The sequence below is a fragment of the Crotalus tigris genome, unplaced genomic scaffold (genome assembly GCF_016545835.1).
Source record: "Crotalus tigris isolate CLP2741 ecotype Arizona unplaced genomic scaffold, ASM1654583v1 scf7180000024370.6872682, whole genome shotgun sequence".
Classification (NCBI taxonomy): Eukaryota; Metazoa; Chordata; class Lepidosauria; order Squamata; family Viperidae; genus Crotalus; species Crotalus tigris.
Genome location: NW_024100540.1, coordinates 4,401,008 through 4,977,723, shown reverse-complemented (window position 1 = coordinate 4,977,723; position 576,716 = coordinate 4,401,008). Strand labels below are relative to the sequence as shown.

General features: G+C 39.8%; 1 protein-coding gene across 2 annotated transcripts; it reads right to left on the bottom strand.

Moving 5' to 3' along the window:
- Positions 1 to 120,600: 120,600 nt before the first annotated feature.
- Positions 120,601 to 458,342, bottom strand: MGAT5B (alpha-1,6-mannosylglycoprotein 6-beta-N-acetylglucosaminyltransferase B). Of its 2 annotated transcripts, XM_039328102.1 has the most exons (18): positions 457,587 to 458,342; positions 442,891 to 443,003; positions 355,847 to 355,991; positions 226,437 to 226,549; positions 219,922 to 219,995; positions 207,007 to 207,177; positions 205,389 to 205,553; positions 205,050 to 205,219; positions 180,666 to 180,797; positions 175,962 to 176,095; positions 170,323 to 170,453; positions 168,509 to 168,514; positions 163,063 to 163,218; positions 160,802 to 160,948; positions 159,807 to 159,923; positions 130,687 to 130,761; positions 127,369 to 127,640; positions 120,601 to 121,166 (listed from the first exon to the last, which is right to left on the bottom strand). In XM_039328102.1, exons 1-18 carry the CDS (start codon positions 457,652 to 457,654, stop codon positions 120,968 to 120,970), a joined length of 2,388 nt encoding a protein of 795 aa, XP_039184036.1. In that variant the 5' UTR covers positions 457,655 to 458,342; the 3' UTR covers positions 120,601 to 120,967. The 2 variants fall into 2 exon arrangements, with proteins under 2 accessions (XP_039184036.1, XP_039184037.1); XM_039328103.1 differs by lacking the exon at positions 168,509 to 168,514.
- Between the last annotated feature and the right edge of the window lie 118,374 nt (positions 458,343 to 576,716).

Genomic DNA, 576,716 nt, shown 5'->3' with positions numbered 1-576,716 from the left:
GAGACATCACCCTGCCAACAAAAGTGCGTATAGTCCAGGCCATGGTTTTCCCAGTTGCAATGTATGGCTGTGAAAGTTGGACCATAAGAAAGGCTGAGCGCCAAAGAATTGAGGCCTTTGAACTATGGTGCTGGAGAAGACTCCTGCGAGTCCCTTGGACTGCAAGGCGTTCAAACCGGTCAGTCCTAGAAGAGATCAACCCCGACTGCTCTTTAGAAGGCCAGATCCTGAAGTTGAAACTCAAGTACTTTGGCCACCTAATGAGAAGGAAGGATTCACTGGAGAAGAGCCTAATGCTGGGAAAGATTGAGGGCAATAGAAGAAGGGGACGACAGAGAATGAGATGGCTGGATGGAGTCACTGAAGCAGTAGGTGTGAATTTAAATGGACTCCAGAAGATGGTAGAGGACAGGAAGACCTGGAGGAATGTTGTCCATGGGGTCGCGATGGGTCGGACACGACTTCGCAATTAACAACAACAACAATGAAGAGAAATGCTTTCATACAATTATGTCTAGAGCACCAGCTGCAGCGTTCCCAAGCTAGTTGATAACCTTTGTCAAACTGGATTTGGCAAAGGTTATCCATGTGTTGGCTCATATCTTTGATTATTGCAATGTACTCTACTGGGACCATCCTTTAAAAGTATTGTGAAAATAAAGCAGCTAACTCCTAATTAATTCAAATTACAGGAACCAATATACTGAACCTGTGCTGAAAGATTTGTCAGTTACTTACTAGGCAAAATTTAAAGTTTGCTTTGGCTTTAATTTAATTTTACCTTGTTTTATTTACTGAATGCCACAGATAGCTAAGAAAACAATCAAATGGACTCAGTTAAACTAGCAACTACTCAAGAATCTGGATAAAATTACCAGAGTTAGCACTGGGAACACAGACCACATCCAAAGGTGCTCTTTGAGAAGGTAATTGACATCTATGCTCAACTTACACATAACCTACTTTTTTGGGCAACTATATGTAGGGGTGTGGGTCTATACATATGTTGTATATAGTATGTTTAGGTGTGTGTCATGTATGTGTTTCACTTTGAGAGTGGGCAACTAAATTTCATTTTTGATGTGTGCCGTTGTGCCCACAGTAAAAAAACAACAATAAAGGTTATCTTATCTTATCTATCTTATTTTATTTGGTAAAAATAATAAAGTCTCACACTATTCTACTGTTTAGATATGTAGCATCACAACTGAAATAGAGAAAATTATACTTCATGTGAAAAAAAAAACATCAGTAGAAGATGAAAGCTGCTGTGGAATAAAATACCTGTGCAAACTACTTGTTATGAAGTTCTAGACAGCTAAAGGCAATTAATCTCCGGCAAACTGCCTTTGTGTTCCAGAAATATTTAGATATTTCAGAGCAAGAAATCTTATTTGAAGTATTTTGGGGCATCTTAGGACAGATTCAGAGAAGTTCAGAAAAGGGCATGGACTAGTAAATCCTCTGAAGAGAGATTTAAAGAGGTAGATATGTTTAGCCTTGATAAATAATAGCACTCTTCAAATATATTTGGCTTTAATTACTTAATGTTGGATAGTTTTCTAGAGTGATCATGCAGAATTTTCTTCCCTCTGCTTGAATATCAGAGGAATTGTAAGATTACATTCCTGTTTCTAACCTTCATCAAGTTAGCAGTATCTGAATATCTGCTGCCCTGACTGGTACCCTTTATTATATATTGGCTCATAAAATGACACACAAGTAATCCTTAGCATATGACCATTCATTCAGTAACCATACAGAGCTACAACGGCACTGAATGAATGATGGCTCCAACTGAGGCTTGGACTTCTGACTGTCCCAGCACCCCTGCAGGCATGGGATCATGATCTGGGTGCTTATGACTGGCTGTAATGCCCTACAGTCATGTGACTGCCACTGTCTCCTTCTCTGCCAGCTTTCCCAGAATGTCAATGAAAAAGCTAGCAGGGAAATTCATCAATTGCTGGAGTAAGTCTCCCCCACCCATATATCCTCTCCCAGCTCCTCTCTACTTGCACCCTACTGGCCATCTACACTCCCTCCTGGAGCTTCCCCACACTCCTTCCTTCACATCCTTGCACCCCTCACACCCTTGTGCACCCTCCCTGGGTCTCCCTGTAGCTCTTTTGCACCATTGTGTACCTCTGCACACTCTCACACCCTCCTTGCATCTCCCTCACACTCTCCCCAATCCTTGTTGCACCTTCCTCAGGCACGTCCACATGCATGTTAACTGAGGCTTGCCTCTACCTACTTCACACCCTTGTGCATGGCCCCTGGCTTTCTCTGCATCTCCCTGGTGCCCTTGGGCATCCCTTACATCCTCTCCCACTCAGAAGCAGCCACTTGCCTACCTGCTAGCTTGCTTGCAAGCTACCTGGACTTGCAATATCCTGCTAACTTCTTCACTGATCTGGAGGTGGGCAGGAAATTGCTTTGCCCTAATGACCATGGGATTCAATTAATGATGGCAACTGGGACAGCTGAGATTGCTGTCACTAACTGATATGGTCCTATCACTTAACGACAGAAATTTCAGTCCCAATTGCCATCATAAGTCAGGGATTACCCTGTTTAGCAACCACAATTGAGACTGGCCATTTGGTGGTTAAGTGAAGTGGTTATTATTTGAAACCTTGACTATGCTTCTGATCTTACTTCAGTTTTCCCTTTTTTACAGACCTGCAAAGGTTGTCATTAAACAAGGACTGCCTGTAGGTGGAATCAGGCAGAATAGCAAAGAGGGGGATGGTGGTGGTGGAACCAGTCTAGTTAAATAAAAGACAATTATTTATGAAAGCCCCTTGTAATTCCCAAAGAGTCACAAGCATGACACGACAGTAGAGGTGCTTGCACTAAGGAAAGGTGAGCTAACAGTCCTTGGGTCTCAGGCTGGGTGGGTCTTATCCTGCTCCAGCTTGAAAGCCTCAGTTGCCTTTGTCTCATCCTATAGCTGTGTACTGTGTAGCATATCTACTCCCAGAAACTATGATATCCTATTTTCTGTCTGAAGACCATGCAGGGAGTTCATGTCAGTCTTTGCATGAAGCTGATTCAAGGGTCTTGTGGTTGTTCTCATCAAGTTCTCTCCTCTAGTCTTGTTGGCAAGGTGCTTCCTCCCTGCTTTCTGCACTGTTGCTGCTTTGTTCTAAAAAGGAAAGATTTGCTCTCATTCTGTCTTAGTGATTAATGTTGAAAAAGAAGGCCAGCGTATAATCTGATCCTACTGTCCCTTTGAGCACTCTCATTAAACTGCAGCTTCCAGGTCCTTTTGGAGAGAATAATTGCCATTAGAATATATTTTTATGGAGTAACATTTAACAATGTGTGATTGTGTGCGCGTGCATACACGCCACATATACATCTCAGAAATGCTGCAGTCTTTTTTTTAAAAAAAAACTTTATTAATTAAAATCCAGTGCGGATACATCAGATATTAGAAACATTAATTTATTTATTTAGAAAATCCATATGGTTGTCAGTTGAAAGCAAACTGTCAAAAACACATATTAAAAAGAACTTCAAAATACAAACACAAAGACAATATAAAAAAAACCCCACATTAACTGAGACACCATTGCAAATTTCCAACAGAACTGCACCTTTAAAACCCACTTTGGCCTAGTGTTTAAGGCACCAGGCTAGAAGCCAGAAGACTGTGAATTCTAGTTCTGGTTGGATAATTCTGAGCCAGTCATTCTCTCTCAGGCCAACTGACCTCATGGGGTTGTTGTTGTGAGGAAAATAGGAGTAGGAAGGAGTATTATGTATGTTCACCAACTTGAGTTATTTATGGTAAATAAATGATCGAGGTGGGATATAAATAAATAAATATTGGGCTGAACAAACATCCTGGCCCAAAGAAGAGCCAAATCGTCATAGCCTTCTGGATTTCAAAGGGGCGAGCACTGCAACAGAGAAGTTAGGTCTCCAGAGCTAGGTGACATTGTCTGATAAGAACATGGACAAGAATAAAATATATTACTTTCCCCACTTTTGATATACGTGATGTTGAAGACTAGACACTATTAACAGTGATCATCTAGTCCAACGATAGGCAACCTTGGCTCTTTTATGACTCGTGGACCAACTCCCAGAATTCCTGAGCCAGCATGGCTTAGCTTGGAAACCTCTCCCTTTCCCCTCAGCATGGCTGGCTCAGGAATTCTGGGAACTGAAGTCCACGAGTCATAAAAGAGTCAAGGTTGCTTACCCCTGATCTAGTCTAATTAACTCTATGTTGAATACATTCCATGATACATGTCTCACCTTAAGTAGCTGCATTGAGGAAGAAGCCAAATCTATCTGCAAAAAACAATTGTAAAAACAGCGATTCAAAAGAATATACTACTTTATCTGAAAGATGTAGATCTTTTTCTAGAATAAATATGATTTGGATCTCTAAGACCTTGATTAGTATTGTTCCCAAAGTGGAGATGTTACTAAAGAGTTTTTCAGACAATAACCCAGTGGCTGTAACTTTAAAAGGAAAAATAACTCAGGTGGAAGTTGAATGAGATGTTGTTGCAAAAGGAAATAGTACTGAACTGCAAAAAGAAATTAAAATATTTTTTTGAAAACAATCTTAAGAGTGGCTCAGAAATCAGAAGGGTTTGAAATGCAAGCAAACCTTTTATAAGAGGATATTTCATACAATGTAACAGTGGATTTAAAATGAAAAGGCAAGAAAAATACAGGTGATTTTGGATCAGATTAAAAAAAGAAGAGTTTTAAAAAGGGTTCCCAGAGGGGACAACTATTACCCACCAAATGCAACTTCTACTGTCTGTGTTAACAGTGAAAGAAATGGAAATAAAGATGAATTATGCAAAAAAAAAAAAAAAAAGAGAGAGAAGTTCTGAGTTTGTAAATAGGCCAAGGAAATAATTGGCATACAAGTTGTGAAAATAAAAAAGAAAAGAAAGCAATACTAAATTTACAAGAAGGAAATACTGTAGTAATTTAATGCAAATCTATGAAAATAATTTCACCAATATTATTCTACTCTATATAAACATTAAGAAATTTCCTTTCAAAAAGTGGATGAATATTTATATAAACAGAATTTCTGATTTTTACAGAGGATCAGAGACAATGGACCTATAGCAACAAGTAAAGTTTGTAAAGCTATTAAAAAGATTATAATAACTTCTGATTTGGTGTCATGAAGAGAAGTGTGAAAGAAACTGGAGCTCTGGCTTCCTAGCCCACTTTTGCTCTGTCTGGAGATCCCAAGGGGTCAGAAAGTTGCTCTGGAGGGGCAACAAAGAAGAAGGGAAGCCTTGGGAGCTTGGAGCCAATGGCGGTCGGCCCAAATGAACCAAGGAACCTCTTTAAACGGATGGAAGAAAGGCTGCCTGTAAATGGACAGGCAGCCCAAGTCATAGACAACTGGGAAAAAAGCAAAGAACTGCAGCATGCCACCAAACATCAACAAAGTGCTGAGAACTGGCTGAGATTGTTTCTTTTTATTCCTTTTCCCTGTGGACTTAGAAATAGAAATCCCCTGATTGGATAAAATTTCTAAAGCAAAGACCCCAGGAAGACTTGGGAAGAATGGAGTTAAAAGCGGCAAAACATTTAAATGGGGGAACGAAATTAAGAAATACAAAAGAATATACAAAAATTGAATTGGGACTGATTTAAAGAAAATTTGGTTAACTCTTACGCCGTGGAAGAAAATTTCTTATCTAATTTCTGTGAGAAAGCAATTAAAAAGAACTTTTTTTAACCTGGATATAGACAATACAGTAAATAAGGACATCTGGTGGTGAAAGGAGATACTACAACAATACTAAAAGAACCAGAGAAGCTCCTGATCTTGAAATAACACCTGTTGTAAACAAAAGAATTTTATGTGACTTTATGCTAGAAAAAACTTTCTACAATCATATCTTCTGACTCTGGATGTAACCATAATAGAAACTACTAGAGGGTTTTTTACATCTTTAAACTAACTAGAACATTTGGATTAGCTTAAAGCAGGTGGCTTATTTCACGCTTGGATTATAGCCTAAGGCAGTTTGCTTTTTTCCCCCTTTTCCTTTTCTCTTTGTAGATTTACAAAACTTGCTCAACTGAAAAATGAGTGCACCAAATCTCACTAAAATTATGAAAAATTTCTTCTGCACCCTCTTCTGGAACATCTAGCCCAGCAAGCCAGGGATCTATTGAAACAATGTTACAGTGAGAAAAAACAAAACAGCTTTCAAAAAGAGATACAAGCCACACTACAACTAATTCAAGAATCAATACAGAAAAATCATGAAGAGACAAAAAACAACTTTGATAAGTTAAATGAGCAAATGCTTGACATAAAGACACAATTTTATGCCCATCAACAAAAGATTGCCAAAAATGAATGAAGAATTCAGAAAGTGGAAGACAAATCAGAAGAAACTGATAAAAATGGAGGCATTAATGGAAGAATATGAAAGACTAGAACAAGCAAATCAAAGCTTAGAAGGAGCAGTTGCAACCTTGGAAATGGAGAAAGCTGTACACTACAGGAAGATACAGCAGACGTGATTATTAATCTACTGGCAGAGGCCCTAAAAACAGAAAGAATGGAGATACAAATGGAAATAGATGAAATATTTTGAATGAATTCCAGCTATGCAAGGAAACACAAATTACCCAGAGAAGTCCATGTAAGATTTATAAAGAAAACAATAAGAGATGAGATACTGAGAAGCATTAGGGATGATTCATTACAATATAAAAACAAAGAAATTGTGGTGTTAAAGCAGATTCCTAAGAGAATAAGAGACACCCAAAGACAATATCACTTTTTGACTACAAAGTTAATTGTAAAAGGTGTAAACTTTAGATGGTTAATGCCAGAAGGACATTAATCAACTGGAACAATACAAGATATCGATTGGATTCAGTTTGGAAGGCAGAAGACTTCAACAAAAGAAACAGAGCATTCCTGGATGAAAGAGTACAACATCAACAAGAGAATAGAAAAGGCCAGACACAGACAGAACAAACAACAAATAACTATACAAACAAATAACTATACAAACAGAAGAAGAGAAAGTGAAGCCAGATCAAGAGGGTGAGGGAATGGTAAGAGAGCAGAGGACTATGAGATCGATGACCTAAATATAAGTAAAATGGAGAAAGAAAACAGATTTTTTTGAGTGAACATAAATGCACTGAATTTCCCCCCAAAAAACACCAAATAACCAGTGGAACAGCTTACCCCCAGAAACTGTGGGTGCTCCATCACTGGAGATTTTTTAAAAGAGACTAGACATTCACCTGTCTGAGATGGTATAGATTCTCCTGCTTGAGCAGGGGGCTGGACTAGAAGACCTCCAATGTCCCTTCCAATTCTATTCTATTCTATTCTATTCTATTCTATTCTATTCTATTCTATTCTATTCTATTCTATTCTATTCTATTCTAAATTCTCTAATTTTGAAATTTATTTGGCAAGGAAAGAAAGCTAGATTTAAATTGAAAATGTTACAAGAAACTAAGGAAAATGGAGGTTTTGGTCTGCCAGAGTGGGTTTTATATTATCAAGCATCTGTACTAACATGGTAAAAGAATGGATAACTCTTAGAAATAAAAGGCTGTTGTATTTGGAGGGACATGATTTACAGCTTGGTTGGCATGCTTTCTTATGGTATGGGAAAAATAAAAATCATAAATATTTTCAAAACCACTATATTAGACATGCATTATTACTAATGTAGTGGGGCTGGCTGAAAGGCTTTGTGGGAGCCTGGCCGGAGAGAGGGAAGTGGGAGGCTCAAACAGTGGCTGCTGGTTTGGGTGTGGTGGGTGTGGATTGGGCGGAAGGAAAGAAAGGGAGAAGGAGAAAGGGGGGTGGGGTTGTTGTTGTCAGGGTGAGACCAGGTGAAGCCGAAGAGGGGTTTGGGATTTTATGTGATTCCTTTCCTCTAAAATAGAGGGAGGGAGGGAGAGAGAGAGAGAGAGAGAGAGAGAGAGAGAGAGAGAGAGAGAGAGAGAGAGGGAGGGAGGGAGGGAGGGAAAGGGAGAACGGAATTTTATTGCTTTCTTTCGCAGGGGGGATATTCCGAGTGAAGAGAAGAGTGAGAGTGAGAAGAGGGAAAGCTTGCTGGGATTTTAAATCTAGGTTTTAACTAGAAAGGAAAGAGGAGGGGGATTCAGGATAGAGAGATGTGGGACTATGAGTGCTGACAGAAGAGAAGGAGAGGCTGGTTGCTACTGCTTCGGAGACCAGCGGCCATCCGAACATTGATCATTATCACCTGTGCAAGCTGAAGACATTGTGGGGAGCTGCCTTCATGGGGCAAGCTGTGGCTGTGGAGCACTGACTATCTTTGCTGTACTTTCCACTGCTGCCTGGAGCCGGAGGGTCTTTCTCCCCCCCCTCTGTTTTTCTAAACGGCTGCTACAAGCCATTGACTATTATTGCCATGACTGCCCAGGGGTTGCTAAACATTGTCACACACTAACTGCTGTGATTAGGAGTTGGTCATCTTTGTTCCTGTGAACTCCATTGACAAGAACCTGCCACCCCTTCACTCCACACAAGCTCCCGCTAGAGAGGACATTCTACCAACGCCTTGAGAGCATGGCTGCTGGCTGTAACGGGAAGGGGGAAAGGGCTAGGAGGGCCTGGGCTTTGGTGACCTCTGAGGGGGTTACACTATACTAACATGGGAAAAAATAAAATGTAAAATATACTTGAAAATTCCAGGATGGTTTTTAACAATGGAAGCATTTGTATTAGAAAAATGAAGAAATACCACCAGAGGAAGAAATAATTTTAAAAAATACTACAATCAGTATCTTTATTGAATAATGACTATAAGTTTGTTTACAGTGATTTTGGCTGAAAATCACAATATAACGTGCTTTCACAACCACTTTATAAGACATGCCATACTGAGAATATAGAATGGATATAAACCCAGGGGGTGATTGAAAACATCTTTATGGATCTCAGTGCAAGAAGCATTTTAGAGAAGAAACAATAAGTAAAAGACAAATGGTTCACATACCAGGAATGACTGGGAAATCACCAAGGGGAATATAAAATTAAATCAAGAGAGCAACTAATGGCAGAAAGGTACAATTCTTAATGTTTTTTTTTAATTTACAGTTATTAGAAAGATTTAAAAGGGATACAAAGATATAGCAGTGGGCAAAGTAGGGAGAAGCTGAAGTGCAATTGTGTACTGATGATGAAAATAGAAGAGATAAAATGTATAAACTTTGTTAAAATTTGAAATGAAAGAAGAACAGGTTAAAGAACGTATGATAAAGTGGACTAAGAATGTTGGTTGTAATACACAAGTGGACTAATGGGAATATATACAGTCAAAAAGGTTGAAATTTACATTATATTACGATCCTAAAGAGGTTTACAAAATGGTGTATCCTTGGTACATGATGCCAGAGAAATTATAACATGGAATGTATAACAGCATTCCAGATCAATGTTGAAAATGTGAACAACCTGAGGGAACATTCTATCATACTTGGTGGACATATAAAAAAACTTTAAAAATTCAGATTCAAAAACACACATTGATACAAAGAATTTTTAAGATTAATACTCATTTGAAGGCAGCACTTTTCCTTTTAGGACTGATTGGTACACAGTTAGAAAACAATCACTGAAGATTATTTCAGTATATGATTACTGTGGCAAGATTATTATGTGCACAAAAATGGAAAAATTTACTATTATTGGTGAAATTGACATAGCTTGCTGAGATGGCGAGGCTGACTTCCTTGATTAGAGAAAGAACGTTAAGGACTGGAAACTGCTTAGGTATTTTTTATGTAAAAAAAAAGAAAATGATTTTGTGACTTATACTTTTGATGATTAGAAAGGTCATAGAAAGAAGGGAATTATGATGTAACCTTAGAAGAGGTTTGATTAAAATTGAAAGAATGACTACTGAGGAGAAAATCAATAGTCATTTCTTTAGATATTTCTTCATGCTTTCTGTCCTTTTCTGATTTCGTTTTTTCTATCTCTTTTCTTCTTCGTCTCTTCTTTTCCTTTCTTTGTTTACACATTTACTATATTTCTATTTGGATTTATTTCCTATTATATATGTAAATCCTTTTAATAAAAACTCCTTGAAAGGAAGTAATTGTTTTCGTTCAACCCAACTAGCAACGCTTCGTCAAACCATATCCTGAGTGGTCCTTCGGCTCACACTGCTCTAGATCAAGGGTTCTCAACCTTGGCAACTTTAAGACTTGTGGACTTCAACTCCCAGAATTCCTCAGCTTCAATTCCCAGAATTCCTGGCTGAGGAATTCTGGGAGTTGAAGTCCACAAGTCTTAAAGTTGCCAAGGTTGAGAACCCCTGCTCTAGATGCTCAGGAACAGCCTCCCCAGCCAAGAAAAATAAGTCATGACTTCAAATAGCAAAATCTAAACGATGAAAAGCCATTTATTAAAAAGAGAACATTCCCCCTCCCATCCTTTCTTCTTCCTTTTCTGTGTTGAAGCAAAAGAGTTATTCGTAGAAATCAGGAGTTTGCTGGTTTGCTCGTTCATTCATTCATTCATTCATTCATTCATTCATTCATTCATTCATTTTAAATGTAGCTTTTCTCTCCTTTGCACAGGGCTTGAAACAAGCTATGCAAATAAAAATTGGGAGGTGGGGCAGGGGAGAGATTAGAGAAATCAAATCCATTTTTGGAAGGAAACACTTAATTGGATAGGTTTTTTGTTTTTAATATAAGTACCCTACAGGGTATTCATTGCCCCAAATGATCCGTTTTTCCATTTGTTTTTTTTAATGGAAAAGAAGATGGGTTCTGAATAATGAAAATGAATTAACTTTGGCTTAATGTCATGCTGAGAAGGAGAACTGAAAGATTCAGCTGCCTTCTTTTCCTGTAAAGAAGTAAACTTGAGGGAAGACAAGATCTGATAATAGATCTCGCCTAGGCAATGGGATCTTGTTGACAAGAGATGGAATGAATTTATCTAGCCGCCTACTGCATTTGGGGTGCATTGACTCTGGGGTGGATTGCAATAACACAAATAAAAATGCAAAACACATAATATAAACCAAAAATAAAAACATATTGCAGATGGGTATGATGTAATCCAGCATCCAAACAGTCAGGAGACAGGCTCTGACCCACATTCAGCTTAAGCATTAAATCAGGTTCTGAAGGACTTAAGAAAGGCCAACAGGGATGGGCCCAATCTAATCTTAGGGGGAATGATATTCCAAAGGGCGGGTGCCATGGCAGAAAAGGCTGTCCCTCTGGACTCTGTCAGCTGACACTCCCTAGCTGACAGCATCCCCTTCCTGCCAGATTGGATAGGATGGGTAGAAACAACTGGGGAGAGGCAGTCCTGTAAGTACTATACTAAATCATGAAGGGTTTTAAAGATGACAACCAAAACATTGAATTGCATTCAGAAACACATCAGGAATGCAGCTTGCAGAGAAGTCATGCTACATGTGCTGAATAACTGGAGCACTAACTTCCTGAGTTGATACATTTTGCACCAGTTGAAGCTTCTGAATACTATTCAAGGGGAGCCCCATGCAAAGTATATTGCAGTAATCCAATCTGGAGGTCATAAAAGCATGACTGCTTCCCAGAGTCAACAGCAAAGGTAGGGAGATGGCAAGACCCCCACAAAGCACCAATCAACTATTGATGAGTTTGTGCATTTAGCAACATTTGGCAACATGACAGCAGCAGGAAGAAGTGTAGAGGCCCATCCTTGACTTGCATGGATGAAGAAAGAATCAGTTTGGATGAGACCAAGGGAGGTGTGATTAATGGCAGCTGCCTAGAATCAGAAGGGCAGCTGTTCTTTTCTTGGACTTGGGGTGCCAGGGAAACAAGTTGGTTGGGAGAGATCCTAGGACAGGCTGAAGGTCTGTGACAGTCGGATCCCAGGGAATGTAGCTTTCGTTCCCCTAATTTATTTGGTGGTCAGTTTGCTTCCCTTGTGGAAGAAGCCTCACTGAGACTTTGCACAGCATTTTTGTGGGGGCTTACAGCTGCTGGAGCAATTATGAGAATAATTTAATAGAAGGCAAAGTCTCCTTCCCAGACTCTCTCTCTTATTTTAGTGTAATCCAAAACTATAATTGGAAATAAACATGAACATGGGAGCTAAGTCTTTGCTGTTTTTTTCAAAAATTAAATTTATTTTTGAAAAAAGATCAGTGGGATGAAGCAGATGGTAAATACCAAAGGATGTCCCTTGAACAATATTGGTACTTCCAGGTACTATACTATCTTCTTATTTTCTAAAATCGTTTTCTAAAATCAGGCTAAAATGAGCATCTAACCAGCAATTTCTGTAACCTTCTTGATTGGCTGATGAAAGAATTTTGTGTCAAAGTGATTGGCTGTATCCTCAATAGCAGCCCATCTGGCTTAACTACATGATTAAGCATTTTTCTTTAAATCTTGGAAAATGCTTTTTCTAAAAGATCTGTCCATGTTTCTGCTTCGTTCCATACATAAAATTTATAGTTGAGATTCTTTTTCTTTCTTCCCTAGAAGCCCTTTCTTCCTTCCTTTCTTCCTTCCTTCCTTTCTTTCTTTCTTTCTTTCTTTCTTTCTTTCTTTCTTTCTTTCTTTCTTTCTTTCTTTCTTTCTTTCTTCCTTTCTGTCTGTCTGTCTCTGTCTGTCTCTTTCTCTCACTATTTCTTTCTTTTTCTTTTTTCTTCATTCTGTAATGAAATATACCTACTTCTCTGAAGTGATGAAATTTTCAGAAGCATAGGAACTATTCAGGTGTAAGGAGCTTGTTAATCAACTTTATGTATTCTGTTCATCGCCTTATTCTATCAGTTTTCATTTTATTCAAGGAAGTGCCAATGGAATCAAGCAGATCACAATCCCATCTACTTCCCAACTCTTATTTTTATTCCCCATGACAAACTACATTCACCTATAGGGTTGTTTTTTGGGGGGGAGGGGATTGGAGCAAAACCTCTTGCAGAAAAAGATAAAAGCTATCCTTTGGGGATATTTTGGTAGAAGGCTGAAGAGAAACTCCCAGTAAAGGCCATCTTCAGAAATCGAAAGCCGGCCAACATATTTATCCTTAGTCATCTCTAAGTAGGGAAGAATATAGATATAACAATATTCATGTTTACATTTTACTAGATGCAGGGAGGTTTTATTTGCCATCAGAGAAAGAATGCACTTTTAAAATGCCTGAACAGTCAGCTCAAACTCAAGCTTTGCTGATCACATTATGGTTGTTGTTATCTGTGCCAAGAGGCAAGGGAGCAAGAAGGAAGGAATGCTGCCTAGAATCAAAACAAAAGGTTTGTGTTGCAAACAGCTTGGTTTGTCAAATAAAAAGAAAAAAAAAACCCTTATAAGACATGGCATGTACATTGGCTTAGATCAAACTCCTGAAAACTCATAAAAGCCCATGACACTCCCATTTAGTCTTTTCAGGTTTGAGATCTGAGCGGAGAGGTGATCCTGTGAGAGTCTACATTATATTCATTCTCAGACTGCGTGAATTTCAACAGTGACAGAAGAATTGGCTCCTAGGAGCTCATCAGCAATCAGTCAGCATTTGATGGAGGTGACAAAAACTCTGGGGAAATTACCAAGGGGTTTAGGACTTGGGAACGGGAGAGAAGGAAAAGTGTATGGCTGGCACAAGCAGAGATGGATGTGTGCTTATACGCACAGTGAATTTCTTTCCTGAGGGGAATCATAGCAAGTCACCTTTTTGCTAGCGGGAATGCTGCTCTGATCCACAAAGCTGGAGCTCCTCATTTTGTTCTTGTGTACAGCTGGATTAAAAAAAAAAAAAAGCTGAGAGTCTGCTCCTTTAACAGTTACATGAAAGAGGCAGTTTTTAACACTATGAAATTGCCCGTTCTACTTCCAAAGGCAGGAGCCTTAGTTTGGATTGTGCACTGTAACTTTCCATGCACAAATGTCTGGCTATGAGCTGGTAGCTGGAAGTAACAAAAGTTTATGATATAGTCTTTACTTATTTATTGAGCTGAGTGGTTAATGGGCTGCCCTGTGGACTGTAAGCTTCTAGTTTCTGACCAACCATGCAAAAAATAATACTACTTACCTATTAAATATATTTTAAGGCTATTCCTTCTGTGTCACATGCTCCAGTGGTACCATTTTTCAAATGTAATTAATTCTTATCCCGATGAATTGATTTGCAAAATATTGCAGCTACTGCATAGTCCTTGATCATACAATAATTATAATAATAACAGCTATTATATTTTTGTACTTGACAAGTAGAATGGCATATTCTGATTTTTCTCTAGAGGTAATTTGTCCCAGTGCGCTTATTAAGATACAACTGACCACTGAGTCAGTTCCCAAAACATACATGATAGCATACATGATAAACCTGAAATTGCTCCTGTATTGTTCACTTCCCCGACTTTATGTAATCTTTGCAAATAACTTTGCAAGGTAGCCTATCCTGTTATACCTACATATATGGGGAGGAAAAGCATTTTATAGTGTATAGAACTCTGGAAATATGGCTATATAACATATTTGTATCTCAGTTTGAAGTAACAATTTTCTGTACTTGAAGAATTGCTTATACTGAGATCTATAAACTACATTAGTCTTCCCTAATAGATTTCCCTTCACCGTGCCCTGTGTTACTATTATAACTCCCACAATTCATACCCAGCATGGGTGGCTGCTAGGAATTCTGGGAGCTGTAGTTTCAACCATATCAGTTTCAGGAAGATTGGGATATGATATGTTTTCACTGCTTACAGCAAAATTTCATAAAAGTGTATCACAGGTCATTCCATCCCATCCCATCCAGTGAGTTATTTCTAATTAAGTATGCTCAGTGTTACCACCCAAAATATTGGAACTACTAGTGGTGAAAAATATAGAAGGAAGTAATGGATGATTTCTATTCTAGAAAGCAGAACAATCTTTGCTGATCCCTAATTTCTTTTTGGCATACACTATTATTTATTTATATATTTTTCGAAGTTCTACATTGCCCATCTCATCTGGGTGATTCTGCCATTTACAAATAAAATGTAAATGATGTAAGAAACATAATTAAAAAAAACAGTTAAAGACAGAATTAAAAACAAAGTTAACAATTAAATGGTTAAAACCATTAAAGGGGTAGAGGGAATGCCCTCAGGCCACCAACTACCCCAAGGGGGGTAGCCAATTCTCCCTAAATCTGCAATTTAAATGTGTGGTTTTCACTTCCAGAACTTGCTGCAAATGGCCATTGGAGTTCTCAAGTTGAAATTTACGCCATTGGAATATACCTACTTGGGGGTCATTGATCTGAATTGGTCTTCATTGACCTGGAACTTTTCAAATGTGTTAAAGGTCAATTCCTACAACCCTCAGTCATCCTGACTGTTTGCTAAACTGGCTTGAGGATTCTGAAAACTGAATACACCAAGAGGACATCATTGTTCCCTTCATAACAGAGTTTTCATTGTGATAACCATGTTGTAATTACACATGACTCCCTTTAAGATTTCCATTTCTCATTTCCAAAATGTATTTTCAAGTTACAAAAGCAAAAGAAAATAAAAAAAATTCAGCAACACAGATAACTCTAGAGAAAGTTGACTTACAATGCAGTTTGTTCTTTCTCTTCCAAGATTGGTGTTGACTTTGCAGATTTTTTCTGATTTCTTTCTACATTGACAAACATCTTCAAAAGACATTGACAGAAAAGGGAATCTTCTATATGGGCGTTGTATAAAAAAAAGTGCTGCTACCTTTAATACAGGCAGTTGTTGGAACAGCTGGCCATTCCGCTTGAGCTTTCTACCAAAAGTATCCTAGAGGTGAAACAGCTATTAATCTGTTTTTAGCATGAGAAAGCAACAGAACTGGGTGCTTAGTCTAGATCAGGGCTGTCAAACTGCCAGCCTGCGGGCCGGACACATCATGCAGAAGCCACACCCACCCCATTGCCGGCAATGGCAAAACAGTCCCGATACGTTGCGTGATGTCATGTGACGTCGCGAGTTTGACATGTCTGGTCTAGACAATTAGAATGGTCACAGCAGTTTTTACAAAGTCAACATTAAATGGGAATTTTCCAGAGTTTAATGGTCACTCAGAGTGTTCCATTTCTTCTGTTTATGGATATTACTATCTTTTATAACTTACATTTTTATGTTTAGCATCAACTCCATCCTCTTGTTTTCATAGTCAAATAAAATGACTTTTGCTACTCGTCACTAGACTAAGACCTTTCTCCATCTGACCTTTCTCCACAATGTGCAAACATATCTTGACACTTCTTTTTCCTGCTGTGCCCCATGATGATGCTTCCATTTGAGTCTCTAGCTGAAGGCAGTTCTACTTCGAGGAAGCACCATGCCACTGAGTGCTCTAGACGTTGTGCTGGAGTAGCTTTGCTCTTTTGAGATTACACAGGCTTTATGATCTACCATGATCTGAGGCTGGAAGAACTCAAAATCCCATCTCTATTGAGCCAGTATTTGGACACGGTCAGGATCTGGATGGACGGGAACAAATGTGGACTGAATCCCTTCCAAATGGAATGGCTCTGGGTTTATGAACAAAACAATTCCAAGAAGATTCTGAAAATAAAAATCAATAAACAATTTTAGAATCTTCCTGGCTGGCATCTGTGATCAGAAGCACTTTTGCACAACTGTGAATGTTCCTGACTCAGGGTCACTCATGAATTAGTTACTTCCTGCTTGAGAGTACTGTAAACATATTATGTTAAAAAGCATTTGAAATCTATAATTGCTACAAGATACAATGGCCTAGACAATGATGGGTGTGATACACAGTTTTGGATTCTGTAGGAATGAACAAAGTTTGGAAAAAAAATTGTTCACACCAGCCACTTTTTATTTCCTTCAAAGGAGCAGTTGTAAGAGGGAGTCAAGCTATTCTCCAAAGCACTTGAGGGCAGGACAAGAAGCAACAGATGGAAACTAACCAAAGAGAGAGGCAACCTAGAACTAAGGAGAAATTTCCTGACAGTTAGAACAATTAACCAGTAGAACAACCTGCCTCCAGAAGCTGTGAATGCTCCAACACTGGAAGTTTTTAAGAAGAGACTGGGCAGCCATTGTCTGAAATGGTATAGGGTTTCCTGCCTGAGCATGACCTCCAACTTTTTATTATTATTGATCGTCACACAGTCAGCCAGATGTTCAGACTGGATTTGGCATTTTTGTCTACCTATTGAGTCCTTACCAAGGACCTGGGATAGACAGATGTGGATGTTTGATATCCACAGATATCAAACAGATATCGTCGAAGGATGGAAGCAGTTTGTAGTAAGGCTGCTTTTTGCAATTGACTAATGGCGAATTTGTCAATGCCAGTGGTATTCAAGTGGTGCTCCAGTTGTTTTGGGATTGTACCCAAGGTACCTATTATTATTGGTACTACCCTTGCTTGCCTTTGCCACTGTCTTTCTATTTCTATTTGTAGGTCTTTGTATTTTGTTATCTTCTCCAGTTCTTTCTTGTCTATTCTGTTGTCTCTAGGCATTGCCACATTCACTATCCAGACTTTTTTGTCTTTCTTATCAACAATTGTTAAGTCTGGGGTGCTATGTTGCAGGTGCTTGTCTGTTTGAATTCTGAAGTCCCAGAGCAGTTTAATTTTTATCATTTTCTATGACTTTCTCTATTTTATGATCCCATCACTTCTTGCTTACAGGCAAATCATATTTCTTGCAGATCTTCCAATGCACCATTGTTGCTACTTTGTCATGCTGCTGTTTGTAGTCTTGCAGCAGTGTACTAGGTGGTCCATTGTTTCTTCTTCTTTGTATAGGCGGCACTTACTGTCTGTTGCTGTCTTCTCAATTTTGACTTTGTATGCATTTGTCCTTAAGGTTTGGTCTTGTGCAGCCAGAATTAGTCCCTCGGTCTCTTTCTTCAATTTTCCTGCTCTGCCAGATCTTGTTATTATCTGCTTTCCCAGTTATTTTTTTTATGTACTGGCCATGTAGTGCTTTGTCTTCCCATGCCTCTATTCTATTCTTCATTTGGTCTTTCTTGTAGGCCAGTTTGGTCTGTCCAGTAGTCAGTAAGCCTTCCTGATATACTAATTTCAGTGCATCTTCATCATTGTCCTTCAGATATTCTTCCAAAGCCATTTTTTCTTCTTCAACTATCTGATGTACTTGCAGCATTCCATGCCCACCTATTTGCCTTGGTAGATAGAGTCTGTCAATGTCATTGCGTGAATGAAGGGCATGATTCATTGTCGTTATTTTTCTAGTCTTCCTATCCATTGCTTTTAGTTCTGCTTGAGTCCAGTCCACTATTCCAGCTGTGTATCTAACAACTGGAATTATTATTATTATTATTATTATTATTATTATTATTATTATTATTATTATTATTATTATTATCTGAAAGGAAGAGGGATTCTGGGAGGGATAATAGAAAGTTTTAAAAGTGTTGGGGGTTGGGGAGAGGAAAAATTTATGATTAAAATGTGCATCTTTATGAAAAAAAAAGCAGTAGGTGAAAGTCTAAAATGTATTATGGCTAGAATGCATTTATTTGCAGGTACAACAAACAAGCAGACAGACAGGAAAGCTCTAAATGCAGCTTCCTACATAACTAAGTAATCATTTTAGAATCTTATAAAATATGACCTCAACTTTTCACACATGCATGGATGGAAAGATTCTAAAAAACAAAAAAAGTAAAGTGACAAGTACAAAATCCGTTTTTAAAAATAGCAGAGAATGGAAGAATATGGTTTTCTTTTTGTCAGCATGCCCTGCATTAATTTTTTTGCCTGAATATTCTTTTCCTTTTAGAACCCATGTGACATTGCACACACCTTTGTTGTTCAGTATATATGCTTCTTCTCTCTCTCACTCTCTAGCACATGAATATATACAAATGTATTTCAGAGGTCTGCACATCATTTCATAGAACAAACCCTTCTATTTGAAACAATATGAAAGCCACTGATAATATTAAAGTATTAAAGATGAAAATAGCTGTTGTTAAAGACATACAAAGTTCTACACACATTCAGAAAGTGTTCGATGTGAAAGGGTTTAGAGATCTCTTGGCAGGAAATACTTAATTCATAAGGAAGATAATTTGCAAGTATCCAGCCCTTTACAAAATAGTCAGTCTCGGTTGTGCCAGCCAAACTAACAGATTTTGGTGATTCACAGGTACTAAACGTATAGCCAGTCTTTCAAGTAACCTGCCTTCAAATCATATTATGGACTCTAAACTGTGTCCCAGCCAGCTATTTGGATCCCAAAGGAATATGAACAGCAGCATTTTGTATCATCTGAAATATCTGAACCATACTTAAAGCCAAAGCACGTATTGACAGTGGCCAAGGAAAGTGCCAGAATATGTGTAATTGCAGAGATGGATAATTAAGGCAAGCTCTGCATTCTGCAGAAAGAGTCACAATTGGTGAACCAGCTAATGTTGATAGAACACATTGTTAAGCACTGCTCATCCATGCATTTAAAAGTGCTGAATTCAGGAGAACGGTCAAACTTTTGGAGAGGGCAGCCCTGTCCAAAACTTGTTCTGCCATGATTAAGATCAGTGGATAACTTAGGACTTATCTCATAGGTAAGCTGCATTTTATTTGTCTCCATCCAAAACTTTCCAGAAACCTATTCATAGTTTTTAGAGATTACGTGGGACAACTTTTCTCAGATACCCCCAAAATGTAACTGTATTTCCCCTGGTAATACATTTATCAAACTCTTCTTCCTCAATAGGTATGTCTATATCAGTGGTGACGAACCTATGGCACAGGTGCCAGAGGCGGCACTCAGAACCCTCTCTGTGGGCACGTGCGCCGTCACCCCAGTCCTAGGCCTTCAGCTGGGTTTTATAAAACCTTTTTGTTTTAGGCCTCCGCTGCAGTGTGCAAAAAAAAAAAAAAAAGATTCAATCAATCAGTCAATTTCAACTTCTTGTGGGAAAAAAAAGATCTTTCAAAGTTGGAATTGATTGATTGAACTTTTTCGTCCCACCCAGTCTGCTGTTACCACCGCAGCCACGCCCACCCAATGGCCACACCCACCCAATGGGCCACACCCACCCGGCACCCGACGATGCATAAGTGGGTTTTGGGTTGCAGTTGGGCATTCGGTCTCTAAAAGGTTCGCCATCACTGGTCTATATCATAGCATTACAGTATACTGATTTTACTCGTGTTTTGACTTCTTCCCGTACAATATTGGAAATTACAGTACAAGGTTAAATCCAGCACTGGCATTTTCATAGAATCTTGGGGAAGAAGAATGGATAACATTTTGTACAACTATGTGTTTCCTTCTTTGAGTATCCTTTCAGAAAAATCCTTATTTCAAGCCTTTGGTTGCCCTAGCATTCATGCCCTCTGTATTTTACATTAATCTCATATAAAGCTTTAAGAGAATGATTGATTTGCATGAGATATTTAGTCCTGCTTCTTACATCAATATTCAGGAAAGTAATTTTTGAGACTTTACAAATGATGAAGCCATCCTTTGTGAACTAAAATCATAGTTGTTCATTATGCAGTAATGCAGAGCTATTGTCAGTAACCTTCTAAATCAGTGGTTCTAAACCTGTGGGTCGGGACCCTATTTGGGGTTGAATGACCATTTCACGGGGGTCACCAAACAATGCAGTCCGCCATTTTTTCCCCCTTTTCCTTAGCTGTGCTACTCCCTTTTATTCCATTGGCTTTTGAAAGCCAATAGAATAGACTCTCTTGAATAGAGTCTAATTCTATTGGCTTTCAAAAGCCAATAGGAATTGTCCAGGCTGTCTCTGCACTGCTGAGTCCGCCAAAAGTCCCATTCTGCAAACGGTGCTGCACCAGTTGAGTAGTCCTCGACTTATGACCGGTTGAGTAGTCCTCGATTTACGACCGGTTGGGGGTCGCGGCATTAAAAAGGTTGAGAACCACTATTCTAAATAAAACAATGCAAGCTATTTTGATAGAGAAATGTTTTTAACAAATGGTAACCTTATGCTAATTCTAAATGAAACATCTTTCTTTACTGAGAACATTCCAAAATTTAGAGAGTTATTAAAAGGCCATATTTGTGAAGTGTGGTTGAACTGGAAAGAAGGAAAGAAGGAAGGGAGGGAGGGAGGGAGAGAGAGAGAGAAAGAGAAGGAAGGAAGGAAGGAAGGAAGGGAGGGAGGGAGGGAGGGAGGGAGAAAGAGAAGGAAGGAAGGAAGGAAGGAAAGAAGGAAGGAAGGAAAGAAAGAAAGAAAGAAAGAAAGAAAGAAAGAAAGAAAGAAAGAAAGAAAGAAAGAAAGAAAGAAAGAAAGAAAGAAAGAAAGGGCTTCTAGGGATCAATTATTTCCATACAAAGAAAGAAGGGAACATTTTGTTTGTGTTTTGAATTTCTTTATGGGATATGCTGGCTTTGGTAGCAATGACCTCATTGCTGAATTATTGCAATGCCCTTTATGTGGGCCATTTTTTGAAGACAGCAGCAGGTAGAGAACGTGGCTGTCATTTTAGTGGGTCAAAGGACTATACTGACTGACAGTGAGTTACTGAACTCAGTTCAAGCAGGCATTGACAAAAAACCTGCAAAAAACCTTGAATTACTTGGTGCCCCTTACTTTACCCCAATAAATGTGGACCATAAGATCATCACTAATCCCAGAAACACTTTGACCGTGAAGGCCCTAGACTAATGCTTCCTGATCCAGCATTTCAGGTGACATTGCTCCTATGTTTTGAAGTGGAAAGTCCTCCCAGTCTTACAGTAATACATTTTTATTTGGAATTATTAGATAATTGGAATTTTCTGATCCGGAAAAGGTTACCTTGAAGCAATTATAAAGAATACTTCCTACTAGATGACAGCCCAACACTTAGGCATTGTGATGACTATTAATTACTGATTTACATCTAGTTCAGTTGCAGTTCATAGATAATTATGCTGATCTCATGGCTCTAACTCATGAGTATTGCCTTCTCCCACCTAGCTCTGGAATTGGCATGTAAAGGAACAATATAATCAGTGTGATCTCTCGGAGCTTGTTTTATGGAGATAGGATTTCACAGGAGTAGTTTTTCAATGGATATCCTATAGGGTTACCACATCTGGACTGCAAAACATCAGGTAACCAGTAGAGGGCAAGGAAGAGGTACAGAGAGCTCTCTTTGTTGCCATCTAGTGACCAGCCAAGATCTAGTCATCTTATATATTGTTATCTTGATCATATTAGAATTAGATTTAGGATAATAACATTGCTATCTAAGGACTGTTAATGTATTATACATATGAGTTAACTTTGAGCTAAAGCTAATCTGAATGATGGAAACTTGATGCTGGAGTTATAAATGAATTGGAGTTCCATTGGGCTCTTGACCATTGTTTTGGTCAGGCAGTAGACGTCACCATAGCACTTTGGTGTGTGGCAGGCGATGTGTCATGGCAGTACAAGAATATCCAAGCAAATCATATTGACTGCAGACACAAGAGGATCATCTTTTTGGTTGCTGAGGACAATACTGTATATAATTAGTACAATGCACTTAAAATGATGAATTTTCCTTGGTAGTAATGAATTTCCAGCAGGTTTTTGATTTGATTTGTGAAAAGGAGATATTGCCTTCAAAAGCAATATCTAATTGCTTTTCTAATGTTGTATATTAAAGATCTACTGATTTTTTTCCAGCCATTTATACTAGGTAATGAAAAATACACATGAGACTCAGCTAAATTTATTTCAATCCTTTTTGTTCCTTTATAGTCTTAACAAGCATACACAAATAAATCGTGAATAATAAGGAAGTATTATTACTACTACTTGCCTCTCAAATGGCCTCCAGAGCTTCCAAAAATTAGAGGGGAATCAGATGTGCTTCCAAATAGTCTTGAAGCTACGCAAGAGCATACCCCATTTTTGTGTGGCCTCCACAGCTTTCCTCCCCCCTTCTCTCCTGTCAGAAAATTATCTGAAATACTCATAAAATAGTTGATGGAGTTGATGCTACACCATGGAGAAGGAACTGTCAGAAAGGGAAGGAAGGAATAAGGTAATGTGGTGGACAAACCAGAAGAGATGGACATTAAGGGATTGACCATAGTAGGACAATGCTGTAGGAGTGTCTACAAGAGTGATAAAAAAGCCAAGATGGGGGCTGTGACAAAATTTTTTAATTCCCCCACTGCTCCCCCAAGGCTGACAAGAAGAACATATAGATATGAGTTGAAATACTGACTTTTGCTGTTTAATGAAATAACCAGGGCAGATCATTTTTATTTCTTTGATTTGAGTATTTTGTATTTACATACAAGAAAAATGCATGTTGTATTGACATAGCAAATGCATCAGCAGTCCAGTCAGTGTGTTTTCTAGACCAGAAATGGTAATTCTGTGACATATATGTCAAAGCTGACATGCCATGATGCTTTGGGTGACATGTTAGTTTTTATGCCAGCATTCACCAGCACCTGACAACTATTCTCAAAAGCATACCCTGTTTTTGTGTGATTTTTGGAAGCCACAGGGGCTCTGGAAAAATGAGTCATGTCTTTGTGGAGCCTCTGGACCCTGTGGAAGTTGCACAAGAGGGCCATGCTCTTGTATGGCCTCCAGAGTGTCTGAAAATCATGTAAGAACAGGGTATCCTTTCATGTTTTTTGTGGAAGCTGTGGAGGCCACACAAAAATGGGGTATGCTCTTGGATAGCTTCCAGTCTTTTCAGGAGCACACCCCATTCCCTTCTGATTTTTGGAAGCTCTGGAGGCTGTGTGAGCCTCCATTCTCTCATAGCCTCTGAAAATTGCATGAGAGTGGATTGTGCCTTTGTGAGGTTTTCGGTTTTTGCTGCAACCTTGTTCAGTATGGCCTAGTTGAGGCAGGGAGGGAGAGGAGAAATACAGAATTATTTCTGTTTGTTCAGTGGGGATGACACCCCAGCAGACATTCTGACAACAAGTCCAAAGGGTTTGCCATCATTGTTCTAATCTAGGCAGACAAAAGAATTCCTAATCCCTGGAAGTTTGAATGTCAAATGAAGTGTCAGTGACTATACATTTGAGCTAGTTCCAGCTTTGTCTCTCCTCAGTTTAGCAAGGTGTAGCGATTCCAGTTTTAAGCCTGTATAGTCAGATGTATGGAATATAAACTTGACTTGGCACATGTATGCATACAAACATATCGAATATAAGGGGAAAAGAAAAAAGCTAAAGAATTAAAAAATGTACATCAAAATAATATTTTCCAGTGTATAAATATTTGTATTTTTTTTAAAAAAAGCCTGCATGAATCTCCTTCATCATGACATTCCCAGTCTTTAAATTCTCTTACCTGTCTGAATTTCCCCCCTTTCTAAGCTGAATGCAAATTTCATCTAGTTCCATCCATGTGAAATGTGACATGGATGGGATTCCATCCCAGTGATATGGAGTTATTGGCAATAAAGCAACACATGCATTTAACATATTAGTATGGTTGATCGCACAGGCAAAGGATACCAAATTCACGCACAGAAAAAAGCTGAACTGAAGCACTTGCAAATCTCCAACAGATTGCTCCTCTTTAATTGTAAAATCATATGTTCTCTATTTTAGTCTTTCTGGAAGTCCCGCCATAAATCAGAGGGACACCAATGCATTTTTACTAATTTCAAGAAGTGGCCAATTCAAAGGCTGCAACACATTCAATAGGTAAAAATTGATCATTTTTATTAGTTTATATGATAGCAGGAGAGGTAGCAGCACAATGATTTGTCATTAGGGCTGTACATTTTAGCAGAAAATGCACTCTCCTTGGTTACCATAGCAGCCAGCATTGACTTATTTCATGATACAGTGACTAATTTTGCTTAAATGCATTTCTATATGCTCCTTTTAGATAAATGAGCATGAATTTCAGTGACACAGATTGGTTGGCTAAATTTACCAGTTTGAGGAAGCACTTGGCACGAGATATTTTCAAAGGCTCTAATGTTCCAGGAATCTCCCAAAGGGATCTGTTTGGAACATTGGGTGCTGAATGAGTAAAGACCTACATTGATGATAAACTCTGAGGCTGTGATTTAAGGGACCAAATGTTTGTTAGAAAAAGATAAAAGGCAGTGATAGTGGGAAATAAACTAGCACCTAAAGTTGACCTTTTGGAGATTGATGAACTAATATTCCAACCAGCACTGTGGTATCTGGAGAGCCTCAGATTCTTTATTTTTTAAATAATGAATTATATCTCCTGACTGTAACTTACTGTAATATTATAGTAACATTTCCTTGAAGAGAGTTGGTCTCCTTACCCAGGCTTAAATAATCATTAGCAGATGTTGCAGTATTTTATCTGCCAAAAGGGCCTAGTGCTGTCTATATTTATAACCATATAAACTGTTTATTTTATTTGTTAGATTTATATTCCACCTTGTGTCGTACAGAGTGCTTATCATCCTATTTTACCCAGGAAGAGAACCCTGTGTTGTACATCGGGCTGAAGGAGAGTGATTGGTCCAAAGCCACACAGGGAGCTTCTGTAACTGAGAGTGGATTTGAACCTGGATCTCCCTTAACCCAACACCTTAATCACTTTTTTTGTCTTTAAAGCTGTGGATTCAGAAGAAGGTATGAGAGCCAGAGTTGTTTTTCCAATATATCAGGAGGAGGCATAAGGGATTTTACATTCTTAGAAATGTTGGATTTAGAGTTAATAGCCTGTTTCACGTTTTTAAAGTCATTCTGCTTTTGAAGGTCACAGACACACTGACTCTCATTATAGCAGTGATGTAATGTCCCGATTGTACTATAAAATGACGAGTAGAGATTTGCAGATCCAGTTCAGATGCTTGATCCTGCATATCAGTATGGACCAATCTTATCTGATTCCCTCTGGATTGATTAGTCCAATCCAATTCATTGCCTGGATCTGGAGTAATGGCAATGTGTTTCTTTTATTCCATTATCTAATATTGAAAAATATATAATACATGGTTGAAATTGCTTTAAGAACAAAGCCGTTACATTTTCAGATAAATAGCATTTTTATGGCAAGACCAATCCTGCTTAAAATTTCCTGACGTTGGTGTAGAGGATTTGGAGCAGTATTCCTTGAAAGTCTTATTTTCAAAAAAAGATTGAACTTCTATTGTCATATAGATAGAGGGATACAGAAAGAGAGAACCTTCATATGAAATGATCATGTCACTTCCCGAATATGGAAAATCTCATTCTGGAAGTAGAGGTATGAAAATAGAGCAATTAAAAAGGTGAGGACATTGTCTATTACTTCTTCTTGTTGATTTTTTTTTAACAAAATAGGCTAATTTTAACAAAGATGCTGATGGAAGGAAAGTAATGTTATTAAATTGTGTGCAATCGCCACCTCTTGGCATTTTTTAAAGTGAATCCTCCCAAAAACTATTTGAGAATTGCTATTTCAGGATGCATTTGGTCTATGGCAGGGGTAGGCAACCTTGGCTTCAACCATGCTGGCTCAGGAATTCTGGAACTTGAAGTCCACAAGTCGTAAAAGAGCCAAGGTTACCTACCCCTGGTCTATGGTCTCAGAGTTCTATTGGCAGGAAGAGAATTTCAAAGCAGGAATAAAAAGAATGTAAACATGCAACTGCCTTCAATGAACTCTTCAGGAGAGTGCAGGGAAAAGAACAGTAAAAGCATCACTATACAGGGAGAAGCATGGGGTGGAGGGCTGGAGTCGAAAGCAAGAAAAACTTAAAGCAAAAAATGAGTATATGGGTAGTTCTTGAGTTATGAGCATCGTAACTCATGATGGTTAGTGGGTGAGTCCCAATTTTACGATCTTTCTTGTAGTGGCCATTTAGTGAACACTGTGCTTGTTAAGTGAACGTCTGGTTCACTAAGGGCATGGTTTTGCCAAAAACCTGTAGTAAATGTCAGTTTTCAGAAAAACCATCATAAAACGTAATCATGTGACTGTGGGATGCTGAAAAATGGGTGTAAATATGGCCTGGTAATCCTGAGCCCAAAGGGGAGAGGATGACTGTCAGAATTTGACCGGTCATAAGTTAAGGACTTCCTGTACATTTCAAAGATAAAAATTTCTTGCTTGTTCAGCACATCCTGATTGTAATGGTTTCCTTTCTCGAGTTATCATAAAAACATAATTCTTATCTATGTTTATCTACATGATCATCCAGCTCTCTGGGGATTTTACTGCCTATTCCTTGTCTGATTCAGGGGAGCCTGCCACATAAAATCAATCTCAAGCTATGTTAAGCTTCCTGTGCATTAAGAATATATTCTAGAACAAGTGTGATGTGGCTCTATTTTCATCCTTACTAGACTCTAATAGATTCATATCAAAGGCAGGTCTGAAATAGTGCTCAAGAGCGGACATAAAATGGATCACCAAAGAAGCTCTTGATCTATATTTTTTCCAGTCCTATCTTGGAAAATGGTCTCTTCCAAGTTATATGTTTTCAGAGATTAGCCATTGTGAGTTGTCCTTCAAGAAACTTTGTTCGCTACTCTTGAACTTCCCATCTGGATAAGCTTCCAAGCCACCACAGTAACATGAAACTTGGAAACATCTACCTGAAAAACAAGGAGATACTATATGGTCATCCAGGACATTAATTCTATCTCTGAACCATTGCAGGTGGAACTAACTCCCTAATTGAGTTACTTCTTGTTCTGCTTCCTAAATTAACATCGGGAACCTGCTGTGAATTGAGCAGAGATTCAAACCATTCTAGGACTGAGCCACCACAATCCAATTGCAATCACAGTGAAAGTTGGAATAATAAATATAGCATTTCACAGAACACCTGGGGCTTTGTATATTTTTAATTAGTGCTTGCAACTAATTAAAATATTTAGTTGATTATCATCAGCCTTTTAACCAATTTTAACCAATTTAAATTTGCATAATACAAACTGCAGTTTATGTCCCTTTTGCATATTTGTAAAAAAAGCAAGATCAAGCAAATTACTGTTAGCAGAACTAGACACACTTCATGGATTCCAATTGTTTCCCTATTATAGTATTTCAGCAGAGTGAAAAAACACACACAAAAAGAGACTTTTGCATTCAATCCTACCAATTAAAATATTTCCTGAATCAAGCTATTTAATTGATGTACACTGCAATCTTGTGCATGTTTATTTGGAAGCAAATGCTTCTGTGATTAGAAGATTTATTTCCATACCTAGGTAACCATACCTAGTATTACCACTGAAACCATGTGCAGTATTGCTGTATGATTTAACAATATTTTATTTTATTATGTGACCTCATTATTTTAGTATCTTACTTATCTGTTGCCCTTTCATAGTTCCATTACAGGTATTTTGCACATCAGCAGGATGTTTAAATATCTAACAAATCAATTTTATTTTATGAATTTTGTTTGATATGCCAGGATAGAAGGAAGCTTAGGTTTACTCAGGCAGTTTGGATTTGGCTTACTAAGGCGTGTCTCCTGACTCTCTCCTCTTCTTTCATTTTATTGCTAATTTTGTACTTCTCTTTTTTAGTTGGACTGTTGAGAGTAATGAACCTAGTGCAGATTTCCTGTCAGATAAATAGTCACCACTGAGACTATATTTCTCCTTTGTGATGAGTTTTTAATATCCTCCTAATGAATTATTACTTCAAGTTCTTTAAGACCTGGACTTTAAGTATCAACCAATTACTCTGTAGTCATTTCAAGGCTGTCTGCTCAGCCCTTTAAGCCTTGTCATCATCTGGATGATTGGAAAGCAAAAGAAAGTGGTGTAGTATCCTGGATTCATGATGTTGGTTCCTTTCCTTTGCTCACTCTTGGTACTCCCTTACTTCTTGCTGAGTTCCTATTCCTTTCCTTCTTGCAGTAAAACACCCCTATCGATTCCCATTTCTGTACTGCTCCCTTAAACTGCTCTTGTACCTTGCCAATGCCAATGGACTCTAAAATGGTTTAAGGGAATTCTGTTCAGATTGGGATGTTTTGGCAGTGGCTTGCAAGGGATCAGTCCAGATAGCCAGCTCTCCTTTGGCTCTGCTTCTGTCAGTCTCAGAAGGTAGACCAAATGAAGAAAACAGAGGGATACAGGTCAGGACTACTTTTATTATAAAATGATAGTAACAGCATTTTGCAAATCTCAAATCTCCTCCATCTTTTATCTTTTGAGTGAATTAGGGAGGGACTTGTCTGAGACACTTACTCAGTTCTTACCCTGGGCTCAAGCCCCTCTTATTTGACTGTTGTTTTGTTGCCTTGCTTTTCCACCTGTCTTCAAGGCCATTCCATATGTCCTCAACAGCTTCACCAATTCCTTTCTTTTCTGTGGGTGGAACTTACTAAACCTCGATACTTTTTAAAACTCTTAAGGCTGTTTACAAAGTGAAAGCATGAAAATATGTGTGTATGCAGGCATAGCAGCCAGCTTTAAAAATATTTTCTTTTTAGTTTTTCCAGGTTTGGATCTTTAAAAATCTGCTGCATCTATCACTATTGTATTATTTATTTATTTACTGTCAATGACCAGCAACTATTGTTCCAGCAATGTCTCCAATAACCCAGTGGTTGAAACATTTGCTTTATAGGTAAAAACTTGATACATAAAAACAGGCTGGTTCAAAACCTCTCTGGAATGCTTTTTTTCCCCCTTGCTAACCTACCCACTTTATTGTTGTTTTCAAAACAGTTCTCCAGTGCACCATTTCATCATGTTTGCTGTCACCTGAGGTACAGTGGTTTCCCCACAGCTGCCAAACAGCACAAGCAAATAAATACTGCACACGACTTATCACAGTGTTTATCTGGGGCCTGTAAAAGAAAATAGAAGAAAGCAAACTCCAGCATTTTAGTGGTATACTAGCTATTGCTTCAAATCCAAGTCAAGGCCAGCCCAGCCCTGGTGGAAAAGAGGGTAGCCTGGTGTGGTGATGGACAAGGAGTTTGACACCCCTGAGATAAAGCGACTTTATAATTCAGACAGACAAGCTCCTGCCACATAGCATCCCAGTCTTAATCACTGTCGATAAGAAAGACAAAAAAACAAAAAATAAAACTGGCTAGTGGATGTTACAGTCCTTGATGATAGCAGAACAAAAGAGAAAGAACTGGAAAAAAAAATCACAAAATATAGCAGAGATGGCTAAATGACTGCTCTGATTAAAAGAAAAGAATACAGTTACTTTTGTTTCTACTTGGAAACTGCTTCTGGACTTCATGCTTGGGATGGAAAAAAGAGAAAACGTTGATTTTGGGTTTTGCAAATTAGATAGGTTTGTTGTTATAAAAATGGCTGGTTGAGGCTTGATGCTATTATCTTATTCTACTGCACCAAAATGAGTCGGAAGCCAATTTTTTTCCCTTTTTCCCTCTTTCCTTCTACACTTTCCCCTTCCCTTTTCCCTCCCTTACTTTCCCACTATTTTATTTTGTATTTTTGTGTTTTATATTATGTATTGATAAATTAATTAAAAAAACTGAACTAGTAAAAAAAAACACAAAATATAAAGACCTGCAAATAGAAATAGAATGACTATGGTAAAAACCGTCCCAATAATAATAGGAGTCTTGGATGTAATCCCCAAACACCCAAACATACTTTTTCCAAAAGTAAATTATCCTTTTGACAGCTTTATAATTATAATTTTCAACAGTCAATTTTCATTTTCCAGTTTATGATTCAATTATAACTTGTATGAGAATTATAATTTGTTTGAAGTAATTATAGAGCTATAACAACAAAAGGGAGAGGAGCCTATGAGAGGATGTTGTTTTACTTTGCCTAACTTTCTTACTTACTATGTTCATTTCCTTCCCACTGAGGTGAGCTGAAGCAACATGGCTTCTTTCTAAATTTTTTGCACTGCTACTACTACTACTACAACTACTATGACGACTACTACTACTACTACTACTACTACTACTACTACTACTACCACCACTACAAAAACAGGATGGTTGTGATCCTTAGTTTATGCTGCTCTTGGCAAAAACATTCTTCTCTAAACATTCCCAAGTGTTTATGCACACAGCACCATTCAGAACAAGCCTCTTAAACGGGCTATTTTTATAAAAAAAACCTATCCTGGGTTGTTACATTATTTGGCTGCTTTTTCGTATTAAAAAATTAAAGCCGATTTGCAATACAGCTTTGCCTGCCTAATTACAGTTTTGGCATTTGGGAATCCATGGAAATCTCTTCTGAAGCAAAATGTGATGTAAAAGAGATGCACCTTTAGGAAAAAAATCATGTTGCTGTTGCTGCTTTGCTTCTAAATCAAGAAGTTATTTATTTATTTATTTAGTGTATAGCATACAATGTTAGGGAAATCTACAAATGCTAGACCTGTGGGGCGAACCTATGGCATGCGTGCCAGAGGTGACATGCAGAGCCCTCTCTGTTGGCACACATGCTGTCGCCCCAATCCTACACCTTCAGCTGGGTTTTATAAAACCCTTTCGCTTTAGGCCTCCACCGCTGTGTGCCAAAAAAAAAAAGGTTCAATCAATCAATCAATTTCAACTTCTCGCGGAAAAAAAAAGATCTTGCAAAGTTGGAATTGATTGATTGAACTTTTTAGTCCCACACAATCTGCCGTTACCACCGCAGCCATGCCCACCCAATGGGCTACACCCACCTAATTGGCCACACACCCAATGGGCCACACCCACCCGGCACCCAATGATACATAGGTGGGTTTTGGATTGCAGTTTGGGCACTCGATCTCTAAAAGGCTCGTCATCACAGTGCTAGACAAAATGCAGTCCTGACAGCCTAGACTGCTAGTTCATTCTGTTTGACACTTGCACAGTATCCTTGGTTCACCACAGGGGGTGAACTAGCGTTATATCAGCTGAGTATTGGCACTTGGGTTGTTGGCTCTTCCGGGCTCCTCTACCCGTCTCACCTCACCTCAGGTCATGATGCCTCATGTCCAGCCAGGTTCAGCGCCAACTTCTGTTCTCACCATGCACAAACATACCGTAAATGCCGGTGTATAAGACGACTTCTGCGAGCGCTGAAATCGGCGCCAAAGACGGGGGTCGTCTTATACGCCGAGTCGTCTTATATGCCGGAAATACTGGTAGTTTCCAGCGTATAAGATGACGTTTTAGGAATGCGGCCCGGCTATAAAGACGGGGGTCGTCTTATACGCCGGGTCACCTAATACGGCGGCATATACGGTTAGGTTTTCCTCACCAAAGTGGTACCCATTTATCTAGTCACAATATCGCATGCTTTTGAATTGCTGGCTGGGCAGGAGATTTGGAGCGAGCGACAGGAGCTCACTCCATCACATAGAGCCAGATGTGAATTGCTGGAATGCAGACAATTTCTGGACAGCAGTTCCAGCATCATTAAGCCTCTACACCACTGCGTTCCCCCTTTAATCAGAGAGTAAATCTAAAATAGAAGGAATGGCTCAAATCTCATTTCTTCTAATTTGTCTTATATGAGATACTCTTAACTACTTTTGGAAAGATTTAACTGGAGCAAAAGGGTGATTCACTCAACTAAATAAGATATTCATTATTAGCATCTTATTCAGGATGTTTTACCCTGCAATTAGGTCATGTCTACCTAGCTTGTCAAGTGCTCCCATTGGAGTCCTATAAACAAGGAGTCCCCAAGTCCTGGGCCAGGGACCAGTACTGGTCTGTGGCCTATTAGGAACTGGGGTACACAACTGGAGGTGAGCAGCGGGCAAACGAGCAAAGCTTCATTTGTATTCGCAGCTGCTCCCCAGTGCTAGCATTGCCACCTCAGCTCCACCTCAGAACATCAGGCATTGTGTTCCCAGTCTGTGGAAACATTGTCCTTCATGAAACTGGTCCTTGGTGTCAAAAAGATTGGAGACTGCTGCTATAAACCTTAAACTAAACATAGCCATATGAATTCAAGTTCCCATCCTGCCTGCTGGCAAACCTACTCTAGAGAGGGCAATAGTTTATTCTCCTTGATATTACCATTTCAAGTTTTGTTTTGTCTTCAAATTCTGATTGACTTTTCATGCAATTGCTTTTCTCATTTCAATCACTTTCTTCCAAGTTAAAACCCAGCAAAGGGCTATTTAACCCACATTCTCCTATGTGAACAGCACAGAAAGAGGGAACTTTAGAACCCTAATTGCTCTTTCCCGTATACAAGTTAAAACCCATGAAAAGGAAAGTGCAATAGCAAACTGATGCAAACAGATATCAGCACTGAAGATTTTATGCTGTATTTGAATGGCCATACACATGTGCTTTAATTATGCTTGCCAGAAGTGAGGCCTTTGAGTTGGCCTTACTATGAATTTTGGATTTTTCTGTGGCTAACAAGCTAATGTGTTTGCATTTTATATCAGCTGGTGATCATTACTTATTAAGCACTGTCAAAAACTGACCAGTTTTGCATGTTAATTGTTGAGTATTGTGAAACAGTTGCTATGCCTCATTTATTGCTCATTAGAAAGCTAAAGAAGGAATATCTCTTACTATATAGAATACATTCTGGGTGGCTTGAATTGGATGGCTTGAAATAGAGCTGAAAGGGACCTTGGAGGTCTTCTAGCCCAGCCCTCTGGTCAAGCAGGAGACCCTATACCATTTCAGACAAGTGACTGTCTAGTCTTTTCTTAAAAACCTGTGATGATAAAGCATCTACAACTTCTGACAACAACATGCTCCACTGGTTAATTGTTTTCACTGTTTGAGAGTTTCTCCTTAGTTCAGCGGTTCTCAACCTATGGGTCACGACCCCATTTGGGGTCGAACGACCATTTTACGGGGGTCGCCAAACAATGCGATCCGCCATTTTTCCCCCTCAGGGGGCGGCACCACGCATGCACGGCACGCATGGGGGCGGTGCTACGCATGCACGATGTGCATGGGCATGGTGCCACGCATGCGCATCGCACATGGGGCCGGTGCTGCGCACGCACGCCGCGCATGGGCGCTCCGCACATGCGCACTGCGCATGGGGGCCCTGCGCACACACACACCCGCATGGGTGCCCTGCGCATGGGGTGCCCTGCGCATGGGTGCTGTGCCACGTATGCTCCCCGCATGTGCGCCCCCATGTGCGCCCCCGCATGTGCGCCCCCCGCATGTGCGCCGCGTCACGCATGCACGGCGCGTTCGTGTGACCGGGGGTCGTCGTATAAAAAGGTTGAGAACCACTGCCTTAGTTCCAGGTTGCTTTTCTCCTTGATTAATTTCCATCCCTGCTCTAAACTAACCAAACCCAAATCCTGCAACCATTCTTCATATGTTTTAGTCTCCAGGCCTTTAATCATCTTAGTTGCTCTTCTTTGCACTTTTTCCCAAAGTCTCAACATCTTTTTTGTAATGTGGTGACCAGAACTGGATGCAGTATTTGAGGTGTGGTCTTACTAAGGGTTTATAAAGCGGTACTAATACTTCATTGTGATTTTGATTTTATGCCTCTTTTTATACAATCAAGGATTGTATTAGCTTTTTGGGCTGTTGTCATACACTGCTGGCTGAAGTTTAAGAGATTGTCCCCTAGGAGTCTAAGGTCCCTCTCACAGTTATTGTTTTTGAGCCAGATTTCACCTAATCTGTACTTGTACCTTTGGTTTTCCTGCCTAAGTGTAAAACCTTGCTTTTCTCCACATTAAATTTCATGTTGTTGGATAGGACCCATTGTTCAAGTCTGTCAAAATCTTTTTGGATCCTGAGCTTGTCTTCTGGGATGTTGGCTATTCCTGCCAACTTAGTGCCATCTGCTAATTTGATGAGTTCCCCTTCTTCCCCACACCTAAGTCATTTATGAAGATATTGAAGAGTACTGGGCCTAAGACAGAACCCTGTGGCACCCCACTACTTACTTCCCTCCACGTAGATATAGTACCATTAAGGATGACTCTTTGAGTACGGTTTGTCAGCCAGTTACAAATCCATCTGGTGGTAATGCTGTCTATCCCACATTTTTCTAACTTACCAAGAAGTAGGTTGTGGTCTATTTTGTCAAATACCTTGCTGAAATCTAAGTATACTATGTCCACAGCATTTCGCTGGTCTACTAATTTAGTCACTTTGTCAAAGAATGAAATAAGATTGGTTTGGCATGATCTGTTTTTAACAAGACCGTGCTGGCTTTTAGTTATAACTTTTTTTGTTTCTAGATGTTCGCAGATCTGTTTTTTTATTATCTTTCCAGTATCTTCCCAGGTGTTGACGTTAGGCTGACTGGTCTGTAGTTTCCTGCGTCTTCCCCCCCCCCTTTTGAAGATGGGAACTGTTAAGTCCTTGAAACGAAGGTGAAGGAATAGGACACATCTCTTGTATAACTACTCTCTTTATTGTACTTCATTCAAAACTCCAACAACCACAGAGGCACACAGGCCTCCTTTTATATGTCCAGATCTCCAGACAACATGGTTACATAATAAGGCACTTTTCGCGCCTTGCGCATGCGTGCAAAGCTGGTGCCACTCAGTCTGCAGGCTCAGTACACAACATCCCTCCCCCTTAGCTTGGAACACCCTGACATTCAAGCATGGAAGGGATTTCTTACTGTTGCCACTACTCACACTTCCTATCCTTGTTTTCTTATTACAAGGCATTTAAATCATAATCAAAATAAAATACATTATTACAGTATTCTTAAGGGTAGTACCCCTTGTAACTGGACAGCAGTTTTACAAAGTCTGAAAGATATTTGGGGGGCCCCTTGGTCCTTTGTGACCTCCTCGGACCGGGAGAGTTCCCTGAGTCCAGTCCATGACACGCTATATTAGGCGAGCCCGGACATGGATGGCCACTCACTGCAGGAGACCCTGGTGTTGTTGCCTGACCTACCTGCTCACCTGCCAGGCTCAGTAGGTCAGGGCTTTGCTGGCCCCCATACCTGGTTGATCTGCCCCACTGCTGATTGGCCGAGGCCTCTACACTCAACCCAACATCCCTTGGCGGGTGGTAGTGCCCGGATCCACAATGGACCCTTCTTGGGAGCACTGTTCCCCACCTCCAAGGTCCATAGGGGAATAGTCAAGAGTGGCTACAGGCCCCCTGTGTCCCGTGGACCCCGATGTGGTGCCTAAGGTGCCAGAGTCAGGAGTGGCCTCTCTGAGGACCTCCTTCTGGTAGCAATTGCAGAATTAAAACTGCTTCCTTGCTGGATTGCCAGTTCTTGCGCATTATGTAAGTTCTGTGGATACCCCCGGTTAGTCTCCCTGTCTGGAGTGTTACTGTTTCTGTATGAAATATGTGGATGCCCCCGGGGTGACTCCTTGTCTGGAGTGCATATTGGTGTGTAGGGTATTTCTCTGCCCCATGAATTCTTGTTCGGAGCACTTGCGGAATCTTGGGATGGGGGATCAACGATCTCCTCAGTTGCCGTTAATGGCTGCTGACATTGATCCTCAGAATGCATTCTATAACCTTCCTCCCCCCCCCCAGTGCAGAACCAGGAGTAGAAGGGTGTAAATCCAGCCACACATGCAGCTGATCTATGTGCCACCGCAGAACATGGCCATCTTCCAAGGACACTTCATAGGACAGAGGTCCAGAGACTTTGCAGATGACAGCAGATACCCACAGGTGACCAGGCCTGTAATTCCTAGTCCAAACTGGAGCACCCACTTGCAGGCTCCTTGGTGGCTGCAGATGCGACCCCTGAGATGCCACCCGGTCTGGGTGCAGTCTGTCCAGCTTAGAGATGAGCCGGAGACCCCAGCGAAGTTCAGCTGGGCTCTTTCCGGTGGCTGTGCAAGGTGTAGTGCGATGTGCAAGAAGAAAGTCTGCTAACCTGTGATGCCAATCCCCATAAGTCAGTCTCTTGAGTGCATCCTTGGTGGTGCGTACCATACGCTCAGCCATCCCGTTGGTGGAAGGGTGGAACGGAGCCGAAGTTGCATGGCAGATCAGGTTGGCCTGAAGAAAAAGCCTGGAACTCAGAAGAAGTGAATTGAGGACCGTTATCTGAAACCAGAACATCTGGAAGGCCATGAGCAGCAAAAATGCCTCACAGCACCTGAATAGTCTTGGCAGTGGTAGTGGAGGTCAAAGGAACAACCTCTAGCCACCTGGAATGGCTATCAACAACAATCAGGAAGAATTGCCCCTGAAAGGGCCCAGCGTAATCTATATGTAACCTAGACCAAGGGGTTTGAGTTTCTTCCCACCTATGAACTGGGGCCTGAGACATTTCAGGCCTTGCCCTTTGGCACACATGGCACCCATGCACCTGGGCCTCTATGTCCTTATCAAGACCAGGCCACCATAAATGGCAAGCGCCTTCATCCTGACTATCCCAGGATGTCCCTCATGCAGAAAGGCTGGGATCACTACCCTACTGCCCCATAATAAACATCCCTTGAATGTAGACAGTTCATGCCTCTTCTTCCAGAACCCTTGGAACTCTGTGTCAGGGCACATGTCAGGCCAACCTGACAATACCCAAGTCAACACATGTGTAAGAGTGTGATCATTGGCAGTTTCAGCAGCCACATCCCTAGCATTGAGGGGAGACTCAGGCAACTCTTAAATAGACAGAATATTTACTGCAGGAGCAGGACCAGGCTCCAAAATTAGCAGAGGCAATCTACTCAGGCCATCAGCATGGCCCATTTCCTTTCCAGGTTTGTGAATCAGCGTGTAGTCATATGCTGACAAAAAATAGACCATCTCAGCATACAGGGGGAAAGTATATGAGGGTCTGTTTGGTTGTGGTAAAAAACCCCAGCAATGGCTTATGGTCAGTGTAGACCTTGAAATGGCGGCCATATATGAAATCATGAAATTTCCTAATACCAGCCACAATGGCCAGTGCTTCCCTGTCAATCTGGGCGTAATTACGCTCAGCAGAAGACAGTGTTCTAGAATAATAAGCCACAGGAACCTGTGTCCCATCATCCATCAGATGGCTAAGAACTGCCCCAACTCTGTAAGGAGAAGCATTGGAGGCAATGCAAACAGGCAGCTGCTCATTGAAGTGAGCCAGTACAGCATTGGAAGTAAGCAAGGCTTTGACCTCATTGAAACTTTTTTCGTGGACCCTAGTCCACTGCCAACAGGCTTGTTTGTCTAAGAGCCATTGCAAAGGTTCAGCTATTGCAGCTTTATGTGGCAGAAAGGCATGGTAGAAGTTCAAAAGGCCCAGAAAGGCTTGAAGCTCGCCCTTAGACTTAGGGCTTGGGGCCTGCTGGATGGCTTTTAATTTAGCTTCAGAAGGATGAATGCCCTGAGCATCTATCCTGAATCCCAAGAAATCAGTTGAATTTACACCAATCTTACACTTGTCCTTTTTAAACTTAAGGCCTGCTCTTCTAAAATGAAGACAGCCCTTAATCTTTCTGCCAATGATTGAGATGATTCCCCAGCAATGAGGACATCATCAAAATATGGACAGACTCCAGGAATACCCCTCAATGTGTTCTCCATGACACTTTGGAATATGCCAGGGGCTACATTCAACCCAAACTGCAGTCTCTTAACTTTAAAAGCTCCTCTATGGGTCACAATTGTCTGAGCTTCAGCAGCAGCCTCATCAATAGGCAACTGTTGATAGGCCTGTGCCAGGTCAAGTTTCACAAAAATCCCCCCCCCCTTTCAGGGAAGCCAGAATGTGACTCACTACTGGTACTGGATAAGCGTGTTGCTATAGTGCCTTGTTTAATGTCCATTTGTAATCTGCACAGATACATATGTCCCCATTAGCCTTAAGAGGCGTTACTACTGGGGTCTCCCAAGGACTAGAATCAACAGGTTCTAAGATGCCCTGCTGGAGCAATTTATCCAATTCAGCATCAATCTTGCCTTTGAGGGCAAAAGGTACCCTCCTAGATTAAACCCTAATGGGTACTATGGAAGGATCTAAACACAATGAAACTGGAGGCCCCTTGTAGGATCCAAGCTCAGAACTAAACACATCTGCAAATTCTTTCCAGACTTCTGCAAGGTGTGTTTGTTGGGGGTTTATTGGGTTTGTTGGGGGTGAACACACTCGTGTGTTCACCCCCAACAACCAACACATCTAATGGACCCTCAAAATTCTTGTACTGTACCTTAAGGGTGGCCTCCCCCTTAACACACACCTTAGAATTCTGAAAGTCTGTGAGTATCACATTGGACAGCCTGAGTTTAACTCGAAGGCCACAGCTGCTACAAATCTTCCTGAATGTGTTGAGGGAAATTATGGAAAGAACAGACCCAGTGTCCAATTCCATGGATAAAGGAACCCCCTGTAACCTTACTTTAAGGGGCAGTTTCTTTTTTAGGGGTTTATGTGTGCCTGTCCTTAAGACACTTCTATGTGTTGCACAGAAACCCACCCTATTTTGGCTGGGGACCCTGGTACCTTTCAGATGCAATTCTTCTCTGGGTTGTGTCTTCTGATGTCCTAAACACATGGATGTGATGTGACCTTTCCTACCACATGCTCTGCAAATGGCAGAACGGAACTGGCAATCAGCTCTTTTGTGTCGTCCTCCGCATCCAAAGCATTGAAGTGCTGTTGAACCTTTTCTGCTTGCTCCTTCTGTCTTCTTCTGGCTGCCTGGTAAAGCTTGTCCACCTCATCTTTAGGAACCTCTTCCAACTCTTCTTGCACATTCACCTGGTAGACAGCGATGGTCTCCAGTGAGTTTCTAGTGGGCCACATGTTCTTTACTGTCCCTCCAGCTGCTTCCTCTGCTGTAACCTCTCACAGAGCATCTTGTAATGAGATATCTTCCTTAGCAAAGATCTTTTGCTGCAAGTCTCTGTTCCTCAGCCCGCATACAAAACGGTTGTGCAGCCTTTCTAAGTCTTTAAACTCACACGGTCTGGCTGTTCTTCTCAAGGCCGCAATAAAGTCCTTTGCAGATTCTCCTGCCTTTTGATCCTGCTGTTCGAACGTGTGTCTCCATGCAATGATGGACAACTTGGGCTGGAAGTGCTCTTTTAGAAGCTTTTTAAAATCTGTATACCTTCCAGAGAGGCAGGGGCCACTAGGTTTTCAGCAATCTCAAAAGTCTCTTGACCGCACACACATAAAAAGGTGGCAGCCTTTAGCCCATCTTCACGAATTGTATTGACTCTGAAGTAGTTCTCCACCCTCGCAACGTATGACTCCCATCTTTCCGGGTGTGAGATGTCGAATTCAGACAATCGGCCAATCTTTGCCATAGCGTCTGGCGCTTCACCACTCACTTCTTCAGGGAAAGGGTCTTTCAGCCAAACTCACCCTCCAGCAATGCTGTACTGACAGGATGGCTGCTGCTGTTAACGCCGTTTTCCCTTGCAGGACTTCTTTGGGTGAGTCTTATAGCTTCCCGTTGTTTACCGTTGAAGCATCCCACCTTCGTCGCCAGTGTTAAGTCCTTGAAATGAAGGTGAAGGAATAGGACACATCTCTTGTATAACAACTCTCTTTATTGTACTTCATTCAAAACTCCAACAACCACAGAGGCACGCAGGCCTTCTTTTATATGCCCAGATCCCCGGACAACATGGTTACATAATAAGGCACTTTTCGCGCCTTGTGCATGCGCACAAAGCCGGTGCCACTCAGTCTGGTCCCGGGCAGCTTTTGCAAAGCCCTGGACCCTTGCAATGACCTGAGCCTGCATTTGCAGGCTCAGGACAAACAGGAACCACATCAGCTTTTTTCTAATCCTCAGGTAATTCCCTGGTGTTCCAGGATTTTTGAAAGACATGGTAAAATGGTTCTGAGATAACATCTCAGATAACATCTGAGATAATATCACAAACTAATGTGTCTGAATCTATTGGGTTATGTTGGAATCCTAGTGCTATGGAAGCATCCTAGACAGGAAAACTCACATTGCAAGTGTCTGGAGATACTATTGAAGATACATTTATCCTTGCTTAAGCTTTTATGGATCAAAATTCACTTTATCAAATGTATAACATATAGTCTGGCAAGAGAAAGAAGATATATATTCACCTAGCTGAATACTGCTTTCCTGGAGCTAAATTGCAGACTTATATAGAAGGAAACTGTGAGTGACAAAAACCTTATGTCATAATAGATGTGTTCATTTATAGATTTCCACAAGATTCTAGTTTTTGTTGCAGAGGCATTGCATGAGTATTCCCCTTAAATTGACATACATGCAAAACTCTCTCATGTGACAATGTGATATTAGCTTCTTTTAATGCATAGTATAAGCTACTTTAATAAGAAAGTATTGTAAGTCTGATTCCAGGGTCATGAGAGTCATTGAATTACTATCTGCCTCCTTGTCTCTGGAATAAAGAAAGATGCTTTTAGCCAAACTATGGCAACCTGGCCTAGCTTCATGCCATCATTGAATGTTCCATAACTCTTAAGTTTCTTTTTATGTAGGACAGGAAAGAGGCTGACTATACTGGATCTTCCATCACCAATACATTACAAGAGCTAATCTTTCAGCTGGGTTTCAGAGTGGCACGGCCTGCATTGTATGCAGATTTGCAAATCTCTACAAAATTTAATGTACCTTGGTATTCAGTGGCATGAATATTGGGTGAGAAGATTACATGACAGATCCAAATTACAATCTGCTTTGCCTTTGGTCATCCCCTTAATGCAGGGGTGTCAAACTCACAATGTCAGTGACGTGTCGCGATGTATCATGACTTTTTTTCCATTGCCGGCAATGGGGTGGGCGCGGTTTTGCTATGATGCATCTGGCCCGCGGGCCTGCAGTTTAACACCCCTGCCTTAATGTAAAGGACTTTGCATGGGCCCTTGGGAGGCCAAATCAGCAGGAATTCAAGGTTTAGCCACGGGTAGCACAAGTAAACACGAGTTCATAGTTTTGCATATTCTGCTTTCAATTGCTGAAGGGACTCTTTGGATATCTTTAACTGTCCACTGAAAAATAACAAAGAAAACAGCCATTATATTTTAAAAATATCCAAGCTTCTTTCCAGTTGGAGCTGACAAATAGCCTTAGTGATATCTCTAATTATGGAATGACTCTAAAACATGAGAGGTTTGAAAGGCCATCAAACATGCTTTGGAAAAAGAGCTCTATCTATGCTTAATACAGTCATTTCATTCTGGGTGGAATCAAGAAACCTGCAGCCACAAGCGAACTTTCATAGCGGTGTTGTAATAGATTCATTACATGCTGCCCATTACTTGTGGGAGACATTTTTATTCCTAGTGAAAGAAGAAGATTCCCTTTATCACAGGAGGATGAGGCAGAATGATGCTCTTGATGCCTATATTGGCACTAAGCGTTCCTTTGGTGCTTCTTCAACAGCTTCCTTTATATAAGAAGAGCCAACTGTGTAGCTGTCTGTTTCTGCCTTTGCTGAATTTCTAAAGATTTGGGAAGAAGTGAGTAAACCAAACCTGTCTTCATATCCTAATTTCATTTAGGAGCTGGCAATATGAGAACTGGGTCATTAAGATGCTTCAGTTTCTTATTCCTTGAAGGAAGGGAACCATTGTAATTAAGAATAAGGGACAGGATCCATTTGTGTATTTATGATGCCATTTAAGAAGAGACTGGGCAGCCACTTGTCTGAAATGGTATAGGGTCTGCTGCTTGAGCAGGGGGTTGGACTAGAAGACCTCCAAGGTCCCTTCTAGCTCTATTATTCTGTTTCTATTTGCTAGGCAATAAAGGTCTATTGAAAATCCTATGAACAGGTCAATGGTTATTCTCAATATCATGTTATGACATTTGCATCTAATAACTAGGGATCAGCATTTCTGACTGGTTTGTTTTATTTTGCTTAGCAATTAACAGGTTTCAAGTTTCTTACTTGGTGTGAGAGACTGTGGGGAACAAGGCAGCAGAATTGGAGTTCAGTGGGTGTAAGAAGAGATAGCAGAGAGCAGAGGAGGGAAGGAAACTTTTTAAAGAGATTCTGCTTTAATTGGTCTGCCATAAGCCTCCCTGGAAACTCGGTTTTATCATTTTCAAGATCAAATTTTTACCCTGACAAAATGCTTTTCTGAAAGCCACATGGTTCTCACTTCTTCAGTTTGCCAGCTCTGTAGGGCTTGACAACAATCTTGAAAACTAAAAAAAAATAAAAAATAAGGTCAAGGCAGATTTATAGCAAGCCAATTAAGATGGTGTCTGTTTGAAATATTTCCTTCCCATGGCTCCTACCTACTTCTGGGCTGTGCGGCTTCTGAGCTCCTTCTCTGATTGTTCCCACTGTCTTTTGCAGCTAGCAACTTCTCTAAGATGTATTTCAGTGAGAAAATGTGGCCCTACAGATGGTCTGGACTACACTTCTCCAGAGTGCCAAGCAACATGGCCAAAGATGAAGGATGCTGGGAATTGTAATTCAGCAACTATTGGAAGCCCAAGCTTCTTCTTATAACTGCCATTGACCCCAGAAATAAAATGGAAGGGGTGGAAACAAATATAGTTTTCCCAACTTATTCCATTTGACAAACTGCAGATCAGAAAACTCTTCTTATTGTTCAAAAATGTTGCAAGCTATTTAGCTATATGCCCTTTTAATGATTTATATTACTGGTTTTCATTCTTGTCTTGAATGTGGATGAATTTATTGCTACTGGAAGGTTTTGAGGGCCACTAAATAAATCAGGGCTTAGCAGTCCAATAATACTAGACATCACGGAGCACATAAGCTCCCCAGATGGCATTCATAGACCACCTTCCCATTCATTAATTTAATTAACAAATCAATATCCAAAACAAAGAATGCCAAAATCTTCCAAATGATGCTGAATCCTTGATATTTGGACTATTTTAACTACTATATTCATTTTGTCATCCACATCCTAGCTCTACATCATAGGGGTTCTGAATAGCAGTCAGGAATATATGTCCCATTTGCAGATGCTCAGTAAACACTCAGCTCCATCCAGTCACCCCGTCTCTACCCCAAATTAAGGGATTACATAGTTGTAAAAAGGGAGGGTTTTTTTGTATATACAGGCAGTCTTTGATTTACAACCACCATTGGATCAGAATTTCTGTTATTAGGAAAGTTAAGTAAGTCATGCCCGATTTTATGAACTTTTTTTTTTTTGCCACGGCTGTTAAATGAATTGTTGTTCAATGAATCACACCATCATTAAGAGAAACCTGCCTCCCCAATTAACTTTGCTTGTCAGAAGCTGGCTGTGGAGGTCGCAAATAATCCTGGGTCCTTGCAGTTGTTGTAAATGCATTCCCAGTTGCCAAGTGCCCAAATTTTGATCATGTGGCCTTAGGGATGCTGTGGCAGTTGTAACTGTGAGGAAAAGTTGCAAATGTCTCCCCCCCCAATGTTGTTATAACTTGGAACAGTGGCTAAATGAATGGTTGTAAGTTGTAATTTAGGACTACCTGTAAATTGTATATAAAACCACAGCATTCTCCTTCCACAAGCTCTTAACTTTTTTTTTAAGCAGGGAAAAAGCCAGCAGGCAAAGAGGGAAAAAGCTCTCCACCCCCACCCCCAACTACCAGAACCGAGTGAGGGCTTCAGGACCCCATAACGAAGAAGGTAACCCAAAGAGAAAATGGGGAAAACCAACCCATTGGCTACATTTCTGCCTTTTCTCTTGACTCAGAAAGGCTGCTGCTGGGAGATTTTGTTGCACCCTCCCGGGAGAAGAGTGTCAGACGCCTTTTTTCCAAGGGCAGGTTGCAATGCACTGACATCCCTCCAAGAGGGGAAAAAAATAAATGCTTCTTCTAAGGGATTAAATGAAGAAGCATGTTTGTGGAGAGAAAGAGGACACATCCCTCGTATTTTTCAAAAGGCAGACAGCCAATATTGGGTAATGTTTTCACATTTCTGAGACTGACAGGAGCTATTTGATTTGTTGCTGCAGAAAAGACAAAACAATGTTCGTGGGGGAGAGCTGCAGAGATAGTGCAAAGGAGCCCAAAGCAATACCACAGAAAGGAAGGAAAGGAGAAAATTAAGGTTTCTTTTTTTCTCCCTTTTCCCCAGCTGCTGTGATCAGTGCTGAGAAAGGAGAAAATTGTATTTCTCTCTCTTTGTGTGTGTGTGTGTGTTTAGGGCTAACAGATGGTAAATCCACAGTTTCTCACTTCATATACCTCTTTCCATTCTTCATTATCTTGTTGATGGTGAAATAATGCTGGGAGGCATATTGTCAAAGAAAGAATCATTAGACATGGCATTCGATATTGTTTTTACATTATTGCAGTATCATCCTTTTGCCTCTGCTCTTTCCTAGATTTCTTCAGATGAAAGTGAAGCAAATGTGGAGGTTGCATTGTTTAACCTGCCTGGCAGGATTTGTCTTGAGTTCTTAAGTGGAAGGGGCATTCTTCCATTCTCCCATGTAAAAGGTTAGCTGGATGCAAGTTTGTCCAGCAGCATTCAAATATTAGAAAGACTCTGACAAAGGAGCCATCAATCAGAAGATAATGTGTGATGGGGGGAATTGTGCGATTCTGCAACTTCTTTTGATACCATTAGAAGACTCACAAGAGTGTATATGCTGAGGTAAAAAAATGTGTTCTTTTGGGTATTTTTCTTGTCTCACAACAATATCCTACATCCAGACAATAAAATTTGCCAGGCTTCTACTGTTTGAGCTGGAAAGTCTGGGTAGAAGGTGGCATTAGCAGTTCCTTTCATTATTCTGTTCTTCTTCATCTCAGGCATAATGGAAACTACTGTTCCCAAACCTGGAAGATTCAAATTGAGGAAGGATACTATGATCTGAAATTTCCTTCCTTGTTTCCAAACAGGAAAAAAAAATCACTACCTGTTCTCTCATACTTTTGTTTGTTTGTTTGTCACTCTCCCATCCATCCACCCACTTGTTCAGGTGGTCAATCTATAATAAAACATTTATAAAATCTATATTAATATAAGGTGTACAGGGGATTGGGTTAGACATATGAACATAAGCCATGCTGGCTAGAATAGAACTCTGTCCCATCTAGTCCAGCAGTCTGTCTATCTACTACACAAGGACATCCACCAGTCTCCCATCAGATGGCCTTCAGAAGCAATGATACTGCCCTACATCTAATAGCTCTTGATCCCTGTGATCTCTATGAACTTTTCCAATCCTTTTGGGGAGCAAGTTACATCTCATGGTAAAAAAATCCCAAAGTTTAATTATGTGATGTGCAAAAAAATAAAAAATCCTTTTGCCTCTCCTAATTCTTTTAGAATTTAATTTCATTGGTTAATCTCTAGTTCTAATATTTTGAATAGGGGAAAATAACTTCTCTTTTTCCATTTTATTCACACCATGCATAATTTTGTACACCTGAATCATGTCCCCTCTCGTATGCCTCTTTTCTAGACTAAAAAGCCCCAAATGTCACAACTTTCGCTCATGGGAAAGCTGCTCCAGTCCCTTCACTGCCCTCCTCTGAACCTTCGCTAGTTCTACTATATGCTTTTTGATATGCAGTGGCCAGAACTGCAGACAATATTCCAGATGCAATCACACCATTGATTTATATAAGGGCATTACGGTATAGGCATTTCTATTTTTAATACCATTTCTTATTATCCCTAACATGCTGTTGGTCTCTCTCTCTCTCTCTCTCTCTCTCTCTCTCCCTCTCTCTCTCTCTCTCTCTCTCTCTCTCCCTCCCTCCCTCCCTCCCTCCCTCTCTCTCTCTTCTATTTGAAAATAGAAAATGGTATTAAAAATAGAGATGCTTATACCATAATGCCCTTATATAAATCAATGGTGTAATTGAATCTGGAATATTGCCTGCAGTTCTGGTCACTGCATTTGAACTGTTTGTCATTATTCCAAGATCTTTTTCCTCAATAGTCACTGCTAGGTCTGATCCCATTAATTTCTATGAGTAGGTAGAATTTTTTGTATCAAGGGACACCTACCATTTTGATGCCCACTTGCCTAATGTGCACAGATTACTTTGGAGCTCTTTGCAGTCTCTTATGTGTCCATTTAGAGTTAAAAGCAAATTTGGCTATTCCACAGGCACACTGGCTGAGGAATTCTGGGAGTTGAAGTCCACAAGTCATAAAAGGGCCAAGTTTGAAGACCCCTGTTCTAGCTCATTTATAGATATGTTTAAAAGCACTGATCCTAGGACAGAACTCTGGAGGGGGGGCTACAAGTTACACCTCTCCATTTTGAGAAAGATCCATTTGCTCATTATACCTCTCCATTGTGAGAAAAAATCCATTTTCTCCTACTCCTTTGTTTGTTAAGGTTACAGAGAATTATTTGATGAGGGACTTTATCAAAGACTATTTGAAAATCTTAGTAGATAATTTCTACTGGCTTGTTCTTATCCACATGTTTATTAATACCCTAAAAAACCCTCTAGAAGATTAGTTAAACAAAATTTTTACTTAATGAAGCCATGTTAGGTATCCTTGAGCAAGATCTGTGTCCCTGGATGTTTGGTAATTTTATCTTTAGTAGTAATTTCCATTATTTCCATATACTAGAGTTTAAGCTGACAAGCATATAATTTCCAGGATGGAAGATATGTTAGCCACTTTCACTTCCCCAATTACAAAGGGCAACTGTAAAGACTGGTTGTATATTGGCTCCTTGATAACCCTTGGGTGAATGCCATCAAGGCCTGTGATTTGTTGATGTGCAATTTATTAATAACTTGTTTCCTGAGATTTTCTTGCTTAACTTTGTGTCTATATTTAGATTAACACAAACCCAAGTCTTTGCAAAGGATAATAATAATAATAATAATAATAATAATAATAATAATAATAATAATAATAATAATAATAATAATAGTAATAGTAATGGAAAACTGCAAGAAAAGGAAGACCAACCTGAATGTGGCATGGATTGATTACAAAAAGGCATTTGACTCTCTGCCACTTGACTGGATAATCAAGTGCCTAGAAATAACAGGAGTCAGTAGAAACATCAGAAAATTTGTGCAAAGATCAATGGCACAATGGAAGACACAGTTGCAGATCAATGGTGAGAGATTGGGAGAGGTTAATATCAAGAGAGGAATATTTCAAGGAGATTCATTGTCACCATTACTATTTGTTATTGCACTGTTTCCTCTGTCAACGATACTGAATAACTCAGGACATGGCTGTCAAACATCAAAAACATCTACCAGACTATCCCATCTCCTTTACATGGATGATCTGAAGCTGTATGGAAAAACATCATCTGAAATAGAATCGCTGCTCAACACTGTCCATATATATAGCCAAGATATTGTTATGGAGTTTGGCTTGGACAAATGTGCCACACTTACTATCAAACAAGGAAAAGTAGTAAAAACTGAAGGAATCAAGATGCCCCACGAAAATAACATTAAGAGTCTGGATGAGGAAGATTACTGCAAGTACTTGGGTATCCTTCAAGCTGACAACATCAAGCACACTGAAGTAAAGAAAAAGATTAGAGGTGAATACATCAAGTGAGTGAAGAAGATCTTAAAGTCCAAACTCAATGGAGGAAATACCATAAAGGCAATCAACACCTGGGCAATTCAGTCATTAGGTACACAGCTGGAATAGTCGACTGGACTCAAGCAGAACTAAAAGCAAGGGATAGGAAGACCAGAAAAATAATGACAATGAATCATGCCCTTCATCCACGCAGTGACATTGACAGACTTTATCTACTAAGGCAAATAGGTGGGCGTGGAATGCTACAAGTACATCAGATGGTTGAAGAAGAAAAATGGCTTTGGAAGAATATCTGAAGAACAATGATGAAGATGCACTGAAATTAGTATATCAGGAAGGCTTACTAACTACTGGAGAGACCAAACTGGCCTACAAGAAAGACCAAATGAAGAACCGAATAGAGGCATGGGAAGACAAAGCACTACATGGCCAATACATTAAAAAATAGCTGGGAAAGCAGATATTAACAAGACCTGGCAATGGCTAAGAGCAGGAAAATTGAAGAAAGAGACCGAGGGACTAATTCTGGCTGCACAAGACCAAGCCTTAAGGACAAATGCATATAACGTCAAAATTGAGAAGACAGCAACAGACAGTAAGTGCTGCCTATGCAAAGAAGCTGAAGAAACAGTGGACCACCTGGTAAGCTGTTGCAAGAAGATTGCACAGACTGACTACAAGCAGCGGCATGACAAAGTAGCAACAATGGTGCATTGGAAGATCTGCAAAAATATCATTTGCCTGTAAGCAAAAACTGGTGGGATCATAAAATAGAGAAAGTCATAGAAAATGATAAAATTAAACTGCTCTGGGACTTCATAATTCAAACAGACAAGCACCTGCAACATAACACCCCAGACTTAACAATTGTCGATAAGAAAGACAAAAAAGTCTGGAGAGTGGACGTGGCAGTGCCTGGAGACAGCAGAATAGACGAGAAAAAACTGGAGAAGATAACAAAATACAAAGACCTACAAATAGAAATAGAAAGACTGTGGCAAAAGCAAGCAACGGTAGTACCAATAGTAATAGGCTTCTTGGGTGCAATCCCAAAACAACTGGAGCATCACTTGAACACAATTGGCATTGACAAATTCGCTATTAGTCAATTGCAAAAGGCGGCCTTATTAGGAACTGCTTCCATCCTGCGACGATATCTGTAATACCATCAAACATCCACATATGCCTATCCCAGGTCCTGGGTAAGGACTCGATAGGTAGACAAAATGCCAAATCCAGTCTGAACATCTGGCTGACTGTGCGATGATCCAAAATAATAATAATAATAATAATAATAATAATAGTAATAATAAAGTTGGAAGGGATCTTGGAGGTCATCTAGTCCAACCCCTGCTCAGGCAGGAAACCCTATACCATTTCGGACAAATGGCTGTCCATCTCTTCTTAAAAACTTCCAGTGTTGGAGCATTCACTGCTTCTGGAAGCAGGTTGTTCCACTGGTTAATTGTTCTAACTGTCAGGAAGTTTCTCCTTAGTTCTAGGTTGCTTCTCTCCTTGATTAGTTTCCATCCGTTGCTTCTTGTCCTGCCTTCAGGCCCTTTGGAGAATAGCTTGACTCCCTCTTCTTTGTGGCAGCCCCTGAGATATTGGAACACTGCTATCATATCCCCCCTCGTCCTTCTCTTCGTTAAACTAGACATATCCAATTCCAGCAACCATTCCTTATATGTTTTAGCCTCCAGTCCCCTAATCTTCTTTGTTGCTCTTCTCTGTACTTTTTCTAGAGTCTCAGCATCTTTTTTACATCGTGGTGACCAAAACTGGATGCAGTATTCCAAGTGTGGCCTTACCAAGGCATTGTAAAGTGGTATTAATACTTCACGTGATCTTGATTCTATCCCTCTGTTAATGCAGCCCAGCACTGTGTTGGCTTTTTTGGCAGCTGCAGCACACTGCTAGCTCATATTTAGGTGATTGTCCACTGGGACTCCGAGATCCCTCTCACAGTTACTACTATTGAGCAAGGTACCCCCTATAATATACCTGTACATTTGGTTTTTCTTGCCTAAATGTAGAACCTTATTTTTTTACCATTGAATTTCATTTTGTTAGATAGCGCCCAGTGTTCAAGTCTGTCCAGATCCTCCTGTATCCTAAGCCTGTCTTCTGGAGTGTTGGCTATTCCTGTCAAGGAGTAAGGTTGCAGCCTCCTACTGCAAGTGGAATTTCCCTACTTTTTGTCCTATGTTCTTCCTTAAGATCTTCCGGTCTTTTTTCCATAACCTTATTTCTTCTTTCCTTTATTCAGCTTTCTTTATTCCCTTTCTTTATTTCTTTTTACTACTCCTACTAATTCCAAAAACTTCAATATCCAAAGAGTTATTCTGATTTTTAAAAACTCAGTGATGAAGTAGTGAGGGATGAGACACTTTAATGATAAGGAATGTGAGCTCTGGATCAGAGGTCCTTGGTACTGTATTTTAGCCCAGACATGAACAAAACAGAGTGGCCATTTTCTCTGGTACTGCATAAAGCCTGTGGAATGTAATACTGTAATCATCTGATAATAAAGAAAGTCATAAGGAACAGTTCAGTTCATAACCCACTGAATGGCACTGGTCATCACACTGAGGTCTGCCAAATCTACTTAGAGTGAAATGAAGATCACAAAGAGCTAGTTTACAAATCAGAGGATCACATATTAGATGGAGTATCTTTATTATCAACTATAATAGATGGATGTGGAGTGAAAAAAGAATAGACCACTAATTAATATGGGAATCAAAAGATGCCAAAACAATGTCTTCTATGCCACCAATGAGCCATGTATGGAGTCTTTTTTCCTGGTTGAAAAACTGCATCTTACGCCCTTTGTTTTCATAAAAGAGATATAACTAAAAAAAAATCATATGATCTTCAGAAAACTGTATATAAAAACAGATTTTTCTAAAGGACATACATTTTATATTTAAAATTTTAAAAAGGGAGGATGGATTTAAATAAAAAGAACATCAGGAACACTAATTCTCGAGACATTCATTTGCTACCAAAATAGGGCAGCATACGAAGAACTCTTCACATTGGTAAAAGCTATAAATAAGAGAGAATGTAGTTATTTTAAAATGCTTTTTAAAAATGTAAAAATGCACAACAGACTGGAACAATGATTCTTTAACTATTATTTAACTAAAATGGTAAGCGAATACCTATCTGACCTTGATGAATATAAATCATCTGGACCCGACAGACTACATCTCAGAGTTCTGAAGGAGCTGGCAGATGTTATCTCAGAACCATTACACCACATCTTTCATAAATCCTGGAGCACAGGGGAAGTACCTGATGATTGGAAAAGGGCTGATGTGGTTCCCATCTTTAAGAAAGGAAAAAAAAATGGACCCAGAAAACTACAGACCAATTTGTTTAATATCAGTACCTGGGAAGATCCTAGAAAAGATAATCAGAAACCAGATCTGAGAACAACTAGAAGCAAACAAAGTTATAACTATAGTCAGCCTGGGTTTGTTAAAAAGAGACCATGCCAAACCAATCTTATTTCATTCTTTGATAAAGTGACTAAACTAGTAGACCAGCAAAATGCTGCGGATGTAGTATAGTTAGATTTTAGTAAGGCATTTGATAAAGTACACCACAACCTACTTCTTGGTAAGCTGGAAAAAGGTGGGATAGACAACACCACCACCAGAGGGATCTGTAGCTAGCTGGCAAACTGTACTCAATGAGTAGTCCTCAATGGCACCACATTCACATGGAGAGAAGTAAGCAGCGGGATACCACAAGGTTATGTCTTAGGCCAAGTACTCTTCAATATCTTCATCAATGACTTGGATGGGGGGAATTGAAGGGGAACTCATCAAATTTGCAGATGACACCAAACTGACAGGATTAGCCAACACCGCAGAAGACAAACTCAGGTTCCAAAAAGATCTTGACAAACTTGAACAATGGGCCCTATCCAACAAAATGAGTTTCAATGTGGAAAAAAGCAAAGTTTTACATTTAGGCAGGAAAAATCAAAGGTACAAGTACAGATTGGGCAAGACCTGGCTTAAAAACAGTAACTGCGAGAGGGACTTTGGAGTCCTAGTGGACGATCACTTCACTATGAGCCAGCAGTGTGCAGCAGCAACCAAAAAAGCTAATACAATCCTTGGTTGTATAAACAGAGGCATAGAATCAAGATGACGCAAAACATTAGTAACACTTAATAAAACCCCAGTAAGACCACACCTGGAATACTGCAGTCAATTTTGGTCACCATATCACAAAAAAGATGTTGAGAGTTTGATCAAAGGCCTGGAGACTAAAACATACGAAGAATGGTTGCAGGATTTGGGCTTGGCTAATCTAAAGAAAAGAAGAAAAAGGGGAGACATGATAGCAGTATTCCATTATTTGAGGGGCTGCCACCAAGAAGAGAGGGTCATGTTATTCTCCAAAGCACCAGAGGGATGGACGAGAAACAATGGTTGGAAACTGATCAAAGAGAAAAGTAACCTGGAATTAAGGAGAAACTTCCTGACAGTGAGAACAATTAACCAGTGGAATAGCTTGCCCCCAGAAATTGTGTGCACTCCATCACTGGAGATTTTTAAAAAGAGACTAGATAGACAGTCACTTGTCTGAGATGGTATAGGTTCTCCTGTTTGAGCAGGGGGCTGGACTAGAAGACCTCCAAGGTCCCATTCTATTCTATTCTATTCTATTCTATTCTATTCTATTCTATTCTATTCTATTCTATTCCCCCTTTTCCTAGTTTCAAATAATGTCATCTCTCTCTCTCTCTCTCCCCCTCTCTCTCTCTCTTACACACACACACACACACACACACACACACACACACTCTTCAAAGAATTGATTTATACAAGTGTCTCAGCAGCAGAAGCAGTCTCAGACTGGATCCTCAATTTAGAAACAAGCAATTACAAATTGCTCCTTTATTCCCAGGATATGCCCAAATTACTCCCTTGAGGTAATTACCCCAGATGGCCCAGAATATCATCCTATTAATGTGGGCAATAAAATTGACCATATATAGAAAGATCCCCAGATCTCTTAATGTCAGCTGTTATTCTCTGGCAGAACACTGCCTTAGATTTCAAAATAGACCCTGTAGTGAGTTGTATAAGCTTTTACATACAAGATGGCTTTGGTTGCATTTTTAATTGGAAAACTTCAGAGTTCAGGAATTAAGAAAAGAAACAAATTTCATCTTATCCTTTACAGAAGGGGTCATGGCTCACTGACAGAAAACATGCCTTGAATTAAAAAAAAGACTGTTCCAGTTTCAATCCTTTGACACCTTCAGAGAAGACTGGAATTCAGCCTAAAAGTATAGAAAGTCACTGCTCATCAGCATTAACATGACTAAGTTATTTGGACTAACAGTCTACTTAAGTGTCAGGCAGCTTCCTGTGTTTCTGGTGATGCTTCTGGAAATGTACAGAGTTGACTCAACTTTCTATCTCCATTTTTTCTCTACTGTGGATCATATTTCATGCAGGGAGAGAAAACTACAGTATCAAGGAATGCAATAATGTTCATTTTATTAAGGCCACTGTCACAAAGCACACTCATTCTAGAATAACGCTTGCACCTCAGGGATGTTGTTCTGGTTTCTGAAAGGTCTCAACCCCTTCTGCAAGATACCACAGAAGTGTTCAGCCTACCTACTGGATGTTGGAATTGGCCTATGTCCATCGATCACATTAAGATTGGGCATGAGAAGAATGGATTAAGAGCTTTCTGAATTTTCTTTATACTTTCCTTTCCCTACACCAAGGGGCTAATTTTGTCCAGAGCAATAGGACAATAAACCTTCCTATAAAGATTTTTCAGGAGCTCCCTGATATAATTTCTTTGTCCTGCATGTTTTTATCAACTAGCATCTTCCAGAGTGCCAAGGTTTACATATGAAAATTTGATCTTTTGGGATTAGCAATTCCTTTTTTCCATTAGATTCTCACTACTGTTTATATCTGGACTTTGTGAAGCATGGCATCAGCACCTGCTTTAGAGAAGAGAAAATTTACAGCAGCATTGGTTTTAGCAAATCTAAACCTGACAAACTGAACCACTGTCCAATAACTGGATATCCTACCAATAAAGTAGTTATTTTATGGTTGAAATATATCTTGGAGAATTAATTAGGTGCCACTGAGCTGGGCACAACTCCTGGCAATCAAATGGGCAAATGTCTATGGAGATTCTCAGTCATTGAGATCATAGTTGTCCCAAAGGTGCTTTCTAAAAGGCAACTGGACTTTCTTGTTTTTCCCCTTGAAAATGTTTTGCTTCTCGTCCAAGAAGCTTCTTCAGTTCTTCTGTTCAGAGAAACACCCCCCCCCCAAAAGTCCAGCTGCCTTTTGAAAAGCACCTTTGGGACACATGGGTAAATGTCCGTTCTTTCATTTTATCCCTGGCACCAATCTGTAGCTCTTCCTGAGGAATTTCACTGACTTCCTTGATCTCATTCATTCACTCTCTCTTGTCTTCACCTTCTTAGAATTCCTTCAACCTTGTCAGTTCTAGTCCCTCTTATTCTGTCTAACCCAACAGCATGTATGAAAGAAATTATGTAGAGGGGCATCAGACTCTGCCTCTCCACCAGCAGGATAACTCTCTGAAAACTTAACAAAAGGGAACCAAATTTGGTATGGGGAAGCACCGGCAAAAGAAAGATCAGATTTGAAAATGGATTAAATCCACCTCATTCTTTCTCTATGTCCTACTTGCATTACCACTGTTTTAAAAAAATAAAACTGCTTCAACTATTCTGATTTTTGTTACCCTAGAAATATTCTTATTTTTCACAATGTTTTTCTAGAAATTTGTTATTACCTTTCTCCTTAGTATTATTTTTTTTAGCATATTGTCCATTTTAATCTATTTTTGTCCAAGAAAACTGTAGTTCACAAATGAAAAAAATTCACCTTTTAATAGTCATCTGTGTATTCATTCAGTTAATAGATTGATGTTATCTGGGTATCTCAAGTTTGCACTTTAGTGTTTTAACAAGCAATTTTTATTCCAGGTATTATTTCTTCCAATCTAGTCAGTCTTAACAATCATTTATCATACAGATTAAACAAGGCAGACAATATTTATCCTTGTCTCATTCATTCCCTATTCTGAACCACTATTTTTCAAACTCAGTTCTTACAGCAACCTTTTCATTACAAAGGGTTCTCAGAAGAGTAATCAGGTGCTCTGGTACACCTATTATTCTTAATATACAGTATTTCATACTCTGGCATGTCCTACACAATCAAAAGCCTTGCTATAGCTAATAAAGCAAAGGTAAATCTTAAATTCTACCGCTTTCTACATTTCCTGTCATATTTGATGAAAGCATGGGGAAAAAAAAAACTATGGGAAGTCTTCATTTAGTTATTATACATCCTGCTTCTTGCCCAAGACTTCATTCTTTGTCTTTTTCTGGCTCCATGATAACTTGTTCTGAAAGCCACTTCATCTTTTTCTCTTTGAAATTTTGGATTTCTCAGTGGGTTGGCTTTCCTTATGCCTTCAGAGCCCAACTTTCCCTCATGCCTGTTGTAATTTCCTGCCTCTTCACCCACAATGATATTACTATAATCTTCTGATCACACCAGCGTTGCTCCCAGGACCTTTGAAGCTATTGAGCCTCCCACTATCTCCACCACCACATCAAAGGGGCAATCTTCTGGAAGCCCACTTGATAGAAAGTACATAATATTTGGATGCTACTGCCTAATCTATGCCTAGAAATGGAGGAATTAACTAGGAGCTATCAAATATATTTCTGTTATCTCCATGTGATGTTCCTAAATTGTGCATGTGATTTGTCCAACTCTTTTCAGTGGGCTATGCTGCCTTCTTAATTAATATGAGTGACTTTCAGGGATTGTAATCTGTTTCCCAAGTTCTGCTTTATTGGCATACATCTTAATATTTATTTTATTTGTTAAATTTATATATCCATCCAATGCATGAAACAATATAACAAAATAACCAAAAGAATCAAAAACCATAAAATAAAAACATAGTCATTGTTTTGAAGTAGGAAGTGAGAATTAAAATAGTAGCTTAATTCAGTTTATTCAGTATAATTTATTTTTCCCCACATGTTGTCTATAGGAATGGAACTGACCATGTTAAGAATTATACAGATTGGCAATGTGGTAAGATATAGGTCAATATTTTGCTAAAAGGAAAATTAAGTTGAGATTACCTATCATCTGTCTGTCTGTCTGTCTGTCTGTCTGTCTGTCTGTCATCTATCTAGTTAGCCAGACAGCCAATAATCCAGTCAGCCAGCATCTGGCTGATATTGTCACAAAATATGAGATGAAATATGCACAAAAACTCTACTACTTATTTTAAAAATATACTGCAATTCATTTTCACTGCAACAATTGCTAGCTTATATATTGGTTTACCCATTTTAGAGGAAAAAAAACATTTTCTGAGCCAATATTTAATATTAAGAGCTGATGATGGATGGATGGATAAATAAATATGTAAATAGATAGATGATAGAGGTGGGTAGTAAGAGAGAAGACAGTAATATGTGGCAACAGGTAGAAGGAAAAAATGTGCTTCAGGAAGCATGTCTTTGTATTCACAGCAGATCATAGGCATCAATCAAATAATCCAATGTGCAAGGTCACCTGTTTCATAAGTTATATTTCACTTTTAGTGGTTTTTGTTTCTTTGCCACTCTCTTTCTCTACTATGATTCTTCTTTGTCCATTAGTATGAAATTTAAGGAGCTGAAATTAGCACTCAAATTCATTAAGCCTCTTTAATGGGTGAAACTGGAACATACTCTCTGAGAGACTAGAGTTTATCAGAAGATTTACTATCCACTCTTCTCTTCTATCGTTAACTATACAGTATGCTACAAATAGATCACTAGGAAAACTAGCACAGAAGGCAGTTGGAACGGCCAGTTGCATCACTTTTCTTTATAGGTATTTGAGAAATGATCTGTTGTTCAAGAAGAATGTATGAATAATGTTGGAATGGGAGGACAGTAAATTAATATTCAATTTCTACTTCAGAGGCTCATGGGGAAAGTCAGTGATTTCAGAGAGATTAATCAAATTAGAGCAGTCAAATCAGAGCAGTCCGAACATGATCTGGGACTGGCAAATGAAATCTAAGACTTCATGTTAGGACAATCAAAGGATGTTTTCTTAACTGAAGTCTTATGTAGACAGTCATGGTTTGCACTGTGGTCAGTTTGACCTGCTAAAAGCAGCTTTCTGAACCATGAAGTGGCTGTTGATTAACTTTGCTTGGATTTATGTGAATCTGGGAAGTGGAAAATTCTTTTGCACATATAACGGTGATGGTTGATCAACTTTGAAGACTGAGGATTTGTTAAGATTGGGTTCTTGGAAGGTTTTGAATATAGAACCAAAAGACTGTCCCCTGAAGGAGCAGGCTGAACTTTGTTCAGCCCATTGTGTTGAGATGCCCTAGGTCAGTGGTTCTCAACCTATGGGTCACGACCCCATTTGGAGTTGATCGACCATTTCACGGGGGTCGCCAAGCAAGGCTGTCTGCCATTTTTTTCCCCTTTTCCGGTGGGTGCCTTACCTCCCTTGGGCTGGGCCAGCTTGTGGCCCAGCCGGTGGTTGGCCTGCTCCATCTCTGCCACTTACCAGCTACACCTCGGCCGGCGCAGGGGGCGGCACCACGCATGCATGGCACTCCCGGGCAGGAAAAGTCCTCGACGTACGACTGGTTGGGTAGTCCTCGACTTACAACCGGTTTAGTCCTCGACTTAGAACCGGTTTAGTCCTCGACTTATGACTGGTTGGGGGTCGCGGCATTAAAAAGGTTGAGAACCACTGCCCTAGGTCATAATGACCGAGTCCAGTCCTTCTGAAAGGAAATAGCATGATTCATCTCAACATCTCAGTATTATTCCAGGACTGAGGCTTTGAACCGAATTACTCAGCACAGTGATTTTTAACTCTGAGAGAGAAAGATAAAGGACATGAAGTTGTCTTATAGGTCTGACCCACATTCATAACAGGTAAATTGACTGATGTGTTGCCATTGTGGTTTTCAGTGACCTCCTGTATCAATGACCACCAAAAAATTAAATGGGACACTTCTTCAACCTTTGTCTACTTCCCTTGTACAATTATCATTTTTTCCCTTTCCAGAGAATGATTGATTAATTTATGGACTGACTAACACCCAGTTATTGTCAGCTCCTAGCAAACACAGAGATAATTTCTTTTTCTATGACATTCTACTCCAAACCTGGTCTTTCAGGTCTTCCAATGGTGCACTCATTACCACTGTAATGGAGTCTATTCATCTTCTTGCTGGTCATCTTCTTCTCTTTCTTTTCATCTTTCTAGCAGTAGAGCCTTCTCCAGAGAGCTAGGCCTTTGCAAAATGTGTCTGAAGTAGGATAATTTGAGTCTGGTAATTTGTGCCTCAACTGGGAACTTTGGATTGATTGTTTGATGATCCATTTGCTTTCCTCCAGTATTCTCCAACATTAAAGTTCAATATATATATCAATATTCTTCTTATTTTGCTTCTTCAAAGTGCAACCTTTACTTCCATAGTTATACAGGGAATACCATGACTTGCATGATTTTTATCTTTTTTAGGTATAGACACAACAAACACTGGAATACCTTTTCAAAGGCTTCAGGGGTGTCCTATAAGTGCTAAATTATGATAGATTTTTGATTGCTTTTTTTTTTACTGATGATGGTTGATTCTAAAAGGCAGAAGTTATCCACCACTTTGATTTCTTCATTGTCAATTCTAAAGTTGGTTGATGTATTTGTTGTCATTAGTCTTAGAATAAGGGATGAGCTAATTGTCAGTGTGGATAAAAAAGAAGCCTGAAATTTGAGACAGCAAGATAGGAAAGTCAGGCTGAGTAGGTGTTAAGACTATAATCCAAGAGTTGCTGTCAATATATAACTTGTATACATGCAGATAAATATAAATATTACAAAATATAATAAGACTCTGGAGATTTAATGCTAAATAAAAAAAACTTTGGTTAAATAATCAGGCTCCAGGAAATTCTTGCCATTTGCTGAATTGGGTTATACATCGTGAAATAATTATGTATGGTTTTATGGAAAGAAAATTAGAATCTGTTAAAGTATCTAGAAACTAAATGAGTCTTTAGGAATTTTGTCAAGGATGAGCTGCATATACTTAAATGAAAATACATGATATATCAGCTCAAATCTTTGAATTTACTTTTGATAGTTCAAAAGCTAAGATAACTTCTTATGTCTTCTAAGAAATAGCCTGGTGTATTTTTAAGGCAGCCTTTTCAGTCTTGTGCATGCCAGATATTTTAGCACAACCATGCTCAGAAATCTCCAGCCTCATGACCATCTAATGAACATCTTTCAGGATTATCACTTGAATTTTGAATATGAGATACACATAAACATACTACTTATGTGTATGCATTTGCATATACCATAGCTATATGTATACAGTTAATTTATCTTTTGCATAAGCTAAACAAAAAGATAGTTTTGCAAAAACATTTCACTTTCTATTAATTAAATCAATAATAATCAATAATAACAATAAAAGGTACCTTTCACCATCTATGTAACTAGCATCTGTCTTTACACAAAGGGAAAAAGCAGACCAACCTATCAAAAATAGTGCCATGAAAAACAAAATAGAAACACAAGTTAAGATAGACAAGAAAATGGTAAGTGAGCACCTGTCCAGCCTAGACGAGTTCAAATCACCAGGACCAGATGGATTATATCCCAAGGTTCTCAAGGAACTGGCAGATGTGATCTCAAAACCACTGAACTATATTTTTCAAAGATCCTGGAGCACTGGGGAACTACCAGAGGACTGGAAAAGAGCTGATGTAGTTCCCATCTTCAAAAAAAGGAAAAAAAAAATGGATCCAGGAAATTACAGACCTATCAGCCTGAACTCAATACCTGGGAAGATTCTGGAAAAGATAATCAAACAACGAATCAACGAACACCTACAGGCAAACCAAGTCATTACTAAAAGCAACATGGGTTTGTCAAAAACAGATCATGCCAGACAAACTTTATTGCATTCTTTGACCAAGTAACAAAATTAGTGGACCAGAGGAATGCTGTGGATGTAATTTACTTGGACTTCAGTAAGGCATTTGACAAAGTAGATCACAACCTATTACTTGATAAAATAGAAAAATGCTGGTTAGACAGCATCACAACCAGATGGATCCATAGCTGGCTGACCAGCTGTACTCAGCATGTGGTCCTCAATGGAACCACATCTACATGGAGGGAAGTGTGTAGTGGGGTGCCCCAGGGCTCTGTTCTGGGCCCAGTGCTCTTCAACATCTTCATCAATGATTTGGACGAGGGGATAGATGGGGAACTCATCAAATTTACAGACAACACCAAGCTGGCAGGAATAGCCAACACTCCAGAAGACAGGCTTAGGATACAGGAGGATCTGGACAGATTTGAATACTGGGCGCTATCTAACAAAATGAAATTCAATGGTGAAAAAAGTAAGGTTCTACATTTAGGCAAGAAAAACCAAATGTATAGGTATAGTGTAGGGGGTACCTTGCTCAATAGTAGTAACTGTGAGAGGGATCTCGGAGTCCTAGTGGAGAATCATTTAAATATGAGCCAGCAGTGTGCTGCAGCTGCCAAAAAAGCCAACGCAGTGCTAGGCTGCATTAACAGAGGGATAGAATCAAGATCACACGAAGTATTAATACCACTCTACAATGCCTTGGTAAGGCCACACTTGGAATACTGCATCTAGTTTTGGTCACCATGATGTAAAAAAGATGTTGAGACTCTAGAAAGTGTACAGAGAAGAGCAACAAAGATGATTAGGGGACTGGAGGTTAAAACATATAAGGAAAGGTTGATGGAATTAGGTATGTCTAGTTTAATGAAGAGAAGGATGAGGGGGGATATGATAGCAGTGTTCCAATATCTCAGGGCTGCCACAGAGAAGAGGGAGTCAAGCTATTTTCCAAAGCGCCTGAAGGCAGGACAAGAAGCAATGGATGGAAACTAATCAAGGACAGAAGCAACCTAGAACTAAGGAGAAACTTCCTGACAGTTAGAACAATTAACCAGTGGAACAACCTGCCTCCAGAAGTGGTGAATGCTCCAACACTGGAAGTTTTAAAGAAGAAACTGGACAGCCATTTGTCCGAAACAGTATAGGGTTACCTGCCCGAGCAGGGGGTTGGACTTGATGACCTCCAAGGTCCCTTCCAACTTTATTATTATTATTATTATTATTATTATTATTATTATTATTATTATTATTATTATTATTATCTAACATAAACAAACAAAACTTAGCTAAGCGATATTCCTTTCAGACATTCCTGAAGGCCTGTGGAAAGACACAATTAAACCTCAAGGGAAGAGAAAAGGCTTCAGGTCCTAAAAACCATAACATATTCCTCTTAGACTCATGATTTGGGGAAATTACATGGTCTGAAAATGGTAAAATAACATTGTCTGAAATGGTATAGGACAGGGGTGTGGAATCTTGGCTCTTTATGACTTGTGGACTTCAAATTCCAGAATGGCTGGCTCAGGAATTTTGGGAGTTGAAGTCTACAAGTCATAAAAGAGCCAAGGTTCCCCATCCTGGTATAGGGTCTCCTGCTGGACTAGAAGACCTCCAAGGTCCCTTCCAGCTCTATTTTTATTCTAAAAGATTATGGGGATGAAGAAGGGGTTCTTAGGGCTGTTCAATGAAATTAATTCTAGGTTTATTCTGTGGACCCAAAAAGGATGGAAAAGAACTTGGCCACAAAGTCTTTTAGAATTTACACAGTTTAATTTTTTTAAATGAAACGAGACATTTTTTAATTGTTTTAGCACAATGTAGGCTCTTTGCTGGCTAACTGAAGGCTGTTGTTTGATGATTTTTCTAATTCCTGCTCTCTGTATCTTAAAATAATACTGCAGAGGGAATATCTCAAAAATACATGACAATAAACCCTTGAGGCATCCAGTTAAAATTTGGCGAGGTTAATGTTCTCTAAAAAGGGTCTACCATTCCTGCTATTTTCACCCCATTCTCCAAAACAGCAAGGCAGCTGCAGACACTTTGACGCTTCCCTTTTATAGCCTATGAAGAAATGAATCTTGAAGTGGCACAAATCAAATTGCTTTGCCCTTGAATCTCAAGCTGCATACTTTAATTGAATCACATCCTGGGTGAATCTCAAATTTCCTAATCAAATCAAGGCTAATTCATACATATATGAACTACCTTCCACAAACCCTGCTGTTTACCATTAATGCTTGCTAGTTTACATAATTAAGCTGTGGCCAGCCAGTAGTTTATTAAACTAGATGCGTAGCCATTTCTCTACAGCTGATGACAATACCCTCCATCTCTGATGACCTCAGAAAGCAGTTAATGAATAAAAATCTATTCTGACCATTCTGATAAATAGGCCCTGCAGCTAAACAGGGAACTTGGTGCTGTCGTAGCATGTAAATTGGCTCCTATTAGTGCTATGAGAAATAGCAACAACTTCTTGACATTAATGAGATGATTAAATCAGTATGAGGAATCCTGTTGGTTGAAGCCAGATGTATATTGCATTTTAGCACAGTTAAGAAAGTGACAGCAAGAATGGAAAAAAGAGGGGGAGAGTTAGAAGAGAAGGAAAGAAAGGAAAACGAGGAATGTACTTTTCAAAGTAAGATTTTCTCTTTAGTGAGCAGTCTTGAGGGATGGGTGAGAGTCTGTTTGAATACAATGGCAGGAGATCAGGAAGGAACAAACTAAGGATTTTAAATTTAGTGATGGGGCAAACTCAATTGGTAATTTTGTTTCTGCATAACTGAATAGCTGCTGCATGTTGCTGAAGAAAAGAAGAAAATATTGGTAGGAAAATGTTGCTAACAATTTCCAGTACCCTTCACAATTGAGCACGCTTGCTAGAGATGGTGCCAGGTGTACTGCAAGTTATTTAGTTCTAATTTGTCGTAATCATGATGGACTTTCAGAGGATTCTGCTTAAAAAGAACTACAGGATCTGATCTGCAAAAATGCAGATAACCCAAACACACATGTCAGGAGTTAGTTTCCCTCGAATTTTGCTGCCATTGAGTGGTCATCCAGAAGTTTGAAGAGAAGATATGATATGCCTACTTGTAAGCATAGCTTACCTTTTTCTTAACTTGTTGAGTTTATTCATTTTATTCAGACACTCTACAAACAGAACAACTACATCAATCTATTTTCCCCCATTCATTTTCTAAAGATCAAAACCAGAGAGCCAGTTTGGTGTACTGGTTAAGGCATCAAGCTAGCAACTAGGAGAGTGTGAGTTCTAGTTCCACCTCGGAGGTCAGAAGCCAGCTAGGTAACCTTGGACCAGTCATGCCCTCTAAGCCCTAGGAAGCCCTATGGCAACCACTTCTGAAAAACCTTACCAAGAAAACTGCAGAGACTTCTCCAGACAATCATCAGGAGTCAATGCATGTACACGCGCACACAAAGACTCCACACCACTTCTTACATAAGTCATATAGCATTAAAATGACTTGCATTTCTTTGTTTGCTCTAATGAAGTAGGTGCAACAAACAAGTCCAAAAGGATAGAATAGTTTTGAGCTAAGAAGGTTTAAAATCTATACTAAGCAAATAGGTACTATCATGCAAAGTTTGAAATTGTGACTTCTCATTTCTACTACAAGCAAGATGCTTCTTTTTGTAGATTCTCTTGGTAGAATGGGTGTTATCAGTTTTGAAAGTTTTTTAATATACATGATGTCATATTTTATTCCTTTAGCTAAGACAGCATTTCCCCTTGCATATATTCTGCTAAAGAATTTCCTGCATATATTCCTCTGTGTATGTGATGTATATTCCACTGAAATAATATTTGAAATCCAGCAACTTAGGGACAATTGAGTTAGCAAGTTTCACATCGCTATCCTCATTCTTCAGGGATTAATCGTTCTGTAGAATTTTTCTGCCTTGCTTGAAACCTGCAGCAAGGAAGAAGCGTTCTTGTACTTTTTCATGTACTTCTATTCCCATTTTGCTTTCCCTTGATATTCTTTTATCCCTGTTCCCTCCCTGATTTCAACCAGCCCTCTTGGTCTATTATTATTATATAATCATGGGCCACTTTACTGTATGACCAACACAGTACTCTTGTGTAATGCTTTACAGCCCTTTGCCTGTTTCTATAGCAACAGAGGAGAGAAGATACAGTATCTGGGCTAGCATTAGGTCCTCAGGAACAGACAAGATTTCAGTGACTTTCTTCTCTCTGGTGGAAGTTGTGACCACTGTACTATTGAGCAGAAATATTCAGACATGGGTTTGTCTGGGAACCATTGGGCCTTGATATAGATGCTTATGATCTGGGAAGAAAGATTTCTGGGTCTGTTATAAGTCTGTGCTAAGCCAGAGAGCAAACAATAAACAATTATTCCTGCCTTATAAGGCAAGAATATTTCACATCCAAGTTTGTGAATCAGTTTACTTGCTTTGGACAGTTTCTATGGCTCATAGGAGTTAAGAAAGTTTTTTTTTTAAAAAAAATCTACTTGAAATTTCAAAGCACCACAGGTATCCCCATGTCTCTAAAAATGTACCTCTGTGTTGTGCATTTATTTTATGTTATTAAAAACATTTGTACATGTTTACATTTATATTTCTCATGTTTACATTTCCAAAGCAACTTGCAATAACCTCAGTAAGAAGCTAAAGACATGGTGACCATGGCAAGGTCATCCACTGAACTTCATGCACATTCGAATATACATTTATTTTTATTTATTTACATTAATTTATTGAATGTACATTGAATGTACATGTGCACAATAGGTTCATGTATGGGGCCCACCTCCTCATTCTAGAAATGTCATTTTTTGCCAGTTGCTCCTTACAACTCCATCTTCATTTTTCAAATTATGCTTTCCTTTAGTCTTTGTAGGTTACTTTGGATAAAGAGAATTCTGTCCACTGTCACCTTCACTTATGTTGTTAAATATAATGGCTGCAAAAAAATAGATCTTGACTCTGGAAGCAAAGGAAAGGTGAATCAGAAGCTCCCATTTTTCAGTTCCAGAGTCCTAGGGAGGCCAACAAAAGCTGTGGCAAGCATCTGTAAGACTGAAATAATGAGAGATACTGTACATTAGTCAGGCTGAAAAGATGGCAAGGCCAAGAGTTAGGATTTTTCGATTTGATAGCTTGCCAAAGAAGTGAAGACCACTTGAAGTTTGTTTAACACTTTCCAGCATCCAAAGCAGAAAAGGACTTTTTATTGTTACAGATACACACTAATTGTTTCAGCTAAGATTAGCTAAGCGAAACAAGCTTTTATTTTTATTAGCCATTTAAAGACAGGATACAATATGCCACAGTGATGCATCATAACATGTTTATAGCCAGACTGGGTTTAATTATAGCGTACCCATTATAAGCAGTGTGCTTAAATTTCACCATAGGTTGAGCTTAAGGGGAAAAAAGATTGGGTATGATTGGACCCTCAGTCCCATGCAGCCTCTTTTTCACTGGCTGTGACTGACAAAAGCAGGAATAGCTGCTTGTTTACTTCTGAATTATTTAAGATATCATTATATCACATTGTCAACTTGCTCGGAGAGGCATGCTTTGGACACCCAGCTTTTTGCTTTTTTTCACTTAGATGGAAATGTGCCAGATTCAGGGCTCCAGTCTTGAGTAAACAATCTCAATTAACGTCCATCAACTAGAGTTTCCACATTCTACCCCAAGGAGGGAGGAAAAAACAAGACCTGAACATGTAAAATATGTCGTGCCACGTGGTATCCAGATGTGACTTCCTCAGGTTTTTCTTCATAAATTTAACTTCATAGTTCTATGGTTCACCTGCCTCATAGCTATTAACTCAATTTCAATTGCATAAAAATAATAACATAGTGAATATGTTATTATAGCTGGTATGTACAAGGCAGACTGTTCATTCCTTTATGTGTTGGTTTTACCATAACAGCCCTGACTTTCTTGGTGCATCTGAACTTGGTAGCAGCGTTGTAAAGTGATGAGCCAGGCTGAAGATGTTTTGATATTCATTTGGACCACTTGTATGTCCCTTTAATTATCACAATGTCTCCTTGAAAGCATAGTTTTCCCCACAAATCCTAAGAAATGCCAGTGTTCATTATCTTGGAAAGATGAACTTCTGTTTTATCTAGTGACTCCAAATATTCTCCATAAAGTCTTCATGGCAGCATACCTCCCCATAAAATGAAGCAATATTAATGAGTTTTTAACCATTCAAAAAGCCAAATATAGGACCTGAGGATGTTGAAATTGAACAAGAATGCAAATATTGAGGCCCAGGACCTGTGTGTAACACACCGGTATTCCTTTTATGACTCCTGGAACTGTCACTGAGTGCATGAAGCCAAGAGTGTTGGTTTTATCCTTATACTCATAATTATTATGATTCATTTTTTGAGTTTTAATACCTTTAAGGAATGGAATAGATTCTCTCAACTTTGCAGATACATTCATTGTCCAAATCTCCCAAACCATTTAAACAATGGTTCCTAGAACCATTTACTTTTGAAGTATGCTGTCAGTGTTCTATTGTGCATCCTTGCACTAAAAGTACACACAGTATTTTGGAGACCCAGCTGGATAGCTGCCGCATCCCTTTTCTTATGTATTAGTGTTGTCCTTTATTATGTATTAGTGTTGTTCTTCCAGCTGACCTACAGAACTCCCATTGGTCAGTTTAACAAACAGAGTTCTTTTACTTCCTGAGCAAGCAATAGTATGGAAAAGCAAAGATGTGAGAAGGTGCTGGCCATGTTCTATGCTGCACAGTGCAAGGGAAGAAGCACTTCTGAATTCTGGTTATGTAGGAATTAATGTGCACCATTCCAAGACTGTTGCTGAAGTCAAATGGAATGTTTGACTATCTGAAAACTATCTCTGCTCTTTTCTTTGTCTTTCCAGGAGCATTTAGGAATATTTAATGATAGCATTGCTCTCCTTGGTCCTGAATGTTTTATGGATCTTTTTTCATAGCCCTCAATATGTACTTTCCATAGTCCTGGATCTTTGCATTCACAATTGCTTTCATCATCTGTCTTATGTTGTCTTGATTAGTGGTAGGGACAATGACTTTGAGGAAACAGGAGGAAGAGCTGCAGCCTAGACAATGGTCTGTTCAATAAAACTTGAGTCTGAAGGAAGAGGGGTGGCTCAGAAGAGACCTTTCCTAGTTTTCAGAAGAGTAAAAGTGAAGAGTGAGAGGATCTCTTCCAATAAAGATAGAGATAGTATTCCTGAGTGTGTTTCTTGTCTTGACCATCTCTCCAGGCTGACCCTGCCCTTGACTGAGCTATCACTGACTTGAATGATAGAGGCCTTGGACCAGAGTATAGACATGGGATGTCATTAAATCAGTTTGTAATAAGGACGAGGATTGCTAAACCTCTATGCTGTGGAATGAATTCTATCCCTGCTGCTTTCATTTAATTCAATTCCAAAATGAAACAGCTGCAGGCATTTTGATGCTTTCTAACCAGGGATGAATCATGATCTTGAATTAAATCGTGACCACTTTTAATTTCAGATCTTCAATCTGAATGCAATCAGAACTGATTTGCACAGGTCCAATATTGACTTGGATTCTCAGCTATCATTTTAAGATAAAGGTTTTTTTTTCCTATAGCTGCTGCCTGGAAATGTCGAATGGAATATTTGTCATCTTTAAAATCCAGTCCTAGCTCAGGTTAAAAGTTGAGTGATGTACAAAATGGAGTTGTGAGGATCAACAACTGGGGGAAAATATTCAAAAATATACTCATTTAGAGAAAAGGAACATTGTGTTTCAATCTGCAGTTGTGTTCAGCAATACAGATTCTCAAAGTCCCTTCCAACTACTATTATTATTATTATTATTATCGATCATCGCACAGTCAGCCAGATGTTCAGACTGGATTTGGCATTTTGTCTACCTATCGAGTCCTTACCAAGGACCTGGGATAGGCAGATGTGGATGCTTGATGGTATTACAGATATTATTGCAGGATGGAAGCAGTTCCTAGTAAGGCCGCCTTTTGCAATTGACTAATGATGAAATTGTCAATGCCAATGGTGGTTAAATGGTGCTCCAGTTGTTTTGGGATTGCACTCAAGGCACCTATTACTATTGGTACTACCCTTGCTTGTTTTTGCCAGTCTTTCTTTTTCTATTTGTAGATCTTTGTATTTTGTTATCTTCTCCAGTTCTTTCTCATCTTTTCTGCTGTCTCCAGGCACTGCCATGTCCACTATCCAGACTTTTTTGTCTTTCTTATCGACAATTGTTAAGTCTGGGGTGTTATGTTGCAGATACTTGCCTGTTTGAATTCTGAAGTCCCAGAGCAGTTTAACTTTATCATTTTCTATGACTTTCTCTATTTTATGATATTATTATTATTATATAATGATTTATTATTATGGATCATCGCACAGTCAGCCAGATGTTCAGACTGGATTTGGCATTTTGACTACCTATCGAGTCCTTACCCAGGACCTGGGATAGGCAGATGTGGATGTTTGATGGTATTACAGGTATCTTCGCAGGATAGAAGCAGTTCCTAGTAAGGCCGCCTTTTGCAATTGACTAATAACGAATTTGTCAATGCCAATGGTGTTCAAGTGGTGCTCCAGTTGTTTTGGGATTGCACCCAAGGAGCCTATTACTATTGGTACTACCCTTGCTTGCTTTTGCCACAGTCTTTCTATTTCTATTTGTAGGTCTTTGTATTTTGTTATCTTCTCCAGTTCTTTCTCATCTATTCTGCTGTCTCCAGGCACTGCCACGTCCACTATCCAGACTTTTTTGTCTTTCTTATCGACAATTGTTAAGTCTGGGGTGTTATGTTGCAGATACTTGCCTGTTTGAATTCTGAAGTCCCAGAGCAGTTTAACTTTATCATTTTCTATGACTTTCTCTATTTTATGATATTATTATTATTATATAATGATTTATTATTATGGATCATCGCACAGTCAGCCAGATGTTCAGACTGGATTTGGCATTTTGACTACCTATCGAGTCCTTACCCAGGACCTGGGATAGGCAGATGTGGATGTTTGATGGTATTACAGGTATCTTCGCAGGATGGAAGCAGTTCCTAGTAAGGCCGCCTTTTGCAATTGACTAATAGCGAATTTGTCAATGCCAATGGTGTTCAAGTGGTGCTCCAGTTGTTTTGGGATTGCACCCAAGGAGCCTATTACTATTGGTACTACCCTTGCTTGCTTTTGCCACAGTCTTTTTATTTCTATTTGTAGGTCTTTGTATTTTGTTATCTTCTCCAGTTCTTTCTCATCTATTCTGCTGTCTCCAGGCACTGCCACGTCCACTATCCAGACTTTTTTGTCTTTCTTATCGACAATTGTTAAGTCTGGGGTGTTATGTTGCAGATACTTGCCTGTTTGAATTCTGAAGTCCCAGAGCAGTTTAACTTTATCATTTTCTATGACTTTCTCTATTTTATGATATTATTATTATTATATAATGATTTATTATTATGGATCATCGCACAGTCAGCCAGATGTTCAGACTGGATTTGGCATTTTGACTACCTATCGAGTCCTTACCCAGGACCTGGGATAGGCAGATGTGGATGTTTGATGGTATTACAGGTATCTTCGCAGGATAGAAGCAGTTCCTAGTAAGGCCGCCTTTTGCAATTGACTAATAACGAATTTGTCAATGCCAATGGTGTTCAAGTGGTGCTCCAGTTGTTTTGGGATTGCACCCAAGGAGCCTATTACTATTGGTACTACCCTTGCTTGCTTTTGCCACAGTCTTTCTATTTCTATTTGTAGGTCTTTGTATTTTGTTATCTTCTCCAGTTCTTTCTCTTCTATTCTGCTGTCTCCAGGCACTGCCACGTCCACTATCCAGACTTTTTTGTCTTTCTTATCGACAATTGTTAAGTCTGGGGTGTTATGTTGCAGGTGCTTGTCTGTTTGAATTCTGAAGTCCCAGAGCAGTTTAATTTTATCATTTTCTATGACTTTCTCTATTTTATGATCCCACCAGTTTTTGCTTACAGGCAAATGATATTTTTTGCAGATCTTCCAATGCACCATTGTTGCTACTTTGTCATGCCGCTGCTTGTAATCAGTTTGTGCAATCTTCTTGCAACAGCTTACCAAGTGGTCCACTGTTTCTTCAGCTTCTTTGCATAGGCGGCACTTACTGTCTGTTGCTGTCTTCTCAATTTTGACTTTATATGCATTTGTCCTTAAGGCTTGGTCTTGTGCAGTCAGAATTAGTCCCTCGGTCTCTTTCTTCAATTTTCCTGCTCTTAGCCATTGCCAGGTTTTATTATTATCTGCTTTCCCAGCTATTTTTTTAATGTATTGGCCATGTAGTGCTTTGTCTTCCCATGCCTCTATTCTGTTCTTCATTTGGTCTTTCTTGTAGGCAAGTTTGGTCTCTCCAGTAGTTAGTAAGCCTTCCTGATATACTAATTTCAGTGCATCTTCATCATTGTTCTTCAGATATTCTTCCAAAGCCATTTTTTCTTCTTCAACCATCTGATGTACTTGTAGCATTCCACGCCCACCTATTTGCCTTAGTAGATAAAGTCTGTCAATGTCACTGCGTGGATGAAGGGCATGATTCATTGTCATTATTTTTCTGGTCTTCCTATCCCTTGCTTTTAGTTCTGCTTGAGTCCAGTCCACTATTCCAGCTGTGTACCTAATGACTGGAATTGCCTGGATTGCCTTTATGGTATTTCCTCCATTGAGTTTGGACTTTAAGATCTTCTTCACTCTCTTGATGTATTCACCTCTAATCTTTTTCTTGACTTCAGTGTGCTTGATGTTGTCAGCTTGAAGGATACCCAAGTATTTGTAGTACTCTTCCTCATCCAGACTCTTAATGTTATTTTCGGGGGGCATCTTGATTCCTTCAGTTTTCACTATTTTTCCTTGTTTGATAGTAAGTGTGGCACATTTGTCCAAGCCAAACTCCATTACAATATCTTGGCTATATATACGGACAGTGTTGAGCAGCGATTCTATTTCATATGATGTTTTTCCATACAGCTTCAGATCATCCATGTAAAGGAGATGGGATAGTCTGGTAGATGTTTTTGATGTTTGATAGCCATGTCCTGAGTTATTCAGTATTGTTGACAGAGGAAACAGTGCAATAACAAATAGTAATGGTGACAATGAATCTCCTTGAAATATTCCTTTCTTGATATTAACCTCTCCCAGTCTCTCACCATTGATCTGCAACTGTGTCTTCCATTGTGCCATTGATCTTTGCGCAAATTTTCTGATGTTTCTACTGACTCCTGTTATTATTATTATTATTGTTATTGTTATTGTTATTATTATATGCAAAGCAAGAGCAATACCACCAAGGAAAAAAAATTAAAGAAAGCCTGCTGGTTTTTCTGTTGTTTTGGCAGCTGATGCCATCAATCTTCTGAAAAAAAAATGTTTTCTATGTTTCTGTTTTACTATGGCTAGAGGCTTTTTCTTGTTGTTTTTTTTTTCTGAAACATCCCTCATCCCATTTTTATTGCCATAAGTTCCAGCTTTATATCACGGGGAATTTTTTTAAAATTAATTTTTATTAATAATTTTTTTACACAATAAAATCAATTCAACTTAGAAAAAAAGAAAAGAAAAAAGGAAGAAAGAAGGTGGATAAATAGAAAGAAAAAGAAAGGGAAGTGATGGAAAAGAAAAATGTAAAGAAGCAGCTTCCAATCTTCTTTGCTGCAGTTATAAATGCATTTACACTTTATTCTCTCTCTTTAAAATTGAAGCATAACTCCATATTTTACCTATTCTAATCTTCAGACCTATAAATCACATGTTCATTTTTTCCCCATTTTCATCAAAAAGTCCATAAAGGATTTCCAGTCATTAACACGTTATTGCCTTTTAATCAGACATACCAGTTTTGCCATTTCAGCAAGTTCTGTCATCTTCACCAACCACTCCATTTTATTTCTGTCTTTGGACATATAATAATCTCACTGCAGTTATCACATATAAAAACAATATTCCACAAGACTTTTCTAATTGACAGCCATGGATGTGGACAAGAACAAAGAAAACCAACAAAGGCTTGAGGAGCAGCAAAGTGAATTGTCCATTCTGATGCCAAAATCCATAATCTTGGTCAATATACTCTAAGGATCTGGAGAAAAGCCAATGGCATGCTTGCCTGCTCTTGAATTCAGTGATTAAGTCTGTATTGTTTTTAGATATTTTTCACTTACCAGTTGTTTGGCATTAAAACCAGTGCTATGCATCAAAGGCACATGATGTGACCTGGATAATAATCATCAGGTCATGTCTTGTACCCTGAAATTATGATAATAGTGGGATATAAATTACCATAAATACCATGTGCTAGAAATAGTAGATATAATACTATGTATTCAGTGGTGAGATTCAGCCAGTTTGCACCACTTCGGGAGAACCGATAGCTAATTTTTTGTTGCCCAGGCCCAGAATGGACTTCCGGAAGTGATATCCACACAGAGAACCAGTTGTTCACATATCTGAATCCTACCACTGCATGTATTGTTTAAGAAAGTGACCAAATCTTAAATAGCTGTCCAGGTAGCTAAAAAGGAAGGCAAACACTATCTGGCATATGGCGAAAATAGGTAAGATTTATCCTGGGAATGTCAGCTCTACTAAATCAGGAAATCAACTCCATCAGAAAGCTAAAACTATTGTTTTAGAGATTGGATTTTCCCCTTCATATATTCCTCCCCTTCATATACTCCAGAGAATCAGGGAGGCATCTGCCTGAACCATTGCTGGATTAAAAAACAACAACAACATTGCAACTCCTCTTGCCTAGTTTAACAGCCTTGTATATTTCCATCGTAGTCCTCTTTCTTACTTTCTACACCCCCAGAGCTGTGCTTTGCTCATAAATCATGGCCAATAAAGAGTTGAACTATTCTGGGCTTGTATTTGCTGCTACCAGATGAAAATGAACCACTGTAGTGTAGTGTGACCAGGAATGCTAAAAGCAGAAAACTCAGCTGCAATTATATCACAGGGTAGTGCTATGCATACACCCGCTGAAGTATGTTCTACTGAATTTCTTTCTATATAATCCCTTCTTCGTTTTGGACAAATCTACTCAGTGAGGGTCAAGCAATTGTAGAGTGACCCTGAACACTTTTTTGGGGGGGGGCAGCATTTGGAGTCTCTTCCAATGACCATATTTTATTTACCTGCCATTTTAGGAGAGGAACCCAGTACTGGAAGTCTAAATAGGCTTAATAAATGCAAAAACATAAGCCAAAGCTCCTCTTCTCATACTCCACCCCATTTCTGAAAATGTATGGATATGGATATGTGAAAGGCGAAACCACATCCCTCTTGAAATATTATCTCATCTCCTGTGATCCTTTCACCCCCAAAAAACTATGTGTAGCCACTCCCCCACCATAATCATGTACATCTAAACTGGATAATAATCTCAGACATCTGGGGCTCCCTTAGCCTATAGATTTCAAGAAGGAGGCCTCTTTGTCTCTTCTACACCTCTATTATTATTAGCGAACACAGGAATCTAGCCTAAAATCAGGAATTCCTCTGATATAGTTGAGAAACACCAGCCAGAATTAATGTACTACATCACCATGGACTTGCAGGGGTCTCAAGCTGGCCCTATGACAGGATGTCAGTGTGATTTGCAGAAAGGCACTGGTCTGTGGAAACCCATAGCAAAGAAACACACCAGTATTTCACAGCTAGGGCTTGACAAGAAATAATCACCTTATTTTCTCAAGTGCATCCAAGAGGCAGTAGCATGCTGACAGGGCAGTCTAGCTTCCTTAGGCTCTTGGGGATGCCATCTGGCATTGAGAGTTGGGCAACTGGCCGTGCAGAACTATACTCCTGCTCAGAAAAAGGGATGTTAGTGCGCAACTGGAAATCAGAACAGAGACTTTTTCTCCCTTTACGGTTTCATGCATTTAGCCCATCTATTCACTAGGGACCCCAAAATGAAATGATTTTCTTCCTGAAAACACCTGCAGGAATTTAGAGGAGGTATTGGGTGTTGGTAATGTAAGCAATGAGCACAGTGTTGCTTCTGAATCAGGAACAACTGGGTTCAGATGTCTGCTGAACCATGAAGCGATTCCTTAGCCTCATAATAGAAGTGACTGTAAATACAATTGGCTTATTGACATACCCTTGCCATCTTTATAGATAGAAGAGAACATTTGTAGCTCAGGGTTGAGCTGAGGGGTCTTGGTGATCTCTGAGCTGGGTTCTTTTCTTGCAGATGTTTCATGACCCAACTAGCAAACATCATCAGTGCCCTGAAATTGTAGGATATGAATGGTACCAATTCATGGTGGTACCCACAAGTGGCACATCAGTTGCTCATCTCTCGTACAATTGCGTGTGAAAAATGAACACTGTATTTGTTTGTATTTCAACTCTTGGAATCAGCATGACAATAAACTGGGACTCCCCTCCCAAGGAGAGGATTGAGCGGAGCTCATGATAAGGCACCATGGTTTCATGTTAGATGCCATGTCCTTTAGTCAGAAGGTTTTCAGTTCAACCCTTCATCTCTGCAGAAACTGAAAAATAGTAGATGATAAGAAAAAAGCACTGCGGCTCACTCTGAACTCTCCTGCCAGAAATTCAACTCCTAAATCATAGCGAACATGACCACTGAAGTCCCAACTCACTTTGAAAGGAAATTGGTTGGGGAAAGCTAGAGTTAAGTGCTAGTGAGAAAGATGGAGAGAATGGAGAGACCCCAAGTGATTATCTCTAGAGTTCTTGTGTTTGAAAGAGACAAAAGAGAGTTGAAAAAGTGAGGGTAACCCATCACCTTGATTAAATATAATGAATACAGAATATCGCCAAACAGATCCAAGAATTGATTGTTCCTCTCTGCTGGCCTGCTAAAAGGGAGTTTGGGTAAAGCTTCAATCAATACTCAAATATCTTGACCAAAATTCCGGTAGTTATGCAAATAGAGGTATTTCTGATAGCTACTTGCAAATTGTTTTGATCTTGTAACCCACCACATGCTGACAAATATTGTATTTAAATTCATAGCTGGAGGGATGCTTATATAGTCAAAAAGAGTTTCTTGCATTAAAATCATGCACTGAGAACAAGTTGCAATACCTGCGCAAGCCAAACATTTATATTTGCAGACATAACTCTTCAGATGATCAAATTACAGACAGTCCTCGACTTACAACCACAATTGAGCCCAAAATCTCTGTGGCCAAGTGAGACATTTGTTAAGTGAGTTTTGCCCCATTTTATGACCTCTCTTGCCACAGTTGTTAAGTGAATCACTTCAGCTGTTAAGTTAATAACAAAGTTGTTAAGTGAATCTGGCTTCCCCATTGACTTTGCTTGTCATAAGGTCACAGAAAGGGGATCACATGCCCCCCCACAGGACACTGCGACCGTCATAAATATGAACCAGTTTGCCAAGTGTCCAAATTTTGATCACGTGACCACGGGGATGCTGCAATGGTCGTAAGTTTGAAAAACGGTCCCAAGTCACTTTTTTCAGTGCCGTTGTAACTTTGAATGGTCATTAAATGAACTGTTGTAAGTCGAGGACCGTCTGTACTGCTTTAGACATTATATCTCGCCTATTAGAAGAGTTCCTTTTGAATGTAACTTTCAACAAGTGTTGCTTTTAAGGGACAGAGATAAAAGAAAGTAAGTATATACATAAGGAGGACGCACTGCTTTTAAAATAATGTTCATTTCCAAGTATTCAGTGAAGTAATGGCAAAATCAAGATAAACTCTTAATAGCAGCTGCAACTTTTCCTGGGAGCATACGGCTGCTTTCTACAATTGCTACATAATCCTATCAAAAGGCAAAGTGGTTTTAAAGGGTTGAGAGAAGTGTTACGTGCTCCAAAGCCTGATTTAAAACTGAATCTGAAGTATTGTTGTGACCTAATATGGATGTTTATATAGATGTACAAAAAAAGAGAAAGAGAGATGCTCATTACTTTGTCCCGTGTAGATTAAATCTCTTGCAAAGTGTAAAGTTGAATCACTCCTTGGAATTGAAATCCATATTCAATATTTTCAAATGCAGCACTTGAATATCATCATTTGTTCTGAATAAACCATTATTGGGTACAGTATACATGAGTTGAATAACCTGTCAAATACCAATGATTCCCAAAATTGTTACTTTCAAGTTTCTGGGGAGTTTTTTTTCCCCTGAACAGCTGTTTTTGCACAATACCATGCAACTGAAATGGATATTTTGAATGATAACTTCCAATGTGTAAAGAATTACATATATAATATGCCTAGAGGTAGCTTAGAATTCATTGACAACTATGAGTCATGTTGCAAGCATTGAGTTTATGATTGATTGTTCTATATTCAAAAATCCATTTATATATCTCTGCTTTAGTTAAGCCATTAGCTTAGCAGCTTAGCAGATATTCTTAAAGTTTTTAAGTATATTGTAAAACTCTCTGGGGACATAGATCTCTCTGGAGTCTTACATGAGCAGTATTTATTTTTAAATCATTTTCTAAAGCAAAATGTCTCTCTTTTTATTAAAACATAATTCTTTTGCGGGTTAAAAGAGGCAAACATAATATCAAAGATTAAAAAAAATGTTAATTTAGCATGGCACTGCATTTGTATAATCATATACTAGTACATTTCTATATCCAGGCTTGCATGCTTAGCAGGACTAGTTAAACCACATATAATTAAGAAGGAACAGTCCAGTCTGGGCAGCTTAAGCAGCTTCAAGATAGTTTTTATATTCTTTTTGATCTAATATTTATTAATTGTCTAAGTATCATGTCGAATTATCATTTATGACCAAATAATCTAACATTGTATTTTTTCCAAATTGTAACATAGATCTAGAAAGGTTGATACCATATTCCAGCAATGCGACTGTGAACAGCGCACAACAAAGAACAAAAATGCAACAACAAAATGTATTTATTTATTTGTATCCTGCATTTATTGTTTTTACAAATAACTCAAGATGGTAAATATACCCAACATAACTTTCTCCTCTTAATTTCTCCATAGCAACAACTATGTGAGGAAGAGTGGGCTGAGGAGAGTGACTAGCCCAAGATTACCCATCTGGCTTTCACAGCTAAGACTGGACTTGAACTCAAGGCTTTCTAGCCAAATGCCTTAACCACTAGACAAAACTACCATTTGAAAATCAAAGACCACACATAATCAGCAATCAGGCTTCAGATTCCTTACATGCCTCTAAGTGGGAACTCCAATCATCCTGGCCAAAGGCCTGAGGAAAGAGCCATGTTTTCACCACTTTTTCACTTCCCTTTCTAATGGCCTTCAGGATCAGGGCCAACCACATAGTCTTCTCCAAGGGGGAGGTCATTCCACAGGGCAGGTGCCACTATAGAAAAAAGAAACTATCTGGAACCCAAATTGTGCTTATCCTATTAAAGCATGTGCCAAGCACCTTTAGCAGTATTTGTTTGCTTGAGATAGATTTGCCTGGGTAAAAATATATTCTCAGTAACTGAAATATGTATGGAGTATCCTCTCTACTTCAGCTCATTCGATTTATTAGCCCCCAATCCTTTATTGGCTTATTGATGGATGTTTATTTGCGCGGCAATGCAGATAATTCCCTCCCATATCTTTAATATTATACATAGAGGATGACACTTCCCTTCTCTTGCCTGTCCTCTATTGTAGCATGAATTGCATATATTTAAGTCCAGGTTTCTTTGTAAGTATGCTTGTGAATAATAATATTAGTATGTGGTAATACTAAGGAAGTATTCTATGTTTTTAAATAGAGCGATAAGTAGATAACCTTGAAGAAGGTATTCAGGAACAAGTAAGACAAAATAAGAGACAACTCAATTCTGGGGAAGGTGAAAGTCTGAAAAAGAGACTCAAAATAACCCCATCTTGATTCTGTATGGTATAAAAGGGACAGTGGGAAATTCTGGCAGACATTTAAGATTCTGTTGTTACATTCTGCAATGATAAAGTAGCATTGCTCTAATCCTTGTACTGTGTTTCCTAATCTGGCATACTTCAAAGGGCTGACATTTTCTACCAACTGCCAGCAGTTCAATCCTCTCCAGCTGAAAGTTGATTCAGCTTTCCATTCTTCCAAGGTTGGTAAAATGGGGACCTAGATTATTGGGGCTAATATGCAGACTCTGTAAACCGCTTAGAGAGGGCTATAAAGCACTCTGAAGCGGTATATAAATCTAAGTGCTATTGTTATTTTTGATGCTTCTCTCTGATTGACACACAGGCATATAATATTATAAGGAATGTATAAAACAAGCTATACCGTGTATAGAGCAGCATCTACAGATGGGCTATAAATTTACTAAAATAAGTATGCTCCATCTGGATCTGGAAAATACATCTGTAATCCAGGCATAGATTGGGAAATATGTTCCAGGGCAGGAGATAGCAGAGGAAAAAGCCAAGCAGCAGCAAAAGGTAGGGGAAGAGGATGGAGGGCACGAAATTGATTGAGAAATGGGTGGGTGGACTGACTTGAATCTATCTGTAGCAGAAGCAGGAAAGGATAGAGAACAGCTCTTGATGCTATTGGGCAGATTAGAGGAAGGGATAGGTGAACATGGGCTGGTTCAGTTAGCAGTGGTGATAGTAAAGAATAGGGAAGGAAGGTCCTGGTATTGGGTTGATCAGGTGAGGTAAGGTGCATCAGCACTGCCTGGCTTGTCTCCAAGAGTAGTTGGAATTTGTCCCCACCAAAAGCCAGAACATCAAAAGGCAGGAGGCACCACCCATTCTCTTAGGAAGACTGATGCATGGAGTGGACCCAATCACAAGTCACCTCTATGACCACTTTTATGAGGAATCTGCACCCAATAAATAGGTAGCTGAACGAGTAGCACAGAGAACCCTGTCCACTTCCTTGGGATTTACCAAGTCAAGCTCATTCTAGATCACACTCCCAGATTGTGCCCCAAGGACATCAGCCTGCTCTGCCCAGTCAGGACCAAATTGGAGCATTTCCTTAAAAGGAACATGATATAGTTCAAGCTAGTCAAAATCATCATAGATCTTTTCCAAGAATTAAAAATAGTGCATGGTTCTCTTTAAAAAAAACACATACATTTTAAAGACAATTAGATTGAATACATATTATTTATAATTCAGTACAGCTTCTTCTCTCCAGGAGGGGACACTATTATAAAAAAAACTCACTTCTTCAAAGTATAATGAAGTTATAGCTATGGATGGATTTTGCTATTAGAATAAATAGAGAGATGTCCAATGCTTCATTTATTTTAAACAGCATTTCATCTCAGATCCAGTTGAAGAAAAATATCAAATCAAAGCAGGATGTCAAGCTTTAACTTGCTCTTTTAAGTGGCATAATGAGATCCTAAGGGTTTTTTTCTGTGTTCACGCCAATCAAGAGAAATGTTCATTTTAAGAAATGCTTGTGTGAGGGAAACCAAGTATGCACGCTAGTCAGGCTTTCTTCATGAATTTCTCTAAGGCAGGGGTCTTCAAACTTGGCCCTTTTATGACTTGTGGATTTCAACTCCCACAATTCCTCAGCCAGCATGCCTGGCTATACTGCTAACAGGTCAATATCTCGGCTGCTATGTATATTTATTTTGGATATTTTTATTGTTTTAAAATTGACTGAGTCGTTGACTAAGATGGGCAATTACAGAAATTGAATAAAAAAACAAATAAATAAAATAGAAGACTGCCATGAATGCATGGAACTCTGTTGTCCACCTAAGCTGATCCCAGAAGAACAATGAAATCCTAATTGGCTTTTCATTTTTAAGTGGTGCTTCCATCCATATCTGTCCTGACTTTTTTTACTTTTCTTTTTTTAGGAAAACGGATGGGTCACTTCTCATTTTTGATCTTTCTCTCCCACCCTTCAGATTTAACCTTCTGAATTCTTTGTTCAATCCACTTGGCTTTTTTGCTCCTTTTTCTTAGCAACCCAACTGATGGTTTTTAATAGCATTGCATATTTATTTATTGTCCCAGGCACATTTGAGAAAATGTGTGCCGATAATTACGTTAGAAAATTATGTGCCACAAAACAAATAGCAAAATTTCACAGAATAAGCGAAAAATGCTGGCTGTACCTCTTAGGAACAAAGACGATGTTTTAGACCAAAGAGGTTAAGCCCTTGGCTGATTTGATCATAGCCAAAACCAAATGATTTATGTAAAACTGTATCCATCCCAGTTAGCCAATAGTAATAAATAAATGATCCAGCCATAGCAAACATAGGGTGGGAAATGGACTGGAGGGAGTAGAGAAATGGAATCCCTCATTATTCATACTCTCCCAGTTCAATCTGTCCATGACAAGGATGGAAATATACTTTGTGTCATGCCAGGTTACTGAGCTTCTCAGTGAGAATGCATCAAAGACACCTAGCCACCCCTGAGAGCACCTCTTGAAGGCTAAAAGGAAGGTTTCCCTCACAGATTTTAGAAAACATTTGTTTTTAATCATTGCATTATATATATAAAAAAGACTTCATTGAACTTTCCTATCACTGACTAAATGTGCAGAGTAAATCAATATTCTGAAGTCTAACTATGTAGTTCTTGTCATACAATCTTAAATTGGTCCTGGGTACTATATGTATGCATAGCAGAATTTTATGTCATTTTTACTGTCAGATAATTTAGTTCAGAAAAACAATTTGACAACTCTTATTTCTTTTACTTGTTAAAAAAAATACTTCATAAGAAATCTATCGCCTTACATTTGGGAAGCAACTTGAGTTTTCTTTCCTATTAGCAGTCTCTCTGGGGTGGGGGTAGAAGGAAGGAAGACCTCAAGAAATTAAAGGATAGATTTTAAAACTTGACTATAGTTTTGGTTTGGTCTGGTTTTAAAAAAGAATGAGTTATCAGCATAGGGGGCTTTCACAATAAGCATTAAGTAGGGTTATGCCAATTTCTGAACTTGCATAAACCATGCCTTTCCTTTGCTAAAGGTTCATAAGCCTTTGGGATAATTTACATTAAATGGTGTAAACTGAGAAGCACTGTAACCAAATTATAAAAGGTCATCATTCCGTTATGCTCTATGCTGGTTGGATTGCATTTAGAGTACTAATGCCCAGGTCTGGCCATAGCACCGTAGAAGGAGCATGAAAAGGTTAGACTAAGTTCAGAGGAGAGTTATCAGGATAATAATAAGTCCAGAGACCAATATCTGAACACATTTAGCTTTCCTTTAAAAAGGAAAGTAATGGCTTACATAATCATGATCTAAAAGGCTCTCACATGCAAGGAGGAGTGAACTTGACCTCTTTGAAACAAGCAGCAGATGAAGACTTAATGGATTGAAATGGAAAAAAAAAAAGGAAATTCATGTTATGGTAAGAGCTGTAAAGTTATAGAGCTGGTCTGCCTATAGATTTTCAGATGGGGGGGAGGGATAGATGGTCATATACTGGGATGGTATATTAAACAGATATTGGACAAAATGGTTTATAAGATCCATTGCATTGTATGTTTCTATCTACTTGGAATAACAGATTACTCTGATAACAAATGCAGTATTTCCTCCAAGGTTTATTTGAGAAAAAACAAAGAGTTGGAAGATTCTCTTCCATTTGATTTCATCCAAGGGGCTTGATGGCTCAGCAGTTAAAGCCACTGAACTTGTCATCTGAACTACTGACAGCCCAGGTTTGAGACCCGAGCTCTACAAGACAGGGTGAGCTCCTGTTCCTGCCCCAGCTCCATCTAGCAGTTCAAAAGCATGCAAATGTGAGTAGATTAATAGGTACCATTTCGGTGGGAAGATAACAGCATTCTGTGCAGCTTTGGCACATAGCTATGCTGGCCACATGATCACGTATAATGTCTTTCGGACAACTCTGTCTCCCTCTATCAAGAAATGGAGTGCCTTAGAGTCAGACACAACTGTACCTTTACCTCATTTCATCCAGCTAAAGGAGTTCAGTGGCTCACCTGGTTAGGAAGCTGGTTTGAAGGTTAGCTAGCCCACTTTCGAGACCTGAGTGCTCTGTGGGATGAGGTTCTTTGTTCCAGCTCCTGCCAGGGAGAGAAGCCCCCAACTGGGCAACCCTTGGTCAACAGTGATGTCACCAGTTAATCCTTTCCAACGAGTGCAATGTGATTTCATCTAACTTCCCTTTATTTCCAAAGAACCCCTTTCCTATATCATGATGAAAAGCTAACAGAGAAAGGGACTAATGAAATCCTTTTAGTGGAAAGTGTTCTAATCTTAATTCTATCTTGCCTATTTTTACATGTAAAGGGCAAATTTGGAAAGCAGGGAGGCAGACATTTTTGCTGGAAGAAGCACCAAGTCTTCACAACAGCAGCAATATTCTGTTATTCTGCAACTCACTTAAACTCTTTAACCTACTCTATCTAGCATAGAATGTTCCATGCATAGGTTGTGGGTGAACAATCCGTACCATAGCTACTTAAATTCTAAAATCTGGTTCTTACATAAGGCTGGGAGCAAACCGATCCAAACAGATCCCAGAGTCCTCTGTTTGTATCAGAAAATCTGAAGACCCTCCATTTTCATGATATAGTCACAGAAGCAACAGCCACCTTATCTTTTTTTAAAAACTTCATTGTTTATATTTTTCTGCAGTCATCTCATCTCATCTCATCTCTGCTTCATCTGCATTATATATCTGTAAGTTGAAAGTCTTCAAGCTGAACTTCCTATAAATTTATTATTGCTAATTATTAGTTCCCAACCTAATTGAAGCTACAGGAAATAGCAACTGTAAACACTATCTTTTAAGCATAACACTATTTATATGCAGGATTTAAATTTAAATAATCTGAATCTGGTTTCAGCTGTCTTTTCCTCTCTTCTTTTTTCAGAAATGGCAAGATCATCTCTTATTCCCATATTCTGTAAGTACTCAGCAAGTTAAGACTTTCTTTTTTAGTATTTCCAAGTTTGACATTGTCTGACTCAATGATTAAGAAAATAATATTGGCTTAAAAGAAATAAAAAAGAAGAAGTCCTTATTAGATGTTGGTTGTGAATTAAGAAGGATAATCCAGGATATATTAACAAATACAATGTATTCTTATGAATATGCTTTCTTATAAAGAATTTACATTATTAATGGATCTAAACAGAGAAATAAGAACTGCATCTTTGAAGGAAATCTTTGTGAAATGATGGTCAAAGGTATTTGACTCAAGACAAATTATTCAGAACACATAAGAACTACTGAGAATTGAAACATAATTGCAACAGTAATTTTCACAGTTGTTCATGGATTATATCAAATGCAGACACTTTGGAGATATTTTTGGGGAAAACATTATTATATTATGAATGTTAATATGAATTGAACTCAAATATTTTAACAGTGACTCTGCAGAGGTTAAGACATTTTACATGGTAGTAGCTGCCAAAATTGTCCTTACTAGGTGAAAAATGGAATGTATCCCACCTCATTTTATAACATAAAATGAATAGAATGTGAAATAGCAGGCCAGTGGGTTAAACTAAACTGACCAAAGTATATTAGTAATAGGAGAATAATTAAAAATAGAATAGATGTCATCCTCATTATTCACAGGTTTCCATTCCAACTTAATTGTGGTTTAAAAAAAACATATTTCACAATGCATAGCACTGAGTTTTAACTGGCCTAATATGCTGCGGTTGTGCTGTTGTGATAGAAAAGGAGAGAAGAAACTCATTTCTAGTTTTGAAGGGCAGCTATGCTGTCATAAGGGTAATGAGTTGCTGTGGTGGGAAGATGTAGACAGCAATCCCATAGGTCCAGCCTGGTATGTAGGTGTTGGGGATAGAGCCCTGGGACAATGGGGGGTGGGGGTCAGTGGGGAACAGGTTACCCCACTCAGTTATTGAGGGACATGCTTCTAATTTGACCCACAATTGGAGAGAGAGAGAGAGAGAGAGAGAAGGAGAAAGAGAGGGAGAGAGAGAGAGAGAACCTGGAGAGAAAAGCTGGAGAGTAAAGTTACACATTGTGCAGAGAAGTTGCTGATATCCAGTAGGACACAGAGAAGAAAAGTCCTTGGGTGGTGAGAAGTACACTTCCAGAGAGACAGTGTTTGTACCTAAGGCCCAAAATAGGAAGGTGAACCTCAGAAAATAGCTGTCATTGGCAAAGCACTGATGGTTGGGAAAGGGCTGGGCAGAAAACCCAGAGGGAGATTCTATCCCCAATGGAGGAGAAGGTGATTGGCTGAGCAGATCTAGGAGAATATATATATATATTTCATAGATTTTCATGGTTACAGGTATGCAGGTCTTGGCGTATTCGGGTCTTTTCCCGTGTAAGATTGAGAGTATCTTGGCGATGTTTCAATGAGGTCCCACTCGTCATCTTCAGGCTGGGGTCTTAGGCTCACACAAGCACATATATATATGCCTCCACAGTCTTGGTTTCTCTGTGTCAATTGCCATCCTTGGAAACCAAGATACATCTCCAGTTTAAAAGAACCTGGTCATACTGTATCCACATCAGAAAAATCATCTGTCATTTTCATATGTGTAAAATATACAAAAACCTCCCTCCAAACATGACATGCAAAATCCCTTTTAATAGAACTAAAGATAATGAAGGACACCTGTAGAGTATTTTGCAGGTGAAAAATACAGGTGCTTATGCTATTTTATGACATAGTACAATGCCTTCTAAATCCAATAGCTCATCAGTTGGTGGATTTTTATTTACTGAAAAATGGTATTTGAGATGGGTTGGTGATTTGTTCTCTTTCAGAATAAGCAACTTTATACAAAGCTAAATAGGGAATTTTTTAAAAAGGGAAATTAAAGGCATGAGGTAAGAAAAGGAAGCGTAGCTGAATGGACACTGTACACTCTCCTCATACATTTCTGTCCTTACAAAGCATCCTTAGTACCATCCATCCATCCATCCATCCATCCATCCATCATTTTATACATTTTTCTTCTTTAAAGTCTTCAACTCTTTCTTTATACCTTTATTTATTTTGCAATTTGATCCTCATTGATTCTCTTTACACAACTGAAATTCCCTCAGAATACTTCTTTCCTATGGGCCATTCACTTCCACATTCAGTCTGCTTGCATTCAGCATCCATTCATCTTTATCTCTTCTTGTGTTTCTGCCCATTTTGTTAAGGGAAGTGATAACTGACTTTTTTCAGGGAAAGTAAGTTAAGTAAGGACGAGGGGAGACATGATAGCAGTGTTCCAATATCTCAGGGGCTGCCACAAAGAAGAGGGAGTCAAGCTATTTTCCAAAGCTCCAGAAGGCAGGACAAGAAGCAACAGATGGAAACTAATCAAGGAGAGAAGCAACCTAGAACTAAGGAGAAACTTCCTGACAGTTAGAACAATTAACCAGTGGAACAACCTGCCTCCAGAAGTGGTGAATGCTCCAACACTGGAAGTTTTTAAGAAGAGACTGGATAGCGATTTGTCTGAAATGGTATAGGGTTTCTTGCCTGAGCAGGGGGTTGGACTAGATGACCTCCAAGGTCCCTTCCAATTTGATGATGATGATGATGATGATAGAAAACCAGCTTAAGAATTGTGTATGATAAGACAGGAAGATCAAATCACTGAACAGATCAATAGGAATCAACTCATAGAACAAATACACAAAGAGGGAATGGGTTGAGAACATCAAGAAATTTGTGGCTGTATGAAAAAGATGTGATCCCCAAAAGAGTTAATAATCAACCACTTCCATTGCACTGATCTCCCATTGGGGCCCTAGGCTGACTGGCAAAGTCACGTCTTTAGGCTCTTACAAAAAGTTAGAAGGGTAGGGGCCAACCTCAAATTGGGAGGTGGGGCTAGATATTCCAGATAAATGTAGATTTATATGTTTTATAAGGATTAACCAGCCTTTGGATTTGCAAACTGATCATAGCCTTGCAGTGGAATGATAGGGGTCATATTTCCAATAAGCCTATAACCGCTAGGGGTTAATTGCATATAGCAAAATTCAGACATAGCAATTCCTGGGGGAAGTGTGAAAAAGGTCATTTCCTCACAGTAGTAAAAGGATAGTTAGGTTCATATGTAGATTGTAGGTGGCAGGCACCTTAAAGAATAAAGGTGCTAAGTTGCCAAGACCAAAGACCATTTACTCATGTTATCTAATTATTGCATCTCTAGGACATAAATTCATTACATATTTGTGATACCTTTATGATTCTTTCCTTTCCTATGTAAACTTTGTTTATTTCAATGCCAGGGCCAAATAACATTGTATTTCCTTGCATGGCAACACAATAATTTTGTTGCAAATTGTCCAAATACTTTGGTTCTACCTAAGGGTGGACATTTTTCCTAAAACATCTCAAATCAGAGGGATCCTTACCACCAGGCATAGAGAAATGGTAGAGAGAAAATAAAAAAGCCCTTAATTTCAACATCATGATCCATTTTTTTTTTGTCTTGAAAGCAAGAAAATTAAGAAGAGAGCACCCTCAATTAATCCTAGCTCAACTGAGATCTAAAAATGAAAGAATCTACTTGTCAAGATTTCTGTAATTTCATCCATTTCTTCTTCCAGTAAATATGATCACAGAAGTCTTTGTGAGAATCATGTTTCCTGTTACAGTATGAAGTTTGTCCACAGAGGAAACTTTTAGAACTTACCCAAGGACAAGAATGGACTGGAAACTAATCAAGGAGAGAAGCAGCCTAGAACTAAGGAGAAATTTCCTGACAGTTAGAACAATTAAACAGTGGAATGGCTTGCTTCCAAAAGTTGTGGGTGCTCCATCACTGGAGGTTTTCAAGAAGAGATTGGACAACCATTTTTCTGAAATGGTATAGGGTCTCCTATCTGAGCAGGGGGTTGGACTAGAAGACCTCGAAGGTCCCTTCCAACTCTGTTATTCTGTTATCCAGATCCAAATATTAACTCATTAGTATATGGGCTCTACATGGTATGCTGTTCTGAAAGCATCAACCCACCACATCTAAAGTAAAATCCAAGATCTATGAAGATTAAATCAGGGCACTTTCTAAAAGCAGCTAATCAGAACATGCAGAAATATATATTAACTGCAGACTAATTTCATTTCCATTGCAAATGAAACTACATTAAATAATGATAAACTGGGTAATCATTTTTATAAAGTTTTAAATAACCCAGTTGGCCTTTTTACGCCATCCATCAATGTATTACCATTAGCCACATGTAAATACTGCTTATCATATGACTGTTAATCCCTCTGAACCACTGTTAAAACAGATGTCTTTTGCTAAATCTTCCCTGTTCAGAATGTTATTGTTATCAGGATTATTAACAACACAGACCATTATTTTTCCTGTTAAAGCCAAGGGTTGTTCTTTATTACTATCTGAAAGCTGTTCTTTGACAGATGTTCACCAATTGTTTTCTGAGTTGTTTAGGAGCTAAAAGATGTGTCAAGGACTGAAAATATTTTCTACTTTTACATTTCCATTTATTATGCCTTCTATTGGATCTAGCTATAGTTTCCAAATTTAGGGATTTTCTAATGCTGATACTCCTTTATTAGTCCCTTCTGACCAGCCAGAAATCTGTACACTGAACAGATTCAAAACAGGAACTTTGGAATGAATTCAAAAATTAAAATCATTAATATTCAAGGTTCAACTGGATTTGCTGAGAGTTTGGAATAAATAATTCTAGTACAGAAAAACAATAGGTTTCCCTCCCCCTCTTTTCTTACTTTCCTCCCAAAATCTGATTATTAATGGTTAGGTCAGTGGTTGACCTTTGTTATTAATTGACCATGAAAACAAATGTATTGCCTTTGAAATAGTGGACAAAATGAAACTACTATGTTAGATAGTCTCTCTCTATACACACCCTAAGACTACTATTAATTTTCAATATTGTGGCCTGAAGTTGGTGTAGACTAGAAATTGAGAGACTGTGAATTCTAGCCGTGCCTTAGGCACAAAGCCAGCTGGATGACCTTGGAGCCAGTCACTTTCTCTGGGCCCCAGGAAACAGGCAATGGCAAAAACAAACAAACAAACAATCAAACAAATAAACAAAAGACTTTTTTGGGAGTACCCTTGTGCCCACAGGATGTTTCTACTTCCAGATCCCCAAGGAGAGAGTGCTCCAAGTTGAAATCAGATATCAAATCTCTACTCTTGCTCAGTCAGACCCTTCTCTTCAATTGAACCTCTGTGTGACATGAACACATAACAACAGCTACAGGAACAGATAGCCCACTAGAATCCCTATGAAAAACTGCTTTATTGGTAGAACTCCTCTGAAAGTGCCTTATCAAATGAGGTGATTGGAGATCCCAGGAAAGGATGTGCATGCTGGCATGCAGTCCTTGAATAACCAGGGTGGTTGGGGGGGGGGAGCAGGGAGGAAAAGGTTTATAACAGTGCCAGGTCCAGAGATACATTGCAGGAGATGCTGGCAACACTTGTAGGGGAAGAGGGATTGGAAACATGAATCCAATCCTCTCGTCCAGCCCTCTTTTCTCAGCTTATAACCAGACGGTGGGAGACCAGTTTTCAATTATTATTCAATTGGCCACTTAGAATCAAAATGATTGAAGCAGCGTATAAACTTTCATAATGAACAAGTAGATAAATATTGCTCTACATTATCCACAGGTACCTTTGCTTTTTCTCCAATAGCTTCTATTAGTCTTTCTGTCAAATCCCACTAAGGCCATATGGATTTATTGAATGCTGGGAAATCTTCACTCTTTCTTTTCTCCAGTCCAGCACAAAAGCCCTTGCAAAGAATGTAGATATTATGCACAATCACAAGCTCAACCCTCCTAATGGTAAGTGCTGGATCCAGAGTACACTTTTAGGAAGAGCAGCAAAACAACCAATCAGAGTGCTTGCAAACAAGGAGCCTTTTCATCCCTTAATAATGCAAAATATATGCCTGGCCTGGAATGTTTTAACTATTTTCTGATCTGACCAGACATTGGGATACTATATGCCCAGGCGCAATTATATGTTTTTAAGTCTGTAAGGCTCATAAAGAGCTGACAACCAATCAGCACTTGCCCTTTGTGGCCAACAATTGAACATTGAGAACTGACAGCCAATCCAATCAATAACTGAGATCCTGGTCCCACCTTCTGAGGTCAGAACCTAAATACACATTCCTTTTTCTTGTTTGCAATAATAAAAGGTCTCTCTCTCTCTCTCTCTCTCTCTCTCTCTCTCTCTCTCTCTCTCTCTCTCTCTCTCTCCCCCTCCCTTTCCCTCTCCCTCTCCCTCTCTCTCTCTCTCTCTCTCTCTCTCTCTCTCTCTCTCTCTCTCTCTCTCTCTCTCATCATGGTTAAACCTCTTTTGCCTTCAAAATACTTAATGCTCACATACTGGCACTGCCGCATTTCAATCCCTATAATTAATTATACCACTACACTGCTATGACAGCTTCTCAGCAGATAGAAAGTACAGCTAGTGAAAAATCCCTTCTCCAGACAAGCAGTGGACAGTTTTAGTGGCATTTGCTGACTTGAAATGGCATTTTCCTGTTCAGTGCCACCACACTAGGATATGCTAAAATTGTTTGTGTTTGCAAGCCCAATTATGATATTGTATGATTAAGTAGCAACTGTCTTTTTGTGTGGAAAAGCTCTTAATTGCTTGTCCCCTTCCAGTGAGGGCATCCCATGAGTGAAACTATGTTCAGAGGAATTCTGGATCCAAGGCTTTGCCTATATAAGCTGCTAAATAATTAAACTAAAGGAAATGAATACTTTCCACTTTAAATCTAAATAAGAGTATGTGTAATCACACTTTTGCACATTCAAAATTAAAGTGTATCTTGAGGTTATATTTTAGGTAAGTACTGTAATAAATGCTGGACAAAGAGTGAATACAGTTGAAGGACTCAAGAGAGAAAGCCAAGCTTTTGAATAGAGACCATTAATTAATGAATAACGTGGAGAGCAACAAACCTATAAATGGTATTACATGCCTCAAAGTTGCCAGAGGAGAACATTTTTACTGGAATTATGACTAATGAAAAAATGTGTACCATATACTCTCATTACTCTAAGACGTTAATTAAGACAATCTTAGTGTAGAGAATTGGGACTGATAATTTTTTATTAGCTGACCTTGCAGTCCAACTCTATTTGATCATCTTGGACTAGAAATGTAGCATTGCTCAGCTGAGTTTTGTCCTAGAAGCAGAGTGTCCTAGAGATTCTGGTTTTAGGATCTTAACCAGCAGGTTGAACAACAACAACAACAATCCCTTAGGTCCAATGCAAACATTCTACTTGGATTTTTTCCTTCCTTCCTTCCTTCTTGTTACCCTGACTCTTTTAGGAGGAAGAAGAATATATAAATACAATTCATAATCAACTTTTCATTTTATTAAATAGAAATTAATTAGGACAGCATAGTAATTAGTAATAATAAATGAAATGAATAAATGCAGTGATTCAATGGTTAACATGTTGAAATAAAACTGTCATAGCTGATATTTGGTTCAATCCACAGTCTTGAAAGCCCAGTGAGTCACTCTCATTTTAACCTACCTCAAAGGGCTGTTGTGAGAAAAATTGGAGACAGAGTTGTGTTTAGCTTTTTCTTTAGGAAGTAAGGTAAGATAAATCAATAATAGTAATAATGACAAAATTTCCATCAGTGCATTGCAAAAAGCCATGCTGTTTGGATCCATTCATATACATTCTAGGTTCTTGAAAAGAAATTGATGCATAAGAAGCTCAATGGCAGTTAAGGAGCTGGCGGTTGTGACTTCACATTGTTGTGAACAAATAAGAATAATCCTTCCATGCATATCCCTTGTCATAGGGAAGGAGCTTGTGATTCTTTGATGAGATTGAGAGTAATGCTGGCCATAGTGTATTCTACAAGACGGCTCAAACTCCATGTGTCTACCAACCCATTTAATATGGTGAGCAAACAGAAAAGGAATTCTATGTAGGATCAATAATTGCCGGGTCAGATGTTAGATTCATGGGCATCTGTTCACAAGTGGGCAACAGAACTCAGGAGCTGTGGTTGGGCAACCAGGGCCTAGCCCTGTAGGATTACTGGAAGAACAACAATCACAGAAAAGACAAAAGTATACTTTGTTTGAAAATCATACCTTTAAAGCCTGCTATTATAACTCAGAACCAACAAAGCAGGGCTATTTAAAATGAATGTTTGAACGTTGGAAAAGAATTTATCCAGACTCAAACATCACTGAACAACAATTGGCAGATCAAAGGAGATCCATTACTAGAAATAAAATATTCAGGGAAGCAGAACTGGAAGAGATTCAGAAATATTGTGAAAATGTAAGCCTCCCCCCAAACAATAGAAGAATAGTAGAAGAAACTCAGATAACAACGACTGGAAATACTGTATAAAGGAAACAGTTAATGTGAACTACAGAAATGATAACTTAGAAGAAATATGGCTCGTCCTTGACTTACAACAGTTTGACTAGTGATGGCCCTTTCAGGAGAGGGTGCACCACCGCCTCCTAGAGAGCCAACAGAACCCCCTCTCCCTCAAGGACCCAATCACATGTTTTCTCCTGAGCAGCCTTAACCAACCAGGAGGAATCTAACACTGAAGTAGCTGAACTAGCAATTGCAAGAACCCTGTCCATCTCCAGAGGTACAATAGGATCAAACCCTCAAGTTGAGAGAGAGGGACTGGCCCAATGTTACCCAGCTGGTTTTGTGCCCAAGATGAGACTAAATCTCACTGTCTTCACATTTCTAGTCTGGTGTGTTAACTGTTACACCAGCTCTCTTGGTTGTCTCTAGCTCAGGGGTCCCCAAGCCCCGGTCTGTGGACCAGCACCAGTCCTCAGCAAGCCAGAAACTGGGCCGTGCAAACAAGAGAAGCCCTATCCACAGGATGCAGGCAGCACACAAAACTATGCCCCCTCTGGTCTGTGGAAAAAACTCCCTCCACTGAACCGGTCCCTGGTGCCCAAAAGGTTGGGGGCTGCTGTTCTAGCCCATTCTTAATGATCTTATCTAAGAATCTCCTTTTCCCTTTTCTGCTTTTACTCTCTTGGCTAGAGAAACAGCTGTCCTGGGACAGTCACGTACTTTCCTCCAGAAGAAACTCTGATAAAATCAGTTTGGGGTCGGGGTCTTGGTCTTGGCTGGCTTCTGTGATAGTGATGGCACTGCTGCTGCAACAGAAATGAGGCCTCTCTTACCTTAGCTAAAATAATGCAGCAATGTCTCCATCACCTTCTAATCCTTTTTCTTGAGTAGAGATATTGCTGGATCAAGATATTGTAGCCTGATCAGAGGGAATAAACTAGAGAGAGGGTGAGACATGAGAGTCTCCAGTAGTAGTTCTATTATACAGATGCTGCTTTTCTGATATAAATCTGTTCTTATTTTTAAAACCAAATCTGCGCCTTTTCTGATAAAGAATAAACTTCTGTTTTTAAAATCTTTTTGTTGCTTTGAAACCAATCAGAAATCTACGCAAAAAAACCAGTGAACTTACATTCAATTCCTCATAGAGGGCTAGCAATTTATAAAGCCATCCAGTAAGGCAAGAAATATATTGTTTGCAATTTTGCCATTCTCCCCTCTGTAGCTAGGCGTGTTTGGCTTAATCTTTGAGATAAGCATTTGCTGGTGGCAGGATTAATTTCACATAGAACTGCTCCCATGGTGAGCAGGGCTGTAGCTGCAGTTGATAATATCTTATTCTATTGGATCCATCGCTGTAGGGCTTCAGAGACAAATGCATGGTAAGATAAGTGGAAAGAATACAACTGAATATATAAATGTATTACAGATAAACAAAACGGGTAAAATTTTCTAGACAAGCTCATCTCCTTTCTACTTCATGGACACGTTAATATACTGTAGGTTTCTGGACAATATCCAAGTAATTAGACTTTGCCTTCTTCTGAGGTGCTTTTCTGACAGCTGTGATATCCCCTGAAGACCTCTCATCTTGGTATTAACCAGGCTTGACCTTGCTAAGCTGCTAAACCTAGACTGAGCCAGCTAGATCCTGCCGCTAGCTGAGAAACAAATGAAATGTTATGGGAAGCATATGAGTGCCTGGCGGGATATAAGCATTTTTTTTTTAATAGCAAGAGTTCTCAAACCTTACCATGACCCTCTTTAATGATAAATGAATTTGTAAAACTTGACTCATGAATAAAATTAATAATTTCACTGGGGTTAAGAAAAAGCAAGTAATAAATGCGCCAATTACTTAAAATGCATGTGGCTTTCGCCACACTTTCCTGATGTAGATTTACATACTAGGAGGAAGGTCTTTTACTACCCAGTGAAAGCTTTTCTACTTTGAAAGATTAGGAATTAAAAATGACTGACAAAAGTACTGTATTTGACTAACACATAAAGACACTTCAGAGAATATGGATATACATCTATATATCACACTGGAAATTATCAGCCAGTGGAAAATATAGTTTGCCTTTAAAGAAGCCTGATTGCCTATAAAGAAAATTTATGAACTCTTTTTAAGCTGTTTATGGCTGTTCCATGTGTGTCTGTGTATGTGTGTGTGTGTGTCTGTGTGAAAGAGAGAGAGAGAGAGAGAGAGAGAGAGAGAGAGAGAGAGAGAGACCTTTTATTATTGCAAACAAGAAAAAGGAATGTGTATTTAGGTTCTGACCTCAGAAGGTGGGACCAGGATCTCAGTTATTGATTGGTGCTGATTGGCTGTCAGTTCTCAATGTTCAATTGTTGGCCACAAAGGGCAAGTGCTGATTGGTTGTCAGCTCTTTATGAGCCTTACAGATTTAAAAACATATAATTGCGCCTGGGCATATAGTATCCCAATGTCTGGTCAGATCAGAAAATAGTTAAAACATTCTAGGCCAGGCATATATTTTGCATTATTAAGGGATGAAAAGGCTCCTTGTTTGCAAACACTCTCTGATTGGTTGTTTTGCTGCTCTTTCTAAAAGTGCACTCTGGATCCAGCACTTGCCATTAGGAGGGCTGAGCTTGTGATTGTGCATAATATCTACATTCTTTGCAAGGGCTTTTGTGCTGGACTGGAGAAAAGAAAGTATTCAATAAATCCATATGGCCTTAGTGGGATTTGACAGAAAGACTAATAGAAGCTATTGGAGAAAAAGCAAAGGTACCTGTGGATAATGTAGAGCAATATTTATCTACTTGTTCTACTTGTTATGAAAGTTTATACACTGCTTCAATCATTTTGATTCTAAGTGGCCAATTAAATAATAATTGAAGACTGGTCTTCCACCATCTGGTTATAAGCTGAGAAAAGAGGGCTGGACGAGAGGATTGGCTTCATGTTTCTAATCCCTCTTCCCCTACAAGTGTTGCCAGCATCTCCTGCAGTATATCTCTGAGCCTGGCACTGTTACAAACATGTGTGTGTGTGTGTGTGTGTGTGTGTGTGTGTGTGTATGAGAGAGAGAGAGAGAGAGAGAGAGAGAGAGAGAGAGAGAGAGAGAGAGAGAGAGAGAGAGAGAGAGAGAGAGAGAGAGAGAGATTCAGAAAACTGCTTTACAGGGATGTGCAAAGCTCACCATTTTGGGAGTGGAACATTCTAGGGAACTCTGGACTGTTCTGTTCCATATCATCCTAGGGGTAGTTCACCAGTTTCCTGAAGTGAATCCTCCAAAATTAATTTAAGATGTTCCACTTAAATAATTCTTAGAATTCATAGAATTTATTGCAGGAAATTGGTAGCCATACCACTTCCCCAGAGTGGTGTGGTCTAGAGGAACTTGAGCATAGCCTGGGAGAGAGACAGACCATTCTGGGATTATCCAGAACATTCCATCCTGAAGTAGTGAATTTTCCCCATTCCCTAACTTTTTAAAAGAAAAATTATTGTTTAAAACTTTTATTAATGCCCCATAATTAATTGAATGGTTTCCCCAACTAACCCAAATTTCAGGATCTGCATAATACACAATCCATAAATAATCACATGATTTGGGTTTGGAAAAAACTGTGAAAATAGATGCATGTTTACAATCCTGAGATCTTTCTACAAATGGTGCCAGACAGCTAAGCAATCTTATATGTTTGGAGGTACTTTAAAGGGCAGAGAAGTATGTTTGTAGGCAGGGCTAACCATAGTTTGAGGCAAGTCCTGCCAAAGTTTGTTCTCCATCATGTCTCTGCCATGGCAAATGAACTAGAGAAGCTGCTGGAGTTGCTGTGCTGAAGAGCATCACGTTGTTTCATAAATCACTTCCACTGCAGCCCCTGCCCTGTGAAACAGCCTCTCTTTTGGGATCCATCCTTTTAACCTTCTGGAAAGGACATAAGACTTGGTTCTTTCCCCAAGTACTGGGAAAGGGTGAACTTTGAGCATTATGAGAACATTGTGGGTTTCATCAAGGAAATATGGTTCTAGGATCATTTTCTTTTTTCTATTTTTGGTGTTAGAGACTTTTTTTGTTTAATGGTTGAATACTGTATATTGCTTATATTGTTGTAATTGGCTGTAAGAGTCTGGTTTAAGATGGATAGCTTTATAAAAGTTTTAAATAAATAAATAGATTTTGTACTTCTCTCAAACCATTATTGGAAGGAAGTGCCCTCTTCACAGTTTTGTGTGCTGCAGAATATCTTAAGTACTGTATCACCTATTATTTATTATAATGCAGAAAGTTTGTTCACTGGCCATAATTATAAAATTACTGCTATTAATGGTAATGAATGGGATATTCTGTGGCACTCACAGATCCAGAAAGATGACATTATTCCTCCCCTCATCTCCTAGCTTGCGTCCTCCATGTTTCCTTCTTCCAAAACCAGGGATCCCCAATCAAAAATTGGCCACGGGAGAGACGGGCCACGGGAGAGACGGGCCACGGGAGAGACGGGCCATGGGAGAGACTTGTGTGAATGGAGGGCACTTGTGCTTGTGTGTGAACCCCCATTTGTGTGACTGGAGCTGTGCATGCGAGCGCCCTCTACTCATGCAAGTGGAGCTTGCGCGTGACCACAAGTGACTCTGCTCACTTAAGTGGAAGTACCTGCTGCTCATGCAACTGCGGCTTTGAGCATGAGTGTAAGCACCCTCCACTTGCACATGAAGCTTCATTTGTGCAAGTGGAGGATGTGCACGCCCACCATTCACATAAATGGAGCTGTGCGTGCTTGTGTGCTCCTGTCACATGCTCCCCCCTGTGCCAGGCTGGGCCCCAAGCTAGAAAGGTTGGGGACTGCTGTTCTAAACTATTTAGCAGAACAGTTATAGAGGATTACATCAATGACAGATAGTCAAAGAAGATACCTGGAAGTGATATTTATGAATTTGGGCATCGAAAGTACTTAATTCTTAGAGACTATTTTACTGGTATCTAAATGTTGCAAGCATGAATAATTGTTTTGCTAATGGTTTTTTAAAAAACGTAATGGCTAGATAGGGTGTAAGAGAGACAATTTGGTGTAGTAGTTAAGACTGCTGTCGAGAAACCGGGATCTGGTGCATTCTAGTCCTGCTTAAACCTAAAGACAGCTGGTTGACTTTGGGCCAGTCACTCTCTTTCAGTCCTAGGAAAGAGGCAGTGACAAACCACTTCCAAAAAACATTGCCAAGAAAACTGCAGGGACTCATCTAGGCAGTTGTCAGGAGTCAACACTGACACAAAGGCATAAAAAAAGGTGTCCTGGTGGGCTTATAAGTAATAATATTCTGCAGTTTACAGGCGAAGACTCTGCACTGCTTTCAGGGAAATATAATTGTCCTACTTTCAAAACTCCAATAGGGAATATAAAAAAACGGTTCAATTTCTAATCAAGGTATAGAGCTGCTTCCATCTGTGCTGTTAATTATGGCCCAGTACAACACATCATGGGTTGAGAATTACGAACCTGAGTTCAATTCTTAGAAACCTCCACTGACTTAATTCTGAAAATCTATAACCAGAAGCACTTGCAGATGCAAACCCTAAAGTGATGTACAAATTCAACTTTTGAAATCTTTGTGAAATACATAAGCTATCATAATTGCATCCTGGATTGTAATTGCAAAATAAACGAGCAAAAAAGTAAGTTAAAACCAATGATGTACACAAACTGTTTTATTTATATTGTCAAAAATAAGATATAAGAATATTTCAGAGGAACAGAAGAAACACACTGCTAGATTCAGTAAATCTTCCAGTAATAGGGTGAAACAGTATAGGTTTGTCAAACTGAGTTAACCTTGCCCAGATTTTTGTTTATTATATTCAGAGATGGAATCCATGACTTCAAGAAGCAAAGAGACCCAAAACCTAGTACCTATAAATAATCTTTGTTAGAAATTATTTATTAAAGATCCAAAAAGTTCAGCATTTGGGAATTTCAAGTCTTATTTCTATTTGGCTGATTGTGTGTGTGTGTGGGGGGATAAAATTGTGCCACCATATTTCTGCCATTTTGAGGGTGTGGTTTTGGAGGAGCAGGTCCTGAAAATTGGGTGGTTGGTCAGGATTCTTCATATTCTTTGTACGTTGACCCAGACAATTGGGAATGAGAAACCGGAGTCATCACATTGGTGCATCACTTTTCATTTTGAAATCACAAGTATCTCTAGTCTTTGTCCTTGTAGAAATAAACCTTTTAATGTATGTCTATTGCATGATGAAATCTTTAGCTGCTGAGAGGAAAGATGGACTCAGAACTGCCAGTTCCTGCCAAGAAAAGGGGCTTCAGCGTGATTATCTAGGTTCATTCAGTTTGGGGTAATGAGAAAGAGAGAGAGAGAGAGAGACATACAGAGAGATAGAGACAGAGACAGACAGACAGACTTTCCTAATCATGAGGACATAACCATTTACAAAGTACTAAATGATCAGAATGCTACCTGCCACCACATTTGCCTCTTCAGCTTCTGGAGAATGTACTGGATTAGCTCAGTTTTCTAGCATTCTAGTATTTCTGGGCAGAAGGATACATTTAAAAACAGTGGAGTATTCAGTTGTTTTATCTGTCAAGAAAAGCCCTTTTGAGATCCAAATACATTTTTAGAATTATGGATGATTGTTAGAAGCTGGCGCCTTTTTTTGGCAACATGTCAGGTTTTTTTCTTTTAATTAAGAGGTTTTTTCTTAAAGATGTAAAAAAAAAAAAGAACAGCAGTTAACTTGTTGGGCACCAGATACATGTGTGAGTGCTTAGAAATGTTCTTCATTGGAATAATCCAAGCAGGCCATTGAAATACAATGGGTTTTTTTTCAATACAGCACGTGGATCGATTATTTTCTATCATATGCAGAAACACCATATTACTATGTCTCTAAATATGTGATCATTAAGATTAATATTTTGTAGGAAATGTTCTTTTGGCTGGATCTTCCAAATGACTCATATACAGATCTCCTGCAGATATTAATGCCAGTATGATATCCAACTACAATATTTTGGTCTAATTTCATTGCTAGAAAACATTCTGCAACTTACAAATGTCTTTAAATTCACATATCTTATCCTTTCCTACTGTGAGAACTCTCTATAACTATTCTTCAAGCAAAAATTTTAACTTTGAAAAGGACTTGATAAAGGAAAAAAAATCCCCCTATATTTATCCCACATAACTCAGAATTGAAAAGAGTTGTTATAGTTACAGAAAATGTTATGAAGTTTAGAAGCAACAGATTATTGTTGAAGAATTTCACTAGAGACTTGGGTTATATTTGATGGATGTGCCTTGAACAGAGATTAATATTTTTATGCCTTTAAGAAAATTCCAGTTTAATGTTCTGTGGCTGGCCTCTCCACCTTGAATTAAGGATATCTACAATATAAATATAATTAAGAACTGGAGACAGTTCTATTGATAACACATATTATCACTGGTTCAAGTGTCAACATATCCAAATGACTAAGTGTAGATGATTGCAAAGATACTTCAAATAATGTGTTGCAAGCTGACATTCAACCTTTAATTATATTAATAGTCAGTTTTGGAGGAACAAAATGAAAAATCTAAAGTGTCAGTGCAAATACTTTTAAACAGATACTGGAAGTTGCCAAAATTTATCCCATAAGGTTCAGACTTAACTGGGTGCTTTTTATTTTTTATTTATTAATTACAATTGTTTGCTGCACATCTTACCTTCAGGTGACTTTCATATAAGGAAGATAGAACATAAAGCTTGGGAGAATTTATTAGTGTATAAAGAGAAGAAAAAAGATAATTCAAGTAAAAAGAACTAACTCTAAACAAAATATTTTTATACAATGTTAGGTTTTAATAGGCCTTTGAGTAAATGAAAGGGAAATTTTAGTAATTTAGTAATTCCACCTCTGCATCTAAGATATATGCCACATAAGAATCATATGTTTACCCTTTTGAGTTGATGGCAATGAGACTTTAAATTCTTATACTCGAAATAAACAGAAGAAATCAGATTACTCTTAATGATATAAACCCAGTTTCATCACATGACTAAATAGGAAACCAAAGAATAAATCTACAGTTTTTAAAATATTGAACTGGATGAAATATACAGAAACCCGAGTTGCTTTTTGCCACAAGCTCTAGAAATCTATTGGGATGCTATATGTATGTGTGAGGAGTTGATGGGATGAGCTGCAGTGTATGTTTAGCTAATATATATGAGTAAATAAGCCATATATCACACAAATTCAACTGTCTCTTCATACCAAGGAAACAAAATCTTGCAAAAGAGAAGCTGGAGTTGGAATGAAAGGTCATTTTACAATAAAAAATTGAAAACATTGCAAGCAAATTTAAATAAAGAAAGTGGACTTTAAATGTTCTTTCTTCATTTCAAATCTTGTTCTTCCAGTAGAATTTCTCCCTAATGTTCTTACCATGTTTGATTTTCCATGATTATTGTAATCTCCTCTTAAGTATTTTGGCTTTTTCCTCTCCATTCATAGACCATATTATCTGGTTCCCATTCTACTGTTCTGTTACCACACTTATCCCATGACTTCATGATAAAGTCTGTAACTGTTGTCCTTTTTCTTGAAAGAAAACTCCTGTGAAAGCATGCAGAGGGAGAGAACAGCTGGTCTGTCAGGCCATCCCATCCAGTTGGAGTAGAAGCTGGGACTCCCCAGGACACTAGCCTCCAGTTGGCAGCCCAAAAGAAAAAACAAAATCTATCTTTAGAAGACTCTGGTTGAAAACTTTGAAAGAAGAAATTCCTCAGCATTTGTCCTATAGATGCTTTTTCACAAGGCAATTGTTTTTCCTTTGAAGATGTTTCATTTCTCAGAAGCTTCTTCAACTCTGACTGAATGGTGGGGAATGGAAGGATTTATACTCCTTGCAGACAGCTGGTCATTTGCATTCTTTTAGAGTCATTGAGGCCACCTGGAGGCTTATCTGTGTCATCAGGATCACCTGAGTAGTGCAAATGGGTGTGGAGCTTCTTGGAACTGTTAAAAGGAGATAGATGATGCCATATACTGGCATATCCATATCTGTTGAGAGAGGGCTGTTCAGTTTTGACATAGATGGCCTCTTTGACCCCTCTTTCAAACTAGCAGTCCTCTCTGTCCAAAATGTGGACTTTGCTGTCTTCGAAAGAGTGGCCTTTGTCTTTTAAATACAGATGGACTGCTGAATCTTGTCCTGATGGGTTTGTTCTCCTATGTTGTGCCATGCGTTTATGAAGTGGTTGTTTTGTTTCCCCAATGTACAGATCTGCACATGGCTCACTGCACTGTATTGCATATACCATGTTGCTCGTTTTGTATCTGGGTGTTTTATCCTTGGGATGGACAAGCTTCTGCCTTAGTGTATTCTTGGGCTTGAAGTATGCACGTATGTTGTGTTGGCTGAAGATCCTCCTGAGCTTTTCCGATATTCCTGCAATATATGAAATGACTATGTTGCTTTGTTTATTGTTTTCTTCTTTGTCTGTTATGGAGGAGCTCTGCTGGGTATTTTTTTTATTTGATGAAGGTCCACTTGGGATAGCCACAAGTTCTGAGGACTTCCTTGATGTGTTTCAGTTCTTTTTCTTTCCCATCTTTGCTGGTAGGCAGGCCTTCAACTCGGTGGTGTAGGGTTCTGATAACTCCCATTTTGTGCACGAGTGGGTGGTGAGAATCAAAATGTAAATATTGATCTGTGTATGTGGGTTTTCTGTAAACTTCAGTGTTAAGGCTTCTGTTTACCTTAATGTGTACTGCACATTAGACTATTTTCCTTAACATCTTCCCATGTCAATTTGATGTATCTGTCTGCCAAGTTGATATATTTGGTGAATGTTTCCAATTCCTGTGTTTTGAACTTGACCCAAGTATCATCCATATACCTATACCAGTGATTGGGTGAAATTCCTGTGAAGGAGTTTAGAGCTTCGGTTTCTACCTCTTCCATGTAAAGATTGGCCACAATGGGGAACATCCTCAGCATTTCCAAATAGAGTTTGGTTATAGAAGAGAAGACTGGGCATTATCCCAGGTATTCCACAATGGAAGGTATTTTTCCACAAAGGAGAAGGATGAGATGCTTATCTCAGCCTCTTCAATCACAGAGACGGTGGATCCTATCTCTGCAAAAATGGAGCAAAGGAAATGCTGTTACCTTATAAAGTGAGGAGAAACTGAGACTACGAAAAGAAGCTGAACAAATTCCTGCACAAAACTGGCACCCTTTAGATTTCTTGGATAATGATTGCTATAGTTTCTAGAAGAAATCCAGTCTCCATACTGAGACTGACCTTACATTAGAGTTTTTTTTATTATTATAATTTTTTACAATTTTACAATAAAAACCCCTTTCCCAATCCCTCCCAACCCTCCCCAAAACCCTCCCCCATTCTTCCCAGAGCTAGATATAGAGTTAACTAAAACTTAGTAGAAAAAGCTTATAAACTCAAATAAACCACAAACAAATATGATTATATCCAATGAGCAAATTGTTAAATACATTAACTCTATTATGTAGAAAAAAAACAGAAAGAGAAAAAGAAGAAAAGAAAGAAAATAAAAAAAAATAATAAAAGGAAAAAAGAAAAAAAAGAGAAAAACTAAACTATTCTACACTTCTAAATAATATCTTAAACTTTAAATATAAATTATTCAAAAGCTAAATGATATTTTCTAATATCATACCTATATTGTATAAAATTTATCCATCTTTTCCACACCAAGAGATACTTCTCTTGCGATTGATCTTTCAAAAAAGCCGAAATTTTTGCCATTTCAGATAGGTAAAAAACTTTAAGAAACCATTCCTGCAAAGTAGGCAAAAATTCCTTCTTCCAATACTGTCCTATTAACAACCTTGCCGCTGTAATTAAGTTTAACATTAAAATAATTTCTTTGTTGTCACAATCAGAGACAATACCCAACAAAAACAATTGTGGAGTAAATTGTATCCTTCTTTTGAAAATTCTTTGTATATTCCACCATATCTTAATCCAAAAAGCTTTTATGCTTTTACATGACCACCAAATATGATAATAAGTAGCATCCAAGCAACCACATCTCCAACATTTAGGCTGCAAGTTTGAATACATACGAGACATTTTTTGTGGATCAAGGTGCCATCTATAAAACATTTTATAGAAATTTTCCCATAAATTTTGGGCTTGTGTAAATTTAACATTCCTCACCCAAATAGTCTCCCATATATCTAATGAAATTGGTTCATCAAAATTTTGAGCCCATTTAACCATACAATCTTTAACTAGTTCTGCTTCTGAATCCAATTCCACTAACACACTATAAATTCTTTTAATATGGGTTCGGCTTTGATCTCTAATTTGTTTTAACAAATTCTCATCCTCTCTAAGCAAGCCCACATTATAATCTATCTTCCACCTTTCCAATAATTGTCTATACTGAAACCATGAATAAATAATATTTTCTTGTACTAGTTCATCCATAGATTTTAATTGCCAATTTTTACCATCCCACTTAAGTAATTGTGTATAAGAAATACTATCCATCTTAACTCCTCTCCTTATTCCTTCTATTGCATGCCATGGAATAGCCCATAATGGAATTCTTGAATCAATTCTATAATATTTCTTCCAAACCTGAAGTAAAGAAGTTCTTAAGATATGAGACTTAAAAACCCTATCAACCTTTTTATTAAAAATTAAATAGGCATGCCATCCAAAAAGTAAATCCCACCCCTCCAAAAGGAGTATATCTACATTTGTTAGGTTAACCCAATCACTAATTAATGTTAGAACCACAGCATCATAATACAATTTCAGATTTGGTACCTTGAGTCCACCTCTCTCTCGTATATCTTGTATAATTTTAAGTTTTATTCTTGGTTTTTTCCCTGCCCAGATAAATTTATTGATACCTTTCTGCCATTCATCTAAGTTTGCTTCTTTCTTTAGAATAGGTATCATTTGAAATAAAAAAAGAAACTTTGGCAAAACATTCATTTTAATCTCTGCTATTCTCCCCAATAGGGACAATTGCAGCTTTTTCCAATTATCCAAATCCTTTTGTATTTTAACCCACAGCCTTTCATAATTATTTTTATACAGTTTTGCATTGGAAGCAGATAAAATAACCCCCAAATATTTTACCTTATTAACAACCTCGAAACCTGTCAATCTAACCAAGGTCTCCTTATCCAAGTTGGTCATGTTTTTAGGCAATATTTTAGTCTTATTGTTATTAATTTTGAAACCTGAAACTTGTCCATATTGATTTATCAATTGTAACAACTCCATTACAGAGTGAATTGGTTGAGATAAAGTAACAACCAGATCATCTGCAAAAGCCCTTAATTTATATTCTTTTTTATTAATTTCTATTCCTTTTATTTTCAATGATTCCCGAATTTTGATCAGCAAAATTTCCAGAGTTAAAACAAACAGCAATGGCGACAATGGACAACCCTGTCTGGTCCCCTTTTCAATTGGAAATACCTCTGATAAACCTCCATTAACTATGAGTTGTGCCGTTTGTTTTTGATAAATGGCTCGAAGAGCCTGTAAAATTTTATCTCCAAAGTTCATTTCCTCGACCAATCTTAACATAAATTGCCAGTTTAACTGATCAAAAGCTTTTTCAGCATCTAAAAATATTAATCCTGCAGAGATTTGGTTGTTCTTATCCAAATATTCTATTACATTAGAGTTCTTAAAGTCACAATGCCTGATCCAAATTTGTAACTTTCCCCCTTCTTTTTCTATCTACTGCTTTATGTAGAGCAGTGGTTCTCAACCTGTGGGTCGGGACCCCATTTGGAGTCGAACGACCATTTCACGGGGGTCGCCAAACAATGCAGTCTGCCATTTTTTCCCCCTTTTCCTTAGCTGTGCTACTCACTTTTATTCTATTGGCTTTTGAAAGCCAATAGAATAGACTCTCTTGAATAGAGTCTAATTCTATTGGCTTTCAAAAGCCAATAGGAATTGTCCAGGCTGTCTCTGCCCTGCTGAGCCCGCCAAAAGTCCCATTCTGCAAACGGTGCTGCACCAGTTGAGTAGTCCTCGACTTACGACCGGTTGAGTAGTCCTCGACTTACGACCGGTTGGGGGTCGCGGCATTAAAAAGCTTGAGAACCACTGATGTCGAGCTAACCATGTTGCATTACAAGAAACAAGATTACCACTAGATGAAAGTAAAGAGTTGAAGATTTTTTGTGGCTCTTTGCTGCCATCTGTGGTCATCTGGAGTTTTGCAGACTATATATGATAGCCTTTTTTATGCACTGTATCATCCAGTCCAGAGAGTTCAAAAACTTGCATATAGTTATATGACAGTTTAATTGACCCCAACAAGAGTATTTTGACAAGGTAAACTGCCACTCTGTGGATTTTTAATTTTACTTTTTCCTTCTCAAGGACTAACATCACTAAGCTTTAAAAAAAAAACATAAAGGGGAGGAATCTTTATCTTTTCCCATGTTTTGTTCATTTGGTAGCATCATAACATTGTTGACCCCTATGCTATCTCTTTTAATACAAGAATATAATTGTGTGGAAAAGTTACATTGTTCTAAAAATACATATTTGGCACACTCTAAAAAGTTCAATATTGGTAGAAGATTGCATGAAAATGCATAGGTGAGGGGTTTGTAATTCTGATGGAGACCAGGGCATATCTGAAAGTTGTGTGACATATCAGGAAATGCTCCTTTCAAATCTAGGTGGGATCAGGTTGAAATGGGCCACAACCAAAATTAATTAAAGAAGAATAAAACACAAAGTAATAAACAATAACATCAATAGTATTTTATATTGTTAATATTTGCTGTTGATAATTCCCTTCATCTGTTGTATTAATAATTATAATTTGGCAACCATTTTTGTGAGGGCATAACCAAAGACAATTTATGGAATCCTTGTGGAAGTGGATTTATTTAGTGTGAAGTCTGGAATCTTTCAAATGATAAAAATTCAAATAAAAACAGATGTGAGATATTTCTCCCCCCCCCCCCCCGCACACAGATACTCTTTCTTCCTGTGTGTATGTTCTGAAATTTTTGATAATGTTTAATATAAAACATTTGTTTCACATTGGTGCTCTGAGCGTTTCTATTAACAAAGCTCCCATTCCTTTTGGCAGATGCTTTTACATGTGACAGCTTCACTGGACAGGACTTTCTCCCCGCTGAATGACATGTTCAGTTTTTCAGGGCTGCAGTTTTCTTGATGGGCTACTGCTGTTTCTTTATTTTCCTGATGGAGAAATTATATTGAACTGGTCCCATCTCCCCTGAGAAAACATTGATTGGCAGTTTAAATGGGTTCCCATTAACACTACAATGGATGTCGCTGGAGATTAACTTTTGATCTGATTAAAAAAATAGAGAGGTGTCAGATATTCTGCGTCAAAAGAAGCTGCTATATTTCAAGCCTTGTTCTTCCTGCAAAACCAGGGCAATTTTTCTGCTCTTTCCATTCAGAATGTCTAAAAATGCCCTCTTCTGGATGGCACATCCCTACATACACGACAACATATTGCTATTGTGAAGGTATTTTCTAGTTTGCTAAACAGGAAGGAAACTGGTGGCTTATTTGTAAAAAGCTTTGGTAGCAAGAGAAGGTTTGTAAGAATTGTGCCATGATCTGAAATAAGCCTCTGGCCGCAATCCTATGTGCAATTTAAGAATAAGTCCTATCGGTCTCGGTCTTAATCCTGAGAAGAATGTCTATGGCAGGGGTAGGTCACCTTGGCTCTTTTATGACTCGTGGACTTCAACTCCCAGAATTCCTGAGCCAGGCATGCTGGCTCAGGAATTCTGGGAGTTGAAGTTCATGAGTCATAAAAGAGCCAAGGTGACCTACCCCTGGTCTATGGAGATTCTCAATCATCCAGGTATGGTTCTCCCAAAGGTGCTTTTTTCAGGAGGCAAGTGGACTTTCTTGTGTGTCTTTTGAATACGTTTTGCTTCTCATCCAAGAAGCTTCTTAAGCTCTGACTAGATGGTGGGGAGTGGAAGGACTGAGAAGAATGTTATCAAATTGTGATTTCAATTTTGAGAAAGATGCAGGACATTTATTTATTTATTTTAGATTTTTTTTAAATCCTGCCTTTATTATTTTGAGTAAATAACTCAAGGTGGCAAACATACCTAAAACGCCTTCCTCCTCCTATTTTCTCCACAACAACAACAACACTATGAAGTTAGTTTGTCTGAGACAGAGTGCCTGCCCCAAAGTGATCCGGCCAGCTTTCATACCTAAAGCAGGACTAGAACTCACAACCTCCTGGTGTCTAGCCCGATGCCTTAGTCCAATGTACCCAAATTATGAAAAGAGCCATCTTCAAGGGAAATAACACAACATTAGGTCTCAATTTTAAATGTGAAAAAATGTTTGAGATTTTCAGCTAAATTTTGTAACCCAAATCCCAGTAATTATTGCAATGGATTCAGCAGATTAGAGCTGTTCCCATATTTTATTTAACACCACAATAACACCAAACTGTAACAGATTTGTTGGTGTCACAAAAGATAAACTCTAGGGTTGTATATATCACTGTGAAAGTTTCTGGCATCGAGGAATTAGCCTCAGGGCAGAAATGTTGGGGAAAGATGAAAGCCTCAATTTTCTAAATCCTCAGCCATTTCATTATCCTTTGCTATAGCTCATCTTCTTAATAAAAGGAAGGCATTTGACTAGATTTTTAACAACACAAAATCCACTTGGTGAACATGAACTCTTAAGCAACCATTTTGTCTTCTAAATCCCAACGTTTTCATTTTAGGCTCAGAAAGTTGGGGCTCTGCAACTTCAGTTTCTTTTTCTCTCCCATATCAGGTAAACATCTCCAATTAAAGTAAAGATATGGATTTAAAAATGCTAGGATTAATTAATTCAATGTTTCTCCTTAGAGCACTGATTTTTTAAACAAAAAAAAACATTAACTGCTGTTTTCATGGAATTTGACATCAACATGTTGAGAAAAGCAATTTTATTATCAAAACAGCCCAAGGACATGTGTTTGACACTTCAAAGCAGAACATAAGTAAAGATTGCAAAAATGCTCGTTTATGTCTTTTCTGGTATATGAGCTGGTCCAAATATTGCAATAGTTTGGAGACTAGAAAACCCCCAAATGTCACTGGTTTTTTCCCCAAGATGCCCATCTCCCCTCTTCTGAGCCTTCCTACTGCTGGAATGAACCAATTTCAGAAGCAGGAGACAATATCTGGGTAACTAAATAGATCCTCAATAAGTGCCTTCATGATGTAATTCCTTATCCACTCTTGTAATATTTAATACAATATAAAATGTAGGATATAAAGATCAGTCTTTTCAGAATTATTACCAACATCTGATAAATACAATTTTGCAAATTGTAGGATTTGCTTACAATCTATTGAGGCTCTCTAAAATAATCCAGGATAATACTTTCAATTCTAAAAATAATCATTTTGGTGTACATCCACCAAAACTGTTTCAGGAAGACCGCAGGAACATCTTCATCATTTCAAGAATAGCCACAGAAACAGCTAGCTGTTTTGCAGATTGATAAATTAATGGATCTTGTATACACAGAAGGTAAAACAGCAGGTCAGTCCTTTCAATATGAAGAGACAACCATGATGAGCTCTACAATTGGACTGACAATTCTATGCCAACTTGATACTGATTTATCCATGCCAAACATTCTATTTTCCCCCTTGTTCTTAAAAAATAAGAAGTGTGCCTTTGCCCTTTGAAGCTACACATCATTAAGAAAAAGGCACTTGCATTGGCAGCGGAAAGAGGAAATGCTATATCCAGGAAGAAACATCTGAGTGGACTGGCCAACTTTGTTCCATCTGACTTACACTGATTTATAGTCACACTCACAGCATTAAGTAAAGTCTGTGATTCATGATACAGATATAAGGTGGCTGATTGTCAAATCTTTTTCTCTAAATTTTTTTCTTTTCATGATGTGGTTACAGGTGGCAAAGGGCAAGCAAGATAGCATCATGCCATTCTCAAATAGCTCCCATCTAGAGGGTGATTATCCTTACATTTATGCAGGCTTCCGTTTAGTCATATTTTATTGAGTCCTGTTTTGAATTCACAGGGTGACTTTAAAGCTCAATAGTAAATGCAAGCAGAGTAAAATGCTGAGGAAATAAAAGTACAGCCCAAGATACATCTTTGACCTTGTAAATATGCCTCGCTGCCAACTTATTTTTTTTTCTGCACTAAGATTTCTGGTGTTAATCATGTATCACACATTATTGATCCAGTGCAATTTTCCACGATGTAGAAACTGAAAATGGTAAGAATAGGTAATTTGATTTAAATCATTGTACGTCACACAACTGATAAAAGCATTAAGGTCCAGCCCTATTTGTGTTTAGGAAACACAAGTAAAAACAGCCACTTGTGACTATGAATATGCGTGAGAGGTATTATGTTTACATGATTTCCCCCCTTCCTTTTATATAATTTTTATTATTATGGCTTTAGGTGTATTTTCTTTCAGCTGTTCGGAGTTCTTACAAGTTGGGGTGGAATATGAATACTACAAATAAAAAATAAATTATGATTTACTGATCATAAAAAGGGTCAAATAAACACACACACCTTTTTATATTTCAATTGTCTTAATTAATATTATTTTTTTTTTAAATGTATGTACAGTAACTTCCAAGGCAAACTTGCATAATTACATGAACAAAATCCCAGCCAGCAGTTAAAGGTTTAATAGGCATGAAATAAAGGTGTGCTGAATTCTCCTGTTTAAATGAGCAGAATCATATGTGCCTCTGTCTAACTCTTGGGTTATAGGGTGCCTTTTGATTTCAAGAACTGTCCATGAAGAGATCATAATCTCATCAGCAACATTTATGAACTCATATAGATCAGTACTTATGTTTTTTTAAGCAATAAGAAACTTTTTCAGTAACAGGGAATACCTAGGATTGTTTCTTTAAATACAAACAGAAATAAAATGAGTATTGTAATTAAATATTTTAGAAATACACTGTTTTTCTCTTGCGTTCAGTACCTCAGTTAAAATAAGTCTTAAGATTCCATGATCTAGAGCAGGACGGTGGCTGGGGAATTTTGGAGTTGGAAGTCCACATAGCTGGGAGTGGCTGAGTATTGTTAGAGCATTTTTCACCTGGAATGTGCAGGTTTGACTCTTCTGGGACCGGTTCATCACTTTGTAGAAATTCTGGGTGGTTAATTCAGAGTGAATCACACATGAAAATCAGCAAACCACTATTTTTTCCAGAAGATTCACTTCCAGAAAATAATAAAGCAGATTGGGGAGAGGAATTTATTTCCAGAAATAAGCAGAGTTTAGATCAGTGGTGTCAAACTCACAACATCACGTGACATCATGTGATGTGTTGCCGGCAATGGGTTGGGCGCGGTTTCGCCATGACGCATCTGGCCCGCAAGCCAGCAGTTTGACACCCTTGGTTTAGAGTATGCACAAGCCTAATACAGTGGTACCTTGGTACTCAACTTCTTTGAATCTGATCAAATTTGGTACTCCACACATTTTGACACAAAAATTTTATCCTGGTACTCATCATTTGTTTGGTACCCAACGAACAAGCTAGAACTTGTTGGTGTCAGCTGTCTTGTGACTCACTACATTATTTTGGTACTCATTGTGTACCATTGCGCCTCCCAGAACCAATTGATGATGAGTACCAAGGCACCATTGTATGTATGTATGTATGTATGTATGCATGTATGCATGTATGTATGTATGCATTATTTATTTGTTCATTTATTCATTCATTTTTTTCATTCATTCATTCATTCATTCATTCATTCATTTACTATAGCTGCCGATCCCAGTCAATGATTCTGGGCAGCTTACAATTCAAAAAATTATATTACAATTAAAATGCTAAAACTTTTTTTTTTTTTAAAAAGCAAACAAATAAAAAAACCCAACAAAACAATAGATATATCCAAATTAAATATACATAGCAGCCAAGGTATTTGGCTGCTTAGCAATACAGCCAGGAAACGGAGCTCTTAACACATTCAGCACCCCAGGCAAGGGAACATAGCCAGGTTTTTAGCCTTATGAAAGGCTAACAGAGTTGGGACATATGGTATTTGCACATTTCTAATTATGACAGGTGGAGAAATTTATCATTGCTATGCTGGTGGCAGCAACAGCAGTTTCTCAATTCAGCTCTATCATTGCCAGCAACCTGCGTTGCTCCCAGGGTGAAGTAAAAAACATTTCCCCTGCATCCTGGAATACGCTTTATCATCTGGTCCTCAAGGCCTCTATGGGGTTTGTCTAGGACTTTTGCAATATGGAGGGTGGGAGTAAGGGGGAGATGGAAAGTTCAACAGGGATAATTAATTGAGGTTAACTATGTAGAGTAAACCACAGTGCTGGGGAGGAACATAACATATAAGAAGTGAGACCAGACATCTTGCCGGTAACCACTCATCCTGGCTACTTCATCCAGATGAACTTTGATAGCCATATTAATTTGTGCCTGGTCTTGCTGAATATCAGGTCAGTAAATATTAAACTCTCTCTTATCCATGATTTGATTGTGGAAGAGAGGGCTGACCTCGTGTGCTTAACAAGGATGGAGGCTGTTTGTCTTTGCCATTTTTTTTCCTCTCAATATTTGCAGTAGCCAGTCAGAGAACTAAGAAGGCGTTGCTGTGGTCTGTAGGAATTTCTCCAGGCTTCCTGTCCATTCAAATGCCAATCTAGTATTTGTATGAGGCAATGGGGGGGGAGGGGAGGAGTTCTACTGGTTAGCAGTAGTGCCCAATAATTTCTTACCATTACTGATGGACGTGTGTGGGAATGATTGCATAGATTTGCTTATAGACTTGCTCCCACACAGTCCTTGACATACCAAAAGAGACCGTTCCAGCCACGGAACACATCCATCAGCCATTTGGACAGGCTCTGATAAGAACAGGGAAACAGGATGGATGAGTCATCACCCACCTGCACAGCCTTGCATCTGGAAAGTGTCTGCTATGTGATACATTGTAACCGCCCTTGTATAGGCCTTTTGATTACACCGTGTGATGTAAAAACTATTGTAACAATAAAAGAGGGTCTTGGAGTCCGCTCTGGGCTCTCATCCCGAGATACCTACGTGCGTGTCTCATTCTTCATGGGAGACCACCACAGACATGGTCTGTAAACTGGTGTTAAAAACTCCTAGAACAGGGATCCTCAACCTTGGCAACTTTAAGACTTGTGGACTTCAACTCCCAGAAAACCTCAGCCAGCTCTGAGGAGTTGAAGTCCACAAGTTTTAAAGTTGCCAAGATTGGAGACCCCTGTCCTAGAATATCAGTTCTAGGGCACTTCCATTCTCTTACCAAGATTACTCTGGTTGCAGCATCTCAGCATTTCATGGCTGCCACGATAATTTGTTACTGGCCCAAAACAGGTGGCAGAATTGACTCTGGGCTTGGTTTCTTCAGCTTGGCATGGAAGGCTGAAAGCGGGGTACTTTGCTTCTGTTTTCTTGTAAGACCACTTCTTATTGAGATTTAGACTTGCCACAACTGTTTGCATGACTGAGGTATCTGTTACAATGGTCCACATTGGAGGCTGATGAATTGCAGAAAGTTTTGGGGGACTTTCTGGCTAATACGGTTAGGACTGTGAAGATGTGATTGCCTTGTGGATATAGAGATTCTGACCAGGGCACTTGAGATGGATTGTTTCTGATGTTCACTGACAGTGCATAAAGCTATTTAATCCTTGGTAATCCTATGAGCTAAAACAATGAAGTGAGATATATCCACATTATATTACATTACTATATCCACTCATTACCCAGCAAAGCTATTCCAAGTGATCTGTGGCCTTTTGGGATCTGGCCAGCTACAAATCCTAGGGAACCCTCAATGCTCACTATGGCATTCAGAGGACAAATCAATGAGGTTTGTCATAGTTTATACTGATGTATAATTCAATACATCAAAGCCTCCAGGGCACTGTTTGATCATTTTTAAAGGCCTGATGATTCAGAGAAAGCACTTGGTTGAATTCAGCAGATTGGCTGCTTGACCTTTGCTCCTCATAGTTATTGTATGTAGTAGGAAAGAGGTGTTCATCTGGTTGCAAGAGGTTGTAACATGCTCCGTTTGAAAAGAGGTCTCAAATTTAATAAAGGAAGTATTAGTGAAGTCACCTCATTGAACCTAGAAAATCCTTGTATTTAAAGAATTTAAGCCATTCTGGAGTCAAGCAGAGTTAATTAATTAGTGAAACAAAACAGATAATATAAATAATTTTAGGTAAGGAATTTAAATGGCTAATCAGATTTAGAAAGTCTTGGATGAAAAGTATGTTCTGTATTAATTTCAAATAGGGTTCAGGGCTGGTCTTGCTTCTGAAACTGCCTTGATTAGCCTCCAGGTGGTTGTCTTTGCCTCACTGATTCTCTTGAATTCTTGGCAGCTTTCAGTGCTATAATATTTATCCTATGGATTTCCATTTGGGTCCATGTGATCCCCCCATGCTATTTAACATCTCCATGAAACTGTTGGGTGAGATCACTTGGAGATGTAAAATGTTGCTATTATGCCTAGAGCACCCAGTTCAGTCTCCCCTCTTAATTGGATTCAGATAAGACGCTGAAATTGCTAAACTAATATTTTTATCCAATAACAGACTGGATAAAAACCAATAAATTGAAGATTAATCCAGAAAAGACAGATGTGCTATTACTGGGTGATATATATAATCTAGGTGATTGGAGTTTGAGTTATTCTTTCTGTGGATGTGATTGCACTTCCCACAATGGAGTGTGACTTTGGGGTCACTTTACCCCCAAAACACCTTTAACCAGCTCACTTAGGTCCACCAACTGCAGGTAGAAGCACTGTAATTATCCATGGCCTCCTAACTTCTCATTTCGATCACAGGTAGTTCTCAACTCACAACCATTCATTTAGTGACTGTTCAAAGTTATAATGGCACAGAAAAAGGGACTTCCAGCTGGTCCTCGCTCTTATGACCATCATAGCATCCTCACAGTCGGGTGATCAAAATTCGGGCACTTGGCAATCAACCTGATAATTATGATAGTAGCCGCATCCCTTACCCACATGATCCTCATTTGTAACATTCACAGCCAGCTTCTGAGCCAATTGCGGAACCCGGATTCACTTAACGACAGCACGATTCACTTAACAACCAACTTGCAAAAAAAAGGTTGTAAAATCAGGCACAATTCACTTGACCATCAACTTGCTTAGCCATGGAAATTTTGGTCCCAGTTGTGATTGTAAGTCAAGGACTATCTATACTGCAATGCATCACACATGGGGCTGCCCTTGAGGAAGGTTCAGAAACTTCAATTAATTTAAAACGCTGCAACAAGAGAACTCACTGAGAATGGGAGACCCGGTTACAGAATGAAATTGGTCCCTTTCTCTATGTTTCTTTCTGTTCCCTAAGGCCATCTTTTGAGTGCCTGATCTGAGTGGCCTTCTAGGCCGAGGTGCAGAGAGCAGCTACTCCAAAATCAACCATTTCAGTGGTTATTCCTGAAATGTGGAAAATTCTCCCCTATTTTGGTGCTGTCCTTATTGTCTTTTTTGCCACATGTAAAAGTTCTCTTTACCCTTCAAGGCTTTTTAATGGTATTTGTCCTGCTCTAATTTTTATTTTTTTTTGATGTTGCTTTTTATCCTTGTAGCTTTTATTCTGTACTTTTGTAAAATGCTTGAATATTTAAGTTGTTTGAGATAACCCACTGTTTTAAATGTAAATGTAATATTTAAGCGTAAATCGCTAGGACGTTTGTTTTAATGGAAAGCAGTTTGGAAATGTTTCAAATAAATAATCCTAATGAAGGATAATTTTGCACATGTTATCGGTGTTTGAAGCAAGAACTGTTAGGAAAGTCTTAGGGCATTTCCGGATGGTCTGCTAATGGCAGATTAGAGATGCCTCAGTGAACAAATTTAGAAGAGACGAATGGAGCACCTCTGACTCACCAAGAAGGCAGCCTGAAGTCATATTTTCCTGCTCCATTTGTAAAATGCTGCTTTCTAGCTTCTTCTGGTACAAGCTGTGCTATCTGATTTGTGTGAAGCACATTGTATCAAAGTAAGGATAGGGGCATAGGACTCCTCACTGGTCTTGGCCCATCCAGGTGCTGCAGGATGCCCATCCAGCCATTGGCCGTCATTTTAAGGACCATGTGCCCTTTGACAGGAGGAGAAATGCCCAAACATCATACTTCCTATTTCTCTGGCCACCCAGTGGTTTACTCTGTACACCTTTCCAACATCAAAAAGACCCACTTCTTTACACGGAGTACCAGAGAAAAGCTGTTTTCCTATGTCCCTTCCTATATCCTCTCCTTTACTACCCCAATTTCACTTATCACCCATGGCAAAAGGAGAAGGGAGAAATAAGTGATGGAAAATGGCTTCTCTAGTGCCATTCTCTGTAGGATCAGAGAGTGTCAGCAGAAAAGCCTCTACTTTTCTCCACTTTACATGACACCTCTGGCAAGAAAAGCTGCAGGGGAAAAGCCAGGATTGGGTCTCTTCTTTCTCCCCTCCCTTTTCCTTCCTTCCTTCCTTCCTTCCTTCCTTCCTTCCTTCCTTCCTTCCTTCCTTCCTTCCTTCCTCCCTCCCTCCCTCCCTCCTTCCCTTCCTCCCTCCCTCCCTCTAGCTTGTATGAAGTAGAACCTACCCAATAAGATCTAGAAGAGAATTGCTATATTGTGTTTCCATCTGACACAATACAGAAAGACCTTCTAGGTCAGTGGTAGCGAACCTATGGCACGGGTGCCAGAGGCGGCACTCACAGCCCTCTCTGTGGGCACGCGCGCCGTCACCCCAGTCTTAGGCCTTCAGCTGAGTTTTATAAAACCTTTTTGCTTTAGCCTCCACCAAAAAAAAAAAAAAAAGGTTCAATCAATCAGTCAATTTCAACTTCTCGCTGGGAAAAAAAAGATCTTGCAAAGTTGGAATTGATTGATTGAACTTTTTAGTCCCACCCAATGGGCCACACCCACCCAGTTGGCCACACCCACCCAGCACCCAATGATGCGTAAGTGGGTTTTGGGTTGCAGTTTGGGCACTGGGTCTCTAAAAGGTTTGCCATCACTGTTCTAGGTCATTTTCATCTCATCTAGAACAGACTTCTGCAGAGAACAAATAATCTCTAACTCAAATTTATAAATAGTTGTGAAGACCTGGTTTTTCCAGAGGACTTTTGAAGTATGGCTTGTGTTTATTGTGTCCTGCTGTGGTATGGTCTTGTTCTTGGGTGGTGCTCCTTGGTGCTCGAATGTAATTTTAATTATGTTATTAGATCTGGGTGCTCTGTGTATTATTGAAGTGGTATATGAGTCCTAATAAATGAGTAAAAAAATAAGTATTTCTCAACCCAGGAAATATTTATTTTTAGAATACACCGTACTATCAAGTTAAGTTCCTTTCCTCTAATGTTCCACTCTGATAAGCAATGCCTCAAATAGTATAATCTCTAGCAAAGAGATGGACAATTTTATTCACACTGCAGGCCATACTTGAATTTTGAAAGACCTGCTGAGAGCTATGTTCTAAGAAGTGGACACGTTCAGAACAAAAAATTAAATTGAATTAAATGCAGCTAATAGGATTATTTTCCCAGGTATCTAATAACTGCCACTTCTTTGGTTTTAAGAACTACAGTTTAGTAGCAACTTTTAGGATATATCATCACTTCTAATACATTAAAATTGCAATATGTTCATGAGAGGTCATAGCCTCAAGCATGTATCACTTTCCTAGAACAAGAAGGAATAAAACCACTTTTTTTCCTTTCTTTTTTTTTAAATTATACTTCCTTATAGCTTTTCCTCTGTTCCTATGGGAATGCAGGAAACATCTAATCTTAATAGGGCAATGAGAACAAAGGGTTAGAGGTTTCATCTTCTCAATAACTCCCTCACTTCAGCCTGTCATTTAATGGCTTCCAAAAAATTAAGTAATAGTTAAACCTAATGGCTTCTAAAACATAAATAAATAGCTAAACTTAATGGCTTTCAAAAAAATTAAATAAATAGCTATCTAGTGCCCCCCAAATGTGTTAGAGTAGGGGTCTCCAACCTTTCTGACTTTGCAGACCGGGGGGGGGAGAGAGGGGATGTTCTGTGCAACTAGCGGGTGTGTGCGCTTGCATGTGCAGCTCTATTTACACAAGCAGCAGTTGTGCATGCACGCAGTTTGCACAAATGGAGTTTCCCATGTTAGCACACTGCTCACGCAAATGGAGCTATGCACACTCACCCGCTGTTTTCACAGCCCAGAAGCGGATTACATCCCAGGGGTATCCCACTGTTAGAGCAAAACTTCCATCATTCCTAACTGAGGATCTCTCCTGCCTCCATGCCCCCTATCTTGATTGTCTAGAGCAAGTGTCCCCAACCCCTGGTCTGTGGACCAGTACTGGTCCGTGGCATGCCCGCAACTGGTCCACACAAACAAGGAAAGCCCCATTCGCAGGAAGCAGGCAGCATACAAAACCATGCCCCCTCTGGTCCGTGGAAAAACCTCTCTCCACATAACTGGTCCCTGGTCTAGAGGAGAGGAAATTTTTTTTTTAAAACTTGTTATGATAAAAACAAAAGAAAGATAATAGAGAGAGAAAAATAGCTGCTCTCAGCTAAACCGTTGCCCGGTCCACATTGGCACAATGCAACATATGATGCATGAGGCAAGTTGGCACCAAATAATAACCTATAAAAACCTAAAAAAACAACCCAGGAATACATATCCCAACAGCTTGCATCCAAGATGTGCAGTGTTTATGGGCCAAGGGCTGTCTTTATGCTGACAGCTGCATTTCATGAAGTGCATGTAGCCAGAAAAAAAAAATCTAATTTCATTTCATTCACATGCAATTAAAATCACATTTATTTAGTTAAATAGAGCTCATGCGACGATTCCCTTGTCATATTAAAAAATCACAACTAGGTGATCATTATTGGAGGTTGTCAGAGAATTACACCAAAGGATTTTAGAAGATGCATAGGCCTATATTACGGCCCAAACTGCCCCATGTATTTAAGTTCACAAATAGGAATAATGGTATAGAAAAGGAAAGGGGAAAGATACTTTGCACAGAAAGAGAACATTCTGAAAACTTTTTGGCTCCTAATCCAGCCTGGAGATTTGCGCATATTAATCTTTTCTTTTTTCCTGCTTAAAAGCTTTATAAAGGTAGTCCTCAACTTATGACCGCAATTGAGCCCAGAATTTATGTTACTAAGCGAGAAATTTGTTAAGTGGATTTTGTCCCATTTAACGACTTTTCTTGCCACAGTCGATAAGTGAATCACTGCAGTTGTTAAATTAGTAACAGGGTTGTTAAGTGAATCTGGCTTCCCCATTGACTTTGCTTGTCAGAAGGTTGCAAAAGGCGATCACATGACCCCCTGGGACATGGCAACCGTCATAAATATGAACCAGTTGCCAAGCATCCAAATGTAAATCACGTGATCATGGGGATGCTGCATAAGTGTGAAAAGGGTCATAAGTCATTTTTTTTCAATGCCCTTGCAACTTCGAATGGTCACTAAATGAACTGTTTTCAAGGACTACCCTGGAACTCCATTCACAACCACTTAACAGCAGAAGAAAATTTGAACTTATCTCTAGGGAAGCCTGGTGGTTTATGGTAGCAAGTTGTTTCTGGCAATGTTACTCTCTTACAGTATAAGATTGACATGGCATACATCAGTTCTCCAACCTTTCTGGGTTGGTGGCCCAGAGGGGGGAGGAGAGAAAGAGGGGATGGTTTTGTGGGAGGGGCACACACATGAGCACACACATGTGCATGCATAAGCACCCATTGTGTGAGTGGGGCCAAAACCACCTGCAACACTTGCACAGGTCCCTGCAATGCTTGTGCAAGAGGTGCTGCAGATGCTCGCAGAGATGCTTGTGCGAATGGGGCTGTGCACACATTGCATACCCATGCACCGGCCAACCACTCACACAGCCGGGTGGCCATTAGGCCCCAGCCCTGTAGTGGACCATGGCCCACAGGTTGGGGACCCCAGGCATACAGGGTATGTTTGAAGGATGGTGACTTCATGCATTCCCTTCATATGTAGCAGACTATAAAATCACCATCGCCCATGGTGTAATTTTGCTGTTAAAAGAGTAAAGCAAAAAATATTGTCCAAACTACATTTGATGCCTTTAATTTTCTTTCCTTTGCCTTCCAGTGTCGGTCAAAGAGCACAATAAAGGTTTACTTACCTACTACCTCTATGTATGATTGGCACATGAGTTTGCAATTAATGACAGGTCATTTTGACATCAGAAGGCCTCGATCTCTAAGCTGAACACAGTGACCCCCATACCAGTCAGGCTTCAAAGCAAGATGATTGAACCTAGCAAATTCACTCATTTTCTAATTTTTCTACTATAAATTCCTTCGACCAATTATCTCTTTTTTTTCCTACAAGCTTCCTGAAGTTATATACACATTTTATGTGAATTTCTCCTCATACATTCTGTATGCTTGGTTGCATATCGGTGTACTTTTCTGCAATACCACTTTTATCTATTGCTGACTGTCCTATTATATTGCATTTTTGCACTCTTCAATATTAAGCGCATAATGTTCTGTGCCTGGAATGTTGCAATGCAGTTTTGCAATTCATAAATGCATACTGATAGGCACACCTTACTGGCACTGATTGTGGCATGTAACTCTGTTCCATTTTATTTACAGGTATTGAAAGAATGAACAGGTAACCTTCATACTGAAATACAAATCAAACAAATCCCACCCACCCCCAGTGAAGAAATGCAAGATCTGTGTAACTCAGAATGACAGTGAGGAAAATATTGAGGGCTCATCCCTGTACCAACAATGCCATTATCTTATTAGCTTTTTGAACTTCCAGTGGCAGATATCAAATCCTGATAGGCACGAGTCTGCCCTGGAGGTCCACCTTGCAGCAAAAACCACCCAGCAGTCATATTAAATGAATAAACATTCAGTGCCCCATCCGTTCAGTGAATACTCCTGAGCTTAATGGAGCAGTTGTCTTACTTAGGATAAAGCAGCTTCCAATTATCCTACCACCTTTCTGCCTTTTACTAATTGCAATAACGACTCCACACTTACAAGTAATCAGCGATTTAGGACTACAATGGGGACCAGAATTCCCACTGCTAAACAGTTAAGCGAGTTACGCCTGATTTTTTTTTATCTTTTTGCCACTGTTGTTAAGTGAATCACTGCAGTTGTTAAGGGAATCCTTAAGTAGTCATTAAGTGAATCAGTTTCCCCCTCCCCATTAACTTTGCTCGTCAGAAGTCAGCTGGGAAGGTGGTAAATAGATGGGATGCTGCAACTATCCTAAATAGGTGCCTGTTTCCAAGCATCCAAATTCTGATTACTTGATTGTAGAGATACTGCAACAGCTGGAAGTGCAGGGACTGGTTGTGAGTGATTTGTTTCAGTGCCATTGTAAGTTGGGACAGTCACTAAATGAATGGTGGGTAAGTTGACTACCTGTACAACACAGCATTGTATGAGGTACAGTAGTTTAACATCCCCTAACACAGGGGTTCTCAACCTTGGCAACTTTAAGACTTGTGGACTTCAACTTCCAGAATTCCTCAGCCAGCTTTGCTGGCTGAGGAATTCTGGGAGTTGAAGTCCACAAGTCTTAAAGTTGCCAAGGTTGAGAACCCCTGCCCTAACATAATGCATTGCAGATCTGCTCCTACTTACAGTACAGTGGCCTGACAGTCAGGTCTGGGGAAAATGTATTCAGGTTATACCTGAGCACATTTGAAACATATCAGTTGGGTAAAGCTGCACTGCGTATCTTGGCAGGTACTTTCTTATTCTTTTCCCTTTCATCCCATGTCATCTCTTACCTCAGGGTTAGGCAATAACCAGAATTCCGGGATTGCAACTTTCATAACCCTGAGGTAGCATGACCAATTGTCAGAGACTGTGACAGATGTAACTCAAAGCAACACCACTGGGGGTTACCCCTGTTGCTTAGTCCACACCCCTACAAAGATTAGGTCTTTCCAAAGAGATAACCAAGCATTTTGAAGGCACATCACTTTAAAAAAAAAAACCCACACACAAACTATTTCATGACTTTCCTGCTTTAATTTGAACTTAGTTTCCTCATAAAAAATAATGTTTCAGGAAGATGAGATCCTAAAAGGGGTGCTTTGCTTTCTAAAAGATTTCAACTTCTAAGTTCCTTCAGAGGTGCCACATGATTTTTGGGAGTGGTAGAAGAGTTGTGGTAAAGGAACACTAAAAGAATTATTCATCCTTGATTGGCAGACAAACCAACGTCATTGGCATTCGAGTGTTTTTGCAAGTCTCCAAAAATAAATTCCTTCTTGGAATTGTCTTGAGTTTTGGATCCTTCTTGACTATTGCAGAAGAGTCTATGGGAAAAGAAAACAAAACAAAGTCCCTCAGTGCATGTGTTATGTTGCCACGCACTTGCTTCAGTGAAGTCACAAACAGTCCCTGCAGAGTGCCACCTGTCCTTTCTGGTAATCACGACATGGGCAGAGGCGCTGGTACTTCGTATTGCATCCAGCACAGCTGAATAACAGATGATCCTTCTGAAGGTAGCATTCCCGGACATTTTCGGCCACAGCTGGATAAAGGTGATTCATCTCAGACTCTGTGCTATCACAAACAATGTTGAACCTAAAAAATGAAGGCAAGACTTAGTAAGAACTTTGTGATGGTGAATTTTAGCATGGCTCTGTAGATGTCATCTCCATGAAAGCAATATTAAAGACCATTTAACATGTTACCCAACAGTAAGCACAGGGTTATTAATGCATTTTAAAGCACAGAAGAGAACAATATGGTCTCTTTGGTGAGCATATCTGTATGATGCGTACTGTTTTAGGGGGTTATAATTTTATACTTGTAGATATCTCCTGAGGGACAAATTGAATGTTGTTAGTAAATCTACAATTGGATAGATTTTTTTTAAAAAAAAAACTCTACAGAGATCATGATTCTTCTTCAGATTTCATTTGAACAGTGAGAGGTACATTTAATAATCCCTTCCTGTTTTTACAATCAGTGCCAATTGATATTTACACATAGGCACAACCAAACTGCAGAGAAAACAGTTACATAAAAGACCTACTTTTAATTTCAGTGAGGTTAATTAGGAACAGAAGAGTTGCATGGAGTTAAAGGATTAAACTCTCTTCTAAACTGATGAAATGTCTCCCAGAATTCCTTTGGAAATAACTCCCTTGGAGATGCATATCCAGTGCAGTGCGTCGAAAGTAATTTAGAAAAAGTGCTTTGGATTTTGCACAAACATGAGTGATCTCTACTATTTGCTAAAGGAGACTTTCAGATTTTGGGCAAATCTCACTTTAACTTGAATTAACTCCTCAAAGTAAAAGCCCCCCCCCCTTCTCTCTCTTTCATATCCAAATGAAGAATAGCAATAGCTGACTTCCACTTCCAAATCGCGGCACGTTCAGCTGTACAAAGAGATCTCTCTCTTTGTCAGCTGTTTTCCTCCGCCGGTAGACACTTATGCGGGTCTTAAATTGCCCTGGAGGGGCAACTACTGTCAAGGAGGCTCTTGCTCGACTGCGGCTCCCCCTACAGTCCGAGCTAACTCCGTAAGGCTGATGGAGAAGAAGATCAGCCAGTAAAATGGCCAATCAGTTTGCTGCACCAGCTGAAGTCAGAAAATCATCTAAGCATAAAGAACCACCATGGTGAATCTGGGTGAGACCTTTCCTCCCTCTCTCTGTCCTGACTATTTGCCTGTAAAAAGTTTTTGATCACTTCTCTGTCTTAAGAGAGCAGTTCTGTGTATTTGGGAAAGAAAATTTTAAAAGAACTAAAATAGTTAAAGTTTTATTGACTACTTAATTTTTTTTTTTGGATACCTAAGGGCCCTGAAAAAAATAAAAAATAAATGCTATATTTTTTACTTTATCTATTATACTGGAGATACCTGCTTTTGCTTTCTATGTTTCCCAGAATAGATAAACTTTTACCTATTTGGAAGAAAGAGTTTGCAGTCAACTGAGGACATCTTGTGGTGAAAAGTGCCATTACAACTGTATAGGTGGATATTTGTTGACCTTTTTGAAATATAGCCTCCACTAAAAGATCAAAGTCTATTCTTGATCAAAGTCTATCTCACCATTGAAATGGAAGAAGCTTATCCACAGCTCGACTATGAACTTATATTGGAAAAGATTTTGGAAACTACAAACTATATGAAAGCTTATATCAAATCTTGGAGAAAAATCAGAGATGATACTAGAGAATCACAAATTGTCTTTCAACCATTGGTTCAAACTACAGACCAAAGAATAATGGAGGAAGAACAAAGCAACCCTACAGAGGTTCCCACTCAGCAAGTTATACAACTGAATGAGACAGAGGAACTGCACTTACAATTTAATTATGAACTTACAGTAGAAACTACTGAGCAAATTAATTCTACACAATCCTACTTATGACCTATGGAGAACATTGATGATCAAAGAATAACATTAACTGAACTATTTGATCTTCCAAAAATAACAGAGCTTGCCATTCAGGTACAAGTTATTGAAAATTGTGACAATGTGGACAATCAACTAGCAACTTTAATAAGGAATAAAATTGACTATACTATTCAAACGATATTGGAAGAAAGAGAAGAGAACTTTGACTATTTTGATGTATTGAGAAATAGCCTTACTCAAATGTTGAGGTTTGATGATGCTGAGGCTTTATCTTGGAAACCGGTTTGGCATAGAAAGAAAGCTAGAGTTAGGTTTAAAAATGTGGTTTAAAATTCCACTGAATGGATTAAAAAGGTTGTTGACATTGGATTGTTTTAATAACAAATGAAATAGATGATTCGGTAAAAGTATATTTTTGTAATAATATTTGGTATTAAAGATGATAAATAGTTGGAGGGGTAAATTTTACTTAATTGATTGATAGAATATATATTTAAAATAGACAAAAATGTAGTTCTTTGGACTGATATCTTTATTTTAACCAAGATAACTATTTTGTAATAGAGGGAGAAGAGGAGATATTTGTGATAAGAGAAATAATAGTATTAATAAATGATATATTAGTTTAAGAAAAAGGCTATATTTAAAAAAATGTAAGGATGTTGCTTTTTGGGATAATATATTTATTTTAGATAGAATCATCATGATAAGGAAAAGAGAAATGAGGGATGCCCGAAGTGTTAATATGTCTACATAAGTTTAATTGGAATATAGTAATTTCTAAAATAGTAAAGCTTAAAAACAGGATTTGGATTCTTATAATTGAAATGTGATTGATGACCGATTGGATTGATTGAGCTTTTTTTATAAATGTAATAATTTTAATTGGTAAAATAATATGTGGGAAATAGAGAGAAAACTTTTAAGGAATTAATCTGTGTGATATATGTATGATTTTGTTCTTGGATAATTGATAGCCCAGTCACCACGTTGTTTCTTAAGCACTTTTATGTAAAATGAAAAAAAACAATAAAATTTCTTCAAAAAAAGAGAATAGTAATAGCTCTTAGACTTATATACCACTTCAGAATGCTTTACAGCCCTCTCTAAGTGGTTTACAGAGTCAGCATATTGCCCCCAACAATCTGAGTTCTCATTTTACCAACCTCGGAAGGATGAAAGTCTGAATCAATCTTGAGCCAGTCAAGAAGTATGTGGTATCATTGTTTTGTTATTTTTACATGAATGTTTCATGTTCTTTGACAAAATTTGCTTTAATTGTATGACCATGTGCCCAGTTATTTCCCAATCTGTTTGCAGAACATCTCATGGCTAACCAGTAATGGAATGACACATACATTTCCAAACTGGCAGCAAAAATTATCTTGATCTAATTTATACATGCTTAATCCACACTCCTCCAATGGTGAGTTCCTCTAGATGTGCTGGACTTTGACTCCTATCAGCCTACCTAAATGGCACTGTTGCCTGGCATATCTGAAAAGCATTTGTAGGGAAAATCTAGATTAAACTAACATGTGATAGATGATGTCAGCAAATGTAAAGAGGCCAATGCAATGAATGTTCCCACATAATCTCTATTTTCTCATAGTGGGTGCTTCTCAAAAGAGTAATTGATTTTAAAAATAAACATTTCTATTCACTCTATCTCTCTGAGTCTGAACAGCTTTTAGACATAGATTCCTGATCCATGTTCTTCCCAATCATAATCATAATGATCCTTTTAGAATTATTTAGTAAAAATAAGCATCCATTTTTTCCTTCTTCCTGGAGACATTCTGGGAATCCATAACATAGAAGATGATTGCAGCTGACCATACTATTAGCATCAAATTAATAATAAGCAGAAAAGGATGATTGAAGGTACAAGGAAAGCAGTGTTTTGAAAAAGCCATCCATATTCTATGTATTTATTACATTTATAACTCATGTGCCATTCAGGAAGCTTCAGGCAGCATACAATCCTTCCCCTCCTCCTATTTTCCCTTACAGCTACAACCTAGCAAAGGGAGGGAGGGAGAGAAACTGGTCCAAAGTCCTCCAGCGAGCTTCTCTGGCTAGGGATGGTCCAGAAACTGAAGCTGAGTCTATCTATTCTAGTCCAATATCTTAGTCTCTCATCAAACTGAGTCTCTAATAGTAACACTTTGTGTTTTCTCTCTGGACTTCAGTGAAAGTTACCAAGTAATGTATCCTTAGCTGACCATTTGGAGCCATCCGGTTCTTTTAAATGACAATTTCCACAACTGTTTGTCATTGACCTGGCTGACAAGGGTTGATGGGAACTGAGGTTCAGACTATCTGGAAGGTCCCATGTTGCAGCCTCTGCTCTAGCTTTAACTTGCCTTGCGACTCAGTAAATGGCTTGCCATCTCTTTAATAAACTATGATTTGAGCTAGGGATTTTGAACTAGCAATTTCTCTAAAATGGTTGAATTTTAAAAAGCTAAAGGAGCTTAGCGAGTCGAATCTGAGCTCTGGCTCTTATTTATCATATAAAAATGTCACTCGGACTCAAATTGCCTGCTTGGCCACCGTGACAAAAATGATAATGCACCCATTTTAATTGTCCGGAGCTATGTATGGAGCTGGGTGGCAGATTTATGTTCTATTAAAATGTCAGTGCCTCTGTGTTCCAAATGCATGCTCACAGACAGAGGGATAAAAAGGGAAGGGGATGAGAAGAGAATAATGGTGTCTTTAAAAACCCAACATCTTTTCAGCTGCATAAAGCTATTCATGCTCAATACAACTGGAAGGTCTGTCCAAATATATATATATATATATATATATATATATATATATATATATATATATATATATATATGTTTTCTGAGGTTTTCGCGGGTATTTGTATGTAGGTCTTTGGTTGTTCGGGTTTTCTCCCACGTAAAATACATACATATATATGTATGTCTAATGCATTGTGTGCAGAGGACACTAAACAAATGTATATATATGTCTAATGCATTGTGTGCAGAGGACACTAAACAAATGTCAGGGAGACTTCTGTGGAAAAAACCCTCCTTTTAAAACAGGAAGATGCAGCTAGAAGTAGATGCATATGACTCTAAGATAGAACGAAGGGATATGAGGTCTTTAAGCTAGTGCTGAAGCCGGAGAGCTATATTTGGAATACCAGAACTGAACAAAACTTATGGCCTTTCCATAGACAACCTAACCCTGGTTACCACAATATTTTTTGTTATATTTGCTTAATTTGTGAGAGGGTATTCATTTTGTTGACATTGCCACATTATTTGCTATTAGTAACGTGGCAGCAAAAATATACAATTCCTGCAAATCACTGAAAAATGTAGCCATTAATTCAAGACTAACTTGAAGAGTTAAGAGCCATGGTGGCATAGTGGTTAGAATGCAGTATTGCAGGCTAATTCTGCTGATTGCCAGCAGTTCAATTCTCGTAGGCTCAAGAATGACTCAGCCTTCCATCCTTCCGAGGTGGGTAAAATGAGGACCCAGATTGTTAGGGGCAATATGCTGACTCTGTAAACTGCTTAGAGATGGCTGTAAAATACTGGGAAGTGGCATCTAATTCTAAGTGCTAGTGCTAGTACTAACTCCTGCCTATACTGAAGCTAACAGGGCCAGGAAAGCTAAACAGCTTTTGAATTGTGGGAGATATGGAGAAACATTGTTTTCCAGTTATAGCTGAACTGCAATTACTAACAGCATCAATAAGCATTTCCAATACTGAGAGATGCTAAGAGTTATAATTCTGCCCTATTTCAAAGATTAGAAGCTCCTTATTTCTGAAACAGGGAGTGATGCCTCCTACTTAGCCTTCCCCAACTTTTGGCTCCCTAGATATTTTGAGACAGTCAATATTGATAGCTGCAGAATGCTAGGAGTGGTCATTTCAACAGATCTAAGAGGAAAAGGCTGGGGAAAGAGGGCATAAAACTTCATGTGGTGCTTCTTTCTTGGCATTACCAATTAACCACGGCAGAGTAATTAAAGCATTAACATTTGAGTCATATTCAACAGATTTCCCTTTTCCATACCCCCAACAGAGTTTCTACAACTCCCTATGAAACAAAGCCACCTGCAAATTTCAGACTCAGGCATTAAAGTGCAAGTTTTGAAACAGTAATATGAAACTGTGAAAAGCTTAGCACACCACCCTCTTCAAATTTGCCATAAGACTCCATCTGGGATACAAAACATTAACTTTCAATATAGTCTTGCCTAAATGTCAAAACTCAGCAACAGTACAGATAATGGTAATAAGGTGACCTTTTACTGCTTCTCCCAAATCAACTTCCAAAGCCTTCGTTGGAATTTTACATCTTCCATAAAGAACAGGAGAGCTTTCTTTGTGGGGTGGGGAGGGGGATAAGGGAAGGACATAAGAAAGCTAGACAACTTACTGCTGGAACACTTCTTTTTTGTTGAGGAACTTGAAAAACTCAGGCTCACAGACTAAATTGTGCTGCTGACAAGTTCTGGTGCATGCTTGGCCAGTCTCGGATAGCCACACCTGCAAGGACTTGACTGGGGGCCAGGCTGGAAGATGGCTGCTGCTTACATTATGAGACCACACCAGGGCAGTTGAATTGGGTTGTAGGATGAAAGGACTGAGAGAGCTTTGCATAGTTGGGCTGCTGGACTTGTCTGGTAGAACAGCAGTAGCACAGAAATCCTATCAGATTGGGGGAGAAAAAAGCACTTGTTACACAGACATTTCAAAAGACATTTCTCAGATTTGTAGCCTGATCTCTCTGATGAAGCTATTTTCTTAACCTGATGCTTTCCAGATATTTTTGGTTATAACTCCCACAATTACTAGCCAGCATATTGCTTGAGTATCCTGGAAACTGTAATCCCAACACATCAAGGAAATGCCAAATTATATCAAAGACAAATTTGAACAACATCATTATCCCCCCTCACGTATTCTCTTAAGACTGCAACTAAATTCAGATGCCATAGCCTTAATATATCTATCTTCTCTCCCCACCCCTTTTTGGTTATCAACTTTCCAAGTGCAAAGTTCTGGAGAACATATAAGCTGACATACTGCTTTCTGATCTTGAACTGGCCTAATAAAGTAATTACTGTGCAGTTGCATAGAGAAGTTTAGTCTTCCTCATTCAATTGTATGTTGCAATGGATATCTATGTGAACAGAGGCTGACACAATCTCTATATCGCACAAGTTAGATACAACCTTTTTTCTCCAAAACTGAATGATACTTACTACAGGTATTTACGCATTGTTGTTTAGAGATGCAAAATAAGAAAACACTAAATACAGCAAGCATAGACATTTGAAAACTTTCCCCATTGATTCAGTACTACTTTTTCCCCAAGTCACTCTCTCTCTCAGCCCAATCCACCTCCAGGGTTGTTGTTGTGGGGAAAATAGGAGAAGGAAGGAGTATTGTGTTATTTCTAGCATCTAAATCAGTGGTGGCGAACCTATGGCACGGGTGCCAAAGGCAGCATTCAGAGCCCTCTCTGTGGGCACGCATGCCGTTGCCCTAGTCCTAGGCCTTCAGCTGGGTTTTATAAAACCTTTTGGCTTTAGGCCTCCGCCATATGCAAAAAAAAAAAAAAAAGGTTCAATCAGTCAATTTCAACTTCTCATGGGAAAAAAAAAGATCTTGCAAAGTTGGAATTGATTGATTGAACTTTTTAGTCCCACCAGTCTGCCATTACCACTGCAGCCACGCCCACCAAATGGGCCATGCCCACCCAATGGGCCAAACCCACCTGGCACTTGATGATGCATAAGTGGGTTTTGAGTTGCAGTTTGGGCACTCAGTCTCTAAAAGGTTCGCCATCACTGATCTAAATCAATCATGGAGTACTTATAAGAAAGAAAAAAAATGCTTGGAATGGCCATCACAATTCCATCAGACATGAGTCTTATTGAAAATCTGTGGGAGAGTTCAGACATGTAATGCATACAAGGAGATCTAACAATATTTCTGAACTAAAAGTGTTCTGCAAGGAAAAGTTGAGAAAAAAAACTTTCAAATTAGGAACAGAAGGACTTTTAGTTGGCTAGAGGAAATTGTGGAAGGTGTTATTTTTGCCAAAGGAAGTGTTACAAAGTGCTGAATGGAAGGGTGTCCAGACTTTTCCACCTAACATGTCCTCTGTTTTCCTATTTTGTATCTGTAAATAACTGCACATAAATAATAAATATGCATTAAAACTTGAAGAAAAGTGCCACGATTAAATTGTTACATATACAGTAGCAGTGCTGCCTCTGTTCACTGAGGAGTTTTTGTGTGTGTGGTTTTTGCCTGCAATTGCAATAAAGCCCATGTTTTACTGCCAACAAAACTACCCTTGCTTTTATGCAAAAGTAAGTCATTAGATTCTGTTAATTCTGTTCTTTAATAGAGTCAGTCTTATCCATATCCTCCCATAGGTAAGTGCCACAGAGTTCATAGGTATTACTGCTAGGTAAGTCGATAGAGAAATACAGCTATGTTAAACGGAGTTTATAACCACTGCTAGAAACCTCATGTCCTTAAAGTCACCTATTAAGAGGTGAAGGGCTGAATTCCAGGATCACTGACAGTAGATTTTTAATAGATTAGTATCAACCTTGTGATGTGATGTGATGAATTTTTGGTGGCCAGTTTTTAAAGCAATTTTTAATTACATCTAAAATGCACTGAAATTACTCAAAACTGTGGATCTAAGTTGCCTTGTTACGTCTATTTATCCTTTACTGAAGTTGCTAATGTGCTTTCCAGAATAGACTTTTCCCTCCTTGAAGTGCAGAATACTTTCCCATAATATTGACCTGGTCTCGGAATAAGGGAGAAAAACTTACACTCTGCTTTTTGTGCACAAAAGGGTGCTATGGTATATACCCTTAGTTATTTTTATTCCTATTATTTCAAGGATTAAAAATGGAACAGTGTGCTGGTCCTCTCTGTGATATCAAAGCACATCATTTTGCCAATTAGCAAACAGAAAAAAGTGTTAAAAATAGTAACTGTCATTAACTGTGGGTAGAGGGAACCAAATTATACAGGAATAGATTAAACATGTTTCTGAGGAAAAAGCTTCAGAGAAAATATATGTTTAAAATAGCATTTTCCCATTTTGATTGCTCAAAGTTTGCCAAAGTTTCCAACATGGCCAAGAATTGGCTGGAAAGGGATTCAATTTTACTGATCATTTGGAAAATCAAAATATCTCATGTGGGGATTTCTTCCAGATTCCGTCTCCATATTTTTTCACTTCTGGCACCTCAAAAGAAAGGAAGAAAAAAAAACCACTCCCTTTTCACAATAGCCCACTAAGAAACACATGGGCAACTTTCTTGCTTTGATGTTTATTATCATTATTATTTAGAATTAATTTGTCTCCAAAAGTACTAAGGACTTGGCCAGCAATGATGTTAGGATGCTGGTGGAGTATACAGGGCCAGAGTTTTCAACCCATCTGTTAAAAAAAAAAATAGGACCCTCATTTCTCTCTTAAAACCCTTGGCTCCCCCAGACAAAATAGTACTCAAAATTTGGCCTAGCTCACTTTAGTAGATGTAAGTAAATATTTACGCCTCTGATGGCTGTGTTAGTGGAGGAAGGTGGGAACTCTGGTCCAGCACAATGGGAAAAATTAGGTCGATTAGGGTTATTTTATATTACATGAACAAAATTAATGGTTCTAGGATATCCCTATCTGCTGGGTTGAGTCAGAAAGAAGGGGAAGATAAGTTACCTGGTTTTGAATGTAGGCATGGATTCGCTCTAGCATTCCCTCAGACGTGTATTCATAGGGCAAGAAAGGATCAACCTAGAGGAACAGAGAAGCAAGAAATATGGACATGAATGAGTGTAGAATAGACTATCTCCATTATCTGTCAAAAAGTTATGAAAAATGTGGTATTCTATCATGATAGAATGTCTAACTCCATAGGTAATGGAAAACGTAATTCAAATAAGCAAGTCTGGCTGCATTTGCAATATTTTCTGTAAGAAGAACTTACCCTTTTTCATAGTTAAAAGTGAAAATATCATATTTTATATTTACATATTACAGACTTTAAACAGATTTTGGCCATGCATATAAAACTATTCAATTTACAATATAAAGCTACTTAACAATTATAGACAAAGCATTTGGAATGCGTGGAAGAAGCACACTGCACAAACAACGAAAATAACCTCCATTGCCTGGAGCCACTACCTAGTTCTTATGCAGGTTCTCATGCAAAACCACAAAGGCAGCTTTGCATTTAAGAGATTTCCAGAAATCTGATATTAGTGTATTGATCAAACTCCAGATTTTGCAATTACATGTGACCATCTGCTGGAATGCAAAGATTCTTCAGATCAGTTCACCAACATGTTCTGATCAAAACTATTAATGCCGGCTGTGTATTAGACTGCTGACATATTCTGTTGGGCCTGGAATATGTGGACTATTCAGTTTCAATCTTACATCTTAGCAAGCCTTAGCACACATTTTCCCTCCCTCCCCACTCCCCCGCCTTCTCAGAAATGCCAACAAGCCTCCTGTTGGATCTGTCAAATACACTCATGATGGCAATGACAGCAGATGCTTGCATCCATCTGCTACCCTCAAACAATTGGATGAAGTGTCTCCCTGTATAGCAAGAAGCCCAACAGCAAACAGATTCACTAGGACTAGTGGTTCTAATGAGCCTTTCCTTTCTCTTTCTCCTTTCTCTTTCTGTTTCTGTTTCTCTTTATTAAAAAAAAAAAGGAAAATAAAGATCAAAGCTGATAAAAAATATGTCAGGAAAGAAATCAAAATATAGGTAAGTAATAAAGGTGCATGGCATTCTTTCTTTTTTCCAGGATCTGCTGAATGCTTTAGTTAATTCTGTGCTTCTAATGCAAACTATTCTAACTATGAATCCTTTGGTCCTAAGGGTGTTTGAGTCTTTAAATAGTGTATTAGTAAGGAATGACCACAAGATGGAGGCTCTCTGTCATGATCTTTGATCTTAGAGCTTCTTGACACTTTCTACCTATTGCTTCTCATTTTAATTTCAGAATATAGTGTAAACTTTGAGCAGGTCCTTTTGAGGAGTCCTCAGATCCTGACTAAGCACTTAATAATTTGGTTTATTTACTTTTGATTCAGATTTGACAGCAGACAAGTCCTTGAATGACTCAGCACATTGTCCTGAGAGGAAGGTGTATTCAAGGAGCTTTTGAGAAGATGCCATCAAAAGCAAGGTCCTTGGGACTACTTTTTACAAGCCTTGGTTCAGATATTCTGTCTTTCCCATTTTAACTGATTTTCTCTTTTGATAAGAAAGAAGAGCAAAACAAACAAACAAACAAAAATGAGAAAATATGGGAAGGCTTCAGATGGGAATTTTCATGAAATTCAAGGACTGAAGCAAAGTGATTACTGATTAAGGATCCTGCCTGGAAGCAACTAGACTACATCAAGCCAAACAGCTTATAAAAGGATTGTACCTTCAGGTTAACTGCATTGGGAACCAAGAAGCTGAACTGTGATGCTCAAGAATACTTCCACACAACCATCACTTCAACACACAAATCAATTGTCAGAATTCTACAACTTAGGTGTTCTGCAAGGAGGCGTTATAAGACCAGTTTCATTCTATATTACTGTTATGTCCCGAGCCTTTGCAAACGGCTCGGGCGTTTGCAGGCAGTCCCGGGCAGGTGCAAAGCTGCCCGGGACCAGACAGGCTGTCGCCAGCGCCGTGCGCATGCGCGGGTGCTGGCGCGGGAAAAGTAACCCATTTACCCGGGAGTTGCCTATATAAGAGGCTGCGAGGCGTTTGGGCGAGGCTGAAGCCATCTTCCTGTAAGCTGAACGCTGAATAAAAGAAACTGAGAACTCCAGCTGCTTCTCGTGTCTGTTTCCCGCCACGGACTCAACACTGGCGACGAGGGTGGGATGCCTTGCACTACCTGGAAAGGAAGAAGTGTAAGCTTACCCAAGGAGTCCTGAGCGGCGGAAGAGGAACGGCGTCGACTCGGCAGCTGCCCGCCATTCCGGTGCGCATTCGGGGGTAGGCTGGCTGATAGACCCGTCTCCTGAAGATCCGAAGATGGCGAAAATCGGAAGGCTTTCAGAATTCGACGTCTCACATCCAGAGCGGTGGGAGTCCTACGTATCCAGAATGGAGAACTACTTCAAGGCAAACCAAGTGAGGGAAGATAGCTTGAAGGCTGCCACCCTGCTTTGCGTTTGCGGCCAAGACGCCTTCGAAATCGCAGAAAACCTTGCAGCACCTGTTCCAGTAGAGTCTGTAAGCTACGCAGACCTGAAGAAGCTGCTGAAGGAGCACTTCCACCCCAAGGTGTCCGTTATCTCATGGCGCCACACCTTCGAACAGAGGGATCAACGGTCCGGTGAGTCAGCCAAGGAATACATCGCCGCGTTACGGAAGGCCGCCAAGCCCTGCGAGTTCAAGGACCTCGAGGAACGACTGAGGGACCGATTCGTGTGCGGGTTAAGGCATCGAGAGCTACAACAGAGACTTTTCGCCAAGGAAGAATTATCCTTCCAAGACGCCTTAAGGGAAGTCACCGCAGAAGAAGCAGCAGGCGGCGCCGTCAAGAACATGCGGCCGATCAGAAGCAGTGCAGAGGGTGCGTCCGTGCACCAGGAAGACGTCCGACGAAACTCCGAGGAGGATCCGGACGAAGAAAGTCGACCGTCTACACCCCCGCGAAGGAAGAGAACCAGAAGGGAAGCTCTCGGCCCGCTCAAGTGCATCGGCTGTGGAGGTCGCCACAGGAGAACCGACTGCAAGTTCCGCTCCGCTACCTGCCGGGCATGCGGCAAACAAACAAGGGCCCATTGCATCTGTGTGTCTGGGCCGACGAAAGCACAACCCCAAGAAGAACGCCTGAAGGGTACCATATTCCCCAGCCAGAATAGGGTAGGTTTTTGCGCTTCGCGAAGAAGCATCTGTAGAACAGGCACACACAAGCCCATGAAGAAAAAGCTGTCACTCAACGTGAAGCTACAAGGGGTTCCATTATCTATGGAACTAGACACAGGGTCTGCCCTTTCCATCATTTCATTGCATACATTTAGGAAGATTTGTTCCAGTAGTGGGACTAAGGCCAAGTTAAGGCCTTCTGATATTGTATTAACAGATTTTCAGAACTCAAGAGTGTGTGTTAAGGGGGAGGCCACCCTTAACGTGCAATACAAGAGTTTTGAAGGTCCACTAGACTTATTAGTAGTAGGGGGTGAACGAACGAGTCTCATAGGACTCGATTGTTTTGAGGCCCTGGGGATACACGTCACAGGACTCAACAGCTTACAAACACTCGACCTACAGGAAGTCTGCAAAGAATTTGCAGATGTTTTCAGCCCCCAGCTGGGCACATTCAAAGGACCACCTGTGTCCTTAAAGCTAGACCCCACTGTCACTCCCATTAGGATTAAAGCAAGAAGGGTCCCTTTGCTTTAAAAAGTAAGATTGACACTGAATTAGACAAACTAATCCAACAAGGAATCCTAGAACCTGTTGATTCCAGCCCATGGGAGACCCCCATTGTCACGCCTCTAAAGGCAAATGGGGACATTCGCATTTGTGCTGATTACAAATGCACACTCAATAAGGCATTGCAGCAACATGCCTATCCTGTTCCTGTGGTCAGTCACATCCTGGCCTCTCTCAAGGGGGGCGTGTTTTTGCAAAGCTTGACCTAGCTCAAGCATATCAACAGCTGCCTGTTGATGATGATGCTGCCATAGCTCCGACCATTGTGACCCACAGGGGAGCCTTTAAGGTAAAAAGGCTACAGTTTGGAGTGAATGTCGCTCCTGGGATTTTCCAAAGCGTAATGGAAAACACACTACGAGGTATACCAGGGGTCTGCCCCTACTTTGACGATGTCTTGATTGCAGGAGACTCCACACACATTCTAGCTGAAAGGCTTAGGGCTGTCCTGTTAAGATTCAGGAAATCAGGCCTCAAGCTCAGAAAAGACAAATGCAAGATTGGGGTGCCTTCTACTGAATTTCTGGGATTCAAAATTGATGCTGCTGGGATTCATCCTGCTGAATCCAAACTAACTGCTATTTTAGAAGCACCCAGGCAAAGTCTAAGGCCGAACTTCAGGCCTTCCTAGGCCTCCTGAATTTCTACAATTCTTTTCTTCCACATAAAGCTAGTGTAGCTGAGCCTCTTCACAGGCTACTAGACAAACATGCTGTGTGGCTGTGGTCACAAGCACATGAGGCTTGCTTTAAAGAAGTCAAGGCCTTGCTCACTTCTAACAGTGTTCTTGCACATTTCAACGAGTCTCTTCCTGTGTGCATCGCTTGTGATGCGTCCCCCTACGGGGTTGGAGCTGTCCTGAGTCACCTCAGGTCTGATGGAACTCAGGTTCCTATTGCATACTACTCCAGAACACTGTCTTCTGCCGAGCGCAACTACGCTCAGATAGACAGGGAGGCTCTGGCTGTTGTTGCTGGAATTAAAAAATTCCACGATTTTCTATATGGCAGGCATTTCACGGTCTTCACTGACCATAAGCCTCTGCTGGGACTGTTTACCACACGTAAGCAGACTCCCCACATCATTTCCCCTAGAATGCTTAGGTGGTCTATTTTCTTGTCTGCATATGATTTTTCATTACTCCACAAGCCTGGGAAAGAAATGGGCCATGCTGATGGCCTCAGTAGGTTGCCTCTGCCAGTAGTAGAAGCTGACCCCGCGCCAGCTGTCAACATTCTATCAATCCAAGCCTTGCCCGAGCTCCCTCTTAGTGCCAGGGATGTTACCGCTGAAACAGGTACAGATCACACACTTTCACGTGTCCGCTCCTGGGTCCTGTCCGGGTGGCCTGAGCACTGCCCTAGTCCTGAGTTTCAGAGTTTCTGGTCCAAAAGGAACGAACTGTCCCTTTCTCAGGGTTGTCTGCTTTGGGGAAACAGAGTTGTCATTCCCACCTCAATGAGGACTAGGGTCTTAGAATCCCTCCACGAGGGTCATCCTGGCATTGTTCGTATGAAGGCTCTTGCACGCAGCCACTTGTGGTGGCCTGCTTTAGATAAAGATATTGAGGCTAAGGTACATGCATGCCACCTGTGCCAACGATCTCGCCCAGAGATGCCCCAAGCTCCTGTGCATAGATGGGAGGAAACACAGTCCCCATGGTCTAGGGTGCACATTGACTACGCTGGGCCCTTTCAGGGCCAGTTCTTCTTGGTCCTTGTTGACAGCCATTCAAAATGGCTTGAGGTTGTGCCTGTCTCATCCACCACCACTGCAAAGACTATTCAGGTACTGAGGGGGATTTTTGCTGCACACGGGCTGCCAGATGTCATTGTGTCCGACAACGGCCCTCAATTCACCTCCTCCGAATTCCAAGCTTTCTTACAGGCAAACCTGATTCGTCATGCCACGTCTGCGCCTTTTCACCCGTCCACCAACGGTATGGCTGAACGCATGGTGCGCATCGCAAAGGACGCCTTGAAGAGACTCACCTACGGGGACTGGCATCACAGGTTGGCTGACTTTCTCCTTTCTTATCGCACCACACCGTCCACTTCTACAGGGAGAAGTCCAGCTGAACTTCGTTGGGGGCGCCAACTTACTACTAGACTTGACCGGTTGCATCCGGACAGACTGCCTTCATCTACCTCACATCCTAGGGCACCTAGACAACTACTTGTGGGTGCCCCGGTTTGGGCTCGCAATTACGGGCCTGGTCATACATGGGTCCCCGCTTCTGTGTCCAGGATCACAGGTCCTCTCTCCTACGAGGTTGCCCTGGACAACGGTCGTGTCCTGCGGCGGCACATCGACCAACTTCGCTCTAGGCGAGACTTTTCTGATGAGACTCCTGGGTCTTTTCCAGGGGGGGAGGGGGACCCTTTGGAGCAAAGGGAAGGGCAAGAGCTACTGCCCACCTCCACTGAGGGAGCCACAAACGGCCCATCTCAGGGTTCTGCAATTGCTCCGAAAAGAAAGTCATGGAGCTTACCCACACAACAGGCACTCACGCCTACTCCAGCCAGGGAGTCACCCCGGGGGCATACTCACTTTCCACACACATCACACAGCACTCCAGTAACGGAGGATACCCGGGGGCATCCCAACAAATCATTCCCCGCAAGAGAGCTGGCACACAATTCCCAAGGTTGGCCTGACCTTACCCCAAATCCTACAGGGGGTCAAACATACACAGAGCTAGTCGAGGAACCAAGTCCCGACTACAACACCCTAGCACAAATCAGGGAACACCTGAGTTTTGGGAAAGTACAGAAACCCACACGAGCCCGAGCACAGAATGGGGTTCAGGGAATGGACAGCCTCCTGACAGGTCTTGGACTGACCTAGGAGGTTCTACAGAGACGCCCAGCAGTGGCTATCACTTCAAGGGGCCTGAGGGTCTACAGCTAGGTAGGACAACCAGGTCACAAAGCAACAGAAGCCCTGGCCTGACGAGCCCGGTGGGCAAGCAAGCAGGCCAGGCATCGGGGCACAGTCCTTGGAAGACACCAGGGCACAATAGAGAGAACAGGCTCACGCCTCCCTCCAGTCAGGGGACTTATGCCAGTAACCCAGAGCTAAGAAGGTCACAGAGAGCAAAGAAATCTCCTAAGTATCTAGAAGATTACATAACATTGCTGGCAAGGCAAAAGCCAGTAAACAGTGGGAGCACTGGGGAGCAAAATGTCATATAAAATAAATGTTGTATGTTGGTAGTAGTTTTAGCCCGGGGGAAAGGGGTGTTATGTCCCGAGCCTTTGCAAACGGCTCGGGCGTTTGCAGGCAGTCCCGGGCAGGTGCAAAGCTGCCCGGGACCAGACAGGCTGTCGCCAGCGCCGTGCGCATGCGCGGGTGCTGGCGCGGGAAAAGTAACCCATTTACCCGGGAGTTGCCTATATAAGAGGCTGCGAGGCGTTTGGGCGAGGCTGAAGCCATCTTCCTGTAAGCTGAACGCTGAATAAAAGAAACTGAGAACTCCAGCTGCTTCTCGTGTCTGTTTTCCCGCCACGGACTCAACAATTACGTTCTTGAGGACTGACAATTGGGACTCATAAGATATAGACCCTTTCTATAGGGTTCAACCCCTCTGCCAGGAATTGAATTCATGGACCATGTATTCATTAAGATGACTACATATAGTACATTAACTTTATAAGCTATTCAGGTCCTAGTGCTCAGTGGGATTGCAAGAAGGGATATATAGAATCTATCAGAATGATACATACAGTGCACTTTCCCTTAAGCTTTCAGAGAGAAAGAGAATGATTATATTATAGAGTTACATGGCAGACTATAACATCTATATCTATATCTATGTAGGTCTTTGGTTATTCGGGTTTTCTCCCATGTAAAATTGGAAGTGTCTTGGCGAAGTTTCAACGAAGTCCCATTCGTCATCTTCAGGCTGGTGTTTTTGGCTTTGTGCTTCTAGGAGCACGAAGCTGAAAACCTTATGTGGCATCAGTTTCTCAGTCTGGTCTACCCTGTAGGACTGACAAAAAGCTGAAAGAAAGGTGCATTGTATATACCATTCTGATAGATTCTATATATCCCTTCTTGCAAAGGGATCATTCAAACCACATGATCAAGTTGACAGGGGCTTCCTCCAAATGGAATACAAAAAGACAGTGCTGATCTCTGGATCTCCAAAACCTCCTGTGTTGCTACTGAGTCAGAAACAAATTAGCTCAGCTCCCAAGGCAGAAGCTAATACAGGGATACAGGGGTACAATGTTGACCCATTTAGGTTGTCTCCTTAGTTGCTATTCCCAGAGGTCCTACTTGAACTTGAGAGGGAGTTCAAGTCTTACTTGAACAAAAGAAGGAACTCAAAGGCACCCTCCCCTTTTGTACATAGTAAGAGCGTTTTCAAACCCCGAAACAACAAGCATAGCATTTCAATTCAGTTCTGAAATGTAATATAGGCAGACAGGCTACTTTGCAGCATCTGGGCAGATGGATTAAAGATTGAATAAACATCTTCCTGCCTGCTGTAGAAAATAACCCAAGAAAGAGAACAGTTCTTTCCACATTTTACCAGCAATTGTTCCTTTCCCCATCCACCAACCTTCAATTTTCTATTTTTCCCCCCTTTTCCTTGTTTAGCATGTTGAAAAGGAAGGAGGGAGGCACTGAGCAGTCTCATTTGCAGTTTAAGTTTTATTGCACCAGAACATCAAACTGTATGTACAAAGAGATCTGTGTCACAGAAAAAGATTAGCATTTAAATAAAGAATATCTTTAGTTCCCAAATTCAGCAGGTCTAAAAGAAGAGAAGAAGGGGGAGACACTAGTGTTACAACATTAAGTAACACAAAAATTGGCTGGTGTCCTGCCAATCTCCAGTACTGTGAATGCTAAATATTATGGATGCTTGAACTTACTTTGTTCACTCAGATTCTCACCATAATTACAACATATGGCAACCTTTGTGGCCTCCATTTAGGAAATGAGAGGGAGAGGGAAGAAAACCAAGCTAAATTCCTGAAGACTAAGGGATTTGCCATTGCCTTCTCTAATTACTCTTTCAATCCTGAAATTTTTGGCAGATTGAGATAGTAATTCTTTAAGGTTGGTTTGGTGATGAGACCTGCTCTTTCATTTTACTTTCCTTGACATAACCCTGCTGCAAAAGATTGCACTTGTTTTCTAAATGGTCCAAGGTCCCCTTCCAAAACTTTTTTTAAAAGAGAAGCAGTAGGGTCAAGCTCTTTAAAAAGCATTATTTTCTTTCCCAGACCTTCCCATGGAACAATGTAATTTGTAAATTATGGATTAGTATGAAATGTGACTCCAGCCAATTGTAGCCAGTCAACAAACCTAGTGTAAAAAGCTGTATGATTCTAGCCACTGAGATTCCTGCGAGTTTACTATTCTTACATGGAAACCTTGGACCATCAAAATGGTTGCCTTTAGTGGGACTGTGCCTATTGCTTCAGTGAGAGGTACATTAAAGGAATGTCTTGGAGTCCTAGCATTAATAAAAAGTAGAAACTCCTCTAATTATGGAATAGTCAACATCTAGCAGAGACTTTATCCAGATTCTCATCATATCTTCCTTCTTGCAGACATCAATTCCTGATCTAGAGCTGTAATGGTCAAACCTTAGGGTTAAGGGGGAGATTTAAAATTTTATTTTTCGTCTGAAACCAATCCATTTCCTGTGATTTAAAATTAAAATGAAGTGGAACACTAAAGGAGATGCCTACTAGTACCAGTTGTGTCCTTTTCTTTTAAACTGTCCACCAACTCTCTGCATCAGATTTTCAGGTTCTGGGGAGGAAAATACTGGAATAGCCTCTCCTCCTCTCTTCTGTCAAAGGGAGTGTTGTGAGCCCAACTTCTACTCAAGAAGTGCTTCTGTCAGTGACAAGTCAGACAAGTCTTGCAGGTGGATTGAAGAAAAACTTTGAAATGAAACAATGACCCATTTGAGTCAACACTAAGAAGAATTAATGGAACAGCTTGCCCCCCCCCAAGTTGTGGGTGCTTCACAATTGGAGGTTTTTAAGAAGAGACTGGACAGCAATTTGTTCAGAATGGTATAGAGTCTCCTGCTTCAGCAGAAGACCTCCAAGACCTCTTCCAACTCTGATATTGTTAATTTCATAAGAAGGCCAAAGATTAACCGGCAATTATTTTGCAAAGTCACTTGAGTATACTCAATAAAAAAAATAGCATAGCCCTTGCACATTTGTACAAATTATACTGTTGGTTGGAATCATTGTGGGCAAGAAAAAAAAAACTCATAACGGCATTTCAGACCATTTCCAGTGGAATTTCTAAGATCTCTCACTTCTCCAGTTTCTGACATTTTAGAATTCTTTTCCAGAAAAGAACAAATTTGCTTATGCAGAAAAAGAAGCTATTTCAAAATAGTGAACTCTATTTCCCAAAACGAATATTTGCCTTTGCTTAAAGAGATATTTGCACTGATGCTTGCATTTACAGTATGCACAAGGAATAAACTACAGAGAGTCAATATTTAGATCACTACAAGTCCTACACCTCAAAAGGTGACAGCACATAGTCAGTCTACATTGGATTAAGAATAAACACACAAACACATACACACAGAGAGAGAGAGAGAGAGAGAGAGAGAGAGAGAGAGAGGGAGGGAGGGAGGGGAGAGGGTGAGAGAGGGAGGGAGGGAGAGAGGGAGGGAGGGAGGGAGAGAGAGAGAGAGAGAGAGAGAATCTATCCATCCATCCAATTGCCAAGATAACCCCATAGCTGAAGTCACTAAGCTTGTTTCAGAGAAATATTTCATCTTTTTGCTAACTCTGTATCTCCATAATCTGATGGTCTTCCTAGTGCTTGGACAGTGGCAATAAATGGGCTCTAAGCCAAGAGTGACTTCCGATTTATGACCTATTTTCAATCTATTGGTCTAGCCATATATTCAGTGAAAAGAATTATTTCTTCTCTTCTGATGAATGAATCAAACTGAAACTCCAAAGGCTGGGAGAGATAACTCTTAACAACCTTCTGCCATAAATATCTCAGCATAAGGTTCAGCAAGGCTGGAAATTGTACCCATTATATCTAATTACAGGTGCAAATGGTAATCAGTTTTGACATAATGACAGGAGTTGATACTGCCTATGAATTATTGAACTTGCCCCAGTTTGATTGGGTTACTTTCAGACAGCAATTGCAGGATGCTTCTATAGAGCTCTTAAGTAGTCTGGTCATCACCCGGATCCTTCCTAATAGAGAACTCTGCATTGTGCTTGACTTTCACTTACAGGACTAACTTTTCTATGACCCATTTGTCACATTTCAAATTCAGAAGCATTTAAAAAAGTGTGTGTGGGAAGAAAATTCTGCTTCTGGGGCTTTGGAGCTAGCAAAACTATTTTTCACCCATTTTAAATCATATGCCAGAAGCCCTTCAAGCTTCTTCCTTTCTGGTAGAGGGTCTGAAGAACAGCAGAAGAGGAAGACTGAAGGGCAGTTGTAAGAACTTGAAGGGCCACAGAGGGCAGATGCCACCCTAGATTATTACCTGATGTAAACTAGTTTTAGCTTAAAATACACAGAAAGTCAACATAGATGTACAAACATAGTGACAAGGACATCAGAACAAGAAAAAGTTAAGTAAATCAGAGGACATTAACGTCAAAAAGGGCAATAAACACTAATGTTCTCATGGTAGTACAGGTCTTCATTTTACCAGATTTATACTCAGAAGAGCACACAAGCAATAATCTCCCCCCCCCCTCTTTCTGATACCTCACATTAAAGTTCACAACAAATTTGGGATCAGAAGGCTTCAGAATTTACGATGGCTACCCAGCAGTTTTCCCAGATGCGTGGGGATTTGCACACCAGTTTACTTGATCAAAGTACCTTTCTTTCTTTCTTTCTTTCTTTCTTTCTTTCTTTCTTTCTTTCTTTCTTTCTTTCTTTCTTTCTTTCTTTCTTTCTCTCCCTTCCTTCCCTCCCTCTCCTCTCCTTTCCTTTCCTTTCCTTTCCTTTCCCATCCATTCAATCTAAACCTATCTCATTTCAGAGATTTTAGTCAAGCTTTATCTTACTTTTAATCTCATGCTGATTGGGAATTACAGATGTTGTACTCCAACAATTAGCCATACTAGACTGAAAGATGATTTATTACACATTTGGAGCTTTGCTCCACTGGAGACTGAAAGTACTAGTCACTAGAAGAATATACTGATGTGAAGAATGCTGTTCCCATTGCCTCTTTTTCTGTTCTGATTCCCAGCCAAAGGGTGCTGTTTTGATTATGGATTCCAAACATGAGATAAGCAAAGTGATTGACAATAAAATTCAAGGGATGTAATGCCATTACCTAGGACATTATAATTTTAGAAAATAATTGTAACTTGGTTGACTCTACAAGAAGGATGACAAATAAACCACTGTATCAAAATATATTGTGATAACTTAATTTCCTAAACTGGAGAACTTTATCAAGCCTTTTAGTCAAATCCATCAAAATAATTAATTTGAAGCAAAACAAATGGTCAAGTATGACAGCCTCTTAGCCAGATCTGGGAACCTGGCATTTTATCATGTTTCCTTACATGTGTTTTATACAAGTAGTCCTTATTTAGCAACCACAATTGGAATTAGCCACATGGTCATTAAGTGAAAAGGTTGCTAAGTGAAACCATGACTGTACTTATGGTTTTCAGTTTTTGTTTTCTTTTCAGATCTGTCAAGATTATAAATGCAAGCACTGGAGATAAAGTTATTTTTTCATCATTGTTGTAACTGAACAATTGCTAAATGATGCAGTCTCTTAACAAGGATCACTAGAAGAGAAGAAAAATTGCTTTGGTATTGTCACCATAGCCTCTAATCTTACCGTAGCATCTAATCTTACCATAAGTAGATTAAACCTTACATCCAATGAATCCAGATTGAGAGATGATGAAGAGGCTTCCTATTATAGTTTCACTGTAATTTAGGATGAAGCCATACAATCCATCCTCAAATAAATCCATTGCAGAAAACATATGGTGCCATGAAACTTCCTGCTGCAGCCTCACAAAGGAATTTTTATTTAGTTCATCATGCTTAAAAATCAAATCACAGACCAGTTTTGCAGCCAAACTGCATTGCTTTTGAGCACAAGGAATAGATGAACAGATTTTTCTTTAATAGCTTCATAATAATTTCACCTAATAGCTATTTATTCCAGTTTATCCCCAGCTCTGAAGCTAGAACTTGCCACCACCAAAATTAAATTACATTTTAGCAGCGCATGCTAAATTCAGTCATTCTACCTGGTTCATAGGAAATAGTGGATGGCTCTGTCTGCCCATCTCTTCTCAAAGAAAGTACCTGCCACTCTTTTGACAGACTGTGTTCTGGAAAGGTCTCAAACATTGCGATGACCAGTGCTTTTTTCTAAAAAAAAAAAAAAAGTGCAGGAACTCACACATGTCATACAACCCACCTTGCCTACCCTACAAGGTTCCATCCAAAAAAGGTGCTGGAACTCCATTCTGGGCATTCTATGACAAAAAAAAAAAAAAAAAAGCCCTGGTGATGACCAACAGAAGACAGAACATGTCAGTTTTTAATTAAGCAAATTATTTTGGGAGAAGGTAACACTTCACTGTGGCCTTGACAGCACATTCTGAATTTATAAACAGAAATGGGGGGTGGGGAGGGAGATAAAGAATAAGAGCCTAAGAGGTGCTCTTGGGATTGTGATTAACAGAAGGGTCATCAGAAATATGCACGAAAGATGTGTTAAGATTCAATTAAAAGGATAACAACACCAGGATGAATGTAGAAGATACATGATTACAAAGAAACCGGTTGCCTCAGGAGAATTTCAGGATGGTCTGAAAGCTGCAGAAGAAGAGATGAAGCAAGTTCTAGAATAGGTTGAAAACTCACATATGTGCATCATTACACTATTTGGGCAACTCTTATCATTGCAACCCAAAGTCAATGGGATGTCTATTGTGTGTGTCCAATAAATATTCTCCTTTATTATGTAAATAATAAAGCAGAAGCCTGAACAATCTTGGGATTAACATACTTTAAGTTAACTTTTTATAGGCATGGTGCTTCTCTGCAAAGCTGTTGTTCGCTTTTCAAGAAAGTTCTCAAGGATGCCATTTGAAGCTTCCCCTTGTACAAATCAACTTCACAAAGCTGATTATTGTTAGGCCAAGAGCAGTAGGTTTTAGAGACCTTGTGGCTGTTATTGGATGCTGGCAGCTAATGCAGGGAAATGGTACTTTAAAACCAATCGAGCATGAATAGCCTAAGCTGGTTTCACTCATGCACCTCGGGATAAGATGAGTTTTTGCCAAGAAATATTTGTGCAGGGATTAGGTCTATTTGACTCTGCTACAAGCATTCCATTTTAATATAAATTTATCTGGGGAAAAATATATACTATATTCTAATCTGGTAGTAATATTTGAATTTGTTTCTGGTGATTATCATAGATACATCACGTACCCATCTTGTGGTCTTTTGTTCATGGAGATGACTCCAGTCAACAAGGTTTGCAGAATCCAGAAATGTTGTCAAAATGACAAAAAATGCATTGTGATAACATGATATAAGCTCTGTCCCTTATATACATGCATGCAAAAATTAAGGACTATAGAGAAAATGGCTATATTTCTTTTTTTAAAACCCTGTCCTTTTTTAAAAAAAATGGGCATTCCATCTAGCAGATGAGATTATAAACCCTTCAGAATAGGTTATATGATTTTATCTATCGTTTTAGCTACCTCTTTATTTGTTTTTATAAGCAATTTAAAACAAATTTAGAAAACATTAAAAATACATCAAAAGATATACAAGGCTGAATGAAATGGTGCTTCCAATGTCAGAAGTCAGCAATAGATGGCAGGAGTGACATGCTAGAAGCTCTGACATGTTCTTTAACAGCTGTTCTTTCATTACAGTTGGCAGGAAATTGTTGAATGTTGCTATTGTTTGTGAAAAGGAAATTATATCAAAGCACTTTAAGCAATGTGCCATAATTGAATTTTTGACTGGCATCGGAGTCCCTCCAATTAAAATTCACTGCCAAATGCAGATTATTAATGTTATGAATGTATTAACTTGAATATTGTGCATTTCTGCCCCCCAAAATGCTGATTTTAAAAAGCTGATTAGTGTGTTCCAGAACAAAGAGGCTAACCTGTGATAGCAATCAATAAGTTTCAGATGAACGAGTTTGGTGAACTGATTAAGAACAATTGGTGGATCAGTGAAATGGAAGTTGCTGTTAAGTCTGGCACTTCACAGGAGCATGTAGTCCATATTATTGATGTTCTTCAATATCAGAAGGTTTGTGTAAAATGAATCTTTCACATGCTTATGGCAGAGATGAAAGTTTCAAGAATTGAAATTTGCCAGCAATCATTGTCACATTGTGAGAATAAATGGGAGGAATTTCTTCATAGCATCAGGACAGCTGACAAAACATAGGCTCATCATTATGACCCAGAAATGAAGCATCAGTCTACAGAATATCACAAAACATAACCCTCAGAGAGAAAAAAATAATCAAAAAACAGGCTTCAGCAGAAAAACTTGTTATAATTTTTGAGGACGCAAATGGTGATACTCCTTGAATGTGACACCATTATCAATTCAAACCATTGTGCTTCAATGTTCAAAGCTTTGAAACTACAATTAAACTGAATTCAGAAGCAGAAGATGTAATTCATTAGGCTTCACAAGACATCCAAGAGGCAATTGCAACGTTGGGCCTCACTTTCTACCACACTGTCCACAATTGCTGCTCGTGTGACTTCCATCTTTCCCCCAAATTGAAGGAATACCTTTGGGGGCATCTCTTTGACTCATGTGAAGAGAAGAAAGGGATTGTCAGGACCTAGTTGAAGGGACAAAATGTAGCGTTCTTTCATGACAGCTTTAAAAAGCTTTAAGAAGCTTGTCCATCGTCTATGGATATTCTCAGCCATCCAGCTCATGGTTGTCCCAAAGGTAACTGGACTTTCTTGGTTTTTTCTCTTGAAAATGTTTCGCTTCTCATTCAAGAAGTTTCTTCACGTCTTCAGAACGTCTTGGATGAGAAGCAAAATGTTTTTAAAGGAAAAAACCCAAGGAAGTCCAGCTGCCTTTTGAAAAGCATCTTTGGGACAAGCTTGTCCATCATTGGCAGAAATACAAAGTGAATTGTGGTGACTATGTGGAAAAGTGAGAACAGGTAACAAAACAGCTCATTTCAAGGATTATGTTTTGATTTCATTTATTAAAATGTCCCCATTTCAACAGAATTATGGAATGGAGGCATTACTTTTCATCAGAAGAAGAGCCCATTCAACCTGTGGTATGATAAGACAACAGGTAGCCTGAAGGTGTAAAAACTGAGAGCAAAATTCTTTAGAAATACTGATAATAAAATGTGGATAATAGCACAGCCATAGCAGAACATAATTCCACTGTAAGAGATATCCCTTCATATTGCACAACAAGAAGCTTCATTTCAATAAATGGACCATTTCCTTTAGATCACAGATAAAGATTGGATAGCAGCAAAAGCATGGCTGAAAAAAAACAACTCAGGCTTTCTTAACTTACTTTAGAGCAGTATTTTTCAAGCTTGGCAACTTTGAGATGTGTGGACTTCAACTCCCAGAATTTCCCAGTCAGCATGAGAATTGAAGTCCAAACAGGGGACTCTAGGAGTTGAAATCCACATATCTCAAAGTTGCCAGATTTGCAAACACTACTTTGGAGGAAACTTATTGAATCCAGAAGGGCTCATAGGCTTGCAGTGCAGTGAAGTCTCAACCGGATCTAGGAAGCAGATCATCCTTATTTTCCCTCCTAATTTCTAGTTAGTTCATTTTTTTATTGCCAAAGGCCCTCTGGATATTGGACCTATAGCAACTATACTAATATACCTCAGTAAACATATTCTCTGAAAAACCCGATTCTCCTTCAAATAGGGAACAAGCAAGCACACTCATACTGTAATCAAGAAACATATACTGTATCAAAATAGAATTTCTCCACAGGAACCACAATCTTGAAAAGAATAATGAAATAACTTCAAACAAAATAGTGGGGAGGGAGGGAGGAGGGAAACAGGAAGGAAGGAAGGGAAGGAAGGAAGGAAGGAAGGAAGGAAGGAAGGAAGGAAGGAAGGAAGGAAGGAAGGAAGGAAGGAAGGAAGGCCCAACCCAAATGTTATCAGCCGAATAAATAGAAAATAATGTAATTGTCTAACTATGCAGCAGCTTGGGGAATGTTTTAACCAGCTATTTTCACAGTGATGCTTAATATCCCAAGCGTAGTTTGAAATATATAATTTTCTATTATATTCCTTTAGCTTTGACTTCAATATAACAAAGTTTTCTCCCTTCACTACACCAGTATATTGGCTACATTAAATTGCTTATGGAGGAATCATTTTTTTAAACTGTAGAAGTTCAAGTTCAAGTAAAGGACCTCAGAGGAAAGCTGTCCCATCTGCACGGTCACCTTTAATCCCTCTGTAACAGTTGCAATTCATCTCTGAGACAATACCTCTGAGATCACCTTTCTCAGAGACCGTAATTTGTTTTTTTGTCTCGCTTGCTCTCAGGGTGTCATACAACTGCCCTTCAGTCTCCTCTCCTCCAGGTATGAATGCTGAGTGTCATGTGAAAAATGACAAGCTCTTAGTGTAATTATCTCAGGGAACAATAACTTAGCTTTGATAGCACAATGAAATACACACACACATTCAAAAGCTAGCACAGGGCAAGTTTTTTTTCTCTGTAGGAGAAGAATTATAGCCCTCTTGTAATTCATGGTGCTCTGGTACACTTGGGCCTCACCGAACCACTTGTTTTGACTGCCACCTGGGATGGTTTCAAAAGGGAGAAGCACTGTTAAGTTTACACCAGGAAATACATGGCTAGCACATGTGTGTCAAAATTGCACAGAGCACCACTCATGACACCATTTTACTAAGGAACTCAAGGAAGAAGTTCACATGCATTTTATTCCAAACTAAAGGGCAATAGAAGAAACTCATGTCATATTTTTCCATAAACAGCTTTTTAAATTACTTGAAGAGAGATCACTAAAGCACACATGTTGTGTTTCTCCTACTCTTTTCCAATGGTTCAAAAGAGACTGTGGGAGGTAAATAAATGGGTGAGTTTGATATTTCCAGTCCACACTGAAAGAAATCCTAAAGGGGGGGGGGACATCCATTCATCTCTCATTTATTTAAGGCATTTATTGTGGGTTGCCACAAAGAAGAGGGAGTCAAGCTATTCTCCAAAGCACACGAAGGCAAGACAAGAAGCAACCAAAGAGAGAAGCAACCTAGAACTAAGGAGAAACTTCCTGACAGTTAGAACAATTAACCAGTGGAACAACCTGCCTCCAGAAGCTGTGAGTGCTCCAGCACTGGAAGTCTTTAAGAAGAAATTGGACAGCCATTTGTCTGAAATGATATAGGGTTTCCTGCTTGAGCAGGGGGTTGGACTAAATGGCCTCCAAGGTCCCCTCCAACATTATTATTGTTATTGTTATTATTACTGTTATTATTATTATTATTATTGATCATCGCACAGTCAGCCAGATGTTCAGACTGGTTTTGGCATTTTTGTCTACCTATCAAGTCCTTACCAAGGACCTGGGATAGGCAGATATGGATGTTTGATGGTATTACAGATATCGTCGCAGGATGGAAGCAGTTCCTAGTAAGGCCACCTTTTGCAATTGACTAATGGCGAATTTGTCAATGCCAATGGTGTTCAAGCGGTGCTCCAGTTGTTTTGGGATTGTACCCAAGGCACCTATTACTTGGGTTGTTGTTGTTGTTATTATTATTATTATAATACACAACCAAAACCCTCAGAGCTATATATGACCCTTTAGACATCAGATTGATACCCAAAAGGGAGTACTGAATTGTAATTTTGAATGGGGCTGAAGTAAAGAATTATTAAATATACAGAGAATAATCATATGAACTGTATCAGTGTATCAGTATATTTACATCTAGTTGAAATTTTGCCCTGCTCTGACCCTTCTATTTCTTTTTCCTGGCCGCATTCACATTTTTTGAATTGATGGCTTAAAAACCAACTTATCTTAAAGACCTTATTATTAGGATTGTGCTGCTGGATTTCTCCAGTGTTTGGCTTCTTATGAATGAAAATTGAAAACAAATTCCAGTGCAGAGAGATTAAATATTTTAGTATGCAACAATATATGCATTTGTCTAAGATAAGCCTCATTAAACTTTGTAAGGTTTACTTCTGAGGATTGCTATGAAACTTGATGTTCTCGGCTTCCTTGTTCTATTCCGAAGATTCTTCCCCCACCCCATATGCACATCCAGCTAGAAGGAGAATCACTGAAATTTCTGAATAATGTGAATAATACACTTGTAATTTTTCTTTTCTTTCTCTTCTGCCTAGCAATTTCTCCAAATGGAGGGTTTGCTTTTTTTTTTTGATCAACTGAGTATTGATCCATTAATTGTGAAAGGAATTGACCAATCAACTTGTCCCCTGAGCTTGTTGTCATTGGCTGAGAAAGAGCAAATCTGGCTCATGTTCACCCAATCGTTTTTCATGCCTAAAGCAGAACTCACAGTCTTTTGGTTTCTAGTCTGATGCTTTAGCCACTAGACCAGGGGTAGGCAACCTTGGCTCTTTTATGACTCATGGACTTCAACTCCCAGAATTCCTGAGCCAGCATGGAATTCTGGGTATTGAAGTCCACGAGTCATAAAAGAGCCAAGGTTGCCTACCCCTGGTCTAGACCAAAATGGCTCTTATTATATATAATAACACAGTTATTTGCTTTTGGCATACTTGAACTAAAGAAAAAGCTAAGTGCCTTAGCACTTAGATGGGAGATGTGTAGGAACTCCCAGGATTGTAGGCTAGACTGGGGTCAAGAAACATCCTGGAGAAAGGTAGTGGTAAACCATGTCTGCATTATTGCCAGGAAAGTAATGGACATGGACATGCTGGTAGTTGCTAAAGGTCAAAGTCTGGCTCAAGTATTACCTGCTGTTTCTTCAAGGTGCACATCTCAAAATGTTACTAGCAGAGAACATTCAGCTGTTAATGTCAAATACATTTGGCTTTTGAACTCATTAGTGCCATCCTTACATATTTTTTTTCCCAGCAGAGAGGTAAAATAATTTTGGCATATGATGGAATGCAAAGAAAATGATGCTCAAATAAATATTCAGTCTGTGGGGTTCTTACAATGAACCATCTGTATCACAGTTAATATTGATTTAATTATTAGAGTGGCACACACATGAAATAGAATGTGGAAGAAGTGCTTCAGACTGTGTGCAGTCACCAATTTTTAGTGTTGTAAAAGTACACAGCTGTACTTTTTTTCTGGCTCACACATAAATACACTCTCATATGTGTATGTGTATATGTACTGTATACTCACATTCTCTCTCTCTCCCCCCTCTCTCTGTGTATGTGTGTGTGTGTGCGCGCGTATGTTTTATGATTTGATCCTCATTCATTCTCTCTATAAGACCAAACTGCCTCAATATGCTTCTTTCATATGGATCACTCACTTCTGTATTCAATCCACATCCATTCATTGTTCCTTCATTTTTGGCTCCCTCTGTTCTTGTTTTAACACATATATTTCTTAAGAAAGTCGTTCCCACTCCATTCAGCTTACTTTTGTTTTTCCTGACATAGCCAATTTTCACTTCCATATAACAAACTAGACAGAAACATAACCTTATACACAGTCATTTCAAGAGACCAACTCTACCAAGTACTGCTCTATCAGCATTTCCACATCTTAAAATTTTTCCATCCAGTCTCCCATCTTTACTAAACACTATACTAAGATTGATTCATATACTTCACTTTTTCACAATTAATGTATAACCTGAAATTGTTCATTCCATTGGTCCATTATACATGATTACACTTCAAAGACTTCATTTCAATCCATTCTATTCCTTCCATTCCCAAATTACCCCCTAAAATACTCCTTTCAGGATTCCCTTCCTTCAATTACATCACAAAGAATTATTAATTAATAGTAGTAAAGTTGGAAGGGACCTTGGAGGTCATCTAGTCCAACCCCCTGCTCGGGCAGGAAACCCTACACCATTTCGGACAAGTGGCTGTCCAGTCTCTTCTTAAAAACTTCCAGTGTTGGAGCATTTACTGCTTCTGGAGGCAAGCTGTTCCACTGATTAATTGTTCTCACTGTCAGGAAGTTTCTCCTTAGTTCTAGGTTGCTTCTCTCCTTGATTAGTTTCCACCCGTTGCTTCTTGTCCTGCCTTCAGGTGCTTTGGAAAATAGCTTAATTCCCTCTTCTTTATGGCAGCCCCTGAGATATTGGAATACTGCTATCATGTCCCCCCTTGTCCTTCTCTTCGTTAAACTAGACATACCCAATTCTAGCAACCGTTCCTTATATGTTTTAGCCTCCAGTCCCCTAATCATCTTTGTTGCTCTTCTCTGTACTCTTTCTAGAGTCTCAACATCTTTTTTACATCGTGGTGACCAAAACTGGATGCAGTATTCCAAGTGTGGCCTTACCAAGGCATTGAAGAGTGGTATTAATACTTCACGTGATCTTGATTCTATCCCTCTGTTAATGCAGCCTAGCACTGTGTTGGCCTTTTTGGCAGCTGCAGCACACTGCTGGCTCATATTTAAGTGATTGTCTACTAGGACTCCGAGGTCCCTCTCACAGTTACTACGATTGAGCATGGTGCCATCTATGCTGTACTTGTGCATTTGGTTTTTCTTGCCTAAATGAATGTCATCATTTTTATTATTAATGTCATTCAGTGGGCTTGTGGTTTCTTGTTTAGCCATTTTTTTAGTCATTTCCAACATGATTTTTAAAAACCCATTGATATTTTCTGTATTTCTTTTTATCTTAACTGTGGTGGTGCAGTGGTTAGAGTGCAGTACTGCAGGCTACTTCTGCTGACTGCAGCTGCCAGCAGTTTGGCAGTTCAATTCTCACCTGCTCAAGGCTGACTCAGACTTCCATCCTTCTAAGATCAGTAAAATGAAGACCCAGATTTTTGGGGGCAATATGCTGACTCTGTAAAGCACTTAGAGATGGCTGTTAAGCACTGTAAAGCAGTATATAAGTCAGTGTTTCTCAACCTTGACAATTTTAAGGCATGTGGACTTCAACTCCCAGAATTCCAAGCCAGTGCTGGCTGTGGAATTCTGGGAGTTGAAGTGCACATGCCTTAAAATTGTCAAGGTTGAGAAACACTGGTCTAAGTGCTATTGCTATTTGCTCTCTTTGACTGCCAACCCCACTAGATAGACTAGACCAGAAAATCAGAAGGCTAAACTTATCTTTACTGAAATTGGCTGCAATAACAGAATCTTGTAATTCTGATTGTGCTGAGCTTCCTAGCCTTTCTGACACTCGATTGACTTAGGAAGGCATCCGCCCAAATCATTTCCTAATATTATCTCATTTCTCGGGACTTAAAAAAAATGTTTTAGCCCCTAGATAATGGTTATTATAAATTTCCATTAAGGTCATCTTACTTACTCTCTACATAGACTATGTCCATCACAACTGTCTCTTTTCTTTCCACTACTTAGGATTTATTTATTTTTTTTGCCTCTTAATTTTGTTCTTAGCCATCATTGTCTTAAATCAAATTTTTTTTCATCTTTCAGGTTCCGGTTCCACCAAGCATCCTGTTTCATACCTCCTGTCAAATTTTTGTGGTCCTTCATAACAACTATTTTTACTCTGATCCAACCACATCTTCTTTAGGTCCTCTTTTGATGTATTCTGTTGGGAGACTAATCTATGTTCTTATACTTCTTGATAGAACATTCACATTTTCCTTTCCTACAGTTGTTATATTTTCAGTCTAATTTCATTTTCTCTCTTTCATTTTCTTCTCTATCGGTTTTTCAGCCGACACCTGATACTATCAAATAATAGCCTGTAGTAAATTCATTCAGTCTTTCATTATAAATAATTGATTATGTTTTTAAATCCATTGGCTCTGCCATGCATATGCATGAGTAGATCTAAACTTAAACCACACATTTGAAACATATCTTTCTTTGCCAGCCATTGACCAAATAGTCATCAATCTCATTTTGGGGCTCCACATTTTCTATACTCTGTACTTTCTTATGCTATTCCCACCCATTCATTTGTGTCATTTAATATAACGTCTCCACAGCTCCAACTGCAGACATTCATAATGTTGCACTATTTTCTCCAAATTCTTCTTTGGTTCTCCCCTTATCAATATTTCTTGAAGTGTGAACATGCATATTACTAAACTATGAATTTTTACTTTCATGCATAACCACAAAGACATTCTGACATATGTTTTAGCACTTTCATTTATAATGAAATGTGTACTTCACTTCCATGCATGCATTTATCAATCCCAGAATACCTTCATTCAACTCTATTATGTTTTTTCTTTTTCTCTCAGTTTCACAGACAAATGTATCTATTTTTCTCTCTTTCACTTAATTTGTTAATTCAAGCTCATTACCATTTACTCCACTTATATTCCAAGTCACAGCCTTCCATCGTGGTTTTGAACAATCAAACTAGTCACATAATGTTTTTAGCAAGATAGTGTAGTTTAGGACACAGACATACAACAGATTCCTTTTTCTCCCTTTTTCATTGTTAATTATCATCTATGCCTCTCATATTCCAGTTTTCAATCTTCCATATGTCATGACTATTCTCTGAAAGCCCATAGATATTGAGCTATGCTTCCCATCATGGTTTTAATCAATAAAGTGTTTCATAAAAACACCTTGTAAATAAAAAAAAAGCAATGTTACTAGCTTTAGTCATACCTATGTTAAATGCATCACTCTCTGCTAGCTATAAGGGTAGCATCAAATTGGGCACATTTTGGCTAACGTGCCACAAACATAGCTAAGGCTCAATTTAACTTCAAATGTGCTCATAACATTATGTGCAATCTAAAATCTCTAATCTAAAGATTATCTTGTAGCCAACATGCCACCCCATATCTACCGGCTAGGAATTACATGGTATATATTAATCTAACATCCAGAATGCAAAATACAACAAATAGCTATTTGGAAATCTTTGTACTGCACAAAAATAACAAAGAGATTTAAATATTTGAAAGACTAATAGAGTTACTGTGGAATAATTTTCTTAACATATAAACTTAATGCCATAAAATGAACACAGTTTGAGCTGAGCCCAAGTCCTGTTGCTACAAGCCTTGATGTAAGTTCTATACAAATAAAGCACTGCAATATTTTGAAGATTTCCTTCAAACAAAGATGCAGTTTTGTCAGCCCATGAAGCAGATCTGGAAATCGAGGCAGCACACTGAAGTAGATTTGTGTGTCTCAGAGTGAATGACTTTTCTGCTGTTTCCAGGCTTGTTACATATATTGTCTGATGTTGCAACTTCATTTCCATATATGGAGAATGCTGGGTGTGCATGTTGCTCTCTCTGGTTGTATCAGTCTGAAATTGATCTGTCAGCTCACTCAAATGTGTCTGTCAAGGAGTATAAAGCTAACATCCCTTTGGGCTTAGTCCATTTTCTTATTTTCTTCCCTAAGTTTTGCTGTCTCTCGTATTAATGGACCGTTATTCCCCTTCCAACAATCAACTATGGAGCTCAGCTCAGTTCACAGCACTCTAAATATGGACTTAGGCCTGACCACTAAAACTTTACTTTTAAAATCTGCATAAATGAGTCAGATGCCTCCAGAGCAGGGGTCCCCATCATATGGGCTGCAGAAATGGCTGGCCAGGGCATGCACATATGGGCGCACATTCCCTCCCTCACACTAGCGCCCACAGCCCTGTTTGCACATGTGCATGGGCATGAACGGGAATGCTAGTATGGGGGGGCATGCACGCCCTGTTTGTGCATGCACAAACAGGCAGCTAGCATGGGGGGGTGCAGCCCATTTGTGCATGTGTGAACAGGCACTAGCCGCCGCAGGAGGTGTGCGGTCGTTCAGACATGAGAATGGCACCAGCGCATGCCATATGAGTGAATGCGGCCACTAGTACTGTGCCAGTGGATGTGGCCCCATTTGCATGCATGCACATGCATTCACACACAGTAATTTGGAAGCTGCTCTCCCCTCTGGGCCGCGAGCTCGGAAAGGTTGGAGAACTCTGCTCTAGAGAATGGATGAGATAGCACCAGACTAACATTTACAGGCATTGGCCCACATATTCTATGTTTTTTTAAAGAATAATAGGTGGCAAGCCTATGATTGCCACTTCTTCTGTGACTGGCCTATCTCTGTGGTATTGTATTCCAATGAGTCAAGATGTTTCTGCTGTTTTTATATTAATTTACACACAGACTATTGCCAGAAAGCCACAATCATGTCTGCTCAGAAAAGTACATCTTTGCCAGCGTGCCCTGCCTGTGTGGAGGAGGTTCTTTCTAGGACAGGCATAATAGACCAACCAGGTCTGCCATTCTGGTTGGTCTATTAGAGCCATGGTGGTGCAATGGTTAGAATGCAGTATTGCAGGCAAACTCTGCCCATAGCCAGGAGTTCGATCCTGACCAGCTCAAGGTTGAGTCAGCCTTTCATCCTTCTGAGGTTGGTAGATTGAGGACCCAGATTGTTGGGGACAATATGCTGACTCTGTAAACCGCTTAGAGTGGGCTATAAAGCACTATGAAGTGGTATATAAGTCTAGGTGCTATTGTTATCCTGGAACTCCCTGAAACCCAATCATCAGAAGAAGTAAAGCTGTACTTCTACTTACAGACTAGTCAATGGACAACTTCCATTGTCATGCAGGCCCAGCATACTCAAAAAGTGGGTGGAGGAATACATACTTCCTTTCTATCACTTTTTAAAAATATTTTATTTTTTAGTTGGAGTGGGACCTTTTCTGCATTGGATCATCATGGTTTTTATGCAGGTTATTTCCAAAAAATTGTAAAGGTTGTTAAACTATCCATTTCTCATTCCTGTTGTTTCTGCTTTAAAGGAGGCTCAACTCTGTTCACTATATACCTGCTTCAGTACTCAACATACAAGTACAAAAGGGGTAGAGTTTGCAATCATGATGATGCAGTTCACATTTAATCATTGGTCCTCTGTGATAGCCACGGGTGCAGGGGAAATATTTTAAAAATCTCTTCTGATAACATCTTGAAGGTAATCTGGATGGACCTTGGAGAGTGAAGATTCTCTACCGAGTCTCTCATTGCTGAGATTTTATTCCTGTTCTGCCGAAACAGGAAGGAAGCAGCTTCAAATATTCAGATACCTTCTCATTTATAGCTTATGTAATCCTGACATAATTTGAATCAAACTGGCCTGCCCTTGAATGTTCAAATATGATTTAATCATAAGCCCTCTGAATCCCTAATATTCAATCTGAATGTAATCAGAGCTGATTTGCACAGGCCTAATAGGAACTTTTACCAGGAATATGGGATTAGCAATTACTGTACTTTCTGGTGCACATGCACTTGGAAACAAGCCAGCTTTGCTATAATATATGAAAGCTCTCACACTAGTCCCTGAAACATTCTCTTTAATATCATCTCAGGTGAGCTGAATTTCTTGGCTCCTGCTGCTCTTCTGAACCAGATATTAAAAAGAAGCAACATTTTGCAGTATATCATCTTTGGAACAACAGGGACTAGTTTCTACCCCCTGAAGCAAGTTGAAAGCAAAATGGAGATCAGCCTATTCCCCCCCCTCCCACCCCAGGAAAATTGACTTTAATGATCTAGACAAGTTGAAAGGCTTCTGCTAGTAGGGAGCTGACAGATAGATGTTGAAATTCTGAAGGAAAAAACTGCATCACACAGCAGGACCCACATTTTTTAGAAGTTGCCTTTTTTTTCATTTTTTCCCTTTAATTTTACTGGCATGTGAAATACTCATATTTGGAAGTGAGTACTTGACACATTTTCTCTTATTGTTGATTAGCTTAATATGTCTAATACTAATAATCATTAAATGAAAGAACATCCGTTGTTTGTTTTTGTCGCACTCACATTTGAGGAAAAATAGGCTTCATAGAGCTGTCTGGGGAAAAAATACCCAGAAGCTGACAATGAATATATTAATCTGTGAAGTCTATGTCTGCTTGTTGTTAATGATGAAAAATAACACCAGCCACTAAGATGTGGAGGCTGGGATGCACAGTGGTTGTAAGTCAGCCTGAGAATCACCAGTAGGAAGAAGCTATTTGCAAATTAGATAGAACTGCAAGAGAAGCTTTAACTGCAGGATTGAGCAATCTTTTAAAACTGGGGGAAGGCTGAATATTATAATGGGCAATTATCCATAGAGGCAAGTATCAGGATTTTCTATGTTTCTGGTTTGGAAAGGATTGGAAAGTCATGTTTTTAATAGTTTTAAACCCATGTTAAAGCTTACATTATGCCTGCTACATACTTCCAACTCAAAATAGTATATAAAATACTCACAAGGCAAAATAATAATCAGAGACTGTAGGCTGTCTCTTGCTTTGTTATAATTATTGCAAAGTGTTAGGAAACTGGGGTTATTGTGTTGTCCTGCAAATCTGCATAAGAAAGAGGAAATGGAGGCCAAGCTTGCTATTCCATTAATGGAATAAAGAGAATCAGTTTGATGTAGTGGTTAAAGCACTGGACCTGAAGACCTTAGTCCTATCTTAGGTGCAAAATCAGTTGGGTGAACCTGGGCCAGTTACTCTGTCTCAGCCCTAGGAAGGAGGCAATGGCAAACCACTTCTGAAAGACTTTGCCAGTGATGGCTGGAGTCAATACTGACTTGACAGTACATACCCACACCCATCCACTCACACAGAGCAATGGAATAAAGGCCATAGAGAGGAACAGCTGCTATTAAAAGTTATTGCTATAGGATCTAAGACATGAGTATCTTCATTTGAATGCATGGGATGAGAAACATAGAGAAACCAGAAGCTGAACTGGTAAAAGCACAAGCACATTTGGACCTGTGAAATCACTATTAGAGTGGCAGGTAACTTTCACTCATAGCTTAAATCTGTCTTTACGAGTACTGACTTGAACCTAAATAGACCAAAAGGAATTTTATGTACAGCCTAATTTATTGACTTCTGATGAATGATGGTCTATATTGTGTAACAGGTTCTTGCACTTATCTCAGCTTTTGAATCCACTATGTATACTAGTGGATATTAGTACAAGGACTTGGGTTTATTAGATCTTGGAAGGAGGTAAACAACTGATGACTCTGAGATATCTTTGTGGCTTTGTCTGTTTCTCTTATCTCCCATCAATGTTATCTTGACTATCTTGAAAATATTTTGTTGTTTGCCCATCCTCATGTGAGAATGGAAAAATTGCAGGCCAGATGGACACATTGGAATCTCAGAAACTATTATAACAAGAAAGAAATAATTCTAGACACAATCTTAAGCAACTACATTCAAACTAAACCAGGAAGGAAAAGAGGGGTGCTGTCCAAAGATGCACCTGGATATTTGGTTTGCCCTTTTGCCCCTCTCTAAAATTTGACACAAAAAGCCAGGTGTTTTGGCAGCATGATAGCCTCCTTTTAACAACCACCATCAGACCATTGCTGTGGAAAAGGAGCAGAGAACACAAGGCATATTCATAATGGCTCAGGCAGTGTCCAATGTGGGGCACAACTGTCAAGAGTGAAAACCTGGCAGCTACATGCTTTTTTGTTTTCATCTTGTCATTAGAGTAAGTGTGTTGGGGGGGGGAGATGAGATTTTGAATGGGTTAGTTAGAGAAACAAAACTTCTCCAGTTCTGCAGATGTTTGCTGAGAAAGGATGTATGGAAACCTTTCCAGAACAAGATAGCAGATGGTTCTCATAACAACCAGAATTTGTTTACATGAGGTATGTGGACATCTGGGAGGTTTGGCTGGGAATGTCATTGTTATATGCTTTGGTTATATGTCTTGGGATTTTAGAGTTAGTTTTCCTTCTCCTATACCATGTCATGTACTCAGTAAACCAGTAAGATTTTCAGAAATGAAAAAAATCCTGGACTTTATTTGGATATTTGAGCTGGAGGCTGACAACAACAGCATCACAACATGCCAGCTAGATTTCTTCTGGCTCAACTTTGGTACAAGTCAAAAATGCAAAATTTTCACTTTTTTTGATATTGACAGAGAGAGGAAAATAGCAAAAAAAAGAGAGTCACAAATCATGGTCATTGTGCACAACTGTGAAGTGCTGCAACAGGTCATAATTGCAAGCCAGTTGTCAAGTGCCTGAAATGTGACCATGTAACTGTACAGCTCTGTGTGTGTGTGTGTATGTGTGTGTAAATTGTAACTTCAAGGACAGATCCTAAATAACTTTTTTGAGTCCACCATAAACTTTGGCTGTTAAGCAACTATGGACTAGTTGTATTAGTGCAGTCTATCAATAATTCACCTGCAATTACCTTAGTACTCATAATTGCTTTGATGGCTGATTCAAACTCCTCTGAATTATTATAATCCACTGTCCACACATGAGGTTTTCCAATGAAATCTTCTGCATAGGGATGCTGAGAAGATACCTAAAATGTGCACAAGAAATGAATCACTTAGCATTTCCCCTGTGGGGCTCTGGGATGGGAAACATTTCTGAAAATATGGCAGAGCATTAGAGTGAGAAGAGCTAGCAAGAGATAAGGATGAGAATAGGTCCATTTTAATTATATTTATCTACTTCTTTTCCTGGCTCTGAACATTCTTACTCCTCATTCTGCATCAGTGAATTCAGCAAAAAAATGAAATCTTCATGAGCATTTATCCAAATGTTGTAAAATGTTTCCTACTGATTTCAGGCACATAATTCTTCTTTGTTGTTTGTATAAAGCCAGGGTGGGTAGTTGTAGAGCCCACAAGCTCTCACCATCATTCCCATTGAGTGAGATTTTGCAGAGTTCTCGGGGAATCTTAAGGACCCCGCTGTGGTTCAGAAAGCATGCATTTCATACGTTTGCACAAACCTTTTCATGGACCAAATCTTCCTTTTGTATCAGAGAAACTCTTACAATATAATTTGAGCCATTTATACACTTCTCTAGGTTATTCAAACATGAATTTAGCCCAAATATGGTCCAAATCTCTCACTTACATATCTATATGCTTATTGCAACATGCACAGTCACTTTTATCTTGCTTTATGCAAGCAAAAATAACACGACAGTTTTCATTAAATTTCATTGTCACAATAACACATTTGAGTAATTGGTGATTTAACTTCTTTATCCTGGCCTCTGGAGCAGGCTATGTCTCAAAAGTATTGACACATTGAGTCTGGATACAAATTACCCCTTTCTGCATCAGATATCCAAATCCAACAAGAGAGTTCAGAAATCATAACACAGTATGTTATGAAAAAGCAAACAGACAAAACAAGCTTGGTCGCAACATCATAAAGCAGACTAACCTCCCTTGATGTTGGCTTCCCTCTGAAGAATTCATGATTGAGTGAGCTGTGGGGTGGATTGAAACGAGCTTGCAGGAAAACACATCCATTAGCTATTGCTTCCAAAGGGGCAGGGCCTTCGTAAGGAAAACCAAAGCCAATAAAGAGCTGTGAAAAGCAAATCCAGGCATTTAGCAATCTTTGGGAAGAGTAGGCTATTCATATGTATATGACAGGGTGCACAGCTAAGGTAAAATCTCCTCCCCCTGTCTCTCTCCTGATACAACTGACAAAGTGAGAAAGAGCCTGTGGTCTAGAGGTTATAACAACTGCCTAACATGCATATAGCCCAGGTTCGAATCTCAGAAGAGTAAGTCTGGCTGAAGAGAGTTAAAGGAACTCGAAATAGCTATCCCAGTTCTCTCTTTATTCTTTGTTAGCAATCTAAAAATGCAAAATGATGTCGCAGTTGGCGACTGCTGCTTGTGGATGGCTCTGGATTGAGCTGATACAGGCAAAAGAAAACAAAAGAAAGAAGATTTCTTTCTCCCATATTTGGGCTGACAGGGTGCACACTTAAGGTAATATCCTTCAGTTCCTTGCCTTGCCCAGGGGGATAGAAATTGATGTACAGAACTCTTGTAAAACAGTTTTGATTGCTCCTCTCTCACTCATTGAGCAGAATGGAACTTATGGCTGTTTTGCTACCAGTGGGAATGAATGTTCCATGAAGTCTTTACTTGAACCTTTCATTGACATGTTTCCTACTGGCTGATCAGTCTTCCTTTTAGTATAGAACAAGCCACAGTATAATTTTCCTATTGCTGCCTATGTCAATTACCCTGTACTAACTTGCACATATTAATAATTAGCTATTGAAGTCTAATTTTCTTGAATAAGCCCCATGTCAAGTGATAAGTGTGTAAATGTTATCTTGTAATTTACTTTAGGTAGAGAAATGGTGAACAGTGTGAAACTGAGAAGAGCAAGTTTAGAATTTGGTTTCTTTATAGCTTCTTTCCTAGTCCTTCTTGTGTTTTTCATTTCTTTAATCCCTGCATTGAAAAGACCTATACAATTAAATGGGGCTTCATTCACCCTTGCAGTCTCAGATTCCACACATACAATTACAAAAAGTTGCACTTGTGAAAAAAGTGTAGTGTATACTATAGTAAGAAGTGCCCTATGAGTTATTGAGAGTTAGACCTTGTGCTCGACCCTTGGAGGAAACTAAGTGTTTGGAACTACATTTAAGATTGTGATCTCTCACACATGTTCATAGGTATGAAGAGTTACATGGTCCAAATTTGGGTGGGAAATGGTGTGCAATGTCCTATGACTGATGTGTGCCTGACCTTTCCTTCCTAAAAATAAATGTTCCAAAGTTCTGTTTAATTTGTCCTGAGTGATTCTATTTAGTTTTATTCTGGAATAGCATGAAAACTAAAGCAATGGCTAAATCAAGCTGGATAATGAGATTTGAATTCTACCATCCTCCGTAAGGCAATCTGGTCATCTATTGATAAAGTCCTTCCCAATAGCTCTAGTGGACAGATTTTATTCCTGGAATGCAAGCTATTGTCTATCTGTGCCATAGATTCCTATGGTTCCTGAAAAAAATCTCCCCTCTTAAACTATGTTCTCACTTTTTCAACCTTCATAGTTTGATCATTATTTAGAGCAATGTTTCCTAACCTCTATGGCTGGCTGGAGAATTCTGGGAGTTGAAGTCCACACATCCTAAAGTTCCCAGGGTTGGGAAACATTAATTTAGAGCAAAGACATAGACTATTAAGTGCCTGATGCTTACTAGCAAATCAAGCATGTTGCCAAAGGACATTCTTTTCGCTGATGTTTTTAATAATACCCTCTTGATGTTTCCACTGTTTTTCAGTTCTGCAGTCCTGCAATGCAAGGCTATCTATTCCTCTTTCCCAAGACTTTTTGCAGGTAGGAATACATTCCCACAATGTATTTCTAGGTTCATGCAACTGCAGAAAGCAAAGGTTTTTTTCCCACCGAAAGGGGCTTTTAACCAGTAAATGAATTTGCTAAATTAACAATTAACTAATGAAACCACTTCCCTTTAGAAGTTGTGGGTGCTCCACCACTGAAGATTTTAAAGAAGAGATTGGATAGCCATTTGCCTGAAATAGTGTAGGGTTTCCTGCTTGAGCAGGGGGTTGGATTAGAAGACCTTCAAGGTCCCTTCCAACTCTGTTATTATTTTCATTAGCATTCACACCTTCCTAAGTTAGGGAACAGAACTATCTGGCCAATACCTTGGCTTTTCTCAGAAGCTGCTGAAAATCATGTTGGGGCAAAAGACCGTGATTCTTCACAAAAGCTGGAACCTCCGGTGGGCGCTGGGTTTCATAATAAACAGTGCCATGGATCTCCATGTACTTGTTAAGGATGGCTAGAAACTTCTCTTTACCCTGGAAAGGAAAGAAAGGGAAGATGTTGATCAGGGCCAGCTAAGATCAGGTTGAAATCCTGAACATTTTACTCTCTATTTTTCCTGCCTCTTTCTCAGCAGGCTTTAGAGGCATTCTTTGGATGCCTTTTTTGAACTTGTGAGAGGAGGTAGAAGTACTGTTGTTCCTCCTTTTATGATATTTATGTCTTTTACATACTGTCTCAATCCAGTCAGATCTAGGCAGTCTTCAGATATTTTGCTGCTTAGGTAATCTCCCAGATTGCTTTTTCCTAACATGACAAAGTCCCGTGGGGTTTCTTTATTCTTCTTGGAATTTCATATGGAAAGATGCAATACAATACATCTCATACACTGACTAAATCAAAGGCAAGAATGCCACAGCCCACCAGAGACAACCCAAGAGCCAGGTAGCTTAGAAATATATTCTATACATAGGCAAATTTTGATATATATTTTTTCTCCTTCGGGGGTACAATATAATATCTTTTCCACCAAATCTAATATGAATAGCTGAAAGAAAAGCCAGTGGAAAATACATTTTTAGCCGTCTACTGCCAACTAAATTTGGGAGTAAGGATTCTGTAACACTCAAATTTGATTAAACTTACATAGGTTTAATTCAAGTATTAGCCTTCTGCTGAAGAAACACAGAACTGAGCAAATAAAATGCATTCCAAATCACATTTGTAGATCCACTAGGGCAGAAATAAAAGAAAAAGCTGTGATTTGAGAATGCTGTTGCTTCAAAACCCCATCTCAGTTATAAACCCCCCCCCTCTGAGAATGTGAAATAAAAATACTGGCCTACCATAGAAGGAATGTTATAAAGCAATGGATATTTGCCCTTCTGTAAGATCTTCTTTTTTTTTAATGAACATAATTGATTTAGCTTTATACTGGATATATATACACCATATCAAAAACCAAAATTTACTTTTTTAATGAGTAGGTCCTAAGATGGATGAAATTTTCATTACCTATGAATCAAACCTTCAATGTGTGAGTGGAAGATCACTCAATCCACTAAGCAATGCAACTGCTTAGCTAACATTTAGAGCTAATGTCAATGTAAACGTAACACTTGAAACAAATCACACTCTTGGCGTCTATAAAAAACTGGTTTTTAGATTAACTTTAGATTAACAAGGGATCTGAGTAGTTTGCTTCTGCACTTCATTTCTCTCCAAAGGATGAATCTGCACCCCAGATTTCCCTTTTAACACTAAAGATTAGCCTCAATAAATTAAACTAAACACCCAGCCAAGAATTCTAAGCACTTGAAAACTTGCTATGGGTATTTTGTTTCTGGCAATTATTAGTTGATACTAATAAAATATTGCTTTAGTACAGAGTTTGGATATTTTCTTTGTTTGTTTTTTGTTTTTTGTTTTTTTTGCTTAAAATGTTTGTGAGTTTTTGTGTACAACTAGGAATACAACAAGGCCCCAAAAGTAAACACACAAATTTATTCTTAATGAGTGGGGCTTCCTGTACTGTATGATTCTCTCTCTTTCTCTTTTTCTCTCTCATTCTAATTCTTTTATAACTCCCATCCTGTTAGAGTACGATTGTCTTTGATCCGTGTATGTATTTATCCACAGGTTCCTGAAAAGCCTTCACAATTAAAAAAAAAAAAAGTCTAAACCAGAGGTATTAAAACCAGCAATTAAAAGCCTCGGTAAACAGTTCTATTTGGAAACATTCAAAGGGTACTTTTAGCAAATAGCACATTCCATACAAAGCTAAAGAGAAAAACAGGGTGAACCATTTATATGTTAGAAGGTGAAAGCCTCTTGAACACCTTCTTGAGTGCAGGTAGAAAATGTAGCTGCTTCTATCTTGTTTAATTGCTTTATTGCAGGAAGAAAAGAGACAGATTTAAAAAGATAAAAAGAAGAAGAAAAGTGGCATCTTGCTGCCACAAGCTGGCAATTTTCCTTTTGGAGGTTCAACATGCATTAAGTTGATTAATTTGGAGCTCATCTGATGCTATCTTTAAATAATTGCACAGAGCTGGTAAGACTTCATTAACACTCTATCTAATGCATACGCTTGCAGATCAATATATGTTGCACAATGTTCCCAAGCATGGACCTCGTTTCTGTGCCAGCATAAATTCAAAAAAGCAAATTCCCCTTTGAATTTAGCTGTGGTCAGCGCCAAGTAGCACTCTGAACAGGACTCTTTTCATTCCCCTTTCCTTTCTTCAACCCCTCATCTACTTCAGCCTTAAAAGACCCAATTATTCTGAAGAGAGAGCAGAGGTGTCAAAATTCTACATGGTGGATCTCAAACAGGCTCTTGCCAGCTCCTCCACGTTACACAAATTCTCCTAATGAATGCTCATAGCTATAAAGAAAGGAATGCCTCAGTATTGCCGATCAATTTGTAGAATCTGTAACAGCCATGTGGTAAAGAGGTTGTGCTCAATTGCTCTCACTTCAAGAGATCAGTAATGGGCCTTAGTCATTTCAAGTATCAGCATTCATCTAATTCCTATCTCCTGGAGCAGTGTGCACAGCATCGTATATGAGTAGTCTTCAACTTATGACCACAATTGAGCCAAATTTCTATTGCTAAGCGAGACATTTGTTAAGTGAGTTTTGCCGCATTTTACAACCTTTCTTGCCATAGTTGTTAAGTGAACCACTGCAAGGTTGCAGTGCACGGTTGTTGTCTGAATATGGCTTCCCCGTTGATCTTGCTTGTCAGAAGTTTGCAAAAGGTGATCAAATGATCCCGGGATACTGCAACGGTCATAAATATGAACCAGTTGCCAAGCATCTGAATTTGAATCACATGACCACGGGGATGCTGCAATGGTCCAAAGTGTGAAAAATAGCCATAAGTCACTTTTTTCAGCACTGCTGGAACCTTGAACGGTCACAAACGAATGATTTTAAGTTGAGGACTACCTTTATCAGCTTTTTGGAAATGGGGAATCCAAGTGAATAGGCCACAGAGTGCAGCTAGAGCTAAGCATATCAGCAGCTGTGAAGTATTCTAGGGAACCCAGATATTTGTTTCTGGGTTCCATGAACTCTATAGCTTTCTTGGAGCCTGTGAAGACTCAAATTGGGAAAAGAAATGAGTCTACCTGGCTACCTGTTCAGACCCTTTTCTCACCCAGTTTCAAATATGGACACATAAACTCTGAAAAGAGTTGAGGGGTATTTGCAGCAGAGCTTGCAAAGCCAACTGACAATTTAATTCCCAGATTTTTTTTTTACATCCAAGCAAATAATTGAAAAAAAGAAAAGAGGGAAAAAATAGGGGAGGCAGCTTTATTATTCCTTGCTGTCAAAAATTAGGCCAGCACCATCAAGTGGCTGCTGGTCTCCTTTTGGCTGATTTTTAGTAATGACTGGCAGAAAATAAGGAATGAGATTTACTTTTATAGCAACTGAGCCTTTGGGATAGTGTCATTGCAGGCCCCACCCTGCAGCTTCATCATGATGCAGACAAAAGGGAGGGGCTTGTAGAATGATGTCACTGCTGGGCAGGGCTTGCCACTCCTTGCTCTTCTTTGCTGCAGATACCCTAGTCCCTCCAGCTGTGCAGGATGCCTTAGATGTTGTTTCAAAATGTGTTTTTGAATATGCAGAGACATACATGTGTTGGTACTTCTTTAATGCATCTGTGTCTTTTCTCAATATCCTGATGCTGTTCTGTCCATGTGTGTGATGTGTTTCCTTTCATTGTGTATTATTTGGCTTACTTCAGGCAATTTTCCTCAAATGCCCCAACATTTCAACAATAGCAATAAGCTTTTCCTGGTTTAAAATTCTACCTCTAGTATTTCTGGCCATGAAATAGATCCCAGGCCTGCCACTGGACCTCAGAGCGAAAGCACAGAAATGTTTTAGCAGAGATTCTACAGATGGATGTTTGATGATGATTCTGCAGATGGATAGCTGAACTGAAGAAGCTTCTTGGATGAGAAGCAAAATGTCCTCAAGCTAAAACCAAGTCCAGTTGCCTTTTGAAAAAGCACCTTTGGGATTCAAATTCATGGTTTCCTGATTTATATATATAAGTGTAACTATATATTTTAAAACAGATTAATAAACAGTCTGCCACTTGTGCTCTAGCAATGCAAAATAAGGCTTCTGTTTTGTTAGGGGAACAAAATGGAGACTATATAAATCGTTTGCTATATTCTGAAACTAAAAGAGATTTGTATAAAGCAAAGTCTTGTGTATGTTTTGTTTACAAAAAAAATGGGGTGTATATGTAATTTAGAGAGGCAGTTTGGTGTAGTTGTTAAGGCATCAGGTCGGGAACTGAGAAGCTGCCTTAGGCATGAAGCCAACTGGGTGACCTTGGGCCAGTCACTCTCTTTCAGCCCTAGGAAGGAGGCAATGGCAAACTACTCTTGAAAAACCTTGCCAAGAAAATTGCAGCGGTTGTTCAGGCAGTCTCTGAGAACTGAACACAATTGAGCAGAAGAATATATATTATTTATATGAGTCACATAATTATTCCTACATATCAACAAAGGGAAATCATTTGATCGCAGATATGTATTTATAGTGTGTTGCTTTATTTGTTCCATGTACATGAAAATGAACAGGACAGTAAAAATATGTGTTGCATATTTGGTTGGAGTCATAAATCTGGTGGGAAGAGAGAAAGAACTTTCTTTAAAGAAGTCCGCAGTTTCCGTTTGTGGGCGATGCTCTTCACTGTCCACTTAATAGAGCTTTTTGCCACCTAGAGATTTCAGTAAGGAGCAAAAGCAGGCTGAGCCGTAACTGATTTCTCCAATTGTGGAGGGGCCAGATTTGCAGGAAGAAAATGTCTCTGCCAGAGCGTGTGTGGATAAAAAAACCCTTTCTCTTAAAAATTCACTATGCACACTTTGATTTTGCTTAGGGAAGAAATAATTGTTTTCTCTGAAAAATGGAACAGTAGTCACAGGAGGGAAGATAACCCTTTTCATAGATATGCAAAGTAGACACCAGCAGCAAATGAGAGGAAGCAACATGAAGAAAAAGACAACTTGCCATGTCCGTGTCCTTTATAAAGAATGCATGCGTGTTGAGCAAATGCCATTTGTACCAAAGCAATCAGAACAAAATGATTTGTCTTGCTAAAAAAAACAAGATGAATGTTACTTTAAAGAATTATCCAAAATCTCACTTTGTAATAATTCATATTAAAATCCATTTTGAAAATTGTTACTTAAATGCATATAATCTACATATGAAAAGCATTAAAGCATTATTTGTTCTGCTATAATATATTAAACATAAATCTAGTTTAAAATGATTTGTGACTTACTGTACCTGTAACTGGAAATCCATGTTGGCACATAGAGAAAAGCAAGAAGAGGCAAAATTGACTTCTTGTGTATGAAAGACAACAAACTAAAATGCTCCAAGATGGTGAAATACAAGTTATATGACCATGTAAAGAGCTTTGGTGGATCAGAACAGTCATCCATCAAATTTAGCTTCCCCCCCAGCCTGGTGGTCACCAAATAAGCTGAATTTATAGTCAGCCGATAGCAAATTCTTCTTCGTTCTTGAAAAGGCCAGCAACATAGCTGTCACCACTCTTCCCCTGGAAAAATAGTCTCCAAATACAAAACAGAACCAATGCTATGAATGTGTTAGATCAGGGGTCCCCAACCCCCAGTCCGTGGACCAGAACCAGTCCGCGGCATGCCAGCAACTGGTCTGCACAAACAAGCAAAGCCCCATCTGTGGAATGAAGGCAGCACACAAAACCATGCACTCTCCGGTCCATGGCAAAACCTTTCTCCATGGAACTGGTCCCTGGTGCCCCACAGGTTAGGAAGCTCTGTTTTAGATGACTTATGTTTGAAGAGGTCAGCTTGAATGATCAAATATGGAACATAGAACTCTTAAAGGTTGTGATTAGCCCAGAATCTGATCTCAGCTTATAGCATTAATGCTGGAATTCACGATCTAAATACTTGCTGTGGTCAGTTGACCTGTGTGACTTGTCTTCTTGCAGGAAAATTAAAATACTTTGATGTCATAAACAAACAAATAAAGCAAGCAAGCTTTGATTGCCAGTCTGTTTCCTCAACATATGAGTTTTGCATCCAGGAGTCAGACCAATCATGGCTTCTTTCCCTCAGTTCTACCATCCACCCCATACTGCACAATCAACTGTTTGAAGGAGCAGATCCCCAGTATAGTATTTGGTTGAAGGATTCTAGGAAATCTCTGGGCTGCAGACTCAGAATCCTGTCCTTCTATTGAAACTTCACATGAAATTAACACCCGCTACAGCTTTTTAACAGTCAGTTCAGGGTTGTCTTGGAATGCCAGTTTTTTCTCCTCCTGGGCAAATTTCTCATTGAATGTCAGCATGGCTTAAAACTGCAGCCTGCTTTCCTATGACATTCATAAATGTCCCTGGGCCATTATTAATATTAAGTAGTGCAAAGAATAAAAATTAAGATAAACAAAGATTAAGGTCTGGACCGTCGCAAAATTGATCTAATAGTTATAATTTTCCCAGGCTAAATATAAAACTCTAAGACCTTAACAAGGAGTGAGACCATGCCACTGGTTTTGGTATGAAAAAAGAAACCCATGTATTCTGCACCTGTAATTGGGCAGAATTAGCATGCAAGATGTGATGTCTAAAGATGGGATTCCCTAGAAAGAGGTTCCCAAACTCTGCAAGACTGCAACGCTTAAAATGATAATTACATTTGGGTGGTTCTCCCCCCCCAGTAAAACAAATGATTTCATGTTGAGATGGACATAAATATATCACTCTTACTCATTAATACCACAGAGGTTTTCAGGCTTGGTTTAGCAACTGCCCTCCAAACTAAAATCAGGAGCAAAAATCAGAGCCAATTTTCACCTTGCCACTCCTTTACCTCTGGAAGCTGGATTAGGCTGGGAAAAGTGTGTGAATTCACTCTGTAGGTTGAACCCCAATTTGAGGAGATAAAGGCTACATTCCTTATTTCACGAGACCCTTGTAGACAATGCACCTCAAAGGCATAAATGGCATTTCAAACAGTGGTGAGGAATGAATGAGTTTCATCATTATTGGGAAAGTTTCATTTGTTATACTGTATGGTTGGGATGAAATGCTTGTGTATGTAACCCACCTTCCAAATGCTGGCTTCCTTCCCATAGACAACTGCCATATTGTTGGCCTTGTTGGATTTAATAAACTGCTTCTCAGTCCCATTGAGCTCTTCTGACACAAACCCCATGAAAGAATTATCCGGTGTATGAGCTGTGGAGGAATAATATAATATGTCACTGTAACCATGGAAATCTTCATATCTCTCCCCTGGATAATACAATCTACCCCACCTCCAATGAAAGCATTCCATTTCATTGGAAGAGTGTATACTTTGTAGAGACTATATTGAATTTTGGGCTCACCCTAGATCAGGAGTATTCAATTTGGCAATGTGTGAAGGCCTGTGGACATGGGCCTGGCTGAGGAATTCTGGGTATTGCAGTCCATAGGTCTTAATGTTGCCAAAGTTGGACATCCATGCCCTAGAGTTTCTACACTTTTTTGCAAACTTTATGTATCATACCCTGAAACATGGGATCATCATCATCATTAGAGCTGGAAGGGATCTTGGAGGTCTTCTAGTTTTGCTCAAGCAGGAGACCCTATACCATTTCAGGCAAATGTCTGTCCAATCTCTTCTTAAAATCCTCCAGTGATGGAGCACCCACAACCCATGAAGGCAAGCCATTCCACTGGTTGATTTTTCTCACTGTCAGGAAATTTCTCCTTAGTTCTAGGCTGATCCATTCTACCCACCAGTCCTCTGGTTATCCACATGAGAGGTGTTTTGTTAGTTTAGAAATCAAATAAACTTATTTTAAAAATGAGTTCATTGATATGTTTCATATCTCTCTTACCTAATATTTTTTAATTCTGTAATGGAATATCCAATTTTGTTTTAATTCTTTTTGTTCATTACAAAATGTAACAGCCATAGTAGTTGAATGAGCTGTCTGAAGAAGGATAGATAATTTTTAAAACCAAAACAACAGTCCTGAAAAAATGTTACTTTTATATAACAATTTATTTTGGCTCATAATTAGCACTTGGTACAACAACTGTTTTAAAATACAAGTCTAAACTTGGCTGGCTATACTAATTCTTATTATTGTTTTGGAAAGTTCTTAAAGCTTTAATGACTTGGGCACACTTGGTGACTTGTATGGATACTGAAGTTGTATTTTTTCACAATTCAAATGTTTGCATAATTGAACTGTTTTAGAACTGAATTGTGTTGCAGGATGAATTCAGCAAACTGCATAGTTATAAGATCAATTCAACCTCTGGTTCCATGAGTAAAGATGCATCTAAAGTAAAAATATGATCAAATACATAATAGTAATTTCTTAAGACCAAGAACTATCTACTACTGATTCTGTTCTTGAATCAGTGATTCATCAGATTTTCATGAACAGCCTATAGTTATTGGGAGAAAATAAAGAGGAAATAGAAGAAAGTGTAACAGTACTAGCTTTAGAGAAAAAGGAAGAATGATAGGGTACATTTAATTTCCAGTGCATTTTGTAGACTGTGTGCCAAAATATCACATGTTACTGAACTCAGATTTCTATCTGCTCTAACTAGCATGTTCAATATAAGGAATCATAGAAACTGTAGTCCATTAATATTTGGAGACCTTTAGGCTGCTCATTCCTACCTTGAGTATATATATAAATTACATTTTCACAACTTGGTTTGTGCGATTAGGAACAAAAGGCAATTGGACTTTTGCTGTTTTTCCTTGAAGACGTTTCCTTGAAGAAGTGAGGAAGCTTCTTGGATGAGAAGCGAAACGTCTTCAAGGAAAAACCAAGAAAGTCTGATTGCCTTCTGAAAAAGCACCTTTGGGACAACCATGACCTGGATGACTGAGAATCTCCATAGACATACATATAACCTGTTCACACTACTAACAGAATAGCAGGGCTGGACAGAAAATGGAATCTTTACTGACCCATTTCCAGAGGAGCAATCTAGAGTCACTCCAAAACAAGGCCTAGAAATAACTCTTTTGTCTTCTTCTCAGTCAGGACAATTTGCTGTAGCCACATTTGCTAATGGCTGCAAAATAAAATTGAGAAATCTCTGTACACTTTCCAATGTTGCTGTGCATTGGCCAGGTCTGCAGGCACTTCTGGTATTCAGCAACATCTGGAAAGCAACAAGCCCCCTCCTCTGTTTCATCAACTATAAATGCCGTGGTCACTAATTCTTATTTTGAAAATCAAAAGAATCATTATGCTAAATGTACCCATATTTTTATTCCATTATTTTGTCTACACATTTTTTTTTACCGCCACTGATGTTGAGTTTGGCTTTGCTTTGACTGCCTCTTGACAGGAAAAAGGAGCACCAACCAGTATCTTACTTGGTCTGCTTTCTTTCCCAGCATGTTGTCAAACTCAACAAAGAACTCATTCTTATCCCCTTGTGCATGCCATATTTCTTTTAAGAGATGGCAGGAAAGATCCACTGCTTCCTTTGCAGGTATTCAAATATATACTGGAATCAATCATACAAGAATGGCCTTTCTGAATAGTAGTTAACAATACTTGGTTTTTTTTAATTAGAAATCACACTTTGTTTATTTAGAGATAATTCTTAGTTCTTTGATATAATCTTCCCATGAGCATATCCCTGACATAATATTACAAACATGAAAAATGTTATGAGATGATTACTGCTAAATGTCACCCTCAGCCAGTATATATTATTAGGGGAATTAGGATAGTGAGAGTTTTGGACAGATTGGGAGGACAGGAGTTAAAATTTACTCTTGTTCACTGAACAAGGGCACCCCAAAGGGTCAAAAGAGACAAAATGGGGACAGTGACCAAACCTCTACCCTTTGTTTATCTGTATTGCATGTGGCCACCCTTTAATTGGGTGGTCCTGGGCTCATCTCTCAGCCTAATCTGCATGATAAATTTTATGAGGATAAAAAGGGGTACAATGAAAACCTGTGCTCTTTGCTAAAAGTATATCATAAAACATCTATATATGATAAAAACTCTTGTATCTGTAACTTTAATTGGGCAAAAGAGCGTATAGTAGGGCAACAATTTTTGAACCAAGATATTGGTTCTAATTTATAGAATCCATCCAAAATCCAGGAGCCATGACTACTGTGGAATTAAAATCTGGAAGATTTGTGGTTGCTTTAGTGCTACCATGCAACTGCCCAGATGATCAGTAGCCAAGTCCTGTTCTAGCACTCCAGAGACCAAGTAGACCAGCCTCTTCTTTGGAGGATGGAGATCAGATAGACTCATCTCACCCTAGTCCTCTGGAGGCCGGGTAGATCAGTCCCACCATGAGCTGCTGGAGGGCAGTTAGCCATGGGGAAGCTGTCAAAAACTTGGAAGTTGATGTCACTGCCACTGCTTTTTTTTGCCTTTGTTCTGTTTCATTTCGTTTCTATGTTTAGGTAAGAAAATATCTCTGAAACAATAACCCAACAGGTCACAGGTTGACTGACTACTGACAAATGAAATAGTAACACTGTATAAATCTGTGCTAAGTAGAGCTAAACTGAGAATGGCTTATTATCAGTGGAGAACCCACAGACATGTCTAGCAGACCTCAAAGCTAACAAATATGACAAAGAAATCCATTTTGACTTTAAGAGTTTGCTTATGAAGCTATGGATCAGTTCATCTCACTGCAGAAAACTTTTCGTTTCTAACCAATACATTGCTGAAGCTCACCACACTTTGATTTCCAGGGATCTGGTGACAATGAAGTTACCCATCCCTAACTAAAACTAGAGCTACAATTTTTGGGCCACACATAGCTGGCCTCCTTCCAGGACACCTGCCTGCTTCTAACAATGATTTCTGGTTGTTGTCATTCCCCCACCCAGCAGCTCATTTCTCTTTCACCTTCCAGCCAGAACTGTGTATTTTCCCACCAGCCTCTTCTGATATTCTATCGCATCCTCAGGGAATTCTGAGGCAGATTCTGTGCCATAGAAGATATCAAAGGAGGGGGCATAAGAAACCTAACATGATGCCAATCTATAAAAGCTCATTGGTTTCATTTCTCATTTGATCCTTAGATTGTTTTGACCACAACATCACATCCCTCTGTTACTGCTTCAGTTGGTTTCTAGCTAGGTGACAAATGATTGGTTACTTTGGCAGCTCCCAAGTGGGGGAGAGAGGGAGAGAGGGAGAGAGGGAGAGAGAGAGAGAGAGAGAGAGAGAGAGAGAGAGAGAGAGAGAGAGAGAGAGAGAGAGAGAGAGAGAGAGAGACTTGCATGGGAATCATGTAGTGTCAGTCAAAACTCTTTCACCCAAACTATGATGAGGAAAAAGGCAGATGCTAAGGTAGCCTGAAAACATAATTAACAGAACAGTGGGAGTGGGTAGTTAAAAACTAAAGTGAAAGCTAATTAAAATGGCAGGCCCCATTAAGCCAGCTTATCCTTGGGGTATCATTGTCAAGGTTAAGGTCGGGTTGAATCAGCAAATTTGCCTATTTGAAGCCCTTGGGAAATCAGTACAGAGGTGCACAAGTGGCAGAATATCTTAACAGAACAAGAGGTATCCCAGGGAAAATGGTATTTTTAGTTTCTCTATTCATGGTCGCTTTGGGACTTTTCCATTTTTCACAGCTTCAGCTTTATTCCTTAGTTTCTAGAACTGAATGTCAATCAGTCGATCTGATGCAAATTATGGGTTTAAAAATGTGATCAGATCTGGGCTGCCACAAAATCAGGACAGTCCCTAGATGACAGCAAAGTATTAGAATTTTTACTGCTATCATGGGATCATCTGTGCAGCCCAGATCTGGTCCCCTGGTTCAATCAATAAGCCAAACCATGGTGAAAAAAAGCATCTGACCCATCACAGATTGATTACCTGGCCAGGTAATGATATCAGTAATTGATTGCTCAAAGTATAATCACCAAGCTTGTCTTAGAGCAAATAATGTTTTGAAGATGCAACTTTGCTGTAACAAGAAGGACACGCTAAAAGAGCTCAAATAATACATTTTTCTTTCCTTTATATACCATATGTCCATTCCTCGAAAAGCAGAAATAAGGGAGAGGCTTGGAGAATAGGTGATTCTCAATTCCAGGAAAAAAGACCAAGAGGGGTTCTTTGAGAAACGTGAACACGCCCAAAGAGCAACAAATTGTTCCAAAAAGAGCTACTTTTTTTCTATCAGAGACCTTTGTATGTTGCCTACTCTTCTCTCCATCTCCATGACCTTTGCAGAAAAGGACAGAATATAATGCAGCAATTCTCCATCACCTATTTCTTGCTGGCTTATCTTTGATGAACCCCGTTTGAAGCACTTCAATTGAAGATCCCCCAGGCTGACTCAGTCAGCTTCAAGGTGTTGAAAAAGGGAAGAATTACTCCCAAAGAATGTAAAAACTGAACAGGTCTTTTTTTTTTCTTTTCAGGTAAATTGTTTATTGCTTGAGTGGGATTAATACTACACTGAATAGTGTTTGGATAGAGATCCATGCTTCATATAGCTAGTCAATAGGCAATGTTCAGTATTCTGACCCAGCTGGAGGATCCCAACACATTTCAAAAGGAACTTCAGAGAGAACATAGTGGAGGAGATTTATGTTTGCCTTCTTCACATAAGCTTCTTGGAGATTTCTGTATTTCCACTCTGGAAACTAGGAAGGTTCTTATCCTGTTACCTCACACCTAAAAACAGCTGTTCATGGTAACCATAATGAATATAAAAATGACTTACGAAACATTGTCATGAACTGTTTAGGATGGAGGTTCCAATAGCCCCAGTTTGTTCGATATCCATGCAGAGTGGCATATTCCTCATGATTGTATGCAGGTTCAGTCCCAAAAGTATCAATTACTCGAACACGGCATCTGTGTAAGAGAATAAGGGGGGGAAACACCATAGCAGTGGCATCTTTGAAAGTCATGCTGCCTACTGCTTAAGTGGAAGTGTCCTTTTATGGAATTTGGGGAATCCTGTGATCGCCAATGAATAGTTACAAACCTCTTGCACCAGGGACCTGTTTATTTGTTTGCTTGGTTGTTATATGTATATCCTGCTTTTTGTTCAATGGCTGCACTTACTATTCCTGCTTTCTATTGGTCCTCACAATAGCAACTGACAGCTGGCAGAAAGAAAGTGGGGCAAATGCACCTGGTGAATTTCCATGCTTGGATCTCTGGATCTCTGCAATACCAATCCAGCACCTTAATCACTATAATATACTAGCTCAACATTAGACCTGTGTCCAAGAATAGCTTTAACAGTCAGGCACTGAGGAAATCCATTGTCAAAAATGGAAGAATGGGCACCCAGTGCCCTGGACAACTTCTCTTAGCAGTAGCAATAGCCCTTAGACCAGGGGTTCTCAACCTTGGCAACTTTAAGACTTGTGGACTTCAACTCCCAGAATTCCTCTTAAAGTTGCCAAGGTTGAAAACCCCTGCCTTAGACTCCATGGTGCTTTATCACACTCTCTGAGTGGTTTACAAATGTCAGCATATTGCCCCCCAACAATCTGAGTCCTCATTTTACCCACCTCGGAAGGATGGAAGGCTGAGTCAACCTTGAACCAGTCAGGATTGAACTTGTGGGCATTGGGCATTCTAACTATTGTGCCACCACGATCTCTTCCTTTCCATTTTAGATGATGTATGTGACCTACATGCAAACTGGTTTTGGACCTGAATTTAATGCTCTTTCAGAAAAGTGCTAGCCTGTGTGTCATAAGCCCAAGAGATGGATTATATGTAATGAGCACTTCTGTACCAGTGATTTCTCACTCAGGATACTCGAAAGATGGCTAAATCTTAGGCATCCATTTACACTCATCTCCACCTCAGCAACTGTTACAGAGAGCAGTTAGGTTCAGCCATCAGAGTAGTACATTTTATGCCAGCATGCTTTTCCATTGCTCAATGAATGTAAGAATGAATGGGTGGGATATTGTAATGTGATCTACTTAGGATCTGTTCTTGAAGATAGCGATCTACATGTTATTAGGAAAAGCCGATATTTGTAACAACAAGATTATGAGACTAGCATTGGCTTGTTTCTGGGTGCAATTCAAGGAGTTTTAATATTTAAAAACTTTCATCTGGGGGGCCTGGTTATCTACCAGACCAGTTCACTCTGAAGAGAATCTATCTGCCTGAAGTATGCCTACCCAGAAGGTTTACTGTGAATCCTCACCAACCATGAGTGGCAATGAGAAGAAGCCTGGAGGTTAGCATTTTCTGAGATGTCCCCCTTCTGTGAAATGCCCCAGATCTGCCCTCTGAACTCTGGTGCTCAGGAAGCTACTGAAAACTTGGGTTTTCCGATACGAATTAGAAATACATGTAATCTGGTATAATATAGCCCAAACGCTTTATGATTATGGGATTGAATTGTTCCAGTTTGAATAATTATGTTACATTTGGATGCTATAAGTATATGCTTATTATATTATTTATAGATATTTTGTATTTTGTGGCTTGTGAACTGCTTAGAATTGAGTTAATGGAACTAGCAACAAACAAACGTTAATGCAGACAAAGGAGAAGCTCTAAGACTCTCTCTCTCTCTCTCTCTCTCTCTCTCTCTCTCTCTCTCTCTCTCTCTCTCTCAGAAACATGTTCATGAATATTTAAAAAATGTGCTTTAGAACAGAGCTTGCAAAATGAAGCATAACATGTGAGAAAGACGACAGGAGCCACTAGACTTCATGGAGCTTTTACTATTAAACTTGCCACTCCATTAATCTACAGTCAACTCCATGTATATCTTGCACAGAAAAGCTTGTGTAGTGAACAATATCAGTCTGTAAACAGCCTCTGCAGCCACCTATTTCTTCAGAGAAGAAAGACAGCTGTTGGATCCAAAGAAGGTGTAAAACAAAGGGCAGTGAAGAGAAAAGATCTCCAGCAAATACCTCCCCAAAATAAAGCACGAAGAACCCTGCAATCCCAAATCTGTTCTAGTGACAAACTTCAATTCCCATTGGAGTACATTACAAAATCAAAATGTTATAATTATGTACAGTGGATGCTAGTTTGAACCACAGAATCTAGCCTGCTTTATCTGTGTATGACCCGTATTTCTGTGTGTTTTTCTTCAATCTTCTCAATCTATTTCATAACTACATAACCTCTAGCCCCCTGGATTAATATTGTGTCCTCCCAAATACCCTTAGGATGGATGGGATTTTTTTTCCTTGTTAGGGAGTTGGAAGGTACATTTAAGGATCATTATTAGTGTCTTTCTCCATTAAAATTCACCATTCAACCTCTCCCCCTAAACAAAATGTGAATCAGGAATTTGATTCTACCCATTCTACTGATGTTTGAATTCATCAACCCAAGTACCCCAGTGTTGGACAGGGCACCTCTCTCTCTCTCTCTCTTTCAATTAAACCACTGCATGAATTCTAATGTGTTTTAAAATAAGGCTATTTTCAAAAATCCGATTTCATTTGTAGTTGCACATGAATTCTGTTTTCTCTATCTATACATTGTGTTTTTAGTTTCTACAGTATTTGCCAATCAAAGATGGGTGTTAATAGTATGAAGAGAGTCATTCTGGAAGCAGGTAACCCACTCTATGCATAGAGGAGGAAAAAAGAGATGGAGTCTTCTCATTGTTTTTACCCTTCTTCTGGGCTCCCCCCTGCATGGAATATCTAAGGATGAGCCTTCCCACTGCCTGCTATAGGCTAGCACCCTATAAGCTGCATGGGGACTAGAGGGGAGGAGCTAACTTTCTTGTCCCTCCCCAGTCCTCACACATTGTTGGACATTCTCAAGCCAATCAAAAGAGCTTGGGATTGGGAGAGGAAGAGAGCAAGTTCTGAAAATACAGCAAATACGAATCAAGCATCAGATTCCCAACTCTGCTCTTTTAGTAAGATAAAACACATAAGGAAAATTGATTTATAACAAAAGCTGTAACAAAACCTGATACTTTTGGACAAAAATCATGAAGGATAGTGGGGGTGGAGTGGGGCGTTGGAGAAGAAAATGGTACTATCAGTGTTAAATGAAATCACAAAATTTTGCTAGCAAATAATCCGGCAAGAGACAGAGAGTTGGGTCATTTTGCTTTGTTTCCCCCCCTACTTTTAGTACCGGGAAGAAGGGCAAAATAAAGACGACTTTGTCCCTTTAACCGCCGCTTTTTCTCTCTTTTGTGATGTTTACAGAACACATTCGCAGAAGGCTGATCCATTAGTTCCCCCTGCTGTCTTCACACATTGAACACCCAAACTCTTGCCTCCTCCCTGGAAAGCCTGATGATGATGATGATTTATTTTATGAGAACAATATATAGCTTTGCTCTTTTGCCATTGTAAGCACAACATAATATGTGACAATGGCAGCTGGAAAACAGAAGGGAGGCTATTGAATGTGCAATTGACCTGCTGTCACAGTCATGGAGATAATCAAGATGTGGAAGTGTAAATCTTAAGGATGTGTTGGAGATGTACTTCTCCCTGCTTGACAGGAGAAAGAAAGGCTAAATGTTCAAGCGATTTTCAGTTTCAGTCCCATTCTGAATTTGGAATAATGCTCTTCTCTAGGACGGTGAACAAGAAAAATTTCCCAGAAATCTTAGAATTGGTTCTGGATTTAGTCTCAAGATATCTATGATCCCATGTATGGATGAAACATGACTTTGGAAGAAGGCTTGGAGGGGAAAATATTAAGCAGCTTTTTCCCCTTTTAACCCATTATCAAATTCAATTTCCAAGAATTTGCATTAAAATTCTGATGCTGTAAAGAATTTCTCAGCTGACCAAAATGCAGTCAAGTGACTCTCTCTCTCTCTCTCTTTGTGTGTGTGTGTGTGTGTGTGTGTGTGTGTCTGCATGTGTGACCATTGGAACTTTGAAACTGATTCATAAATAGCTCTGGGGAAGTTCACTGTAATTTCAGATGGTCACTAAACTTAAGCATGGACTATCTATATTTATGATTACAAGGACTTTAAGCATGGACTATCTACCTTTATGATTACAGGGATTTTATGCAGTTTAATTCAAAAATCAGTTTTCAGTAATTTACAAGAGTGGTATACTATAAATTGTACCATGTATTTATTTATTTATTATGAAATTCACTTGCTGCCCATCTCCTATCCCACGGCTCTGGATGGCTTATAACATATTACATTATAGCAACAACTTCACAGAAATAAAAATGCAATCACAACTACATTCTTGAAGAAATGCCCATATAAATTCAGGGTCTATCCATCCTCAATATCAATCCCAGAATGCTTGCTTTAAAAAAATAAGCCTTCACTGCTTAAATTAGCAATAAGGATGCTGATCTTATTTCTACAGGAAACTGATTCCATAGTAGTAAACTTGTACATGTGTCAGCCAGTTCTGTCATTAACTCTTCCACCAGATATGTTGCAAAACAGGGTTAGGGGATGGCAGAAAATAGCCCCGGTTCTCACCTGTATTTTTTAAAGGAGAGGCCCATATGCTGCTTCATCTGCTGCAGTCCATGGTAGTCCGTATAAATGAGATCAAAGGGCAAAGGAACCATCAGGGGACAATTACCTCGACCAGGTGGCACTCCTAAGTTACTGGAAAGAATAAAAGGAGGAGTTGCATTTGTGCACAGAGGAAAAGAAACAGGACAATCTGTTCAGAAGAATTAACACTGTGAAACCATTTGGGAAATGATTACTATTCTCCATAGGCTGAGTTCACACAACCCAGCTAGGTTAGTTTGTGATTCAGTAAGTTATAGGAACCCAGCCACTGACTGAGCATATTGTGTGAACCAAGCCACAACATTAAACTGTGAAAAACAGTGGTTTCCTGAACAAGAATTCAAGGTTGGAAGTGCAATACAAACATGGCCACAGTGAAATAACTAAGGGAGAGATTCTAAGTTGACCCATCAGTTTCTAAGAAAGAACCCACAAGCCCACAATACCCGAAAAGCTTAATTCAAAACATGTTCACTGAGAATTCAGTGGGGCTGCCTCTCAATTAATTGCTTATATATGATTGTAGCCAGATTTATGCATAAGTGTTTTAGGAGATTAGGTCACAGACTTCCGGAGGTGCACAAGGCAGTGGATGAGGATCAAAAGAATTCTATGCAAAAATCTATCAAACCCGACCCTATGCAGAGGGGACTATGTAAGAAAAGAGAGAAGAAGAGAGAAGGAAAGAAGATGGGCTCTGTAATTTCAGGGAAGCTGAGTTGGCAGCGAGAGTGCCAAAAAGAATTGACAGCTTGCCTGTGTTTTGCAACCTGTAGCATTTTAAGTGAACTTGGTTTAAGGAAAAAGAGCACATTTTTCATTCATTCTTTCTTTTTTTTTTTACCCTCTGACTTCCAGCTTTCAGAAAGAGTTTACTGTACTGAAAAATAAGAAAGATCGCGCGTCCCATTAGAATAAGATTTTACATTTTATTGGGTTTGGTTTGGTTTTATTTTAGGTATGGTTCTAGCATTCTCTTATCTGATATGTAAAACTTAATTATTAAATGCTGTATATTTCTTGCCTTAAAACCAATGAAGTCAGTTATATTCACCTCTCCATCCATAATCAGCTCATAGTATTAGGGGGGTAGCCCAGTGGTGGGATTCAAATATGTGAACAACCGGTTCTCTGTGTGGATGCCGCTTCCGGAAGCCCATTCTGGACCTGGGCAACAAAAAATTAGCTACCGGTTCTGCCGAAGTGGTGCGAATCAGCTGAATCCCACCTCTGGGGTAGCCTAAGAACTATGGTTGTTCTCTGTCAAGCAGTGTAAAACTTTTTACTATGTAGCTGTGGTGCTCTGTCCCAGATGAGTGAAAGCTATTGTGTCTAGAAGAGTTGATTTGCTGATATTGGCAATTACCAGGAGAATATTAAAATGCATATCACTAGGTAATATATCTCTGTGGCTGGTGGTTACCAGGTGGCTACCAGGGCATCACATTGTCCTGAGGCTCTGGATATTACCAGAAAATTGCAGTACTGAAGAATACTATCAACCTTGTCACACAGAACATCTTAAGTGGCATTCAAACAGGGAGAGACTGCACCAGATTGCCCACATATAATACTATAGTGGCAATTTTAATTGAAATGCAACTGCATCATTCTAGTAGGAAGTAGATTTACAACATAAATGGTTCCAAACATATGCACCTGTATTGTTCTGGTGTGAACATCCACAACAAGCAATAGGATTCATAGCCAATAATGGATAAAATAATTCAGTAACAGTCTTTGATGTAATCTGGATTATATTGCCATTTTGACCTGCTACGGAACCTTATCTTGTGTATATACTACTACACTTGTCTGATTGCTTGATAGTATGTGGGAGATAACTGTGCTGGCTTACATGCTTGCAATGACACTATGTGCTTTTTGTTTTTCATAGAGGGCAAATTCGCTTTTCTATGGCCTTGGTTAACATTAAGGAGGCAGCCTTTATAAAAGGGTACTCTTGGAAAACTTGCTCCAAAACCAAACCTGACTGATCCTTTAATTCAATGAAATTGTGCAAATTACTATCATTGCACCCTATGCACCAAAGGGATGTGTAGTGAAAACAAAACAGACCATTTTTTATACTGAACCACAAAGCCCTTAGGAGAGACTTCCTCATCTTGACGGGTGATCTAAATGCACAGATTAATAAACTGTGGTTTGCCTGGAAGTAATTGTGAGCAAATTTGGGTCTGGTAGCATGAACAAAAATGGCTTGGACTGCTCTGCATCATTAAACTCACTGGCCATTTGCAACTGCTTATTCCAGCCAAGCCCAATCATTAATTAACGATATTCACAAGCACTAAGTGGTGCTTCTACATTCTATATTTCTATTCCTGATCGGCAAACACTTTAGGTCTGCTGCTAATGATGTCCAGGTGTTGAAAAGTGCAGAAGAAAGGTCTGATCCTCACCTGGTTTGATGCAAGATTAAACTGAAATTGAAAGCTATATCGCACTGCCATCTACCACCTTAACTCCTGCTGAAATTGCTACCACTTCAGCAACACCATGAAGCATTTTAGATAGAACCGTATAACAGATCTGATGCCCTGATCCCAAGTGAAGGTGATGACAATGTGGAGGAACAGTCATTTGGAATCAGAGGCATCATCAACATATCAGGAGAAATGTGGGGAGAAAGACAGCACTAAGAAATGAATAACAGGTGACACCACTGACTTGAGGGGGGGAAATGTGGCTAATCTTGCAAATCCAACAGGCAAAAAAGCTGACAAAACAAATCTGCAAAAAGCTGAGAGTGAAAAGGAGCCTTATATGGGTGGCATAGCTGCAGAAATGCTGGCCACAGCTGGGCACTGTGACCAAGAGACATTCATTTAAACTTTGAAAGAACTGTCGGGAAAGTCCAGTTGTCCCAGAATGAGCATTTGCATTGCAACTGGGGGAGTTGCTAAAAAAACAGCCAGAAAACTGTACAATGCTGGAAGCAGCATTTTGATTTAGCCCTGAAATGTTAATCCATCAGATGCATTAAATTGGGAAGTAGTTGATCCAGGACCATCCTCTAATACTGCCTATGTATCTGAGCCAAATAAAACAGAGAACAATGCAATATTAAAACGCTTAAAAATGGCAGAGCTCTAGGACCTGAGCAAGTCCCCATGGAAGCATTGAAGAGAGATTGGCCTGTAATGCCTCACAGGCTATTTTCAACTATATGGAAAGAATGGGTCCTTCTTGACTGGAAACCTGTTATTGTGCTCATGTTTGAAAAGGGAAATAAATGCAATATAAAAATTATCATGGAATCAGTCCTCTCTTAACAGTTGGAATGATCCCGTTGCAGATTATCAGAACATAACTGTATAGCCACTTCTTGTTTAGAGGTTATCTTCCATAACAGCTATTCACAAATACAATAGTAATTTTTTAAAAAACATTTTCCAACCCATGAACACACTTATAGCCAAATGTTGTGCATACTGGAGTGAAGTATAGCTCTGAATGTTCTGAATGAAATGGGAACAACCAATGATCTTTGCAGGGTCTCTCTCTCTCTCTCTCTCACACACACACACAGTTTGTTTAGTGGCCACTTCACTTCCAATTTAAGAAACACATTCTAATCACTAAACAAGGAAAGGGTATAGTGGCTAGCCAATGCAAGTATCCTCAACCTGGAAAGAGCAATCTGGCTTTAGACCAAAGCATGGCTATATGGACCAGATTTTGACTGTTAGGCAAGTATTTGAAGTGTGCATTTGCTATGGAAAACAAACTACTGCTGTATTTACAGAGTTCAAGAGTATCTTTGGCAGCATCAATTAAGACGCTATGTAGAAATTATGGTATCTGGCAAACCCAGCCGACACATCTGATGCTCTCTTAGCTTGGTTGTTTGCTTGCAGATGCTTCATTAGCCATCTAGGTGACATCACAAGTGCCAGTGAGATTATAGTTTGCTCATTTATATGCAGTAACTTGCCCTGTCAGTGTTGGTGAGGGTGTGATTTTCCCCTTGGTCATTCCTTGATTAGGATATAATTTTCTGCTTGATTACTTGTCTGGTGTTAGTCCCTGTTTATTTGGGTGTTAGCCACCAAAGAGGATATGTTCTGTTTTTTTTTTGTTTGTTTCCTTCTTTTCATATTTTATTGTCTCTTTCAAATGCTGTGTAAATGTGGTTTATCTCTATGTGCCTATTGATGGGTGATTTATTTGAGTGCCAAGATTCCAGGAATTCCCTAGCAGTTTTGGATTTAGCTTGGTCTAGGATCCTCACAGTTTCCCAGTTGAGACTATGATTTCTGATTACTAGTTGGTATTCATGAATGCACCCTGCTAGTCTTCTAATTGTTTGTATTACATAGTGGTTGTCACAGTACTTTACACTGTATGTGGTAGATGACTCCTGTTTTTTTTTCTTGGGATACTGGGTCTCTTGCTTTACTTGAGATATTTTAGAGGGCTTTCATTGGTTACCTAATTTAGTTGTTAACTAGTCAGATAGTAAAATGCTTGCAAGTAAACAACTAAGCTCAGAGAGCACCAAGAACTCCAGTTTAATCCTGAGCTACTCATATTTTCTTCTACTGAAACCCTTCTGAGTCATTGCTGCCTTTTATGACAGCGCTCCTTGGAATGTTTCAGGCCACGCTGACAAAGCTTGCTTCTCAGCAGTCAAAACAAGAATAAGACAAGTGTGTGCATTACCACCACTGTTCAGTATGATGATAGATTGGATAATGGGGAAAAGCATCCTTGGCATACAGGAGTTTAATGTGGCACAGATGAGCTGGACTTTACAGAAACAACATATACTGATGGTGTTGTTTTCATAGAGGGATCAGAACAGGAGCTATTAAATGTCATCAGCAAAGCAGCAGAGATGCTCAGACTCTGAATAAATAATAATAAAAAAAAGATCTACACCATGTCACATGATGGCAACAAATTAACCTCGCCCCTTGAGAAGCGCCAATAGGGCAAGTGCATGAGTTCAAGTACTGAGGCTCTTTTATCTCTGCATCAATGATCGCTGTATCCACTAATGCTGCTGCACAAATTGGTAATGTTCAAGGGTCTTTTACTAGCTGACTGTGTGCTTCTAGAAGAAGAAAAACATCACTGTGAAAACAAAGATGAAATGCAGCCATCATGCTAATCTTGCTCTATGAAGAAGAAACATGGACAATGGAGAGGAAACATAGACACTGCTAATTGAGGAAGCTGCATGGTCAGGAGCAGAATGAGGACACTGGACAAGCATTGCTCCTTTCTCACATTCCATTTTGTTATGTATTAGACATGTATATAACCTTTCATCCAGGACTCAAGATGCCACATTCAGCATACATTCTTCCTATTTCCCCCTCATCAATAAACTCAGAAAGACTGATTGGCCCCAAGTCCCCCAGTGAATTTCAGTTGCTGAAAATAGAACCTGGATGTTCCATCTCTTAGTCCAATCCCTTATCCACTATACCACACTGGCTGTTGTTTTCTATAATCCCCAACAGATCCTCCTCAGACTATCTCCAGGTTACTCTCGGTTTCTCCTTTCCTTGCCCTACAGGTATTGCTCCTTTACAGAAAGTAGGAAGGAACATGTTCTCCAGTTCATAGAAATGGTTAATATATCATCTTCGAAAGGCAACCATACTTAAAGGACAGTTTTAGCTGAAATTTTGAAATGCCATTGTCTTGGCAATGCTTCTTATTGTTATGTGCTGAAAATATTCTCCTAATCTCCTAATTTGTTATTGCCGTTTCACTGTCATTTCAGTGATAGATTAAAGATAAAAATGCTTTGAAGTTAAGCTCAATCCCTAATTTCTAAAAGAAAAGGCTTAGCGTTAGCCTAAGAACAAACACTCAAGCCATTCTCTGGGCTGAAACTAGGAAACACTTACAAGAAAACTAATGAAGGAAAGAACCACAATACATTGGAACATAATGGGAAAAAGGTTCTTGTGTGTATGGAAGTCTTAACTGGTGATAAGTGGTTGCAGTTGCTTCATTGCTCTTGTCACGAAGAATAAAAGGCCCCAGCACCAGGTAAAACACCAAAGGCTGGCAAGTGACTAAGACAGGTTACTTATGGGCAGTTTTAGGCTCAGTGGCTGGAAACACAATATGAGCAGAAGGTCTCAGGCAAACACTTAAAAGTAAAGGCAAGATGCAAACAAGCACAAAAGGCCTTGGGCGACTATTGAAAAGGACCAACTTTCTGAAGCTTTTCTGGTGCTTTTTAAGTAGCTGGGAATACAATGCCACAGAAAAGAAAGGAGGGACACCCTTGACAGGAAAAGATGCCTATGAATCGGAGTAGCATTCAGAGGAGAGCAGGGGTATGAGAATTCTAAGACCTGCCCATATTGTGTTTCTGACTCTGCAGATTCAAGAATTGCACACTCCTGTCAGACTTACAAGGACACTATTAGCAATCCCTTTAATAGTTTTTAACACTACTGTCAACTGTAGCCTAATGTTGAGAGTACACCAAGTTTTGCAGTACATAACTTTAGGATCACTAGGGAACAGACACCTCAGTGAGATTGTGCAATGACTGGAATTTATTTCCAAAATGTGATCTGGAATATGTGGAGTCATGACAGCGGAATAGAAGAGAAAGAATTGGAGAAAAGTCACAAAATACAAAGATGTACAAATAAAAATAGAATGCAGGATCCAATCTGAGTTGGTCACTGGGCCCAGAGGTTTAATCTTCAAGCTTTTGGACTTGTGCTGGAACCCATCCTTAGGGAACTTCTCTCCAGCAGAATCCCCACAATGCTAAGATTGAGAAACAATTCTCTGAGTTTTTACTATCTCTCCATCTAGGTCTTATTTGGAAAAAAATCATATTTTTAACCTTACATCCAAGTTATTTCTAAATATGTTGTAGCACAAGGACTAGAATGGAGCTTATACTATGCAACTCAGTGCTTCCTTCTCTTTTGATGCTAAGCTGTTAACATACACCCATGGGCATATGTTTGCCAAGAAAGAGTAAACCAAACACCACATATGTCCCCAGGTTTTTCAAGGCCTAGTAATTCATACTGTATTCCTTGCGGTGTCTCCAAGGCTGTGTAGAGCTGTGTCATTTGTTCTCATGTGGTTCAGCAGGAAGAGATATTTGTCAGTAGATTTGAAGACTATTGGGAGTTGTATCCTGAATCTGTGTCAAAATTTCCTTGTAGCAATCTAGCTAGAGTGTGTGTGTGTGTGTCTTTGGCATTGACATGTGGAACTAAATCAAAGGCTTTTTGTTAAGAGAAGCCTCTTTTTATTGTTTTGCACTTCAATGTTCATTTTATTAGTTATTTTAAGAGTAAGAAAACAAGTATCGAACAGTACTTCAGATTAAATCACAGAAAAATTAACATGTACAATATTTATTAGAATGATTTACAAAGCCAGCGTGTTTGTATGTATTGGGATGAATAACAAAGCAGAAAGCTCAGTCTAAAAGCAGAAGTTTCTTTTCAAATAGGTTTTAAAAGTATAATTGCATAAAACTAAAGATCTCAGCTGCATAACAGACTGAACCACTGTGCATGCATTTCACAGGTTTCAGATTCTCTTGCTTGTAGTTAAGTACAATTTTGTTGCAATTCTTTCATTCATTCTCTCTAATGGGAAAAAAAAACATCCTATTGGGTTGTAGAGACATTAGATTCAAGATTGCACAGGGGAAGGAAGGAAGGTTATCATTATCATGGAGAAGCATGATAACACTTATCTCTGTGCTTTCAGGAGTGGAAGGGTAATTGGCTGGGAGCTTTATGACCTACAAGGCAAAAAAACTAAACAAAACCAGCTGCTCAAGTTTTTTTCATGCATAGAGAGAAACTAAAAGCAGGAAATCTCTGAAGGTTGTCTGAATTGGGGTTTTTCTTGTTGCAATAAAAAAATGCCACTTTTGTCATTGTTCGCATGCCTCAGTTAGTTCCACATGCTTGTACAGAGTAATGTTGGAAAGGTGACATAGAAGTATAAAGGCTTGAAAGAATGGCACCTTCACATTTATTCATGCTAATTCTTATTTATTCCAACAACCTGCAACCTGCTATAGCTCCAAAAGTAGGAGTAAGACAAAATTCTTCCCGATGTTGAATCCTCATCTCGCTACAGGGCATTTGGCAAGTCATGGCATCCATTTATCTTCTGGCAAGCAAAAGTGTCAGATCTGGACACTAGGATTTTGTGTGTTGCCTGCTTTCAAAGTGAATCTCTCTTGAGTACTCCAAATAATTATATCCTGAATAAATGTAGCTATTGTTGTGCATGTGTCTGCATTATGAAAGAATCAATGGGTGGATGGGATAGAGATAGATAGATAGATAGATAGATAGATAGATAGATAGATAGATAGATAGATAGATAGATAGATGGATAGATGGATAGATGGATAGATGGATAGACGGATAGACGGATAGACGGATAGATGGATAGATGGATAGATATAGACATATAGCTATAGATGATATAGATATAAATATAGATATAGATGTTATAGATATAGATATATTTTACTTATCTAGGAAAGATATATAAAGGAGCAAAAAATCAGCACTCTAATAGTATATCTATAAAACTGGCATATTTTTTAAAAAACAGTCACAAAAATGTTAAGATGAAGCTTGCAAAGCATTTTGCAAACTATATGTGCTTGGTGAACAAACACCCTGTTCGCAAAATACGTTTTCTTTCTGAAATCTATTTTCTTTTCTATTTTTAATTTCCAAGTTTAGCCTGCTGGCAAATTTTATAAGAACCTGTTGTACCTTAATTCCTGTATACAAATGACTCAAGAAAAAAAGACACAGGCATGAAATGGCATTTTCTGCAGTATAACATAACTACAAATTACAGCCTACCATTGCAATCTGCATTTCCCATCAAAGCAAAAGCCAACTTGTTGGCTGATTCAAAATCAGTACATTGTACCATATGTTGACTGAACCATATTATTTGGTGAACCAGATTTTCTTCAGTCAAAAACTCTGCATTCACTACCAGTCTCCATCCATCTGTCATGTCTTCTAATATATTCTCACTTAAGTATTGAGCTCAATTCAGCCTACACCTTGGAGCTTTATTTCCACAGTTTCTCCTGCTTTAAACATTCTCTATTCAAGCTTTATCATCTGACAGTTCAGTCAACTAATTTTCTCCTAAACCCAATTTCACTCATGGCTGGAGTGAAATTGTGGTAATTTTTCCTCATGCCATGTACTATTAATGATGCTTGAAATTATGCAAATAAAATTGAACACAAATGCTTTCTTTGCCAAGAGCTTAACAGATTTGTTTAGGGCAGAAAATGAACTTTGCATCCAGGGCCAGTCATTTCTGAAAACTTAATCTTAAAACAGGAGGGGAAGAAAAATTTGTTAGTAAAACCTGATTGGATTCCAATGTAACCTCATTCTCAGATTCTACAAACTTCTTACAAGGGTATCATTAATTAAGATGGCTCTGGAACATGTAATAACAAAACTAATGAACAGAAAAAGCTCTGCAAAATTAGTCTGGGTTGCATTTACTGAATAAGAAGTAAAATGAGCAATAGCTTGCATAGTTTAGTTTCCCCTTTAATTAAACTGCTTAACAGTGTTGTGCTCATCTATTCAGCAAACCTGTGCTAGCTGTCTAGGGGCATCTGTCTTGAACATCTGCGCATATCCCAGAATAGATATGTAGCCAGCATTTCCTCCACTATTTCCCACTTATAAGTAATTTACCCAGGCAAGAGACCATTATGAAGTTTATATGGCAGATTCAGATTACAGCAAGAAGACTTTATAGCCCATTGACCTATTTTCAAATTAAACTGAGTTTTGCTTCCAAATTATTGATCCCCAAGCAAAGGTATCCCGCAAAAAAAATATATAGGGGGATCTCTGCTTTCCTACAGAAGACCGGCCAATATTCTAATTTCTCTGCTATTGATTCTTCTTAACTACCAATGGAAACAAGGTAAAAGAGAGGGGCAATAGGACTCAATCCTAATTACATGATTTCCCTGGTTTTTTATTTATAAAAGTTGGGGTAATCTAACACTGAAATCCTTGGTTTGTATCAGTGAGTGAAAGAAGGAAGCCATAGATATGTGTATGGGATATGAAGTGAATGAAACTATAGGAGTGAAAAAAATACAGAGAGCTATGAAAAAAGATACTGCAGATAACAGAGAAGCTGGCAGCAGAGAACATGTGTAAAGAAATGGAAAACAGAGTGGGTGAAATCAGAAAACTGAAAAAAAAAAAGATGGCCATGTCGGAGAAAAAGACTAAGATGATGGAGGAAGAGGAATAAACTTTATCACTTTATTCCTTTTTTGTTGTTGTTGTTCATCAAGTTTTTGACACCTTGCTAGGCGACTGGTGGTACTCGAATATTGCCAAATCCTAAAAGTGGTACAATCTATATAGAAATAGAAATAGAAATAGAAATATAAATATAAATAGAATAGAATAGAATAGAATAGAATAGAATAGAATAGAATAGAATAGAATAGAATAGAATAGAGCTGGAAGGGACCTTGGAGGTCTTCTAGTCCAGCCCCCTGCTCAAGCAGGAGAACCTATACCATCTCAGACAAGTGACTATCTAGTCTCTTTTTAAAAATCTCCAGTGATGGAGTGCACACAATTTCTGGGGGCAAGCTATTCCACTGGTTAATTGTCCTCACTGTCAGGAAGTTTCTTCTTAATTCCAGGTTGTTTCTCTCTTTCATCAATTTCCAACCATTGTTTCTTGTCCTGCCCTCTGGTGCTTCGGAGAATAATGTGACCCCTCTTCCTTGTGGCAGCCCCTCAAATACTGGAACACTGCTATCATGTCTCCCCTATTTCTTCTTTTCTTTAGACTAGCCAAACCCAAGTCTTGCAGCCGTTCTTCTTGTGTTTTAGTCTCCAGGCCTTTGATCATCTTAGTTGCTCTTCTCTGAATTTTTTTCCAAACTCTCAAGATCTTTTTTGTGAAAAGGAAAAGCCTGTTTTTTTTAACCCCTCCAGATAAGTCATCATTGACAGCGATGAATAATAGAACTAAAATTCACCAGGGATAGCAGAGAAGTGGAAGCATGCCTTCAGAATAATGGTGGGATTTTAATAAAGTGTTTTTCCTTGGTTGATTCACTGTAATGTCTATTTGCTGCTTTTCTTCTACCATCACCACCCCTTTCAGGCCCATTTAGATGTACACAACTTTTGGATGATGAGTGTTGACAGAATAGGATGTTCTTTGCAAATAGACTCACAAAATTGCCTATTAAAAACAGAGGACAATTATATAATAAGACTTTGGTTAACATTTTATAAGTAGAGCTTTTCTTCTGCTACAAGAATAGGCTCAATTTGGATGAGGTAAACAACTTTTTGAAAGAAGGGAAAGAACAGTTTTACATTTCTGGAAATATCCCCTGGATGTTTATTGCCCCAGTTTATGGATGAAGGAAATCTGCATCGTCCACATGGCAAGCAGGAAAGATCAGCTATGTAAAGTTGCAAGTACAAGATAAATCACTGAAATGTTCTGTAGGGAACAGTAATATTCCTTGGGACAAATCATGGTACATCTCTACTTCATTCAGACACAACAGAGGAGAGGTTTATGGAATCCCCACTACTCTCTGAGCTTGGTTGTTTGTTTGCAAATGTTTCATTATTCAACTAAGTAACATCTCCTGTACTAGAAAGCAGTGGGGTTTGCGCCTTGTTTATATCCAGTAGCTTGCCTGCTCAGTGTTGATGGGGGTGTTGTTTTCTCCTTGGGAGTTCCTTGATTAGGCTATTGTTTACTGCTTGATTGTTTATCGGAGTTGGTGGTGCCTTGGTTGGGTGTTATTTGTTTAGTGTAAATCCTGGTGTTAATTACTGCTTATATGGGTGTTGATTGCTGGCAAGAAGGTGTTCTGATTTCCTTTTTAACTTTTTTATTGTCTTTTTTGAATGATGTGGAAATGTTAGCTATCTCTATGTGCCTGTTGATGACTGATTTGTGCCAAGTGGAGACGTTCTTGTTTTAACAGTAAAAAGGCATACAGGCAAAGGCTGCTTAATTATCACCTTTTCTTTGCCTTACCATCCCAGAAGTACTGTCAAAATCAGAGCTGGGAATGAGGAATTTTGGATCAGTAGATAGAGATGAAGTGGGGTCTACCATTCTTTGTCTTTTATGCATCACTGTATCTTAAAAAAAGGGTTGATGCACAAATGGCTATCTTGTCATTTCATATCCGGCCTCGGGGTGAAATTAGCAAATAAAGCATGAGGTGGTATGATTTTTTTTTTATTTCTAACATTAGAGATATTTCCGTATGTTGGTATTTTAAAGTGAGTTTAAACACACACACAAATCTAAGAGCAATTTCAAGCATGAAACAAAAAGCTGTTCTATTTTAAGTTGTCTGTTTGCTTGGGAGGAAAAGATAGCTACTAAGCACCAAGTGCTGTTGGACAGCTCCTTTATTTGTCAGAGAGAACTGCAATCCATACTTCCAACATTAGCATAGATATTTATATATTCATGTGTTTATTTATATCCTTCCTTTTTTATTTTTATAAATAATTCAAGTCACACCATCTGGCTTTCCTGGCTAAAGCGGGACTTGAACTCATGATCTCCCACTTTCTAGCCTGTTATCTTAACCACTAGGTTAAGGTATGAGTTTAGACATATTATGGGCTCCTAGAATTGGAACAGGCAATTTAGGTCATCAGATCCAACCAGTTAATACATGAATCCAATTCAAAGCATTCCCAGCTGATGGCTGCCTAGCTTCTGCTGGAACACATTCAATGAAGAGAACTTCCTCCTTCTGCCTCCGATAAATGATTTCAGTGACAAAGTGCTCTCACTATTAGGAAGATTTAGGGGGAAAGAGGAACAAGAACTTGTCTTCTTATAATTTAAGACCATTATTCTGTGTGCTGCACTCAGGGATGATAAAGAACAAGTCTTGACCTTCTTTTGTGTGACATTCCTTCAAGTACAAGAAAAGTGTTTTCATTTTCCTATTCAGTCATTTTTTTCCCCCTCAAGGCAAAACATTTCTAGGTTCATCAGTCACTCTTAAGACTTAGTTTGCAGTTCCCCAATAGACATTCCCTGAATTTGTTTGTGTTTCTTCTAACATTGCTTACAATGTGGCACCCAGAATATGGCATAACCCTTAAAATAGTCTCATCAGCGCATAATACAATGAAACTCTTACTTTCCATGACATGGAAACTATATTTCCATTGATACAACATAAAATTGCATTTGGCTTTTCAGCAGCTGCCATACTGTTTGTGATCAAATACCTTTCAAAAGTCTTTTCATATGTATCTTAATAATACCAAACTGTATGTTCCCCTTTATATTCATTTGTATTTGAACTTTTTTTTATCAAAGTTTTTTCTGTCATTTCCACTCTAACTGTCTAATCTAACAAGATCATTTTGTGTCTTTTACAGTATTAGCTACCTGCCCTCTCTTTATTTGAAAAATATTCTATTGCATCATCCAACTCATTACTGAAGAATACTAGACACAAGATCAATGACACCCCAGTAGATATCTCACTCCAATTTATCAAATAAACACAATAAGCACTTTTTGGATATGGTTTTCAAGCCAGTGGTTATCTGCCTAATAAACATGACATCAAGTCTACACTTAATTAGTTTGCCAATCCAAATATCATGGAACACTCTGTCAGATACTGACATAGAACTCAATGTTTGTGCTTTCTTGTCTGGATTATCTCAAAAGATTGACAGATGCTTTGCTAAAGTCAAGAAATATTACTTCTCCAATATAAACTATTAAAACATATATCTAGTCAAAATAGAACAGAAATAGACTCAGTTTAGCAAAGCTTATTCTTAAGAAATCCATGCTGCTTTCTAATAATATAATTTTCATGACACATATTTATTATTTTATGATCAAGCTTAGAATCACACCAATTAGCTTGTTCTTTCCCATATCCTCCCCCCATCCTTAGTTTATTTTTTTAAAAGATGTTTTCTTTGAAATGTTTTCTCTCATTCAGTCATGCGATACTTCTCTACTATTCCAAGATTCCAAAATGATAGTGGATAGAGATTGGCTATGAGAGGTCCTTAGTGCTCTCTGAGCTTGGTTGTTTTCTTGCAGATGTTTCATTACACAAACTAGATAACATCATCAGTATCTGGTATAGCTGGATTGGCTATATCATCAGTACATTTCTTAAATATCTGAAAATTTTTTGTACTCTTCTTAACCTTATTCACTGACTTCCATTCATACTAGCTGACTTTTTAAAATCCCATTTCTACAAATCTGAAATATTTTTATGCACTCTTCCTTGGTAATCTGTTTCTCTTTCCACCTCCTTATTCTTTCTTATTTTAAAATTTTCATTGAGTATTTTACGGAATCTCCTGGACTTTCTTCTTTCTTTGGACTGTTTTCAGTTGTGTCTTTTATATCTAATTTTTAGCAACTCTCATACCTATGGAAACATCTGAATTCATTAATATGTGCTTTCCTGAAGTGCAAGTTGTGTTCTGATTTTGACTAGCTTTAGTTTCTCTTAATATCAAGAAGTTTAGCATTAAATAGTTCACTCCCTCCCCACAATTCTCCTTATTTCTACTTTATCAACTAAATTTTCCCTGTTGGTTAGAATCAAATAAAAAATAATTGCTCCCCAAGTGTCTTCTTCCACTTTCTTAAGGAATCAATTATCAATGAGAGAGGTAAGGAAATTATTAGAAAGGCTATGCTTAGTAAATTTTGTCCCCACATTGATGTTATGCAAGTAAAATCTTCCATCCCTATTTCATCATGCATTTTTGTAAAACAAATTATTATTTTTGGAAAGCATCATTGATATCTTCATTCTGACAGGATGGTTGGTAGTGGACATTAATAGTAGTGCTGCTTTTATTTATTTTTCCTTTTCACTGAGATTCTTTTAACAGCGCTACCAAGTATTCATTCTTAGAATTTTGAACAGAGGTCGATATTCTTTTAACCTACCATAAAATGTAAGTCATCCTCAATTTTTACTACTTCTGTCCTTTTGAACAAGCTGTATTCTATGATGGCTATGATCACCACTCTTGTTTCTGCTCCATAAAGCATGGAATATATTTGTGGAAGAAGAGAATAAAATAGCTTCTCATTAATTTAGGGGTGGAAGTAGAAGTGATATTTATCTTTCTCCAATCTTTCTTTCTACCAATTTCTTTATGCCCAATACAGGCAAACTGTACCCATTTTACTTAGCAATATATTTTATGGATGCAGATCAGAACATCATATTTTCCATATAAGCCACGCTGGCACAGTGATCAGAATGCAGTATTGCAGGCTAACTCTGCCCACAGTCTGGAGTTCGAGTCTGACCAACTCAAGGTTGACTCAGCCTTCCATCCTTCAGAGGTCAGTACAATGAGGACGCAGATTGTTGGGGGCAATAGACTGACTGTGTAAACTGCTTAAAGAAGACTGTAAAGCTCTGTAAAGCGCTATATAAGTCTAAGGGCTATTGCTATATTTTATGCAACTTCCTTTTTCCAATTCCAATTATTAACTAATGAAAGAAGGGTAGAAGACATGGATCTATGAATATCCTATCTAACTTTGCATGCAAATGCATACCCTGGAGTCCCCACACCCAAACAGCCATTTAAGCAATCCAAATTTTAGGTCTACCCTTAGCAGTAAAGTAATAAGTGCAATTTAAGTTGAAGATTAGAGTCATGAATACAAAGGGACCATGCTATAAACCACCGGAAGTGTATTTTAGCTTCTCTTGTACTTTCTGCAGATGATCAGAATTCCTCACATCTAAAAAACATTTATCATTACTCCCCTGGCTGGAGTCACATTATGTTAAGCTATATTTATTTGATTATGGATTAGTGTTTAATGTGAAGTTAATCATTGTGCCTTATGAAACAAAGCATGCTCAAAATAAGCCATAGTTTGCATGTTGTATGAGTGCAGTTCACAGAACAATATATTCTTATAATCTGAGTGCTAGAGTTGGACTTCCAAAAAGCAAAAGAGGGGCATTCAGCAGCGAGCAAATGATTTCTTTATTTTCCAAGACCAACATCATGCTCTTAAATCATTCAGTGATGCAAAATAAGGACTATAGGCTATTTACCATCAAATCTTGAAGTATGTTTAGGTATTTATAGTTGGTGCTGCAGTAGTAATGTAAAAGAAATCCATTATGGATACTATTTCAGGCCAAAAATATGATCTGTCAAAACAAAATGCAGTCTGATACAAATGGACACTTAATACAGGGAATCAACATTACTCAATTCTAAATATTCATTAGACTATAATTGTATCTAATACTAAACCTAGGAAGTTGAATACAAAAGTGAAGTATATCTGAGGAAACTGCATAAAATATATAGGTAGTCCTTGACTTACGACCACAACTGAGCTCAAAATTTATGTTGCTAAGTGAAACATTTGTTAAATGATCCTGGGACACTGCAGCTGTCATAAAGATGAACCAGTGGCAAAGCATCAATTTTTGATCATTTGACCATGGGGATGCTGTAATGGTCATAAGTGTGAAAAACAGTCATAAGTCATTTTTTTCAATACCATTGTAACTTTGAATGGTCACCAAATGAACTGTTATAAGTTGATAACTATTTGTATTAGGGGAAATTGTCTATAAAAGATGTGTATTTTAAATGCCATAGGGCAGTAATGGTGAACCTTTTAGAGACCAAGTGCCCAACCTGCAACCCAAAACCCACTTATGCATTGTCGGGTGCCAGATGGGTGTGACCCATTGGCTGGGTGTGGCCCATTGGGTGAGCATGGTCTATTGGGTGGGCATAGCTGTGGTGATAATGGCAGACTGGGTGGGACTAAAAAGTTCATTCAATCAATTCCAACTTTGCAAGATTTTTTTTTCCCGCGAGAAGTTGAAATTGACTGATTGATTGAACCTTTTTTTGTTTTGTACACAGCGGCAGAGGTCTAAAGCAAAAAGGTTTTATAAAAGCCAGTTGAAGGCCTAGGACTGGGGTGACAGCACGCGTGCCCACAGAGATGGCTCTGAGTGCTGCCTCTGGCACACGTGCCATAGGTTTGCCACCACTGCCACAGGGGAAGTTATACAATTGCTGGTGCTTATTTTTTTCCCCTTAAACAAATAGAATTTGCAGACAATTTTATGATATAGATTCATACTTGAAAGTTTGCTAGTTTAACCAATTTCAGTATATTAGCAGCAACTACTTTCCATGTACTTATATTCTTTCTGGCTATAATATTCCACGTAATATATAATACATGCTTGTTTTCTACACTGTGGCAAGGGGAAAGAGAGAAAGTCCAAGTGCAAAATGTGGCTTCCTTATAAACAGGGAGATTACAGTAGCATTGTGTGAAATGATGGGCAACAGATCTAGAATAGAATAGAGCTGGAAGGGACCTTGGAGGTCTTCTAGTCCAGCCCCCTGCTCAAGCAGGAGAACCTATATCATCTCAGACAAGTGACTGTCCAGTCTCTTCTTAAAACCTTCAATGATGGAGCGCCCACCATTTCTGAAGGCAAACTGTTCCACTGGTTAATCGTCTTCACTGTCAGAAGTTTTTCCTTAATTCCAGGTTGCTTCTCTCTTTGATCAGTTTCCAACCATTGTTTCTTCTCCTGCCCTCTGGTGCTTTGGAGAATAACGTAACCCCCCATTTCTTTGTGGCAGCCCCTCAGATACTAGAACACTGCTATCATGTCTCCTCTATTTCTTCTTTTCTTTAGACTAGCCAAACCCAAGTCCCACAGCCATTCTTCGTATGTTTTAGTCTCCAGGCCTTTGATCATCTTAGTTGGTTTTCTCTGAATTTTTCTTTTTTCCCCTAATCATTCATCTCATGCTCACAAGAAGAAGAACCAGTGCAGTCTATCTTCCCTTCTCATTCCTCTGCCTGGATGTATCTACCTCTTATTTTCTCAATATCTTTGAGGGCACTCATCAGCTAAAAACAAAAAAAGATCAGTTTTATTACAGGGTGCAATACAAATGGATCTGTCTCTGCAGAAGCAGTAGACTGGAAGCAGTACCGTTAGCAGGAAATTTGTCCTGAGAATTAGCTGTTCATAAAGTGATGTAAATTTTCAGTGACTAAAAGTCTTGCAGTAGAACGAGGAGTTTGCTCCCTTGATAATATCTCTATTAAAAGTAAACAGGTATAATTATACCATCAATATATCTTGAGGTTTTATCTTTTCCTGGCAAACACACTTCCCTTGATCTGTGCCTGTTGGGAGTCATTAATTCATTGAGAAGCATTATAAGGATAGGAAGTATTATGTTCTACTCTCCCTCTTTCTTTACTTCTTTTGCTTTTAATTACTGTGAGCTTATTTACATTGAAAGCCAGTGTAGTGTTGTAGTTACAGTACAGAATTGTATATTGGGGATTTTCAGCCAAGAAAACTGGGTGCCTTGGACCAGTCACTATGACTTAACCATATATATCACAATTAGTAATTGTCAGGGCTGCACGATGAATAGGTTTCATTTCCCAGAAGGTGCTTCAGCATGTACAAGAATATAAAGGTACTACCTGTTTAACACAGCCATGCTTTGCAGCAGCTGTAGAGAACAGATATCTGTTTGTGGGAAAAGATAAGCCAATTTATAATGTTGCTGACAGGTTTTACATTCACTCTCTTCTTGCCTTCCTACATGTTCCAGATTATCCTTTTGGAATTCTACCTAAAAGCATTATACAAACCTAATGGGTTCTAGAATTTTCCCCCGATCAAAGTGATTTGCCCCCTTAATGCCACTTTTGCCTTCATATCAACCTTTTGGACTTTCCAGAGACACCTTTTTGCCTATGTGAGAAATAGGCTCTGGATAGATTAGTTCTATGAACTAATTTTATTAGGACACACTAAATAATTACTATTCTCGAAGCTTTGTTACCTGGATTAATACAAACATATCCAATTTGTTATCTGAATTTCCCATTCTACTGGCAGTTTATTGAGGTCTATTAGGACAAAAAAAAGTTATATTTGCATTCTATTCTTTATTCACAGAACTCAGGGTAGTGACGATACATGGAAACATATCACACTTAATGATGCAACCTTTTATTTGTTCTGCTCTGTTCTTTATTTTGTGCCATGCTTCATTCTAAATTGGAAAATCTACAGTTTGAATTTAGAGAATACATTCTTAGCTGTAGCTTTCTGTTAATCAAATCTTTCTTCTTTTGTTATTTGTGCGCATCTGTGTTGCGCCTATGCACATAGTACATAGGGATGAGTGTTCCTGTAGTATGGATGTCTGAATAATTTAATCTTTATAAACTCTGAGACTAACTGCTGTATCTTATGGACTAAGTAATTTTGTGCCTCACCAAATGTCAGAATACATTTCTTGGCTAAAAATAAAATAAAACCAGCAGCCAAACTGGATTTTTAAATGCCATGTATTAAAATGCACTTATGGAAATGTATATTTTAAGATAAAACAATACAACATCTGTGTGCGTATCAGATCTACAAATAAAAAGCAAATAACTGATGGATTTTTAAAAATTGGCCAATGAAGAAACAGGATCAATGCATAAAGAAACAAGAAAGAGATGTAAACAAGAAAAACGCAATTGTCAATCCCTAATATATCACATAATTAACTAAAGCAAAACAAAAACTATTTCCATTGATATGAATGCCTCAAGGTAATTTTGCTTGCTACTTCACTGATGGGGATGTGCCATATTATGAGGCTGTGGGAATCACTAAAAAGAGGTTACAGTTAGTCCCAGAGGTCAGAATATGATTTTTTCCCCCAGTGTTTTATTCTGATTTTCCATCTTTGTTATCAGAGATAGATTGATGGGTTGCATAACTGTAAACTGCATTAACACTAAACCAAACTAAATGGGTGTGTGAAGTTGACACAAAGCTCTTCATAGCTTGGTTGATGAAACATGCTAAGTTACAATTTCATTTGGTTATGGTTTATAATGTTGGTTTAGCATGATAAATAAACACAATCTCTTTCTATGAGATTTAAATTTATATTTAAGCAAACATTTTTATGCTGACATCGGTTGAATTTTCAAGTCCCTTAAATTACAATTGTAATTGTTTCAGTACAGTTTTCCCTCTATGTTTTATACCTGTACAGGCACATCTTGATAATGTAGCCAGAACATAGTATATAATGATTAATGCTAATGAAGCCCAGCAGTATTCATTATTCTGTATCTGGATATGGAAAGCGGATAAACTTGAATTTATAATAGAAGCCCCAGAAAAAAATAATACAACAAAACATTTCTCTCTTGCTGCTCAGAAAACAATAGGGTGACATCCACCCTAGTCTCGAGGAGAGAAGCTTGACTTCAAGGTATCTTTACCTTGATATAATAGAAGAAGACAGCTTTATGAACCTCTTTTCATTCACAATGATAAGGGGACAGGGATAGGCTTTATTATGCCAAGCAAGATGCACTAGCTAGGTATAGGTCGGAAAATGTAGAGCAAGGGTGTCAAACTGCCGGCCTGCAGGCCGGATGCATCATAGAGAAACCGTGCCCACCCCATTGCCAGCAATGGAAAAAAAGTTGCGATATGACGCAACACGTCACGTGAGGTTGCAAGTTTGATACCCCTGATGTAGAGCAATTACCCAATACATATTTTCCCAGTCATTTCAACCCTTCCAGTCAGATCTGCAGAAAGGCAGCCAGTTTGGTCTGGTGGTTAAGGCACCAGGCTAGAAAACAGGAGACCATGAGTTCTAGTCCCGCCTTAGCCATAAAAAGCCAAGTGGGTGACTTTGAACCAGTCACTCTTTCATAGCCGAACTAAACTTAGATGGTGTTGTAGGGAAAATAGGAGGAGAAAAGAGTATTAGATTTGTTTTCAACCTTAGCTTGATTATTAAAGAAATAATAATTAAGGTGAAATATAAACAAACAAACAAACAAACTGATATGGGTCCAATTCACTAAGGAATGTTATCTGCTGGTATGCAGGAGGAAGGCCTTTTCTGCTACAGCCTCCACTCTTTGAAATATCATTGCCCTTGAGGTCAGACTGGTCCCACCCCTATTGGCATTCCAGCAGGGCCTAAAGTCAATGGCTCTGCCATCTTACCTGGGGATCGGGTAAGGGTGGCATGAATCCTACAAAATGTCTGTGCTGTTAGAGATGTTGATTATGCTTTCCTACAAATCATGTTTTTGACTTTTTAAATACCGTATATGCCGGCGTATTAGGCGACCCGGCGTATAAGACGACCCCCGTCTTTATAGCCGGGCCGCATTCCTAGAACGTCGTCTTATACGCCGGAAACTACCAGTATTTCCGGCGTATAAGACGACTCAGCGAATAAGACGACCCCCGTCTTTGGCGCCGATTTCAGCGCTCGCGGAAGTTGTCTTATACGCCGGCATTTACGGTAGCTTTTACTCTTTTAATGATCTTATGCTATCATGATTTTGATCATTTTTTCCCACTGTTTTTTGTGTTTTTAGTTCTGTAAGCCACCCAGAATCACATGTGTGAGATAGGCAGTGTTATAAAATGAGCCAACCAACCAACCAACCAACAAAATTGAACTACATACAGGATGCTATAGCCTCTCATCACTGTAATCATGGTGCAAAGGCAGAGGTGGGATTCAAATATATGAACAACCAGTTCTCTGTGTGGATGCCACTTCTGGAAGTCCATTCTGGGCTGTGGCAACAAAAAATTAGCTGCCGAAGTGGTACGAACTGGCTGAATCTCACCACTGTGCAAAAGTAACAACATCTGAAACTTCCCTTTCTCAGGCTACCCCCAGTCCTTGCTCCTGTCTCATTTGCACTATCACTGGTGCTAATTAACAACTTCACACTCTTAAGTGCCCATGGTGTGTCTGAGTCATTTTTCCTCTTGAAGTCCTAATAGCTACAGCACCAGGCCATCTCTGCCTGACTGTTCTGCATGGAATATCCTGTCTACAAAAAAAAAAAAAAAAAAAGATATGAAAGGAAAATTCTGCAAGGTGCTAAAAAGCTATGCAGTAAGTGTGAGTTGTCTGTTTTTAATAGATTGCCACCAATTTCATTAAATGGAGCACCTTTTCTGACCTTTACATTTTACAAAAAAAAAAAAAGTTTCCCATTATTTTTGCCACCAAAGCATGTTAGAATAAGTGAGGAGAAGAAGAGCAAAAGAAATTAAACTTTTGAGTGGCTCTGCTTATAGTAGGCCATGTGAGACAGAAGGGCATGCTGGTAGGGACAGGACACAAAGAGCATGTTTATTTCCAGTGGGACAGCAGCTGCTGAAAGGAAGGAAGTCCTCTGCTAGTTACATACAAACTGGATGTGATTCAGGAAAAGATCTAAGTCTCCATCACACCAGCCTCCAAAACATGGGGAATCTCAAAATCTCCTACGTATCCTTGAATGTTCTGATGTTTTAAAGCAGAATTCCTCCTCTTATTTTTGCCCATGGATCCAATCTCACACACTTTAGTGCCCATTCATTCTATGATACAATTAGGTGATCCTTAAACAGTGGTCCAGCTTTCACTAGCCATTTTAAACTGGTGCAGGATTGCTGCATCTCCATTGCCCCCTAGACCTTCTTCTGCAGAGTCATTCTTCACTGGGCATCAGGAAAAAGCTCTGATCTTTCAAACCAGCCTTTTCCTCAGAACCCACTAGATCCCCAAACTAATCATAATCAGAGGCCACTGGGCTGGCTTGAAATAGGGCTCACCCCCAAACAACTAAAAGACACTAACTATGGCCAGTGGTGGGATTCAGCCGGTTTGCACCACATCAGCAGAACCAGTAGCTATTTTTTTCTTGCCCAGGCCCAGAATGGACTTCCAGAAGTGACATCTAGACAGAGAACTGGTTGTTCACATATTTGAATCCCACCACTGAGTGTGGCGTACCAAGAGAGAGAGGTTCCCTGTTACACTGAGCAATCGCTCTTATGTGCTTGAGATATAGGTTTAGTATGTATCTTCTAGCAAAACATGGAAAGCAGAGGGCAGAATGATATAAGAAGACTGGAAAGTCATACCAAAATATTACAGACAGGGCTGGGCGATCTTCATACAGCACTTTCTTTCACGTGATACTGCACTTCATTTCCTGCAACGTTTATTTTGGCACCTTAATCTATTTGGTGTAGAATAGCAAAAAGCTAGGAGTGATCAGGGAGCATACTACGGTATTCAGACTGAATCAGCAACCATTAAATACTAATCAGCTCAATCCTGTTCTGATCCTGTTTGCTCTTCCTTTTCTTACCCCACATCACAGAAATCCTGCATTATTTAAGAAGATTACTTTTCTTTGCTTAATTTAGTCTGGAGTCACTTGCTGGGAGCAGAGAGAATTTTTTTAACAAACATTCAGCCTGAAAAAGAATCCACTGCTATGGCGAGGAGATGGGGGGGGGGGTCGCTTGTTTAAAAAATAAGCTTGAGTCCCAGGAAACATGGCTTTTTTCTTGCTAAGCCAGCTTTGTTTACCCTCAGCAGTTATGCAGCATTGTTAAATCATCACTTGCACCATAGGAACCTTTGATTAGCTGGGCTCATTCTATGAAAGAGGATTTGCTCTCATATCTAAAGATGAGAGAGTCATGAAGAAGGAGTAACAGTTAACACAGTACATATGTGAAAAAAGCAAATATTTGTTTTATAGCAAAGATTTGCTTTAGGGAATATTTTAGGGTACTATAATCAGTTCCTTTTTTCTATGAAATTAAAGCGGTGTAACATTAGTGATAGCTATGGTTAGAAGAAGGCAGATGGTATGAAGATATCTACTGTATAATGCTTTAAGATGCTACTACTGTTATCATGCTTATCTGAGAAAAAGCAGCATTATTTGGGGTTATATATCTCACGGGGCACTTTTGACGTTGTTAATCACATAAACATGTGAACACCATTTTGTCAGTTTTCGTGCGTTAAATAATTTTGTGTCACTCTTTATAGAAGAAGAAGGACAAGGCATATGAGAGAGACTATGAATAATGTCATTATATCTTTTAGTCATTAGATCGTGCTAGCCATAAAATACCTGGGTATTTTTTTTTCTGTAATATTCTGTTATTGTATCCAATAACTCTTCTCTGAATTCTGAACTGATAAATCTTCTGTGCCTTCCATAGTATGAGGAATCTAAATTTGTGAAAGCAAGGCATTCAGTCTAATGTAATGAAACGGAAAGCCCTTCAGTTTTAAGTTACTTTCAGATTACTACCATTGGATAAGAATATTTTTTAAAAATGTCTTCTATGCATATTAATAAGATTGTTGTGCCATAAATGCAATGCTTAGATTATGGAAGAAAACCCACCTCTGAAGTTCTTTCAAAGAGACTGTGATTTTCAGACTATGGCCCAGGATGTAAAGAACAGCTAATATATCTGCCCATTGGACCATCTCTCCCAGTGGACCCCCTTTTAGTACACGAGGGCTGAAAACATCTCCCGATTCTTCTGTCAAGAAGCCAATGTGGATCAAAATCTAAAAAAGCCAAAAAGAAAAGGGGGTGTGTGTGTGTGTGTGTGAATAGAAATAGGGTTTTAGGTAGGCAAGAAATAAATTACAAAAAAAAAACCAGCACAACTGAATTTCTGTACCTTACACTTATAACCCCATACACAATGAACAAGAAACTAATTTAATTTTGTACCTGCTTCTGATCTCTGTGTTTGCCCTCCAGTTTCTGTTCCAGTTTATGAGAGGCCCTCAGCCACTGTGCAGCCAAATGACGGATCCGTTTCTTCATGAAGATCAAGGACTCCTTGCCGCTGCCAATTAGCTCCAGAAGATAGGAGAGGTCTCTCTGAAAAGCTGCCTAGGAGGATAAAAAAACAATAGATTTTCTATTCATGCAAGGCTCGGTGATTTTCATAAGACCTATCAGTTGGGCATACACTCTTCTTTCCATTGCTTCTTTGGGTAAGATTAAAAATACTACTGAAATGGTTTAGGGTAATATGGTGAGTTTAGGATTATATGCTGAGGACTATCTTGAAAATTAATTATCAGGTACAGCCTATTGGAAGAAGAAGTGATAAAACTACAGACTACAAGTTGTTGTAATGTGGAATGTCCTGGTTCATATTTGCAGCAACCATGTCCTTCTCTCGGATACTGATTTACTTTCTTACATCTTATAACCACTGACAATTGTACAGTATATTTGATGGAGTTTTGCTATTAAGGTTGGGTTTTTCCCACCATAACTTTTATTTTATAGTTCTTTAGACCTTAGAGCATACAACTGTTATCTGGATGTTAATCAGTGGTTTCATTTTGCTACTGACCTAAGAGTACTTTCCAGTTGCATTCACGACCCCAAAGGAGTGACCACTCTATGTTCAGTAGATAATGCAAGACCATCAGGGAAATCCAGGGACATAAGCTAGGCTGGTAGGTCTAAAACAGTGGTTCTCAACCTTTCTAATGCCATGACCCCATAATACAGTTCCCTATGTTGTGGTGACCCCCAAGTGGGTGTGGCCACCAATAAGAGGGAGTAGGACAGCTAGGGAAAAGGGAAAAAAATGGTGGACAGAGTGGTTTGGCGACCCCCGTGAAATGGTCGTTTGACCCCAAATGGGGTCCCGACCCACAGGTTGAGAACCACTGGTCTAAAATATCCTAGATGGAGACCGTGACAAACTACTTCCAAACTGTTATATGAAAAATAGTCTGATAGTTATTGGGAAAAGCTAAGAATAGACTTCCTTCTCTTTCAACGTTCCCATTCTAGCCACCTGATTTTCTGGCAGATGTAGAAAGACTAATCCCCTCATTTGCTACTTAGTGAAATTATAGGCAGCATCCCCTTACTCAGGCATTCTGCCTATATTAACACTACTACAACATCAGGAAAAAATATAATCAGGAGAAAAACTCTCCCTATTGCACCTGATCCCATAGTAATGCACTGTGTGCTCTGATTTTATTTATGTATATTTAATGGAAAATGGAGAATAGAGATTGAGTGGGATGTGTGATTATACTTAGTTGTAGACAGTATACAATCTTTTCCTAATCAATCAATCTTTATTACGGTCATAGAACAGCAAGATTTTTTTCCTGCTCCTCCCATATTTATCCTACAATTGGAATCATTCAGGAACTGCAGTTTTTCACAAACAGATGTTCTAACACATGTTTTTCTGTGGATGGTTGCCCATGTCCATTTCTATCAAATGAGAATATTTAGGCTAGTTTCAAAAGAAAACCACTTTGATAAATAGGTCATAGCCCTGAGTCAATCCAAAAGCAGCAAGTCTTACCTGTATCCTGGGTGATGGGTTGGAAGAAGGGGCAGCTGCTGACTGATTTCGCCAAGGCAGCACTGGGCAAAACCACTCAACTTCACTGAGGTAGATGAGGAAGGAGCATTCTGTGCCATCCACACCAAAGAATGCGTAGCAAGGGTCCGAAGTCCACCGAGCCCTCATCCACTGCAAGGCAACATATTGTTTTAATGATAATAGAAAGAAAGATATGCGACAAGTACAAATCTTGTGAAGGAGGAAAAAAAGGTAAAAATGCCGCAGGAGAAAAAACTTTCTGTGTGTTTTGTTACAGGAGCAAATTCACAGTATGCCTTGTGAAAGAAAATTGTGTTTAAACTAGATTAGATTCTGTTATGTTCTTATCTAAATGCAGAGGAGATGCTGCCAGAGGAGCTCAGGATAGCTGTATCAATCCACTGTTCACAAAGTATATTTTGCCTTTTATTTCAGTCAGTACTGGCAGAGAAAAAAGAATTGGGAAAAATAAGTATTTTGTTTAGGAAGTTTCAAAAACAGATAGGTGAAAGATCACTGCTAGCATTAATATTCTATTGCCCAGCAAGGTAGAGCTGACAATCCTGCACTAAGAAAGCAAAAAAAAAAAAAAAAAATTAGCAATGCCCTTAAAAAGTTGTTTTGCATACAAAGAAATAAGAATAGGCTCCTCGATGTAGATAAATCATCCTCCATAATTGCTGGTGCCATCCTCTCCCAAACTTAACTACACCAATGAATCCACTCAAGAGACAGACCTCCACTCCCAATATGTAAAACTCACCAATCATTCAGACAGGAGATCAAATTACTGCCACCCACATTTAAATCACACTTAAAATTTAACCCAGGTCTGAACAAAGGCAGCAAAAATGAATGCTATAGAACTGGAAAAATCTGAGTAATGTAAAAGTTGTGTCTTGTTAATCTAGCAGTTAATTTATATTTTGTCAAGTAGTTAGATTAGTTGCTGAGGTTCAGTGGGGGAGGAGATAACTAATTTTAACTTATGGTTATGCTGTTCAGACAGTCAGCGTTGACTTCAGCTGACTCCCTGGACAAATCCCTGCAGTTTTCTTGGAAATATTTCAGAAATGGTTGGTCCTTGCCTGCTTCCTAGGGCAGGGAAGTCCAAGGTCACCCAGCTGGCTTTGTGCCTAAGGCAAGACAAGAATTCAGGGTCTCCAGGTTTCTTAACTACTACACCAAATTGGCTTTCTATTTTAACTGATAGTTAAACTAAAGCATTGGGGTGCAGCTGTACAGTGCTGCACACATCCACATCCAGCTGTAATGATTTATATGAATGATTTTGAAGCGAGTGGAAGAGATGCTGCCTGGGGAATGATCAGATAAGGGGGGGGGCACAGCTGCTTAACAGGCAGAGAAGAAGCTCAGAAAGAATCCCCCCCTAATTATCAGACTGTAAAAAGGGAGGGTGGGAGATTTGTACTTTCAGGCTGGCAAGTTCCTGTTATTGGAGCCTTACAATAAAGCACCGCAGAATTAACTCATCTGATCTCTTTCCTGCTTGGTCTACCTGGCAAGGCTAACTAAAGTTCTGTTCTATGTTAAAAGCACAACAAATATAAGATGCCTGAAGTTCTTCGGGCCAGAGATGACTTTCTAAATTAAAAATAAGCAAGATGATAAATTCATGTTGTTGCTATTTTTGCATTGCTTGTGTGTGAATAATTAACACGGCTGTGAAAATTACATTCATCCATTAATCATGAAACCCAGGATAACCTAGCTACTGTGATTTGAGAGCAAGAAGCATCTATCCTCACTCTCCCACTCTCAAATGAGAATTTGTTCAGTTTTTTTTTTCATTAAGTTAGCCTACATCTCTATTTGATTCTTTTGAATATGGAGTATAGTATAGTCTCCCATATCAATAGCGCATTCAGAGGAAAGTTGGAATTCTTTTAGGTGTATCTTTTGAGGGTTTGCATTATCAAATGAAAGAGGAGGAGGAGGAGGAGGAGGAGGAGGAGGAGGAGGAGGAGGAGGAGGAGGAGGAGGAGGAGGAGGAGGAAAAAGTCACATTTGGTACATTTCAAATGTTGTCCCACATAGTTGTGATATCTAGGATAGTCTATTGTTCTGCATTACCAATGCCAGTTTTATTATTAGATGTAATTAAATATAATAATAAAAACGTTTCTTCAAGTTACTGGACCCTAATGGAACTTCAAATCCCTTTCTAGAATTTTCAACATTGTTGTTTCTATTGAGGCCAAGTTGAAATGTGTGGTATGTTCATAGCAGATGACAAATGATTTCAGCATTTCCTTGGGTGGGAGCAAAGAAGGTAAATTAATTGCAATACTTAATAGTTATTGCATTTCCTGGACTTTTGGAAATTCATGCATATCATTTTCTGCCTTTCCAGCAGGCAGAGAAAAGGAAATGAAATCAAGATTTAACATTAGCATCAGGGATGCAACATCAGCATGAAATTCACAGGTAACTGTATCCTGAAGAAAATCAGAATTAAGACATTCTTTCTACTGAGGTGATCTTTGAGCTTGGTTGTTTTATTGCAGATCTTTCAGTACTCAAACTTGGTAACATCTCAATGCTAGAAAATATCTGCAAGAAAACAGCCAAGTTCAGAGTGTACCAAGGACCCCTCATTTCAACTCTGAGCTGTAAATATTCTTCTTTATTGATTCTTCCTACTACACAGTTTTTGCCTGTTCAGAAAAACAACAACAACAAGACACTGATAACCTGACACTATCATAGCTTCCCTCAGGATCACCAAATATTTAGCTGCATAAAAAGGGGGGGTGGGCTGGATAGGAAAGAGTGACCCAGTAATGGTAAGATTTTCTAAATTTTAGATTGCTTTCTGGAGTAAACTGTTCCAATATGCTTGCTAATTAGTCAGTATATCACTATAACCAGTGCTTTTTTTGTTAAAAAAAAAAAGATGCCGGAACTCACACGTTATACAACCCGCCTTGCCTACCCTACTAGGTTCCATCCAAAAAAGGTGCCCTGATTATAACCATAATGCATAATAAGTGCAAAATATTTAGAATGCTAAAGCAGAAATAACATATTTTGGGTGCCATCTACTAAAAATTTAAGGTGGGGGGAGTGCAATGAACTTTCATCCTAAAGGCCTTCATTTATAGAAAACAAGGAAGTGGATTTGTGGGTATCTGACCATAAAGCCTATTCTAGCGCTGTGAATCCACGGCGCTGGATCTCAAGCAGTTCTTTGTGGGTGCCTATGACTTCCCTAACCCTCCATGTTAGTGATACAGCAGCTATTGCCATCATTCCTAATTTCTCAGAAGCCAGTGACCACAGATCAATCAGCATGGATAAATATGTGCAACTTTCTGAATGTGAATGTATATGTTTATGAAGTGTGCACGTGCAACTCCCAAGTCAGTTGCATGAAGCTCTAACTCTAAAAAACGCAACCCCTTCCTAAATCACTCCCCACCACTCCCTACCCCATGCTTCTTCCCCATTATCACTAGTGATGTTTCAAAGTACATCTGGTGCCAATTTTATCTACGAGATAGGAGTGCTATTTCCAGGGTTTAGGGGGGAAAATGAAGTGATTTAATTATCACCAACACAAGCATGTATAACCATGAAATCTAAGAATCTTTATAGAGCCCTCGGGTCTATATTATACATATGGGATTAAGATATTTAAACTTTGCCTTATGTTAATAGATCAGAGGACTGATATAATTTTAAAAAATAGTAAAACCAAATAACTTAATAAAAGCAAACTAGAAATCTATAGGTCCTTTAGGAATGGTACAAACTGTGAGAAGATATGGGCAGGCTGAGGGAAGAATGGCTGAGGACACAGATCTAAATAATCAAAAGCCAGCAGTGGGTGACTCACTTTATCTCACCAATTTAGCCTAAGTGAAGAGAAATCCGGGAAGACTTTGAGAAAGGACATGGCTGCAGAAGCCATTTTCCATCCTCACTTGTAGCCAAATTAACACCATAGAACAGGTCTCAAGCTTAGGAACCAGGTAAAGGTGGCAGTCTCATAGCAGACACTTGTCCCTCATCAACAACTTCTCAAGCTTTCTTTTTCTTCTGCCATGGATTATCCAGATAATGGGTCATTTTCTCTTTTCCCCAGGAAAACCTTTCATACTTGACACACTAGCTTCAGCCTGTCTCTTCAGTCAGCTAGCTAAGAGGCTCTCCTGAGGAATCTTCAGGAAATGTAAGAGGGGCTTCTTCCCATCACAGTAAGCATGCAGTGTGGATAAGCCTATGAGGGAGACAGCTTTAGGTGCATCATTGTGTTCTTCCCTTATCCTGACATAACTCAAACGCAGCCCAAATATGTGCAAAATCAGTTACCTTGAAGAGAAGTCAGGGGACTGCAGTAACTTGAAACTGGTAACTGGGGCAGAATAGGAATCAGCAATGGGGACAGCCAAATTCATGCCAGTGTTAACAGCCAGCTCAAGGATAGGTGGTATAGAGCAGTTGTTGTTAACTGTGAAGTCGTTTCCGACCCATCGCGACCCCATGGACAACGTTCCTCCAGGTCTTCCTGTCCTCTACCATTTTCTGGAGTCCATTTAAGTTCACACCTACTGCTTCAGTGACTCCATCCAGCCACCTCATTCTCTGTCGTCCCTTTCTTCTATTGCCCTCAATCTTTCCCAGCATTAGGCCCTTCGCCAGTGAGTCCTTCCTTCTCATTAGGTGGCCAAAGTATTTGAGTTTCAACTTCAGGATCTGGCCTTCTAAAGAGCAGTCAGGGTTGATCTCCTCTAGGACTGACCGGTTTGAATGTCTTTCAGTCCAAGGGACTCACAGGTGTCTTCTCCAGCACCATAGATCAAAGGCCTCAATTCTTTGGCGCTCAGCCTTTCTTATGGTCCAACTTTCACAGCCATACATTGCAACTGGGAAAACCATGGCCTGGACTATACGCACTTTTGTTGGCAGGGTGATGTCTCTGCTTTTTAGAATGCTGCCTAGATTTGCCATAGCTGTCCTCCCCAGGAGCAAGCGTCTTTTAATTTCTTGGCTGCAGTCCCCATCTGAGGTGATCTTGGAGCCCAGAAAAATAAAATCTGTCACTACCTCCATTTCTTCCCCATCTATTTGCCAGGAATTGAGAGGGCCGGATGCCATGATTTTGGTTTTCTTAATGTTGAGTTTCAAGCCAACTTTTGCACTCTCCTTCACCCGCATCAAGAGGCTCTTTAGTTCCTCTTCACTTTCTGCCATTAGAGTGGTATCATCTGCATATCTTAGGTTGTTGATATTTCTCCCGGCAATCTTAATTCCAACTTTTGATTCATCTAGCCCTGCCTTTCTCATGATGTGCTCTGCATATAAGTTAAATAGGCAGGGCGACAGTATACAGCCTTGCCGGACTCCTTTTCCAATTTTGAACCAATCAGTGGTTCCGTGTCCAGTTCTCACTGTTGCTTCTTGACCCGCATATAGGTTTCTCAAGAGACAAATGAGATGGTCTGGTATTCCCATCTCTTTAAGAACTTGCCACAATTTGTTGTGATCCACACAATCAAAGGCTTTAGCATAGTCAATGAAGCAGAAGTAGATGTTTTTCTGGAACTCCCTAGCTTTCTCCATGATCCAGCGTATGTTGGCAATTTGATCTCTAGTTCCTCTGCCTCTTCGAAATCCTGCCTGTACTTCTGGTAGTTCTCGATCCACATACTGCTGGAATCTAGCTTGTAGGATTTTAAGCATAACTTTACTAGCATGTGAAATGAGTGCAATGGTGCGATAGTTTGAACATTCTTTGGCATTGCCTTTCTTTGGAATTGGAATGTAAACTGACCTTTTCCAATCCTGTGGCCACTGTTGAGTTTTCCAAGAGCTGGCAAATTGATTGTGCAGCACTTTTACATCATGCTTTTAAGATTTTGAATAGCTCAGCTGGAATACTGTCACCTACCTCCACTAGCTTGTGTTGCTTGCTCAATTTCTATTTTCCAAGGCCCATTTCACTGTCACATTCTAGGTGTCTGGTTCGAGGTCAGTGACCATCTCATTGTGGTGGTATCTGGGATGTTAAGCTCATTCTTGTATAGTTCTTCTGTGTAGTTTTGTTGCTTCTTGATCTCAAGAGACAAATTGGTCTTATCTCTTTAAGAACTTGCCACAATTTGTTGTGATCTTCATAGTCAATGAAGCAGAAGTCTGCTTAGATCGTCCTCTAGCCATTCGAAATCCTGCCTGTACTTCTGGTAGTTCTCGATCCATACTGCTGGAGTCTAGCTTGTAGGATTTTAAGCATAACTTTACTAGCATGTGAAATGAGTGCAATGGTGCGATAGTCCATTCTTTGGCATTGCCTTTCTTTGGAATTGGAATGTAAACTGACCCAATCCTGTGGCCACTGTTGAGTTTTCCAAATTTGCTGGCAAATTGAGAGCACTTTTACTGCATCGTCTTTTAAGATTTTGAATAGCTCAGCTGGAATACTGTTACCTCCACTAGCTTTGTTGTTGCTGTTTTTTTTCACTTCACATTCTAGGATGTCTGGTTCGAGGTCAGTGACCATCTCATTGTGGTTATCTGGGACGTTAAGCTCATTCTTGTATAGTTCTTCTGTGTAGTTTTGCCATCTCTTCTTAATCTCTTCTGCCTCTGTTACGTCCCTGCCATTTTGGTCCTTTATCATGCCCACCTTTGCATGAAATGTTCCCTTCATATCTCCAATTTTCTTGAAGAGATCTCTGATCCTCCCTATTCTGTTTTTTTCTTCTATTTCTTTGCACTGTTCATTTAAGAAGGCATTCTTATTTCTTCTAGCTATTCTCTGGAATTCTGCATTCAGTTGGGTGTATCTTTCTCTTTCTCCTTTGCCTTTCGCTTCCCTTCTTTCCTCAGCTATTTGCAAAGCTTCCTCAGACAGCCATTTTGCTTTCTTGCATTTCTTTTTCTTTGGGATGGTTTTAGTTGCTACCTCTTGTACAATGTTGCGAACTTCCATCCATAGTTCTTCAGGCACTCTGTCTATCAGATCCAGTTCCTTAAATCTATTTGTCACCTCTACTGTATATTCATCAGGAATATGATTTAGTTCATACCTGAGTGGCCTAGTGCTTTTCCCTACTTTTTTCAATTTAAGCCTAAATTTTGCAACGAGAAGCTCATGATCTGAGCCTCAGTCAGCTCCTGGTCTTGTTTTTATTGACTGTATACAGCTTCTCCATCTTTGGCTGCAGAGCACATAGTCAATCTGATTTCTATGTTGACCGTCTGGTGATGTCCATGTGTAGAGCCGTCTCTTGGGTTGTTGGAAAAGAGTGTTTGTTATGACCATTGTATTCTCTTGACAAAATTCTATCAGCCTGTGCCCTGCTTCATTTTGTATTCCAAGGCCAAACTTGCCTGTTATTCCGGTTATCTTTTGGCTTCCTATCCTTAGCATTCCAATCCCCCATGATGATAAGGACATCATTTTTTGGTGTTAATTCTATAAGGTGCTGTAGGGCTTCATAGAACCGGTCAATTTCATCCTCTTCAGCACAGTGGTTGGGGCATAGATTTGGATTATTGTGATATTGAATGGTTTGCCTTGGATTCGAATTGAGATCATTCTGTCATTTTGGGGATTGTATCCCAGTATTGCTTTTCTTATTCTTTTATTGACTATGAAGGCTACTCCATTTCTTCTGAGGGATTCTTGCCCACAGTAGTATACCTGATGGTCATCTGAGTTAAATTCACCCATTCCTGTCCATTTTAGTTCGCGGATTCCTAAGATGTCGATGTTCAGTCTTGTCATCTCTTTTTTGACTACGTCTAGCTTGCCTTGATTCATGGATCTTACATTCCAGGTTCCTATGGAGAAAAAATCTTTACAGCATCGGACTTTCCTTTCACCACCAGATATATCCACAGCTGAGCGTCCTTTCGGCTTTGGCCCAGTCGCTTCATTATTTCTGGCGCTACTAGTACTAGCCCTCTGCTCTTCCCCAGTAGCATATTGGACACCTTCCGACCTGAGGGGCTCATCTTCCAGCGTCATATCTTTTTGCCTTTTAGTACTGTCCATGGGGTTTTCATGGCAAAGACACTGGAGTGGTTTGCCATTTCCTTCTCCAGTGGATCACATTTTGTCAGAACTCTCTGCTATAACCTGTCCATCTTGGGTGGCCCTGCACAGCATAGCTTATAGCTTCATTGAGTTATGCAAGCCCCTTCGCCACGACAAGGCAGTAATCCATAAAGGAAACCCCATGGACAGTACTAAAAGGCAAAAAGATATGATGCTGGAAGATGAGCCCCTCGGGTCAGAAGGTGTCCAATCTGCTACTGGGGAAGAGCAGAGGGCTAGTACTAGTACCGCCAGAAAGAATGAAGCGACTGGGCCAAAGCCGAAAGGACGCTCAGCTGTGCATATATCTGGTGGTGAAAGGAAAGTCCGATACTGTAAAGATTTTTTCTCCATAGGAACCTGAAATGTAAGATCCATGAATCAAGGCAAGCTAGACGTAGTCAAAAAAGAGATGACAAGACTGAACATCGACATCTTAGGAATCAGCGAACTAAAATGGACAGGAATGGGTGAATTTAACTCAGATGACCATCAGGTATACTACTGTGGGCAAGAATCCCTCAGAAGAAATGGAGTAGCCTTCATAGTCAATAAAAGAATAGGAAAAGCAATACTGGGATACAATTCCCAAAATGACAGAATGATCTCAATTCGAATCCAAGGCAAACCATTCAATATCACAATAATCCAAATCTATGCCCCAACCACTGGTGCTGAAGAGGATGAAATTGACCGGTTCTATGAAGCCCTACAGCACCTTATAGAATTAACACCAAAAAATGATGTCCTTATCATCATGGGGGATTGGAATGCTAAGGTAGGAAGCCAAAAGATAACCGGAATAACAGGCAAGTTTGGCCTTGGAGTACAAAATGAAGCAGGGCACAGGCTGATAGAATTTTGTCAAGAGAATACGATGGTCATAACAAACACTCTTTTCCAACAACCCAAGAGACGGCTCTACACATGGACATCACCAGACGGTCAACATAGAAATCAGATTGACTATGTGCTCTGCAGCCAAAGATGGAGAAGCTGTATACAGTCAGTAAAAACAAGACCAGGAGCTGACTGTGGCTCAGATCATGAGCTTCTCGTTGCAAAATTTAGGCTTAAATTGAAAAAAGTAGGGAAAAGCACTAGGCCACTCAGGTATGAACTAAATCATATTCCTGATGAATATACAGTAGAGGTGACAAATAGATTTAAGGAATTAGATCTGATAGACAGAGTGCCTGAAGAACTATGGATGGAAGTTCGCAACATTGTACAAGAGGTAGCAACTAAAACCATCCCAAAAGGGAAAAAAAAATGCAAGAAAGCAAAATGGCTGTCTGTGGAAGCTTTGCAAATAGCTGAGGAAAGAAGGAAAGCAAAAGGCAAAGGAGAAAGAAAAAGATACACCCAACTGAATGCAGAATTCCAGAGAATAGCTAGAAGAGATAAGAATGCCTTCTTAAGATTGGAGACAGTGCAAAGGAAATAGAAGAAGAACAACAGAATAGAATGGAGAATCAGAGATCTCTTCAAGAAAATTGGAGATATGAATGGGAACATTTCATGCAAAGATGGGCATGATAAAGGACCAAAATGTCAGGGACCTACCAGAAGTACAGGCAGGCAAGAGGCAGAGGAACTAGAGATCAAATTGCCAACATACGCTGGATCATGGAGAAAGCTAGGGAGTTCCAGAAAAACATCTACATTGACTATGCTAAAGATTGTGTGGATCACAACAAATTGTGGCAAGTTCTTAAAGAGATGGGCCAGACCATATTTGTCTCTTGAGAAACATATGAAGAAGCAACAGTGAGAACTGGACACAGAACCACTGATCAAAATTGGAAAAGGAGTCAAGGCTGTATACTGTCATTTCTTATATGCAGAGCAGAGATCATCAGAGACTTCGAGCCAGACAAAAGTCCTAGAATGTGAAGTGAAATGGGCCTTAGAAAATCTGAGCAACAACTAGAAGCTAGTGGAGGTGACAGAATTCCAGCTGAGCTATTCTAAAATCTTAAAAGACGATGCAGTAAAAGTGCTACATTCAATTTGCCAGCAAATTTGGAAAACTCAACAGTGGCCACAGGATTGGAAAAGGTCAGTTTACATTCCAATTCCAAAGAAAGGCAATGTCAAAGAATGTGGCACCACTCTCGTTTCAGTTGCACCACTATTTGCACTGCTAGTAAAGTTATGCTTAAAATCCTACAAGCTAGACTCCAGCAGTATGTGGATAGAGAACTACCAGAAGTACAGGCAGGATTTTGAAGAGGCAGAGGAACTAGAGATCAAATTGCCAACATACGCTGGATCATGGAGAAAGCTAGGGAGTTCCAGAAAAACATCTACTTCTGCTTCATTGACTATGCTAAATCCTTTGATTGTGTGGATCACAACAAATTGTGGCAAGTTCTTAAAGAGATGGGAATACCAGACCATCTTATTTGTCTCTTGAGAAACCTATATGCGGGTCAAGAAGCAACAGTGAGAACTGGACACAGAACCACTGATTGGTTCAAAATTGGAAAAGGAGTCCGGCAAGGCTGTATACTGTCACCCTGCCTATTTCTTATATGTAGAGCACATCATGAGAAAGGCAGGGCTAGATGAATCAAAAGTTGGAATTAAGATTGCCGGGAGAAATATCAACAACCTAAGATATGCAGATGATACCACTCTAATGGCAGAAAGTGAAGAGGAACTAAAGAGCCTCTTGATGTGGGTGAAGAAGGAGAGTGCAAAAGTAGGCTTGAAACTCAACATTAAGAAAACCAAAATCATGGCATCCGGCCCTTTCAATTCCTGGCAAATAGATGGGGAAGAAATGGAGGTAGTGACAGATTTTATTTTTCTGGGCTCAAAGATCACCTCAGATGGGGACTTAATTAAATTAAGAAATTAAAAGACGCTTGCTCCTGGGGAAGAAAACTATGGCAAATCTAGACAGCATACTAAAAAGCAGAGACATCACCCTGCCAACAAAAGTGCGTATAGTCCAGGCCATGGTTTTCCCAGGTGCAATGTATGGCTGTGAAAGTTGGACCATAAGAAAGGCTGAGCGCAAAAGAATTGAGGCGTTTGAACTATGGTGCTGGAGAAGACTCCTGCACGTCCCTTGGACTGCAAGGCGTTCAAATCGGTCAGTCCTAGAAGAGATCAACCCCGATTGCTCTTTAGAAGGCCAGATCCTGAAGTTGAAACTCAAATACTTTGGCCACCTAATGAGAAGGAAGGACTCACTGGAAAAGGGCCTAATGCTGGGAAAGATTGAGGGCAATTGAAGAAGGGGACGACAGAGAATGAGATGGCTGGATGGAGTCACTGAAGCAGTAGGTGTGAACTTAAATGGACTCCAGAAGATGGTAGATGACAGGAAGACCTAGAGGAACACTGTCCATGGGGTCGCGATGGGTCGGACACGACTTCGCAATTAACAACAACAACAACATGGGGTTTTCATGGCAAAGATACTGGAGTGGTTTGCCATTTCCTTCTCCAGTGGATCACATTTTGTCAGAACTCTCTGCTATGACCTGTCCATCTTGGGTGGCCCTGCACGGCATAGCTTATAGCTTCATTGAGTTACACAAGCCCCTTCGCCATGACAAGGCAGTAATCCATAAAGGGGTATAGAGCAGTAGTATTCAGTAATACAGAAAGTCCTATGATTTTGCAAACTTTAAAAAAGTATATATAAAATAGGATGGTTGGATGGGATCCAGGGTTGTGCTCCATTGAGTTATTCTTGTACTGGGGGAGGTAATAAAATGGCAACTGTTATTCATAACCCCCACAACACCATCTGCTCTCTGCAAAATCACTCCAGATTTGCATGAACAGGATAAAAATCCAATTTCTGCTCCCTGGCTCATGTAGGGAGCATCTTCCAAATTCTACTTCTTTATTCAGCTCTTTAATTTATTTATTTAATTTCTACAGTTGCACATCTCAAACCAATTGACTCTGGGCAGCAAACAATATCATAATAATTTAAACCATAAAAACACAATAACAGTTACAAATTATACATATACATATACTGTAGGCAAGTGAAAATGTTCATAATAATTACCTAAAAATTAACAGGGCAACGGGATCCCTAACAGTTTTAGGACCTCAGGCTGTATGTGCTAGAGAGCCTGAAATCCTAATGTGTTAGGGACCCTATTATCTGGTTGCACATAGCCAAGTCTTTGAAGTCTTGTGAAAGACTAACAGGATTAGAAATACCTAGACCTTAGGATGCAATACACTTGTATTTCAACAGAGGAGGAGTTCGTTTAGTGATCATTCAAAGTTACAACGGCACTGAAAAATGTGACTTATGACCGTTTTTCACACTTACAACCATTATGGCATCCCCATGATCACGTGATCAAAATTTAAATGCTTGGCATCTGACTCATACATATTACTGTTGCAGTGTCCTCGGGTCATGTGATCACCTATTGCGACGTTCTGACAAGCCAAGTCAATGGGGAAGTCAGATTCATTTAACAACCAGGTTACTAACTTAATTGCAGCGATTCACTTAACAACTGTGGCAAGAAAGGTCGTAAAATGGGACCAAATTCACTTAACCATTGTCTCGCTTAACAATGGAAATTTTGGACTTAATCGTGGTTGTAAGTCGACGACTGCCTGAACATTACCTAACTGTCCTTTATACTTCACAGCTTTGCTTGTCACTCGAGGGAAACTTGAGAGTGGATGAGATTAGTTGATTACTATTTTGCTTGCTAGAAAAAGGTTACCTCTTCCTCAGAAGGTTTTAATTGTTGTTTTTAACTGTCATTCAGTAAGAGAGCAGATCTTCTCATTGTTCCTAATCAGAATATAATTTTAAATCTTGCATACTCACTCACCTCGACTTTTCCAGAGCAGTCAGAGAACCTGGGATCTTTGGGCACTTCACACTGGTCCCGTCGGCCTTCCATGGCTGTAGGAAAGAGGGAGGGAGGTTGGTTCCAAACGTGGAACTGTGGTTTCCTAACAGTATTTCATATTATTGAAGCAACCAAACCACACTGTCCTTGGAAACAGCTTTTGTTCCCCCCCCACATCCAACACAAATAATCTGCCAAGCTGAAGAAGTAGAAGGGAGAAATATGTTTGCATTTAAATATAAGCAAATTAAATTCATTCATATGGATAGTAGGATTATTTATTTATTTGCTCTTCTCCAAATATTATTCAGCAGTTTTCCAATTAAAGAACCTACAGAAATATACATTTTCAGACTCTGGAACTAGCACAAGGCTTTTCCTTTAGGCACGATTTTCTCCCTATTGTTAGGAATCTTGATTTTTCTTCTAAATATTTTGAATGCTTCATTATGAAAAATCCTTTTTTCAAGAGTGAAATACATGGCTTCCAATCTCTGTTTTTCCCTCCACAATTAAACCAAATAATCATAAGTTATCCAAAAGCTCTAATCCCATAAAGCCATAAAGCCCAAATTAATCTGGAAGATGATTTATTATATGATGCAACAAGTCTTAAATGATGAGTTTCTTTTTCTAATACAATTCTAGTATTACTGAATTGTATATACCGTATCTATAAAATAGATTGAACTGGCTTTATATATGCTAAGCTCTTACTTTATGCTTTTTACTGGAAAACACTTCTAATTCCTTTATTAGAAATATGGCAGATGAAATTATGGGAGCACGCAGCAATCTCCAAAATACTTCAGATATGAAAAAAAAAAAACCAAATCTAATATTAGTTTTAATTCATCTGGAAACTACAGCGTATAATCCTGTGCATGGCCATTTGCCATATCCAAGCTCTGAATTATCTTAAAATAAGAAGTTTAAATACTTCAGTTATGTTATTTTATTTTTATAGCTGACCTAAAAATTGACATAAATAGCAGTTAAATATAACAGTTCTGAATGTGACAAAGTGTTAAATTATCATGCAACTCTCTCTGTATTTGTTTTGAACCAAGTTGAAAAATAAGAGTAAAAGAGAGATGTTTCTTCTAATGAAGTAGTTTGAATTTTCTTGTAATTATATATTACATTACTCTGCAAGGTTTTCAGTGTATTGTCCAGTTTTGTAATTTCTATTTCTCTTCCTTTTATTCTATCTCTCTCTCATCCATCCATCTGTCTGTCTGTCTATCTATCTATATATACATTTTTTTTTGATTGCTAACAAAGAATAAAGGGAGAACTGGAATAGCTATTTTGAGCTTCTTAACTCTCTTCAGCCAGACATACCCTTATGAGATTTGAACCTGGGCTGTGTGCATGTTAGGCAGCTGTATTAACTTCTAGGCCACAGGCTCTTTCTCACTTTGTCAGCTGTATCAGGGAGGGAAGAAACAGGGGGAGGAGATTTACCTTGAGTGTTTTTTTTTTGATGCACCCTGTCGGCCCAAATATGGGAGAAAGAAATCTTTCTTTTTTTTCTTTTTCTTTTTTCTATCTATCTATCTATCTATCTATCTATCTATCTATCTATCTATCTATCTATCTATCTATCTATCTATCTATCTCCCAGTCCCAACCTTCTGGCTTTTTTACAAGTTCAGAAATTCATGTACCATTGGTCCCATCCCCTTAAGACAGATTTTATGGCTAAAGAATACTGAAGTTGTTAAACCTATTGTTTTAATAGGTTTTGGTTCAGATCTCATAGAAAGATCACGTGTGTAATATCTTCTCCATCCAGGTAATTCTATGCTCAATGAGAAGGACTTAATTCACAATACAAAAATCAGTGTGACTACATGATGTGGTCCACCTTGAAAAGTGCAGTTCCCCGAATGTTTAAAAATCTGCTTCCTTTCATTGTCCAGAACTTGTAATAAGCTTAAGAGGGTCAGCAGAAAGGATTTTTTTAAAAAAAACAAAACAAAACCCTGCACTATCAATTTTAACTGCAGTGAAGCCTAAATGGTGGTGTAGCAAGTCTCATGGCTTCTTTTAATTGGTTTCTTAAACAACACGGAAGATTAATGGTTGGTCCAAATTTCAGTTTTTGGCTATTTGTCAACCTTTGAGATTGTGTCTATTGGACCCTACATTTCTAACAGCATCTTTAAAAGCCCTTCAACATATAGACATGTGACAGCAAGTGACAGCAGAGATTTATGCTAGTAACTAATTAACTTACAAGCCATCAATGAGACAAATAATTACAAGGTCTAAAGAAGGCAAATTAAAGTCCCCAAGAGTCTAGGGAACTCTTTTTTGCCACAGAATCAAGTGGCTCGGGTAGAGAAGAAGCCTCACATCAGGGTTGCTGATTCCTTTGCAGCAGCCTCATCTGATCTCTGAGGCCCAATTTCACAAATTCCCACATCCATCAATGTTAGAGTGGCATTTCTGGAAGCCCCAGAACGTCTTAGATGGCAATGGCAACACCCTCCCCCTTCCTCAGGATCAGGGCTGATGCTCCAAGTCGGCACAAGATTTGAGGGGCTTCTTATACCTGATACCCAACCAAGTTTTATAATGCATACTAGGCCAGCCCCCTCATCAATGATTAAATCTGTTCACTATCAATGAGAACTTCCCTTTAGGGGTAAAGAGAGATACTGACTGGATTTATATTGTCTAAGTCATGAATTTTTACCATAGTGTATTGAATAAAGCTTTGATGCTTCCTTCCTTCCTTCCTTCCTTCCTTCCTTCCTTCCTTCCTTCCTTCCTTCCCTCTTTGTCCCTTCCTTCCTTCCCTCCCTTCCATTGTTCCTTCTTTCCTTCCCTCTCTCATTGTCCCTTACTTCCCTCCCTCTTCGTCCCTTCCTTCCTCCCCTCCTCCGTGCCCAGGAAGGGACAAGGGGAGGGGGACAGGCTGCCAGAGGCAGAGGAGAGCTCCACCCAGCTCACTTGCTCAGCTTCACCAGAAAACAAGCCGCTTGCTAAGTTAGCAGAAGCCCCAGGATCAATGCCAGGCTACAGCTGATTCACGCTTCTGCTAAATTAGCAAGCTAGCAAAGCTCGAGCAAGTTTGCTGGGCAGGAGCCAAGGAGAGCTGCTACAGCTGACCTGCTTCTTGGCTGCTCTGCAAAAGTGCGGATCAGCTGTAGAGGTTCGCCCTGATCCTGGACAAGAGGGAAGGAAGGAAGGGCAGAAGGGACAAGGGGAAAGAGGGAGGGAAGGAGGGACAAAGAGGGAGGCGAAAAAAAGGAAAGAAGGAAGGGACAAGGGGAGAGAGGGAGGGAAGGAGGAAGAGACCAAGGGGGGGGGGAAGGAAAGGAAGTTCCAGCCAGGAAAGGCTTGCTAGCCCGGCTGCCAAGGAACAGAAGACCGCAAAGCCAAGGAGAAGAAGGTGGTGGTTTCCTCCCAAAGGGGGCTCTTTTTCTCCACCCCTTCCCTGGGTTTGTGGGGAATTTCTTGTCACCAACGCTGACAGGTGCTGCTTCAAGCCCGCCACGAGCTTTCTCACCCCCTTTGCTTCTCCTCCCTCCCCCGCTTTTGTGAGGATTGTGGTGCCCTTAGGAAGCCGATCATGCTTTGAAGCTTAGGAGAGGAGGAGGAGTCCCTTCCTCCTTCCCTCCCTCTCTCCCTGTCAAGCCCCGGCGGGCTCGACATGAACGGGCGGAGGAGCAGTCGAGGACGGGCAGGGTGGCAAAGGAGACCAGCGGCCGTCGCCAGACCTCCCGGCTGACAAGCGAAAGTTTGGGGGTCACCAGCTGACGGGCACAGGAGTTGGGTGCTGCGGCGGCCTCCTCTTCGCTGAGCTGCATGCACAAGAAGAAGTCAATCCAGTTGCTGCACAATGAGTCTCTGGGGAGGGCGGGGCCTTGCTCTGCACCTGCGCTCTTCATGCACCCCCTGCAGGGCACATTTGGTAGAGTTTGTGCAGACTGCCGCCAAGCAGCATATTTTCCACAAACACGTGAGGTGGAGCAGAAGGGGGGAGGGAGAGAAAGCAGTTGACAAGCCCTGCCTAAGACCATCAGAAATATGTGTTTTCCGATAGTCTTAGGTGACCCCTGTGAAAGGCTCGTGCGACCCCCAAAAGGGTCGCGACCCACAGGTTGAGAACCGCTGTTCTAGAAGCTGCCAAGATGCTATTCACTGCATGTGCAGGATGTTGATATTAAAAGACACACAGTAATCTGCAGATAGCTATCTCCTTCCCTGTTGAATTTCTATCTCATGGTTAAGACCTTTCTCTTTCAGAGGACTTTTAGGGATGGAATCAAAGGATGATGCTACCCCTGAGGCTATTGATAGGCAGAATTATAATTTGAATTCACAATGCTTCCAGTTTTTATATATTACTTTTACTCTTATTTATTATAACATGAACTTGTAAGCCACTCAGGATCTTGGATTGTTGCAGTACAGAAGCTTGAGTAATAAATAATAAGTAAATAATAAACACAAGACAGAAAGGCTTCCTTGGGTGTAGATACTAGATTAAACACTAGTTAGTGGCCACTTTTTTGTGGTAGAGGACCCAAATATTATGAGTCCCAAGCTTGACAATCCACAGATAATACCTAAGACTAACAGGATTTCTGTGATAATTGCCCCATCTGACTCCAGTGGCAAAATAAGAGCAACTATTATAGGTGATGTTGATTAGTTCAGAATGAAAGTCAGCCTAGAAGAGAATATATTATGGAGAGCAGGAACAACAACAGAAAGCAAAGTTGATGAGTCCACATGGGATTTAAGGCATGTATTTTAATGGTTCTGTTGGGGATAATTTTTTTTAGTGGCTTAGTAGGAAACAAACAGAATCACTGTAGCATGATTTTCCCAGAATTATGGCTTTTAGCATATCCATCCACTAAAAGGAGGTGATACACACAGTGAGGAACACTGAAGAAAGAAGTAGGACGAAGGTGTCCTCGGGATATGCATCCGTTGCCAAGGGGATGGGCTTCCTCCCTCCTTCCCCTCTCTTCCACTGTGTTGCTGTTGCTGACTTAGGAAATGGCTTGGCAGTTCTAACAGTGAGAATTACAGCTCATGATGTTTGACATTCCACCTATCAATGGCTTTTCAGATAGTAACTCTTCCATCCCCAGCTGAGTCAAATAAGGCCAACATAAAAGGGTCTTCTCCTCCTTTCCCTCATGTGCACAAAAGCTGCCAAACAGAACTGAATGTGCAAATGTCCATGGTGTAATTTCCACAGTTTGAAACCATGTGGAAGAAATATTTGATTATGAATGTTCTTTTCACTAATTTTGCATGTTCCATTTTTCAAGCCTAGAATTAAAATATGCCTATAACAACTTTGCTGTAGCTATGTTTCCATTCATTCCCAGTCCAGATGGCCTGATTTAAGATGGATTAGTGCTTCTGATATATACAGAATCCAAACACGAAAGATGTTGAGTCTTCATTACACAGATAGTCATGTGATGGCCATGTGATTGTCAAGCCTGATGTGCAATGTAAAGCACAAATAGCTTATAAATCATAACAATCAGAAAGACATGAACTACATTAGGAAATAGAATGAGCAAAATAGATTGGTTGATTTATGGAGATTTTCAGTCATCCAGGTCATGACTGTCCCAAAGGTGCTTTTTCAAAGCTGGACTTTGTTTTTGCTTGAAGACATTTCGCTTCTCATCCAAGAAGCTTCTTCTGAACTAAATTGAACTGAACTGAAGAAGTCTCCTGGATGAGAAGCGAAACATCTTCAAGGAAAAACAAAGTCCAGTTGCCTTTTGAAAAAGCACCTTTGGGACTCTGTATGGATATAGGAGGAAGGTAGAAATGTGTTATATCAACCAAAAAAAGAATAGAGGATCTAAGTGTTTCCCTCAGCAAAAGGCCGAATTGATTTCTTCTCACGCATCTCCACTATGTGGAGAAAGTTTCACAGATGGCTTAGGCAATTGGGTGGATACTTAGAAAGTAGGTTTGGTTGGTTTAACTTTATATGCAGTCTTATTTAAGAGGTTATAAAAGGTACAGATGTGCGTATTTGTACATGCTGACTCCTATCTAAAGATTTAGGCATAAAAACTCTGACTGAGTAGAAACAGAAGACATGTCATCACAGTTGGAAAAGCTGTGACAGGTCTAATTATTGCTGATGGGCAATCTCAAGCCATCATTTTCTTTTCCACCTTTGACAGAGAGCTTTTCACATAGAGAATTGTCTTCTGGATTATAGCACTCACATTCCTCTATTCTATATCTAGTCTGCAATTTTAAATCATGCTGCTTAAGTTGCAATAGTAATACAAGACATGGCAAATTTCTTCCATGTGAGAATATTGCACCTTAATGCTTAAACCTAAGGTTTCTTTTTTGGAGGGGGGAATAAAAGGTAACTTGGATCTATACAGAAGCACTATAACATGAGAGACTCAGATTTATTCAGTGTATGCATAGAAACAAAGATACTGGTTCCAGACTATTCTTTTCACACCTGATGGTATTCTTACATTTTCCATTTAGGAGACTGTTCCGAAGAATCTGATCCACCTTCATTGCGATGTCCGAGACATTCTGAGCAATTGCTTGAATCCTCTCCATCAGACCAGCTGCTGGATGGAACCTAGGAAAAGAAAAATATAATCCATGTTTCATCTTTGGTGGGCATTTCAGCTTGTCTGTAAGAGTAATGAAGGTACTCTGTTCCTAAAACAACAGTTCTTCAAAGCAGAAAACTACCAAAAAAGAACAACTTTGACAACCAGAAAGATGTTGGACTCAAGAATTATAGATGTAAATTTTCATAATTTTCTACCTATGGGATAACTATAAGAAGTTGGGATAACTATAGGAAGAGTCTTATTTTTGGAGGGCAGCAGAACTGGACCTGTGGCCTGTTTCTTTCTGGCCTTGCCCTCATCTTCTCCAAATGCTCTTTTTTTTTTCTTTGACCAATCTTATTTCTGAATTGCTTTCTTCTACACCCCATGTCATTTTCAGTTGGCTTTACTTCTTTAAAAAAATATACACTTAAAGCTACCTCAAACATAGATCTAAGAAAAAGTAAAGAAAAGACTATGTGCAAATACGTATGCTCTCTGATACACTTGCCAGGAAGATATGACCATATAGACTGTGTAGCCAATAAACTCAAAGTAGCAAAAAATGAATTGGCTTCTATGTAACACGTGAAGCCCACTTGCCACCCCAAATGTAACATGTGAAGCCCACTTGCCACCCCAAAGAGGAATAAGTGTATCAGCTGTTTCAGAATGGGCCATATTCCCTTGCCACGCTAAGCCAGAATTCTATTCGCAATTTGTTCACATTGAAGCTCCATAGAGATAGGTACATTTCAATGTCTCATTGCCAGTTTGTTTTAGGCTCACTGAGTTTATGATATGTTCCCTTTATTAATTCAAAGTAACTTTTGTATCCCATTCTTTGGTCACCAGAAACTGCAACATTTCAATTTAACATCTGGCTTATACATTTGGACCAGATCTATAAACAATTGTTGCTAATTACATACCACTCTTCATTTTAATGAAAAGGAAACACAAGCTATTAACTCACTATGGCAAGCAATGGTTTTGCAGCCCAGATTTGAGAGCTTCAAGCTTATATTAATTTCATTATATCTTGTATTTCCAATCTACATATTAGAGGTACCTATTGCTGCCTCGCTCATTGTTTGGCCTTTTTAGTTTGATTCAAAAATGATGCTTTTTTCATCTATAGAGAACATCAGCCAGCTCTTGCCCACCTTCTTTTATTTGCAGCAAGTTTTTTTTTTAATTCACTACATAACAGTTTACATCCAATTCCTCACTGCCAGAACATCTATAGGGAGAATAAAAAAAATACCAAGATCATTGCCATCTTGATTTTTCCAATATGCACAAATGCAAACACATACATACCCCTCTGGTAGATAGTATGCTTTCTCCAGAAGAGGGTATGTTTCCTCTGCACTGGCACAGCAGGAAAGTAAGATTCCTGTTCTTTGTTTCAGGGCAATTCTAATACTGGAATAATGTTCTACTGATCTTAGTAAAGATAATGGTTCAAGTAGCTTAACAATGATGTTATAATTGTCATAGATCCAACAATATTTCTCATTTTATGAGATTCTCACATGAATCTCAAAACAGCATGAACTGGCTGTTTTGATCTGAAATGGCTGTCTGCACCTCAATAAGATGGCTTCAGGAGTGAGGAACTGCTGAGATTATTACAAAGTCGTAGGGTTAAAACTGCAACTTTTACTTATGCACAAGGGGGTTTAGAAATAGCAAATTTAAGCAATTCAGCAGAAGCAATTCAATAATTTGTAAAGAAGCTCTAGGGGCTACTTTAAAGTTAAAACAAAACGGACTTCCGGTGGATTTTGCGTGCGTGATGGCGGCTACTTTGTAGCCGTCCTCCTGGGTAAGTGTAAGAACCGCTATGAACAGCAGATATCAGCTGTTCAGCGGTTCAAAATCCCCCTCCCGGGCAAAGGGGGGGGGTAGAGAGTGTCTGAATAGTGGTAGAGCCACCCCCCAAGTTGTGAAAGGAGTGCTCCCACGGAGTTCAGACTTGTCTCCGCTTCCCAGCTGTTTTTGTCCTCAGGGACAAAACGAGCCGCCGCAAACACCTCCGTGCTTAAAGAGAACTGGTGAAAATGGACAGAGCTGAGTAGAGGATTTAGTTTTTGCTTTCTTTGACTTATTTGGATTTTAAGTTTTAAGATTTGTTTCTATTTTTATTCTCTCTTTTTATTTTTTTTCTTTGTTGAAAGGGAAAGTAAAATGGCGATCGGCAAACTCCTCGGTGTCTGGAAGTTAGAATGCTGACCGGCAGGCTATTTCCTTATGATTGGAATGGTTGTTTTTGGTATCTCTAAGTATTTTTTTTGGAACGGACTTTTTTTACCCCTTCTCCCTTTTTTTTCCTTTGAAATTGTAATGACCCTTTTTTGAAGGACTTTTTTTCTGTTTAATTTTTTGTAATTTTTAAGAAGGAGTAAAACTTTTTTTTAATTCTTTTTCTCTTCCTTTTTTTCCCTTTTTTCTTTTTATTATAATGACCTTCTTTGGAGGGAGTTATATTTTTGAAGGAATTTTTATAATTGCTTAAGAAGGACTAAAGGTTTTTCTTTAAGATGGCTCCAAAGCGTCCAGGGATTTCTACAGTTTCTAAATCAACAGTTTCACCCTCTTCTGGGGGTCAGCTAATAACTATGAAGGACTTGCAAGACATGATGGGAGATGTTATAATTCAAATTAGGGCAGAAATGAAAAAGATTTTAGAGGAAAACAATAAGATCTTGAGACAAGATTTTGTTTTGGCTTTAGAAGGTGTTGCTTCTGTTCTTGAAAAGGTGAACTCCCATGTGGAAGAGGTAGCTGAAAAAGTGGACATAATGGAGGGGAAAATTGAAAGTATGGAAAAAGAAATGGAAAATGAGATTCTTATGCTTCAATATGGACAAATGGAATATGCCTTAAGAATTAGAGGCCTGGGAGAGTCTTTGCAAGGAGATCTGAAGGAGATGGTTGCAAAGGACTTTGCATTGATTTTGAATAAAGAAAAAGAGGGAATACTTAATTGAAAAATTATTTAGGGTTAACTCTGTGGTGGCAGCACAGAAGAATCTGCCAAGAGATGTGGTAATTTACTTTGGTAAAAGATCTTTACGCAATGAAATTGTGCAAGCCTATTATAAGAAGAGATTTCAAATTGCTTCACAAGATGTTATAATTTTTAAAGAGATCCCATCTAAAATTTTAAGAAGAAGAAAGGAGTTTGCTTTTTTAGCAAATGAACTTAAAAAGAGAAAAATTTCATTCAGATGGGATGTTCCGATTGGAATGGTGGTGAATTACCTGGGGACATGTTATAGACTTAATACTGTTTCTCAAGCAAAAGATTTTTATACTTCGGTCCTGGGGGTATGTGCATCGCCATCAATTAAGTTTAAAGCTTTGGAAGAAAAGAATGTAGAATCACAGTTTGAAGAGCATTTATGAAAACTGGAGAATCTTTGTGTGAGAGGCCTCAACAAGTCCAGGTTGAGGAGCAGAAGACAACTCCCCAAAGAAAAGCAGCAACAGAAGAAGGTTAAGGAAGTTTCATATTTAGTGGTTTCTGAATCTCTGGGAGATGTTAGACCTACAAAGTCTTTGGAGCAATCTTTAAGGGTGGAATTGTTGCCTGAAATGGAAACTGGGAAATCTCAGTCTGAGGGGCATCAACAAGAGAGGAACGGGCAGAGGATAACTTGTACAACTTACAATTGTAAAGATCAATACAAGGAGGAATTTAAGGAACCCTTATTGGCTTCGGAGTCGATGGGAGATTCAGGAATTTTGGAGCAGTCTCCTAAGGCAGAACTTGCAGCATTTCTTACGAGTTTGATACAAGAATGGAGAAGGGAAATGGAAGAATGGAAGAATGGAGAATGGAAAAAACTGGAATGTGAATAATTAATAATACTAATATAATTGAGATCGGATGGAATTAGTTATTGGTGAAGATTGAAATGTTTAATGTGTTTATTAACTTTGTTGTTTTAAGTTTTGAACCTTTAATGATAATATTGTTTAAATTTGTGTTTTGAAGGGATTATAATTTGCTTATTTTAGTGAGTGGATTCTCAAAATAATTTGTTTAATTAAATGTGCTTAGATTTGTTTAGGACTTATAGGTTTTTTAAGTTTTTGTTTCTTCTTTTTGGATAGGAGAGAAGATTATGAAGATTGAAGGAAATATGTACTTACTTTAAGTTCTTTAAGAGTATTTAGCTTTAAATTCGTTTTAGGATAAAGAAAGAGGGAGAAATTAGATTTTATATTATAGATATAGATATTCAAAGAAAGTAATGTTTAAATTTGTGTTTTTGGAGGGAGCTTATATAGAATGATGATTGTATTTAAATTTGTTTAGGTTTTAAAAGTGTTTTAAGTTTTTTTTTTTTTTTAATTAAGCCTGTACTCAGCTCTGGGAAGTCCAGCAATAAAAAAAAAAAAAAAAAAAAAAAGTTAAAACAAAACCTTATTAATGTTTTACGGTACTCAGAAATATCCCATTGTTTACTGGGGCTTGCTGCATGATAACTGGGTGGTGGGTTTCTTTTTCCAATTGTTCTTTCAGGGTGTAATGGAAAAAAGAGTACAAACCGAATAGTTTCAAGTATACATTTGAATATATCTTAAAATTAAATTATGAGTGATTTGTTAAAAAAATAGGTGGCATCTTAATAGTAAATATTAGGGCAATTGTATTATTTTTAACTTGTCATATACAATACTAATGAAATACTGGATATTTTTTCAAAAGGCTGCAAGCCTACTTGCCACATTTCCAGGTTGTAAGGCTCACTGAACACAATTTACAATAAGCAATCCTAAGTAGGAGTGCATGCTAAGTATTGTAGCAACCACAGCTGGGAATCCTGTAAGACATGTAAATGAGGGAAGCATACATTAGCAATTTTAGAACAAAGTCAAACTGGGAAGCTTTTTATTCTTCTCTCCATTATTGTTTCTATTCTTTTTGTTTTTTTAAAATTCAGGGCTTGCTTTATTGTTATTATTACAGATAGCAATTACTTTACTTTATGCCATGGGTATACATTTTGGAAATGGAGGCACATAATCCTCACTGGGCTGAGCATCCTTTCAGGACTGGGCTATCAAGCCAACTGGTGTCACCATACACCTACAAGTACCAATCTGACAAAACATTTTTGGGTTGGTTAAGATAATTTCACTTTCATTGAGAAGTTATGTCTGCCAGTTCTAAATGCAGCACTAACAACCAATTCGGTCAAGAGGTTTTAGGCACCAGACTAGAAAGCAAGAGACTGTGAGAATAAGTCCTGCCTTTACCATGAAAGCTAGCTGAGTTACCTTGGGTCTCTCTCTCTCTCTCTCTCTCTCTCTCTCTCTCTCTCTCTCTCTCTCTCTCTCTCTCTCTCTCTCTCTCTCCTCCCTCTCTCTCCCTCCCTCCCTCCCTCCCTCCCTCCCTCTCTCCAACCCAGAGAGTTGTTGTGGAGAAAATAGAAGGAAGAAGATATGTTGGGTATGTTCACCACTTTGAGTTATTTGTAAAAGTAATAAAGGCAGGCTATAAATAAAGTAACTAAAAACACCATTTCTGTAATTTTAACTTTTCACCAGTTGTGGGTGTGTATGTATGTATGTATTTATGTATGTATGTATGTATGTATGTATGTATGTATGTGTGTGTGTGTGTGTGTATAGATATAGATATAGATAGATATAGATATAGATATAGATATTTGTTTTCTGAGGTTTTCGTGGGTGTTTGTATGTAGGTCTTTGGTTATTTGGGTTTTCTCCCACGTCAAATTGGAAGTGTCTTGGCGACATTTTGACAAAGTCCCATTCATCATCTCAGGCTGGTGTTTTGCTCCTAGAAGCAGGAAGCCGAAAACACCAGCCTGAGATGACGAATGGGACTTCGTCGAAACGTCACCAAGACACTTCCAATTTGACACGGGAGAAAACCCGAATAACCAAAGTCCTACAGATATACTAGAGTCCATTCCTGTGCTATTGTAACCCCCAACCCACAGAAATTGACCATTGCAGAATAAGTGCCTTGAAACAATGTGCTGAAATTCAATACTGGGAAAACACAAAGGATTTCTTCTCCCTTCCCTCCCTTCAGCAATATCAACCTGCAATGTCAAAGGGATTATTTTGGGGTTTCAGGGGAAAGGAAGAATTGATCAGTTGGAACAATCTGGGTCAGTTCATCCTAGCGTCTTACCTTGGAAACATTTCTCAATTGGTACAGAAGATTTGAGTAGAGGAGACAGAAAATAACTTATAGTTGCTGTCTGGGGAAAGGAATAAGGTGGCACTTTCCCTCCTATTGTTAAGTTGGCATGGGAATCTTTCTTCAAATCAAATCCTATGTTATTTAATTCTCTACTGTCAAAACTTGCTACTACTGCCCAGAATTTGCTGACAGAGGTGATAGCAGGGCTGGCCTTGAAAACCTAAACTTGCCTTTTGCTCAATATCTACAGAGATTCTCAATCACCCAGGTCATGGTTGTCCTTAAGGTTTTGCTTCTCATCCAAGAAGCTTCTTCAGTTCCACTGAAGAAGTTTTTTGGATGAGAAGCAAAATGTTTTCAAGGGAAAAAAAACCAATGAAATCCAGCTGCTTTTCAGAAAATCACCTTTGAGATTGCCTGTTGCTCATAATATCATTGAATAGAAATGATTTTTTTTTTTTTTGCTTCCAAATTGCTTTCACTTCTACTTTAACATCCTTTGGGCATCTTTAACATCTATGAAAACAGGGGGCAAAAAATGAAGACAATTCTCCTAACACTGTACTTAGGATGTCTCAATTTCCATAACATCCAAAGCATTAGGCAATTATTGCAGTGCACACAACCAGCTTAACTGACTGTCACAAATATAGTTGGCCTGAAGGTAGCTTTTCAGAATCAGAACCTGGAGTATTATGTTCCTGGGCATCTCATGAACCTGCAGAAATGGACTCTGTCCCATCAAGCTAAATGCAGCCCATCAACCATATATTGTGGTTTGCCCAGTATTTTTCTTCCTAGTTTAGCATTTGTTTTTCTATAAGGCAGCAATACAAGGAGATTCATTTTTTCCATGTATTGACCATCATACATGCCTAACAGGCTACGTGATAGGTCACAAACATTGCATTCCTCTTCTATTTCCTGCGACAGGAAATTTTCAATAAATAATTGTGCATAGAAGACCTGTAACAGATTTCTATTCATCTCAGCTTTATAAACTTCTATATATTAAAATAAAGCTAAAGGGGAGGACAAGAGTACACTGAGAAAGGCAAGGGGCAAACAACTCTTGAGAGTTATTCCTTATTGATATACAAAGTCAGCCAAAGCCCCTAAAGGCAGGACAAGAACCAACGAGTGGAAACTAACCAAAGAGAGAAGCAACCTAGAACTAAGAAAAACTTCCTGACAGTTAGAACAATTAACCAGTGGAACAACCTGCCTCCAGAAGTGGTGAATGCTCCAACACTGGAAGTTTTTAAGAAGAAACTGGACAGCCATTTGTCCGAAATGGTATAGGGTTTCCTGCCTGAGCAGGGGGTTGGACTAGATCAGTGGTTCTTAACCTGGGCGATATCACCCCCCAGGGGACGATTTCATTTTTCAGGGAGGTGATGGAATGAAAAGGGGCGACGTGGGGGCGAAGGAACGAAAAAGGGGCGATATGGGGGCGATGGAGCAAGAAGTTTTGGGGATATTTTTGAGCCTGTCCCTGTGGCTCCGAGCCTCCTCCGCCATTTGGAGAGAGAGATAGAGAGAGAAAGACACTTGTGCTTCTCTCTCTCTCCCTCCCTCCCTCCCTCCCTCTCTCTCTCTCTCTCTCATGCGGATTTGCCCCCTCACAGGGCTCCTGGTTGGCCCTGCGCCTGGGTGCCCTGCCTCCTGGGACAAGCGCAGCCAGGAAGTCCATTTTCCTGGCTGGCCCCGTCCCAGGTGCACATGGCTGGGGAACCGCACAGGGGAGCCCTGGGATCCCTGCTGGGAGCAGCCCACCAGAGCCTCAGCCTAGCGGGCCAGCCTTCCTGCAAGCCACGGCCCTGAGGGAGAGCTGCCCCTGCGATCCCCAGCTGTGGGACTGTTGGCCCAGCTGGCCAGGAAGGTGCACTGGAGTCCTGGCTGCTTTGAGAGGTGAGTAGATGATGGGGGGAGAGAAAGGGAGGGGGAAGCATTTTTCCAACCAGACCCATGGGAGTGCCTCCTCCTGGGGTCTGGCGCCGGCTTCCTTGCCCTCCTCCTCCTCCCCTTCTTCCTCCTCTTGACCCCCGGGCAGCAGTCCTGACTGGGGTGGCGGCCGGCAGGGGCACCATTCCCTGGGTGACGCTGGTGGGTCACAGATGGACGGGAGTGCTGTGCGTTGCAGAAAGGCCCCACTCCTCCAGCAGCTGATGGGGGTGTTCTGCAGATGCCCTGTGAGTTAAGCCCAGGGATGCTGGCAGTGCAAGGGGAGGCTTGGCGATGCAGCCGACAGGCGGGGCATTCGGCAGATGCCCCATGGCCCCGACTTGAGCTCAGGGACACCAGCGGCACGAGGGACAGCCTGGCAACATGATCGTGAGCTGGGGCGTCCCTGTAGGCCCAGTGGGCAGCAGAGCTGGGTGCCTCCAGCGGCAACGGGGTCTTCTGCTGCCTCCTGCCCTCCCCTCCCCGCCCCTTCAGTGCCCTCTGCCTTTCATTCTCTCTCTCTCTCTCTCTCTCTCTCTCTCTCTCTCTCTCTCTCTCTCTCCTCACCTGGAGAAAGAAGGGGGAGGAAGGGAGAGGAAAGAGAGAAGGAGAGAGGGAGAGGGGAAAGAAAGAAAGAAAGAGAGGAAAGAGAGAGAGGAAGCGCAAGTGCCTCTCTCCCCCCCCTCTCCTCACCTGGAGAAAGAAGGAGGGAGGGAGGGAGAGGAAAGATTTGACCACCCACCCAGTCTGCTCTAAAGGCACAGTGAAAACACAGTCAGCACTCCCCCTGAAAAGCTCTAATTTTCATTCATTTCAAGCTAGCAGTTGTGGTTCTACATAGCTTGACTATCCCTGTGATATATAGATTAAAATGTAATTATTAAAAGTCTCTGAATATTCAAACCTTGCCCAGCCCTCACATCCACATTAACTTTATTCTGGGGGAGAGAAATGAAAAGTTTATATAAATTCATTTCACATTTTAAGAGGTCTGCAGTATTGCAAAGTTTAAGAGCCACTGGCGACTAAATCAATTAAAGTTATAAGCAGTTTATCAGTGGGCATTCCATTTTAATCTGTTGGGCTAAGAAAATTGAAACTCTTGTTCTTAGTGCTGCTTTGCTTCTGTGTTCTGCTGTTCAAAGAGGGTTGGGCTCTGGACCCCCCTTTTTTGGTGGGGACATGGGGACATTTCTGGAATTTGAAGATGCTCTCACAATACAGCAGCTGGAAAGGGGTTTGTCTTTACAAAACAGCAGCATGGAGGGGAAAACCATCTTGAACAGTGAGATGGGTAGCTAATAAATTTAATCAAAAATAAATATAGTTTTTAGAATTGTAGGTTACTCAGTGTCACTTGGCTGAGATGGGCAGCTACAGAAATTGATTGATTGAATAAATGAATTAATGAACTTGTTGCACAGATTTATCAAAATGCTGCCTCTGTTTTGTTGCAGGAAGCCCCTAGAACAGGGGTAGGCAACCTTGGCTCTTTTATGACTCTTGGACTTCAACTCCCAGAATTCCTGAGCCAGCTGTGTCATAAAAGAGCCAAGGTTGCTGACCCCTGTTCTAGGGGCTTCCTGCAATGTCAACGTAACTGTTGAAACTAGATTTATCGATGTCTACATGTGTTTTTCTAGTGTTCCAATGGAGCCGAAAATTTAATTTGCAGGTAGTGCCTTTCATTTCGAAGACCTCTCAACATGGCTGAGAACAGGAAGTGTCACCAATATTCGACGGAATACCTAAAATTGGGATTCATTCCATATCCTTCCAACGTACTGCTTCCATTTTGTCTTCTTTGTGAGAAAACATTTTCAAATGAAGCGATGAAGCCTTCCTGACTGAAAGAACATTTGGTAAGAATTCATTCGGATAAAGCCGACAAACCGGCATCGTTTTTCCAATCCTTAAAGGCCAAGTTTGAGGGTCGCAGCACAGTTGGGAAGTTATTTGGAAAATCGTCACTCAATGCCGACAAGGGGCTCATTTGTTCCTATGAAGTATCTTTGTTGATAGCAAAATGTGGCAAACCTCACACTATCGGAGAAACGCTAATTTTACCAGCAGTGAAATAGGTTATTGCCACCATGTTGGGGCCCAGTGTAAGCACTATCATGCAATCGATTCCTTTGAGCAATGACGCCATATCAAAAAAAATTGATGAAATGGCTGCTGATGTGGAAGAAAGGCTTATTGACACCTTGAAAAATACAGAATTTGTGATGCAGATTGACGAGTCAACGATGCCTCTCTCCCCCCCCTCTCCTCACCTGGAGAAAGAAGGAGGGAGGGAGGGAGAGGAAAGATGACCACCCACCCAGTCTGAAAGGCACAGTGAAAACACAGTCAGCACTCCCCCTGAAAAGCTCTAATTTTCATTCATTTCAAGGCTTGTGGTTCTACATAGCTTGACTATCGTGATATATAGATTAAAATGTAATTATTAAAAGTCTCTGAATATTCAAACCTTGCCCAGCCCTCACATCCACATTAACTTTATTCTGGGGGAGAGAGAAAAGTTTATATAAATTCATTTCACATTTTAAGGGTCTGCAGTATTGAAAGTTTAAGAGCTGGCGACTAAATCATTAAAGTTATAAGCAGTTTATCAGTGGGCATTCCATTTTAATCTGTTGGGCTAAGAAAATTGAAACTCTTGTTCTTAGTGCTGCTTTGCTTCTGTGTTCTGCTGTTCAAAGAGGGTTGGGCACCCCCCTTTTTTGGTGGGGACATGGGGACAGGTTCTCTCACAATACAGCAGCTGGAAAGGGGTTTGTCTTTAAAAACAGCAGCATGGAGGGGAAAACCATCTTGAACAGAGATGGGTAGCTAATAAATAATCAAAAATAAATATAGAGAATTGTAGGTTACTCACACTCTGAGATGGGCAGCTTTGATTGATTGAATAAATGAATTAATGAACTTGTTGCACAGATTTATCAAAATGCTGCGTTTTGTTGCAGGAAGCCCCTAGAACAGGGGTAGGCAACCTTGGCTCTTTTATGACTCTTGGACTTCAACTCCCAGAATTCTGAGCCAGCTGTGTCTAAAAGAGCCAAGGTTGCTGACCCCTGTGGGGCTTCCTGCAATGTCAACGTAACTGTTGAAACTCGATGTCTACATGTGTTTTTCTAGTGTTCAATGGAGCTCAGGTAGTGCCTAAAATCGGTTGTACCTGCCGACAAGGGGCTCATTTGTTCCTATGAAGTATCTTTGTTGATAGCAAAATGTGGCAAACCTCACACTATCGGAGAAACGCTAATTTTACCAGCAGTGAAATAGGTTATTGCCACCATGTTGGGGCCCAGTGTAAGCACTATCATGCAATCGATTCCTTTGAGCAATGACGCCATATCAAAAAAAATTGATGAAATGGCTGCTGATGTGGAAGAAAGGCTTATTGACACCTTGAAAAATACAGAATTTGTGATGCAGATTGACGAGTCAACGATTTGTGAAAATGAAGCCTTGTTATTGGCTTATGTCCGTTTCATCAACGGAAATGAAGAGATAGGGGAAGAACTGTTATTTGTTTGAAATTTAGCCACCGACACAAAAGGTTCTTTGATTTTTAAAAAGGTTGAAGAGTTTTTAAATGAGAAAAACATCTCTTTGACAAACGTCGTGGCATGTGCAACCGACGGAGCTGCATCTATGGTTGGACGATATCGCGGATTTCAAGCTCATCTAAAATCGGTTGTACCTGGAGTTATGACTGTCCATTGTGTCGTTCATAGACAGCACCTTGTCTCAAAAAAATTGAGTGGCCGTTTGCATGAGTCTCTACATCATGTCATTAATGCTGTGAATAAAATTAAGTCGAATGCCTTGAACAACCGACTTTTTCACAAGCTTTGTGAACATCTCTCCTTTTGCACACCGAAGTAAGGTGGCTTTCAAAATAAAAGTGTTTGCGGCGATTCCACAAACTTTTTGACACAGTTGTCGAATTTCTTGAATCCACTGACCCAAGTCTAAGCAGTTCTCTTAAACGTCAATGTCTGGATGTAGCTTATCTCGCTGATGTTTTTGACAAGCTGAATGAAGTGAATGTAAAGCTGCAAGGAGATAAGACCAATTTTCTTAAGGCCAAGGGAGTAATCTGCTCATTTATTTTCAAATTGGACCTCCTTGCAAGCAATATGAGTCGCCAGGAGCTGTATCAGTTCCCAAGCCTTGGTAATGAACGTGAACTCCAAGGAGAAGATTTGGACATTTTTTGCTGCCACTTGAAGCAACTAAAAGAAGATATGGAAACCAGATTCTATGATCTGATAAATCTGTAAGTGCCCATTTGGGTGCTAAATCCTTTCACAGCAGACTTTGTACAATTTCATCCCAAACTGCAAGAGCCACTGACAGATCTGAAATACAACTGTGAAGCCCAGTCACATTTTCAGAGTTACGGCTACAAAGCTCTTTGGCTGAAAATGAGAACACTTAACCAATATTGTGGGAGGAAGTTAAGTTGCTTCTTTTAGCCTTTCCTTCCAATTACTTAGTGGAGAGGGGCTTCAGCGCTGTCCAGCAGATCCTTTCTAAGTCAAGGAACATGTTGAAGATCTCTGAACACAGTGATTTAAGAATGTGATTAACAAAAATGGTTCCAGACATCAAGAAATTGGCATCAGCTCACCAAGCACAAGGCAGCTATTGATGTTCTTCTTTTTTTTGCTTTTTGTGTACATACATTTTTTCATTAATAATTGACTGAGCTTTTATCGTTGTATTTGCTTCGTTTTCGAATTTTTGTTGTGCTCTGTAAAACATTTTGTATGTCTCTTTGTATTGTACTTTTTTAGCGTGCACTCCAGTTCAATATTATATTTTCTTTGTGTCTCTTTAATCCTTTTTACAGTGTGCGTGACTATATATACTTTCCTCGAATCTTAATTTAGTTTCAGAGTTTTCGTCTTGAAATTCTTAGTTCCTGCATTGCGGTTTGTTCTTATGCCCTTTTTATATTTCTTTTTGCATCTTAAATTTCACTTGTAATTCAGTCATTAAATGTTACTGTTTTCCTTTTTGGGCATTTCACTTTCTTGCAATTGAATTTTGTTTTCAGTGGTCATTACATTTAAGCGTCTTGAATAAATAAGATAATAATGAAATACATGTATCACGAAGTTTGGGAATGAAGTGATGGATGGCACCAAAATTTTTCACACAGTTGAGATATGGGGAAAAGACTGGAAATAAATTATTTGCATCGATATGTCCTGATGACAATTTTAAAGAAAACAAAAAAGTGTTTGCATAAATTGAAGAATTATTTCCTATGTTGTGATTGAGAGGTTATGTTGGGAGAGGGGGGCAATGATAACTTCCTCATTGGCTCAAGGGGGCGATTCGTACAAAAAGGTTAAGAACCACTGGACTAGATGACCTCCAAGGTTCCAACTTTATCATTATTATTATCATTATTATTATAAGACATCTACAATATGGATTTCAATCAAGGAAGACCTCTTAGCAGATACAAAAATTAATAGGATGTGATGAAACATACTAGGTTAGACTTCTAGGAGGCAGGGTGTGCATTCCAGAGGAATAAGAGGCAGATGAGTCCAGATATTTTGTGTGAGAGAAAGAGGGTGAAGACAGCCCCTCCCTAACAGTTCTCAGAGTATACACTTGATGTAGATAGTAGAGTGCTTCAGTTGGGCAGCTTCTGTCTATACGTGTGGAACAATAAACAAATCTGCTTGGAGAATTACCACTGTGTTTCTTAGGGCTTGATATAGGATCTTTGTACGAACCCACAGGATATTCAAGATTTTTCCTGTAACTTACTTCCACAAGTGTTGCCCTAATTTGCTCAAATCATTTCAATTTTTTTACAATGGAAATCACACCCATAAAGGCAGTTTGCCCTAATTCATTTGTAGAAGAGCTGCATTCCTATCTTGTTTACATATTTGACAGCAAACTAGCCAAGGAAAATAATAAATAATGCAGAGCAATAAATAAATGGACCAAAGATTCTAAAAATTTGCCAGCTAATGAAATTAAGATAAATTACCTTAGCTTTTGCAAATGAGTCTACCAAGCGATCTTAAGGCTAATAAAAATATAGTGTTTTCATTCCTCTTGATCAATACTTATTTTTTTTCTTTTTGTTTTATATGTACTGTATATTTCTAAGTCTTGATTAAGATATCAGCCCACATGGAGTTTATAATCAGTATTTATCACATCTGAAAGACTCCTAAAACATGAAGTTTCCTAATAGCATTCATGTTCAATATAAGATGACTGGGACATTAACTTTAGAGCATGTGCATACACACACACACAACACACACACACACACTAATTCAATTCTCCATTCTCTTTACTTTACTGTTTGCAGTTTGGCTGCACAAGACCAAGCTTCATCTCTGTTGCATTTGGCAAAATGGGTTGAGAAGACAGCCTTTTTACATAAGTGCCGCCTATGCAAAGAAGCTGAAGAAACAGTGGACCTAACCCAAGCTGTTGCAAGAAGATTGCACAGACTTTCACAAGCAGCAATCATGACAAAGTAGCAACAATGGTGCATTGGAAGATCTGCAAAAAATATCATTTGCCTGTAAGCAAAAACTGGTGGGATCATAAAATAGAGAAAGTCATAGAAAATGATAAAATTAAACTGCTCTGGGACTTCAGAATTCAAACAGACAAGCACCTGCAACATACTTAAAATGATTAACAAAGTCGATAAGAAAGACATGCAATAAAACTATAGTGGATAAAGCAGTGCCTGGAGATGCAGAATAGATTAACAAAGAACTGGAGAAGATAACAAAATACAAAGACCTACAAATAGAAATAGAAAGACTGTGGCAAAAGCAAGCAAGGGTAGTACCAATAGTCCATAGGCTCCTTGGGTGCAATTCCCAAAACCTGCTAGCACCAGTTGAACACCAAAATGCATGACTGTGACCTGAGTCAAATTGCAAAAGGCCCCTTATCTGGGAATGCTTCCATAACAACCCCAGGACACTGCTGGACTCACTTAGGCACTAAATTCAAATATTAAGAAAACTTTGCTGCTCCAGCAGAGAATTAATGCCATGATGAGTCTGAACATGATGATGACTGTGATAATAATATAATAATAATAATAATAATAATAATAATAATAATAATAATAATAATGCAGCGGCATGACAAAGTAGCAACAATGGTGCATTGGAAGATCTGCAAAAAATATCATTTGCCTGTAAGCAAAAACTGGTGGGATCATAAAATAGAGAAAGTCATAGAAAATGATAAAATTAAACTGCTCTGGGACTTCAGAATTCAAACAGACAAGCACCTGCAACATAACACCCCAGACTTAACAATTGTCGATAAGAAAGACAAAAAAGTCTGGATAGTGGACGTGGCAGTGCCTGGAGACAGCAGAATAGACGAGAAAGAACTGGAGAAGATAACAAAATACAAAGACCTACAAATAGAAATAGAAAGACTGTGGCAAAAGCAAGCAAGGGTAGTACCAATAGTAATAGGCTCCTTGGGTGCAATCCCAAAACAACTGGAGCACCACTTGAATACCATTGGCATTGACAAATTCGCTATTAGTCAATTGCAAAAGGCGGCCTTATTAGGAACTGCTTCCATCCTGCGACGATATCTGTAATACCATCAAACATCCACATCTGCCTATCCCAGGTCCTGGGTAAGGACTCGATAGGTAGACAAAATGCCAAATCCAGTCTGAACATCTGGCTGACTGTGCGATGATCCAAAATAATAATGAACTTTATTGTCATTGTATGTGTATATACAATGTTATAAATAAATCACTTAAAAGTATGAGGACCCCATTATTTTGAAGAGATCAACCATTTTCCTTCCTCTCCTGTCCTAAAATAAACATATCTAAGTCTTGATCAAGAACGAGTTTGATATAGTCATTAAGGCACCAGGCTAGAAACTAGAAGACTGAGTTCTAATCTTGCTTTATTCATGAAGCCAGATGGAGGATGTTGGGTTAGTCATCCCTCTCAGCCCTAAGAAGCAAGCAATGGCAAACCACTTCTGAAATCTTTCCAAGAAAACTGCAGGAACTAGTCCAGGTAATCACCAGGAGTGAATAATGATTTAAAGACATAAAAAAAATTCTGCAGTTGTTTCTCCCTCCAACTTCCCTAGATTATTTGGCTATTAGATCTTCTACACTATTAAAACATATAGGGTGCCATATGTAAATGGTTTGAATATTATGACAAAACCAGGCCAGGAATGGTTCCAGTGAACAATTCATTATCAAATATTAATGCGGGGAGAAACAAACTTGTCTTATAATAAATGGGCTTTCAGGATAGTGACATTTAAAACTGGACACAATTCAGAAAGAGAAGAATAGAAGAAATGCTGAGGAATTGCCTCTCAACAAAAAAGGAAGCACATTATGTACTTATATGATGTTCTTACCCATGGTTAATTGAACCACATCTTACTTAAGCAAACCAATTTTCTTGGTTTGCAAAACATATTGAACTATAAATTAACTCTGTGTGTGTGTGTGTGTGTGTATTTGTTTTTGTAGATTTTCATGGGTATAGGTATGCAGGTCTTGGTGTATTTGGGTCTGTTCCCATGTAAGATTGAGAGTATCTTAGCAACGTTTCGATGAGGTCCCACTCGTCATCTTCAGGCTGGGATCTTCGGCTTCGTGATTGTGCAAGCAAAGTGTGATCAGAGCTGCAGTCTCTCTATATATATTGGTGGGGGAGTGTGTGGAGTGCTGGCTTAGTTGCTGTAGGTGGATTATCCATCTCCACTACTGGAGAACTCAGGAGGCTACAACGCTAAAGCTCAGGATGTTACAACACAGCCAACCATCCAGGATGGTGCAACACAGAACTCAGGATATCACTACACTAGATCTGAGGATGTCATCACACAACACATTACCCAGGTCGTTACAACACAAAAGACTAATGGGCACATAGCCAGCACCTCAACTACTCAGGATGTTACGAAACAGCCAAACAATCCACAAACAATAACTCCAACACAGCCAACCAATCCATCTACAGCAACTAACCAGCACTCCACACCCACCCACCAATATATAGAGAGAGACGGCAGCTCCAATCACACTTTGCTTGCATAAGCACGAAGCCGAAGACCCCAGCCTGAAAATGACGAGTGGGACCTCATTGAAACATCACCAAGATACTCTCAATCTTACATGGGAAAAGACCCGAATACATTCATACATACATACATACATACATACATACATACATACATACACACATATATAATTAAAATAATGATCACCAAGAGAAATTTAAGAAATAAAAGTTTAATCAACCAAGTTTTCGTCAAATACATTTGACATCATCAGGGTTAAAAGGCAGATGCTGAAAGAAATCTTATATATAGTTGTTAAATGCCTGTCTCTGGTTCTCGGAGTGCGTCGTTGGATCCAGTTGATCGGGCTGTGTTTTAAGTGCACTTCTTAAGTTACCGCATATTCCTTTCTTTTGTTTGAGTCCCTTACACGTTGTTTTATCTATTAGTTCGGAGATAGGTGGGTTTAGGCTGGGAGTACTCTCTCCTCTCTTGTATACAGTTCCTCTATCATCCTGCATATGGCTTTCTCTGAGGGGTGGGGGGGTGTCTGAGTTACTTATCATGCTCCTGTGGGCTTTGGGTCTTTGAGCCACGGTGTAAGTTCCTCCTCCCATTTCATGTTATTCTTCCTCTTACTACGAGACATAGTAAAATCTGAAAGTGGTTGTGAGGAAGAGCCTCCTTCCAGTTGCTCTGTGGAACACGAGATGACGACCCAATCAAAATCGAATGAAAAGAAACTCCCCCTCCCTCCTCCTCCCATGCATTCGACATGAGGACGATCGGTTGAACAGCAATTGCAGCCAAGACAGGAGAGCCCCATAAGAGACAAAGGTGAAAAATCGGAAATAAACAACACTCACTGGCAACAGACTGAGCAACTGAATACTATCAATGAGATCATAACAGATGACACTCTGGGCATGAGCGAGAGAAGCAACGCTGGAACACACAACAGACCATTAAGGACGACACATAAGAGAGAAGATAAGAGGAAGAATAACACGAAATGGGAGGAGGAACTTACACCGTGGCTCAAAGAGATAAATAAACATAAACAAAACAGACCCAAAGCCCACAGGAGCACGATAAGTAACCCAGACACCCCCCCACCCCTCAAAGAAAGCCATACGCAGGACGATAGAGGAACTGTATACAAGAGAGGAAAGAGTACTCCCAACCTAAGCCCACCTATCTCCGAATTAGTAGATAAAACAACATATAAGGGACTCAAACAAAAGAAAGGAATATGCGGTAACTTAAGAAGTGTACTTAAAACACAGCCTGATAACTGGATCCAACGACGCACTCCGGGAACCAGAGACAGGCATTTAAAAACTATGTATAAGATTTCTTTCAGCATCTGCCTTTTAACCCTGATGATGTCAAGTGTATTTGACGAAAGCTTGGTTGATTAAACTTTATTTCTTAAATTTCTCTTGGTGATCATTATTTTAATAAAAATGGAAATTCCCAAGAGTCAAATTTTTACTTGTATTTCATATATATAAATATAAATATAGTAATTCGGGTTTTCTCCCGCGTAAAATTGGAAGTGTCTTGGAGACGTTTCGACGAAGTCCCATTTGTTATCTTCAGGCTGGTGTTTTCGGCTTCGTACTTCTAGGAGCAACATGTGATTGTAGCTGTTTCTTCCTTTTAACTGCCAGTGGGGGTATGAACTGATTGGGTGGGAGCTTGGCTGTATTCTGATTGGGTGGAGGTGTGTTCTGATTGGTTAGGGGCTTGGCTGTGCTCTGATTGGATGGGGGGTTGGCTGTGCTCTGATTGGATGGGGGAGTGTTCTGTTTGGGTGGGGGCTTTGTTGTGCTCAAGTTGGTCTGAGTTGCAGAGGGATTTGAGATGGTGAGCTGCATTGCTGTTGTTTGGCTTCGCGTTCATGGTCGTGTCTCATCTTCATGGTAGATGTCAGTTTGCTTCATGTATGGATTGAAGGGGTTTAAAATGGCTAATGATGCAGCTGTGGTCTGGCTTCTGGTTTGTGGTCATGCCTCATCATCAGTGTGGGTTTGGGTTTGCTTTTTGCGTGGATGTGTGGTGGTGACATCCTGTGTGGTTTTCGTGAGTTTGGGTCTGGTGTCATTCTTTTTGTTAGGGACTCGTTTGTCAATAAGGGTGGGTTTCCAAATGGCTGGTAGGTGGGATCATCTCGTTTATTCATGCTGTGTGGCCGTTTTTCTATCTCGATGGCTTCTCTGATTATTCTGTTATTAAAGTGTTTAGTTTTGGCGATAGTTCTGGTCTTTTTAAAGGCAATTTTATGTCCTGTGGCTTTAAGGTGTTGGATCAGGGAAGAAGTTGGCTCGTCTTTTTGGACTGAGTTCTTCTGTTCTTCAATGCATGCACTTATTCTTCTGTTGATTTGTCCGATGTATGTGGTGGGGCAAGTGGTGCATGGGATTTCATATACTCCTTGATTTTCTAACTCGATTTTGTCTTTGGGGTTTCTTAGGATGGTGGATATTTTTCTGTTTGTGCAGAATGCTGTCTTGATGTTGTGTTTGTAGATGATCTTGCTGATTCTGTCTGTGGTGCTTTTTATGTATGGGAGGAAGGCTTTGCCGTTTTCTTGTTCTCTGTCTTGGATTTTAGTGGGGGTTTCTTTTTGGATTAGGTTGGTAATCTTATTTCTTTGGAATCCATTGGATGTTAGTACATTAGTACAGAGTGTGTAGTTCTGTTTTTAGGTGTTGTTCATCAGCTAAGCATTTTGTTCTGGAGATGAGTGTCTTGGCTACGGAGTTGATCTGTTCTGGGTGGTGGTGTGAGAGTGCGTGCAGATAGCGGTTTGTGTGTGTTTTCTTCTGGTAGATGGTGTGTCCTAGGGAGCCATTGGGTTTCTTGTAGACTAAGACCTCCAGGAAGGGAAGTTGGTTATTAGCTTATGTTTCCATGGTGAACTGTATTTTGGGGTGTAGGCTGTTGAGGTGTGTGAGGAAAAACTGGACAACCTCCTCACACACCTCAACAGCCTACACCCCAAAATACAGTTCACCATCTGGATGATTGAGAATCTCCATAGACATTAAGAATGACCTAATTTTCAGGACATAGTCAAATGTCAAAAGAGTTCTGTCTTCCCACATAAAATCTTGTGAGACTTTGAGTACTTGTAATTATTTACATACAAACATTTGGAGGATATTCCACACAAAGTGCATTGGTGCCCATCTCCGGCAAAGAGGTACGGTAAGCCTTCTTCATAAGAATTATTTATAATGGAGGTTCTCTTTCACCCACTCTTGGGTCTACCTTTACAGCAGAAACACCTAGAGATCAGGATTACTTTGACAATGAATAAGGATTTTTATACATGAAGACTTAGGTATAAACTTATGCCTGGCCCACATGATTGGATGAGTAGGTTCAAGTCAAATGTCAAAAGAGTTCTGTCTTCCCACATAAAATCTTGTGAGACTTTGAGTACTTGTAATTATTTACATACAAACATTTGGAGGATATTCCACACAAAGTGCATTGGTGCCCATCTCCGGCAAAGAGGTACGGTAAGCCTTCTTCATAAGAATTATTTATAATGGAGGTTCTCTTTCACCCACTCTTGGGTCTACCTTTACAGCAGAAACACCTAGAGATCAGGATTACTTTGACAATGAATAAGGATTTTTATACATGAAGACTTAGGTATAAACTTATGCCTGGCCCACATGATTGATGAGTAACGTTCAAGTACTCTGAAGCATAATCTACTTTGGAACAGAACAGAAGAGAATCAATAATATCAGTTTGGTTCTCTGGAAGTCAAAAATCTTTATATGGCCTCAGTCCATACGTCAATACAGCTACAATATTTGACTTCAAGGCCATTGCCTTTGAGAGTTTTTATACTCCCGAAACAATGCTATTACGAAAACAAAAATCTATGTGGAGACTCATATATGTTGCTCGTTACCATTCTGACTTTTGTTCTAATAACAGAACTGTATGGCTTGCATTACAATTACTACTTTTCCATGCATGAACTACATTCCAATTTTCTTGTATTATATTGAGCTGAAATTTTACATTGTAATACATATGCAAATTAGGCCAGTCTTTGCATGCGGTTGTTGATATTTAAAGGAGCCTTCTCTCTTTGCTATTTATCTTGGTACTGATTGGAAACCTTTGATGGAAAAATAACACTGAAAGGCCAATCTGGAAATCAGGAAAGAATTATTCACCCTACTTTTATCTTAATTGCTATTCCAGATTAGTATACAGTTTCATCATCCACTGGTAATCTTTTCATGTTTCCTGGTGCTGTTTACAGAATGCAACACAAACCTTTAAAAAGCTAAACAGTAGTGCAGTTGTTACAGAAGGGTATATAGTAAAGTAGCACAGTTTGGCATGCATTCATTTGAACGTTTGAGGGGAATTCCATTTTGTAGCTACTAATTAAAAAATTACTCATTTTTCAAAATATGCATTAAACTATTTTTGCCGTATTTTAAAATATTTAAACATCAGGAAAATATATCTTAAGTTTATTTATTTATTTAGTGTATGGTGATGGTACAGTAGCCAGGAGATTACAATGTTAACACAGAGTAGTTGTTTGGCTGCCTAAGACTGCTAGTCTATTCAGTTCATGCTTGCATGCTATCCAAGGTGCAACACAGGGAGAAAATTAGCTATGCACTCAGCTTTGCAATGTAATCTGGAGCTTTCCCCTCCATTGATGTTGCATCGTATTTGGGCATTGCATTTGAGCAGGTCAGGCACTGGTTGGGATCATACTTCTGCACATAGCTCCATTGTTTTTCCCATCGAAGTGATATCTATTTATCTACTTACATGTAACATGCTTTTGAACTACTAGGTTGGCAGAAGCTGAGGCAAGTGACGGGAGCTCATTCCGTCATGTGCTGCTAGGACTTGAACCGCTGAAGCACAGACCTTCTCCAGTGTCTTTAAGCCACTCAGCCACCATCCCTCTCTATACTGTATCTTAATGTTACAATAATTACAATGTTGTAATATTGTAATGTTACAATATTACAAGCTAAAGCCCTAACTTAAAAACAATAATAAACAGGACATTGTTGTAGCTTCCCCTAATTTCTTATCTATATATTTACAGAGCTATTATTTGTCTAAATCCAGACAAAATTTATTTTTTAAAAAAAATATTACTTTATTTTTATGGATAGCACTAAACAATTACGCTTCAGTGAATAAAGGTGTATTATTGTTTTTAAATAAGCATTGGTTACATGTGTTCCTGCAAATCCTGGGGTTGTCAACTGCAATTCATCTGGATATTAGATTGGGAAAGGCTAGCAAAGAAGAAAAATGCTAATGAGTTTAAATCTGTAAACTGTCTGAAACCTCTCTGGAGGCCTCATGTCATTGGGAAACCTAGGAAGTGGGGGAGCTAATGTCTAGTTGCTCGTATGGTGAAAATAGGAGAATGACTAAAAGAGAGTAAAGAGGAAGTGGAACACAGACATGGCAAATATTTTCCCTAGATCAGATGATAGGAGAGAAAATTGAAAGTTAGCTGTACCTTTTGTCCTGGTCTTAATATTGAAAAAAGCAACTCTTTGCCCAAGCACTTCTTTATTTAGAAATGGTACACACAATACACTAAGTCACAATTTTTTAATCTCAACTGGCTTTAACCTCAATTGACTGAGTTTGCCAATATGTCTAGATAGCCATTGCTTACAGATTACACCATCCAGCTTCATCTAAAGCAGAGGTGTCAAACTCAATTTCATTGAGGGCCGCATCAGCATTGCAGTTGCCCTCTGGGGGCCGGGTGGATGTGGCCAGGATGAGTGCGGCCTACTGGGTGGGTGTGGATGGCATGGGTGTGGCCTACTGGATGGCCAGCTCTACATTGTTTGTGTCAAGGGTGCCTGTGGGGGCCTGGGCAGGAGTGGGATAGATCTGAGGGTCTCTGGCAGAAGCGCCAAGGCATGGTCCACTGGACCATGGCAAGCGCCAAGGCATGGTCCACTGGAGGAGCCTCACTGTTCCTCTCAAGCCATGCGGGGTGGTTGGATGGTGGTGCGGGCTGCCCGGAGCTCTGGACAACAGAGGTCAAACATTCAGCCTGGCCCTCAAGCACCCACGGCCCCAAGCCCAGCCCCACTTCCCCAAGGGGGCGCCCAGAAACACTTATCTGCTCCTCAAGGCTGCTGCTGCTATGCTTGCTCTCCTTAGTCAGGTTGCTCATAATGGGTACGAGGGCAAAGTCAGAGGGAAGTCCATTCCCTCTCCATGGGAGGAGACCCAGCTTTGTATCCAAAGCTTCCTTAGCAATAGGATGGGAGACCCCCAGGATAGGCCAGGAGTAGAGGGCAATGGGATGGTGAAAGGGCAGCAGGGCAGGACTAAGGCAGGACTTCCCTCAGACCCTCCCTCTCCTTCTTTCCTTCTTTCCTTCCTAAGTACAGAGTGGTGGGAAAATATTTAAGATGAGGGAGGGAGAAAAAAGGCAAGAAACATAGCTGGGGAGGTGTCACCCTGCATGAGGAATGAAGAAATGCACCATCTCCTGGAAGTGGCCAGCACATGGCCCTCATCCACTTCACATATCTGGCTTAGTGGGCTCTGGGGGAGGGGATGCCGTGAGTCAACGTTACCTGTGCAATGCCACCCAGCCCCCAGCCTGCCCAGTTTCAGCAGGGAGCAGGACGCTCTCCTCATAGCGCCAAGAGGTTGAGCCGGATGGTGCAAAGCTCATCAGCTTTGCACCTTGCTGCCTGCTGAAACTGGGCAGGCTGGGGGCTAGGCAGCATTGCACTTCTCATCAGATTCATGCCACCTGGCTGCTTGCCGAAACCGGGCAGACTGGGGGCTGGGTGGCATCGCGCTTCTCCTCTTGGCGCTGTGAGGAAAGTGCCCCATTGCCTGCTGATACCCTTTCCCCAAGTCCGTCAAGCTGGATATGTGAAGGTGAGGGCCATTTTCTGGCCACTTCCAGGCAATGGTGCATTTCTTCATTCCTCACAAAGGTGACACCGGCCCAGAATGCACCAAGGGGGCGAGGGCGACGTAGCAGGGGCTGGTTCCTCACTGTTTCTAGATGGCCTTGTGGAGCTAAGACTAAATGCGTTTCAGCATAGATGGCCACCACAAAATTGTACATTGACTCCCGGTTGGCCTGGGCCAGGGCCAAGGAAGAGGGGGCCATTCCCTCACTGTTTCCAGAATGGCTTCATGGGCCACATGAAACCACTTTGCAGGCCGCATCCAGCCCCCGGGCCTTGTGTTTGACATGTCTGATCTAAAGCACCAAGTCTAAAACTCAATAAATTATATGTACAAGTTATATCACAGTAATAAACATGGGCAGCATTTCTTTGAATAGCCACATATTTAAAGAGAAATAACAATATTAGCCAATCTTACTTGAAAATGAGGGCTGAATGAAGCCCAGCCTGATATAGCATGGATCATCTTATCTGGAACAGTGAAAGAGTCAGACAAATTTTGGAAATGGAGGAAAAGAATCTAGTAAAGCTTATGTTATTCTGACCTACATTTATGCTTTTTTCAAAGATAGAACAGGTTAATTTCCATCAGAATAGCTTGGAATACATTGCAGTATTTTAATATCTGTTCGGCAATACTTCTATTATGACCAATTCAAACATTAAAAAGATCTGTTACAGTATGTTTGGTTTCCTAGTTCTCAAAAATGGTTCTAGCTAAGAATTGTGAGTTTCACTCAAAGTATTTGCATTACAATCAGACTTCATGTTTTCAGAAACACAAAAGGGGATTGCAAACCAAATGTCTAATGAGAAATGTGCCATATCTGCTTGTACTAATTCATTTAGCCTGCAGTCTCCATCTGCAGAATGAGTTTAAAATGTAAACAGCAGAATCACAACTTGAGTTGCTCTACTCCCAAAGATATGAATTGTGAATTAACCAAAAAAACACCCCCTCACCACAAAAACAAAAACAAATAACTTGCTGCCGTTCCCCACCATCACCTTTTCATCATGTAGCCTGTGGTTAACAAAAGATTAGCCAAAGGGAGGGGGAATGGTAAAAAAATGCTTCTGAGAAGCATTTATTTATGGGTGGGAAGGAAAGAAATAAAGTAGAACAAAATGCAATCGGCCCATTTTGCAACAATTATATCATCATAATAATTATACTAGCAAATGCTGGTAGAGAATTTCAAAACGGTTACAATTATGATGGCACGGCTGCATTTAAGTGCTTTTCTGAATAGCTGTGACCATGGTGTCATGTTGCTAGACTGGGGAAAACAGGCCCAGAATGAAGAAACACCAAGTCCAAATATACAAGTATGAAACCAGAACCTTGAAAATTGGGTAAAGCCACTCTTTCAGTAAAGAGTAAAGCCACCTGGAAAAAGGAGATACATTCAATTTGCAGCTACTAAGATTGTTGGATAAGCAGGTCCAAAAACATCCAGGGAAGTAATTGAAGCCTGGGAAATGAGCCCCTTGTCAGTCAACAGGGGTGCTGATTTACCACCAGCTTATCAAGTACGTAGGAGGCTTGGCAGCACAAGGAAACAACAGCCAACGACTTAATACCCAGGCACATGCAACTACACACAGAATAGTCCAAAGCACACACTCCGCTAGAGAGAAGTTCCCTGAAGATGGGCTCCAGCATAAGTCCAAAAGCTCGGAAGACTAAACCTCTGGTCGCAGTGACCAACTCAGATTGGATCCTGCATCATTATCCTGGGACATGTATATTCTCCTTCATTCATGAAAGCCACTGTGATGCTCAAGTTAACTATGAAATAAGGTGGAGGGGAGGTTGCAAAAATTCCATTCAGTGGAAAATAGATCACCCTTCCAAAACTAGTAAGAGTGCATCTTTGAGCATCAGGGCCCCTTTTGAACCTAGGCGTAGGCATTGGTTATAGAGTGAAAAAAAAATGCAGCGTTGGGGAAAAATGGGCACAAGCAAGAGCTTCTACTGGTGGAATATCTGGAAGAGGTCTGGGATGTTTGTATGTCTTTTTAAAGAAATATTGTGGGAGTGCAATGGCTCAGCAGTTAAAGATGCTGAGCTTGTCAGCTGGAAAACTGACAGCCTGGGTTCAAGACCCAAGTGCTGCATGATGGGGTGAGCTCATTCTTGCTCCTGCCTACCTAGTGGTTCAAAAGCATGCAAATGCAAGTAGATAAATAGGTACCACTTTGATGGGAAGATATCAGCATTCTGTGCACCTCAGTGTGTAGTCATGCTGGCCACATGACCACAGAAGTGTCTTTTGTGAATTCTGGCTCCTTTGGCTAGGAAAAGGAAATGAGCACCACCCCCCAGAGTTGGACACGACTGGATAGGAGAAATCTTTATCGTTACCTTTTTAAAAAATATTATTTTCTATACTTCGATGAAGAAAGTTTAAAAAAAGCTTGAAAACTTGCATTTTAGGAACTATTAACGGTATTGACTAAGAAGCAAGTTAGCATTTGTCTTCCTTCGGGCCCTATGCTCTTATCCTTGTTTTTTTGTTTGTTTTTGAATGCATTATTGTTTACTTACAAACTATGATGTTATTATCTTTTTCTTTTCTTTTTGTTAATTAGAGAAACATAATTTAAAATTTTAATTAAAATTTTAAACATTTGTTTAAAATCCTCTGGTACCATGATCTGCAGTAAATTTTTTATTAATGCACCTTTCTGAAGGAAACTTCCTGCCTTAGTGGAATACTGCCCACCATTATTTTTATCAGAAAATGAACTATGTTTACTTTTCATGCACTAGCCAATTATTACATATACACATTGTAGAGAGCGTTACTACCTAACCTTTTTCTTCAGTGAGGTACATTTTCTGGTTCAAGGTTGGTGTGGAGATGTTATGTACTTTACATATTATTTTATTGCTATAGATATTGAGTTCAGAAGGTGATGGCCATTCATATAGCTCAAAATCTCAAGTACTGTTTAATAAAAGAAGGACTGCTGCTGCTTTTTCCCATTTTTAAGACCTAGATATAATCAAAGGCATTGAGGCTCTGCTTTTATAAACTTTCTCAGACAATTGCATATTGTGAATGGGATAGGACAGACAGCAAACTAATGATCCATTCGATTAATGTTGAAGAGCATGAATAGATCAAGAGGACAAGCATGGAAAGGACCATTGTCTCCCAATAGTTTACCTAAAGATGGTCTATATTTGGCAACAATTCATAAGTGAAAAGAGCAAAGCTGGCAGAAAACAAACAAAACATGTCTTCTTTTAAGTATTATGCTGTGAGTCATTATATGTAACCAGGAGTGAAGTCACTAACTAGTACTGAAATGAATGTTTTACATTTGTGAAATTAATTGATTCCTGGAAATAATTAAATATGAAGATTAATTGGCCACTTTTTGGAGGCCCTCCATCACTATATAATCAAATAATTACATGTCTTTATGCCAACAAAATTGCAATCAATTTGGAGGACACAGCTGTAGGAGAGCGCTCCACCCCAACACAAAGGCTGTGTTTATCACTTTAGGTCTCTTCTGTCTTCAGAAAATGCATTTTAGAATCTAGATATGTCACAATGGAGCTTGTATCACTTTGGAGATGTAGCAAATCTGATTAGGCACATGACTCGTGCAGCTATAGAATTTGCCCTTAGAGGGGCAAAATTATCCATATTTCTCCAGAAAACATCAGAGCTTTTGAAATTCCAAAGACTAAATCAATTGCAATTAACTGAAGAGGTAAAGTTTGGAAGTCAATTTGAGTTGTATGTAGAAAACACTCATTTAAATATTTGATTATAGTTTGTTTTAAACCCCTCTGCCTCTAAATATTTTTCAGGACAAATCAATTTGCTCGATTCACATTTCACTCTAATCCATAAATAGTGAAAGAGCTGTGGTGGCGCAGTGGTTAGATTGCAGTATTGCAGGCTAATTCTGCCAACTTCCAGTAATTCGATTCTAACTGGCTCAAAGTTGACTCAGCCTTCCATTCTTCCAAGGTCGATAAAATGACCCAATTTGTTGAGGGCAATATGCTGACTCTGTAAATCACTTAGAGAGGGCTGTAGAGTACTATGAAGCAGTATATAACTCTAAGTGCTATTGCTATTTCGCTATTTATGGTTTAGAGTGAAGTGTGAATCGAGCAATATGATTTATACAATAAACCACAATTAACAAAATGTGGCCTTAGCATGATGTGTGAATCCAATCAGAGAGGAGCTCAGACATGCTGCAATGTAATATACTAAACCGGCTTTGCTATGCCAGAAGACAAACAGTTTTGAAAGCTACTGGGCCCAATGCCACCTACATTTGACAATCCTCCAAGATTTCAGCAGGTGGAATGGATAAAGCCCTGTTTCTCCAGTGCCCTCCTTATTGTCCTGATTGTAATTGCAGCAATAGTCATTCATCAACACTGCCTGAACTCAGAAAATCCCCCATTGTTCTATGCTGCTACCTTAGGACTGTTGCCATGTTTCTACCCAGGATGTGATTGCATCTGTGCAAATTAATGGATGGCTCAGGAACCCCACAAGGCTCCAGTCTGACGCTTCTTAACAGAGACATAAGAAAGGGAGAAGCAACACTGATCTGACATCTGCATTTAAGGACATTTAACTTCTGCATAAAACCCACTTAGGATAAATATTATGGTTATAGAACAAGGTTAGGGTTACATCACCTTTGAACGCACAGAGCAAAATGAACATAGCCTACAAATTTGGAGTGCTTGGGTATGGTTAAAAAGGCATTGATTTTTCTAGCCAACTCTATCTATTTTTCGTTGAAAACTACATGGAAAATTCCATGGAGGAAAATTCAACTTAGGGTTAGGGTTAGGTCACCATGAATTCGAAGAGCAAAATTGCCAAAAACTTTGGAGTGCTTGGATATGGTTAGGAGGGCACGCACTTTTCAACGCTGCCCTATCTAGGTTTCCTTTCAAAATACATGGGAAAATCTAATTGGAGGAAAATTCCACTTAAGGTTAAGGTTAGCTCCCCATTAAGTCATAGAGCAAAATGGATATTGCCAATGAATTCGGAGTGCTTGGGCATAGTTAGGAGGGCACTTACATTTCTTAGGGTTAGGGTTAGGTCAGCATGAAGTCAAAGAGCAAAATGGACATCGCCAACATTTTCGGAATAACTGGGTATGGTTAGGAGGGCAATTACTTTTCCAGGATGCCCTATCTATGTTTCCTAGTAAAATACATGGGGAAATCTCATTGAAGGAAAATTCCACATAGGGTTAGGGTTAGGTCACCTTGAAATCATAGAGCAAAATGAACATTGCCAAACGAATTCGGAGTGCTTCGGTATGGTTAAGAGAGCACTTACTTTTCTAGGCTGCCCTATCTATATTTCCTGGTAAAATACATGGGAAAATAGCATTGGAGGAAAATTCCACTTAGGGTTAGGATTACGTCAGGATGAACTCATAGAGCAAAATGGACATCAGCAGCAAATTCAGGGTGCTAGGGTATGTTTAGGAGAGCAATAACTTTTCTAGGCTGCCCTATCTATGTTTCCTAGTAAAATACATGGGAAAATCCCATTGGAGGAAAATTCCACTTAGGGTTAGGTTTAGTTCAACATGAACTCAAAGAGCAAAATGGACTTAAGCAACATATTCGGAGTGCTGTGGTATAGTTAGGGGGCACTCACTTTTCAACGCTGCCCTATCGATGTTACATTTTAAAATACATGGGAAAATCCCTTTGGAAGAAAATTCCACTCAGGGTAAGGTTTAGGTCACTATGAAGTCACAGAGAAAAATACACATCGCCAACATTTTCGGAGTAACTGGGTATGGTTAGGAGGACAATTACTTTTCTAGGCTGCCCTATCTATGTTTCCTAGTAAAATACATGGGAAAATCCCATTGGAGGAAAATTCCACTTAGGGTTAGGTTTAGTTCAACATGAACTCATACAGCAAAATGGACTTCACCAACATATTCGGAGTGCTGCGGTATAGTTACGAGGGCACTCACTTTTCAACGCTGCCCTATCGATCTTACATTTTAAAATACATGGGAAAATCCCTATGGAAGAAAATTCCACTCAGGGTTAGGTTTAGGTCACTATGAAGTCATAGAGAAAAATACACATCGCCAACATTTTCGGAGTAACTGGGTATGGTTAGGAGGACAATTACTTTTCTAGGTTGCCCTATCTATGTATCCCGGTAAAATACATGGGAAAATCTAATTTGAGAAAAATTCCACTTAGGGTTAAGGATCGGTCACCATGAAGTCATACAGCAAAATGAACTTTACCAACAAATTCAGAGTGCTTGGGTATGGTTACAAGGGCAATGACTTTTCTTCGCAACATATTTGGAGTTGTGCGGTATAGGTAGGAGGGCACTCACTTTTCAATGCTGCCCTACCGATATTTCTTTTTAAAAGTCATGGGAAAATCCCTTTGGAGGAAAATTCCACTTAGGGTTAGGATTAGGTCACCATGAAGTCATAGAGCAAAATGAACATTACCAACCAATTCTGAATGAATATATTTAGGAGGGCACTTACATTCCTAAGCTGCCCTATTGATATTACTTTTTAAAATACATAGGAAAATCCCATTGGAGGAAATTTCCACTAAGGGTTAGGTTTAGGTCACCATTAACTCACAGAGCAAAATGGATATCACCAACAAATTCAGAGTGCTTGGGTATGGTTAGGAGGGCACTTAAATTTCTAGGCTACCCTATCTATGTTTCCTGGAAAAATACATAGTAAAATCGCATTAGAGGAAAATTCCACTTAGGGTTAGGGTTAGGTCACCATGAAGTCATAAAGCAAAATGGACATCACCAACATTTTCGGAGTAACTGGGTAGGGTTAGGAGGACAATAACTTTTCTAAGCTGCCCTATCTATGTTTCCTGGTAAAACACATGGGAAAATCCCATTGGAGGAAAATTCCACTTATGGTTAGGGTTAGGTCAACATGAACTCATAGAGCAAAATGGACTTCTCCACCAAATTCGGTGTGCTAGGGTATGGTTAGGAGGGCAATACCTTTTCTAGACTGCCCTATCTATATTTCCTGGTAAAATACATAGGAAAATCGCATTGGAGGAAAATTCCACTTAGGGTTAGGGTTAGTTCAACATGAACTCACAGAGCAAAATGAACGTCGCCAACATATTCGGAGTTGTGCGGTATAGTTAGGAGGGCACTCATTTTTCAATGCTGCCCTATCGATATTTCTTTTTAAAATACATGGGAAAATACCTTTGGAGGAAAATTCCACTTAGGGTTAGGATTAGGTCACCATGAAGTCACAGAGCAAAATGGACTTCACCACCAAATTCGTGGTGCTAGGGTATGTTTAGGAGGGCAATAACTTTTCTAGGCTGCCCTATCTATGTTTCCTAGTAAAATACATGGGAAAATCCAATTGGAGGAAAATTCCACTTAGGGTTAGGTTTAGTTCAACATGAACTCATACAGCAAAATGGACTTCACCAACATATTCGGAGTGGTGCGGTATACTTACGAGGGCACTCACTTTTCAACACCGCCCTATCGATCTTACATTTTAAAATACATGGGAAAATGTTAGGGTTAGGTTTAGGTCACTATGAAGTCAAAGAGAAAAATACACATTGCCAACATTTTCGGAATAACTGGGTATGGTTAGGAGGACAATTAATTTTCTAGGTTGCCCTATCTATGTTTCCTGGTAAAATACATGGGAAAATCTAATTTGAGAAAAATTCCACTTAGGGTTAGGGATAGGTCACCATGAAGTCATAGAGCAAAATGAACTTCACCAACAAATTCAGAGTGCTTGGGTATTCTTAGAAGGGCAATGACTTTTCTTCACTGCCCTATCTATATTTCCTGGAAAAATACATGGGAAAATTGCATTGGAGTAAAATTCTACATAGTGTTAGGGTTAGATCAGCAAGAAGTCATAGAGCAAAATGGACATCGCAAACAAATTCAGAGTGCTTGGGTATGATTAGCAGCGCAATGACTTTTCTTGGCTGCCCTATCTATGTTTCCTTGTAAAATACATGGGAAAATCACATTGAAGGAAAATTCCACATAGGGTTAGGGTTAGGTCAATATGGACTCATAGAGCAAAATGGATATCGCCAACAAATGTTGTGTGGTATAGTTAGGAGGGCACGCACTTTTCAACGCTGCCCTATCGATATTACTTTATAAAATACATGGGAAAATCCCATTGAAGGAAAATTCCTCTTAGAGTTAGGGTTAGTTCACGATCAACTGATAGAGCAAAATGGACATCAGCACCAAATTCGGGATGCTAGGGTATGTTTAGGAGGGCACTTACATTTCTAAGCTACCCTATCTATATTTCCTGGTAAAATACATAGGAAAATCCCATTGGAGGAAAATTCCACTTAGGGTTAGGGTTAGGTCAACATGAACTCAAAGAACAAAATGGACTTCGCCACCAAATTCGGGTTGCTACGGTATGGTTAGGAGAGCATTAACTTTTCTAGGCTACCCTATCTATGTTTCCTAGTAAAATGCATGGGAAAATCCCATTGGAGGAAAATTCCACATAGGGTTAGGATTAGGTCACCATGAAGTCATAAAGAAAAATGGACTTCAACAACAAATTCGGGTTGCTAAAGTATGGTTAAGAGGGCACTGACTTTTCTTGGCTGCCCTATTTATATTTCCTGGTAAAATAAATGGAAAAATCACATTGAAGGAAATTTCCACATAGGGTTCGGGTTAGGTCACCATGAACTCAAAGAGCAAAATGGACTTTGCCAACAAATTCAGAGTGCTTGGGTTTAGTTAGGAGCGCACTTACTTTTCATGGCTGCCCTATCTATATTTCCTGGTAAAATACATGGGAAAATCACATTAAAGGAAAATTCCACTTAGGGTTAGGTTTAGCTCACCATGAAGTCATAGAGCAAAATGGACATCGGCAACATTTTCGGAGTAATTGGGTAGGGTTAGGAGGGCAATAACTTTTCTAGGCTGCCCTATCTAACTTTCCTGGTAAAATACATAGGAAAATCCCATTGGAGGAAAATTCCACTTAGGGTTAGGGTTAGGTCAACATGAACTCAAAGAGCAAAATGGAGTTCGCCACCAAATTCGGGTTGCTAGGGTACGGTTAGGAGAGCAATAACTTTTCTAGGCTGCCCTATGTATGTTTCATGGTAAAATACATGGGAAAATCCCATTGGAGGAAAATTCCACTTAGGGTTAGGTTTAGTTCAACATGAACTCAAAGAGCAAAATGGACTTAAGCAACATATTCGGAGTGCTGTGGTATAGTTAGGGGGCACTCACTTTTCAACGCTGCCCTATCGATGTTACATTTTAAAATACATGGGAAAATCCCTTTGGAAGAAAATTCCACTCAGGGTAAGGTTTAGGTCACTATGAAGTCACAGAGAAAAATACACATCGCCAACATTTTCGGAGTAACTGGGTATGGTTAGGAGGACAATTACTTTTCTAGGCTGCCCTATCTATGTTTCCTAGTAAAATACATGGGAAAATCCCATTGGAGGAAAATTCCACTTAGGGTTAGGTTTAGTTCAACATGAACTCATACAGCAAAATGGACTTCACCAACATATTCGGAGTGCTGCGGTATAGTTACGAGGGCACTCACTTTTCAACGCCGCCCTATCGATCTTACATTTTAAAATACATGGGAAAATGTTAGGGTTAGGTTTAGGTCACTATGAAGTCAAAGAGAAAAATACACATCGCCAACATTTTCGGAGTAACTGGGTATGGTTAGGAGGACAATTAATTTTCTAGGTTGTCCTATCTATGTTTCCTGGTAAAATACATGGGAAAATCTAATTTGAGAAAAATTCCACTTAGGGTTAGGGATAGGTCACCATGAAGTCATAGAGCAAAATGAACTTCACCAACAAATTCAGAGTGCTTGGGTATTCTTAGAAGGGCAATGACTTTTCTTCACTGCCCTATCTATATTTCCTGGAAAAATACATGGGAAAATTGCATTGGAGTAAAATTCTACATAGTGTTAGGGTTAGATCAGCAAGAAGTCATAGAGCAAAATGGACATCGCAAACAAATTCAGAGTGCTTGGGTATGATTAGCAGCGCAATGACTTTTCTTGGCTGCCCTATCTATGTTTCCTTGTAAAATACATGGGAAAATCACATTGAAGGAAAATTCCACATAGGGTTAGGGTTAGGTCAATATGGACTCATAGAGCAAAATGGATATCGCCAACAAATGTTGTGTGGTATAGTTAGGAGGGCACGCACTTTTCAACGCTGCCCTATCGATATTACTTTATAAAATACATGGGAAAATCCCATTGAAGGAAAATTCCTCTTAGAGTTAGGGTTAGTTCACGATCAACTGATAGAGCAAAATGGACATCAGCACCAAATTCGGGATGCTAGGGTATGTTTAGGAGGGCACTTACATTTCTAAGCTACCCTATCTATATTTCCTGGTAAAATACATAGGAAAATCCCATTGGAGGAAAATTCCACTTAGGGTTAGGGTTAGGTCAACATGAACTCAAAGAACAAAATGGACTTCGCCACCAAATTCGGGTTGCTACGGTATGGTTAGGAGAGCATTAACTTTTCTAGGCTACCCTATCTATGTTTCCTAGTAAAATGCATGGGAAAATCCCATTGGAGGAAAATTCCACATAGGGTTAGGATTAGGTCACCATGAAGTCATAAAGAAAAATGGACTTCAACAACAAATTCGGGTTGCTAAAGTATGGTTAAGAGGGCACTGACTTTTCTTGGCTGCCCTATTTATATTTCCTGGTAAAATAAATGGAAAAATCACATTGAAGGAAATTTCCACATAGGGTTCGGGTTAGGTCACCATGAACTCAAAGAGCAAAATGGACTTTGCCACCAAATTCAGAGTGCTTGGGTTTAGTTAGGAGCGCACTTACTTTTCATGGCTGCCCTATCTATATTTCCTGGTAAAATACATGGGAAAATCACATTAAAGGAAAATTCCACTTAGGGTTAGGTTTAGCTCACCATGAAGTCATAGAGCAAAATGGACATCGGCAACATTTTCGGAGTAATTGGGTAGGGTTAGGAGGGCAATAACTTTTCTAGGCTGCCCTATCTAACTTTCCTGGTAAAATACATAGGAAAATCCCATTGGAGGAAAATTCCACTTAGGGTTAGGGTTAGGTCAACATGAACTCAAAGAGCAAAATGGAGTTCGCCACCAAATTCGGGTTGCTAGGGTACGGTTAGGAGAGCAATAACTTTTCTAGGCTGCCCTATGTATGTTTCATGGTAAAATACATGGGAAAATCCCATTGGAGGAAAATTCCACTTAGGGTTAGGTTTAGTTCAACATGAACTCAAAGAGCAAAATGGACTTAAGCAACATATTCGGAGTGCTGTGGTATAGTTAGGGGGCACTCACTTTTCAACGCTGCCCTATCGATGTTACATTTTAAAATACATGGGAAAATCCCTTTGGAAGAAAATTCCACTCAGGGTAAGGTTTAGGTCACTATGAAGTCACAGAGAAAAATACACATCGCCAACATTTTCGGAGTAACTGGGTATGGTTAGGAGGACAATTACTTTTCTAGGCTGCCCTATCTATGTTTCCTAGTAAAATACATGGGAAAATCCCATTGGAGGAAAATTCCACTTAGGGTTAGGTTTAGTTCAACATGAACTCATACAGCAAAATGGACTTCACCAACATATTCGGAGTGCTGCGGTATAGTTACGAGGGCACTCACTTTTCAACGCTGCCCTATCGATCTTACATTTTAAAATACATGGGAAAATCCCTATGGAAGAAAATTCCACTCAGGGTTAGGTTTAGGTCACTATGAAGTCATAGAGAAAAATACACATCGCCAACATTTTCGGAGTAACTGGGTATGGTTAGGAGGACAATTACTTTTCTAGGTTGCCCTATCTATGTATCCCGGTAAAATACATGGGAAAATCTAATTTGAGAAAAATTCCACTTAGCGTTAAGGATAGGTCACCATGAAGTCATACAGCAAAATGAACTTTACCAACAAATTCAGAGTGCTTGGGTATGGTTACAAGGGCAATGACTTTTCTTCGCAACATATTTGGAGTTGTGCGGTATAGGTAGGAGGGCACTCACTTTTCAATGCTGCCCTACCGATATTTCTTTTTAAAAGTCATGGGAAAATCCCTTTGGAGGAAAATTCCACTTAGGGTTAGGATTAGGTCACCATGAAGTCATAGAGCAAAATGAACATTACCAACCAATTCTGAATGAATATATTTAGGAGGGCACTTACATTCCTAAGCTGCCCTATTGATATTACTTTTTAAAATACATAGGAAAATCCCATTGGAGGAAATTTCCACTAAGGGTTAGGTTTAGGTCACCATTAACTCACAGAGCAAAATGGATATCACCAACAAATTCAGAGTGCTTGGGTATGGTTAGGAGGGCACTTAAATTTCTAGGCTACCCTATCTATGTTTCCTGGAAAAATACATAGTAAAATCGCATTAGAGGAAAATTCCACTTAGGGTTAGGGTTAGGTCACCATGAAGTCATAAAGCAAAATGGACATCACCAACATTTTCGGAGTAACTGGGTAGGGTTAGGAGGACAATAACTTTTCTAAGCTGCCCTATCTATGTTTCCTGGTAAAACACATGGGAAAATCCCATTGGAGGAAAATTCCACTTATGGTTAGGGTTAGGTCAACATGAACTCATAGAGCAAAATGGACTTCTCCACCAAATTCGGTGTGCTAGGGTATGGTTAGGAGGGCAATACCTTTTCTAGACTGCCCTATCTATATTTCCTGGTAAAATACATAGGAAAATCGCATTGGAGGAAAATTCCACTTAGGGTTAGGGTTAGTTCAACATGAACTCACAGAGCAAAATGGACGTCGCCAACATATTCGGAGTTGTGCGGTATAGTTAGGAGGGCACTCATTTTTCAATGCTGCCCTATCGATATTTCTTTTTAAAATACATGGGAAAATACCTTTGGAGGAAAATTCCATTTAGGGTTAGGATTAGGTCACCATGAAGTCACAGAGCAAAATGGACTTCACCACCAAATTCGTGGTGCTAGGGTATGTTTAGGAGGGCAATAACTTTTCTAGGCTGCCCTATCTATGTTTCCTAGTAAAATACATGGGAAAATCCAATTGGAGGAAAATTCCACTTAGGGTTAGGTTTAGTTCAACATGAACTCATACAGCAAAATGGACTTCACCAACATATTCGGAGTGGTGCGGTATACTTACGAGGGCACTCACTTTTCAACACCGCCCTATCGATCTTACATTTTAAAATACATGGGAAAATGTTAGGGTTAGGTTTAGGTCACTATGAAGTCAAAGAGAAAAATACACATTGCCAACATTTTCGGAATAACTGGGTATGGTTAGGAGGACAATTAATTTTCTAGGTTGCCCTATCTATGTTTCCTGGTAAAATACATGGGAAAATCTAATTTGAGAAAAATTCCACTTAGGGTTAGGGATAGGTCACCATGAAGTCATAGAGCAAAATGAACTTCACCAACAAATTCAGAGTGCTTGGGTATTCTTAGAAGGGCAATGACTTTTCTTCACTGCCCTATCTATATTTCCTGGAAAAATACATGGGAAAATTGCATTGGAGTAAAATTCTACATAGTGTTAGGGTTAGATCAGCAAGAAGTCATAGAGCAAAATGGACATCGCAAACAAATTCAGAGTGCTTGGGTATGATTAGCAGCGCAATGACTTTTCTTGGCTGCCCTATCTATGTTTCCTTGTAAAATACATGGGAAAATCACATTGAAGGAAAATTCCACATAGGGTTAGGGTTAGGTCAATATGGACTCATAGAGCAAAATGGATATCGCCAACAAATGTTGTGTGGTATAGTTAGGAGGGCACGCACTTTTCAACGCTGCCCTATCGATATTACTTTATAAAATACATGGGAAAATCCCATTGAAGGAAAATTCCTCTTAGAGTTAGGGTTAGTTCACGATCAACTGATAGAGCAAAATGGACATCAGCACCAAATTCGGGATGCTAGGGTATGTTTAGGAGGGCACTTACATTTCTAAGCTACCCTATCTATATTTCCTGGTAAAATACATAGGAAAATCCCATTGGAGGAAAATTCCACTTAGGGTTAGGGTTAGGTCAACATGAACTCAAAGAACAAAATGGACTTCGCCACCAAATTCGGGTTGCTACGGTATGGTTAGGAGAGCATTAACTTTTCTAGGCTACCCTATCTATGTTTCCTAGTAAAATGCATGGGAAAATCCCATTGGAGGAAAATTCCACATAGGGTTAGGATTAGGTCACCATGAAGTCATAAAGAAAAATGGACTTCAACAACAAATTCGGGTTGCTAAAGTATGGTTAAGAGGGCACTGACTTTTCTTGGCTGCCCTATTTATATTTCCTGGTAAAATAAATGGAAAAATCACATTGAAGGAAATTTCCACATAGGGTTCGGGTTAGGTCACCATGAACTCAAAGAGCAAAATGGACTTTGCCAACAAATTCAGAGTGCTTGGGTTTAGTTAGGAGCGCACTTACTTTTCATGGCTGCCCTATCTATATTTCCTGGTAAAATACATGGGAAAATCACATTAAAGGAAAATTCCACTTAGGGTTAGGTTTAGCTCACCATGAAGTCATAGAGCAAAATGGACATCGGCAACATTTTCGGAGTAACTGGGTAGGGTTAGGAGGGCAATAACTTTTCTAGGCTGCCCTATCTAACTTTCCTGGTAAAATACATGGGAAAATCCCATTGGAGGAAAATTCCACTTAGGGTTAGGGTTAGGTCAACATGAACTCAAAGAGCAAAATGGAGTTCGCCACCAAATTCGGGTTGCTAGGGTACGGTTAGGAGAGCAATAACTTTTCTAGGCTGCCCTACGTATGTTTCATGGTAAAATACATGGGAAAATCCCATTGGAAGAAAATTCCACTTAGGGTTAGGGTTAGGTCAATATGGACTCATAGAGCAAAATGGATATCGCCAACAAATGTTGTGTGGTATAGTTAGGAGGGCACGCACTTTTCAACGCTGCCCTATCGATATTTCTTTATAAAATACATGGGAAAATCCCATTGAAGGAAAATTCCACTTAGAGTTAGGGTTAGTTCACGATCAACTGATAGAGCAAAATGGACATCAGCACCAAATTCGGGATGCTAGGGTATGTTTAGGAGGGCACTTACATTTCTAAGCTACCCTATCTATATTTCCTGGTAAAATATATAGGAAAATCCCATTGGAGGAAAATTCCACTTAGGGTCAGGGTTAGGTCACCATGAAGTCATAAAGAAAAATGGACTTCACCAACAAATTCGGGTTGCTAAAGTATGGTTAGGAGGGCAAAAACGTTTCTAGGCTGCCCTATCTATCTTTCCTGGTAAAATACATGAGAAAATCACATTGAAGGAAAATTCCACATAGGGTTAGGGTTAGGTCACCATGAATTCATAGAGCAAAATGGACATAGTGTACAAATTCAGAGAGCGTGGGTATGGATAAGAGGGCACTGACTTTTCTTGGCTGCCCTATCTATATTTCCTGGTAAAATAAATGGGAAAATCACATTGAAGGAAAATTCCACATAGGGTTCGGGTTAGGTCACCATGAACTCAAAGAGCAAAATGGACTTTGCCCACAAATTCAGAGTGCTTGGGTTTGGTTAGGAGCGCACTTACTTTTCTTGGCTGCCCTATCTATATTTCCTGGTAAAATACATGGGAAAATCCAATTGGAGGGAAATTCCACATGCAGTTAGGGTTAGGTCACCATGAACTCATAGATCAAAATGGACTTTGCCAACAAATTCAGAATGCCTGGGTATAGTTAGGAGGGCACTCACTTTTCTAGGCTGCCTATCTATGTTTCCTTGTAAAATACATGGGAAAATCCCATTGGAAGAAAATTCCACTTAGGGTTCGGTTTAGCTCACCATTAAGTCATAGAGCAAAATTGACATCGCCAAGATTTTCGGAGTAACTGGGTAGGGTTAGGAGGGCAATAACTTTTCTAGGCTGCCCTATATATGTTTCCTGCTAAAATACATGGGAAAATACAATTGGAGGAAAATTCCCCTTAGGGTTAGGGTTAGGTCAATATGGACTCATAGAGGAAAATGGACTTTGCCAACATATTCAGAGTTGTGCGGTATAGTTAGGAGGGCACTCACTTTTCAATGTTGCCCTATCGATATTACTTTATAAAATATATGGGAAAATCCAATTGAAGGAAAATTCCACTTAGAGTTAGGGTTAGTTCACGATGAACTGATGCAGCTAAATGGACATCAGCACCAAATTCGGGATGCTAGGGTCATTATACCCAAGCACTCTGAATTTGTTAGCGAAGTCAATTTTGCTCTATGAGTTCATGGTGATCTAAACCTAACCCTAAGTGGAATTTTCCTCCAATGCGATTTTACTAGGTATTTTACCAGGAAACATAGATAGGGTAGCCTAGAAAGGTAAGTGCCCTCCTAACCATACCCAAGCGCTCTGAATTTGTTGGCGATATCCATTTTGCTCTATGAGTTCATGGTGACCTAAACCTAACCCTAAGTGGAATTTTCCTCCAATAGGATTTTCCCAAGTATTTTACCAGGAAACATAGATAGTGGAGACAAAAAAAGTCAATGCTCTGCTAATCAGACCAAACCGCTCTGAATTTGTTGGCGATATCCATTTTACAATATCAGTTCATGGTGATCTAAACCTAACGCTAAATTGAAATTTCCTCCAATGGGATTTTCCCATGTATTTTAAAAAGAAATATCGAAGGGAAGCTTAGAAATGTAAATGCCCTCGTAAATATATTCAAGCATTCAGAATTGGTTGGTAATGTCCATTTTGCTCTATGATTTCATTGTGACTTAATCCTAACCCTAAGTGGAATTTTCCTCCAAAGGGATTTTCCAATGTATTTTAAAAAGAAATATTGATAGGGCAACATTGAAGAGTGAGTGCCCTCCTAACTATACCGCTCAACACCGAATATGTTGGAAAAGTCCATTTTGATCTATGAGTTCATGTTTACTTAACCCTAACCCTATGTGGAATTTTCCTCCAATGCGATTTTCCAATGTATTTTACCCGGAAACATAGATAGCGCAGTCTAGAAAAGTTATTGCTCTCCTAACCCTACCCAGTTAATCCGAAAATGTTGATGATGTCCATTTTGCTCTATGACTTCATGGTGAGCTAATCCTAACCCTAAGTGGAATTTTGTTCCAATGCGATTTTCCTATGTATTTTATCAGGAAACATAGATAGGGCAGCCTAGGAAAGTTATTGCCCTTCTAACCATACCCTAGCACCCCGAATTTGTTGGTGAATTCCATATTGCTCTATGTGTTCATGGTGACCTAACCCTAACCGTAAGTGGAATTTTGTTCCAATGCGATTTTCTTATGAATTTTACCAGGAAAAATAGATAGGGTAGCCTAGAAATGTAAGTGCCGTCCTAACCACACCCTAACACCCCGAATTTGCTGCTGATGTCCATTTTGCCCTATGACTTCATCGTGTACTAACCCTAACTCTAAGTGGAATTTTCCTTCAATGGGATTTTCCCATGTATTTTAAAAAGAAATATTGATAGAGCAGCGTGGAAAAATGAGTGCCCTCCTAACTATATCGTACAACTCCGAATATGTTGGCGAAGTCAAGAGAAAAGTCTTTGCCCTGCTAATCATAGAAAAGAACTCTGAATTTGTTGGCGAAGTCCATTTTCCTCTATGAGTTCATGTTCACCTAACCCTAACCCTAAGTGGAATTTTCCTCCAATGCGATTTTCCTATGTATTTTACCAGGAAATATAGATATGGCAGCTGACAAAAGTAACTGCGCTCCTAACCATACCCAAGCACTCTGAATTTGTTGGCAAAGTCAGTTTTGCTCTACGAGTTCATCGTGACCTAACCCTATCCCTAAGTGGAATTTTGTTCCTATGCGATTTTCCTATGTATTTTACCAGGAAATATAGATAGGGAAGTCTAGAAAATGTATTGCCCTCCTAACCATACCATAGCACCCTGAATTTGTTGGCGAAGTCAATGTTACTCTATGAGTTCTTGTTGACCTAACCCTAACCCTAAGTGGAATTTTCCTCCAATGCGATTTTACTATGTATTTTACCAGGAAACATAGATAGGGTAGCCTAGAAATGTCAGTACCCTCCTAACCATACCCAAGCGCTCTGAATTTCTTGGCGGTATCCATTTTGCTCTATGAGTTCATAGTGATCTAAACCTAACCCTTAGTGGAAATTTCCTCCAATGGGATTTTCCCATGTATTTTAAAAAGTAATATCGATAGGGCAGCTTAGAAATGTAAGTGCCCTCCTAAATATATTCAAGCATTCAGAATTGGTTGGTAATGTCCATTTTGCTCTATGATTTCATGGTGACCTAATCCTAACCCTAAGTGGAATTTTCCTCCAAAGGGATTTTCCAATGTATTTTAAAAAGAAATATCGATAGGGCAGCATTGAAAAGTGAGTGCCCTCCTAACTATACCGCACAACTCCGAATATGATGGAAAAGTCCATTTTGCTTTATGAGTTCATGTTTACTTAACCCTAAGTGGAATTTCCCTACAATAGGATTTTCCCATGTATTTTACCAGGAAACATAGATAGGGCAGCCTAGAAAAGTTATTGCCCTCCTAACCATACCCTAGCACCCCGAATTTGGTGGCGAAGTCCATTTTGCTCTATGAGTTCATTTTGACCTAACCCTAACCCTAAGTGGAATTTTCCTCCGATGTGATTTTCTTATGAATTTTACCAGGAAAAATAGATAGGGTAGCCTAGAAATGTAAGTACCGTCCTAAAAACACCCTAACACCCCGAATTTGCTGCTGATGTCCATTTTGCCCTATGACTTCATCGTGAACTAACCCTAACTCTAAGTGCAATTTTCCGTCAATGGGATTTTCCCATGTATTTTAAAAAGAAATATTGATAAGGCAGCGTGGAAAAATGAGTGCCCTCCTAAATATATCGTACAACTCCGAATATGTTGGCGAAGTCAAGAGAAAAGTCTTTGCCCTGCTAATCATAGAAAAGAACTCTGAATTTGTTGGTGAAGTCCATTTTGCTCTATGAGTTCATGTTTACTTAACCCTAACCCTATGTGGAATTTTCCTCCAATGGGATTTTCCAATGTATTTTACCAGGAAACATAGATAGGGCAGTCTAGAAAAGTTATTGCCCTCCTAACCATAACCAAGCACTCTGAATTTGTTGGCAAAGTCCATTTTGCTTTATGAGTTCATGTTGACCTAACCCTAATCCTAAGTGAAATTTTCCTCCAATAGGATTTTCCCATGTATTTTACCAGGAAACATAGATAGGGCAGCCTAGAAAAGTTATTTTCCCATGCATTTTATGTTATTGCCCTCCTAACCCTAGCCTAGCACCCCGAACTTGGTGGCGAAGTCCATTTTGCTCTATGTGTTCATGTTGACCTAACCCTAACCTTATGTGGAATTTTCCTCCAATGGAATTTTCCCATGTATTTTACCAGAATATATAGATAGGGTAGCCAAGAAATGTAAGTGCCCTCCTAAATATATTCAAGCATTCAGAATTGGTTGGTAATGTCCATTTTGCTCTATGAGTTCATGGTGACCTAACCCTAACCCTAAGTGGAATATTGTTCCAATGCTATTTTCCTATATATTTTACCAGGAAACATAGATAGGGTAGCCTAGAAATGTAAGTGCCCTCCTAAATATATTCAAACATTCAAAATTGGTTGATAATGTCCATTTTGCTCTATGACTTCATGGTGACCTAATCCTAACCCTAAGTGGAATTTTCCTCGAAAGGGATTTTCCAATGTATTTTAAAAAGAAATATTGATAGGGCAGCATTGAAAAGTGAGTGCCCTCCTAACTATCCCGCACAACTCCGAATATGTTACTGAAGTCCAGTTTGCTCTATGAGTTCATGTTGAACTAAACCTTACCCTAACTGGAATTTTCCTCGAATGCGATTTTCCTATGTATTTTACCAGGAAACATAGATAGGGTAGCCTATAAATGTAATATCCCTCCTAAATATATTTAAGCATTCAGAATTGGTTGGTAATGTCCATTTTGCTCTGTGACTTCATGGTGACCTAACCCTAACCCAAAGTGGAATTTTCCTCCAGTGGGATTTTCCCATTTATTTTACTAGGAAACATAGATAGGGCAGCCTAGAAAATTGATTGCCCTCCTAACCATACCCTCGCACCGCAAATTTGTTGGTAATCTCCATTTTGCTCTATGAGTTCATGTTGACCTAACCCTAACCCTGTGTGGAATTTTCCTCCAATGGGATTTTCCGATGTATTTACCAGGAAACATAGATATTGGAGACAAGAAAAATCATTGGCCTGCTAAACATAGCAAAGCAGTCTGAATTTGTTGGCAAAGTCCATTTTGCTCTATGAGTTCATAGTGACCTAACCCTAACCCTAAGCGGAATTTTTCTCCAAAGGGATTTTCCCATGTATTTTGCCAGGAAACATAGATAGGGCAGGCTAGAAAAGTTATTGCCCTCCTAACCCTACCCAGTTACTCTGAAAATGTTGGCGATATCCATTTTGCTCTATGACTTCATGGTGAGCTACACCTAACCCTAAGTGGAATTTTCCTCCAGTGGGATTGATAGAGAAGTGGAATATTCCTGCATTGTGATTTTCCTATGTATTTTGCAAGGAAACATAGATAGGGCAGCCTAGAAAAGTGAGTGCCCTCCTAACTATACCCAAACACTCTGAATTTGTTGGTGAAGTCAATTTTGCTCTATGAGTTCATGGTGACCTAAACCTAACCCTAAGTGGAATTTTCCTCCAATGCGATTTTCCTTTGTATTTTACCAGGAAACATAGATAGCGTAGCCTATAAATGTAATATCCCTCCTAAATATATTTAATCATTCAGAATTGGTTCGTAATGTCCATTTTCCTCTATGACTTCATGGTGACCTAACCCTAACCCAAAGTGGAATTTTAATCCAGTGGGATTTTCCAATGTATTTTGCAAGGAAACATAGATAGTGGGGACAAGAAAAATCATTGGCCTGCTAAACATAGCAAAGCAGTCTGAATTTGTTGCCAAAGTCCATTTTGCTCTATGAGTTCATGGTGACCTAACCCTAACCCTAAGTGGAATATTGTTCCAATGCTATTTTCCTATATATTTTACCAGGAAACATAGATAGGGTAGCCTAGAAATGTAAGTGCCCTCCTAAATATATTCAAACATTCAAAATTGGTTGATAATGTCCATTTTGCTCTATGACTTCATGGTGACCTATTCCTAACCCTAAGTGGAATTTTCCTCGAAAGGGATTTTCCAATGTATTTTAAAAAGAAATATTGATAGGGCAGCATTGAAAAGTGAGTGCCCTCCTAACTATCCCGCACAACTCCGAATATGTTACTGAAGTCCATTTTGCTCTATGAGTTCATGTTGAACTAAACCTTACCCTAGCTGGAATTTTCCTCGAATGCGATTTTCCTATGTATTTTACCAGGAAACATAGATAGGGTAGCCTATAAATGTAATATCCCTCCTAAATATATTTAAGCATTCAGAATTGGTTGGTAATGTCCATTTTGCTCTGTGACTTCATGGTGACCTAACCCTAACCCAAAGTGGAATTTTCCTCCAGTGGGATTTTCCCATTTATTTTACTAGGAAACATAGATAGGGCAGCCAAGAAAATTGATTGCCCTCCTAACCATACCCTCGCACCCCGAATTTGTTGGTAATCTCCATTTTGCTCTATGAGTTCATGTTGACCTAACCCTAACCCTATGTGGAATTTTCCTCCAATGGGATTTTCCCATGTATTTTACCAGGAAATATAGATAGGGGAGACAAGAAAAGTCATTGCCCTTCTAATCATACCAAACCACTCTGAATTTGTTGGTGAAGTCCATTTTGCAGTATGAGTGCATGGTGACCTAATCCTAACCCTATGTGGAATTTTCCTCCAATGGAATTTTCCCTGTATTTTACCAGGATATATAGATAGGGTAGCCTAGAAATGTAAGTCCCCTCCTAAATATATTTAAGCATTCAGAATTGGTTGGTAATGTCCATTTTGCTCTATGACTTCATGGTGACCTAACCCTAACCCTAAGTGGAATTTTCCTCCAGTGGGATTTTCCCATGTATTTTACCAGGAAACATAGATAGGGCAGTCTAGAAAAGTTATTGCCCTCCTAACCATACCCTAGCACCCCAAATTTGGTGGCGAAGTCCATTTTGCTCTATGAGTTCATGTTGACCTAACCCTAACCCTAAGTGGAATTTTCCTCCAATGGGATGTTCCAATGTATTTTACCAGGAAACATAGATAGGGCAGTCTAGAAAAGTTATTGCCCTCCTAACCCTACCCAGTTAATCCGAAAATGTTGGTGATGTCCATTTTGCTCTATGACTTCATGGTGAGCTAATCCTAACCCTAAGTTGAATTTTGTTCCAATGCGATTTTCCTATGTATTTTATCAGGAAACATAGATAGGGCAGCCTAGAAATGTAAGTGCCGTCCTAAACACACCCTAACACCCCGAATTTGGTGCTGATGTCCATTTTCCTCTATGACTTCATCGTGAACTAAGCCTAACTCTAAGTGGAATTTTCCTTCAATGGGATTTTCCCATGTATTTTCAAAAGAAATATTGATAGGGCAGCGTGGAAAAATGAGTGCCCTCCTAACTATATCGCACAACTCCGAATATGTTGGCGAAGTCAAGAGAGAAGTCTTTGCCCTGCTAATCATAGAAAAGAACTCTGAATTTGTTGGTGAAGTCCATTTTTCTTTATGACTTCATGGTGACCTAACCCTAACCCTCAGTGGAATTTTCCTCCAATGCAATTTTCCTATGTATTTTACCAGGAAATATAGATAGGGCAGCCTAGAAAGGTAAGTGCGCTCCTAACCATACCCAAGCACTCTGAATTTGTTGGCAAAGTCCATTTTGCTCTATGAATTCATGGTGACCTAACCCTAACCCCTAAGTGAAATTTTCCTCGAAAGGGATTTGTCCAATGTTTTTAAAAGAAATATTGATAGGGCAGCGTTGAAAAGTGATTCCCTCCTAACTATCCCCGCACAACTCCCGAATATATGTTTTACTGAAAGTCCATATTTTGCTCTATGAGTCATGTTGAACTAACCTTCCCCTAACTGGAATTTTCCTCGAATGCGATTTTCCTATGTATTTTACCAGGAAACATAGATAGGGTAGCCTATAAATGTAGATATCCCTCCTAAATATATTTTAAGCATTCGAATTTGTTGGTAATGTCCATTTTTGCTCTGTGACTTCAGGTGACCTAACCCTAACCCAAAGTGGAATTTCCTCGCAGTGGAATTTCCCATTTATTTTACTAGGAAAACATAGATAGCAGCCAGAAAACTGAATTGCCCTCCTAACATGAACCCTCTCACCGAATTTTGTTGGTAATCTCCATTTTGCTCTATGAGTTCATGTTGACCTACTCTATTTAAGTTTCCTCCAAAGGGATTTTTCCATGTATTTTACCAGGACATATAGATAGGGGAGACAAGAAAAGTCATTGCCCGTCTAATCATACCAAACCACTCTGATTTGTTGGTGAAGTCCATTTTGCAGTATGAGTGCTGGTTACCTAGCCTACCCTAATGTGGAATTTTTTTTTTTTGTTATTTCCTCCAATGGAATTTTCCCTGTATTTTCCAGGATATCTAGACTTGGGTAGCTAGAAATGTAAGTCCCCTCCAAATATATTTAAGCATTCAGAATTGGTTGGTAATGTTCCATTTTGCTCTATGACTTTCATGGTGACCTAACCCTAACCCTAAGTGGAATTTTCCTCCAGTGGGATTTTCCCATGTATTTTACCAGGAAACATAGATAGGCAGTCTAGAAAAGTTATTGCCCTCCTAACCATACCCTAGCACCCCAAATTTGGTGGCGAAGTCCATTTTGCTCTATGAGTTCATGTTGACCTAACCCTAACCCTAAGTGGAATTTTCCTCCAATGGGATGTTTCCAATGTATTTTACCAGGAAACATAGATAGGGCAGTCTAGAAAAGTTATTGCCCTCCTAACCCTACCCAATTAATCCGAATTTGTTGGTGAATTCCATTTTGCTCTATGAGTTCATGGTGACCTAACCCTAACCCTAAGTGGAATTTTGTTCCAAAGCGATTTTCTTATGTATTTTACCAGGAAAAATAGATAGGGTAGCCCAGAAATGTAAGTGCCGTCCTAAACACACCCTAACACCCCGAATTTGGTGCTGATGTCCATTTTGCTCTATGACTTCATCGTGAACTAACCCTAACTCTAAGTGGAATTTTCCTTCAATGGGATTTTCCCATGTATTTTAAAAAGAAATATTGATAGGGCAGCGTGGAAAAATGAGTGCCCTCCTAACTATATCGCACAACTCCGAATATGTTGGCGAAGTCAAGAGAGAAGTCTTTGCCCTGCTAATCATAGAAAAGAACTCTGAATTTGTTGGTGAAGTCCATTTTTCTTTATGACTTCATGGTGACCTAACCCTAACCCTCAGTGGAATTTTCCTCCAATGCGATTTTCCTATGTATTTTACCAGGAAATATAGATAGGGCAGCCTAGAAAGGTAAGTGCCCTCCTAAATATATTCAAACATTCAAAATTGGTTGATAATGTCCATTTTGCTCTATGACTTCATGGTGACCTAATCCTAACCCTAAGTGAAATTTTCCTCGAAAGGGATTTTCCAATGTATTTTAAAAAGAAATATTGATAGGGCAGCGTTGAAAAGTGAGTGCCCTCCTAACTATCCCGCACAACTCCGAATATGTTACTGAAGTCCATTTTGCTCTATGAGTTCATGTTGAACTAAACATTACCCTAACTGGAATTTTCCTCGAATGCGATTTTCCTATGTATTTTACCAGGAAACATAGATAGGGTAGCCTATAAATGTAATATCCCTCCTAAATATATTTAAGCATTCAGAATTGGTTGGTAATGTCCATTTTGCTCTGTGACTTCATGGTGACCTAACCCTAACCCAAAGTGGAATTTTCCTCCAGTGGGATTTTCCCATTTATTTTACTAGGAAACATAGATAGGGCAGCCAAGAAAATTGATTGCCCTCCTAACCATACCCTCGCACCCCGAATTTGTTGGTAATCTCCATTTTGCTCTATGACTTCATGTTGACCTAACCCTAACCCTATGTGGAATTTTCCTCCAATGGGATTTTCCCATGTATTTTACCAGGAAATATAGAGAGGGGAGACAAGAAAAGTCATTGCCCTTCTAATCATACCAAACCACTCTGAATTTGTTGGTGAAGTCCATTTTGCAGTATGAGTGCATGGTGACCTAATCCTAACCCTATGTGGAATTTTCCTCCAATGCTATTTTTCCATGTATTTTACCAGGAAACATAGATAGTGCAGCCTAGAAATGTGAGTGCGCTACTACCTTTACCCAAGCACTCTGAATTTGTTGGCGAAGTCCATTTTGCTCTATGAGTTCATGGTGAACTAACCCTAACCCTAAGTGGAATTTTCCTCCAATGGAATTTTCCCTGTATTTTACCAGGATATATAGATAGGGTAGCCTAGAAATGTAAGTCCCCTCCTAAATATATTTAAGCATTCAGAATTGGTTGGTAATGTCCATTTTGCTCTATGACTTCATGGTGACCTAACCCTAACCCTAAGTGGAATTTTCCTCCAGTGGGATTTTCCCATGTATTTTACCAGGAAACATAGATAGGGCAGTCTAGAAAAGTTATTGCCCTCCTAACCATACCCTAGCACCCCAAATTTGGTGGCGAAGTCCATTTTGCTCTATGAGTTCATGTTGACCTAACCCTAACCCTAAGTGGAATTTTCCTCCAATGGGATTTTCCAATGTATTTTACCAGGAAACATAGATAGGGCAGTCTAGAAAAGTTATTGCCCTCCTAACCCTACCCAGTTAATCCGAAAATGTTGGTGATGTCCATTTTGCTCTATGACTTCATGGTGAGCTAATCCTAACCCTAAGTGGAATTTTGTTCCAATGCGATTTTCCTATGTATTTTATCAGGAAACATAGATAGGGCAGCCTAGAAAAGTTATTGCCCTTCTAACCATACACTAGCACCCCGAATTTGTTGGTGAATTCCATTTTGCTCTATGAGTTCATGGTGACCTAACCCTAACCCTAAGGGGAATTTTGTTCCAATGCGATTTTCTTATGTATTTTACCAGGAAAAATAGATAGGGTAGCCCAGAAATGTAAGTGCCGTCCTAAACACACCCTAACACCCCGAATTTGGTGCTGATGTCCATTTTGCTCTATGACTTCATCGTGAACTAACCCTAACTCTAAGTGGAATTTTCCTTCAATGGGATTTTCCCATGTATTTTAAAAAGAAATATTGATAGGGCAGCGTGGAAAAATGAGTGCCCTCCTAACTATATCGCACACTCCGAATATGTTGGCGAAATCAAGAGAAAAGTCTTTGCCCTGCTAATCATAGAAAAGAACTCTGAATTTGTTGGGGAAGTCCATTTTTCTTTATGACTTCATGGTGACCTAACCCTAACCCTCAGTGGAATTTTCCTCCAATGCGATTTTCCTATGTATTTTGCCAGGAAATATAGATAGGGCAGCCTAGAAAGGTAAGTGCGCTCCTAACCATACCCAAGCACTCTGAATTTGTTGGCAAAGTCCATTTTGCTCTATGAATTCATGGTGACCTAACCCTAACTGGAATTTTCCTCCAATGCAATTTTCCTATGTATTTTACCAGGAAACATAGATAGGGTAGCCTATAAATGTAATATCCCTCCTAAATATATTTAAGCATTCAGAATTGGTTGGTAATTTCCATTTTGCTCTATGACTTCATGGTGACCTAACCCTAACCCAAAGTGGAATTTTCCTCCAGTGGGATTTTCCCATTTATTTTACTAGGAAACATAGATAGGGCAGCCTAGAAAATTTATTGCCCTCCTAACCATACCCTCGCACCGCAAATTTGTTGGTAATCTCCATTTTGCTCTATGAGTTCATGTTGACCTAACCCTAACCCTGTGTGGAATTTTCCTCCAATGGGATTTTCCGATGTATTTACCAGGAAACATAGATATTGGAGACAAGAAAAATCATTGGCCTGCTAAACATAGCAAAGCAGTCTGAATTTGTTGGCAAAGACCATTTTGCTCTATGAGTTCATAGTGACCTAACCCTAACCCTAAGCGGAATTTTTCTCCAAAGGGATTTTCCCATGTATTTTACCAGGAAACATAGATAGGGCAGGCTAGAAAAGTTATTGCCCTCCTAACCCTACCCAGTTACTCTGAAAATGTTGGCGATATCCATTTTGCTCTATGACTTCATGGTGAGCTACACCTAACCCTAAGTGGAATTTTCCTCCAGTGGGATTGATAGAGAAGTGGAATATTCCTGCATTGTGATTTTCCTATGTATTTTGCAAGGAAACATAGATAGGGCAGCCTAGAAAAGTGAGTGCCCTCCTAACTATACCCAAACACTCTGAATTTGTTGGTGAAGTCAATTTTGCTCTATGAGTTCATGGTGACCTAAACCTAACCCTAAGTGGAATTTTCCTCCAATGCGATTTTCCTTTGTATTTTACCAGGAAACATAGATAGCGTAGCCTATAAATGTAATATCCCTCCTAAATATATTTAATCATTCAGAATTGGTTCGTAATGTCCATTTTCCTCTATGACTTCTTGGTGACCTAACCCTAACCCAAAGTGGAATTTTAATCCAGTGGGATTTTCCAATGTATTTTGCAAGGAAACATAGATAGTGGGGACAAGAAAAATCATTGGCCTGCTAAACATAGCAAAGCAGTCTGAATTTGTTGCCAAAGTCCATTTTGGTCTATGAGTTCATAGTGACCTAACCCTAACCCTAAGTGGAATTTTCCTCCAGTGGGATTTTCCAATTTATTTTACCAGGAAACATAGATAGGGCAGCCTAGAAACGTTATTGCCCTCCTAACCATACCCCAGCACCCCGAATTTGGTGGCAAAGTCCATTTTGCTCTATGAGTTCATGGTGACCTAACCCTAACCCTAAGTTGAATATTGTTCCAATGCTATTTTCCTATATATTTTACCAGGAAACATAGATAGGGTAGCCTAGAAATGTAAGTGCCCTCCTAAATATATTCAAACATTCAAAATTGGTTGATAATGTCCATTTTGCTCTATGACTTCATGGTGACCTAATCCTAACCCTAAGTGGAATTTTCCTCGAAAGGGATTTTCCAATGTATTTTAAAAAGAAATATTGATAGGGCAGCGTTGAAAAGTGAGTGCCCTCCTAACTATCCTGCACAACTCCGAATATGTTACTGAAGTCAATTTTGCTCTATGAGTTCATGTTGAACTAAACCTTACCCTAACTGGAATTTTCCTCGAATGCGATTTTCCTATGTATTTTACCAGGAAACATAGATAGGGTAGCCTATAAATGTAATATTCCTCCTAAATATATTTAAGCATTCAGAATTGGTTGGTAATGTCCATTTTGCTCTGTGACTTCATGGTGACCTAACCCTAACCCAAAGTGGAATTTTCCTCCAGTGGGATTTTCCCATTTATTTTACTAGGAAACATAGATAGGGCAGCCAAGAAAATTGATTGCCCTCCTAACCATACCCTCGCACCCCGAATTTGTTGGTGATCTCCATTTTGCTCTATGAGTTCATGTTGACCTAACTCTATGTGGAATTTTCCTCCAATGGGATTTTCCCATGTAATTTACCAGGAAATATAGATAGGGGAGACAAGAAAAGTCATTGCCCTTCTAATCATACCAAACCACTCTGAATTTGTTGGTGAAGTCCATTTTGCAGTATGAGTGCATGGTGACCTAATCCTAACCCTATGTGGAATTTTCCTCCAATGGAATTTTCCCTGTATTTTACCAGGATATATAGATAGGGTAGCCTAGAAATGTAAGTCCCCTCCTAAATATATTTAAGCATTCAGAATTGGTTGGTAATGTCCATTTTGCTCTATGACTTCATGGTGACCTAACCCTAACCCTAAGTGGAATTTTCCTCCAGTGGGATTTTCCCATGTATTTTACCAGGAAACATAGATAGGGCAGTCTAGAAAAGTTATTGCCCTCCTAACCATACCCTAGCACCCCAAATTTGGTGGCGAAGTCCATTTTGCTCTATGAGTTCATGTTGACCTAACCCTAACCCTAAGTGGAATTTTCCTCCAATGGGATGTTCCAATGTATTTTACCAGGAAACATAGATAGGGCAGTCTAGAAAAGTTATTGCCCTCCTAACCCTACCCAGTTAATCCGAAAATGTTGGTGATGTCCATTTTGCTCTATGACTTCATGGTGAGCTAATCCTAACCCTAAGTGGAATTTTGTTCCAATGCGATTTTCCTATGTATTTTATCAGGAAACATAGATAGGGCAGCCTAGAAAAGTTATTGCCCTTCTAACCATACCCTAGCACCCCGAATTTGTTGGCGAATTCCATTTTGCTCTATGAGTTCATGGTGACCTAAACCTAACCCTAAGTGGAATTTTGTTCCAATGCAATTTTCTTATGTATTTTACCAGGAAAAATAGATAGGGTAGCCTAGAAATGTACGTGCCGTCCTAAACACACCCTAACACCCCGAATTTGGTGCTGATGTCCATTTTCCTCTATGACTTCATCGGGAACTAAGCCTAACTCTAAGTGGAATTTTCCTTCAATGGGATTTTCCCATGTATTTTCAAAAGAAATATTGATAGGGCAGCGTGGAAAAATGAGTGCCCTCCTAACTATATCGCACAACTCCGAATATGTTGGCGAAGTCAAGAGAAAAGTCTTTGCCCTGCTAATCATAGAAAAGAACTCTGAATTTGTTGGTGAAGTCCATTTTGCTCTATGACTTCATGGTGACCTAACCCTAACCCTCAGTGGAATTTTCCTCCAATGCAATTTTCCTATGTATTTTGCCAGGAAATATAGATAGGGCAGCCTAGAAAGGTAAGTGCGCTCCTAACCATACCCAAGCACTCTGAATTTGTTGGCAAAGTCCATTTTGCTCTATGAATTCATGGTGACCTAACCCTAACTGGAATTTTCCTCAAATGCAATTTTCCTATGTATTTTACCAGGAAACATAGATACGGTAGCCGATAAATGAAATATCCCTCCTAAATATATTTAAGCATTCAGAATTGGTTGGTAATTTCCATTTTGCTCTATGACTTCATGGTGACCTAACCCTAACCCAAAGTAGAATTTTCCTCCAGTGGGATTTTCCCATTTATTTTACTAGGAAACACAGATAGGGCAGCCTAGAAAATTGATTGCCCTCCTAACCATACCCTCGCAGCACAAATTTGTTGGTAATCTCCATTTTGCTCTATGAGTTCATGTTGACCTAACCCTAACCCTATGTGGAATTTTCCTCCAATGGGATTTTCCCATGTATTTTACCAGGAAACATAGATAGGGGAGACAAGAAAAGTCATTGCTCTTCTAATCATAACAAAGCATTCTGAATTTGTTGGTGAAGTCCATTTTGCAGTATGAGTTCATGGTGACCTAATCCTAACCCTATATGGAATTTTCCTCCAATGCTATTTTTCCATGTATTTTACCAGGAAACATAGATAGTGCAGCCTAGAAATGTGAGTGCGCTACTACCTTTACCCAAGAACTCTGAATAACCCTAACCCTAAGTGGAATTTTGTTCCAATGCAATTTTCGTATGTATTTTACCAGGAAAGATAGACAGAGTAGCCTAGAAATGTAAGTACCCTGCTAACCATATCCAAGCGCTCTGAATTTTTTGGCGATATCCATTTTGCTCTATGATTTCATGGTGACCTAAACCTAACCCTAAGTGGAAATTTCCTCCAATGGGATTTTCCCATGTATTTTACCAAGAAAGAAAGATAGGGCAGCTTAAAAATGTAAGTCCCATGGAAGGAAAATTCCACTTAAAGTTAGGGTTAGTTCACAATGAACTGATAGAGCAAAATGGACATCAGCAGCAAATTCGGGGTGCTAGGGTATGTTTAGGAGGGAACTTACATTAATAGGCTACCCTATCTATTTTTCCTGGTAAATTATATAGGAAAATCCCATTGGAGGAAAATTCCACTTAGGGTTAGGTTTAGTTCAACATGAACTCATAGAGCAAAATGGACTTCGCCAACAAATTCGGAGTTGTGCGGTATAGTTAGGAAGGCAGTCACTTTTCAACGTTGCCCTATCGATATTACTTTTTAAAACACATGGGAATATCCCACTGGAGGAAATTTCCACTAAGGGATAGGTTTAGATCACCATAAACTCATAGAGCACAATGGATATCTCCAACAAATTCAGAGCACTTGGGTGTGGTTAGCAGGGCACTCAGATTTCTAGGCTACCCTATCTATGTTTCCTGATAAAATACATAGTAAAATCGCATTGGAAGAAAATTCCACTTAGGGTTAGGGTTAGGTCAACATGAACTCATAAAGCAAAATTGACTTTGCCAACAAATCTAGAGTGCTTGGGTATAGTTAGGAGGACATTCACTTTTCTAGGCTGCCCTATCTATGTTTCCTTGTAAAATACATGGGAAAATCCCATTGGAGGAAAATTCCACTTAGAGTTCGGTTTAGCTCACCATTAAGTCATAGAGCAAAATTCACATCGCCAAGATTTCCTGAGTAACTAGGCAGGGTTAGCAGGGCAATAACTTTTCTAGGCTTCCCTATCTATGTTTCCTGGTAAAATACATTGGAAAATCCCATTGGAGGAAAATTCCCCTTAGGGTTAGGTTTAGCTCACCATGAAGTCACAGAGCAAAATTGACTTCGCCAACAAATTCGGGGTGGTAGGGTATGGTTAGGAGCGCACTTACTTTTCTCAGCTGCCCTATCTATATTTCCTGATAAAATACATAGGAAAATCACATTGGAGGAAAATTCCACTTAAGGTTAGGTTTAGTTCAAAATGAACTCATAGAGCAAAATAAACTTCGCCAACAAATTGGGATTCTAGGTTATGGGTAGGAGGTCAATAACGTTTCTAGGCTGCCCTATCTATGTTTCCTGGTAAAAAACATGGGAAAATCCCATTGGAGGAAAATTCCACTCAGAGTTAGGGTTAGGTCAACATGAATTCATACAGCAAAATTGACTTTGCCAACAAATTCGGGGTGTTAGGTTATGGTTAGGAGGGCAATAAATTTTCTACGCTGCCCTATCTATGTTTCCTAGTAAAATATATGGGAAAATCCCATTGGAGGAAAATTCCACATAGGGTTAGGGATAGGTCACCATGAACTCATAGAGCAAAACGGACTTTGCGAACAAATTCAGAGTGCTTGGGTATGGTTAGGAGGGCAATAACTTTTCTAGACTGCCCTATCTATGTTTCCTGGTAAAATACATTGGAAAATCCCATTGGAGGAAAATTCCACATAGGGTTAGGGTTAAGTAAACATGAACTCATAAAGCAAAATGGACTTTTCCAACATATTCGGAGTTGTGCGGTATAGTTAGGAGGGCACTCACTTTTCAATGCTGCCCTATCGATATTTCTTTTGAAAATACATGGGAAAATCCAATTGGAGGAAATTTCCACATAGGGTTAGGATTAGGTCACCATGAACTCATACAGCAAAATTGATATCGCCAACAAATTCAGAGCGCTTTGGTATGATTAGCAGAGCAATGACTTTTCTTATCTCCACTATCTATGTTTCCTGGTAAAATACATGGGAAAATCCCATTGGAGGAAAATTCCACTTAGGGTTAGGGTAGGTCAACAAGAACTCATAGAGAAAAATAGACTTCGCCAACAAATTCGGGTTGCTAAAGTATGGTTAGGAGGGCAATAAATTTTCTAGGCTGCCCTATCTATGTTTCCTGATAAAATAGATGGGAAAATCCCATTGGAGCAAAATTCCACTTGTGGTTAGGGTTAGGTCAACATGAACTCATAAAGCAAAATGGACTTTGCCAACTAATTCAGAGTGCTTGGGTAGGGTTAGGAGCACATTTACTTTTCTCAGCTGCCCTATCTATATTTCCTGATAAAATACATGTGAAAATCGCATTGGAGGAAAATTCCACTTAAGGTTAGGTTTAGTTCAAAATAAACTCATAGAGCAAAATGAACTTCGCCAACATTTTCGGAATAACTGGGTAGGGTTAGGAGGGCAATAACTTTTCTAGGCTGCCCTATCTATATTTCCTGGTAAAAAACATGGGAAAATCCCATTGGAGTAAAATTCCACTTAGGGTTAGGGTTAGGTCAACATGAATTCATAGAGCAAAATTGACTTTGCCAACAGATTCGGAGTTGTGCGGTATAGTTAGGAGGCCCCTCACTTTTCAAAACTGCCCTATCGATAATTCTTTTTAAAATACATGGGAAAAACCCTTTGGAGGAAAATTACACTTAGGGTTAGGTTTAGCTCACCATTAAGTCATAGAGCAACATGGACATCGCCAACATTCGGGGTGCTAGGGTATGTTTAGGAGGGCACTTATATTGCTAGGCTGCCCTATCTATGTTTCCTGGTCAAATACATGGGAAAATCCCATTGGAGGAAAATTCCACTTAGGGTTAGGGTTAGGTCACCATGAACTCATAGAGCAAAATTGACTTCGCCAACAAATTCGGGGTGCTAGGGTATGGTTAGAAGGGCAATAAATTTTCTAGGTTGCCCTATCTATGTTTCCTGATAAAATAGATGGGAAAATCCCATTGGAGCAAAATTCCACTTATGGTTAGGGTTAGGTCAACATGAACTCATAAAGCAAAATGGACTTTGCCAAGAAATTCAGAATGCTTGGGTATAGTTAGGAGGGCACTCACTTTTCTAGGCTTCCCTATCTATGTTTCCTTGTAAAATACATGGGAAAATCCCATTGGAGGAAAATTCCACTTAGGGTTAGGTTTAGCTCACCATGAAGTCATAGAGGAATATGCACATCTCCAACATTCGGGGTGCTAGGGTATGTTTTGGAGGGCACTTACATTGCTTGGCTGTCCTATCTATGTTTCCTGGTAAAATACATAGGAAAATCGGATTGGAACCAAATTCCACTTAGGGTTAGGATTAGGTCACTATGAAGTCATAGAGCAAAATGGACATTACCAACCAATTCTGAATACTTGAATATATTTAGGAGGGCACTTACATTTCTAAGCTGCCCTATCGATATTTCTTTTTAAAATACATGGGAAAATCCCATTTGAGGAAATTTCCACATTGGGTTAGGTTTAGGTCACCATGAACTCATAGAGCAAAATGGATATCACCAACAAATTCAGAGCGCTTTGGTATGATTAGCAGAGCAATGACTTTTCTTGTCTCCACTATCTATGTTTCCTGGTAAAATACATGGGAAAATCCCATTGGAGGAAAATTCCACATAGGGTTAGGGTTAGATCAACATGAACACATAAAGCAAAATGGACTTTGCCAACAAATTCAGAGTGCTTTGGGTTTGGTTAGGAGCGCACTTATTTTTCTCGGCTGCCCTATTTATATTTCTTGGTAAAACACATAGGAAATTCGCATTGGATGAAAATTCCACTTAGGTTTAGGGTTAGGTCACAATGAACTCATAAAGCAAAATGGACTTCACCAACAAATTCGGGGTGCTAGCTTATGGTTAGGAGGGCACTCACTTTTCTAGGCTTCCCTATCTATGTTTCCTTGTAAAATACATGGGAAAATCCCATTGGAGGAAAATTCCACATAGGGTTAGGATTAGGTCACCATGAACTAATATAGCAAAATGGACTTTGCCAACAAATTCAGAATGCTTTTGTATAGTTAGGAGGGCTCTCACTTTTCTAGGCTTCCCTATCTATGTTTCCTTGTAAAATACATGGGAAAATCCCATTGGAGGAAAATTCCACTTAGGGTTAGGGTTAGGTCAAAAAGGATTCACAGAGGAAAATTGACTTCGCCAACAAATTCGGGGTCCTAGGGTATGGTTAGGAGGGCAATAAATTTTCTAGGTTGCCCTATCAATGTTTCCTTGTAAAATATATAGGAAAATCCCATTGGAGGAAAATTCCCCTGAACTCATGAACTCATAGAGCAAAATGAATTTCGCCAACAAATTCGGGGTGCGAGGGTATGGGTAGGAGGTCAATAACGTTTCTAGGCTGCCCTATCTATATTTCCTTGTAAAAAACATGGGAAAATCCCATTGGAGAAAAATTGCACTTAGGGTTAGGGTTAGGTGAACAGTAGCTCATAGAGCAAAATTGATTTTGCCAAGAGATTCAGAGTTGTGCGGTATAGTTAGGAGGCCCCTCACTTTTCAACACTGCCCTATCGATATTTCTTTTTAAAATACATGGGAAAATCCCTTTGGAGGAAAATTACACTTAGGGTTAGGTTTAGCTCACCATGAAGTCATAGAGCAATATGGACATCGCCAACATTCGGGGTGCTAGGGTATGTTTAGGAGGGCACCTACATTGCTAGGCTGCCCTATCTATCTTTCCTGGTCAAATACATGGGAAAATCCCATTGGAGGAAAATTCCACTTAGGGTTAGGGTTAGGTCAACAGTAACTCATAGAGCAAAATGGACTTTGCCAACAAATTCAGAATGCTTGGGTATAGTTAGGAGGGCACTCACTTTTCTAGGCTGCCCTATCTATGTTTCCTGGTAAAATACATTGGAAAATCCCATTGGAGGAAAATTCCAAATTTGGTGGCGAAGTCCATTTTGCTCTATGAGTTCATGTTGACCTAACCCTAACCCTAAGTGGAATTTTCCTCCAATGGGATTTTCCAATGTATTTTACCAGGAAACATAGATAGGGCAGTCTAGAAAAGTTATTGCCCTCCTAACCCTACCCAGTTAATCCGAAAATGTTGGTGATGTCCATTTTGCTCTATGACTTCATGGTGAGATAATCCTAACCCTAAGTGGAATTTTGTTCCAATGCGATTTTCCTATGTATTTTATCAGGAAACATAGATAGGGCAGCCTAGAAAAGTTATTGCCCTTCTAACCATACACTAGCACCCCGAATTTGTTGGTGAATTCCATTTTGCTCTATGAGTTCATGGTGACCTAACCCTAACCCTAAGGGGAATTTTGTTCCAATGCGATTTTCTTATGTATTTTACCAGGAAAAATAGATAGGTAGCCCAGAAATGTAAGTGCCGTCCTAAACACACCCTAACACCCCGAATTTGGTGCTGATGTCCATTTTGCTCTATGACTTCATCGTGAACTAACCCTAACTCTAAGTGGAATTTTCCTTCAATGGGATTTTCCCATGTATTTTAAAAAGAAATATTGATAGGGCAGCGTGGAAAAATGAGTGCCCTCCTAACTATATCGCACACTCCGAATATGTTGGCGAAATCAAGAGAAAAGTCTTTGCCCTGCTAATCATAGAAAAGAACTCTGAATTTGTTGGGGAAGTCCATTTTTCTTTATGACTTCATGGTGACCTAACCCTAACCCTCAGTGGAATTTTCCTCCAATGCGATTTTCCTATGTATTTTGCCAGGAAATATAGATAGGGCAGCCTAGAAAGGTAAGTGCGCTCCTAACCATACCCAAGCACTCTGAATTTGTTGGCAAAGTCCATTTTGCTCTATGAATTCATGGTGACCTAACCCTAACTGGAATTTTCCTCCAATGCAATTTTCCTATGTATTTTACCAGGAAACATAGATAGGGTAGCCTATAAATGTAATATCCCTCCTAAATATATTTAAGCATTCAGAATTGGTTGGTAATTTCCATTTTGCTCTATGACTTCATGGTGACCTAACCCTAACCCAAAGTGGAATTTTCCTCCAGTGGGATTTTCCCATTTATTTTACTAGGAAACATAGATAGGGCAGCCTAGAAAATTTATTGCCCTCCTAACCATACCCTCGCACCGCAAATTTGTTGGTAATCTCCATTTTGCTCTATGAGTTCATGTTGACCTAACCCTAACCCTGTGTGGAATTTTCCTCCAATGGGATTTTCCGATGTATTTACCAGGAAACATAGATATTGGAGACAAGAAAAATCATTGGCCTGCTAAACATAGCAAAGCAGTCTGAATTTGTTGGCAAAGTCCATTTTGCTCTATGAGTTCATAGTGACTTAACCCTAACCCTAAGCGGAATTTTTCTCCAAAGGGATTTTCCCATGTATTTTACCAGGAAACATAGATAGGGCAGGCTAGAAAAGTTATTGCCCTCCTAACCCTACCCAGTTACTCTGAAAATGTTGGCGATATCCATTTTGCTCTATGACTTCATGGTGAGCTACACCTAACCCTAAGTGGAATTTTCCTCCAGTGGGATTGATAGAGAAGTGGAATATTCCTGCATTGTGATTTTCCTATGTATTTTGCAAGGAAACATAGATAGGGCAGCCTAGAAAAGTGAGTGCCCTCCTAACTATACCCAAACACTCTGAATTTGTTGGTGAAGTCAATTTTGCTCTATGAGTTCATGGTGACCTAAACCTAACCCTAAGTGGAATTTTCCTCCAATGCGATTTTCCTTTGTATTTTACCAGGAAACATAGATAGCGTAGCCTATAAATGTAATATCCCTCCTAAATATATTTAATCATTCAGAATTGGTTCGTAATGTCCATTTTCCTCTATGACTTCTTGGTGACCTAACCCTAACCCAAAGTGGAATTTTAATCCAGTGGGATTTTCCAATGTATTTTGCAAGGAAACATAGATAGTGGGGACAAGAAAAATCATTGGCCTGCTAAACATAGCAAAGCAGTCTGAATTTGTTGCCAAAGTCCATTTTGGTCTATGAGTTCATAGTGACCTAACCCTAACCCTAAGTGGAATTTTCCTCCAGTGGGATTTTCCAATTTATTTTACCAGGAAACATAGATAGGGCAGCCTAGAAACGTTATTGCCCTCCTAACCATACCCCAGCACCCCGAATTTGGTGGCAAAGTCCATTTTGCTCTATGAGTTCATGGTGACCTAACCCTAACCCTAAGTTGAATATTGTTCCAATGCTATTTTCCTATATATTTTACCAGGAAACATAGATAGGGTAGCCTAGAAATGTAAGTGCCCTCCTAAATATATTCAAACATTCAAAATTGGTTGATAATGTCCATTTTGCTCTATGACTTCATGGTGACCTAATCCTAACCCTAAGTGGAATTTTCCTCGAAAGGGATTTTCCAATGTATTTTAAAAAGAAATATTGATAGGGCAGCGTTGAAAAGTGAGTGCCCTCCTAACTATCCTGCACAACTCCGAATATGTTACTGAAGTCAATTTTGCTCTATGAGTTCATGTTGAACTAAACCTTACCCTAACTGGAATTTTCCTCGAATGCGATTTTCCTATGTATTTTACCAGGAAACATAGATAGGGTAGCCTATAAATGTAATATTCCTCCTAAATATATTTAAGCATTCAGAATTGGTTGGTAATGTCCATTTTGCTCTGTGACTTCATGGTGACCTAACCCTAACCCAAAGTGGAATTTTCCTCCAGTGGGATTTTCCCATTTATTTTACTAGGAAACATAGATAGGGCAGCCAAGAAAATTGATTGCCCTCCTAACCATACCCTCGCACCCCGAATTTGTTGGTGATCTCCATTTTGCTCTATGAGTTCATGTTGACCTAACTCTATGTGGAATTTTCCTCCAATGGGATTTTCCCATGTAATTTACCAGGAAATATAGATAGGGGAGACAAGAAAAGTCATTGCCCTTCTAATCATACCAAACCACTCTGAATTTGTTGGTGAAGTCCATTTTGCAGTATGAGTGCATGGTGACCTAATCCTAACCCTATGTGGAATTTTCCTCCAATGGAATTTTCCCTGTATTTTACCAGGATATATAGATAGGGTAGCCTAGAAATGTAAGTCCCCTCCTAAATATATTTAAGCATTCAGAATTGGTTGGTAATGTCCATTTTGCTCTATGACTTCATGGTGACCTAACCCTAACCCTAAGTGGAATTTTCCTCCAGTGGGATTTTCCCATGTATTTTACCAGGAAACATAGATAGGGCAGTCTAGAAAAGTTATTGCCCTCCTAACCATACCCTAGCACCCCAAATTTGGTGGCGAAGTCCATTTTGCTCTATGAGTTCATGTTGACCTAACCCTAACCCTAAGTGGAATTTTCCTCCAATGGGATGTTCCAATGTATTTTACCAGGAAACATAGATAGGGCAGTCTAGAAAAGTTATTGCCCTCCTAACCCTACCCAGTTAATCCGAAAATGTTGGTGATGTCCATTTTGCTCTATGACTTCATGGTGAGCTAATCCTAACCCTAAGTGGAATTTTGTTCCAATGCGATTTTCCTATGTATTTTATCAGGAAACATAGATAGGGCAGCCTAGAAAAGTTATTGCCCTTCTAACCATACCCTAGCACCCCGAATTTGTTGGCGAATTCCATTTTGCTCTATGAGTTCATGGTGACCTAAACCTAACCCTAAGTGGAATTTTGTTCCAATGCAATTTTCTTATGTATTTTACCAGGAAAAATAGATAGGGTAGCCTAGAAATGTACGTGCCGTCCTAAACACACCCTAACACCCCGAATTTGGTGCTGATGTCCATTTTCCTCTATGACTTCATCGGGAACTAAGCCTAACTCTAAGTGGAATTTTCCTTCAATGGGATTTTCCCATGTATTTTCAAAAGAAATATTGATAGGGCAGCGTGGAAAAATGAGTGCCCTCCTAACTATATCGCACAACTCCGAATATGTTGGCGAAGTCAAGAGAAAAGTCTTTGCCCTGCTAATCATAGAAAAGAACTCTGAATTTGTTGGTGAAGTCCATTTTGCTCTATGACTTCATGGTGACCTAACCCTAACCCTCAGTGGAATTTTCCTCCAATGCAATTTTCCTATGTATTTTGCCAGGAAATATAGATAGGGCAGCCTAGAAAGGTAAGTGCGCTCCTAACCATACCCAAGCACTCTGAATTTGTTGGCAAAGTCCATTTTGCTCTATGAATTCATGGTGACCTAACCCTAACTGGAATTTTCCTCAAATGCAATTTTCCTATGTATTTTACCAGGAAACATAGATACGGTAGCCGATAAATGAAATATCCCTCCTAAATATATTTAAGCATTCAGAATTGGTTGGTAATTTCCATTTTGCTCTATGACTTCATGGTGACCTAACCCTAACCCAAAGTAGAATTTTCCTCCAGTGGGATTTTCCCATTTATTTTACTAGGAAACACAGATAGGGCAGCCTAGAAAATTGATTGCCCTCCTAACCATACCCTCGCAGCACAAATTTGTTGGTAATCTCCATTTTGCTCTATGAGTTCATGTTGACCTAACCCTAACCCTATGTGGAATTTTCCTCCAATGGGATTTTCCCATGTATTTTACCAGGAAACATAGATAGGGGAGACAAGAAAAGTCATTGCTCTTCTAATCATAACAAAGCATTCTGAATTTGTTGGTGAAGTCCATTTTGCAGTATGAGTTCATGGTGACCTAATCCTAACCCTATATGGAATTTTCCTCCAATGCTATTTTTCCATGTATTTTACCAGGAAACATAGATAGTGCAGCCTAGAAATGTGAGTGCGCTACTACCTTTACCCAAGAACTCTGAATAACCCTAACCCTAAGTGGAATTTTGTTCCAATGCAATTTTCGTATGTATTTTACCAGGAAAGATAGACAGAGTAGCCTAGAAATGTAAGTACCCTGCTAACCATATCCAAGCGCTCTGAATTTTTTGGCGATATCCATTTTGCTCTATGATTTCATGGTGACCTAAACCTAACCCTAAGTGGAAATTTCCTCCAATGGGATTTTCCCATGTATTTTACCAAGAAAGAAAGATAGGGCAGCTTAAAAATGTAAGTCCCATGGAAGGAAAATTCCACTTAAAGTTAGGGTTAGTTCACAATGAACTGATAGAGCAAAATGGACATCAGCAGCAAATTCGGGGTGCTAGGGTATGTTTAGGAGGGAACTTACATTAATAGGCTACCCTATCTATTTTTCCTGGTAAATTATATAGGAAAATCCCATTGGAGGAAAATTCCACTTAGGGTTAGGTTTAGTTCAACATGAACTCATAGAGCAAAATGGACTTCGCCAACAAATTCGGAGTTGTGCGGTATAGTTAGGAAGGCAGTCACTTTTCAACGTTGCCCTATCGATATTACTTTTTAAAACACATGGGAATATCCCACTGGAGGAAATTTCCACTAAGGGATAGGTTTAGATCACCATAAACTCATAGAGCACAATGGATATCTCCAACAAATTCAGAGCACTTGGGTGTGGTTAGCAGGGCACTCAGATTTCTAGGCTACCCTATCTATGTTTCCTGATAAAATACATAGTAAAATCGCATTGGAAGAAAATTCCACTTAGGGTTAGGGTTAGGTCAACATGAACTCATAAAGCAAAATTGACTTTGCCAACAAATCTAGAGTGCTTGGGTATAGTTAGGAGGACATTCACTTTTCTAGGCTGCCCTATCTATGTTTCCTTGTAAAATACATGGGAAAATCCCATTGGAGGAAAATTCCACTTAGAGTTCGGTTTAGCTCACCATTAAGTCATAGAGCAAAATTCACATCGCCAAGATTTCCTGAGTAACTAGGCAGGGTTAGCAGGGCAATAACTTTTCTAGGCTTCCCTATCTATGTTTCCTGGTAAAATACATTGGAAAATCCCATTGGAGGAAAATTCCCCTTAGGGTTAGGTTTAGCTCACCATGAAGTCACAGAGCAAAATTGACTTCGCCAACAAATTCGGGGTGGTAGGGTATGGTTAGGAGCGCACTTACTTTTCTCAGCTGCCCTATCTATATTTCCTGATAAAATACATAGGAAAATCACATTGGAGGAAAATTCCACTTAAGGTTAGGTTTAGTTCAAAATGAACTCATAGAGCAAAATAAACTTCGCCAACAAATTGGGATTCTAGGTTATGGGTAGGAGGTCAATAACGTTTCTAGGCTGCCCTATCTATGTTTCCTGGTAAAAAACATGGGAAAATCCCATTGGAGGAAAATTCCACTCAGAGTTAGGGTTAGGTCAACATGAATTCATACAGCAAAATTGACTTTGCCAACAAATTCGGGGTGTTAGGTTATGGTTAGGAGGGCAATAAATTTTCTACGCTGCCCTATCTATGTTTCCTAGTAAAATATATGGGAAAATCCCATTGGAGGAAAATTCCACATAGGGTTAGGGATAGGTCACCATGAACTCATAGAGCAAAACGGACTTTGCGAACAAATTCAGAGTGCTTGGGTATGGTTAGGAGGGCAATAACTTTTCTAGACTGCCCTATCTATGTTTCCTGGTAAAATACATTGGAAAATCCCATTGGAGGAAAATTCCACATAGGGTTAGGGTTAAGTAAACATGAACTCATAAAGCAAAATGGACTTTTCCAACATATTCGGAGTTGTGCGGTATAGTTAGGAGGGCACTCACTTTTCAATGCTGCCCTATCGATATTTCTTTTGAAAATACATGGGAAAATCCAATTGGAGGAAATTTCCACATAGGGTTAGGATTAGGTCACCATGAACTCATACAGCAAAATTGATATCGCCAACAAATTCAGAGCGCTTTGGTATGATTAGCAGAGCAATGACTTTTCTTATCTCCACTATCTATGTTTCCTGGTAAAATACATGGGAAAATCCCATTGGAGGAAAATTCCACTTAGGGTTAGGGTAGGTCAACAAGAACTCATAGAGAAAAATAGACTTCGCCAACAAATTCGGGTTGCTAAAGTATGGTTAGGAGGGCAATAAATTTTCTAGGCTGCCCTATCTATGTTTCCTGATAAAATAGATGGGAAAATCCCATTGGAGCAAAATTCCACTTGTGGTTAGGGTTAGGTCAACATGAACTCATAAAGCAAAATGGACTTTGCCAACAAATTCAGAGTGCTTGGGTATGGTTAGGAGCACATTTACTTTTCTCAGGTGCCCTATCTATATTTCCTGATAAAATACATGTGAAAATCGCATTGGAGGAAAATTCCACTTAAGGTTAGGTTTAGTTCAAAATAAACTCATAGAGCAAAATGAACTTCGCCAACATTTTCGGAATAACTGGGTATGGGTTAGGAGGGCAATAACTTTTCTAGGCTGCCCTATCTATATTTCCTGGTAAAAAACATGGGAAAATCCCATTGGAGGAAAATTCCACTTAGGGTTAGGGTTAGGTCAACATGAACACATAGAGCAAAATTGACTTTGCCAACAGATTCGGAGTTGTGCGGTATAGTTAGGAGGCCCCTCACTTTTCAAAACTGCCCTATCGATAATTCTTTTTAAAATACATGGGAAAAACCCTTTGGAGGAAAATTACACTTAGGGTTAGGTTTAGCTCACCATTAAGTCATAGAGCAACATGGACATCGCCAACATTCGGGGTGCTAGGGTATGTTTAGGAGGGCACTTATATTGCTAGGCTGCCCTATCTATGTTTCCTGGTCAAATACATGGGAAAATCCCATTGGAGGAAAATTCCACTTAGGGTTAGGGTTAGGTCACCATGAACTCATAGAGCAAAATTGACTTCGCCAACAAATTCGGGGTGCTAGGGTATGGTTAGAAGGGCAATAAATTTTCTAGGTTGCCCTATCTATGTTTCCTGATAAAATAGATGGGAAAATCCCATTGGAGCAAAATTCCACTTATGGTTAGGGTTAGGTCAACATGAACTCATAAAGCAAAATGGACTTTGCCAAGAAATTCAGAATGCTTGGGTATAGTTAGGAGGGCACTCACTTTTCTAGGCTTCCCTATCTATGTTTCCTTGTAAAATACATGGGAAAATCCCATTGGAGGAAAATTCCACTTAGGGTTAGGTTTAGCTCACCATGAAGTCATAGAGGAATATGCACATCTCCAACATTCGGGGTGCTAGGGTATGTTTTGGAGGGCACTTACATTGCTTGGCTGTCCTATCTATGTTTCCTGGTAAAATACATAGGAAAATCGGATTGGAACCAAATTCCACTTAGGGTTAGGATTAGGTCACCATGAAGTCATAGAGCAAAATGGACATTTGCCAACCAATTCTGAATGCTTGAATATATTTAGGAGGGCACTTACATTTCTAGGCTGCCCTATCTATTTCCTCTTGTAAAATACATGGGAAAATCCCATTGGGGGGAAATTTCCACTTAGGGTTAGGTTTAGGTCACCATGAACTCATAGAGCAAAATGGATATCACCAACAAATTCAGAGCGCTTTGGTATGATTAGCAGAGCAATGACTTTTCTTGTCTCCACTATCTATGTTTCCTGGTAAAATACATGGGAAAATCCCATTGGAGGAAAATTCCACATAGGGTTAGGGTTAGATCAACATGAACACATAAAGCAAAATGGACTTTGCCAACAAATTCAGAGTGCTTTGGGTTTGGTTAGGAGCGCACTTATTTTTCTCGGCTGCCCTATTTATATTTCTTGGTAAAACACATAGGAAATTCGCATTGGAGGAAAATTCCACTTAAGGTTTAGGGTTAGGTCACAATGAACTCATAAAGCAAAATGGACTTCACCAACAAATTCGGGGTGCTAGCTTATGGTTAGGAGGGCACTCACTTTTCTAGGCTTCCCTATCTATGTTTCCTTGTAAAATACATGGGAAAATCCCATTGGAGGAAAATTCCACATAGGCACCATGAACTAATATAGCAAAATGGACTTTGCCAACAAATTCAGAATGCTTTTGTATAGTTAGGAGGGCTCTCACTTTTCTAGGCTTCCCTATCTATGTTTCCTTGTAAAATACATGGGAAAATCCCATTGGAGGAAAATTCCACTTAGGGTTAGGGTTAGGTCAAAAAGGATTCACAGAGCAAAATTGACTTCGCCAACAAATTCCAACAATAAATTTTCTAGGTTGCCCTATTGTTTCCTTGGGAAAATCCCATTGGAGGAAAATTCCCCTGAACTCATGAACTCATAGAGCAAAATGAATTTCGCCAGTTATGGGTAGGAGGTCAATAACGTTTCCTGCCCTATCTATATTTCCTTGTAACATGGGAAAATCCCATTGGAGAAAAATTGCACTTAGGGTTAGGGTTAGGTGAACAGTAGCTCATAGAGCAAAATTGATTTTGCCAAGAGATTTTGTGAAATCACTTTTCAACACTGCCCTATCGATATTTCTTTTTAAAATACATGGGAAAATCCCTTTGGAGGAAAATTACACTTAGGGTTAGGTTTAGGTCACCATGAAGTCATAGAGCAATATGGACATCGCCAACATTCGGGGTGCTAGGGTATGTTTAGGAGGGCACCTACATTGCTAGGCTGCCCTATCTATCTTTCCTGGTCAAATACATGGGAAAATCCCATTGGAGGAAAATTCCACTTAGGGTTAGGATTAGGTCAACAAGAACTCATAGAGCAAAATGGACTTTGCCAACAAATTCAGAATGCTTGGGTATAGTTAGGAGGGCACTCACTTTTCTAGGCTGCCCTATCTATGTTTCCTGGTAAAATACATTGGAAAATCCCATTGGAGGAAAATTCCACTTAGGGTTAGGTTTAGCTCACCATGAAGTCATAGAGCAATATGGACATCGCCAACATTCGGGGTGCTAGGGTATGTTTAGGAGGGCACTTACATTGCTAGGCTGCCCTATCTATGTTTCCTGGTAAAATACATGGGAAAATCCCATTGGAGGAAAATTACACTTAGGGTCAAGGTTAGGTCTACAAGGACTCACAGAGCAAAATTGACTTCGCCAACAAATTCGGGGTGCTAGGGTATGGTTAGGAGGGCAATACATTTTCTAGGTTGCCCTATCTATGTTTCCTGGTAAAATACATGGGAAAATCCCATTGGAGCAAAATTCCACTTAGGGTTAGGGTTAGGTCAACATGAACTCATAAAGCAAAATAGACTTTGCCAACAAATTCAGAGTGCTTGGGTATGGTTAGGAGCGCACTTACTTTTCTCAGGTGCCCTATCTCTATTTCCTGATAAAATACATAGGAAAATCGCATTGGAGGAAAATTCCACTTAAGGTTAGGTTTAGTTCAAAATGAACTCATAGAGCAAAATGAACTTCGCCAACAAATTTGGGGTGCTAGGGTATGGGTAGAGTGCAATAACTTTTCTAGGCTGCCCTATCTAGGTTTCCTGGTAAAAAAATAGAAAATCCCATTTGAGGAAAATTCCACATAGGGTTAGGGATAAGTCACCATGGGAAAATCCCATTGGAGGTTTCCTTCCGCTTAGGGAAAATTAGGGGAGGTCAACATGAACGCACAGGGTTAGGGTATGGTTAGGAGGGCACTTACATTGCTAGGCTGCCCTATCTATGTTTCCTGGTAAAATACATGGGAAAATCCCATTGGAGGAAAATTCCACTTAGGGTTAGGGTGAGGTCAACATGAATTCATACAGCAAAATTGACTTCGTCAACAAATTCGGGGTGCTAGGGTATGGTTAGGAGGGCAATAAATTTTCTAGGCTGCCCTAACTATTTTTCCTAGTAAAATATATGGGAAAATCCCAATTGGAGGAAAATTCCACATAGGGTTAGGTCACCATGAAGTCATAGAGCAAAATGGACTTTGCCAACCAATTCAGAGGGCTTGGGTGTGTTTAGGAGCACGCTTACTTTTCTTGGCTGCCCTATCTATATTTCCTGGTAAAATACATAGGAAAATCGCATTGGAGGAAAATTCCACTTAGGGTTAGGTTTAGTTCAAAATGAACTCATAGAGCATAATGGACTTCACCAACATATTCGGAGTTGTGCGGTATAGTTAGGAGGGCACTCACTTTTCAATGCTGACCTATCGATATTTCTTTTTAAAATAGGGTTAGGGTTAGGTCATGAAGTCATAGAGCAAAATGGCCTTTGCCAATAAATTCAGAGGGCTTGGGTATGTTTAGGAGCACGCTTAATCTATATTTCCTGATAAAATACATAGGAAAATCGCATTGGAGGAAAATTCCAGGGTTAGGTTTAGTTCAAAATGAACTCATAATGGACTTCACCAACATATTCGGAGTTGTGCGGTATAGTTGGGAGGGCACTCACTTTTCAATGCTGACCTATCGATATTTCTTTTTAAAATGGGAAAATCCCTTTGGAGGAATATTCCAGTTAGGGTTAGGATTAGGTCTCCATGAAGTCATAGAGCAAAATGGAAATTATCAACCAATTCTGAATGCTTGAATATATTTAGGAGGGCACTTACATTTCTAGGCTACCCTATCTATGTTTCCTGGTAAAATACATAGGAAAATCGCATTGGAACAAAATTCCACTTACCGTTAGGTTTAGGTCACCATGAACTCATAAAGCAAAATTGACTTTGCCAACAAATTCAGAGTGCTTGTGTATAGTTAGGAGAGCACTCACTTTTCTAGGCTGCCCTATCTATGTTTCCTTGTAAAATACATGGAAAATCCCATTAGGGGGGAATTCCACATTAGGTTATGGTTAGGTCACCATGAACTCATAGAGCAAAATGGACTTTGCCAACAAATTCAGAATGCTTGGGTATAGTTTAGGAGAGGACTTACATAGCTAGCTTCCCTATCTATGTTTCCTTGTAAAATACATGGGAAAATACCATTGGAGCAAAATTCCACATAGGGTTAGGGTTAGGTCACCATGAACTCATATAGCAAAATGGACTTTGCCAAGATTCGGAAGTAAATGGGTAGGTTTTAGGAGCGCAATAACCTTTTCTAGGCCCTATCTATATTTCCAATCTATGTTTCCTAGTAAATAACATGGTAATCCCATTGGAGGGAAAATTCCACATAGGGTTAGGGGGATTAGGTCACCATGACTCATAAAGCAAAATGGACTTCACCAAACAAATCAGAGAGCTTTTTTATGATTAGCAGGGTTAATGACTTTTCTAGGCTCCCTATCAATGTTTCTTGTAAAATAATGGGAAAATTCCATGGGAGGAAAATTCCACATAGGGTTAGGTTTAGTCACATGAAAGTCATAGCAAATGGGACATCCCAACATTCGGGGTGCTAGTATATTAGGAGAGAGCTTTACTAGGGCTGCCTATATCTGTTTTTCTGTAAAATACAGGGAAAACCCATTGGAGGAAAAGTCCACTTAGGGTTAGGGTTAGGTCAAAAAGGATTCATAGAGGAAAATTGACTTCGCCAACAAATTCGGGGTCCTAGGGTATGGTTAGGAGGGCAATAAATTTTCTAGGTTGCCCTATCAATGTTTCCTTGTAAAATATATAGGAAAATCCCATTGGAGGAAAATTCCCCTGAACTCATGAACTCATAGAGCAAAATGAATTTCGCCAACAAATTCGGGGTGCGAGGGTATGGGTAGGAGGTCAATAACGTTTCTAGGCTGCCCTATCTATATTTCCTTGTAAAAAACATGGGAAAATCCCATTGGAGGAAAATTCCACTTAGGGTTAGGGTTAGGTGAACAGTAACTCATAGAGCAAAATTGATTTTGCCAAGAGATTCAGAGTTGTGCGGTATAGTTAGGAGGGCACTCACACTTTTCTAGGCTGCCCTATCTATGTTTCCTGGTAAAATACATTAAGGAAAATCCCATTGGAGGAAAATTCCACTTAGGGTTAGGTTTAGCTCACCATGAAGTCATAGAGCAATATGGACATCGCCAACATTAGGGGTGCTAGGGTATGTTTAGGAGGGCACTTACATTGCTAGGCTGCCCTATCTATATTTCCTGGTAAAATACATGGGAAAATCCCATTGGAGGAAAATTCCACTTAGGGTTAGGGTTAGGTCCACATGGATTCATAAAGCAAAATAGACTTTGCCAACAAATTCAGAGTGCTTGGGTATGGTTAGGAGTGCACTTACTTTTCTCAGGTGCCCTATCTCTATTTCCTGATAAAATACATAGTAAAATCGCATTGGAGGAAAATTCCACTTAAGGTTAGGTTTAGTTCAAAATGAACTCATAGAGCAAAATGAACTTCGCCAACAAATTCGGGGTGCTAGGGTATGGGTAGGAGGTCAATAACATTTCTAGGCTGCCCTATCTAGGTTTCCTGGTAAAAAAATAGGAAAATCCCATTTGAGGAAAATTCCACATAGGGTTAGGGATAGGTCACCATGAACTCATAGAGCAAAATTGACTTTCCAACAGATTCGGAGGTGTGCGGTTTAGTTAGGAGGCCCCTCACTTTTCAACACTGCCCTATCGATATTTCTTTTTAAAATACATGGGAAAATCCTTTGGAGGAAAATTACACTTAGGGTTAGGTTTAGCTCACCATGAGGTCATAGAGCAACGTAGACATCGCCAACATTCGGGGTGCTAGGGTATAGGAGGGCACTTACATTGCTGGCTGCCCTATCTATGTTTCCTGGTAAAATACATGGGAAGGAGGAAAATTCCACTTACCGCAACACCATGAAGTCATACCGCAACATGGACATCGCCAACATTCGGGGTGCTAGGTTATGTTTAGGAGGGCACTTACATTGCTAGGCTGCCCTATCTATGTTTCCTGGTAAAATACATGGGAAAATCCCATTGGAGGAAAATTCCACTTAGGGTTAGGGTTAGGTGAACAAGGACTAACAGAGCAAAATTGACTTCGCCAACAAATTCGGGGTGCTAGGGTATGGTTAGGAGGGCAATAAATTTTCTAGGTTGCCCTATCTATGTTTCCTGGTAAAATACATTGGAAAATCCCATTGGAGGAAAATTCCACTTAGGGTTAGGTTTAGCTCACCATAAAGTCATAGAGCAATATGGACATCGCCAACATTCGGGGTGCTAGGGGATGTTTAGGAGGGCACTTGCATTGCTAGGCTGCCCTATCTATGTTTCCTGGTAGAATACATGGGAAAATCGCATTGGAGGAAAATTCCACTTAGGGTTAGGGTTAGGTGAACAAGGACTAACAGAGCAAAATTGACTTCGCCAACAAATTCGGGGTGCTAGGGAATGGTGGTTAGGAGGGCAATAAATTTTCTAGGTTGCGCTATCTATGTTTCCTGATAAAATACATGGGAAAATCCCATTGGAGCAAAATTCCTCTTAGGGTTAGGTCAACATGAACTCATAAAGCAAAATGGACTTTGCCAACAAATTCAGAGTGCTTGGGTATGGTTAGGAGCGCATTTACTTTTCTCAGCTGCCCTATTTATATTTCCTGATAAAATACATAGGAAAATCGCATTGGAGGAAAATTCCACTTAAGGTTAGGTTTAGTTCAAAATGAACTCATAGAGCAAAATGAACTTCGCCAACAAATTCGGGGTGCTAGGGTATGGGTAGAGGTCAATAACGTTTTATAGGCTGCCCTATCTAGGGTTCCTGGTAAAAAAAATGGAAAAATCCCATTGGAGGAAAATTCCACATAGGGTTAGGGATAGGTCACCATGAACTCATAGAGCAAAATTGACTTTCCCAACAGATTCGGAATTGTGCGGTATAGGTAGGAGGCCCCTCACTTTTCAACACTGCCCTATCGATATTTCTTTTTAAAATACATGGGAAAATCCCTTAGGAGGAAAATTACACTTAGGGTTAGGTTTAGCTCACCATGAAGTCATAGAGCAACATGGATATCGCCAACATTCGGGGTGCTAGGGTATGTTTAGGAGGGCACTTACATTGCTAGGCTGCCCTATCTATGTTTCCTGGTAAAATACATGGGAAAATTCCATTGGAGGAAAATTCCACTTAGGGTTAGGGTTAGGTCAACATGAACTCATAGAGCAAAATTGACTTCGCCAACAAATTCGGGTTGCTAGGTTATGGTTAGGAGGGCAATAAATTTTCTACGTTACCCTATCTATGTTTCCTAGTAAAATACATTGGAAAATCCCATTTGAGGAAAATTCCACATAGGGTTAGGTTTAGTTCAACATGAACTCATAGAGCAAAATGGACTTTGCCAACAAATTCAGAGTGCTTTGGTATGATTAGCAGGGCAATGACTTTTCTCAGCTGCCCTATCGATATTTCCTGATAAAATACATAGGGAAATCGCATTGGAAGAAAATTCCACTTAAGGTTAGGTTTCGTGCAAAATGAACTCATAGAGCAAAATGAACTTCGCCAACAAATTCGGGGTGCTAGGGTATGGTTAGGAGGTCTATAACGTTTCTAGACTGCTCTATCTATGTTTCCTGGTAAAAAACATGGCACAATCCCATTGGAGTAAAATTCCACTTAGGGTTAGGTCAACATGAATTCATACAGCAAAATTGACTTCGCCAACAAATTCGGGGTGCTAGGTTATGGTTAGGAGGGCAATAAATTTTCTACGCTACCATATCTATGTTTCCTAGTAAAATACATGGGATAATACCATTGGAGGAAAATTCCACATAGGCTTAGGGATAGGTCACCATGAAGTCATAAAGCAAAATTGAATTTGCCAACAGATTCGGAGTTGTGCGGTATAGTTAGGAGGCCACTCACTTTTCAACACTGCCCTATCGATATTTCTTTTTAAAATACATGGGAAAATCCCTTTGGAGGAAATTTCCACTTAGGGTTAGGGTTAGGTCACCATGAACTCATAGAGCAAAATTGACTTCGCCAACAAATTCAGAGTGCTTGGGTATAGTTAGGAGGACATTCACTTTTCTAGGCTGCCCTATCTATGTTTCCTTATAAAATACATGGGAAAATCCCATTGGAGGAAAATTCCACTTAGGTTTAGGGTTAGGTCACCATGAACTCATAGAGCAAAATGGACTTCGCCAACAAATTCAGAGTGCTTGGGTATAGTTAGGAGGACATTCACTTTTCTAGGCTGCCCTATCTATGTTTCCCTGTAAAATACATGGGAAAATCCCATTGGAGGAAAATTCCACTTAGAGTTCTGTTTAGCTCACCATTAAGTCATAGAGCAAAATTGACATCGCCAAGATTTCCGGAGTAACTGGGTAGGGTTAGGAGGGCAATAAATTTTCTAGGCTGCCCTATCTATGTTTCCTAGTAAAATACTTGAGTAAATCCCATTGGAGGAAAATTCCACATAGGGTTAGGGTTAGGTCAACATGAACTCATAGAGCAAAATGGACTTTGCCAACAAATTCAGAATGCTTGGGAATAGATAAGAGGACAATCAATTTTCTAGGTTGCCCTATCAATGTTTCCTTGTAAAATACATGGGAAAATCCCATTGGAGGAAAATTCCATTTAGGGTTAGGTTTAGCTCACCATGAAGTCATAGAACAATATGGACATCGCCAACATTCGGGGTGCTAGGGTATGTTTAGGAGGGCACTTACATTGCTAGGCTTCCCTATCTATGTTTCCTGGTAAAATACATGGGAAAATCCCATTGGTGAAAAATTCCACTTAGGGTTAGGGTTAGATCAACAAGGACTCACAGAGCAAAATTGACTTCTCCAACAAATTCGGGGTTCTAGGGTATGGTTAGGAGGGCAATACATTTTCTAGGTTGCCCTATCTATGTTTCCTGGTAAAATACATGGGAAAATCCCATTGGAGCAAAATTCCACTTAGGGTTAGGGTTAGGTCAACATGAACTCATAAAGCAAAATAGACTTTGCCAACAAATTCAGAGTGCTTGGGTATGGTTAGGAGCGCACTTACTTTTCTCAGGTGCCCTATCTCTATTTCCTGATAAAATACATAGGAAAATCGCATTGGAGGAAAATTCCACTTAAGGTTAGGTTTAGTTCAAAATGAACTCATAGAGCAAAGTGAACTTCGCCAACAAATTCGGGGTGCTAGGGTATGGGTAGAGTGCAATAACTTTTGTAGGCTGCCCTATCTATGTTTCCTGGTAAAATACATGGGAAAATCCCATTGGAGGAAGATTCCGCTTAGGGTTAGGGTTAGGTCAACATGAACACACAGAGCAAAATTGACTTGGCGAACAAATTCGGGGTGCTAAAGTATGGTTAGGAGGGCAATAAATTTTCTAGGCTGCCCTAACTATTTTTCCTAGTAAAATATATGGGAAAATCCCAATTGGAGGAAAATTCCACATAGGGTTAGGGTTAGGTCACCATGAACTCATAGAGCAAAATGGACTTTGCCAACAAATTCAGAGGGCTTGGGTATGTTTAGGAGCACACTTACTTTTCTTGGCTGCCCTATCTATATTTCCTGGTAAAATACATAGGAAAATCGCATTGGAGGAAAATTCCAGTTAGGGTTAGGTTTAGTTCAAAATGAACTCATAGAGCATAATGGACTTCACCAACTTATTCGGAGTTGTGCGGTATAGTTAGGAGGGCACTCACTTTTCAATGCTGACCTATCGATATTTCTTTTTAAAATACATGGGAAAATCCCTTTGGAGGAAAATTCCTCTTAGGGTTAGGATTAGGTCTCCATGAAGTCATAGAGCAAAATGGACATTATCAACCAATTCTGAATGCTTGAATATATTTAGGAGGGCACTTACATTTCTAGGCTACCCTATCTATGTTTCCTGGTAAAATACATAGGAAAATCGCATTGGAACAAAATTCCACTTACCGTTAGGATTAGGTCACCATGAACTCATAGAGCAAAATTGACTTTGCCAACAAATTCAGAGTGCTTGTGTATAGTTAGGAGAGCACTCACTTTTCTAGGCTGCCCTATCTATGTTTTCTTGTAAAAAACATGGGAAAATCCCATTGGGGGGAAATTCCACTTAGGGTTAGGTTTAACTCACCATGAAGTCATGGAGCAATATGGACATCGCCAACATTCGGGGTGCTAGTTTATGTTTAGGAGGACACTTACATAGCTAGGCTGCCCTATCTATGTTTCCTGGTAAAATACATGGGAAAATACCATTGGAGCAAAATTCCACTTAGGGTTAGGGTTAGGTCACCATGAACTCATAAAGCAAAATGCACTTTGCCAACAAATTCACAGTGCTTGGGTATGGTTAGGAGCGCACTTACTTTTCTCAGCTGCCCTATCTATATTTCCTGATAAAATACATAGGAAAATCGCATTGGAGGAAATTTCCACTTAAGATTAGGTTTAGTTCATAGAGCAAAGTGAACTTCACCAACAAATTCGGGGTGCTAGGGTATGGTTAGGAAGTCAATAACGTTTCTAGGCTGCCCTATCTATGTTTCCTGGTAAAAAACATGGGAAAATCCCATTGGAGCAAAATTCCACTTAGGGTTTGGGTTAGGTCAACCTGAACTCATAAAGCAAAATTGACTTTTCCAACAGATTCGGAGTTGTGCGGTATAGTTAGGAGGCCCCTCACTTTTCAACACTGCCCTATCGATATTTCTTTTTGAAATACATGGGAAAATCCCTTTAGAGGAAAATTACACTTAGGGTTAGGTTTAGGTCACCATGAAGTCATACAGCAATATGGACATCGCCAACATTCGGGGTGCTAGGGTATGTTTAGGAGAGCACTTACATTGCTAGGCTGCCCTATCTATGTTTTCTGGTAAAATACATGGAATAATCCCATTGGAGGAAAATTCCACTTAGGGTTAGGATTAGGTCAACAAGAACTCATAGAGCAAAATTACTTCACCAACAATTTCGGGGTGCTAGGGTATGGTTAGGAGGGCAATAAATTTTCTAGGCTGCCCTATCTATGTTTCCTGGTAAAATACATGGGAAAATCCCATTGGAGCAAAATTCCACTTAGGGTTAGGGTTAGGTTACCATGAACTCATAAAGCAAAATGGACTTTGCCAGTAAATTCCGACTGCTTGGGTATGGTTAGGAGCGCACTTACTTTTCTCAGCTGCCCTATCTATATTTCCTGATAAAATACATAGGAAAATCGCATTGGAGGAAATTTCCACTTAAGATTAGGTTTAGTTCATAGAGCAAAGTGAACTTCACCAACAAATTCGGGGTGCTAGGGTATGGTTAGGAAGTCAATAACGTTTCTAGGCTGCCCTATCTATGTTTCCTGGTAAAAAACATGGGAAAATCCCATTGGAGCAAAATTCCACTTAGGGTTTGGGTTAGGTCAACCTGAACTCATAAAGCAAAATTGACTTTTCCAACAGATTCGGAGTTGTGCGGTATAGTTAGGAGGCCCCTCACTTTTCAACACTGCCCTATCGATATTTCTTTTTGAAATACATGGGAAAATCCCTTTAGAGGAAAATTACACTTAGGGTTAGGTTTAGGTCACCATGAAGTCATACAGCAATATGGACATCGCCGACATTCGGGCTGCTAGGGTATGTTTAGGAGAGCACTTACATTGCTAGGCTGCCCTATCTATGTTTTCTGGTAAAATACATGGAATAATCCCATTGGAGGAAAATTCCACTTAGGGTTAGGATTAGGTCAACAAGAACTCATAGAGCAAAATTACTTCACCAACAATTTCGGGGTGCTAGGGTATGGTTAGGAGGGCAATAAATTTTCTAGGCTGCCCTATCTATGTTTCCTGGTAAAATACATGGGAAAATCCCATTGGAGCAAAATTCCACTTAGGGTTAGGGTTAGGTTACCATGAACTCATAAAGCAAAATGGACTTTGCCAGTAAATTCCGACTGCTTGGGTATGTTTAGGAGCGCATTTACTTTTCTAAGCTGCCCTATCTATATTTCCTGATAAAATACATAGGAAAATCGTATTGGAGGAAAATTCCACTTAAGGTTAGGTTTCGTTGAAAATGAACTCATAGAGCAAAATGAACTTCGCCAACAAATTCGGGGTGCTAGGGTATGGTTGGGAGGGCAATAACGTTTCTAGGCTGCCCTATCTATGTTTCCTGGTAAAAAACATGGGAAAATCCCATTGGAGGAAAATTCCACATAGGGTTAGGGATAGGTCACCATGAATTCATACAGCAAAATTGACTTCGCCAGCAAATTCGGAGTTGAGCGGTATAGTTAAGAGGCCCCTCACTTTTCAAAACTGCCCTATTGATATTCCTTTTTAAAATACATGGGAAAATCCCCTTGGAGGAAAATTACACTTAGGGTTAGGTTTAGCTCACCATGAAATCATAGACCAATATGGAGATCGCCAACATTCGGGGTGCTAGGGTATGTTTAGGAGTGCACTTACATTGCTAGGCTGCCCTATCTACGTTCCCTGGTAAAATACATGGGGAAATCCCATGGGAGGAAAATTCCACTTAGGGTGAGGGTTAGGTCAACAAGAACTCATAGAGCAAAATTGACTTCGCCAACAAATTCAGAGTGCTTGGGTATGGTTAGGAGCGCACTTATTTTTCTCAGCTGCCCTATCTATATTTCCTGATAAAATACATAGTAAAATCGCATTGGAGGAAAATTCCACTTAAGGTTAGGTTTCGTTCACAATGAACTCATAGAACAAAATGAACTTCGACAACAAATTCTGGGTGCTAGGTTATGGTTAGGAGGGAAATAAATTTTCTACGCTACCCTATCTATTTTCCTAGTAAAATACATTGGAAAATCCCATTGGAGTAAAATTCCACATAGGGTTAGGGATAGGTCTCCATGAACTCATAGAGCAAAATAGACTTTGCCAACAGATTCGGAGTTGTGCGGTATAGTTAGGAGGCCACTCACTTTTCAACACTGCTCTATCGATATTTTCTTTAAAATACATGGGAAAATCCCTTTGGAGGAAAATTACACTTAGGGTTAGGATTAGCTCACCATGAAGTCGAAGAGCAAAATGGACATCAGAAGCAAATTCGGGGTGCTAGGGTATGTTTAGGAGGGCACTTACATTTCTAGGCTACCTTATCTATTTTTCCTGGTAAAATACATAGGAAAATCGCATTGGAGGAAAATTCCACTTAGTGTTAGGTTTAGTTGAACATGAACTCATAGAGCAAAATGGACTTTGCCAACAAATTCAGCGTGCTTTGATATGATTAGCAGGGCAATGACTTTTCTTGTCTCCACTATCTATGTTTCCTGGTAAAATACATGGAAATTCCCATTGAAGGAAAATTCCACTTAGGGTTAGGGTTAGGTCAACATGAACACACAGAGCAAAATGGACTTCACCAACAAATTCGGGGTGCTAGGGTATGGTTAGAAGGGCAATAACTTTTCTCGGCTGCCCTATCTATGTTTCTTGGTAAAATACATAGGAAAATCGGATTGGAGCAAAATTCCACTTAGGGTTAAGATTAGGTCACTATGAAGTCACAGAACAAAATCGACATTACCAACCAATTCTGAATACTTGAATATATTTAGGAGGGCACTTACATTTCTAAGTTGCCCTATCTATATTTCTTTTTAAAATACATGGGAAAATCCCATTGGAGGAAATTTCCACATAGGGTTAAGTTTAGGTCACCATGAACTCATAGAGCAAAATGGATATCGCCAACAAATTCAGAGAGCTTTGGTATGATTAGCAGAGCAATGACTTTTCTTGTCTCCACTATCTATGTTTCCTGGTAAAATACATAGGAAAATCCCATTGGCGGAAAGTTCCACATAGGGTTAGGGTTAGGTCAACATGAACACATAAAGCAAAATGGACTTTGCCAACAAATTCAGAGTGCTTGGGTATGGTTAGGAGCACACTTACTTTTCTCGGCTTCCCTATCTATATTTGTTGGTAAAATACATAGGAAAATCGCATTGGATGAAAATTCCACTTAGTGTTAGGGTTAGGTCACCATGAACTCATAGAGCAAAATTGACATCGCCACGATTTCCGGAGTAACTGGGTAGGGTTAGGAGGGAAATCACTTTTCTAGGCTTCCCTATCTATGTTTCCTGGAAAAATACATTGGAAAATCCCATTGGAGGAAAATTCCACTTAGGGTTAGGTTTAGCTCACCATGAAGTCATAGAGCAATATGGACATCGCCAACATTCGGGGTGCTAGGGTATGTTTAGGAGGGCACTTGCATTGCTAGGCTGCCCTATCTATGTTTCCTGGTAAAATACATGGGAAAATCGCATTGGAGGAAAATTCCACTTAGGGTTAGGGTTAGGTGAACAAGGACTAAGAGAGCAAAATTGACTTCGCCAACAAATTCGGGGTGCTAGGGTATGGTTAGGAGGGCAATAAATTTTCTAGGTTGCGCTATCTATGTTTCCTGATAAAATACATGGGAAAATCCCATTGGAGCAAAATTCCTCTTAGGGTTAGGTCAACATGAACTCATAAAGCAAAATGGACTTTGCCAACAAATTCAGAGTGCTTGGGTATGGTTAGGAGCGCATTTACTTTTCTCAGCTGCCCTATCTATATTTCCTGATAAAATACATAGGAAAATCGCATTGGAGGAAAATTCCACTTAAGGTTAGGTTTAGTTCAAAATGAACTCATAGAGCAAAATGAACTTCGCCAACAAATTCGGGGTGCTAGGGTATGGGTAGAGGTCAATAACGTTTATAGGCTGCCCTATCTAGGGTTCCTGGTAAAAAAAATGGAAAAATCCCATTGGAGGAAAATTCCACATAGGGTTAGGGATAGGTCACCATGAACTCATAGAGCAAAATTGACTTTCCCAACAGATTCGGAATTGTGCGGTATAGGTAGGAGGCCCCTCACTTTTCAACACTGCCCTATCGATATTTCTTTTTAAAATACATGGGAAAATCCCTTAGGAGGAAAATTACACTTAGGGTTAGGTTTAGCTCAGAGTGCTTTTGTATGATTAGCAGGGCAATGACGTTTTATGTCTCCACTATCTATGTTTCCTTGTAAAATACATGGGAAAATACCATCGGAGGAAAATTCCACATAGGGTTAGGGTTAGGTCAACATGAACTCATAGAGCAAAATGGACTTTGCCAACAAATTCAGAATGCTTGGGAATAGATAGGAGGACAATCAATTTTCTAGGTTGCCCTATCAATGTTTCCTTGTAAAATACATGGGAAAATCCCATTGGAGGAAAATTACACTTAGGGTTAGGTTTAGCTCACCATGAAGTCATAGAGCAACATGGATATCGCCAACATTCGGGGTGCTAGGGTATGTTTAGGAGGGCACTTACATTGCTAGGCTGCCCTATCTATGTTTCCTGGTAAAATACATGGGAAAATTCCATTGGAGGAAAATTCCACTTAGGGTTAGGGTTAGGTCACCATGAACTCATAGAGCAAAATTGACTTCGCCAACAAATTCGGGTTGCTAGGTTATGGTTAGGAGGGCAATAAATTTTCTACGTTACCCTATCTATGTTTCCTAGTAAAATACATTGGAAAATCCCATTTGAGGAAAATTCCACATAGGGTTAGGTTTAGTTCAACATGAACTCATAGAGCAAAATGGACTTTGCCAACAAATTCAGAGTGCTTTGGTATGATTAGCAGGGCAATGACTTTTATCAGCTGCCCTATCGATATTTCCTGATAAAATACATAGGGAAATCGCATTGGAAGAAAATTCCACTTAAGGTTAGGTTTCGTGCAAAATGAACTCATAGAGCAAAATGAACTTCGCCAACAAATTCGGGGTGCTAGGGTATGGTTAGGAGGTCTATAACGTTTCTAGACTGCTCTATCTATGTTTCCTGGTAAAAAACATGGCACAATCCCATTGGAGTAAAATTCCACTTAGGGTTAGGTCAACATGAATTCATACAGCAAAATTGACTTCGCCAACAAATTCGGGGTGCTAGGTTATGGTTAGGAGGGCAATAAATTTTCTACGCTACCATATCTATGTTTCCTAGTAAAATACATGGGATAATCCCATTGGAAGAAAATTCCACATAGGCTTAGGGATAGGTCACCATGAAGTCATAAAGCAAAATTGACTTTGCCAACAGATTCGGAGTTGTGCTGTATAGTTAGGAGGCCACTCACTTTTCAACACTGCCCTATCGATATTTCTTTTTAAAATACATGGGAAAATCCCTTTGGAGGAAATTTCCACTTAGGGTTAGGGTTAGGTCACCATGAACTCATAGAGCAAAATTGACTTCGCCAACAAATTCAGAGTGCTTGGGTATAGTTAGCAGGACATTCACTTTTCTAGGCTGCCCTATCTATGTTTCCTTGTAAAAAACATGGGAAAATCCCATTGGAGGAAAATTCAACTTAGGTTTAGGGTTAGGTCACCATGAACTCATAGAGCAAAATGGACTTCGCCAACAAATTCAGAGTGCTTGGGTATAGTTAGGAGGACATTCACTTTTCTAGGCTGCCCTATCTATGTTTCCTTGTAAAATACATGGGAAAATCCCATTGGAGGAAAATACCACTTAGAGTTCTGTTTAGCTCACCATTAAGTCAGAGAGCAAAATTGACATCGCCAAGATTTCCGGAGTAACTGGGTAGGGTTAGGAGGGCAATAAATTTTCTAGGCTGCCCTATCTATGTTTCCTAGTAAAATACTTGAGTAAATCCCATTGGAGGAAAATTCCACATAGGGTTAGGGTTAGGTCACCATGAATTCATAAAGCAAAATGGACTTCAACAACAAATTCAGAGTGCTTTTGTATGATTAGCAGGGCAATGACTTTTTATGTCTCCACTATCTATGTTTCCTTGTAAAATACATGGGAAAATACCATCGGAGGAAAATTCCACATAGGGTTAGGGTTAGGTCAACATGAACTCATAGAGCAAAATGGACTTTGCCAACAAATTCAGAATGCTTGGGAATAGATAGGAGGACAATCAATTTTCTAGGTTGCCCTATCAATGTTTCCTTGTAAAATACATGGGAAAATCCCATTGGAGGAAAATTCCATTTAGGGTTAGGTTTAGCTCACCATGAGGTCATAGAACAATATGGACATCGCCAACATTCGGGGTGCTAGGGTATGTTTAGGAGGGCACTTACATTGCTAGGCTGCCCTATCTATGTTTCCTGGTAAAATACATGGGAAAATCCCATTGGTGAAAAATTCCACTTAGGGTTAGGGTTAGATCAACAAGGACTCACAGAGCAAAATTGACTTCTCCAACAAATTCGGGGTGCTAGGTTATGGTTAGGAGGGCAGTAAATTTTCTAGGTTGCCCTTTCTATGTTTCCTGGTAATATACATGGGAAAATCCCATTGGAGGAAAATTCCACTTAGGGTTAGGTTTAGCTCACCATGAAGTCATAGAGCAATATGGACATCGCCAACATTCGGGGTGCTAGGGTATGTTTAGGAGGGCACTTACATTGCTAGGCTGCCCTATCTATGTTTCCTGGTAAAATACATGGGAAAATCCCATTGGAGGAAAATTCTACTTAGGGTTAGGGTTAGGTCAACAAGGACTCACAGAGCAAAATTGACTTCGCCAACAAATTCGGGGTGCTAGGTTATGGTTAGGAGGGCAGTAAATTTTCTAGGTTGCCCTTTCTATGTTTCCTGGTAATATACATGGGAAAATCCTGTTAGAGCAAAATTCCACTTAGGGTTAGGGTTAGGTCAACATGAATTCAAAAAGCAAAATGGACTTTGCCAACAAATTCAGAGTGCTTGGGTATGGTTAGGAGCGCACTTACTTTTCTCAGCTGCCCTATCTATATTTCCTGACAAAATACATAGGAAAATCGCATTGGAGGAAAGTTCCACTTAAGGTTAGGTTTAGTTCAAAATGAACTCATAGAGCAAAATGAATTTCGCCAACAGATTCGGGGTGCTAGGGTATGGGTAGGAGGTCAATAACGTTTCTACGCTGCCCTATCTAGATTTCCTGGTAAAAAACATGGGAAAATCCCATTGGAGAAAAATTCCATTTAGGGTTAGGGTTAGGTCAACAGTAACTCATAGAGCAAAATTGATTTTGCCAAGAGATTCGGAGTTGTGCGGTATAGTTAGCAGGCCCCTCACTTTCAAACACTTCCCTATCGATATTTCTTTTTACAATATATGGGAAAATCCCATTGGAGGAAAATTCTACTTAGGGTTAGGGTTAGGTCAACAGTAACTCATAGAGCAAAATTGACTTCGCCAACAAATTCGGGGTGCTAGGTTATGGTTAGGAGGGCAATAAATTTTCTACGCTGCCCTATCTATGTTTCCTGGTAAAATAAATGGGAAAATCCCATTGGAGGAAAATTCCACTTAGGGTTAGGGTTAGGTCAACAGTAACTCATAGAGCAAAATTGATTTTGCCAAGAGATTCGGAGTTGTGCGGTATAGTTAGGAGGCCACTCACTTTTCAACACTGCCCTATCAATATTTCTTTTTAAAATACATGGGAAAATACTTTTGGAGGAAAATTACCCTTAGGGTTAGGATTAGGTCACCATGAAGTCAAAGAGCAAAATGGACATCAGCACCAAATTCGGGGTGCTAGGGTATGTTTAGGAGGACACTCACATTTCTAGGCTACCTTCTCAATTTTTCCTGGTAAAATACATGGGAAAATCCCATTGGAGCAAAATTCCACTTAGGGTTAGGGTTAGGTCAACATGAACTCATAGAGCAAAATGGACTTTGCAAACAAATTCAGAGTGCTTTGGTATGATTAGCAGGGCAATGATTTTTCTTGTCTCCACTATCTATGTTTCCTGGTAAAATACATGGAAATTCCCATTGGAGGAAAATTCCACATACGGTTAGGGTTAGGTCAACATGAACACACAGAGCAAAATGGACTTCGCCACCAAATTCGGGGTTTTAGGGTATGGTTAGGAGGGCAATAACTTTTCTAGGTTTTACCAGTTAACATTGTAAGTGAAATGTTTCCTGGTAAAATACATGGGAAAATCCCATTGGAGGGAAATTACACTTAGGGTTAGGGTTAGTTCAACATGAACTCATAGAGCAAAATGTACTTCGCCAACAAATTCAGGGTGCTAGGCTATAGTTAGGAGGGCAATTAATTTTTTAGGCTGCCCTATCTATGTTTCCTAGTAAAATACATGGGAAAATCCCGTTAGAGCAAAATTCCACTTAGGGTTAGGGTTAGGTCAACATAAATTCATAAAGCAAAATGGACTTTGCCAAAAAATTCAGAGTGCTTGGGTATGGTTAGGAGCGCACTTACTATTCTCAGCTGCCCTATCTATATTTCCTGATAAAATACATAGGAAAATCGCATTGGAAGAATGTTCCACTTAAGGTTAGGTTTAGTTCAAAATGAACTCATAGAGCAAAATGAATTTCGCCAATAGATTCGGGGTGCTAGGGTATGGGTAGGAGGTCAATAATGTTTCTATGCTGCCCTATCTAGATTTCCTGGTAAAAATCATGGGAAAATCCCATTGGAGGAAAATTCCACTTATGGTTAGGGTTAGGTCAACAGTAACTCATAGAGCAAAATTGATTTTGCCAAGAGATTCGGACTTGTGCGGTGTAGTTAGGAGGCCACTCATTTTTCAACACTGCCCTATCGATATTTCTTCTTAAAATACATGGGAAAATCCCTTTGGAGGAAAATTACACTTAGGGTTAGGATTAGGTCACCATGAAGTCAAAGAGCAAAATGGACATCAGCAGCAAATTCAGGGTGCTAGGGTATGTTTAGGAGGGCACTCACATTTCTAGGCTACCTTATCAATTTTTCCTGGTAAAATACATGGGAAAATCCCATTGGAGCAAAATTCCACTTAGGGTTAGGGTTAGGTCAACATGAACTCACAGAGCAAAATGGACTTTGCCAACAAATTCAGAGTGCTTTGGTATGATTAGCAGGGCAATGATTTTTCTTGTCTCCACTATCTATGTTTCCTGGTAAAATACATGGAAATTCCCATTGGAGGAAAATTCCACATAGGGTTAGGGTTAGGTCACCATGAACTCATAGAGCAAAATGGACTTTGCCAACAAATTCAGAATAATTGGTATAGTTAGGAGGGCAATAAATTTTCTAGGTTGCCCTATCAATGTTTCCTTGTAAAATACATGGGAAAATCCCATTGGAGGAAAATTCCACTTAGGGTTAGGTTTAGCTCACCATGAAGTCATAGAGCAATATGGACATCGCCAACATTCGGGGTGCTAGGGTATGTTTAGGAGGGCACTTACATTGCTAGGCTGCCCTATCTATGTTTCCTGGTAAAATACATGGGAAAATCCCATTGGAGGAAAATTCTACTTAGGGTTAGGGTTAGGTCAACAAGGACTCACAGAGCAAAATTGACTTCGCCAACAAATTCGGGGTGCTAGGTTATGGTTAGGAGGGCAGTAAATTTTCTAGGTTGCCCTTTCTATGTTTCCTGGTAATATACATGGGAAAATCCTGTTAGAGCAAAATTCCACTTAGGGTTAGGGTTAGGTCAACATGAATTCAAAAAGCAAAATGGACTTTGCCAACAAATTCAAAGTGCTTGGGTATGGTTAGGAGCGCACTTACTTTTCTCAGCTGCCCTATCTATATTTCCTGACAAAATACATAGGAAAATCGCATTGGAGGAAAGTTCCACTTAAGGTTAGGTTTAGTTCAAAATGAACTCATAGAGCAAAATGAATTTCGCCAACAGATTCGGGGTGCTAGGGTATGGGTAGGAGGTCAATAACGTTTCTACGCTGCCCTATCTAGATTTCCTGGTAAAAAACATGGGAAAATCCCATTGGAGAAAAATTCCACTTAGGGTTAGGGTTAGGTCAACAGTAACTCATAGAGCAAAATTGATTTTGCCAAGAGATTCGGAGTTGTGCGGTATAGTTAGCAGGCCCCTCACTTTCAAACACTTCCCTATCGATATTTCTTTTTACAATATATGGGAAAATCCCATTGGGAGGACAATTCTAACTTAGGTTAGGGTTAGTCAACAGTACTCATAAGCAAAATTGACTTTCGCCACAGCAAATTCGGGTGCTAGGTTATGGTTAGGATGGCGAATAAATTTTCTACGCTGCCCTATCTATGTTTTCCTGGTAATATAAATTGAAAATCCCATTGGAGGAAAATTCCACTTAGGGTTAGGTATGTCAACAGTAACTCATAGACAAAATTTGATTTTGCCAAAATTCGGAGTTGTGCGTATAGTTGCAGGCCACTTTCACGTTTTCAACACGCCCTCTCGATTTTACTTTTAAAAGTCTGGGAAATACTTTTGAGGAAAATTACCCTTAGGGTTAGGATTAGTGTACTATAAGTCAAAGAGCAAAATGGACATCAGCACCAAGTTCGTGTGCTAGGGTAGGTTTAGGAGGACACTCACATTTCTAGGCTACCTTCGCAATTTTCCTGGTAAATCATGAAAATCCCATTGGAGCAAAAGTCCACTTAGGGTTAGGGTTAGGTCAACATGAACTCATAGAGCAAAATGGACTTTGCAAACAAATTCAGAGTGCTTTGGTATGATTAGCAGGGCAATGATTTTTCTTGTCTCCACTATCTATGTTTCCTGGTAAAATACATGGAAATTCCCATTGGAGGAAAATTCCACATACGGTTAGGGTTAGGTCAACATGAACACACAGAGCAAAATGGACTTCGCCACCAAATTCGGGGTTTTAGGGTATGGTTAGGAGGGCAATAACTTTTCTAGGTTTTACCAGTTAACATTGTAAGTGAAATGTTTCCTGGTAAAATACATGGGAAAATCCCATTGGAGGGAAATTACACTTAGGGTTAGGGTTAGTTCAACATGAACTAATAGAGCAAAATGTACTTCGCCAACAAATTCGGGGTGCTAGGCTATGGTTAGGAGGGCAATTAATTTTTTAGGCTGCCCTATCTATGTTTCCTAGTAAAATACATGGGAAAATCCCATTGGAGGGAAATTCCACATAGGGTTAGTTTTAGGTCACCATGAACTCATAGAGCAAAATGGACCTTGCCAACAAATTCAGAGTACTTGGGTATGGTTAGGAGCGCAGTTACTTTTCTTGGCTGTCCTATCTATATTTCCTGGTAAAATACATAGGAAAATCGCATTGGAGGAAAATTTCACTTAGGGTTAGTTTTAGTTCAAAATGAACTCATAGAGCAAAATGGACTTCACCAACATATTTGGAGTTGTGTGGTATAGTTAGGAGGGCACTCACTTTTCATCACTGCCCTATCAATATTTCTTTTTAAAATACATGGGAAAATCCCTTTGGAGGAAAATTCCACTTAGGGTTAGGTTTACCTCACGATGAAGTCGTAGAGCAAAAGGGACACATCGCCAACATTCGGAGTAACTAGGGTATGTTTAGGAGGGCACTTACTTGCTAGGCTGCCCTATCTATGTTTCCTGGTAAAATACATGGGAAAATCCCATTGGAGGAAAATTTAACTTAGGGTTAGGGTTAGGTCAACAAGGACTCACAGAGCAAAATTGACTTCGCCAACAAATTCGGGGTGCTAGGTTATGGTTAGGAGGGCAGTAAATTTTCTAGGTTGCCCTTTCTATGTTTCCTGGTAATATACATGGGAAAATCCTGTTAGAGCAAAATTCCACTTAGGGTTAGGGTTAGGTCAACATGAATTCAAAAAGCAAAATGGACTTTGCCAACAAATTCAAAGTGCTTGGGTATGGTTAGGAGCGCACTTACTTTTCTCAGCTGCCCTATCTATATTTCCTGACAAAATACATAGGAAAATCGCATTGGAGGAAAGTTCCACTTAAGGTTAGGTTTAGTTCAAAATGAACTCATAGAGCAAAATGAATTTCGCCAACAGATTCGGGGTGCTAGGGTATGGGTAGGAGGTCAATAACGTTTCTACGCTGCCCTATCTAGATTTCCTGGTAAAAAACATGGGAAAATCCCATTGGAGAAAAATTCCACTTAGGGTTAGGGTTAGGTCAACAGTAACTCATAGAGCAAAATTGATTTTGCCAAGAGATTCGGAGTTGTGCGGTATAGTTAGCAGGCCCCTCACTTTCAAACACTTCCCTATCGATATTTCTTTTTACAATATATGGGAAAATCCCATTGGAGGAAAATTCCACTTAGGGTTAGGGTTAGGTCAACAGTAACTCATAGAGCAAAATTGATTTTGCCAAGAGATTCGGAGTTGTGCGGTATAGTTAGGAGGCCACTCACTTTTCAACACTGCCCTATCGATATTTCTTTTTAAAATACATGGGAAAATACTTTTGGAGGAAAATTACCCTTAGGGTTAGGATTAGGTCACTATGAAGTCAAAGAGCAAAATGGACATCAGCACCAAATTCGGGGTGTTAGGGTATGTTTAGGAGGACACTCACATTTCTAGGCTACCTTCTCAATTTTTCCTGGTAAAATACATGGGAAAATCCCATTGGAGCAAAATTCCACTTAGGGTTAGGGTTAGGTCAACATGAACTCATAGAGCAAAATGGACTTTGCAAACAAATTCAGATTGCTTTGGTATGATTAGCAGGGCAATGATTTTTCTTGTCTCCACTATCTATGTTTCCTGGTAAAATACATGGAAATTCCCATTGGAGGAAAATTCCACATACGGTTAGGGTTAGGTCAACATGAACACACAGAGCAAAATGGACTTCGCCACCAAATTCGGGGTTTTAGGGTATGGTTAGGAGGGCAATAACTTTTCTAGGTTTTACCAGTTAACATTGTAAGTGAAATGTTTCCTGGTAAAATACATGGGAAAATCCCATTGGAGGGAAATTACACTTAGGGTTAGGGTTAGTTCAACATGAACTAATAGAGCAAAATGTACTTCGCCAACAAATTCGGGGTGCTAGGCTATGGTTAGGAGGGCAATTAATTTTTTAGGCTGCCCTATCTATGTTTCCTAGTAAAATACATGGGAAAATCCCATTGGAGGGAAATTCCACATAGGGTTAGTTTTAGGTCACCATGAACTCATAGAGCAAAATGGACCTTGCCAACAAATTCAGAGTACTTGGGTATGGTTAGGAGCGCAGTTACTTTTCTTGGCTGTCCTATCTATATTTCCTGGTAAAATACATAGGAAAATCGCATTGGAGGAAAATTTCACTTAGGGTTAGTTTTAGTTCAAAATGAACTCATAGAGCAAAATGGACTTCACCAACATATTTGGAGTTGTGTGGTATAGTTAGGAGGGCACTCACTTTTCATCACTGCCCTATCAATATTTCTTTTTAAAATACATGGGAAAATCCCTTTGGAGGAAAATTCCACTTAGGGTTAGGTTTACCGCACGATGAAGTCATAGAGCAAAAGGGACATCGCCAACATTTTCAGAGTAACTGGGTAGGGTTAGGAGGGCAATAACTTTTCTAGGCTGCCCTATCTAGGTTTCCTGGTAAAATATATGGGAAAATCCCATCGGAGGAAAATTTAACTTAGGGTTAGGGTTAGGTCAACATGACCTCATAGAGCAAAATGGACTTCGCCACCAAATTCGGGGTGCTAGGGTATGGTTAGGAGGGCAATAACTTTTCTAGGCTGCCCTATCTATGTATCCTGGTCTAATACATGGGAAAATCCCACTGGAGGAAAATTCCACTTAGGGTTAGGGTTCGGTCACCATGAACTCATAGAGCAAAATGGACATTAACAACCAATTCTGAATGCTTAAATATATTTAGGAGGGCACTTACATTTCTAGGCTACCCTATCTATATATCCTGGTAAAATACATGGGAAAATCGCTTTGGAACAAAATTCCACTTAGGGTTAGCGTTAGGTCACCATGAACCCATAGAGCAAAATGGACTTCACCAACAAATTCGGGCTGCTAGGGTATGGTTAGAAGGGCAATAACTTTTCTAGGCTGCCCTATCTATGTATCCTGGTAAAATACATGGGAAAATCCCACTGGAGAAAAATTCCACTTAGGTTTAGGGTTCGGTCACCATGAAGTCATAGAGCAAAATGGACATTACCAACCAATTCTGAATGCTTAAATATATTTAGGAGGGCATATATATATATTTAGGGTTAGTGTTATGTCACCATGAACTGATAGAGCAAAATGGACTTCACCAACAAATTCAGAGTGCTTTTGTATGATTAGCAGGGTAATGACTCTTCTTGTCTCCACTATCTATGTTTCCTGGTAAAATACATGGGAAAATCCCATTGGAGGAAAATTCCCCTTAGGGTTAGGGTTAGGTCAACATGAACTCATAGAGCAAAATGGACTTTGCCAACAAATTTAGAATGCTTCGGTATAGTTAGGAGGGCATTCACTTTTCTAGGCTGCCCTATCTATGTTTCCTTGTAAAATACATGGGAAAATCCCATTGGAGGAAAATTCCACTTAAGGTTCGGTTTAGCTCACCATTAAGTCATAGAGCAAAATTGACATCGCCAAGATTTTCGGAGTAACTCGGTAGGGTTATGAGGGCACTTACATTTCTAAGTTCCCCTATATATATTTCCTGGCAAAATACATAGGAAAATCGCATTAGAGGAAAATTCCACTTAGGGTTAGGTTTAATTCAACATGAACTCATAGAGCAAAATGAACTTCGCCAACAAATTCGGAGTCCTAGGGTATTGTTAGGAGGGCAATAATTTTTCTAGGATGCCCTATCTATGTTTCCTTGTAAAATACATAGGAAAATCCCATTGGAGGAAAATTCCACTTAAGGTTAGTTTTCGTTCAACATGAACTCATAGAGCAAAATGGACTTCGCCAACATTTCCGGAGTTGTGAGGTATAGTTAGGAGGGCACTCAGTTTTCAATTCTGCCCTATCGATATTTCTTTTTAAAATACATGGGAAAATCCCATTGAAGGAAAATTCCACGTAGAGTTAGGGTTAGTTCACGATGAACTGATAGAGCAAAATTAACTTCGCCAAAAAATTCGGGGTGCTGGGGTATTGTTAGGAGGGGAATAAATTTTCTAGGCTGCCCTATCTATGTTTCCTGGTAAAATACATGGGAAAATCCCATTGGAGGAAAATTCCCCTTATGTTTAGGGTTCGGTCAAAAAGAACTCATAGAGCAAAATTGACTTCGCCAACAAATTCGGGGTGCTAGGTTATGGTTAGGAGAACAATAAATTTTCTAGGCTGCCCTATCTATATTTCCTAGTAAAATACATGGGAAAATCCCATTGGAGGAAAATTCCACATAGGGTTAGTATTAGGTCACCATGAAGTCATAAAGAAAAATGGACTTTGCCAACAAATTTGGGGTGCTAAAGTATGGTTAGGAGGGCAAAAACTTTTTTAGGCTGCCCTATCTATGTTTCCTGGTAAAATACATGGGAAAATCACATTGAAGGAAAATTCCACATAGGGTTAGGGTTAGGACACCATGAACTCATAAAGCAAAATGGACATAGCGAACAAATTCAGAGAGCTTTGGTATGGTTAAGAGGGCACTGACTTTTCCAGGCTGCCCTATCTATGTTTCCTGGTGAAATACATGGGGAAAACCCATTCAAGGAAAATTCTACTTAGAGTTTTGGTTAGTTCACGATAATCTGATAGAGCAAAGTGGACATCACCAGCAAATTTGTTGTTCTAGAGTATGTTTAGGAGGGCACTTATATTTCTAGGCTGCCCTATCTATATTTCCTGGTAAAATACATAGTAAATTCGCATTGGAGGAAAATTCCACTTAGGGTTAGGTTTAATTCAACATGAACACATAGAGCAAAATGGACTTGTTGTATTCATGTTGTATTTTCCCAGGAAACATAGATAGGGCAGCTTATAAAAGTTATTGCCCTCCTAACCATACCGTAGCACCCCGAATTTGGTGGCGAACTCCATTTTTCTCTATGATTTCATGTTGACCTAACCCTAACCGTAGGTGGAATTTTCCTCCAATGGGATTTTCCCATGTATTTTACCAGGAAAAAGAGATAGGGCAGCCTAGAAAAAGTTATTGCCCGCCTAAGCATTCCCTAGCACCCCGAATTTGTTGGCAATGTCCATTTTGCTCTATGACTTCAGGTGAGCTAAACCTAACGGTAAGTGGAATTTTCCTCCAATGCGATTTTCCTATGTATTTTACCAGGAACCATAAATAGGCAGCCTAGAACAGTTATTGCCCTCCAAACTATACCCAAGCACTCTGAATTTGTTGGCGAAGTCCATTTTCCTCCATGAGGTCATTGTGACCTAACCCTAAATCTAAGTGGAATTTTATTCCAATGTGATTTTCCTATGTATTTTACGAGGAAACATAGATAGGTTAGCCTAGAAATGTACGTGTCCTCCCAACCATACCCAAGCGCTCTTAATTTGTTGCCAAAGTCCATTTTGCTCTATTAGTTCATGGTGACCTAACCCTAACCCTATATGGAATTTTCCTCCAATTGGATTTTCCCATGTATTTTACCAGGAAATATAGATAGGGCAGCCAAGAAAAGTAAGTGTGCTCCTAACCATACCCAAGCACTCTGAATTTGTTGTCAAAGTCCATTTTGCTGTATGAGTTCATGGTGACCTAACCCTAACCCTATATGGAATTTTCCTCCAATTAGATTTTCCCATGTATTTTACCAGGAAATATAGATGGGACAGCTAAGAAAAGTTATTGCCCTCCTAACCCTATCCAGTTACTTCGAAAATCTTGGTGATGTCCATTTTGCTCTATGACTTCATGGTGAGCTAAATCTAACCCTAAGTGGAATTTTCCTCCAATGGGATTTTGCCATATATTTTACAAGGAAACATATATAGGGCAGCCTAGAAACGTTATTGCCCTCCTAATCATACCTAAGAACTCTGAATTTGTTGGCAAAGTCCATTTTATTCTATGAGTTCATGTTGAACTAAACCTAACCATCAGTGGAATTTTCGTCCAATGAAGTTTCCTATGTATTTTACCAGGAAAAATAGATAGGGTAGCCTAGAAATATTAGTGCCCTCCTAAACATACCCTAGCACCCCGAATTTGCTGCTGATGTCCATTTTACTGTATCAGTTCATCGTGAACTAACCCTAACTCTACGTGGAATTTCCTTCAATGGTATTTTCCCATGCATTTTAAAAAGAAATATCGATACGGCATCGTTGAAAAGTATGTGCCCTCCTAACTATACCGCACAACTCCGAATATGTCGGTGAAGTCCATTTTGCTCTATGAGTTCATGGTGACCTAACCCTAACCCTAAGTGGAATTTTCCTCCAATGGGATTTTCCCATGTATTTTAACAGGAAAAAGAGATAGGGCAGTCTAGAAAAGTTATTGCCCTCCTAACCATACCCTAGCACCCCGAATTTGCTGCTGATGTCCATTTTGCTGTATCAGTTCATCGTGAACTAACCCTAACTCTACGTGGAATTTTCCTTCAATGGGATTTTCCCATGTATTTTAAAAAAAATATTGATAGGGCAGCATTGAAAAATGAGTGCCCTCCTAACTATACCGCACAACTCCGAATATGTTGGCGAAGTCCATTTTGCTCTATGAGTTCATGTTGAACTAAACATAACCCTAAGTGGAATATTCCTCCAATGCGATTTTCGTATGTATTTTACCAGGAAATATAGATATGGCAGCCACGTAAAGTAAGTGCGCTCCTAACCATACCCAATCACGCTGAATTTGTTGGCAAAGTCCATTTTCCTTTATGAGTTCATGTTCACCTAACCCTAACTTTAAGTGGAATTTTCCTCCAATGCGATTTTCCTATGTATTTTACCAGGAAATATAGATAGGGCAGCCGAGAAAATTAAGTGCACTCCTAACCATACCAAAGCACTCTGAATTTCTTGGCAAAGTCTATTTTGCTCTATGAGTTCATCGTGACCTAACCCTAACCCTAAGTGGAATTTTGTTCCAATGCTATTTTCTCATGTATTATGCCAGGAAACATAGATAGGGCAGCCTAGAAAAGTTATTCCCTTCTAACCATACCCTAGCACCCTGAATTTGCTGCCGAAATCCATTTTGCCTGTGTGTTCATGCTGAACTAACCCTAACCCTAAGTGGAATTTTTCTCCAAAGGAATTTTCCCATGTATTTTAAAAAGAAATATCGATAGGGCGTTATTGAAAAGTGAGTGCCCTCCTAACTATACCACAAAACTCCGAATATGTTGGCAAAGTCCATTTTGCTTTATGAGTTCATGTTTACTAAACCCTAACCCTATGTGGAATTTTCCTTCAATGGGATTTTCCCATGTATTTTACCAGGAAACATAGATAGGGCAGTCTAGAAAAGTTACTGCCCTCCTAACCCTACCCAGTTAATCCAAAAATATTGGTGATGTCCATTATGCTTTATGACTTCATGGTGAGCTAAATCTAACCCTAAGTGGAATTTTCCTCCAACGGCATTTTCCAACGTATTTTACAAGGAAAGATAGATAGCACAGGCTAGAAAAGTTATTGCCCTTCTAACCCTACCCAGTTACTCCACAAATATTGGCGATATCCATTTTGCTCTATGACTTCATGATGAGCTACACCTAACCCAAAGTGGAATATTCCTCCAATGGGATTTTCCAATGTATTTTACAAGGAAACATAGATAGGACAGCCTAGAAAAGTGAGTGCCCTCCTAACCATACCCAAGCACTCTGAATTTGTTGGCAAAGTCCATTTTGCTTTATGAGTTCATGTTGACCTAACCCTAACCCTAAGTGGAATTTCCCTCCAATAGGATTTCCCATGTATTTTACCAGGAAACATAGATAGGGCAGCCTAGAAAATTTATTGCCCTCCTAACAATACCCTAGCACCCCGAATTTGTTGGCGAAATCAATTTTCCTGTATGGGTTCATGTTGAACTAAACCTAACCTTAAGTGGATTTTTCCTCCAATGCGATTTTCCTATGTATTTTACCAGGAAACATAGATAGTGGAGACAAAAAAATCATTGGCCTGCTAATTTTACCAAAGCACTCTGAATTTGTTAGCAAAGTCCATTTTGCTCTATGACTTCATGGTGACCTAATCCTAACCCTAAATGGAATTTTCCTCGAAAGGCATTTTCCCGTATATTTTAAAACGACATATCGAGAGGGCAGCGTTGAACAGTGAGTGCCCTTCTAACTATACCGCACAACTACGAATATATTGGTGAAGTCCATTTTTCTCTTTGAGTTCATGTTGAACTAAACCTAACTCTAAGTGGAATTTTCCTCCAATGCGATTTTCCTATGTATTTTACCAGGAAACATAGATAGGGCAGCCAAGAAAAGTAAGTGCGCTCCTAACCATACCCAAGCACTCTAAATTTGTTGGTAATCTCCATTTTGCTCTATCAGTTCATGTTCACCTAACCCTAACCCTATGTGGAATTTTCCTCCAATGGGATTTTCCCATGTATTTTACCAAAAAAGAAAGATAGGGCAGCTTAGAAATGTAAGTCCCATTGAAGGAAAATTCCACTTAGAGTTAGGGTTACTTAACAATGAACTGATAGAGCAAAATGGACATCAGCAGCAAATTCGGGTTGCTACAGTATGTTAAGGAGGGAACTTACAGTTCTAGGCTACCCTATCTATTTTTCCTGGTAAAATATAAAGGAAAAGCGCATTGGAGGAAAATTCCACTAAGGGTTAGGTTTTGTTCAAGATGAACTCATACAGCAAAATGGACTTCGCCAACATATTCGGAGTTGTGCAGTATAGTTAGGAGAGCACTCACTTTTCAACGCTGCCCTATTGATATTTCTTTTTAAAATACATGGGAAAATCCCATTAAAGGAAAATTCCACTGAGGGTTAGGGTTATGTCAACATCAACTCATAAAGTAAAGTGGATATCAGCAGCAAATTCGGGGTGGTAGGGTATGGTTAGGAGGGCACTTACATTTCTAGCTTACCCTATCTATGTTTCCTGGTGAAATACATAGTAAAATCGCGTTGGAAGAAAATTCCACTTAGTGTTAGGATTATGTCAACATGAACTCATAGAGCAAAATGGAGTTCGCCACGAAATTCGGGGTACTAGGGTATGGTTAGGAGGGCAATAATTTTTCTAGGCTGCCCTATCTATGTTTCCTGGTAAAATACATGGGAAAATTCCTTTGGAGGAAATTTCCATTTAGGGTTAGGGTTAGGTCAACATCAACTGAAAGAGCAAAATGCACTTTGCCAACAAATTTAGAGTGCTTAGGTATGGTTAGGAGCGCACTTACTTTTCTTGCTGCCCTATCTATATTTCCTGGAAAATACATAGGAAAATCATAGAGCAAAATGGACTTCGCCAACATATTCCGAGTTGTGCGGTATAGTTAGGAGGGCACTCACTTTTCAACGCTGCCACATAGATATTTCTTTTTAAAATCCATGGGAAAATCCCATTGAAGGAAAATTCCACTTATAGTTAGGGATAGTTCACGATGAACTGATAGAGCAAAATGGACATCAGCAGCAAATTCAGGGTGCTAGGGTATCTTTAGGAGGGCACTTACATTTCTAGGCTACCCTATCTATTTTTCCTGGTAAAATACATAGGAAAATCGCATTGGAGGAAAATACCACTTAGGGTTAGGTTTAGTTCAACATGAACTCATAGAGCAAAATGGACTTCACCAACAAATTCAGAGTGCTTGGTATGATTAGCAGGGCAATGACTTTTCTTGTCTCCACTATCTATGTTTCCTGGTAAAATACATGGGAAAATCCCTTTGGAGGAAAATTCTACTTAGGGATAGGGTTAGGCCAACATGAACTCACAGAGCAAAATGGACTTCGTCACCAAATTCGGGGTGCTAGGGTATGGTTAGGAGGGAAATAACTTTTCTAGGTTTTACCAGTTAACATTCTAAGTAGAATGTTTCCTGATAAAATACATGGGAAAATCCCATTGGAGGAAAATTCCACATAGTGTATGGGTTAGGTCAACATGAACTCATACTGGAAAATGTATTTCACCAAAAAATTCGGAGTTCTTTGGTATGGTTAGCAGGGCAATGCCTTTTTATGTCTGCCCTATCTATATTTCCTGGTAAAATACATGGAAAAATCCCATTGGAGGAAAATTCCACTTAGGGTTAGGGTTAGGTCCCCTTGAAATCAAAAAGCAAAATGGATATTGCCAACGAATTCGGAGTGCTTCAGTATGTTTAGGAGGGCACTTACTTTTCTAGGCTGCCCTATCTATGTTTCCTGGTAAAATACATGGGAAAATCGCATTGGAAGAAAATTCCACTTAGTGTTAGGATTAGGTCAACATGAACTCATAGAGCAAAATGGAGTTCGCCAATAAATTCAGAGTGCTTGGGTATAGTTAGGAGGGCATTCACTTTTCTAGGCTGCCCTATCTATGTTTCCTTGTAAAATACATGGGAAAATCCCATTGGAGGAAAATTCCACTTAGGGTTCGGTTTAGCTGACAATTAAGTTATAGAGCAAAATTGACATTGCCAAGATTTCCAGAGTAACTGGGTAGGGTTAGGACGGCAATTACTTTTCTAGGCTGCCCTATCTATGTTTCCTGGTAAAATACATGGGAAAATCCCTTTGGAGGAAAATTCCACTTAGGGTTAGGGTTAGGTCAACATGAACTCATAAAGTAAAATGGACTTTGCGAACAAATTCAGAGTGCTGGGGTATGGTTAGGAGCGCACTTACTTTTCTCGGCTGCCCTATCCATATTTCTTGGTAAAATACATTGAAAAATCGCATTGGAGGAAAATTCCACTTAGGGTTAGGGTTAGGTCACCATGAACTCATAAAGCAAAATTGACTTCCCCAACAAATTCAGAGTGCTTGGGAATAGTTAGGAGGGCACTCACTTTTCTAGGCTGCCCTATCTATGTTTCCTGGTAAAATACATGGGAAAATCCCATTGGAGGAAAATTCCACATAGGGCTAGGGTTAGGTCACCATGAACTCATAGAGCAAAATGGACTTTGCTAACAAATTCAGAGTGCTTTGGTATAATTAGCAGGCCAAAGATTTTTCTTGTCTCCACTATCTATGTTTCCTGGTAAAATACATTGGAAAATACCTTTGGAGGAAAATTCCACTTATGGTTAGGGTTAGGTCAACATGAACTCATACAGGAAAATGGACTTCGCCAACATATTCGGAGTTGTGCGGTATAGTTAGGAGGGCACTCACTTTTCAATGCTGCCCTATTGATATTTCTTTTTAAAATACATGGGAAAATCCCATTGAAGGAAAATTCCACAGGGGGTTAGGGTTATGTCAACATCAACTGATAAAGTAAAGTGAATATCAGCAGCAAATTCGGGGTGGTAGGGTATGGTTAGGAGGGCACTTACATTTCTAGCCTACCCTATCTATGTTTCCTGGTAAAATACATAGTAAAATCGCATTGGAAGAAAATTCCACTTAGTGTTAGGATTAATTCAACATGAACTCATAGAGCAAAATGGAGTTCGCCACCAAATTCGGGGTGCTAGGGTATGGTTAGGAGGGCAATAAATTTTCTAGGCTGCCCTATCTATGTTTCCTTGTAAAATACATAGGAAAATTGCATTGGAGGAAAATTCCACTTAGGGTTAGGGTTAGGTCTCCATGAAGTCATAGAGCAAAATGGACTTCACCAACAAATTCAGGGTGCTTGGGTCCGGTTAGAAGGGCAATAACTTTTCTCGGCTGCCGTATCTATGTTTCTTGGTAAAATACATAGGAAAATCGGATTGGAACAAAATTCCACTTAGGGCTAGGATTAGGTCACCATGAACTCATAGAGCAAAATGGGCTTTGCCCACAAATTCAGAATGCTTGGGTATAGTTAGGAGGGCACTCACTTTTCTAGGCTTCCCTATCTATGTTTCCTTGTAAAATACATGGGAAAATCCCTTTGGAGGAAAATTCACTTAGAGTTCGGTTTAGCTCACTATTAAGTCATAGAGCAAAATTGACATCGCCAAGATTTCCGGAGTAACTGGGTAGGGTTAGGAGGGCAATAAATTTTCTAGGCTGCCCTATCTATGTTTCCTAGTAAAATACTTGAGTAAATCCCATTGGAGGAAAATTCCACATAGGGTTAGGGTTAGGTCACCATGAACTCATAGAGCAAAATGGACTTCACCAACAAATTCAGAGTGCTTTTGTATGATTAGCAGGGTAATGACTTTTCATGTCTCCACTATCTATGTTTCCTGGTAAAATACATGGGAAAATCCCATTGGAGGAAAATTCCACATAGGGTTAGGTCACCATGAACTCATAGAGCAAAATGGACTTTGCCAAAAAATTCAGAATGCTTGGGTATAGTAAGGAGGGCACTCACTTTTCTAGGCTTCCCTATCAATGTTTCCTTGTAAAATACATGGGAAAATCTCATTGAAGGAAAATTCCACATAGGGTTAGGGTTAGGTCACCATGAACTCATATAGCAAAATGGACTTTGCCAACAAGTTCAGAATGCTTGGGTATAGTTAGGAGGGCACTCACTTTCTAGGCTTCCCTATCTATGTTTCCTTGTAAAATACATGGGAAAATCACATTGAAGGAAAATTCCACTTAGGGTTAGGGTTACGTCAACAAGGACTCACCGAGCAAAATTGACATCGCCAACAAATTCGGGGTGCTAGGATATGGTTAGGAGGTCAATAAATTTTCTAGGTTGCCCTATCAATGTTTCCTTGTAAAATACATGGCAAAATCCCATTGGAGGAAAATTCCACTTAGGGTTAGGTTTAGCTCACCATGAAGTCATAGAGCAATATGGACATCGCCCACATTCGGGGTGCTAGGGTATGTTTAGGAGGGCACTTACATTGCTAGGCTGCCCTATCTATTTTTCCTCGTAAAATACATGGGAAAATCCCATTCGAGCAAAATTCCACTTAGGGTTATTGTTAGGTCAACATGAACTCGTAAAGCAAAATGGACTTTGCCAACAAATTCAGAGTGCTTGGGTATGGTTAGGAGCGCACTTACTTTTCTCAGCTGCCCTATCTATATTTCCTGATAAAATACATAGGAAAATCGCATTTGAGGAAAATTCCACTTAAGGTTAGGTTTAGTTCAAAATGAACTCATAGAGCAAAATGAATTTCGCCAACAAATTCGGGGTGCTAGGTTATGGGTAGGAGGTCAATAACGTTTCTAGGCTGCCCTATCTAGATTTCCTTGTAAAAAACATTGGAAAATCCCATTGGAGTAAAATTCCACTTAGGGTTAGGGTTAGGTCAACATGAATTCATACAGCAAAATTGACTTCGCCAACAAATTCGGCGTGCTAGGGTATGGTTAGGAGGGCAATAAATTTTCTAGGTTACCCTATCTATGTTTCCTGATAAAATACATGGGAAAATCCCATTGGAGCAAAATTCCACTTAGGGTTAGGGTTAGGTCAACAGTAACTCATAGAGCAAAATTGATTTTGCCAAGAGATTCGGAGTTGTGCGGTATAGTTAGGAGGCCCCTCACTTTTCAACACTGCCCTATCGATATTTCTTTTTAAAATACATGGGAAAATCCCTTTGGAGGAAAATTATACTTAGGGTTAGGTTTAGCTCACCATGAAGTCATAGAGCAATATGGACATCGCCAACATTGGGGGTGCTAGGGTATGTTTAGGAGGGCACCTACATTGCTAGGCTGCCCTATCTATCTTTCCTGGTAAAATACATGGGAAAATCCCATTGGAGGAAAATTCCACTTAGGGTTAGGGTTAGGTCAGCAGTAACTCATAGAGCAAAATTGACTTCGCCAACAAATTCGGGGTGCTAGGGTATGGTTAGGAGGTCTATAACGTTTCTAGACTGCCCTATCTATGTTTCCTGGTAAAAAACATGGGAAAATCCCATTGGAGTAAAATTCCACTTAGGGTTAGGGTTAGGTCAACATGAATTCATACAGCAAAATTGACTTCGCCAACAAATTCGGGGTGCTAAGTTATGGTTAGGAGGGCAATAAATTTTCTACGCTACCATATCTATGTTTCCTAGTAAAATACATGGGAAAATCCCATTGGAGGAAAATTTCACATAGGATTAGGGATAGGTCACCATGAACTCATAAAGCAAAATTGACTTTGCCAACAGATTCAGAGTTGTGCGGTATAGTTAGGACGCCACTCACTTTTCAATACTGCCCTATCGATATTTCTTTTTAAAATACATGGGAAAATCCCTTTGGAGGAAAATTACCCTTAGAGTTAGGATTAGGTCACCATGAGGTCAAAGAGCAAAATGGACATCAGCAGCAAATTCCGGGTGCTAGAGTATGTTTAGGAGGGCACTTACATTTCTAGGCTACCATATCTATTTTTCCTGGTAAAATACATAAGAAAATCGCATTGGAGGAAAATTCCACTTAGGGTTAGGTTTAGCTCACGATGAACTCATAAAGCAAAAGGGACATCGCCAACATTTTCAGAGTAACTGGGTAGGGTTAGGAGGGCAATAACTTTTCTAGGCTGCCCTATCTATGTTTCCTTGTAAAATAAATCGGAAAATCCTATTGGAGAAAAATTCCACATAGGGTTAGGTCACCATTAACTCATAGAGCAAAATGGACTTTGCCAACAAATTCGGGGTGCTAGGGTATGGTTAGGAGGGCAATAAAGTTTCTAGGCTGCCCTATCTATGTTTCCTGGTAAAAAACACGGGAAAATCCCATTGGAGCAAAATTCCACTTAGGGTTAGGGTTAGGTCAACCTGAACTCATAAAGCAAAATTGACTTTGCCAACAAATTTAGAGTGCTTGGGTATGGTTAGAAGGGCAATAAATTTTTTACGCTGCCCTATCTATGTTTCCTAGTAAAATACATGGGAAAATCCCATTGGAGGAAAATTCCACATAGTGCTAGGGATAGGTCACCATGAACTCATAGAGCAAAATTGACTTTGCCAACAGATTCGGAGTTGTGCGGTATAGTTAGGAGGCCCCTCACTTTTCAATGCTGCCCTATCGATATTTCTTTTTGAAATACATGGGAAAATCCCTTTGGAGGAAAATTACACTTAGGGTTAGGTTTAGGTCACCATGAAGTCAGAGCAATATGGACATCGCCAACATTCGGGGTGCTAGGGTATGTTTAGGAGGGCACTTACATTGCTAGGCTGCCCTATCTATGTTTCCTGGTAAAATACATGGGAAAATCCCATTGGAGGAAAATTCCACTTAGGGTTAGGGTTAGGTCAACATGAATTCATAGAGCAAAATTGACTTCGCCAACAAATTCGGCGTGCTAGGGTATGGTTAGGAGGGCAATAAATTTTCTAGGTTACCCTATCTATGTTTCCTGATAAAATACATGGGAAAATCCCATTGGAGCAAAATTCCACTTAGGGTTAGGGTTTGGTCAACATGAACTCATAAAGCAAAATGGACTTTGCCAACAAATTCAGAGTTCTTGGGTATGGTTAGGAGCGCGTTTACTTTTCTTAGGTGTCCCATCTATATTTCCTAGTAAAATACATGGGAAACTTCCTTTGGAGGAAATTTCCATTTAGGGTTAGGGTTAGGTCAACATGAACTGAAAGAGCAAAATGCTATTCGCCAACAAATTTAGAGTGCTTAGGTATGGTTACGAGCGCACTTACTTTTCTTGGCTGTCCTATCTATATTTCCTGGAAAATACATAGGAAAATCATAGAGCAAAATGGACTTCACCAACATATTCGGAGTTGTGCGGTATAGTTCGGAGGGCACTCACTTTTCAACGCTGCCACAGAGATATTTCTTTTTAAAATGCATGGGAAAATCCCATTGAAGGAAAATTCCACTTATAGTTAGGGATAGTTCACGATGAACTGATAGAGCAAAATGGACATCAGCAGCAAATTCAGGGTGCTAGGGTATGTTTAGGAGGGCACTTACATTTCTAGGCTACCCTATCTATTTTTCCTGGTAAAATACATAGGAAAATCACATTGGAGGAAAATTCCACTTAGGGTTAGATTTAGTTCAACATGAACTCATAGAGCAAAATGAACTTCGCCAACAAATTCGGGGTGCTAGGGTATGGTTAGGAGGGCAATATCTTTTCTAGGATGCCCTATCAATGATTCCTGGTAAAATACATGGGAATATCCCATTGGAGAAAAATTCCACTTAGGGTTAGGGATAGGTCAACAAGAACTCACAGAGCAAAATTGATTTCGCCAACAAATTCGGAGTGCTAGGGTATGGTTAGGAGCTCCCTTACTTTTCTCAGCGGCCCTATCTATGTTTCCTGATAAAATACATAGGAAAATCGCATTGGAGGAAAATTCCACTTAGGGTTAGGGTTAGATCAACATGAACTCACAAAGCAAAATGGACTTTGCCAACAAATTCAGACTGCTTGGGTATGGTTAGGAGCACACTTACTTTTCTCAGCTGCCCTATCTATATTTCCTGATAAAATACATAGGAAAATCGCATTGGAGGAAAAATCCACTTAAGGTTAGGTTTAGTTCAACATGAACCCATACAGCAAAATTGACTTCGCCAACAAATTCGGGGTGCTAATGTATGGTTAGGAGAGCACTCACTTTTCTAGGCTACCCTATCTATGTTTCCTTGTAAAAAACATGGGAAAATCCCATTGGAGGAAAATTCCACTTAGGGTTAGGTTTAGCTCACCATGAAGTCATAGAGCAATATGGACATCACCAACATTCGGGGTGCTAGGGTTTGTTTAGGAGGGCACTTACATTGCTCGGCTGCCCTATCTATGTTTCCTGGTAAAATACATGGGAAAATCCCATTGGAGGAAAATTCCACTTAGGGTTAGGGTTAGGTCACCATGAACTCATAAAGCAAAATGGACTTCACCAAGAAATTCAGAGTGCTTTTGTATGATTAGCAGGGTAATGACTTTTCTTGTCTCCACTATCTATGTTTCCTGGTAAAATACATGGGAAAATTCCATTGGAGGAAAATTCCCCTTAGGTTTAGGGTTAGGTCAACATGAACTCATAGAGCAAAATGAACTTCGCCAACAAATTCGGGATGCTAGGCTATGGTTAGGAGGGTTAGCTCACCATTAAGTCACAGAGCAAAATGGACTTTGCCAACAAATTCAGAGTGCTTGCGTATGGTTAGGAGCGCACTTACTTTTCTCAGCTGCCCTATCTATATTTCCTGATAAAATACATAGGAAAATCGCATTGGAGGAAAATTCCACTTAGGGTTAGGTTTAGTTCAACGTGAACTCATAGAGCAAAATGAACTTCGCCAACAAATGCGGGGTGCTAGGGTATGGTTAGGTGGTCGATAACATTTCTAGGCTGCCCTATCTATGTTTCCTGGTAAAAAACATGGGAAAATCCCATTGGAGTAAAATTCCACTTAGGGTTAGGTCAATATGAATTCATACAGCAAAATTGACTTTGCCAATAAATTCGGGGTGCTAGGTTATGGTTAGGAGGGCAATAAATTTTTTACGCTGCCCTATCTATGTTTCCTAGTAAAATACATGGGAAAATCCCATTGGAGGAAAATTCCACCTAGAGTTAGGGATAGGTCACCATGAACTCATAGAGCAAAACTGACTTTGCCAACAGATTCGTAGTTGTGCAGTATAGTTAGAAGGCCACTCTCTTTTCACCACTGCCCTATCGAAATTTCTTTTTAAAATACATGGGAAAATCCCTTTGGAGGAAAATTACACTTAGGGTTAGGATTAGGTCACCATGAAGTCAATGAGCAAAATGGACATCAGCAGCAAATTCGGGGTGCTAGGGTGTCACAGGTTCCGACTAATGAAGCACTTCAAAGAACTTTCAGGCATGTTTCCTAAAGTCTTTATTAGAGCTACAATTTTGCCAGTCACCATGATGGACGGATTGATGCCAGAATCTGACTTCCTGTCGCTGGCAGCAACCTTTTCTTGCTAAACCCCTCCCTTGTCTTGCAGTCACAAGTCATATTATACAATTAGTGTGAAGGTCAAAGGTTTACTTCCTATTTCTTTCCCGGGCTTTTTCTCCCCCCCCCACTCTAAGCTGTGTATTAACCCAGTAATTACCAGACAGTTTTGCATATTGTCAAAGCAAGAATATACAGTATTTGCAGCATTGACATAGGGTATGTTTAGGAGGGCACTTACATTTCTAGGCTACCTTATCTATTTTTCCTGGTAAAATACATAGGAAAATCGCATTGGAGGAAAATTCCACTTAGTGTGAGGTTTAGTTCAACATGAACTCATAGAATAAAATGGACTTTGCCAACAAATTCAGAGTGCTTTGGTATGATTAGCAGGGCAGTGAATTTTCTTGTCTCCACTATCTATGTTTCCTGGTAAAATACATGGAAATTCCCATTGGAGGAAAATTCCACTTAGGCTTAGGTCAACGTGAACACACAGAGCAAAATGGACTTTGCCACCAAATTCGCAGTGCTACGGTATGGTTAGGAGGGCAATAACGTTTTTAGGTTTTACCAGTTAACATTCTAAGTGGAATGTTTCCTGGTAAAATACATGGGAAAATCCCATGGGAGGGAAATTCCACTTGGGGTTAGGGTTAGTTCAACATGAACTCATAGAGCAAAATGAACTTCGCCAACAAATTCGGGGTGTAGGCTATGGTTAGCAGGGCAATAAATTTTCTAGGCTGCCCTATCTATGTTTCCTAGTAAAATACATGGGTAAATCCCATTGGAGGAAAAGTCCACATAGGGTTAGGGTTAGGTCACCAGGAACTCATAGAGCAAAATGGACCTTGCCAACAAATTCAGAGTGCTTGGATATGGTTAGGAGCGCACTTATTTTTCTAGGCTGCCCTATCTATATTTCCTGGTAAAATACATAGGAAAATCGCATTGGAGGAAAATTCCACTTAGGATTAGGGTTAGGTCACTATGAACTCATAGAGTGAAATCGACTTCGCCAACAAATTCGGGTTGCTAGAGTATGGTTAGGAGGGCAATAAATTTTCTAGGCTGCCCTATCTATGTTTCCTAGTTAAATAAATTGGAAAATCCCATTGGAGGAAAATTCCACATAGGGTTAGGTTTAGTTCAACATGAACTCATGCAGCAAAATGGACTTCGCCAACATTTCCGGAGTTGTGAGGTATAGTTAGGAGGGCACTCAGTTTTCAATTCTGCCCTATCGATATTTCTTTTTAAAATACATGAGAAAATCCCATTAAAGGAAAATTCCACGTAGAGTTAGGGTTAGTTCACGATGAACTGATAGAGCAAAATGAACTTCGCCAAAAAATTCGGGGTGCTGGGGTATTGTTAGGAGGGCAATAACTTTTCTAGGCTGCCCTATCTATGTTTCTTGGTAAACTACATGGGAAAATCCCATCGGAGGAAATTTCCACTTAGGGTTAGGATTAGGTCAACATGAACTCATAGAGCAAAATGGACTCATTGTATTCATGTTGTATTTTACCAGGAAACATAGATAGGGCAGCTTACAAAAGTTATTGCCCTCCTAACCATACCGTAGCACCCCGAATTTGCTGGCGAACTCCATTTTTCTCTATGATTTCATGTTGACCTAACCCTAACCCTAAGTGGAATTTTCCTCCAATGGGATTTTCCCATGTATTTTACCAGGAAAAATAGATAGGGCAGCCTAGAATAGTTTTTGCCCACCTAACCATACCTTAGCACTCTGAATATGTTGGCGAAGTCCATTTTTCTTTATAAGTTCATCTTGACCTAACCCTAACCGTAAGTGGAATTTTCCTCCAATGCGATTTTCCCATGTATTTTACCAGGAAACATAGATAGGGCAGCCTAGAAATGTTATTGCCCTCCTAACAATACCCTAGCACACCGAATTTGTTGGCAATGTCCATTTTGCTCTATGACTTCATGGTGAGCTAAACCTAACGGTAAGTGGAATTTTCCTCCAATGCGATTTTCCTATGTATTTTACCAGGAAACATAAATAGGGCAGCCTAGAACAGTTATTGCCCTCCAAACTATACCAAGGACTCTAAATTTGTTGGCGAAGTCTATTTTCCTCCATGAGGTCATTGTGACCTAACCCTAAATCTAAGTGGAATTTTATTCCAATGTGATTTTCCTATGTATTTTACCAGGAAACATAGATAGGTTAGCCTAGAAATGTAAGTGCCCTCCTAACCATACCCAAGCGCTCTGAATTTTTTTGGCAAAGTCCATTTATCTCTATGAGTTCATGGTGACCTAACCTTAACCCTATGTGGAATTTTCCTCCAATGGGATTTTCCCATGTGTTTTACTAGGAAACATAGATAGGGCAGCCTAGAAAATTAATTGCCCTCCTAACCATACCCTAGCACCCAGAATTTGCTGCTGATGTCCATTTTGCTGTATCAGTTCATTGTGAACTAACCCTAACTCTACGTGGAATTTTCCTTCAATGGTATTTTCCCATGCATTTTAAAAAGAAATATCGATAGGGCAGCGTTGAAAAGTATGTGCCCTCCTAACTATACCGCACAACTCTGAATATGTCAGCGAAGTCCACTTTGCTCTATGTGTTCATGGTGACCTAACACTAACCTTAACTGGAATTTTCCTCCAATGGGATTTTCCATTGTATTTTAACAGGAAAAAGAGATAGGGCAGCCTAGAAAAATTATTGCCCTCCTAACCATACCCTAGCACCCCGAATTTGGTGGTGAAGTCCATTTTCCTCTTTGAGTTCATGTTGACCTAACCCTAACACTAAGTGGAATTTTCTTCCAATGTGATTTTCCCATGTATTTTACCAGGAGGCATAAATAGGGCAGCCTTGAAAAGTTATTGCCCTCCTAACCCTACCCAGTTACTCCGAAAATGTTGGCGATGTCCGTTTTGCTCTATGACTTCATGGTGAGCTAAACCTAACCCTAAGTGGAATTTTCCTCCAATGGGATTTTCCCATGTATTTTACAAGGAAACATAGATAGGGCAGCCTAGAAAAGTAAATGTCCTCCTAACTATACCCAAGCATTCTGAATTTGTTGGCGTAGTCAATTTTGCTCTATGAGTTCATGGTGACCTAACCCTAACCCTAAGTGGAATTTTCCTCCAATGCGATTTTCCCATGTATTTTAAAAAGAAATATCGAAGGGAAGCTTAGAAATGTAAATGCCCTCGTAAATATATTCAAGCATTCAGAATTGGTTGGTAATGTCCATTTTGCTCTATGACTTCATGGTGACCTAATCCTAACCCTAAGTGGAATTTTGTTCCAATGCGATTTTCCTATGTATTTTACCAGGAAACATAGATAGGACAGCCAAGAAAAGTTATTGCCCTTCTAACCATACCCTAGCACCCCGAATTTGTTGGCGAAGTCCATTTTGCTCTATGAGTTCATGCTGACCTACCCCTAACCCTAAGTGGAATTTTGTTCCAATGCGATTTTCTTCTGTATTTTACAAGGAAAAATAGATAGGTTGGCCTAGAAATGTAAGTGCGCTCCTAAAAATACCCTAGAACCCCAAATTTGCTGCTGATGTCCATTTTGCTCTATCACTTCATCGTGAACTAACCCTAACTCTAAATTCAATTTTCCTTCAATGGGATTTTCTAATGTATTTTAAAAAGAAATATTGATAGGGCAGCATTGAAAAATGAGTGCCCTCCTAACTATACCGCACAACTCCGAATATGTTGGCGAAGTCCATTTTGCTCTATAAGTTCATGTTGAACTAAACATAACCCTAAGTGGAATTTTCCTCCAATGCGATTTTCGTATGTATTTTACCAGGAAATATAGATATGGCAGCCACGTAAAGTAAGTGCGCTCCTAACCATACCCAAGCACTCTGAATTTCTTGGCAAAGTCCATTTTGCTCTATGAGTTCATCGTGACCTAACCCTAACCCTAAGTGGAATTTTGTTCCAATGCGATTTTCCCATGTATTTTACCAGGAAACATAGATAGGGCAGCCTAGAAAAGTTATTCCCCTCCTAACAATACCCTAGCACCCTGAATTTGGTGGCGAAGTCCATTTTGCTCCGTGTGTTCATGTTGACCTAACTCTAACCCTAAGTGGAATTTTTCTCCAAAGGGATTTTCCCATGTATTTTAAAAAGAAATATCGATAGGGCAGCATTGAAAAGTGAGTGCCCTCCTAACTGTACCGCACAACTCCGAATATGTTGGCAAAGTCCATTTTGCTTTATGAGTTCATGTTTACTTAACCCTAACCCTATGTGGAATTTTCCTTCAATGGGATTTTCCCATGTATTTTACCAGGAAACATAGATAGGGCAGTCTAGAAAAGTTACTGCCCTCCTAACCCTACCCAGTTAATCCAAAAATATTGGTGATGTCCATTATGCGTTATGACTTCATGGTGAGCTAAATCTAACCCTAAGTGGAATTTTCCTCCAATGGCATTTTCAAACGTATTTTTCAAGGAAAGATAGATAGGGCAGGCTAGAAAAGTTATTGCCCTCCTAACCCTACCCAGTTACTCCGCAAATATTGGCGATATCTATTTTGCTCTATGACTTCATGATGAGCTAAATCTAACCCTAAGTGGAATTTTCCTCCAAAGGGATTTCCCTATGTATTTTACAAGGAAACACAGATAGGACAGCCTAGAAAAGTGAGTGCCCTCCTAACTATACCCAAGCACTCTGAATTTGTTGGCGAAGTCCATTTTGCTCTATGAGTTCATATTGACCTAACCCTAACCCTAAGTGGAATTTTTTCCAATGCGATTTTCCTATATATTTTACCAGGAAACATAGATAGGGCAGCCTAGAAAAGTTATTGCCCTCCTAACCATACCCTAGCACCCCGAATTTGGTGGTAAAGTCCATTTTCCTCTTTGAGTTCATGTTGACCTAACCCTAACACTAAGTGGAATTTTCTTCCAATGTGATTTTCCCATGTATTTTACCAGGAGGCATAAATAGGGCAGCCTTGAAAAGTTATTGCCCTCCTAACCCTACCCAGTTACTCCGAAAATGTTGGCGATGTCCGTTTTGCTCTATGACTTCATGGTGAGCTAAACCTAACCCTAAGTGGAATTTTCCTCCAATGGGATTTTCCAATGTATTTTACCAGAAAATATAGATAGTGGAGACAAGGAGAATCATTGGCCTGCTAATCATAACAAAGCACTCTGAATTTGTTGGCAAAGTCCATTTTGCTCTATGAGTTCATTGTGACCTAACCCTAACCCTATGTGGAATTTTCCTCCAATGGGATTTTCCCATGTATTTTACTAGGAAACATAGATAGGGCAGCCTAGAAAAGTTATTGCCCTCCTAACCATACCCTAGCACCCCGAATTTGTTGGCAAAGTCAATTTTGCTCTATGAGTTCTCATTGACCTAACCCTAACCCTAAGTGGAATTTTCCTCCAATGGGATTTTCCCATGTATTTTACCAGGAAACATAGATACGGCAGCCAAGAAAAATTATTACCCTCCTAACCCTACCCAGTTACTCCAAAAATGTTGGCGATGTCCATTTTGCTCTGTGAGTTCATGTTGACCTACCCCTAACCCTAAGTGGAATTTTCCTCCAATGGGATTTTCCCATGTATTTTACCAGGAAACATAGAGAGTGGAGACAAGAAAACTCTTTGCCCTGCTAATCTTACCAAAGCACTCTGAATTTCTTGGCAAAGTCCATTTTGCTCTGTGAGTTCATTGTCACCTAACCCTAACCCTATGTGGAATTTTCCTCCAATGGGATTTTCCCATGTATTTTACTAGGAAACATAGATAGGGCAGCCTAGAAAAGTTATTGCCCTCCTAACCATACCCTAGCACCCCGAATTTGTTGGCAAAGTCAATTTTGCTCTATGAGTTCTCATTGACCTAACCCTAACCCTAAGTGGAATTTTCCTCCAATGGGATTTTCCCATGTATTTTACCAGGAAACATAGATACGGCAGCCAAGAAAAATTATTACCCTCCTAACCCTACCCAGTTACTCCAAAAATGTTGGCGATGTCCATTTTGCTCTGTGAGTTCATGTTGACCTACCCCTAACCCTAAGTGGAATTTTCCTCCAATGGGATTTTCCCATGTATTTTACCAGGAAACATAGAGAGTGGAGACAAGAAAACTCTTTGCCCTGCTAATCTTACCAAAGCACTCTGAATTTCTTGGCAAAGTCCATTTTGCTCTGTGAGTTCATTGTCACCTAACCCTAACCCTAAGTGGAATTTTCCTCCAATGCGATTTTACTATGTATTTTACCAGGAAACATAGATAGGGTAGCCTAGAAATGTAAGTGCCCTCCTAACCATACCCAAGCGCTCTGAATTTGTTGGCGATATCCATTTTGCTCTATGAGTTCATGATGATCTAAACCTAACCCTTAGTGGAAATTTCCTCCAATGGGATTTTCCCATGTATTTTAAAAAGTAATATTGATAGGGCAGCATAGAAATGTAAGTGCCCTCCTAAATATATTCAAGCATTCAGAATTGGTTGGTAATGTCCATTTTGCTCTATGACTTCATGGTTACCTAATCCTAACCCTAAGTGGAATTTTCCTCCAAACGGATTTTCCCAAGTATTTTAAAAAGAAATATTGATAGGGCAGTGTTGAAAGGTGAGTGCCCTCCTAACTGTACCGCACAACTCCATTTTGCTTTATGAGTTCATGTTTACTTAACCCTAACCCTATGTGGAATTTTCCTCCAATGGGATTTTCCCATGAATTTTACCAGGAAACATAGATAGGGCAGTCTAGAAAATTTATTGCCCTCCTAACCCTACCCAGTTAATCCAAAAATGTTGGTGATGTCCATTTTGCTCTATGACTTCATGGTGAGCTAAATCTAACCCTAAGTGATATTTTCCTCCAATGGGATTTTCCAATGTATTTTACAAGGAAACATAGATAGGGCAGCCTAGAAAAGTCATAGCCCTCCTAACCATATCCAAGCACTCTCAATTTGTTGGCAAAGTCCATTTTGCTTTATGAGTTCATGTTGACCTAACCCTAACCCTAAGTGGAATTTCCCTCCAATAGGATTTTCCCATGTATTTTACCAGGAAACATAGACAGGGCAGCCTAGAAAATTTATTGCCCTCCTAACCGTACCCTAGCACCCCGAATTTGTTGGCAAAGTCCATTTTGCTCTATGAGTTCATGTTGACCTAACCCTAACCCTAAGTGGAATTTTCCTCCAAAGGTATTTTCCAATGTATTTTACCAGGAAACTTAGATGGAGACAAGAAAAATCATTGGCCTGCTAATCATACCAAAGCACTCTGAATTTGTTAGCAAAGTCCATTTTCCTCTATGAGTTCATGGTGACCTAACCCTAACACTATCTGGAATTTTCCTCCAATGGGATTTTCCCATGTATTCTACTAGGAAACATAGATAGGGAAGCCTAGAAAATTTATTGCCCTCCTAACCATATCCTAGCACCCCGAATTTGTTGGCGAAGTCCATTTTGGTCTATGAGTTCATGGTGACCTAACCCTAACCCTAAGTGGAATTTTGTTCCAATGCGATTTTCGTATGTATTTTACCAGGACACATAGATAGGGTAGCCTAGAAATTTAAGTGCACTCCTAAATATATTCAAGCATTCAGAATTGGTTGATAATGTCCATTTTGCTCTATGACTTCATGGTGACCTAATCCTAACCCTAAGTGGAATTTTCCTCCAAAGGGATTTTCCCGTGTATTTTAAAACGAAATATCGAGAGGGCAGCATTGAAAAGTGAGTGCCCTCCTAACTATACCGCACAACTACGAATATGTTGGTGAAGTCCATTTTTCTCTTTTAGTTCATGTTGAACTAAACCTTACCCTAAGTGGAATTTTCCTCCAATGCGATTTTCCTATGTATTTTACCAGGAAATATAGACAGGGCAGCCAAGAAAAGTAAGTGCGCTCCTAACCATACCCAAGCACTCTGAATTTGTTGGTAATCTCCATTTTGATGTATCAGTTCATGTTCACCTAACCCTAACCCTATGTGGAATTTTCCTCCAATGGGATTTTCCCATTATTTTACCAAAAAAGAAAGATAGGGCAGCTTGGAAATGTAAGTCCCATTGAAGGAAAATTCCACTTAGAGTTAGGGTTACTTCACAATGAACTGATAGAGCAAAATGGACATCACCAGCAAATTTGGGTTGCTAGGGTATGTTAAGGAGGGAACTTACATTTCTAGGCTACCCTATCTATTTTTCCTGGTAAAATATAAAGGAAATGCGCATTGGAGGAAAATTCCATTTAGGGTTAGGTTTTGTTCAACATGAACTCATACAGCAAAATGGACTTCGCCAACATATTCGGAGTTGTGCGGTATAGTTAGGAGAGCACTCACTTTTCAACGCTGCCCTATTGATATTTCTTTTTAAAATACATGGGAAAATCCCATTGAAGGAAGATTCCACTGAGGGTTAGGGTTATGTCAACATCAACTCATAAAGTAAAGTGGATATCAGCAGCAAATTCGGGGTGCTAGGGTATGTTTAGGAGGGCACTTACATTTCTAGGCTACCCTATCTATGTTTCCTGGTAAAATACATAGTAAAATCGCATTGGAAGAAAATTCCACTTAGTGTTAGGATTACGTCAACATGAACTCATAGAGCAAAATGGAGTTCGCCACCAAATTCGGGGTGCTAGGGTATGGTTAGGAGGGCAATAAATTTTCTAGGCTACCCTATCTATGTTTCCTGGTAAAATACATGGGAAAATTCCTTTGGAGGAAATTTCCATTTAGGGTTAGGGTTAGGTCAACATGAACTGAAAGAGCAAAATGCACTTCGCCAACAAATTTAGAGTGCTTAGCTATGGTTAGGAGCACACTTTCTTTTCTTGGCTGCCCTATCTATGTTTCCTGGTAAAATACATGGGAAAATCCCTTTGGAGGAAAATTCTACTTAGGGTTAGGGTTAGGCCAACATGAACTCACAGAGCAAAATGGACTTCGCCACCAAATTCGGGGTGCTAGGGTATGGTTAGGAGGGCAATAACTTTTCTAGGTTTTACCAGTGAACATTCAAAGTGGAATGTTTCCTGGTAAAATACATGGGAAAATCCCATTGGAGGAAAATTCCACTTAGGGTTAGGGTTAGGTCAACATGAACTCATAGAGCAAAATGGACTTCGCCAACAAATTCAGAGTGCTTGGGTATAGTTAGGAACGCACTTACTTTTCTTGGCTGCCCTATCTATGTTTCCTGGTAAAATACATGGGAAAATACCATTGGAGGAAAATTCCACATAGTGTTAGGATTAGGTCACCATGAACTCATACTGGAAAATGGATTTTACCAAAAAATTCGGAATTCTTTGGTATGGTTAGCAGGGCAATGACTTTTTTTGTCTGCCCTATCTATGTTTCCTGGTAAAATACATGGAAAAACTCCATTGGAGGAAAATTCCACTTAGGGTTAGGGTTAGGTCCCCTTGAACTCATAGAGCAAAATGGATATCGCCAAAAAATTCAGAGCGCTTGGGTATGGTTAGGAGGTCACATACATTTCTAAGCTACCCTGTCTATGTTTCCTGGTAAAATACATAGGAAAATCGCACTGGAACAAAATTCCACTTAGGGTTAGGTCACCATGAACTCATAGAGCAAAATGGACTTCGCCAACAAATTCAGAGTGCTTGGGTATACTTAGGAGGGCACTCAGTTTTCTAGGCTGCCCTATCTATATTTCCTGGTAAAATACATGGGAAAATCGTATTGAAGGAAAATTCCACATAGAGTTAACGTTAGGTCACCATGAACTCATAGAGCAAACTGGATATCGCCCACAAATTCAGAGAGCTTGGGTATGGTTAGGAGGGCACTGACTTTTCCAGGCTGCCGTATTTATGTTTCCTGATGAAATACATGGGAAAATCCCATTGAAGGAATATTCACCTTAGTTAGGGTTAGTTCACGATGAATTGATAGAGCAAAATGGACATCAGCAGCAAATTCAAGGTGCTAGGGTATGTTTAGGAGGTCAATAACTTTTCTAGGGTGCCCTATCTATGTTTCCTGGTAAAATACATGGGAAAATTGCATTGGAGGAAAATTCCACTTAGGGTTAGGGTTAGGTCACCACGAAGTCATAGAGCAAAATGGACATAGCGAACAAATTCAGAGTGCTTGCGTATGGATAGCAAGGCAATGACTTTTCTTCGCTGCCCTATCTATGTTTCCTGGTAAAATACATTGGAAAATCCCTTTGGATGAAAATTCCGCTTAGGGTTAGGGTTAGATCCCCGTGAAATCATAGAGCAAAATGGAAATCAGCAGCAATTTAGAGGTGCTGGGTTATGATTAGGAAGTCAATAACTTTTGTAGGCTGCCCTATCTATGTTTCCTGGTAAAATACATGGGAAAATAGCATTGGAGGAAAATTCCACATAGATTTAGGGTTAGGTCACCATGAGGTCATAGAGCAAAATCGACATTACCAACCAATACGGAATGCTTGGATATATTTGGGGGCATTTCTAAGCTGTCCTATCTTTGTTTCTTGGTAAAATACATGGGAAAATCCCATTGGAGGAAAATTCCACTTAGATTTAAAGTTAGGTCTACATAAAGTCACAGAGCAAAATGGACATCGCCAACATTTTTGGAGCAACTGGGTATGGTTAGGAGGGCAATTACTTTTCTAGGCTGCCCTATCTATGTTTCCTGGTAAAATGCATGGGAAAATCCCATTGGAGGAAAATTCCACTTAGGTTTTGGGTTAGATCAACATGAACTCATAGAGCAAAATGGACATCATCAAAAAATTTGGGGTGCTAGGGTATGTTTAGGAGGGCAACAACTTTTCTAGGCAGCCCTATCTATGTTTCCTGGTAAAATACATGGGAAAATCGCATTGGAAGAAGTTAGCCTTAGGTCAACATGAACTCATAGAGCAAAGTGGACTTCGCCAATATATTGGGACTGCTATGGTACAGTTAGGATGGCACTCACTTTTCAATGCTACCCTATCGATATTTCTTTTTAAAATACATGGGAAAATACCTTTGAAGGAAAATTCATCTTAGGTTAAGTTTAGGTCACTATGAAATCATAGAGAAAAATGGACTTCGCCAACAAATTTAGAGCGCGTGAGTATGGTTAGGAGAGCACTTACGTTTCTTGCCCTATCTATATTTCCTGGAAAAATACTGGGAAAATCGCATTGGAGGAAAATTCTACATAGTGTTAGTGTTAGGTCCCCATGAAATCATAGAGCAAAATGGATATCACCAACAAATTCAGAGAGCTTTTTTATGGTTAGGAGGGCACTGACTTTTCCAGGCTACCCTATCTATGTTTCCTGGTGAAATACATGGGAAAATCCCTTTAAAGGTCAATTCAACTTAGGGTTAGGGTTAAGTCACCATGAAATCATAGAGCAAAAAGGATATCGCCAACAAATTCAGAGTGCTTTGGTATGGTTAGGAGGGCACTCACTTTTCTAGGTTGCCCTATCTATATTTCCTGGTAAAATACATGGTAAAATCCCATTGAAGGAAAATTCCACTTAGGGTTAGGTTTAGGTCACGATGAACTCATAGAGCAAAATGGACATCACTAACAAATTCGGAGTGCTTGGCTATGGTTAGGAGAGTACTAATTTTTCTAGGCTGCCCTTTGTTTCCTGGTAAAATACATGGGAAAATCCCGTTGGAGGAAAATTCCAGTTAGGGGTAGGGTTAGTTCACCATGAAGTCATAGAGCAAAATGGACATCACCAATTCAGAGTGCTTGGGTATGTTTAAGAGGGCATTTACATTTCTAAGCTGCCCTATCTTTGTTTCTTGGTAAAATTCATGGTAAAATCCCACTAGAGGAAAATTCCACTTAGGGTTAGGTTTAGGTCTCCATGAAGTCATAGAGCAAAATGGACATTGACAACAAATTCGGAGTAACTGGTATGGTTAGGAGGGCACTTACTTTTGTAGGCTGCCCTATCTGTTTCCTGGTAAAATACATGGGAAAATCACATTGGAGAAAAATTCCACTTAGGGTTAGGGTTAGGTCACTAAGAACTCATAGAGGAAAATGGACTTCACCAACCAATTTGGAGTGCTTGGGTATGTTAAGCAGGGCACTTACATTTGTAAACTGCCCTATTTTTGTTTCTTGGTAAAATACATGGGAAAATCCCTTTGGAGGAAAATTCCACATAGAGTTAGGTTTAGGTCACCATGAAGTCATAGAGCAAAATGGACATCACCAACAAATTTGGAGTAACTGAGTATGGTTAGAAGGGCACTTACTTTTCTAGGCTGACCGAACTATGTCTCCTGGTAAAACACATGGGAAAATCCCATTTGAGAAAAATTCCACTTAGGGTTAGTGTTAGGTAACCATGAAGTCAGAGTAAAATTGACATCGCCAACCAATTCGGGGTGCTTGGGTATGGTTAGAAGGGCACCTACTTTTCTAGGCTGACCTATCTATGTTTTCTGGGAAAATACATGGGAAAATCCTATTGGAGGAAAATTGCACTTAGGGTTACGGTTAGGTCACCATGAAGTCATAGAGCAAAATGGACATCGCCAACAAATTCGGAGTAACTAGGTATTTTCTAGTCTGCCCTATCTACATTTTCATGTAAAATACATGGGAAAATCCCATTGGAGGAAAATTCCAATTAGGGTTAGGGTTAGGTCACCATGAACTTGGAGAGCAAAATGGACATTGCCAACCAATTCGGAGTGCTTGGATATTGTTAGTAGGGCACTGACTTTTCTAGGCTACCCTATCTATGTTTCCTTGTAAAATACATGGGAAAATCCCATTGTAGGAAAATTCCACTTAGGGTTAGGGTTAGGTCACCATGAACTCGGAGAGCAAAAGTGACATTGCCAACAAATTCGGAGTGCTTGGCTATGGTGAAGGGGGGAAAGAAAGAAAGAAAAAAAGAAAGAAAGATGAAAGAAGAAAGAAAGAAAGAAAGAAAGAAAGAAAGAAAGAAAGAAAGAAAGAAAGAAAGAAAGAAAGAAAGAAAGGAAGAAAGAAAGATGGTTGACCCTGTATACTTGGGAATCGGGCACCCTGGCATGATGGTTAAGCCCTAACCAACCACCAAGTGTACTGAATACTCTTTATAGTTTGGGTATTGAGTATATTGTACTAGGTTCCTTGTAGACAGGAGCAATTCTGTTAAAAATAGAAAGGGAAGATTTCCAACTTTACAGATAAATATCCCATTCACAAAATCTTTCTTGTAAAAGACAACCAAACTGTCTTAATTTTTTTTAAGAATGCTTCACTCCTGCAAAAAAAAAGTCTCAAAGATACAGGACAGCAAACTTTAAGTTTAGTTCCTAATGTTCTCTCACATTTTCCTGGCAAAAGTATGGAAGCAATTAGATATTACCATTTTTCAGATTTTTTTTTTCACTTTCCATTTACCTTGCAAGTTTCTGACTCTTCTTATCTTCTAAGCTCAGCCAAGCATTGCCACCAGCTGAAATGCCCTCTGAGAAGAAGCTGACATTGATTAAACAAATGTCAAGAGCAGTTGAGTAGATTCCAAAGAATCTTGACCCAGGGAGCATCCAAAAGGACCACGCATGATTTACCATTGATGTTGTCCAAAGGTCAAATTAGGTTCATCTCTTCTTTTGTTTTTTTGAAAGCCTATTTTGCTTTTTTGGGCTAGCTTGATGATCCATTTTGAATTTTGCTGTGTTAATATAGTCAGGTATTTTAACTATTTTTTAATTGTTTAAGCATCAGCTGAACAGAAATATAAATTCTTACAGACAAGCAAACATTTATATATGTGATTTTAAACAGTTATACTGACAGCTCTGCCTTGCTGGTGAACTAGCTTGGTGCAATGATTAAGGCACCTGGCTGGAAACCAGGAGATTGTGAGTTCTAGTCCCACCTGAAGCACAAAGCCAGCTGGATGACCTTGGGCCAGTCACTCTCAGCCCTAGGAAGGAGGCAATGGTAAACCACTTCCAAAAACATTTGCTAAGAAAACTACAGGCAGTCATCAGGAATCAAAAGGCACCAAAACAAAACAAAACCTTACTACCTTCTTATCAGCAACCTCAGTTCTATTACTTGGTAGCCTTGTTTGATGTCAGCCTTTAAATTTTGGAAAACTGTGAATACTGACCAACAATCCATAGCACCCCTCCAACTCAGCAAAAGTCTAGGAAAGTCTGATTTCATATCAAGGTCAAACAGTCTGTCCTTGTAATAACTCTGAAATAGAGTCAAATCAGTTAAAGGCACATTACTTACAGCACCTTAAAAACACATTTAAATCACAGTTTATTTTGTGGTCAGGGGAATGATACCACTGATGGCTTATCTTTTTTTAAAAAAAGTTTTCTGCAAAACTCAATGCTGTGTGCCTTAATGCAATGCAACCTATTAAGCTCCCTAAAAGATTATCCAAAGCTGGCTTTGATTTTTCATATTGATTATTCATATGCTTCATTTCTCATCTGTTTCTGAGGTCAGAAGAAAGTATGGAAGAAGCATCAATTCTCTTTGTAGAAGAAAGTGGAGGGGGAGGGAGAGGAGAAGGGGGGGAGGAAAGATTGCTAAAGCAATCCAGCAGTTAACATTGCCACCCACTTATTTGCTGCTAACTTAATCAAAGCTTAACTTCAAAGCACTCCATAGCTGCATTAAAGAGGAAATTGCTCTTCAAAGCAGGCTCGGACTACCGAACCATAATGAAGCCAAAGACTAAGGCTTCTCCTGCTTTTTATTGTCTCCTCCCCCTTTTTTTGTGAGAGCTGAGTAGAATGTCTACAAAAAACAATGAACGCGTGTCTCAGAAAAGCAATTCCTGGAGAGAAAACTAATGAGCTAAATGTGAAAAATGACTGAACACCATTGCAAATGGAGACTGCACCGTGTCTAATAATAAACAGCAATTTTATTTTCAGTCTTTGGGGTTTGTGATACAATAGAAACCTACTGATCACATAAATCCTGATGTCCAATATCTGTTGAATATTTGAAGTCAAACAGGTGATATCACTTTTCACCTCTGATACCACTGGTAACTGCTTAAATTTCACACAATGAGAAAGGGATGTGTTGAGTCCGTGGCGGGAAAACAGACACGAGAAGCAGCTGGAGTTCTCAGTTTCTTTTATTCAGCGTTCAGCTTACAGGAAGATGGCTTCAGCCTCGCCCAAACGCCTCGCAGCCTCTTATATAGGCAACTCCCGGGTAAATGGGTTACTTTTCCCGCGCCAGCACCCGCGCATGCGCACGGCGCTGGCGACAGCCTGTCTGGTCCCGGGCAGCTTTGCACCTGCCCGGGACTGCCTGCAAACGCCCGAGCCGTTTGCAAGGCTCGGGACATAACACCCCTTTCCCCCGGGCTAAAACTACTACCAACATACAACATTTATTTTATATGACATTTTGCTCCCCAGTGCTCCCACTGATTACTGGCTTTTGCCTTGCCAGCAATGTTATGTAATCTTCTAGATACTTAGGAGATTTCTTTGCTCTCTGTGACCTTCTTAGCTCTGGGTTACTGGCATAAGTCCCCTGACTGGAGGGAGGCGTGAGCCTGTTCTCTCTATTGTGCCCTGGTGTCTTCCAAGGACTGTGCCCCGATGCCTGGCCTGCTTGCTTGCCCACCGGGCTCGTCAGGCCAGGGCTTCTGTTGCTTTGTGACCTGGTTGTCCTACCTAGCTGTAGACCCTCAGGCCCCTTGAAGTGATAGCCACTGCTGGGCGTCTCTGTAGAACCTCCTAGGTCAGTCCAAGACCTGTCAGGAGGCTGTCCATTCCCTGAACCCCATTCTGTGCTCGGGCTCGTGTGGGTTTCTGTACTTTCCCAAAACTCAGGTGTTCCCTGATTTGTGCTAGGGGTGTTGTAGTCGGGACTTGGTTCCTCGACTAGCTCTGTGTATGTTTGACCCCCTGTAGGATTTGGGGTAAGGTCAGGCCAACCTTGGGAATTGTGTGCCAGCTCTCTTGCGGGGAATGATTTGTTGGGATGCCCCCGGGTATCCTCCGTTGCTGGAGTGCTGTGTGATGTATGTGGAAAGTGAGTATGCCCCCGGGGTGACTCCCTGGCTGGAGTAGGCGTGAGTGCCTGTTGTGTGGGTAAGCTCCATGACTTTCTTTTCGGAGCAATTGCAGAACCCTGAGATGGGCCGTTTGTGGCTCCCTCAGTGGAGGTGGGCAGTAGCTCTTGCCCTTCCCTTTGCTCCAAAGGGTCCCCCTCCCCCCCTGGAAAAGACCCAGGAGTCTCATCAGAAAAGTCTCGCCTAGAGCGAAGTTGGTCGATGTGCCGCCGCAGGACACGACCGTTGTCCAGGGCAACCTCGTAGGAGAGAGGACCTGTGATCCTGGACACAGAAGCGGGGACCCATGTATGACCAGGCCCGTAATTGCGAGCCCAAACCGGGGCACCCACAAGTAGTTGTCTAGGTGCCCTAGGATGTGAGGTAGATGAAGGCAGTCTGTCCGGATGCAACCGGTCAAGTCTAGTAGTAAGTTGGCGCCCCCAACGAAGTTCAGCTGGACTTCTCCCTGTAGAAGTGGACGGTGTGGTGCGATAAGAAAGGAGAAAGTCAGCCAACCTGTGATGCCAGTCCCCGTAGGTGAGTCTCTTCAAGGCGTCCTTTGCGATGCGCACCATGCGTTCAGCCATACCGTTGGTGGACGGGTGAAAAGGCGCAGACGTGGCATGACGAATCAGGTTTGCCTGTAAGAAAGCTTGGAATTCGGAGGAGGTGAATTGAGGGCCGTTGTCGGACACAATGACATCTGGCAGCCCGTGTGCAGCAAAAATCCCCCTCAGTACCTGAATAGTCTTTGCAGTGGTGGTGGATGAGACAGGCACAACCTCAAGCCATTTTGAATGGCTGTCAACAAGGACCAAGAAGAACTGGCCCTGAAAGGGCCCAGCGTAGTCAATGTGCACCCTAGACCATGGGGACTGTGTTTCCTCCCATCTATGGACAGGAGCTTGGGGTATCTCTGGGCGAGATCGTTGGCACAGGTGGCATGCGTGTACCTTAGCCTCAATATCTTTATCTAAAGCAGGCCACCACAAGTGGCTGCGTGCAAGAGCCTTCATACGAACAATGCCAGGATGACCCTCGTGGAGGGATTCTAAGACCCTAGTCCTCATTGAGGTGGGAATGACAACTCTGTTTCCCCAAAGCAGACAACCCTGAGAAAGGGACAGTTCGTTCCTTTTGGACCAGAAACTCTGAAACTCAGGACTAGGGCAGTGCTCAGGCCACCCGGACAGGACCCAGAGCGGACACGTGAAAGTGTGTGATCTGTACCTGTTTCAGCGGTAACATCCCTGGCACTAAGAGGGAGCTCGGGCAAGGCTTGGATTGATAGAATGTTGACAGCTGGCGCGGGGTCAGCTTCTACTACTGGCAGAGGCAACCTACTGAGGACATCAGCATGGCCCATTTCTTTCCCAGGCTTGTGGAGTAATGAAAAATCATATGCAGACAAAAAAATAGACCACCTAAGCATTCTAGGGGAAATGATGTGGGGAGTCTGCTTACGTGTGGTAAACAGTCCCGCAGAGGCTTTGGGTCATGAAGACGTGAAATGCTGCCCTATAGAAAATCGGGAATTTTTTAATTCCAGCAACAACAGCCAGAGCCCTCCCTGTCCTACCTGAAGCCGTAGTTCGCTCAGCAGAAGACAGTGTTCTGGAGTTAGTATGCAATAGGTAACCTGAGTTCCATCAACCTGATGTGACTCAGGACGCTCCAACCCCGTAGGGGGACGCATCACAAGCCGAGCACACAGGGAGAGACTCGTTGAAATGTGCAAGAACACTGTTAGAAGTGAGCAAGGCCTTGACTTCTTTAAAGCAAGCCTCATGCGCTTGTGACCACAGCCACACAGCCTGTTTGTCTAGTATCCTGTGAAGAGGCTCAGCTACACTAGCTTTATGTGGAAGAAAAGAATTGTAGAAATTCAGGAGGCCTAGGAAGGCCTGAAGTTCGGCCTTAGACTTTGGCCTGGGTGCATCTAAAATAGCAGTTATTTTGGATTCAGCAGGATGAATCCCAGCAGCATCAATTTTGAATCCCAGAAATTCAGTAGAAGGCACCCCAATCTGGCATTTGTCTTTTCTGAGCTTGAGGCCTGATTTCCTGAATCTTAACAGGACAGCCCTAAGCCTTTCAGCTAGAATGTGTGTGGAGTCTCCTGCAATCAAGACATCGTCAAAGTAGGGGCAGACCCCTGGTATACCTCGTAGTGTGTTTTCCATTACGCTTTGGAAATCCCAGGAGCGACATTCACTCCAAACTGTAGCCTTTTTACCTTAAAGGCTCCCCTGTGGGTCACAATGGTCTGAGCTATAGCAGCATCATCATCAACAGGCAGCTGTTGATATGCTTGAGCTAGGTCAAGCTTTGCAAAAACACGCCCCCCCTTGAGAGAGGCCAGGATGTGACTGACCACAGGAACAGGATAGGCATGTTGCTGCAATGCCTTATTGAGTGTGCATTTGTAATCAGCACAAATGCGAATGTCCCCATTTGCCTTTAGAGGCGTGACAATGGGGGTCTCCCATGGGCTGGAATCAACAGGTTCTAGGATTCCCTGTTGGATTAGTTTGTCTAGTTCAGTGTCAATCTTACTTTTTAAAGCAAAAGGGACCCTTCTTGCTTTAATCCTAATGGAGTGACAGTGGGGTCTAGCTTTAAGGACACAGGTGGTCCTTTGAATGTGCCCAGCTGGGGGCTGAAAACATCTGCAAATTCTTTGCAGACTTCCTGTAGTCGAGTGTTTGTAAGCTGTTGAGTCCTGTGACGTGTATCCCCAGGGCCTCAAACCAATCGAGTCCTATGAGACTCGTTCGTTCACCCCCTACTACTAATAAGTCTAGTGGACCTTCAAAACTCTTGTATTGCACGTTAAGGGTGGCCTCCCCCTTAACACACACTCTTGAGTTCTGAAAATCTGTTAATACAATATCAGAAGGCCTTAACTTGGCCTTAGTCCCACTACTGGAACAAATCTTCCTAAATGTATGCAATGAAATGATGGAAAGGGCAGACCCTGTGTCTAGTTCCATAGATAATGGAACCCCTTGTAGCTTCACGTTGAGTGACAGCTTTTTCTTCATGGGCTTGTGTGTGCCTGTCCTACAGATGCTTCTTCGCGAAGCGCAAAAACCTACCCTATTCTGGCTGGGGAGTCTGGTACCCTTCAGGCGTTCTTCTTGGGGTTGTGCCTTTCGTCGGGCCAGACACACAGCTGCAATGTGCCCTTGTTTGCCGCATGCCCGGCAGGTAGCGGAGCGGAACTTGCAGTCAGCCGATGCACTTGAGCGGAGCCGAAGAGCTTCCCTTCTGGTTCTCTTCCTTCGCGGGGTGTAGACGGTCGACTTCTTCGTCCGGATCCTCCTCGGAGTTTCGTCAGACGTCTTCCTGGTGCACGGACGCACCCTCTGCACTGCTTCTGATCGGCCGCATGTTCTTGACGGCGCCGCTTGCTGCTTCTTCTGCGGTGACTTCCCTTAAGGCGTCTTGGAAGGATAATTCTTCCTTGGCGAAAAGTCTCTGTTGTAGCTCTCGATGCCTTAACCCGCACACGAATCGGTCCCTCAGTCGTTCCTCGAGGTCCTTGAACTCGCAGGGCTTGGCGGCCTTCCGTAACGCGGCTATGTATTCCTTGGCTGACTCACCGGACCGTTGATCCCTCTGTTCGAAGGTGTGGCGCCATGAGATAACGGACACCTTGGGGTGGAAGTGCTCCTTCATCAGCTTCTTCAGGTCTGCGTAGCTTACAGACTCTACTGGAACAGGTGCTGCAAGGTTTTCTGCGATTTCGAAGGCGTCTTGGCCGCAAACGCAAAGCAGGGTGGCAGCCTTCAAGCTATCTTCCTCACTTGGTTTGCCTTGAAGTAGTTCTCCATTCTGGATACGTAGGACTCCCACCGCTCTGGATGTGAGACGTCGAATTCTGAAAGCCTTCCGATTTTCGCCATCTTCGGATCTTCAGGAGACGGGTCTATCAGCCAGCCTACCCCCGAATGCGCACCGGAATGGCGGGCAGCTGCCGAGTCGACGCCGTTCCTCTTCCGCCGCTCAGGACTCCTTGGGTAAGCTTACACTTCTTCCTTTCCAGGTAGTGCAAGGCATCCCATCCTCGTCGCCAGTGTTGAGTCCGTGGCGGGAAAGCAGACACGAGAAGCAGCTGGAGTTCTCAGTTTCTTTTATTCAGCGTTCAGCTTACAGGAAGATGGCTTCAGCCTCGCCCAAACGCCTCGCAGCCTCTTATATAGGCAACTCCCGGGTAAATGGGTTACTTTTCCCGCGCCAGCACCCGCGCATGCGCACGGCACTGGCGACAGCCTGTCTGGTCCCGGGCAGCTTTGCACCTGCCCGGGACTGCCTGCAAACGCCCGAGCCGTTTGCAAAGGCTCGGGACATAACAGGATGCATTTAAATTCCATAAAAATGAAACAGGAGAAGATCATTACAAATACATTTCTGTGAGTTTTAAGCTTCACTAATTTACAGGATTGTAACTACTATACTCAACCTAAGTAAGCAAATAAAATATATCATCTGGGCATACATAATGCTTTGAGGATAATAAATGACAGAGTAAGAGAAGAGGGATATTTCTTTGGCTAAACTGTTGTAGTATTAATTACTCTGAATATTAATTTTGTTCCATAACAATGCCCAATTTTAAAAAAGGTTACTTCTATTGTTATCAATTGCAGTCATCAGAAATTAATTTTCCATGTTCTCAAGAGCTACATCAAGTTGAAATCAAATCAGAACTCTATGTTTAAAAAATGAACAGCCAATCCATCATACAAATTAATTGACATTGCTAGCCTTACTAAAAAAAAACCTACATTACACTTCCCATCATTGTTCTAAACATATTTTTACACAGTAGCTATTATTTATTTCTTCTAATTCCTGTCCTTTTTCAGGATACCATCAGAGAGTCTACAGAGCTGAATTTTGGAAACAGATCCTCTAAATGGCTAAAGTATGAATTTTTTACTGAAACTCTGTAACCTATATTTTGTATATAAACCACATATAATGAACCCCTAGAATTGCTGGATCTTTCAAGGTATAGAAGTTTTACACACACACACACACACACACACACACACACACACACACACACACGGAGATACTATGCAATTTCTTTCTCCTAACAGTGTCCCTTGAGCTTCTGCTTTCTCTTTTCCCTCTTCATTTTGCAATTAACCCTGTTGAAATTTTGCTTGCTAGGACAAGCAAAGGAACACATGGGTGATAGGCTACCTGCAACCCCTCTACATTTTGACCTGAAACATAAGCTCATATCTGGTTCTTCTTCTTTTTTTTTTTTGAATCAAATGTTCCACCTGGTGAACAGAGATTCATAAATTGCATGTACATAATAAGCTGAACATAAACATGGTTTTCAAACCAAGTGGCTAAGCTAAAACCCAACCATCATATTGTATCCAGGTCATCACACTAAGCCCTAATGAGCTTTACTTGTTTTTGCTTCACATGTTTTTAATATCCTATCTTTATTGTTTTTACAAACAATTCAAGGAGAGTAATCCAAAGTCACCCAGTTGTCTTTCATGGCTGAGGAGGATTAGAACTCACAGTCTGTAAACCTAGTTCATGTGGTTTGTTAATCAATTAGTGCATTATGAGAATGTAGCTGTATTCTGTATTCCACATAATGATTTACCCACCTAATTGTGCCAAGAAACTGGAGCTGTGCAAACATAAATATTCATCCTTCATGCAGATCAATCCCATATCGACCGATGGATTGACCTCAGTCCTTAAGTCCAGAAGAAGTTGGATGGGCACTGGGGAATGCTAAACCAACTGTTCAGTCCATAGGTACTGACCTGTCCATTGGAAAATGGGCTTCTTCCCCTTTCCGGAAGTCTGTGCTATTCTCCAGCCTGGCTAGCACTTCCATCCTCTTCACCATTGTCTCCAACATATCACTCATTTTCCTCAGCACTCCTCTTGACTCCAGAGTCCCCATCACTGCAGTCATACAGGAAAGCAGGAGAAAGGAACAGAAGAACATTCTACAGTGGTGCTCAAGAAGCAGCAGAGATACATTCAGACAGATGGAAAAGGCAAACATTAATTCTTGCGAATGGGAAAAAGGCAGGAAGAAGTTGCTGACAAGATTTCAGTCTGACGCACATTACTACATGGTATATGCTCTGTTCTTGGATTAGCTTGTTCTCAGCAAAAACAATAAAATAACCTAAAAGCAAATATAACATTATGTGATGGGCCGGTGTGAATCACTCCTGATTCAGATCAAAGTGCAGATTCAATAGGCAACGAAGGCATGAATTCAGCTGACTTTGCAATTTGGGATTCATAGATTAAGTTGAACTGAAAAAATATTTATCTATTAGACTCCAATAAGATGTTTGAGAGTGTTTGCAACACCTTCATTTTCCAACAGAATTTGGTTAAAAATAGCAGGGGTCATTAATCCTGCCAACTTTCAGCTATACAATTTTTAAAATATTCTCCCTGCATAACTTTTAAGGCAGAGAAAGCAGGAGTAAGAAAAGGACAGCATAGCAGTTTCTAGACTACCTGGGAAAAAAGCCTAAAAAACCCCAATGAGATATATGTCCTATTCCATTTTTAAAACTCAAACAAACAAGCATTAAAAGTGGCTTTAAAAATAAGTTCTAATTTTTTTCTCTTGCTTTTCTATACTGTACTGCTCAGCTTGGTATAATACTGAAGAACCATCACTGACTTGCTGATATAAGATGATACCGTTTTGTTGCCTCTGATCTTCAGGCTTTTGAGGTGTCAGGAAGGTGGGTGCCTCCTAAGAAGAACCCATAATCAGTAGCAGGACTTGATGGTGTCAGGGTTGTGATAAACTGTTAATACTTTGTTAGCTAGTTATTAGCAGTAGAGACAGCAGAAGCAGGTTGGCACAATGAAATATAACAGCATACACAGAAATAGCCCACTGAGAAAGTTGTATTTATAGCTTGCAATCCTCTATTATTTTTTTTTAAGTGTGCTTTTGAGCAGGTAGCCCTCGATTTACAACAGTTCATTCAGTGAATGTTCAAAGTTATAATGGCACTGAAAAAAGTGATTTATGACCAGCTTTCACACTTATGATCACTGCAGCATTCCCCATGGTGACATAATCAAAATTCAGATGCTTTGTGAAAGTTGGACCATAAGAAAGGCTGAGCGCCAAAGAATTGAGGCCTTTGAACTATGGTGCTGGAGAAGACTCCTGCAAGTCCCTTGGACTGTAAGGTGTTCATACTGGTCAGTCCTAGAAGAGATCAACCCCGACTGCTCTTTAGAAGGCCAGATCCTGAAGTTGAAACTCAAATACTTTGGCTACCTAATGAGAAGGAAGGACTCACTGGAGAAGGGCCTAATGCTGGGAAAGATTGAGGGCAATAGAAGAAGGGGATGACAGAGAATGAGGTGGCTGGATGGAGTCACTGAAGCAGTAGGAGTGAGCTTAAATTGACTCCAGGAGATGGTAGAGGACAGGAAGGTCTGGAGGAACATTGTTCATGGGGTCGTGATGGTCAGACATGACTTCGCAATTAACAACAACATATTTATGATGGTTGCAGTGTCCCGGGATCATGCGATCATGTCATGTGATCATCTTTCATGACCTTCTGAGAAGCAAAGTCAACAGGGAGGCCAGAATTATTTAACAACTGTGTTACTAACTTAACAATTGCAATGATTCATTTAACAGCGGTGGCAAGAAAGGTCATAAAATGGGGCAAAACTCACTTAACAAATGTCTTACTTAGCCACAGAAATGTTGGGCTTAATTGTGGTCGTAAGTTGAGGACTACCTCTTCTTGTGCTACTCTGATTCCTATTCATTTGTTGTCCAGAGACTTAGACCTGCCTCAATCTTGGGAATGTTAAAAGTAGAACAAGAAGTCTTCTTTGTTCCCATATTCAAAGTGCTAAGAATTGTTCTGATTCCCACTTGCTTTGGCAGGACCAGCAGAGAAGTATAAAAACCCCTAGTCTTAAAGTTTCTAGCAGGCTACATTTAAAATGGTGAGACCTGAGGGAAGAAAGGAAGTATTTGTTATACTTCTGAGGAATGAATATACTTGATGAAATGGAAGATGGAACACAAATATTTATGTGCTAAGAATTTATCTTTAATATATCACAAGATTTTTATTTTTAACGTTATAGACTAACATGGCCACCCAAATAAAGTTATATCAATAATTTGGCATTTCCAGGATTTGTGCTATAACCTTAGGCTTGTTATTCAATAAATACTTTCACAGAATTCAGCTATGGGAATTATTTTTTGCAAAACATGTTTGGAGAACATTACAAACAGCATTAACTTCCATTATTTAATACATTTATCCATAGATTTCCTTATCATGTTGGCTGAGAAACCAAGCCTATTGGTTTTTTTATTGTTTCTTTCATGATGATAGAAAGACCTTGAGATGAAAGTAAAGGGCAAAATTCATCCTGTATAATATTTATATGTACGCCCCCTACGAAGCTAAGTTGCTCATCAAATTTATTGCTGTCATTTCATTCTTCTGAACTTCTTTAAAGCAAATTTTCATTTACAAAGCAGTAGGAGGTTAGAGGACACGAGAAACAATTGGAGGCCTACAGACACACTGTAATGTAATGCATATTTTCACTAGCACCAAACATAGACCTGCCACCAAACAGTACCCCAATGTTTCTGGATTAAGGGACAAAGTTCTTTCAGCTCCTATATAGGTAGAATACCATACTGTATCTGGGATGCAAAATCTCTACTGTTCTGCTGCCATTTAAGGGCTGTCTGAATGTTGCCAATCAAGGTATAAGATTATTATTATTAATAATAATAATAATAATACTATAATGACAATGATGATGATGGAAGGGGCCTTGGAGGTCATCTAGTCCAACCCTCTGCTCAGGCAGGAAACTCTATACCATTTCAGACAAATGGCTGTACAGTCTCTTCTTTAAAAAATCCAGTTTTGGAGCATTCACAGCTTCTGGAGGCAGGTTGTTCCTAAGATTCCTAATATTTATTTATATTTTTGCTTCTGTTATTTGGTTAGATTTATATCTATCCTTTTCTCCAAGAGCATTTTACAAGATATCTCCCTTCATTATATTCCTACACAGCAATCCTATGAACTAGGCTGGGCTGAAGGAGAGTGACAGGGCCATAGGCACTGAGGAGGTTTCTGTTCGTGATGGAACCAAAGTCTCCCTGATCCTAGTTCAACCAATTAGCCACTATACCACACTAACTCTTTTAAGACATATTTCAGGAATCAAGGTTCAGGTCCAAGATGGTTATCCTTTAAATTTCAGGTTATTAATTGCATGACCTTTGTGGTGAGTTTTAATTCTTAGTAAAATTTCTATTATAATAGGGAAAGCATAAAGAGACCAATTTCTTTGTGCAGAGATTGATAAGAGAAGAATTACTATAGCTATTGGAGTTCTACATATCTACAGTGCAGCATGTCAGAAGCATGGCCATTTGAGCTAGGAATGTTGAAAACTACTTTGCATTTTCATGCAAATTTCTCCAATATCCAATATCTTCCGAAATTGTCCAGAACTTCCACCCCTAAAAAAAAACCTTACAGTAGCCTATAATGGAAAAATACATTAAAGATATAGTATATTGGGGAAAATTGCTTGCAAAAGTGCATATATTAGGTGGAATGCATTTAAAAATGAATATTATTAGGAGAAAGTGCATACAAAAAGCATATATTTCTGCAGATTTTTTTATGTTACAAAGAAAAGAGCTGAGCCAGACACACACCCCATGATAGAAAAAAATGAAATGTATAGGTGAAGAAAATGTATGAAGTTATTCAGTTAAATCTTCCTGAATGATTTAAAATGTATTTCTCTATACAACTGAACTCAATACACCAGGGATAACAATCTTGCTATTGTTTACATGCTTATTTTTCCCCCAAATGAGAGCAGAGATAATTAAGAATCCCTGATGCTGGCGGGACTGCCAAATTCTTGACTAGTTCTGCTCCAACACTTTTTTAAGAACAACCTGACATGTAGAAATTAAGCAACTGGATTTTTTCCTACTTTTTTGATTAGTTTCCATATCTTCCTATCCATATTCACATCAGCCCTTTAATTTCTGGATCTCAGGCTATGTAGAATAGAAAACAAAGACATCAGAAGGTGGTTCAAAACCCAATCAAAACTTTATCCATGACAGTACCAGCAGTTCAAAATATTTGACTAAATACTAGTAACTAGCCTGTCTTCAATATGAATGATCTGTCCAATAATATGAGATGACTTTTCCTTGTTTTACTGAAGGATTTCCAGTTGACTTTAAAAACTCATTTTTAAAGAGAGGGGGGGAGGGAGGGAGGGAGGGAGGGAGGGAGAGAGAGAGAGGGAGAGAGAGAGAGAGAGAGAGAGAGAAAGAGATCTTCCTTTTTTTCTTGGCAACATGTCTTTCAGTTGTGAAGTGAGGTTCTATCTTTACCAAAGTGGTAACCATGTAAAAATCAAGCTTCTTCTCCATGGGCTCTTGAGAGATGTCAGACATCTGTTCTTAAGTTTACCTTTGAAGTATAATGACCATAGAGTTTTTTATTATAGATAGTTCTTTATTAATAGGCAGAGGACAGTCTCCTGTTTGACAGATTAATTGATCTGGATAAGATAAATTCTCAATAAGTTGAGTTTGATTTCGAGTGAATTCATGGAGACATCTATATTGTTTCTTGACAGCAATATAAAAATGGTTTGTCCAAGCATACTTCCAACCCAACCTAGTTTATAGCACATGATTTTTCAGTGGTCTCTTATCCCACTACTAAATAGATTAGGCCCTGCTTAAGTTTTCATAAGAAACTAAGGTCAATTAAATGCAAGATTTAGATAAAATATCATAAGAATAATATGAGGGGTCTTCATCAACAGCTGACAAAAAAACAGATACCTAGAACACCCCTTCACTGCTTGCCCCCCCAGAATGAAATGCATTTTTATTTACAATAGAATAACAATTTCTGAAATTGTGTCTGTACATTTATTTTTTTATTGATTGATTTTATTATTATTAACTAAATTTATATATGAAAAAAGTAGACAGCTGAAAGAGATGTAAGTCTAACATCCAATACTCATTCAGGTAATCATAAATGTGATTTGGATTGAGCTTAATTTATGCAAAGTCACACTATTGCTGCTTAGCTAACTGTAGTTTTACAAACTGATTTAGCATAAAATGTGACCGGTTGGCCTGGATAAAGTTTTTTTTTGTGTGATGTTGTTGTTGATGTTATTTATTGCTGTTTAATTAATAAAAAAAGCTTTAACAAAAAAGTGAAAAAATATGACAGAGAAAAAAGTGCAATAAATCATTTTAACAGGGAACAGTTACAATTCTATATATACCTATCTAATGAGACTATTATTCAAGTATAAGTACATTGTCCTGTTTACAATACAGTCGTTTAAGCAGTTCCAAGAAGGTTCTACACCCATTTGCACTATTCAGGTGACCCTGAAGGCACAGATAAACTCCCAAGTGGCCTCAACGACTCTCAGAAAGAGCGCTAACAACCAGAAAACTTCAAGGAATATAAATCCTTCCATCCTCCATCATTCGGTCAGAACTGAAGAAGTTTCTTGGATGAGAAGTGAAACGTCTTCAAGGAAAAACAAGGCCCAGTTGCCTTTTGAAAAAGCATCTTTGGGACAAGTACATATAGAGTTCTAATACACTTATATAATTATAGTATTCTTAAACTACTGTATCTTGTACAAATGAGTCATATAATCCATACAATGTCCACATCTATAGGCAATCTCTCTGCAATCAGGTTTTCAATCCACTGCCTGAAAGGGACCATATATTTATTTTTCCAATATCAGCTTTCTGGCTACAGTAATGGCATAGAGAATCCATTTCCAGAACCCATGGAGAGTCCAGTTCTCAAATTCCATGTAATAGGTATATAATTCAAGAGAATGTTATCCTCTGAAAGTTTTAGCTTTTCTTGCACCATCTTATTTTTATAATCCACTACTTTCTCCCCAAATTTAGTAAGCATAGTGTTGAGTCACATAGTCACATAGTTGCAACACATAGAACATTGTAAAAACAATTAGAATTTATTAGACTCTATTATGCTTGTATAGAAAAGGACTGTTAGAAGCAACATTTTGTTGGAGAAGTAATAAGGGTAATGCTTCTTTAAGATACATGTTTTACAATGATCTGGATAACAGGTGAGTAAAGGACCAGCCAGCAATGCTTCTTCCATTGTTAAGAAGAGGTAGAGGCTGGAAGAAAGTGCTTGCTTCATGCCTTCTCTTCAAATCCGATAGGGATCAGAAATGGAAGAGAATTGGCAGGACAGCCTTTCATATAAATGATCCCGAGGTGTCTCAGGGGCTTGTTTGTACATTAATTTTTATTAGTATCTTGCCTTAAGCAATGCCCAGTGTTCAGGAGGAAGGATATTGAATGCAGCACAATTCAATACCAAATAAAATTCAGCTCACTGAATACTTGTACTCTATGTGGAACTCGAGAGAAAGAAAAGTAGAAGCAGGAGAAAACATAAAAGGACAGACAGAAGAATCAACACAATAATACATTCATATTTTTTTTAAAAAAGAAACAGCAACATCGGTACCCTACTTTGAGTTCAGAAAATGTCAAGGCTTCAAGTGCTGGTATTTTGAAATGTGGTTAGAAATAATCAGCTAGTAGTTTTGATGGATATGACTTAATAGATATATATAAGGTGGACAGTAGCCTCAATCCATTCCCAACAGATCTGTATCCTGTCAGCTTTCAGTAGGAACTGTAATGGGCTGGACTCACAGGATCCAGGCTAGGTTTTAGCGTATCTCTTGCTGATTGTGGGACAGTTCTGTTTGGAGTCCAAAACGGGCCAGGGAACAACTGAGATTAGAACAGGGCGTGGCCTGGTTGCAGAGAATATTTAGAGCAACTTAATAAACATAATTCTTTTTTAATCATCCTATACTTGGAATTGTGATTATTGCTGAAGCCTGAACACTCCAGGAATCAAGAATAGGATAGAATATGCTCATAAGAGCAATTGAACTGTTTGCCATTTGGTTCATCCATAGTGCTAAGCCATTGGTTATTTAACCATAGTTTCTGAGATATGCCACAATTTCCTGGATTCACTCAACATCCTAAACTATATCAATCCTGGTTGATATAATAGCTGGGTTCAAATGACATGCTTACCCAAATGAATGACATTATGATTTAGCAAATTGGATTTTGCCTGGGTACTTCTCCAACCATACACATATCCCCCCTCAAACACAAAAGTTAAGGGTGTCTCGATCTGGATTTGGGAGAAGCTAAACTCTGATCTTTCTGTATTTCTGCTCCATATTAGTGTCACACCTGCTATTTTTGCCATTCTTTCTCACCCATCTCTGAACAAATGTGATTTTAAAAATATGTTTATCTCATCTGTTTTTCTACCTATATACACACCCACAAACATGTGACTTATATATTATCATGTTTCTCACAAAAACATATTACAACTGTAATTTCTTTCATGTGACTAGTTAAAATATTGTTATGGTAAAAGATGCATTTGCACTATTACAAATCAATATTTACACAAAACAAATTCCCTAAGTACCCCTTTCTGCTACAAACCGCTCCAAAACAGAGAAGTTATCTTCTTTAACTTCAAAGTTAATCAAAGCTGACCTTTGTTTTAGGAAAGACAAACAATCTCCAGTCCTCAGAGGCTTGTGTGGTGACAAGGCCATTGCAGTGTGTGTCTGTGGCTTTAATATATTGTATTTCCAGTTTATATAAACACATTACTAAGAGACCTTTACCAAGAGACCTGACTAAGTTGCAACTTTCAGCCTTGCAAAGAGCTGCCCCGGGCAATGTCCTTGTTCATAGATCATTTGCAAAATCACACATTAACTTCTCATTCTACACTCTCCTTGGCTGGCAGTGATATATGATGCAAAAGGGATACTATTAAATTATCTGGCTCCCAGGTAAACCCTCTGAATGCTATATAAACATAACTGCCTCAGGTGGCTGGCAAAAAAAAAGAAGACTAGGATTGAGCTACAGATTTGTAAAATATATTCATTCTCTATAGCAAAATAACTCATTTTGTAAGTTTCAGCATTGCATGAAGAAAATGAAAGAGTAACTGAGGAGAGTTACCACTAGAATAATTTAGTTACAGTATTTTTATCTTGCCTGAACTCCAAGATGATGTATACAGTTTGCATCTCACAACAATCCTGTAAGGGAGACTATGCTGACAGAGTTTCTGACCAGGTGACAATGGCTTGGATAAAAAAAAAATCTTATCCAAGAATTAGGAAAAATAGTTGGTTCTCCAGTCCTATTCCAATGTTCCTCAGAGATAACCTCCTAAATATCTGTTCATTAGTTGTGTTGGTTTGAGAATGTTGAAGTTGTAGACCCAATTTTCTGTGGGGTATCGAATTGTCTACTTCCTTGCTAATCAAAGCAACCAAAACAGAAGCATCTTAATTCCTTGGGGACACACGACAGCCAGAATCCAAGCATCAATGCAAATTAGTTTGGAAAACATGATCAATCATGACAGAATCCTGTCATATTTATAGATAAAAAGATGACAACCCCCAACCCTTCATTTGATTAGATAGCATAGTAATCCAGAGCAGAGCTAAATATATTAGCATAAATAAAATTAGGAGCTGTTCCAGTTCAAGTTGACTTTCTAATTGTGATGCCTTGTATATATTGTGATGCCACATATATACTGGATATATGATAAACTGTCATAATTTATTTTACTTCCCCATCAAAGAGAGTCATTTATTCTACAAAGCCATGTTGTTTAACACCTTCCAAGAAAAAGCATGGGTTTCATGATAGGACAGACAGTTCAAAACCTTACTGGAGAGGTTACTTTATCTTTACTTTAAAATCATTATTCTCCTCACCCGGTGGATATAGCTCATGTTTACTGGCCATATCTTACCATTATGAAATGTTGAAGCATAAGTCTAAAGGAACCAACCATTCCCGATAACCAGTCTCTGGTAAGTTAGACTACCATTCTCATCATCCACAGCCAGCATGGGCATAAAATAGAGGAAAGAAGATTGTATGCTATCACTGGACTTTTTAAAAGTATCGTTTGGTTATGATATAGTATTAACCCCACCCAGAATCATTTTGGATATTGAGATGGGCGGCATTTAAATTTAATAAATAAAACAACCCATCTGCCCTTTCAATGGAACAAGAATTCAAGGCTTGGAAATCATCATTTTTTGAGGTAAAAGTTGGCCTATAAAGTCTGTAGCCCAGTTCCCAGGCTTAGGTAATTCCTAAACTACTTGTCTGCCAGCTCTTCCTGAAGCCAATTTAACAAAATTCAGCCCAAATTGCCTTGCAATGTCAATAGAAACATATTCATACTCAAGGCAGGATTGATTGTTCACCTGCTTTTTGTTCTTCCCATCTGTCAGGGAAGGCAAATCTCATTGGCTGGTCTCTGTGTGGGAGGGTCTCTCAATACCTGCCTTTTCCTTTTTTAGGAGTTGTTCCCTTCTGACTAATCCCTTTGCCTTTCTTTTGCTTTCCCAGATGTTTGTATACATAGACATACACTCTTCCTACATTCTTATTTTGACATGAATGTGGAGGTATTTTTCCCCTAATGGTCTTTTTATTGCTTTCATGTTATAATGATTAAAAGTAAAGAACATGATGCTCTTTCTGTAAGATTATAGAAACTTTGTGGCAACAAAGGATTTATTTATTTATATCCCACCTTTATTACTTTCGAATGTTCCTAATACTCCCACCTCCTCCTATTTTTGCCATAACAACATCCCGGTGAGGTGAGTTGGGTTGAGAAAGAATGACTGGCTCAAAGTCAGCTGGCTTTCATGCCTAAGGCAGGATTAGAACTCACCATCTCCTGGTTTCTAGCCTGGTGGCTTAACCACTAGACCATACTGGCATAGGAGATTTTACTAGACTTCATGGATGATCACTGGATGAACCAGGAGAAAAAAAAAATTAGTGAACAGATGAGAAGATAGCAATTGCAGGCCAGCAGATTTGGTTGACACTGCCTTACAAAGTGGGTAGAAAGTATGTGCACCCTAGGCCAGTGGTGGCGAACCTATGGCACGGGTGCCAGAGGCAGCACTCAGAGCCCTCTCTGTGGGCACGTGTGCCATTGCCCCAGTCCTAGGCCTTCAGCTGGGTTTTATAAATCCTTTTAGCTTTAGACCTCTGTCGCTGTGTACAAAAAAAAAAAAAGGTTCAATCAATCAGTCAATTTCAACTTCTCGTGGGAAAAAAAAGATCTTGCAAAGTTGGAATTGATTGATTGAACTTTTTAGTCCCACCCAATCTGCTGTTACCACTGCAGCCATGCCCACCCAATGGGCCACACCCACCCAATGGGCCACACCCACCTGGCACCCGACGATGCATAAGTGGGTTTTGGGTTGCAGTTTGGGCACTCGGTCTCTAAAAGGTTCGCCATCACTGCCCTAGGCATTGCAGCCAATCAGCATTGGGGCTGTGGCAAGACTAAAACGAAGCATTATAGACTAATTATTTGGATGGGCTCAAGATAGCTTACTACGGAAAAGAGTGGTACTGAAGCTACTGATACAGAGATTCAAAACACTGGTGGACTGGCAAACAGTCAGATTAGCCCAGATCGATCTTGGATGCATTTTACATTGCAATTAGGAGAGTTGAGAGGCAGAAAAGATGGTCATCCTGAATAGCTCTGAGTGAGCCCATATAAGAGCCGCCTAGCACCAGCATGCTAATTTAGTGTTCAAAGCCAAAATTAAGCCAATTTCTAAAGCTCCACCTTTTTTGGAAAGCTCATTGGGGGGTGGAAATTGGCACAGAGCATTGTGTTAGATTCCAGAAGCAGAAAGAGCAGTCAGCTATTAATTATACCATTAAACTGGCAACCAGCTAAAAAAAGTGACTGCTAGCCTGTAGGGTCAAGCATTGCCTCCCTTTGGATGCCTGTACTGGACCCCAAAGAGCTGGACTCTTGCCCAGATATTGGGGAGCAAGCAAACCCACTTCTGTTTGAAAAGAGTGAACTTGCAACTGAGTATTTGAAACTGACAACATAGCTTTTGATTAAAATTTCAGATCTGCTTATTTTTATTTTTTCCTGTGGGTTTCACTGAAGGGTTTGAATTCACCAACTCAGAAAGACAGAAAGAGTGCTGGAGAAGGCAAAGTCATCTTGATGGAATAAAATGCAGATGGCAGAGAACACTATTAAAATGCTGTAAATTAGTTATTAAATTAATGAATGAATGCCATAACAGCTGAACTGAACATTCCCCAGGAAATTGGTATCTAATTGATTGAGCAGTTTTGCACGTCAGATGAACAACACAGACATATTTATACATGCCTTGTGATGGAGAAATGATCTGCCTTAAACCCCATTTTCAGAAAATTAAAAACTTTTGCTCCTGTTCCACGTTATAATTCCTTGCTATTGAATCTGCCCATTTTTCCAATGGCATGGATGCTATTCCACACAATTTGTTTTAGTCTCTGTATGAATTACAGTGAGTGTTCAAGAGGGTCACACAGCTCATTTGGAAAAATGAGATCAGTTAAGAAGTGGATAAGAAATGGTAGTCCCAACAGGGTTTCAGTGCCATTTAACAGCATCATGACTGCCAGTTGTTCAACAGATGGAGCTGCATGTAGATGATAGAGAAAACTGTCCCATAAGATAGAAAGCAATTAATGAAAGAGCAGCTGCTCTGGGGAAGAAGAATGGAAAGAGGAGAAAGTTCTGTGTAGTTTTATACTTGGGACAGAATTTAAAATAATTTAAGGTCACAAGTGCTTATAGTCATCATGTTGCAAATCACTTACATGCATATAACCAGGTATGAGACACTCTGCTGAAGGTGGGCTTTAGGAAACAGGTGGGATTGTTGTTGTTCTTGTTGTTGTTGCTGGATCTGGTTACTGAGCCGATAAGGGAAACCCAATGGCTTCTGATGGTCAGGAAATTCAATTTGCCACTTGGCAACATTAAGTTTGGGGTAGCTCAGGAATTCATGACCTGCCTGGAAACCACAGACCTGTCCCAAGTCAGCTGGAGCTCAATGCATGCTGGACATCACACATTAGACCTGGGTTTTATCTCAAGACAGGATCTGGTTTTGGAGGACATAGTAATCAGTCTGTTGCCATGAGCAAATCAATGCTTTTAACTGCTTTTCAGCTTATTGCTGCTGCCCACCCTGCAGGAAACAGAGCCTATTCAATTGGCCTGCCCGGGGCAAGTGATGGGCCCAGCTGAGTTCCAGAGTAAACTTGCGGTTTTCCCTGAGGGTCTTGTGAACTGTTCTGCTGAGGCCCTGGCCATGACCTAGAATGGGGCCTTAGACTGGATTGTCCCTATGTGAACCCTCTTGAGGCATAAATAACTAGGATCAAATTATCCTTCTTTGGATGAATTATGTGAAGACCTGACTCTGTGGAGAAGGCTCTAATGCTGCAAAAGACAGAAGGAAAAAGAGAAGAGGATGACAGCAATGAAGTGTATGGATTCAGTTAAAGAACCTGAAAACCGGATTAGGGACAGATGTAATGGAGGGGGGGGGAATCTATGAAGCTACTAGAAGTCAAAAACAACTTGATTGCATAATCAATCAATCAATTCTGTCAGTGTAGCCTCAATTATTCTTATTTTACCTATAAGAAACCTGGGCTAATTTACGCCTTGTACAAAGCCAGAGCTTATTTAACAATGGCTTATTGAATTAACTTTAATGAGCTGGGTTTATATATTGCACTAAATTCTAGTTTACAAACCCACATTGGCTGGGTTCATAAAACAAGCTGAGTCTGACTGCAACAAATTATAGTTTCCTGTGATGTGTGAGCTCTGCCTTAATGTTCAATGAACAATAATCATCTAAGTGAAGGCAGAATTGCTGACCAATCCCTTCAAGACGAAAAGATCTTCACTGATCCATTCAGTCCTGAAACACCAGCAGAGAGTGGGCACCTCTTCCCTCCCCAGCTATGCTGACTGGCAAAAACTTATAGTTGAAATGGAAGATATTTTGCTTCATTGTTAAAATCAAGCTAAGCTGCCACCCCCCTGGGAAATACCCTTTTGGCTCACAGTTGGAAAATGCAAGATACAACTGAAATTGTCTCCAGGTTTATTCATGTGGTGATAGCCTCACTGTGCAAGCTGAAAACCCACCGCCAGCAGCTGCATTTCCCTGGAAAGAAGACTCTTTGCTAAGTCTCTTTATTGTGGGGTGGGGTGGGGGTGGGGGTGGGGGTTGTGAAAAATAAAATGCCTCCTCTCCATTGCTGCCTAGAGGAGCAAGTACTACCACTGAAAATCGGAGTGCAGCATCGCCCACATTTCCCCCAACATCCCTCCCTAGAAACGGTAATAAAACTGGAAGTACTGTAGTTAAAGATGTAGTTTATCATGTTCAAGGGATTCCTGAAACAAAGGCTAGTTTGTATTCATACTAGCAGCTACTGAACCAGAAGGAAGCCAGCACATCCCAGGAACTCTCAGAGATAACAAAATACAGCCCACCTCCCTCTTTCCTTCCTTCCTTCTAAAATCATTTATTGTCCCCAGCACCATTGTAAATGTGAGTGATTGTCTTGTCCAGGCTATTTTTTTTATTTTGTTTTGTTTCAGCAACTTATTCACATAGTACTACACACCCCAAAAAAGAAATAGATAGGGTTTAATTCCTTTAAATAAAATTTTAGCCAAAGAGATCTTTCAAAAGATGGCATCTATTTACATGCTTACTCTTCTTTTTCCCAAGCTAAATGATGGGGCAATCAAGGCCGATCTTCATCTTGTCTGTCATTTCCAGTGTCATGTTCTGATAAATGAAACTCTTCAAAAGAACTTTGAGGCATTGTTTACCTTAAAGAATTTTTTATTCGAGAAACAAAGTATCGGTACTACATAGTTGAAACCAGAAACTAAATTCCTCTCCCCTGGATACAAAGTAACAAAGTGCAATTCCTTCCTCCAATAAACAGTCATAAATCACATTCCCCAATTAGCTTGAAGCACTGGCTTTCTCCCCAGGTCTCCAGCCCACGAAAACACTATAAGCTCTGGGCCCAATGTCCTTGGGTTCCCAGAATTAAGTTATTATTGTTATGACTAGCTGGACTCTCATCCCTATTCCCCCTCCCAGCAGCAACTAATTCTAAAAACAATAGAGAAAATGATTGCATTTCCATCTGTTGTCAAAGCAAGAACATCCGATGTTAGCAGCATTCACATCCAGCTGACATATTCAGAAGTTTTTCTCTCCGAGCCCCACTTTTTTCTTTTTCTTTTTCTTTTTTTTTTTTTTGCAGCATGTTGCTCTCGAGAGTCAAGGAGAGGGAGGGAAAGAGAGAGGAGCTGCTGATGTAAGGATTTTATAATGCAGGAAGCCAATATTAATTTGCCTTAAACACAACACACATTTCTTGACACTTATAGAAATACAGCTAAGGGACACCTCATTCAAAAGACAGTCAAACCAGGGTACAAGAGAGAGCAAAAGAGACACTTTTGTTGTTGTCGTTGTTCCAGTGTTGTTATGGGCTATTATAGTATGGAAAGGCTGCTTCTGATGCCAGGAAGCTGCACAATTGCAATGGGGATCCATTGGCATCCATTTATTATACTGTCTTCTTTCCTTCCACAAAGTTATTAGCAACAGGGTTACCAACCATCCTGCATTTTACTGGCCTGAGCAATAAAACTGTGTTCTGCTACTTTGCAGATGTCAGCAACCAGAACACTTGGGCAGCTTCCCAGGCCCGACAGCTACAAGCCCAACATTGCTGATCTTTGACTGAATTATTTGCACCAGATGGCCAGTTTATGAGAGGCTATTTTAAGTTCAGACACACGGTTCCCCAGTGCCCCAGATCTGTGACAAATTTTAGAGGATGATGTCCAGAAAGCTGGTCATTTGAACAATATGCCCATCTCTGCATACAAAAGGTGAACAGTGCAATTATCTGTCAGGCAGGGATGGAACAGTCATGTTCTAAATTATTCAATCCAATAACAGGAAAATCAAAAGTAAAAAGGGGGAAGTTTCAAATGAGTTTGTTAATAAATGAAGAGAAGCATCAAAACCCTTGTTAAAAGAAAAGTCTCGTGGAATTAATTGGACTTTGCTTGAGAATGACAGCTTTTTTGCCCCCCCCCCTGAAAGATTGGCATTCTTTAAGACAATTAATGAGTAAGGTAGAGATTTTCATACAGTACTTTGAAATAATCACCATAATCAATCACTTCCATTGCCTCCAGAGATGTGACAGGAAACATGGAGGAGATTTGTGGGAATTGCTAATAGAGCTGCAGAGGAGCATAAAACTTCATAAATAGAAACAATCAGATGGAAGTTAAAGTAGATAAAGACGACTCTTGAGTTCCACAATCATTGAAATATCTTTTTATTTTATTTTATTTCCATACTAGTTCAAAAACTAGAGAACTCTGGGGACAGAAAAGATTTGGATCACTTGTAACTATGATGCTGAGGAGACAAAATCCACACACCAAGTATTCCCCCCCCAAAATTAATTTATATAATTCAGTTTTAGTGTATCCTAAAGTAATATTATATAGATGGGAGGTGTCTAGGGTCCACACTGTGAGCTTCCCAGGCCCATGCCTGGCATGAGATCTGACAATAAAAAACTACAATATTGCTAAAGAACTTAACAAGCTAACTGAGGAGTTTCTGAGGTCAGATCTGCCCCTCTGAGGATAGACCTCTGGGGTTTGGGGGGGGGGAATTTTTTAAAGAAGTGTTGTAGAATAGGAGATTGGTGCTTTTTATCACACTTCTGAGTCCCATAGATGCTGAACACATTAATTTTTTTGTTTGTTCCTTAGAGAATGGATTCATTGCCATAAAAGTTCCTTCCAACATATTAACAATAAGAAAAAAGTTAAGGAAACTGTAGATCCACTAAAGAGAGAGCATGGCAAGGAAATAATAGGCAACAGGGAGAAAGCAGAGCTGCTTAACTCATTCTTTGCATCAGTCTTCATACAAAAAGAAACTTCAGTCGAAAAAAAACATTGCAAAAGACAAACTAGAAACAAAAATTAAAATAAGCAGGAAAATGGTAAGAGAACACCTTTCCGACCTTGATGAATATAAATCACTGAGACCCGACAGACTACATTTCAGAGTTCTGAAGGAGCTGGCAGATGTTATCTCAGAACCACTGCACCATATCTTTCAAAAATCCTGGAGCATAGGGAAGTACCTGAGGATTGGAAAAGGGCTGATGTGGTTCCCATCTTCAAGAAAGGGAAAAAAATGGACCCAGAAAACTACAGACCAATTAATTTAATATCAATACCTGGGAAGATCCTGGAAAAAATAATCAAAAAACAGATCTGCGAACAACTAGAAGCAAACAAAGTAGCCAGCACAGGTTTGTTTAAAACAGATCATGCCAAACCAATCTTATTTCATTTTCTGATAAAGTGACTAAACTAATAGACCAGCGAAATGCTGTGGATGTAGTATAATTAGATTTCAGTAAGGCATTTGATAAAGTAGACCACAACCTACTTCTTGGTAAGCTGGAAAAAGGTGGAATAAACAACATCACCACCAGATGGATCTGTACTGGCTGGCAAACCATACTCAACAAGTAGTCCTCAATGGCACTACATCTATATGGAGAGAAGTAAGCAGTGGGGTACCACAAGGTTATATCTTAGGCCCAGTACTCATCAATATCTTCATCAATGACTTAAATAAGGAAATAGAAGGGGAACTCATCAAATTTGCAGATAACACTAAACTGGCAGGAGTATCCAACACCTCAGAAGACAAACTCAGGATCCAAAAAGATCTTGACAGACTTGAACAATGGGCCTCATCCAACAAAATGAGTTTCAATGTGGAGAAAAGCAAAGTTTTACATTTAGGCAGGAAAAATCAAAGGTACAAGTACAGATTGGGCGAGACCTGGCTTAAAAACAGTAACTGTGAGAGGGACCTTGGAGTCCTAGTGGATGATCACTTGACTATAAGCCAGCAGTGTGCAGCAGCAGCCAAAAAAGCTAATACAATCCTGGGTTGTATAAAGAAGGATAGAATCAAGATCACACGAAGTATTAGTACCACTTTATAAAACCCTAGTAAGACCACACCTAGAATACTGCAGCCAATTTTGGTCACCATATCACAAAAAAGATGTTGAGAGTTTGGAAAAAATTCAGAGAAGAGCAACTAATATGATCAAAGGCCTGAAGACTAAAACATATGAAAAACGGCTGCAGGACTTGGATTTGGCTAGTCTAAAGAAAAGAAGAAATAGGGGAGACACGTGGCAAAGGTAAGCAAGGGTAGTACCAATAGCAATAGGCGCCTTGGGTGCAATCCCAAAACAACTGGAGCACCACTTGAACACCATTGGCATTGACAAATTCACCATCAGTCAATTGCAAAAGGTGGCCTTACTAGGAACTGCTTCCATCCTGTGACAATATCTGTAATACCATCAAACATCCACATCTGCCTATCTTAGGTCCTGGGTAAGGACTCGATAGGTAGACAAAAATGCCAAATCCAGTCTGAACATCTGGCTGATTGTGCGATGATCAATAATGATGATGATGATGATGATGATGATGATGATGAGAAGAAGAAGAAGAAGAAGAAGAAGAAGAAGAAGAAGAAGAAGAAGAAGAAGAAGAAGAAGAAGAAGAAGAAGAAGAAGAAGAAGAAAAAGTTGGAAGGGACCTTGGAGGTCATCTAGTCCAACCCCCTGCTCAGGCAGGAAACCCTATACCATTTTGGATAAATGGTTGTTCAGTCTCTTCTTAAAAACTTCCAGTGTTGGAGCATTCACAGCTTCTAGAGGCAGGTTGTTCCACTGATTAATTGTTCTAACTGTCAAAAAATGTGTCCTTAGTTCTAGGTTGCTTCTCTCCTTGATTAGTTTCCATCCATTGCTTCTTGTCCTGCCTTCAGGTGCTTTGGAGAATAGCTTGACTCCCTCTTCTTTGTGGCAGCCCCTGAGATATTGCAACACAGCTATCATGTCCCCCCTTGTCCTTCTCTTCATTAAACTAGACATACCCAATTCCAGCAACCGTTCCTTATACGTTTTAGCCTCCAGTCCCCTAATCATCTTTGTTGCTCTTCTCTGTACTCTTTCTAGAGTCTCAACAACTTTTTTACATCGTGGTGACCAAAACTGCAGTATTCCAAGTGTGTGGCCTTACCAAGGCATTGTAAAGTGGTATTAATACTTCACGTGATCTTGATTCTATCCCTCTGTTAATACAGCCTAGCACTGTGTTGGCCTTTTTGGCAGCTGCAGCACACTGCTGGCTCATATTTAAGTGATTGTCCACTAGGACTCCAAGATCTCTCTTACAGTTACTACTATTGAGCAAGGTACCACCCTATACTATACCTGTACATTTGGGTTTTTTTGCCTAAATGTAGAACCTTACATTTTTTACCATTGAATTTCATTTTGTTAGATAGTGCCCAATGTTCCCTTCCAGCTCTATTCTGTTCTAAAGTATAACAGTGTTAAAAGTGCTCAGAATTATTGCTAACACTTAAATTCTTTGTAAAAATACTTAGGTTTGTATTTATTACTGCATTTGAGGATTGGATTATCAAATCATAAGGTTGCATCCTGTTGTTAATCCAAATAGAAACAATTAATTTCTGCTGCTGATGTTAGAAAGAGATAGGACATGATTGCAAAATGCATGGAGATGGATGAAGCAGATGGGAGACAGTAGACAAACTACAATAAGACATAGAGGAAATTTTTTTTCCAAATTACAATAAAGGAGATTTGTTGAGCATACAAAACAAAAATGTGTCTGCTGAGCAATAGCCTTGAAATATGAAAAAAAAACAATAGGAATGGAAGAGTGTGAAAAAATACCTTGTTGCTGTTCAGGATATCTCACTATAACCACTTTTAATGGCTTTTAGAGTATATATCTACAATTGAGCAGTCTCTAGGTATGTAGACCTAATACTTATCTATGATCATTGGTGGTGGTGATGCGTTGTTTGGGGACATACACAAACCAGCACATCTGAAGCTAATTAGGGGAAACAAAGAAGGAAGGAAGGAAGGAAGGAAGGAAGGAAGGAAGGAAGGAAGGAAGGAAGGAAGGAAGGAAGGAAGGAAGGAAGGAAGGAAGGAAGGAAGGTGTTGAGTTTCTAGAGATTGGAAAGTGACATGCTCACTGAATCCCGTGAGACTTCAGTGGAGCACTTTTCCGAGTAGCCTTTCTTGCCTCCTCAGAAATGAGGGAAGGAAACTGACATTACTACAGGAGTAGGGTATTGTTTTTCATTTCTTCTTCTCCTGCTTGGTAACTGAAAGGGACAAACATGTTCCTTTCTGCTGCTGCATGTCTTTCAAATGCTTGCTACAGGGAAATGGGCAAAACTTCTCCTTCAAACTGGAGCAATCTGCACACACAGCATTCACATGAGATAGCTGTGGTAGAGTCAATAAATAAATGCAATCTATCATTCAAGTGACTGTTCCCTAGCAGAAGAGGCAGACAACTGAAAAATTGACACAACAAGCCTTGACAGAGATGCCATTCTTCTCCTCTTTACTCAGGCTTCAAACAGTCCACCCAGACAGATGCACCATAATTAGCCAATATTTTACTGCCATTTGCAGCCAGGTAATTTGCTTTTATTTTTGCTCCATGAAGGTTTTCCCATTCCTTGTCCTATAAAAGCCAAGTGCTCAGTAGAATATAAAGGACTCTAGCAAAAGCAGCTTCTTTATAGAAAGCTGATGGTTCAGAATTTGTAACTGCACTGCCTGCTCTTCAGAATAACTGCCTTGCCAGATCATGTGTTGATTTTGGTACTCATCCAATATGTCATCTCTCCTCCTTGCCATGCCTATCCCCAAACACCCAATAGTTGGTTTGACAAAGCTTCAGCAGAAGGATTTTTCAAGCTAAATGGCAGTGCACAATAGCACAAGCAAGTGGCAGTACAACACAGATATTTAAAAACTGCTTTTAAATGCATACATTTTGGAAACTCACAATATACTTTTAATCTGCCTTAAACCGATTAAGTGGTTTAGAAGCTTTAGGAGTCTTAGAAATATAGTTTTAACAAAATCTAGAGTGATCAAGTGATGGCAATAATTCCTCCTGGCATATTTCCCTTTTTGCCTATAGTGGATGGTCAACCTATCAAAGTGAGGCTTCAAGAAAATCCAAAATATTATCTTTCCCAAAGTGGGTGGTGGACACCATTCTTCTCCCCCTCTTTCCCCATATGTTTCTCCTGTGTTTTATATTGAGACTATGACCATTTACAGCAGGGGTGCTAAACTGCCGGCCCCTGGGCCGGCTGCATCATACGGAGGCCACGCCCACCCCAGCTTCGGCAATGCAAAAAAGTTGTGATACGTCGCAACACATCATGTGGCATGGTGAGTTTGACACCCCGTGATAAAGAGTGTGGTTACATTACTGGTGGAAATGCAAATGTTGCTGAACTCCAACTCCAATCACCCCTTTACTTTTGTCCATGCATTCTAGGAATTGCTAGGAACTGTGGTTTAGCAACGTCTGCCTTGCCATAATAGTTATGCCCCTTAAGGTTAGAGTGTAGGTAGCAGCCCATAGAATTTCCTGGGTCCTGCTCACTTTTCCCTTATACCTGGCCAGTAGTGGGGAGAGAGTGCTATTAATGCCAATGGAAAAGAACCAAACCTCAACTGGATCACTAGAAAGGAAGGAAGCAACCTTTTCCAGTAGCATTCCTGTTCAGGATATTTTTTCCCTTCTTTTTGAAACAGAGAAAAAAGACTTTAAACAGGATCATTGGGACTTCTTCCATACTGTCAACAAACCCCAATGTGTTTTTCTCCTACTTTGTCCACACTACTAATAGATTCCCAAAGCTTCTGGAGAAGCACAGCAAATCAATGTCTCCCCTAATGGTGGAATAAAGATGTAGCATTCATTCAACTAATGAACATGGGACAGCAGCCATATTGCATTAGGCTGAGATGCAGAGTCAGAAGAAAAGCTTGTTTTCAGATCTCAGTAGATACAACACCTTTACACTTTTCCTCAAAACAGCCTGTGAGAAGCCTGGCAAAACAACAACAACAATAACAACAACAACCCTGGGTTTAATGGTCAGGAGAGCTTAGACAAAGTCAAAAGCACTTTTTCTGAATTATTTTCAAAGTATGAGTACTGCATTTGTGGGAGATAGACTATCTAGTAACTTAAGAGGCTGGAGAGAGAAAACAGGGACTAATAATCAAGATACCAGCCATTATCAGAGGTTGATTTCTCTCCTGTGGGAAACCGCTTAATTACTTCTGCCCCATAAATTACTGAGAATCTCCATAGACATTCTACCCCCTAAATTGCACAGGGATAAAAAAATATCTCTACATGATATGGAAGATAGAAGCTATAAACCCTTCCACCTATCTGGCTTCCCATACTCCTTGGACAGAACACTTTCATGAAATCTTGCGTGGATGATATAATCATTAGATTATTCAAGCAAAAGAAGGAAGGACAACTGAGGATATTTCAGGACCGTAACAGAGACAGCAGCAGCACTTGATTGGAGCAGTCACAGATGCTTCAGTTCAGCTGCTTCTCTGGCCTTGGAATTGTGTGTGTGATGTAGCTTCTGATCAAAATGGATTTGCCCAGTCTTGATGCTTCACTCTGAGTACTGGTGCAGATCTTATTGTCACCAAAGCTTTAAGTAAATCAGCAAGGAAGAACACTTCTAATAGAGGTGCTGATAGTTTTACTTGTCCATCTTTAGACATTTCCATTCCAGCTACAAATTATCCAAGTAACATCTTAAGCTATATCTTATGGCCTACAAGGGGAGGGGGGAGTGTAATTGAGATAATCACTTTTTTAATTCTTCTAAAACTTTATCTTTTATTCCATCCAATACACCAATTATTATAGGGGTGACTTTGCAAGTTCTTTTCCACTTTCTACCCATTTCAGTTCTTTGACTGCTATATTCTGTAGTTTTTCCAACTCTGTCTTCACTTCTGTTGTCCCTGGGAATTCCCTGTTTTCCTTTCAATGGTTATTATATTTGATTTGCTGTGTTCTAAATAGTGATCAGTTTGTGTGCAAAAATCCAATAAATTTTAAAATCATTTTCAGCAATGTTTTCAATTTTGTGATTATGCCATATTTAGGAAGCATGGAAGTTATTTTTGCACTGATATCAATGGGTTATAGCAAGTACTCTATAATTATATGGCTTATAATCAATCTGAGTAATTTTGTTGCATTCATTAATTACTTGATTTACTGTATCTTTTCAAAATCAGCATTTGCTGCTGCTTGTTACATGTTGAATGTCTTGACAAAAGTACTCTTGCGATGTAAACTCCACCCATTTTCTACATGCATCATGCCGTGCTTTCATCATTCTGATGACAGCTCTGGATCTTATAGATACCACTCACTGTTTGGAGCCTTAGAGAAAATGTTGCTTGAGTTCAGGGTTTGCAAAAATTGTTGCACTTTAAATCCACCCTAACGTGATAAAGAATTTATGAAATTACCCTGTTGCCTTACTACATACCATCAAAATTAGATACAACAGTTCTTTTCAGTGGAATAAGAACTGATATCACCAGGTATGGACAAAGACTACCAGCTTTTCTTGAATATTATGGCTTGAGGGAAAAAGGAGTACACAAACCTAGCTAAACATTAAGCCCAAATTCGCACAACCCGGTTTTGCAGTAAAATCCAAAGCTATATAATCCCTCTCCATACTTCCTTAAAGATGTTTCAGCTTTCCTCATCCAAGCCAAATCTCTCCCAAGGGAGTTCACGCAGCCAGACTTGACAAACAGGCCAATATTTTCCCCACACTTCTAAATTCCACAGAAAGATAATAAATCCTGTACTGTCACATGTGACATTTTAATTTCCTAAGACATCTCCTTTAAGGCACAGCTGCTAATTTATTCAGCTCAGTTTGTCTCTTAGACTCTCCTTCCTATGATGTCATATTTCTATGGGGGTTTTTTCCTCCTTTCATACAAGGAATAAGATTTTTTTTTTTTAAAGCTAGTTTAAAAAACTAAGAAGCAAACTGGAAGAAAGAAGCAGAACACAAATGTGTAGCAAAGCAAGGAGAGCAAGGAAGGGCTGTCTTGAGGCATTTGGGTAAAGCAAGAAAAAGTTTGTCTTTACAACAACCAGCCAAAAATTAATGATTGCACAGGTGATCTATCTGCCAGAGCAATTTAATATTTCAACATCAAGGAGACAGTATCTCATACCTGAATCTCTATTTCAACCATAAAAAGCAAAGGCAGCAGGTTGCTCCAAATTCTACAGTTGGGCATTTTTCTCTAAAAGGAATCCTAAATCCAACTGGGTGACTTTGGCCCAGTCATTCTCTCTCAGCCCTAAGCATTGCCCTCGGGCCTAGGCAAAGCACTTTTGAAACTCTTACTAGGGAAACTGCAGAGACATTCCCAGGTAGTCACCAAGAGTCAATAATGAGTTGAAGCCACTTCCCCCCTCAAAAAAAATCTTAAATCTTGCCCTACCCTAATTGAGTTATGCAGAACTTTTCACCTGTATTTTTATTGGAGCTGTGCAAATTCTTTGAAAGTACTTCAGAACATGGAGTGCATACAAACATACTGAAAAAAATTAGAAAATCTTTTAAAAATAAATCTTGGCTGTCTTTGGATGCTCTTAATGTAAAGACATTTTGCTCGACTGGGATGTACCTGTGAACAAGCATGGTTGTGGAAGCAGCTGGAAGCAACATCTGAAGTAGTCATGTGGTTGAAAGACACAGTTGCTTTAATGAGTCAAGTGGATGGGTGATGTGCACTTTATGCGCTCAAGAGTACCTCTTTCAAATGATTTGCACAGCCCTAGTTTTTTTTAATATCACTTAGACCACCATTCCCTGATCATCTAGATCAGGGGTCCCCAACCTGTGGGCCGTGGCCCAGTGCCAGGCCATGGCCTGTTGGCCACCGGACTGCTAGAATGGCAGGTGTACATGCACCCCCCACTCATGCTAGCACAGCCACATGGGTGCTAGCGGCCCTGTTTATGCATGCGTGGGGGTGCTAGCGCTGCCACCAGCATCAGGTGGACGTTAGCAGACTGTATATGCGCATCGATGCTAGTGGCCTGCTTGTGCATGTGTATGGGTGCTAGCCCTGCCACAGGTGCACATGGCCCATTTGCGCATGCATGGGGGTGCTAGTGCCGCTGCCAGCATTACGTGGGTGCTAGTAACCCATTTTCACATGCACACAGTAGTTAGTGTCGCCGCCGTGCATGCACCTGTTTGCACATGCATGAGCGTGGGAGCGCACGTGCACACCTTTCCCTGCTCCTCCCGCTCCCTCCAGGCCACCAACCAGAAAAGGTTGGGGAGCTCTGATCTAGATAGATTGGATTTACAACTCCCAGAATTGCTCAACAGAATAATTATTAACTTGCAAGTGTTTGTGTGTTAGTTTGTATGGTAGTTTGTTTGTTTGTTTGTTTGTTTCTTATACCATTGTTTCTTATCATTATGTTTTTATTCTGAGGTGGCTCAAGGCAGTATAGAAGCAGCAACAACAAAAGCAACAGTGCTTAGATTTGTATGTATGGTACTGAAAGAAATAAGAATTTACACCCTCAGAACTTTTGGAATATCACCTGAAGAGATTTTATATACCTTTAAGCAAATAGAGGCTAAGAATAAGAATAATAACAACAACAACAACTAGTAATAGAACAACTGTGGCAAAGGCAAACAAGGGTAGTACCAATAGTAATAGGCGCCTTGGGTGCAATCCCAAAACAACTGGAGCAGCACTTGAACACCATTGGCATTGACAAATTCGCCATTAGTCAATTGCAAAAGGCAGCCTTACTAGGAACTGCTTCCATCCTGCGACGATATCTGTAATACCATCAATTCAAACATCCACATCTGCCTATCCCAGGTCCTTGGTTAGAACAAAAAGGCCAAACCCAGTCTGAACATCTGTGCGATGAACAATAACAACAACAACAATAATAATATAACAACCCTGTTAATAGTTACTATAAAGAAGGAAGGTAATATGCATCTAAAGAAATCTGCTGTGGGGGCCTTTATGTCAGCAATATCGATTCCCACCTGCAAATACGTGTGAAATCAACTCACAGGCTTGCTTTTAAAAGTAGCATTTCACAACTTCTACAGATGCACTAACAATCTTGCTGAATACCATTAAAGTGTACTGTCAATGAATTTATTCCCTTGCATGGTCAAGTAAACAGACTGGAGTCTTCTGAGAATAGGACTGTTTATGTGAATTATGCTTAGTGCTATTCAGGCAAACTCTTCAGAATTTTTTTTCTTCCCAGTTCTCATTGGATAGAGAATCTGTTTTCCATGTTTCCTCTTAGGAAAATCCTCATGGATGGGGAATGGAGCATGGGACATGTGCCCCTTTCACAAAATGCCAAGGAGGGCAGAAAACATCCTGGAGACACCTTTCTCTTACTCATTTCTCTTGTTTCCCAGAAATTCCAAGGGATGACCCACAAGGGAATTCCTCTACTTGGATATTTTCAGAATAGGAAGTATCTGCTTGAGCAACAGGAAGAAGGGATGAAAAGGAGGGAACCAGAAAACATCAGCAGTTTCACCTGTCTTTATCTTCAACAAAAAAAGAAAGCTCAGGAACATAATCAAGAGAAATTCAAAAGTAATTCTCAAGCATTCTGAGAGTAAGGTAGAAGCAAAGAAATCTTTTCCATGGGAGAAGAAAGCTTCTGAGGTAATTGCCACACAGCATTTTCTCTTCAGATAATTTATTTCCCACTCTCTCTTTTCCTCCAATGGAACCAGTACAAAAGACTTATTCTTGTTCTGCTTTCTGTGACTAATCATGACCAAAAGAAAAAGAAAAAAGAAAAAAAATTAATATTTTATATTCTGTACTTGTATTTTTACTTCTGTACTTATAAGCTGCCTTTCAAGTTATCTTACCAAGAGTTTTCAAAAAAAACAAAAACAAAACCCTATTGTATAGTTTCCTGCAGAGATGGCTTCACTGTCTTTATTCTCGCTGGTCCTTGTTAGTTGTAGTCACCAATAATGATTTTCTGTTATATCCTGGGCCTGCTGAATTAGTCAGCAGGCTCAGAAATGTTGCAAAGAGTCCTGGGCAGACCACAAGGTTGCCCAGGACCAGACTGGCTGCCTCAGCTTTGCGCACATGCGCAAGACGGGAAACAGCCTCTGCATTGATTGGTTGATGCTGTCCTCTGCAAGGACACTATAAAAGGCCTGTGTGCCATTTTTTCTGCTGTTGTTTGTTGGTAACTGAATAAAGACTTGCTGTTCACCTTACTCGTTTCCTTGCAATGCCTTTAACCCGCAGACTTAACAAGTACTTACAAGGAGACAGGATACCCAGCACTCTGAAGAAGGCAACATCTTCTTTAACAGAAAAAAAATCAAAACAAAAACACTGATGCCATAAACAGATACTGAAGCAAAATAGGCAGGTTCACAGCATGCGTGAGAGCAGAGGTTCTCTATTTTTGGGCAGAATTTTAGGCTGTGGATGCAGGTTCTGATTACATTGCTTAACTCTTTTAAAATGAATAATTTTCCTTCCATAGAAGATTGCAGTACCTAGATCAGTGTTTCTCAACCTTGACAATTTTAAGGCATGTGGACTTCAACTCCCAGAATTCCACAGCCAGCATTGCTGGCTGTGGAATTCTGGGAGTTGAAGTCCACATGCCTTAAAATTGTCAAGGTTGAGAAACACTGACCTAGATGGTCTTAGCTGATCTCAAAAAGCTAAGCCACGTTGGGCCTGCTCACTATTTGGAGTTTACAGGAATTGTAAAAATAGAATAGGAGCTGTAAAAATAGAATAGGAGGCTCCATCCCAGAAGAGTAGAAAGGCAAACCACTTCTATTGCTGTGAAAGCAACACAGATGAGTCCATGTAGCCACCAAGAGTTGAAATTGATGGGCAAGAAGCTTCTGTGGTCATGAAGCCAATTTGAGGAATAATCTCACCAAAATTTAGGGAAGTGGTCAGGAACATGTCACCTTGAGACCACAGGCTTCCAACCTTCTGAAACCAAAGAAAATGAAACCCTAACCAACATTCACATTTTATTTTCCCAAAGTCTTTGCAGTATCACAACACAGAAAAAAATAACCATCCTGAGTCTAGCTTTCTCATTCTTTTCCCTTGCTACATCTTTAAAGAAGAAGTGTGTTCGGCTTATCTTTGGAATGACTATTCAAGACACTGCTTGAAGCCCAGATCTTCTCACCTCTTAATTTAGCTTAAACTGAAACTTACTTAGTATGCTGCACATCTCAGCCAGCCAATACATTCTCTCCATATTTCTCTGTGAGTAAGAAAACTCAAGGAGTTCAGCTATGCCAAGGGGCTTTTACATTATAAATGGGCACCTTTTCTTTACTGCTAGATAAAGAAAGGCTTTCTTCTCTCTCTATTTATCATTCGCCTTCCAGCACTTTCTACAACTCAGTTTGGTTCTTGAAGAGAAACCAGGGCACCTCTTTCTTCTCAACAAGAGTCTCCCTTAAACATTCCCATTACTTTTTAATGAAATTTGCCTAGGAAAACTTCACTGGACCTTGGTTCCACCAGCTAATAAGAAAAGTTGATTTCTTTGTATGGAGACTTCTTGGTTCGAAAAGAAGAAATTAGCTGAGAAAACAAGCCAGTTTTGGCCAGTCAATAAATTAAAATGTATCAATTATTGTGTACACGCTCAGTTTGCGCACTTTAAGAAAGAGTTATATAGCAGAATTCTTGTGTTAACTTCTTATCCCCAACTATTGCTCCGCTACAGTGGCTAACATTTACTGGAAGTCTGATGGAGGAGTCAAGTTTTTTTTTTACTTTCCCTGCTCAGAAAAATACCAGCAAGTAGAATCAGGAACCTTCAGAATCTGGGTGGCCATGCACGACAACAACTCTGGAGAGTAATCAGAACTAATTTCAAGATTCCCTTTTGAATCACATTTCTAATCCATGGGACTCATGAGAGATGTTGCTGCCCTTTGATGCCAAGGAGGTGGCATCAAATTTTTTCCAGAGAAGAGGTAGGCAACAAGGAACATTTTCCAGTCTTGACACACCCACACCTGAAGCCTTTATAAACAGACATTGCCTAAATGCCATTGAAGATGTCACCTAGCCTGGTAATGAAATGTTTGGAAGCTCAGAGAAAGAACCTTCACCCTCATTTTCCAATCTGCCCATTATGCCTCTAATCCATATGTGTGGAAGGAAATACCGTAAATGCCGGCGTATAAGACAACTTCCGCGAGCACTGAAATCGGTGCCAAAGACGGGGGTCGTCTTATACGCCGAGTCGTCTTATAAGCCGGAAATACTGGTAGTTTCCGGCGTATAAGACAACGTTCTAGGAATGCGGCCGGGCTATAAAGACGGGGGTCGTCTTATACGCCGGGTCGCCTAATACGCCGGCATATACGGTACCTAACAAAAAAGAGGCCATGTTTTTGTATAAAAAGCTACAGCAATTGAAGGGATGAACTGTTTGGCAAGACTGCCAGGGATTGGCTTCTGGATAGGGTTGGGTGAGCTCTTTGTCCTTGCTTTAAGAGAGCTCTATCTTGCCCTGAAGCTTCAATCTTCTCCTGGTTTACAGGGCTTATAAACTCATTCTAGATAAGAGAAAGAGGCTCAACGGGTGATTTCTCTGTCCAGCGAATTGATATCCAATCTGTTCTGGAAGGGGCTGCACTTCTTCTAAAATGAGGGTTTTCTTAGCCTGCATTGCTAAGCCCCACGAAAATGAAAAATGAATTTGTGCAATCGCTACTTGGTTAAAACAAACAAACAAAACAGCCATATTTGACAGATAGTTTTGGCAGATGGTTTGCCTTGTGGGTTTGGTCGCCTCTCAAAGCTCACTTGAGGATTTGTTCCTCATTTTGCTGTGCTAGTTTGTTGTGGGCTTGTCCAGACAAATTTTGAGAGTATGGAAGATCTGTATGCATAAGCTATTAGCTTGGATAAGCAAAGATAAGATAACATAAGATAAGATAACCTTTATTGTCATTTTTATACTGTGGGCACAATGGCACACATCAAAAATGAAATTTAGTTGCCCGTTCTCAAAGTAAAACACATACATGACACACACCTAAACATACTATGAACAAAAACCTGACACCTCCCCTCCACATTTCTTATGACCTTTGAAAATCCCTATCCTGAAAGGAGCAAAACTGGCCTGAAAGTTCTTCTAGATCAGTGGTTCTCAACCTGTGGGTCGGGACCCCATTTGGGGTCGAACGACCATTTCACGGGGGTCGCCAAACAAGGCTGTCCACCATTTTTTTCCCCTTTTCTTTGGCCACGCCCCTGGCACCCAGTGATGTATAAGTGGTTGGGGGTCACCACAACATGGGGAACTGTATTATGGGGTCGCGGCATTAGAAAGGTTGAGAACCACTGTTCTAGATCTATTTCAGTCATTAGAAGCACAAGGAAGGTAGCTCTCGCATGCTCAAAATTAAAAAAAAAAAAAAAAAAATCAGAATGTTACCAAACAAGGGATAGGTGGGAACTGTATATCCCACTCAAAAGAAATTTGCCTACGGTAGTTGTTTATGTAAAATGGCAAGAAAAAAGCACAAGAAATTTAACCCACTGATTGTTTTTAATAGTGCTCATGTTTGAATCACAGCAGTTGCTGGAATTCTTTGTGATGGCTTTGTAGTGTTTCTACAATAACTTTTACTTATCTGAGCTTTGTATCTTGGGAAGTATATTATTCTAGCCTTGTCCGCCTAGAGATATCTGACACAAATATGCTTTGCACTCAGAATATCTTTCACTAGCTAAGCTAGGGTAGAAGCTATAAACTTACATACTTGGATCAATAGATAGCATTTGGTTAGATAACTTTGCTACAATAATCCCAGCCCTGGTAACTTCAATTTTAAATTACTGCAATGCAGTTAAATATGAGGCCTCTTGAAAAGCAGTCCAGAACCCACCATTAGCACACAATACTGCAGCATGGATATAGCATAATGAAAAGGAAATTATGAAACTATTACACCAGCTTTATACTATTAGTGCCAATTCATCTCTGGTCACGATGTTAACTTATACATCTCTTCATAACTTAGGACAAGTTTACCAAGAAGAAGCCCCTTTCCATATATTCCCAGGTCCTGCTGTGTTTGCTGTCCCTACAAAAAGGCAACAAGTGATTGTTCAATAATGCCCATGAAAGTGCGGATGATCTAGCTGTGAGATCAAACACCCCATTGATTACCAGGGTTGATTTAGTTAAACTGACTGGTTAAGCAAGTGTCTCCTTCCTCCATTACTACTTCCATGTGCATTCTTCTCAAATATGTGTGCTTAGTGGCAGAGAATAACCATCCAGACAAAAGCCATGTACTATTCTTTGCTCAGAGGTATATAATAGCTATGCTACCTGCTAGAATATCTAGATAATAGCAGATGCACACACACACACACACATCCATTTCAGAATGCTTTCCCCAGAAAGAATTCCTGCTGTTAACATTATAGTTTTTTTTTTATGCCAGGCCCCCCACAAAAGGTTTTAATATACAGACCTATTAATTTTAAATATATCTAACACATTAGAACTCTTTCTATTGCTTTGTTTCTTTTGTGTTATAGTCTATAGTAGTTTAATTTCTATTTTAACATTTTTATCTGTAATGTTGAAAAGTTGTAAGCTACGTCGATGTAGGCAGCATAATCTTAAATTAAAAAAGGTAGTTGTGGCTGGTGCTGAATCTCTGCTTTGTCTGGCTTCATTGAGTCGCCTTTTGCTGCACATCCTCCCTACATCAACCGGAGCAGCTGATGGAGTCCCAGATGGACCTGGGCAATTGCCTGGAATAATCCAAAGGGTTCATACAGGAAGAGGAGATTTCATGAAAAGAGAGAGAGCACTGTCTTTTATAAATGAGCAGCAGTTGGCAGGTATGAATGGAATGGAATAGAATAGAATAGAATAGAATAGAATAGAATAGAATAGAATAGAATAGAATAGAACAGAGAGTTGGAAGGGACTTTGTAGGTTAGAGGTCTTTCTGGGCTCGTGGACCAGAGGGAAGGAGAGCAGTTTCAAAATTGGTGTGTGTGCGCACATGCATGGGGCCACACACACTGGGGTGGCATTAGTGGCCCTGTTCATGCATGCTGGTGCCCTGTGCATGCGCGAACAGCCACGCACCCACCGCAGCAGATTCGTGCATCCGCAAATAAGCCACGGACACTTGCCCTGTGCTAGCGTCCCTGTTCATGCCTGTGTGCATGCACAAATGGGGCCATGGGCATTAATGTGAGTGGGGGGGAATGCGTGCCCTTGCGTGTGCTCACCAGCCAGCCATTTCCACAGCCCACTGGACAAGAGCCTGTGGCCCGGGACCAGGCCATGGCCCATAGGTTGGGGAACCCTGCCCTACACCATTGCCATACAGATGGCAATCCAGTCTCTTCTTAAAAGCCTCCAGTGATGAAGCACCAACATCATCTAAAGGCAGTCTGCATGCTATTATTTTTTTTTCCCTTTCTCTACTACCCTTCCTAAATGACTCCAAAATTAAAATGCAGATCATTTAAATGCACTAAAACAAAATCACAGACTAACATCAACTTTAAAAAATCATATTTAAAGCCATTTAAAACTAGTGAAAACTATTAAAACTTGGTTGAAAAACTGAGTCTTTAAAGTGTTCTTGAGAACATCTAAAGATAGGCCTCTAATATCTGTCCACAGTATGTTCCATGTAAAGCCATCACCAAATGATCTGGTGGCACTCAAAGCTAGACCATTCCAGACAAATTTCATGAGCAATGGGAATCCTGAAAATAAAGGTGATATCTCAGGTATAGAGCCCGGGTGGCCTAGTGGTGAAGACACCCGCCTTCCACTCAGAAGGTTGAGAGTTGAATCCTAGGTAGCAACAGATGTTTCTCTCTCAGGGAGCAAAGAGAAAACATCTGCTGCAAACTCCATGTAGTCATCAAGATGGGCATCTGGTCAGTAAAAACTCAGCCATCCTGACTCTACCCCAAATTAAAGAATTTCAGGATCGTAAAGAGGAGGAAAAAAAGGTGTTATCTCTGATATGTTGTTTAGGTTTATGAGAATCACACTTTTTATTTGCCCAGAATAGAGTTCAGTTGGTTAAGAACAAGCTTAATTTGTTGTTGTTGTTGTTGTTGTTGTGTGTGTGTGTGTGGGTGTGTGTGCAGCCACAGCCACAGTAGAGCAAAAATACATGTCCTCAGATTGGGAAATGAACCCAGACTTTGCTCACCTAAAACTATAATCTTGTTGCAAAAATAACATTCAACCCTGTTTCTATTGATTTTACAATAGTTACATCCCATTCCTATCCTAATGGACTGTAGGTGGTGTACAATGAAAGATAAAACCGGAGATAAAAGCTCAATATTAATAAAGTAATACCATTAAAGACTGTGATAAATTTTCACACGCATCCTTAAAAAACTGAACTAAATTAATCTTAAGAGCCAAATGCTCTTAAGGGACAAAACTACATTAGCCTTTTTATGTAATGCCTTCAAGTTTGAGGTCATCCCATTTTCCCAAGAAGGAACATTCCATAAAATGGGACTGTTATTGAGAAATATTGTGTGTGTTTCTACATTTATAGTCTAAAAATGTTTAGATAGTGGTCTCTGGAATAGGAAATGTTAAACATATAATGCAATCCTCCTTCAAATACAAGGATGAATTTTCAACTTGCAGAACATAGGGGAAAAGATGTCATTTCCACGTGGATCATCATGCCTGACTTATTTCACACTCATCTACTTCTCTGTGGGAACAGATAGATTTTATTTATTATTACATTTATATGCCACTTATCTTGTCCACAGGCAGTTCATCAAGAAAACATTTGCATGGCTGATAATTGTATGTCAGCCTCCCTTATTTTGATGTCTACTGGATGTTTGCTACTGCAAGTCTCACCTCCGAAGGCAACAGACTGGAGATTCCTGTTGGAGGTTCCCCTCACACCAAGGATTCTCATGCTCACTCCTGCCTTCTATCCCATCTAGGCACAGAAGCAATACTGATGAAGCAACATATTTTCTTTTATCCTTGAAATTGTGGATTGATTCTTTCTTGATTATTGTGCATATTTCCTTACAATAGGGGAAAGCAAGCAAACCCTTGAACACAAACCCCCAAATGAACATATCAATCAGATTTATGTGGGTTCAGTCACAAGACTATATTTGTCATCTATGTAGCACTACTTTTGAGTGTGGCTAGTTGGCAAAGGTAAACATTATGACATAGGAAGAAGCTAAAAGTATATCTTACATCAGCGCTTGGAACAATTGAACCGGAGGTGGGGAATATGCACACAGGAAGAAGGGGGGTGAAGATGTGCATGCAAGAACAATGTGGTAACTTGCTCCAAAATCAGAGATATAGACTCTAGAATACACATATCCAACACACAGTAACCCAACTTGTATATCTATGTGTATGAGTAGCTGTGTACAACCTGGCATTAAAAGGACCATCATAAAATGTGTCATGTGGGGACAAGGGCAATGTATCTCAAGTTGCATGCATGTTTTGGTGAAAGGACAAAGTTATAGAAATAACTTGAAAGATGCAGAACAGCTCCCGTTCCAAATATAGAACCAGAGTGAAAGTGGTAAGCTGATTATGAAAAAGATGAAAGCTACTGACTCCAGCAAGCTACTTTTTAGAGCAGCAGCCTTGGGACCCTTTTCTTTTCTCTGAAAGAGTCTTCTCAGATTCAGGGTTCAAGTAGAGGAAAGTCTCAACAAACAAGCAATGGCTGCAACAAATATAAAAATTATAAGCCACTCTTTTCCATGTCTAAGTATCAGTGCCATACAAACATGTTACAATGCCTGCTTTTATGGGCTGAGAACATCAACAGGATGATAGCTTCCAGATACATCTGCTGCATCTGCTGCAGGAACCATCAGAAATCCAAGGCAATTCCTGCAAAACCTATGTATGTTCGTATTAAATAGGAAGACTTTTTAAATATTTTGTTAATTTTAATATTAATAAAGCTGTCAGGAATTGCTGTGTTCTCTCCAGTGGTGGGATTCAAATATGTGAACAACTGGTTCTCTGTGTGGATGCCGCTTCCAGAAGTCCATTCTGGGCCTGGGCAACAAAAAATTAGCTACCAGTTCTGCCAAACTGGTGCAAACTGGCTGTAACCTACCACTGGTTCTCTCCCTATTTAGTTATTTTCTGATGAGAATAATTACTTTTTTCCCCAATTATTGCCAATGAAACAATTCTATATTTTTATGTTAAACTAATTATAGCTAAGCAGTTTTCCTTAATATTCCCAAGCAGATGATATACCTTGGACAGCATCAATCAAATTGTTTATAACAAACATTTGGAAGCATAGCAAAGGTTTGAGAAACTTTGGGGTAATGGAAACGTTTTCCCATCACCCAAATAATTGGATTTACTATTATTATCTAGAGTAAGGCTTGGGTAGATTGCCAGTGGAAATTAATGAGATAGATCTTGTGCCAGTGATTTCTTAACTTCTTTTTAAAATTAGCATTTACATCAGGAGAGGATATGTTTGGCAAATTAAGAATCTATCTTCAGGTTTCCTGTACCAAGCTGATTCCCTAAGCATTGCAACAGCATTCAAGTTGACACTTTTGAAATATTCCATTCCTAGTATTTGTAATCCTTGGTGATCTGATAGAATTACAAGGAAAATCCTTGCATACAATCAATCAGAATTTAAGACTGTTTTCTAAGGGAATATAATTTCTCGGATGTATGGACTCATCATGATCCTTTCTCCACATGGCCCAATTATCTTCTAAGTGTCCTTCATCACTTCCAAGTCTACACATTCTCTTTCCAGCTGTTCTATATTTATATATCTGTCAGATTTGAGGGCTGTAGCAGTAGAAGCCACCAGTAAGACAGGCAGAGCTGCAGGATATGCATCCTCCATTGACTCTCAGTCATCTGACCTTCTTGGAATAGAAGCTGATGGGCTTGAAGCAAGCCATCAGTCTGCCAAGCCAGAGAAATGAATACTGAGGCATAAAGGTCTTCCAAAAGCCTACTTATCTGGTATTGTTCTCATGGCTTTTAGTTGGTGGCTATATTCTCCCATCTTACAATGGCTTCTGAGATGCTATTTGGATGAAGCAGCCCTAATGCATTCTAATAACCCCAGACATTTGCAAATGTAAGATAAGCAAATAATTTTATACTCAGTGCACATTATTATATTAAACAAGTATAATCCACCGAAAGAAAATTTCCTAAGTAGACAAATTCTCTGTATTTATTTTTCATTTTTCTGTCAAGATCTATCCTGATTAAAAAGTCACAACAAATTTCAAGTCCTTACCAACCGAATCACTCCTTAAGTATCAGTCAGTTTATCAAACCAAGTTCTCTCAAACTTGTTCATCTGAAGTGCAAAGAATTATCTAGACCAGGTTTTTTTAAAGTGTGGTTCAAGGACTCCTGGGGGTCCCCAAGGCCCTTTTGGGATCCTCGAAATCAAAATTATTCACCAGATATTGCAGATATTTGCAAAAAAAAAAAAAATTTAAACAATGTCACTCTTCTCATTAGTATTTTTTATTTATTCAAAATAGTTTTTACATGAAATATATTTGTGCTACATCTAATAGGTTTAATGTCATTTTAAATATTTCAATAAACAAATGTTCAACAAATGTGTCAATTTTAATTTTTAATATGGTAAATATTGATGAATATAATCCCTACAAACAAAAGCTCTTTCAGAGTCTTTCATAATTTTTCAAAGTGGGAAGGGCTCCTGAGACCAAAAAGATTAAGAAACTATTCTAGAAACATGACACCGCATATAATTTGTCCTTAACGTGGGATCACAATTGAGCCCAAAATTTCTGTTGCTAAGTGAGGCAGTTGTTAAGTGAATCTTGCCACATTTTACGACCTTTCTTGCCACAGTTGTTAAATGAATCACTGCAGCTGTTAACTTAGTAACACGGTTGTTAAGTGAATCTGGTTTCCCCATTGACTTTGCTTGTCAGAAGGTTGCAAAATGTGATCACAGGATCCTGAGACAGTGTAACCATCAGTCAGTATGAGTCAGTTGTCAAAATATCTGGATTTTGATCATGTTACCCTGAGGATGCTGCAACGGTCATGAGTATGAAAAATGGTCATAAGTCACTTTTATCTTTGAACATTAAATGAACTGTTGTAAGTCAAAGAGTACCTGTTTATGGTTATGTTCAAGTTAGAATCTGCTGTATCCCAGTTATTCCTACGAATAATATACTTTGGAATCTTAGAAGTTACAATCCTGACCTTTCTATATATTGCTAAACCTGAGAAGGCTGATAAAAAGTAATTTGGAAGTTACTGAACTTTGCCTCCCCCCCCAAAAAATAATCTCTCAAACCAAAGAAAAAATATACTTGGTACAGTTTATCATCTAAAACATACCAGTTTCACAGGGCCCATTTTTCTAAAAATGTTGCATCTCAACCCTAATATGACTTTGAACATAATGACATTGGAAACTGAGCAGTTCACCGTGTCACCACTTTTCTTATGAAGTACATAGATTAATACAGTGGTTCTCAACCTTTTTAATGCCGCGACCCCCAACCGGTCGTAAATCGAGGACTACTCAACCGGTCATAAGTCGAGGACTACTCAACTGGTGCAGCACCGTTTGCAGAATGGGACTTTGGGCGGGCTCAGCAGGGCAGAGACAGCCTGGACAATTCCTATTGGCTTTTGAAAGCCAATAGAATTAGACTCTATTCAAGAGAGTATATTGTATTGGCTTTCAAAAGCCAATAGAATAAAAGGGAGTAGCACAGCTAAGGAAAAGGGGGGAAAAATGGCGGACTGCGTTGTTTGGCGACCCCCGTGAAATGGTCGTTCGACCCCAAATGGGGTCCCGACCCACAGGTTGAGAACCACTGGATTAATAAGTGAGGCTGGACTAAATTGGTGACAGCTCTCTCCACTTCTCAAAGCTGTCACTCTTTTGAAATTAGTTTTAAGCTCATTGACCTGGTACTGTTTTTGCAAAAAGCAAAAAAGAATGTGCAAAACAAATTACACCGTTTTGCAATAGAGTCCTGGGTTTGGCAGGAGATACCCAAACTGGTATCAAGTGCATTTTCCAAAACCAGTGCCTTAGGCAACACTCTGGCGCAATCCAGCAATCAAATGCATAATCCAAGGGACTAAACCCTGAAGTGGAAGCATCCAAAGCTCATCCAACTTCCTGATTCCACTGCACTTGACAGACCTGCTTACCACCAACCTCCAAGGAATAACCTGCTGAACTATGTATCATTATGGGATGCAACTCCACTGAAGTTTACTTCTTTGCAGGGAAAAATGGCAAGTAAAGGGGACGACAGAGAATGAGGTAGCTTTATGTCACAAGTCCTCAGTGAATTGAACTCTCTCCTTAAGGTTATTCTTAGAGTCATAAGCAAGTTAAATGTTATTTTCACTGGTGCTTATTTAACCAGCTGTAAACATACACACATACATACACACAGAGTTGGCATTTGGAAAAGTATTTACTACTTCAGGCAGAGCTATATGTCTCTAAAGCAGACGTGTCAAACTCGTGACGTCACGTGATGTCGCAAGACGTATCAGGACAATTTTGAACCATTTCCTCTATCCTGCAGAGGTGATTACCAGCCACAGTTTGACAAACCATAAAAGCACCTGGTCAGAATAGAATAGAAAAATAGAGTTGGAAGGGACCTTGGAGGTCTTCTAGTCCAACTCTCTACTCAGGCAGGAAATTCTACCATTTCAGACAAATGGTTGTCCAATCCCTTCTTAAAAACTTCCAGTTTTGGAGTATTTACAACTTCTGGAGGCAGGTTTTCCACTGATTAATTGTTCTAACTGTCAGGAAATTTCTCCTTAATTCTAAGTTGCTTCTTTCTTTGCTTAATTTCCATCCATTGCTTCTTGTCCTGCCTTCAGGTGCTTTGGAGAATAGCTTGACTCTCTCTTCTTTGTGGCAACCCCTGAGATATTGGAACACTGCTATCATGTCACCCCTAGCCCTTCTCTTTATTAAATTAGACATACCCAATTCCAGCAACCGTTCAATTCAGGTTCGACTGATCTGGAAGCCATGCAGCACTGAACATTAAGACTTTGTACCCATATACTGTAGTTTCCCTTCTTCTTCCCTTTGCCTGATATGTATAGATTGCGTACCTTGATTCATAAAATGCAAGATAAAACCATAGAATAAAAATGCAATCACCCGACACTATATATTGTAGCCATTATAATCCTCAATTAAAGTTGCAAAAAGTCTTCAACTCTGCTCAAAGTTCCCAAAATAACAGGGAGAAAACCATCCTAATCTTAAGGGAGGGGGGGATTCCATAAGGTCAGAAGAACTATGGAAAAGTCTTGCTTTCATCAGTCTGTCTGTCTCTCTCACACACACACAGAGAGAGAGAGAGAGAGAGAGAGAGAGAGAGAGAGAGAGAGAGAGAGAGAGAGAGAGAGAGAGAGAGAGAGAGGAAGGAGTGAGAAAGACATACTTTTTGAGTAGAACACACAGCATGGGCAGACTCTACTCAGTGTCAGTCATGCAGATAACAAGGCCTTAAAGTAATGATCAGATTGTATCCCAGAAACTGTTCACATCTTAATGCAACTTCTGCAAGGCAAATGTTACTCTGAATAACAGATTCTCTACCATTAGCAAGACAATTGCTGCAGTTTGAATGAATAGTGGTTTTTGAATAGACTTCACAAAAAGCAGAGCATTCAGCTCTGAGAAGAGAAGTATTTGTAACATCAAATGAAATTAGACAAACATTCTCCTGATTGTAGCTTTCATCCCTCAATCTGCAGGTTTACTTTTGTAATGTAATTTTTATTGAAGATGTTTACATAAGGAAATGATAAACATGAAAACATATGTAAAGGAAAGTTAAAAAAAAAAGAAAGAAAAAAGGATTTTAAAAATGTAAGGGACAATACCCGTAAAGAAAAAGATAACCAAAGAAGCAAATTCTGAGCACCTTTACAGCGATTACAAGCTTATCCTTCCTCGTTTTATAACATTACGCCCGCAGGCCGGATGCATCACGAGGAAATGCACCCATCCCATTGCCGGCAATGGGGAAAAAGTTCCGATACATCGCGCGACACCACGTGACATTGCGAGTTTGACATGTCTGCATTAGTTTAAAAGAATCTAAAATGCCACCACAAGCTACTGTTTTAGACATCCCATTATATCTACTTCCAAGCAAATGAGTGATTCTTTTCCTCTGTTATTCCTCAATAGGACCAGACTATCATAAGGAAGGTAGCTGAATGACATTCCTCAGACACAATTAGGGTGGAGAAGTGCCAATGCTTTGATGTCCTTATTGCCAAGGTGTAATTTGAACTTGGGTTCATAACCAGTTTTGATCATATTCACTTTTCACTGGCCACCTCTTCAGTCACTTCATCTCCCAAAGCTGCTCTATGATATTTAAAGCTACCCTGGATCTGAGCAAACAAAAACTGCTTAGGAGCAACTTCATCCAGCACTTTCACCAATTCTGTACTTTAGCTGCCTGCCAGATTGCTTATAAAATCCTCAAATGCCCACTGGAAATCAATGGGAGCCATAAGCCACTTGAGATGGACTATCCCAATCAGTCTTACCTCATTGCAGAGATGAGTAATGGTGTTAATTAGAACCAATTACTCTAAATTAAAAATATACCTATACAAGTCAGACTTACAACCACTCAATTAAGGCTAGATGCAATAGAAAACCCAAGCCACTCATGACTCAGATCCAGAACATGAATGCTGAACTTCTCTAAGACTATCCATCCAGAGAATCAATCATCAGTTCCAAGGCCAGGTTGAAGAAGTCAGGAATAGATGCAATTAGGCAATAGATGGACAGTGTCTCTGATTGCATCTCTATCTTGGCCCTAGAGCAGGGGTCTTCAAACTTGGCCCTTTTATGACTTGTGGACTTCAACTCCCAGAATTCCTTAGCCAGCATGCCTGGCTGAGAAATTCTGGGAGTTGAAGTCCACAAGTCATAAAAGGGCCAAGTTTGAAGACCCCTGCCCTAGAGGTTAATTTCAAGCAGAGGGATTCTTATCCAGAACCTGAAGAACACAATATGGTCAACACTGAGGTCTTTTGGAAGATCATCATAAGCCTTGAAAATGTCAGAAGATAATCCTACATTTGAAGGCAACCTCCATAAATACATATGAGTTGTTTTATCAAAGAACCTTTTCCAATTAACTATTTACAGTATCACCAGAAAGCTTAACAATTCCAGGTTGACTCCCTGGGTATGGTTCATGCAGTCTTATCCTGCTGCTTTTCATACCACAAGATAGTGGGCAGTAGCAAATCATAAATACAAGAGGAAAACAAAGTGGACAACACAATGTGACAGCTAGGCCTGGGTTCTTCTAAGAATCTTTAATCAAGTTCAAAACCTCCAGGCTCTAAGAATGAAGAGACAGAGACCTTGAAGTTACTTCCTGGTATACGGATAGCAGATTGAGCAGGCACTTGGGTCACCCAGATACAATCTGCCCTGTCAATTTATTTCTATTGAAATTAGGTCAATTATTTCCAAATTTGCAGCTTACTGATACTTCTCAGTTAGGAGATTTTGGGGGAGTGGTGCTGGCAAAGGATTTCTTCTTTTTCACAGAAAAGAACTGTGATGCAGAGTAGCCACAAGAGAGCTCTACCAAATGTATTTCCCTAGTTCCACTCTCCTGTCCCTGATGCTGTACTGGTGCCAGATAACCACATAACACTTTTCTGGGTTGCTCTGCCATTTTGCAATCCACCTGATGCATACTTTCTGTGTCCAACAGTATTGGGCTATTACTTTCACTTTCACACTTTCCCATCTGTTCATTTTGCCTTTCCACCTTAACTTTCTCTTCCCTCAGTCCCATCAATCTAAACACATAATTCCCAAAGCAAGCAACTACCAGTACTATGAACAAAACTCCAAAGCAAATAAGAGAGCTTGAGATCAAGTACAAAGAACATGCTATGTGGATGTTAAACAACACGGGAGATTATACAACTTGGCTTATTTTGATACACTCTGAAGCAGAGGATTTTGGCCAATGTGTAATGTGGGAGCCTAGTTTCAATTAACAGAGAAATGAGCATAGGAGAAGGGTCTTAACCCCACCCCTCATATTTTCCCAATCTAAATCATATTCCAGGCTCCCTGGAAAAAGGGATACAACGGAAGCACAAGTAGAATCTAAAGCTGGTTTCTTCCCTACTGCTTTCCACAGCATGTTACTTCTAAATCACCATGAAGCATATCAGAGCAGTCTTGCACATTCCTGCACATATAGTATGCAGGGGTGGGGGAGGAATAAACCTAAACCAGTAATCCCTCAAAGAAACAGAGATGTTCCTTCATGAAAAATACACAAAGATTAATATCAAGCAATAAAACACAAAACTGACACCTTTTATTAAAATGCAGTGCTCTGATCAGGATGCATCCTTAGATTTTAGCATTCAGTTTAGAGCTATGACTTATATTCTACTAATATATTTTAAATCCTTATGATCTAGATTCAAAACACCTCTCCCTTCACCCACACCCCCATAATATTTCAGCTTAATTTTTCCTGTGATTTATATTTCATTTTAAGCCATCCTGTGATTTACAATAATTTCATCTGTCTCCAGTTCTGTTCCCAAAGGATTGCTATGATCTTCTATTAAGTTTGAGTGGATCAAGGAAATAAAAGAGGGTAGACTAAAAATACTGTATTGAGTGTTCCCCCGCCCCCAAGTATTTCTTATTGCTGTTCTCCCTTTCATTTCCTAAGACAGACCTGCTGCCACTCTTAATGGTCATTGTGACATCACTCCCAGGATTCCTCCTCTCTCTTTCCATGCATAACTAGCTACTACAGCAAGCCCAGCAAATGGCAGGATTATGGCAACATATGCATTTGATTATATTCTGTCAGCCTTTCCCAGCATGGCACTCTCCAGATGGGTTGGACCACATAATTTATTATTTCAGTATCATGGGGATTTTGCAATATCTACCCAGCACATCTGGGAGGTCTCCAGGGTGGAGAGAACAGAGCTGATTGGCAGGGCCATATGCTGCCTACCAAGTGGTGGTACAGTGTAGGGCCTTTTTCCAAGATGTTGCATGAAAATCAGCTAGTGATGTGGATTCTGTCATTTACGATTGGCAGTCAATTTAAATCCCATTATCAGAAAGAGGAAGTGACTAATTTTAGAGTGAATGGAAGCAGCAATCCAGACATTTCTGGCTCAAATAATTAATGACCATCCCAGAATACACACGTGTAAGTTAGGTACTAATGAACTGTAAATAGTGATTTTAAGAGAGAAGCATGGTGTTGGCTTACACAGTCTGAACGTTTTTCACCTGCAAAAGATGAATCAAAAGTATGGGGTGATGTGATTTATCTATGGAATCTATGGAGTGTCCCATCTGAGCAGCTCCCTTTGCAGGATTTCTTTGCAGATCAAAGGGTAAGGATTTTCAGTAAAATCTATTTCTTTTCCTCTTATTTAAGTATAGCCTTGGAGTCTTCTGAACAAAGGTTAATTCTGTGGCAATGCATTCTAAACTCTAGATTCAGAGCCAGTTCAGGGGACATATTTCAGTCCATAGGCCACCTACCCCAAGAAAACTTTATAATTGAAAGAGGTAGCTCTTCCCATACAAATAATAGAGGTCTGCTTATGCCCCCTCTCTCTTTGCCCCTACTATACTATCTTCTCATACTATTCCTTTTTTAGGCAGCCCTTCTGAGTGTGTGGAAAGGCTAAAAAATAGTCCCTAAGATTTGAGAGGGGGGGGGAAACATTATAATTTTTTACCGTATATATATATATATATATATATATATATATATATATATATATATCTTTTAAAAAAATAATTCAAAATTTTAACACTAACATTTTAATTTTTTAATATACTTTTTATATTTTGATGTTTTATTGCACACTGCCCAGAGTTCCTCCTTGAGGGAAATGGAAGACTTAGAAATGTAAAATAAATAAAAAAACAAATATTAATTAATTAATTATTGTTATACCTCTAGCCAATTTAGATTGATCTCAAGCAACTAAACAGTTTGGACCTGGTTAGCATCTGAATGGAAATACCCAAACATCTTAGGATATTAAGTAAACTGGGAAGCTAATAAAAGTATCCTAAAGCTGAGCGGGGCTATCGGTGCTGGAGATGAATAGAAAAGACACCTCCCAAAAATAAGACCTGGTGCCTCTTTTGGAGGCAAAAAAAATTAAGACCGGGTCTTATTATATGTCATTCATTATAACTCTTCATCCCTCTTTAACCATGCAAATCATTCTTATTTCTTCCAGATCCAGCTCTTCAAGCTAGTTGTGCATCAGGTAATCGACTGAAGGATTTTTTTTCCCTGGTTCATCTTCCCCGGGAAAGCTTATGTGGCATCAATATGCCTTTTTTTCTTTGCCACCATATAGTATTCTTTTTTTCATTCTCCTAGATCTAGAATTAAAAATTCCTTCTGATGACTTTGCTTCTCACTGCTGTTTGTCTTATTTGTATATTTGCTCTTCGATAGGTTCATTTTTTTTAAACTCTGCAACCAAATCTGGTAAAAAAAAATATATTTTTAAATAAGTGAAGAGATTGAATCCAACCTAGCCCTTGCTTCTGGTTTTGACCAAATAGCATAGTGCAAAGTTTAGTCAGGATAGTTTCATTCACAGTTAAATCAGTCAAAGCTGAACATCTAAACAAATCCTATAGTGGTCCAGCATTTCCAAGGACCAGATCACAACAGCCATTCAGATTTACTTGGTCCTTCATATGAATTTGAACCCTGAGCCAGATTTTGTCACTGCCAACATCGAGGCATTGTCCCCCAAAGCACTGCATCCATTTACACAGGCTTAGTAACTATTACTTTAAGTAAAATACACAGGGCACCATTCATCTCTCTTCCCAACATACACAATCTCATTTTTCTTTATACATTTCTGGCCAAAGACAAGTCATCAACTCTTGTCAAAATTCAAGGTCAGCCTTCCTGCTTCACCTCAGAGAAAGGCCTAAGCAAATGAATTCTCTCAAAATATAAACACAAAAGCCAATCCTGGAGCAGAAAGTGGGGAACTGTTCCTGAGCCAGTAGCACAACTGCCACATTTTGAGGCCACTGGGGGGGGGGAGAAGGAACACCGAACATTGTTGGAAATGTGAGGGGGAATTCAATGAGGCTGAATGCAATTATCTGAGTTGAAATGCTGGCCTGCCTGCTGAGAAAGAGGGGAAAAAATGTGGCAAGATGGTTTTTACACTGAAATTTTGCTGGCACATCAATTTACAAGACTTGGATTAATACCCTTAGAACTTCAATAGAGGTTTTGTTTTTTTAAGTCACTGTATAAATGGATGCAACAGAGCTTTATCCTGGTTGAATTTAAAGTCTGAAGAATTCATTCCCATTTACCTTTTCAACAAGCTGTGGTTTCTCCTTCATCTCCCCTGGCAGAATAAAGAACAACTGATAGTTGCACCTTGGCAAGCCTAAATAATAATGGGTCAATTTCCCAGTAGAGATATAAATTCCACTCAAACAAGTAATTAAAACATACAATATAAAATTTTATACAAGCTGTGCTTTTTTTGGTCATAGAACACACCAGAACAAAGTTCCAGCACGTTTTTTTCAACAGATTTTCCAAGTTTTAAAAGTAACTTTTGAAAATTTGATGTTTGGTCCATGTGGAGTTGAATCGCCCTGTCAAGCATAGCAGGCCGGCAGAAAAATCATTAAAACAGTGCATGCAGGCTGCTTGTGTGTCGAGTTCAATGCATGCGTACTTCGTCTGCGCTGGCTGTGATGGCGCTGCTCAGCTTGTGATTGGTCATGTGGTCGCGTGCTAAGTGCTTACTGTGGGCAGCGACCATTATGTTTCATTACACAACTGATGTGTGCGGGTGTGTGTACAGTGATTGACTATGTGCAAAAGGTAAATAATTTCTTTATTTTAAAAAATCGGTGAATTGAAAATCTTTTTTTAATTTTTAGTGTAAAATTTACTATGAACACAATAAATACATAAATAAAATAAATTAAATTTATGTTAAGAATTGAATATACAATTTTTTAAATAAAAGATTAACAAGATGTGAGTTCTGGCACCATTTTTCTTACAAAAAGAGCACTGTATACAAGTATAAAATATGACCAAGTATAAAATATTTGGTCTTTTGTATTTGTATAAAAGGATTCCTCCAAGAACTGACAATAGGATTTTTTAGATATAATTCAGTAGCATTTTGCAGTCTATCTACACTCCATCTTGATCTGTGGCAAAGTTTCCAATTTAAAAAAAAAAAATCCTCAGCAGAGAGCTAAATTTTTGAAAGAGATGGAGCCAACCTCCTCCAGCTTCTTTTTTCTTTCATTTGGGAGGGTTTCTCCAATTCTGAAGAGAGCAAATTGAGGTGTTCACCTTCCAAAGAAAACTATAGCTCTATGAATGCTCTTCATCAGAGGGCTCATGCTTTCATAAATCAATCCAAAACTGTGGGGAAAGACAGAAAGTTTTGTGCCCCAACTTCTGAGACTACAGGATCTCCTAAAAGGAAAAAGTAGAAAAACTCAGTAGCTTCCTTGTGTAAGATTAAAGTAAGGAAGTACCAGGTCTCTCTCACTCAAACACACCCATTTTCTAAATGATTTGGGGTATATCCCAGATTTTATGCCAGCAGTAACAGTAGCACTGAAGCAAAAGGGCAACCCATGTATCTAATTCCTCTTGCCTCTATAAAAAAATCAAAGGAAGAAAACACACTTTCATATTGTGTTCTACTACTGCTAAAGCTGGTCAGCAGTAAGATACATCTACCTTCCCTCCCATGCATTTACTGCCCACCAGTTACTTTCAGCACATACATATACATTGGGACAATGTTTCTCAATCTTGATAACTTTAGGCCATGTGCCTTTTAACTCCCAGAATTCCCCAGCCAGTGTGCTGTCTGGGGGATTCTGGGAGTTGAAGTTCACATTGTCAAGTTGTCAAGGCTGAGAAACACTATATTGGGAAGTTGGATGATGCAGCAATAAGGAAGAAAATCCCAAGCAGCCACACTATTACCAGAAGCCAATCAGCCTTTGGAAAAAAAGAGGGAAATGAAATAATAAAAAATGTTCCCCTGACCTTTCTAGAAATGGGCAATATTATTAAGCAATGTAACCTGAGGAGGATGAGAAGAACGCGGAAATCATCATTTGCTTCTTAAGTTGAAGAAGAATTACAAGATACAGTTCCAAGGCATGAATCCATAGATTACTGAATCAACCCAGATACTGAATCCTTTTTTCCCTTAATCTCTCCTCTTTAGTTTTAAAGACCAGCTCTATCGAAAGAATGTGGAAATTCAGCCTTTAATCCTTCATTTACTCAGTTGCACTGCTCATTTCTCATTGATATTGAATATATCTGTCAACTCTAAAGATTGCTTTTAAATGATTCTTACTCCAGCCATATAGACAGGATAGTTACAAGAAATGAAGTTAGATTTGGCCAGTTCAGGATTAGAGCAGTTAGCACAGCACAATATCTGGTAATTACACTCTAGGTTCAAAATCATGATGTATTAAATTTGAGATACCATGGACAGCCAAGAAAACAAACCAATGGATCATCAGGTAAATGAGGGCAGATATGATATTGTTGCCATGACGGAAACATGGTGGGATGAAACCCACAAATGGAACACACAACTAGAGGGATTTAAATTATTTAAAAGAAACAGACCAAACAAAAAAGGAGGTGGAGCTGCTGTATATAGAAGAAATAACTACATCTCTACAGAAATAGAGCACAACAATGATAAAAACTGTCTTGAATGCATTTGGGTCAATATAAAAGGGGGGGGGAATGACATTGCCATAGGTGTATACTCTAGGCCACCCAATCAAACAGAGGAAATAGATGAACTTTTTGCTAGTCAGCTAACTAGGGTATATACAAAGCATATCACAATAGTAATGGAGGACTTTAATTACCCTGACATCAACTGGGAGACAGATTCTGCACCAAGTGGAAGATCAAACAAATTCCTGACAAACCTAGCAGACAACTTTCCCAAAAAGTAGAGAAGGGAACTAGGGGATTAGCCATATTGGATCTAATCCTCACTAACAGAGATGAAATTATATTAGGTGTTGAAGCCACAAGAACCTTGGGAGGAAGTGATCATGCAATATTGGAATTCAACATTCTGGAAGCACAAGCAATAGGACAGAGTCAAACTAGAGTCTTGGACTTTAAGAGAGCTAATTTCAATAAATTTAGAGAGGGCTTGAGAAGGATTCCATGGATGAGAATCCTAAAGGGGAAAACAACTCAAGAAGCTTGGGAAATTTTGAAAAGTGAGATAATAAAAGCCCAGTCTAGCACAATACTAACAAAGAAAAAAAAAACAGTTCTCAAAAGAAACCAGCATGGCTGCAAAAGAACTCTCTGATAAATTGAAAGATTAAAAAGGACAAATATAAAAAGTGTAAAGAGGGGCACATAACTAAGGCAGAATATCAGCAAGCTTGCAAAGATGAATGAGGAAAGTTAAGGCTCAGAATGAACTAAGGCTTGCGACCAAAGTCAAAAATAACAAAAAAAGCTTCTTTCAACATGTAAAAAAACAAGAAAAAAGTTAAGGAAATGATTGGTCCATTAGTGGGGGAAAGTGGCAAGAAGGTGACAAGCAACAGGGAGAAAGCAGAACTATTTAACTCGTTTTTTGCATCTGTCTTTACACAAAGGGAAAAAAAAAACAGTCCAACCTATCACAAACAATACCATAAAAAACAGAACAGAAACACAAGTTAAGATAGGCAAGAAAATGGTAAGTGAGCACCTGTCCATCCTAGACGAGTTCAAATCACCAGGACCAGATGGTCCTCAAGGAACTGGCAGATGTGATTTCAGAACCACTGAACTATATTTTTCAAAGATCCTGGAGCACTGGGGAACTACCAGAGGACTGAAAGAGAGCTGATGTAGTTCCCATCTTCAAAAAAGGGAAAAAAATAGATCCAGGAAACTACAGACCTATCAACCTGACCACAATACCTGGGAAGATTCTGGAAAAGATAATCAAACAACGAATCAGCAAACACCTAGAGGCAAACAAAGTCATTAATAAAAGCCAACATGGGTTTGTCAAAAACAGATCATGCCAGACAAATCTTATTGCATTCTTTGAGCAAGTGACAAAATTAGTGGACCAGAGGAATGCTGTGGATATAATTTACTTGGACTTCAGTAAGGCATTTGATAAAGTAGATCACAACCTACTACTTGATAAGATAGAAAAATGTGGGTTAGACAGCATCACCACCAGATGGATTCATAGCTGGCTGACCGGCTGTACTCAGCATGTGGTCCTCAATGGAACTGAATCTACATGGAGGGAACTGTGTAGTGGGGTGCCCCAGGGCTTTGTTCTTGGCCCAGTGCTCTTCAACATCTTCATGAATGATTAGGATGAGGGGATAGATGGGGAACTCATTAAATTTGCAGACGACACCAAGCTGGCAGTTGGAACAATTAACCAGTGGAACAACCTGCCTCCAGAAGCAGTGAATGCTCCAACACTGGAAATTTTTAAGAAGATACTGGACAGCCATTTGTCTGAAATGGTATAGAGTTTCCTGCCTGAGCAGGGGGTTGGACTAGATGACCTCCAAGGTCCCTTCCAACTTTATTGTTGTTGTTGTTGTTATCATCATCATCATAATTATCATCATCATCATCAAACAAATCAACCCAGAGTTCTCAATTGAGGCACAAATGATCAGGCTCAAACACTTCAGTTGCATTATGCAAAGACCTAGCTCTCTAGAAACCTCTTTCATAGAAATTTGTGGATTCACTTTTTAAAAAATATATATAAAAATATTCTGAAAAAAAAGCTAAATACCTACACTATGCTTTTTTAGGAGCTGTCATGTGGGAGAAGTTCCCCACCCCACACACTTTGCCCTCAAATAATGATGCATCAATTCAAACATGTATAATTTTAGTTAAACTAAGCTTTAAGGTGCAATGGTACGAACACTGATCCTGGAGAATGTAAACTGTTCTTCCTATTTTCAAAAAGAAGAGGGAAAGAGAACCCAAGTTATTACAGACTGGCCATCTATACCAGGAAAAATTCTGGAACAAATTGTTAAGCAATTGATTTGTGAGCATTTAGAATTGAATGCATTTCTTGACAGAAGCCAGAATAGATTTTTCAAAAATAAAGCATGCCTAACCAACCTGTTGTACTATGGGTATTGTGTTTGCTTTCAATCTCCCTCCCCCCCGCCACACTCACACCTTTGAAAGAATAGAGAAGGTGGGTGCATAGACCAAAAGGCTATTTCTGCCAGTCAGGCTAATAATTGTACCGTATTTGAAATGCCGCCATTGTCCCTCTAAGCCGATTCCTTTCGCACTACAGTTATTTGTACTTTAATGGGCATCTTGTTCAATTGCAAGCAATTGAACATCCATTCCTCCCTCATCAATTACTTCCGCGTGTCTGCCTCCACGGGCTCTTTAATCACAAGAAGTGTGCTTGTTGACTGCATTAGAACAGAATTAAACAGGTCCCAGTACATCCTAGAAAACAGTTTGCTGATAAGACAGGGAGATGGGCCCTGAACCCAAAGAAACAATGAACAGGAACTCAGCACTTCCTTAAGAAAACTCCTGAGTGAGCAAGAAGGGAAGACCAAGGACAATGTGATTACTCAGCTTCCTACCCATTCAACTTCTGTTTTGTGCATCTGTTCTCCTCTGTTTCATATAGCAGTATTTCTCAATTTTGGCAATTTTAAGATATGTGGACTTCAACTCCCACAATTCCCCAGTCAGTCATGAGAAGATGGAGAAATGTTGTCATAGAGCAAGCAGGGAAGAAAGGAAGCTAGTGAAGAAGCCGGTGCAAGAAGGCAGAAAAAATTTCCTCTCCTGAAGCTGCAGAAGTAGCAGAATTTTCTTTTGACATACAGTACATTTGAAGAATTCTTATGAAGCCTCCATATGTTTGTACTGAAGCGGGCAGAGGTGTACAGCATAACTTTTGAGCTGGGGAATACATTTTTTTTTCATTTGTTCATATGTACTGAGTGAGTTGTAATTCCTGGCATACATGGCTAAAAAAGATGCCTTTTGTGGCATTTCATAGATTTAAACAGAGGTCCCCAATCTTTGGGGCACCAGGGACTGGTTCCGTGGAGAGAGGTTTTTCTGTGGACTGGAGAGTTCTTGGTTTTTTGTGCTGCCTGCATCTTGCAGATGGGGCTTTGCTTGTTTGTATGGCCCAGTTGTTGCCATACCGCGGCCTGGTCCATGGATCGGGGGGTTGGGGACCCCTGGATTAAAAGATAACCAGTGAAAAAATGGAAACTGTAGAAGTAATGTCTAGAGTTACAGGATTCACTGACTGTGTGAATCCCTGAATTATATGAAAAGAGAGAAGCTGATATTTTTGAGATTTTGTTATTATTCTTATGTATTATTGGGAGAAAGAACTGAATGTAACTTTTTATTCTACAGTGAGATTGTTAGCCAGGGGCATAAAAAGTTAATCAGTACACCTATTTGCACCCACATAGCCTAAATAAAGCTAAACATAAACAGCATTATATGAATCCCTTAGCAGAGGAAGTCATGACTGTTTGGCAGACATGAATAATTACAGTATTCTGGAATACCTATTAGTGGGTGAAATTAAATGAATCTTTGTTGTTTATACCATAGATATCAAATATGCCCAATGGGAATATTGTTTTCATTGTTTGCTGCTGGGCCAGAAATATTCCGACAGACAAGTGAAGGAAGGATATATATGATAGTAAATGGGATTATCATTGCAGCAAAGATTTCAAAACATCATGATAAAATTCTGTGTCAAGTAATAAGAGACAGTACATGCTAACAAGACTGAATTTAAGAAAATAAGATTCAGTTCAAAGTTGCTTCTGTTAAATACAGAGGTCCTGTTTCATTCATTGACAGAATATAGAATAGAATAGAATAGAATAGAATAGAATAGAATAGAATAGAATAGAATAGAATAGAATAGAAGTCTTTATTGGCCAAGGGTGATTGGACACACAAGGAATTTGTCTCTGGTGCTTAAGCTCTCAGTGTACATACAAGCAACAAGTGATAAATCATGATCATAATCATAAAATACAATCTTCATAAATCATAAAATACAAACTCAGTGAATCATAGGATACTAAATAAACAAACAACATAAATCATAAAAGGATACTAAATAAGGCAATCAACATAAATCATGAGATACAATACATCCTAATGAAGATAATGTTAGAGCTACATGGGACAATGGAATACCGACTAAACAAGTCCTTTGATTTTTAGAATCTGAGCAATATATGTTCCACGAGAGGTAGAACTGACACGGAATTTGCCAAAAAAAACCCCTATCATTTCAGTGGTTTCCAAATCAGAAAGGCAAATGTGTTAATGTGTGATATTAAGAGTCTTCAATATCTTAATATCTACAAATCTGTTCTGTGCTGCTAGGTGCTTCTAGGTGCAGGAAAGTATGGATCTTTGGATCTCATTCAGGAGAAAACATCAGTTTTATGTAACTCCAGATCTCTGAGTCTATCAAGTAAAATTATACAGAGAAAGTGTTGCTTGCTTATGATGAAACAGCTCCATCAATTATGTGTTGAAGACATTGTGTTGAGTCAAACCGATCATAAGCCTCTGGAAGCAATTTTTCAGAATCCTATTGATAGTGCTCCTGTCTGTTTGTAGTATATACTTATAGCTTCAGAGGCATCAACTTAATGCAGTGGATGCTACAAGCAAATTGATGTATCTTGCTGATATGTTGTCTAGAGCAACTACAGGCACTCTACAAGTGATATTGTGGGAAGAGAACAATGTTAGTCTATGGTAGCAAAAAAATGAGGACTCAGATAGCAGGCAGTATGACACTTTTAGAACACAAATACCTACAACTTTTGAGAGAGTTTTCCCCTGCTGCACATTTTCACTGTAAAAAAAAAAAAAGCTACATTGTCAGAAGGGTACTTTCTATCGAAGTGGTTAACCTTGAATCTCAGATTTTTTTTTTTAAAAAAAGAATACTATCTTCACCCTGGGAATCTTTGATCAAACTTAATGGCTGAAAGGTTGGTTACGTGATGAAAAAGAAACCATAAGAAAGCTATGTAATCTGAAATTATCAAGTCTATTGTTCCCGTTGTTGGAATAGTGGTAGTAAGCAGTATTCATTTACTGAGTGTTTGAAGGATAAGATGGTTGGGAAGACAGTCAACAGTGTCTATAGCAGTGGTTCTCAACCTGTGGGTCAGGACCCCATTTGGGGTCAAACGACCATTTCATGGGGGTCGCCAAACAACGCAGTCCGCCATTTTTTCCCCTTTTCTTTAGCTGTGCTACTCCCTTTTATTCTATTGGCTTTTGAAAGCCAATAGAATAGACTCTCTTGAATAGAGTCTAATTCTATTGGCTTTCAAAAGCCAATAGGAATTGTCCAGGCTGTCTCTGCCCTGCTGAGCCCGCCAAAAGTCCCATTCTGCAAACGGTGCTGCACCAGTTGAGTAGTCCTCGACTTACAACCAGTTGAGTAGTCCTCGACTTACGACCAGTTGGGGGTCGCGGCATCAAAAAGGTTGAGAACCACTGGTCTATACAGACACAAGGTGGTCAAATCATTGCAGGCCCAGCCATATTGGGCCACCTGGTTAAATCAAATCCAAATCTTAACTCCAGAATATTGATCCAATTGACAAGACAAGAAAGGCCACACTTGTTTGAAGAGCATTCATCTGCCAGAGCTGTCTTTTCAGAGACAGGAAAAGCCTTGCTATGCTACCCCTTGAATTGTGTACCATAAACACAGGAGCAAAACAGGCAAACAAAACAATCCTCTGTTCTGAAGCAAAAGCTCTGGGGACTTCCTTCATTTTTCTGGTTGAAAAGACCATTTCCATCTGACTCAGAAACTGGACAAACAGGCTTGCCATTCTACGTTCCTAAATACGATTAGAGGAAGACACAGAACTAAAGGAGTTTTCTGCCAAAGCCAAAGAGGTCAGAACCCATGAGAAATGAGTCCTCTCTTAGACAACCACAACTCTTCTGTGTCAGCATTTCGCAATTGCCTCTTACCAGCAGCTCATTTTTAAAAGAAGAATTCTCCATTGGAGCTTTCTGCCATGCTGCTTGGAAGCCATCATAATGGGGTGGTGGCCACTGGAGGCAGCTGGGATTTTTAAAGGGGTAAAAAGAACTTAATTCCATTTCAGCAATGCTCATCTGTTCTGTTTTCAGAAGCTGAGAAAGCTTGGCTGCTGGACTTGTTCCTTTTTATTAAGGCTGTAAGGTAATCAGCTTTTAAAGTGGAGTCAGGAAATGCAATTAAGCCCCTCAAACCCACCCAGGGCAAGCACAGTACACTGTAGGGAAGGAAAGCTGATCTTTTAAACTGACAGTGAAAACTGAACCTTGAGAATTAAATTATTTTACATCTGACAAGAAGGCCTCCAACACTGTACAGGTAGATTGTCATACTCTCTGAAAAATAAATATTCTGTATATTCTTTGAGGATGTTCATATTTTGCAGTTTGGAAATTACAGGATTTTGCCAGAGGAATACACAGAGTAGAATGATGGGAAACTTTTAGCAGTTTAATTACAAATGGCAGCATTTCTTTTTTTAATTATGGCTGGCTGGCTATAGAGGCTACATTATTTTTCCCTGAAGTGCTCTCTTTTTTTAGTTTTTTTTTTCTTCCATTTGTACAGATCATTCAATGTGATTATGACAGTGTCCAAAAGCTAGATATCTTTTACATAGTGGATAATTTGTGGCCAACATCTTCACTGTTCAGGGATGAGGGCAAGTATGAAGGAGTGTAATTCTAAGCCAGTTTGGTATAATAGTTAAAGCATGAAATTGGGAGACAGGAAATCCTAGTGCCGCCTTAGGCATGAAGCCAACTCTCTCAGCTCTAGAAAGGAGGCTATGCTAAACTGCTTCTGAAAATCCTGCCAAGGAAACTGAAAGGATTTGACCAGGCAGTAGCCAGGAGTCAAAAACTGACTGAAAGGTACACATGTATGCAAATATTTAAATCATAAACCTCTTCTCAGAAATTGATCTATGAATTAAGCATTCTCTGCAGAATATATCTTCCAATGACTGATAGAAATGAAGAAAATGGCTGAACATGCTCCAAATGATTGTGTGATTGACCAGAAGCTTTTTTTTCAGTGGGGCCCAATTCCAAAATCCTGTGAAGGCTATCATTCCCTGATGGAATGGGCTGTGAGCCTTTCACACAAATCTGAAAATCTGATAACAGTGTGTGCTAAGCCTATCCCCGAACCAACAAGTTCCCTTAAAATGATCGAAATAAGAAACTGCCCTCTGAGTGGCCTCTATCTAGCCACAATTTTGCTGCTTTACGAGCACTGAGGGTCTGCTATCTGGGGAAGCAAGTGACATCATTTGCATCATGATATTGTGCTAATCACAAAAATGATTTAAGCTGCATGCATTACATTCTTTGTGCAACGAACATGACATACATCTTTATGGCTTCTAATAGAGGTTTATGGACAGGCTATTCCTACTGGATGACAGTAATTAACTGAGAGTATAGGGAGAGGATGAAAAATTCTTGAGTTTATCTTGGGAATAAAGATTGGCTCAATCTGAGAAAGCTTTTCTGCTAACAAGGCTCCTAATTCTACCTGAAATGACTGTTACTAGAAGATATTATTCAGAGTTAGGATCTTTAGGGATGCTGTAGCAATGCTTTCAACATATCTTTCAGGCTTTTAATGGAGGACCTAGGCACCACTGATCAAGGTAGCATGTAGAAAACTCTAAAAAATGAGGATAGATTCAAATCAAAGGTCGCAAAATCAGGTGTGATTCACTTAACAACCTCGTTGCTTAGCAATGGAAATTACTGGGCCCAATTGCAGCCATAAATAGAGGACTGCCTGTACTTACTTTTCTCTCTGCGGTCATTGAAGTAGAAGCCAAAATGAAATAAGAACAGATCTGCTAACTGATTGTGGTATGAAGTTCACAGGACAGTGTAAATTAATTCCATGCCTTAGCAGCCATTGTCCATGGAGGAAATGGTTTTTTTGGACTCAATGCAGCATATTGGTTTTATCTGATCTTTTCCAATTGGGAGAGCTGGAATTCAAAACCCTCACAGACTGAGGTCATAATTTATTTAACTATGATTTATTGAATAAACTACAATTGGCCTAGCAATATACTAAGGCAGAAACCATGTAAAAGTCAGCCTCATTAGGAAATCAATTCCACAGGAAAGCTGTAACTATCTTTATTAAAACTGACTATAATAACACACTCTTGCAGGTCTGTTTGTGCTGTATTTCTCCCTTCTTTTTATACTCCAATGAATCAGCATGGTATCCATCTGAGCTGCTTTCAAATATTAACTCTTTATTAAGACTTAAAATGTTTCACTCCTTTTGCCTAGGTAATGGTTCTTATATATTTCTGTCAAGTCATCTTCTTTACTCTCTATGGTGAGTGAGTTGACATAGATGCTAAGTCAAATCCAGACAAATCACATTATGATTTAGTGTGAGGCATGAATTTAGTCTTGGATAGTATTAGTCCAAACCATGGAGTTATATGCCTTCCAGGCTTAAGAACAGGTTCCTGTGTTTGGCAAACACACTGCATAAAGATTTTTAAGGACGATATTTGAGATGCAATTTAACAGGCACAGCACAGCTAATGCCACTAATCTTAAATAACTATAGAGACTAAAGAAGTACTTCAGCTCTTCACCGTGGGATTTCTGGAAAGCACCATTGTGTTTGAACAGCTTGATTGTAAAATGATGATTCAGGCCATGCTGTGTGCTGTGAATTCAGTCAGCTGCTTGATTAGAAGAAGCCTCCTACCAACGCACCTTGGAACTGTTGTTCTATTGTTATCAACTATTTGGTGCACCAAACACCTCATTGTCCATAAAATACAACAATGCCACAAGCCAGTCTGGCTGGGAATTACAGAAATTATAGTACAAGACATCTGAAGTGCACCAGCTTTTGTAAAGTATCTCAACAAGAACCCTGCCAGGGTTTCAAAACAACTCTAGCTGCAATGTTTTGTAGCAGTGCCCCAGAGATCTCAGCATGACCTGTTTAGGTCCCTAGGCAAATCATAACTCAAACATGTGGGAAGGAATTCCAGCTTCAAACAAGCCAAAAAGCCAGTGTTGATCAAATGCAGAATATTCTCATAGAGTTACACTGTGCATTTTGGCTTTATTGGTATCAGTCTGCTTTTGCAGGCAAGCAGCAAATATTGCTTCATTGACATTACCAGGAGATGAAGTCCCAGCATCCCCAAAATACCCTCTGGCACACAGAGATCAGTACTTCTGAAAAAATACACTCAGGCACCTAGTTATCAATGGAGTCCAACTAACCTTTTGGTTTCTTAACCATGTTGTTGTTGTTAGTTACGAAGTCATGTCCGACCCATCGCAACCCCATAGACAATGTTCCTCCAGGCCTTCCTGTCCTCTATCATCTTCTGGAGTCCATTTAAGCTGACGCTTACTGCTTCAGTGACTCCATCCAGCCACCTCATTCTCTGTCGTCTCCTTCTTCTATTGCCCTCAATCTTTCCCAGCATTAGGCTCTTCTCCAGTGAATCCTTCCTTCTCATTAGATGGCCAAAGTACTTGAGTTTCAACTTCAGGACCTGGCCTTCTAAAGAACAGTCAGGGTTGATCTCCTCTAGGACTGACCGGTTTGATCGCCTTGCAGTCCAGGGGACTCACAGGAGTCTTCTCCAGCACCATAGTTCAAAGGCAACTTTAAAATGGGTAGATTTCAACTCCCAGAATTCCCCAGCTAGCCTGCTGGCTGGGGAATTCTGGAAGTTGGGAGTCCACTTATCTGAAAGGTGCTAAGGTTCATAAACACTGACAAAAACACTTTACTCACATACTAGCAATAAATCCAGGCACAAAACAATCTGAAAGTATCAATATCTGAAGGACTTTTCAGCGAAAGAATTACAGCTCCATGCAACAGCACAGGCATTTTCTCACAAAGAAAGTTCCAGATTCAATGCCAGCCTTTTCCCATTAGAAGGATAAGAAAGCAACGCTAGCTTCTTCCCAACTGATGGGATTTTTAAATTAATAGAAGCGAAAAAAATATTAAAACTTAGGGAGTAATCACGTTAAGAATATTTAATTAAATCTAATTTAAAATTAGATTTAATTAAATCAAAATTATTTTTTCTCTCCTGGACCCGTCTATTTGATGTGATTTTTTTTTCCTCCTGAAAAAGAGCTTTATATCAGTGCATTTTCTGCCTTCCCTTCCTTAGAGATTTTCTGCAGTGAAAAAAAAAATGAAAGATGAAAAAAGAAGGATACAAATGGGAAATACTGTAGCTTCCTATCCTATCCCTGCCTGCCTTCCCTTCATACTGGAGACATAGCAAATAACAAATAGCACTCGAAACATCATCTGAAAACACCCTGTTTCTCCTTCAGGGGCCTGCCTTGCAATGAAAATCTTCTTCTAGGGCAGTGATTCTCAACCTGTGGGTCGCGACCCATTTGGGGTCGAACGACCATTTCACGGGGGTCGCCAAACGACGCAGTCCGCCATTTTTTTCCCTTTTCCTTAGCTGTGCTACTCCCTCTTATTCTATTGCCTTTTGAAAGCCAATAGAATAGACTCTATTCAAGAGACTCTATTCTATTGGCGTTCGAAAGCCAATAGAATAGACTCTCTTGAATAGAGTCTAATTCTATTGGCTTTCAAAAGCCAATAGGAATTGTCCAGGCTGCCCTGCTGAGCCCGCCAAAAGCCCCAGTCTGCAAACGGTGCTGCAAGTTGTCTGCAGCTAAGGCGAGGTTTCTTGACATTTCTACCCCTCTCTGCTGAGCAACTACTAAATGTAAGTAAAAGAGGGCCAGGGGTGGGAGGTGGGAGCTGGGAGGCCAGCGAGCACAGGGAGGATTGCTGGCATGCGTGAGGCCCGGCGGGTGCCTTACCTCCCTTGGGCTGGGCCAGCTGGTGGCCCAGCCGGTGGTCGGCCATGCCCTCACTGCCACGTGCCATGGCCGCCCAGGAGCGCCTGGGCCTGCCTGCTGCCACACTGAATGTGCGGTAGCCAAGGTAAGGCTAGCGGGGCAGCAGCAGGCGCAGGGAGGGCTGCTGGCATGAGTGGGGCCCGGCGGGTGGCTTATCTCCCTTGGGCTGGGCCAGCTGGTGGCCCAGCCGGTGGTCGGCCTGCGCCATCGCTTGCCAGCTATGCCTCGGCCGGCGCAGGGGGCAGCACCACGCAGGCGCGGCACTCCCAGGCAGAGGCGGTTGTTGGGCGACGTCCCGCATGCAGCCACAGGAGAGGAGGTGGAGTGGGCGCGCCTCCTCCTGACCTGCCTGCAGGGAAATACAGGTAGTCCTCGACTTATGACCACCTGGTTGGGGTCGCAGCATTAGGAAAGTTGAGAACCACTGTTCTAAGGGCTATTTTTTCCCCTATATGCAAAGAAAGGGAAATATACATCTTAGGACACTACCACACAAGTCTTTTTTTTTTTCCATCCTCCCCAACCCTTTACAATCGTTTTCAAGATGGTTGTAATTTTGCTGCTTAAAACCCAGGAGAAAAAAATCAGGTAAGTCCTCCAGTGATCTTTTTGACTGATCAAGAGGACAGTAAAAAAAAAAAAAAATCAGCACTCCACTGCTCATCCTTAGTTCATGCTAGATGGTTTCCAAACAAAACCAGATCAGTCATTTTCAGGGTGAGTTGAAAAGCAGTTTTAGAAGACTGAAATGAGGCTACTAAAAGCTGCTATTATGGTTTCATAGCTACAGAGAATGGGAAGAACCAAGGAAGCACAATGTGGGTTCAGCCAGTAGTTCCTACCAGTGAGAAACTATTAGACGCCAAGCTCCAGTGTTCATACTGGAAGGGTGTCTTTGCCACAATTCCATTTGTACCACAACAGAAATGGAAGTTGCAGCTGAAAGGAGACAAAGAGAAGTAATACTGGGGCTCTAGGAGGACCTGCTCTTTTTCTATTTCTGCAGTGAGTTCTTATCCCTGGAGTTCATTCCTCAGGGAAGCTCTCTGCCTTTTAAAATCTATCATGCCGCTTTCTGCCTTCTCTTCTTTAGAGGTTTTCTGCAGTGAGAAAAAAGTATTGAATGGGGGAAAGCAAAAGATACAAATGGGAAATACTTTCTGATTGGATGTTTGTGGTCTCGTTCTATTTTATTCTGCTGTTCTTTATCCCTTAACATGAATTTGCTGTAGTTTCTTTGGGGAGCATTTGTTCTACCACTTTTAATTTTAACAGAACCTGCCTTGAGGAATTCTGTAATGGAAAGGCAAGAGAGAGATTTATTTTATAAGCAAACAAATACATAATGTGATGTTCTGTGAACACTGTGGGCCAGTGACATGGAGAGAGAGAGAGAGAGAGAGAGAGAGAGAGAGAGAGAGAGAGAGAGAGAGAGAGAGAGCTTCCTGTACATACTGTACATTTTTTGAAACACTACAGAACTTTGGCAGAAAGTCCATAATATATTGAAAGCCATTGTGGTTACATTGCCACAGAATTCAAAACATCTTATTTACATAAAAACCTCTGTCCCATCATTCTATTGTGCAAATAGTATTAGAACTGCATAATGTTTACACAAATGTTAGATTTTTCCTTTGCAAAAAAGTTCTGCATTTCCTTTGGCTGAAGCAAGCTGCTTCATAATAAGCCAGGCACTGACCAAATCAAAGGAGGGTCCCTCCAAACCAGGCACTCATCAAATTCCAAATTGGTGAAGTTGACAGCCAGAGTCTCTCAAAGTAGAGATGTCAGTTATGTCAACAACCAATAGCCAGCTTCAAGCGTGAAACGTGCAAAACAAATAACATTAAACTGCAATGAGTGTAAGCATTGCACTTTCAAGTGGCTACATCCTAACAGAATAACAGAGTTGGAAGGGATATTGGAGAGCTTTTAATCCAACCTCCTGCTCAAGCAGGAACCCTATTTCAGACAAATGGCTATCCATTCCCTTCTTAAAAACCTCCAGTGTGGGAGCACCCACAACTTCTGGAGGCAAGTTGTTCCACTGGTTAATTGTTCTGTCAGGAAATTTCTCCTTAGTTCTAAGTTGGTTCTCTCCTTGATTAGTTTCCATCCATTGCTTCTTGTCCTGCCTTCAGGTGCTTTGGAGAATAGGTTGGCCCCTTCTTCTTTGTGATAGCCTCTCAGATATTGGAACACTGCTACAGTATCATGTCATCCCTGGTCCTTTTCATTAAACTTGGCATAAGCAATACCTGCAACCATTCTTTGTACATTTTAGCCTCTAGTCCCCTAATCATCTTTGTTGCTCTTCTCTGCTAGGCCATGTCGTGTGCCTGACAGTCTTCAGCCAAGCTGGACTCTAAAAGCCTAGTCAAGCCATAATAAGTTGAGTGTCTGGAGCTACTGTGAATTCTTGGCAGTGAGCCTCACACAAGGGGCTGAAACCGGTCACAAAATTTGGATCAGCCATAAAAATTTGGGAGCCACAACTCAGACTCTGCAATAGAAATGGTTGCACTTCCTTCCAGTCCCACAGACAGCAGGAAATGATGTAGGGTTTGGTGACTGGATTCTAGAGATTAAATAAAAGTTAGCAAAGCTCTGCTTTTTTCCCCCTCTCATTCTCCCCAGACATGATTTATACTATGTTGAAATCTGCCTTTCAATTTGCCAAAATGTTTCTTACCCTATAAAAAGGATTCTCTTTCTTGACCTCATTATCAAGACGCTTTAATATCTCTTCAAGATTTCTCTTCATGATTGTTTGGGCTTCTTTGAATGATGAAAAGCAGCCAGGATCTTGATCTTGGGACAAAATTCATTATATACACCCCCATATCATTCTCCAGCTTCCTAGTCTTCTCCTGGGTTGTGAAATGTGAGAAGTCATGGAGAGATGATTGTTTCATGAAGCCGGCAGGACATTCTCACACACACACACACACACACACACACACACACACCTGGCTATCTTCTTACAAAATGAATGCAGGAATGGTTCAGCATTGGGATATGTTTTATGAAAGAGACCTAAGGAGAGAGGAACAGGATCATGCATGCTAATTCTTTCCATTATGTCTGTGTGCGCCATATTCATTATCTCATTATACCTCATTTCCAATTATGGGACAGATTTTAGTGCACTCAGCTAAATACCTGGTGATACCTCTTCAGACTCTTTTGCTTAACCCTGGAATATTATGGATGAAGGTAACCTTGGGGACATGTCCAATCCCATTCCTCTCTTGTATGTTTGTGCAAAAAGGGCTGAACAGAGCTTCAAAGGGTTGTAGCTTCCAGTCAGCTTTTACTTATCAATACTAAACACAACCTTTGTTTGAATCAATGTAACTCCCTTAACTTAGTACTAATTTCCTACCATTTTATAGATTACCTTCCTAGCAACATTTCTACAATGTATGCCACTTATAAAACATTTGTAAGAATGCCGAATGTCTTCCCTCCCTTATGTCTTAAAGATTTCCTTATATTGCTAACCCTGCAGGCAGCATGTTGGCTTTGCCTCAACAGTTTTGCATTATGAAGCAACCCAGGTATGTTAATTGAGACAAAAGAAAAGTGACAATTAATAGCCTTCATTGGCACTTGGAAGTGGTTGGAAGAGGCTTCTATATGTGTTTATTGTGGGTGCAGTAGCCTTTTCTAGCTCTGGGAATTGCTGGAGAAAGCTCAGGAGAGAGAAGAGATGATCCATGGAGCGTTTTGTTTCTGTCTTAGCACAGGAGTCCCTCTTCCTTTTCAAAGGAGCTTTGAGGGATGGCTCTCTCTGGCTTTCATCACAGTGAAGCCTCCTTTGAAACTCTCACATCCCACCATATACATTTTTGATAATAAAGCAACACTTTGTACTCACCAACTGTGATTTCTGCCTTTGCATAAAATCTACACTTATTTAAAACTCAGCATGTTTCATCCCCAGCAGATTGTTATTTCCACACGTTGCAACCAATCCAAATTAACAAATATTAGAGGCAATTCTTATGTTTATTTCTTGCACAAACTCACTGCAACTATTGTCTGATATTAGAGAGACTTAGTCCATTCACGTGTCCATTTAGATTACATACCTTTCAATTAAAAAAAACCTACTAACATGTTATTAAATCTTTTTAAAAAATAATTCAGGGGAATGGGAAGCCTGCAGTTTTTTAAAGGATGGTTTCGCTCTGTACACAGGGGTACTTCTAGACGAGCCTTTTGTCATGATTTCACTCTTTTTCATGCGTGGAAGTTTTAATGGAACTGGATCCATGTGTAAGCCTCACTTCTTTCTCCATTGCCTATTCTCCTTTTTTTTCTCATACAAAATCCATTAAGAAGCACATGCCGAACATCAGGAAATATTTCCAAGCAGTTCAAATTAAATGAATGTACATTTTGAAGTATCAAAGTACCATCCAAATCCCTTCTTACTTTCAGTAGCCACCCCAAAACCTGTGACTCCTACTCTTCTATGCACAAATTCCCTTTCCATGGTCAGCAACCATAGAGTGCAGTCAGCAAAAGCCATGGCTGCAGCAAACATGAGGGCCAAGGAAATTCATGCATTTTTTTAAAAAAAGAAGAGGACTGCGTTCAAGTAAATCCAGATGATGTAAACTAATAGTGTATATTACTGGCAATCACTTCTTTATGATCCTACTTGTTATAGCTGAAACTATTGTTCATTCTTTGCAATGTTAGCTTTGGAGAAAGGAATGTGTGAAGAGAAACAAGCAAGACTTGAACGTGAGTTGAATGCAGAGTGAAAAAAATTTCTCTTTTCTAAAAATCAAGTAATTTAATCTAAGTCTTCATAATCTTTATTACACAACCAATACCTTGATGTATATTCTTCCTTCTCATTTCCAACATTATATTTAAATTTGAATGAAAAAGCCAAATAAGCATAATGCTTGTAGCATTAATATCCTAGACCTAAACTGTAACTAATATTAATAAAATATCCCTTTTTTCTTTCCTCTTCTCTATATTCAACTCTAAATATTAAAGTGTAAATAATTTAAGTATACTATATAAATATCATTGTGTTGAAATAACATATTGCATCAAGAATTATACTAAGACAATAAAAAGGAAAAATGTAGAGGGAAACAGGTAGGGTAGGTCTTTGGAAATTAAGAAAGCAGAGTACCAATTGGCTGTATTATCCATCAATGAGAATAAAAACATCAGACTTTAGGATAAACAGATTATTTTTATAGCTTGTTTTTATTGAGGTATCCCTTGGATTTGCCACCTCTGATATCAGCCAGTCTTTGTTGCTGAAGAATTCCAAGTTACAAAATGCACTTCTGCAGCAGTTAATATAAAATCAATTGTTGCAGCAAAAGTTGTGGCTATAGATTTCTTACATTAAGAGTTGCACAGCTTTATTTATTTATGTGTGTGTGTGTGTGTGTTTGCTTTAATGATTTTTGGAGGGATGATCATTAGCAATGTGATGAAATCTGCATCTGTTTCTATTATTGTATGGTCATTTAAAAATAAGTCACCTTATTAGTGGTCATTTTGAATTATAATTATAGTGCATCATTAGGAAATGTCCATAATATTAAGATTCAGATTCCAGTTCAAGAGAAATCCTTACAAAAATATTTTAAGAATGCTAACAGAATTGTGTCAAGGTATTAATATCAGAGAGAGGAATCTAAACTGAGCCCTGATTACCTCAAAAATATTCAGTAGTTAGTTTCCCATTGTGAGTAACCATCATTCTCCACTGATGTGCAATTTTAAATAGCATCAGAACACATCTTGAATGTTTCCAAAAAGACTTAAATACCTAGTGTTATGTCCTGAGCCTGCAAAGGGGCAGGCTCGGGACGTTGCAACGGTCCTGGGCAGCTGCAAGTTGCCCGGGACCAGACTGGTTGGTGCCAGCACTCGCGCATATGCGCGAGGCGCTTCGCGCGCCTAAATGTTGCCTTTTGGCCCGGGGAAAAATGTCCTTAAGAGAGGCTGAGAAGTCCGTGCTGCCTTGAGTTGTAACAGGGCTGCTGAAGAGAAATAAAGAAGGTTACTGAACATCAAGAATGTCTCGCGTCGTCATTGCCATTAGCCGAGGACTCAACACTGGCGACGAGGATGGGATTGCCTTGCAATTACGCAAATAATTGTAAGCTTACCCTGGAGTCCAGCACAGCGAGGAAACGGCGTTAAATTCAGCAACTGCCTGCCAATACAACTTTGTTGGAGGTAAGCTGGCTGATAGACCCTTCCTGCTTTACTAAAATGGCAAAGATTGGAAAACTTTCAGAGTTTGATATTATACATCCCGAAAGATGGGAATCTTACGTGGCCCGAGCAGAAAATTATTTCAGAGTTAATCAAGTAAGAGAAGAGGGCTTAAAGGCCGCCACACTACTCTGCATTTGTGGTCAAGATGCATTTGAAATTGCTGAAAACTTAGTAGCCCCTGCACCTCTTGAATCTGTTACCTACACAGATCTTAAGAAATTACTGAAAGAGCATTTTTAACCCAAGTTGTCTGTTATTGCTTGGAGACATAATTTTGAACAGCGGGATCAACGGGCTGGTGAATCAGCTAAAGAGTACATTGCTGCATTAAGAAAGGCAGCTAAGCATTGCGAATTTAAAGACTTAGAGGAAAGACTGAGAGACAGACTTGTATGTGGACTGAGAAACAGAGATGTACAACAAAGGCTTTTTGCCAAAGAGGACATATCATTCCAAGATGCCTTGAGAGAGGTTACTGCAGAAGAGGCAGCAAGTGGGGCAATCAAAAATATGAGGCCCATCAAAAGCTTTTCAGAAGCTGTTTCCGTGCATCACGAGGGAGTTCAAGGAAGCTCAGAAGAGGAGCCTGATGAAGAAATAGATCATCTCTACCCAACCAAAGAAGGCAAAGAAAAGTCTTCACCTGTACCCAAGTGCTTCAGGTGTGGAGGTCGCCACAAGAGGACCGACTGCAAGTTCCGTTCTGCAATCTGTAGAGCATGTGGGAAGCAAGGCCACATAGCAGCTGTGTGTCTGGGCCAACAGAAGGTACAACCCCGAGAAGAATTGCGCCTGAAAGGTACCAGGGTCCCCAGCCAAAACAGGGTGGGTTTCTGTGCTTCAAGAAGAAGCATTTTTAAGACAGGCACACACAGACCACTTAAAAAGAAGCTGTCACTTAGGGTGAAATTGCAAGGAGTTCCATTGGTCATGGAACTAGACACTGGGTCTGCACTTTCAATCATCTCCATTCACACATTCAGAAAGATTTGTTCTGGTAGTGGTTTCCAGGCCAAGCTTAGGCCTTCTAACATAGTACTAACAGACTTTCAAAACTCCAAAGTGTGTGTTAAGGGGGAGGCCACTCTTAACGTGCAGTATAAGGATTTTGAAGGTCCACTAGATGTATTGGTAGTGGGGGGAGATCGTACGAGTCTCATAGGACTCGATTGGTTTGAAGCCCTGGGAATACAAGTTACAGGGCTCAACAGCCTGCAAACATTAGACTTACAGGAAGTCTGCAAGGAATTTGCAGATGTATTCAGCCCTCAGTTGGGCACATACAAGGGTCCCCCAGTGTCTCTGAAATTAGACCCAACTGTCACTCCTATCAGAGTGAAGGCAAGAAGGGTACCTTTTGCCTTAAAAGGGAAAATTGATGCTGAATTGGACAAATTGATTCAGCAAGGAGTCTTAGAACCTGTTGACTCCAGTCCATGGGAAACTCCCATAGTAACACCTCTTAAGGCTAATGGGGATATTCACATTTGTGCAGATTACAAATGCACGCTCAATAAGGCATTACAACAACATGCCTATCCTGTGCCTATTGTCAGCCACATTCTGGCTTCCCTCAAAGGGGGGGGGGCGTATTTTTGCAAAGCTTGATTTAGCTCAGGCTTACCAACAGTTGCCTGTGGACGAAGCTGCTGCTGTGGCACAAACCATTGTAACTCATAGGGGGGCATTCAAGGTCAAGAGACTGCAATTTGGAGTAAACGTAGCTCCTGGAATTTTCCAAAGAGTAATGGAAAATATCTTGAGGGGTATTCCAGGGGTTTGCCCCTATTTTGATGATGTCTTAATTGCTGGAGAGTCTACCCAAAATTTGGTTGAAAGATTGAGAGCTGTCCTGCTGAGGTTTCGGAAAACAGGACTTAAACTTAAAAAGGACAAATGTAAAATTGGGGTGTCTTCTACAGATTTTCTGGGGTTCAGAATTGATGCCAATGGGATTCATCCTGCTGAGTCCAAATTAGAAGCTATCACACAAGCTCCCAGACCTAAGTCCAAAGCTGAACTGCAAGCTTTTCTGGGACTTTTGAATTTCTACAATTCATTTATTCCTAACAAGGCTGATGTAGCTGAACCACTTCATAGACTTCTTGACAAACAAGCTGTGTGGGAACGGTCACAAGTACACAAAGCAAGCTTCAATAAGGTTAAGGCCTTGCTAACATCTAACAATGTGCTTGCACATTTTAATGAAACACTCCCTGTGTGCATTGCTTGTGATGCTTCCCCTTATGGCGTAGGAGCTGTACTCAGCCATCTCACACCTGATGGAATTCAGGTTCCTGTTGCATATTACTCCAGAACTTTATCCTCTGCTGAGAGGAATTATGCCCAGGTAGACAGGGAGGCCTTAGCTGTTGTTGATGGAATCAAAAAATTCCATGATTTTTTATATGGCAGACATTTCACGGTCTACACTGACCATAAGCCTTTGTTGGGATTGTTTACAACTAACAAACAGACCCCTCACATTATCTCTCCCAGGATGCTCAGATGGTCAATCTTCCTGTCAGTTTATGATTTTTCTTTAATTCACAAACCGGGCAAAGAAATGGGCCATGCTGATGGCCTCAGTAGATTACCCTTACAGGTAGTTGAGGCTGACCCTGCCCCGGCAATCAATATTCTTTCAATTCAAGCACTGCCTGAGTCATCCCTTAATGCCAGGGATGTGGCTGCTGAATCAGCCACGGATCTTACACTATCTCGAATCTTATCCTGGGTTTTGTCTGGATGGCCAGAGAGTTGTCCAGGTACTGAGTTTCAGAGTTTCTGGTTAAAAAGGAATGAGTTGTCCACCTTCCAGGGCTGTCTGCTGTGGGATAGCAGAGTTGTCATTCCTACCTCAATGAGGTCTAGAGTCTTAGGGTCCCTTCACGAGGGTCATCCTGGCATTGTTCGAATGAAGGCGCTTGCATGCAGCCACTTGTGGTGGCCTGGGTTAGATAAGGAAATTGAGGCTAACGTGCATGCTTGTCACCTTTGTCAACGCTCACGCCCAGAAATTTATGCCTCAGGCTCCCGTACATAGGTGGGAGGAAACACAGTCCCCATGGTCTAGGGTGCACATTGACTACGCTGGGTCCTTTCAGGGTCAATTCTTCTTGGTCCTGATTGATAGCTATTCAAAATGACTTGAGGTTGTACCTGTCTCGTCCACGACCACTGCAAAGACTATCCAAGTACTGCGGGGAATTTTTGCTGCACATGGGCTTCCGGATGTTTTGGTGTCTGACAATGGCCCGCAATTCACTTCTTCCGAATTCCAAGCTTTCTTACAGGCCAACATGATTCATCATGCCACTTCTGCTCCTTTCCACCCTTCCACCAACGGGATGGCTGAACGGATGGTCCACATCACCAAGGATGTTTTAAAGAGACTTACCTATGGGGACTGGCATCACAGGTTGGCTGACTTCCTCCTTTCCTACCGCACTACACCTTCCACTTCTACCGGGAGGAGCCCAGCTGAACTTCATGGGGGGGCGCAAACTGATTACTAAACTTGATCGGTTGCATCCGGACAGACTGCCGCCTAGGGGTACACAGCCCAGGACACCGCGGCAATTGCAAGTGGGTGCCCCTGTATGGACCCGTAACTACGGGCCAGGCCATTTATGGGTTCTTGCCACTGTTTGCAAGGTTACAGGCCCTTTGTCTTATGAGGTCTCTTTGGAAGACGGCCGCATCCTATGACGGCATATTGACCAGCTGCATACAAGGCTGGACTCACCTGCAGAGACTCCTGGTTCTTTTCCAGGGGGGAGGGGGACCCTTACGGGCAAAGGGAAGGGTGTTGGCAGCATTCAGACTCACAGTGAGGCCACAGACGGCCTGTCGCATGATTCCGCGAGTGTTCCAAACAGGAATTCAAGGGAACGAGTTAGCGCACAAGCTACAGCACTCCAGCCAAGGAGTCACCCCGGGGGCATAATCATTACACACGTACACTTTCAGCACTCCAGTCAGGGAGAATAACCGGGAGCATCCTAATAACTCAAACATTGCAAGAGAGCTGCCACACAATCAATACAATCGGCCCAACACAGCCACAGTCCCCAGAGAAGGATACTGCCACAGGGAAGTGGGAGAAGAGCCAATTTTAGACATTGGACCCTCTGGTTCAACGGAGGGGAGAACTGAGTTTTGGGACAATACTGAAATAACAGACAGTCCTGCTATGGAACTGGGGAGTGGAGGAAGTCAGCCTCCTGTTAGGTCCAGTGTGGGCTTGAGAGGCCATTCAGAGCTACCCAACAATGGAAGCTTAATAGAAGGGTCAGATCGCCTGCAACTAGGCAGGTCAACCAGGTTAGAGAGAGAGCAAGGTCCTGGCCTGACGAGCCCGGTGGGCAAGCAAGCAGGCCAGGCATCAGGGCACAGTTCACGGGGGCCACCAGGGTCTGAGAAGGGGGGTGAACCTATAACCTCCACAGGACAAGGTGTACTTGTAAATAATCCAGGCCTACGTAGGTCACAGAGAGATAAGAAGTCTCCCAAATATCTTGAAGATTTTATAACCTTGCTGGCCAGGCAGAAGATTTAAGTGTATTCTGTGGAAGCCAGAAATGGGAACACTGGAGTTAATCCCCAGCACTATAGCGTGGTACCATTTAACAAGAGTGCACACCACGCTCGTGTTGAGGTCGCATTAAAATTGTCATGTAGTCTTAGCCGGGGGGAAAGGGGTGTTATGTCCTGAGCCTGCAAAAGGGCAGGCTCGGGATGTTGCAACGGTCCCGGGCAGCTGCAAGTTGCCCGGGACCAGACTGGTTGGTGCCAGTGCTCGCGCACATACGCAAGGCGCTTCGCACGCCTAAATGTTGCCTTTTGGCCCGGGGAAAAATGTCCTTAAGAGAGGCTGAGAAGTCCGTGCTGCCTTGAGTTGTAACGGGGCTGCTGAAGAGAAATAAAGAAGGTTACTGAACATCAAGAATGTCTCACGTCGTCATTGCCATTAGCCGAGGACTCAACACCTAGCTTTGTGATTTGATGACTGACAGGCTTAATTAAATCTGGATGTCAGACCCAGCGTGATACTTACCTTCCAAAGTCCAGAATGTTCCAGTTAACCCTGTGTTCCAGCCGAGTCCGGTAGCTTCGTGAGCTACATCGCCAACAGCGGTGGCCAAACGGGTCACATGAACATCCTATGTTGCCAGCACATAACCGGACGGAGGCTACATAGAAATGGAATATGGAGAAGCCGACTGCTGTTAAAATTGTTATGGCTTATGTTGCTGGAACCGTGACTCTGTGAATGATGGGAACTGGGACGCTGGGTCTGACAACACTTGGATACCGGGAGGGGGTATTATAGGAAGAGGTTGAGTGGGACATTAGGGATGAGAATGGCATGAACGGAATGCATGGACTCAATGCAAGGTTTGAACATAAGTACTAGCTGGATCGGGGCGTGGACTCAATGCAAGGTTTGAACATAAGTACTAGCTGGATCGGGGCGTGGACTCAATGTAAGGTTTGAACATAAGTACTAGCTGGATCGGGGTGTAGGTAGGGTGGAGGACTATCACAAGGCAGGTATGGGGAGGGGGACAGGTGGATTCCAGATGACCAATTAACCATCAATTGGGGTGTGTACTCTGGGTGTGGTGGAGGAATGTATTTAGGGCAATGAATGGAGCTTTGTTCCAGTGCTAACTTAGTTTCAACATAGTGAATAAAGCTTGTTGAATACTGCAACGTTCCTGTTTCCTGGCTTTTGCGAAGCGCGGTTAGGACGTTCTGTTAGTAAGTTAGCACTCACCCCAAAGCCATCTAGCTTACAGCATAATGGCGGAGGGGACACAGGAAGTGGAGCCGTTGGAGGAGGAGCAGTTAGAAGCTGCTGAGCAGATGAAGGTGCCAGTAGCCGGTGATACAGAGGCTCCTCAGATGGTGGTTCGACCAAAGGAGAAGCTGCAGGTTCCTGAGGCTACGGAGCATGCAGTGAAACCGTGAACAACCACAGCTTCAGACGGAGAGTGGTGGCTGAGTCCTGCATTGCGGCATCCGGAGGAGCGCGGAGACAGGGGAAAAGGAAGCGTTTGCCGTGAAATGGGCACTGTCCACGTGGCGCCATTTGTTGGAGGGCGCACAGCATCCCTTTGAAGTGTGGACAGACCACAAGAATTTAACGGTCCTCCAGACACCGAGGAGATTAGCTCCCAAACATGTTCGTTGGGCGCAATATTTCCAACGATTTAGGTTTCATTTTAAAGTTGTTCCAGGAGGGAAGAATTTCTTAGCGGACGCACTCTCACGTCTGCCACAATACGACAGCAAAAAGGAAGAGGTGATCCAAGCTATCATGCCTTCTGGCAGTGTTGAAGTCATACGAGCAGATGCCTGCGAAAAAATGACAGCATTCGAGGATGAAGTAAAGTCTGCTTTGTTAAATGACTCTTGGTCACTAGCTAATCCTGGATTGTTGACCTACCGAGATGGTTTAGCCTGGCACGGTGATAGACTATACATTCCACAGCGGTTACGGGACCGAGTGTACCACCGGTGCCATGATTCCAAATTAGCAGGCCATTTTGGGTTTTTGAAAACATTATATTTGGCGAGACGGCAGTTCTGGTGGCCAAGTTTACGGAAGGACATTGAAAGCTATGTGAAAGGGTGTCATATTTGTGCACAGGCAAAGGTAATTCCTAAAAAACCAATGGGATTACTCCAGTCAGTGTCTAATCCAACTCGGCCACGGCAGGACATTGGGATGGACTTTATAGTAGATTTACCAAATGTAAAAGGATATACAGTTATATGGACGGTGGTCGATTTATTTTCAAAGCAGGCCCATTTCATACCGTGTAAGGGACTACCATCGGCAAGGAAATTGGCTAAAATGTTCGTACACCAAGTGTTCCGACTGCATGGGGCGCCTCGCCGGATTATTTCGGACCAAGGTGTCCAATTTACAGCTCATTTTTGGCGGCAATTTCTGAGGTTTATTGGTACCACACAAGGGCTGAGTTCTGCATATCACCCTTGTACTAATGGGGCGGCGGAGCGGGCCAATGCGGCTATAGAGAGATATCTCCGATGTTACGTGTCTTACCAACAGTTCAATTGGGTAGATTTGGTACCATTTGCGGAGATTGCGTATAACAATGCGGTACATAAAAGTACTGGCCTAACCCCATTCCAAGTGGTATATGGACATGATATTACTCCACTACCGGAAAGTAGAAACCGGGAAACCCAGGTCGGTCAACCAAATGAGTGGTTGTCGCGAGTAGGTAAGGTTTGGAGTACAGTAAGACACGCTCTGCAGCGGGCAGCGCAGACATCAAAGTATCAGACAGATAAAGGTCCCAGAATGCCATTTCAATTACGGGTAGGCGACCTGGTATATTTGTCAACCAAGTATATTAAGTTGCAGGTGCCATGCAGAAAATTAGCACCAAAATACATCGGACCATTTCGTATACTCCAGATCCTCAATCCTGTGATGGTGAAGCTCCACTTACCGAAACTACTTGGTAAGATACACCCGGTTTTTCATGTAAGTTTGTTGAAACCCATGGGAGGACCGTTCCATGAGACACCCCCAGGACCTGTTATGCCAGGACGATATGAAATACAGGACATAATTGATTCGCTAGTAAGGGGGGGGTAGACTCTATTATCTGATATTGTGGAAGGGATACCCTCTGTCCGAAGCCTCTTGGGTGGAAAAACACGATATATCCACCCCTGATCTAATCCGTCGGTATCACAGAGCACTACCACACAAACCAGGGGGTGACTAGAAAGGTTATTGTATGTGAACATTGGCATGATTAATCAATTTCCCATTTCTCACCTTAAGGGGGCCCTGTGGTGAGGGGGGCCGAATGTCAGACCCAGCGTGATACTTACCTTCCAAAGTCCAGAATGTTCCAGTTAACCCTGTGTTCCAGCCGAGTCCGGTAGCTTCGTGAGCTACATCGCCAACAGTGGTGGCCGAACGGGTCACATGAACATCCTATGTTACCAGCACATAACCGGACGGAGGCTACATAGAAATGGAATATGGAGAAGCCGACTGCTGTTAAAACTGTTATGGCTTATGTTGCTGGAACTGTGACTCTGTGAATGATGGGAACTGGGACGCTGGGTCTGACAACACTTGGATACCGGGAGGGGGTATTATAGGAAGAGGTTGAGTGGGACATTAGGGATGAGAATGGCGTGAACGGAATGTATGGACTCAATGCAAGGTTTGAACATAAGTACTAGCTGGATCGGGGCGTGGACTCAATGCAAGGTTTGAACATAAGTACTAGCTGGATCAGGGCGTAGGTAGGGTGGAGGACTATCACAAGGCAGGTATGGGGAGGGGGACAGGTGGATTCCAGATGACCAATTAACCATCAATTGGGGTGTGTACTCTGGGTGTGGTGGAGGAATGTATTTAGGGCAATGAATGGAGCTTCGTTCCAGTGCTAACTTAGTTTCAACATAGTGAATAAAGCTTGTTGAATACTGCAACGTTCCTGTTTCCTGGCTTTTGCGAAGCGCGGTTAGGACGTTCTGTTACTGGGGGAATAAAAAAATAAAAGCAAGAGTCATTGGGGATCTGAAATAATTTCTGTAGATGAAGCTAAACTGAGACACTGTTGTGCCTGCACAAAGAAAAGGAGGAATGCAGAATGGCCTATTACCCCAAAATATTCTCATCTCCCCCACAAAGCTTTTTAAAAAGCAAAACTAAGAAATGAATATATGGCAATTTTTTTGCTTTTCTAAAATTATCATTCAGTTCAAAGGTTTCCCCTATTCAGTTGTGACCAACTCAACGAGGTAGTGCTCATTTCTGATTCTCAGCCAAGGGACCGTGTGTGTCTGAAAGAAGTTTCTATCATCATGTGGCCATCCTGAAAATATGAAAAATGCAGTAACCTTCCCAAAAGGCGGTAACTATTAATCTACTGGCATTTGCATGCTTTCAAACAGGTTAGGAGGAGCTGGGGCATGTAATAGGACTGCACTCCACCATGCGGCGTTCAGATATCAAACGCAGGCGGTCAGCTTTAGTACACTATATCAATTCCCACCCTTATTTTGAGATGATCTGTGTGGCTAGCATCTAGTGGCCTGCCCTGTTCATTGAATTAAAATGTTCTCTTTATTTATTTATTTGATTTCTATAGCCCCTATCTCAGCAAATGGCTCTTGGAGGCTCATAATTTGGAAACATATATTTTGTACAAATAAAATCCTAAAGCATTTGTTAAAACAATAAAAACTATCATGCTTATATGTTCCAGAAAGTGTCTCCCTATAGTGTGTGAAGGTGGGTCTAAGAAAGACAACACACTGCACCTAAGTATTTCACTCTGCCACCTAAATCATCAAAGTGAGGCTAAACTGCTTCTATCAGCAACTTTCTCTCAAAGGAAGTGAGTTCTGCCCAGCACATGAACAGAAGCCATCTTCCACAAGGAAAACTAAGCCTCATTCTTGTCTCACTGCAGGGGACCACTTCGTATTTTTGCTTTTAAGGAGCATTCTACTTGACATTTCATTAAAGTATTATTTCACTAAAGCAAAGCAATCCCAAGTACTTTTTAAAATGTATTTATTTATATAATTTATATAGTCACCTATCTCACAAGCAGTCTCACTGGGTAGCATACAACAAAGCCAAAAAAATAAATACCTAAAATCATTATGGTTAATAAATATTAAAACTTTTTTAAAAAATAGCTAAAACAAGAATAATAGACAAAAATAGTGATAATAATGGAGCCCCTCACTAATTTACCCATCTCCTGGGGGTCCCCAGGCCTGCTGGCTTAACAAGGTTTTGCGGGACCTTCAGAAGCTTAGAAGCAACAAGGCCATCATCACCTCGGGAGGGAAGTATTCATAGTCTATAAAAATACCTGCATTTTAAAATACAAAAATAAAATACAAAACAAAAATAAAAAATATAATAAAATTATTAAAGGTTTTGCTATAAAGGCTACCATCTGTCACTGAAAAAATAGACTATATAGCACATCCTTCTCTGGCTTAATATCCACAAAGATTGTGGGATTGTAGTCCCAGGCCTATCAACTATCAAGGTTAACACATTGAAGGGTTCAAGTTGCAGAAAGCTGCTTTAATGTATGTAATTATAAGCTTATTAATGTATTGCAAATATTTCCACAGTAAAATGCAATTTCTAGCATTGACATCTACATCTTAATAAAGAACTGTATGTTGTTGTATTATAAGAATGACAGTGACTCTATATATGCTCTTCCTAGCACATCTTGGAAATTGAAACCAATCATTATCTTTCCCACAAAAGGAAAGAAAAATCCATGGCTTTGATGGATATTCATCAAATATAAATATCAAATATATTGATATTTAAAAGAATCACCACAAATGTCCAGATTCTACTCATGGTATAAACTACAGAGCCAGTACAACATCAGATAAGTCACAATCAAACATTCAACTGGATCAAGATTTTGTAGCAAGAAATATTGGACCACGTGTTTTTTTTTTTTTTTAAAAAAAAAAAAAACCTGCTTAAAAGGTTTGCCTAACTTTGGTGTCATTGGAGAATGGGGGAAAAAAGATCAAGAGATCAAACTATTTCCACTCTAGCAAAATCCACTATAGAAAACACAATCTCTTAGCAGCAAATATAACAAGATTCATAAAGATAAGGGAGAAAGGAAACCAGGTTTATAGTATTTTCCCCCAACATAGAGAAAGCTGAGTCAAAGATCAGAAAGATAGCACTGCATGATAATGTTTTATGAAAACAAGTAGGTATTTTATAAGTAACAAATTTTAACAAGCAAGTTATTCATCTTCTTCCATTGCAGTACAGACCTAGCTAGCAATCTCTGTCATTTGGTATTAAAAAAGGACAAGAATAAACTTTGCATGAAAAAAATGGGCACATTTAGTTCTTTAAAAAGGCACCTTACAAATGTTCTAGAAATTTTATAGTGACCACAGCCACACCAAAAAAAAAAAAAAAACCTACTTCCACAAGTAGAAGAAACCCCTTGGAAATTCTAACAGTCCATTTTATTAAATGGAATGTAATCAATTTGGTATAATTTTAATTCCATTTAAATTTACATTCCATTCAATCAAATACTCATCGAGGCCTTCATCTTACTACTGAAATGCAGCACTGAAACACATCTGTTAAAATCTAAATGGAATTCTATACTACACCCTTCAGAAAAGGTTGGTACATTTTTGTTCCAGGGACTGAACATGTAGAGGACACCACGATCTTGAGCATGATGGACATTATCCATTAGTTCTCATCAGGACTGTGGAAAAATCCAAATGCTTGATTTTATCTATTGGATAAATTCCTTGAAAGTTTCCTTGAAAAATATGGCTTATAGGAAAATGCCACCTGAATAACAAATGGAAGAGTGCTAATAATCACAGAAATCTTGCAACATGGTACTTTGCTCTCTCCCTAAAAACAGGATCTTCCTCACACATTGCATATCCTATCCTTTGGCCACACACATCTGTACAGAACCGATTCATGCTTCCCTGTTTTTCAGGCTTGGCCAGAAATTTGCATACCCTAGAAACATCTCTTCCACTTTTAAACCTTAAATTGGGATACCGTTGCAGAACACCCTTCATCAACCCAGCAGTCAGGTCATAAAAGCAAACTATCATTCAGCTAGCAAAAATTATTTGGTCAGTTAAACTGAATGTAAGAAGACATTCTACAGGGAGCTTCACTGGAGTAGCCCTGTGTGAGAAGAGGTTAAAGAAAATCCTGGCTAAATGAGAGTTTATGGGAATGTTGCCTCTGTTTCTGACTCTCCAAGGGTACATTTGTGACAAGGTTTCCCTTTTTCTATAAAGTGCTTTTTTATTAAATTCCACAAGAACCAGCACAGCTTGGGGCTGGACTTTGAAGACATTCTGGCTAAAATTAAAAGTGGGGTTATGAGAATTATTAGGCCTAAGGGGCAGCAGAAAAAAAGCATGGTGAGACAGTAACCATGTGATTTGTGAAACTGGAACTGAAGGAAGCTCCCTGAACATTTTGCAGAAAGAGATTATGAAAGTTTTATATGCCTATGCCAGCAGATCACCAAATGCCTTAGCAAGCAAACAGGCAAGAGATCATCTGTTCCCCAATACCCACTGCATCCTAGAGAATATAAATCATCTTATTTTTACACTAAAAACTTACCTTTATCTGTTTTAAGGTTTATTGATTTTATTGTAATTCCTCTCATTATTGTGAGCCACTCAAACTTATCATTATTCATATCTTTATTTTCATCTTCACCCAACCAGCCTGTTGGGAAAGGCAGTGTTTATTTGTTTGAAGGTTTGGATGGTCTATTTAATTCACTGCCTTTCCCAGGAAAGACAAAGGAACTTTAGCATGGATATTGATACCTAAAATTTGGGAAGCAGGGTCCCACTTGAGACCCAGAAGATGGGACAGGTGGGAACAACCAAATTGTCCATCACCGTTCAATTAACAGGAAGAAAGAGCTGCTAAACCTCGAAGCTTTCTTTCATAGTGAGTATAAGGAAGAAAGAGGCAATTGGACAACCTTTGGATGTTATTAAAGGACCCAAATAAGGCCCTTCCATTTTACTCACAGTAATGACTGTTGTAGATGTGTGAAATACTGATGTTGTAACAGTCAGAGGCAACCTGTCTATTCTCTCTCTTAGTAGATAGATAATTTGATAAGTGAAATTGCCCATTAGATGCAAAACTATCCATTTCAGGACATAAAGATTAATCATCATCATCTGTCTTTTTTTGTCTGTTACACTACTTTCTATGAAACTTTAAGGTAAATGGTATTGAATACAATAATTCATAAGCTAAGAAGCAAGTAATAGGAAAACATGCAGTAGTCCTTAGCAGACGCAGTATTTCACAAGGTGAAGGGACAGAATTAATATCTTTTGACATCCACTTGCTGTAATTTCTCAGGGTAGCATTTAGGGAAAGACGTGACATTTTCAGGAAATGGATGGATAATTTTGTCTACTCCTGATTTCTGAGAGTTGCATTACACAGAAAAATCGGTATGGAATATCTGAAACTGATTAGAAAATATCATTGTGCTAAGTGACTTGGCCTTCTGGATTGAACTGTTTTTACAGGGAAAAGAAATTCCACTGATAGGCTGAGATACATACAGACTGGCTAGTTTGCCCATGTAATTCAGTACAATAAACAGTTATTTAAGATCATAGCACTTTGTGGGGGGAGAAGAGGGTGCCTTCAAGTTAGTATTGACTCCTGGCAACCACCTGGACTAGCCCCTGCAGTTTCCTTGGTAAGATTTTGGAAGTGGTTTGCCCTTGCTTGCTTCCTAGGACTGAGAGACAGAGACTGGCCCAAGGTCACCTAGTCCTGCTTAAAGCAGGACTAGATCATAGTTTTAGAGCTGCCCAAACTTAAACTGATGCTCCAGAAATAGTCTGCCTAGCCTCAAGATCAGAGGGAGTTTGTTCTAACTCGTTTCCAATAGAAGAGCACATTCTTTTTGGAGGATTCTCAGTGTCCTTATTCATTCCCTTCTTCCAAGTGACAAGTGGCCAGAATCTTTCCAGAGGTTCTATGTCACATACAACTCAAAATGAGACTCCAGAAGCCACCTCCATTGCACAACTACTCAGGACCTGCTCTTGGTGTCTAGAGTTTTCCTGGCTAATCATGTGCAGACGGAGAGAAGGTGAATGAAGAGTCTTCCCCCACTATCCAATCCTTTCCATGCTGTTCTCCCAAACCATCCTTTCAGCCAAGTGTAAGAGCATAAATTTCCAAGTCGGATTTCATGATTGAGCTTGCATGATTTCTCATAGCCGCCTTCTACTGTAATTCTGGTTTTTGTCTTTGTGTTGTAGTAATTGCTTGCTCTGGTCGCTTCTGTAATGTTTTCTTTTTTTTTTTTGTAAAAAAATTTTATTTTCAATTTTGCAATACATTACATTCATAAAAATACTTCAGATAAAAAATAAAATAAATTAATACACACAACTTTCGGTATTGCTCACCCATTTCCCCCCAAACCGCATCCACCCTCTAACCTACTTCCCTCTTTCCCTTTTCTTCCTCACTCTCCCCCTCTCCTCCTTCTCCTCAACCTTCCTACTTGCTTCTCCCCTTCTTCCTATCTTCTCGCTCCGGATGCGGTCCAGGGGAAATGCCCGAGCAATTCCTCTCTCCAGATTAAAACATCAATATTATATACAATAAAACTATTTCTACTTATCTGAACTACTTAAACATGAACCCATCCTCCCCCCACCCCTCTCCCCCCACCCCCTCCCCCCCCCGACTTCCCAGAGCCAAGTACAGGGTTATACAAACATATTAAACATAATCTATTTAAGTTTACTAATTATACAATAACCCAAATCATACTAACCCTTAACTCTCTTCAAACTTTAACATCATAAGTTTATAAACAAATTCATTACTCATAAAATAAGTGAAACTCTGTAGTTCCATACTTCTTCTGAACATATTCTATCCATCTTCTCCATACATTAAAATATCTCTCTTGTGAATGGTCCTTTAAATAAGCAGAAATTTTAGCCATTTCTGCTAAATTAGAAACCTTAAATACCCATTCTTCTAAAGAAGGCAGAGTATCCTTCTTCCAATATTGACCCACCAATAATCTTGCTGCTGTTATTAAATTCAACATTAAGATAGTTTCTTTAGCATCAAAATCCACAAAAATACCCAAAAGAAACAACTGGGGAGTAAACTTAATCTTCCTTTTAAAAACCTTTTGAATGTTCCACCAAATCATAATCCAGAAGGCTTTAATATTTTTACAAGTCCACCAAACATGAAAATAGGTTGCATCCAAGCAACCGCATCTCCAACATTTAGGTTGCAGGTTCGGGTACATACAAGACAACTTTTTAGGATCCAGATGCCATCTATAAAACGTTTGGAAGAAATATTATTATAAGTTAAATTATAAAATACCTATTTAGGGGATTCCTGGACAAGCAATTCAGGGAATTTCTAAGGGGGTGAATTTTGATAACATTTCATATAAAGACTTACTTATTTGGTCGGGTACTGATTGGCAACTAAAGTCTTCAGATGTGTTAAGGCAAGAAAATATTTTACAATCGTGGTTTCAATATTTGCAAATAGTGCAGAGGTGGATTTCAGATAAGAAAGTGGGAATTACTTTAGTAGATGAAAATCTGGTAATTCAGATTAAGGATCAGAAACATGCCCATATTAAAAGAATTTACAATGATTTAATAAAATTGGATTCGGAAACAGAGTTAGTAAAAGATTGTATGATTAAATGGGCCCAGAATATTCAGGAACCGATTTCATTGGACCTATGGGAGGTAATTTGGATTAGAAATGTTAAATTTATGCAGGCTCAAAATTTGAGGGAAAATTTTTATAAAATGTTTTATAGATGGCTTCTGTAATGTTTTCAAAGTTCTCCCTAATCTGCTGTGACTAGATTTGCCTGAGGACTGGAGCCTCAGTGCCTAGCCTCAAGTGTTCTGGCTGGCCTCTTGTATTCCCCATGCAGTGTCCAAGGTTCTCTGGGCCCAGGATTTTACCACCCATTTAAAGACTGTGATTATGATGATCAATAACAGTAAGAACAGAAAAATTATTCTGAGCTGATGACAGATATGTTGATCACTGAATGTAATACTTTCCCCTCTTTCACCCTCCCCTCTTGCTCCATGATAGCATTTTAAGCAAGCAAGCAACCTTTAAAAAAATGAATAAACAGTCTTGGCATAGCTATCGCATTGACATTTGCAAAAGACAAACCTATGGAATAATAAATCAAGGCTGACACTTACAGGTTTTTGAATCAGATCATGACTGAGTAGAATTATCTACCCCATCCTGGAGTTTTTTAAAAAAAATCCATCCTAAACTGGCCTTTGGAATATATTCGAGTTAAAGCAAAATCCCAATTAAATGTATTTATTTACTCCAATGCATTATAGTATGTTCATATCTAGCAGTGGGTGAAAAAATTATAGAGCAAGTTTATTTATTTATTTGTTTGTTTGTTTAGGAAGAGAAGCCCCTGCACTGTTCACATAACCGTTCTGAAATGTAGTTCTCTTGGGTTGTAATGGCTATCAGTCCAGCACTGCAAAATAGCTGGGAAACATGGGATCAGCAAACCAGCATTAGCTCCAGGAGAAGGAGGAAGAGGAAGAAGACAAAGTGAAGGAGATCTTGTTGCAGAAAGGCAAAAAAAAAAAAAAATAAATGGCATACTATTTCTATTTTTTTTTTCCTAGCCAGAATTGGAGCTACAGCATTAGAGATTCATTTGTTTCCAAATGGGAGCACTCAATTATACTCTGTATTTGAGAAAAAGAGTTGTTTCGATGGTGGCTACTTTCAGCAGTCATTTTTTTTTTCATTTTTATCATAACTTGCCTTGAGTCAATTTCATCCAAATTTCTAAAAATATAGAGTTTTCCTTTCCAGATACCACTGCAGACTTACCAAAACATAGTCGCCTGAAATCTCTTATTCTGTCCATGTCATTTAAACCTAAACTACCTCTACCATATTTACACAATGGCTGGAATAATAGGTCTTTTGAAGTTTTGAAGTCTTTCAGTTATGCCCTTCTCCCATCCAAATCAGCTAAAATGATCATTTTATTTAAGGCCTGGTTATAGTTATCTACTTTTAGAAATTAGGGAAAGAAGGTATCCACAGATCACAAGTGCCCCATTCAGGTACCTTTGCTTTTCTCCAGATGCCCGTGCTTTCAGCCATGTTACCACAGTCAATACTCCTTGCCCTTCAAGCTAATATTAGGCTGAAAGTAAACTCTAAAGAGAGATGCTGTCTAAATAAGTTGAATAAAGGCAATCATACATTTATGGTAAGATATAGCTTGGATGCTGTAAAAATGAGATGTCACACAAAAGTAATTTGCTTCTTTCTCAGCATGTTTTTAACCACTCATTTCACAGGGTTATCATATAGACCGAGCTACAAAAATAAATTTCACACTAGATATTTGCTGTGAAAGATCCCCCCCATCCTCTGAGACATGCACTATAGCAAGCATATGTGACTATCTCTGGAGGAGCCAGCAAGTCAACCAGCTTGTAGCTTAATGATTGATGCAAAAAAAAAAAAAATGGACCTCCTGCACAGGCAACAGATGGCGGATTTAGAGTCAGCTCCCCAACTTTGAAAAGTGGTTTGAGAAAGTGTGCAAGTTAAGTAGAAGGTTGTCATTAGCAAGCGGAGAGCATATTTTTTGCTAATTCTCTAATACAGTGTTTAAGTCCGCACATCTCAAAGCTATCAAGGTTGGGAAACACTGCTCTAAAAAGAGCTGTGTGTGATGGAATGGGCATCTGCAGGAAGAATGAGGAAGAGTTTTGGTAACACAGAGCTTTCCCAGAGAGAGGTCCAAATGAAGAGACTGCACAGTCCCCAGCTAAATGGGGAAGGGAGGAAGCGGTACTGGATAGCCACATTCTAAAATCTCTTAGGATATATCTAGTAGGTGGGAAGGTTACAGCTTTAGCTTGGCAAGATTGGCAAATAAAGGATTGGACTTGATTGGATTTCACTGTTGTCTTTGGATTTGGACCTGACAATATGATACATAAGAGGTACAGATAGTCCTTGACTTATGAACATTCATTTAATGACAGTGTCAAGATCTCCATCGTTTGGCCTGGCACCTTGCTGGGTTTCTGCCATCAAAGGGGAAGGGAAGGGGGAGGCATTTGGGGCAACCCACACCTGTGTATCTAATGGTGGGAAATGGGAGGGGGAAGTGACAATGGAAGAAGACCAGATCACCAAACCAGCTTGTACCAGGATCTTCAAGGCTGTTTGCCCTGAGAATGGAATGTTACCAGTTTCGCACCTCAGAGTTTCTCAAAACATCATACCCGTATCATATTGGCTGGTCGGGGGAATGGTCATTGGGGGGAGGGATTAGGAGTTGGAAAGAATAGCTTTGTATTTTGCGTGGGAACACCAGATTCCTCCTGACTTTATTGCAACCAATTTCTTTCAGTAAAAGCTCCTTTGCTTCAACTAAATGGAGTCACAAATCATACTTTCCTGAGAGAGCAAACTGGGGCAGGTCTGACAGACAATTTGAAGTTATGATGGTACTTAAAAAAGTGACTTACGACCTGTCCTTAAAGTGATAACCTTCATATCAAATTGATCCTCTGGCCATGTGATCATGATTTGAGACCTTCTCAGCTGACTTCCAACATGCAAAGTCAATAGGGGAAACTGGGATTCACTTGACTGCTTGATTCACTTAATGATTGCAGTGATTTAATCAATGACCACAGTAAAATGCTTGTAAAATTTGGTCTGGTCACATGATAATTTGTTTAATAGCCATACCACTTATCACTGAAATTGCAGTCCCAACTGTGGATGAAATTCGAGGATTACCTGTAATAGGAAATTATGAATTCCTTCCCAACTTATTTATCAATGGCATCAAGAAGTTAGAAAGCTAGAATAATGACCTGATATGTGGAAGTTATCTGGTCAAGAATTAGATTTACTACTCATGATTAAAAAGGTACCAGGCAGGCAGATACTCCCTGCACTTTGAGAGAGAGCTTTGGAAGATATAGCCTTGCTACAAAATTGTTGTGGAATTCATTAAATCCAGTTGTGATGGTGATGATCTCATTGTCCCAAGCTGATATAAGTGAAAGTGAATTAACTCTGTGATGAGTTCCTGCAAGTACTTAGATAGCTTTTATCTCTTTTTTTTCTCGTGACTAACTTACAATGCTGAAGACAACCAATCAAGTCAAGGTCATAGTTTAATCCAACTGGATAAGATTGGAACACAGTCCCTGTTTAACACTGATATGAAACTTCCATTTCAGAATGAAATAAACCCACTTTATTTACAAGACTAGAGATTGAGAAATTAGTTAGTTACCTGTCAATGAAAAAAGCAAGAAATAAAGAGGGATGAAAAGAAACTGTATCTTTATTTACCCACTGTTAGAAAGAGTATGCTATAATGGAGAAATAAGGTCCAGAATATTTAGAATAATGGTTTAGAATATTCATTCTAAACAATGAATTACCATGACTTTATGAATGAGGCTGTTTTATGGAAGCTATTTCATTCATTTCTAGTTTATTTTTAACTTTTTTGAACTTGCTTTTCCATAGCATTCATTTATTAATAATAATTCATCATAATGTAGAGAACCAGTTTGGTGTAATGGTTAGGGGGTTAATCTAGAAACCAGGAAATTGTGAGTTCTAGTCCTGCCTTAAATATGAGAGCCAGCTGGGTGACTCTGGCCCAGTTATTTTCTCTCAGCTTAACCCAGGCATGTCAAACTGCCGATCCGCGGGCTAGATGTGTCATGCCGAAAGTGCACCCACCCCAGTGCCGGCAATGGGGGAAAAGTCACGATATGTTGCGTGACGTCACGTGACATCACGGGTTTGACATGCCTGGCTTAACCCATCTCATAAAATTGTTGTTGTGGGCAAAATAGGAGAAGGAAGGACTATTAGGTATGTTTGCTGCCTTGAGTTATTTAGAAAGTAATGAAGGTGAAATAAGAATCACATTTAATTATTAATAAAAATATTAATAACATGTTGAAAAGAATTATAATCATGTTTATACAGTAAAATATTCCCTTGAGTTCAGTTTGATCTGCCTCACAAAACTTAAATGATCCTGATCTTAAACATCAGGAACTATCATCCTGAATAAAATAAGGTCAAGAATTTTAAGGCTGAGGCTATACAACATAGAATATATTGAGGTCTAATAAAATCCTGTCCGGAAGTTCAGATCCATGATAAAATCTGCAGAGAAGGAAACAGTGAAAGCCAACAAACGCAACATAATCACTTCTTCTCCTTTGATTTAAGCAAAGCATAACAGTACAGGAAGCTCTGCCAGGGTCTGTCATGGCCACTTTGGATTCTAACCAGAAGACCAACAATGTCAGTCAATTTCAGAATTGCCAGACAAACCCCTGCCTGAGCAGGTGCAGGCAGAGGGGGCTGTGCTGCTCACGAACCAGGGGACACCGCTGCCACTGCCAGACTGAGTTGAGGAGTCCCAGCTGCCACCGCTCCCTGGTTCAAGGGCTTGCCATGTGCAGAGTAGAGTAGAGCAAAGACTTCCAAAGAAATACCATTGGGGTTGCTTCTATTAAATAAGAGCCTCTCCATTGGCAACAATTGGTCACTTTATCCAATGCCTTGACTCCCAATTTGAAACCTCATGACTTTGACTCTGTGCCTGCTGATGACCCTTCTACAATGTTTAGACTCTTGGACTTCTCTTCACCCCTCTTTTGCCTGCTGTTTAGGAGTTGGAAGTCTCTCAAAGCAAACTTGCTGGACTTTGGGGGACTTGATTTTGTGTGGATTTCTATGCATTTGTATTTTCTATTCACATTCCCTTTGCTGCTTGTTTATTTGCTTCATAAGCTTCTCAGTAAAGGTTGCACATATGTGGTCTGAGACAGGACAGAGCCAGCCCATGAAGAATTTAGTACATTAAATAGTACAACACATTAAATAGTAACATTGGCCTATTTAAATTTTGACTTGGCTTAGATCAAAGGTGCCCAAACTATTCCCTTATGCACATCATTATGCCATCAACATTTATTTTCTTTCAGCGGAGGAAATCCTGTTCAAAATCGTATAAGATTTTGGTATTTCTATGAAAAGTATTGTTAAAATGTTGAAGAAGAAATGGGGAGATTCGGGTTCACTAAATTATTTTAAGTCAGTCCCTCCCTCTCATTCAATTGATTTCACAGAGTTTTTGCTGTGGGGAAAACTCAGAAAAAGAGTGCTATCGATGTGCCTTGAGGAAAGATGAGATATAAATTCAACATCAACCAAAAGTTCTTAAGAAGCTAGAAGTGACAATAACAAAATCGTGCAAGATTGGATCAGATTTTTACCATCTAAATCAGTGGTTCTCAACCTTTTTAATGCCGCGACCCCCAACCGGTCATAAGTCGAGGACTACTCAACCGGTCGTAAGTCAAGGACTACTCAACTGGTGCAGCACCGTTTGTAGAATGGAACTTTTGGCGGGCTCAGCAGGGCAGAGACAGCCTGGACAATTCCTATTGGCTTTTGAAAGCCAATAGAATTAGACTCTATTCAAGAGAGTCTATTCTATTGGCTTTCAAAAGCCAATAGAATAAAAGGGAGTAGCACAGCTAAGGAAAAGGGGGGAAAAATGGCGGACTGTGTTGTTTGGCGACCCCCATGAAATGGTCGTTCGACCCCAAATGGGGTCCCGACCCACAGGTTGAGAACCACTGATCTAAATATATATATTTCAGCTTCCATCACAGGGATCCCCTTCAGTGTCCTCATGGACCACCAGTGAACCTCAGATCACAGATTGGGAATTGCTGGTATAATCTTGGTTGATGTGGCTACTTTAAACCTACCATTCAATTCCATTTGAAGATATGTTTTATAATCCTGCTTCTTCACTCTGAACACCATCTAGTCCTACTAAAAATTTCCCATAGCTCCTATCTGGAACCTGATATGAAAGTTCAAAGGGGAATATTTATTGTGATATATAAGATCATGTTTTACACGGAGAAGGGTTTTTTTTTTGTCCTTTACAAACAAACATTAATAGAGCCGATCATGCGGTACAGCTAAGAGGTGAGAAATGTAGATTGAAAAAGAACTTTTTCATGCCATACATAATTTAAACATGGAATTTACCCTTACAAGATTTAGGGATGATACTAGTTTGGTAATTTCTGCAAATGAATTAGGAAAATTCGTGGTAGTTAAGTCAGGATGGATATGTATTATTCCAAGTATCAGAGCAGCATAACTCTTAATATTGTTGGGGTAGAATTGTGAACATGCCCTAACAATGAACTTCCCAGAACTATTTGGTTAGCTTTTATGGAAACCAAAGGCTGGAGCTGCCCTTTGTTTGATCCAACATAGGTAGCTCCTACACTGTTCCTTGGATTTTTTTAGGACCCGCTTGAGGTTAGGAGCAATTAAGTATATAGCTGACCATATAGTGTACCACACGTTGATGAAACCCACCTCTACTTGCTTCCGACAGCATTTCTTGGTGCTCAGTGGCAACCATATTTTTCTCTTCATCAGCCATATTTCCCAAAATTATTAAAGGAAGTTAATTCTCCAGATTGTCAAACCGGAAACCTCTAATTAAAATGAGTTGTGGTAATTACCTTCTGTCCTAATGGTGAATGGAGAGTCTCCCAGTCTTTTGGCTGAAAACTGACCTCCCAGGGATGTCATTAAGAAGCAGAGAGTGAAAAATCCAATGCCTGCCACAAATATCCTAAATAGGGAAAAAGAAAGAAGACACAATCAGAAATATTACAGTTGAACAATAGATGGAAATATTTCTACATTATCCATAAATGATTATGGATTATTATTATTTCAGATTACTTCTCCTCTGGAGAAAGCTAGTATTTGTCTACATGATACCAGGAGGTAGGCATGTTCTCCTGCACAAGAACCTTACTGACACATTTCTGCACAGTTCTTATGAATCTCAAAAATATCATTTAATTACTCCAAACTAAAATAATAGAGTAGCCTCTCACCTTAACAGAGCCCCATTTAACAGACTGAAAATGCAGTAAACACTTCCCTTGGATATCCTCCCCCCCCCCCTCCCGATCTGTTTCATTTGAACCAAATTAAAGGGCCCTTAAATATAATGTTAACCTAACATAAACATATACCATTTGGTATTGAGTAATAATGTCATGAATTGACTTAAGTGACAAACTGACATGAATGGTGTTATTTGGGTTCTTTGTGTGATGATGTAATTATGCAAATGACATATATCATTACCAATGACACACTTTTTTTACATTTGAGGTCTTTCCTCACTTGCACTTAACCATACAGGAGCACAAACATCTGTGGCAACCTATTTTTCTGACATGTCCTGAAGTGGTTATCTTCATCCCATCTGCAGCCATGAGTGAGACAGCTTTCAAATGTCTACAATATAGCCATACAGGTAGTGGTGGGATTCAAATATGTGAACAACCGGTTCTCTGTGTGGATGCCGCTTCTGGAAGTCCATTCTGGACCTGGGCAACAAAAAATTAGCTACCAGTTCTGCCGAAGTGATGTGAACTGGCTGAATCCCACCACTGCATACAGGTATTAAAGCAATACTGCCCCCTGCTTGAGCTGACAAAAGACAACAGCACCTACCTGTAAGTTATGTAACATCTATTACACATCTATTATTCCAGGGGATTGAGAGTGGCTCGTTCTGTTTTTGTCGCCCTAGAGAAATGCAAAAGCATGGCTATGCTGGGTTTCTCAGATTTGCACAATTGTGCTGCTAGCCTGATCAATTGGCAGTAAGGCATATCCCTGTACTTTATGGTCCTTATTGGTTTAATGCAAGGCTGAAATGGTGGACTAACAAGAGCTCAACCCATCCTCTCGTCTCCTGCATGAAGCAGGGAGATTCTTTATGGCATATAAACAGAAGGAAGGGGGTCAAAATTCCTTCATAAAAGTGTTTCTTATGATTTAGTTCCCTTTATGACAGTGGTTCTCAACCTTTTTAATGCTGCGACCCCCAACCGGTCATTAGTCAAGGACTACTCAACCGGTCGTAAGTCGAGGACTACTCAACTGGTGCAGCACTGTTTGCAGAATGGGACTTTTGGCGGGCTCAGCAGGGCAGAGACAGCCTGGACAATTCCTATTGGCTTTTGAAAGCCAATAGAATTAGACTCTATTCAAGAGAGTCTATTCTATTGGCTTTCAAAAGCCAATAGAATAAAAGGGAGTAGCACAGCTAAGGAAAAGGGGGAAAAAATGGCGGACTGTGTTGTTTGGCGACCCCCGTGAAATGATCGTTCGACCCCAAATGGGGTCCCGACCCACAGGTTGAGAACCACTGCTTTCTGATATCAGTCAGATGTATGTTTTTATCAGGTTATGACAGAATGGGGTGCAGGAGAAGGAACACAAGAAATAGGCTAGAGATGATAGATGAAGTCCTACAGTCAGACCAATCCCATTCTTACTGAAGCTCTCTGATTTTTCCTGCCATCTGGTGATGTCCTATTCTGTAGCCCATAAAAAATGAAGAATGGTAAAATTGACAAATGGATTGCCAGTTTCCCTCTTTTTTTCCAGGAGTTGGGTAGGTGTTCAAAGAAGCACACAGGGTTTTTTTCCCCTCTCTCTCCTTTCCTCCTTTCCTCTTTCCTTTCCTTCTGAATGAAGCAGAAGTAAGAGAAATTTTTGTTGCAACAGCATCTGCAGCAGTTCTGGACACAGCAGTGATTTTCCTCTTTGTTTTCAACAAGCCAGGAGAAAAGAAGAAATCACAAGTCATCTCTTCCAACTTCTTCCGAGGGTTGGGGAAATGAACGATGGCAGCCACGTGAAAACGCCCTCGGGGTCAGCAAAAGCTGGACAAATGGAAGGCACTCAACTGATCCAGAGAAGAAAATCTGAACCCAGTATCAATTTTCTCATATAAGTAGCCATTTCAATTTAGGCCATTTTGTAACATTTTCATTCAGTTAAGAAAATAAAATTACTGAAGCAAAGAGCTTCCTTTACTACACAGCAGATTTAGTTCATTACTGTTTTTTCATCCACAAACAAGAGTTGATCTGAGTCCAGGTTCCAAATTAAAATTGGTTACTTTTTCATTTCTCTTCTACCTAGTGATAGTCCCCATATGCGCCAAATGAGTTAGATTTCCATTTCCTTAATTACCAGTAGCTGACTGAACAATATGACCATTGAAATCCCGCTCCATATGAGCAAAAGCATTGAGATCTGTGCCATTCCAATCCTTATATCTTATCCCATTTCAGAATAAAGTACTGGCAATTTTAAATGGAGCATTGATTTGCTATATCTAGACCTCTTAATGTAAGGGTTTTTTTCCCCTAAAGACCTAAGAATGAAGAAAATATGGGGGGGGGAACCTATTCAAAGCAGAGCATAGTTTATTAAAACACTCAGTTATGTCAACCTGAGGGAGATCCAGGTGGGAGTTCTTGCATATGCTAATTTCTTAACATTGTTAGAAAGTCATGAAGTTGACTTTTTAAACTTTGCAGCTGAAGTGATATACTGTTAGAAGACCCTGCTTGAAAATTATTCAAGCAGGTGAGTTTTTAGCAAAATTAATGAGGGTGAAACATTTTGAAACAGATGTCATAGAACTAAAATATTAGTGAAGCAATGGTGTAATTTTCTAATTTCTACACTCTCCTTATAGAGGAAGTTTCTTTGTCTGAAAAGACCAGACAGCCTTCCTCTAGTACAGGGGTGCCAAACTTGCAACATCACGTGAAGTGTCATGACGTATCGTGACTTTTTTGCCATTGCCAGCAATGGGATGGCCGCGGTTTCGCTATGATGCATCGGGCCCGCAGGCTGGCAGTTTGACACCCCTGCTCTACTACAATGTATATCAGTCTTGGCAACTCTAAGATGTATGGTTTTCAGCAGCCAGACTTCCCAAGCTATCATGCTTATAATCCAATGGTTGCAGCTACATAGATATTAAGGTAAAGCCAAGCAAACCATATCATGATTTAACAGATTGTGTGAGACAAACAGAGTACTTCTGGATTACTGGATTAAAAGTCCTGGTGGCACAGTGGTTAGAATGCAGTATTGCAGGCTGAGTCTGCTCATTGCTAGGAGTTCAATCCTAAAGGGCTCAAGGTTGACTCAGCCTTCCAAGGTCAATATAATGAGGACTCAGATTGTTGGGGGCAATATGCTGATTCTGTAAATCACTTAGAGAGTGCTGTAAAGCACTATGAAACAGTATATAAGTCTAAGTGCTACTGCTATATTAGCAGCAGGGGAACCTGCTTTGTGGATAAATCTTTAAGAATAATGAACTGAAATGTTGACCAATTAGAATATTGCATTTCACAATGAGAGGATCTATGAGCATTTGACTTCTGTAGCTGGTTTACTGACTGTAGTGAGATGCACACTTCTTGCAAAACTATGAATATAGCAATAGCCATATGGGAAAGAGACTTTCATTGTCTGGATTAGCCATTTTGTACACGTAGTCCTCGCTTAATGACTATAATTGGGACCAGAATTTCTGTGGCTATGCAATACAACTGTAAAACATGATGTCATGTGACTGTGTTGCTTAGCATTGGAAATTCCAGCACTTTTGGTTATTGTTGTAAGTGAATCACCATGTATTATTAAACGAGGACATCGTGTGCTTGCTATTTGCAACTTCCTGCTAACTTCCCCAATGACTTTACTTGTAGGAAGACAGTAAAGAACTAGTGACCGCAGAGACACTGCAATCGATATAAGTACAAGGACGGATCATAAGTACCACTCATTCAATACTGCTGTAAATTCAAATAATCACTGAATGAGTGGCGAGGCAAGGACCACTTATAGAAAATAAGGGAGATACCCTTGGTAGAAATGCAAAAACTATTCCATAAGCAAAAAGGGCAGAAGTATTCTTTAAGCCCTGGCAAACAAGATAGCATTTGGCAGTGACACAGACAGGCTCCTTCCTGAGTCACTGGGGCATAAGGAGGAGGGGAGATAAAACCCAGTCAGGCTTGTAAGATTCCATTATTATAACCCATTGTAAAGTGTAGTTCTAATTGAGGTGAAGGTTCGTTCTCTAAGCTTGTGGGTTGGTTTCCAAATGTTTCATTAACAGCCTAGGTAACATCTTCAGCAGAGTTCAGGGGATGCTTCTGTTTATATGGGCTTCAGGTTATGTCAAGTGAGGGTCTTGTGGTGGGTCAGGTGTGAGTCATCAGTGAGAGGCTTGGGATGGGTCTTGTGATGGAGAGGTTACATCAGGTCAGGGTCACCGGAAGGTGAACTGCTGGTGTGGGGGAGGGGACTTGTATGGGTTGGTTGAGGGTCAGTGCTGTCTCTGGCTGGCTGGGTGGTTGATTTGGATTCTGAGGGGTTTGTAGGCTGGTTGTAGGTCAATGTGTCTGTTGATAGAATTGCTTGTGGAGGGCCAGGCTTTGATGAACTCACACGGGTAGTAGCGTGGCCGATGATTTTAGTGTTGCTCCAATCAGACTAGTGTTGTTTGGTGTCGGTGTGGTTAGAGATTAAGGTTTTGGGATCTGGTGTTTGACTGTCAGCTGGTGTTCATGAATCCTGGTTTTTAATTGACATGTTGTTTGTCCCATGTAGAATTGGTTGCAGTCGTTAGAGTTGATTTTGTAGATTACATTGTTTCTTTCATCCTTCTGTGTCTTGTCTTTGGTCCTGGGTAATTCCTGGCAGAGTGTAGCTGTAGATTTGTGAGCTATTGCTTATTTCTAGGGGTTGGAGAATTCTGGCTGTCATTTCTGGCACCCTTTTTGGTAGGGTAGTTCTAATTTTCCTGTGGAGTGATCTATTAGTGGAGCTGACACTTTCTCAATCTTTTTATCCTGAAGGAACTCTTGAAGTCACGTTTAGGTCTCAGAGACCCCCTGCATAATAATTTTTATATCTACAGCTCACAATATGTGAATGTGATCAATAAATTATGCCATGTAAAAATTCCCATCCATGTGAACAGTAGCATGGCATAGCACATGAAGTTCAAAAAACATTGTATTGAGGGGATTTTTCGGTCATGATATTTTGTGGAACCCTCAGAAACTTCTCACAGAGTCTGAGGGTTCCATGGACTCCAGATGAGAAAGGCTGATTTGTACAGTTTCTGTTTTTCTTTCCCCAAAGTTTCTTCAAATTCTTCCCATTGATAAGAAACTTATTATTATGTAAAAGCATGTTTATGCATTTGAATTCTCATAATTATAATTTAGCAAGAAGTGATTGTTAAACACTGCATTTAATTACTACTTAAGACCGTTAGAGGAGTGAGGAGGAGAAAAAGAAAACCTTCGTGATTAAGTGAAAGGAAAAAAAAATAACAGTTGCCTAGTCTAGATAGAATCTCATTACAGAATGAAAAAAGTCAAAACTGCATGAGCATTTTAGTAGAATGAAGCTACAGTACCACGGATATTCTCGATTATGGGAACTAGAGTAAGTTAACATGATGATCAGACAATTAAGAAGCCAGAACAACCACATGATCATGGTTGAACTTCTTTCCTGCTACATTTTCTTAATTCCTAACATTACTCCAAGGAAATTTTAAAAAGCATCACAAGTGGAAGAGTTTGCTCATCTGAGCAATGTTAAGAGACAGACTGACTTTGGATAATTCCACTGACAGCCACAACAAGGACAGAATACATTCTTTTGAAATTCTCCCTTCGGGTGGGGAAATACAGAAAGCCAATATGGACAGGTTAGGCTAGACCTCCAAAGTCCATTCCAACTCTATTATTATTATATGGATCATCGCACAGTCAGTTTGGCATTTTGTCTACCTATCGAGTCCTTACCCAGGACCTGGGATAGGCAGATGTGGATGTTTGATTGGTATTACAGATATCGTCGCAGGATGGAAGCAGTTCCTAGTAAGGCTACCTTTTGCAATTGACTAATAGCGAATTTGTCAATGCCAATAGTATTCAAGTGGTGCTCCAGTTGTTTTGGGATTGCACCCAAGGAGCCTATTACTATTGGTACTACCCTTGCTTGCTTTTGCCATAGACTTTCTATTTCTATTGTAGGTCTTTGTATTTTGTTATCTTCTCCAGTTCTTTCTCGTCTATTCTGCTGTCTCCAAGCACTGCCACGTCCACTATCCAGACTTTTTTGTCTTTCTTATCAACAATTGTTAAGTCTGGGGTGTTATGTTGCAGGTGCTTGTCTGTTTGAATTCTGAAGTCCCAGAGCAGTTTAATTTTATCATTTTCTATGACTTTCTCTATTTTATGATCCCACCAGTTTTTGCTTACAGGCAAATGATATTTTTTGCAGATCTTCCAATGCACCATTGTTGCTACTTTGTCATGCCGCTGCTTGTAATCAGTCTGTGCAATCTTCTTGCAACAGCTTACCAAGTGGTCCACTGTTTCTTCAGCTTCTTTGCATAGGCGGCACTTACTGTCTGTTGCTGTCTTCTCAATTTTGACTTTGTATGCATTTGTCCTTAAGGCTTGGTCTTGTGCAGCCAGAATTAGTCCTTCGGTCTCTTTCTTCAATTTTCCTGCTCTTAGCCATTGCCAGGTCTTGTTATTATCTGCTTTCCCAGCTATTTTTTAATGTATTGGCCATGTAGTGCTTTGTCTTCCCATGCCTCTATTCTGTTCTTCATTTGGTCTTTCTTGTAGGCCAGTTTGGTCTCTCCAGTAGTCAATAAGCCTTCCTGATATACTAATTTCAGTACATTTTCATCATTGTTCTTCAGATATTCTTCCAAAGCCATTTTTTCTTCTTCAACCATCTGATGTACTTGTAGCATTCCACACCCTCCTATTTGCCTTGGTAGATAAAGTCTGTCAATGTCACTGCGTGGATGAAGAGCATGATTCATTGTCATTATTTTTCTGGTCTTCCTATCCATTACTTTTAGTTCTGCTTGAGTCCAGTCCACTATTCCAGCTGTGTACCTAATGATTGGAATTGCCCAGGTGTTGATTGCCTTTATGGTATTTCCTCCATTGAGTTTGGACTTTAAGATCTTCTTCACTCTCTTGATGTATTACCTCTAATCTTTTTCTTGACTTTAGTGTGCTTGATGTTGTCAGCTTGAAGGATACCCAAGTATTTGTAGTAATCTTCCTCATCCAGACTCTTAATTTTATTTTCGTGGGGCATCTTGATTCCTTCAGTTTTCACTATTTTTCCTTGTTTGATAGTAAGTGTGGCACATTTGTCCAAGCCAAACTCCATAACAATATCTTGGCTATATATACGGACAGTGTTGAGCAGTGATTCTATTTCAGATGATGTTTTTCCATACAGCTTCAGATCATCCATGTAAAGGAGATGGGATAGTCTGGTAGATGTTTTTGATGTTTGATAGCCATGTCCTGAGTTATTCAGTATTGTTGACAGAGGAAACAGTGCAATAACAAATAGTAATGGTGATAATGAATCTCCTTGAAATATTCCTCTCTTGATATTAACCTCTCCCAGCCTCTCACCATTGATCTGCAACTGTGTCTTCCATTGTGCCATCGATCTTTGCCAAATTTTCTGATGTTTCTACTGACTCCTGTTATTTCTAGGCACTTGATTATCCAATCATGTGGCAGAGAGTCAAATGCCTTTTTGTAGTCAATCCATGCCACATTCAGGTTGGTCTTCCTTCTCTTGCAGTTTTCCAAGATCATTTTGTCTATTAGGAGTTGATCTTTTGTTCCTCTGCTATTGGGGAGGTTTCCTTTCTGCTCAGGTGGAAAGAGATTGTTTTCAACTAGATGCTGTTGTACTGTTGCTGTTGTTGTTGTTGTTATTATTATTATTATTATTATTATTATTAAGTCAAAGAGAAGAGGTGAGGAAAGTAGATGCTTCCTTATGCAAAGATTTTAAGAGAAGTAAAAAGGAAAAGAGTTTCTGCCATAGCAGGTTAAAGACCAGCATTGGATAATAATAAAACTGGGGCTACTGCCAACATCTTTCAATTTGGTCAAATGTGAAAATTGGCTGCTACTGCCTACAACAAATATCCCCCAGTGTTTTCCTATAACTCTTTCCAACAACCTTAGCAATTGTGTAGACTTCACACTCATAATGCACAAGTAAGGGAAGGGTGTGTTACACCAATCAGAATAATTGAAGTACATTTAACCTAATGAGCCATCCAGCTTTGTTTCTGATATGTTTTGATTATAGAAAAGAGAATAAATAAATGGAACACTGGCAGGCTGCAAAGAAAGATGTCAATCTGTTCCCTGAGTGTGTGTTTATTTATTTATTAGGTATGTATCATTCTTTTTTTTTCTTCAAGATCTATTGTTTTAACTCAGATTAGCAACTCTGTGAGGTAGGTTTTGTTGAAAGGCCCAATATCACACAGGGAACTTCCATGATTAAGAGTGGACTTACATATCAACATATAAACATTCCCCAGCCCCTGTCTAATATCTTAAGTGCTGCAGTATTTTGGGTTTTTTTTATTTAAAAATAGACTATGCAGCCTACATGGGGCCTGGACAAATTCCTGCAAAACAGATTATTGACCACTTCTGTGTATGTGTCTGGAAGTATATCCAACTGGGTTTCTAAAAAACAAAGATGTCATAAAAAGGGGGGTGTATTACTCCATCACAGCAGCAATTTTGTGAATTGGCAAGTCCTCCATATGCTATCCATTTTGTGAGAGTGACTATAACTTATCCCCAATTCCAAACGGGCCCACCAATGCAAAACAATTGCCCATCCCTAATTTAGCACACTGGCATTTTTATTAGTTTATCTGCACACACCACGGTGCATTAGTAGTGAAAACAGCAAGAGACATTTTTTAAAACAAACACAGTTAGCACAGAGACAATTTCTTTAGTTGGTTTACTGCGTCTATCTGTAGCTGAAGCTCTCAGATAGTTTACAAAAGCATTTGAAGACTACAATCAAGCCCAAAGAGCGGGGTTGGGGGGGAGAAGAGATGGAGAGGATCTGCATCTTGTAGTGTTGTAGGCTTTCATGGCTAGTATCTGCTGGGCAGTGTTGAGCTTCTGATTTTTCTTGACAAGTGGAAAAATACTGTTATGAGAAGGCATCTCTAGGTCTGGCCAGACCCCTGATGTAATGTCCTGGAATTTCACAGTCTGGCTTCTTAATCTTTGAAGTCTTCATTCAAAACCTCATCCCTCCCCCCAAGTTCATTGGCAAGCTGAGAAGCAATATTTGTCGCACCAGCAAAACTATGCTTTGAAATTTGACATGAATCACTGCAGGTGTTAAGTTAGTAATCCAGTTGTTAAGTGAATCTGGCTTCTCCATTGACTTTGCTTGTGAGAAGGTCGCAAGAGATGATCACATGACCTTGGAACACAACAACAGTCATAAATATGAACCAGTTGCCAAGCATCCAAATTTTGATCATGTGACTACAGGGATAATGCAAAGGTTGTAACTGTAAAAAATGCTATTAAATTACATTTTTCGGTGCCATTGTAACTTTGAACAGTCACTAAATGAACTGTTGTAAGTTGAGGACTACCTGTGCTACATAAATGTTTGTTATGGTTATTGTTTAGTGAAACTGATCTCATGGGCTTTCTAGTAAGAGTATTGGATTCTTAGTATATATATCAGAATGAGAGAGACAGAATGATTTTACTCAGTTTGTATTTCAACTTTCATGCAGGTATTCCTACATTAATGCATTTGCCTTCATGCATAAATATAGATTTCAAGGTGCCAGAAAACCAAGTGATGCAAAAATTAACTCACAACATCAACTTTTTCAAGGGCCTAAAATTGGCCAACTAAATGAGTCAGGGAGGGACATGATAGCAGTGTTCCAATATCTCAGGGGCTGCCACAAAGAAGAGGGAGTCAAGCTATTTTCCAAGGCGCCTGAAAGCAGGACAAGAAGCAATGGATAAAAACTGATCAAGGAGAGAAGCAACTTAGAACTAAGGAGAAACTTCCTGACAGTTAAAACAATTAACCAGTGGAACAAACCTGCCTCCAGAAGCGGTGAATGCTCCAACACTGGAAGTTTTTAGGAAGAGACTGGACAGCCATTTGTCTGAAATGATGTAGGGTTCCTGCCTGAGCAGGGGGTTGGACTCGATGACCTCCAAGGTCCCTTCCAACTTTTTTATTATTACTATTATTATTATTATTATGTCAGTGCTATTAAGCTGTGTGTCATTCAACAGGAGAAAAAGTGACAGCTCCCACTGATGGCTGCAGATCCTTCATGACACAACCGGCACAGCTGGTGACCTGCTATCAAGAGAAGCCTCCTTCAACCCCATTCCTAGCCTTGTTCCGTGTTAGATCTCATTTTGGATTATGTCGGGTGGCTTTACTTTGCAACTGTAACAAAATCAGGGCTGGCATTTTCTGTTAGAATGATTGGGGAGGAAGGTGCATCCTTGAGGTGAATCCAGGAAAATTTATTTGACAAGGAAGCAGAACCAATTACAGCTCCCTGACAAACAACCTTGGATGATGTTAGCTCTCTCTGCATTCACATTGTTCATGCTTAAGGAGACATCATGTTGGAATTGTTCTACACAGCACAACTCTGGCTTTGCCCCTAAATGTACACACAAAAGAAAAAGCTGCTTGTGGCTGTAGCCTGCCAATAAGCATCACACCTGCATTTTCAAACACCTCTCACAGTCTACATTTTGGATGTATAAAAATCTGAAGTGTACACCTCTCTAAACAATATGTCTACCAGGGAACCTCACATTTCCATTGAAGTCAGCTTTGCATTATTGCCTTCTGTCAAAAGGGCAGCCACCCTAAACATTTATCATAGCGTATATCAATTTTTCCCAGTCTGGTGCCTTCCAGTCACATTTGTCTTCAGCTCCCAAGTGTCCAGCACATCTGAACAGCACCAAATTGGGGAAATCCAATAATAGATCATTTCAAAGAAAGTTTACAAAGACATCTTACATGAAAGTTCTTTCTCTCTGTGCTACAGACACAAGAACCCATCGTAATTTTTCTACAAGAAAGAATTATTTGTATGTACAATATATGTGTATGGAGAGAGAAAGGGTTTTTTTTTCCCAGTTCAGTGTACTGCCCTGGATCTATCTGCCTGATATATTTCTACACCATCTCATTGTAAATGCAATGTAATATAGTGATATTTAATGATATTTTAATTGTATTCTGGTATTATTACTGGTACATCCCCTCCAAGTAAGCATTTTGAAGATTTATATGCTGTTTTTCCAATAAAAACTCCTAGAGCAGCAGATAATGAAATTAAAAAAACAATGAATATGCAAAACCCTACAAGAATAATGAGGCAATTAAAATGATGGCAGAGATTCGGCAAAACAGATAAAATCGTTATCAAATTCATCCAAGTTACCTACTGAAATAGCTGAACAAACACCTGGAGCCGAAGTATTTACATCAGTGGCAGGCAAGTATCTTTGGGAAGAGCACTCCAGGGTGCCACAACCAAAAAGACTGGTACATTTTTTTTTCCTTGATGTAGCTTTATCTTTGGGGAAATGATCAAGTGGACAGCAAACATCCTAAAGACTCCAGTCTCTAACCTTGAATATATGAGCAGTCAGTTATTACTTGGTTTTATGAAGTAGAAATCCTAAACAAGGATCATACCTAGTTTTAGCTCTTAAAAGCAAGACCTCGTTCAGGTTGTTTTCAAGGCAACATGAATTTTAAAAAAAAGTCTGCTGAGAATCTTAGTTTTTGTCACTGGTCTCCTGTTTCAGACACTTCATTCTGGATGTATCTTTACAATCTATGGACTGATCCCCATGTTCTGCTTGGCCTGTCACCACTGCAGGCTTCTCACCACTTTCTGAGTGCAGGAAGGGATGATGTCATCCTTCTCCCACTCCCAGCCCACAGCCAATGCAACCCACAACTCTATTTTCCTGCTTTCATTCAAAACTGCTGTTTTATGACCTGAGACATTTTATGTCCTTCAGAGCAAAGGAGCTCCAGAGCTTCGTTCCATTTTAATTGAAACCCCAGTTCTGATTGGCTGCAGTGCCTCGCCTTGTCCCTCCTGTGCAGAATATGGGCTCCATGACTTTATCCCATCGAGCTGTTGGGTTTTTCTGTTCTTTTAACAATATTGAGATTAATACAACAATAGCCTGTTATATTCAGAACAATCATCCTTTATAGAAGCTCCTGCTCCATTCAACTATAAATATTCCAGTAGGCACTCTTTTGCTTTCTGTCTAGGCTGGGTGGAGCATGAACTCTTTGCTTTCTCAATTTCTGCTTCCATTCCTATAAAGCTTCCCTTCCCCTTTTTAAAAAAACATATTTAAGTTACAATGTAAGAACATTTCTGCTATATGAAGCTGAATACACAGTTATCCCTTGCTATAAAGTTTCTATGGATCAACAGCAACCAGTTCCCTATTGTTTTGTTTATTGTGGCATCAGAGCTAGGATAGTACCATAAGTGGGAGGGGGAAAAACAGGTGGTTGTAGTGTCAAAGTAATAAGGGTGGAAGGTGAAGGCACCCCATTCTTTATGCAAATATCTGGGAAAAGTAAAGTAAGAAAAAGGCAAGCACTGGGAGACTCATCCACACAGGAGCCAGTCAACAAGGTTTGCCTTACCTTCATTGACTGGGAAGAAGATGAAGCAAAGAGATGACCAATCAGGTCTTATATTGGCCACAGTCTGGTCTAAGCACCAGATGGGATCCACCGTCAGCTCGCTGCAATCCCAACTAGAATTTCTGAAGTTCTGAAAACATCCAGGAGCAGCCTGGGAGACAAGCTGCTAAAGGTGCAGTGCAGAATTGATCTACAGCTATTTCTTACTCCTCAGGACTATGTGTCATGAGATGGGAGACATGGGCAGCCAATGGGCAGCTGGAACAATTGTTCACACACACACACACACATACCCCACCGTCCTTTTTAAGATTACTGATGGTTTTCTCATTGAGTAAAGTATAGGAAACCTGTGACTTCCCAGAAGTTGTTGAATTTCAGCTTTCAATGTGCTGCATAAAGGATTGCACAGACCGGGGGTTGATGGGACTGCAGTCCACAAATTTCTGAAGAGCTCTACATTCTCATGTCTAGATTAAGCACTATGCCCTAGGCTAACTAGGCTCTTCTGACTTTTTTTTAGAATATTGCCAACCCCACCATCATCACCATTCACAGACAAACAGGTCTTCCACCTGTGAAATGAATTAACCTACAGTTACCCACCCTGCTCCAATTCATGGCTTCTGTTGTAATACCATGGGATACATTGCATGCCTAGATCCCAGCTTCATTTGAGCTTCTTCTTTAATTGACATTGTTGTAGCTGTTAGATTAGCTCATTCTGAAAGTTGACCAACAACCACTTAAAGTGGAGCAGCCCTCTGCTAGATGAGACAAATAACAACAGCACTATGGCACATTTGTGCCCAAACTCCTGAAAACTATAGCTTAAACATTACTTAAGTTAGCCCTATTGGTTGGTTGTTAGTTGTAAATTTAGTGATTGAAGTGTATGCTTTTTTTTTTCACCTCAGGTATGTGGTATATTATGACTTTATTCTGTTTACACTGTATTTTGTTTCTGGTTTTAATTTTCCCAGAGTCACTATGGTGAGAGGGAAGCTATATAAATTAATAAATACATTTCCTAGGACAAAGAAAATCTGAAACTGGTTGGAAAACGCTAACTCAGTGCATCAGATGAGCATTGTTTGGGGTTCTCACTCCTGCTTGTTGCCATCTATATAATGTCTCATCCTGTATTTGGTGCAATCAAAAAAAGTGCCATTTGAAAGCAACCAGAAAATAAGCTCCAAACCCTGTCAACTAATTTTAGGAAAAAGGAGAGGGAGAACGTCAGAGAAAGGAGGACTTGAGAAAAGCCTCTAAAGAAGACAAGTGGCTGTTCTCTTGAAGCAGACTGATGTGCAGACCTGATCCAAATTACCTATTCTTATTACCCCAGTAAAAGAAGGGAAAATAAGAATCCGCAATCACTTAGAGAAAGAAAGAAGAGAGGAAAGGAGGTAGGTTTGTATCTGTAATAACTCCAGCTTTGAGCTTATAACAATATATAACAATGAAGTTTAATAACAACAGCTTGCCCTCACCCTGCTGAATCTTTCCCAAATTCCAAACAGGCTGCTGAAAGCTACGCTATGCCACCTACCTCCTCTATCTGTCCACACTTCAGGTGAGTCTCAAACAAATTACTTTCTGCTACCTGCATTCATCTTACAGGGATTATCATATCAGAAAAAAAAAGAGGGGTAACTACATGCAGTTTTGAAGCCACCACCCACCCACCCCTTTCTTTCTAGTTGCACACCCAGGAAGTAGTAGAGGAGAACTTTACCTAAAAGGCCTCAAGGTGACGAGACATCTTCTGACCATTATTTTTCCATCCGAATTCACTGTGATCATGGTTCAAACTTTTCTTTTTAAAAAAAGCAAAATCAAACCGAAAGGAAGGGAAGCAGAGGTTCAGGAAGTCCAATCCCAGTTCTTAGGAGGAGCTCATGGTCAGAGAAAACTGAAGGTTGTCCAGCAAAAAGCTAGAAAAATCGACCCAAGAAGTCCATATGCCCAAAGGGTACAGGATCAGGATCAGTTTCCCTGCTAGGAGCGCTGCCTTCTTGGCTGCTTGCCTCTTAACGAGTGGTTGCTTCCAAAGACATAGGTCTGCATGCACAAGAGTGGAGGCTGGATGATGGGGTGTCTCCTCCAGGGTTCCAGTCACATTTTGGAAACAGACTGTAACAAGAAGCACAACATCTTCCCTTTCCTCCAAGTATTAAATCCACTGCCCAGGTGAGCAGCCCCCAGACTTAGACCCCTTTCTGTTCATGGGATCTCTCATCACAGCCAGACTCTCTCTGCTTACACCTGAGCCAAAAATCCTCCAGCAAAGGCTTGCCTCTTTCCCTTCTCCAAGCTGCCTTCAGCACTTCCAGAAAGCTGCCATTTCCTAGGATTGCTGCCTATTTGAGTGGTGTCTCCCAGTCAGAGCTAAAGCTGTCATGAAAAGGACTGGCTCCATCCCTGCCTGACAGACAGCTACCTTGTCTCATCCTGGCCATCCAAAACAGGCAGTTTTAGTCTTGCAAAGAGGCTGCACTGTCTCCATCTGTGAAGGATGCACTGCTCCAAACCAGGATGGGAAGACGGTTCAGCCGGAATTTGTGAGTTGGGTACCATCTAGTGGCAGCTGCAGGGAGATTCTCTAACATTTTTGTTCTGCAAATAAAGAGCTTGTAAGTCCCAGGGACAATATACCTGAAAAGTGCAATGTGATACATCTTTTGTGCAGCATGGAATGGGGCTGTGTACCACCTCCTGTCATTTGTAGGAGAGGCCTTCCCAATCAGTAATGCCAATTGCATTCATGTCATCATTACTGATCCCAACATATGCTTGAGAAAAGGACCAAGGTGTGGCCCATCAAGTCACTACCAGCCCTGGTTGACTGGGGGATTGGACAGAAAAAAGATTTGAAAAGAAAATCTGGTTCAAAATGTTCCAGTTAGATTTCTTGAGGATCGCTATTTGAAAAAGCATATTACACTGGGCTTTGCAGCTCTTTTTAGTTCACTGTTTTCAAGGAAATTCAGGGAACAACTGGGAGTATCTCTCTGATCTGTGCTAACAGAATTCAAGCATCTTTAATATACAAATGGATTAGACCAGGGGTGGGGAACCTTGGCTCTATTATGATTTGTGGACTTCAACTCCCAGAATTCCTGAGCCAGCCATGCTCAGGAATTCTGGGAGTTGAAGTCCACAAGTCATAAAAGAGCCAAGGTTCCCCACCCCTAGATTAGACCATCTGTTCAAAAACTGGGGCAACTGAGTTTTGAGGACAAATTTTCCATTTTATCCCATTTTTCCTGCTCCAAACCATGATACCTTAAAAGGTGCAAACAATGTTCTCAGAATCTCTTCTTTCCCTTCTCCCTGTTTGATTTTTCTCTTTGTCCGATTTATCCACTGCCTGAATCCTCACAGACTGTTATCTTATGGATAACAATATGTCAAAATAATAATCATCAATGTTGCATTAATCATGAATGAATTAATGAATTATTTAAATGAGTACAGTGGATCAAAGTGGCAGGTGCTCACCAGCCCCTGAAAGCCTTCCAGAAAAGCCAAGTCTTTGCTATCTTCCAGATGTCTATGAAAGGGGAAGCCATTTTTATTTGGGAGACAGGCTGTTACAAAGGGGAGGAGCCTGCAAGGACATAGCCCATCATTTGATCCTTCCTTGCCTCACCTAATGAAAGGTTTGGATCCTTAGTAAACACCTACTGACTGTTTGGATTAGCTACACAGGCTCTATCTGGGAAAGGGAGCCTCTTAGATTCCTAATAGTCCCATACTACAAAAAGCTTTAAAGATAGCGGATAAGATATTTGGGCTTTAGACATAATGGCCAACAAATTTAACTGTACTTGCTAGACAACACTGGCAACTGTTGCAATTCCTGCAGAGTGTCATTTTTGTACCATGACTGGTGAGCCATTACGTGGGCTACTGCAGCAGGATCCCCAGACTGTGAGCCTGATCTTTCTGGGGAAAAACAGTCTTGGAGTCAATATACTTCTGAATTTACAACCACTCTGACAGGTTGAGCCTTCAGCCTGTTTCTCTCTATCCAGACCTTGACAATCTCCAGGCCTGGATCAGAATCAAATCTCAGATTGGACCTGGGGTGGAGATGTGCAACTGGCTATCACCAGTTTATTGGGGATGCCTCATCCCAAAGCACTTTTCTGTAAATGTTAAACATGATAGGAAAAAGAACCAAATCCTATGGCATTCCAGAACATAATCTATATAAAGGCCTGATCTCTCCTACCCCTGCCATCACCAATTGATTCTGCTTACTCAACCACTATAACATGTTTTTCCTTCTCCCAGCCATCATAGGCAGCTAGCGGGATATTGCTATTGACAATATCAAAAGCTCCTGGGAGGTCTAAAATGGCAAATACAATTGCAATCCTTTTATTCAAGCCCCTCCATAGATCACTCCTGAGAGTGGTCAATGCAGTTTCTAAATTATGCCCAGACCTAGGGAAATCCAGAATGCTATGGATCTAATGGCAGATCTAATGGCACCCTGCCAACAAAAGTGCATATAGTCCAGGCCATGGTTTTCCCAGTTGCAATGTATGGCTGTGAAAGTTGGACCATAAGAAAGGCTGAGTGCAAAAGAATTGAGGCCTTTGAACTATGGTGCTGGAGAAGACTCCTGCGAGTCCCTTGGACTGCAAGGCGTTCAAACCGGTCAGTCCTAGAAGAGATCAACCCCGACTGCTCTTTAGAAGGCCAGATCCTGAAGTTGAAACTCAAATACTTTGGCCACCTAATGAGAAGGAAGGATTCACTGGAGAAGAGCCCAATGCTGGGAAAGATTGAGGGCAATAGAAGAAGGGGATGACAGAGAATGAGATGGCTGGATGGAGTCACTGAAGCAGTAGGTGTGAACTTAAATGGACTCCAGAAGATGGTAGAGGACAGGAAGACCTGGAGGAACGTTGTCCATGGGGTCGCGATGGGTCGGACACGACTTCGCAATTAACAACAACAACATGGATCTAAACTCTCTGTAATACCAGCTTCACTACGGGTAGTCCTCATTTAATGACCAGTTGCTTTACAGCTGTTAGAAGTTACAACAGATTATCAAAAAGGTACTTACAACCCATTTTTGAAGTTCCAATGGCCGCACACACAGCCATCTGATCCCATTTTGGGTGCTTCATAAACCAGTTTGCATTTGTGACCATTTGCAGACTCCTGCAATCATGTAACTGCAGTTTTTGTCAGGTTTTGCTGGGATCCAGAATTTACTTCCAATTTCCATCAAAAACCTCTGTTGGATATAATGGATTCGTTTAATGATCACCATGTACACTTCACAAATGCAGTGTTTATTTAACCATCACAATATTCACTTAACAACCACAGCAAAAAAGCTAAAATCAATTTTCCCCAAAATTGGGAGTTGTCAATAGAATTCATCGGCAAGAGAAATTGATTTATTCTTATCCCCTTGACACAGGCCTCACTCCTGAGAAATGGGAAGAAAGTATCTCTTGGGACATTGCCTTTCTTTGGAGAAGCATTGACTGGGTCCATCTCTCTGTCTCCTGGCTGGCTGCTTTTACCAACCAGGTACAGCAGAATCCAATTCATAGGTAGCAAAGCTCAGATTGTAGAGATCTCCATTTCCTCAAGTTCCACAAGTCCAAAAATCTCCTAGGACCTAGGTGATGTCAGAGAGCATCCCCTCAGTCATTTCAGAAGCTTCTGTCAAGCTGGGTCCCAATTCAAAGTGAACACAAGTGATTTTATCCATGAAATGCTCAGTCAGATAATCACAATTTATACTAATTGGTTCCTCTGGCCCCATCTTCTCTTAATAGAATCTGGGTCACTCTAAATAGTGTAGCAGCTGACATTGCACAGATGCATTCAGCACGGAGAAGTAATTCCACTTCAACACTTTTATTGCCATAGAATGAGCTCAGATTGAGCTCCTATCCAGTCACATTCAATTCTTGTTTTCTCCATCATCATTCCAGGCATAGGCATATCTTCACTTCTTCCAGTCCCCACAGCTCCTTGGAAAACCAATGATTGGTAGTTGAGGAGTGACGTGTTGGGACAATCCTGTGCAGCTCCTGGTTGTTTCTGTGTTCCAGAGACTGACCAGGCACTCCACAGAGCTGCCCCCAATTTGCTGGGGAAATGGGGAATCATCAAGCACCTTAGGTGAACCATCCAAATTGTCCCTTCCTCCCTGCTGGTGGCTCTGGTTAATGCTAGCAACATTAACTCCAGACCTAATTTGTCTGTGACAACCGCCTGGTGGAGATGTCTCCCAGAACCAGATCATGTCTCATGTGCTCTGGCATAAAACCCAATTTACAGTAGCCATCACTGTGTGTATGATAAGCCATGCTCCAAGTCTGCATCTGATCTGACTAAGTTAAAAGTGCTATGTGTAAGTTCTCAGTTAGTTTTGCCATGAGTTCAAGCAACTCAGGAAAATATTTCAAGATCTGGATTGCTTAAAAATATTCTATTTTACATGAGATCTTACCAGTGGTAGGATTCAGATATGTGAACAACCGGTTCTCTGTGTGGATGCCGCTTCCGGAAGTCCATTCTGGGCCTGGGCAACAAAAAATTAGCTACTGCTTTTGCCAAAGTGGTGCAAACCGGCTGAGTCCTACCACTGGAGCTTACCCTATTGTCCCTCTAGGACACCATAGAAGAAGTCAAATTAAGATGCACAAATGTGCCAGACTATCCAGTGATTTGAATTGTGTATATTACAAAAATCCTGAATTTAGAACAATATTAGGAGAACATTCAAGTGGAAATCAGATAGTTCTAGAGAAATATTTATATATTCCCAGTTTTCTATATATTTCTAGGTATCTTAGCATTCATTCCATGCTTTTCCATCAGAAATCTCACCAACTAAAGCTGGAAAAGGAGACATTTGAGGTTTGATACTGCATGAATTTTGATTTTATAAAGAACTTCTTTTTGGAAGATTTCACCTATTGAAATCAGGACTGGGTAACTAGTTTCAAATAGAAAATGTACCATTCACAGAATAGTATCAGCAAGCAAGAATCTCATTGTCATTTTTATAGTAAATTTAGAGAGCAATTTTTGGGACTTGCATGTTTTAATTTTTAACTATGACAAACTTGTCATAGGAAATTAATACCAAGTGGAAGATTAATTGTGAAAACTAGAGAATGAGCTCAGAGGACTGAGGAGAATACAGTGATCGCCAAATTATTTATAGACAGATATGCTTATAATAGGACCTTCCTAATTTTATGACTCCCAGAGGTATTGTGATTACAATTCCCTGAATTTACAGCAAGCGTGAAATTCCAGGCCAGGAGCCCCAACATAATTGGGCTGAGAAAGAAAGCCATGGAAATGACCTTGAAGAAATTAAGTGGAGATGATGGGTTGCATAACAAGGGCCACTTTGAGCCCAGGAAATAGAGGAAACATGAGAAAGAAACTGAGTGCCCCTACCCTAATTCAACAGGGTATATTGGAGAGAGAAGGGAAAACAACAGTCAGGCTTTCAAAATTCTATTACAGCAGCCTACATCAATAAAATAGAGTTCCAATATTACTTCTGGAGTCTGTTTTTTTAATATGATAAATCTTGGGGGACTGACAGGTTGCACTGAGGATGAAAAATTCAAATTACAGATATGTTGTTAAATCAGCTAATACCCCTTCCCCTCTGCATCAAACACATTCCTTTCTGGTACCTTTTGTTTTATGCAACTCACAGCTAAACTACCATAAACAGAGAGGATCGCCAGATAGGATAGAATCATTCTGATGTAAAGCAGGATTTTTACAAGCAAATGTTGTAGATAGTAGGAAATAGATCTTTCTGCCTTTTACAGTCCATGATCTTTTTTCTTTTTTCCACAGCCTAAATACAATGCATGAAATGATCCAGGCTAGGAAGAAAAAAATAATCAAGACTCAAGATGAAGGTCAGATTAAAATTTAGCTCTCATCTCCTGCATTAACCAGGTGATGTAAGAATTACATTCATGCAATTGCATTACATGAAATTGGTACAGGAATATCAACATGTTTGTCTCATTTGTCTACTAGTTTTTGCGGTAGTAAAATTCAAAACATATGCCCCTTAAGTAACTTGTCTGGACCAATCTTCTCTAAGCTGATGTTCTCCAGATGTATTGGATTCAGATGTATTGGCCCAAGATGCATTGGAGTCCAGGTGTACTGGCACTGATAGTGTTACCTAATTGGGTAATGAAATGCCTGCAAGCAAACAAACAATCTCAGTGAGCACCTGGGTGTATTAGACTCAATTCCTGAATACCTCAGATGGTATTTTGGCTTGCAATTCTTGGAGTCCAAATACACCAGGTAGTGGCCAGTTTTGTGAAGGCTGCTCTGGTTGTGTTAAAAAGTTGGGGGCTAGCAAAGGCAAGAAGACAGTGTTGAAGAGATATCCAGAAATCTTTATAGGGGCATCTGAGTATCTGTTGAAGCCAGATTTCCCACTTTCTCAATTCAATATTCTAGGCTGATTAACACATACAGGTTTTGCTCTTTCAACTGTCTGCTATATTTAATAACTGGCAGCTCAGTGTATAAACTGGCTCTATGGAAGAATGCTGTATTCATATTAATGTGAAAGTCTGTCTATAATATGACTCAATTTGAGCTAGTAATGCCAACATATATGGAGAATGCTAACAAACTGCACTACTGTGTATGTTGGGCCTGATGAACAGACCCTGATCTGAATAATGCTCTAGAGCAGGGGTCTCCAATCTGTGGGCCGTGGGCCATTACCAGTCCATGGCCTATTTGCAACTGAGTGGCATGAGTGGCTGGCTGGTGTGCGCGCATGCACTCACATGCACAGCCCCACTCACGCAAGTGTCGCAGGCACTCAGGACCCCATTCATACAATCATCATGGACACTCATAGCCTCACCCGCACAAGCGTCATGGGGACTCATGACCCCATTTGTGCAAGCATCCAGGCGCTCAGGGCCTCACTCGTGCGAATGTCACGGTCACTTAGATCCTCACTCGCATGAGCGTCATAGGTGCTCTTAGTCCCACTTGCATGAGCAATGGATACTCGTGCACTTGCACAGGAGCACCTGCACCTGCCCCTCCCACAAAAGCATCCCTTCTTTCCCCCCTCCCACTCTCTGGGCCGTCAACTCAGAAAGGTTAAGGAACTCTGCTCTAAAATAGGAGGATCTCCAAATCCAAATGAAAAGGCCCATTTATTCCTATTTATGGCATAACAAACTAGGGGGCAACATCTGCAGCCAAAAGATCAGCATCACTTTTGTGCCCCAAAGCACAATAGAATGAATGGGTTATAATGTGGACTCTTTTTAAAGAGGCAAAATAGGTACATTATGATTTTAGAAGCACACCCTTCAACATATCATATAGAATCAAGCCTATTCTTTCAGCCAAATGAGAAACTGTGCCTGGGTTGTAAAACAACCCTGAGCGAAACTAGTTTTGAGAAAAGATTATGAAAATTAAATGGTTGGATGCTACCTGAAGAAATGTGTTGAAGAGAAGGAGATGCTGTGGGACCTTTTTGCTTACTGTAAAAAAAAAAAACTCTTGGTGGAGCTGAAGATAATGAAAGATGATTTAAAAGGTCCAAGATAAACCTATCAGAATCAAGCCAGCATCAACAATCAGCTATCTGTCTGATTGATTGGGGTCTGCCTGCCAGTATTATTTTGAGCTCTTTCTTAATTCTAGATAGAAATAATTCTAGTCTGTAGAAACATAGAAAAAGGGTTCCTAAACTATTTGCATCGCACCTTCCTGTAGTGTAATCTTAATGTACGCATTTCCTCTAAAAATCCAAATACCCAAATGAACACAAACAAACAATGACAAAAATACAATATAACTTTGGGAAAGGTGGATTTATTGTAACAATGTTACTACTTCACACTTTTTCTGAACTTTGTTCTTCCCCAAGGATTAACACACATATGTTAATCTCATATTATAACTTGGTGTGATTTGCTTACTCTGAGCTGTTCTGAGAGTACAGTAGAAAAGAAACGCTGGATCAGGTATCAGTCCAGAGAGGAAATTATTCACAAAAATAATGCAAAAACGATGCAAAACAGATAAACTTGTTTGACTGTTCTGAGTGTTCCTTTTGCTGTATTCTAAGTGGATAAAAAACAAAACCCCAAAACTGCAAAGGCTTCTTTTTTTAATATATATAATTTTTATTAAATTTTGATTATAATGGTATTTTGTTTATAATGGTAAAATCTAATATAAATTAAAGGAAGAAAGGAGAATGGAAATGAATAAAAGGTGCAAAGAAAAAGAAAAACAGAAAAGTAAAAATATAATAAAAAAAGAATAGAAATACAGAAAGAAGTGATTTCCAATCTTCATCACAAGTATAAACAAATGTGGTAAATCTTCTCCCTCTCTAAAGTTACATTTATCTCTTCTTCCAATATTTTGCATTTATTTTATTTCTTTATTTATATCCAATCTCTATTATTTTTACAAACAACTCAAGGCAACAAACATATCCAACATACTTTCCTCTTCTTATTTTTCCCACAACAACAACCTTGTGAGGTGGGTTGGGCTGAGAGAGAGAGTGAGTGGTCCAAAGTCACCCAACTGGCTTTCATGGCTAAGGCAGGACTAGAACTCACACTCTCTAGCTTTCTAGCCTGGTGCCTTAACCACTGGAGCAAACTGGTTCTCATCCCATCTCTTATCTATAAACAAATGTGTAAAGCATCAACGTTTTAATCTTGGTGTCAGCAGAAAGTACATAAAGGGTAGCCAAAAGAAACAACATCTTATTTTAAGCTTGATCAAAAAAATCAACTTTATAGTCCTTCATTTAACTTCTAATAGTTTTAATCTTTAGTTTGTTCGAATATTGTCATAGAATTAGAATTCTTTAAGGCTTTAGCAAGCCTCTTTTGTAGATCCAGTAGGAAAAATTATTCAGGTCACTCTCTTTGTTGTATTTCCCTTACAAATTTAAAACCTTAGCTAGTTTCTTTTATAGTTCCAGTAAAACATCTTTTTCTAAATCACCCTCTTGGCCTGTCAGTTGTAAATCCCTTTTAGATACCATATCTATCTTGTCAGATAAAATTTGTTCTATATCTGACATTTCTTAAATAACTTTTTTTTTACACATTTGATCCATAGAAGCAGATACCATGACTGACATTGTTGATATTGTGGCTACCATTTTTTGATTCATTCTTCAAAAGTCTCCTTCAGTATTTTTACTGTCGTAACACCATCTTGCAAGGCTGTATATCTTTCTTCTATCTAAAATCTTGAATTCTCTCTAATGTCGTTTTTGAAATAATGAAAATATTTATCTATATTATGTCTTATAAAAAACAAAATAAGATCTGTTTCCCATGATGTTGTTTGTACTTTATAATTAATTCCAAGATCTCAACCCATGCCCATGCCCCTTTCAAACAGATTCCTCAAACCTGTATGCAGAAAGTCTCAATTTTTGAAAAGAAATGCCAATATACAAGTATTACTCTTAACTTTCCCCTCAGCTAGCTAAATTTCACAGATCTATTTCTCTAGATGTAGAAAACATTTTCCCAAATTCTTGCAGCAGCCAGCATACTGTTAAATAGCTGTCTATTTTGGGGTTTTTAAAACGCATCCTTTCAAGTAATTGCAGATAAAATTGTGTGGCATAAAGACCACTTTATCTCTATTAGTACCACAATTTTTAGAGTCCTCTAGGACTAGAATGACATAGAAATATACCTTATTTGATATTATCTATATTAATGACTCATGAAAAACCAGACCAAAAACTTCAAGCTTACCACATTGATTTAGTTTCTTTTTTTCTCAATATTTATAACACTGCTCCAATCTATATGGACTCTGGCTACTGCAGAACAATTAAAAATAGAACCTCCTAAATCCTCATGAAAGCAGAACAACAACTAGATGTCACTAACAACGCCAAAATAAGATTTTTTGGGCCTTCCAAAATGGGCAGAATTGGATCTACCTCTGGGGGCAGCGAATTCAGCAAGTAATCCTCAATGGTACTACATACCCATAGAGAGAGGTAAGCAGTGGGGTACCACAAGATTCTGTCTTAGGCCCAATACTCTTCAATATCTTCATCAAGGACTTAGATGAGGGAATAGAAGGGGAACTCATCAAATTTGCAGATGACACTAAACTGGCCGAAATAGCCAACACCCCAGAACACACACCCAGGATCCAAAAGATCTTGATATACTTGAAAAATGGGCCCTATTTAACAAAATGATATTTAATGTGGAAAAAAGCAAAGTTTTACATTTAGGCAGGAAAAATCAAAAGTATAAGTACAGATTAGGTGAGATAGGACAATTAATCAGTGGAACAGCTTGCCTTCAAAAATTGTGGGCACTTCATCATTGGAGCTTTTTAAGAAGAGACTAGACAGTCACTTGTCTGAAATAGTATAGGTTCTCCTGCTTGAGCAGGGGGCTGGACTAGAAGATGCCCAAGGTCCCTTCCAACTATTCTATTCTATTCTATTCTATTCTATTCTATTCTATTCTATTCTATTCTATTCTATTCTAGTAGTCCTTGACTTACAACAGTGACCATTCAAAATTACAGCGATACTGTAAAAAGTGACTTATAACAATTTTCACACTTACGACTATTGCAGCATCCCTGTCGTCATGTGATTAAAATTAGCATGTTTGGCAACTGGCTCATAGTTATGACTCTTGCAAGGTCCTGGGGTCATGTGGTCACCTTTTGCGACCTTCTGACAAGCAAAGTCAATGACAAAGCCAGATTCACTTAACAGCTGAGTTACTAACTTAACAACTGCAATGATTCATTTAATAATTGTGCAAGAAAAGTTGTAAACTTGGGCAAAACTCACTTAACAAATGTCTCACTTAGCAACATGAATTTTGGACTTAATTGTAGTCATAAGTTGAGGACTACCTATAGTGTAGAGTTTGCTGTTGAGAACCTGGCTCATACCCCTGGGCCCAAAATACTGGCCTTCTTTAATTTTTTTGGGGGGAGGGTTGTTCATTCAAAATAGAATGTCAAATCAATGTCTTTACCCATAGGAAAAATGGATCATCCAAAATATTACCATTTGGGGGCAGAATTTTGACTTTGGGGACAAAATGGGGACTGAGCAAATTATGACACATGGGCCGCAAGTGACCCATTCCTGATATAAATACATAAAGAAATTTTTGATTCAATACTCCCTTTTCTCATGTTCCCACATCTGAGAAACTAGACATACCCAATTCCAGCAACCGTTCTTTATATGTTTTAGCCTCCAGTCCCCTGATCATCTTTGTTGCTCTTCTCTGTACTCTTTCTAGAGTCTCAACATCTTTTTTACATCGTGGTGACCAAAACTGGATGCAGTATTCTAAGTGTGGCCTTACCAAAGCTTTGTAAAGTGATATTAACACTTCACGTGATCTTGATTCTATGCCTCTGTTATTGCAGCCTAGCACTGTGTTGGCTTTTTTGGCAACTGCAGCACACTGCTGGCTCATATTTAAATGATTGTCCACTAGGACTCCGAAGTCCCTCTCACAGTTACTACTGTTGAGCAAGATACCCACTATACTATACCTGTGCATTTGGTTTTTCTTGCCTAAATGTAGAACCTTGCTTTTTTCACCATTGAATTTCATTTTGTTAGATAGCGCCCACTATTCAAGTCTGTCCAGATCCTTCTGTATCTTAAGCCTATCTTCTGGAGTGTTGGCTATTCCTGCCAGCTTGGTGTCGTCTGCAAATTTGATGAGTTCCCCATCTATCCCCTCATCCAAATCGTTGATAAAGATGTTGAAGAGCACTGGACCCAGAACAGAGCCCTGGGGCACCCCACTACACACTTCCCTCCATGTAGATGCGGTTCTATTGAGGACCACACGCTGAGTACGGCCGGTCAGCCAACTACGGATCCATCTGGTGGTGATGCTGTCTACCCCACATTTTTCTATCTTGTCAAGTAGTAGGTTGTGATCTACTTTATCAAATGCCTTACTGAAGTCCAAGTAAATTATGTCCACAGCATTCCTCTGATCCACTAATTTTGTCACTTGGTCAAAGAATTCAATAAGATTTGTTTGGCATGATCTATTTTTGACAAACCCATGTTGGCTTTTAGTAATGACTTTGTTTGCTTCTAGGTTTTCGCTGATTCATTGTTTGATTATCTTTTCCAGGATCTCCCCAGGTATTGAGGTCAGGCTGATAGGTCTGTAATTTCCTGGGTCCATTTTTTTTCCTTTTTTGAGGATGGGAACTACATCAGCTCTTTTCCAGTCCTCTGGTAGTTTCCCAGTGCTCCAGGATCTTTGAAAAATATAGTTCAGTGGTTCTGAGATCACATCTGCCAGTTCCTTGAGAACCTTGGGGTGTAATCCATCTGGTCCTGGCAATTTGAATTTGTCTAGGCTGGACAGGTGCTCACTTACCATTTTCTTGCCTATCTTAACTTGTGATTCTATTCTGTTTTTTTATAGCACTATTTTTGATAGGTTGATCTGTTTTTGCAAAGACATTTGCAAAAAATGAGTTAATTCCTTTTGCCTTTTTACACATTTTTATCAGCAAAAACATTCTCTGTTTTACTTTGGAGAGAAATCAGCAAAACACACGAGTGCCAAAGTTAGCAATATCCCAGTTAATGCCTCATCTCGCTTTTCTATAAAATGCTAAGTGCAGAAGTATGCTCTGTTATCCTCTTTTCCCCTCTCTGACAGTAATTCTTATCTTCTTTCTTTTTTTTCTTTTTTTCTTTTTGGCCTATAGAAAAGAAGAGTAGACATTTTTGTCTGGGGAATTCTGCTGGTTCTTCAGCCTTTTGTGAAATATCCAGTATGGCTGTGCAACCTTAGGAAATAACTCGAGAAAAGGAGCTTTAGAATCCAGAAGACCCTCTTGCTTGAGAATGAAGTAGCTGAGTTAAAGAGTTGTAGACAAGCTGTGCTCCCATTTTTAAATAGTCCAAAGCATGTTTTTTGAAATTGAATCCAAAGCACTGAACATCCCTACCTGATGAAATCTCCCAATGGAATGGTCAGCCAGTTGAAATTCCTCACTAGAAACTATTCCAGGCTATCCACCCACCTCTGAAAGCCTCCTATATGGTTTAGTTCTTCTTGCCTTTAAGCATCTGGAAAAGAACAAAACCCCTGCGGCAAAATCCCAAGCAGTCCTCTGTAAACATCCCCAACAATTAAGGTTCCTGTTATATTTATGTAGTCAAAATCTGCTAGCTCTGTTTAGCAAAGTGAATTCTTTGTTTCATTTCAAAGTCCATTTCTGGATCCTCTTTGATGGATTCTTTAATATTTAAAACTGAATTGGAAGCCAGGATAAATTCAATCTTTCTGCTTATTGCAGTTTGGAGCTTGATCACGCTCATGTGCCAGGCTACTGAGCATATATACTGACCTGGCTCTTAAAGCAAGGAAAAACTCTGGAAGACAGCTCTAACATTAACCAAGAATGCTTAAATTCTCATGAAGTCTTGTGGTATCAGCCCTAAAGTAATACAGGCAAGAAATAAAAAACATGAGTACTATCACTGCCTTTATTGTAAAGTTTCAGTACAGCAACAGAATCTTGGGAATCTGAAAGCATTTCTTGTCATCCCGCTTTTTTTTTTTTCAGAGAACTAGGGAGTATCCTTCTAAGATGCTTTCTCCATCCCTATTCCTTTTGTGGGCTGTTATCTTTTGCTGATCATTGTCTAGATTGTGTCTCTTTTGCTCTTCCTCCTCTTGTCTCCCAAGGTTATTCTCACAGCCAATACACTGGCCAGGGAGGTGGCAAGCAGTAGGGTTAGGTCAAAGAATCTTGGAAAGCAAGTGGTTGTTTAACATCAGCAGGTATGTTAAAATAGATATTCATTGATGTCTTTGATCCTCTCTTTCACTCTCTCAGATTGAAGAGGATCTGGCTATTCCTTTATAGGATACGAAAGGAACGTCCTTCTGTTCTTGTTCTACAGTGTTTGGTAACTTTCCCTTCCCATTTCTAGGCTCAGGGACTTCCATTACAATGTGTTATATGGAGGTCTTGTGTGTTCAAGCTGAAATTGATTAATGATTATAAATCACACAAGTAGTGTGGTGTGTCCACATCTAATATCAAAGGGCTGGCACTGTCTCACTGCACAAGTTTGGAGGTGTAGTTGCCTCAGTTTGTGGTACTTATACTCTCCTATCCTTTGAACATACAAGGGTGCTTGTAGTTTTTTGCAAGTTAATGCGAAGTTGCCTGGGCTTAATGGCTACTTTAAAACAGCCCAATAAACCATGATGTCAAATGTCTTGCTTTAAAAGTGTCAGCTGTTTTATCCCAGATCAAAATTGATATTAACAGATAATTAAAAATTCTGCTGAACTCATGGGAAAATCCCTACTACTCTAATGCCTTTTAATTTTTTTCAAGCAGATTGATAAGATATTAAGAATTTTTTTATGTGAAGAACAATTTCAGTTATGGTTGTCAGAGGCTTTAACTTTACTGATATTTACCTGTATTACTGAGCAAACATTTTGACTTAACAATTTCTTTAGGGAACGACAGTGATCCAATCAAAAAACCTTTATAGGCTCAATAAACCGTGATTATGTAATCTTTTATGATTGATGGTGGCTCCTTTTGTAGACATAGTAATATTGAATTAAAAGTATCAAGAACATCTAGAAGCTATGGATATGGAAATATAACATTGCCCTTTATCAATGGAACTAATTTGTAAGAATTATGTCTGAAAATAGCTGGTATTTTTATTCCTTTTTTGAAATTATGTGCATATTAACTGATTAAGTCATATATTATTTTAACATTTTAGCTCAGTTCACCGCCAAGCAATTTTTTAAACCATTTGAGGTTCTGAAAAAAGATTTTGAATGGTCTAAAACAATGGTTTAACAATACAGTCAGTTAATATATTGCCTTAAATCATGATTTCACCATTTCGCCTGAATGCAACACTAGCATCTAAAACTCAGATTCCTATATGTTTAGAATGCACTTTAGAACATTCCAAGTCTACTTTTAAAAAGTAAAAAATAAACATTTTTGAGAATATTATTCAAAGTATTAGCTATTTGCAAGAACTTTGAAATAAGGAGTTAGAATAGCTTATAAAATAGTAGCTAAGGGTCTTAAAGAATATTGACTCTATATTTTATAATCTTAATATGAGATAAATTCAACAATAAAAGGCTTTTTCATATTATTGGATACCTTGGGAAATATTTTAAAAGGGACAATGATTAATTCCGTAATACTAAAAATCTGAAATGGAGGAAGAGATACTATCCTATTATCGCCCCATTTGGGTTTAACAACCATTAAATTTGTTAATATGAAGAAAGGTATTCCTCCCAGCCAACAAAACCTAATCTTCCATCTCCTATAATTTCCACATGGCTGGCCAATGGCTGTTTTGATATGGAATTCTGGGATTTGAAGTCCAGCATATATGAAGGCTACCAGAGTATGGAAATCTATTTTAAGCTAAAAAAAAAAAAAGCTGTTGGTTGTTTCTGAAGGAACCTATTCTGCAAGTCCTCTCATTAAGGGCTCATTCATTCATTCCCTATCGTTGCAGTCAGTTCTAATGTCCACATGCCCATTAACACAGTAAATCTCCTTTGGATCTGTTTCAAGAGAGGAGTAGGTCGGCATAAATAAAGAGAAAGAGAGAGAGAGAATTTGGACACCACTTGTACAAATTCTTGTATGTGAAAGGAAATGACACAATCCTTATGCTGCTGCTTTGAAATAAGATGTCAGCCATATGGTACTGTTTCCAAACTGATCAAAACAGGAGTTTATTAAAATCATAATTTGTCATCAGGTTTGGATATCAAACTAAGACATCTTTCTGAACTTACACAAAGCAACAAGGGACAGTTTCTGGTTAACAGGTGCAGAAGTCACAGTCCATGTGAAGGGGAGATGAAGGATATGAGCCTAAAGATTAACAAAACCCTCAGTTTTTTTCAACAGTAGCATAACTGTTACATTACACAGATCTTGAAGAATGAATGCTCTTTTCTGAGTGGAAGCCTTAATTTCAGTATACAGTTTTAAGAATGTAAGAACCCTGATGGACCATCTCAAAAGATTCATCTAGCCATTTCTGATAAAACATATTATCACTAAGCAAAATAGGGACTACACTCATAAGAGATTCAACACATCTAGCAGCCACCAAATTCAAGTTCTTTCTAAAAAGACATTGCATATTTATTTATTTAGCTAACTTTATAAAAAGGATATAAAAAGTTAGAAAATAGATTAATATTAATAAAATAGGTACTAAAATCTCATAATCAAATGCTTAGAGAAAGGGACACATTTTTACATGTTTTCTAAATGCTGAGAGAGTCAGGGCGAAATTCAATTAAGACAGTTGGCTCCATGTTCTGGGAGCAACTCAGGAAAAGCACCTCTCCCAGGTAGCACAAGAGAAGCTTCTTCAAAGGACCCACCGCTGTAGATTTTATAATAGGACAGGTTTGAAATTGAAGAAGTCCTGCTTTAGTTTTTCAGGCCCTGCACAGTTCCCAGCTTTAAAGGTCAATGCCAGTACGGTAACTCACAAAATGAGCAGAGAAAATCTTAACATCCATTCTTACAAATATATCTTTGGGACCTCCAAAAACAACCTGCCTCCAGAAGTGGTGAATGCTCCAACACTGGAAGTTTTTAAGAATAAACTGGACAACCATTTGTCCGAAATGGTATAGGGTTTCCTGCCTGAGCAGGGGGTTGGACTAGATGACCTCCAAGGTCCCTTCCAACTTTATTATTATTATTATTAAAAATAAAGTTTATAATTTTTATATGAATTTCAATCTTAAATCCATCATCAGATATTCCAGTTCTTTATTCCATTCCTTCTGAATGTCAATCATTTCAACTTTTAAAAATATTCTTTAATTTTTGACACAAATACAATGTCAATTTGGTTTCAGAAAATGACTCCATCATTAGAGAAAGTATCTCGAGTTTCTTTGAAGTGGCTAAAGAATTTGGTCCACATTGAGTTGATTATATGGCCGCTGTTGTGAATTAGATGTGCAAAATTCTATCTGTAGTTGGGAGAAATCCTTAAAATAATCATCACGGAGTAATTAGTTTAAAGTAACTATCCCAGATTCTGCTCATGCTTTCCAATAGAACACCTTGTCACCTATTTTTAATATTTAACCTTGCTGAATTCTTTCCTAAGGCTTCCATATTCCTGAGTCTCAGCATCAAAATGCAATCTACAATCCCAAAGGGACACACACACACACACACACACACACACACACACACACACACACGTCTAGCTGCTCTCCAACCCTCTTCCCTCTACTTTTTCTTTCTCCAGTTTCAGACTCTGACCCAAGCTGCTTTTTAAATTTTTCATCTTTTTCCATAAGCTTGGCTGTATCTTTCATGAAGGTTTTAAGTATTATCTTTCATAATGAATGAATTTGCCACTTACGGAGGAAAAATCTGAGGAGCTTTTCAGGGATAAAGGAATGGGCAATTTCTTCAGAGGAGGAAGAAAATTCTAGCTTGCCTTATTTTGGAAGAGATACTCTTAAGTTCCCAATCTCCCTCAGATATATATGGGGAAAATATGCTTTTATGCCTGCTTTCATACAATTTAAAGAATCAAAACACTCATTAAATATCTCCCCAGAGCAACAACTAAAGGGCAAGAGAAGTTGAGAAATGTGTTAATGAAGACATTTGGAAGGCTCTGCAGGGAAAGTTCACCCCAGCTTTTGTGCATATAATTCCCCCAGTACAGGCAGTCCTTGATTTACAACCATTCATTTAGCGACCATTCAAAGTTGCAAATGTCTTTTTTCACATTTTTCACACTTACAACCGTGGCAGCATCCCAATACACGCAGGATCAAAATTCAGACGCTTGCCAACTGATTCATATTTATGACAGTTGAAGCATCTCAAGGTGGTCTGATCACCTTTTGTGACCTTCTGACAAGCAAAGTCAATGGGGAAGCCAGATTCGCTTCAGAACTGTGTTACTAACCAAACAACTGCAGTCATTCACTTCAATCCTGCTCAAGCAGGAGACCCTATACCAAGGGCGTCAAACTTGTCACATTACATGATGTGTCACAATGTATTGCGACTTTTTCCCCATTGCCGGAGCTGGGGTGGGTGCGGTTTCGGCATGTTGCATCCGGCCTGCAGACCGGCAGTTTGACACCCCTGCCCTATATGATTCCAGACAAATGGCTGCCCAATCTCTTTTTAAAAACCTCCAGTGATGGAGCACCCACAATTTCTGAAGACAAGCCATTCCACTGATTAATTGTTGCATTGATGCATTTTGACAAGGTAAACATTTGTCATTTTTGGAATAAGACAAGCCCAGGGAAGAGGGGCATAGAGTACTCACCTCTCCATTGTCGTTCACCTATTCAAGATTTACTGTAGCTCAATAAGAATGTACCTGCCTTGCATACCAAAGAGCCTGGACTCAATCTCAGGGATGCCTTCTTTAATTTCAAAGGGGTTATAGTTTCTATAGTGGCAGAATATCTGTTTAAATGTCTGTGGAGATTCTAAGTCATCCAGGTCATGGTTGTCCTAAAGGTGCTTTTTCACAAGGCAACTGGACTTTCTTTTTTCTCTTGGAAGACGTTTCACTTCTTATCCAAGAAGCTTCTTCAGCTCTGACTGAAGGTGGGGAATAGAAGAATTTATAGTCCATGCAGACAGCTGGTCATTTGCATTCTTTTAGAGCAGTGGTTCTCAACCTTTCTAATGCCGTGACCCCATAATACAGTTCCCCATGTTGTGGTGACCCCCAAGTGGGTATGGCCACCAATAAGAGGGAGTAGGACAGCTAGGGAAAAGGGAACAAAATGGCGGACAGCGTGGGTTGGGGACCCCCGTGAAATGGTTGTTCGACCCCAAATGGGGTCCCAATCCACAGGTTGAGAACCACTGTTTTAGAGAGCTGTTGAGGCCACCTGGAAGTTTATTTGTGTCATCAGGGTCACCTGAGTAGTGCAAATGAGTGTGGAGCCTTCTTGGAACTGTTGAAAGTATTGTGAGTTAGACTGAAGATAGCAAAGTCCACATTTTGGACAGAGAGGACCGCTGGTTTGAAAGAGGGGTCAAAGAGGCCATCTATGTCAAAATTGAATAGCCTTCTCTCAGCAGAGGAGGAGGGATACAACATCATCTATCTTCCTTTCCCAGTGTTGCATACATGCATACCTTCATGTACCTTTCCCATGTTATCTCCTTTGACACTAACACAAACCCTTTCTTCTTCCTTTTGTATCTTTGTATGTCTGGTGCTACAGTCATCAAAGTAGCACTGTAGAGCAGGGCTTTTCAACCGGTGGTATACGTTGAGAGAAAGAAACAAGTACTCCCAAAAAACAGCATTCATTAGTTTGCAGCTTGGTTGGAAGTGCCCCAGTTCGAAGGAGAAAGCAATTTTGTTTTCTGTTTTGTCACAGACAGAACTTCGTTGGCAATCCAAGTTAACATTGGTATTCTTGAATTGTGAGCACTTAGGAAAGTATCCCCTCCTTGAGTGTTGCCAACAGCCATTTCCAGTGGGGAAAACAGAACAAAGCAGAGTAGGGGAAAATATTTTCCTTTGCTATATTTCCAGTCTGAATTAGACCAAGGCAGGGTCCCTAAAAGAGAGCCCTTTTAAAGATTATGTATTGATAGAGAAGCAACTAAGCTACCTCTGTTCCTAAATGCTAAAGCTGTTGCACATAAAAAACGGAGGAGCTCTAATCAACTATCACAGCCACCATTTTGACAGTTTTGCTGTACTGTTCTCTGTGGATGCCCCCACTAAATGCAAGCACGGGATAAACTGAGCCTGGTTTGTTCTCAATCTTTTAAGTGGCCACAAACTACTAGCAAAATGGCATTTGATCACAAGGCAAGGAGGCATCGAGAAATGTTTCCCCTTTTGCATTTGAGCATCAAAGAAGGGACAGAGGAAAGACAAAGAAAAAGAAAAAGAAGGAAAAAGGGGAAGGGAAAAAAAGGAAAGGAGAAGGAAGAGGGAAGGAAAAAGAAGAAAAGGGGGAAGGAAGGAAGGAAGGAAGGAAGGAAGGAAGGAAGGAAGGAAGGAAGGAAGGAAGGAAGGAAGGAAGGAAGGAAGGAAGGAAGGAAGGAAGGAAGGAAGGGAGATTATAATGAGAGGGAGGGAGGGTCTGAAGGAAGTCCTGCCAAGTCCTGTGGTAGCCCACTGCTTACCTCTCTCCATGTGTATGTAGTACCATTGAGGACTACTCGCTGAGTTCACTGCTCCCAGAGGTAGATCCAATTCTGCCCATTTTGGAAGGCCCAAAAAATCTTATTTTGGTTTTGTTAGTGACATCTAGTTGTTGTTCTGCTTTCATGAGGATTTAGGAGGTTCTATTTTTAATTGTTCTGCAGTAGCCAGAGTCCATATAGATTGGAGCAGTGTTATAAATATTGAGAAAAAAAGAAACTAAATCAATGTAGTAAGCTTGAAGTTTTTGGTCTGGTTTTTCATGAGTCATTAATATAGATAATATCAAATAAGGTATATTTCTATGTCATTCTAGTCCTAGAGGACTCTAAAAATTGTGGTACTAAAGTGGTCTTTATGCCACACAATTTTATCTGCAATTACTTGAAAGGATGCATTTTTAAAACCCCAAAATAGACTGCTATTTAACAGTATGCTGGCTGCTGCAAGAATTTGGGAAAATGTTTTCTACATCTAGAGAAATAGATCTGTGAAATTTAGCTAGCTGAGGGGAAAGTTAAGAGTAATGCTTGTGTATTGGCATTTCTTTTCAAAAATTGAGACTTTCTGCATATAGGTTTGAGGAATCTGTTTGAAAGGGGCATGGGCATGGATTGAGATTTTGGAGTTAATTATAAAGTACAAACAACATCATGAGAAACAGATCTTATTTTGTTTTTTATAAGACATAACATAAATATTTTCATTATTTCAAAAACTGGACACTAGAGGGAATTAAAGATTTTAGAATAGAATAGGTTGTTCTTTCATTCCCTCCTTCCCTATGGGTCAACATAAACTTTGCAGCAAGAAAGAACTAATACTTCATAGAAATAAAGCGGTCAGTTTCAAGTTGAAGTTTAAAATACTAAAAGGGAAAGAAGCTTTGCAATTTTGTGAGCAAAGGGTGGGAAAGCAAGGCGATCATGTTTCATTCAATCAGGGGTCCCATTGGGAGATGTAAGAGTTGAATGGAGCATGTGCTTCTATAGTTTAGCATAGTTCATTGATTTAAGAGCCCTAGTGGTGCACTGGATAGAATGCAGTATTGCAAGCTAACTCTGCCAACAGTCCGGAGTTCGAACCTAATAGATCTCCAGGTTGACTCAGCCTTCCATCTTTCTGAGGCCAATAAAATTAGGACCCAGATTGTTGGGGACATTATGCTGACATTGTAAACTGCTCAGAGAGTGCTATAAAGCACTATGGAGTAGTTTATAAGCCCAAGTCCTATTGTTATTGCAGTTAATTTAACTGGTCAACAATGGACCAACTACAAGATTATAAAAAGAACAGCAACTGCCAAACAGCAGAGAATGTGCACCCTAAGAGAGGGATGGGTCAACCACTGCTGTCAATCAGTATGGAGTGCTGGGAGACATGAAGGATATGTCACTATATTGCTTCTGTTTTCAACTTCTGACTCATACACAGTTACTATGGTAATTCATAGTTTACTCAAGATCAAGAGATTATAACAAAACATGCAAACAAAACAGAATCTCAGAGTCTCACCTTAAAGACTGGCTTTTAAATAGGAGGGCACAGTAGAATAGTACAAAATCAGTCTAAAGTTCCAAAAGCTGGGTCAGTGTTGTCAGTCAATCCAGAGGTACATTTCTAAGCAAGAGATTTACTCCCTTACTTGTCAAGAAGCCTCCTAGAACTGCTCTGCTCACCATTCATCAGGCTGGAAGGCCTTAGGCCATTCTTATCTGATTTCTCCAGCAACCCAAGTGTTACCTTGATCAGTCTTATGTGACTTTAGGCTTGGTGTCTCCTGAGGCTGACATTGCACAGGTTCAGGTGGAACAGCTTCTTTAGTTTCAGATTCAAATTCAGTCATGACTGGGTCATGACAGTCTAAGGTTAGAAAACAGCAGTTTTGAATCAAAGCAGGAAATAGATGTGGGATACATTTATAATGAGCTGAAAGTGGGAAGAATAGGAAGTAATTCATTCCTGAACTTAGGAAGTATTGGGTGCCCATATTGACAATGAACCAAGCAGAAACTGCAGAATTGTCACAAAGATTATCATCTGTGTCTGAATACAGTAAGAATTCAGCTGCTATTACTATTCTAGCACTTCTTCCAAGACAGAACTTGGGAATAAGATCAGCTTGACCTGATCTGCTTCACTCTGAAGTAAGTAAATGGTCTTGAAAAATAGTAGGAGAAGCAGTGCACTAAGGTGAAGATCAGTAGTTACTACCAGCATAGCAGCCACTGAGCCAACTGAAACTTTAACTTTTAAGGGGAGGAGGGAGGGACTTCCACAAAGAGGAATATTGACTTGGTGGAAGGTCTTCTGAGCCAGTTTGGTCTAGTGGTTAAAACACCAGGTTAGAAACTAGGAGATTGTGAATTCTAGTTTCATCTTAGGCACAAAGCCCAATGGGTAACCTTGGCCCTTCACTCTCTCTCAGTCCAAGGAAGAAGAAGTCAATGTCAAACCACTTCCCAAAAATAAACCTTGGCAAGAAAACTGCAGGAATTTGTCCAAGTAGTCACCAGAAGTCAACACTAATTTGAAGGGACCCCCTCCCCCCCAAAGAGTTTTTCTTTGAAGAGAAAATAAAAAATTGGTTGGCAGATGAGGCTGTGTTCTCTTTGGTTGCAAAAGCACAAATGGCACAAAAGGCTGAATGGGAGGGGACACTTCTGGAATGGACTAATGTCTGCACTCAGATTCTGTGAATATCAATGGAGAATATTTGTAGCTTAGGGATGAGGTGAGGGGTCCTTGGTGCTCTTTGAGCTTGCCTGTCTCAGACAAGACACCAGTATATAAACTGACAGCAAACAGCAATCCTTACTAGCACTGATGATGCTACCTAATTTGGGTAATAAAATGTCTGCAAGTAAACAAGCAAATGTCAGAGAGCACCAAGCACCTATGTGAATATCCTTTAGCTACTAGTCTAGTTTTGTAGCTCTCAAGTTCCCCTTCTAAACTGTAGTTAAATGTAAGTGCCCCCTTGCAATGTTGCATTTTCTCAGGATGGCACAGCAGTTGTGGGAAGCAGCCCTGGAATTCCACAAATAGATGCAACTGCTTTAAAGAGTTGCAACCAGCCTTTAAAATCTGTGTTCTTCTTTGCTCCAAATGCCTTTTCTGAATTATTTTGAAATGCTGCCTAGCTCCCAAATGAAAGTTCCCATTTAAAAATACCAAGCTCTAGGCTTTGCTCATGAACCCCACTGCTGCTTTCCTTAGAAAAATGGTTTGTCTTCTAAAGATAAGCATGCAAATCAGCCCCCCTCTAAGAGACGCTTTGAAGGGAAAGTCCTTTGTTCAGCTTTGTTAAAAGGAAAGCTTATATCCTGCAAAGCGCTTTCAATTATTCTGAGAATGAAGAATGATTCTCTTGAAGAATTCCTATAACCACAGTGCAGATGCAAATATTTTCCCCCCACCTAGACGCTGGGGTTTGCTGACTGCACAACACATGTGACGTGCAGCATGGGGAGAGAGTCCCCATCTAAGCCACCCTATCTCTCCCCAGTAAAACTCCTAGGGCAGGGGTAGGCAACCTTGGCTCTTTTATGACTCATGAACTTCGGCTCCCAGAATTCCTGAGCCAGCCATGCATGGCTAGCTCAGGAATTCTGGGAGTCGAAGTCCACGAGTCATAAAAGAGCCAAGGTTGCCTACCCCTGTCCTAGGGAAACCTCATCACAGTTTTAAGTTGGGGTTTTTCCTTTCTGTACGCTCTCAGAGAATGGTTTAATGCTTAGGCATGGGAAAAAAGTAGGTTAGTTATTTAGTTATTTTTTTTATGTTGTCTGGGGTTACTCTAGAAAATTGAATAGTGGCATACAATGGGTACGTTCTGACCTCTCTCCCCATCCCTACCTTCGTTGTTCTCATGAACTGGTAGACAGTAATTCAATCTAAAATGATCAATATGTTCCCTATCAAAAGCTGTAACTGGAATGAGTGATTGTGATTTGAGAGAAGCTGAAGAGGAGGGGGAAACTAGTGTAGTGGTAAATTTTGCCTGCCAAAGGGCCACCATTTGACCTCTAGCATTTCTAGTTAAAGAGATCAAGTAAACAGGAAAAAAAAATTATATCCCTGAGGCTCTGAAAGCTGCTTCCAATTAACAACAGCCAGGAATGAGCAAAATCTTCAAAAAGTACAGATATAAAGTAGCTTTCCATGTGCCTAAATTTTCTATCAGGTAGTGCTAATAGCCCATGTGGTAATGTGACAGCCAAAATAGAATTATACTTTAGATTTTTCTCATGGTTTGTTTTTTGTCCTAGTGACTGCAGCCAAAGGTAGCCCTATCATTAGAGAAAGTGGACAGTTGCTTCTAGTAAGAAAAAAAGAAGGATATCTTTTGTTTTTTTCTGACTATTCTTCTTTACTAGAGATTAATGTGTTTGTTTGTTTGTTTGCATAATGGCATTTCCTGCATCTTCTAATCCAGTGGTTCTCAACCTGTGGGTCAGGACCCTATTTGGGGTCAAACGACCATTTCACGGGGGTCGCCAAACAACGCAGTCCGCCATTTTTTCCCCCTTTTCCTTAGCTGTGCTACTCCCTTTTATTCTATTGGCTTTTGAAAGCCAATAGAATAGACTCTCTTGAATAGAGTCCAATTCTATTGGTTTTCAAAAGCCAATAGGAATTGTCCAGGCTGTCTCTGCCCTGCTGAGCCCGCCAAAACCCCAGTCTGCAAACGGTGCTGCAAGTTGTCTGCAGCGAAGGCGAGCTGTCTGGAAGCTTCCACCCCTCCCTGCTGAGCAACTACTAAAAATTTAAGTAAAAGAGGGCCAGCGGTGGGAGGTAGGAGGCCACTGGGCTCAAGGAGGGTTGCTGGCACGCGTGGGGCCCGGCGGGTGCCTTACCTCCCTTGGGCTGGGCCAGCCGGTGGCCCAGCCGGTGGTCGGCCTGCTCCGTCTCTGCCGCTTGCCAGCTACGCCTCAGCCGGCGCAGGGGGCGGCACCACGCATGCGCAGCGCTCCCGGGCAGGAAAGTCCTTGATTTATGACTGGTTGGATAATCCTCGACTTATGACTGATTTAGTCCTCGACTTACGACTGGTTGTTTAGTCCTTAACTTACGACCGGTTGGGGGTCGCGGCATTAAAAAGGTTGAGAACCACTGTTCTAATCCTGCTGTCCTCAGGTGTGTTAGTGGCACCTAACATTGCCCCTTACTGAAGCAAGGTTGATAGGAATGTATATATTCTACATATCCAAAGTTGTTTTTACATGAGGCAACAGGACTTCCTTGCTTTTCTTTGAAGATGTTTCACTTCTCATCCAAGAAGCTTCTTCAGCTCTGACTGGATGGTGGGGAGCTGAAGAAGCTTCTTGGATGAGAAGTGAAATGTCTTCAAAGAAAAACAAGAAAGTCCTGTTGCCTCATGAAAAAAGCACCTTTGAGATAACTATGACCTGGATGACTGAGAATCTCCATAGACATATATTCTACATACATTTAGAATACATCAAGGGGACAAGGCATAATCTTGCTCCTTTTTTTAGGCAGCAAAATATTTTGAGAACAACGTCTGCCACGTTCTTTGCAGATCAGCCCTTACATGTGATTTTAATAAATTGGTGATTATTGGTGAGCATTATGCCATCACACAATGTAGCAAGTCAAATTTGTAAAGTCAGTTAAAAAAGAAGAGAATCCTTGACTCAATGGACTTTAAAGCAATCTGTTTTTAATCTTGCTGTCATCCTTCCCCAATTTTTATAGAAACAAACTGATGTCATTTATTTAGCCCAGATAGAGTATTTGAACAACATACAGCAGTGATGGTGAATCTTTTAGAGACCGAGTGCCCAAAAACTGGCCCCGCCCCCACCCCACCCCCTGCCTGCCACCACTCCGCCCCACTCTGCCTGCCCACAGCCGCAGCATCAACGGTACGCGTTGGGGCATGAGGGCAGAGTCTTGTCTACGCTGCCTGGCTGCCATGTCCTTGGCTGCGCTGCTCCGCCTGTGCTATGCTCAGGGGTGACTCTCCTCCAGGGAGGCTGTTGGTGAGGGGGTCACAGGCAGAGGCAAGGCTGGGGCAACGGCATGTGTGCCCACAGAGAAGGCTCCGAGTGCTGCCTCTGGCACCCGTGCCATAGGTTCGCCACCACTGACATACAGTATCACTCTGTATATTGTACTATTTTCTTCATTCTGTTTTCCCATAGGCCTGCTGTTTCAAACAGGCACTTGATATTGGTCATCAAAGAAAAAACTTCTGTCAATATTTCTGCATATTAAAACAGTGTTAGGAAATTTTAGAACAGCTGAGGTGAGCAAATGTCTCTATCTTTTTTTTTTTTTAAGGGAGTAGTGCAGGAATATTGGGTGCAGGTAGTTTTTGAACACTCAGTTGGATGTCAAGATCTGGAAGTATTTTTTAAAAATTAAGTATTTTTAGGCTTGGAGAGAAGCTCTGTCTATCATTATCTCAAACAGAGATTTCTGAAGAAGTCACACAACTTTAACTTTATTGTCCACTTTAATAGAATTTATGGTTATATACCAGTGGAATGCAGGAAATGCAATCTATCTTAGTATGGTTTTCAACAAAAGGCCATCTCCCCCACAATAATCAGGTTGGCAACTTGGGAAATATAAACACTGGAACTGTTAGATGGATTAATAGCCGATGACAGACCCTAACCAAGCAGTATGCATCAAGCGTGGCCTCATCTTAAGGAAGCAGAAAAAGAGCAGATGAACCTGCCCTGCCCAGGCAGAAGACCCAGGAGGTTAAACAATTGGCTTTGATGAGAGAGGACCCTCAGGATGAAGGGAGTATACCCAAAGTAGTTCAATATACTGTATTTGGATGGCCTTGTGTAGAATCAGGCTTGAAAAGCACTAGCTGAGTGACAATGGAAGTAACTACAATCCCCAGGGTAGAAGACTCTGTTTGAGAACACCTTATTGCTGGAAGCAAGGTCTTTGGCTTGTGAAATTCACTAACTGGTTATTTTTGCACCTGATTGCAGAAGAGACTGCCCTGGCATACTGAGCCTTCTTTGCCCATTTTTCAATCTCTTGTCCATGGCAATTCAGTTTCCACTCTGAATGGTTTAGACATTTGGACCGACTTACTGACTACTCTTCTGTGTGACTTTCTGTCCATGAGTAATGGAAGTAGACCCCTAGACTGAGTAACCACCCTTTTACCTTTTCTATTATTCTTACCTGAGGGAGGACATTTGGATCGGATGTTTATAAATTACAGGACTGTATTTGGATAGAGAAGTAGAGGGGGTGCTTATTGATTTGTGAGTGAGACAAATTGATGGGTTATTTGATAGGGCTGTGTAGATATTTGATGGGTTAAGCAGATAGTTGCTTGAGTCTGGCAAGGCTGATGTCAGACTCCAAGTACTAAGGATGACATGTGGTGTTACTTCTGAACAGTTTTATTTATTGTTCTTCACTTATAGACAGAATCTTGCCGGACTAGATCAACTCTCTGGATAGCTATAGAAATACTCTGAGAATAACTAAGGAGGAGACATTGCAACTCTTTTCCTACCAACCAAACTTTCCACTGCCTCTTTGCCCTCTGGGATGCAACCCTTTCCTCCCAGAAATCCATATTACACTCTACCACACTATGTCAATAAACAGAATGAGTCCAAAGGAAGGTAATGAAGATGGTGGAAATTTGGAGGCCAATTTCTTTGAGGGAAGATTGATTACACTGGATATGTGGGCCTGGAAAATAGACAATAAACAGATGAAAGGTTGCCACATATAGTACACATGCTGACCAAGGAGTCCAAATTGCAAGAAAGCTGGTGCCAGCTGAATATTCTTAAGAACATCTTGGAGGTGTAAATTATCTATAGTGAGATAAACTGCACTGGAATATCATGGGTGCTTCACTAATAGTTTGAACTAAGCTTCTGTGGAGTTCCTGTAATGGTAGAGCATTGGACAAAAGAATTTTTCATACAGCCTCCAACTGTGATTCTATACCCTGTTTTTGTCTTCAAATTGATGTGCAAGAAGTTTTTCTCCTAATAGCCTTCGCATCTGGCAATCTAGCTAAGTGACCTCACTAAACACAGAGGGCAGCTGATCCTAGCTGTTCTTACTGAAGGTTGCAGAAAACTCGTCTTCTTGAATATCAGATGTTGTCATGCTGGAAGTGAGCACAGGCTGTTTGGATTGGGAACAGATATGCTAAGACATTTCCTTCACTCTAACTTTGATCTCCTTGACACCAACATGATGAGCTCTGTTGTTAAATTTTTAGCAGTTATGCAGGTTTCACATCCAAAGAAGATAAACATACATCAGCTCTGCCTTTTTTTTAGTTGTTTTCTTCGCTTACATTGCCAAGAGTCAACACTGTCCAGTGTTGACTCTTGCGGGGGAAAATATACCCCCTTCGGAGCGGGTTCGCAACTTGGGTGTCCTCCTTGATCCACAGCTGAATTTGGAACATCAATTGATGGCTGTGGCTGGGAGGACCTTTGCACAAGTTTGCCTGTTGCACCAGTAGCAACCCTACTGGACCGGGAGGCTCTCCTTACAGTCACTCATGCCCTTGTCACCTCACATCTGGACTACTGCAACGCGCTCTACATGGGGCTACCCTTGAAAAGTATTCAGAGACTACAGTTGGTCCAGAATGCAGCCGCGCGAGTGATAGTGGGTGCTCCTCGATACACCCATGTTACACCTATCCTCCGTGAGCTGCACTGGTTGCCTATTGGTCTCCGGGTCCAATTCAAGGTGTTGGTTATTACCTTTAAAGCTCTATATGGCTCAGGGCCAGGCTATTTGCGAGACCGCCTACTACCTCATAGTTCCCTTCGTCCGATTAGATCCCACAGGCTGGGCCTCCTTCAGGCCCCGTCGGCCAAGCAGTGCCATTTGGAGGGGCCACGGAGGAGGGCCTTCTCTGTGATGGTGCCCACGCTTTGGAACCAGCTCTCCCCGGAGATTAGGACCGCTCCCACCCTGTTGGTCTTCCATAAGCTACTTAAGACCTGGCTTTTCCGGCAGGCCTGAGGTTTATAAAACCTGACCCCTGGATGACTGTCTTCGCATTGTTTGTTTTGTTATGTTTTATGTGTTTTTTATTGTTAGCCGCCCAGAGTCCTTCGAGAGTGGGGCAGCTTATAAATTTTTAAAAAATAAATAAATAAATAAATAATTGCATATAATCTAAGGAAAAAGGCACCTTTCTGTGATGCTATAGATATAGCCTGGAAGGATTTGGAAAGATATGCCAAAGAAAATTCAGCTTTGGGGTGGGGAAAAAAATGTTTATGTGCATACCGCTAGAAGCTATAGGGGTTTTTCTTTTGCTTATTCTCCTAAACTTCTCCTAACATTTTGCTTTTTTACAGAGAAAGTAATTATGGAAAACATAACCTTCTTTCTCTAGGTAGAAAACTATTAACTCCAAAAATTGTCTTATATCAAGTCCACCTAGCTGTGCGTTATGAACACTGACTAGTATTATCGATCCAGTAGATCTACCCAGGGTTTCAAATTACATTCTTTTTTCATCCTAGCTAGAGATATCTAGGATGGAAGCTGGGACAATGAGAATGTTAAACAGATATCGTCCCAAATGTGTTTTTTCATGAGGCAATTGGACTTTCTTTTTTCTCTTGGCAGATATTTCACTTCTCATCCAAGAAGCTTCTTCAGCTCTGACTGGATGGTGGAGAATGGAAAGATTTATATTCCTTGCAGACAAGCTTTGCCAATAGTTTGGATCATAAAGCTAAGAATCAATCATGTTTTCCCTTCTTCTTCTACTTTAGATACTATCATGCTTGATCAGGAGCTGCAGAGCTCAGAAATGTGTCCATTATCATGTCATACTGAGCCCACCTAAAAAGGTATTATCTTAGCACGAGTTTTCACTATGTTTATTTATTTGTCTTATACAGATGGGTTCAGTTTTTATAGCTAGTGTATCCCCATTCTATTCCCCCCCTTTTTAAAAAAAATACTCTCTTGATCTTGCTGTATTATTAGGACTCATTATTCTCTGTGTTGGATTATTCCAAGTTATTTATTTAAATAATTCATATGGCCACCCAACTCACAGCAATGTCTCTGGATGGCATAGAAAGATTAAAGCCAACAGTAACCAATTAAAACAAACAATAACCAATTGTGTGTGAGATAAGCAAAACATCCCAATCATAAAACTACATCAACAGGAGAACTCATCTGCCCCAAATGCCTGGGGAAATAGCCAGGTCTTCTGAGCCCTCCGGAAGGCTAGCAGTGTCTAACATGTAATTTATAATAAGCAACCTCCCCCCCCCCCAAAAAAAAAAAAACTGAAAGCAACCCTCATACAAGCAGATCTGCAGTATTTTGGCAAAGCGGAGAGGTTAAGGAGATCCAGTGTGCAATACATTCTCTACTTGAGACAAACTTGAAAGCAAGAACTCAGCATTTCAGCATTAAGGCAGAATTGTGATGGGCTTCTGTCTATGATTTCTTAATGGGCATGTGAATGTACAAAGGCTGATTGCAGAATAACCAAGAATCCCATTTCTAAAAGGCACTGCCTGTCCGTTAAGGTTTTTGGCCTGGAAAACAAATGGGCCGCTTCAGGCTAACTGATCTCCAAAACAACACGGAAACTCACAATACAGCAGCACATATAAAGGTTTAGCTTGAGGATCTGGACCAGAGGCTATTTTTCTCTATGTATTTATATCCCAACTTTATTACTTTTATAGATAATTCAAGATAATGAATACATCCATCTTCTTTCTCTATTTTCCGCACAACAAAAACCCGGTAACATGAGTTGGGCTGGAAGTGTGTGACTGACTCAAGGTCACCCAGCTGGCTTTCATGGCTTAAGGTGAGACTAGAACTCACAGTCTTCCAGTTTCTAGCCTGGTGCCTTAACCTCTAGAGCAGTGATGGTGAACCTTTTAGAGACCGAGTGCCCAAAAACTAGCCCCACCCCTGCTCCTGCCCACCCCCGCTCCACCCCCCTATCCCCTGCCCCACCTGCCCACAGAGCCACTCACCACCTCCAGGGCCCGCCGCAGATAGCCGAGGCAGCCCAGCAGCGCTATGGCGGTCACGCCCTCTGCCCGTGCCCTGCAGCATCAACTGTGCACGATGGGGTATGAGGGCAGAGTCTTGTCTACATTGCCTCGCTGCCATGTCCTTGGCTGCACTCCTCCATGTGGGCCACACTCAGGGGCGACTCTCCTTCAGGGGGGGCTGCTGGAGAAGGGGTCGTGGGGGGAGGCGAGGCTGGGGCAATGGCATGTGTGCCCACAGAGAGGGCTCTGAGTGCCGCCTCTGGTACCCGTGCCATAGGTTCGCCACCACTGATCTATAGCAAACTGGCTCTGTGCAATATCAGATCCTACTGCAGTACCACCCTCTGGTCAATGAAATATAGTAATGTATAAACTGCCTACTCAAAGAATCAAATCCTTGAGTCCCTCTCAGGCTTTCAAACTCAGGATTCACAGCTGTTTATCTCATTACAAAAAGCAGATCCAGGAGAGCTGTTTCCAGCATAAGCCCTACTTCAGCCATAATTAGATCAAAACTGAGTGAGAGGAAGGCAAAACAGAGGACATACACCATACATATAGACATACAAATATTCAGTCTTTCATATCTTCTAGATCAGGTTCCTATATGTTGATTGACAGGGATTCAAAATCAGGACAAAGGGAGTTTCTTAATAAATAACTTCTGGAATTTACCATAGGATTAGGAGACTACCAGGAACACTAGTACCTTTCTGACAATTATGTGGTTTATGGAGTATAAATTTATAAATGACCATTTTCATGGTAATCCAGAATGTAAAATGCCAAAAATAGATGCAGATTCCTAAAATTCAAAACCTAGATCTTTGAAAGTCACATATCCATGATCTAGTTTATAAATTGTCATAGATTCGGGTTTCTCTCCTTATGAAAGCAATGCTTACATATCGAACCCATCCCATCACATGTTTATTAGCTTGGATGTGGGGAATCTATGGCCTTTCAGATCTTGCTGAACTACAAATCCTAACATCACTCACAATCCAAGTTGGCTGTAGCTACTGGATATCATAGCACAAGGCCACAGGTTTCACATATCTGGGAAGCCTCCTTTGCCCTCTCTGCACTGTGCTTGTGTTTTCTTTATGTTTGAAGGGATTCCTGGTTTTGAAAAGAAGAGGTTTCCGAATGGTATTTAAACTCTGGCTGAACTCAGCAGGTAATTAGTATTAAACATAATTAATAGTTTGATAGGAGACCACCAAAATCCTAGACGTGCTGGTTATATTGAGAACTTGAAAAAAAACTTCAAGAACCCTATGGCAAATCAAATTCATCCTGTTATGAAGGATACTTTATGGGTATGCCTATGCAGTTATCCATGATCAACCTCAACTTTTATTTTTAGAAGGAATGGAAGGAGAATGTAATTCTGTGTTTCCTCAAATACAGGTTTTGGTAGCATCTGTTAAAACGCCAAGCTAATTGTCAGAGTCTCCAGGCTCTGGCAAACAAAGGAAGAAATAACAAGGTTTCCAAGTGTTCTTAAAATGAACCAAAATGGCTTCCTTGCTTCACACCCCTCATCAGCATGCTGAGCTTTTGCAAATGCTGGAAGAGTTTTCTGCACATGCACAGCACCGCACAGAAGCTTCTCCTAGGTTTTGCAAGCAGCAAAGATATAGGAAGAGACAATGGGAGGCTTGAAGTCAAACAATCTGCTTTGTGGAAGCAGAATGATGTCAGCACCGTAGTCCCTTGTTGAGATGAATGTAAGTAATCTCACAGAGATTTAGCTCGGAATACTTTGTAAAAAGCTCAGTGTGTTTTCCCAGCTGAATTTCTGCATTCAGAGAAGTAAGCACTCCTCTGTTCAGTGGAGCTTACTTTTAGGTTATTATGCACAGGATTGCAGTTATGCCCCATAAACCGAAGAGCGATGTTTTATTAGGGGATTGATCTGTGTGTCTGTGTTTTATGACAACATTTAAACCAAAGTGTTTGCTCCTTTGAGTACAAAGAACAGAAAAGCAAGAGATACATCTTTTCAGGGGTAATCATGGATTCTCCTAGGGAATGAGACTCTAAGAACTGTCATGGCCGCCTTCCGTGCTTCAGAATTTATCATTACGCTCCAGGATATGTGAAGTCAAGCAGCATTCATAGGTTACTGCTGCTTATTAGGTTTATGCAAATCATCCGCTTCAAATTGAAATGGAACAGAACAGAGCATTCTGAACAGAGCATTGTTTGATTCAATTTTGCAATCCAAAAGTCTAGGCCAAAGCAATCTGAAAAAATAATCAGGATTTTTTTTACAAGACGTGTTGTTTTACAAGTCGTATTGTTTAAAGTATTTTTGCATTTTCTTGGTCGGGGAATCACTTTGTCTCACTTGCGCTTCCTTGTTTAGGGATTGTTGGTGTTTTGTTTTTCTTGTGCCTTTCAGTATTTCCAAAACTGTTTAAAAGGCACACTCACAATTTTTCACTTACTTTTCTGAGACACCGAGCTTCACGCAACACAGAAAAGAATATTAATTCCCCATTGTTGAGTGGCATACTTCTGCTGCCTCTGCTAACGGATTTCACAGAAAACTAGGAGAGGTGGAACAGCTCTCTGATAAATTTACTCCCATCCCTTGAGAAAGAATCATTGGAGCATATAGGCAAAACTTGGCCTCTAGTTTTCTACTCAGAGATTTGGCTTGTTGGCAATATTCTTTATTAAAATAACTTATTTTTTATTCTTTATTCTTTATTTAAAAAGGCAGCTAAACTGGTTGGAACAGTGCGATACAATGCCATAGAGAGGGGCAGGTCAAAGAAACAGAACCGAAAGAAGTGGGTATTTGTAAATTTGCTGTCACCTCCATCACCACCATCTCCCCATTCTAAAAGATGAAAACTCACCCCAGTTATATAGATATTTGAAAGGAAGTCTTGATCCATGAATAAGTACTGGAGTCATTGACCTTGAGCCCATATTTAAAGTGCTGAGAGCACAGTCAAATTACCATATGAGTTCCCAGGACCAGTTAAGATTCGTTCATTAAAGGAGGTGAGAGCTGAGAAAGCAAATGAAACCCAAAAGCAAAGCTAGCTTTGTGAACCCCAAAGACTTCATAAGAGATAAGGAGAGAGTTGAATGAGATGATACAACTTATTAGCCAATAATTTCGCCAAACCACCATACAGCATTTTTCACCAGAATTCTCCATGTGTGGCTATGACTGAAAGAAATCACTCACTCTCTCCCCATTAGATCTGGCAGAAGAGGCATGTTACAGATCTTGTCAACTAAGGAATGTAATCTGGTGAGACCCAGGAAGAGAACCTTATCTGTCATTGCACCTGCCCTGAGGAACATCATCCCGCTCCAAAGTCTTGAAGATCTGACTACGGTATGTTCCCAGGTTGTCAGAGCCTGTGGGATGGCTATATTAATTGTGCTTTAGATGTGTGATGTTAATTGCAGTTATGTTAATTGGATGTTTTTAAAACTTGGCTGCATTACCTATTTTATTTTCATTGTTGTGAGTTGCCAAGAGTCACCACACAGTCCTCTAAATTGAAATTAATACATAAATAAATCTGCTATTGACTGTCTGATTTGCAATGATAGTTGACAAGAATATAGCGCAGCTTTATTATTTATTCCAAACTTTGCCTCTGAGATATTCTTCAGCTTTCTGTCTGTTGACTTTTTTTGCCTTTGCAGAACTGGGGTGGGTGTGGCCTATGCATGATGAATCTGGCCCACGGGCCACCAGTTTGACACCCCTAATCTAACATAAGGTGCAGCAACGTATTTGTAATAAAGCATCATTCTTAGACCTGCAATAAAATGTTGCACTATAGAGAGTGCCTATGCAGGGTGGCAGAAAGATAGGCAGTCCTGCCCTTTTGTAATGCTCCATTCTGTAATATTGCATTCCAGTTTCTTTCTGTCACCTGCCTTCAGTTTTTCCTCAGCAGAAGTTTGGCATTCTCACATCACTGGATTTGGGATTCCCTTCCTTAAGAGATGCTGTTCTTATGAAAAACTTGCACTTCCCCTATGTGGTGGCACCATCTACAAAAGCATCATTGTGTGCCTGCTGTTAATGTACAGGAAAAGACATTCAGCCTGAGGCAATATTTGTGTAGCCACGTTTTCTTTTCCTTGTGCTGACAAAATAAAATCTTAATTAAACTACTTTAATTTGAAAGATATAAAACTCAGATAGGATAATAAGGGGAATTCATCATCACCTTCAAGAGGAGAGCAGTAATGCAGTGGCCTAGAAAATCAATAGACACACATATATGTGTTTCTTACTTAGCAGGTTGCATCAGCAATTAAGCTGCTGTCTTCTTTCAGAGTCTAGCTTGCAGACAATAGGTGAGCTACCATGTGGTAGATATTGTATAAAGCAGGAGTTCCCAACCAGGGGTGAGAGACAATATTCCTGGGGCTGCAAAAACTTGGGTTTTCAAAATTATAGTGTATATGCATAATTTGTTGCCATTATTTTGAACTTTTGTAAGGGGTGCGAGAATATATCAGAAGCATTCTAGGGGTACGGGGTATAGAAAAGGTTGGGAGCAGCTGGTATAGAACAACCTCTCAAGCTGGTGTCTTTAGATCAGTGGTTCTCAATCTGTGGGTCGGGACCCCATTTGGGGTCGAATGACCATTTCACGGGAGTCACCAAACAATGCAGTCCGCCATTTTTTTCCCCTTTTCCTTAGCTGTGCTACTCCCTTTTATTCTATTGGCTTTTGAAAGCCAATAGAATAGACTCTCTTGAATAGAGTCTAATTCTATTGGCTTTCAAAGCCAATAGGAATTGTCCAGGCTGTCTCTGCCCTGCTGAGCCCGCCAAAAGTCCCATTCTGCAAACAGTGCTGCACCAGTTGAGTAGTCCTCGACTTACGACCGGTTGAGTAGTCCTCGACTTACGACTGGTTGGGATCTCAGCATTAAAAAGGTTAAGAACTACTGCTTTAGATTGACCAAGATCATAGATCCCAGCCAACATGCTCTTTAGCATATTATCAAGCCTAGTTCAAGTTTTTTTTAAAAAAAAAACACAAGGAAATTGTTCAATTTTGTCAGAGGTGCTGTTTTGGAAGCATCAGTTTGCAGCACTTATTCTAGTGACTACTTTGCATCTATTATGCTAGTATTCAACACTAGAAGCCCTAAGACAGCAAACAAGGGACTCTTTCTTCCTGTCTTTTTGGGCTACTGCCCTGTTGCATCCAACCCCAGTATAAACATGCCAGGGCAACTTCTTTCTTTTGATATTGCCTTCATCTCAGCCCCAGTGAGTGAGTGAGAGAGACAGGCTCAAATCCTCCTTAACTGTACATGGGTTAAAGCTGTGTTTATCCCTTAAGCCAAGTATTTCCAGCAGCAGCAGCTACAGTGACTGTAAAATCATAAGCACTTGACTGTCCATTTGATTGGCAGAAGAGTCAGATGGGTTCTGCCTGGCATTTATTGGCCATATCCAGCTGAGAAGGCATACCCCTTACCCTCTATCACCACCATTCTGTCTCCCTGGTTGAGAATGAATTAACTATTCCAAAAGTAATTAGATGAAAACGATGAAAGGAAAACCCTGGAAAGACTTTTTACAATCCCACTCCCATGAACTTCCCCTGCATATGGCCTACTCGGCCAGGGGTCTTCAAACTTGGTCCTTTTATGACTTGTGGACTTCAACTCCCAGAATGCCTCAGCCAGCTGAGGAATTCTGGGAGTTGAAGTCCACAAGTCATAAAAGGGCCATGTTTAAAGACCCCTGGCCTAGGATCCCAGTGCTTGATCCCAGTCACGGATCAGACTTAGTTAGGTAAACCAGCAAATTTAAAAAAAAGATAACAACAGCTTTGATTTGATTAGCTGATGAGCTTGGTATAGTTTTTGTTGTTGATGCTGTTGCACTCTATACATGCTTGTGGTCCCGATCTACATGGTATGAAAGGTCTATTGTGCTTTCTCTGCTAGGGTTTTCATCCCAACCTAGCTACATCCCTTCTGGCACAAACCTATTTGTTTCTTTGTTTGTTTCCTACCTTTATTATTTGTATAAATAACTCAAGGCAGTGAATATACCTCATATTCCTCCCTCCTCCTATTTTCCTCACAAGAACAACTCTGCAAGGTGGGTTGGGCTGAGAGAAAGAGCAAATCAAATCAGCATACTTTTCTCCCAGCTCAAGGATTGATGGAAGCTAAGGGAACTATCTCTGGGCTGCAGAAGTCCACATAACTATGGGAAGGTAGTGTTTCTTTTCTGCTATCCGATTGTTATCCAAACTTTGCAATTCAGATATGTAACACTCTACTTCCCATAGAAAGAACGATGTACTTCGTATTCCAGTGGTGGCGAACCTATGGCACGGGTGCCAGAGGTGGCACTCGGAGCCCTCTCTGTGGGCATACACACTGTCTCTCCAGCCTCGCCTCCTCCCACAGCCCCCTCCTCACCAGCAGCCTCCCCCAGAGAAGAGTTGCCCCTGGCTTCTTAACTTCCGGTCTGAGGCGACGGCGATGGCGGCTAGCTTTTAGCCGTCCAGCTGGGGAAGTGTCAGAGCCGCGGAGCGCAGCGTGCATCAGCTGGCCCGCGGCTCGGAAATCCCTTCCCGGGCAAAGGGAAGGGACCGAGAGTGCAGGGATAGAGGTAGAACCCCTGAACCCCCTCTGGATTTGTTTCTAGAGGGGGTGAAAGGAGTGTTCCCTCGGAGCTCCTGCTGATCTCCGCCTCCCAGCTGTTTTTGCTTCCTAGGAAGCAAAAGAAACCGCCGCTTCTATCTCCGTGTTTATAGCATTCTGGTGAGTAATTTTTAAACGGACGGAGCAGTTTAAAGGATTTTTTGTTATAATTTAGGTGTTTAATTTTTTTATTTTTTGATTTCTACTATTATTCCTCCTTTTTTTTTGTTATATTAGTGAAAGGATTTAAGATGGCGCTTTGAAAGTGTCGGAGTTTTTTTTCCTTTCTCTTTTGTTTTACTTTCCCTTTTTAAGGATTGGTTTTTGCCTTTACTTTTGCTTTTGGCTTAGAATTTTTTCTTTTGAATTGTTTGCTCTTTTATTTTTTATTTTTTGGATTTACTCTGGACTTTCAAGGACTATAGTTTGTCTCTTTTTAAAAATTTTTTCTTTTTTTTTCCCTCCTCCCTTCCTGGCTGGAGGGGAAAGGGAAGTGACAATTGTGCTTTTTAAAATGGCTTCAAAGAGGCAGCAGCCTTCCTCAATATCTAAGGTTATTTCTTCTCCTATAACTTCCACTGCACAGCTACAACAACAATCTAAACATGTACCACCGGCTCAGCCACCACCCTCCCCTCCTCTATCTGGACTTTCAGCACAAGAGGTTAGAGGCATAATGGGAGAGATTGTAGTTCAAATGAGAGAGGAAATGAATCAATTTGTCTCACAGATTAAATCAGAAATTAAATCTGATCTCAAAGAAGAGATAACGGGGATAAAGACTAAATTGCAAGAAAACAATAATGAATTACGACAAGATATACTGGCAGCTGTTTCAGGTTTGGCTACTGTGGTGGTTAAGCTCGATGCAAGGCTTGAGGAAGTGGAAGACAAAGTTGACTCTTTGGATGACAAAATTCAAGATGTGGAAAGGAAGGTGGACTCCTCACAAGAAGATATTTTGATGTTTCAGTACAGACAAATGGAGTATGCCCTGAGGATCAGAGGCCTCAAGGAAGATGTGAATCAAGATCTGGTGGAGGTGGTCCTTACTGATCTGGCGCTGGCCTTGGATATGGATAAAGGAGAATTACAGAGAGAAGTGGAAAAAATTTATAGGCTCAACTCTTGGATTGCTAAGCAGAAGAACTTGCCTAGAGATGTGGTGATTTATTTTACAAAGAAGTCCCTGCGGAATGAGATTATATAAGCTTTTTACAATAAAAGATTTCAGATTGCTGCCCAAGATGTCATCATTTTAAAGGAAATCCCATCCAAAATTTTAAGAAGCAGGAAAGACTTTGCTTTTTTAACCAATGAGCTTAAAGTTAGATCGATGCCATTTAGATGGGAAATTCCGATGGGTATTGTTTTGAGCCATGCTGGGACACGCTACAGATTGAACACAGTTGACAAAGCTAGAGACTTTTATACTTCGGTCCTGGGTGCAGGCTCAACCTCATCTGGTCGGAAATCTCTGAGTGGCAAGGAAGTTGAGCAGCAATCTGAGGCATTAGATTTGGTTTCCGCTGGGATGATAGAAGCTGTAAAGCAACGCCAGACGGAGGTTAAAGAGCAGAGGATGACCCGTGCAGCCTATAAGCGTAAAGAGAAGGAGCAACGTAAAAAAGAGCCTAAAGAGAGTTCTCCTGGAAGTGCATCACCGCCGGTGGGAGGAGCAAGACCCAAGAGTTATGCAACACACGCAGCTCTTTCAGAGTTTGATGGTGTCTTCTCCAGGCTGCGTGCCAAGGGAGATGGCAAAGTTTTTGACCTGGAATGTTAATGGATTGAATTCTCCTCAGAAACGCAAAAAAATCTTTTATTATTTGAAGCAACATACTAATGATGTTATTTGCTTACAGGAAACTCATATTTTACTTAAAGATCAGAAATATTTAGTTAATGCTCGTTTGGGATCTCATTTTATATCTTCTGCTCCTGGGAAGAAAGGGGGAGTTGTTATATATGTTAAACAAAACCTACCAGCCTGTCTGGTAGAATCAGATCCCCAGGGGAGATATGTGATGATTGAACTTGGTATTTATGGTAAGAAAATACTTATAGTTGGACTTTACGCTCCAAATCAACAACAGGAACAATTTTATAAGCAGTTACATCAAAAAATAACATTGTTTGATTATAGATCAGTGGTATTAATGGGTGATTGGAATGGTGTCTTAGATACACAAAGGGATAAGAAAGGTTCCTCTCCTTTTCTTAAACAAGCAAGGCTACCTAAAGCCTTTTTTGATATGAAAGAAGACTGGGAATTAAGGGATTATTGGCGGGAACGTAACAAGAGGAGAGAGACTTTACTTTTTTTTCTGATAGACACCAATCTTTTTCAAGAATTGACTTTTTCTTGATTACCACGGACTTGTATAATAAAGTAAAGAATGTAAAGATTTTTCCTAGATCACTGACGGATCATAGTCCAGTTTGGATGGAGCTGATTCAAGAGAAAGAGGAAAGAAGATCCTGGAGAGTTAATGAAAATTTGTTTAGACAAGAGAAGAATGTTCAAAAATTAAAGGAGTCTTTAAAGGACTATTTTGCTTTGAATATGTACAAGGGGACTTCAATGTCAATGGTATGGGATGCAGGTAAAGCATTTATGCGCGGTGTTTTGATAAAAATGAATAATTTTTATAAGCGAAATCAGATTCAGAAACGTAGAGAACTTGAGGATGAAATTAAATTAAAAGAAAGGGCTTTGATTCTAAATCCTTCTGATGAAAGTACTAAAGAATCTGTAAAGTTATTAAGGTCACAATTTAATATGTTGATAGCAGATCAAGCTGCAACCAACTTATTATTTATGAAACAAAATACATTTTGTAATGCTAATAAGCCGGGGAGATGGTTGGCTTATCAATTAAGAAAGAAACAGAGACAGAGAATAATAGAGAAAATAAATTACAAGGGTAAACTAGTTTCTCAGAAGGAATTAATTAAAAAATCTTTTTTGGATTATTATCAAAACTTATATAAATCTACTAATGTACAATTGTTAGATATAAATAAATATTTAGCTGAGGCAAGTTTTCCTAAATTGACTGAGGATCAGAAATATGAAATTAATGGCTTAATTACTAATGAGGAAATTGCCTCAGCAATTCAACAATTGAAATTAGGGAAAGCACCGGGTACGGATGGGTTAACAGCTGTTTATTATAAAGCTTTAATGGAGGAGATGATCCAACCATTAAATGATCTTTTTAATGGTATCTTACAGGGTTTAGAGATTCCTCCTTCATGGCGTAGTGCCTTTATATCATTGATTCCAAAGGAGGATCAAGATCTTACTTTACCAAAAAATTATAGGCCTATATCTCTTTTAAACGTGGATTATAAGATATTTGTAAAAATTTTGGTAAATAGGCTTATGAGGGTGGTGCATCATCTTGTGCATAAAGATCAATCAGGGTTTATAACAGGAAGGTATATGAAAAACAATGTTAGACAAATTATTAATCTATTAGAATACTTAGATAAGAACAACCAAGTTCCTGCAGGGCTCATATTTTTAGATGCTGAAAAAGCATTTGACCAATTGAATTGGCATTTTATGCTAAGAGTAATGGAAGAAATGAATTTTGGTGAAAACATATTACAAGCCCTTAAGGTAATATATCAAAAACAAACAGCACAACTTATTGTTAATGGAGGTCTTTCGGAGGTTTTCACAATAGAGAAAGGTACTAGACAGGGGTGTCCTTTATCGCCATTGTTGTTTGTTTTAACATTGGAAATATTATTGATCAAAATTCGAGAGTCTCAGGAAATTAAAGGAATATATGTTAATAAAAAAGAATATAAGTTAAGAGCTTTTGCGGACGACTTGGTTGTTACTTTGTCGCAACCTGATTATTCTGTAGTAAACTTATTACAGTTGATTCATCATTATGGCTTGGTCTCGGGTTTCAAGATTAATGTAAATAAGACCAAAATTTTACCTAAAAATATGTCTAGTCAGGAGAAGCAGATTTTGACTAACCTGACGGGTTTTGAGATTGTTAATAAGGTAAAATATTTGGGGGTGATGTTGTCTGTTTCTAATGTAAAATTATTTAAAAATAATTATGAAAGGTTGTGGGTCAGGGTACAGAAGGACTTGAAGAACTGGGAAAAGTTGCAATTATCCCTCATGGGAAGAATTGCAGTGATAAAAATGAATATTTTACCCAAGTTTCTTTTTCTGTTTCAAATGTTACCAATTTTGAAAAATGAGATTAATTTAAATGAGTGGCAGAAGGGTCTTAATAAATTTATCTGGGCAGGTAAAAAGCCAAGGGTTAAGTTTAAAATTATGCAAGACTTCCGTGAGAGGGGTGGACTTAAGGTACCAAATTTGAAATTATATTATGATGCGGTGGTTTTAACACTAATCAGTGATTGGGTAAATTTGACAAACTCTGAGATACTTTATCTAGAGGGATGGGACTTACTTTATGGGTGGCATGCCTATTTAATATTCAATAAAAAAATGGATTGGGCTTTTAAATCTCATATCTTAAGAATCTCTTTACTTAGGATTTGGAGAAAATATTATAAAAGTGATTTCAAAGTACCATTATGGGCTATACCTTGGCATGCGATAGAAGCAATAAAAAGAGGGGTTAAAATGGATATGGTGTCTTACAGACAGTTACTTAAATGGGATGGACAAAACTGGCAATTAAAATCACGGGAAGAGTTAGCACAAGAAAACTTTATTTATTCTTGGTTCCAATATAGGCAATTATTAGACAGATGGAAGATGGATTGTAAGGTGGGTTTTCTTAGAGAAGATGAAAATCTTATTAAGCAAGTGAAGGATTCAAGACAAACCCACATTAAGAGAATTTATGCGGTTTTAGTTGAATTGGATTCAGAAACGGAACTAATTAAAGATTGTATGATAAGATGGGCGCAGAATTTTGGTGAGCCAGTCTCATTGGACACCTGGGAAAATATTTGGGTGAGAAATGTCAAATTTACACAAGCACAGAACTTAAGGGAGAATTTTTATAAAATGTTTTATAGATGGCACCTTGATCCACAAAAAATGTCTTATATGTACCCTGACGTGCAACCCAAATGTTGGAGATGTGGTTATAAGGAGGCTTCCTATTATCATATTTGGTGGTCATGCAGAGAGATAAAAGCATTTTGGATCAAAGTATGGTGGAATATCCAGAGAATTTTTAGAAGGAGGGTAAAATTTACTCCGCAATTATTTTTGTTAGGTATTGTTACAGATTGTGATACAAAGGAGGTTGTATTGATGTTAAACTTGATCACAGCCGCTAGGCTGTTAGTAGGACAATATTGGAAGAAGGAATCCTTGCCTACATTGCAGGAATGGTTTCTTAAAGTAGCTTATCTGGCAGAAATGGCAAAGATTTCGGCTTTCTTAAAGCAACAAACGCAAGAGAAGTTTTTTGCTGTTTGGGATAAATGGATAAAATTTATACAATTTAGATTGGGTATACAAAAATATTATATAGTTTTTTCATAAGTTTTATTTTTATATATATTATAGATAATCTTTTTATATATATAAATATAAAGTTCTTAATTTAATTTTTATTTTTACTTTTTAAGCCTATATTCTGCTCTGGGAAGCTCAGGGGGGGGGAAGGGAGGGGGGGTTTGGGAGGGGTGGGGGGGTTTTTTTTTTATATATATGTATTGTTTAGTTTTATTTTTTTGTATATGTTGTCTCTTGTTTTGTATTCTTTTTTCTTTTTTGTAAAATTTATAAAACTTTTAATAATAAAAAAAAAAAAAAAGAGTTGCCCCTGGCCGTGACCCACATGAAGCAGCAGAGCCAAGGACATGGTAGCTGGGCAGCGGGGACAAGACTCCGCCCTTGCGCCCCGTTGCATGCAGATGATGCTGCGGGGCAGGGGCAGAGGGCATGGCCGCCATGGTGCTGCTGGGCTGCCTGCGTGATCTGTGGCAGGCCATGAAGGTGGTGAGTGGGCCAGTGGGCGGGGCGGAGCAGGAACGAAGGTGGGGGGCAGTTTTTGGGCACTCGGTCTCTAAAAGGTTCGCTATCACTGTCCTATTCCTTACCTTCACTAGAAACACAGTTGAGAAATGCAGGCTTTCTTTTTTGAGCCTATAACTTCCTTAATGGATTCTACAGTACTTGTCCCTTTTGGTCTTATGTATCTCTTTCTAGACATTCTTCATGCTCTTGACTCAATTCATATCCCAATTTTCACCTGAAGGTGTAATTTATTTAGCCCTGAAGCTGATATAAATCAGTCTCTCTCATTATTCCTTAACCATTTCTAAAAAAAACAAAGTTGAAATGGAGAAATAACCAGATCAGCAATCTTACCTCTTCACTGTTTGTGGAGACTTTTATGATCTCTGTAGGATAGGGAGAAGGGAAACTTTATTGGCTTATGCTGAGGGTTCAGGGGCTTAGAGGTGCTGTAGTTTTCCCAGAAATAAATTAAATGTGAGTTTATGCATGTTCCATTTCAGAGCTCTCTTTCAGGGAAGATTTACTGCATTTTCCCAGAAAGAATAATAGAAAAGCGGAAGAAAACAATATGCAGTAAGATAGCACTGGCTGTTTTTCTGAGAAATAGCTGCATGTATAAGTTTGCCCTTGAGATAGGAAGTGGAATTGGCTGGTGTGATAGCTACAAGGACCCAAACACGTTCCAGTGTGTAGTTCCAGCAATCTGTAATTCCCTCTAAGCTCATGCTTTGCTATTATTGCCCCAAGGAGATATGCTATTTACTTAAAAGCTGTTTTAATCTGAACTTTCGATAAAAGATTCAGCATTAATTGTCTCATGCAAGATAACATCCCTGACTAGGGTAAAATTAGATCAGCTGCCTCTCGTTGATTTACGCTGTTGTAAAATGGCTTTCTTCTTGCTTGTCTAAAAATAAAAATCTGGTGCTTTACAGTTGATTTGCACAAACACTTTTTGTATTAAAATTCAGATCCAGTCTATTTTATTTGACAGGCCAAACTTGAATATTCACACAGGGAAGCAGTTATCTGAGCACTCAGCTATAAACAAAATTCCCATCTGAATGCACCCATATAAATAATCCTTCAGAAATAGAAGTTTGCAGACTGGCAGCAACATGAAAATGCCATGTCTGGAGTCTGCAAATCTCTTGAACTGCATCAAAATCACACATTGGAAATGTTACGTTTCCAAGTTTATCTGTTTTTTAGATGCTTGTTTTTTTAAAAAAAATGCATTTAACTAAAAACATTTCAAAACATGATATGCACATCAACGACTTTTTATATATCAACTTAATATTTTGTCAAATTAATGTGTTTCTAGAGCCTCTGAGCACAATGCATAATTTCATAGTATGTTGATATGATTGCATGCCTTTCTTCCTTTCCACCCTGTCCATGTGACAGCAATAGCACTTAGCAATAGCATTTAGACTTATACTCTGCTTCACAGTGCTTTGCAGCCCTCTCTAAGTGGTTTATTGAGTCAGCTTATTGCCCCCAACAATCTGGGTCCTCATTTTACCAGCCTCAGAAGGATGGAAAGCTGAGTCAATCTTGAGCCAATGAAGATCAAACTCCTGGCAGTGAGTTGAATTAGTCTGCAATACTGCACTCTAACCACAGTACCACCACGGCTCCTGGTGGCTCAGTGGTTAGAGAGCAGCATATTGTAAGCATGATCTTGACTGAGACTATTAATCATGCAAATTTGTTTTTATTCAATCAGCCCCAGCCCATAAAGATATCAAAGGTCTTGCAATGTAAATTTATATATCTAGGTTATCATAACCAATTTAAAATGAAAATGGCTAATCTGCACATATCATTTAGTAGCCATAAATCTGCAGTTTTATTTATTTGCTACCTAGATTTATATCTTTGTGGGGGGTTTTCCAGGAGCTCATTGGTGCAGCTAATGCTCTCTCCTCCCATTTTTTTCCCTGCAACAATCATTCAGTGAGCATCATGGCTGAAGGTGGATTAGAATCTGAGTTCTCTCAGCACCTTAACCTTAACCACTACACCACCTGGCTCTTCTTGATGACCTTCTTCTCCTCAAATTATTGTCAAACACTTCATTGCAGACAATTTCAGGTCCTCCAAATGAACATGTACTACGAGGCCAGCAACATTACAAATACGATGTGATGTCTGAATAAATAAAATTTACTTGGAAGTTTTTCTCCCTGAAATATTCTATGATTTCATCTTGACATGTGTAATTGATTTCAGCACAGTTAAAGAAAGCAGAAGCTGAAACGGTTTGCAATTAAAGCTTCACATTTCTATGTTTTTAGTTGCTTTATTTACTTGAAATGCATGACACATCAAAAATATTACATTTTTCTGCCTTCTGTGCTAATCCGCAATGGGTGGAAAAGGCATGACTGCGTGCACCAAAATCAGTTCAGCTAAACAGGGAATATCTGAACAGACAGTAGATAGCAAGACTAGCTGGCCTGAAGATTTTCCATTTTGGCATAGAAACTCGGGAAAGATAATGCGATCAGTGTTGTTTCACATCGCTAGGATCTTGAGCTAAAATCATGTCCCAATAGCTGCGGTCCCAAGATTTCCCATTTGAACACTGTATAAGGAAATGGACTGGAAAAACATCACATCAAATTATCAAATCCTGGCCCAGTTGGATGTAATAGAATGCACTCACTATCCTTTATTTTGGCTCATGGGATTGATGCAGAATTTGAATGGTTGTGAAAGTAAAGGTAGGTGGGAACTGGGGACAAAGGAAGACGTCAAAGTACAAAGCAGGGTGTTTCCTCTCAAAACCAAAGAGAATGTTTGGACCAAATCAAGCAAGGAAACTGCTCCAAATGAATACTTTATGATTTTTTCCTGGACTCAGAAAACAAGGGCCAACTGACCCAGGTTGGAATCCTGTTACCATGTGGGGGGGAATGAGGGTAAGAATACATCTGCAAAATCTGATCAAGGTATGAAATATTACAAGTCAAATTATGAAGGAACAGACAATTCTTAACAATCTTTCCTAAGAAAAGTCTTATATTACTTGTGGACTGTAAGGATTGTGGAAAAGAACATCTTGATCCGATAGACAACTATTAGACTTTGATGACAGATCATGATATGTCCTGTGACGCTAAGATATTCCTACATTTCTATAAAAAAAAGTGTTGGAGGGGAAGCCCAACCATCCTATCTTCCACTCCACCAAGATTCATTGAAAAGAGCACAGTAGGAGGACTTCCACACCCTTTTCTCCCTGTCCAGCCTAAGAAGGGTTTAGGTATTAAGATACGAATGACTAAGAGTGTGAATGGGAGATAATTTGCTCAAGTATTAATGTTGCTAAATTAGAGCTTTTAAAATCTACCAATATTTGTTGGGTGGTGTTCATTATATTTGCTCTGGGATTGCGCAAAATATTCCTAATTCTATAGGAGGGGGAAAGCTTCTTTGTAACAGTGCACAAGGTGGTTGCACCACTCCTGGATCAGCTCCACATCTTTGTAATCCTACCCTGTCCTCATTCTTTGGCCAGGCTTCTTCCAGCTCAACTAGATTCTGAACAATTTTGAAGCCAGGATTTAACAGGAAATGCTGGAGTTTTGTGGAACTTCCCTCACTCTTCTCCTGGATCCTGAGTTTCAGCCACCCAAGAGAAGGTTATCTAGACAACTTTGCCTCTTCTTCTCAATAGTCCCAGCAAAGCAAGAAAAGAGTAAAATTCTTAAGATTGCTCTTCTGTTGGAAACAAGAAAAGTGCAAAGCTCTAAAGCTGTTTGCTTCTCCTCCTCCTTGTTGTAAGAGAGTTGAGAAGATGTCTGGTCTTGCAGGACCCAAGGCAAATCAGAGCAAGTAGTGATTCTGCCTCTTGTTTTCGAGATTCCAAGGTCTGCTACAATGAAATCTTTGTTTTCCAACAGCTTTTGAGGGAATGATCGGGGAGCAGAAACAGCAGCAGTGTAAAAATGCCCTGACCATCTCAGAATCTCTAAGCAAATTTAATACCTATGGCAGCAAAGTAGTGGCTGTTGCAGCATGATTGAAGCCCTATCTCTCTGTACATCGATATACACACACAAAAGAAGTGTGATTTCAATTGTGCTGCCATAATCATCTTGCCTTCATCAATTGTCTGTCTTTGCCTTACATTTGTAAACGTAGTTTTCAAAAAAAAAAAAAAAAAAAACCAGAGAGAAAATTGGTGTAAAAAAAATGTATCCATTACAGACGGCACCACCAAAGCTTGGCAGCAAAGAACCCAACTCTCAGGCTATAACAATTGGCAGGAATCAAGCCACGCCTTCTCCTTCTTGGCCAATAGAAAAAGAGTAGAATGTTGGGCAGCCTCACCTATTCTTCTAGTGAAATGTGACACTTCCTGGAAAACAATAGGTCTTTGTGAGTGGCATCCCATGAATGGGGATCCATCCCCCAAAAAATTACCTGACAACCACAGCAACATAATCAATGACTTTTTTGACCATCCACGGAATACGGTTGCCATATTCCCAAACTGATGAAGTTTGGCCAGCTAATGTGATGGTGTCCTCTCGGACCCACTGGTAAGATTTGATTGTGTTAATTAAGTTCCTTTAGCATTTTAATTTTCCCTTAAAGAGAAGTATGTTGTGTAGAGGCAAAGCTCTGCTAAGAAAAAAAAAGGGGCAAAAAAGCAGGATCATCTGAGTTTACTAGAAGAATAGCACCATTAAATACAGGAATATTTACAGATAGTCCTCGACTCATGACCACAATTGAGCCCAAAATTTCTGTTACTAGGCGAGGCAATTGCTAAGTGTGCTTTGCCCCATTTTACAATCTTTCTTGCCACATCTGTTAAGTGGATCTCTGCAGTTGTTAGGTTAGTAACTTGATTATTAAATTAATCTGGCTTTCCCACTAGCTTTGGATGTCAGAAGAATCACAAAAGGTGATCACATGGCCCCAGGATATTGCAACCATCATAAATATGAGTCAGTTGCCAAGTATCTGAATTTTGATCACATGAGCACAGGGATACTACAGTGGTCATAAGCATGAAAAAAGGTTATAAGTCACTTTTTTGGTGCTATTTTAACTTCAAACAGTTACTAAACAAACTGTTGTAAGTCGAGGACTACATGTATAGGACAACCTGAGCTGGGTTGCAAAATTCCAGGCTACAACTAGATAGATAGATAACCTTTATTGTCATTTTTTACTGTGGGCACACTTGCACACATTAAAAATGAAATTCTGTTGCCTGGTCTCAAAAGTATACACGTACATAACACACATGTAGACATGCTATATACATACATATGTACATACAAACACCCTAAATACATATAACTATTAATCACTGTCCATCTTGAATATATAGTAGAAAGAGGAAGCTTGAGAATTCACAAGGTTGATACTGTATGGGAAAAAACTGTGACTGACTCTGGTTGTTCTGCTTCGGATACCATGAAGCCTCCTCCCAGAAGATAACAAGAACAGGTCATGAAGAAGATGTGTAGTATCCCAGACAATCTTGTAGACCCTACTCAAGCAACACTTATTTGCTATGTCCAGTGGTGGGATTCAAATACCTGAACAACCAGTTCTTTCTACGCCCACGCACTTCCGACAGGCCATTCTGGGCCTTGCAAAAAAGGGCTTGGGCTTCAGCCAGTTCGCCAAAGTCAACAAAAAATTAGCTACTAGTTCTACCGAACCGTTGAGAACTGGCTGAATCCCACCATTGGCTATGTCCTGTATAGAAGGCAGTGAACTGCCAATAATCTTTTCTTGGCATCCTCACCACTCTCTGCACCACCTTCCTGTCTGAAGCAATGATGCTTCCAAACCAGACTGTAATCCAATATGACAGGATGCTCTCGATTGTTCCTCTATAGAAAGTGGTAAGGACAGGGGAAGGAAGATGTATTTTTTTCATGTGACTCAGGAAATGCAGGCATGGCTGTACCCGCTTTACCAGTGTCTCATTGTTGAGCAACCAAGCCAGCCTACTCGTTAGCTGCACACCCAGAAATGTGATGCTGCTAACCATCTCTACTAGTGAAATCATTCATACACAGAGGAGCATGGCTGTGTCTGCCTTTTCTGAAATCAACAACGATCTCTTTAGTTTTTCCAACATTTAAAACTAGTCTGTTTTTATTATACCAGTTCACCAAACCCTCTACCTCCTTGTGGTACGCATCCTCATTGTCATCTTGAATAAGGCCCACTACTGTTGTGTCATCCGCATACTTGGGTTGGTGGCAAACCTTGCATAACAGTCATGGGTCAACGGGGTGAACAACAGTGGACTTAGGACGCAGCCCAGAGGAGAAACTGTGCTCAAGAAAATGGTGTAAGAAATATTGTGTTAGATGGCAACAAAGAGATAAAAGGCCCTCTCTTCACTCCTATCTAGTAGTCACCCAGAATTTTTCAGTCCAGACCTGATAACCCTAGTATTTAATTCAGAGTCGGATTCAAAGAGGAAATAGGTGCTAAATAATAATACATTTTGGCATTTTATAGATATTACCATATTAATTTAGCATCCAAAGGCTTTTAGAAAGCCTTTTCTTCTTTTTCACTTTAGCTCCTGCAAAATAAAAGGAGGCTTCTTTAATAAAAACTCTCATGTTGTTTCCCACAATAGCAGCAGGCTCATCTGGAGCGTCTTCCATCAAAATTTTGCTATACATTTAATTGCCTTTGAAAATCTTGTAGCATTTATATCTTCACACAGCATAATCCAATAGAAGGATTATGGGCTTAAAGTACATAGAAGAAAACCCAATTTCAGCTTTAAAAATAAAAAGGTTAGAAATGGGGGAGGGCAGCAACTAGGAAATATTCCCTAGAGAAGACATGTAGAAAAAAATAATTGATTAAGTTCTATTATTTGCATCCCAAATAGGTATTAAAGAGATACAAAGTTAGACTCAATAGGAACGTTTCTAGTAAATAAAAAATGAACTGGAATCTTGCATAAATTATATTTGGTGCTTACTCAAAACATACTGGCCTGGCTCATATTGTTGTTCTTTTAATCCTGATTTTTTGGATTAACCATTGTGGCCTAGTTCACATCAACTAAATTGACCCATTGTCCTAATGTATGAGATGATTTAAATAGCTTTGGTTTTACTCAAGCACAAAATTTGAGGGAAAATTTTTATAAAATGTTTTATAGATGGCATTTGGATCCTAAAAAGTTATCTTGCATGTATCCGAATTTGCAACCCAAATGTTGGAGATGTGGTTCCTTGGATGCAACTTATTTTCATGTTTGGTGGACTTGCAAAAATATTAAAGCTTTTTGGATTATGATTTGGTGGAACGTTCAAAAGGTTTTTAAAAGGAAAATTAAATTTACTCCCCAATTATTTCTTTTGGGTATTTTTGTGGATTTTGATGTTAAAGAAACTATTTTAATGCTGAATTTAATAACAGCAGCAAGACTATTGGTGGGTCAGTATTGGAAAAAAGATTCTCTGTCTTCTTTAGAAGAATGGGTATTCAAGGTTTCTAATTTAGCAGAAATGGCTAAAATTTCTGCTTATTTAAAGGACCATTCACAAAAGAGATATGTTTCTGTATGGAGAAGATGGATAGAATATATTCAGAAGAAGTATGGAACCACAAAGTTTCATTTATTTTATGAATAATGGATTTTTATTAAATTATGAATTGACGTTTGCAGAGAGTTAAGGGTTATTATGATTTTGGTTATTGTATAAGCAGTAAATTTAAGTTGATTATGTTTTGGTTTTGTTTTTGTTTTTTATTTTTTTGTGTAACCCTGTACTGAGCTCTGGGAAGCCGGGGGGGAGAAGGGGGTGGGGGGAGGGGGGAGGGGAGAGTATGGGTAGTATGTTCAATAGTTCAGATAAGTAGGAATAATTTTATATTTTTAAGATTTTTTTTTTTTTTTTAGTGATAGAGGATTGCTCGGGCATTTTCCCCTAGACCGCATCCGATTGAGAAGAAGAGGAGAGGGATAAGCAAGTAGAAAGATGGAGGAGAGAGGGAGGAGAGGAGGAGAGTGGGAAGAAGAAGGAAGGGGGAAGTGAAAAGATGAGAGGGGGATGCGGCTTGGGGGAAAATGGGTGAACAATGCCGGAATTTGAGTGTTGTATTTTAACTTGTTATGTATCTGAATTTTTTTTCTTATGATTGCAATGAAAATAAAATAATAAAATTTATTAATAAATAAATAAATAAATAAATAAATAAATAAATAAATAAATAAATAGCTTTGGTTTACCATGATACATGAACCAAGTGACTGTAGTTTGTGTGCATGGTTTATAGCAGGGGTAGGCAACTTTGGCTCTTTTATGACTCGTGGACTTCAACTCCCAGAATTCCTGAGCCAGTCATAAAAGAGCCAAGGTTGCCTACCCCTGGTTTATAGTCTGGGGTGATGTAAATAAAGACTTCATGGATTAATACAGTATGTCAGACATGTCAAACACAAGGCCCGGGGGCCGGATGCGGCCCACGAAGTGGTTTCATGTGGCCCATGAAGCCATCCTGGAAACAGTGAGGGAACGGCCCCCGCTGTCTTGGCCCTGGCCCAGGCCAGCCGGGAGCCAATGTACAATTTTGTGGTGGCCATCTTGGTACTTGCCCCGATGGACCATGCCTTGGCACTTGCCCCAGTCCCACCCCCTTCTGCCAGAGACCCTCAGATCTGTCCCATTCCTGCCCAGGCCCCCACAGGCACCCTTGACGCGAATGATGTAGAACTGGCCACGCCCACGCAGTAGGCCACACCACTCCATCCATGCCCACCCAGTAGGCTGCACCCACTCTGGCCACACCCACCTGGCCTCCCAAGGGCAACCGCAATGCTGATGCGGCCCTCAGTGAAATTGAGTTTGACACCCCTGCAGTATGTGAACTCTGCCATTACCCAGACCCCCATGTGAACTCTAAGGAAAATTCTTGCAAGAGGATATCATAAGTGCCCCTTCATGGCTCAAGAATTGATAGTTATTTTTCCTTCAGCAAGATAGACATGAGCTCACCAACTGCATCACTGACAGTAGAAGCCATTAAGAGGGAGGGTGGTGTGCGACTAGGCTGAGGAAAAACAAACCTCCTCTGGCAGATGGTGTACCAAACATTTTAGCAACCGGTAGTCTATTTCTGTACTTCTTCACTTTCTAACTATTATTGGCATCAGTACAGATGGCCAATCTTCCTTCACATCAGAGATATATTCTAGTCTCCTGGTTTGCTCTGTCTCAATATGGTAAGCACCAGCAAAATGGTAAACATCTGTGACTGAATATAGTAGACAGGATTCTCAGGAGAGAGGCGATGCATTCCAGGGGATTAAGAGACAGCTCAATCCAGATATTTTGTGTGGGTGAAGACAACCTCTCCCTAATAGTTCTCAGAATACATGGTAGATGCAGAGAGCAGAATCCTCAGTCTGGCAAGATTCTGTCTATAGGTGTGGGAAAAATAAAGAACTCAGCCTTGCGTCATTCTTGCTTTTGGGGCCTGACAGCATCATAGTCAGAAATAGCACCTAAGGATGCCCACTTCTGATCTAAATCAAGTTCTTCAATATTATTATCCCCAATTGTGTGATGGTTTTATCAACCAGGATGAAACTACACACTTCCATTAAACCCCTCTAACTTATTACTTGATGCCATGCAAAAAAGGGACTTTTACCTACCCAAGAAAGTCTGCTACCATGCCAGATTTCTTTTGACTTGCAATTAATCATTCCTAGGCATTAATTTCATCCTGATTTAATTAGTAGAGTGTCCTTGCTCTTAAAGGCACTGAACTCAATCATTAGGTGCTTGTCAGTATTTCAATATCCGTTCTCTAGGATGATGAGAATGAACACAATGAATGAAAGTATCAAAGAAAAATAACATAATGAGGAACTAGAGAATAGCAAGTGTATTTTCCCCAAGACACAAAAACCCTCTTGTTGGGAAGGACCAGGGCTTTTTTTGTCATAGAACGCCCAGAACGGAGTTCCGGCACCTTTTTTGGATGGAACCTTGTAGGGTAGGCAAGGTGGGTTGTATGACAGGTATGAGTTCCGGCACCTTTTTTTTTTTTTCACAAAAAAAGCACTGGGAAGGACTATAGGTTAGAGGCAGAGCACAGGTAGTTTATGCTGAAATTCTGTGTTAAGTCTCTGCCATTTCCAAGTTGAGATAATTAAGTGTCCTGTATGAAATCAGAAAAATCAGGTTGGACCTACAAATTGGGTTGATTTGTAAACCAGAATTTGTGGTCTTCCATTAGATGTGGACTAATCTAAAGTAGGAATGACCTTGAGAGGAGGTGATGGAATGTAGGAATGACCTTGGGAAGGGGTGGTGGAAATGCTGTCTAGAGAGTGAACAGATAAGAGAGGGCATCACCCACAGCTGCATAATGGGTAAAGAAAGACTTAGAAAGGAAATTCCCTAACTCTTCCAGCTGAAAGAAATAGTGGGAAATTAGTACTATCAGACTTGTGAGATTCTGTTTCTATAACCTTATAGTAAAGTAAAGTTAATGTTATTGTTATTTTGCTTTCTTGTCTGGACTACTCTGAAAGGCTGACACACAGTAAACCTTCCTAAGAATCTAGCATAATATCTGCAAGGATATTCACATTCATGCAGGTTATCAATTTTCAATAGCCAAAGCAATTTTGTCCTCCCAATATTATAATAACACATAATTTACTTTCATGGGAAAAGCAACTAGGCTGAATTATGTAATGGATGAGTTTTTTTAAATTGACATTCCCAAGGTATAATAATGCTCAGAGTGTTAGTCTTTGATGATTGTGTCTCCCAAATTAGGCAGCTCTTCCATAGCTGTGTAAAAGAGCCCCTTGAGTTTGTAAAATGGAGACAGCGACTCCTGCTACTGTGAATTGCTTGCCAGTCCTTACAGTGAGATCTTGTAGAGCATATAAATTGCAGACATTCTTGAATTGGTGAACTAATTAACCCCAAGGAAACTGGGGTCTCTGTTCTGTCATTGAAATGTAGAATTAAATCACCTAATAAATTTTAGCTAAGCTGTTTGGTTAACCGTTTACTCCAAAACGATATCTTGAGATCAGTGACAGAATGTCAAGGAGATGAAATTTTTCTGCCATTTGAATTTAGATACTGCTATTTCTCTTGTGCGCTCTCTCTCTCTCTCTCTCTCTCTCTCTCTCTCTCTCTCTCTCTCTCTCTCTCTCTCTCTCTCTCTCTCTGTGTGTGTGTGTGTGTGTGTGTGTGTGTGTGGTTATCCTATGATCGGACCAGTTTATTCAACTATGCTGCAGGTTGAGAGGTGTGACTAGGATTAGAAATGTGGTCAAACTGAAAAATAGCTACAGAACTGGGATGAGATATAGGTATATATTACAGCAGAAGCAAATAAAATATTTGCAATAATAGTGCCCTTGGAGGACATCAGTTTAAGGATGTGTTATTAAAGTTGGTTCATGTCTTGCAGCTCACAACTCAGGGCCTTTCCCCACAGCTAAACTGAAGTGCTCCCCACATGCTCAAATCAGCAGAAATCTGTACTGGCAAAAAAAATAGATGTCCCCCATTTTTCTACATCCACTGGATCAAAAGAAAAGGAAAGCAGCCCTTTTACAGCAGTACATCTAAGACAAAGTCAACCTGTGTCTCACTCATAAGGCTGAGGATGAGATGGAAGCACTATTATGGGAGCATGGAAGAGAAAACATGTTGACGTGGTATGCTTGTGGTATGATTAGGTCAAAATGAGGAGAGTCCCCAATATACTGAGAATTGTGTGATATAGTCATTTAGAATCTCAAATAAATCAAACTTTGTTTTAAGTGATCTTCACAGTATATTTTAATTGTTAAGGGTGTTGTTGTTGTTTTGTATGCCACCCAAAATCACTTTGTGTGCGGTGGGTGGTCATGTAAATCTGACAAATAAACAAATTAAATAAATATATAAATTAAATTTTCCTGTCAGCCGTGAAATTCATTGGGTGGACTTGGCCAATTATTCCAGCCTCACTAGACTGTTGAGGAGGATAAAATGGAGAGAACGAAGTCAAATACATCACCTAGAGCTCCGAAGATGAAAAGTTGCATATAAATGCATCAAATCTAGGAAATGTTGCATTGGAATTATAAATCTGGGTTTCCAATGGAGCTGGTCACAACAATTTTCTTACAAATGCAGGTCAAGCTACCCGAATCAAAAGTTTCATGCCTGTAATGTGGCAATGTCAATCATTGCCTTTCAGACTTGAACTGCAACAATGACTTGCTTTTCTTTTTTCATTAATTGTCACTGAGGAAAAATAAAACTTTTAAATAGAGAAGAAGCTTAGTTTCATTGGAAAATAAGTCCACCTCTTTGTGCCATTATCCATATACACTTACGTACAAATGCAGGTGGTGGAGAAACAAGGAATCATGGTGGAAGTTTCTTGGAATTTCTTATTGATTTTGAGAAAAGAGATGGTTGATAATGGATGATGACATGTTGAAACTGTCTACCAACACATTCACTGCAAACCCCAATATATCCACATACTATGAACGTTGTCAGGACTATTTTTTTCCCCATAGATTTTTTATGTAATTAACTTTGTAACCTTTCTGCTAACACTCCTTTTGGGCGATATAAAGCAAGCAGCTGAAATAGAGAAAAATATAATAGACATAGACAACATTCCCCTTTGCCTGCAATAAGAAAGCTGTGAAGGAGGAAGAGTAATGGAAAAGCCACATCAAAGTGATGTATGCTGCTAAAATTTGCAGATGGGAGGTCAACTTTCTGATTTCTAAAATTCAGACATTGAGCTAGAATATAGGCCTATGTGGGAAATTGCCACAGGGAAAATTTAATCCAGTCATTTAGATATAAGAAGAGTCCATAAAGACTTGGGGTTTAGTTAAAGCTTAGGACCAGGTTAGCTTAGGGCAGGGTCACCTTCTCTTGAGTGCAACCTACCTAGACCTTAAGGTCATCTAGTGAGTCCTTCATCCAAGTCCCCTCACCCAAGGAGATAAGGGGACTTTGCAAGAGAGAGAACTTGTTTTATTTGTAGAATTCTGAATTCCAGAGAAGCTCAATTGGTACCCATGTTAGCATTATTCTGGCACCAGATTGAAGGTCTTTTTATTTTCCCAGGCTTTGGATGAACTTTTATTGCATTTTAATTTTTAATTTTCAATTGACTGCTACGTTGCTGTCTAGCTTTTTATTTAACATTGTACTTGATTTTAGCATATATGCTTTCATTTAGCTGGCATTTTTAGTCTGTTCTACTGTAAAGTACCCTGGCAGCTTTAACTATTGGATGGTTTACATACATATATACATACATACATACATACATACATACATACAACATAATATTCTGGTGGCATGGAACTATCTGCTGTTGGCATAGTTGCCCTCACCTATTGTCTTATGATAATTCACAGATTTCTGGATGAGCTAGGAATGTCATCTAGGCTTCCTATAGGTCAGGGGTGTCAAACTGCAAGCCCACGGGCTGGATGCATCTTGGCAAAACTGCGCCCACCCCATAGCTGGCAATAGAAAAAAATACCTCACGATACGTCACATGACATGGTGAGTTTGACACTCCTGCTATAGGCCTTATGTCAGTTTTAGCTGTAATGATCAAGACTTGATTGCCAAATTAGTTTTATGAATTTCTCTCCCATCCATTTCCCTTGTGCCTTTTTGATGTATCCGGGAGCACTCTCAAAGCAAAGAACAGAAAAACACAGTATGCTTCATCATTCAAAAAGACACCATATATTTTTATTTTATGTAATGACTCTTCTGTTCTGCTCCCTTGGTTTCTATAAAGCCATGTCTCCGCACCTCCCTTGGTTTGTGTTTTGCCTTGTGTTTGGGCAGTGGAAGATAACAATAATTTTCCCCAGCCTTTGCTTCTTATCTTCATTGCCCGAGAACACAGCACATATTCTCTGACTTCATCCAGCACTTCTGCAGGCAGCACCTCACTCAATACCAATTATATATTTTGTTCATTGAACAAAACAGGATCTTTCTGTGGCATGTGAATTCTCATACCTGAGGTTTTTTTTTCAATTACAAGAGACCCATTTCTGAAAACACAGCCTGTTTGTCCTTGAAAGTGATGTCAGAGGTAGAATATAGGAGGTATGATTCTTCCCAACTTCCTGCAAAATTCTTAACTACAAAATTTTAACGTGGGTTATCGTATGCCTGACCAAGCACTGGGCAGGCATAAATTAAGCATCTGGCATCTATGAGTATTTGATTTCAGCATTTGAGAACTGACATATTGTTTTATTGAAGAACAGAGATGCAATGCTATTTGGTATTCAAAGTATTTATACACAATTCTATTCAGCATTTAACACTACTTGTTACCTGACAATGATATTGTCCCAGCTAGCTATAATCTGATTGTTAACACACTGGCATTGAATCAAAGAGCTTATGGAAAATAAAGCCTAAGATGAGGTTTCACATTCCTATGCTACTTCTGGTTTTAAATCTGATATTCATACATCTTCCAAATATGAATATTTAAGCAATTCATGAACAACATGACTTCTTCTAAACCCTCTACTTCTAGGGAATTGCCTCATCTTTCCTTCCTGTTGTTTTTTGCCCTTAGTCCTTTCCTTTTTCTTATGATCCTTTTCTTAAGATTATCATGGTTAGGTAGACCTTCTTTGTTTCACAGTACTTGTTCCTCAAGATGTCTATGGAGATTCTCAGTCATCCAGGTCATGGTTGTCCCAAAGTTGCTTTTTCAAGAGGCAACTGGACTTTCTTCTTTTTCTTTGAAGAGGTTTCGCTTCTCATCCAAGACAACACAGACTCATCCCCTTCAGCCTGCGCCTGTGTTCAACAGTGAAGGAACACAGAGCAGAAAATATCCTGCAGAAAGCACATTCCATAACACAGTCCTTTCAGCAGTTCCAAGAAGGCTCCACACCCATTTGCAATGCTCAGGGCTTTTTTTGTCATAGAACGCCCAGAACGGAGTTCCGGCACCTTTTTTGGATGGAACTTTGTAGAGTAGGCAAGGCGGGTTGTATGACATGTGTGAGTTTCAGCACCTTTTTTTTTCTTCAAAAAAAGCACTGGCAATGCTCAGGTGACCCTCTGGATACCAATAAACCTCCAAGTGGCTTCAATGACTCTAAAAAATGCAAATGACCAGCTGTCTGCTAGGAATATAAATCCTTCCATTCCCCACCATTCAGTCAGTACTGAAAAAGCTTCTTGGATGAGAAATGAAATGTCTTCAAAGAAAAACAAGAAAGTCTTATTCAACATATTTTACATATAGTTTATTTTAAAAAATCAGAATGTCCACATTTTAAAATAGCCCAAATTTAGAATGTTTGTGAGTATTCATTATCTTTCTATTTTGAGAAAATGTTAAATTTGAGACGCAGTTTATCTACCTTTTACTTGTTTTTTTAATCAAAGGGCTTCCATGTCAAAAAGCCTATAAAGGACTAGATAAAGCTTTTAAGCTTTTCTATCTATATCGGTTTTCTTATTATTTTTTGCAGTCATTTTACTGCTACTGCATTACATTTACTTCCAATCAATATTGCTGAATACAGAAAAAGTCCTGCTTTGTGGACTCACAATAGAATATAGATTAGTTTTTTTAAAATAAAAATAAAAAAATCATTTGCAATACATTTCCAAGAGTGCTTTGGATATAATTGTAAGATTTTTTTTTCATCTCTACAATTTTGTGATATGGATTGGTTATGAAAAATGTCTTTGTGGTTTTTTAATTTAGATATCAAATTCTTTGGATATTTTCCAGCCTTTTCTGTACAGCAAATGATTCTGCTGCATTGCAAAGCATTCAGGAAACCAGAGCTGTGATTACACTTTGCAAGAAGCTCCATCTGATGAAGGAGAAAGTAATCTTTTTCCTGCTTCTGTTACAACAACAACCCATAAACCCAGGTTAAATTCAGTTTTTGGATTCTGTTAATGCAACCTTAAAATAAAGTAGATTTAATCCATCTTTAATTCATGCTTCCTCTCTGGACTACCTTGTAAGGTTGACATTAATCTTGAAAGTCTGAAAGTACATTTCTTCCCTGTCGCCTTTAGAGCCAAACAAACTAGGGCAGTGATGGCGAACCTTTTAGAGACCAAGTACCCCAAAACTGGCCCTGCCCCCGCTCCACCCCCTGCCCTGCCCCTGCTCCACCCCCTGCCCCACCCCTGCTCTTCTCCCCCATCCCCTGCCCCACTTGCCCACAGGGCCACTCACCATCTCCAGAGCCCTCTGCAGATTGCCCAGGCAGCCCAGCAGCACTATGGCGGTCACGCCTTCTGCCTGCATCCTGCAGTATCGACTGTGCACAATGGGGTGTGAGGGCAGAATCTTGCCTATGCTGCCTGGCTGCCATGTCCTTGGCTGTGCTGCTCCGCGTGGGCCATGCTCAGGGCAACTCTCCTTCAGGGGCTGCTGGAGAGGAGGGGGTCATGGGGGGAGGCGAGGCTGGGGCAACAGCATGTGTGCCCACAGAGAGGGCTCCAAGTGCCGCCTCTGGCACCCGTGCCATAGGTTCACCACCACTGAACTAGGAAGTGTCCCTTCTGAGACATTTGCCACACCCACCCTCCTTTTGGGAGCTAAACTGCCTCTTATTCAACAACTTTTCCCCTGACTGTGGCTCTTCCTGCTGTCTCCCACATACCATCCTAATCACTGACCAAGCTCCACAGTGTATGGTGGAGATAAGAACTTTCCTTGGTTCAGGACTTCAACAACCCAAGCCTGGAAAATAATTTTGTTTTCATAATTTTTCCCCTCCCTGAATGAAAAGAACAAGTTGTGAGAAACAAGCTGGTGAGGCAGATGGATTATCTGTACAATTTCTTCTGTCTTCGTGAGTTTTGTTGTGATTTACTTTGCAAGTATTGTAAGTACACTAATAAAGGTTTGACCACCGGTCCAAAGCAGACCTTCCCAACCTTAATAACCTCTAGAGGAATGAGCTTCAACTCCCAGAATTAGCAGCGGCAGCCATCCTGCTTGGAGTTTACTGAGAAACAATGTGTGTGGGGCACCTGGATTGGGGAAAGCCAGTCCACATTTCTATCTGGTTTTCTTGCGTTTAAGTTTTTGGTCGCAGTCATGACATGTATGTGGGCATGGGGGTGCAAGGGGGGGATTGGAAGTGACTTGGATATAAATTGAGCACCCAAACAGTTTCTTCTGTTTCACTGTTCCACTGAGAGTGATTTGTATTCTACTAATTCCATGTTTCCTGTTTTGATTTTCTACTGTTTTTATTTGATGGGGATGCGGGGTAATGTAATTTTGTAAATTGCTGTGTGTTTTAAAATCTTTTTCACCACTCTGGGAACTACTTTTAGTTGAAAGTGGGCTCAGATTCATTTAAATAAATTAATAAAAACAAACTGCTAGAAAGAAAAGGGGAAAGAAAAAAAAGGAACCAAAGGCATTAGAGCTCCATTACACTCACCTACATTTCAAGATCTCTGGCATTTCTCCCTGAACCTATAAAGAACAAAATGACATTTTCATTTTCATCTCTCCCGAGGAATAGCTTTTAATTGTATTAATTTTATTATTGCATTATTCTTCTATGTAAAGGCTGCATAGAAAATAAGCCCATTTCAATGCATTCAAGAGTGAAATTAAGTTGAACAACAAAGCGGTTTCTATTAGCGGAAGGAGGGAGAAGGAGGAAAAGCAAATTAAGAATGAATAGCGAACTCACAAAGGCAGAGAAGTGTGTCAGGCAATCGTGCAATTAAGAAATGGAATGGCTGCTCAGACAACACAGTCCCATTGTGTTACAACTTGCTGCCTGTTTCTACCCTCTTAAATAACTTAACTGCATCTGATATATGATACGTAATGATATATTTTGACACTTCTCCTCAAGAGTGTGATTGCTGTTCCTTTCTTTCAATCTCCTCTCTTCTCTGCTTTGTGAAGTTTAAAGTTGGGGTCCTCTGGGCCCCCGATAGCTGAGGATTTGCAAAGAATGACAAAAGAAAATGGCACAGAAATACTCTGGATTCCTGACACATTTCAAGCAGCAGAATTAAACGTTTCCCACCAGGTTGGAAATGCAAATTATCATCAGATTCTCACTCTTCCTCAATTCCTTCCCCCCCAAACCCAGAGCTTACCACCATGTTTTCTGTAACTCACCACAGCTGGGACGTATTGACCCTCACTTAAATCACTCAAATGCCACTCATACAACCCAAGTTTACCTACTGATCAGCAGTCTGGCACTGCTGTATAAACTGGTATACCACCCACCCACCAACATATCCTCACTCCTCCTGGTTTACTTCAACTCCCAACTAATAATGAGATTCCTCCTCCTCCTCCTCTCCCCTATATCCTCTACCAATGCCCAAACTCCAGCCCACTCTGTTTTTTATAGCAAGCAGAGCCAAATCCCAGAAACCACTAGTTCTCCAAATGGCATCCACTATCTAGCAGATCAGAGAGCAATTAAATGCTATAAAACTGGGGCCATGTACAGCAGTAGGGCTTCATAGCCTAAACGATAGCGGCTCAAAATCTTCTAATACCAAGCCTGTGCTGCTATCACCTATCCTATAGTGGGTGCCCCAGCACAGCAGTACAGTCCTTCTTAGGAAGCAACCCAATTCCTACAAAGCTATTTCTATCACTGAGGCTTCTCCATTCCCAGCTGAATGTGGGAGACCAGGAATATGATCAGACACATAGACACACAGATACTATGTTAATAGAATTAGTAAACGATTGCAAATTATACTACAGGAGGGCAATTCTTCAAACAGAAAATGTAGATTGTAGCATGAGCTTCATAGAAGATCTTTCTTAAAAGCAACATTATTTACTGCATACAGTACATGTGAAGGTTATTCAGTCTCCAAGGATTAGATATAACATAGCATATCAAATCTATACACAATGCTTTGTTGCAGCGCACACCTTCCCCAACAAGCTATTGCTTGTAGGAGATAACCAGGCTGAGCCCGAGGGAAACACTTCAGAACTCACAAATCCCTGCATGCCTTCAAGAGATCTAAATCCAGCCCACCTCAAATGCCTCTCTTATCTCCCACTCATTTCCCATGACTGCTAGCTGGTCAGATTCTTGTAGAGTGCTTAAGCTTGCAATAAACCTTTATACTCATTTGAACTGCCTGAATCTCCTGATTTCCCTGGTACTTGACATTGCTCTAGTTAAACTCCACTCTTCTAGGACTTCTAGAATTTAGGTCATGTTGCCACCTAAATATGCCCTTGATAGTCAGTCCTATGGAGATTCTCAGTCATCCAGATCATGGTTGTCCCAAAAGTGCTTTTCAAAAGGCAATTGGACTTTCTCAGTTTTTCCTTGAAAATGTTTCATTTTTCATCATCCAAGAGCTTCTTCAGTTCTGAATGTTCTTCGAGACATTCAGACAAACAGCATCTGAATTGAGTGTTAAGGGGATATCCTTTCAATTGGTTGCTCCTCTTCTAGTTGCTGCCAAGCTCTGGGCCAGGTCTAAGCTCTCTCTTGAGCCTTCCAGCTGAGCTCCCAAGCCAAGCTCCAGGCAGAAATCCCACCAGGGCATGCTGCTCACCATAGCTTTCAGTCCTGGCAGTGAACTGATAGTCATCTGGCCTGCCTGTAGTAGCTGTAAATTTTGAGATGTCTCCTCTGCCTCCTTATCTTTCCTCATACACCCGTCTTCCCACTCTGCCTTAAACACCAGGTCTCAATTAGCCAGGCAGTTAGAACATCAGCTTGAATGCTAGTGAGCACAGTTCAGAAGGGAGGGAGGGAGGGGGGAAGCTTGTCTGCATGATTGCAGCTACTTTTGAAAAGAGCAGGCAGCAACTTCACTTCCTCACAGTGCAAACATGTATTTGAAAAACATGTAACATTAGAAATATATTTTGATATCTGATTACTCCTGTTTTGCAGCTAAGTCAACAAATATCAAAGGAATTTTGATGAGTGGCAAGAACTATTTTTTCCACAAAGTTGTTTTACTTTTTCACTCAAGGAACAAAGGAGGGAAAGCACACACTAGTATCCACAGTGTTAAAGTGACTGACCCTGAATTCTAGGTAGCAATGAAAATCGTTGATAAATGCTCTATTATTCAATCCAGTGTGCACCGACTTTCTATTCTAGTGAATATATGGTATATCACAAATGCAAAAATAGCTTGAAAATCTGCAAACTTACTGACAAAGCTTCCAAGTTCCATAATTCATTTTGTACAGATTTTTCACATGATCAAAGATCTAAGAGCTCTGATTTAATAGAAGGCAAATTAATGTTACATTTACGTGTCATAGAAGGAACTTGTATTTGTTAGAAAGCTAAGATTACAACACAAGAATTCCAGCAAGTATTTTATTTTTTAACGAAAAACCTATACATAATTTTTGGTAACCACACTATAAAAAAGATGTTGAGAATCTAGAAAAAGTGCAGGGAAGAGCAACAAAGATGATTAGGGGACTGGAGGCTAAAGCATATGAAGAACGGTTTACAGGAACTGTACGTGGCTAATCTAGTGAAGAGAAGGACCAGGGGAGACATGATAGCAGTGTTTCAATATTTGAGGGGCTGTCACAGAGAGGAGGGGATAACCCTGTTTTCCAAAGGACCTGAAGTCCAGACAAGGAATAACAGATGGAAACTGATCAAGGAGAGATTCAACCTAAAAATAGGGAGAAATTTTCTGACAGTGAGCACAATCAACCAATGGAACAGATTGCCTTCGGAAGTTGTGGGAGCTTCATCATTGGAAGTTTTCAAGAAGAGACTGGAATGCCATCTGTCAGAAATGGTGTAGGGTCTCTTGCTTGGGTGGGGGGGGGGTTGACTAGATGTCCTACAAGGTCCCTTCCAATTCTATTCTATTCTATTCTATTCTATCCCATTCCATTCCATTCCATGCCAGGGATCCCAAAACTGGTTGCCCAAAGCAATGGGTGAGTGCATGTGCATGCATTCCCCTCTTGCGAGAGCAGCGGGCAAGTACATGAATGCGCACTCCATTTGCACTTGCCTACCATGTTCAGGCAGAACCATCCCCTCTCACTCGCTCACCCACCCTGCCAGTACAGAAAGCCAGAAAGGTTGGGGTACTCTGAGCTAAGGCATCAAAATTCTTGTTTTGTCTTCTTATCTCTTTTGATGCAGAGGCCACTCTGCAACTCTTCATTGTTCTGATTATAACCCTTTTATCAGTATGAGAAGTAACTCTTAACATGGAAAGCAACTGGATTACATTTCTCTTGAACACTTTTTATCTTTAATCTCCGTTGTTGTTTAGTATAGCTCAGCTGTATTAATTAATGCTCTGGGGAAAATCTAGATGAAACCAAGGAGCTTGTAAATTCTTTCAAGCATGTAGACTTTCGGATCTCTATTGATTTTGGCATTTTTCTTTCCAGATTCCACACAATATAGCTTTTCTGAAAGCCAGGAGATAGATGCACTTAAGAGAGAGAAAGAAACTCCTTCCCCCCATGATTTAGCAGTTACAGATACTGCAGGCCAAGAGACCAATTTGTAGCACTCTGTTGCATGTTGATGGCAATTCTATCTAAGGATACATTTTTCTAGAGGTAACTCTAAACAATGGTAGACCTGCAGCAAGAAAAATCTCCCTACCCCCACCCCAATGCAAAAATAAAATAAATTGTATCTCCCACCTCTGTTTATATTTTTCCCTACACATTGTGTCCTATGTGCCAAAAAAAATCCAAACATTTACTAAGATAAGAAGCTCCCTAGCAATGAAAAGGCTGCTCCTTCTGCATTTCAAAGCCTATTGCGAGGTGCAATGATGGTATAATAACATGTGGCTACTTTTTTTCTTATAAGCCAGTGATGGCAAACCTTTTAGAGACCGAGTGCCCAAACCGCAACCCAAAACTCACTTTTTATCACAAAGTGCCAGGGCCACATTAGCATTGTACCCTCGGGGGGGGGCAGAGAGGTGCCTCTGAGTACCGCCTCTGGCATGCAAAAACCGGGGGTGCAAAAATGGGTCACTGTGCTACAAGGTGCAAAACGACCACTACTGCACCGCAGGGTGCAGAGACAAGGCGCTGCACCATGCAAGAATAGGGCAGGGCTAGTATTACACAGGCACTAGCCCCACCCCATTTGCAGTGTGTACGTGCTTGCGGTCCCGTGTGTGCAGTTTTTTCCAGTCCACCAATCAACAATGATTGGTGACCTCTGCTCTACCATCTCTACTCGAGCTTGCTAGTCGGCTGCTTTGCCTTCTTTGTGCTGGCGGGGTTCCTGGTCCAGGTGGCGGTGGTGGCCTGATTGACCTGCTACTGGGTGGCGGTGGCACATGTGCCAACAGAGAGGGCTCTGAGTGCTACCTTTGGCACGCGTGCCATAGGTTCGCCACCACTGTTATAAGCATTTCTTTAAAACACTATCCGCTCATTCCTGCGATGCCAGAAAACTATCCCCATGGAATCTGCTCTCCCCTTTGTCTTTCTTCCTACCTGCCTTTATTATGCCTTGTTGAATGATGCTGTCCTTAATTGGGTGTGTAGTACATGATAGACATTCCTCTTACTTTGCTGGTGTCAGCCCTTCTGGGTAGACCAGACCATGCAATCAACTCCACAGCTTGGTTGGGACTGCTTTGATTGAGATGCTACATTACCAGGATCTTGCTTCGGCCCTCTTTTTGCCTGGGCAACAGCAGCTTCATATCTCTATCAAGGTCAATTTCCTTACTTGCTACAGCTGAATTTCCTCTACAGCAGGTCCCCAGCCAGCAGGAAAATCATCCACAAATTGTAGTATTGTGCAGCAATGGCATACTTCTACCTGCAGAAGTCTGTCAGTGATCACAAGGCTCTTCTTTCTTCTTATCCTCCTATGCCTTCTTCTGTTATAACTGAACTCAGTAAAGTTTTAGAAATGGAATCACAAGCAGCACTTTTCTTGGAGATGGTCCTTTCTGTATGTAGGTAGACTTTAAGATTCTTCTGGGCTTGATTGGGAAGAGGCAATAAGATGCGCAGCCCCGCTGCAGGGTTCCTTAAAGCTATTATATCCTCTCCTTTCCTCTTTATTTCTGAATTTACAAGAGGCATGCCTTCTCTGTTGTAGTCCCAATCCTATGGGACAACATTCCCTCCAGGATACATTTTTGTGGGGCCTTGAACACTGGGCTACTCCTCAAGGCATTGGACCAGGTTGTTGGATGAGGGCATTTTGCAGTGGTTGAGATTATTGTTGTGGTTGGCCTCTGTTCTATATTTTCTGTTGGGTAGGTTTTGGACAGGGTCATTTTCTTTTCTTTTTTTTTTAATCCTATGTAACCCACTCCAAGTCACAATTTACAAGTTATGCTATCATATATATTAGTTATATAAATAGATCATCAGAATCATAGCATTTTTAACAACAATAATAACAACTTCATTGTCACTTTGAATGTACACCAATCGACATACATCAAAATGAAATTTCATTGCATACAGCTCTCAAAGGATCACCACCTCCGATATACATTCCTTGTTTGTGGCCAGTTCAAGTTTCAGATCATCCATTTTAGTCTCTAGGGAGCGAACGATGGCAAACAGGAGAAATGGAAAAGGAGTTCCATGTGTATTAGTCCTCAAATTAGCTTGTATTCCTGCACAACTCGCCTCCTTTCCTTTTTCTGATCCTGTCTCTTCCACCTTTTCCTTCAAGGGGCCTTGCTCCTTTTTGCCCCTGGAGCATGCTACCACTACCACCAACTCCTTCAAAAGCGTCTCTCTCTTCCTCTGGGCCTGCCGACAGCCTCATCCAGTTCCTTTGTTCCATAAGCCCCTTTTGAACCAAGTTGTGACTGTCTACTATTGCCAGCCTTTTTATTCATTTTATGCATCAGTCCTATCATTTCTTCTCTCCATGTTCTACCTTGTTCTGAAAAACATACCATGTCACCAGGTACCGAGAAGCAGGTGATAATGGATGAACCCTGAGCAAAGATGAAAGAGAACAGCTTCAATACAATAATGAGTTAGTGGTTAAGATGAGGGTATAACTGCTGAAAATCTGCTGCACTGGAAATTATTTCACACCTGTGACAACCTACTGATCATTGCAGCTTACTGCAACTGCAGCTTACTGCTCTGAATTGTACAAAAATTAAGCATCAGAAATCAGAAGAATAGTAGAGGTAGTCCTCAACCTACGATCACAATTGGACCCAACATTTCTGTGGTTAAGTGAGACGTTTGCCCCATTTTACAACTTTTCTTGCTACAGTTGTTAAGTGAATCTCTGCAGTTATTAAATTAGTAACATGGTTGTTAAGTGAAACTGGCTTCCCCACTGACTTTGCTTGTAAAGGGTGCAAGGTTGCAAAAGGTGATCACATGACTCTGGAACAATGGAACCGTCACAAATACGAGTCAGTTGCCAAGCATCTGAATTTTGATTACGTGAGCATGGGGATGCTGCAATGGCCATAAATGTGAAAAATGGTCATAAGTCACTTTTTTCAACGCTGCTGTTTTTTCAATGAACTGTTGTAAGTTGAGGACTACCTCTATTGTCTCCCCATTTTTTACTTATTTATTTATTTTGTCTAAGTCTTCAGACACCTACTTCTCTTTCAGTAGAATTCATCCAAGCCAAAGCATTCTGGGGCTCTCCATACTGATATATGCTGAACCCTTCAATAGAAACCCTTCCCCACAAATGCACACACACACACACACACACAAACACACTTTCTAAAAGACTTTAATATGAAACATTCACCAGTAGATAACATCACAATTTTCAAGAGTTTCTGAATCACATGCTAAGCAGATTATTACGCTGTGTCCAAGGCAACTCCATCCTCTCTCTTCTTCTCCTGCCATACCTCCTTCACCCTTTCCATTCTTCTTCCCAAAGGCAAAGAATCAATAAAGAGATTAAAACTCTTTTGCACATTCCACTGGTAATAAACAGGCCACAATTCATTTCAGCACATCATTCAAGAAGAGAGTTCACTTTGCCATTAGAACAGAACATAATGTTTTCAGAGTAGTTTTTAATCTATTTTATGTGGGCAGAGAAGTTAGTTCTATATAGCTTAGCTTTTAATGGGAGGTGGGTGGAATATGAATGCTCTTAAACCTCAGCTTCCCTGAATATTTTCTCTATAGCAAGCAAACTGTGTACAATATAGGCATAAAATAGGGTTGTATATTAATTTCAACCAAACTGTAAATCTTAGCTGCTTGGGTTGATGTTGTGGGTCTAGAAAAGAAGAAATGGCTACATTGTGATGTAAACCAAACTGGGACTTTCAAGAGACTTTTGTATGATCCGATGCCACTAACAGCTTCTCTCCTTTTGCACCTAACCATAGAAAAAAAACTTCTGAAGTGTCTCTATGATATTACCATCATCTAAAGGCACATCTAAAGCAGCTTGGATTAGGGCTCTTCGCTGCCCTAATTAGCTAATAAACTACAGGAGTTTTACCATGGTTACAATCTGATGAGCTTCCCTGACCATTAATGGTGTTGTTAGATAATCTCTTGGAAGTTAGAAACCTACTGGCCACTTTAAGCCGCTATAGATACTTCCTAAAGTCTGCTTCCTGGACATTATCAGGGCCCAGGACTCAGACTCTGAATCTGATTCTAAATAAGCTGCTCCAGCTGAACCTGTGGGTGTTAGCCTCAGAAGACTGCAAGCCAAGAGTCACATGAGGCTGATCAAGAACAGATACCACATGGACAGCTGGAACAGTTAGAGCAGGGGTGTCAAACTGCTGGCCCATAGTCCAGATGCATCATAGTGAAACCACACCCACCCCGTTGCCAGCAATGGCAAAAAAAGTTGCCATACATCGCAACGTGTCACATGATTTTGCAAGTTTGAGGAGTTAGAGGAAGATGACATAAGGCAGGGGTCTTCAAACTTGACCCTTTTATGACTTGTGGACTTCAACTCCCAGAATTCCTCAGCCAGTGTGCCTGGCTGAGGAATTCTGGGAGTTGAAGTCCACAAGTCATAAAAGGGCCAAGTTTGAAGACTCTGACATAAGGTCTACCAGCCCCCTCCCCAGCATGTAGAAAGAAGAGATACTCCATGAGGCACCAAACAAGTGAATAAATCTCTTTATTAGTGGCAGCCGATTTAAGAGGCATTCTTCACACATGTTCCCTTTGCTAAAACTATCTGATCTCCAGCTCTTCTATGATGTTCCTGTGAATCCTGCTTGTGTAAGAAACCTTGAACCTGACCTCTGGATTTGGCACCAACCTGGCCTGTCTCTTGGAAGGTGGACTAATTTTGGACTATTCTTCTGCATATTCTTATTTAAAAGCAAATCATTCAGGCAAGTGTCTGAGACTATTTGAGGTTTGCATCTTTTTTGTTAACTCTTTGACCTTGACTAATGAGTAATATGTGAAATACTATAGCAACTGTGTTTGAGTCAGTATTTGAAACTAGAAGCAGGAAACACACTATGCTCCAGTGTCATTCTGCTTTTGGGCAATGGGAAAGTTCAGTTCTTTCAAACAAAGTTCTTGTTCTCTATAGTATCTGCCAGGTCTCTGAGGTGATCCCAAGTTCAGATAAGCCAAAACAGCAGCTGGCCAACTTAGCCAGAGGAGGTGAGAGATGAGATCAAGTTGTTCTCCGACAGATACTAAAAGTCTCACAGGCAGCAAATTAAATGGCACTATTTTTCATGTCCATTTTATTGCAAGCATTAGAAAAGCTGCTAATGAGAAAATCCAGCAACTGCAGAGTATAGCAGAAAAGTCATACATATAGCAGAATCAAGATTCTAATTGCGTGCTTCTTTATCCCACCAATGCAGCCTAACAAGACTGAAAACTTCTCATTTTTGGTGGGAGGAGCAGCTGATCCTTGTATATTGCTATTCTAATGCAGGGCTTTTCAACCTTTTCATCCATTGTACCACTTTTAGGATATGGCAATATCCAAGTACCTCCAGTCGCCTAGCAAGGTGTTAAAAACTTGATGACCAAAAAAAAAAAAAAAAAGAAAAAAAGTGATAAAGTACAGATAGTCCTTGACTTACAACAGTTTGCTTAATGACTGTTCGAAGTTACAATGGCACTGAAAAAAGCGCCCCTCAAGCCACAGCCAAGCAAGACACCTGCCTGCCCACCCGGCGGCGCTCTTCCTCCTGTCTGAGGTTTTCATTGTTGTGAGCATTTCTGTTGAGGATTGGCAATGGGGGTGGGGGGGGTGTTTGGTTTTTATCTCCCCCCCCCCCCGTCTGCTGGGTAGTTGCAGCAGGTTTTGGTCATCCACATGACCCTGGGACACTGTGACCATCATAAATATGAATCAGTTGCCAAGCATCTGTATGTAAATGTAAATCACAAGACCCTGGAAATGCTGCAACATTCCAGCTGATTGGTGCTTCTTCAGGGCTCAGGAGAAGCGCCAAGATCAACCCCGAGCTCTAGCTGGAGCCTGGCGCTGATCCTGGCACTTCCACTGAGTCCTGACAGCCCTGAAGAAGCGCCGATCAGCTGGAAAGGACACTAATCCTGGCGCTTCCACTGACCCCTGACAGCCCTGCAGCTCCAGCCATCTCTCTCTCAGGCTTGTGTGGTGCTGCCACCGTTCAGCTCATTCCCCTCCCCCGCTACCACTTTTCTAGGATGGTTGCGTACCACCTGCCAGGTGCCAATGTACTACAGGTGGTACCCGTACCACTGGTTGAAAAGCCCTGTTCAAACGGAACAGTCTGATCTGAGTCTGTTTCAGCCTTTGCCTGAAAACCTTTGGTTTTCTCTGTCCTTTTATGACACTATTTTTATTTTACTTATAGTTAAATTATTATGCCACCCATCTCCCCTATAAGACGACTCTGGGCTCTAAACTGCCCATCCCCCCCCAAAAAAATGCAGCCATCCTCTGTAGTTCAGGCTGCTTTCAGAAACCCGTTTAGCACTTTTCCTCTTCCTCTTGTTCAAAAACAACCTGAACCCCAGTGAGAAATGAAGCAGAGGGGGAGAACTGGCTCGTACAAGCTCCACACACACACACATACACAGACATGCCTATCAACTTTTTGCTCTGATCCAGGTCTCCAAGTGGGAGATTAGCTGGGGATATGAAAAGGGTAAGTGCTGACAGATAACTAAATCCTTGGGTCTAGCAATCTGTCAAAAACATTGCAGATGTTTTCCACCAGCTGTGATGTGGAGACTCAGTGGAAGGCAGCAAGTAAGACACCATCCTCTGGCTGCAAGTGAGCACAGAGTTCATTGGGACTGGCAATGGAGATGGCAAAATTTGTTTTCAGTTTAATTTTTTTTTGCTGGTTTACCGATGCGTTACTTATTAAAACAATGAATGTAATTGCCCACTCAATGGGCAACTTAAAGTGCCATACATAAGCCCAAAAGGTTTTAAAACGTAGTAAACTACATGATGCCAAAGGCAATTTCAGACCCTTTAATCAGAAACAGTCATGGCAGGCACATCACCCACCCACCCACCCTGTCCTGACTCAGTGCCTGGGGTGGGAGCAGGTTTTCAGAGTCTTTTGAAAGACAGGTAGCATGCAGTCCAGAGGTGAGAAAAGTTAAAGTCATGCACTTAGGCAAGAAAAACCAAATGCATAGATACAGAATAGGTGCACCTGACTCGAGAGTAATGACTGTGAGAGAAACCCTAGTGGGCTACCATTCAAGTATGAGCCAGCAATGTGCTGCAGCTGCCAAAAAAGCCAATGCAGTCCTAAGCTGCTTCAATAGAGGGATAGGGTCAAGACAACGACAAGTGATAGTACCACTTTACACAGCACTGTTAAGAGTACACTTGGAATACTGCATCCAGTTCTGGTCACCATGATACAAAAAGAAGATGTTGACACCCTGGAAAGCATGCAGAGAAGAGCAACAAAGATGATAAAGGGTCTGGAGGCTAAATCATATGTCTAGCCCAGTGATTCTCAACCTTTTTAATGCCGCAACCCCCAACTGGTCGTATGTCGAGGACTACTCAACCAGTCGTAAGTCGAGGACTACTCAACTGGTGCAGCACCGTTTGCAGAATGGGACTTTTGGCAGGCTCAGCAGGGCAGAGACAGCCTGGACAATTCTTATTGGCTTTTGAAAGCCAATAGAATTAGACTCTATTCAAGAAAGGTGGACTGCGTTGTTTGGCGACCCCTATGAAATGGTTGTTTGACCCCAAGTGGGGTCCCAACCCACAGGTTGAGAACCACTGGTCTAGCCTATCTAAGAGAAGGACTAGGAGGGACATGATAACTATCTTCCAATACTTGAGGGGCTGTCATAAAGAAGAGGGGATTATTCTCTAAGATACCAGAAGACAGGACAAAAAGTAATGGTGGAAGCTTGTTGAAGAGAGATCCAATCTTGAAGTAAAGAGAAATTTTCTGACAGAACCATCAATAGAACAGCTTGCCTCCTGAGGTTGTGAGTGCTCCAACATTGGAGATTTTCAAAAACAAAAACAACTCTGCATAATCGTTTGACTCAGGATATATAAAGCTCCTGCCTTCAATAGGAGTTGGAGTAGAAGACCTCTGAAGTCCCTTCCAGCCTTATAGTCTATGTTTCGAATCCTAGAGGCAATGCTGATTGACACGGCAAGCACAATGGACAAAGAAAGGGAACAGGGATTTTCCAGATATACCCATACTGCCACAGTGCTTTTCAAATAAATAATGTGTGCTTATTTCTAATAGATACACTGGCCTTAGCTTAACAAACCATACAGACATTTCCATGCAGAAATTTCTATATGGAGCTTTTTATAACTTCTTAACTGTCTCGCCCCCAGACTCTGATTTTCATGGGTGCTTCTTATCACAAGTTTGATACTCTTATTCCATTAGACATCAGTACTTTCACATCTTGGGCTTACTTTTTCCCTAGAGCAAAGCTGGAAAAAGAAAAAAAAAAGTTTTTCTTGCTGATGTCTGCTCTTTCCCTTCCAAGCATAGCAGTCTTTTCTACTTAGACAGTCTGTTCTGCAAATCTCTCTCTCCAATCCTGTTTGTTCCAGTTAGCTTCTCAACAGATTCTTCCTTCAGCTATGCGTAGATTCACACAGCACCTGCAATCCACGCAGCACAAATGCCACATCAGCAATGACCCACAACCTCCTCCATTGCCTGAGAGCAAATGCTTTTAAATATTTTCACTAAAAATCAGACTTTTCTTCCTAGTGTCTTAATGAGCCAGGAAGCTTTTAGATGTCTACGTGAAACTTTGCCTAGTTTTGACAAAACCAGACCAAAATAAACCCGCCCCCTCGACCTTAAACCAATTTATTGTTACAAGAAGATGGGAGAAGTAGAGATGGAGTGGACGCATTGTCAGTTCTACACTGGAGGATTTGGGTGACCCCGGCATTTTCTTCTTACACCATCAGTAAATTAAACTACCAGTAGACTTTGACTCGCAATCATTTGTTTAGTGACCGTTTGAAGTTCTAATGGCATTGAAAAAAGTGACTTATGACCATTTTCCACTTACAACTATTGCAACATCCCCATGGTCAGATGATCAAAATTCAGATGCTTGGCAACTGACTCGTATTTATGACGGTTGCAATGTCCCAGGGTCATCTTATCTCCTTTTGCGACCTTCTGACAAGCAAAGTCAATGGAGAAAAGTCAGATTCACTTAACAACCATGCTATTAATTTAACAACTGCAGTGATTCACTTAACAACTGTGGCAAAAAAAATGTCATGGGGGGGAAAACACTCAATTATCTTTCTTAGCAACAGAATGTTTGGGCTCAATTGTAGTCATACGTCAAGGACTACCTGTACTTGTCCTATACAGAAATTCTTAATAAACATGCCCAAATTGGGACTATTGGAAGAGCTAATAAATATCTGGTTCTTGTCATTTAAATCATCCGTTTTAAAGACTACAAACTAGATAACTCCAAGAGATAAGAGCAGGGGTGTCAAACTGCCAGTCCACAGGCCGGATGTGTCATCCGGAAGCCACACCCACCCCATTGCCGGCAATGGCAAAACCATCCCGATACGTTGTGTGACATCACGTGACGTTGCGAGTTTGACATCTCTGGGTAAGAGCCTCAGGATGGATGTGCTGAGCTATAGGGAGGCGGAACCTGTGTGGACACTTCCTGCCCGAGTGGGATGAAGGACCCTTCTCTATTGTTAGTAATGCCATGTGATTGAACTGGCAACTGGTCAGTCACTTGAAAGAAGAGTGTGCCACTGCAATCTAACTGCCTAACAAACCAAACTTTTATTTTTATTTGCAGATAGCCAAACCCTACCTGAAAAGTAGGGTTTGGTGTGGTGTTAAAGTAACAGGCTAGAAACCAGGAAACTGTGAGTTCTAGATTTCCCTAGTCATGAAACCAGCTTGAGGGACTTTGGGGGGGGTCACTCAATCTCAGTCCCAGGAAGAAACATCTGGCAAGCCAGTTCTGAAAAATGTTGCTAACTGCAGAGACTTATTCAGGCAGTTGTTCAGAGTCAAGACTGCGTTGAAAGCCCTGAAATAAAGCACACATATACTCATCATCTCCAGCTTTGATGGAAATCCAGCATGACAGTCTCATGAACAGGCATAAAAGGGAGCTTGATTGGAAAGGAAGGAGGTGTGGCTCAAAATGTGTTGCTCAGAATTAGGGGATAAATGTCACTGGGGCAAGATGATAAGTGAGCCCCGTGAGAGTTTGCCCAAGGTTAAGCCTTACTAGATGAAAAAGGGAAGAGTAGATGCTTATCAAATGTATACTTGACATGTGCAAGTTCTAAAGGGGATGAAAGCACTTTTGAAAATATTTAAAATATAGAGATAAAGAATCTATCCTGAATCTGCAACAGAAAAACAGAATACAAAGAGATAATTTTAAAAGAGCTTATTAAAGCAGAATACAAAGAGATAATTTTAAAAGAGTTTATTAGAAAGAGGCTTGGATTACAGTAGCCAGGTTCATGCTCAGCATTGTATCAATCAATTAAAATAGAACTGGAAGGGACCTTGGAGATCTTCTAGACCAGTGGTTCTCAACCTGTGGGTCGGGACCCCATTTGGGGTCGAACGACCATTTCACGGGGGTCGCCAAACAAGGCTGTCCACCATTTTTTTCCCTCTTTTCTTTGGCCACGCCCCTGGCACCCGGTGATGTATAAGTAGTTGGGGGTTACCACAACATGGGGAACTGTATTATGGGGTCGCGGCATTAGAAAGGTTGAGAACCATTGTTCTAGACCAACCCCCTGCTCAAGCAGGAGACCCTATACCATTTCAGACAAGTGATTGTCCAGTCTCTTCTTAAAAACCTCCAGTGATGAAGCACCTACAACTTCTGAAGGCAAATTGTTCTACTGGTTAATTGTCCTCACTGTTAGGAAGTTTCTCCTTAATTCCAGGTTGCTTCTCTCCTTGCTTAGTTTCCATCCATTGTTTCTTGTCTTGCGTTCTGGTGCTTTGGAAAATAAGTTGGCCTCCTCTTCTTTGTGGCAGCCCCTCTGACATGATTCTGCTATCATGTCCCCCCCCCCCCAGTCCTTCTTTTCTCTAGACTGGCCATACCCAATTTCTGCAACTGTTTTTCATATATTTTTGTCTCCCGGCCCTTAATCATCTTAGTTGCTCTTCTTTCCCTAATATAATAATAATAATAATAATAATAATAATAATGAAGATTGCACAGACTGACTACAAGAAGCGGCATGACAGAGTAGCAACAATGGTGCATTGGAAGATCTGCAAAAAATATCATTTGCCTGTAAGCAAAAACTGGTGGGATCATAAAATAGAGAAAGTCATAGAAAATGATAAAATTAAACTGCTCTAGGACTTCAGAATTCAAACAGACAAGCACCTGCAACATAACACCCCAGACTTAACAATTGTCGATAAGAAAGACAAAAAAGTCTGGATAGTGGATGTGGCAGTGCCTGGAGATAGCAGAATAGAAGAGAAAGAACTGGAGAAGATAACAAAATACAAAGACCTACAAATAGAAATAGAAAGACTGTGGCAAAAGCAAGCAAGGGTAGTACCAATAGTCATAGGCTCCTTGGGTGCAATCCCAAAACAACTGGAGCACCACTTGAACACCATTGGCATTGACAAATTCGCTATTAGTCAATTGCAAAAGGCAGCCTTACTAGGAACTGCTTCCATCCTGCGATGATATCTGTAATACCATCAAACATCCACATCTGCCTATCCCAGGTCCTGGGTAAAGACTCGATAGGTAGACAAAATGCCAAATCCAGTCTGAACATCCGGCTGACTGTGCGATGATCGATAATAATAATAATAATAAAGTTGGAAGGGACCTTGGAGGTCATCGTGTCCAACCCCCTGCTCAAGCAGGTGACCCTACACCATTTCGGACAAATGGCTGTCCAGTCTCTTCTTAAAAACTTCCAGTGTTGGAGCATTCACTGCTTCTGGAGGCAGGTTGTTCCACTGGTTAATTGTTCTAATTGTCAGGAAGTTTTTCCTTAGTTCTAGGTTGCTTCTCTCCTTGATTAGTTTCCATCCGTTGCGTCTTGTCCTGCCTTCAGGCGCTTTGGAGAATACCTTGACTCCCTCTTCTTTGTGGCAGCCCCTGAGATATTGGAACACTGCTATCATGTCCCCCCTCGTCCTTCTCTTCATTAAACTAGACATACCCAATTCCAGCAACCGTTCCTTATATGTTTTAGCCTCCAGTCCCCTAATCATCTTTGTTGCTCTTCTCTGTACTCTTTCTAGAGTCTCAGCATCTTTTTTACATCGTGGTGATCAAAATAATATTTGAGTTAGACTTGGATTGTTATATAGGCTCCCAAACTATTGTTGTTAACCATGATTTAGCATGTAGGACAAAATCAGAAAAATTGAGTCTATTTAATAAATAGTAGCTTAAAGGTTTTCTGGCTTAAGATGATGGGTGACCATCAGCATAAATTATTGGATGTTATAATACCATAAGAATAAATCTTTAGGATGTTATAATACCATAAGAATAGATCTTTATAAGCTATACATTATCCAGAATATACTACTGGTGTGAACCTGGAAGACCAAGTATCTCTTATCATCAAAGCTACTAAAGCTTTGAAATCATTGGATTGAATCTCAATTTACCCATGTTTGCTTAGAATAGATTTTTGTTAAGATTTTTTTTAATCCTATCTGTATTATTTTTATAAATACCTTAAGAATGCAAACCTACCTAATATTTCTTCCTCCTACTACTATTTTCCCCATAACAACCCTGCAAGGTGGGTTGAGCTGAGAGACAGTGCCTGGCCCAATGTCATCCAGCCAATTTTCATGCCTAAGGCAGGACTAGAACTCAGTTTCCTGGTTTCTAGCATGGTGCCTTAATCACTTGACTAAACTGGTTCTCTTTCAAGATTTCAAAACTTCATGGTACCTTGAAATCAACAGTACTAAATCAATCATGACTTTTCATCTTATTAATTTGAATGCTCTCCTCTAAATCTGAGCCTTTACAATATTCCTAAAATAAAGAAAAGCAAAATCTCCTTTGTGCTCCAATCCTACGAGTTCATGGACATGTCCATAGGGTTTTCTTGACAACGATGTGGAAGTGCTTTACCTTCTTCTTGAAATGATTTTTGACTATCTAGTCTAGCTTATATCCCTGGGCTTTCTTTGTGGTCTTCAATACAGATCAGCCAAGATCAACCATGATGCAAGACTATAAGGCTATCAACATATATTGGGGAGTTTCTACCCCTTAGTTTTTGTATGTGTACAAAACTCCAGGATACTTCTCAAATGTTTATTTTCTGTCTTGTACATTGGTAAGCATTTTCCTCAAAGATGGAAACCTTACAGATAAACATTAGCCTTGTCAAAACATCATAGTTAAAAGGAGTAGGTGGAAGGGGCTAAGAAAAGCTCCATATTTGGAGGAGCTAAGAAAAGCACTCATTTTGTAGATGAAACAACTGATGAAATACATAAGGGCAAAATGTAATTTCTATAAGTAGTTCCACAGAACATCATTTCCCACAATTTCTCCTTGATACAAAATGCACATCTAGCCATGGATTTTTTTTCTGTAGCCAGCAGGAATGGAACAGTCTGGAAATGAGCACTTCAAGAAGGCAGCAATTCTCTGGACAGCTCTGCTATGAGGCAGATATTGGCAACTTCCTCCAGCAGCACAAGATTATTAATGGTGTTAGCAGAAATAGCCACTGCTCACCATCTTCTGTGCTGGTCTGCAGCCCGTTAGGCATATGATTTACAGTTAATTCCCTTATCAGAAACACTTTTAAAATCTCACAGAACTCCATCACTGATAGCATCAAGGAAATCCCAAAGTGTCTTGGGAAAATGGCAACAAAAGAAAGCCAGGGGCATTATAGTTTAGGTGTTGAATTACAATCTGACACCCAGATTCAAATCTACCGGTACCTATAGATATAGAAGGAAACTAGGGGATCTTATTTCCTTTCAGTCTACCTCACAGAGTGTTTGCTGTGGGGAAAAACTGGGGAGTCAATGATACGTAGCCTGTCTTGAGTTCTGGAAGATGCAACTAAATAAATGAATAAGAGATCCCATTAGACCAAAGTGATGTAATAAATGTTTCCCTGTTTATTATGTACAATGTTGTACAGTCAAATCAAAAGGTTTGGCTAGTGAAGAGAAGACAGATTGCAACAACTTTTAAAAAGCTTTCAGAGCTTCATCTAAAGTGTAAAATAATTTTCTCTAAAAATGCATGAGTGCACAATCAGATTTTAGCCTTTCCAAGCCCAGCTTTCTTGCACAGAATAAATATGGTGCTTTATTTTGCTGTTCTCCTTTCAAGCAATAAGATGCCTGTAATTATTGTTATGTCTGCAAGAGCCTGGCAAATAATTCAAAGAAATATTTTGCCACTTTTCATTTAAATTAGCCCATATAGAATTTGTTCTGTTAAAAATAATCATTTCAGCCAAGAAACAGCTGGCATTATGGGCTGTGGAGGGCAACCTTCCTGCCAACTATCTGGATGAATTCTAAAATGATTATTAATGGACCACTTTCTAAAAAGCCCCAAATTCAAGGTTAGATGAAATTCTGCTACAGTAATAGAAGCAAAAAACACTTCAAGCATTGATAATAAACTTCCAAGGAGATCTTCTGACTCTCCATTACATTAAATACATATTTATGCCATCTTCTGAATTACTGACAGATTATACAATAATTATAAATACAGTTAAACAATGCAACACAGTTGAAAAACACAATTCAAAAAATGGTTTGATATATTAAATGCAATATTTATTTATTAAATGTGTATAGCCCCTCCCTCCCCATCTCACATAAGTGACTCTGAGTGACTCACAAGTAAAAACACTGACAAAAAAAACTACACGTGTCAAAACAAGCAAAACATATATAACCATGTTTAAGCCATGAAACATATTCAGGTATGTTACAAAAACATTCACAGCATTAAGCATAACCCCTGGATGGATTCTACACCACAACCAGATCGTCAAGCACAGTGGCAAAGCCATAACTTTAGATCCTTCCAAAAGGCAAGTCTAGGTAAGGCTATTCCAGTCTTAATAAGGGATTATTATTTTTGGTAATGTTTAACAGCTTTCAGTGTTGTGAGTATTCATTAGTTGCACAGTTAGCCAGATGTTTGGCATTTTTATCCATCTATAGAATCCTCAGGGAAATGGGACAGGCGAATGTTGTTATTTGGTGGTATTAAAAGCATTGTCACAGCATTTAAGTTATTCGGAATACAGTTGCCTTTTGCAATTGACAGGTAATGAGTTTGTCAATGCCGTTGATATTTAAGTAGTGCTCTAGATGTTTTGGGATTGCACCCAAGGTACTTATTGCTTTGTTTTCTTTTGCCACAATCATTCTACTTCTGTTTGCAGGTTTGTGTTTTGTGATTTTCTCCACTTCATTTTCTCCTATTCTGCTGTCTCCAGGTACTGCAACACCCATTATCCAGATTTTTTTGTCTTTCTTATCAACAATTGTTAAGTCTGGGGAGTTATGTGGCAGGGGTCTGTCTGTTTGGATTCTAAAGTCCTAGAATACTTTAGCTTCATCATTTCCTATCACTTGATCTACTGGTTCTTGCTTGTAGGCAAATGGTATTTCTTGCAAAACTGAAAAAAAAAAAGATGGAAAAATGCATCTCTCTTGCTACTTTGTCATGCTGTTTTATGTAGTCAGTCTGTGCAGCAGCTTACTAGATGGTTCACTGTTTGTTCAGTTTCTTTTATCATCATCATCATCATCATCAAATATGTGCCACCACTTGTCAACAACTCTAGGCAGCTAACAAGAAACTGCAATAAAATCAATAAAAGATAAAAGATGGCAAGTGTGATGAAGCAATAAATCTCATCCTCCTTCTGCCTTCACAATTTTTCTACACAACAGCGGAATAGAGGGTCATCTGAATCTCAGCTGCAACTTCATTTTAGAGGGCAGGTGCTGTTACAGGAGAAAAGGCATGCTTTCAGAACCCAACAGATGCCGGTGTTTAATTAGAGGAATATTGAGTGCCCCAACCTTGTAGGATCAAATCACATGGGCAGATATTATGGGGAACATGGGATCCCTCAAGTACCCAGACCCTATGCTGTACAGGACTTTATGAATAACAACCAGCACCTGGAAGCAAACTGGCAACCAGTGGAGCTCACAAAGCACAGTGTTATAGGACATACTGAAGCATGCTCATTACTGCTTACACCCCTGCATTCTGGACCAGTTGAAGCTTCCAGGGGATAGCCAAGAGCAGCCCTATATAAAGTACATTGGAGTAGTTAAGCCACAAGGTGACTAGGACACAAGTGATTGTTTGAAGGGTCTCCTAAACTAGGAAAGGGAGAAACTGGTACACCAGATGGAAAGTTGTACAAAGGCCTTCCTTTCTACAGCTGGCAATGCTCTTCAGGCAGAAACTTTGAGTCCAGAAAGACACCCCCTCCCCAGATTGCATATTAACATTGAGGGGGGAAATCCTATTCCATCCAAAATCAAAGATGGAATCTCCCAGATTTGGGTGCCCCAAACACCCACAGTCACTTGGTCTTTGTAGAATTGAATTGGAGGTAGTCCCCCCCCCCATTCAAGCTTGAAATCAATGTTTCATAAACCAAAGAATTTCCTCCTTCCCACTTTAGGGTAATATATTGGCATGTGATACTTCGAGGGGAAGAGAGGCCCTAGGACAACCAAAATCCTGGAGTCAGAATGCCACTATAGAGAGGATTTGCCTCTAGTTAAGATCTCAGAATGTAGGTGAGCTGATTCAGGGGAAGTGCTCCTTTGTAGGGCTGTACTCATATATTCTTCATGCTATGAAGCAGCAGTAGATATGTGTTTCTGTTATTTTCTGCTATAGAGACAGTATGGTTGATGAAATGGGTAAAATGTTGACCTTGAACTGAGAAATCTTGATTTCAGTGCTGTCTTATTCTGAAATTTACTGGGCGGTACTGGCAGCACCATTATCAGCTTATACAGGTGTAGGTTTTAACAGCTGATATTTGTTGGGCTTCAGGGTTTAATGGCCATGATCTAGAGAACAGATTTCCTGATATTTCACCAGAAACTGTGATTGCAATCTTCAGGCAAAGAGATCTGTCAAACAGACATAGGCAACTGAACAGGGACTGATTGGGCTCCTGTCTTTATAGTCAAGTGTCCAACACCACCAAAATGACCAATTGGGTTTAGGCACAAACAAAGAACCAGAGACCAGTCCTCACCAACCTGCAGCAATCAGAAACCAGCTCAATCAGGGCCAATCAGAAGTCATGGACAGGATGCTGTCCATTATTAGCTGCTTAATTTATTCCATATCACAGACGTGAGAATAAAAAGTTCTCTGTTACTCTAAGTAACAGAGAAGGAAGGGAAGGTAGAGTAGAAGGAAGAGTAGAATGTTTAGTATGGGGTTATTCAGTAACCAAGATGATATCACTACTAACACAGGGTCAGACTTGGAGACCAATAAAATATATTTTTCAGCCTTTGCAGGGAATTATGAGGAGAAAAAACTGAAGCTGACAGCATGACAATAAACCATGGAAGCTGCTGGATGACCTTAGACTTAATGTTTTTAATTTATTTCCCTGATGGTGCATTTGTGTTCTGGGCACAGTCTGCTACTTCAGGAATACACCAAAGAATGATTCATTTGAACTCAATAGCTCCTTCACTATAGTCACCTATATTGAGATAATCTCTCTTCTAAACAATTAAGCAATTATCTTAGAAGACTAAAAGGGAAGGACATAGAAAAAATAATAACAATAAGTGAGAGGAAGGGATGTCAGCAGTAAACCAGACAGAGCAGTTTACTGTGGGTACGTCTCCGTATTCTCATGACCGGCTGTCGTTCAGGTGCTCATGAATAATTCATGCCAATTTTAGCCCACTCTTCCATTTTATAGATGAGAAATAAACACTCCTGCCTTGACCACTTTTGCTGATATGCCACCCCACGAGTACATTGTGCAGTCTGAAGTTTTGACAGAGGAGGAAAAATGAGGGGCAGGCAGCTCTGTATTGCTTTTCAAAAAATGTGCCTAATGACGGTCAGCTGCCTTCTACTTTTGTGAGATTATGGAAGAGGAGAGTTCCTTTAGGTGAGAGCAAGGAGAGCTGAGGGTCTGCATTAAGAGCCTGAGGTAGTGATAGGGAGACTAATAGTTTTCCAACAACATTTCCTTGGCCATGTCACAGGGAAAACCAAAACAAAACAAAATAAGAAAAGGGAATGCTGCTAAATAGATCTGGAACTCCTGGGGGTCTGGACTAGAAGATCTCCAAGGTCACTTCCAGCTCTATTCTATTATTTTTTTAAAAAAAATATTGGTTTTTAACAATAACTATCTTCAGTGCCTGGTGTACAGCGTGTTGTCTTGATTTATATATTTGGGGGGGAAGCAATAATAATTAACTAACAGTCAATAATGATTGATTTTGATAATTCCATAACTAGTATATTAATTAATAATATATTTCTTTGATCACCCAATTGTATTCTCCTTCTTCAACCTTAAACAAATATAATTCTTAATATTTTCAATGTATGAATGATTAAATATAGACATTTTTTCATATTTGTACAGATAATGATAACATCTATGTATAACATTTTTTCATCAGCTTATATTATTCTTATAACAATCATCTCATTAGTTCACCATGCAGCTCTATTCTATTATTATAACTCATTTTGTTTAGGACCATGATGAAAGATGTGTGGACATTATTAGATGGAGAGTTATTCTGGTTTGGATTGAATATGTGAGAATGAACTTTCTGAGACTTACTGCTCATCCACACAACCCTTTAACTGTGGCTTGATGAAGCCCTGCTAATTGTAATGGCATGTGAGAATGAGCTCGGAAGACAAGAGGAAGAGTCAGTCAGACAAGTGGCACGTTAACCCACAGACGCTATGGGAGTATGTCAAATATCTCAGAAATTCAGCTCTAGCTTCTTGGGCTGTCAAAGGGAAGGATCAAGAAGCATACTTTCAGACATCTGACATTATGTTAATGTAACCTTACAATAAAGTCAGAGCTAGAACTACTTCTGGGTGTGCTTTTTGTCTGGACTGTCTTGAAAGGCTGACACTAACTGTTCCCTAAGAACATGTTCCCATGATGCAGCCTTTATTTCATGCCAAGCTCATAGCTGAGACTGCCTAACTTGCTATGATCTAATATTAAGGGGCTGAGGGAGAATTTGGTGTACTGTATTGGTTAAAGGCCCAGAGCTAGAAACCGGAAGACTAGGAGTTCTGGTCCTCCCTTAGATAGGAAGCCTCCTGGTGGCTTTGGACCAGTCACTTTCTCTCAGCCCAAGGGAAAAGGCAATGACAAGCCACTACTGAAAATCTTGCTAAGGAAAATGCAGGGACTTATGCATAATCCGATATTTGGTGCTTTCCTGCACGATTATTTTGGCCTGACCAACGTGACAAATTGGGAGATTTTCAAGCACAAATCATGTATTATGCAAACATGGCCTAGTGGTTCCGTGCAAGACTATCAGACATGTTATTTTTTTTAAAATGCCCGAACATGTCAGTGCAGGCATTTTGTGTACACATGCCCCAACTGATAGGTACTATTGCTAAGTTCAGAACCATGGCTGCTGGTCAGAATTAGGGGCTCATATGAATCCATCCCAAACTAAAAAAATAACATTCAGAGCACTCAGGAGAGCTTGATTCCAAAATCTGAGGATGCCCTGAGGATCTGATGCTTGACTCTAAATGAATGTGTGGAAACTACCACCAGTTGTGCCCCCACTAGATTCTAGTATCTCCTACCATGTGATGGTAAGATGGGATTCAACCAAGTTTCCGGTGGTTGCTCTGGCTCAGACAGGGCAGATGTATACAGTGGCTTTCAGGATGTAAAATCTGCAGTAGATAAGAGAACATAGGAATAGTAGCAGTCTATCAAGCAAGGGCCTTTAGTATGAAACAGAAGACATAGGAGCCAAATTTTGCAATGTGCCTCTTTAACTTTAAATAATCTGAAGCATCGAGAATGTGACACAGTAAAGACAGTGTTCTCCATCAGTAGTTCAAACCATGAAGGGTTCCTGACACTATCAGTGTGACTGTAAAATTGATTTTGTATTGGAATAATTGGAAAAATTGAGATACATTGATGCTTTTTATATTAACAATCCAAATGCAAAATTCATCACATCTCTTTGAGAGATCCTTCCCCAACATGTAAAATTAGTTTTTTTAAAAAAAAAATAAATAAAACCATGTGGCAGCTCAAGGAAATTAAAAGGGCATTTTTAAAATGAACTCTCAAGATTAAATAGCATAAAATGAATAGCAATTCAATAGTTTGATGCTTTCAGAATAGCATCAAACACATCCACCCACACAGAAATTTTCGTCTGCCTGCTGACTGAGACAAGCATTAAAATACACACACGTATACACCCAAGAGACCATCCATTCAGACATCTTTATATCACTGACCTCCACTGTTTCAGCCTCCATTGCCTACAATGTAGCAAATGAAATGGCAGGTTTTACACATCCTCCAAACCATCATCTCCATTGTTTGACCTTAACTGAATCCAATGTGTAAACTTGGTAGAGCAGCAATGAAGATCTTGGAAAAGAAATTCAGATATTATGATGTGTCTATGCTTACAAAGTTCAGAATACTTCTCCTTGTGGCACTCCCTGGAAATGAAACTTGGACTTTGAAAAAGCGAGATAGAATGAGTATTGATGCTTCTAAATTCTGGTGTAGGAGAATATCATGGACAGCCAAAAAAATAAACAAATCATCAGGCAAATCGACTGAGAATTTTCACTTGAGGCATAAAGGACCAAGGTCAATTATCATATTTTGGACATATTACCTAAGACCTACTTCTCTTGGGAAAACTAGAATTCTGGGGAAGAAAAAAGGCGAGAGACAAAATGCCCTGCAGCAACAGAGATGAAATGATAGAAGGTGTCGAAGCCACAGGAACCTTGGGAGATAGTGATCATGCAATATTGGAATTCAATATTATGGAAGCACAAGCAATAGAACATAGTCAAACTAGAGTCTTGGACTTCAAGAGAGCTAATTTCAATAAACTTAGAGAGGGCTTGAGAAGGATTCCATGGATGAAAATCCTCCAGGGGAAAACAACGCAAGAAGCTTGGGAAATTTTGAAAAACAAGATAATAGAAGCCCAGTCTAGCTCAATACCAACAAAGAGGAAAAATAACAGTTCTCAAAAGAAACCAGCATGGCTGCATAAAGAACTCTCTGACAAATTGAAAGATAAAAAGGACAAGTATAGAAAGTGGAAAGAGGGCACATAACTAAATCAGAATATCAACAAATAGCCCAAGCCTGCAAAGATGAAGTGAGAAAGCCAAGGCTCAAAATGAACTAAGGCTTGCGACCAAAGTCAAAAATAACAAAAAAAAGCTTCTTTCAACATGTAAAAAACAAGAAAAAGGTGAAGGAAACAATTGGTCCATTAGTGGGTGAAAGTGGTAAGAAGGTGACAAGTAACAGGGAGAAAGCAGAACTATTTAACTCATTTTTTGCATCTGTTTTAACACAAAGGGAAAAAACAGACCAACCTATCAAAAATAGTGCCATAAAAAACAGTATAGAAACACAAGTTAAGAAAGGCAAGAAAATGATAAGTGAGCACCTGTCCAGCCTAGACGAGTTCAAATCACCAGGACCACATGGATTACATCCCAAGAATCTCAAGGAACTGGCAGATGTGATCTCAGAACCACTGAACTATATTTTTCAAAGATCTTGGAGCATTAGGGAACTACCAGAGGCCTGGAAAAGAGCTGATGTATTTCCCATCTTCAAAAAAGAAAAAAAATGGATCCAGGAAATTATAGACCTATCAGCCTGACCTCAATACCTGGGAAGATTCTGGAAAAGATAATCAAACAATGGATCAGCGAACACCTAGAAGCAAACAAAGTCATTACTAAAAGCCAACATGGGTTTATCAAAAACAGATCATGACAGACAAATCTTATTGCATTATTTGATCAAGTGACAAAATTAGTGGATCAGAGGAATGTTGTGGATATAATTTACTTGGACTTCAGTAAGGCATTTGATAAAGTAGATCACAACCTACTACTCCATAAAATGTGGGTTAGACAGCATCACCACCAGATGGATTCGTAGCTGGCTAGCTGGCCGTACTCAACGTGTGATCCTCAATGGAACTGCATCTACATGGAGGGACGTGTGTAGTGGGGTGCCCCAGGGCTCTGTTCTAGGCCCAGTGCTCTTCAACATCTTCATCAATGATTTGGACGAGGGGATAGATGGGGAACTCATCAAATTTGCAGATGACACCAAGCTGGCAGGAATAGCCAACACTCCAGAAGACAGGCTTAAGATACAGGAGGACCTGGACTTGAACACTGGGCGCTATCTAACAAAATGAAATTCATTGGTCAAAAAAGTAAGGTTCTACATTTAAGCAAGAAAAACCAAATGTACAGGTATAGTATAGGGGGTACCTTGCTCAACAGTAGTAACTGTGAGAGGGATCTCGGAGACCTAGTAGACAATAACTTAAATATGAGCCAGTAGTGTGCTGCAGCTGCCAAAAAGGCCAACACAGTGCTAGGCTGCATTAACAGAGGGATAGAATCAAGATTACATGAAGTGTTAATACCACTTTACAATGCCTTGGTAAGGCCACACTTGGAATACTGCATCCAGTTTTGGTCACCACGATGTAAAAAAGATGCTGAGACTCTAGAAAGAGTACAGAGAACAGCAACAAAGATGATTAGGGGACTGGAGGTTAAAACATATAAGGAATGGTTGCTGGAATTGGGTATGTCTAGTTTAACGAAGAGAAATACATGATAGCATGTGTTCCAATACCTCAGGGGTTGCCACAAAGAAGAGGGAGTCAAGCTATTCTCCAAGGCACCTGAAGGCAGGACGAGAAGCAATGGATGGAAACTGATCAAGGAGAGAAGCAACTTAGAACTAAGGAGAAACTTCCTGACAGTTAGAACAATTAACCAGTGGAACAACCTGCCTCCAGAAGCAGTGAATGCTCCAATACTTGAAGTTTTTAAGAAGAGACTGGACAGACATTTGTCTGAAATGGTGTAGGGTTCCTGCCTGAGCAGGGGATTGGACACGATGACCTCCAAGGTCCCTTCCAACTTTATTATTACTATTATTATTATTATTATCGATCATCGCACAGTCAGCCAGATGTTCAGACTGGATTTGGCATTTTGTCTACCTATCGAGTCCTTACCCAGGACCTGGGATAGGCAGATGTGGATGTTTGATGGTATTACAGATATCGTCGCAGGATGGAAGCAGTTCCTAGTAAGGCTGCCTTTTGCAATTGACTAATAGCGAATTTGTCAATGCCAATGGTGTTCAAGTGGTGCTCCAGTTGTTTTGGGATTGCACCCAAGGAGCCTATGACTATTGGTACTACCCTTGCTTGCTTTTGCCACATTCTTTCTATTTCTATTTGTAGGTCTTTGTATTTTGTTATCTTCTCCAGTTCTTTCTCTTCTATTCTGCTATCTCCAGGCACTGCCACGTCCACTATCCAGACTTTTTTGTCTTTCTTATCGACAATTGTTAAGTCTGGGGTATTATGTTGCAGGTGCTTGTCTGTTTGAATTCTGAAGTCCCAGAGCAGTTTAATTTTATCATTTTCTATGACTTTCTCTATTTTATGATCCCACCAGTTTTTGCTTACAGCAAATGATATTTTTTGCAGATCTTCCAATGCACCATTGTTGCTACTTTGTCATGCCGCTGCTTGTAATCAGTCTGTGCAATCTTCTTGCAACAGCTTACCAAGTGGTCCACTGTTTCTTCAGCTTCTTTGCATAGGCGGCACTTACTGTCTGTTGCTGTCTTCTCAATTTTGACTTTGTATTCATTTGTCCTTAATGCTTGGTCTTGTGCAGCCAGAATTAGTCCCTCGGTCTCTTTCTTCAATTTTCCTGCTCTTAGCCATTGCCAGGTTTTATTATTATCTGCTTTCCCAGCTATTTTTTTCATGTATTGGCCATGTAGTGCTTTGTCTTCCCATGCCTCTATTCTGTTCTTCATTTGGTCTTTCTTGTAGGCCACTTTGGTCTCTCCAGTAGTTAGTAAGCCTTCCTGATATACTAATTTCAGGGCATCTTCATCATTGTTCTTCAGATATTCTTCCAAAGCCATTTTTTCTTCTTCGACCATCTGATGTACTTGTAGCATTCCACGCCCACCTATTTGCCTTGGTAGATAGTAATAGTAATAGTAGTAAAGTTGGAAGGGACCTTGGAGGTCATCTAGTCCAACCCCCTGCTCGGGCAGGAAACCCTACACCATTTCGGACAAATGGCTGTCCAGTCTCTTCTTAAAAACTTCCAGTGTTGGAGCATTTACTGCTTCTGGAGGCAGGCTGTTCCACTGATTAATTGTTCTCACTGTCAGGAATTTTCTCCTTAGTTCTAGGTTGCTTCTCTCCTTGATTAGTTTCCACCCGTTGCTTCTTGTCCTGCCTTCATGTGCTTTGGAAAATAGCTTAATTCCCTCTTCTTTATGGCAGCCCCTGAGATATTGGAATACTGCTATCATGTCCCCCCTTGTCCTTCTCTTCGTTAAACTAGACATACCCAATTCTCGCAACCGTTCCTTATATGTTTTAGCCTCCAGTCCCCTAATCATCTTTGTTGCTCTTCTCTGAAGGGCATGATTCATTGTCATTATTTTTCTGGTCTGCCTATCCATTGTTTTTAGTTCTGCTTGAGTCCGGTCCACTATTCCAGCTGTGTACCTAATGACTGGGATTGCCCAGGTGTTGATTGCCTTTATGGTATTTCCTCCATTGAGTTTGGATTTTAAGATCTTCTTCACTCTCTTGATGTATTCACCTCTAATCTTTTTCTTGACTGCAGTGTGCTTGATGTTGTCAGCTTGAAGGATACCCAAGTATTTGTAGTAATCTTCCTCATCCAGACTCTTAATGTTATTTTCGTGGGCATCTTGATTCCTTCAGTTTTCACTATTTTTCCTTGTTTGATAGTAAGTGTGGCACATTTGTCCAAGCCAAACTCCATTACAATATCTTGACTATATATACGGACAGTGTTGAGCAGCGATTCTATTTCAGATTATGTTTTTCCATACAGCTTCAGATCATCCATATAAAGGAGGTGGGATAGTCTGGCAGATGTTTTTGATGTTTGATAGCCATGTCCTGAGTTATTCAGTATTGTTGACAGAGTAAACAGTGCAATAACAAATAGTAATGGTGATAATGAATCTCCTTGAAATATTCCTCTCTTGATATTAACCTCTCCCAGCCTCTCACCATTGATCTGCAACTGTGTCTTCCATTGTGCCATCGATCTTTGCACAAATTTTCTGATGTTTCTACTGACTCCTGTTATTTCTAGGCACTTTATTATCCAATCATGTGGCAGAGAGTCAAATGCCTTTTTGTAGTCAATCCATGCCACATTCAGGTTGGTCTTCCTTCTCTTGCAGTTTTCCAAGATCATTTTGTCTATTAGGAGTTGATCTTTTGTTCCTCTGCTATTGGGGCGGTTTCCTTTCTGCTCAGGTGGAAAGAGATTGTTTTCAACTAGATGCTGTTGTACTGCATCAGCTACCACACCAGTTAGTAATTTGAAAGTTGTTGGTAAGCAGGTAATTGGCCTGTAGTTACCTGGTGTTGCCCCTTTTGCTGGATTTTTCATTATTAGGTAGGTTTTCCCAGTTGTTAGCCACTTTTCAATTTCTCCTCCTTGTAGTATATTGTTGAACTGCTTGGCAATGAGTGGGTGTATAACAGTTAGATGTTTCAACCAAAACCCATGCAGTTCATCTTCACCTGGTGCTGACCAATTTTTGATTTTCTTTGCTCTTTTTTCTACCATTTTTGTTGTTATTACTAGTTCTTTCATTTCAACTTCTGTTTTATTTGCATCCACCTCTTTTAACCAAGCCGCATCCTTGTTGTATTTCTTTGGGTTATCCCATATCTGCTTCCAGAACTGCACTGTTTCTTCCTTGTCAGGTACTGACTGATTCCTTGCAGTTTCTCCATTGATGGATTGGTAGAAACGTTTCTGATTGGATTGAAATTGGAGGTTCTGCCTATAGTTTGCAATTCGAGCTTCATATCTACTGATTTTCCTGGCTATAGCTGTTATTTGTTGCTTTATTATTTCCAGTGCTTCCTTGATCTTCCTTGTTTCTAAGTGGTATTTCTTGATTAGGTATTCTTTGGTCTTCTTGTTCTTCAGCTTCTTTTCTTTCATCTGTTCTAGCTTGCTTGCATGTGATCTTAACTTGCTGATCTTATTTTCTAGTCTAACCTTCCATTTTTCTGGTGCACTGTTTGTTTGTTTTTCTTCTTTGTTGATTTTGCATCCCAGGTATTCTGTTATAACTGCAGCTGTGCTGTACATTAGTTGGTTTGTTTCTTGCAGTGAATTGGTGCTTATACTTGATATTGCAGTATTTGCATCTTTTAATGCTTGTGCTAGCTGTTTCTTTGGAACAAGCTTCAATGCAGGTAGCCTTATTCTGTTGTTTTTGTGCTGTTCTAGATGCTCAGTTATTCTTTGTTTCAATTCTTTTATTTCTTTAGTTAGAGGGTTTTGTTCTTCCTGAGGTAGAGGTGCCTGGTTTCCAAATGAGAACAGTTGTATATCTCTGCTAGATTCCTTCACTGCCAACTCCCCCTGGTTTGCCTCTACATTCTGAATTACTTCTGGTAAGGCTTTGATTTCTTTGCCCTGGGTAAACCTTTGCAGTTCGTCCAATTCTGTTTCTGTGAATATTTTATTTCGTGTTATAAATCGGCGTTGATCTGCTAGTCTCTGTTCTGTTATTTCTGATTCTGGATGTTGTTCTTTCCAGAACTGGTGCATTCGTTTTAGATATCCTCTTCTTGTTGGACTTGATCTGTAGTAACAGATCATTATTTCTTTGTTTTCCATCACTGTGTATTTGCGACGGGTAAACACCTTTTCTTCCAGTAGTTCTGCAGCTGCTGGCCCTGGTTGCTCAGCCAACAGTCCTGAGTCCTGTAACCCATTTTTCACCAGATATCCAGGAACTCCAATATCTAGTGCGGACCTTGTTAACCCGGGCGACGTCCGAGCCGGTATGGCATTCTGCAATTTACGTCTCACCATATTTTTTATGGGAGAGACACTCTTTGTCTGACTCCTCTGATGAGACCTGTCCAGTATGGTTGAACCTCTGGCATAGCTCTCATCTTCCTCAGAATACACAAGCCCCACAACCACGTCAAGGTAGTGCCTCACTGGGGGTATTATTATTATTATTATTATTATTATTATTATTATTATTATTATTATTATTATTATTATTATTATTATGGTGAAGGGACTCATTTGCAAAGAGCTATTGATACATCATTAGAAGATCTGAAAGATGGGGACAGATCTTCCTGGAGAAAGTCTTTCAAACCTATTTTAGAAAATTAAAGTGTAAAATGAGACTGAAAAAAAAGGATGCTTGCAATAAACCATCATTAAAAACCCAATGCCTATCTTTCCTCTTATCAGGACAAGACATGTTCTCCCTCAAGAGCAGAGGGGAAATTCTTCACTATTAGGCCACTTCCACATGACTCTGTTTCCACTCTCCACTCTTTTCAAGCCACACTTCGCAATCACCTTCCTTTCAGCCAGCCTTAGAACCCTGACAGAACACATAAATCATAATGAACCACTTTAGTATTTTCTAATCCAGGGGTCCCCAACCTATGGGCTGCACCTTGTACTGGACCATGGCCTGTTGGCCACTAGACAGCAGAAATGGCTGGTGATTGCACGCACCCCACACTTGTGCTAGCACCGCTGTGTGGGCGCTAGCGGCCCCATTTGCACATGCGCTGGGGTGCTAGCACTGCCACTAGCATCACGTGGGCACCAGCAGCCCATTTGCAAATGTGTGCGGGTGCCACCACACTGCCAACGCTGTCGTGGGTGTACATGGGCCACTTGCACATGCACATGGGCTGCTTATGCATGCTCATAGGTCGATTGTGCATGCACATGTGTGCTAGCACAGCCACCATGCACAAACCTGTTTGCACATGCGTGCACACACACACATTTCGCTGCTTCTCCCTTTTCTTCTGGGCCACCAAGCTGGAAAGTTTGTGGAGTTCTGCTCTAATCAACTCATAGGAGTATATAAAATTGTCATTGTTTGATTAAGTGCCATCAAGTTGTTGACTTTTAGATATCATATAGATATTCTCTAACATGATCTATCCCTAATCTGGTCTTTTAGGTCTTCCAATGGTGCAACCATTTCCACAATAACCAAGTCCATCCATCTTGCTACTGCTACTGCTCAGTCTCTTTTTCTATTTCCTTCCATCTTTCCCAGTGTTAGAGCCATATATACATATATGTGTGTGGTGGGAGAAAAAATCCATCCCCCCAAAAGACAGTAAAAAACAGAATTTCCTCCTTCATCCATAGCAAGCATATTCAACATTAACATTTATTACTTTATCTTAAATTACAACCAAATACATCTTCATTCTGTACTTCACCTTATTTTTCTACAAACGTTTCTCTAAATCTTCAGCTCTACTTATTGGTCAACAAAGGTGCAATAAAAATTAACAAAAATGCTTAGTAACATAAGTATATAATTTGTTCCTTTCCATTTAATCTAAACCCCTCTCATTCCTCTCTTAACTGTTAAACATTACAAAATAATAAGAACATCAGAAACTTTATGCAGAGATCAATGGCATAATGGAAAACATGGTTGCTGGTCAATAGTGATAGATTGGTGAGGGTTAATATCAAAAAAGAAATCTTTCAAGGAGACACACTGTCACCACTTGCAGTGATTGTTTGTCATTGCAATGTTTCCTTTGTCAACAATACTGAACAGGTCAGGCCATAGCTATCAAACATCAGAAACATTTGCCTGGCTATCCCACCTCCTTTATAAGGATGGTAAGAAGCTGTATGGAAAAACACCATCTAAAATAGAACCACTGTTCAACACTCATATATAGAGAGAGCAAAGACTGTGCAACGGAGTTTGGACTGGACAAATATGCCACCCTCATAATCAACAGGGGAAAAATAGTGAAAGCAGAGGGAATCAAGATGCCTTATGGAAATAACATTAAGAGTCTGGATGAAGACACTCACTACAAATATCTGGGCATCCTTCAAAATGACAACATCAATCACACTGAAGTCAAGAAGAAGGTTAGAATTGAATACATCATAAGAGTAAAGAATATCTTAAAGTTCAACCTCTGTACAGGAAATTGACAACTGGGCAATTCCAATCATTAGATTACTGCAAAAGTGGCCTGGACCCATGCAGAACTAAAACCCCAGGATAGGAAGGTCAGAGAAATAATGACAATAACTCATGCCCTTCATTGATGCAGTGATGTTGATAGACTCTATTTATCAAGGAAAATAGGTATGGAATGTTGCAAGTACGTCACACAGTTGAAAGAAAAAAGAGCACTGGAAGAATAACTGAAAAAAAGTGAAGAAGATGCACTGAAACTATACATCATGAAGGCTTACTGAGTATTGGAAATACCAAACTGGCCTACAAGTAAGTCCAAATGGGAAATAGAAAAGAGACCTGGCAAGACATAGCATTATAAATACAAAATACAAAGACTTGCAAATAAAAATAGAACGGCTGTGGCAAAATAAAATAGTAATAAATGTCTTGGGTGCAATCCCAAAATATCTGGAGCACCACTTGAACTCTATCAGCATCAATAAAATCATCATCTGTTAATTGCAAAAGGCAACTTTATGTGAAACAGCTTAAATCCTGTGATTTAACCTAACCCTAACCCTAATACCATCAAACATCTGCCTATCTGATGCTTGAGAAAGACTTGATAGGTATATAAAAATGCCAAACATCTGGCTATCCATCATCACCAAAAGAAGCAAGTCATTATTTTACCAGTCAAATAAACTAAATTTGTAGTTTTTTTTATTTCCTCCACCAGCCATACTTAAATCCCATAGATAAAAATCTAACTCTTCTTTTTCTAGTCTTTTTACTCTTCTTTAGAAGTTCTTATCTTTATTCAAGTCAGCTTATGCTTTCTATCAAATAATTCCAATAAATCTCTCATATTTTAGTTTAAAAGGTTAGTCCACATGACCCTTTGGGTAAATTATTTGAATGTTTATTTTTAAATGATCATTCGATTCTACTTGCAAATATAGTATTTCCATCTCTGTCTTGTATGTTCGCAGCCGCTTGTGACAACTTTGGCCTCTTCATCAACACGAAGAAAACTGAAGTGATGTACCAGCCAGATCCAAAAGCCCAATATCAAGAGCCTACCATCACAGTAAAGGGACAAAAGCTGCAAGCAGTTGACCAATTTACGTATCTTGGTAGTACCCTCTCCCGTGCAGTGACAATTGACATCCAGGTCAACTGTAGAATTGCCAAGGCAAGTTCTGCATTTGGCAGATTGTGGACTAACGTGTGTGACCACCGTGGAATAAGTCTTGCTACCAAGCTTAAAGTTTACCAGGCAGCAGTGCTAACTACCCTATTGTATGCTAGTGAGACCTGGACAGTGTACAGGAAGCATGTTAGGCAACTGAACTACTTCCACATGACTTGCCTTCGTAGAATTCTGAGGATCTGGTGGCAGGATAAGATACCATACACAGATGTCCTCTCCAGAGCAGGTCTATCATCAGTTTACACTCTGTTGATGAAAGCCCAGATGCGCTGGGCGGGCCATGTTGTAAGGATGCCAGATCATCGCATCCCTAAATAGCTCTTCTATGGTGATCTGTCTCAAGGAAAGCGATCACACGGGTGACAAAAGAAGTGATACAAAGACATGTTAAAAGCTTCTCTTAACACCATCTCTTGGGAACTTCTGGCACATGATCGACCAACATGGCACACCTTGCTGTACCAGGGTTGCCAGACATATGAACACAGAAGGACAATCTTGGCACAAAAAAAGCAAGCACTCCGCAAAGCCAGAGCTGCAAATGCTGAATTAACAGTGTCTACATTTCTTTGTTCAGTATGTGGCAGAACATTCCATGCTAACATCGGTCTTATTAGCCACCTACGGACACATCGTTGATGGCCCATAACCCACAAGATGTCAAGGTCTTCATCGAAATCGATGGACGAACAACTTAACTTGTATGTTGTAATTTTTAAGTCCATTTTAAATCCATTTTGATCAGCCTCTAAGACATTTGTTCATCTTCAAGTTTTAGTTCCAGTAAATAGTTAAAAAGCTCAAACACTTCACATGCTCACAGATTAAAACTTTGCTTTAAAGTACCCATCATATGCCTTAGTAATTGACCTTCAAAGACTTGTTTTGCATTGAATGTAAATAAAACAGATTTTTCCCACACAAGAGGATCTTTCTAATTAGTTTCAAAATCTCTCTTTAAATCCACTCACAAAGCCTTAGCATTTAAACTGTTTAAATAACTCTAAAGTCTAAAATCACTCATTTGTTGTATATTGCAAATATTTACAAAAAAAGTATAGTAAAATATTAGCAAGCTGAAAAGATATGGTTTCCTTTCTCTTAAACAGATTGAAGGGAAACTCTCCCACAGTGACTTTATACTATAGCCTTGTAGTTCTGAAGGTTTTCCAATCTCTTAAAGACACACTGCAAAACAATAAACTCCCAAGTGATTAAAAAGAGGTCAAACCTTGAGTCCATGAAGGTTGCGTTTCTATTCCAGGCACAATTGAATTGGTAATTTGTGGGGAAGTGAAAAACAAATGCAGACACTATCTTGCCTTGCCTTAGTCAGAAGCGGAATGGGACAACTCACAGTGGCCAATTCACTATGGCCAACTCATTGTGGGACAACTCGCTGCGGTACAACTTGCTACAGGAAAATTCAACAATCCAATTTAATTATTTTTTAAATAATTTAAAAAATATTTTAAATATCGTCATTCACATTTCATTTTTGTCCCTCCGTTTGCATCCTTTCTTTAATGATTCTATTTCACTATTTCTTTGATATTAGTGAAACTCTTGTCCTGCAGTAAGTGGGCCATGGCGAGTTGGCTGCAGTGATTGGCCATGGCGAATTGTTCTACCCCTCACCGGAAGTGCCTCGTAAGTGTGGAATCTGACGAAAATGTCACCCTGCACATGTATTCATCTGCCCATCCCTGTAAGCAGTGGTGGGTTTCAAATATGTGAACAACCGGTTCTCTGTGTGGATGCCGCTTCCAGAAGTCCGTTCTGGGCCTGGGCAACAAAAAATTAGCTACCGGTTCTGCCGAAGTGGTGTGAAATGGCTGAATCCCACCACTGCCTGGATGCCCAGTTTTCTATGTCCAACAACAAATCAGGGGCTGTGGATCTGCTTTGCACTTGTGGATCAGATGCTAGGTCAGAGCATTGTTTTAATCTTGGAATTTGCTATCTTCAAGCTTTTGATGAAATTATTATGCCTTGCAGGATTTTTTTTTACAGAATTGTAAAAGATATTGACCTGATATGCTAGGTATGTCAGTCTCCTTGGAAACAAAAATCCATGCTACATATCTTATTGGAGAACCTGGTTGCTATTATTATTTACACACATGCACACACACAGCTTTTGGAGGTATCAGAACATGTGCTGAAGAGCTTCCTTTCCTTTTGCTTCCTTTGAAAGTTATGGGTAGCAAATAAAGTGATATCTTTTCCAGAGATGTGCATGAGCTGAAACAAAAGATCCACATTACATCAATGAGTGGATTTTATAAATCAACTTTTCTCAGTCTTGAATAGAAGCCACAAAGTTGGGCTGCTGTAATGAGCAGCTACTGTTCTTGTGGGGAAGTCTGAATCATTTTTGACACATTCACTGCCCTACTTAGCAACTACTGCAACAGAAAGTATTTATCATGATCCTGTCTTTTTATTCACTTTAACCTCTGAGCTCAGCCTTTGAAAGTGCAGACTTATGTATTTAATGTCAGATTTGTATCCCACCTTTTCTCCAGGGGTTCAAAGAGGCTTACCAAGGAAGCTCTGTCTCAGTTATATCTCCTACAAATCTCCTGTGAGGTCGCTTGGGCTAACATTCAGTCAAAAATGTGCAAAAATGCACATCACCAAGAGTTGTTCCATGAGAAAGAAAGAAAGAAAGAAAGAAAGAAAGAAAGAAAGAAAGAAAGAAAGAAAGAAAGAAAGAAAGGAAGGAAGGAAGGAAGGAAGGAAGGAAGGAAGGAAGGAAGGAAGGAAGGAAGGAAGGAAGTTAAAATGCAATTTTAAACACAAATAAACCAAATTTAAACCAAACCAAAATTAAAAGAAGAATTTCATAAGCAAAGTCCCTTTAGAAGAAAATAATTACAATAAACTAATCCTACCATACACAAAAGGGGTGCCAGAATTCTCCAGCCCCTAAGTATAGCAATAGCCCACAAACACACAGCCACACTCTGCCAGGATTTATACAGAACCAAAGACAAGATACAGAAAGATGAAAGAAACAATGTAATCTACAAAATCAACTGTAACAATTGCAACCAATTCTATGTGGGACAAACATCATGTCAATTAAAAATCAGGATCCACGAACACCGGCTGGCAGTCAAACACTACGATCCCAAATCCTTAATCTCTAACCACACCAACCCCAAATAACACCAGTTCGATTGGAGCAACACTAAAATCGTCGGCCACGCTACCCCCCACCACGCTCATGAGTTCATCAAAGCCTGGCACAAGTAATTCCCTCAACAGACACATTGACCTACAACCAGCCTACGAACCCCTCAGAATCCAAGTCAACCGCACGGCCAGCCAGAGTCAGCATTGACCCTCAACCAACCCATGCAAGCTGCCCTCCCCCTCCCACCAGCAGTTCACCTCCCAACGATCCTAACCACTGATGATTCATACCTCACCCATCACAAGACTCTCACTTGACACACTCACACCTGAAGCCCTTATAAACAGAGGAACACTGACACCACTGAAGATGTTACCTAGCCTGGTAACAAAACATTTGTAAATTAACCACAAGCTCAGAGAACAAACCTTCACCCTCATAATTATAATAACTGGAGTTGTAAAATGTTTCAAATTTGAAATGCCTCATTTCATTTGAGTTTGCTGGAACTGAGAACGATCTTAAAACACTAATATTCTATCTTAAAACACTGAAAATGGGGGTGGGAGTTCTGGTTCCCTTCAAGTGAGGGCGGAGCAAGCAGTTTGAATTCTCAACTGTACCACCTTTGAAACATTCCAAATTTTAACTTTTTACATACTGTATGACTATAATTCTTGAGCTGTAAATATTCAGATTGCCATCTTAGACTTTTAGTACTGTACTGTACTGTACTGGAAGAAAAGTGGGAGATGGCACAAACCACAAGATTCAGAATAATAGAATTGGAAGGGACCTTGGAGATCTTCTAGTCCAACCCCCTGTACAATAGCAATAGCAGTTAGATTTATATACTGCTTCATAGTGCTTTACAGCACTTTCTAAGTTTACAGAGTCAGCATATTGCCCCACAACAATGACTCCTCATTTTACTGACCTCAGAAGGATGGAAGGCTGAGACAACCTTGAACCGGTCAAGATCGAACTCCTGGCAGTGAGCAGCTTGCAATACTGTATTCTAACCACTGTACCACCACAGCTCAAGCAGGAGACTCTACGCCATTCCAGACAAATGGCTTTCCAATCTCTTCTTAAAAACTTCCAGTGATAGAACATCCATAACTTTTTGGATGCAATTGGTTATTCTCACTGACAGGATTTTTTTCCTTAATACTAGCTGGATCTCCCTTTATTAAGCTTCCATCTATTATTTCTTGTCTTGCCCTCAGGTCTTTGGAGAATAGGTTGACCCCCTCTTCTCTGTGACAGCCCTCAATGAAGATTACTATCATGTCACTCCTAGTTCTCTTTGTTAGACTAGATATACCTAGTTCCTTCAACTGTTCATCATATGTTTTAGCCTTTGGACCCCTAACCATCTTTGTTGCTCTTCTCTGCACTCTTTCTAGAGCTTTGGCATCTTTTTTATTATGGTGACCAAAACCAGATGCAGCATTCCAAGTGTGGTCTTACCAAAGCAGTATAAAGCAATAGTAACACTTGATCCTGATACTATCCTTCTGTTGATGCAGACGAGGATTGCATTGGCTTGTTTTGGCAACTGCAGCACACTTCTGACTCATACATAAATGGTTGTCCACTAGGACTCTAGAACAAAATTATGGCTGTTAAGCCACATACTACCTATTCTATACCTGTGGTATTTGGTTTTTCTTGCCCATGTGTAAAACCTTACTTTTCTCACCATTGAATTACATTTAATGGGAAGGGCTGAGTGTTCAGGTCTGTCAAGATCCTTCTGGATTTTGAGCTGATCTTCTAAAGTGTTGGCTATTCCCCTCAGGTTGGTGTCATCTGCACATTTGATGAGTTCCCTTTCTGTCATAAACTATCAAATTGTTTATGAATATGTTGAAGAGTACTGGGACTAAGAACCTTGGAGTACCCCACTGCATGCTTCCCTCTGTGTAGATGTAGTTCCATTGAGAACTACACATTGAGTACAGTTAGTCAGCCAGTTATGAATCCTTCTGGTGATAGTACTGTTTATCCCACATTTTTCTATTTTACCAAGAAATAGGTTGTGGTCTACTTTGTCAAATGCCTTACTGAAATCAAAGTGTACTAAGTCCCCAGCATTTCACTGGTCCATTTATTCAGTCATTTTTATCAAAGAATGCAATAAGTTTGGCTGGCATGATCTGTTTTTGACAAACCCACGTTGGCTTCTAGTAATAACTTTGCTATTAAGTGTTCCCAGATCTGTTGCTTGATTATCTTTTCCAGGATCTTCCCAGGTATTGATGTCAGGCTATTTGGTCTGGATCCATCTTTCCCCCTTTTTGAAGATGGGAGCCACATCAACTCTTTTCCAGTCTTCTGGTAGTTCCCCAGTGCTCAAGGGTCTTTGAACAATATGGTTCAGTGGTCACCATATAAGCCAGAGGATCGTTTCCAAAGGACTTGCTTCACCCCCAAGAACTACAGCATCTCACTAAAGTGGCCCACTTCAGACTGGAATTCAGTCAGGTCCTAAACACATCCCCACTAAGTCCATCCATCTTGTTTTCTCTGTTTTTGCAGACTTCACTAGATTAATACTGTAAACAGTCAGCATTCAATATGATGAACCCTGATGTACCCTTCCTTCTGCTGTTGTGGGAGTTCTTCCTAACACAACTGGCCTTCTGATAAGTCTGATATTTTGAGCTTTGCTGAAGATTGTGCTCTACCTCTCCTTGAGGTTAGGTTTACCTCCTAGTGTTGCTCCTGGGAATTATCTTTCTTTTGTGCTATTTAAGTACAAAAGTTCCAGAAAGAAGTCAAGATTCTCATTGTTTTTGGATTCTGGACCATTCCACAGAACTGGGAATGTTGAATGGGATGCAATAGAAGGGGGCCCTCTCTTCAATCTCTCAATTTCTCGATCTCTCAAAAAGTGATAAGAGCACTCTTTGTCGTCTCTCCCCAATCCCACTTTTAAATGGTTTTTCAATCCCTTTGGAGTTTCGGGTTTTTCCATTCTCAACAGAATTGTGTTTATTTGTGTTCCCAGTTTCTAAAGGTATCTAATCACAAATGGCTCAATCATGTCTCTTCCCCTGCTCTTCCGCTGCCCAATGTCTTTGCTCTAGCACCATATGGGCCCAGATCTGATTGGACCTGGGCAGTTTTCACCTTAAATCCAAAGCTACTGGAGAGATGGGGAGAATCCAAATCCTTTTCTCAGCTTCAGAACCAAGCTTATTCCTCAGATTTCTCTTCCAGTTTAGCCTTCTGAATTCTCACTTGTTTTAAAAAGATTCATACTTTCTATCTCCAAGAGGGATGTTCCTCTGTGTCTGAGCATCCTGCCCTCTGGAAAGATTTTGACTGTTTCTCTGCCTGTCTGGCAGGTTGTCTAGCTGTGAATGTCAGCTTGTAGCCTTATATTCTCAAATGATCCATAATGCAGAAGAAGGGTTTATGGGTAGAGGTAACAAGAGCAAGCAGTGGGTATAGCACAGAGCCAGATAATGGCTTAAATAGAAGCTAATGTAGGCAGCCATGGATTCTGTCTGCCATGCAGCTTGCAATGAATGCAGAGGTTTGCAGATTACACTACAAAGATAAATGAACCAATCCTTCAGTCAATACTGAATCGAACCAAGTGCAGGAATTATTACTGAGCCAGCTTCTACACATTTCAGTTAGACTTGAATCAATTACCCACTGTCATTGTCAGACTTGTGGATTCCCGAGTATTAGATTCTTGATACTAGGCAGCATTGTTGGCTATGAGCTGTATCCATTTTGTTTTGAAGGGGCATTTGAAGCTGCAAAACAGCTGGGAAACTTCTTTGCAAAAGCATTCATTGTTGGAGACAGCTTGACCAATTGACTTTCTCAAGGCACAGGCCTAGAGTCTACAAAACTTCAGAGGCCTACGAGAATGAATTTGATGTTATTATTTTTCATATTTTCATTTTTTTTACATTTAAAATTCACAAATCCTAAAACTGAAATATTTAAGATACTATTACTAACTTGTTAGGTGTCCGCTTATTGTAAACTAATCATGTGATGCCACACGTCACTGGACAAAAAGAAAAATTCCTTGACTCATTGAAGAATATAGAGCCAAGGAATACTTTTATCACCCTAACCATCCTGCTTACCAACAGCAAGGGCAAAGGCAGATAAATATACCAAGAGGCCTAAGATGGACTTAATGCAGCCCTGGCATTTCAGCCTATTCAACATATACTATAGGTACATCTTACCTGAAGTTATGCAGAGATTTATACCACCAATGTCTTCATGCACAAGCCCATATATGCTTTTGGATTTACATCTTCCAAAGAGCAAGTCATTTTGGACAGATACCTGGACTATCTCCATGCCGTTTTCTTCCACATCCCGAGTTTACTTGCTTAGCAATAGACCTTCTCTCAGCCAGTTCCAGCAACCTCATATATTTCAATTAGGGAAGTCTTCCTGAAGAGGGAAAATAATGAAATCAAATTCCTAGCTAGGAGGGGAAAGGCAGACAAAGCTTGATTGGGGTGGGGAGGAGAGGGATGCTTCCTCCCTATGTGCCTCATTTATCACTTACCAACCATCTGTGCTTATGGAGCGGAATGGGATCTGGAAGCCACAGAGGCAGAAGAAAAGAAGGTTATTTTGATCCTCGCCCAAGTATGCTTTGCATAGAGCATGACTAGAGGGCAAGTACCTTCTGCAGCCAGACATTGATTAGAACCCCACGCAGAGATATAGCTGGACCTGTTTTAGGAAAAGAGGGGTGGGGAGAGACAGCAAGCTGTTAATTAAAGAATGTGGATGTCTAGAAACAGTGCAAAGAGAGTAGTGTATACATAGAAAGCCACCAAATGGTTCAAGACTGAAAACATTTTGCAGAACAGAGGGGGGGGGGTTATGTTTAATTGTTAGATGGTCCCACAAGGTTTTTAAGCGACTATAATCAGCCTTAAAAGATAATGGTTGGAATAGGAGAATAAGCCTTTCCCAGAATAGGTCTATTTCTCACAAGATATTTTAGAACACAGAAGGCCTTTTCACAAAAGGGATTTGCTTTGTTCTTGGATTAACTCTGGATCCCAGTGTTCTGTCTTTGGCAACTGAGCTGATCTATTTCCAGCCAATGGCATCTGCATGACCAAAATGATTACATGCCTGAGGAGATGTCAGTATGCAAAGCCCACCATTATACACACATATATATATATATATATATATATATATATATATATATATATATATATATATATATATATATATTCCATCATGATAATTGAGGAAAGGACTAAACTATAACATTTGCACAATGACGTCTTGAATGTTTCATTGTTTGCCTTCCTTACCAACAGCTGCCCATTCCTGCCCCTTCCTCCCCCACACACACACTCAACAGCCACACACTAGTTCCATTACGATGGAGAAGAGATCAGTCTGGATGCACTTTTCATCACTTGGTGTTTGAAGAAATAAAGATGCTGCTATTGACTTCTAATAACTAACAAACCACCACCACTCCACTTCCTTATAAATCTAAGTATATTTATATTTATTCAAGTATTATAAATGCATCCATTGTTTCTACTGAATTAATGGGGAGGTAGCTGCTTGGTTCCTGGCAATCTGAGCAAATTGGTGGAGGGCTTCATTTGCTCACCAATTTCTTCAGCATTAATTCTGTCCACATTATAAAATGTTTTGTAAAGAGTTTTTTTTAAGTTAGCATGGTTCTGCTAACTCTGATAGGGCAAGGCAGATATTTGAAGGCTCTTATAATTTTTCTCCATGAAGATCCAATGCTATTGGCTGTTGATTGATTGGGAAGGAGGTCTTCTCTTCTCTTCCAGGCATTTGTTCAAATGTTTTGCACTGTTAAGCATACATTTCCTAAGGCTACTTGGAAGGGGATATATATGCCTTCCTCCTAAAATATCCTTCTTCTGCCTACCTTGAACAGTCCTTGAACATCTCTGTGGGCTCTTGTTTCTTTTTTGCTTTCCAAAAGGTTTTTGCTCACCAGTAAGTTCTGTGCTCACAACAAGAATACAGTACCTTTGAATGCATGCTACACGATTTATCTATTCTATTCATGGAACTGAATTGTTGATTAATAAAAGGCCACAGGACCTACTTGGCCAAAGTCCTTTGCCATTGGGCAACATTTTTGGGACGTGAGATTTAATCACTAGTGGTTGGGGGGGGGGAAGAAGAAGAACAAGAGCCTCTCCCTGCCTTTCAACAATGTTTTTAAAACCTCCAGACCATTTTCTAACCATTAAGCAGCGATGTGATGGACAGAATATGTACTATGTGTCATATTATAAGGATCCAGGTTCAAGTCACTGGCCTATCCAAAGAAAGTTTGGAAAGTTCAACCATTTCTGAATAAAGATAAATAAAGCTTGACTGAATGTCTGGAAAGCTTCTACCAATCAGTGTAAACTATTCTAATCTAGACAGTTCAATTATTTGATCCAGCATATAATAGATTCCAATATTTCTTGGATTTAAGCTATGGTGGTCCTGTTGGATAGCCCAGGTTGAATTCTGTGGAGAAGGTGAAGAGGATGGGAAATGATCTCCATTCATTTTTGTTGAACCATTTTGTTACTGTTTTCCTAAGCATAGCCAACGGTAAAAAGTCTCTGTACTTTTAATAGTGGTTTTATTTGTCTCATCTTATGCTTTAATTTCTGTACTATTGTAATTTTTTAAAAAAATATATGATAGTACAGAAATTAAAGCATAGAATGAGTCTAATAAAACCACTATGAAAAATCTGAACTATAGTATAAAATTTATAATACAGTTGGATTGTTACAATTTTTTTCAAAAAAATGTACAACATTGTTGCAAAAATAAGATATTATTATCAAAACGTTATTATCAAATAAAATCAGCCTAAGCAAAATTTCAAAAACAGTCAAATAAAGTTTTACTCTATTATGTGCTTTGTACGTGCGTGTGTTTAAAGCAATCCATTTATATCTTTCCAGAAGCATAAAATCAGTTCAGATTCAGCAAAAGCCATAATGATTCCCATTTTATTTTTCTGATCCCTTTTTCAGTAACTTTGTTAATGAAACCATCTAACAACTTTTGATTAACACTTGGATAGTTTAGTGAAAATCATGCACTGGAGGTCGCCCACTTTCACGCAAGGCAAATGATTTCAGCTAGAGGCAGATAATGGCAAATCTCCCCGTTGGGCAATTCTCCTTTCAATTAACCTTATGGTGATGATTTTATCCTCTCCCCCCCCCCCACTCCCTTCTGCATTTTCCTGCAAGAGTAAGTTTTTCTCCCCAATACTTTTTCCATTAAAATGGGAGAATAGTTTTTGCTTTGCTGAGAATACAGCAATAGCAGCAGATGAGTTTCTAAAGGAAGCAGATTGAAGGCAACTGCTCTTATCCAGCATAATACCAAATTACAAAACATGTGTCGCAATGTCAAGGCATAACCTTAACAGAGTTGGAAAGGACCTTGGAGGTCTTCTAGTCCAGCCCCTTTCCCAACCAAGAGACCCTATAGAATTTCAGACAAGAATCCAATCTCTTCTTATTCATGGGTTTTTTATTGAAAAAGTTTTATTAAAAATTAACAAAAAAAAAATTTAAACCCAAACCCCACCCCACCCCCACCCCCCTACTCTCCCCACTTCCCAGAGCCATAGTACAGGGTTATTACAAATGTATTAAACAAAATCTAATTAAAATTAACAAATTATACAATAACTAAATTCATACTTAACCCTTAACTTCCTTTAAACCTTAATATCATAATATTATAAACAAATCCATTTTAAAACAATTATTATAAAGAACCATAATAACAGTAAATAAACTAAGTAATTTCCATTATAAAATACTATTAATAATAACTATTATTTAAAATTTAATCATAAAATAAATGGAACTTTTTAGTTCCATATTTAATCTGAATATAATCTATCCATCTTCTCCATACCATAATATATCTTTTGTGTGTGTGATCCTTTAAATAAGCAGAAATTTTAGCCATTTCTGCTAAATTAGAAACCTTAAGTGTCCATTCTTCTATAGTAGGCAACGAATCTTTCTTGCAGTATTGACCTATCAATAGCCTTGCTGCTGTTACTAAATTCAACATTAAAATAGTTTCTTTAACACCAAGATCCTCAAAAATCCCTAATAAGAATAGTTGAGGAGTAAACTTTATCTTCCTTTTAAAAATCTTTTGAATGTTCCACCAAATCATAATCCAAAAAGCCTTAATATTTTTACAAGTCCACCAAACATGAAAATAAGTTGCATCAGAACTACCACATCTTCAACATTTAGGCTGTAAATTAGAATACATACAAGACAACTTTTTAGGATCCAAATGCCACCTATAAAACATTTTGTAAAAATTTTCCCTTAAATTTAAATTTAATTTAAATTTTAATTTAAAATTTAAAGTGTCCAATCTCTTCTTGAAAACCCCCAGTGATGGAGCACTTGCTCTCCGCTTGAAATTTGACTAGTGTTCTGTCATTTTGACCTGCTTTCTTTTGGGGGGAGGGGAATAGTTTGCTGGAAATACGTCCAGAGAGAGAGAGAGAAGGGACAGAAAAAAAATATTCAGGACAGCTGTCTGGTCCCCTCATTGAGAAGAGGACCTGCTCACATTTGTGTCACTTGTCATAATTTCCGGCAAATGCTGGAAAGGTTTCAATAGACTAGACTAGACTAGACTAGACTAGACTAGACTAGACTAGACTAGAATAGAATAGAATAGAATAGAATAGAATAGAATAGAATAGAATAGAATAGAATAGAATAGAACAGGATAGAATAGAATAGAATCTGGAAAGGACCTTGGAGGTCTTCAAGTCCAGCCCCCTGCTCAAACAGGAGAACCTATACCATCTCAGACAGGTGACTGGGCATGTCTGATTAACTGGAAAGCCATAAATATGGTTCTCCAGGATTTCCCAAAATACTATTGATAAGAACAAGGCAAAAGAAAAATTAGCTTTCTTTCTATGTTCCACAGCTTGAATGATTTTCTTGCTTTCATCTCTATCAACGTAAGAAGCACCATTTATAACAGGAGTGACCAATCTTGGCAACCCAAAAAACCCTCATCCTTTCGGGTTTGCAGGATGGTGTCTCAATACAATTTTAATCACTGGCCCACTGCAGATGCCTGTGAGGCAAATGTTTTTGTTTTCTAATTTGTTAAATGCAGCACTCAAAGAGAAAAACTTTCACTCAGTATACAGTCCATATCTAGTCCATGCTATTGATGAGCATTAGGTCAACTCCTGTAAATTCAAGTAGTAATATCCTCAAGATGGAAAAGTACGGAGTTCTAGCAACCCTGAGTTATTACTTTGCTGTAGTCCATTTCATGTGAAACTAAAACAGACAACATTATTGTTGTGGTTATTATATACAGGGATGGAAGAAAACATGAACCGTAAAATAAAAAGGCAGAATCTTAATGTTTGGGGTGATATGCAATGCTAAAATATGATGTGCAAATAAAAATTCAGCTGCCTCTTTTTGTCTATACAAGCATTTTTGGGTTTTTTTTTTAAAAAAAAGTGCTAATATGAGTGTTTAGAAAAACATCTCAGTCTTGTCTAACTCCCTGACCCAAGCAAACAAATAGATAAATGAAATCTATCCCCATTGAAATCCAACTCTCCAGGCTGTTCAGAACTCAGCCTTTTCTGTTTTTGTTTTTTTTTTAAATTACCTCTGAAGGTCAGGAATTCTCAAAGCAGTTTACAAACAGAATCAGAAGGTCCTTTTCAGTAATGCTCCTAGGCCAGAAAAACAAGACTTTTAATTTTTATTAAAGGAAAGGCTTATTTTATTAAAAGGCCATCCAGTCTTTTCTTTAAAACCTCCAGTGATGAAGCACCTACAATTTCTGAAGATAACCAGTGGAACAGCTTGCCTTCAGAAGTTGTGAGTGCTTCATCACTGGAGATTTTAAAGAAAAGGCTGGACAGTCACTTGTCTGAAATGGTACAGGGTCTCCTGCTTGACCAGGGGGTTGGACTGGAAGATCACCAAGATCCCTTCTAGCTCTATTCTGATTTAATACCTCTCTAAGGGAGATAGATTGATCGACATGTCAAACTAAGTAAGAGAAAGGGGGGAAAGCATGCACTATTAACTGTGTTAATGATATAACATTAAAATTAATATCCATAGTAAAAGGTGAGGGGATGAGGCCTGGAAAATCATGAGCAGAAGAAGATTGTACTATTTGAGAGTCTTTTTTCTTGCCACAAATCCAGCCCGTGTGAGTTAATTGACCAGCTTCTGAATTGCACCTCAAAGCACCATCTTTATTACAGCTGGTCCTCGACTTACGACAACTGAGCCCAACATTTCTGTTGTTAAGCAAGACAGTTGCTAAGTGAGTTGTGCCCCATTTTATGACATTTTTGCCACAGTTGTTAAGAGAATCACTGCAGTTGTTAAATGAATCATGCACGCGTTACGCAAATCTGGCTTTGCCCATTGACTTTGCTTGTCAGAAACCAGCTGAGAAGAATTAGAAATGGTGATTACATGATCCTGGGACACCAAAACTGTCATAAATACATGCCAGTTGCCAAAAGCCCGAATTTTGATCACGTGACTGTGGGGATGCTGTAATGGCTATAAGGGTGAAAAACAGTGATAAGTCACATTTTTCCCAGTGCCACAGTAACTTAGAATGATCACCAAATGAATGATTGTAAACTGAGAACTACTTGTAAATATTTTCTGCGGGGTCCTTGGTGCTCTCCAAGCTTGTTTTCTTGCAGACATTTATTACCAAACTAGCTAACATCATCAGTGGAGTCCTTTGATTTGTTGATATAGTTGTCTTCAAATTGAAAGTATGTGGTCAGGCAAAGGCTGATAAGGTCCATGTTTCTAGATATTTCAATCTTGCTATACAGTATTTGGTTAGGTCAGGTGTGCTGTGTCAGGTGTTAGGTCAGTGTCATGGATTCTTTTGCTACAGTAGTTCCAATTCTAGTTCTGTGAATGTGAAGAATGCTGTGACATCAAATGAGATCATAATTTCATCTACATCTATGGTCAGGTCTTTGTTCCTTTGGAGTCGCTATAGTGGGTAGTTCATGCAGTATTTATACTCTGTGAGGTGTCCAAGCTTATTTGTCAGTTTTTTAGCAAAGTTGTAGGTTAGGTTTCCAGGTAATGATACAAATATTTTCTGAGGTGTTCAATGTACACATAATATAAGTTTAGTCATTGTACTGACCTCACTTTAAGATTATAGGAAACTATCAATTAATACATATGGATCAAACGGGTTTCATAACTGGAAAGTATATGAAGAATAATGTCAGACAAATTATTAATTTAATAGAATATCTGGATAAAAACAACCAAGTTTCTGCAGGATTGATATTTTTAGATGCTGAAAAAGCTTTTGATCAGTTAAATTGGCAATTTATGTTAAGATTAATTGAGGAAATGAATTTTGGAGAAAAAATCTTACAAGCTCTTCGTGTTATTTATCAAAAACAAACGGCACAACTTATAGTTAATGGAGGTTTGTCAGAGGTGTTTTTAATTGAGAAGGGGACTAGACAGGGTTGTCCACTGTCACCATTGCTGTTTGTTTTAACTTTGGAAATTTTGCTGATTAAAATTTGGGAATCACAGAAAATAAAAGGAATAGAAGTTAACAAAAAAGAATATAAATTGAGGGCTTTTGCAGATGATTTGGTTGTCACTTTATCCCAACCAACTTATTCTGTAATGGAGCTGTTACAATTGATACATCAGTATGGACAAGTTTCGGGTTTTAAAATTAATAACAATAAGACTAAAATATTGTTTAAAAACATGATCAATTTGGATAAGGAGACTTTAGTTAGGCTGACAGATTTTGAGGTTGTTAATAAGATAAAATATCTGGGGGTTATTTTATCTGCTTCTAATGCAAAACTGTATAAAAATAATTATGAAAGGCTGTGGGTCAAAATACAAAAAGATTTGGAAAATTGGAAGAAGCTGCAATTATCCTTATTGGGGAGAATTGCAGCGATTAAAATGAATGTTTTGCCAAAGTTTCTCTTCTTATTTCAAATGATACCTATCTTAAAGAATGAGGTTAATTTAAATGAATGGCAGAAAGGTATTAATAAATTTATTTGGGCAGGGAAAAAACCAAGAGTAAAACTTAAAATTATACAAGATATTCGGGAGAGAGGTGGACTCAAGGTAGCGAACTTGAAATTGTATTATGATGCTGTGGTGTTAACATTAATTAGTGATTGGGTTAATTTAACAAATGTAGATGTACTCCTCCTAGAGGGATGGGATTTACTCTTTGGATAGCATGTCTATTTAATTTTTAATAAGAAGGTTGATAGGGTTTTTAAGTCTCATATTTTAAGAACTTCCTTACTTCGGGTTTGGAAGAAATATTATAGAAGTGATTCAAGAATTCCATTATGGGCTATTCCATGGCATGCGATAGAAGGGATAAGGAGAGGAGTTAAGATGGATAGTATTTCTTACACACAATTACTCAGGTGGGATGGTAAAAATTGGCAACTAAAATCTATGGAAGATTTAATACAAGAAAATATTATTTATTCATGGTTTCAGTATAGACAATTATTGGAAAGATGGAAGATAGATTGTAAGGTGGGTTTGCTTAGAGAGGATGAGAATTTGTTAAAACAAATAAAAGATCAAAGATGAACCCATATCAAAAGAATTTATGGGGTGATAGTGGAATTGGATTCAGAAGCAGAACTAGTTAAAGATTGTATGGTTAAATGGGCACAAAATTTTGATGAATCGGTTCCATTAGATACTTGGGAGATTATTTGGGTGAGGAATGTCAAATTTACACAAACCCAAAACTTACAGGAAAACTTTTATAAAATGTTTTACAGATGGCACCGTGATCCACAAAAAATGTCTCGTATGTATTCAAACTTGCAGCCTAAATATTGGAGATGCGGTAGTTTGGATGCCACTTATTATCATGTTTGGTGGTCATGTAAAAATATATAAGCTTTTTGGATTAAGATATGGTGGAATATTCAAAGAATTTTTAAAAGAAGGATAAAATTTACTCCACAATTGTTTTTGTTGGGTATTGTTTCCGACTGTGACAGTAAAGAAATTATATTAATGTTAAATTTAATCACAGTGGCTAGGTTGTTAGTAGGGCAATGTTGGAAGAAGGAATCTTTGCCTACCTTGCAAGAATGGTTTCTTAAAGTTTCCTACCTAGCGGAAATGGCAAAGATTTCGGCTTTCTTGAAAGATCAATCACAAGAGAGGTATCTCTTGGTATGGAAAAAATGGATAAACTTTATACAATATAAGTATGATATAAATAAATATTATTTAGCTTTTGAATAATTTATATTTAAAGTTTAAGATATTTTTTAGATACTCTTTTTTTCTTTTTTTCTTGTTTCTTTTTTTTCTCTTTCTGTTTTTTTAAATATGGGTGTTAAAGTATTTTATAATTTGTTTAATTATTGTAATCAAACTTGTATATGTTTTATTTGTGTTAAAAAAATTTTTTTTTAATTTTAATTAAGCCTGTATTCAGCTCTGGGAAGGTTGGGGGAGGGTTGGGTTGGGTGGGGAGGGTTGGGTTGGGTGGGGAGGGTTGGGGGAAGGGAACTTTTTTGTAAAATTTTAAAAATTTTCAATTAAAAAAAAAAGATTATAGGAAACTAATTTCATGATACACAAAGTCACCCTCCATGCCTTTACAAGGACATTCAAGCCCTCCATTCTAGAAAGCATGTTCACAACTCACGTCTATTTTCCTACTTAGGAGCAAAAGTTAAATCCCCTGTCAAATGTCCAAAGCAAGATTCACATGGTCCTGTCATTGACCCCCATTCTTAATTAACACCTTGAACAAAGGCTGCTTAGACAAGATAGCTTTTCCTATGGCAAGTTGTGAGATAACAAACTTCCTACTCTGACCCAAATTAGATAATTATTTTCCACCTTAGTCTTAGCTAGCCACCCAGTACCTGCCAGACACTTAGCAATCCAATTGATCTTCATTGGTATGTAACCTTCCCTTGCTGATGCAACTAGAGGGAGGAGTAAAGAGACAGAGAGGGAAGTTGGAGAAGCTACAAGCTTACCCAACAAAAGCAACTTCTTTATGAGAAATGTTGAGTCCTTGGCGGGAAGCAGACACGAGAAGCAGTTGAAGTTCTCAGTTTCCTTTATTCAGCGTTCAGCTTACAAGTAGATGGCTTCAGCGGCTCCCCAAACCTCCCAGCTTCTTATATAGACGCTTCCCGGGTAAATGTGTTACTTTTCCCGCGCCAGCACCCGCGCATGCGCACGGCGCTGGCGACAGCCTGTCTGGTCCCGGGCAGCTTTGCACCTGCCCGGGACTGCCTGCAAACGCCCGAGCCGTTTGCAAGGCTCGGGACATAACACCCCTTTCCCCCGGGCTAAAACTACTACCAACATATAAACATTTATTTTATGCAGTGTTCTGCTTCTCAGTGCTCCTATCGTTACCTGGCTTTTGTTTAGCCAGCAATGTTATGTAATCCTCTAAGTATTTAGGAGACTTCTTTGCTCTCTGTGACCTTCTCAGCTCTGGGTTACTAGCATGAGTTCCCTGACTGGAGGGAGATGTGAGCCTGTTCTCCTTATTTTGCCTTGGTGCCTTCCAAGGACTGTGCCCCATGCCTGGCCTGCTTGCTTGCCCACCGGGCTCGTCAGGCCAGGGCTTCTGTCACTTTGTGACCTGGTTGACCTGCCTAGCTGTAGACCCTCGGGCCCCTTGAAGTGATAGCCACTGCTGGGCGTCTCTGTTGAACCTCCTAGGTCCGTCCAAGACCTGTCAGGAGGCTGACCATTCCCTGAACCCCGTTCTGTGTCCGGGCTTGTGTGGGTTCCTGTACTTTCCCAAAACTCAGTTACTCCCTGATTTGGGCTAGAGGTGTTGTAGTCGGGACTTGGTTCCTCGACCACCTCCCTGTATGTTTGACCCCCTGTAGAATTTGGGGTAAGGTCAGGCCAACCTTGGGGATTGTGTGCCAGCTCTCTTGCGGGGAATGATTTGTTGGGATGCCCCCGGGTATCCTCCGTGACTGGAGTGCTGTGTGATGTGTGTGGAAGGTGAGTATGCCCCCGGGGTGACTCCCTGGCTGGAGTAGGCGTGAGTGCCTGTTGTGTGGGTAAGCTCCATGAATTCCTTTTCGGAGCAATTGCGGAACCCTGGGATGGGCCGTTTGTGGCTCCATCAGTGGAGATGGGCAGCAGCTCGTGCCCTTCCCTTTGCTCCAAAGGGTCCCCCTCCCCCCCTGGAAAAGACCCAGGAGTCTCATCTGAAAAGTCCCGCCTAGGGCGGAGTTGGTCGATGTGCCGACGCAGGACACGACCGTTGTCCAGGGCAACCTCGTAGGAGAGAGGACCTGTGACCCTGGAAATAGAAGCGGGGACCCAGGTATGACCAGGCCCGTAATTGCGAGCCCAAACCGGGGCACCCACAAGTAGTTGTCTAGGTGCCCTAGGATGTGAGGTAGATGAAGGCAGTCTGTCCGGATGCAACCGGTCAAGTTTAGTAGTAAGTTGACGCCCCCAGCGAAGTTCAGCTGGGCTTCTCCCTGTAGAAGTGGACGGTGTGGTGCGATAAGAAAGGAGAAAGTCAGCCAACCTGTGATGCCAGTCCCCGTAGGTGAGTCTTTTCAAGGCGTCCTTTGTGATGCGCACCATACGTTCAGCCATACCGTTGGTGGACGGGTGGAAGGGTGCAGACGTGGCATGACGAATCATGTTAGCCTGTAAGAAAGCTTGGAATTCAGAGGAAGTGAATTGAGGGCCGTTGTCAGACACGATGACATCTGGAAGCCCGTGTGCAGCAAAAATCCCCCTCAGTACCTGAATAGTCTTTGCAGTGGTGGTGGAAGAGACAGGTACAACCTCAAGCCATTTTGAATGGCTGTCAACAAGGACCAAGAAGAACTGGCCCTGAAAGGGCCCAGCGTAGTCAATGTGCACCCTAGACCATGGGGACTGCATTTCCTCCCATTTATGCATGGGAGCTTGGGGCATCTCTGGGCGAGATCGTTGGCACAGGTGGCATGCATGCACCTGAGCCTCAATATCCTTATCTAAAACAGGCCACCACAAGTGGCTGCGTGCAAGAGCCTTCATACGAACAATGCCAGGATGACCCTCGTGGAGGGATTCTAAGACCCTAGTCCTCATTGAGGAGGGAATGACAACTCTGTTTCCCCAAAGCAGACAACCCTGAGAAAGGGACAACTCGTTTCTTTTGGACCAGAAACTCTGAAACTCAGGACTAGGGCAGTGCTCAGGCCAACCGGACAAAACCCAGGAACGGACACGTGAAAGTGTGTGATCTGTACCTGTTTCAGCGGCAACATCCCTGGCACAAAGAGGGAGCTCGGGCAAGGCTTGGATTGATAGAATGTTGACAGCTGGCGCAGGGTCAGCTTCTACTACTGGCAGAGGCAATCTACTGAGGCCATCAGCATGGCCCATTTCTTTCCCAGGCTTGTGGAGTAAAGAAAAATCATATGCAGACAGAAAAATAGACCACCTAAGCATTCTAGGGGAAATGATTTGGGGAGTCTGCTTACGTGTGGTAAACAGTCCCAGCAGAGGCTTATGGTCAGTAAAGACCGTGAAATGCCTGCCATAGAGAAAATCGTGGAATTTTTTAATTCCAGCGACAACAGCCAGAGCCTCCCTGTCTATCTGAGCGTAGTTGCGCTCAGCAGAAGACAATGTTCTGGAGTAATATGCAACAGGAACCTGAGTTCCATCAGACCTGAGGTGGCTCAGGACAGCTCCTACCCCGTAAGGGGACGCATCACATGCGATGCACACAGGAAGAGATTCGTTGAAATGTGCAAGTACACTGTTAGAAGTGAGCAAGGCCTTGACTTTGTTAAAGCAAGCCTCATGTGTATGTGACCACTGCCACACTGCTTGTTTGTCTAGTAGCCTGTGAAGAGGCTCAGCTACACTAGCTTTATGTGGAAGAAAAGAATTGTAGAAATTCAGGAGGCCCAGGAAGGCCTGAAGTTCGGCCTTGGACTTTGGCCTAGGTGCTTCTAAAATAGCTGTCAGTTTGGATTCAGCAGGGTGAATCCCAGCAGCATCAATTTTGAACCCCAGAAATTCAGTAGAAGGCACCCCAATCTTGCATTTGTCTTTTTTGAGCTTGAGGCCTGACTTCCTGAATCTTAACAGAACAGCCCTTAGCCTTTCAGCTAGAATGTGTGTGTAGTCTCCTGCAATTAAGACATCATCAAAGTAGGGGCAACCCCTGGTATACCCCGTAGTGTGTTTTCCATTACGCTTTGGAAAATCCCAGGAGCGACATTCACTCCAAACTGCAGCCTTTTTACCTTAAAGGCTCTCCCTGTGGGTCACAATGGTCTGAGCTATAGCAGCATCATCATCAACAGGCAGCTGTTGATACGCTTGAGCTAGGTCAAGCTTTGCAAAAACGCGCCCCCCCCCTTGAGGGAGGCCAGAATATGACTGACCACAGGAACAGGATAGGCATGTTGCTGCAATGCCTTATTCAGAGTGCATTTGTAGTCAGCACAAATGCGAATGTCCCCATTTGCCTTTAGAGGCGTGACAATGGGGGTCTCCCAAGGACTGGAATCAACAGGTTCTAGGATTCCCTGTTGGAATCAGTTTGTCTAACTCAGTGTCAATTTTACTCTTTAAAGCAAAAGGGACCCTTCTTGCTTTAATTCTAATGGGAGTGACAGTGGGGTCTAGCTTTAAGGACACAGGGGGTCCTTTGAATGTGCCCAGCTGGGGGCTGAAAACATCTGCAAATTCTTTGCAGACTTCCTGTAGGTCGAGTGTTTGTAAACTGTTGAGTCCTGTGACGTGTATCCCCAGGGCCTCAAACCAATCGAGTCCTATGAGACTCGTTCGTTCACCCCCTACTACTAATAAGTCTAGTGGACCTTCAAAACTCTTGTATTGCACGTTAAGGGTGGCCTCCCCCTTAACACACACTCTTGAATTTTGAAAATCTGTTAACACAATGTCAGAAGGCCTTAACTTGGCCTGAGTTCCACTACCGGAACAAATCTTCCTAAATGTATGCAAGGAGATAATTGAAAAGGCAGACCCTGTGTCTAGTTCCATAGATAATGGAACCCCTTGTAGCTTCACCTTGAGTGACAGCTTTTTCTTAATTGGCTTGTGTGTGCCTGTCCTAAGGATGCTTCTTCGCGAAGCGCAAAACCCTACCCTATTCTGGCTGGGGAATCTGGTACCTTTCAGGCGCAGTTCTTCCTGAGGTTGTACCTTTCGTCGGCCCAGACACACAGCTGCAATGTGTCCTTGTTTGCCGCATGCCCGGCAGGTAGCGGAGCGGAACTTGCAGTCGGTTCTCCTGTGGCGACCTCCACAGCCGATGCACTTGAGCGGAGCTGAAGAGCTTCCCTTCTGTTTTTCTTCCGTCGTGGGGTGGAGACGGTCGACTTCCTCGTCCGGATCCTCCTCGGAGTTCCTTTGGACGTCTTCCTGGTGCACGGATGCACCCTCTGGACTGTTTCTGATCGGCCGCATGTTCTTGATAGCGCCGCCTGCTGCTTCTCTGCGGTGACTTCCCTTAAGGCATCTTGGTAGGACAGTTCTTCTTTAGCGAAAAGTCTCTGTTGTAGATCTCGATGCCTTAACCCGCACACGAATCGGTCCCTCAGTCGTTCTTCAAGGTCTTTGAACTCGCAGTGCTTGGCGGCCTTCCGTAATGCAGGCGATGAATTCTTTGGCCGACTCGCCGGGCCGTTGATCCCTCTGCTCGAAGGTGTGGCGCCATGCGATGACGGACATCTTGGGGTGGAAGTGCTCTTTCAGTAGCTTCTTCAGATCTGCGTAGCTGACAGACTCTACTGGAACAGGTGCTGCAAGGTTTTCTGCGATGTCAAAGGCGTCTTGACCGCAAACACAAAGCAGGGTGGCAGCCTTCAAGCTCTCTTCCCTCACTTGGTTTGCCTTGAAGTAGTTCTCCACCCTGGCTACGTATGACTCCCACCGCTCTGGATGTGAGACGTCGAATTCCGAAAGCCTTCCGATTTTCGCCATCTTCAGGAGATGGGTCTATCAGCCAGCCTACCCCCGAATGCGCACCGGATTGGCGGGCAGCTGCCGAGTCGACGCCGTTCTTTCCGCCGCTCAGGACTCTTTGGGTAAGCTTACACTTCTTCCTTTCCAGGTAGTGCAAGGCATCCCACCTTCGTCGCCAGTGTTGAGTCCTTGGCGGGAAGCAGACACGAGAAGCAGTTGAAGTTCTCAGTTTCCTTTATTCAGCGTTCAGCTTACAAGTAGATGGCTTCAGCGGCTCCCCAAACCTCCCAGCTTCTTATATAGGCAACTCCCGGGTAAATGGGTTACTTTTCCCGCGCCAGCACCCGCGCATGCGCACGGCGCTGGCGACAGCCTGTCTGGTCCCGGGCAGCTTTGCACCTGCCCAGGACTGCCTGCAAATGCCCGAGCCGTTTGCAAGGCTCGGGACATAACAAGAAATGTCCATGGACTACATATCTGTCACAATCCAGACTTACCATGGTGCTCTGAGAGGATGATTCTCCAACACTGTAAATATAGGAACCACTTTAATAAATCTTTATTAATTGTAAGCATCTTTCTGGCATCTTTCCTAACGTTCACCTTTTTGATATCCAATAAATCTTCTAAATAAATAAATAAGGCATAATTGCACTAGCTATTTATACAGATGCGACAAGCATCTATATAAATAGGTAGAATAACAGAAACCTGAGTTGAA

Bases quoted from the DNA above. Each gene is read 5' to 3' on its own strand.
- MGAT5B (XM_039328102.1), bottom strand. From the start codon at position 457,654: ATGATCACAGTGAATTCGGATGGAAAAATAATGGTCAGAAGATGTCTC. The intron at 170,454-175,961 runs GTAAGTCATTTT...ATTCCTCCACAG, and splicing joins ACAGTTCATGACAATGTTTC to CTCATACACCGGATAATTCT. The intron at 160,949-163,062 runs GTATTGGCCAGA...TGCTTTTCACAG, and splicing joins AGCTTCTGAGAAAAGCCAAG to CTCTTTATTGGCTTTGGTTT.